Below are 528709 nucleotides of genomic sequence, written 5' to 3'. Positions count from 1 at the left end.
TTTGAATCATTCAATGTCCATTTCTAGGCTGCTTCTCCAGAGCCTCCGTAATAGCTCCCACCACCGGGGGCAGGGAATGTGCACCTGCCTGTGCCCCGCAGCCACTGACCCAGCGAGGGACAGCCCCTCCCACATCCCTTCCCTGGTCATGACAGTTCCACCCCCTCCACAGGCACACAGGGCCGCTGTTATTTTTCCTGCTTCCGATAGCTTTAAATAGCCTGGGGACTGACTACAAGGTGGCTTTTTAAAAAATCTAATTTGTTTTGTAATACCCTTTTCCGTCTATATTTTCTCCCCCGCTTCTTTATTAAAGTGGAGTAGATATTCAAGTCAATACAATTTTTTAAGTCAAATCAAGAAGAAGTCTTTTTTCCAGAGCAGAAGTCCATCCGCAGTCATTTTATGAGGAACATGGAATTCTGGAATTCCATGCTCCTTTTGGAATTCTGTGCTTTTCCCCAAAGTCTCAAATGGTGGGTCTTAACAGGAATGGTCGTGAGCAGCTGGGGAAGAGAGAGGGGAGTCAAGTTCCAGAGAAGCAGGGCAGGTGCTGCACCCCACCCCGACCCTGGCCTCAGGAGTCCCGGGAACCCGGGAACCCAGGAACCCTGTGGAGGAGGCTGTGCAGAGCTGCAAAGAGGAGGGAGTGAAGGCCGTGGAGCAGCCTCAGCTGCCAGACACTGTTGTCTGTTTCTCATTCCACCTTCATGATGAGCTGTGAGGTGGATACAACCACCTCTGTTTCACGCAGGAGGACACTGAGGCAGGGGGAAGCTATGTAACTTGTTAAGAAAACATCAAGTATGTGATCACATAATAATAATGAAGCTAGAATTTGAATCCAGATCTAACTTTGAAATACATCTTTCCTCTCTATTTCTGACCCAGAGTAACCTCTTGCTCCTCAACAAACTGCTCCAAACGTTAGTGGCTGAAAACAACAATCATATCATTATATCTCAGGAACTTGGGCAGGGCAGGGCCATGCGATTCTTCTGTTCCACGTGGCCTGCATGGAGGCCACGTGGTGTTCCGCTGGAGACAGGCTGTTCTAGGGAGCCGGAGACAGTGTGTTCCTCACTGGCACCTTGACAGCGGTGGCTGGAAGGCTGGGCTCAGCTGTGAGTGTTGACCCCCAGAATGCCTCCACGTCACTTATGACCTCTTCCACATGCAGGCAGAGTAGTGGGACATTTTACACAGCAGCTCAGGAGTCCAGAGAGAGTGTTCGCAGAGACCCAGGCAGACGTCGTCGGTTTCCTAAGACCTAGTCTTGGAAGTTCTAGAATATCATTTCTGCCACATTCTGTGGGTCAAGTCCTAGACGCCACCACTCAATAGAAGAAGCAGCAAAGAATCTGTACCCATGTTTAACCTGCTGCAAATATACTGCCCAGTAACCTGCCAAGGGTTCCATAAATTCCAGTACAAAAATTGGCGGAAGGAAATTGCAGCACAAACACTGAGCTGCTTATCTTGGAAGACAGGACTGGATAGACTGGTCAGATCCATGCCTGATTCTGTCTTCCCATCTTTTAGACTGAGGAAATCCAGGTGTCTGATGCTAACTGGAGGGAGGGAAAGATGTCCTCCTCTCTTCTTCAGCCAGGCACACGTGCACACACAGTTTAAGAATACTCAGTTCTTTCTCGGCTTTGCGCTCAAGAGAGTGCAGAGTCCCAGGCTCAATGGGACTGTCCCCTGAAGCACCCTAGGGGCAGTTCCACACTGCATCTCACCTGACCCACACCTGACATGCTCTTAGCAGGTGGGAGACCCAGACCCCCTCCACTCCTGCCCATCCTCATTCACATTCCCTTCCCCACCCCAAGTCCCTATAGAAACCTATCTTCTCTGCCTCATCCTCTGAAACTAAGGTCCTCCTGCTGAGATGTGACCTTCAGCACAGGTAATTGTTGGCACCCCCTGTCCTACAGTTGTGTTGCCAGATGGGGGGAAACAGGAAACTTTACATCCATGGACTGGGGGGTGGGATGTAGTCTGCACTGTGGACTGGCCCCTAGATTAGAATGTAAGGAAAAAACTCAGGCATCTCTTTTGCACTGTGATGGTTGTTCTTCTGCTAATGTAACTCCTAAACCTTTTTACACAAAAGGAGTATCTGCTCCTTCTCAGCTTTAAGGTCCAAGTTGTCCTCCTCTTCCTTTAGCTCTGGGAGGTGCCAGGATATAGTCATGAAGTGTGAGGATCCAAGAGTTACTCAGGCATACTCCTCAGGTCAGGCTCCAAGAGTTACTGACTGGAGACTTCTGGTCTAGGAAATTAATGGTTTTTAATCTTTAAATTTAATTTTACATTGTACTTGATCTTATATATGATTATAAAACCCAGAAGTCCCATTTTCCCCAAAACACAAGTTGCCCGGCCATGAATACTACCATCACTCTGTTCCTTGCTCAGCAACCTCAATGAGCTTTACCTGAAAATTCCTCCAGGTTCTTCCACCTCCTTGTACTATTCCCCACATTGTTTAGCAAAGAAAACACATTGGCCCATAGCAAATGCCCTGAGTCTCAGAAGAGATTTACTCCTAATAAAGCCAAAGAAAAAGGTAAGGGAAAAACACAGACGGGCTGTTACAATGTTCTGTCCCCATCCTCACAGCAACTGGAAAAACGGGCCAGGACAATGGCTCCTGAATCTGAGTTTGTCTTCATGTTGAGAAAACAGGAGGACCCGCAACAGCTGTGGGGCCGCTGTGGGGCCCGGGCCCAGGAACCAGCCAGCTGAATCAGGTGACCCCCCCCCCCGGCCTGTGCGGAGGCAGCTCTGGCTCCGCAGGCGCTCAGGCCCCAGAGCGAATCTGAGCCAGGCCAAGTAATTTCCAAATTAGACAGGGACCTGGAACCAAGCAGAGTAGGGCATGGCTGCCGTGGGAAGGAGAGGGCCTAGCTTCACAAAGCCCCACAGGCATTTCCAATCTAAGTGATGTGATTGGCTTAGTTTCAGTTCCCCAGAAGCTGCCCAAGAGACAAAGAGTTGAGTGCGAGTAGTTTGTCTGGATCTTACGAAGCATAGGCAGGGGAGTGAGGAAGCAAGACAGCGAAGGAAGCAGGTGCAGGGTGGCCAGCCCCTGGAGCACCTGGAGCTCAGTCCCAGGGGCGAGCTCGCGCAGCCCATGGAGAGGGCACACCTCACAGCGATCCGGTGCCAGGGACGAGGGAGCCGGGGTGTTTGTTCACAACTCCCGGCAGTCGCCGGTTGAGGGGTGCTCTAAGATGAGCATTAACTCTGCACTTCCGGCCTTCCACGAAGCCCGGTGTGGGGGCAGACAGACAGACAGCCGCAGGTGCAGGCGGTTAGCAACCTTGACTGCCGATGACAAAGGTAAGGCCTGTGGGCCTTGGAGCAGGGCCCCAGTGGTGCTCGCTGTGGTCATCAGAGATGCTTTCTGGACCTCCCACCCTTCTGCTCAGCAATGTCCTGAGCATTTACAGTGTCCCAAGCACTCCGCCGAGAATCTGGGATATAAAAAGGAGGCCGATGTGGCCTGCCTTCAGGAAGCTTGCAACGTGTGCTACAGAAGAGATAAGACCCCCGTCGCCAGGGCATCCCCCAAGGGCCAGGCATTTCCCTGGCGCTGACTGGCTTCCTCCTCCCCGACGCGGGATTCTTCTCCTGTTTTACAGGAGGTGGGATTCTTCTCCCATTTTACAGACATTTCGGGTAAAGGTCTGATTACTTCTTCAGAATAGCGTAACCGTGAGCAGAGGATATCTAAAAGTAGAATTGCAGAATTATGATTCCAGCTGCTGAACAGTTCTGTCTCTAAAAGAAATGCAGATGCTAGCAGAGTTAAATGGGTGATGACGGTAAGCAGGGTGTCGAAAGAACTGAGTGCAGAAGCAGGCGGGGGCCGGCGTGCTTCAGCCTGGGAGCCTGGAGGGAGGGGGAGTGTGGGAAATGGTTAGTTTCTGCTGTCCCCCTCCCGCCCCTCTCTGGCTCCTCTGTGGTTCATGGGAGTGGGGGTGGGAAGAGATGTGGTTTAAGGAATTAGGAAAGATTTTACTAAACCAGCACAGAAGTGGTCCCACAAATGTACCCACTGAGCACAGAATCTCACCATGTCGACTCCCAGCCCCTTTGTGGCTTTTTGGGGATTCCCTTGCTGGGAACCTTCTGTCTTTGGGGTCTTGCAAAAGCACAGCCTGAGACAAGATTTGGGTACAGGTGGTTCATTTGTGATGTGATCCCAGGACTCAGGAGTGAAAGCGTGGGAAATCTGAAAAGCCATAAAGAGGTACATTATCCCTGTAGGCAACGAGGGTTCTCTTCTACCAAGATCAGAAAACTACGACGCCTCGCAGAACTGTCCACCTGACAGATGGGGGCCTGGACACTTACCCACTGGCTCCTTTCTCCATCATTTGAGGATTGCCTCCAGGGTTCGTTGACTACACTCTCACCCCATCAGGCTGTTTCTCAGAGGCAGAAAAAGGCCCCCTGTGCCTTCCCTTGATGTTGGTCACAGTAAGGGGAGTCTGAGCCTGCAGAGAAGGAAGCCACAGCTGCCCCTGAAATCAGGGGTGAGCAGTAAAGGCATCTGTTTCATAAGTGAGGCCCCCTGAGCCCCAAGGCCCTGGCCCTTCACCAGTGCATCCACCAGACCCCCTGTGATCAGCTAAATGATGGCCCCCAAAGATATCTACGTGGAAGCTGTGACTGTTGCCTTATATGTCAAAAAAGGACTTTGCAGAAGGGATTAAATTAAGGATCTTGAGATGGGGAGATTATCCTGGATGATCAGGTCAGCCTCAAATGCAATCACAAGTGTCCTTATAAGAGGGAGACAGGGGAGATTTGACAGAGACGGAAAAGGACTGGAGGCAACGTGACCACGGGGGCAAGACTGGGCGATTCTCCCCTAGAGCCTCTGGAGGGAGTGCGGTATGGCCAACACCTTGACCTCAGACCTCTGAGCTCCAGAGCTGTGAGGGAACACATACTTGTTGCTTTAAGCCACCAACTTTGTGGTGCTTTTTTTATAGCAGTCCTAGGAGACTCCTACCCTCTCTCTGGCAGCTCTACCCTGGCTCCTTCCCCGCGTCCTTTATCTGGTCCCTGAGAAACACATTCTTGTCCCTGCAAGAATGGAGATGGAAGTGCAGCCACCTGGGAGGGCAGCCCCGCTTCTCCTGCTCTCTTGGTTCCATCCTCTCTCCCCATACCAGGTGTGTGTCACACCCAGGCCACTGTGTCCCCCAAATTCTAGGGGTCACAGATCAAGTTCTCCAAGTGGCTTCCTTAGAATCCCTCTCCTTTGGCTGAAGTTGAGGGAAGGGTTCTCTCTTTCCCTTCTCACTGGAAAATGCAACAATTAGAAAACTCCCTGCAAGAAAATTTTGCCTCCACTGCCCAACGTTAAGCCTTAAATACCCAAGCCTGCACCCTCCACCCCTTTGCAAGTCCGACTTATCCCCTCTGGTCTCTGGGTTTAGAAAATTGGCTGCTTTCGTTAATTGTCAGACTTTGGGCCTTGGCACAGGTTGAGGCACAGAGAGTCCTGTTTAATCCCTGACAAGCTCGTGACTGAGGTGCGTGCTCTAGGCTGGGAAGCAGTGAGCAGCTCTAGCCCTGGATATGCTGGGAACTGATGCTGTGGCCTCAGTCAAGTCACATCACCTCTCCGGCTTTACCAGTTTCCCTCTCAAGAAAATGAGACGATTGGATGGGTCTACAACCCCAAAGCCACAAAACTCAGTGGTGTTCAAGGATGCAACTTTGGAGCTAAGATGGGACCCCCTGCCTGTGGTAGGTTGTTAGAGAGCAAAGGTTCCTGCAGCCAAGAAGCGAAGTTTGTGCTCTGTCTAAAGGTCTGTGGTGTATGTCTGCAATTGGTTCATAAGAAGTGTTTGCCAACTTTATACCACAGCCACAGAAAACAAAAACAAACAAACAAAAAACCCTGAGAATTTAATCAGAAAGGGAATTAAATTTTTTTTTTGTAATTTAGAACCATTACCAAAAAAAAAAAAAAAAAAGGAAAGTGGGAGAAGGGTAGAGAGACATGAGCCTTGGATTTCACATCAAATCTTGTCCCACGTGGGGCTACGTGTTTTCCCAGCACTTCTATCTTCCCTTCATTCCTTACTCTGCCAGAATGAATTCTCTCTCCTGTGGAGTAGTTTGCTTGTATATGATTAATACAGAAAAACTATTCACCTCCTCTAAGACAGATCCTTTTTAATAAGAAAATGTACCAACCCACAGCAACAATAAATGTGCCTTTCTAACAATAGCTTGTTATTAACAAGAAGAAAAAATCATAAAACTAAAAATAGTGATTCCACTAGAGCTAACTTAATGGAAAATTGTTGTGTGCTGATTCTTTTCCAGAGGCACAATATACCTGAAGCTTTAAATCCCCCCAAACTCCTCAGCCCCCAAAACTTCTCTCCTCAGAGTCTGCTTCTGGGAACCCCAACTCAAACAACTTGAAGAAGGGATTGTCAGGTTTTCCAGGTAAGGACATCCTGGGTCAGAGGGCAGATCAGCAACTTGCCCCAGGTCACGCCGCCCATTAGTGGAAAGATTCAGGATTCACACCTGGAGCCAACCCAAAGCCAGCGCTCCTTCTTCCATTCTCTCCTCCCCCTCATGTTATCTTATTAACTTATTGTCAAATATAGCTTTTGACGTGATATTTATTATTTTTCATTTTTCCCATTAAAATATTAAAATAGACAAAAGTTAAAATTTATATAAGAAAAAAATCCTTTATTTCTGTCATCCTATGAAAGCATTGTAGAAAAAAATCTTGCCAACATACAAAATCCAAAAGGATTTTGGACTAATCCAATCCATTAATCTTGCCATTATCAAGTAACAACTGATTCACTAACAACTCAAAGTGGAACGTGAAATCTGGATTGTGATTCATCCATACTGTTGTGATTCTTCTCTGAGCTACACAGACTTTTCACACTGCGTGATTTTTCTCTTCCATTATCTCCCCCTCTGTCTATGTAAATACACTTTGCAAAGATTTCTCCCTTTTCCAGATGGACAGTGTCTGTAGTAGACAGCATCACTGCCCCACCCATGACCCTCAGCCCAGTTCTGAGGTCACCTGCCTCTTCCATGGACAGTCCCCCGTCATCTCTGGCTTCCTTCCTCAAGTACCTGCATTCCTGTGCCTGAGGACACTCTCTGCCTGCAGGACCATTCTTGGCTGCGCACACAGGGCAGGTCATAAGTAGTGCCAGGGAGTTAAAGCTCCCAGGAGCAACCCTCAACCAATGAGAAAGAGGAACTGTCCAGTTTCCTTGCCTCCCAGTGGGCTGACTCAGAGTATTTTCTGTAAAGTCTCTCAGAAAGTGTCCAGCAGAATTGAGCACCCACCCCTCTGTTGTCTGCCATGGTAACCTGCTCGTTTACACATTCCTTACTGGCATTCCTCACTTTCACTGTTCTACTCCCTCTCCCTCCTTCTCCCTCTCCCTCACCGAATAAACCACCCACATTCAAATGCTTATCTCAGGGTGCACTTTTGGGGAAACCCAAACCAAGAAAGAGTCTAAGGAAAAATCATGCTAAATACACCAGAAGACATAGAGACAGTAAACAGCTGGGAATTAAATAGTATCTATTTATAGATCATACACTCTGTGGGACAGGGGTCATTTTTTAATTTGTTCGCCACTGTATCTTCAGCACCTGGCATAGCACCTGCACATAATTGATCTCAAATGCTTTTTAATTAGTAAATTAGTCAATTAATTAATTAATTAATACATGAGGGCTCCTTGTTCTCTCCTAAGGTTCTTCAAAATTTAAGATGACAAGCTGTCTTAATGTCAAAGAAAGGGCTAGGATTACACAAGAGGAATTTGAAATGATGTAATAATTTAAACAATAATCTATATGAACAAATATATTGTATTTGAATATGACTATGCCAAAATATAGAGATGTTAAATCCCCAAATTAATCTTTAACTATAATACATTCTTAAAACAAATACCAACAGAATGCTTTTTAAACTAGGCAAGTTACTTCCAAAGTTCATACGGAAAAATAAACATAGATGAGTTGCAAGGACAATTCTGGAAAAGGAAAGAGAACGAAGAAGAGCTATGATAATTAAGGAGGAGGCTAAATTATTGAACAACACTATAAACCAACTAGACCTAAAGATATCCATAGAACTCTCTACCCAACCACAGCAGAATACACTGTGTAGAAAAAAATCTGGCAGTTTCTCAAAAAGTTGAACCTAGAATGACTATATGATGTCATGATTCCAGTCCTTAGTATAGACCGAAGAGAACTAAATCCATATGTTTACACAAAAACTTGTACATTAATGTTCATAGCAGCATTATCCTTAACAGCCAAAAAAGTGATAACAACTCAACTGTCCATCAACTATGAATTGATTTAAAAATATTGTATCTCAAAAGAGGAAAAAATATAAATAAAAATTTAAAAATTTAAAAAAGAAAACAAAAACAAAAAATGGTATATCCATATAATGGAATATTATTTAGCAACAAAAAGGAATGAAATAAGTAAAGATACTTGCAATAATGTGAATGAGCCTGAAAGGCAGTATGTTAAGTGAAAGAAGCCAGTCACAAGTGGCCACGTATTATACGATTCCATTTATGCAAAATATCCAGAATAGGCAAATTCATAGAGACAGAAAGTAGATGAGCTGTTGCCAAGGCCTGGGGAGAGGGAGACACCAAAGAGTGACTGCTAATGGGTACAGTGTTTCTTTTGGAGGCAATGAAAATGTTCTAATGTTATATACTGGTAATGGTTGCACAACTCTGTGGAAATACTAAAGACCACTTTAACTGTTCACTTTAAAAGGGCAAATTTTACAGTATATGAATTATATCTCAGTAAAGCTGTTATTAAAAATAACTAAAAGGATGCAAACATGATGAAATTTTAATAGTTGTTAAGGTGGGTCTTGGGGATATAAATGTTATTTTATTCTTTAAATTTTACTGTAACAGAAATATCCCTAAATTAAAAGACAAGGGATGCTGGTGGCAGGGCGGGGTTGGGGGGTTAGATCTCAGTGATAGAGTACATGCTTAGCATGCACGAGGTCCTGGGTTCAATCCCCAGTACCTCCATTGCAAATAAATAAACGAACTTAATTACTTCCCCCAACCAGAAAAAAAAAAAAAAAAGACAAGGGATGCTGGAACAATTGGCTAGAAAAAACTTAGTTTATTTACTCAGTCCCTCTAGCAGAATTAGTTGGTGCCCATCAATAAATGTTCCACAAGCTCTCCTAAATTTCCCAGCTTCCTTGGTGGCGTGTTGGGCCCCTGGGACTAGCTCTGGCCAATGAACTGTGAGTAGAAGCAATACTTGTCACTTCTAGGCTGAGGCCTTCAGAAGCTGGTGTGCTTCCTCCATCCTTCTTTTTCTTGCCAAGACCTCAGCAACCACAGGACGAGACGGACGAGGCAGCCGCAGCAGGAGATGGAGCGAGCATGGATCCCTGAGTCACTAGACAGGGGCCCTCCCTACAGCCGAACAGACCTGGCCTGAGTGACAAATACGCTTGTTATGCAGGCCACTGGCATCTGAGGGTTTGTTACTGCTACCTGGACTAGTCTACCTAAAATAAGTAACAGACACATCAAACTATTTATAGAACTATTTAAAAGTAGCCTAGAAAAAATTAATCTTAAAAAATGTTTAAGATCTCAGCATGAGGAAATAATTAAGTACTAAAGCAATGAAAATTATCACAAAGGAAAAGCTGTGCAGATTTGAGTAGAAATAACATGTAGGTGCATTAAGAAAGCCACCACACACAGAATGACAGAAATGTGGGGAAATGTCTGCAGTAAACGCTCAGACTGAGAGTGAAGTACCTTAATGTTTAAAATAAATTACAAAATAGAAAAAAATGGGCAAAGGATGTGAAAGTACAAATAATCAATTTAAAACATAAGCAACATTTATTTGTGCTCTGTGCAGGCACATTACGTCAGTCACTCTCACAGTCATTCTATAAAGGAGGCACTATTGTCATGCCCATTTGAAAACGAAGTAACTGAGGTTTAGTGAAGCATTTTGCAAGACTCAAGCTCACACAGCTATGAAGTGTGTGTGAACTTGGATCTTATCAAATGCCGAAGCTAGCCACTGCCCTTCCAAAGGAAAACACGTGAACTGGTACTTAGTAATCAAAGCAATATTAAGGGAAACAACAGTGAAATCTTACTGACAAAGATCAAATTGGCAAAGATCTAATAAATAATTATAATCAACATACTGAGGGTGTGGTTCATTCACTCACTTTTCATTCATTTGTAATTTCTGAGCACTCAGAAATTATTGAATACCCACTAGGAGCCAATACTTTCTAGGTGCAGAGAATATAACAATGATCAAAACAGACTAACATCCCTGCCCTCCTGAGGCTGTCACACCAAGCTAGTAGAAGGTGTATATTTGTACAACTTTGCGAGGGTGAAATTTGGTAATGATTACCAATCATTTGATCTATACACTTAATCTAATCATTTTAATTCCACTCCTAGTAATGTATTCTTTCATCATATAGGCATCGATAGTGGGAAAAAAAGTTGGAAAAAACAGCTCTACAAAATAGAAATCTTTTAATAATTTATGGCACACTCATGATGAAATATCATGTTGCCATTAAAAATTATGCTTTCTTAAAGAATGACAGGAAAATGCCCACAGTATAATATGTGAAAAAGGCCAGGGTACCAAATGCTATGCGATATGACTTGATTCTTATTTTCTATCTTGATCTAGGTAGCCAAGCAGTTAGTAAAACCCTGGAGAGAAATACTCTGAAATTTAATGGTGATTGATAGGAGTATAGGATTTAAAGAATTATCAATTCTCCACATTTTCACAATGAACATGTATAATCTTTATAATGATGGTGGGGCAGGGGGTAACTAGGAAAAACGTTTTCTAAAATGTCTTCGCCATCTTTCAAAGGCCAGCTCGAGTGAGAAGGAAGATCCCTCCCTGGGCTCTCTTTCCTTCTCACTCTACACATTCTCCCTGGGCAATTTCACCCGCACTCCCCAGCCTCCAAGCCAGTCAGTTAGGAAGCCCTATTGATCACCACCTCTTGGTCTCTCTCATCCTTCCATTTTAGTGTATGCCCACTGCCCTCACCCGAGTCCAGGCTGCCTCCACCTCTCACCTGGACTCTCGTTACCCTAAATATTCTATCTCTACTATTGTATTCTTCACACTGTATCCAGAGAGATCTTTTTAAAAAAGAAATTACGTATCATTCCCTTGATTAAAAGTCTTCAGTGACTCTACACTGTCTTCAAGGTAAAGGTTAAACACCCTGTTATTTGTTTGGGTTCCCCCTGAAGTAGACACTGAGACAAGAACTTAGATGCAGGTCATAGATTTGGGAGGTGAGCCTAGGAAGCACAAGTGAGGGAGGAAAAGGAGAAAGACAATAGTGTAAATTGCCCACTGTTGTAGGCAAATAGGATCAATTCCAGTGAATGTTCTTTGAGGAATCATGTAGAGTATGTCTCAGAAACATTCCACCATGAATGGCGGGCTGTGGAATTTATCCACTGCTCCTGTCTCCCACTGGTTGAGGGTGGCCCCAGTGGTAATAGTGTCCCCACATCCCAGGTGCAGCCCGAGCTTGGCTGAGTGAACTCCTGTAGGGCTGGGTAAAGCCCCCAGACAGAGCAGCATAGAGATGGGGGGAAGCTGTCAGCATGCCAGGAACTATTTGCAGCTGCAGAAGAGCTCAGGTGGGTGAGGGGATCTGGCATGGGGCTTCCCCAGGATCTGCTCTATTCCCTATCATGACTTCAAAGTCCCTAATGACCAGCTCTCGTCACTCCACACTCCCCTGGCTCCTGCCAGCCCACTGAGTACCTTTGTGTGAATTAGATAAAGACACCCCCTCCCCCAACCCCAACCCCTGGTGGATGCAGCCTTGCAGCTGCACAACTGGGCCAGGGGAGGGCAGCTTGGTACTAATTAGATGACTCCTTAAAATGGACAGAGCCCTGAGCTAAGGGGTACGGGTTGGAGAAGCTGGATTTTGGTTCTCACCCTTAGCAAAGCATCCTTGAGCAGTCAACAACCTGCCCAACTAGAAGTTGCAGACTTGCACACTCCCCATTCCACATTTTAGGCTCCAGAATGACTGGCCATTCCCCCAAAGTCCTCTGCCCTGACTTACCACCTGGGCTTTTGCGTAGGCTGTGCCCTTGGCCAAGTACACTTTTCCCATGGCGCTCTCCTACCCCCGTCCTGTCTAATAGCCTGTATAGTACAACTCGATTTCCAGTCCTCAGCTTCCAAGCCCAGGAAGGACTCTCTATCTCCCAGGCCCGAGTTAGATGCCTCTCGCATGAGTCCTGCCTGAAATTCCCAGATAGGAGTCTCCATAGGATGAGATAGGGTTATGAGAAATGTGGGCCACTCATCGTTCCCTTTGCTGCCCCACCTGGGAGTCTCCTCAGCACCACCGCCAATGACTCCATCCTGTGCTGAAGAGTGAGGGTTAGGAGGGAATTCACATATGGGAAGGGAAGCAGCGTTTGGAATCTGTATTTTAAATATGATGCAGTAAAAAAGCACCCAACTGAAATCCTTCCCAAGGATAAGCAGGGTCCCCTTGGGGACACAGCCTGCTTTCCAGACGTTTCCGGGTCCTTAGGTCTACCTTCCTCCAAGGAAGAGCCTCTTCATTAAGCTGCCACAGGTCGCAGCACAACGATCTGTTTTGAGGCTGCTGCTCCTTCCTGCAGAGACAGACCTTCCTCAGGATCCATCAGCCACAGAACGTTCCCCCAGTTCCAGCCCAACCACAAGCTGTCTGGAGTAGAGAGCAGTTTGAGCAGGTCTTTTGTCCTCAGACCCCAGTCCCTATTGAAGTTTTTCCACCAGGGTCTGTGGCAAACACGCCTCTTTATTTTCAGCGACTAAGCCTAAATTAGTAATTCTCAAAATTTAATGTGTGTAAGAATCACCCAGAGATCTGTTTTCAAGAAAAGAATTCCTCGGTACCTGACAAGAATTCCCATTGTCTAGATCTGCAGACCCTAATGCCGAACTCTGTATGCAATGAATGGAACCGATTTTCCTAAGGTACCCACGATTTGCAACTCTAACCCCCTTCAAAATGAAATTAGCATTCTGGGTAGTAATTTTTAAAGATCAGAGATTTTTGTTTCTTTGTATCTCCCCCCTCCCACTCCCCCACCACCACGTTTAAAATCCTGCTTCTTTGGACCTTTTAGAAATAAGAAATGGGATCATTACTGAGCCCCTATCTCTTAGCGGCTGTTCCCTTGGTAACACTGAAGCTTTGAAATCACCATCTGTAAAGATCTTAGACAAGAAACTCTCTTCCACAGATGGCCTAAGGGTGGGGGCAGAGGATTTAGCTTTCTAGTGTTCATTCATTCATTTCTTCACTTATTTACCATGTGTTTCCCAAAAGCCTACTCAGTGCAAGCCACTTGTTACTGCATAAAACTGCCTTTTATTAAGTAAAAATCACCACGTGCAAGTACTTAGGGCAGTGCCCGGTCCACTGTAAGCACTCCAGTTTATCTATTGGCACATAATTTCATTAATTCTAAAACATGGCTTTTTCCAAATTTCAACATCTCCAAAATCAGGCCACAACTCACAATGAATGGCACCCAGCATGGAAGAAAGCCTGTATTATTTGTTGTTATTCTGCTCCACGTGACTGGAGCCCCCTCAGTGGCTCCCCGGCTCCCAGCACAGTGCCTGGGACCTAGTGGGTGCTTGGTGAATTGATGGGATAAAGGAAAGCGTGAATGGAGCCTTCCTGGACGGCCCCGCCCCTACTTTAGACTGCACATCATCGCTGTCCTCTGAACTCCCCAGGGGCTCTGGTCAGCCCTCCTCCCTGGCGTCTCTCATGTACCCTGAGCAGTATTGGTTGAGCACCTGTCACTCTACACACTGAAATGAAGGCAGGGCCTCTACCGTATTTATCTGAGTTCACCAGGCACTGTTTTGCACAGTGCCTTCCCATAAGTGTCTTAATCAGCGTACTTTTGGTTGCAAGAAAATACCCCGTGTCAACTTCCCTCTGGTCTCCAGGCGGCCCAGCTGTGAGCCCTGTGAGGGTGGCGGGTAGGTCTTTCCATCTCTAGGTATGCAGGGCCTCGTCTACAGCAGGTGCTCCCTAAATCCTGGCCGACCATCTCGCCTACCCCCACTTTCCTCTCCCCCAACCTGGTCCGACACACCCTACTCTCCAACGCAAGCCTGTCCCGAAGTGCACAGCAACTCACATTTTTATGATCAGCACAGCAGCTGGTCCGTCAAAGCTCCCAACTACAACAGAAAGGAGCTTAAAATGGGGTGTTTCTGTGATTCACAGAGTTCTCTGTTTTCAGGAAGGCTGTTCTCTGGAGGAGGGTCTACAGCTTTTGAAACTCCTGATGGCAAATCAAACCAGACTCTCAGGGGGTGGGATCCAGGCAGCAGAGCCCAGGTCAAGGTCCACCGTAACCTGCAGCACAGAAATGTGCTCTAAACAGATTCAACGTAAGGGGCCACTCTGGGTTTTGCCAGACTCCGTGCTGAAGGCCTCTGGATGGAGAGCTGAGCTAGGGACGCTCCCCAGCCCCTCTTTCACAGCTAAGCCTCCTGCGGGAGCAGGGCAGGGGGCGTGCAGAGGCTGGGCCTTAGTTCTGCTCAGGTTGCATGACTGACATCAGGCCTGCCGCAGGCTGCGGGACAAGACTCTGGAACATCTACGTTCCAGGCCTGTCTCTCCAGGACCAGCTAGTGACCTTAGGCAAAATCAGTCCCCGAGTGGGATTCAGTTTCCTCAACTGCCAAACAAGATAGATTTCTCTGACATCTTACAGCTCAGAGGTTCTATAATTCCAATCCAGCCTCTCAGGTGTAACATTAGGATTTATAACAGAAAAATGTCTTAAAATATTTCCATGTGTGGCAAGAAAAGAATTATTTTTCAGGCTGTGAGATTATTTTAATTCTTAGCTTTGTTCTTTTTTTTCCTGCCACCTAATTAATTTCAGCTAGCATTTGTGCCTGTGTTTTGATACGAAAACACTTTTTTGAGGTGTGTGATTTTGTGAGTTATCCTAATTTGTGTTTTATTAGTCAGAAAATAATTTCTAGGTAAAGATAAAGTGCCTCTGAAAAAAAAAAAGAAATGTTTAATCTTCACCTAATAGAACATTAGAAGAAATATCTAATGAGATGTGGATTTTGCCATAAAGGCAAAGCATCTGTCTGAGGTTCATTCGTTCTTAAAAAGGGATAGTGACTTTAAGTGGTATCTGTTTACTAATCAACCTTCTTGTGTGAACAAGAGGAAGTTACATGCAGGACAGAAGGTAAGCTAGCATCACAATAGCAGTCAATAATTTATTCCTGAAAGCTTCCCTAGAATTCATTCTGTCTGGAATAATAACAGCTAACATGTCACGCTTATAACGTCCCAGGCGCTGTTGTAACCGAATGTATTATTAACTCATTAGATCTTTACAGCTACCTTCCCAGGAGGATTCTGTATCATCTTCCCTCTTTTCCAGAAGAGGAAGCTGGGATCAAGTAACTTGTGCAAGGCCCACAGCCAGGATGACCAGGTCCAGACTCCATGCTCTTAACCACTGCACTGGACTGCCTTGAGGAAGTTCATAAACAACTCTTACAAATAAGTGCATTCTGATGGCTGATTGCTAAGTTTTCCTGCAACTATTCAAATTATTAAACAAGCCTTTACAGCACTAGGCATTGCGCTAGGCTAACATTTCCCAAAACATGTTCAAAGTCTTGCAAGGTGCTCCTCGATATAAGGGTTATTGAGTCATTAAGTCTGGAAGATGCTATAAAATATGGACTCCTCTGGGAGATTCACAAGAACATGAGCACATTAAAGATTCTGGGAAGTCTTACAGGAAAGCTATCCACTTAATTTTGTTTGACCCAGCTTTTCCCACCATACTTACTTCTGGAATCTCTTCCTCTCCCCCTGCTCCAGTCCTCAACTTCTTTTGTAGAAACTATTAACACTGTAATTTAAGAGATACTGGAACAGACATGTAAGTCATCTAATGAGCTTGGCTTTCCAAGCCTAAGAAATAACAACTGTGGTGCTAATTCTCTGCAGGGCATTGTACTAATGCACCTAAGAATGGCTCATGTCACTGCAGCTGAGTGACTTACACAAGATAAGCCAGTTCAGGGTGGAAAGGGGAGTTGTGATTTCAGAACTCACGCTGATCACTCCACCAGGCCACCCAGGTATCAATGACAGCTGGACGTCTTGCCTGGACTGGAGACCTATCTTTCCGCAATAGAACACCCAGTCATCTCTGACGCGGCCCTGATGTGACCTCATATCATGGATGGTCCTAATACTATTCTTTAGGACCAAGCCTTTCCTTGCTTCCTGGTCCAACTGCCCCCTGCTCTCCACATTCTTCTTTGTTTGATACTCAGATTCCACTGGGCTAAGAGTCTAGCCTTGAATCCCAGCCAAGTAGCTGATCCCTGGAATTCGAAGATGAACGTTCCTGGTGCCCACTGCAGGTCTTTCCAGTCTCCTCTGCTTGCTGTGCTCACGGGGATCCCCCCTTGTCTGCCCAGCAGCGACGTCTCTGCCTGTCTCCATCAAGGTCTTCTCTGCAGCTGATGGGACCCTAGTTATAGCAGTGCCAGTGCTCAAGGGGCTGAACACTTAGCTGAAAGGCAGAACTTGTGGACAGAAGTCATCGCATAAAGTGCTAATGGAGATGGAACTCACAAAAGGTCAAGATGGCCTGGGACAAGAAAGCAAGATGAATTTGAACTAAATGACTGACTGAGCTTAGAGTGAAAGGGACCAGGAAGAGTGTGGAAGGCAGGCAATCCACAAGGACAGATTCCAGCACAGGGCTGACATGTTGGAGAGGATGGACTCACCTGCCTGATGTGTACATCACCTGCCTGATGCCTCCTATGGAGGAAGGGGGACATGGAGAGAAAAAGTGGCACCTCACGGGAGGCTATGACCTCCAAAAGATGGCAGCATAATAAAATTGTTAATTGCTTGATCACATACAAGGCTGAAGTCACATATTGGCTCTCAACAACCTCTCCAAGCCTGTTTCCTCATCTGAAAGACGGATACGAATAGTACTATATCTTCCTGATAGGGAGCATTAGGATGCAGTGAGAATTAAGAATGCATCTCAAAGGCTTAGCACACGGCCTGGCAGGAGAGTAATACACACTGAGCTTTAAAAGGAGGGCATGGCCAACCCACGGCACCTTGGTACAGGTTAAATGAAGCTGCTTTTGTTTAGCTTAGCTGGCTTCAGATGATATCCAAGGTAACTTTGAAGACAGAAAGTCTCCAAACATCAACATGGAGGCTGAGAAATTGCCAAGATGGGAAGGCAATCCGGTCTACTTCTGTCTCGGGGATCAGGTCCTAGGGCTGAGCTGAACGCTTCTGAAATCATCCTACTCCGTGGCTCACAGCCATTGTCCCACCATAGCCTGATGGCGGGACGTGCCACACTCCCCTTGTGGACAGGGGCTCCCTACAGCCATGAGTCTCAACCATTGGGAGGAAGGCGGAAAACCATTTTGTTTGAAAAAGTCCCTCAGGAACTTGGAAGGCAGGCCTGTGGCATCCTTTGAGATCTGGTCCTATACCAGTAATTTTACAGATGAAAATCCCAAGGTCACAGAGATGGTGTTGGCCCAAGTGTTAGGAACCAGCAGGGCCAGGACTAAACCCACACCAGCCGACTCCCATCCCGCCCTGCTCCCTGCTTGCAGCTGTTTTGGAAAAGGCTGCAGGTCCCCCTTTGGAATTCCCCTCCCCAGCCTCCCCTTCCCAGTCTCAGCACAGGCTCCTGACCCCGTGACCTGGAACTGCTCCTGGGTATTCTTCTGCAGGGCTGGCTCTGACACTCGCGTCCGAGCACACGCACTAGCCTTGTATGAGGGGTGGGCTCTGGAGGCTGGCCAGGCTGTGTCTGCCACTGCCAAGTGCAGGCAGTTTACCTTGGCCTGGCTTGGCGATACTCAGCAAGACCAAGACAGGATCATCTCTGCTTTCGAAAGCCCTTTACGGTCTCCGCAGCACCGTGCTCACCGGAGAGCCTGTAACCAGCACGCAGCATCAACAGTCCGTCGTGACAACGAGCTGTCAGCAGCTGCACGGCTGAGGGAGGAGGTCTGAGCAAAGCATGCCCCGCTGCCGCCTCACCGGTTCTCGGTGTCAGAGCCTTCTCATGCCCTCTGGCTTCATTATGGACTCGCCTCTTCAGCTTTCCAGAAAATTATCCTGATATCCCTAGGAAATGGAATTTGAGGCCTACTAAATGTACCTTGGGACGTGCTTCTACTTTGAGATACCTTAAACCTCAAGGTAAGAGCATCTCGGGCCGCTTTCCCTGAGAACAAAGGTAATATGGTATTTTATGCCGACTTGACGCAATTTCAAATAAGCAGACTACGTTCTATACTTAAAGTAATAACTTGACACACCCTGGACCCTTAACTTTTCCCAAAGAGAGCATGTTAGTTATCTTCTGCTGTGTTAACAAATGACTCCAAACATAGTGGCTTAAACAACAGACACTGATTATCAGTTCCTGGGGATCAGAAATTTGGGAGTGGCGTAGCTGCGCAGTCCTGGCTCAGGGTCTGTCAAGAGGTTGCCTCAAGGTGTTGGCCAGGATCACGGTCACCTGAAAGTCAGGCGGGTTGGAGGATCTCTCCCCAGATGGCTCACCCACTGCCAAGTCCTCACTGTCCTCTCCCCAGTGCTGCTTCGGTGCCCTCCCCAGGGAGTGATCCCAGACACAGCGAGGAGGAAGCAAGGTCTCTTACTTGCTCAGAAGGGACACACCATCACTTCCACATTCTGTTTGTTGGAAGCAAATCACTGAATCCAGCCCATACTCACAGGGAGGGAATGGAGCCCCACCTCTTGGAGGAAAGTGTATCAGAAAATCTGCGGATAGACTAAAAGACCGCCACAGACATCCTTATTTGTTAACGACAGTACCTTCCACCATTCTCCAATTAATTTTTTTAAACCAGCAAGATAAATACGTGTCAAGTACCTAGGCAGAGAATTTAAGTACTCCAATTTCTGCAAGGTCAGGTCCACTTACGATTAGTTTCCTGGAGGTAACTTCACATTATTAATAACAATAACAAACCTCCCCAGAATCTGCCTTCACCCCACCAAAAAAGTTAAACCCTCAAAACATTTCTTCTTAGTCAAGAGAGGCTAAAACAGTAACTTAGGAAGGAATAAAATGATAACCACTATGAAAAGTACCCTTCTTTTCCCCAAATATCTTTTAATGTTCATTTCTTTCTTACACATAAGCCAATCTATGGTTAAATACTTTAATCTCATCCATGCTTAAGGGGTATATACTGAGTTATAAAAACTGTAATGTCTTCAATATAGGCCACACCGTAATTGTTTCCACCTCGTGGATGAAAATGGCACTAAAAGGGTTTCAAAAACAAAACTTGCTTCATAGCTACTTCATGAGGCACACCCTTCTGTAAGTGCAATTTTTTACAGGCCTGTCACAAACTTGGTGCCTGCTGGTCGCTTTCATCGCAACAAATCCTGCAGAAATTCTTTGTTTTGTAAATATACATTTTCATATGTACTGTCACCTCTGGAATTCTCTAAGCCAACAACCTGGAATACTGCTAAGAACCAGGAAACACTCCAAAAGTCACCCGGCAGCCAGATGTCCCAGGTCCTCACACTGAAGCCCTGTCAGACTGAAAACTAAGAGAGCAGAGAACTGGGAGGCTAGCACATGGGCCTCAGCGAGGATTCGCTGACCAAACCAAACCAGCCCGTGCATTTCGCTCCAAAGGAGAGCCCTTCTGGCCGAAATGCCTTCCTCCTTCCTACCTCATACACAGTCCTGGAAACCTTCCACTCTGGATTCTGATTTACACCTTAGAAGGGACAAGAGCAGACTCAAGAAAGGTCATTTTTGTCAAGCCCTTGAGATTGACAGCAAGTAAGTAAAGTGCTGGTAAAGAGACAAACCACATCATTCTTGGGGCCAGTCAGCAGTGCAGTGCAAGTTATGATAATAACTGTTAAGTTATAAAGAAAAAAAGATGTGATAATTGTTGAGGTACAAAGAAAAGATTATGTACTATACACTGTTTTAAGGATTAACACATGTTGGAAAAATTTTTGATAAGACATTTTTCTAAGTTTTGTTGCTTAAAAGGATGGGTCCTTAATCATTTGGAAAACACGGCTATTCAGAAAAACAAATTTCCTGAGGGTGCCAAACAATTAAGCTTGATAGATACTTCAAGCAGATATTAACTAAAAATATACTTTTACTACCGTCACTCATGTTAAACAAGTGACCTCAATTAGTTATGTGAATTCCTCTTTATTTTTTTAAACCAATGGAGCTTGTTTTTGAGATAGCTTAAGGCAGATTCCTCCCCAGCCAGCCCCACCCCACCATCCACATATTCACTGTTGGCATGAAATAAATGAAAGTAGTATCTTTAGTAACAAACTTCAAAACTTAAGTAAAGATTAAAAAATGAAAGTACAAGCCTCACTCCTTCTCTCTGCCTACCTTCTGCACCCCTGCAGGCGTTCAAACACCAGGCCAGGCGCAGACACACCTAGCTCCTGAGTCCCTTTCCTCAGCAAGTACCACTTAACAATTCGGTAGGCGTTCTTCAAAAACAAGTCTGATGCATATAAACGCTGTCATTTAGGGAACACAGACGCCATGGGGGGTACCTGTTCCTCAGTCATCAGTTTACACTTTAATATGTAGGCTTTTTTGTCTTTGTTCTCTTCTCCCTTCAATTTCTGAAAATTAAGCTAAAAGAAACTTTCCCAAATTCTACTTTTGAGGTATTATTTTCCTTTGTATTAAAAACAAAAACAAAACAAAAAAGCTACCAAGAGTATCGCAATTTCTGGGGGGGGGGGGTTCAGCTCAGTGGTAGAGTGTGTGGGTCCTGAGTTCAATCCCCAGTACGTCCACCTAAATAAATAAATAAATAAATAAATAAACCTAATTACCTCCCCCTAACACTTCCAAAAAAGAGTATCCTAATTTCTGATATCAAATGAATATTCTAATTGAGAAGACAGAAATTTTTCTCCTACAAAACTTTGTTTTTTTTTTTAAATTGAAGGATAGTTGATGCACAATATTGTGTTAGTTTCTGGTGCATAGCGTAGTGCTTCAGTTATGCATTATACGTTCTTTATCACACTCTTTTCCATTATGGCTTATTACAGGATATTAAGTATAGTTCCCTGTGCTATATAGTAGGACCTAGCTGTTTATTTATTTTATATATAGTAGCGTGTGTCTGCTAATCCTAAACTCCTAATTAATCCTTCCATCTCCTTTGTTGACCATTTTGTTTTCTATACCTGTGGAAAGAAGTTCATTTGTGTCGTATTTTAAGATTCCACATGTAAGTGATATCGTATGATATTTGTCTTTCTCCTTCTGACTTACTTCACTTAGTATGATTATCTCTAGGTTCATCCATGTTGCTGCAAATGGCATTATTTCATTCTTTTTTATGTATGGCTAAGTAATATTCCATTATACAAATATACCACAACTTCTTTATCCAGTCATCTGTCAATGGACATTTAAGTGGCTTCCATGGCTTGGCTGTTGTATATAGTGCTGCTATGAGCACTGGGGTGCAGGTGTCTTTTCAAATTACAGTTTTCTCTAGATAGATGCCCAGGAGGGGGATTGATGGATCATATAATAACTCTATTTTTAGTTGTTTTTTTTTTTTAATCTCCATACTGTTTTCCATAGTGGCTGCACCAAAATACATTCCCACCAATAGTGCAGGTTCCCCTTTCTCCACACCCTTTCCAGCATTTATTATTTGTAGCCTTTTGAATGATGGCCATTCTGACTGGAGTGAGGTGATACCTCACTATAGTTATAAAACTTTGGTTTTTAACTGTAACTTAGACTCTGAAAGGGTATGTTTGCCACATAATTTTATTCAATTCAAAATATAGCTGAGTATCTACTCTGTGCAAAGCACTGTACTATGCTCTGAGTAAGAAACAGCCCCAACTCCAGGAGAGCTTGGTGCTCATGTGGGAGAGGGAGGGAGGACAGGTGGGAGAGACAGAGAGAGAAGCAGATCTTACAATAACTGACCTCATGCCCCGTTAGGGGAAAGGACAGCAGATGGCTGGGCACTGACTGGTGAAAACACACTCACGCTCACTTTTATCTGCTTCCTGGCTTCCTCCCTGCCTCCCCATCAACACTTCTTCCACCAGCTCTGAGGTGACTGCTTCCAAATCACTCTGATCATGACAATGGGACAGGAGAGGTGGAGTAAGTGCCTGACATGACAAAGGAAAGTCAAACAAACACAAACAGCACTTTTCATCACTTTGCAAGTACTTTACAGGTGATTTTTGCCTCTGTAATTCTTTACAACGTTCCCCTCTTACCTAAGGTAGGGTGTAAAATAATGGGGATCTCTCCCAGATCACGAAGGTAAAAAGAAATAAGATTAGAATTCTGATGGCTTAGAAAATAAGATGAGGCAGGATTCAGTAAAGGTAAACACTCTTCCAAAGTACAAAACGACATAATGGCTCTAAAGAGGTGCACAGACCTCTGTTCCTCTTTATGGCAAAGACAGTGTCACTGATAATTCTGCCTTAAGTACCTTAGAGTAGCTATTATAAAAGTCTACGTTTTTACTCTAAATGAGCCAAACACTAAAGAATCTACTGGCTTGTTCCTCCTCTCTTCGCCGTGGCTAAGGCCCTCTCACAGAAATAACAAAAGATTAGAAGGAGAAAGTGTCACAAAATGTCAGCATGAGCAATGTTTTCCGATCAAGTCAGGTGTTTATATGTGAATACATCTGTGGCTTTTTCAGAGAAATATCTTTCTGCTTTTGGGCTGACTTTGCAAATAAGGCACTCAAATTACTAGACAGCAGCCTCCACATGAAAACAGAAACCATGTGAAACTGTAGTGATTACTAAATACAGATGTAGTATTAGGTTATTCTCATTATTAGAAAAATCTGATAGTAAATAGCTTATATATTATTACTTCTTGCTTCAAAATGCAGTAATTTTAGATGTAAAAGTTACCCGTCATTGATGAAAAGTCTGGACTACATTAACATTAAATAAAGCATTTATTGTGATTTTTTCCCCTGTGACATAAGGTCATTTATTTTTCCCAGCTCTCCAAATGATACGGTTGCCGAACCTCTTTCAGCTGGTCTTGCCTGAAAATAATGATAAAGATTAAAGATATTAGAAACAGATAAATATACAGGCCTAATTAAACCCCTGAATTCATCATATTAAAAAAAAAACCCTCACTCTAAGTAAATAAACAACAGAAAGCAAATGGAAACACGACCTCACTAAGGAAAGTGGCCTGTCTTAATCATATTACCTGTGAATCATGGTATTTCCATCCTATCATGTAGTAGATCTGATATGTGGCAGGCACGGAACCATCCTCATTTCTGTACATTTCTATAAATACAAAGAGGGGTTAAAGTCTGAAAAAATGCAAGTAGGAAAAAAATCTGCTCCATAAATGTCATGTCCTCCAAAGAGAAATGAATACTGGAATACTTATGGGATTCTGAGAAAGCCTCATGTGCAAAACCCCCAACACCGAGAAGCTGACAGTAAAGAAACAGTAAGGGCCGTTGGGAATATGTAGCCACAGGATCTGTGTTGTGAAAGGAAAGACAAGAAATCCGATGGGGCATTAACAGGAAAGGGAAATGCAGTTTTAGGGGACAGAGATGACAGGGCACAAGTTCACCAGTGGGGCCTGGGTGGCAACGATGCTCAGCTCCCTCACCTCCATACACGGCCGCCGCCGCCAGCATCGTGTCCCGGTGCAGGAGGGCTTTTCTGTTCCAGGCACAGTTACTCTCACCCATACCTAGAAATTACACTAGAGGCAGTTTGAGATAATACAGCCAACACCCTGAGCAGCTCAATACCACAGATTTAATCTTATTTCATCCAATAGTATACTCGCCCCCATTCTCCAAGAGTCATGTAAAATAACCCAGATAATCTTGTTTTGCTCTCAGATCATAGCTCTTGACTCTAAGGCAAAAACTGCTTGAAGCTTCTGGATATTAGACAAGTGAAAAAGTCAGATTTCAGGAGGCAAGGCCCAGAAGCACACTTTACTTGCCAGCAGGAGTCTACAAGCCAGGTGGGCAAAGCAAGGTGACTGCCCTTCAGGCGAGCCATCAGCAGTTGGCAAGTGCCTTTCTAACGATGCCACATATTAAGCCACTTTTAGCTGCTCTTGAGAGGAGGACAGGACATTGGTACAATGCCTCCCTCCTTCTAAGCTATAAATTTAAGTGTGAGCGTGTAACTCGGAAGAGGGTTCTGAGACTCACTAGATAGTACCAAAACTCCAATGTGTTTTCAGATTTTACATTTTACTGATCCAGATTAGCAAACAATTGTGTGCATTCTCTTCAGGGGCACTTTTCTTAATGTTTTAAAATTTATTTTTAATTTAGTTACTTCAAGTGATAGCTAAAAGCTAGGATTAAGCTACTCTGTTGTTCACTAAAAATTAGTGTTGTATATTTGATGTTTTTAAATGCATAGTCAAATGAAATTACTTTGAAAGGCCACATTTTAGGCTAGTTTGGAAAATTCAAACAAGTCCGAAAGTAAAAATCCTTTACAGTTATTCTCTATATATGACATGATCAAAAATCAGTTCCTTAGTTTTGTTTTTCTACTTTCACAAAACACACCAACAGACTTCCCAATGTCAGTGTTCTTTAGTGGTTTAAAAATAATAATCTCCCAAGTTTTTAATCAAGTTTAAAACAATCAACAAATTAGCTGTGATAAGTAAGTCTTCTTCTTCTCTCCCATCCCAGAAGGTTCCTATCATTCCCTAAAATAATGAGTCTCTGGTACTGGCAGCAATGGCCCACATGCTATGAGTGAAACAGCCCGATTCATGAAGAACAAAAGACACACAAACTAGTAGGTGAATCATCATGAAGGAATCATTATGAAGGTAGGGGTGCCATGCAGCAGCTAGATGACCTGGGATCAATCGCCCTGGGTCCTCAAGGTGGCCAGACCAGATGATGTCTAAAGGCTCCCAATGCAAACACTTTAGACCCATCACATGATCTAACTTAAACTCATTCTCCCACACAGTGCGTATCAGCTGCATCAGGAGGCAGAGACGAACAGGGACTCGTAGGAAGGGCTTACTGCTGGAGGGGGCGTTTTCACTCTGCTCAACTTCCCGTCGCTGTGACTGGCTTACACAACACACTTACACAGGTGACACCATGGAAACAGGCTTAATTTTTTTAATGTAAATACTTAATACACTAGAAATTCTAAAATGTCTTCTAAATAATGAGAATTGGGGTATATTAATTAAGATTAGGCAAAATGCTCTTTCTGATAGAGAAATTCAAGAGCACAACCGTACAGCAGCTGGTAACTCGGCTGCTCGGGAAGCCCGCCCTTCCCTCGCAAGGGAAGCGCGTGGCCACGTGGGACTTCTTGGGGAAACAGCGTGGGGCGGCGCAGAGGCTGGACTTTGGGGTCATTATTCCAGTTCTGGCGCTCACATAACCTGGGGCCAAGTCATTTAAGCTCTTTTAAACTCAGTTTTATCATCTTCAAAATGGAAAGATGAAACTTCACAATGCATCCTGCTGGACCCTCACCGGAGACCACCTGGGAAACACACTGGGACTTCTGACCAGCTCTGGGCTCTGAGACAACAGAAAAACCTGGGAAACAGGTCACTGTTTAAGACTCTCACAGTGTTTTTAAGGTTAAGTTCAACTGCTTATTAAAAAAAAAACCTACTTTATTATGGTTTACTAAGAACAATACTGAGTATTGTCTAAAAAAATTATAACTGAACTTACCTTAAAACCACTGTGAAAGCCTCCAAAACTTTTCATGCATTCATCAGCTGATATGCATCTTGTTTTGTAAAATTAGGCCAACATTCTGGACTTTTTTCTGTGAATTAATAATAATGGCAGCTTAAATGAGAAACACCAAAACAATCAAGAAAAAAGTGCAACACAGTGCAAAATATTAAAGGCCAGTTTGAAGGCAACACCTTCTTCCAGTCTGCCAGGAGCACACCTGCAGTCTGCCATGCTCCTCCCCTCCTGCATTCATCCCTCGATCACTCTTCTTCCCAAGTCAGCTGCCTCTGACCTTTTCAGGATAGAGGGTCTGAGATCTCAGGGGCTGAGTCAGGCAGCTGCACCGGGCTTCAATCCTGGCTCCATCACTTATAAATACATCACTTGGGCAAGTTACTTCTCTCTGTGCCTCAATTTCCGAGTGCATAACAGGAGAGGTTAACCACACTAGCTAGTCTTACCTTCCTCACAGACATGCCTCATAAACAATGTTGGAGGGTGAGCTTTCTCACACATCAAACTGATTGTCCATCCTCTGCACAAATTTCTCCCACCAGACTGCAGACCTCACCTGACTAGAGTCTCAAAAAGCTTCTGATGGACCATCCTGCGTTGTTTCCCACCATCTTCCCCTTCTACACATTGAAGCACTGAATTACTGTCCACTTTCTTATTAGGTAAATGAAGGTAATGTGTATCCTCTTGAGTCTCCATGATTTTACACAGGCCTTTCCCTTGGCTGGGAATGCAATGCCCCAATCCCCCAAAAGGTGCGCCCACAAACTCATTTTAGCTTAGGTGCCGCCTCTTCTGCAAAAGCATCCTTGATTCCCTAAAGCAGATTTAGGGATTTTTCCTTGTGTTTCTCCCTGCACTTTAAAAAGTGATTATCTCACTTTACAGTAAAAGCATATGTCTGTCTATGTCTGTGTGTCTCTTTCTCTACTAGAGCTCAAGCTCCCTAAGATCAGGAACAGAGAATTCCCAACACTGGCTCAGTGGCTGGCACATGGAGATGCTCAGTAAATGGTAAGTGAATGAATATAAAATCAACCAGTTAATGTTTTTATTAACTTTGTTAAATACCACTTTTACAAGTTATCTTTAGACAATTCCTCTTAATTCTCTTAAGGATAAGAGACATTAAAGACTAAAACACATGATTTGTGTAAAAGGCTTTACAGTAAAAATAAGAGAAAGCCTCTTGAAGGTAAATATCAGGCCAGTTCCTCAAAATGTATGATTTATTAAAACCCTTGGGGGAGGGGGGTGTTGTCAACTGGGAAGGGGCATGAGGCAACCTGCTAGGAGCTGGAAGTGTTCTGGTCAGTGGTTTAGGCAGTGGTTAGAAATACAAGCAGCTGTACAGTTAAGATTAGTGCATTTTACTGAGCATCTCTGCCAACTTCAGTGGGAAAAAAGGGCACAACAACCAAGTATGTAGTAGGACTCTGGATTCAAAATATGACTCAAATGGAGTCTAAAAATTCCTTAATGTGTCTTACCTTGTAAATCTTCCATCAGTTCAAACATTCCAGGATAGTTAACTTGAATTTCATCAGTGTCCTATTTAAAAACAAAAAAGAATATTCACTTGGCATTCACACAAAAAAATTCCTGACTGGAATGAGGCTGTAGAGATTCCCAGACCAATATCTCATGATAAACAGGAATCTTCTTTGTTATTTTTCACAGATGTCATCTGGCTTATGCTTGATGTGTGAAGATTTCAAATTACAGAATAAATGTTTGCCATTCTAAGAGTAGTCTTCTTAAAATTCCAACAACTGGTTCCTATTCCTTGAGAATAACACAGAATAAGTCTATTCTGTTCTCTGCAGACGAATACTCTTTTCTTCAAGTCTTTGAAAACTATTCCAGGACACTACAGTTTTTTTGGGGAGGGATTAGGCTTCTAGACAAAATTTATAGATCCTTACACATTGTGACTCCATTTTTCTGTACACAGCCAATATCAATCTCCTCTCAAAATGTGGCACCTAGAACTGAGCCAAATAGGGCCATCTCCCAAGATGCTTTCACTCTACTCCCAGCGATGCAGTGCTGGCTCGTTTAGGAGACAGCACACGGCTGGCCCACACACAGTTTATTTCTCAAATGAACTGCTGAGCAATGATGCCCCACCCTTTCTGAAGTTTGACACAGGAGTTCACTGTTGGGACAGTGGCAGGGACCACTGATGCTCCCCAAATATCCAGGTACTCCGTGGCACTTGGCAACCCCAGACATTTCTTCTGGCAAAGAAAAGTGAGGTGGAGGCAAAGTAATAAAGAGCTGGTGAGCCTCTTCCAGGCCGACTCTGGTGCAGGGAGCTTAGAGGATACAAGGGCCAGATGGAGCTGAGCTGCCCAACCAGCGTGGCTGTGATGTGATAAAAATCTTGTGTTAACCACTAAGATGCAGGAGTTTGTCTATATAGGAAACTAGCCCTGAATACAGGACACTTACTTTTTTTTTCAAGTTCGCTATTAAAATGCTGCATGTATCTCAAACTTTACTTTATTGGCACTAACCACTTTCGAAGTATCTAGATCTTTTTGTGTTCTGTAGCTTTATCTAATATGTTAACTATACATCCCAATTTTGGACTTATAATATTGCACAGAATCAAGTACAAAATCCTAAATAACACTTATCAAAACATCCATTCTAATTCCTAAAGAAACACAAAACAAAATAACCAATTACCTTTTTTTAACCTTAGAGATACAAAATCTAAGCATAAGCAGGAGCTCACATACACAGTTTTTTGTTTTAATTTTATTTTATTGAGTTATAGTCAGTTTACAATGTTGTGTCAATTTCCAGTGTTAGAGCACAATTTTTCAGTTATACGTGAACATACATATATTCATTGTCACATTCTTTTTCACCGTGAGCTACCACAAGATCTTGTATATATTTCCCTGTACTATACAATATAATTTTCTTTATATATTCTATATGTGCCTGTCAGTATCTACAAATTTTGAACTCCCAGTCTGTCCCTTTCCACCCTCCCAACCCCCTGGCAACTGCAAGTTTGTATTCTGTGTCTATGAGTCTGTTTCTGTTTTGTATTTATGTTCATTTGTCTTTTTCTTTTCTTTCCTTTTTTTTTTTTAAGATTCCACATATGAGCAGTCTCATTTGGTATCTGTCCACATACACTGTTGATGGAGCATATGAATTAATGCTGCCTTACAGAGAGAAACTTGACTCTATCTGTCAAAATCTGAAATGCGTAGATTCTTTGACTCAGAAATTCCATTGCTAGAAATTGACCTGACAGATGTGCCAAGATTATGTGAAAGAAAATTCATTGCAACACTGTTTGAAAAAGTATTAAAAAAAAAATCAAATGTTTTGAGAAACCTCCATATTGTTTTCCATGGTGGCTGCACCAATTTGCATTCCCACCAACAGTGTACAAGGGTTCCCTCTTCTCCACATTCTTGCCAACATTTGCTATTTGTGTTCTTTTTGATGATGGCCATTCTGACAGGTGTGAGACGGTGTCTCACTGTGATTTTGATTTGCATTTCCTTGATATTGGTGATGTTGAGCAACTTTTCATGTCCATGTGGGCCATCTGCATTTCCTCTTTTGGAAAAATGTCTGTTCAGTTCTTCTGCCCATATTGTAAATGTGTTGTTTGTTTGTTTGCTTTTTAATTGAAGTACAGTTGACTTAAAATGTTGTATTAATTTCTGGTGTACAGCATGGCTGGACTTGGAGGGCATTATGCTAAGTGAAATAAGTCAGACAAAGACAAATACTATGGTAAGATACCACTTACATGTGGAATCTAAAAAAATACAACAAACTAGTAACAAGACACAGATGTAGAGAAGGAACTAATGGTTACCAGTGGAGGGGGAGAGGGGCAAGATGGAGGTGGAGGATTAAGAGGTACAAACTATCAGGTATAAAATAAGCTACAAGGATGGATTGTACAACATGGGCAATATAGCCACTGTTTTATAGTAACTATAAATGGAGTATAACCTTTGAAAACTGTGAATCACTACATTGTATACCTGTAAACATATAATACTGTACATCAATTATACTTCAATTTAAAAATATATTGTAAAATAAATAAATAAAGTTTAAAAAATTTTAAAGAAAGAGATGATGCAGGGTTTTTGGGAGGGTAATGAAAGTGTTCTAAAATGTACCGTGGTGAAGATTGCACAGCTCTTTGGTGAATATACCAAAAACCACTGAACTGTACACGTGTATGGTATGTGAATGTATCTCAATAAAGTTATTTAAAAAAAAAAACCCAAACAACAAACCAGAACAATCTAAATGCCCATTAACAGAGAACTGGTTAAAGAAATTAAACTATATCTATTTAATGAAATACTACACAGCTGTCAAAAAAGACTGTAGTAGACATACATTTGTAGGGGAAGATCTCCAAGATATGTTATTGACAGGGTGGGGAGGGAAACATGTAGAAAAAAGCAGGAGTATACATATTGTTGCAGGTGTACGTTTCAGTCATATAAATGCATTCTAGTCTACGAGGAAAAACTGTTCTGAAGGAAAACACGAGACAGTTAGCAAAGGTCATCCTCGTGGAGAGGGGTGGGGTGTCCGAAGTCAGGGGAAGGAGACTTCTTTTCACTTTAGACCTGCTCTATTATACTCTCTACATATGGGTTTTTTTTTTCATTTTTTTTTAAAACATATGCAAGGATCATGCACTTTTTAATATGACCATCTCTAGATAGTCCATTCTTTCTGTTACTTTTATATATTAGGAAACTATTTTTAAAAAGAGATCCTAAGATTGAAAATGAAATTCCTTCCAAGCTGACACCTATCTATTAAACAATATCCTCTGAAAACAATTCAATGAAACCAACTAAAAGCATCATCTCCTTCTCAGTCAAAAAGAGTACCACAGCAGCCTTGTCTTATTCAAATTAAAATGGACCATATCTGCAGTTTTCTATTCTATTCTATTCTAAAAGGAAATGAGCTTCATTCAGAATGCCAACTAGCTCTAAAAATAATTCACTAAGAGGGTCATATAAATGTAAATATAATTATATGACATTAATTTAACTTGATTTCACTTTAAAAATAAAAACCCATTGCAGTACAAAAGTAATGTATCTAATGTATGCAACATAAACCTGTATAATTGATCATATAAAAGCTGTTTTGCACATGCAATTTTTAAAAAATGAATTAGGATACAATGTTAATATAGCCCTTTAAAGACAATGTATGTCTCACAGTACAAATTTGTACAGATTTATTATTACATTAGCAACTCTCTGTAAACTATAAAGATTATATGCCAATATTTTTGTATTATATTAATGTTTGAGTCATTCTGCTCAATTAAGGAGAATATGGAAGGTATTCTGAATTAATAGATTTCCCAATTAACAGAAATGTAGGTTTTGAAATGTAGTAATGTCAGATTAAACATTTTTAGAAGAAATCTTTCTAAAACGCACAACCTAATTTTACAACCATAGAAAACCTCATGTGGTTAACATAATTTAATTTCTTTTGATGACCGAGGATCGAAGTCTCATCGTTTTCTTAATGGGCAGCAACTTTTGAGTCCCCTAATACCACTCTCTAACCTGGCACTAGTTCAACATCACTCCCCGAACATTTGCACTCCACCTCTCCATGCCACTCCCTCCCCTACTCCCCTCCATTTTTTAGTGGCTTCATGTTCCCAGAGATTCTCTTTTGTTTCATTTCAGTTTGTAACACAGCAATATGACATCCTTTGGATTAACCTGGCTGCTGAAGGGAGTTGGAAGGGGGAAATCGCTGTCTCGCCAGATGACTTCCTGTTGGAAGCCTTGCCTAGAAAGTGTCAGGAGTAGAGGGAGGAGAGAGTAAGGCAGGAACTAGTACTTACTGAGCATTTATTGTGAAGGTCCAGGCACTTCACATCCTTTTCATTATTTAATCCTAACAGCCACTTGAGGTGAAACATTTGCATGTTTTTTTAAAATAAAGAATGCTCAGAGAGGTGAAGTAAATCCCCAAACCCCTCTGGCTAGTAAAGGGGGGCAAGGCAAGGATCCAACTGTACGTGTCAGACACCAATGACCTGCACCATCGCTGTACCGTGCTGACTCCTTGTTTTTGCATCCCTGACGCCCTAAGGTCCTCTCTCCAGCTCTAACAGTCCTCTCTCCAGCTCTGAAGGAGGACAGCCCCCGACATGCCTTCTCCAGCCCTGATCTAATCCTAGGCCTCATGGATGCACATCCTCTCACTTCTGCCTCAGGCAGCACCGCCACAGTCGAGAGCTGGTGCTGGAGGTAGAGCTGCAGATGCTCCCGTCTCTCCCCTTTCCTTTTCATCTGGAGCACTCCCGCCTTACACCTAGCTCTGCAATGAAAAATTCGGATGGAGTAGCACGTCTTAGAAAACAGCCTCCTTATTAGCTGAGGTATGTTTTTTTGAGTTACTTTTTCAGGTAACAAATACTAAAAACTGTACATTCCTACCTTGTGTCAATCATGATAAAAAGAGAGAGAGATTATTTCTGAACTGTGTAATTAATAGGTTACTTGATTCTCTTGATAATTACCACGGTCAGTGTTGTAAAGCCAGCTCTCCCGAGCAGATGTCCTAGGTCACTGACAGCAGTGAAAGGAGAGATGTGTGGAGAAAATCCTCCTTCCCTTTCTGTTTCTGCTAACTGTAAGGAACACCGGAGTTCATAGAGCGTGTCACCTCCAAACATTGCACCAATAAATACTCCATCCGGTTTTAAAACATAATGAATCTGCAATAAATATAAGACAATAAAACTATTCAAAATTGTATACATAAAAATGTTAAAAGAATAAGCATATGGTGTCTAAATCACGATTTTGTGATAACCATTCTTATGTTGTCAAATTAATAACCTGATAATTTAATAAATAACACTTAGGCAACCAACTGTCAGAAAGGCATTGCAGGATAACATTGTACAGACAGAACACTCATTGATAGTGCTAATATCTATAAAATATATTGTATGTCTTCAAATTTTCTAATAGTAGACAGAACTTACTTTTATAATTAGAAAAATATTGAAAGAAAAAAATTTTAAAGTGTGGTCAATTGCAAGTATCACAACCCTGCCTGTATCTGTGCTCTTTGAAATGTCACTTTGTAACAACCCCCATTAAGAGATGGAGCCTAACTCCCACTCCTTGAATCCAGGCTAGCCTTGTGACTTGCTCTGGCCAAAAGAATGCAGAGCAAGTGACAGTGTGTCAGTGTCAGGTCCAGGTCACCATGGTCCTGCTGCTTCCACCTGTTCTCTGGGAGCCCTGTCTGGCTACCACCTATGAACAAGCCTGAGCTGGTCTGGTGAAGGATGAGAGGTTAGGGGAGTAGAGATTAGCCAGGTGTCCCAGCTGAAGCCATCCTTGACAGCTCCAAGACCATCCACCAGCAGATTAGACACATGGGTGAACCAAGTCAGACCCAGAAGAACTTCCTAACTGAGATTAGCCCAAATTTCCAATTCACAAAGTTGTGAGCTAAGTAAATTGCTGTTTTAAACCATGAAGTTGAGGTGACTTGTTATGCAGAACAAGTCTGCACGGTTGTGGAGAAACCATTATGATTCACAACATTAATCTAGTAATACTTTAGTTAAATATTAATATTAACATTAATTAATCTAGTAACACAAAGAATTAAGGAGAAATAAACAACTTATTTTTCAGCTTTAACACAAAAATGTTTCATTGATAACTTAAGCAAAACAGTAGCCAGAATGAATTTCAGAATCATGTTTCCACAATGTCTCTTAGAACTACAATCTGTAACTAGTTTTGACTCTATTCTCAACAGTGAGGAGTTACAAGACAGGGTGAATTCTGAAGTAAATCAGAACCCAAATCACAGTAGGCTCTTCTAACTGAAGTATTCATCTTGAATTTATATTTAATATATTATGAAACAATTACAAAACAGTATATAAGCAAACTGTCCATTTCTTTTTCCTTCTGCTCTTTTAGTGGTACTTCCTTCTCTTGCCACCAAATTCTAATAACAAGTAGCTTAAATTCAGCCCTCAGCTCTCTGTAGCTTCTCTCTACCTCAGAGGGCTTCTCAGTTCCCACGGATTTCACAAGGTTGATTTTCCAACCTTGAGCCTGGACAGAATCTGTGAATGCTAAACTCATCTACTTCCTGTGCCATGGATGTTTGTCTCTTGGCAAACTCATTCCCCACCTTCCCCTGGCATATTCAACACACACACAACAATTATTCTCAAACCAACTCCCCTTCCCAATTGCCATATTTCTGTTAATGACCATTTTCTATTCCCTGTATCTGATCATTACCTTTCTTTCCTCTACTTTAACTAATTACTCTCCAGAGTCAAACCTTTTAGGCAAGCTTTGACTCCTGCCTGTCTTCACTCTCTAGCTCTAACCAGCTACCAAACTGTTCGTTCTTATTTGGCAGTGTCCTAAGTATCTCTCTCTTCCTTTTAACTCCTACCATTGCTACTGAGGGTTAGTTTACCTCGCACCTGGACCACTGAGACACTATCTCTTCAATTTAACCAATTTCTGGCATTAGTTTTCTAACCAGCAAAATGAAGCTATCTTGCAGAGTTATTTAACACACATATGAAACAGAGCACAGTGACTGGCAAATAGTATATGTTTAAGATACGGTAGTTATGATCCTGCCTACCAGCTTTTTAATCATGTCACTTTCCTCTTCAAAATTCTCCAGTGGCTCTGAATTGCATAAAGAATAAACTCCAAATTCCTTAATTTGTCACCCAAATCCTCCTAATTCTGGTACCTATATACCTCATTTATGCCCAGCACTACACTAATCCTCCAACAGGCTTCCTCTTTGTCCTTTATGCTTCCGAGTCTCTTATGCCATCTCTCCCGTGACCCTTCCTGGAATGCATTCCCACTGCAAATCTGACCTACTCTTTGAGGCCCTGTTCAAAAAATTCCTTCCTCTTGAAGCTTTCCTAGACACTCCAAGCCACAATGATCTCCTTCCCTTCTCTGAACACAATGCTTCTTATCCATCCCTCACCTGTCTGCTGATAAATATCAATCAACAACCAGAAACTGACACAACATTGTAACTTACTGTACTTCAATAAAAATACATTTAAAAAGTAAAATAAAATAAACCATTTCAGGGAATCACATTCAATATCTTGTAGTAATCTATGGTGAAGAATATGAGAACGAATGTATGTATGTTCCCATGTAACGGCAGTATTGTGCTGTACACCAGAAATAGACACAGCATTGTAAACTGACTGTACTTCAATAAAAATACATTAAAAAATTAAATTAAATACCAATCAACACACATTTACTGGCAACTGTCTAAGTATACAGCGTGGGGAAGATACAAATAGGAACAAATAGGTTCCTACCCACAAAAAATTTATAGGCACTTAAGGAAGAAAAGAAAGTCACACAGAAAATGTCTTGTTATAGCAATACTATTTTACACAAGTTTTAAATATTTATGAAAACTTCTGTACCATAATTAGATTTCCTGACTTCCCCAGGGGGCAAGAAGTCATCCATGTATCTTAGCACACCAAAGGGCACCAAGTATATCCAGCCCACAAAAGATAATTAAATCCTTGATTTGCTTCTATTTCCAATAGTCAAAAATGTAAAACAGAAAACATCTATAAGTCTTGTATAAAAAAAGAAACATCTATAAGTTGCTAATAATAAATAAAATAACACCGGCTATTAGAATCAACACTAAGGTTCTTACCTGTTCAAGTGCCCTAGGAAGGTCATTCACCCAGTGCAAACTAAAAGAAGAAAATATATACTTGTTTTAGCTTAATTCATATAATCCAATAGTATAAGCTGCACTAATATAATGATAAGCCACAAAAAAAGGTATAAATCTTCAAGTCTGAAGATGCATATCAAGTCACTGACTATTTTCATACAAGTTTTAAAACAAAAAAATATTCTTAGGGGGAACCTTCCACCTGTCACAGGAGAAAATATGACAGTGTATCACTGTGCTGATATGATTATCTGTCCAATTATTCTTCACTGAATAAAGTAAAAGTTAATTTTCACAAAGAAGACATACAAATGGCCAACAGGTACATGAAAAGATGCTCAACATCACTAATCATTAGGAAAACCACAATGAGATATCACCTTATACCTAGTAGGATGTCTATTACCAAAAAGACAGGAGATGACAAAAAAAGGCTGATGAGGAGAAAAGGGAGTCCTTGTACACTTCTGGTGGGAATGTACACTAGTACAGTTGCCATAGAACACACTATGAAGGGTCTGCAAAAAAATTAAAAACTGAACTACCATGTGATCCAGCAATCCCATACCTGGGTATTTGTCTGCAGAAAATGAAGTAATTATCTCAAAGAAGTATCTATACGCCCAGGTTCATAGCAGCATTATTCACAGTAGCCAAGGTATGGAAACAATCCAAGGACAAACACACACACACACACACACACACAGAGGAATATTATTCAGCCATAAAAAGAAGGAAATTCTGCCTTTTGGATCAGTATGGATGGACCTGGAGGGCATTATGCTGAGTGAAATAAGTCAGACAAAGAAAGAAAAACACTGTATATTCTCACTTTACGCAGAATCTAAAAAAGCCAAACACACAGAAACAGAGTAGAATGGTGGCTGCCAGGGGCAGAGGGAGATGGGGAGATGTTGGTCAAAGGATACAAACTCCCAGCTACAGGATAAACAAGGTCTGGGGATCTAATGCACAGCACAGTTTCTATAATTAACAATACTGTATCATATAATTGAAGGTTTTTATGAGAGTGGATCTTAAATGTTATTACCATACACATACGCAAAAAAAAAATCACAATTATGTGAAGGGATGAAAATTGTTAACTAAACTTACTGTAGTAATCATTTTGCAATATATAGATGTACGTGACCATCATGTGGTACACCTTAAACTTGCATGTTATATATTATCTCGACAAAGCTGGGGAAAAAATAAGGTAGAAATCATTCCTATCTGGCATCTCATTTAAACAGTGCTGTTCTGAAAACTTATTTGAAGTAATAAAAATAAACACCTGATAACATATTCAAGGAAGTTCACCAACTAAATCAAACAATTAAGCTAGAGATATATAGGATTCTAAGTCTTACTTTTGTAGGAAAAAACAAAAACAAACCAAAACTTCATCAGCAGACATAATTTTCCCAAGGCGAACAGTATTATTCACCAAAAATAACTCAATGAGTTTTCTAATAAATAACATCCCATATTTTTTAAGATCATAAAAAAATGCAGAAATCCAGAGTTCCATATACTTACAACTTAATTAAATAAACGTCCTGCCTTTTCTCTTGATCCAATTTACCCTCTCCCAGCGCGTGGTGTTATGGGCTAATTCCAACAAGAATTAGTCTCTGCAGAGTCTGGTCACACTCTCCTGGTAAAGTCAGCCTCTTCTGCTGGCTTCCAGGACAGCAATGAAGACCCATTTCAAACCCTGCTATGTTAAGCTCACATTTATCTTTCACAACACTTTCTAACAATTAGTTGATACTTTAAAAATTAAGGTCACATTGTAAACTCTATCATACGTATGGGGACACTGAAAGTGACAGAACTACAGCAGTTACCTGCAAACAGCAAGCAGATACGCTGAAGTTAAAACTTGGGTTCTGACTCCCTGCCCAGGGCTCCTTCCCTTAGACCAAGGCTCTGTAATGTTTTTCACTTCACAATATAATCTGAAAACTTTTTAAAATTTGTTCAGCACACCTCAAAAAGGGAAAAAATTACAAACTCACTAAAGAAAACAGCAAGGGTGACCAACTCTCCCAGTTTGCTAGGGACTGAGGAGTTTCCTGGGACACGGGCCCTTCAGGGCTAACCCTGGTAAAGCCTGGGCAAACCATGATGACAAGTCACCCTAAAAACAGCCACCAAAGGGTTGTACTGAGCATGTTGAATCTTTGAAAGAAAATACAACTATGATAGTAAGACAGGAGAAATAAGCCACCACAGAGAATAATTCATTTTCTCTATTAAACACTGAGTTCTTTGAGGACAGGATCCCTCATTTCTGTATTCCCCAAAGCCATCAAGCTCAGTGCCGTGTACATTATAATCTAGTCTATGAATACTTGTAATACACGTTAGTGTAATAAATGTGGAGGGACATGGTAGGAAGCACAAAGGTTACTTTTTAAAGTAACCTCAAGGACTATAGCCAAATTAAAGTTGAAGGAAATACTGGCTTTTCCTTATTTGCCAGAATGAGTTTATAAGGGCACTCTAACAGATACATTTTGGAGTCAGTATGCCTTTCCAAATTCCCATCCCCATAAACATGTAAGCAAGTTACATCGGGGAGGAAAACCCTTCTATCACAAATGAACTTTAGCAAATTGAGGAAAGTTGGGGAAAAAAAAGTTGAGGTACTATACCATATTATCTCCACTAGGGAGCATATGTTCTGCAATTCTTTACCAGAGAAAAGTTTATAGCTTACAAACCAAGAAAACTGGTTAGTGACTTTAAAAAAAAGTTATTAAGAATTTACACACACACCAAAAAAAGAAATTTACACCATCACCTATTTTCTTTAACTCATAAGATTAAAACTTTATAGCATAAGCTATCTATTTTTAATATTTTTTAAAAGTATGAATGGATTACCAACCTTAAACTGCTAACCACCAGGTCAAATGTATTTTCTCTGAAGGGAAGAAATTCTTCATCAGCTAAAACACTGACAGTAGGAATTTCCGTTTCTAAAATATTTTTCTAAAGGTTAAAAAATGAAAGTTCAAAAACACTCATATAACATCTTAATTATTAACATAACCATTGTTAGTTAAATTTAAGTCAATGTTACATTTTTCTGGCAGTTTCTAGTCCTTCCAAATAATAAAAATTAAAAATTTAAAGAGAAAGCACTAAAAAAAATTTCTTAAATGACACTTAAGACCACCCAGAAAAAATGGTTAGCTGGTTGGAAAAGCACAAACAGGATACCACCTCACACTAAAACAAATCTCAGAAAGCTAGGCGTTCCAGTGGAATAACTGAAGCCATAAAAGTCCTAGGTGAAAATATGGGTGAACACTTTTATACTCTTAGACAAAAATGCCTAAGTAAACATGACTCAAAAACCAGAAACTATAAAGGGAAAGACTGTTATACTTGGTAAAATAACCAAAACTTCTAAAAAGCAATAAACAATGTAAACAACACATTTGGGGAAATATTTACAAAACAGATGTAGAAAAATTAAAATCCCTAACAAAACAAGTTCTTACAAACCACCTAGAATAAGAATACAACAATGTTAACGTAGATAAAGGGCCAGGGTACAGAAACATCACAAAATTACTTACAAAATTCACAAATTTAAAAATACCAATAACCAAATATCAATAGCCAAAAGATAGCAACAGCTATTTGGTTGCTCTAGTAGTCAAAGAAATACACTCATGTATAACTGAAAAACTGTGCTCTACACTGGAATTTGACACATTATAAAATGACTATAACTCAGTAAAAACTGTTAAAAACAAAAAAGAAATACAAATAAAAACAATGAAATTCTACTTTCTGCCCATTAGGTTGATAAAGACAAAATAACTGGCCCAGTGTTGCCAAAAAGAATAAAAGAGTGCTTTCATTTAATATTGCTGCTCAGTCTTTCTAAGGGCAGTCTGGAGATGTATGTTAAGAATTCAAAGATGAAAATCAATGAATCCATATATTCTACTATTAGGAATTTATTCCCAGGGAGAAAATAAATCAAACACACAAAATTGCTTTATATAAGGATGTTCATCACAGTATCAGTTATTGAGAAGCTAGAAATCTAACTGTGTTTTAAGAGAAATGTAGCTAAGTAAATGATGAAATATTCACACACTGGAATACTATATAGCCATATATATATAAGTATATGTGTGAATACACCATTCACTGATATAAAAGAATGGTATTCTGTGACAAATACGACATGTTAGCATACATTGTTTGTATAAAACCGTGTTGGGGAGATAGTTATATGTCTACAAAGGTGGAGAACAAAATGTCACCAGTGGTTGCCTCTGAGCACTGGGACTAGGGGTGATTTTTCCTTTCCTTTTATATTTCCTGTATTGTTTAATTCTTCATTGTGTATGTTATATATATAAAATTAGCTTAATCATGAAAACAAGCTAATTTCATTTTGAAGGAAATAAAAATAAAGAAGTAAAGAACTAAAATCCAAACCAAGAGATCAGAAACCAATAGCAATAAAAAGCTACCTACCAAAGCATTTTCTGCAATGTCTGTTTGGAAAAACTTTCCAACAGTTTCCTACAATGGAATAAAGATCATCAGATGATATAAAACAAACACACAAAAAGCCAAGTAATACATAAAACAACTGTTGCTAAAGGAAAAAGTGTTAATTACAGATTAATATTCAGCTTTGTAACGGTATTTTTCTGCATACAGTCAGTATGGTACACAAATATCTTTAATAACACATGTTAAATTACATAGAATTAAATATATACAGCTGACCATACATGTAATGTATTTAATAAAACAGAAAACACAGGTGTAAATAATCAACATCCTGAATGGGTTAAATCTACTGGGTTAAAGCTTATGTGTTAACTTTTCCATGGCGTAATATGCCAAGAGCTGGTCCCCGCTCTTGTACCACAGAAGATCTGGTTTTCCTACCGTTTAAATGCTCATTCAAAGAGCTTACAAAGAGTAAAGACTTAACAAACACAGATGCCTGGGAGGGCCTAAGTGGTTTCATTTTCCCTCTCTCTTCCTTCCAAAAGGAAAGGGTACCATGGTACCCCTTTCCCAGATTACCACTTTCCACTGTCCTCTCTTTTCTCCAGGATCCTGCCTCCTCCATCACCATCTCTACCAATCTCCATCTTCTGGGTCTCTTTCCCTCACCTTACAATTGGCATCAGCTTTCCAATATTGAAAATCTCCTCTTTATATTTCCTGTATTATTTAATTCTTTCTTCTGTGTGATATATATATATATAATCAGGAAAACAAGCTAATTTCACTTCGTGTTATTTGTAATCCACAACTCTACTTCTCACCATCTTTCCCCTCAATTCCCAGTGATCCACCTCCACTTTCTAACACTATAAAGAATACTTGTAACCTAATCACTACTTACAATAGTCTGTCTGCTCTGAGTCCTACTTCACTTGGCCTCTTTGAAGCTCAGCACTATTGATGGTCTCCTAGAAATTTCGTCAATACTTTCTACTCTGGTTTCCCATCTTCATTAGAGACGCCAATCCTCTCCACTTCACCTACACCCCCTTCATAAAGAATGTCCCTGTCCGCAACTTGGAAAGATTACCCTACCACAAAACCCTAGCATTATTTGGCCACTGCTGATGACCTGAGGGCAACTGGTATACAGGTAAATGTTTAACTATAGACAGAAAGGAAGGAACAAAGGAAGAAAGGAAGGAAGGAAGGAAGGAAGGAAGGGAGGGAGGGAGGGAGGGAGGAAGGAAGGAAGGAAGGAAGGGAGGGAGGGAGGGAGGAAGGGAGGGAGGGAGGAAGGAAGGAAGCAAGGAAGTAAGGGAGGAAGGAAGATGCCCTGAGCCATAGTGTTTGCCTCTTCCCACAGTGAACTACAACCATGGTGGATTCCACACTATCAACATGCTGCTGTTTACAGCAGAATTGGGAAGAGATGTGCACAGCAGACTCTCATGAGCCGGCTCCAGCACACCAGGGCGAGGGGTGAAGTTAGGTGAGTCATACTATCTATCCCTGTCTCTCACTTGAAAATTTCAACTAAAAGACTTGGAGAAAGGACAGCAGTTCCCAGAGCTGGAGAAGCATGTAGACTTCGGGCTGCAGGCAGAGGTGTGCCGGCAAGTGTTTAATAACTGGTTTTTGGTGGGGGACTGCTCTGTAGCATCTGCCAACTTCCATAGTGTAAAACTCCCACCGTGGCTGATTTTAAGCTATTGATAAATGACGTCACTGAACACAGAATTGGGAAGGGATGCTAACAACCAGCACTTGTGAGCAGTGAGCTGGTAGGAGCCAGCTTCAGTGCACAATGGGTGTTGGGTTCTCACACTGGGCGCTCACACTGATGAACACCAGGGACAGTCTGCAGGGGAAAAAACAAAGAAAGAAGGCAGTGTGCAGATCTACGTAATCCCAAAGAGCACGTGAACAGGAGGGCCTTCGTTCTGATGCTTCAAAGTTCCCATCCCTGTAAGGCCTGGATGTACTTCCAGATCCTTGTGTGACAGAAGAGTCTCTAATAAATGTCCTAGTATTTAAACTAACTTCAGTGTACTTCTGCTTCTTATAATCAGATACCTTATTAAGACACTTTCCATCTTACTCTTCCTGGCATCTTTGTTGGCTCCTCTTTCTCCCACCCCAAACACAATTATGAAATGTTCCTTTCTATATTCTTGCCCCAGACAGCTTCCCTATTCCATCAGTTCTGTGAGTTCTCCTGGTCTCCGCATCCACCCCTTCCTTTATATTCTGCTGCCTCCACAGGGAGAGATGCCTGCACCTGCCGTTAACCCAGCTTTCTAAGTGGTCTGTTTCTCTATCCTCTACCTTCTTCAATCTTTCCTGCGTACCATCCCCAAAATAATCTTCCTTAAACATCATTGTATCATACCCTACAGCTTTCTACCTCGGCTTACCTCCTGCCATGAAATTCAGATTCTTTCACTCCCAGGGCAGATTTTGTGCTCTTTCAGAAGCCTCTGATCAAATGAACTCTGCTGATTTTCCTTTCCCTTGACTCCTGTGCAGTTTAATGACTGCACCATTTCCACAGCATTTACTATGATCAATAACAGTGTTTTGGGAGGCTCACATATGCCCCTCCTACTGCCCTGGCTCAAGTGCATGTTTTTCTAAGTAGACTTTATTTAGAAATCCCACTTTAATTGTGTCCAGCACAGTGTCCTATATAGAGAGGCTAAAACAATAAATAATTTTTTTGGTCTGAATGACAAAATGAAAAATAAAATGGCATAAGCATTAATAAAGACTATTTATATTAAATTACACAGAAAGGTTTCTAATCAACTGATGATATGAGTATTTTTAATAGCTAAAAAATTAGCTTAATCATATTTTCTAAATGAATGTCACTGTGATTTTTATTGTGAATTACCAAAAATGTTTGAATGAAGTGGGAATAAAGGGCAATGTATCTTACATAGACTTAAAGAAACTATCAGTAGGAACACTATATAAAATGGATTCAAAGGAAAGAAAAAATCATTTAAGAAAAAAATACTTAAGAGCAGACACAAAACAACCATTGGTTCTTTCACTTAAAAAAAACAAATTAGCAATTCTGATAAAATTGAAATATGATACAAATTGAACTGATTAGAAAAGCCTTTCCTTAAAATCAGCCAATTTTATTTCTTAAAGTAAATTAAGTCATCAAGTAAATTTACCTTATTCAAATGTTGTGCTATGTAACCTCTTCCACAACCAACATCCAAAGCAAGGGGGAAATCTCTGAAAAATAGACATATAAGTAATGCTTTGTCCATACAATACAGTCCATAGAACAATTATTAAAAACTAACTTTTCTTAAGTAAAAACATTTTAGGAATCACAACTTTCAAAAAATTTATATCATCTGCCTTTGTGGCCTCACCTTATAAGGTACATTTATCAGAGGACACATTGGACAGAGCAAGCCTATCTGGCCTAACCATTCACAAGACCTCATAAAGTTGCTTCATGATGTGGATTTGAAGAACAGATTCAGTGGGGTTATTTTAATTTGACAACATACTTAGATAAAGTATGAAAAGAAGTTAATGTAAATTAACATGAAACTATTTGGCATACTCATCAGAAACTTACTACTCATCCCTGTTTCTCAAATTTGTTGAGGCAGCAGATGACTTAGAAATCATCATATGAAATACCATGAAATATAACATGATAAACTAAAAACCAAAGAAAACATCAATAATAACAATCTTTTACTGAAATCTTACCAGCTTCAAAGCAGTGTGCTAAGCATTCAGAGTTAAGTAAGTCAATCAACTAGTAAGCAGCAGTCAGAACCTGAATTCAGTCAGCTTGAATCCTGAACCAGAACTATTATCCCCTATGCTATGCTGTCGCCTCTAAATATATCATGTCATACTAAATCATACACACATCTAACTGCAGGTTTAAGAAAAAATCTGTAGCAAAAAAATTTTAATTGTATCCATTAAGAACATTTTTCCTATTTGAACTAAGAGTCCCTTTTCAATGCCTGTTAAATATCTGTTGGAGAACCACTGGTAAGAGAACCACTAATGTACCTAATGCCCTCTATTTTGATTGTGAACACAGGTATTGTGGCAGGGTGAAGCACCCGGCTCTGCAATCACAAAGACATGAGATAGAATTCTGGGCCTGAAACTTATTAGCTCTGTGACCATAGACAAGTGCTTGAATCTTGCTTGATCTGTTTCCCTATCTGTAAAATGGGAAAGTTACTATCTTCCTTAGGGCTGGTATAATAATTTTACGATATGCATTTAAAGTATTTAGCATAGAACAAATGCTCAGCAATAGTTAGGAGTTACTATTATCACTGATTCTAACAGTATTAAGTGAGCCTCAGATACCACAAATAAGACATTTAATAATCTGTTGGGTTAGTTTTTAAAAATCAACATTAGATCAGTGTCAACAATATAAATTACTCTTTCTAATGATAGAACACTAGTGTAAGGACACTTTAGACTGGTATTTTTAATAATTTAATTCCAAAGAGTTACTGTTATTTTAAGGCATGCTTTTAGTCAAATTCACAGGTCTCTCCAAAGACCTGTGTTTTGCTCAGTACTATGATATAAAAAGGTTGTAAAATCCAAACTGACTTAAAAAATTTGGTATTTCATTTATTAAATCACAAATGGCCTAAAATCTAAGCAAATGAATGACTACAGTGTAGATAATTAGCTATTTTACATATTTTTAAAATAACAAAACCAATGAAACAGATGAAATGAGGGTGATTATTTGCAACAATGAAGCATTTTTTTAACTTTATGAAATTAATTCACCCCAAAACTCTTTTAAGTAGCCAGCACATACCTAAAATATAATTAAAGAATTTTTAATTATACAAAATTCTTTTTTTAAGACAAATGTAATAAATTCATCCCATACTGGTCCAATTTCATGGATGTCTTTCACACAAAAGAGCACAAAAAGCGATTTGCTAACATTACAGAGCAATTATATGGCAAAGCCATTATTTAACTGGTTCCTGCCACCTGACTGTAGCTCGAACCTGTCAAGCTTTTGTTATGCCTAATATACAGCAAGGAATTCATCCAGGATTTAATAATACTTGATGAAAGTATTCTTTTCTCAAATCTACCTCTATACAATTGTCACAGAACCCTTATTGCTATTAATGATACATTAGATAAAATAGCCAGTCATATAACCTGATTGTGGGACAAATATAGGCAGACTCTCTCTTTCACTTAGATGGTTAACAAATTCTGTTATTAATTTTAAACTTTTAAAGCTAGGCTTAGTAAATCTTAAAATTCACAGCTCAATTCTTTATACCTATTTTTGGAGAAATCTATCCACTATTTGCTTTTGGCCAAATCAAGTGGAACAGTCATTCAGGCTTGGAGAGAAGCTGAGTTGTGCTTCCATTCATTCTTTTTTTAGGCAACAATGAAGAGAAGATCTGCTCTCCCAGACATAAAAAAGGAGAAACCTAAGAGTGATTAAAAACACTAATCTTAGTAATAAACTCTTCTAGATTCTGCCATTCCAGATATCAAGCCCTCAGCACTTAATTTCCAGTCGCCAGCCAAAAATTAATTGTGTTTTATTACGACTATCATCACTTACCTGGCTACATCATATACACGGTCGGCGATCCGACTTCCAACCTGACAGATTATAAGAGGCAGTGATGTACAAAAGTTAAAGATGAGTTGGTTCAACAGAGAAAACACTTTTTCCAGTATTCAGCAATCCATTGGTTACTTATGTTTCAACAGATTAAGTACTTCCCTTTATCCTTTTTTTTAATTTGGCCCCACCAACTTTCTTTTCAAATTCTGAATAGGAACATCATAAATTAAAATATCCAAGGAAACATACTGAGAACAATTAGTTCGTAAGTCAATTTAAGAAAAGTAGGACTAAATACTATATACATGACTTTTTATTTCACGCGCTATAAGGTCGTACGGACTGAAAGCAACAGGAACATAACAAGCATATTTTTGTTCAGATATTAGCTTGAGGTATATGAAAGTGAAAAATTAGTAGGGGATTATTACAGATCAATGTATAAATGAACACTTAATAAAAATTCTTTTATTTGATAACTACTAACACATTTCGTGGAATTCCTAAATGAGTAAACAACTTTTCTGAGCAACATCTGCAAATGAGAAGTCAGTCAAATCCGAAGAAACCTCTTCCTGAAACCCACCCCAACTGAAAAGAGGTCATAAGGCAGGTGCCTCCCTTTGCTGGGCTACCTTCTTCTGATAGGAATAAAGATGTGGGAGCCTAATACCCCAACGTTTCACTCATTCCCTTACAAATATCCCAGTTTCTATTAGGACTTGCAAGTTCAGAACATAGGTGTATTTTCTTTTGCAGAGGAAGAAGGGCAAGGGAGGAGGTACAGCAGAAATCTTTTCCCAGGGGAGTCCACTTTGTACATCATTCCTAACATGAGTACTTTAGGTTATTTTTAAAAACTCTCATAGACTTTATCTCATTTACTCTAGTCCTGCACATTAGTGAGGCCTCAGTCAAGATTTAATCCAGGTGCTTTTGTTGGAGAAGAGTGGCTAGGAATTCATATTTTCTAAGTACATGCCATCGTGAACCCTGAGAACAGAGAGTCAATCATCCGATCAGGCCAGGACTTGCACAGAGCTCTGCCTAAAGGAGGAGCTCAATAAATGCTGCATTGGCTTGAAAGAGCTCATTATAGTTGACCAGTTTTGGTCCATCCCTAAAGAAACATTTACTTAGGCCTGAGCTCGGTGCTTCCTGTCCAGAGCATAGAAACCCCCTCAAGTCCCTAGTCTACCTGGGCAGAGAAGAGGTCTCTCACACCGGCACAGTCAAACTAGAGATCTTAATTTACCTTAATGAATCTTCCTAAAACATGAGCCAGATCCTACCACTGCAATGCTTGAAACAATCCAATAGCCTCATGTTCCTCTAGTCATGTTGGCCAATAGAAAAACAATGAGAGCCACACATGCAATTTAAAAATTCTTCTAGCAGCCATTTAAAAAAGAGTAAAGAAATTAATTTCAACATATTTTAACCCAATGTATCAAAAATATAATTTCAACATGTAATCAATATAAAAAGATATTAATGAAATACTTTACATCCTTTTTTCATATGAAGTCACTGACATTCAGTGTCTTTTACAATCACTGCACATCTCAAAGGGGCATTTCAAGTGCTCAATAGCTATATGTGGTCAGAAATTACCATATGGAATGGATAGCTCAGAGAAATAAGAAAATCCAAAGCCCTTATCCATTAAGGCCCTAATAACCTTGGCCCTCCCTGGCTTTCTCTCCCACTCTCTTCTTCACTGGAGGCCTCAACAAGGTCCCTTTGGCCTCTGGGCTTATTTTTTCCTTTGCTCAAGGCTTTTCCCCCCAGATGTCAGCTTGGCTAATTCCTCATCATGCCGTCTGTCTGATTGGCCTTCCCTCCACCGCAGTCACTTTACCACTTTACTTTAACCCCTCGCCTTACTTCTTTAGCCGAAATCACGTTTTTTGTTCACAGTCTGTCTCGTCTCCCACAATAATTAAATCTCACGAGGGCAGCGGTCTAACTTTGCCCTGATAATACCTGTAACTCAAGCAAAATCTGCCGAGGGAGGGAATCAATGAACAGCCCAAAGAAATACCGGCGCCCGGCCCCTGCGTGACTCCAGCGAGGCCCACCCAGGCAGGGAGGCTGCACAAGGTCACACGGCGACGTGAGGGCGGTCTGGGCCTGGCCGCAGCTCCCGCTGCCCTCCCCGCCGAACGGCGGCCTCACCTCCTCCTTCAGGTAGTCAAACTTCATCGGCTCGGGCTGCCGGGCCGCCCAGTTCTTCTGTTTCCTCTTCAAATCCCGATCGAAGATGTTTAGGGCTCTGGGCGAGGCGCTGCCCGGGGAAGAGACGCCGGAAGCCACCTTCCTGAGGCCCAGGTTCTTTACAGGGAACGCCACCGCAGGAGGTGGCCACCACCACGGCAGGAGCCGGGTCAGCCGCAGCATCTCTAGCAGCAACGCCACTAGCCAGCCAGTTTATAGTGCGCATGCGCCGCGGCTTCGGCGCAGACTCAGGAGAGCTTCCCAGAAGGCAAGCGGAAGTAGTTTGACCCAGTTCGCGTGCCGTAACCGCAGTGCGTCGCGCGGAGGATTGTGGGTGTGGGGCCCATGTGAGGCTCGGAGAGGACTCGGAGGAGGTAAGTGGGGCTGTGTTCTGGAAGAAGGGCTGTGGAGGGGGCAGAACCAGTCTCTGAGGAAATCTCCTTCGGACTCGTGAGGGCCATGCCCTTCCTCCTTGCCTTTCCAACCCCATTCTTCAAGCTTCCTTGCTCCTTTTCCGGGTCCTGTCGGAGGACCTCAGCCCCAAGGCGGCTCTCTGAGGTTTAGGAGTTGCGAAGGAGATCCCAGTTCCAGAGTCACCCTGGTGTTGCCCGCGTTAGAGGGTGGGTAGAAGGGGATGGTGGGCTACGGAGGTGAGGGCGGGCGTCAGAGATGAAGTCAGGTCGCCTTCTGCTCTCCGAATATCTGACGTTTATCGAGTGCTTTCGTTCTAAATATTCATATGCATTATCTCTAATAGTTGAACGAAATGGTACCTACTCCATAAGGCTGTTCCCGAGGGTTAAATGTGTATGAATGCATCGTTGTCAACCCTTGCTTTTGCACCACTAACTTATATTTATTAACTAGAGTGAGACTTTACCTGACTCATGAAGGTGGTCATATACAAAGAGGGAGCTTTGTGACCTAGACTGAATTGATTTTGGTCTGTTTATTTAGGAGACTAGCCTTGTAGGAGTAAAGTCTGTTCCAAGTAGAATGAGGGAAGGATTAACGGAGAGAATGGGACCAGAATTTGAAGAAACAAATGAGACCAACTGAGGCTTGGGAATATTTTGATTGCATTACCTTTTTACTTGTAACACGCTCAGGTATACAAGTAGAAAGATAGAACGTCTAAGTAAGTGCAGTTGGCTAGTAATCATTTGCCCACCTCCGTGAAGTCCTGGAATTCTGCTTGGTTTTGCCTTAAATTTGTTTCTCCAGATGCTCTGAACTTGAAAGAAAATATGCTGATTGTTTTTGCTTTTCTGCATGTGGCTCAAAATAAGTTTGGGAAATGAAATTAGACCTATTTTGTTTTATTTAACATTTAACTTAGTATTGTGAATTGATATTTTTCCCAAAGCATCTTATTTAACTATATTACTGACCTTTCATTATTATTAATATTATTTTTTTTTTTAGTGTTTGGTTTCCTCAAGCATTTGTCCAGTCAGACATTTTAAAATGGCATCCAAACAAGAAATAATGAGTGACCAGCGGTTTAGGCGTGTTGCCAAGGACCCGAGATTTTGGGAAATGCCAGAAAAGGATCGAAAAGTCAAAATTGACAAGAGATTTCGAGCAATGTTTCATGACAAAAAGTTCAAATTGAACTACGCGGTGGATAAAAGAGGACGTCCCATCAACCACAGCACAACAGAGGACTTGAAACGTTTTTACGACCTTTCAGATTCTGATTCAGATGTCTCTGATGAAGATAACAAAGTATTGAGCCAAAAGAAAATGAAGAAGAAAAAAGCCCAGACTAGAAATGAAGTAGAATCAAAAAATCTTGTTGAGGAGAAAAATGAAGAAACTAAGAAAGTTAATCAAAAAGATTCTGGGAATAAAAACAATTTAGATAACTCTGAGAGAGTTCAAAAAGTGAAAAGCTCATGCAAATCTAAGAAGACAGATTCCATGAGTCCCAAGACTGATAGCAAAGAATTTACACAAAAAAGCCCAGAAGGGAAAAAAAACATTGTTCAAGATAGTACAGACTTGTTTCCCAAAGGAAAAGTAAGGATGACAGACTTGGGCACCTCTGAAATTGTGCATTCTCCCAAGGTCAAGTATTCTGAGACAAGAAGAGGAATGCAATCAGGTTGGTTGGAATGAGCTAAGGATTCTTTAGTGTTACCTTATTTGCTTTTATAGTGACTTTTAAAAAAAGGAAATGTAATAAGTGCTTTCATAGTGTCATGGGAATAATCAAATACTTACTTGGAAGTACAAAGCTATAAAATAAAAAATACTATATGATTAATTTTTTATTTGGTGCTATAATAGAAGAGAGGGAAAATATTTGAGTCTTGAGGCTAAGCAGTGGTTTTTGACTTGTAGTGGGCACTGGTGGCAGCTACATTCTCTAACCAGTGAAAGAGTTACATGTTCTCATCACAGGATGAGAGGTATGTCTGAGTAAGGTAAGTAGAGTTGGAGACTCATCCATTCCTTCATTTGTTCAACTACTTTTAGTAACTAATATGTGACAGATGGGACATTGAGTAAGACGTAATCTCCCATCTCAGGGCTCCTGCTAATTTATATGATGCCCATGCAAATTAGAAACAGATATGCTCTTCTGGACACACAGAGCTCCCAGTTTGTTGAGGACAGCACCTTTGAAGCAACAGGTTCTTTTCCCTTGAGCAGGCACAGCTCCTCTGAAGGGTGCATGGTCGGGCGATTGGAGTTTGACCTTGATTTAAGCCCTCTCGCTTCTTTGTAGATCCCCTTTCATAGATAACAGCCTGCTAGACTCTGTGCCATGGCACTGGTCACTGTCTGATAGCAGTATATAATTTTGAATTTTCTAGTGGACATATTAAAAAGTAAAAACAAAAAAGAAGTGAAATTCATTTTTTAGTATATTTTATTTAATCCAAAATATCAAAAAGTTAATTCAGTATGTAATCAATATAAAAACTTACTGAGATATTTTACATACTATTTTCATGCTAACCTCAAGTTGGACGAGCCATATTTCAAGTGCTCAATTGTCGCATGTGACCGCTGGGTACCATACTGGACAGCGCAGATCTAAAGTGGAAGAAATTATTCAGAACCATAATATGAAATAGAACAATTTTCAGTGCCGTGAAAGATGTTCAGGATAGAGCTCTGAATTCAGAGGAGGTCACTCAAAATATGGTAATCTGAGAAAAATTCATAGGTGAAATGCTATTTTGGTGAGGATTTGGAAAAATTGAGTTTGAGGACCAGAGTATTCTACATGGGAAGACCTTTTTGAGTGAAGATATCCTTGGGCATATTCAGAAGAGATCAGTATTCTCATTTGATTAGATAATAAGGTCTCTGAAGGAGTGAGTGGATAATACAGCTAGAAATGGTTGTTTGAAACTTAGTAAGAAACATCTGACTCTAGTTCATGTTTACATGTTTTCTGAGCTTATTAAAATTTTGGGTCACCTCTGGCAGCAGGAAATTTTGAGTGTTGGTGTTGCTGATTGTTGTTGTTGTCACTGAAAATTCATGATGTTCAGATGAGCCAGGAAAAGCTGGCTGTGATTACAGGACCCAAGGAGGGTAGGAATCAGGAAAAGGCAGAAAGACATCTTGACCAGCCAGTGTCACGTTTCGGAGGTAGAAAGTATCAGGCAATGGGCAGAATTCTAAATTTCAGGAACTAGGTAAATTGTAATATATCCAAATATGTCTGTGACATATGAAGTTTTAGAAATAGGTTACAAAATAGAATAAATGGTATGACTAGCTACTTAGAAATAAATTAATGGGTGTATCATAGAAAACAAATTTAGGAGGTTATGTACCAGAATAACCACCTAGTTATCTCTGAATGAAAAACTAGCCATCTTTAGTTTCTTCATTAAATCATATTTTCTTAATTTTTTTGCAATGAGCTTTAGTTACTTTTATAATCGGAGAAAATGATAAAGCATTTTCTTAAAGTAGGTATATAAGTAGTGTTTACAATCACTAGTAGAGTGGTACCATCTAGGAATAGATGCAGTTGCTTATTTTTGTATTCCCACATTATTTAGAATAAGGCTTTGTACAAAGTGGGCTCTGAGCAGATATTTAGTATCTGAATGTACTTGATATTGTCAAAAATATTAAAATACTAGGCCTCTTTAAGTCTCCCAAGTATCAATTTATTATACAACCCAAAATGTGATATGTGTACCATTGTCATACATGAGGAGATGTTGTATGTTAACCAACTTTTTAATAGTAATAATCAAAGTTTAATAATCAAACTTTTTAATAGTAATAGTTATGTATTTCAGGATCTTAGGAAAAAATGTAACCACCACATCACATCTATGACTTCAAGGATATTGTTTGAAACAAAGCTAATATTTTTAATTTAAAAAAATCAACTTAGTGAAAAATATCAGTAATATGCAAAAATCATGGAAATTGTATGGTAATATCTGATACTTGACAAATACTACAATACTAGAGAGATCTAGGTCCCCAAAGTGTTATTTTAAGCTTACTGCTTAAAAGTGAATTCTGATGCTTACCTCATAGTAACTTTCTTTCACTATTGTGGTGGTGTTTTTCTGATCCCATATATAGAACTTCTGATAATGCCTTTTTTTTTTTTTTTTGACTTTTTCACATCTACTGGTTAGTTATCTTTTATTACTTCCCACTCTCTTTTGACGCGAAAATAAAAGCCCATTTCCTGCTGTTCCTCCTAACTCCTTTTCATTTGGTCTCAGGTCAAATGGCATACTTGTGAAGCCTTCCTTATTACAAATATCTCTCTGCAAGCAAATTTAGATATTTCACTCTGTGGTGCTTTAGAACATAGTTCCATAAATCAGTAAATTATTTCTTTTTGTGTATGAGCCCATGAAGAGCATGGGATCATGTTACAAATCATCTCCATTTTCGCTTCCTGCAGCTCAATGCTTAGTACGTAGTACTCAATATTTGGTTAGTGAATGAGCATTGTAAGATTATAGGACCAAGAGAAAAACTAAGTTTCAGTTTTATTTCATTTCTTAAACTTTTAGATTTGTTTTTAATTCTCCAAGCTTAGAGCCTGGGAATCAGCAGAAATATAAGCTCCAACTTAAAGATGAGTATAATGTATAAGATACATCTGCACACACAGAGATACACATACAGTAGATGGAAGCATATGATTGCTTTAGAAATAGGAAATGAGCCCTTGCAGAGTGCTGAGGGCCAAAAAATCCCGAACTTAAGTGAAAACAGTCTTTGTGTATTGCTAACCATAAGTCAGTTGCAAAGTGCATGATTTAGCAGAAAAGTTATTTTGCTCTCTTCGTAGGTGATCTCATCCACATCACAACTTCTGTTATTACTATACATGAATGATCCAAAATTTTATCTCCAACTCAGACTTCTCCGAGCTGTAGACTCACAGTCTTTTCTGTGTCCTTTTAAGTGACTCAAAGGCACTTCAAATTGAGCTTATCCAAAACTACATTCATGATCTACCTCCACCAGACAGACTTGTTCTCTTCCATCATTGCCTGTTTTTCTCTGTCCGTCTAGCCAGCTAGCTTGCTCTGCAAGCTGAGAAGCTAAGACTTTATCTTTGATGCTTTCACAATTCCTATGCTCCATATCAAGTCCCTGTCACTGATTGCTGTTGGTTTTATCTCCTGACTCTGAAAGTCAAAACTGACTCACTACTCTGCATCTCTATTGCCACCAGCTTAGTGTTGCCTTCATTTCTTGCCCAGAGTGCTATACCACCTTTTTAATTCTCTGTTCGCAATCCACTCATGACTCCTAGTCAAGTTTTCTAAGGTGTAGTCAATATGATCTCAATTTGCAAATCTCATGATGTCCCTACTTCTGTAAAGACAGTGGCTTCTCATGCTTTTACAACTAAGTCCAAACCTTCTACATGGTTTTGGGATAGTGTGACATCTACCTAACTCTTTCAGTCTCATTGTACTGGACTCCTGGCTATCTGTAATCCAGACATGGTTGCCAGCTTTTTCCTACTAGTGGGTCTTCACATACACTTTTCTTACTGCTGGGGCATTCCCCTCATCTGTTAGTCTAACCCTGGTGACTTAATTCCTCCAGTGTTAAATCCCTCAAATAGCAGCTCGTTTATCACTCAGAGACCTCTGTTTTATGCTCTCATGGCATCTTACAACATTCCTTCTTGGCACTTATCCTAGTTGTAATTTCATTTTTTAATGTTTATGAATTTGGTTGATTTTACTTGATCAATATCTGTTCGTCTATCCTCTTCCTTGATTGGAAGCTCATTGAGGGCATTGATTGCTTCTCTTTTGCCAGTGGTAGTATACTGAGTACCTAGATGTAGCAGACACTCCATAAATATTGAATGAGTGTGTGAATCTTTGTGATCTGGGTATATATTAAGACTTTTATTATATAATGTGGTTTGGCATGAATTTTGCTGAATTTATATTTTCCTTTAGTCTCATAGAAATTATTATTTTTACTGGATTTGAGGTAAAAATAATTTGGATGTAGTTTAATTCAGTGTTTATATTTTGTTAATTTCTCCCTCCTTTGACCTTTTTTGCAGTGGTTCCGTTCGTGATGGCAAGAGACAGTGATAGTCATGAAAACTTGAAAGATTCTCTGGAGGAAGATTCAGAAAGTGCTAGTGAAACTGGAGGTGATGAAGATTCCGAAGATGAAATTACAAGCATTGGTAGAGCTGCCACTGATGACGTTGACAGTGACGAGGATGGTGGAGATGAAAATGATGAGGAGGAGGAGGATAGTGAGGATGATGATGAAAGTGACAGTGGCCCTGATCTTGCAAGGGGCAAAGGAAATATAGAAACTAGTTCTGAAGATGAAGAAGATATGGCAGATTTACTTCCAGAGGAATCTGGTTTTGAGCATGCATGGAGAGAATTAGATAAAGATGCTCCTCGGGCTGATGAGGTGACCTTTTGAATAAATAAGATTATTTGTCAAGAGTACCGTACAAATAGCTTTTATGGATGATAGAATTGATGTCATTAAATTAATAAGGAAAAGATTTTTTGGTAAATAATACTCTTGGTGGTGATTCTAATTAAAACTTCTTGATGCAGAATATACCTATTTAAATTAGATGTCTGTCCAAGCAGATAGGGATGAACTTCTGTATAAGTCACGTGAAATTTTGAGAAAATTGTTGTTTTAGCTAGAAGTTTACATTTCAATTCCTGCTGCACCTATTAAAAAGTGCTATAGAGTATTATATTATACTCAACTTTACTCACACGAGTGATAAAATAGCTTAATAAACTTGGTAGTTAAAAAATCAGCTCGTCATCATATTCTGATTCAAGAACTAAGAACCAAAGTGCTTTTCTGTTGACACGTCTACCATTGTATTATCCATCTTAAGTGCTATTTTATTTTATTTTATTTTATTTTATTTTATTTTATTTTATTTTATTTTTTTGTCCTTAAACGTGTCTACCATTTTATTTGGATACATTATTATAATGTATTATTAATATTTGGCCATAAATCCTGTTAAACATCTTCCTTTTGTGTAAACCTTCTCTTAAACAAAATATGTTTTCTTGGAATTTCATTCATTGAATATTTATTGAGCATCTCTTATGGCCTGATTACATAATCTGATGTTGGAAATTTTTCCATTTCTTTTTATTTTATGTAGGTACAGTCTCAGCTTAGAGTGTTGGGAACATGGAGGTTCACAATCAGATAGAGATGGCTCAGAAATGAATAAATGAAGTTAGTTAATAACATAAGCTAATTGATTAGTGGGTTTTTTAATAACATTTTTTTAATTGAGTTATAGTCATTGTACAATGCGTCAAATTCCAGTGTAGAGTATAGTTTTTCAGTTATACATGAACATACATATATTCATTGTCACATTTTTTTTTCGCTGTGAGCTACCACAAGATCTTACATATATATATTTCCCTGTGCTATACAGTATACTCTTGTTTCTCTATTCTGCGTATGCCTGTCAGTGTCTACAAATTTTGAAATCCCAGTCTGTCCCTTCCCACCCCCACACCCCCTTAAGTGCTCCTTTATATGTTGAAACCTCTTAGATTAATGATTTCAGGTTTTGGGGGAAAGAGGGCATTATATTTTAAGTATCTTAATTTTGTAAGCATTGGGAATGATATAGATTATGTAATACTTAATTTTTCTCATTTCTTAGATTACACATCGATTAGCAGTTTGCAACATGGACTGGGATAGATTGAAGGCAAAAGATTTGCTGGCTTTGTTCAATTCGTTTAAACCTAAAGGAGGTGTTATATTTTCTGTAAAGGTGAGACTTGATTTCACTTTGACGTAGATATTTCTAAGCATTTTTTTCTCTTTTTAAAGAAATTCTCTTCTTCTAAGAATTTCTTTAAAAGAAAGTCTTAGATAAATGATATGACTTAGGGATAAGTTGATTATTACAAAATTATTTTTCTTCATTGCTTATGTTTTATGTGTTTCTTTAATCATTTTCATATATTTTATTTAAAGTATTGAATCCAGTCATTTTCATGTGTGTTTACATTGCATTCCTTGAGCTTAGAATCTTGTTTCACTTTTCTTAATTTTTCCTTTGGAACCCTTAGAACATATAGAGGAGATACTCTGTTTTTGTTCCCAAACCCCATATCAGTTACTCTCCAGCCAAAATGACTATTTTTAAAACTATTCCTCAGGATGCTTTAGCTTCCTATAGTGAGTTTGGAAGTGAGTCATTACTGGTGTTTTCATTGAGTCAAGTTGTAACTCTTATTAGAGTTCCTGACCTTGACAGTTCTGGATATTATAAGAAAAGGGAAGTACTAATTAATTACATTGCTCTTATTTTGTGTGTGTGTTTAGATATATCCTTCGGAGTTTGGAAAGGAGAGGATGAAGGAAGAGCAAGTTCAAGGACCAGTAGAGTTACTAAGTATTCCTGAAGACGCCCCTGAAAAGGACTGGTATTAAATCATTCTAGAAAATAAGACTAAACCTCATATAAGTTCGCGTCACTAATTCAGAATTCTGGTCACTTTAATAGTTGGGACTAAAGTTTGCACTTGAGCCTTTGTAGTTAAAACTGTTTGCAAAGCAAGTTAAAGTCTGTCAGAAGTGGCACACAATTTCAACATTTTCTATGTGTATTTATATTTCTGTATTCGTGAAAATAATTACTGCATTTTTGAGAAACATTTCATGATTAAATTGATTTAGAGTTCTCAGCCTCATTGCCCTGAATTAGTAAGTTTTGCTTTTTTCTGAGATGTTGCTTTCTACCTAAGTGGCATTGAAACTATTTGCCTTTGAATTACATAATTTTTCTTATTTAAGGATTAAGTAGAAAAATTTAAAAATGATAGGAAAAATTCTTTGCCATAATGTAGTATATAAAAAAATTTAAGGTAGTTTTTAATCCACTAGATGGAGCTATATGTGCAGTTAATAAAAATGGTGGTTAAATAGATGGGTGGCAAGAGAGCAGATGAAGACCTTCAAAGAATGTGTTGTAGTTAAGTAAATTGAACTTATAACCATTTAGACTTGAAAAAACATGAATCTGGAATAAAGTTTTGCAAGAGCAGGAGTTCCTTTATAATAAAAACTGATGCTTTCCTAGCATATTTAATAATACAATGATCCTCTCCAGTGGTTTTACTTGAGAAGGCTATATGTGATAGCAAAACAAATAACTATTCTAAGAATTAGAATCACAGGTAAGCACATGTAATTCTTTCTTTCCTTTTCTGAATACCAAATTACAGTAAAAATCGCTAGTCTGTACCTTGTTGAAAAAAACAAAATGAGCTTAAGTATTTAATGTACATGAAGGCAAAGTCATAAAGGAAAGGTGGATTGGAATGAAGACCAGGTTGTAATATATTTTTCTTGAAACAATTACATTTCTTTTTTAAAGGGAGGTAAATATTTTTGTTTCTGTTTAAGTAAGTCTAATGAATTTTCCCCTTTTAGGACCTCTAGAGAAAAACTGAGAGATTATCAATTCAAACGACTGAAGTACTATTATGCAGTAGTAGACTGTGATTCTCCTGAAACAGCCGCTAAAATTTACGAAGATTGTGATGGCCTGGAATTCGAAAGCAGTTGTTCATTTGTAGATCTAAGGTAATCTAGTGTGTGTCTTACCAATTTAGTGTTGTAGCACAACATGATTATAAGAACTGAAATATTGGAACTGGTAGTGCACTCTGCCGTTTCACATTCTAAAAGAACATAGAACACTTTTAAGAAAGAAAACTGGAATGAGAAAATGCTAGAGTATTAGGTATGAGTCACCTCACGTTTATGTCCTTTCAAATATGTCAGTTATGTTTTTAGAATGATAGGTTTTATGTAGTGGTACTTCTTTGCACTTTTAGAGCTAGCAACCAGGTGAAGTAACTTTTAAAAAAGCATTAAGGTAGGGCAAAGGAATTTGCTAATAAACTAGTATCTCTAGATCTGTGCCATCTTAATACAGCAGCCAGTAGTCATAACTGGATTGCTTACATTTATTTAACTAGAAATTAAAAAATTTTAAACCTCATTTGCTTACTCACACCAGATACGTTTCAAGTACTTAATGGCCACATGTTGTGCAGAACAGGTATGGAATATTTCCGTTGTCACAGAAAGTCCTGTTGGGCAGTGCTGCCTGGTGAATGGATAGTGTTGCTGGCATTGTCTTCAGACTTGTGTGTTATTTCCACCACGTGCTCAGGCTTCACTGACCTGACGTGAAAAACTGTAGGGGGTTGTGGATGTCTGTTCTAAGGAAACCAGGAATCCAAACTACTGCACCGTTTTATCATTATCCTAGTTCTCTGAACCCAGTAAACCATTCTACTTTGACACTTCCAGTAGAAATCACTTCTTTGTATCCAGGTTTGTTAGAGGCTTTGTTCTCAGAATGAAATATTTCAGGGAAAAAAATGTATCAATTCATAGTCACTATATATAGCTTTCACACTTCAAAAGCATTCTGACTGGTGGAAAAATACGAATAAAATTTTTGAATTGATAATTGGGGATAAGATTTTAGCATGCTTAAGTATATAGCAACAAAGGCATACATAGCTCATCAGACAAGCTGTTTCCTCCTCTTTTCTGTTAGCAGTTTCAGTGGGAGGTGATTGTTTTGAATGTTTAAATAGTAGTTACCAAACATTCCTTTATACCTGAGTCATATTAACTGACTCCTAATGCAGGGTTTCTACCTGCTCAGAGTTTACTCAGACTTAGTGGAATTACAGATTTATAGCTTATGAATTTCAGAAATTTTGTGCCAAGGTTATTTCTAACATTGTTTGCTTTATCCACATGTGTGTTCTGTAGAATCTCATATGGTATTTGTGGATAAACTACACATAATTAGAAGAGAATCTATACTCTGGTTGTTTATCACTGCAACATATGTTTAAATAAATTTATTTTTTCTTTGTTTCTTAGGTTTATACCAGATGATATTACTTTCGATGATGAGCCAAAGGATGTAGCCTCAGAAGTGGATTTAACAGCATATAAACCAAAATACTTCACATCTGCTGCAATGGGAACATCAACGGTACCTCTTTAGAAGATGTATAGCTGCAGTGCTTTAAGAAAAGACTTTGTTATTGACTAATAGCATCTTTAGAAATGAAAAGTATTCAAAATTTTAATGCATAAGTGCAAATAGAACTGAGGCACAAGTGTATTTGCATTTTTATCTGCCACATCTGTTTGAACCTATTTTCAGATTTTTGTTATGCCTTTACGCCTAGTCAGTTACCTGCAAATGTTTCTTTTTTCTCTTCTCTTTCCCATACACTTGCTTAATTAGATTCTTCAGTAAGTAATATGTCAGTTATTAATATCCTGGGGAGTAGGGGGGAAAGAGAGAACAGATTGCTTCAAATCACAGTTAAAACAAAACTAGTGAAAATTTAAAATAGGAACACATTTTTCTGCAGATATGATACAAAAAATTAGAAAAACAATTGAAGTAGAATAGCTCAGGACTACTAGATGTCACATTAACCCTTATTAATGAACAGCCAGAAGATTTCTGTTGAGTTAGTTTGTTACTTAACTGCCTGGCTTCTCTCTGCTCTTCCACCCCGTCTACCTTCTGTCCATGGCTGGACTCTGCAGCGGCCATACAGTCTTCTCACTGCCTTTCTGGTGACAAACCACTGTGTTCTTCTGAGGACAGGCTGGTGGCGGAGGGAGAGCTGCTGTATCTGCCATGTCATGTCACCTGCAGCCTGTGGGAACTGTGTGGCTGTTAGTGTAGTGAAACCCCACCCTTATGCAATAAAGAAGGCTAAAAGAGTCAGTCACATAAAATGTAGGATCATGTTGTTTTCAAGACTGAAAAATAGGCAAGCCTATCCAGCCAGCCAGTATGGAGTTCCTTCGGTCTGACTGTATCATCCTCACCTGTGGTTTGAGCAGTGGTTTTGTGGTCATCAGCTCAGTCTTAATTATCAGAACAGGAGTAATTCTGAATCATGTGACTAGCTGGAATTTCTGCAACAATAGCAGCTATTTTAAGGATCACATCTGTTGGTTAACTCGTGCCCATTTTGTTGTTCTGATCTGGGGAGATTAACCTGAGGAAAAAAACACAGATACGGGACCCGCCCTATGATGAAGGTAAAACCTCTAACCTGACTGAGAATGGAGACTGCAGAGAGGGCAGGAGCCAGTCACTAAACTGACCATTTGACAGACCAGTTCTGGTGTCACAGGGGTTCACTGTACTTCCAACCAATAGATGCCTTTCTCATCAGTGGCTCTTAATCTGTTTTGGAAAATGGACTGAATTGACATTGTGTTGAAAGGTTTGTCGATGAATTTCACATAGTTTCTAGACTTCCTGAAATGCCTAGAACTCCAGGTGAAAAACATGTTTTGACTCATTCATAATAATGTTAACTTTTTAACTAGTGCATTTTCTTATTTGTTTTCACCATAATTAGTCCACACACTGGTGAATTTTTATTCCCAATAATGAAGCACCTTGCATAAAGCAGAGAGTTAGGAGGAGAAAGGCACAGATTAATTGAAATGGTTCCCTTTCCATGAATAGAACACTTCTCATTAAGCATGTTATTTATCATTTGTTTTAGCACATGGTAACATTTTTAGTTTACTGTTAAACATCCAAGTTAATGATAAATATTCTTTAACAAAATTGGGTTACTGACATTTCCAGTTTTTTTTCTTTTGTTGTGAAAGGTGGAGATCACTTGGGATGAAACTGATCATGACAGAATTACAACACTCAATAGGAAATTTAAAAAGGAAGAGCTTTTGGATATGGATTTTCAAGCCTACTTAGCTTCCTCTAGTGAAGATGAAGAGGAGATAGAAGAGGAGCTACAAGGTACTTGTTCATCTTTCAGTGTTCTTCATTTGTAAGCATTTAGATGATTCATCTAGACTTGTTAACAGAAATATGTCTTTGGCAGTAGCTTAAAAGGGAGTACCAAACCAATCCTTAATCCTTCTGCAAAGCATGCTCACATATACAGTATTATATACACGTGTAGATAGTAACTGAAATTTTTATTTAGAGATTTTTTTTTTAGCCTGAATTTCTTTAACCATAAACACTTTCTAAAACCCTGACCTCACAAAAAAAGCCAGGCCTTATAGACTTGTCATGACTCATGTGTTATGCAATCACATAAACTAGTAAAGTGCTTTATTATCCCCCTTTTTTAAACTAAGAACTTTTTTTGGATTATTTTTCATATTCCATTTTTCTACTCAACTAGTTTAGGAAGTAGACTCTTTCTGTTCATTTAGTAATTGTCTTAGAAATTATGACTTGCAGCCTTAACTTACCAAAGTTTAATGCTAATTAATATTTTTACCCTCCTAGAGAATGCAAGGCATTTTGAAACACCTTTCATGCTATCCTGTATATTGTAATTCTTAATTCCCGCAGGACATTAATGTTATTGTTTTGTTTAAATTTACTCACTTTTTTCCTCTACTTTTGTTCCTTATTCTTTTCTAAATCTCATACGTCTGTCTGGGATCATTTTCCTTCTGTCTTAAGTATATTCTTGATAATTTCTGGTAGTATCTACTGGTGTCAGACTCTCTTGAGTCTTAGTTTAGTCTAAAAATGTCCTTATTTTGCCTTCATTTGTGAAGATGTTTTCACTGGTAAAAAATATTCTAGGTGGACAGTCCTCCCCATCCTCACATTTATAAGAATATTCTGCTGGCTTCTGGCTTTATTGTTGTTTTGAGAAGTCAGCTCAGTCTACTTTTTTCAGTCTTTTGAAGATTGTCTGGGTTTTATTCTTTGACTGCTTTTTTTTTTTTAATTGAAGTGCAATCAGTTACAATGTGTCAATTTCTGGTGTACAGCACAATGTCCCAGTCATGCATATACATACATATATTCATTTTCATATTCTTTTTCATTAAAGGTTATTATAAGATATTGAATATAGTTCCCTATGCTACGCAGAAGAAACTTTTTTTTTAATCTATTTTTATATATAGTGGCTAACATCTGCAAACCTCAAACTCCCAGATTTATCCCTTCCCACCCCCTTTCCCCGGTAACCTTTAAGATTGTTTACTGTGTCTGTGAGTCTGTTTCTGTTTTGTAGATGAGTTCATAGTGTCCTCTTTTTTTTTTTTTTTTTTTTTTAGATTCCACGTATGAGTGATATCATATGGTATTTTTCTGTCTCTTTCTGGCTTACTTCACTTAGAATGATGATCTCTGGGTCCATCCATATTGCTGCAAATGGCATTTTTTTTTATGGCTGAGTAGTATTCCATTGTATAGATATACCATAACTTCTTGATCCAGTCATCTGTCGATGGACATTTAGGTTTTTTTCATGTCTTGGTTATATAGTGCTGCTATGAACATTGGGGTGCAGGTATCTTATCAAATTAGAGTTTCCTCCAGATATATAACCAGAAGTGGGATTGCTGGATCATATGGTAAGTCTATTTTTAGTTTTTTGAAGAATCTCCATACTGCTTTCCATAATGGCTGCACCAGACTACATTCCCACCAGCAGTGTAGCTGTGTTCCCCTTTCTCCACACCCTCTCCAGTATTTATCGTTTGTGGACTTTTGAATGATGACCATTCTGACTGGTGTGAGGTGATACCTCATTGTAGTTTTGATTTGCATTTCTCTGATAATTAGTGATATTGAGCATTTTTTCATGTGCCTGTTGGCCATTTGTATATCTTCATTGAAGAGTTGCTTGTTTAGATCTTCTGCCCATTTTGGATTGGGTTGTTTGTTTTTTTGTTATTAAATTGTATCAGCTATTTATATATTCTGGAAATTAAGCCTTTGTCAGCTTTGATTACTTTTAAAGTTTTCTTTTTGTCTTTCTGCTGTTTCAATATGAACTGAGAATAGATTTTTAAATTTATTGTGCTTGGAGTTTGGTGGGTTACTTGAATTTATGGCATGGTATCTTTCTTCAGTTTTGGGTATTCTCAACCATCATCTATTCAGATATTTCTTTTCCCGTCTCCTTCTAGGACTCCAATTAAATACATCTTAGATCTTTACCCTGTAACTTCCATGTTACTACTCTCTTGTTTTTGGTTTTGGGTTTTTTTTTAATAGTGGTACTGCGGATTGAACCCAGGACCTTATACTTTACCTCTGAGCTATTTCCCTGTCCCTTCTCTTCTGATTTTTGATCTGCTGTCTTTCTGTGCTGCATCCTGAGTGTCTTCTTTTACCAGTCTTGCAGTGCACTAATTCTCTTTTCAGCAGTGTTGAATCTGCTGATAGACTATTCATTGAGTTCTTAATTTTGGTAATTGTATTTTTTTACTTACGAAAGTCTGGTTTTAGTATTTTTCAAATCAGTAATATCACTTTTTATAGTTTAGTCATTGCAGGTGTTTTCAACACTTTCTTTTATTTCTATTAACAGAATAAACATGTTTTTGTAGTGTATGTCTGATAATTTCAGTATTTATTTGAAATCTTTTGGAGTTGATTTTTGTTACTTCACAAGAGATTTCTCTTGTTTACTTGTATGCCTGGTTAACTTTTTGTGCTGGTTTGGTATTTGAGGTGAGAGTATCTCATCAGAGAGAACTTTGATTTACTCTGATCATTCTGGAACCACATTATTCCAAGTTTTAACTTGAGATTCCCTGGCCCTACTGGGTGATGCAAGTCTGCATGAGAGCTGGTTTACTTGTGGTTGACCCTTGCTCTGGGGTATGTCCCTTGGGTCCCTGCTAAATGTGGGGGTACTACTTGGTTCTTCAACTTTCGTCCTCTTGGCCTGCCAGGCTGCCAAAACTGTAGTTTAGTCTCACAGCTGTTTCTTTGATGGCTCAATAAATGCCCTCAGGGCAAAATAGGTCTTGAACACTGGGGTCATCTCTCTGAAAACCTTCTCTTTGATTTTGACTTGGTAATTCTTCATTAATTTGTCAGTTCTTTGAAATCTTCATTCTCTTTTTTTTTTAAACCTCTTTGAAGCTCTTAAAAAGATTGTTCAAATATTTCATTCACCTTGATGTCCTCAGTAAAAGGGTTGGTGTGATACCTAGCTTCCCATTGATGGAAGCGGAAGTTCTCAAATAGTCTATATCTTTATTTTAAAAAAAATTTTGAGGATTAAACTGATCAGTGATACATTTTAAATTTACATATGCTTTTGCTTAAAATGGCTCATTTTTTAAAAAATGGGGCCAAAAACCTCTTCTCCGCTATATTGGATCTAACTCTGGAAATTTGGTAGCTTGATTGCAATTTCTTAATCAGTTTTGGGTTGATACTCTCTCCCTGATATCTTCACATCTTCATTCCTATCTATTGTAAGAATTCCCAACTGTGCACAGTTACGAATAAGACAAAATTATGTGCTGACAGCAAATGAAGAACCATAAATGTGAGACATAGATATAAATGTTTTAAACTATCAGGAGTGAATATTCTTACTTTGATTTTTAGCCTGACATTTTTCATAGCTGTCCTTTTGGTTTTCCTTTTTCATATGTATTATTTTATAAATGTGAAATTAAATAAATCCTAAAATTCTTTTTTAGTATTATCATAGGGACCATGAGATCTTAACTTTCTTAAGATCCTGTGATTGGCCCGTCACTGTTCTTTTTAGACTACTGAAGGTTTTCCTTCATTTTTCTAAGTTTTTCATAAAGTACTACTCTTGAACTGTGTCACACATGGAATGGAAAATCATACTTAATCATTCTAGTTTCTTTGTTCAGAAATCTCATTGATAAAACTACATAATTTCTTAGGTATCTAATAGCCTTTTAAAAAGTATATGATTTGTGGCTGTAGTTATATTGGGCACAAAAGTCTTCACATTAAAGTCTTGATGGCTGTTGCTTATTACTTTCTTTGGCATCCAAACATCTGAGTGACTATGTTATTTCTAGTGACTTCAGAACAGCCAAGTCTTCTTCAAATAGCCTTTATGTTTTTTTCCCCCATAGCTATGCTGATTTTCTTTTTGTTTATATACCTATATGGTCATTTAGCACTTTCCTGAAAATTCTGGATAGTTTTTCTTTACTAGCAACTCTAAGATAAAGGAAAGAAGAGCATTTCACATATTCTTGTGAAGATTGGGTACAGGTTTTTCAAATAGACTTTTGGACTGGTTTGGGAGAACTGAACTAGATTTTAAAATGACATTATTGACATAAGAGTGACAAATATTGTGGGAAAATAACCATTAATCTGTTAGTATATTTTTGTTAAGATCTTAGGCTCTGCTGGTTTCAAATCCTGACTTCACATAGTGAAATTACATTGGTTAAGTTTGCTTAGCCCCTGTGCCTTTCTTTCCATAGCTGTAAAAAGAGGATCATGATAGTTCTGTTCATGGTTGGAAAAATTGAGATAACGTGTATAAAGGCTTAGGAAGTGTTAACATACTACCTCATATCGTATATTTTTACTTTAAAACCTTAAGGATTAATAGCTTTTTGTTTGAAATACACTAATTAAGTTCTTAAAAGCATGCCTTTTTCTTCAGTATTTTGATTGATTGCAAGCTTACTTTAATTTATAATTTCGTACCTCTGGTAGATACATTAGTATATTTGAATGCCTTAGAGTTACTGGATGTTCCTTTTGTAGCTTATAAGAGATCATACATAACAGGGCTTCTTCCTGTTATAGTTTTTTTTGTTTTGTTTTTTGTTTTGGTTTTTTTTCTTGTTTTTTTTTTTTTAACTTAATATTAGGCTTTCATGAAATACTGTCCTTGAATTGGGAAAAAACAGACTTACACGAGTTAACCCACATTTTAGAGCTTCAGAAAGTAAAATTTTAGTACTGGAAAAAATCAATTTAAAGTAGGCCATCAGAGACTTACCACTAAAATTTCAACCTGGAAGGAGCTTGCTTCTAATTATGTTTTCAGAAGTAAGCTTTTAATAGAAAGAAGTACATTGCCATTTTGTTAATGTGTTCCTGATGTTTTATCCGTTGAATTACGGGATACATGACAGAATTCCATCCAACATTATTATTGTGGCACAAAGCACAAACAGGAAAAAAATGAATTTCAGCTGTTTGAGTGAAAATGTAAAAGTGTGATAGGATGGAAAGAATGTCGTGTACTATTTTTTATTCATTTAGAGAAAAAGCTATAAAAACATTTACTTAATCAATTTTTTTCATGTCACCTTTTTGAAGATATAAGGACCACCTTAGCATTGATGTTTCATGACTAAATGCTTAATAATGTCAGACATTTTAGAGGGTCTTCTGTATGCTGCTTCTAAATTTTCCTTTAGTGGGGACATTTAGTCAATTCAGTAAGTCTGCATGTTTTGCATTAAACCTAGGTTCTTATTTATGTTTTTGACTTGGAGAATTGCAGTGGAAATACAGAGCAAACAAACTTTTCACATAACTAGTTTTCTTTAGTATTTATTGCCCATGAATTTTATGCTACTCCTTTGTATTATAATTATTTTTATAAAATTAATAAATGGAAATGTGAATATTTTCCGTATAGGGAAATTAATAGCACTAACTTCTAATTTATTCATTTTTATTCTGAAGTGTTAGTGAGATCCTGATAGTAAGCATGCTTGCTTACTGTCCAATGGGAAGGATTCATCATTTTTTGTTTTGAATTACAGGCAACTTCCTTTATCTTTGTCATCAGCGGGAACAGCTAAATCCATGTATCAGATGCATTCCAACACTATTCAGGCTCATTTTACTGACCATACATTTTAAAGCTACAGTATTGGATGGTAGGGGACATAAGAGGAATAAAATGCCATCCCTGCTGTCTTGCTTGTAGGGAGAAGTCCAGGGATGTTACATGACAACAGGATTATTTTAAAATATGAATTTTAATAAAAACAGATTCCCAAGTATACTACTGTGAGAGTGCCAACTTTGCAACTGATTTTTATTTTAAACAAGATCTAAGTCTTTCACTTAATTCATTTAATATTAAGGAATTTAAGTCTGATTTTGACATTTTGTTGTTACAGTATATCTGACGTCTTTTAGAAGGTTGCTGCAGTGACTGAGATTAAACACTGAAATTAGATGTGAATTATTTCCCTGTGTTAAATGAAATTGATTTTTTTGTTAGGTGATGATGAAATCAGTGTAGAGGAAGATGGGAAAACAAAAAGAAGTCAGAAGGATGATGAAGAACAAATTGCTAAATATAGGCAGCTCTTGCAAGTTATTCAAGAAAAAGAAAAGAAAGGCAAAGAAAATGATATGGAAATGGAAATTAAGTGGGTTCCAGGTAAGAATTAAATTCTAATTAAATGTTTACTTGTTTTCCTTCATTTTGAGATGTTGCATGCATTTTAGCTGTAAAAGAAAACAAGATCAACTCTTTGGAAATATAAACTTAAAATTAAACTGCATTTTCCAGGAATGTTTTGGTGAGGAAGTTAACATGATGTTTGCATACATCATTTAATTCACTTTGGGACTAATGTTTTAGACTCTTGCCAGCTTATTCTTGGTCTCTTTAATTTACTAACTGCAAATTATCCATTTATGAAAGTAGGCCTTTCCTAGGTTTGATTCGATTATTCTCAAGGTACAGAAATTTGAATCCAGGTACTATGTATTCTAAAGTCATTAAACTTTTTTTCAAAATATGTAATTCATAAGTGGACTCTTCTCCAGTAACCCCTAACTAGACTTTAAATTAGTGAAGTTTCACTAATACAAAATATGTAATACATAGTTTTCCATCTCAACTTGGCAATTTTTGAGTATTTTTGAATAGTCAAAGAAGTTTAGCATCATAAGTGATTTTTAAAACTGCCTTGAAGGTTTCAGGCACTTTTTTTTAGAGTAGTGCAATATTAGTACAATACTAATTAAAACCATGTCAAAGCTAAACAAAGATAAAAAATGAGATAAATGAGGATTGTTTCCTCACATATGCATTTTTTTTGTTAACAATCCTGGGCAAATCAACATGTGTCTTTGCAAATAATACTGCTTTTGCAGATTTCTGCTTTTCACCTATATGTATATCTTTTAAAGCTAGATATTGTGAGGGGAGGGAAAACATTTATTTATTTGTTTGTTTTTTTAATGATGGTACTGGGGATAGAGCCCAGGACTTCATGCATGCTAGGCATGTGCTCTACCACTGAGCCCTCCCCTCCCCCCAGGTATAATTTTTGACAAGGATTTAATTCTTTTCGTCTCAGTTCCTCTGGAGATGAAAAGATACTACTTATAACACCATTGCTTAAAAATTAAGTGTTCTATGTTCAGTTACTCCGTTTCTTACAACTAGTATGTTTTTGCCCTGAGAGTAAAACATCTGTTTTCATAGGTTGTGTTCACTTGGGGAAAAAAAAAAAACTAGCATATTTTGATATTTGAGGATTGATTGTTTTCGTAAATTTATTAGGATTGACACGTCTCCTGCATATTTCTGTAGGAATGTAGATGCTATGTTATAGCTCATTTATTTTAAATGTTTGGCTTTTTCAGAAAGTGATGGTAAGAAAAACTGAAGTTCAGTAGTGTTATCATGTGAACAGTGGTTGGGAGAACTCAATGTAGCCTGGAGAGGAAAAGTCTAAAAAGTGACTTAACATTTATTTTCAAATACTTGTGGGATAAATATGTAAATGAAGACTTAATCTCACTTATTACCTCAGAAGTCCAGTGCTTTTGCCAGTGGATAAAAGTTGAAGGAAAGTTGTAGGGGGAGGGTGTAGCTTAGTGGTAGAGAGCCATACATGCTTAGCATGCTCGAGTTCCTGAACTCAGTCCCCAGTACCTCCATTCAATCAGTCAATCAGTAATACCCTCCCCCCCAAATAATCAAAAACAAAATAAAATAGTTGGACCAAAAAATTTTTTTTAAGTTGAAGGAAAGTAGGTTTCAATGTAATATGAAGAGGAATTCTCTATATCTTTAGAATTGTTCAGCAAAAGAATCCAGAGGCTGCTTTAAGGGGTTGAGTGTCCTTTGTCAGTAAGTCACAGTCAGGCAGTACAACCATACTGCTCAGAAATGTGTGTAAAGTTTTTCGCTTGAGGTCCTTGAATTTATGATCCCAGGAAATGTTGAATTACATCTTTTAAGTCCAACATGGTGTAATTGTAGCTTAATTATAATCTTAGAATGAGCTTATTGAATGAAGATATTTTGAATGAACGTGTTTTAAATTGAGGTATTCAGTTAACTATTTGGGAAAGAAGATTTAAAATAAACTTGATTGAAAAGTTCTATAGCAGATATTTTAGAGTTATATTGTGGGCCAGATTTAACCTTTGTCTTTATTAATATAGTTATGTAGTACAGCTACCAAAAAGGGGTACATAGGAAGCTTTAAGCAGTACAGTTTTCCTAGAATAAGCCTCACTTAGACATGGAACATTATCCTTTTTTTATATATATTCCTAAATTCTATTTAGTAATGTTTTGTTTAGGATTTTGCACCTGTGTTAATGAGGAATATTTGTCTTACGTTTTTGTTTCTTGTAGTGTCCTTAGCTTTTGGTATCAGGGTAACGCTGACCTCATTGTAATGAATTAGGAACTGTTCCCTCTTAAATTTAGCAGTACATTTTTATCTTGCCTCTGCTATTTGTGGATGTGATATTAATGTCATATAAAATATTTTTAAAAAGAAAAATGAAAAATGATCATCTGTAATTCCATTACCCCTATTCAGCCACTGAGTGATTAGGTAGATTGTGGTTTAATTTATCATTTCTCTTTTGTTGAATATTTAATCATATTTCTAATTTTTCACTATGGTAGACCTGTGGCATTGGAAAGAAATTTGATCTAAGGCTGTTACCAAACCCAAACCCACAAATACCAGTACTTTCTTAGATCTCTTCACTTTCATCACCAGCCAAGTAATAGGCTTGCTATTTTAGGGCCTTCTACTTATAAAAACAATTTTTTAACAAAGATTCCCCGTCCCACTCCCCTGCCATTTAAAAAATATCTCTGTGCATGTGAGACCTTGTAGAGACCACAAGGAGAAGCCAGCGCTGGCAGTCAGTCTCACTCCCCCGTTAATATGACTTCCTCACTCACACAGCAGCTTTACTTATGCTGTGGATCAACCTGTGGTTCTCTCACAAGCTGTTAAAACTACCAATGTCCAAGCCTCAAATTTTAAATCTCAGATGCCAAACATCTAGGATGTTATAAATAATGTATAGCTTTTTCCATATTTTGAACTATTTTCATAGGATAGCTTCCCAGAAATGGAATTACTAGGGAAGGACACGAACACTTTTTGTGTCTTGAGATTATTGCCAAATTGCTTTCCAAAAGGATTGTACCGGTTTTTAATGCCTTCAGCAATGATGAAAGTGCCAATTTCATGGAATTATCATCAACATTGGATGTATAATTTTCACTTTAGGTTAAATGAAGGAAAATTGATATTATGCATTTTTTAAAAGTCTTTAACCATAGTATTTTTTAAGGCCCCCAGCGGGGTATTGTTAACCTATGAGTCTTTGGTATAGACATGCACTTAAGTGCTTGTGTACCTTTTCTATGCGTGTGTGTGTGTGTGTGTGTGTGTATTAATGCAAAGGCTCTTTGACGTACTAGATGTGTTAAATGAGATAATAAACTTACCTTTCAGGACTTCAGTTTACTTATTTGAAAAATGGGACTAATAAAACCTTTCTTGCTTAATTTAACATATTATAAAAGTACTTTGTAAGTTGCAGAACACTGTTCACGTCATACATGTATTTTGTTAGATACAAGTTTTAAGAAATGTATGTTCCCAGTAACAGCTACCCGGAACCAAAGGACTTTTGTGATGTTATACTTCAGTAAACCACAGAGGGTCAGTATGAGATTGTACTATATCACCCATCAGCTTTTCTGTGGCTTGAATTTCCGAAATATTAAACTCTTCAGAAAAATAAATACTCTTAATAATCACTAACACTTGCTGGACTATGGCTTGGTTTGGTTTTTAAAAGGAATTTTAGTTTAGACTATTTAACTTCCTATCTTTTTACATTGGATTATACAGTATTGTAACATTAGAAGTTTAATTCCTTAAGGGTGAATATTAAGGGAGGCGGATAGCAGGTACATGGGTATAACAACTAGAATGAACACTCTTTCTATTGCTATTTTAGTTCTTCATGGACATGTGATAATACAACCTTATTAATTAAAATTATAGATAAGTAAAAATGCTGAATTACAAGATTTTTAAGGAAAGTTGTAATTCATTGTTTTGACGTGTATGGAGTAATATTTCCCATCTCAGTGTGTCGCTAAAGAAGTATCCTGCCTGGCTCACTTTGATGAGTAGAGAAGGTGATTCATAATTAGCATATTGAGCGTTCATCAAGGAATGTGCCTCATTGGAGAACTTGTAGTATACATTTAAATGAGGCATACTGAGTTTTATCTCATAATATATAAGGTATAAATAACCTTCCCTGTATTAATAGTTCCATTAATCTATGTGATAGTAATTTTTGTTGTAGATATTGCAAGCTGTGTATTTTAATCTTTGAAATTTCATCCAGAATATGAGCAGATAATGGCATGTTTTTGTCTGTAATCTTAAAAAAGATTAGATATGTTCTTTTTTTTTTTTTTTTTTTTAGTTACTGCCTGATTAATAGACACAGGTGAAAAGGATATCTGGTCTTTTTTCTACTCAACATCCTTCAGTACCTCAACTTTCCTTTACTTATTTACTGAGCATACGCCAGGAACTGTTCTACACACTATGTGTACAAAACATACAAATTTTCGACCTCATAAATCTTATATTCTGGTTAAAGGGAAACAGATAAGTCATTAGTAAGAAAAATATTCTAGCAGAGACTAAAGGAAGTAGAGGTCACGGGTGAGCCATGCAGACAAGAGTGCCAGCAGGAGAAATAGCGCATGCTGGCCTTGAACCTGTGGCTTATCTAGTGTGTTTGGGGAACAGCGTGGACAGCAGTGTGACCACAGTGAGTGAGTGGAGGAGAGACTAATGGATGAGGTGAGAGGAGTAGCGGGGCCAGACCATGAGGTCCTGCAGGCCATTTTAAGGGCTTAACTGGCTTCTCTGAGTGAGATGAGAAGCCATTGGAATGTTTGAGCTGAGGAGCATTAATATCTGACTCAATTTCTTTTCAGTTTTTTTGAGATACAATTGACATGTTACGGGATAAGTTTAAGGTATACGGCATAATAGTCTGACTTGCATATACTGTAAAATGATTACTGCAATAAGTTTGGTTAGCATCCGTCATCTCATAGATGCAATAATAAAAAGAAGATCTGACTTATTTTTAACAGGATCACTATGGCTGTTCTGCTTGAGGGCAGATTAACATGGGAGGAAAGAACAGAATTTGAAAGATCAGTCAAGAGGCTATCATAATAATCCTGAGATAATAAAGATTATGGGTGGAAGAGGTCTGCAAGGGAACTTCAGAAATTTTCTTCATCACATGTTAAATTTAAGATGCCTGCTGTATGTTGAAATAGACATGCCAAGGAGATAGTCGGATACATAGTTTAAGGTTTAGGGAAGAGATCAAGGCTGGAGATATAAACTTGGGAATCTTAGTTGTAGATCTCTATAAGTGAAGAACACCAAGGGAGTGATTATAGGTAGAGAAGAAAAGAAGTTCAAAACCTGTTCTCTGGAGCGCTGCAGTAATTGGAGGTTGTGGAGGGTGAGCAGGGATCATCCAAAGGCAGCTGGTAAGAAGGTGTCAGAAATACAGGAGGAAATTCAGAGTTGTAGGGTATCCAGGCAGCCAGGTGAAGAATGCATTTCAGTTAGAAGATGGCTCAGTAAAATACAGGCTAAGAAAGACCTAGGGATCTAGCTGTGCAGAGATCATTGAAGAGTTCTGGTGGCCAGGGTGGATGAAATTAGTGGGCTTCAAATCAGAGACCTTAAGGACAGACGACTCCTTTTTTCTGAATATTTGACTGTTAGGAAGTTGCAGACATCATCATGTTTCATCCTTAAAAATACTTCAACATGTAACTTCCAAAAACAAAGGCGCTCTTTACATGAGCAAGATACTGTTACCACACTCAGGAAATTTAACATCGTTAAAATAATAGTCAAATTTCTCACTCATTCCAGTAATACTCTTTACAGTTTTTTTTTTTTTTCCCCTGGTCCAGGATCAGTCAGTTTTAAAATATCTGCAATAACTGGCTTATAGAATACCCACAATCTGGGTTTATCTGATTGTTTCCTCACAATTAGTTCAGGTAGAAAAATTTTGGCAAGATTTTTCCATAAATGATGTTCTTCTGTACTTCCCATTGCCTTACATCTGGAGGCACATAATATCAGTTTGGCCCTTTTTTGTGTGTGTGCTGTTAACTTTGCTCGCTCAGTTCAGGTGGTATCTAATGGATTTTTCCATTGTAAAGGCCCATTTTTTTTCCTTTGTGAAGGGTATGTACTTTGTAGGATGTGTGACTATCCTGTTTTCCAATATTTTACTTGGTGACATTAACATTCATTTATCCTTGCTTGAATCAGTTATATCATTGGTTGCAAAGTATTGATTTTCTATTTCTATCATTTTTTCTGCATTTATTAGTTACCATTCTAATAGAGCTCCCCCTCCCCCTTTTAACTTATAGTGTACTCATGGGTTAACAAGCCCTGAGGATTTTCTTTTAGTGGATCACAGAGGAATGGGAAGGAAACTGGAGGAGGAAGTGAGATCAAGAGAGCATTCATCTTTAATATGGAGGAAAAACAGCATACTATATACTCCCAGGAAAAAATGATACAGAGACTACATTCTAAAGTACAAAGGGAGTTGGAATATGTTTGCACGAGTAGAGGAATTGGCCTTTGGTAGATGTGCCTGGACGTATCATCCATTGTAGGAGAGAAGAAGGCAAAGAATATGGTCCCAGAGGGCAATGGGTAGAAATGGTGGTGGCAGCTTGTGGAGCCCTTCCAGTTGCTTGTATTTTCTTAATGAAATGGGAAGTAAGTCTCCAGCTGAGAGGAGGGAGGAGGAAGGAGGCAGAGGTTTAAAGAAAGAGGTGTGAAGTAGTTGTCTAAGAGTGGAGAAGAGGGGAGTTCAGTAGTATTGCTGCAGTATTAGGGGTGCACATGAAGTTGATGGTCAAGTAAGATGAGTCAACATGGTGATGTTTTTCTTTACTCACATTTAATGTTGTAGCACAAGCATAGAGTAAGGAGAGTTGGATTAAATCAGACTAGAAGTTTTCAGTCAGCTGTGTCCAAGCAAGAGAGGAATGAGGGGAGTGATTGTAACGGTGGACCATTGTCTCTGTGTTGGGTTAGGAGGAAAGTAAGGGTATGTTGAGGGTGAGGGATGGGGAAAAGATGAGAGGATTGGTGGACTGTAGGTCCCTCTGAGACAAAAGAATTGTTACCCTTGGGGAACTAGAAAGAATGAGATGGAAAGAGTGGCACTAGTGTTCAAAGAGTAGGATACTTGAAATTAAGATTATGCTGGCATTGCGATTTTGATAATGACAACTCTAGTTATGATTGTGGGAGGAATTTCTGAGGAGTTTCCGGTGGAATGTAGAATAATAGAAGAGGTCAGTGAACTGTGAAGCCCGGGGTGTTGGAAGGATCATCTATGTGGCCATTGGAATCTCCAAGAATTATGACAGGGCTAATATTTGGCAGTGATCCAAAGCTTAGCTCGTTAAGAAATAAGGGAGTGTGACTGTAGTCATTAGGTATCTGCAGTGGGAGAGGGGGTTGTAGGTGGTGTAGTCTGATACATGATATTCAAAGTTAGGGGCTTTGGGAGGAGGGCCATCCAGTGGACTGGAGTTGGCTGTGAGTAGCAAGATCAACAGGCTGTGGGAGAGAAAAATTCACCACATGAAAAGGAGACAAGGGAAGCAGTGTCATCAGAGAAGAACCAGGTTTCAGTGAGACTCAAATTAGCAAGTGAATGGATAAAGAGGATTTTGTGAATAACTATTAATGACTGATTGATTATGACTGACTATTGTGTAGAAAGGCTTCATTACTGTGGAAGGATGGGAAATGGTAATGTTTTCGGCATGTTTTTAGGACAAGGGGTGGTTTGGACTTTGTAGACTTCTTGTGATGACAGAATTAAATAGATACAGGACATGGTGAGGTTAAAACTATTGTCTTAAAGCTGTCCTAGTGGTGGGACTGGGAATGCCTGGGAAGATCTTGTGAGGAACACCCAGAGCTGCAGGATTCTTACTCTTTGGAGGAGACTTGGCAGCCGTAGGAGAAGGAAGCACTCTTGCCGCCTCGCCCCGCGAGAGGAGTCTTTCTTGACTCCCAGACTTTGACGCAGGAGGTGGGGGTGCAGCTCTTCCTTCCTCGACTTGCTGTTTCTCGACTATTTACAATTTTGATTCTATTTGATTCCAGTGTCTGTTCTTCATCCTTTGTACTTCCTCTTCCCCCACCTTTATTCAGTCTCCATTTCTCTATTCAGTGACCCAATGGGAAGCTTAAACACAGAGACACTGATGACATGTATCTGTGGCCATTGTCTTATTCATTCTTTATTTAGAAATAAAATGTTTCTGATCAGTTGGGTTTTCATTTTGAGAGGCAGCCCAGTTGCAAACATTTTAATTTTCAAACATTTCAGAACCTGTGCACTATTTACTTTTGGCTATATCTCTATTGCCATTTATTGCCAGTGTATCCATTATTTGAAATATAGTTTACAAAAATTTTTTTGGTCAGAACTTTTAAAATAACCAGATGTTTAAAATTTTGAGTTCAGTGTAGAGGAGAACATGAAATGGAACTGATCTTAAAATAAGCTAAAAAGAATTGCAGTTTGCTTCGTATTTTGGTGGTAGGGAGAAAACCAGTTTGCAGTGCATTGTCATAAGTTGTACACAGCTAGTAAGTGGCTCGGATTTTAAAACTTAGGTGTACACTCATTCCTTAAATCATCCAGTTAACAGGTTGACTATAAGAGCCTTGTAAGGTAATAACTGAAACTTTTTACTGTGCAAAAAAAAAATTTTTTTTGACTCATTTGTGGAATGTGTAATAAAAATGAGAAGCAGCTAGGGTTATCTAAAAATGTTGCCAATAAAATTCTTCACAATGTTGCCAGTACATTTCTCAGAATTTACTGGATTATTTTAGAGGTAATTTTCTCTCTTAATAATGTTAAGATTTAATTTTTAAAAACGTTTTCTAAGAAGCCTTAAAAAAAGATCTAAAGCAAAAACTGAAGATATTTTCTTAATAGTAGTAGTTTCAGAAAGTGCTAAAATTCCCATACTTTTTGAAGTTTTAGGTTAATTGCTCTGCTGTTTTAGGATCCCATTTAAATATGTTACATCAATAAGGGCCTCTGGTTGCAAGCATCTAGGGTGATTCCGTTGACATGGTCCTTCCCGCTCTGCATGTGCATCACGTCAGTTGCACTGTTTGCATCTGTAGCCACTATTTCCAGACAGTAGTACTTTTTTCGACTTTGCCTTAGATTTATAGTCTGCCTGAAGTTGATTCAAGAACAGAGAGCGTGTTTCATGGATTGTTTTCCCACAGCCCACAGCTATGCTGATTTGTTTGAAGTTGTGAATTCTTTAGTCTTTAAAGCAGAGCTCTTGCCTATTCTGTTTGAGGTCGTCCCACGTCATCTTTCTGTATACTTACTGTCTGGCTAACAAACTCATTTTTCTCACACATGTTCCATATGTTATTTTGACAGAAGTTACTCAGACTACTTTCAGCAGTTTCATTATTGCTGTTCTTTTTTTCTAAAATTGGAAAGTCATATAACCTTACATTATTTTAACACATTATGGATTTTTTAAACCAATTTTTAAAGTTATTTTAGACTATGCATAAACTTTACCATCTTAACCATCTTTAAGTGTACAGTTCAGTGATATTAAGACATTCGTACTGCTGTACAAACGTCACCACCATCCATCTCCAGATGCTTTTTTATCTTTGCAAAACTAAATCTCTGTATCCACTAAACAACTCTTCATTCCCATTTCCCAGCCCCTGGCAACCACTATTCTACTTTCTCTCTGATTTTGACTAAATACCTTGTATGAATGGAATCATACAGTATTTGCCTTTTTGTCACTGACTTATTTTAGTTAGCAAAATGTCCTCAGGGTTCATCCCAGTTGTAGCATAAGTCACAGTTTCCTTCCTTCTTAAGGCTGAATTACACACACACAAACACACACACACACACACACACCACATTTTGCTTATCTAGTTCATCTATTGATGGACACTTGGGTTGCTTCCATGTTTTAGCTATTGCACATTTATTTTGATACATTATCTTCAGCAGGTGCACATAGTTGATTATATTAGACCCCCATTTTGCATTATCCTTTTTTTTTCATTTCTCATACTTATATGTTTCTAAATAATCTTTATAATCATAATGTCTGCATCATGTTCCATTGTGTATCTGATTTATTAGTTATGAGTCACTTCCCTGTTGTGTTTTAGGCTCTTTCTAATGTTTTGCTATTGTTGGTAACATAAGAACCTTCTATTGGATTTTCCTAGAGATAAATTTCTAAGAGTAGAATATTTTCATGTCTCTTGTCATATTTCTTGAAACAGTTCTATTAATTCATGGTCCTAGCTAGGGAACTTCTTATTTTTTATTTTATGAGGTGCCTCAGAAATGCTGGTAAAATACACAAAATCAAATCTAGTTTCTACAATAGGTTTGTTTTGAAGACACATAAAGGGGAGGGGGCATAAGTACTTTCTGTAGATCTTTGGTTTGATATGAAACTTAATCCCATTGTGGGGATCATATGCCATTTTCCTGTGCTCTGAAAGATTTGCCAGCCTTTCTCAGTGCCCTTTTGGTTAGACCATTGTAGACAATTGCTCACTGACTATAATGCAATGATAATTTTCAGCTTTAAAGTCCAGGGTAAAGCTGGTAAAAATATTTGTGGTTTGAACTGGTGGCTAAGCAGGCTGAATCTGCAGGTTTTATGTGGAAGGGACTCTGCACTGTTTTCAATACACATTGGCACTGTTTGCCTAAAGTAATCTGCCAGGGGAGGAGAGTGTATGTATGGATGCTTTCCTCACTCGTGATAATCTTCATCGAGGGTGAGTGGGATAGTTGTCATCAAGTGAGCTGTCAGGAGATAAGCCGTAGTTCAGTCTACTCATCCAGTGACATGGGAATCTTATCTGTAAAGTTATTTGGCATAAACTTGAAAATGTGATCCTATGTGTGTCAAAAGATAAGTGCCAATCATTTGACCTGGGCAGGTTCGTGGTGTTTGGAATGATGTGGTAAATTGAAGCTTGTACTTTGAAGGCATATGCTTCTCTAAGAATTAGTTTGCGTGAGTTAGGGAAATCTGTCTGCCTTGGACTTAAACAAGCTTTTCCTAAGCATTATCAGCTTAGATTGTCACAAAATACATTTCATTTTAGATTTCCATTGCTCCTTTTTTCTCTGGAAGCATAGAGAGATTTAAAAATATTTTTGAAGTAATTTATTTGGATGCATAATTTGGAGCCAGAAGCATAGACTTCTCAGGATGTGGGAACATGATGGTCTATAGCCAGGGTCACGTGTATGACAGTGTCTAAGAAGCCTGTCTTCTGATTAATAAGCTGTTTGCAAGGCTTAAAAAAAACAAAACAAAACAAAAAGCAAAGGAAGGCTTTTGTGTATTTGCTGTTGAACACTGCAGGCTTCTAGGTGTGCATGTTATTAGTTGGTATTCCAAGTTTCTGATATATTTTGGACCCAAAGAATGCTTAACCTGTCATAGATTTCTTTAGTAGATTCTATCACCAGAGAATCCCTAAGAATAGAAACAGTGCTTGCCTGCAGGACAAGCCAGGGATATATTGAAGTCCTGAATTTTGATGTTACTTTCATTCTGTTTTACTCTTATCCTATGTATATTTTTTACTGTTGCAGTGGAGGATATTGCCAATGAAATGAACTCTGAGTTAATTGCAAATACTAAAAAAGTTGAAAGACCTCAAGTGATACTGTACTTCAGAGATTCCCACCCAGTGTACCACCCGTGGATTACGAGTTTACCGGAATATTGATCCTGTTAGCCTTTAGGTCAGCCAGAGCCTGCAGCTTCATTTCCTTCTCTGGTTGCCTCCTCCATTTACTCCAGTGTGCTGTGCAAACATTATTTTTTGTATCTATCATAATAGAGAAAAGGTTGGGAAGGCACTGTTTTCCTAATAGTTATTGGGAAGTCTTTTTAGAAGTAGTCTGAGTTACAGTTTACTTATGTAAACTCACCCCAGTAAATGTGGAAGAAAATACTAGATTACAGCAAGAAAAATCTAGCTTGAAAGGCTGTTAAATACTGAAATGCTTCGGAGTTGGAAGTGCTTTTCATTTCTTTCTATTTTTATTAAAGAAAGGGTTTTTTTGTTTAATTGATTTAGAAATGCCATTTTGGTTGTACTACAGCCCCCAAATGCCTTCATGTTAACGGCGTGTGTAGCCAGAACCTCTCCTGGGGAGGAAAACAATGAGACACCCCTGAGTTTCAAGCCACCAATTTACAGGTGGATTTTCTACATACAGTGTATAGCTTGGGACTTTCTTATCATGGCGTTTTGGGAAAGCACTAATAGTTTACTGTGCTCATGGAAAGAGCATGGAGGACTTCATCAGAAAATCTGGGTTTAAGTACTGTCATTTTGGTAGAGATTGAATGACAGAAGGCAGTGAAAGCCAGTTTAGCACACAGTTGTCAAAGAAAGAGCATTCACTACTTTTTTTTATACTTTATTATGGGGAAGAAGAACATAGATACAGAAGGTAAACGCAATGTTTATACACAGATTAAAGAAAAAGAATAAAATAAGCACCTGTGTACCCAGCTTAAGAAAGAGCATTACCAATGTGTGCAGGCACCTGTGAGACTCCTGTTACAACCTCTTCCTTCCTCTCTCAGAAGGAACTGTGAAACTACATGTTAATCATTCTTGTTTTCTGTATAATAGTTTTACCACATAGGCATGTATTCCTAAACAGTCGATATTTGGTTTTGTCAATTTTGAAGTTTATAAAAGCATCCTCTGTGTATTCTTCTGTCAGTTGGTTTTGCTCTTAACATTCTATTTGAGACTTACCCATAATCCATGTGGGAAGACATGGTCTGTTAATTTTCACTGCTACGTAGAATTCCATTACAGGTATGTCACAATATATCTGTTCTATTGCCAGTTACTGTAGTTTTTTTGCTATAATAAACAATGTCTTTGTGAATATTCAAAAAATAGATACAAAAATATTTGGGCTCGTCACATAAGTATGTATAGAATTTCTTGTATATGTGTAGGATTTTTTGGTTGTACAGCGTGCTTACAGTTACCTTAACTGGATCATGCCAAATTGTTTCCCCAGGTGCTTGTACCATTTTACCTTCCCATAGCTGTGAGTTCCCATAGCTCTTTATCCTCATCATTGATATTGTCAGGTGTTTTTTTGCCAGTTGAGTATGTAAGTAATGATATCGTACTATGGTTTTAATTTGTGTGTTATTCTCAAATATTTACTGAGTCCCTGCTGTGCATGCCTGACTCTTCTTTTCTCTGGATAGCACTGAACAGAACACAAAGATCCAGGCCTTTGTGAGGTCCTACATTTAGTATGTGTGCCTTGGGGAGAGGTGATGAAGGGATTAGTAAACAAATAAATAGGTAAAAGAATCAGGTGGTGATTAAGGGCTGTGGAAACAAAAGGATAAAAGCTGGATGGAGAAAATAGGAAGTTCAGGGGTGGGAGTGGATAGTAGTTTAAATAGGACAGTCAGGGAAGGCTTCATTGAGAAAATGACATTTGTACAAAGACCTAATGGGCAGAACATTGCACCCTTTGTGTTATCCTGGGAAAGAGAATCTCAGGCAGAGGAAACAGTAAATGCAGAAGCCCTAAGGGGAAGCGTTTCTGATTTGTCCAGGAATAATGAGGCAGAATGAGCCAGAGAGTGGACAGTAACAGAAGATGAGAGCAGAGAGGTGGCCAGATCACAAAGGGTTTTGTAGACCTCTGGATGGACTACAGCTCTTCCTTGAGATGAAATGGGAAACGGAAGGGATGTGACCTGATGTGTTTTTAAAGGATTGCTCAGGCATTTGCCTAATTACTAATGAAAAGAACATTTTTGTGTGTGTTTTCTTTTCTATGAAATGCCTGTTCATGTCTTTTGATCATTGTTATGTAGCGTTCTTTGTCTATGTTTTAGTGATTTGTAGGAATTCTTCGTATATTTTGGGCTGGTCTTTTATCAATCATATATTTTGCACATATTTTTTCCTAGTTTGTGATTTTTCTTTTTACTCTTTTGAAGAAAAATGGTTTAGTCAAATTTGTTAAACTTGTCTATTTATTCTTATGTACCTCTGGTTCACATAATTATATTGATTACAGTCTTTGGATTAAGACAGTCATCATTGGTCAAGGATGACCCTCTTTTATGTATTTATTTTTAGTAAATAATAAGTGAACCCACTACATAGCTAGAATTGTGCAACAACTTAAATCTGTCCATTTGATCTCCTCTGCTTCCCCATACCTAAGCATAGCCACATCCAGATTTCAGTATTCACTCCATCGCTCTCCAAAGCTTGAAAGTGCTGCCTTGTACAATATCTTCAGGAGACACCAGGTTTCAGTTAGAGAAAGAAGATGAAGAAAATGTTCAGAGATACAACAGTTGAGTTTTTACTGTGAATTCCAGAGAGTTTAGTGGTAGAGAATTGAAAGGGAAGGAGACAGTGACAGAAGTGTAGATGTATAGTTAACTTCTGAGGATTAGAACTTGGGAGATTAGGGGGAGCCTGCTGACCAGGGGCTCTTTATGGCAACCAAAATGAATAAGGGATGAAAGACACAGAGAGAGACTCTTCCTGGTGAGTTCAAGGCAGATTTTGGTGGTGAGGTTGTGGGTGTTGAGGATTAGGGAGGGAAGAGTGTCTCCTGCTGTCCTGGATGAGCCAAATTAGTCCTCTCTTAATCCTTTCTGGGGAGGGACAGATTTACTGTGAGCTCACAGGCCTTCCCCTTGACCCCTTTTGACAGAGTTACAGGTGAGGAAGCTGCTATAACCAAAGAATACACCATTAATCCCAGGGCCCGGGGGGGGGGCACTTCTGAACCCTGTCAGGAAAGGGTCGGTCTTGTTCTCCGATGCTGTCTTTTGTCCCTGGCTTTTAAAATACTTTAGTGCTCTAGAGTTTCACTACAGTGTATCTAGGTCATTTTTTACTTCTTAGCATTAATTTTGCTCAAAATTAATTGATACCCAGAATCCTGAAGATTAGTATCATTCCATTCACTTAAAAATTGTGAAAACTCAGCCATTTGCTCTTAAAATGCTACCTTTTCCTCTTCTCTATTTTCTCCTTCCGGAAATCCTGTTTGATATTTGCAGTGCCTTCTCCTTCTGTATCTAATTCAGTTTCCATTCCTCTGAATCTGTGTAGCATGCTGGGCAATTTCTTCAGCTCTGTCTTTCAGTTCATTGATTTTTTTCTTTACTTCTACATAATCTGCTGTTTAACTTGGTTGACTTTATAATGTTATGTTTTTTTTATTTCTGAAAGGTCATTTTTCCCCAGATCTGTCTCATACTTTTGGTAATTTTTTGATTTCTTCTTTTGTTTTTTTAAATGTGCTGATTTTATATTATGTTTCTGATAATTTCAAAATCTGTAGTCTTTATAGGTCTGACATGTTATTCTGTTTCTGCTTTCTCTGATTCATACTGAATTTTGATTATGATCTCATTGTTCTTGGATCTTTCTTTACCTATGGGAATTCTCAGAGGCCGGGGTCAAAAGTGTTTTTTAGAGAGTATTTGCCAGGTACCTAAGGGCATTTGAATCCAAGACCAATTGATACCAAATTTTTGGATTAGGGTGTTTGGGGCCACACAGATAGTGTGAATTCAAGCCACAAGCCCATGGATTTGTGGGCTTGTGGTTATAAATTCTCTGGGGGGAAAATGTGTCTTTACTTCCTTTGTTCTGCCCATGGCCAAAGCCCAGACAGGCTTGTGTTCCTTCTTAAGTCGTTGGAAGAGGAGCAGCATCTACTGAAGGCAACCTGAAGGATCTCTGGTGGGACCTGCTACCATGATTAGGCTCCAGACTTTTTGTCTCCTGCCTCCTTGTCCAGCAGCCCATTACAACCCAAGATCCATACTAGACCAAAGCAGATCAGTGTATGTCCTCAAGGAAATCTCCCTACTTCTGAGCTAGTTTAACATTTCTGTTTGAGCTTTCTTACTGCGGCTAGATTCTAAAAAGTTGCCTTTGTTTCCTTATGTCTTAGTCATTCATTTCAGTTTTCATTTACTTTCTACCCTGTCTATAAACATTATGTGTGAAAAATAACAATAGAACAAGTAGTTCTTCAGCCTTCCTTGCCACAAATTAAAGAGCAGAATGGCTTTATCAGACTTGGCCAGAATTTTAGTCTGTTAGTATTAAGGACAGCTTGCTGTTATGTGCATTGTGATCACAAACTACTTGAAAGGCAAAGAAAACATACAAATAAAGTTGAGACAAATACAGGAAACAATAGCTCCCTAATGAAGCCCAAATGTCTTGTATTTGAAGTCAGCTTTTTAAGAACATTTGATTCTAAGAAGCAGGGACAGTTTGGTTTACAGTAAAATGAATATACTTGCAAATGGAAGGCATCATTCTAAGGGAGAGTAAAGGAGATGCAGAAGAGGTTAGGGAATGATAAGCTCAAATTCAAGGCAAACATAAAGCAGTTGCTACCCACTGCCGTAGCTGTATACAGCAACAGCACAGAGCATTAACATTTACTCATTTAGTACATACTTTGATAGTATCTTCTTTGAATACCTCATTGACCATTTTGGGAGAAACAGAATTAAATGTTATATAAGAAGCCATTCCCAGTCTGCGTAACTTGATTATACTACCCTCTGATATTTATTATCTTTATGATAGCTGTCTGTGTTGTTTCCGTGTCATACATATCAGAATACTAAGTGCCTACAAAGAGTATTTGTTGGCTCTTTCTGACTGATTGGTACATTTTGCTATTTGCTGTTGTTCCCAAGGCTAGTTGTTATTTTACTTTTTAATTTCATGAATTGTTGGTCCCTGTCTTTAAGGTTAGGAACAAATTTGACTTATTTGTCCTTTCATTTGCACTTCCATTCATTCAGCAGGCATTTATTAAGTATGTGGCCCTCTACTAGTCACTGGGGTTGCCTTTGTGAGGGGAAAAAAACAAGCTGTGGAATCTGCCCTCATGAAGCTTGTAGCCTAGTATGGGAAATAGCCATTAATAACAGAAAAAAAATCGCATAAATAAGTACGAAATTGCAACTGTGATAAATAGTACAGGATAAAAGAATGTGATACTATAAGAGTTTAGGAGAGAGGGATTTACAGAAGTTCAAATTATGAGCCAAATTTTGAATACTGTTCTAAGCAAGTTCTTGTTCTGAACAAATCTTGAACTGAGTTCAAAACACTTTAAATCTTTATCTTTCTTGTTACGAAGATTGATAGTTTTGCTTACCGAGTATGCTTTAAGGATACTCTTAAGTACATAATCACTTGATTACCATGGAGGAAAAAAATGCCACTGGGAAAGATCCCCATTACTCATACGGATCAACTGTTCTGTGACCTCTATTATGTAAGTACTATGTCTTTCCCCTCCCCACGCCACTGGGGATAACTGGCCAATTTGAAGGGGTGTCTTTGATGCCAGTGTTCCTCGGGGCATGGTTGGTGGTTTTCCTAAAAAAAAAAAAAAAACCCTAGACCCTGAGTGAATTCCAAATTGGGAATTCAGGTGGTGACGGTAGTTATGTTTTAAAAGCTACTTTTGGAATTGAGTGTTAACATGGTCTTATTTAAACATACAACCATAAATAAAGATTGATCCATAAGTGTTCATAAATATTCTCAATGGATCCTAAGTTCTCAGTTATGAAAAAAAGTGCCGGTTTCAGCCTGTGTCCGAAATTTTGAAACTGTATTTTGTTTTTATAAAAAAAACCAATTATACTACCTAGTTGAGTTATTTTAAATTATTCGTGTCCTGCCCTTTGAAGACTTTTCAAAATTTCAGACGAACAAGGTCAGAAGAAATGTATATTCTTATTTTGGTGGATTTTGAAAGGATATTTAAAAGTATTTTTGTGTGTATGCAAACTACCAAAATAATTCTGAATGAATTGCACTTCATCTGTGTTCCTGGTTGGCTTTAAGAGAGTTTTCACCCCGTTTGTAGGATTATTGATGTTATTTTTAACTAATTCCACAGTCCTTGGATATATGCTTACATTTATTAAAAACAAATTTGCACAAAACTAAAAACATTTATAACGAAGTTGTTTTTCAGTCACTTAGTGGTTGCTCTAAAATGAGTCTGAAACTGTCTGAAGAATGTTCTTGTGCATTTGCCAAGAAGCTTCTGGGATGGGCATATTTTTAAGAATTTAGAACAGAAACAACTGTGACCTGTGGCAAGAGATTTAAATGACCTCATGATGACAGCAAGAACAAAGCATTTTTAAGTTATCGTGGTGGTGTGTTAATTCATTGCAATGTGTTTGTCATTCTGCTATTTTGGTGTATTAAGTGAGAGCCAGGCAAAAAATTACAGACTGTATTTAACTGAAGATACTATTTCTTTATTGTTGTAAACAAACTAAATACTGGCAAAATATTTCCTGAGAATGGTATTTCATGAATTATTCTAGAGCTAAGGTCCTTTAAACAAACAAACAAACAAACTGCATGAGCCACTTTGGGATAAAGGCATTTATAAAGTTCTGATTCATTTTCTGTTGGAGAGACTGTGTTCCAGACATAAAAGATCAAACAGTTGGCTTGAAATAATAATTCCTCCTTCAAGACTAATTAAGTGCTTATTAAGTACTTGCTGTGGGTCTGGCACTACACTCAATAGTATGGAATACAAAAGGAGGTGACTTTAGGCGCCTTTGTTCCAGTTGGAAGAAAAGGCATACTCAGTTGAAACTTCTAAAATAGAAAAGACATTATTATAATCAAGTACTAAATAAAATAATAACCTCATTTATGTGACATAAATAATGAAATAGCCCTTCTTTTCTGAAGTGACTTCTAATCATTGTCTAAAACAGTGGTTCTGAACTAGGGGTGATTTTGCTACCCAAGAGGACATTTGGCAATGTCTGGGTAGGCTTGGTTTTCATGACTGGGGCTGCTGGCAGCTAGTGTGGATAGGCCTTCGATATTGCTAAAAATCGTGCAATGCACAGGATAGTCCTTCACAACAAAGAATCATCTGGCCCAAAATGACAGCAGTACTGAAATGAGAAACCTTGATGTTGATGTAGTCAGTGACCAGTTTTGAAGCTGTAGGAGATGACTCCCGTATTGCTCCTGCAGTGCTGTTTGCCTGAGGCCCTTGAGTCCTTACATAAAAATGAGCATTGAGTATCTATAAACTTTTGAACATTGTACACAAGTTTTTCCAATACAGTGTTTCAGAGAGAGATTCCATAGTTTTTATAAAATCCTCAGGGTATCTGTGTTCCCCCCAAATGTCATGACCCAGTCACGTGTGTAGTAGTTCACAGAGATTGAGACACAGTAAACCAGTGTTCTAGTCACCTAAAAGAGAGTAACATAGAACTTTCTTAGGATCATGCTGAGCTAGAAGTAGAGTTTTATTTTCAAGGATCAGAATTAACCAGAGAATACTTTTTGGTGGGGGGAAAAAGCGCTCTAAGTACATTACTTAATTTAGCATCGTGGAGTAATAAAATCTTCCTTAATGTATGAGGAAATTATAGTAGAATACCTTAAAGATTAATATTTAAACATATTTAATAATGTGCATTTAGAATTTGAGACTGGACTGTGTGTTGACCCATAGGCATAATATATAAATTGTTTTATTTTGCTATTTGAAATCAACTTGACAATCAGGATTTGCTGCTTTCTCCCAAATGGGGATCCAGTTCACATTTCCTAAGGTGCTGTGGTATCCACTAATTCAGTCAGAGATCTGGGCATGTTTTATATGATTCACATTTCTCCTAAAAACTATTCAGTGAAGTGAATTGTGTTTTTCTCATACGAAACATTTTTGAATTGAGAGCTGTGTTTGTGATTCAGCATCCAGTAAATCAGAGAACCTACCAGCAGTGTGTCATAAAAACAAATCTTTATAACCTTGAGTGTGTGTATACCTTCTCCAATAGTTTTCTGAGTTATAGAAATTTTGAGATTAAGTCTTGGCTTAAAAGCCACTTGAGAGACCTTAAAGATCATGTATTCCAGCTGTTTCATGCTGTTCTTTGGGGCTCAGGACCGAAAAAGCACTACGTTTAGTTATTTTGTATATTTAGACTTCTATCAAACATTTTCTCTGAGGGGAAAAAAAGGTGTATGTGGGAAGAGGGAACTGAATCCTTCTGATCAAGGCCAACCTGAGCTTGCAGACAAGGAACCTGAGGCCCAAAGCTTTAGCTTTTATTTATGGACTATACATTTCTTTATGCTAGATCAAGCCAGCATTTCAGATGAATCTGATAATAGTACAGAGGACGATTAAGAGTTAAACTTCCAGCTGTGTAGCTTTCTAGACGTGTGTGCTTAGGCATGCTTCTGCACGTTCTGGCTCAGTGCACTCATCAGGGAAAAATGGGAATTATATCCTTACGATTGTTTTCACTTTCTTAGAATTTAGAATGTGTCTGGGAAGATGATCTGGACTGACCTTCTCTCGAATCATTCCTTTAATTTTTTTAAGGGATTTTGTGTCCTCTAAATATATGTCCCCTCTCCCCAAAACCTCCAAAAAGTACTACAAAATAAAACTAACATCTTTATTATCAAAGAGGATAGCACAATGGTCACATTTCCTGAAGGAATTGCAGAATACAAGGAACAAGAACCTTTAGTCCTGAACTGCAAGAGCAGTTAACATCATTGAAAGAACTAAACCATCCAAAGTGCAGTCTGAACCTGCTGGTCCCTTTGATTGTAAAGATGAGGCCTCCCAGAGTGAGTGCTTGAGAAATTACAGGAATTCTTTCCTTCTGGGGTGTTTCAACAGAGATTGCCTTACTAATCAGTTTTTGTTAGTCACTTATAGTTTCCAGAAAATACAAATTTTTACTTGAACAACAGAAGCAAGTAGAAATAATTATGACCACTTAGCTTTTGTTACCAAACATTAATTAGTAGTTATATCCTGAGAAGATTTTCTTCCAGAATTTTTCTTAGAGTCTCAAGCAGTTAAATTAAGTACAGAGAAAAGATTTTTCTTTAGTGGCTTGACCATATAATCTAGTTACTGGGCTGATTCGTCTGTTTTGGTTTGGTTAGGTTTATTGTTGTTTGTTATCGGGCAATAGCTTTGATATAAGTTGATCCTGCATTACTCTGTGACCTGGGAGTGTTGCATTTTATCTTGTTACTCTAGTAAATATATGTAAGTTACCTTTTTAAGGGAATGAAGATAATATTTTAAACTAAACTATTTGTGTTTTCCTGTAGGCCTTAAAGAAAGTGCAGAAGAGATGGTCAAAAACAAGTTAGAAGGAAAAGATAAACTGACCCCATGGGAACAATTTTTAGAGAAGAAGAAAGAGAAAAAAAGACTGAAAAAGAAACAGAAGGTATTAATGATAATTATGACTGAACAATTATTGAACAACCACTAAGTATCAGAAGGTACCAGGTGCTTGGCATCCATTATCTCATAATGTGACCACTTACTGGGGCAGACCTTGTTATCATTGCAATTTTAAGAAGGAGGAAAGAGAAACCCAACAGGTTAAGTGTTTTCTGCAAGGCTACATAATGATAATCAAAGCCCGTAAAAGCCCAGAGCCACTTTAAGTGCTGTGCTCTAATGTTTTGTGTTTACATGCTACCTAAATAAAATACATAGTTAAGTTGATATCTGGATGTAAGACAGTTTGATTCTATCCTGTGTTTTTGAGGAAGAGGTACATACAGACATTTTTACTTGAGGATATGTACATATAGATGTTTTTAACGTGAGTGAAATTTTTTCTATATATTTTTCTATTTCTCAACCTACATTTTTCATTCACTTTTCAGTATTATTTTGTGGATCCTTTAACATCATTTTGTCATTAGGTCCCTGTGTTAAGGATATTTCCTCTGTGCTAATATGTTGTCTATGAAAAATCTGATTTGACTCCCGTCATTCAGGGGTAACATCTTTTCCAGAGTTAGAGTCCTTAGTAATAGCAGGGACCACCTGGGGGTTTTGCCTCTAAAGATACTCTTATCTTGTCACTGAAATGCAGCATCCAAGCAGTACATTCATTGTCTTAAGGTGGTATCACTAATCACAGAATTTTACATCTTGAGGAATCTTAAATGATTAGTTCTCGTCTGGTGTTTTGTAGTTGTAGAAAATTAAGTCATTCATCTAAGGATATACAGCTTGTTAAAGGCCAAGCTGAGACCAGAATTTAGATCTCTTGCTCCAGTGTTCTTTCTTTTGTATTGTATTTCTCTGTACTATGTAAGCTTGTGGTTTTGGTACAAGAGCTGCAAAATTATATGATGCAGTGGAGTCATTTTTGTACTCCTATTATACTCAGTGTTTCTGGAAATAGTAAAACAAGGAAGTGGGGTAAGGACCCTACCCCTGTTGATTTGCTGGCTCTCTTAGGCAGTAAAATATCTTTTTTAAATGGAATAATTCCGCAAGTTATTAAGCCATCAGTTTTTGGAAGATTTACAAGTGGGTCTTTATGGGGTCAACAAAGTAGTCACTCTTTTCTGAGATCTTTAACAGCTGTTCTCTTTGATTATCATTTGATAGATGCTTTGAGATTATCTTATGCTTTTACTCTTTACCTTCATTGGGCTTAGACTGGACTCATTTTATCAATCATATTAAAAATACATTTGTTGATGCCCAATTCTAGACTTAGTGCTCTGCACTGAACTTAGTGATTCCAGCACATTTCTTCCATCTCCCCAGGTTTTCCACCTGTAGAAGAGTTTCAAGAATTTTATTCAAGTTAAACATATGTTTTCCCTTTTCAGCTTCATCACTTCAAATTGATATGAGAGATTATTACTGAAGAAATGAATACATGTTTATACACCATAGTTGATATAGCTGTAATTTAGATCTGAAAAACAGTTTTAAAAAATCATGACTAGAAATGTAGTTAGATATGTAAATATTTCATAATCTTTGTTAGAAACATCATATTACTGCTGAATCGGTTATAATAGTTTGGTGAAAAAGTTCTTCGAAGCCCTTGTTCTTAACAGGATATTAATATCAAAATGCGTACTCTTTAGGGCTCTGCGGGTCTTCATCAGCGTGCAGGGTGGTGTTGGGCGATGTGCATTCTAAGTGTTTTTCTTAAATGACTCATGTTTTAGATTCCTGGGGATTAGCTCAGTCTGGTTAGTCTGATCTTATGTTCAGACTAACGTATGTTCTATTTCTTTTATAGACTTGATTTTTAAAATTGAAATATACTAATTTAGTAAACTTCAGATTTGATTAGGGAAATTGTAACCAACAGATATGCTTAAAAATAGCACAAGAGTTTTCACAAGTGGATTATAGATAAAACAAGATAATTGTTGAAATTGGGTGATAAGAACAAGAGGTTCATTATGCCTTTGTTGACTGCTTTTATATATGTTTGAAGTTTCATAATTTTAAAAAAGTCATTTTCTTTAATCAGCAAATAAATTGTTTTATTAAATAATAATTTGAAAGATAACCCATAATGCTCTACTTCAGACTGTTGATAATTACTGCCATTTCTCAGTTCTGCGAGACATAAGGCTACTTCTCTTCCCTGATCGCCCATCTAAAAGTATTCTTCTCCTTGAATGTCTGTTTTATTTCTGTCTCTTCTAGCACTCCCTATCTTGAATTATTATTACTGTGTACATGTCTGTTTATGTGTCTAAATTCCTTTAATAGATTGTAAAGTTTTTGAAGACAGAAGCCATGCATCTGATAACTTTCATTTCTCCCATCAGCCCTACATAGTTCTTGCATTTATTGAGTATTCCATAAATGCTTGTTGAACAAACAAAAGAACTACTCAGAAGTTATTTTATAAACTGATATGTTTAAAAAAAAACTAGTTTAATTTTAGATTGAACTACTTGATTTAAAAGAAATACGGTTTTTCTTCACATTTATATATTCTGGTCCTTGTAATAAACTATTTGTATTTTTATATTCAACTTTAAGGCTCTTGCTGAAGAGGCCAGTGAAGATGAAGTTCCCTCTGATGTTGATTTGAATGACCCATACTTTGCCGAAGAAGCTAAAAAAATTGGTAAGCTAGCTCGTATTTGTAGTTTTCAGTTGAAATCTAAAGAAAAAAAGTGTCTTGTCAGCATAAACTACTCATTCCCTTAAAATTCCCAGAATTTATACAACTCTCTAGTGGCTTATAAGCAGGTCTGTCCCGTGGGCTATAACTATTGATCAGATTAGGACGGGTCCGTTTGGCCCTGTACATACAAGGAGTCATTTCATTCTAGGCAGCTTTTGGTAACTCTGATTTAACAGTTTACTAGGATTCCTTTCTAGGAAATATCCTTATAGCCAGACTGACTATAAAACGATGAGAAAAAAAGGAAGTCATAGTTTTGTGTGCTTTCACTGCTTTTTTTATAACACATCCACTCGGTCTGGTCTCTCTTTGCAAAGTCTATGAGGAATTGAAAGCATGGAATAAGTTTGTGTTTATGTGGATACGTGTATAATTTCTTAAAATTTTTTCATGGTTTACATATGTGAAACGTGGTTTTATACATAGTAAGAAAGCTCTTTGGCTCAAATAGACAAAAGCATCTATGTTTCATTTTATCCTTTTTTCATTTATTCTGCTTCATGATTAGCTTCATTGTAGCTGAAAGCCAACTTCCTCTCCTTTTCCTTGAATCCCTGAATCGTCTGATACCTGATACCCTGTATCCAAGGAGCCTTGTTTCCATTGCGCATGCACCAGCCACTTGTTTCTGAATGCTTTCATTCTTACCTTTTTGGTGTGTATTAAATGTGTGTGGTAAGGTTCAGGCCATACTTGGACAAGTCAGTGCAGGACCACTGTAAGCATTTTCCGTTTGTTCTCATGCATTTTGCCTTCCCCGGCTCTGAATACCACACACGTGAACCCCAAAGGCTTGCTCCTGGAGCAGCTCCAAGTTGGCATTGTAAAGAGAAGGATTTTATGAAGTTTCCCTGCTTCTTGTCCCTCGTGACTAGTGGGCCAGAATAGTTCTCAACAGGAAAGTCAAAATTGCTCAAAATTATTTCCTGGTTGTTACAGCCTTTTAGCACTGACATTTTATTGATGAAAAAAGGAGATCAAGATGAATAAAGTCTATTATAGGATGTGAGATTCTTAGGAATTGGAAAGGGAAATGGAAACTTAGCATATTCTGCTTTTTATCATACCTGAGCAGTCATTTCTAGAAGATGATGGATTGTAGCCCTATCCTCTGATTTCAGGAAACCAAGTTTATAATGGAGAAATGCGAAGCATTATACTTTCCTTGTTCTCATTCCAAAGTGCTTCACTTGGCATGTGAAATCTGGTCAAACTGTAGAACTCAGGGCAGGATTCAAAGAAGAAGTTAAATAGTTTGGTGGCTTAGGGTAGCTTACTTCTTGGAATCAGCACATATAAATTGTGAGCGGTTTTCTCTAAAGTTAGTATCAGAAGTTCCAAGGGAAAGTATAGATAAAGTTTGCTTGTTTTCAGTATACTTTTGATTTCAGAATACTTCCTAGTAGTAATTATTTATATATTGGCTTAAGTTGTTTTCTTTTAAGGAAAAAGAAAAACGAGTGAAAAAAATTTTTACATAAAATTTAGAACCACAAAATGGTATCATGACATGTTTGTTTATTCATTCTATCAATAAATATTACTGAGTACCTGCCAGGTGCTGGGCACTCTGCTGCGCTAGAGATACAACAGTAATAATACAGGCAAAGTTACATCCCTTGAGGAGTTTATAGTTTCAAGGAAGACATGCTAAACAGGTATTAAAAAAAAAAGATAAGAATATTATGAGAATATGGTCAGTATTTTAAAGAAACTAATAAATAGGGTAATACAGAGCATATAGGAGGAGGAAGGAGAGTGGCTTGCTCTGTTTAGGGTAGCCAGGAAAGCTTCTATGAGGTGGTGACATTTGAGCTGAGACCTGCAGAATGAGTAGGTTTCAGGCATAAAGAGCTGGAGGAAGCACTGCCGATGAGGGGAAAGTAGGTAGAGCAGCCGTGAGGTGAGAAAGTAGTTGTCATGTGGGGAAATTGAAAGACACCAGTGCGGCTGGAGCAAGGTCAGAGGGGCGAGGCTGGGACACAGGATTGACCCTGCTGGGCCTTGTGTCACGGCAGCAAGTTTGGCTTTTACTCTACTGACAGTGAAAAGCCACTAAAGGGTCTTAAAGCAAGGATGTGACACAATCTGTTACATATTTTAACGTACTGCTCTGGGTCCTGTGAAGAGAACAGATTGAAGAAAGGCACTGAAGAGGGCTGAGAGACCAGGCTTCTGCAGACTTCTGGACGAGAGATGATGGTTGGTGTAGACGGCATGTCAGTAATGGAATTGGAAGGAGAAAAGGGACTGGGATTCTCGATATATTTTGGAGGTAGACTTGCTGATTTTTTATTTGGATAAGAAGGAAATTCAGCACACCTCCTGGATTTTTGTTTGCTTTTGCATATAAAGACTTAAGAATCAGTAGCCTATAAGTAGTATTTCAAACCATGGACTGAGAGGTAGAAAGCAGTGGTGAGGGAGGAAGATGCAGGGTTGGGCTCTGAGGTCAGGAGCTCTGTAAGGTGCTCTCGTACTGGAGATGGTACTACTTGGAGGGTAGGGGGAAGGTTTAAGAAGGTAAAATGAACAGCAGAGAACCAAAAGGAACAGAAATAGGAGGGAAAGCGTTAGTGTTTGAAAGGATGTGTAGTTCAAGTCCCGCAGTTGAGCAGGACAGAGACATTTTAAGCCAGATGGACTTGGGTACATTTATAACACCTTCGCCGTAGGCAGTCCCAGAGCTAAACTTACACATTCTTCAAAATACGGAGAAATTGAGTTCATTGACTGATGCCAGACCTGGTATTTGGCTCAGGTTTGGAGCCAATGAGAGTACTAGAAATCTTTTCTAATTTTTCCTTCTATTTTTCCCCCTACATTATAAATGTACTATAATTTTTCTTTTTACTGCAAATTGGATATCTGATGAGAGTTTTGAAAATGTACTTCTAGATTTAATAAGATTTTCTTTTTGAAGAAATAGGAGTGAAATAAAGACCATCATGTGTAGATATACCCCATTAAAATGTGTCCTTTGTCTTGACAACTGTAGATATTTGATAAATCACCATCAAAATCTATTAATACGGTTCACATATTTGATTCATTCAGCCAGTATGCTGAGTGCTTACAGTATACTGCTCATATGTTGTTTTATAGTTTACAAATGCTTTTACATGCATTCTGTCCTCTAATTCTAACTTCAGCCCACTTTATAGATGAAACTCAGAAAAGATGGTTGAGTTGCACAAGGGCCAGTGGTAGATGGTAGAACCAGAATCCTAATGGCTCCCTTTACTTTTTGTAACTCGACAAGTATGTCCTAAAGACCAAAGCCAGAGCCAGGGTCCATATGTATAAGAGCTGGACACGAAGAATTGCTGGTTCTCCAAGCAAAGCCAGAATGCCTAAGTCCAGAGGAAAATCAACAGACTGTATCTATTATGGACCAGTGACCTTGGATGCAAGAACTTGCTGCAAAAGAGTGAATCGCTAGGGGGCTGAGCACTCCCCGTGTGGTCAGTACTGAGACCAGTCTGCCCTCCAGTGAATTTTCTCAACAGCTCTCATAAGAAGTGCTCAACTGAACACTCTGGAAGGACTTTTTTTATGGGAACAATTCTCTGACATTACAAGTCCTGGAAAATGGAATTTCCTTGACAGATCCTCCTTTTACAGATTGTTTGCAACACATCTTTTTCCGTAGATGTGTTCTCTGACATTTTTTGCTTAAAGGGATAGTAGCCTCAGTAAGGCTTGTTTAGATTTTAACCCTAACATTCAATTTTTGAGTCTCTGATTAGAATCATCAGTATGTACTTTTTACAGCAGTCCCAGGAAGATGTGGATTCTTACTTGCCAGAAGTTCACTGAAATATAAAGATAACACTTCAGAACAGGGACTTTCATTTCCCTAGTACTCGTCATCTAAATTAGGTCTGAAAACTTTCCAGAGGGAAAATGATTTTTTTAAAAAAATAAAGATGTGCCCTCTTAATATAATTTTGTTAACAGTGTGGAAAGGGTCTCTACACTTTATCTTCTGGCTAAACAGTTCAGTCTAGCACACAGTAAATTCTTCCCAAGCAAAGAAATTTTCATCACACTAAAACTGGAGATCATTTTTAGCCCCGAACATCTTGGAAATTTTTTTTCCTCACTTGCTGCAGTCTTCCTTTCAAGTTTATTTTTATGACTTTTCACCAGGTTGTTAAAAAATCCGGAACAGTTCATTGTGGGCTCTTTGAAATTGTTTCCCACAGCTGTATGTGAAGATCTTTATCTCCTTTATGTATTAATCACATACAGCCTGATTTTCCCGCCACAGAGGGATCTTCCACACGTGTCACTTGTCCATTCACTTCAAAAGGGGCTCTTGCCTCGAGAGCATTGGAGCAGAGGGAAACTTAGGGTGTCGGGGTCAGACCCAAAGAAATGGAACCTTGATGACATCTATGTATGTAAATACGTACACATACTTTAAAACAGAGGAAAAGTTATCATCTTAAAATGGAAGCCTCATTCCCCAGAGAACATTTGAGATAGGAGCGCTGTCTCACTCAGGGGAGGGCCGCAGACAGTGACGCTTCTTCTTGGCCGCGCAGACGGTGCCTTGGTAGCAGTGGGGGTGAACCTGGCAGTGCTGTGCGGGCCTCTTCTCTCAGCTTTGGGCTTTGCTTTTCCCGTTGCCCCCACTAGCTGTGGCTTTTCAGCCGTCCCTGCATGTTCTGTGAATTTCATTTCATTATTTCCCGACAAGTGCATTTTAAATGGAAAGGACTATTCCAGGGAGGATGGCATCTGATAGCGAAGGAGTGGAGTGTGGGTGGTTAACAGTAGAGGGCCTGCACCAGAGGGCTCGGGTCTGACTCCTGGCTCTTCCACCTACTGAGCCTGAGACAGACGACTTCACCTCTCTGTGCCTCAGCTTCCTCCTCCACAGACTGAAGATAATAATGAATAATAGAGTCTACCTCCTAGCGTTGTTGTGTGTAGGGAAGGGGCTAGAGCAGAACTGCTTCCTGACACACAGCAGGTGCCGCAGGAGCACTGACTGCTCATGCCGTCAAGCCACTGGTTCCTCTGCACTGGGAAGACGGAACGCAGCTTCTCCAAGTAAGGCAGCTTCCAGCACTTCAGAGAAGGCTGGCCTTGTGTATTAACGTTCTAGAGTAACAGAACCTGGCTGTGCACACTCTCGACCTTCTTACTCTTCAGACTAGTTCTTCACACTTTGACACCAATTCTCTTTGAAGCCCTCCCAACAGACACAAAAAGAGAAAAAACACAGCATCCGCATGATCACCAAGGAACCCAGGACATCTTATATATTGTAGTCAGACTTTCATAACAGTAACACCACATGCCAGACATTAACTAAGCGCCTCACGTTTATTCATTTATTTAGTCCTCACATAATCCTGGGAGGGGCAGTTACTACAATCCCCACTTTACAGATAAGGACGCAGGCACAAACTGCTGTACAAGGGTGTAGTAGAGCCAGAACTGAAACCCAGGCCAGCTGCTCCACATCAAGTGCCCTTGACTGCTGTGCACTGCAACCTCTGATTCAGGACGAGAGCATCTCTTCACCTGACACCTGTGTCTCCAGGAGTCCCTGAGCCCCTGGAAACACAGGCCCTTCTAACCAGGAGCCACTTGTACCATAAGAAGTTTTGTCTAATAATAATACAACTAGAAAGTTAACCAAAGATCAGGTTTATCTTTAGAGAAAGAGAAAGGGTTTTGTTAAACTTTTACTTACAGGTAGTTATTATCAAATTGTTGTTAGAAAGATGAATTTTTCATTCTGCTGATGAATTTTAAAAGTATATATATTAAAATTACATGAGTTTTCTTTTTTCTTTGTGATTTCTTCTATTGTTCTCATAGTAAGAAAATATTTCTTCTATTTAAGATCAGGTAGCTATTCCCCTGTATTTTCTCATAGGGTTTTTTCCCCTTACTATTTAACTCTTTAATACATCTGCATTTTATTTTCCTATACATTATGCAGGATGGCTATAACTCGATTTTTTCCCCTGGAATAAAACAAATTGCCTAGCACCAGTTACTGAGTAATCTCTTCCTTATCCATTGATGTTTGGTGCTACATTTTATTATATATTAAACCATACTGTTCTGTTTTTCTCACTGTACAGTATAGTATTGGGGTTTTTTTTTCACTTTGCGATAGTTTAGCATGCTGTATCACTAGTGTATCAAATCTATCTTGTTAATCTTTGTAAAGATTTCCTTGAATAGAACTTTATTTAGAATTTTATTAAATATATTTATTTACATTTTTGTCATGAGTGGATATTGAATTTTATCAAGTGCTTATTCAATATCTATTGAAATGCTCTTATGTTTTTTCTTTTTAGTTGATGTATAATTATATATTAGAAGAAATACCTTTTTTTAATATACACTTACTGCATCCAGCTTATCATTCTATTCATACTCATCTCAGTAATTTTTTTTACTTTCTTTAGTTTCTATATATTTGTTGATAAGATTATTCCTAGTCATCTTGCATTTTTGTTGTAAACAAAATTTTAAAAATAAATAAAATGCTATAAACAGATTGTTTACCCTTATAGTCTTATAATTTTTAACCATCCTGTGTTGGTTTGTTGTGCCAGGTATAAAAGAAAAGAAAAAAACAATGAAATCTGCGAAAGATGGCACATCTCCAGAGGACGAAGCTGAAATCAAAAGACAGAAGGTAAAACGTGATCATGGATAGTGGGTAATTGATATGGACACTTCAAGCAAAGTTGTCCATATGAGTTTTCAGTATCCCTAATAAAAAAATCTAATTGATTTTAGCAATAAAGTTTGTAAATAAACATTTTAGCAACATAGTTTTTAAATATCACGTTTTTACCAAACATTTCTTCAGCTAGTATAAAGTTAAAATTTACCTCAAAACCAAGGCATGTCCCTTTGTGATTAAGAGGAAAATATCTTATTAAAAACCCTTACTACGACAGAGATTAAAAAACGTACTACTGTTAAAACTTCAAAATAATATTGCCATAAGTTCTAATTCAACTGGAATCTGTCCTGTCACATAGGGGTTTGCTTTACAGCTTGTTAAATGCTTGTTTCTCTCTTTATTATTGAAGATAACATAAATTGAATGTACAAAGTTAAAGTCCTTCTTGGAAGTGTAGTGAACTTTGTGCTCCAGTGACTCCAGAGACCCGTGGTACAGAGTAATGTGTATTTTTTCTGAGACAGGAATTGAAGTTGATAGCGTTTCTATGACTGATGGCATATCACGTCTGGGAGTGACCCGGACTGGTCACCTGAACTCTGCATCTTAATGCATCTTCTACTGCACATTCAGTAATGTTCATAGAGTTAAGGAGCACAGAAAAAAATCTGTTTTGTAGACAATGGCTCTAAAGAGAAAGCCAACTGCAGATACCAGTGAGGGAAGGGAGAGGGAATTAAAGCAGTCTGAAGTGGTAACATAGGGAGACTCACCAGAGTCTCATAGCACGCGCTTTATTTTCTCCACTATGCGTGGTTGTTTACATGATTCTTGAGGGTTCACATTTAATCCCGTGGTGGGTAGAAAATAACCTATTTAGTAAAAACAAGCATTTTATTAGATTTCTAAAGCAAATATTAAGCTCCTGCTTTCATAGAAATATAGCAGTACTGGAAAAGTAAAGGCAAAGCAAAGAAAAAAGAAATTCCTTATTCCTGCACGTGTTTGGAAAGTTTAATTTGTATCACAAAATACTACATGTTTGCTAGATTTAGTGTCTACTTAAAAAAACAAAGTAAAAATCAGAGATTTTACTTGGGGGACTCATTTCTACAGCCTGCTGACCCGTATGTGAAATATGGTCTGGCTTTTAAATAAGACTTTCGCCTGTCTCCTGCTCTTAGTGATGTCGCTTCTAAAAATGACACCTCTTGCTGCAAGGAGATACCTGGGTCTCTGAATTTTGGTGATCCACTGTCAATTTAGGGTGACAGGTGTTACCCCAGGGCATTGGTCACTGGGTTCTCCTTTCCTAGGGGGATAGCTGTGCCCCATGCTCCTGTTTGGGGGAAGAACAGCACTGTTGTGTATTGGAACCCTTTTCTTCTTTCCGCAGGCTGAAATGGCCTTGCTCGTGATGGATGAGGAGGAAGAGAGCAAGAAACACTTCAATTATAACAAGATCGTGGAGCACCAGAATCTGAGCAAAAAGAAGAAAAAACAGCTTATGAAGAAGAAGGAATTATTGGAGGATGACTTTGAGGTAGCCAGCGACAAAAATTATCTTCTTAAAGCTGATGTTGAATCTGAAGTCAGCTCTGGAGATAAAAATTGAGCATGTCCAGAGTTAGCCTTGAAATGTCTCAGGAAAGGCCCACAGTGGGGACAGAGCTACCATCCTTTAGTCCAGCACAGCCACTTCATCCCCAGGGTGTTTCTTTGAGCACCAGGTGAAGTAGTTGACTTGTATTTTGGTAGCTGTGTTGCACTATAATATGTAGCTCTTAGTGTTAGAACCACATGCAGGTGATACGCTGGGAAGGCTCTGCATGAGGAAGCCTGGCTGAGAGTGGGCTCACATCACAGCCTGTCATACTCTGTGTGCAGCCACCAGCACGGTAGGCCGTGCTTTTTTAATGGCTGTGTTTCTTGTTTCCATCGCTCCGTCTTCTCACTCTTCTCGTTAAGTACGTATTCCTAATGGCCACACAGTCCCCATGCGTGAGTTTGAGCCCTGTACAAAAAACCTACAGACAGCTGTCAGGAGCTGTTTGATGACTTCCATCCATTAGCATGGAAGAACAGACCCAAAAGAACATGGGGGAAATTTTGAATTTGTTTAAAAAACTGAGAAGAGCATACAGAGAACTTCTAAGTGGCATGCAGAGGGACTCTGAGCCTGCTCCGTTGCTCCAGTTTCTGTTGCTGTTCCACTGAACTTTTTGGTGAATTGATTTTCTCATGAAAAGTTAAAAGCAAAGAATGATTTGTAATCAAATCTCCTAACCTGAGAACTGTCTCCACACACTAGTCATCATGCATAGAAACATTTTCCATGGGTGCGGTGGTGGCGGTGTCACGTCTGTTGTCCCTACTATAACTGAGTAACTCTACAGTCCATCATGGTGGACTCATTTTTCCCGTGGCAGTGAGTCATTCTCCCTTTCTGGCTGGTCACCCCTGTGCCTGGCAACACTTGAATGCCTGGCTGGAGTTAAGGGTACACTCCTAAAATGTGGAACCACAATGTTTTTGTAGAAGGATAGAGGATAAATTTGGGGTTTATGTAGGACCAGATCTTGTCTCAGGGGTACTGTCTTTCCCATAATGGTCTTTAAATCTTTTGATCTATGATCTACCCTCAGTAGCTGCTCATTTTGGCACCAGGGTTGAAAAACATTGTAATATGCTTAGAATGTGGTGACTTTGCAGAAAACTCCAACAGGAGATACCATCACTGGCTTACTTATCCCAGCCAGAAAGAGATTTCAGACTGTAAGCATAGGGAAACCTGCCTACCCTGTGGTGCCTCCTCCACTCCTTCAGTTAATCGGTCTGCGTGGCCAGTGTGGTTACAGGCCGCTGTGTACATACACACTGTAGGCCCTTTCGAGGAGATTGTCATTCTGTGTAAGAACAGTGTGCTCTGCACGTTGTGGTTCAAGAATAAGCCTTAAAACTCCATTGAAAGTCTGTGGGGAAACAGTTTTCTAATGGATCAATGCAAAATGCTCACATTTGTGTTTTATATACTCAACCACTCACTGACTTGGCCTTTTGGTTTACTAATTTTATTTATTTGTGTTTTCCTTTTGGATTTGCAGGTAAATGTTAAGGATGCACGGTTTCAGGCAATGTATACTTCCCACTTGTTCAATTTGGATCCTTCAGATCCTAATTTCAAGAAAACAAAAGCTATGGAAAAAATCCTCGAGGAGAAAGCCCGTCAGAGAGAACAAAAGGAACAAGAACTTACTCAGGCAATGAAGCAAAAAGAGAATGAAATTCAGAAGGAATCACGAAAGAGGTCCATTGATCCTGCCTTGTCAATGTTGATTAAATCTGTAAAAAACAAAACAGAGCAGTTTCAAGCAAGAAAAAAGCAAAAAGTCAAATAGGTCTATGTTGTTTCTTTTTGGATTGAGAATGTATAAAGTATGCAGAAGCAGCAGAAAGGATATTTATTGGGAACAGTGCTACCTTTCAAGAATATGAGTGAAATCTGGCCATTATAAAATTTCTCTCCATGTATAACAGTTAGACCTAATTGTGGATGATTGACAGATTTGTACTGTGTGTTTCCACAGTTTAATCATAATTAAATTAATCCTGATTATAGGATTTATAAAATTTTTAGATTTATAACTCTGTTAGCTTTTTTTAAAAGACTGCTTACAATTCTATGTAAAAATAGAGCAGTGCCCAAGTCTTAAGTCTGAATTAGAGTTAGGAACAGTTTGAAAATATGTACATGTAATACATTAATTTCTCTGGAAGTAGGAGGCAGATTTATGTATTTGTTTAAATAACTTATTTTTCTAGCCATAACAAATAAAAGCCAGTAACTTTTTTGTTTGGTCATGTTTATTATAGTTTATGAAATTAATTTGTAAATAAAATATTATTATTTTATATAACACTGGTTTATTTCACTTCATTCACCTCAAACTACTCTCTGGAAAAATATCTGAAAAACTGACTAACTCTTAAGAGGGCAACTCCACGGAAAGGCAGTTCCAGGTTTGCTTTGCTCGTAATTGTATTTGAAATGTTCGTGACTTCTGCAGTGATTTTTTTCTAATTGTAGCCACAGAAAATTCTTCTGTCTGCCCTTCACATTTTTGGAATGCTTGGGATGGTGGATATGCTGCTATAGAGTTTAAGGAATCTTAATTCTTTTTAAAATTAAGTTAAAGCACACACCTTCAAGGCCTTATTAAAGCTCTTGGATCTCATCGGGTCTGGGTTTTATAAACTATTAACTGACCACTTAGGAGAATTAGGTGTGCTGAATAAATAAAATAAAAACCAAAATCATCACTTGGAACAAATAATAAATATGGTAGCTTCTGAAAGGCAGTAGGAGTTTGGCTGGGCTTATGGTTAATAGTAAACCTGACACTCTTGGTACAAAAATTCAGGCCTGCCAAAGTAGTGTGTGTTTTCAAGATTAAGAGGATATAAGATTCACACTGATACCGAGATAAAAGCATATAAACCGTCTCTGAAAGGGGAAGGGAAAAAGAGGGCATCTGAAACTGCTCATAGTAACAGAAGCATGCAGAGTTTTGTGCAGGGAACTGTATTCTTATCATAAAGTACTGACAGTGTTAGGTAATTCAGCCAAATAAAGCAGTATTTATGTACTCATCACTGAAAGATCCTGAATCTCGATGTATTTTTGCACGTAGTCTAAACAGTTATATAATTATTCACGTTTCATTTTTACAAGGAAAAAGATTTGTTTCCTTTAAACTGTTCAGTCATAGTATGAGAATTACTCAGTTTGATTTTAAGATTCCTAGGAAACTTAGCCAATTAGTTTTTCTGATCAGTTTGGTTTGGTTTCAATTTTTGTTTTTGAGCCCTTTGTTGCTGAGTCACTGTATTTAACTGTAAATCTCGTTTTACTAGTCAGGCATATAATTTATTATAACAAATAGAGTATGTAAGCTTTGTGCAGCCCTGGCTCCTTTTCTCACGTAGTTGATATTTTTTAAATAGAAAAAAAATGAGAATAGCATTATCAGGTACTTCACTAAATAAACATTTACACCAAAAGTTAGGTTCTCAATAAATAATTGCTGGTAGTAAAACTCAGGATTAAAAAATGGCCAGTGTCACAATTCAGCAAACAATGTGAGGGTAGGTTCGGTGACTTAGAGTCACATTTATTTGGATTGTTTGTTGTTGCTGTTGGTATCCTTGATACCAAAACCAGACAGTACAAATAAACAAAGCCTGCAGGCTGGTATTTGTGGTTAATTTATAGAAATGAGATTGCTTGTGGAGAATCAATCTACCCCACAAACTTAGGGATAAAAATCCTCAACAAAATATTAGCAAATTGAATCAGACAATACATGAAAAGAACTATAGGATTTCTGGTCAAGATGGTGGGGTAGTAGGACCATGGGCTCACCTCTCCTCACGACTACAACAAAACCACAGCTGACTGCTAAACAACCATTGAAAACGGAGACTGGAGCCTAGCAAAAAAGGTCTTGAACTGGAAACAAAGAGGGAACCACAGTGGGATGGTAGGTGGGGTGCACTCGCCATAAAATCAGGCCCCATAACCCCCCGGATGGGTGACCCACAAGCTGAAGAAAAAGTCGCAGAGGCCCTCCCCCAGGAGTGAGTTCTGAGCCCCATGTCAGGCTCCCCAGCCCAGGGTTCTGGCATAGGGAGGAGGAGGAGACCCCAGGACATCTGGTTTTAAAGGCTAGAGTTACTTAACTCCAGGAGCCCCATGGGACTGAGGGAAACACTTCATTCTCCTGGGAAGCATGCATAGAATCTCCCATGCGTAAGGTCCAAGGGCAGAGGCAGTGATTTCATAGGAGCCTGGACCAGGCCTGCCTGCTGGTCTTGCAAGGTCTCCTGGGGATGTAGGGGACAGCTGCTGCTCACCAAGGGGACATAAAAGCTGGTGGCAGACATTCTGGGAGTGTTCATCTATATAACCTTTCCTGGAGGCTGACGTCTTGACTGGATCATTAGCACCAAGTCTTAAGGACTGGGAAGCCTCAGGCCAAACAACATACTGGGTGGGAATACAGCGCTACCCACCAGCAGACCTCCTGAACCACAAATGCCCCTACCCACCAGAGGTCCAGGACCAAGCTTCACCCAGCAGTGGGCAGGCACTGGATTCTCCTGCCAGGAAACCTGCATTAGCCTCTAGTCCACCCTCATCTACCAGGGGCAGATACTAGAAATAAGAAAACAACAACCCCTAAGCCTGTGGAAGGAATCCACAAACACAGGCCAGACTCTACACTGAGACCAGCTGGACCCTGGCCCTTGGGTGACAAGAGGGGAGTGCACTGCTGGGACACGTAGGACGTCTCCCACAGAGGACCACCTATTCTAAGTCAAGAAAGTAACTAACCTACCTAAAAATACAAACAGAAAGACAGACAATATGAGGCGGCAGAGGAATATCTCCCAGGCCAAGGCACAAGAAAAAATGCCACAAGAAGAAATAAGTGATGAGGAGATAGGCAATTTATCTGAGAAAGAGTTTAATTATGGTGAAGATGTTCAGAGAACTCAAGAGTATAGATGCACAGAGCAAAGTTCTTAGCAAAGAGTTGGAAAATACAAATACCCAGAGTTGAAGAATGAAATCACTGAAATGAACAACACACTAGAAGGAACCAAGAATAGACTAAATGAGGCAGAAGAACGGATCAGTGAGCTAGAAGACAGATTAGTGGAAATCACTACTGCAGAATAGAAAAAAGAAAAAAAGAATGAAAAGAAATGAGGATAGTTGAAGAGAACCCTGGGACAACATGAAGCGCTCTAATATTCGCATTATAGAGGTGCCAGAAAGAGAAGAGAGAGAGAAAGCACCTGAGAAATTTTGTGAAGAGATAATAACCAAAAACCTCCTTAACTTGGGAAAGGAAACAGTCACCCAAGTCCAGGAAGTGCAGAGAGTTCCACACAGGATCAACCCAAAGAGGAACACAACAAGGCGCATAGTCATCAAATTGACAAAAGTTAGGGATAAGGAGAAAACATTAAAATTAGCAAGAGAAAAGCAACAAATAACATACAAGGGAACTTCCATAAGGTTACCAGCTGATTTTTCAGCAGAAACTCTACAGGCTTCTAGAAGGGAGTGGCGTGACGTATTTAAAGTGATTAAAGGGGAAAACTTATAACCAAGAATATTCTATCCATCAAGGCTCTTGTTCAGATTTGATGGAGAAATCAAAAGCTTCATAGATAAACAAAAGCTAAAAGAATTCAGCACCACCAAGCCAGCTTTACAACAAATGTTAAAGGAACTTCTCTAGTCATCAAACCACAAGAAAAGAGAACAAAAAGAAGAAAGAGAAGGAAAAGATCTATAAAATATTGCTTTGGCAATTCAGGGTCTTTTATGGTTCCAGATAAATTTTGGAATTGTTTGTTCTACTTCTGTGAAGAATGTCATGAGCATTTTGATGGTAGTTGCATTGGATCTGTGGGTTGCTTTGTGTAGTATGGCCATTTTGATAACGTTGATTTTTCCAATCCAAGAACACAAGTTATCTTTCCATTTCTTTGTATAGTTTTCAATTTCCTTCATCAGTGTTTTACAGTGTTCACAGTAAGGAAACCTCCTTGGTTAGGTTTATTTCTAGGTATTTTGTTATTTTTGATGCAATGGAAATGTTTATTATAAAATTCTGGTTTTTGAAGTGCAAAAAAAAGCAAATGAACAGGTGCAAATGCAAAATATGCTTCTTTTTTGTGGGTGAGTTGTATTCCATTGCACATATGTGCTACATCTTCTTTATCCATTCATCTGTTGATGTGCACTTTGGATGCTTCTACGTCTTGGCGACTGTAAATTGTGCTGCTGTTAATAGCAGAGTGTTTCTTTTTGAATTAATATTTTTGTTTTTCTTGGGTATATGCCCAGGAGTGGAACTGCCAGGCCATATGGTGGTTCTGTTTTTAGATTTTTTGAAAAACCTCCCTATTGTTTTCCATGGTGGCTGCATCAATTTACATTCTCACCAACAGTGTACAGGGGTTACCCTTTATCCACATTCTTGCCAACATTTGTTATGTGTGTTCTTTTTGATGATGGCCATTCTGACAGGTGTGAGATGGTGTCTCAATGTGATTTTGATTTGCATTTCCCTGATATTGGTGATGTTGAGCAACTTTTCATGTCTTTGTGGGCCATCTGCATTTCCTCTTTCGGAAAAACGTTCAGTCCTTCTGCCCGTATTTTAAATGGGTTGTTTGCTTTTTAATTGAAGTACAGTTGATTTAAAATGTTGTACTAGTTTCTGGTGCACAGCATGGCTGGACTTGGAGGGCGTTATGCTCAGGGAAATAAGTCATAAAAAGACAAATACTGTAAGGTATCACTTACATGTGGAATCTAAAACAATAACAACAAACTAGTAAACATAGCAGAAAAGAAACAAGACTCACAGAGAAGGAACTAGCAGTTCCCAGTTGGGTCGGTGGGGGGAGATGGAGGTGGAGGATTAAGAGGTACAAACTATCAGGTATGAAATAAGCCACAAGGACGTGCTGCACAGCATGGGGAATATGGCCAGTATTTTATAGTAACTGTAAATGGAGTATAACTTTTAAGAATTGTGAATCACTGTATTGTATACTTGTAACATATAATATTGTACATCAACTATACCTCAATTGAAAAAAAATGATATTGTAAAATAAATACATAAATAAGTAAAGCTAAAAAAAGAGAGAATTATACACCGGGGCTAAGGGAGTTTAATTCCAGGTATGCAAAACTGGTTCACTCAGAATCCACTTTATCAACAGGTTAAAAAAGAGAAACTGTATGATCATCAATTGATGGGAAAAAGAATTTGACAAAATCTGACATCCATTCATGGCAAGAACAAGTTTGGAAAGAAGAGAACTCCCTAACTTGATAAAGAGCATCAACCAAGAACCTACAGTCAACATACTTACACAGAATGCTTTGCTCAGATTGACGACAAGAGCAGACTGTCTGTTTCAGCAGTTTTTCGTTTTCTGCATTTCAGTGCTTTGACCACTGGGGCCTTGCTGATGTGGGAGGGACAGCCCCTCCCAGTGCCGGCCCATTCCTAGAGATAGTAAATAACTTGCACACAAGCATGGCTTTCAACTGCAAACAGCAAATTCAGAGCTGGCACCTCCAGCCGCCTCCTTTATGGGCTCTCACACACTGGGCCACTATCCCCCTGCCCTAATCACCCTCGGGCCAGGCACCAGATGACGAGGGGCCGCTCCTATACCCTAGAGCCTACTGAAATGCAAGCTAAACCTGCTTCCCCTGCCTTGCCCATCCCTTCCCAAAAAAGCCACAATAAGGCTTTCCCACATTTTCCCCAGCGTTCTGTCCCCTCACCAGCGTTTCCCTGTGTAGCCCCCTTCCACGGCATGCTGTGTCTCCTCTTCCCAGGGAATGTGAGTATAAAAAACTTCATCATGACAGTCATTTCTGTGACTGATTAATACAAATGCCAGTTACCCTAAAAGCAACGTCCACTCTCACTACCCTGGACGTTCTAGCCGCTGCAGTAAAGTAACAAAAGTAAGAAGCACACTGATTGAAAAAGTAAAAATAAAACTGACCCTATTTGCAGATAACATGATTGTCTACACAGAAAATCCCAAGGAATCTACAAAAACAAAAACAAAAAAAACCCCTCAGACTAATAAGGGCATTCAGCAAGGAAGCAATGTCAGCAAATAAAAATCAATCACATTTCTATGTACTAACAATGAACATGTGGAAGAATTAAAAACACTGTTGTTCCAAATAAAATCATATACTTAGGCAAAAACTTACCAAAACATGTGCAGGGCTTCTATGCTGAAAATTACAAAAAGCTGATAAAAGGTACTTAAAAAAAAAGTGTTTTAAGAGTCCCCTTTTTCATTCCTAACATGATGATTTGTGGTTTTACTATTTATTTTTGGCTAATCTGGATAGAGGTTTATCAATTTCATTGATCTTTCTGAACAAGCTTTTGATCTCATTCATTTTTCTCTATCACTTTTCCATTTCCGATGCCTGTGGCAGTCTCCCCCAGCAATCCAGAAGCCAGACTCCCAGCCTGTCCCGTTAGTGTGGCAAACATCCCCACCACCCACTGGGCCATGGCTTCTCCCTCTCTCACCAGGTGTAGACCTCAGTCCAGAGGGAGGGAGAGGCTCTTCCAGATGTGCAACTTTTTTGAGTGCTCTGCTGCAGCCGTAAGAATGGTAGCCTCATTTGTGATTCCTGTATTATTTAGAGTTCTCTTTTTCCCTTCATTACCCTGTTATTTGTCAATCCTGTTACTCTAATACCCTGTTATAATGATTAATTTTTTAAACTTTCCTTGTTCACATCCTTGTCTCTGTCTCCTGATTGGATCCTGACTGACACACAAAGGCACAAAGATAATCTACCCACCTGAACCATTCTGGGTCCTCGATGATCCTCCCATTCCTAAGTCTATTACCCATTCTCTTGAGGCCCCGATGTACCCCTCTTCCAGATCTTGAAGGGTTTCCTTGATTGTCTAATGCTTTGTAACAAACCACCTCCAAACTTTGCAGCTTAAAACAATCATAAAATCACTTCTCTTCTCAAAAATAGTCAGTTTGCATACGGCTCAGCGGGGAAGGCTCGTAATTCTCCACGTGGCATTAGCTGAGAACTACAGGATTTGCTTCCAAAATGTCTCTGACTTGCAAGTTAGTGCCAGCTGTTGGCTGGGAGCATAGTAGCTGGGTTCCAAAGGTGAGTGACATGGACATTATCACTTTTTATGATCTAGACTCAGATGTCATGTAGTGTCACTCCTGTCACCCATACTTAATTAATTGAGGCCATTGTAAAGACCTTCCCAGGAGAGGTGATATAAACACCCCTTAATGGAGGAGAGTGGCAAAGTCCTGGAAATTATGTGTGTCCAGAAATATTGTTGTAGCCATTTTGGGAAAATGAGACTTCCTGCAGAGGCCACTTAATGAAAATCTGTCCCTTACCTTTAAAAATGTATATATTACAATTACAGTAAGTGCTCTATTATCTGATATCACCTGAATGAGTCCTTATTCTTTGCAATCATAACACTATAGGCCACAACCCAAATCAGCAGAGAAAACCCCACCAGCAGCTGGACAACGTTAGACAGCTCATAAAGAAGGTCAGACCAGGAGAAAGGTTATGCATGCTCCTCAAGGTGCTTTAAGTGACTATGGATGAGGCCAGTGTTTATTTCTCATTATCTGTTCTTTCCATCTTACATAGTACTAGAATCTTTTAACTGAAGGTAGGGTTTTCCAGAATAAGACAATTTTACCCATCCTCCATTGCAGTCTGCTTTGGAAGAAAATGACAGCTTCTGGGGCTCTTCCTTTGAAGTCATCAGACTAGTAAATTTTCCCTCTTACCTTCTTCCCTCTGCCACCTGGAAATACGGATGTAATGGCTTCAGTTCCTGCAGCCATCTTGGACACTGAGGCCAAAGCCCATTATGTAGAAATAATGTATGGCAAACTGGAAGGAGCCAGGGTCCCTGAGGACTTTAAATAGCTGAGCGACCATATCATCCATGGGCTGTCTTTTTTGGAACATCTGTGTGACAGAAAAATAAAGTACTACCTTGTTTAACCCACTATTTTCTTAAGTCTCTGTTACTTGCTGCTCCACCTGTATCCCAACCAACACAAAGATAAATACAGTGGTGTTGGGCTGTAGACATTTTGGATGATTTTGCCCTACTTTGCAGGTCATTTCTCCATATTCTTAAAGAAACTCTTGATACTACACTGTGGTCAGAGTGCTTGCCACTTGAAAGTGCCAGAATAGGATGCTCGGTCCTGCAAGTTTCCCAGGTCTTTGGATATGGACACGAGTCAAGAGACGTGAGACTAACCCCTTAGGAGGCAACTGGGACTCTTTGTTCCATGAGCCCCACTGACATTAGAGTTAAAAACTCTCTACTCAGCATCTCTGGGTTCACATTATCACTTCCTTGGAAAGTTTATGAAAAAGGAATTGCCAAGGGCGAGCCAGAACCAGGCCCACGGGAAATGAATAAGCATGAATGAGAGTCTGTGCTCAGCCTGAAGCACGGATTCTGCACTTCCCAAATTTTGCCAAAATGTGGAGATGAAAACCGCATGCTCTATGCCAGTGCCAAAGCAAACAGACTAACAAATTACACTGTGTTGAGGAAAGTTGTGACAAATGCCAGCTTTGGCTTTATGAGCTATTTTCATGCATTTTTTAAAAATTAAAATTGAGTCATTATCCTTCATACTACATATGCTTTTGTCTTGAGTTTTTAACACTTTTTACTAAAATCTGAAAATAATGAGAAGTGTCTTTTCTCCTAGATCTTAGACTAGTAAGAAATGATATGCTCTATCATATTTCCAAAAGTTCACCTGATAAATAAGGCTAGAAATAGCCAATGAAGTACATTAAAAAATTTTAAATCCTTCTGGAAAAATCATTAATCTAAACTGAGAATTAGTTTGGAAAGACCTGTAAGTTAGAAGTGGAACAACATTAAAAGGTAGGAAAAGTTTAATCTGACAACAGGTCTTGATTGGACTAAAGAAGACCTCTGAGAATGATGATTCAGTTTACATTTGTTCTCCCACTTGGATCCAGTGTAGAGACTGGTTCTAGGACAATTACAGGGTCCTTCTGGAGAGCCCAAGCCGTAGGAAATGTGGTGTCCCTTCAGATCCCTTTGGATTCAAGTGAACCTCAATTCCCCCAACCACCGCCTTGGGAATGCTGCAAGTGACATAAAACAAACTAATTTAAGCAAATTTGTAAAGATGTGAGAGTAGATTTTTATTGTAAGGGCCCTATGGGGTCTCACAGCACTGAATCCGAAGGCAGAAAGCAATTAGTCCTGAGGAAGAAATTGGGAACAGGAACGAGAATGTCCTCCCTTTCACTCCTCTGTTCTCTTCTATTCACCTTGTTTTACTCACGTTAACCCCAGCAGGCCTCTCTCCTTAGCCAGTTGGGCACCTGAAATAAGACGACCCCGTCAAAGTTCCCACATGTTAAGTTACAAGTGCGTTTTTCTATGTTGTTAAGAAGGAAGAGGTTTTTGCCTTATGTTCAAGAATCAGGAATAAATTTGGAATTTTTCATTGTGATACCACTAAAGTAAAGATAAAGTGTGTCTACACGATAAAGTATACTGCAATATGAAGGACTGCTTAGTAAATTTACTTATGAATATTACATTCCAATCCAAAAATTAAGAAAAACCATTTTTACACTATTATGACCTATATGATAATCTAAAAGACGTTCCAAGCATTTGAAACAACTAAACGACAAAGGATCCTTAATGTCTAGAGAGAGAGAGAAGGAAAATACTAAATCTGTTAGCAATAGAAAAACTTTTAGACTTTCCACAGCACTTCCTACTGCTTGGGCTCTCCAGAAGGACCCTGAACAATGACTTTTGTGTTAAAAATGTGGGAAAATGTATTTACGTGGAAACTTCTCTTCTTTAACCTTTGTCTTGATGGAAAGCAATAAAATTTTAAACAGAGATTCAACATCCTTAAAGGAGGAACATCTACGTCTGATCTTCTTTTTCCAGGAGCTGAGAGGAACTTAGCAGACTAAATGGAATTCTGCATGAGACGTTGGTAACAGGCATTGTCACTGAGACTCACCTTTCCTTAGAAACCTCAGTATATGGCTTTGTTCTACATTATTTCACTCTAGAAAGTCTTTAAATAGTTCAATCTCTAACAACAAGAAACGTCACAAGTGATTCAGAACCGGAACCTTTTACTGTCAAGGACATTATTGGGACAACGGCAGAACTCGAATGGCCTGAGGATGTACTGGCCACTGTTGTCAGTGTTGACTTCCTGATTCAGATGGCTGGATTTCAGTTATATGAGACAATGTCTTTGTTTGGGTGTTGGGACATCCTGTTGGGAGCTTGCTGTCACATGACTCAAGGACCAACAAGTGTCTTTACCGTCTTGCAAATTTTCTGTAAGTTTGAGATTGTTGGAGACACTTGTTCTGGGAGGTTGAGATGCTGACAGCTCACAGCTGAGCCCCTCTCGGGGCCCCACCCTCTGCTGCCACGTCCAAGATCACAGCCTGCCCTCCTCACCCAGGGCATGTCGAGGTATAAAGGCCAGGCCCCTTTGCCTCAGGTTGGGACAATACTAACGGGCCAGCCCTGACGTGAGCTCCCGGTGGGGTTAGCGGAGGTGCCTGTTGTGACTGTGTCCACTTCAGCTTCTCGCTCTGCTTCGCCTGCAGCTGTCCTCAGAGAGGGCCTCCCCAGTAAACTCCCTGCACGCAGATCCCCATTTCAGAGTTGGTTTCCTCTAACAAAGGGTCAGCAAACTACAGCCTATGGGCCAAACCCAGCCACTGCCTGCTTTTCTACGTTTTATTGGAACACGGCTATACCCGTTCATTTGTGAATCATCTACAGGCTGCCTCATACTCCTCTCAGTAAGAGTTGCAACAGAAACTGGACCACAATGCCTAAACAAAAAAGTTTACAACATCTTCTCGAACAACAAATATACTTTCATGCCTTATAACCTTTGGGGCAGTTGTCCCTACCCTAAAACAATAAATATACTTTTATAGCCACAAAATTGAAAAACACATGTAAACCTATGGTTTTTACATAATTGAAAGTCAGCAAACTATTAAAGACAGCTAAATTTAATTATTATTACATATGATTGGTCTTGCGTTATGGCCAACAAGGTTTGAATGAGTAATAAAATAAAGACATCACTGATTTATAAATGTATTCCTTATGTATATATTCTATAAATTCCATAAAAATTCCATTATTTGTGTCATAATTTCAGCAAAATCACTATGTTTTATCATCCAGATTTTGTGTGATTTATATTTTGGTGATAGTAAAGATTGAAGTATTAAAACTAAAATATAATTGTATTTACACAGTATTTCAATAAATTTTCATAAAACTTGCAAAGTAAATGTAAAAAAATAAAATTTTTAGATTATTTTTCATATTTTGCATCACAAATTTTTTTCTAGAATATTCAAAACTAGACAAGTGATTAATGACTTTCAAAATTAAAGAAAAGCTGTATAAAGGTCAAATTTGTATTTAATTTTCTTGTATGTATTTAATTTTTAACAATTTAATAAAACCTTTATAAGTATTTTTGTAACACAAATCTATGCACAGTTTTAGCACTGTTTTTGAAAATTCCTTTAAAAAAATACATTTTATTTAATTTATTTTTTAGTGGAGGTGCCTGGGATAGAACCCAGGACCTTGTGCATGCTAAGCATACGGCTCACCACAGAGCTATACCCCATGCCCCCAGTTTTAGCATTTGATGTGCATCCAGTTGCCACGTGTAGTGAATCAGTATTGTGCTTCACTCAGGTGACATCTAGGAGGCAGACACACAACACGAAATATTCCTCACCCACCAGGTGAAAGTGTAACCATCATACTAAACATACAGAGCATGAATGACAGCATCCAGAGAAGCAAGAAAATGGACACCGAGCGCTCCTAGAAAACAATACTCCGTTACTCAAGAACTTACTGCATTTCTGAGGGGGAGAATTTAGCAAGTTAATGAATGTGTCTTTTTTCCTTATCTAAGGGCTCTGCCATCAGATCCTCTTGCACCCCGAGCATCGTCTGCACTGACGGTAGAGCTCTCTCCCAAGAAACAGAGGTGCCCGTGTGTCTTTTAATGGTTTTTTTTTTTGGGGTTTTTTTTTTTTTGAAAGTGTCTATGACCTATGTTGCTCTATGACGTATCAGGCCTGGGGGCTGACCCCTATTGCCCAGGTCTAAGGGCAGTCCTACCAGGGCTCCTATTGGCAAAATCCAACCAGCAGCAGCCACAAAAAGCTGGGATCAGCAAGAGTCAGACTGCCAGGCACCAAGGAGGGCAAGGAATGGTGGCACACGGAGGGGGTGGGGGGTGGGGGGGACATGGACAAACACAGACCACCTTACAGCTATTCACCCTACAGAGCGAGTCTGTGGGCCAGTGGAAGTTGTCACATATGTCACCTCTCGAATGTGTGCTAAAGGTCACTGACCTGCTCCTATTTCACGCTTCCATAGTAACCTACCTCTCGTCACAAGAGAGCTGAGCATTTGGGTTATGTGCCACTTCAACTCATTCCTAAGTCCCAAGACTTTTATTTACAGCAGGGTTAACACAAAGGGCATCCAAAGCCCTCGCCCAGGTGGAGGGTTGAATGGTTTTTATTATTCTTTCTTTTACTACATAATAAAATCATAAATTGCAACTTTGGGGATATGAAAATAAACACCTTTTCATGGGTGCAGAGTATGTTGATTTAAGAAACAATAGTAACCTGGTTCAATCTTACAGATTTGCCAAATCGGTCTGAGAACTTCTCAGGTCTTTCCAGAAGTGTGGCTTACCCAACTGGAAGTACGTTCTCTACGTTACATATGTGGCGGTCAGGGAAAAGAGTACTGCTTCAGGAACTCACTATCAAATAAGTATTCTTTTCTACGCAAATGGTGTTCATTCTCTGAAGGGGAAAAGAAAATTAATATTTATTAAGTGTCTACTAAGTGATTCATGGGAATTTACTTTCACTGAGTGTCTACCAAGTAAGTGAATATTTACTGAGTGTCTGAAAAAGCGTCTCTGGGGAGAGAGAAACAGTCAATCAGCCAGGCTGGAGGGTCACCTACACTCAGGTAAAAGCCCTAACGAGCAGTTGGAGAGAGTTGGGCATCAAAGAGAAATGAGATGCAACAGACAGGTAGAAAGACACAGGGATGAGCCACCACGAGACTCTGGAGGCAGAAAGTGGCTGCCACATTGTATCTGCTGCGGTTGCCACACTCAAGTTTCCCTGGGGTCCTTACATAAATCCATCTTTCCTTGAGTTAGCTTGAGTTAGATTTCTGTTCCTTCCCACACATTGTTTTCTGAGACAGCCAAAGGGTGTCCGTTCTTAACAACTTTGCTAGTAATTTTACCCACGACATGAATGTAGGCTTATTGAAAACACTCCATTTTAACACATACACGCAAATTGTGTAAGTCACTCTGGGAAAAGATAAATCTTTCCCTTTAACAGAATTCTCAGTCACTCTCCTTGGGTTCAGTACAACGAATCTAAATTCTTGTATTTTTCAGATGCTTAAATAATAGTAAATAAAGCTGAAGAGTTAATTTAAATACCTACCTACCTGTTTCCACTTCAGAGCTATTATAAAAGGTACTGCTGTAAACATTCTTGATGCGTCTATGGTGGATACACACAATTCTTCCTGCTCAGTATGTACCGAGAGCTATGCTGGGTCCCTGGAGATACAAAATTTGAGCTACATCCCTCAGAACAATAGAAAGTGACAACAGCCCCAGCAACGGGCAGAGGACAGGTTGTTAGCTTCACAGGCTTGTGGGACTCTTGAGAGAAGCTATCCTCAGACAGGATTTAGGCTGATGCGGAAAAGGTATGGCTTTTAAACTTTTAAATTGTGAAACAACTTCACCTGGAGAAAAGGTCCAGTCATCCCAGAATCAAGCTCTGTCTGGAAACAGCCTAAGGCTCATTCCACTTCGCTGCACATCACCACGTCTAAATTCACCATAAGTAGGTCCTATTGTATTTAATTTTTCTGCTTGGAAAATTTAGGCCTGGGTGTTTGGCTCTCCAGCTCTGTTTCATTGTTTGATTTAGCATTAGGCTTTGCTCTAGGAAGGAGAGACTATTCTTCATAATTTATACCTTTTCTAAACTTTTTGGGTTAAAGATCATAAGTTGGGAGTTGGCAATACAGCACTAGAAATACTGTCTCGATGAGGGTTGCTGTGGGGTTCTGGGGAATCTGTGCTTACCGTTGGGCTGTATTTTTCTACAGGGTTCAATTTCACCATCCAAGGGTGCATTAGGCAGGATAAACTGTTCACTGAGTATCTCTGGAGGCACCGACATTTTTTTTTTCCATCTGAATATTTTTCCTTCTGTATAGCATTCATTCTGTCCTAAAAGACGTAAAGCAGCTGCCCAAGAGATCACAGGCAACTGATTTTTAATAACTGAAAAACAAGTAGAATAAGCATTTTTCTTCCCATTTCACCACGGGGGAAACCTGAGACCCAGAGAACTTACGTAACTTTTCCCAGATCACACAAATAGTTCATAGCAGAAATGGTATTAGAAGTTAGGACACCTCTTCCTGTGTACTAAACCACCATGAAATGCCCCAAAACAGCATTCAAGCATGCTGGGTCCAGATTATCTCACCAAACTACGTCACCGGCCATGACCATTTTGCCTAAATCAACTGTATCATTTCATTTATAGTCATTAAGTTCTAACCATGTGCCAAGTACTGAGACACATTTTAATAATTGGTCAACATGAGCCAAACCATCACACTGTCATGTGCACAGACACAGTGATATTCTATTCCTCCCACGGGTCAGCTTCATTAGATTCTCATGGGTGATAGTTATCAGCCTAAGCATAATGGGATCCTTTTTAATAAATGCATGAAACTTCTCTCAAAATTGTCTTTAAAATGTTCCTTGAAAGACCTTTAGGAAAGTTACCTTTGGAAGTCTTCCAGAAACACGCCACACTGGAGACTGACACACCCAATAAGTGCTGCTCATCGGTTCTCCCTCCAAACATTCTGTCCCTTTTGTTGAGTGTGGGTGAAGGCACTCGCTGGTGTAGCGCCATCTTGAATGAAACGTATACTAGAATCATATGTTTGGTGAAATGTTCATACCATGGGAGGAAGGACAGAACCAAGACGGGCCGAGGGAATAGTTGCTCACATCTGCCATCTCCAGTGAGGAGTGGAGGGGTGGGCAGAGCCACCCAAGCCATTTAAACTGTTACTGTCCTCTTGTATAAGCTAAGTGTCCAGGTGATGCAACTCCTCTGTGTTCAATCTCTCCCTGAAACTCAGGCTACTATTTTTCTCTTTTAACTATTTCATTCGAATGTCTTAGTTAACATTCTTGCACTATAAGTATCAGAAGCCGATGCAGATGAGAAAAGAGGAATTATAAAGATTTGGGGGTGTCTGGCCAAACCAGAAGATGAACACGGTGAACATTAATTGGTTCTCTTCCCAGTGTACGCTTCCCTCCTGCCCCTTTGCCTAGAGTCTCAGGTTTCTACTTAGGGATCTGTGTGGACCCCACGGTGCTGACCCAGCTCTAGCCCTAGAGGTGGGACACATGGTCTAGACTCATCTAATCACCATAGTCTATCCTACTCCCCACCCCACATGTGTAGTGATTTATGCAGAGATGGGCATGTCGGTCCAATGAACATGACTCATGGGATTTTAGTGAAAATTCTGGATTTCTTTGCTTTTGGATGAAAGAAAGAAAGCATATATCTCTGAGGGCTTGTGGCAATCATCTTGACGTTGTCATATAGAAGACGTACAAAAGAGCCAGGTTCTTGGGGATATGGTTGATCTATTTGATCAAGTCTTACCTGAAAACGGATTCCTCTGTCTTTTCAGTCATATAAACCAAGAAAATCTCTCTCTCCTGCACTCTCTCTTTCTTTATCTTTCTCTCTTTAACTCCCTCTCCCTCATCTCCTCTTGCCCTGCTCCTCCCCTCTCCTTTGTCCTCTCCTCCCCTTTTACTCTTCAGACCATGTCCACTGACCGTATAGCCAAACATGACTCCCCCAAATGATGGCTGATTTCTAAATTCACCTCAGCTCAAGTAGACAACCCAGACTGAACTAGAACGTCTTCTACCAAGATCACATTTCTCGGAATCGGGTATTTGATTGGCTCAATCCATAGTAGTCTTGATGAAGAACAAGAAAGCAGGGAGATTCAAGAGGCAGAGGGAGGAACAAACTCCACAGCAGGTCCACCACATCAGTGAAATGGAGGGGAACTGGACAGAACTCATACCACATTTGTATCCTAACAAACCTGGGGAGTCAAGATCCCCAAGATTAAAATGAACTGAAGGTGATGAGGTACCTTTTAAAGTGGAAGACAGGTGGTCAGGAGGTAAATTCTCCAATTACTTGGTTTTCCTTCAACAGAAATCAGATGAAACAATGTTCTTTTGAAGAAGCATACACAGTGAAGATTTCATCAAAGGCAGTTCCTAGAAGCCTTTTGAAAAACACATCTTAAACTCCTGTGACCACAAGAGCTGCAAGATGGATGGCAGGAAGCAGATGCTGAAAGAAGAAATAAAGAGCAGCGTTTGGGTTTGGGAACTTCTATTCAGATGAGTTGCTCAAAATGATTGCTCATTGATTTAGGAAAGATCTGGTTTTTAAAGTTATAATTCTTTCACAAACACAGTGCTATGATTTCTTTAAAGCTGGCACATGTGAAAAGCTTCTGGTTCAAGACTGTGTTCTGATTATCCTGCTGTGGTGGCAGACAGTTCAGGAATGTTCTGTGCTTAGCTGAGCTCATTCTTCTAGGTCAGAAATCTTTCAGATTGTTATTTATTTCAAGTTTCTTGGGGACAGGAGGGCTTTGAGCTTCAGAAGACGCTACTCAGCTTTGTTTCAAAAAAGTATTTTTAACAAAGAGATTTTTTTTCCCCATAGATCCAAGAAATGACATTTTGAAAGATATTTTAAAGTTTTGTAGCAGTCAGGATTCTTTTAAGTTGACAAAAACCCAATGCAATCCAACTCAAGCACAAAAGAGAATTTACTAGTGTATTTGAGAAGTCTAAGCTTGGGTATGCTTCTGGCAAGAATTTATCTTTTAATGTCTATCAATAAGCATTAACAAACATCAAGATTTCAAGTGTTCTAATACAGATACACCCATGTTCATAACATAATTCACAATTGCCAAAATGTCTATCAACAGATTACAAATTGTCATATCTTCATACCATAGAATATTATTTAACCATAAAAATGAGTGAAGTACTGATATACACCACGACACAGATGAACCTCAAAACTGTTATGCTAAATGAAGTAAGCCCGACATAAAAGGACACATACTGAATGATTTCATTTACGTGAAATACCCACAACAGACAAATTTATAGAGGCAGAACACAAATTTCCAAAGGCTAGCTGAAAGATGAGACAGAGAATGACTGCTCAATTGGTACAGGGTTTGCTTCTAGGGTGATGAAACGTTTTGAACTAGATAGAGCTGATGATCGTACAACACTTCCAAAGTACTAAATGTGACTGATAGTTACTCACTTTAAAATGGTTCTTTTTAACGTCACATGAATTTCTGTTCCAAAAAAAAGAAAGGGAAAAGAAATATCTTTTAAACAGATTTGGGATGTTTTTCCCTTAAAAATAGGTTTTTAGTAATTAAAAAAAATACTGCCTACTAGGATCATGATTATAGTCATGCTCTTATTGTTGGTTTAAATCTTTTTTTAATTTTTAGTTTTGAAATAATTTCAGAGTAAGGGTGTGAGAATAGTATAAAGAGCTTCCGTATAACCTTCACCTGTGCCCCCACTGTCCAAATTTCACTGCATTTGTGAAGCTTCCGTATAACCTTCACCTGTGTCCCCACTGTCCAAATTTCACTGCATTTGTGAACTCAAAGAAACAAAAGAGCAGGGTGAGAATTACCAGGGGCTGGGGAAATGGGGAGATAGTGGTCAAACTTTCAGTTGTAAGATGAGTAAGTTCTGGAGATCTAATGCACAGCCCAGTGATTACAGTTAGTAGTTTTATCATATATACTTGAAAGTTGCTCAGAGAGTAGAGCTTAAATGTTCTCACCATCACACACATACAAAAAAGTAATTATGTGATGTGATGGAGGTGTTAGCTAAAGCTGTGGTGGTAAACATTTTGCAGCATATAAGTGTATTGTCAACCCATTGTACACCTTAATTTACACAATGTTATATGTCAATCATATCTCAATAGTGCTGGAAAAAAATAAAATAAAAAACGTAAATTTTTTTTTACACATTTGCTTATTTTCTACCTACCTATCTATGTATGGATCTATCATCATCAGCATGTATCTACCTACCTGGTATGTGTGTGTATGTACGTGTGTGTGTACATACACACACACATATATATTCACAGTGTTACTTCATTTTTAAGGAGGCCTGCAACTCTGATATTCCATGACTCTGTGAATAATGGTGGAAACTGGGGTAGAGGAGCAAGTGAGTCTGAGGACATCCATAAAGTGAACCCTAGATGCTGTGGTTTGGGGTAAGAGTAGTGGAATGGGGGAGGGCTGAAAAGGCTGTGGGGAGAGAGGAAGTCCCTGGCCATCTGAAACAACTTTGCAAGTGATGGGTCACTGCCAAGATGAGTGCTGGGGGCCACCAGCACAGGAAACAGAGGACGTGGTGGCACGAGTCCAGCTCCCTGAGAAGAGAAACCTGCTAATCAAGCCACCAGCCCCATCTGCCCACATTTCTGATCCTTCTTTGGATTGTGTTTGCTGTCCTCTGCCTTTGAAGATGACTCTGCCAGTAATGCTCCCCAGCTGGGGGAGCAGGTGTCACTGATAAGACCAGCCGGGCCCAGCAATCTTCCCACACTGGGAACATATGGTGATTCCTCTTTGTTCGGGGGCTGTGGTTGCCACTCCTAGTCTTGCACTAGGTGTCATTAGGTTTTAGACTTGTGGACTGGCTCGATAAGAGGCGTCTCATTTCTCCTCCTCCTGTGTGTAAGAGCCCCTTTAAGCCATAGTAAATACTTTCCATCCAACACAGTTCTGTGGGCCTCTCAGTTGTCACGTGGGAATCTATTCCAGCTTCAGTCACATTAATGCAGTTTGTGTAATTGATTCTATAAATGCACACATACTTGCAGCTGTTTTTAAAGCAAGATGGCATGTTTAGAGGTGCTTTGTCTGCAGAATCCATAGAAGAGGACATTTTCTGAGAGTAGAATACACACTACTGTGTGTAGAATAAAATGAAGAGGTTCACAACATTGCTTCCAGGTGAGAGTGCTTATCCCAGCTTTCATGCTTGTAGATGTGAGTGGGCAACTTGAATTTAAACCAATTCAGCCAATCAAAATTCAGCAATATCCTGATCACAGGCAAGTCTCACCCTTGCCAGCACCGCAGAAGTGTAACTTGCTCCATTTCGACTCTCCTGGAAGCAGACTCTGAAGCAGGAATCCAAGTGCCAGGAATCTATCTGGGATGAGACTCAAGGAAACACTGATGGGGTGTAGGGAAGAGGAACAGGGAAGGAAAGGAAGCCAACAAAGGACGAGTCGGTGGACAGGCAGGTTACCTCTGTGCACAAGTAAAGCTTAACCCTACTGGGGAGCTTTGGGGACAGAACAGGAAACTGCCTTACAGTGACCCCCCCCCCCCCAAGGGCTGAGGGACCTGGGGCACTTACATACTTGAGGGCTGCTCAAGGGCAGGTAGAGTGGGGCAGAGCCTGGCCTAGCTAAGAAGACTTCCAGCAGAGAGACTGAAATGCTGGTAGTCGGAATTTAGGTGGGTCTGTATTATGACAGAAATGCTCGAGGGAATATGTTAGTATCTGCTACCTAGGAGGTAGACAGGGTTTATAGTTTGACTATTTTGCTACTCGGGAAGCAAGTTTAGAGACATTTAGTGATTTTTCCCAACATCATGTGGTGTACCAGAGCTCTTCTAACTACAAGTACTTTTGTTGAAAACCTAACTCAAACTGGCAGAAGCAAAAGAGAGAAGATATTGATGCATGTAACTAAAAAGCTCACGAGTAGGTGGGTCTTCAGGTTCAGCTGGATCCAGAAACTCAAACCACGACATTCACACCATAGTCTGACCATTCTCTTCTGTGGATATTTTATTAATTAAATATTTATTTCCAGAAATGAAACCAAAGAAGTAGTTGACAGGTCATCTTATAACAACATAATTCAAATAAGAAAGTAATTACCTGTAATTTTAGGTAAATTTAAATTAGTTTAAAATAATTAAATATTAGTAAGTACATAAATAATATTAAATATAATGTGCATGTGTACATATCTACAAGTAGAGTAACAGTGGTAAGCGTAGATGTTCGAATGAATGTATGCAAAAAGCAGGCAATTCTGAAAAAAAAAGGTAGCTGACTTCCTATCCAAGTTCCATTGGAGACCTCACAATTCAAGTGCCCTCTCTGGTATTTTGGAAATGGCTTAGCAGTTCAAAGTCTCATCACAGGGTTTCCAGTGGTGCCTGTGCACATGGGTGATGAGTCCCATCTTCTATCTTGGATCGTGGTTATCCTACTTCAGTGGGCTATTTCAGGAGGCCACCACCATACATTCTCCATTCATCCATCCCAGACAGGGCTTGTAGTCCTTACCCTGTCCCAAGGCACTAGCATCAAGGCCCTCAGAATAGAGCCAAGAGTAAAAGGATTCAGCAGGTAACTGGAGGGTGTTTCCTGGTAATGAGTCCAACAGAGAACAGCTGGAGTGGCAGGTTCTGGAAAACCCTGAACAGAAGAACACATTATCAAGTTAGTTCTTGGGAAAGTGGGAGGAGGTGCTATCACACCATACACAAAAATAAATTCAAAATGGTTTAAAGACTTAAACATATAAGACAAGACACTATAAACCTCTTAGAAGAAAACATAGGCAAAACATTATCTGACATAAATCTCAGCAATGTTCTCCTAGGGCAGTTAACCAGGCAATAGAAATAAAAACAAAAATAACCAAATGGGACCTAATTAAACTTATGAGCTTTTGCACAGCAAAGGAAATCATAAGCAAAACAAAAAGACCACCAATGGAATGGGAGAAAATATTTGCAAAAGATGATACTGACAAGGGCTTACTTTCCAGAATATATAAATATCGTACAATTTAATAAGAAGAAAACAAACAACCCAATCCAAAAACGGGCAGAAGACCTAAACAAGCAATTCTCCAAGGAAGACATACAAATGATCAATAGGCACATGAAAAAATGCTCAATATCACTAATTATCAGAGAAATGCAAATCAAAACTACAATGAGGTATCACCTCACACCAGTCAGAATGGCCATCATTCAAAAGTCCACAAACAATAAATTCTGGAGAGGGTGTGGAGAAAAGGGAACCCTGCTACACTGTTGGTGGGAATGTAGTTTGGTGCAGCCGTTATGGAAAACAGTATGGAGATTCCTCAAAAGACTAAAAATAGACTTACCATTTGATCCAGCAATCCCATTTCTGAGCATATATCCAGAGGGAACCTTAATTCAAAAAGATACGTGCATCCCAATGTTCATAGATGCACTATTTACAATAGCCAAGACATGAAAGCAGCCTAAATGTCCATCAACAGATGACTAGGTAAAGAAGCTGTGGTATATTTTTACAATGGAATACCAGTCAGCCATAAAAAAGAATAAAATAATGCCATTTGCAGCAACATGGGTGGACCTGGAGATTGTCATTCTAAGTGAGGTAAGCCATAAAGAGAAAAAGAAATACCATATGATATCACTCATATGTGGAATCTAAAACAACAACAACACAAAACAAAAAAACAAATGAGCTTATTTACAGAACAGAAATGGACTTACAGACATAGGAAACAAATTTATGGTTACCAGGGGGGATGGGGTGGGAAGGGATAAATTGGTAGTTTGAAATTTGCAGATACCAACTAATACATATAAAATAGATAAACAAGTTCATACTGTATAGCACAGAGAACTATATTCAATATCTTGTAGTAACCTATGGTGAAAAAAATATGAAAATGAATATAAGTATGTTCCTATATGACTGAAGTATTGTGCTGTACACCAGAAACTGACACAATATTGTAAACTGACTATACTTCAATAAGAAAAAAATATATATACATATACAAAAAGAAAAAAAAAAGGAATAGGGAACCCAGCAGCACAGCTAAAACCAGAATGGGATGAGGGCGTGTTCTGCAGGCTGGTTTCTCTTGGAAGTGGACTGGGATGGAGCTGGGTGGGCAGGATGTTTACTGGGGAGTACCCTTGGGATCAAAACCTGAGGAGAGGAAGGGAAAGAAGCAGGAGTGGACAGAGGGAGAAGCCGAGCTGCAGTGTGGGGCTAATGCCAGACTCAGCCAGTCCCTGGGAAGCTCAGACGTCAGATTGGGTCTTCAGAGTTGTCCTGAGTCAAGCTGAGATGGTCAGGCCTCTGTGCTCCAGCATCAATTAGTCATTGGATGGGAGCTGCCCCAGGAAGGGACTGGCCCTCAAGGAGCCAGCCCCCTGCAGCTGAGAAAATCCCTGAGACATGAATGACCCCAAAATATAACTCTGAGCTTCAGATCTCTGTGTGCTACTACCAACTCAACCTCCCATTCCCTTCTCATAATGTGTTGGGATTGGGAGCCAGAAGTGGGAACACAGAGAGCAAGATGATGATTGTGGCTGTGGAAAAGCCAGAGGTCAGGGTACCAAAGCTTGTTTCACCCTTTTTATGAAGTTATCAAGGTCTGGTCATGATCCTAGAAATGGCTCCATAAAGAATGGACCCCAGATCTTCAAGCGTTCCTGTGACCTCCCTCTTCCACCCAGCACCCCCATTAATGCTCTCCTCACATTTCACACAGTCGTGTGGTATTTTCTCCTTTTGCTTTGAAAGTTGATCTTCTTCTTCTTCTTTTATTACATAGTTCAGTGTTTACGAAAAAGACATTTAGGAATCAATACAAGGCGAATGTAATTGAAAGAGCTCAGAGCCAAAAGATTTTGGAACAAAGAGTCTCAGGCCTTTGAAGCAGAGACGGCAGCCAGCAGCTTCAGCTATTGAGACTTTCTTGGGCAGAAAACTCTGAAATACTGGAATGAGACTTTCCTCCTTTCTCTCTCTCCCTCTTCTGTCTGAAAATTCTTCCATACGTCAAATTTTGAAAGGGAGAAGACTTCAAGTTTGATCCCCAAAACTATGCTTTACCTCCAAAAATTTAGAGAAAGGAAAAACAAAGAGAAAAACTTCAGAAGAATAAAATTATACATTTGTGGTGTTGGAAAGAGAATGGGATTGGAAGCCAAGAGACTTAGGTTTCTGATGCTGATTCTGCCACTGAAAGTAGCTTGTGACCTTGAACAAAACACTGATGTTTTCTTGGCCTTTTCTATAAAAGGAAGGGGTCTGGGCACGGTTATCTGCAAGTGCACCCCCCACTTGCTTCTTTTTATTTTCTTATTTTAACTGGTAAAGCAGTTTTATTCTCGGTTCTCCTTCATCTCATTCAGTTTACTCAGTGGAGCTGGTTACTCCTGCCCCTGGATGAAAAATTTGGGGCAACCAAAATGACTCTTCTGATAGCTTGTAAGTAATACAGTTTCCCAGTCTAACTTGCCTTTTAATGCTAAGATTCTATTATTTACATAATAGTGAGTAATAATAGCACACATTGCAGGGTTATGTTGAAGTCAGTCATGAGCTTCCATATATAGTAATTCATTTGAGCCTCACAAATGTTAACAGGTACATAAGGTAGGCTGAACAGATAGTAATAGTTTTCCTATTTTGATACATGGGGGAAAAGTTTAGAGACATTTAGTTACATAGTGTATCAGGATTATTTCAATTGCAAGTTCTTCCTGAAAGCCCAATTCAAACTGGCTCAGTCAGAAATGAGACCTCACTGGCTCATGCAATTGCAAAGCCCAAGGGTATGTCTTCAGGTTCAGCTGGATCCAGGAGCTCAAATTATGACATTAGTGCCTGTCTCTTCTCCATCATCTAATCATTCTCTTCTGTGCATATTTTTCATTAAATTAACAAATATTTATTGAACACCTGCTATGTGTTAATCACTACTGGAGGCACAGAGGGTGCAGTGAATGAAACATTGTATTTAGAGCAGTGAATAATAAATATTCACAGAACTTACATTCTTACATTCATGGAAATATTCATAGGACTTAAACTCTACTGGAAGGAGAAGGCACAAACAAACAAATAAAAGATGTGTGTTGTGTCAGATGGTGAAAAGGACTATGAAGATGACTAAATCAGAAGGTCAGAATGAGGAGGTGTGCATCTGCAGATTATATAGTGTGGTCAGAAGACATCCATTATAAGGTAATTTAAAAACACATTTTAATATGGAAAGTTTCAAACACACAAAAGGAGAGAAAATGGTATGAACCTGTTACTTGGTTAACAACATTTTTCTAATCATGTTTCACCTATCCCTCTTCCACACACACATGCACACAGAGGCACCCACACACACAATCACAGTCACACATAGCGAGCCAATCTAAGACCTATCAGTCCATGCATAGGTAGGTAGTCACAACAGATGAAAGCATTTTGAGAGCATAATCCACAATACCATTATTGCACCTAGCAGAATTAACAATAAGGTCTTTAGTATCAGTGAATATCCAGTGATAAAGTGATACATGAAGAAGGTGAGAGAGCAAATCTTCAGCTTCCTACGGGAAGAGCGTTGCAGGCAGAGAGCTGGAGGTCCAGAAGCTCTGCAGTGGGGCCTATCTGGCATGCTTAAGGAAAAGCATGGCAGCCGGTGTGGTTGGAGCGAAGGGAGCAAGGGAGTTAGTGGGAGGAGAGAGGTAAGAGGTGATCCAAGCAATAATCCAAGCGAGAGATAACAATAGATTGGAACAGACTAGTAGAAGCAATGAAAAGTGACTGGTTTTTGGATATTCTTTGAGGGTAGAGCAGGAAGCTTTTCCTGATAGATCAGATGTATCCTGTGAGAGGAAAAGGGGTGACTCCATGGTTGGGCCAGTGGCAGAACCATTTACAGGATAGAGAAGACAATGGGAGAGCACGTTTGGCATGTGTGGACACCACGAGTTGCTTCTGGACACACGGAGCTGTGATGCCTATTCAACATGCAAGTGGAGGTGTCTAGCAATCCACTGGGCACACACGTACGGCCTTCAAGAGAGAGGTCCAGGCTGGAGTCCACGGTGTGGGATGTGTTGGTTCAGTATATACTTCAGGTTTGTTGCTTAGATCTTCACAGACCTAATTCCAGTGGAAGAGAAAATTCTTGCTTTCTGGTTATGGATGCAGAAGTCGGTTACTTGTCTTGGTGACCCTGTCATCAGTTGCTGTGGTCAGGGGGAGGGGAAGCTCTGATTGGCCAGGGCTGTGTCCTGAGCCAATGGTGAGCCCAGCAGATGGACTGAGAGTAGGAAAAGTTGATTCCTCACAGAACTATGAGCAGAAGGGTGGCGAGACACTGGGATTCAGAAGCCATCAAGAATAGGTGGTTTATCTGGGACTCAAAGCAGGAGACCTACACTTTTGTCATAAAATTTTAACAGGAGAAAAACCACCACCAATCAGGTTAACTGGTAACAATATGGGAAGTGAGAAATCATTCAAGAAAGACTGAAATGCTGAAATGTTTCTGTTTGTGCCTAATTCCCTATTTTAGGGCTCCATACTGTGAGCTCAAAATAAAACAGTTCCCAGCTGTATTGCAGAGTTACAAACCACCCGAAATCTTAGTGGCTTAAAACAACAAATGCTTTATTATCTTCACTGTTCAATGGATTGATTGGCCTCAGCTGGGAAGTTCTACTTTTGGTTTCATTTCTGTTACAATCAGAGGGTGGCTGAGACTGGAGTCACCTGGAGATTCACCTGGGATACTGGGGCTGGGTCTCATTCTCTTTCTGTGTGGTCACATGGTCTCCCCAGCAAGGTAGCAAGACTTCTTAAATGGCAGCTCAGGCTCTCAAAGGTAAGTGTTCCAAGAGGGAGACAATAGAACTTGCCAGTCCTCTTGAAGGGCAGGACTGCAGTGTTATTTCTGCTCACTCAGTTGGCTGACACAAGTCCCAAATCAGCCCAGAATCCATGTGGGAATGGGGAGTGGACCAACACAAGGGCACGGATACCAGGAGTAGTTGGTTGGGAGCCATCCTTGAAGACCAGCTACCAAAATCGCATCACATGAAACCCAGGATTTTTGGTCTAGACCATCCTTGCTCGAACTGTGTCTATAGACCACCAGCGTCTCCTCACAAAATATTCATGAAAGAAAGAAGTATTGCAGTGTCAATTAACTTAGAGAATGTTATATGCTATAAACAATTTTAGAATATCATGCTGCCCATTAAAAATTAAGGACTCAGAGTTCTTCACTGGAAAAACTGACTTGAATTTGTTTCATCTAAAGTCTTGCCATAGATTATTCGAAAAGCAGAGCCTGAGACAAGGGTTTCTCTGCAAACAGTTTTTTTTTTTTTTAAGTGATCGTGAGAAACAGGAAGAGTAGAAGTGGGAAAGAAAAAAAAGCCAATCCAAGGCTGTGATATTGAGTTGGTGATATTGAGTAGTCAGGGATCTACTTGGATAGGACTCCACTGATGAGCCGTGTAGAATGCACCTTAGAATTTTCTACCTGAGCAATGGAAGGAGGCAATTTTTATTCATTGGCTCCATCTCACATTTGTCAAAGGTTTCCCGAAGGTGTTACCTTCTTCTCATGTCTAGGGCTGCACATGAAATAGACGCTCTCAACTGGTTTCTGCAGGCATCTCAGCCTTCAAGACAAGGAAGCTCTGGGACTGAAGGCAAGGAAAACATGGTGTGGTACCTACTGACAGTGGGGTTGTCACAGCGATGGCTGGAGTAAAACAGTGGGCTAAGAAGATGTGAAATGAGGCATGAGGTATGTTTGATACAGATAACATTTCTTAAACCTGTCTGCCTGAGGATCCCATTTTTCAAATGGTGACCACCATTATTCCATCTTGCCGATGTGCAGAACACACACTTTGGAGTGGCTGTTTATTAATGCATGGATTAGGATTTCCACTGTCATGATATTTCATGACTACAGAGAGGGTACGGGTATACAAGACTGCCCTGAAAATCAGTGCATTTGCAAGACTTGGAATTCACAGTTCTACACTGGAAGATGCCAAGCTGAAGGCAAATCTGTTTGTTTTATGATGCCTCATTAAGGGTCTCTGACCTGCTCTTGGAAGAATGCAAAAAATGTTTTGGTTTCAGAGTAAGACAGATGTCAATCCAGAAAATTTTAAAGGCAGGAAATTGTTCAAATAAGACTTCAAGTCTCAGCTTGAAGAGAAAAAGGATCTGACAAAGAAATGCGGAGAAGGCTCATCTCAGTGGGTTGTTCTGGCACCCGTGGGTGAGTTATAAGCCAACATTTAGAATGAGTGAGCATGGAAAAAAGATTTGATGGAAAGAGGATGATTCACTCACCAATAATAATAGTGATAAATATTGCTGACAAGGAACTTTTAATTAGCAAATGGAAAATCAGCCCAAGACACATATGCTGAATCCCTTACAAGTGAGGTCAGAACAAATTCTTTTCAAAAATGGGAACATTTGTAGTAGCTCCTGGCCCTGGAATCTATTGACCTTGTTTTTGGTTTTTTTTGTTGTTGTTGTTATTAAAATTTTTTTCAATGTGGAAGATCATGTTCTCCTCTCTTTTGGAGGAAATCTAATTACTTTCCCACTGAGTTAACATGAAGATTACTCTGAAATGCATTTAAAAAAATCACTGCACATAGTACTGATTTCTTCCTCCAAGTAAAAAATATCTTAAGTTTTATTTTTCAGAATCATTAACTATGATTCTGATTCACATTCTGCAATTTGGAAAAGGAGGCCAGGACCAAATTCTGGGAAGTGAGCTCAATCAAAAGCCTTAATTCAGAAACTTGCTTGGAGGATGTTGTATCCTCTAATGGGGCGGTGACTGGAGTGGAGGGAATGACACTCTTAGGGCATTTACGGGAGAGAGATTAAAGCTCTGTGTGGATTCCTCTTCTCGAATTTCTACCTCAGCATTGGGTCATCCTATATATTCTATGTTAGATTGGATCATCTCTGTTTTTCTACCTTCTGACAGAAAATTCCCCTCAATCTCCTCTTCTCTTCCCTGTATTCTGCCGCCTCTTCCTTTCTCTTGTTTTCTTGTCTCTTTACTTCTCAGGTCCATGACCACAGTCTTCTTTGCCATCATCAGTAGGCTTTCATTTTGCATGACTCTAGGGAATAAGATACTGGGAATAGAATAAAAGGTGACAGCCAATAAGCCTTAAAAGTTTTCCCACTGAGGCTTCCTGGACCTTTCAACTCCAAGGCCCACCTAGAGTTTGGTATAACCATCTAAAAACATTATCAGCTGAATCATTTCCTTGAGGGCCAAAGCTGATTTGCAACCTGGTCCCATCCCTTGCTTAAGTCAAAGCCCCACCTGTCAACCTTCTGGATCCTTTTATCCTGAAGGGCTTGGGGTTGATGATGTTACTGTTCCTAATCCTTCACTGCTTACAGTGAAATTTATATATTGATGCTTTTAATGTTTTTCTGAGGAGGTTCCTCAAAAAATTACAAATAGAACTACCATGTGATCCAACAATTCCACTTCTGGGTATATTTCTGAAGGAAACAAAATCACGACGTTGAAGACTTATCCACACCCCCATGTTCACTGCAGCCTTATTTATGATAGCCAAGACGTGGAAACAGCCTAAGTACCCACATAAGAATGAATGGATAAAGAAAATGTTATTATTCAGTCATTAAATATTTCAGCCACTAAAAAAGAAGGAAATCCTGCCGTTTTCAAAAACATGGATGGATCTTGAGGGCATTATGCTAAGCGAAATAAGTCAGACAGAGAAAGACAAATTTTCACATGTGGAATCTAAAACACACACACACAAAGACACACACACACACAAAGACACACACACATACAAAATCTAAAACACAAACTCATAGAAAAAGAGATCAGATTTGTAATTACCAGAGGCAGGAATAATGAGGGGGAAATCAGTACCAATGTCTAGTTATAAGATAAAAAATTACTGGGGATGTAATGTACAACATGAAAAACAAAACAAAAACTAGAATTTAAAGACATAGAGTCACTCTCTGTGAGCCTCAGTTTCCTCATGTATAAAATGGCATAATAGATTGGATATAGAAAGGCTTTTAAACTTGAAATAGCTAAATAGAAGGAAGTTGCTATACCCATCTCCTCAATGGGAAAAGAATTAAAAAAAAAAAAGTTATGGAAAGATTGATTGCTAGTGGCCGTTTCTGGCAAGTGATGAACATTGCAGTAAGAACAAAAGGAAAAAAAAAAAAAACCAAGACACGGGCTTCTTGAGGTTTTGGGCTGGGCCCCCAGCCAATCATGATTCCAAATACTGGCCCGCAAAACAACACAATCACACTGAGTTAAGCTCTTCTGCGATGTTATGGAACATGCATTGGAAAGAGTAGGCTGAGGGTGTGGTACACCTGGGACTCCCAAGAATGTTGCCGAAGCTCAGCCAGGAGAGGCCGCTGAGGCGTTCCAATCGTAGAAGTGGAGTGATTATGTGAACCAACTGTTCCTACTTGGCTGAACATCAGAAAAATGGCCCAGCTATTATGGCGGTGAAGGTAGAATGCCTGCAAATGTAGACATGCCAAGTGGCTTCTCCTCGGAAGCACTGCCGGGCTCCTGGTACATCGTGCAGCCTAAGACAGAGGTCAGCCATGTTAGCTGTTTTTGCCTTCTTGACTGCGTCTTTCAAAAATAAACCCTCCTGTGTAACTACTTTAATGAATGAACCTGTTACTCCAAACTAATGGATAGGCTCCTATTTAGAATCAACAACCCCTTCCTGATATAACAGTAGTTCCCAAAGCGTGGTCCCCAAACCCACAGCATCAGCATTAATTACCTGGGAATTTACAAATGCAAATTCTCAGGTTTCATCTCAGATCCATGGAATCAGAAACTGTGGGGGTGGGGCCCAGCTGTCTGTGTTTTCACGAGGGTTCTGACTCACACCAAAACTTGGGAAACACTGCCCTATACCATCTCCTTTGGCCTATTCAGGAACAGAGGCCCAACGGTTCTGCCCTGGGCTCCAACATCATCAATTTCTCCCTCTCCCTTGGATATTTCCTGTCAGCACACTTCCTCACGCTGTTATTTTTCCCATGGTAAAAGAAACAGTCTCTTGACCTCACTTTTCTTACTATAGCTTTGTTCTTTGCTTCACTTTGATTTGGGTAAACAAAACTCTTCAAAGGAACTCTCTGTACTTTCCTCCCAGTCTCCTTTAAACCAGCTCAAATCAGACTTTGCCACGAGCACACCAAGAAATTGCTTTGAGAGGGGGTCAGGGGGTGGTGTAGCTCAGTGCTAGAGTGTGTGCTTAGCATGCGTGAGGTCCTGGGTTCAATCCCCAGTACCTCCATTAAAAAAATTAATAAAAATAAAAAGACTAAGCAACTGTTCCAGCCAAGGTTACCCAATGACCTCCAATGCTATTATGGCTACTGGATAATTCCCAGTCCGTATCTTTTTTGATCACTTCCTCTTCCTGGGAACAGTTCCTCACTTGGCTTTCTGCTCACCATACCCTGGTAGTTTTCCTCCTCCCCCATTACCTCCTTCTCAGTCTTCTCCGTGGATTCTTCCTCCTCTCCGTGGCCTCTCAATGCTGAATGCCATAGAGCTCCGTTTTATACCACTTCCCTCCTTTATCTTCACCCACTCCCTTACATGCTCTTCTTTTTATTCTCAACTTTAAGTCTGAACTGTGTTTATGACTCTCAACTATGTATTTCCAACCCAGAAATGTCCCCTGAACTCTAGGCTCTTTTGATAAAAAATTAATCTATCGATCAAAGAAAGAAATGGAAAATTTTATTTGAGCCACATTTGAGAAATATAACCCAGGAAGAGCATCTCAGAAAGCTCTGAGGACTGTTCTGGCCATTAGAAGTCATATAACTTTTTTTGAGACTCAGGACTGACGTATTATTGACAGTTTACACAATCCAGATCTAAGCTTCATTGTGTCCCCTTACAAGATCAACAAGGAATATTATCTGTTAAGGAGTCGTCTTGCGGACGCTAGGGGAATGGTTGAGCAGGTGTTTCTTCCGAGGGAGAAGGTTTGGGCAATGCATGATGTAGCTACACGTGCACAGTAGCAGGGAGAGAGGAAGCCAAAGGGCAGAGAAAAAACTGTATGTTTAAACTTTTCTTGTCTTGACACAAAATATAAATTTTATTTCATCACTCTTGTGTCCTACTGCCAGCCTGATCATTCCTCTTGGGTATCTCTGAGATATGGCAAAGCTAACATGTCCCAACTTGACCTTCTGGTCTTTCCCTACCCCAGAGTCTTCCATCCACAGTCTGCCACATTTCAGTGACTGAAAATGCCATCCTTCTGAAGGAGATTAATAAAATGGCCACACTTAGGCTAATAGATTGCTTATTCTTATGCTTACCCTTAAAATGGTCAACTGACCTGGCTGACCAGTCACTACTCACAGCTCCAGGCCCACTGTTAAAACTAAAGCCATTGATCTTACTGTGTCTACTTTATTCCAGTAACCAAAAGCTATAATCGTGCTTGGTCTCTGAGTTGACCTCCAGGGAGAAGGTCACAGAACTGTAACCTTACAAAGTAGGCTAAAATACCAAGAAGACCACACCTTGAGTGCTTATGAGATTGAGAAAGTGACAATTACTGGCCTCTAATCGAATTGGTCACCTGGAGGCACTGTGACGCCATTCTAAGTCTTCTGATGAGAAAATGATTCTGTTGATTGTTATCGATGCTCTATTATTTGAGCTATGGCTGTATAGCCACCCCACCCCATCCCCAAGGTGGGTTCACAGTTTTGAAGGCACTAGCCTGCTGTCAGTCCCCTTTGCCTGGCAAAGCAGTAAAGCTGCCTCTTTTCTTCGAAGCTCCAAGACCCGGTCTCTGAGTTATTTGGCTCAGCAGGGACAGGGACTGATCTTTCGGCAACAATTCCAATAGCTAAGGCAGAGAAAGAAGCTTAAGTCACCCTTTACCCTGCTCCTTCTCACATGGCACACATGCAGTCTAACATGAAGCCACATTGACTCTACCTTTGAAGTATAACCAGAGTCTGATCACTTCTTACCATATCCACTGCCACCACCCTGGCACAGAGACAGGATGGAAGGGGGCAGGGTATAGCCACTCAAGGAATGACAGCAATTTAAACCAAAATGGTGGAAGATTCACCTCCTAGTTGGCCTTGAGGATTAAGAGATTTGACTTCTAGTAGACCCTGAACTTCATTATATGCGCATTGTAATATAACATGCCCGCAGGTGCCATGACAGTTCCAAGGCTAACCGCAAAGTGCCAAAGTATGGGCAGTGGCCCAACTCCTAGGAATCCCAGCCGCTTCCCCAGGGCAGTTGGATTGATCCCACCTGTAAGCCTGTGAAGCTACTGAGCCAATAAAAACTGACACCACCACGCCTAGCAGCCTTTTTCACTGCCCTCCTCTTTGGAGATGGCCCGCACTCTGTCTATGGAGTGTGTACCTACTTTTACTTTAACTTGAGCACCCAATTCCCACACCTCTTTCCTTGCCTTTCTCTTGCCTTACACTCTATGCAGCATGTATCTCTCTAAATAAATCTACCTTTACTCAGAGGTGGCTCGCACTTGAATTCTTCCCTGCGCGAAGCCAAGGACCCACACTTGGCAGGGCACGTCCCGGGCTCAACCGAGATACTCCACATCCGTTTTCCTGCATCAGCACCCTGTTGTCTCTCACCTAGATTTTTTTTAATTGCTTCGTGAATGTTGTCCTTGCTCTTCCATTGCTACTCTATAGTCAATTCTCAGCAACTAAAACATTTAAAATATAGTAGGATCATGTCACTCTTGAACTTAAAGCCACGTAGTGACACCTATGATTTTGTGACTTTTAATAAGAAATGTGTATTTGGTCTCCGTCCTTTTCCCAGGGCAGAGCTCCTAAAACCTTCGGAATGTCCTAAATGATGAGAGCAGTCCCTAAAGTTGGCTTTCATTATGTTAATGAGGTGACTTTTGGAAAGTACCTGAGGGTGGGGGCTGGTTTCCAGGGGAACCAACCACGTGATTAGAGGATTGGAACTTTCAGTCCCATTCCCCAGCCTCCGGGGAGGGGTGAGGGGGCTGAAGATTGAGTTCAATCACCAATGGCCGATGATTTAATCAGTTGTGGCCCTGTAATGCAGTCTTCATAAAACCTAAAGGAGAGGGTTCTGAGAGCTTTTGAGTTGGTGAGCATGTAGAGACTGGGGAGAGTGGTCTAGCCCAGAGAGGGCATGGAAACTTTGCATCCTTACCCACGTATCTTGCTCTATGCACCTCTTATATCTGACTGTTCCTGAGTTACATTCTTTTATATAAGCTGGTAATCCAGGAAGCAAAATGTTTCTCTGTTTTGTGAGTGGCTGTAGGAAATTAACGAAACCCAGGGAGGGGATTATTAGAACCTCTAATCTATAAGCAATGGGTCAGAAGTGCAGGTGGCAACCAAGACTTACAGCTGGTGTCTGAAGCAGGCGGATGGCAGTCTTGTGGGACTGAGCCCTTAACCTGCGGGATCTGACACTATCTCTGGGTCAGAATTGGGTTGAATTGTAGGACATCCAGCTGTTGTCAGAGAATTCCTTGGTGTGGAGAAAAAAACAAAAACACTCAGTGTTAGAGAGCAGAATCACCATTCCCTGTGTCATTCAGAATCAGAATCTCCCCTTCAGTTACCTCTGTGCCTCATCTCCTAACTCTCTCCCCCAACCCCCACTGGCTCCTGTTCCAGCTGCACTGAACATGCTCCTCCTTGGCCCCTCAGGCTTGTTCTTGCCTCTTGGCCATTGGACTGGTTGCTTCCTTGGTCTGAAATGGCTGGGGCCCTCAACTTCTTCAAGTCTTGTTTCAAATGTCACTTTTTAGAGTGATGCTTACTTTGTCCACTCAGTTTAAATTGTGGCACCTTGACTTCATCTGAAATACCCTGCTTTTTTTTTCTCATTGCATATGTCATCTTCAACAAATTATAGTATTTATTTACCTCGTTCATCCCCTGCCTCTCTTGCACCAGAATATAAATTTCACAAGGGCTGATTTCTTCGTCACGGATGAATCCCCAGCTCCTAGAGTGGTTCCTGGCACACGGTCGGCACTCAATAAATATTTGTTAATGTACAACTAAATGAATAAATGAGTATGTGAGTCAATGAATGTGGAGTTATTTGGGCCTCAGTGATCCTGATGTCATCACTCTGTGTCTTTGATCTTAATGTATCTTGTCCAGAGGAGTTTGAAATTTTCCTCCAGTTGTCATAAACCCATCTGGATTTCATTTTTTATTGCTATCATCATGGAACACCATATCTCCAAAGTCTCAAATGAAACAGAATATAAAAGTGGAAGGAGGAACAGAAAAGGAAGCTGCACATCCCAACTGTAAATTGCAAGGGAACTAAACTTCTAAGCTTGAAAATATTCACTGTGGTTGGTGTTAGTTTTGTACTGGGGCCAGAGGAAAGTGATGGCACTTGAAATATGACTGCAGTTGGGCTGAGTAAACAGAGGGTCAGGGAAACTGCAGAAGACCCTGGTGATAGCCAGAAAGAATGGCAGGAGAGTCAAAACTGAGTGAAAAGGAAAAGAATTATGGCTGTGACCCATGAGAAGGTTTTGTAGTTTCTTCAGAAGCAGTATTGAACCTGGAATGTGGACAATGTATCAGTTTTCTATTGTTGCTGTAACAAATTACCACAAGCTTAGTAGCTCTAAACAACACAAATTTGTAATCTTACAATTCTGTAGTAGGAGATGGGTCTCACTGGGCTAAAATCAAGGTGTCAGCAGGGCTGTTCCATTCTGGAATCTCTAGGGGACAATCTGTTTTCTTGCCTTTTCTAGCTTCTGGAGGCTGCTCACACTCTTGCCTCATGGCCCCCTCCTCCATCTTCAATGCCAGCAAGTCAAGTCTTTCTCACATAGCATTACTCTGACATCGATACTTCTGATTCTTTCTTCCACATTTAAGGATCCTTCTGATTACACTGGGCAACCATCTGGGCAACCGAGGATAATCTTATTTTAAAATCAGCTAATTAGCAATGTTAGTTCTATCTGCAATCTTATTTCCCCTTTGCCTTGCGTGAGACTGTGATTTTTAGTAAGAAATATACATTTGGTCTTTGACACTGTTCCTAGCATGGAACTCCAAAACTCTCAGAATTTTCTAAGTGAAGAGGGCTCTAAAGGTGTCTTCTGCTATGTCAGTACGTTTACTTTTGGCAAGCACCTAATGATAAGGGCTGGAAGCCAGAGGAGCCAACTATGTGATTAGACAATTGAAACTTTCAGTCTCACCCCCTGGCCTCTGGGGCAGGGGAGAGGGCTGGAGTTTCAATCAATAGCCAATGGCTAATGATTTAATTAATCACGTCTATGTAATGAAGCCACCATAACAACTCTAAAGGACAGTGTTTTGAGAGCTTCCTGGCTGGTGAACATGTGGAAATTTAGGGAAAATGGTGTGCCTGAGGAGGGCATGGAAGCTCTATGTACTTTCCCCATATCTTTTTTTTTTTAATTTATTTTTAATTTCTTTCCTTTTTTTTTTTTCTTTTTTCTTTTGGGAGGTTGGGCGGGGAGTTGGTTTATTTATTTATTTCTTAATGGATGTACCAGGGATTGAACCCAGGACCTTGTGCATGCTAAGCATAGTGCTCTACCACTGAGCTGTACCCTTCCCCTCTCCCCATATCTTTCTCTATGTATCTCTTCCATCTGGGTGTTCCTGGGTTATATCCTTTTATAATAAGCTGGTGATCCAATAAGTAAAATGTTTCCTGTGTTCTCTGAGCAGCTCTAGCAAATTAATCAAACTTGAGGAGGGGTTGTGGGAAACTCCAATCTATAGCAGTTTGGACAGGAGCACAGGTAACAACCTGGGCTTGAGACTGGCCTCTGAAGTGGGCAGTCTTGTGGGACTGAGCCCTTAACCTGTGGAATCTGATGCTGTCTCCAGGTAGAGACTGTCAGAATTGGCAGCTTCCCACAGGAGTGTTTAGGATCTCTTAGGCTAAATAAGACCACCCCGTACCATTTCCCTTCTGTCATTATGTTGCATATTTGCAAACCTTAAAGATAAGTAATAGCAACTAGAAGAAAATTTTATCAATAATCAAATAGCAATGTTCAGAGCCTCTCAGTCAATGCTGTTGGACTCAGGTAAATCTACAGATATTTTCCTACTGGCCTACTTTCCATGGGTATAGATGATTTCTATAATTTTCTGATCCATCTTTCCCAGCTTCTCTGAGTGTTGGTTAACAACACAGGAATGAGCACCGAAATGCAGGAGGGAATTAATGCATTTGCCATTGGTAACACCCTCACAGTGGCCCTGACAGGAGAGAACATGGGCTCTGGGTCACTTACACTTACCCAGAGGTCCATTTCTCCATGCGTACACTGCGCCTGCACATAGTAGGCCTTCAACAAATATTTGTGGATTGATGGATTGGGTTAACCATCTGTGAAATGAGTGGGTTGGAGCAGATGAACTTCCTCTCAGGTACGTGGGGTTCTTCAGAAGCAGTCCCTAAGATGAGGATTTATTTGTAAGGAATATGTCAAGGGAGGACTTCCAAAAGAAACAGGTAACGGACCTTGAAAGACAGGATGGGGAAGAGGAAGAAGCCAAGCAAAGGAGAGATTTCAGCTTCTGCTTGATCCCATAGCGGGTCTCTAAAGTCAAAATTATACCTCCAAGTTTGTACTTTCTTAAAGGAAGGGAGCTGGACTTTGATACTCCCAGTACCAGTCCCTTGTTGGCCAAAGGCCACACTAGGGGGACGTGGACCCCCAGGCACTTCGAGCTTTCAGCCAAGTGGCTCCAGCTGCCCCAAGAATGGGCTCTGAAGAGAGTCAAGGGTGCTGGCTGGTAAAAGCAAAAACACTGATGCCAAGGGAGGGGCCCAGAAATGGTTAGAGAGATCCAAGTTTGTCCAGGGAGCCCCAACAACATTCAGCACAGCGTCTTCCAGCTCCACGACTGTAGAAACGGTGCAGTCAAGTGTTGGCATGTCCGTGTTTGTATGTGCAAAAAGTCACATTTTGAGAATTCTGAGAGGCATCCCTGTAGTTGAGACACATTTGTCTTTAATAAATATGGCTTGGCTCCCAGGAAATAAATTTTTCCAGCGGCAAATTTGGCTTTAAATGACCATGGTGTATGTAATTTCTTCATTTAAAAAATTCCATGTAGTTGTTTCTAGGGATATTTGGGCTTTTCTAGTCCAGTTCTACTATGTTATACTTGTAGAACTGGACTAGAAAAATGCCGTTGACCACATACGAGATCTAAATGTCGTCCCGATCAGTTATGGTATTAATTTGGTTAATATTGATGTTTTGGACATTATTCGTGGCATGGTTAAAAAGCCATAAAAATAAAACTTGAAGCATATGTTCTTGGGCTCATTTCTGAACAAACATCTCAACAATTAAAGGAAAAAAATTACAGAAAATAAAGGAAACTAAAGAGGCCCGTCTCTTCATGATCCTGGAACCACGGAGGGCAGAACAGTCCCTCAGAAGATTAAGACATTTCACTTATAAAGCTTTAAGTTAATCTGGTTTCCACTGAGAGCAGGTCAAAAAGGCACTTGAAAGCAATGCAAAGTGTTGGTTTTGGACCATTTTAATGCTAAAACACATATTTAAGCCATTTACACAAGATAAACTAACAATTTTTTTGGCCAAGGGCCTGCCAATTACAATGTTAAAAGAGCAAGCATAAGAAACCATGAGTTGTTTGGGATGTAATTTGAGCCCGTTCTCTGGACCAGCAAAATTGTGAAAGACCAGCATGTTCCTTTTTAGGACCAGCTTGTTTCCATAGGCTTACAGGGCTTCTGTGTGTCAAAACTACTCTTGGAGCTGTTTATCTTTGTCTAGAAAGTGACTGGCAGGGTTACTGAGACACCATTTGGCTAACAGAGTTACAACAGGATGTAATAATTCAGCTGACCTAGAAATGGCAATGACTGATTGTTAAATATACCACATATACCTCCAGTCGTAATGAAGATGTTGATGGTGATAATGAAGAGGAGGAGGAGGAGATTGAGGATACTTTGCTAACGCTCCTGTCTGTGGCTAGAGTACCCTGGGGACTTCGTACTGGCTCTTCCTCCTGCCTGCATCTTGTTCTTCCAAATCTTGTCATAGTTGGTTCCTTTCTTCATTGAAATATAATCCAAAAGTCACCTCCTCTATGAGGCTTTCCTAGGATTGATCTAATATTGTTTTCCCTGCCACACAGACATGCACTAAGAAATTACTCTGCTTTTTCTTCATAACATTCACCACTAATGATATTATATTGTCCACTTATGCTTTTACTTATTTATTGTGGGTCTCCTCTAGGCTCACCACTCTCATTTATCGAGGTTTCTGACTCACGAAACTACTGCCTTCCTTTCCCATCCCTGGCTCCATCCTGTGCCATGGGAGGGCCCTTGTGCATGCATGTGGACAAGCCAGTTTGCCCATCCAAGCCCCATCCAACACACCATCATGCCTATAAAGGCTGAGGTACGGCATAACAAAAAGAGAACTGGTTAAAATTTACTTTGAAATTTATTTTTAAAAAAATAGATAGGTTTATGTCCAGGTAGAGAAATGGTTAGATATGTGATCAAGCAAGTATAGTTAAATGTAAATCATAGAATCTGTGTGGTAGGTATATATACAGCTGCTTGCTGTTGTTTTTTTTAATGATCCATTTTAAAAAATTATTTTTATTATTACTATTATTATTATTATTATATTATTAATAATAATTTTTTTAGTGGAGATACTATGGATTGAATCCAGGGCCTCGTGAATGCTAAACATATGCTCTACCACTGAGCTGTTACCCTCCCTCTGCTTGCCGTTTTTATTTTTTAAGTTTTCTGTATGTTTGGACATTTTCATTATACAAAGTTGGAAGAAACACACAGAATAAAAGAACTGGTTGGGAAGTCAGGAGAAGTCAAGAGTCAGAATCTGATTGGGTCCCAGCTCTGCTACTCACTTCCCATGTAGCCTTGGACAAATCTCAAACATTGTGAGAATTATATTAAAAAAATAGTTTGACTGTGTATTAGTCAGGACTCTTTTGGTTAGAAGTGACAGCAAGCCATCTCAAACTAGCTGAGAGAGACAGAGAGACAGATTGATCGGCACATATAACTAAGAGGGAGGTCATTTGAAATTTCTCCCCATCTCTTGACTCAGTTTTTCTTCATGTGTTGCCCTTAGATTTTTCCAACTTCAGACGGACTTTCTCCATGCAGCAGGGAAAGGGAATGGCCACAGAGTTTTAATTCTTTCAGTTTAGTAACCCCACACGTAAAAGAGGATCCTCTCTTCAAAAATTCATAAGATAAGATTCCAGGGAAGAATCTGGATTGGCCTGAAATGAGTCAAGAGCTTAGATTTACAGCCCCAGGGATGGTATGTAACTAGCCAGGCTTGGATCACGTGATCATGCCCAGGCCAGGCTGCCAGGGCACTGAATAGAAGACCCAGCAAAGCCACATAAAACAGGGGTGGGGATCAGTCTCCACAGTCCAAGTGACGCTGTTACCAGGGGGAAAAAAAAAGGAAAGGATGCCGGAGGGAAAAAAGAAAATAAATGCCTACTACAGCCTGGGTTCTTTAACCCAAGTGCTAATATACTGTAAGTGCTGATTGGACTGCTATGTACCTAATACGCAGAAAATGTTTGTTGAGTGAAAGAATATGTTAAAAAAAAAGTCATGAAAATGACAAATTATTTAACATGTTAGTGATGGGAAAATTCTTTGGATATCAGTTTGCCTAACTGCTTCATTTCAGAGATAAAGGAAAATGAGGCCCCAAAAGGGTAAATGATAGTCCCAAGGACGTGTGGTTACGCCTAGAACTCAAGCATTCTGATCTCCCACACTGCCTCTCCATCTCTCTTTAAAACATTCTTATTTCAAACAGATTTCTCTTGCCCTCAACTCTCAATAGATTAACCATCAGCTAATACCACCCAAGCATCTGATAGCAAAGAAAACAGAGGCTAAAAATTACAAAGAAAAGGAAAAGAAAAAAAATCCATCTTTGTTTAATTGTTATACTGATGAGTTAAGCCTTAGATTCAACACAGGCAGGCTCTCCTAATAGAAAAGAAGACAGATTCACTGGCTGCCCCCACAGTCAGCTTGTGGATAAAAGTGTGTTTATACAGCTGGGTCGGTCCAGAAGGAGCCAGGGCTGAAAACAGTTGGTAAGCAGGCTGATGGCAGGTGACAGCTGGGAGCATGTGTTTCCCATTAGAGACCCTAGGCTACAATAGTGCTGTCCTCTGACCTCTGCGCCCAGCTTCCCTGGAGGCCTGAGTGTGTTCCCAGGTTTCAAGGTGCTGACAGCCAATTCACTTACTAACACATCCTAAGGGCATTCGTGGGTTAGAAGGCTCTAGTCTGGGATTTGGAAGTAACGCTCAAAATTCAGATTTGATGGGTCAAGTTATTTATGTTCAGCTACTAAAGCACACTTTCATTCTGTAGTAAAAATTATCAGAAAGAACAGGTCATCTATTTTTCCTTCCTCCTTTCCTTCCTTCCTTCCTTCCTTCCTTCCCCTCATTCTACTTTCTTTTTTTTTTAGCAAAACAGGAATATTGGAAGGGACTGCTACCCTTAATATTTTGTAGGAAAATAGAGGTAGGCTGCTCCTAATTTTTCTACAGCCGTTAGCCACATCAGCCAGCATCTTGAAAAATATCTTGAGTTATGTCTGCAGAAATGAGCTTCATAGAAATGAATATGAGACTTTGATGGTAACCAAAAGATATGACTGGATGAAGAATGCCAGTCTTAATGTGGGTTCCGTTGAATACAGACCTGTGACAGGATCAGGTGCAGGAGGTTTTTGAGGAGGTGGTTTAAGGAGGTGGAAGCGAAGGACTGTGAGGAGGAAGGCAGGGAGGAAGGAAAAGCCAATGAAAGACTGTGTCATCAATTGCTGTTGCGGGCAACTCTCAGAACTCTGAGAAGTTTTCAGAATGCCTTTCAGATTGACCTGAAGGACAAAGGCTGGAGCATTTAAACCCCTTGTTGTTTGGGGGTTGACCTCAGGGATGTTACTGCCCATTAAGGCGGAGCAAGCTACTACTGCACTGGAAATGACCTTGGGCCGAAAGCAGAAAGACAGGGAAGCTGACATTGCAAGCTGAAGCTGCCTGCCAGAGATGGAGTCAGAGGCAGCTAAGAAGATGTGGTACAGACACCAGAGGTATCTGCTAACAAAGTGTGAGCAGCCAGAATGAACCCAGGTAAACTACGGATTAATTAATGATTGAAATATGGAATGCTGTTATATTATCCTCCCTACTTTTTTATTTATGTCCTTGAAAATCTCCATAATAAGAAGGAAAAAGTTATAGCTTACTATACAAATTACTTTCCTTCGATGTCATCCTCACACTTAAGAGAAACGTTAGAATAGAAACTAAATGACTTCATTTTCCCAAATACTATCAGGTGCATTCTTCCTCTAAAGATTGTAAAGGATGGAGACATGTCATTGGTTCTAAACTGCATAGAATAATAAGGATTAATAATTCCAAACAAATTATGTGCTTTAAGTTTGCTGAAACAGCACTGAATTCACAGAAATAGACAATATATGCAGACAGATAGAAAGAAAAGAAAATTGTTGGGAGAGGGTAGACTCTGACTGGCCCTCTTATTTTATTTTAGACAAAGTTCTAGTCAAAGCACCCTGGACAATGACCATTTGTTGTTTTGCTGCCTAGCATTCATGTCTCCTGCTCTTGGAAATGTTCCTCAATTTCCTTCCCCTATTTTATGGGGTTTTAGTGGGATTATGAGTTTATGGGTCTTGCTTTCTCTTGTACAAGGTGTGATCTGATTTAAGCTGTAATTTGTTTTTATACTGAAATTCAAATCTTGAACAAAGAGACACAGGTACCAGAAATAGATGAAGCTGATTCAGCCCATGGTTGTATCTGGAAAGGCTTGTTCATCAACACTAGCTAGGGAGCTAGAACTTCTTTGGTTCCTATCTTTTCTGAGATCTACTCCATCCATTTAATACATTCATTTTCTTGGCTTTATTTAGCCAAAGGGGATCTTGGTCACATGCAACCGTTGAATGCTTACTTATTGTGACAGTTTGTCTCCAAGAATGCCACTCTCAATTCCATCCCTCTCTACGAGCTTGTGCCATTGCCCCCATCAAGAGGTGGAGGGAGTCACATATTCCTGTAAATCTGATCTGGCCTTCCATATGGTATCAGTGGCACTCTGCTAATTCTGGGCCTCATTTAAGAGGATTGACAGTGTCCAATTCCTTTTTCTTAGAACGCTCACACAGGGGGAAGTCAGCTGCTAAGTATGAAGTCCAACAGCACTGTGACCTCCATGCTGTGAGGAAGCCCAAGTCACACAGAGAGGCTGCATGTGGAGTGATGCCCAACCAGTGCCCAGCTGTTCCAGATACACCTGTCCAGCCATCATCCATGGGAGTATAGAAGCCTTCAAGTGACTTTAGTCTCAGCTGCCATATAACTTCAACTGCATGAGACACCCCCAAGTGAAAATTTCTCAGCTGAGCCCAGTCAACCTCTGGAATTATGCATGTAAAGAATGTGGGCTTGAGGATGACAAAAAGACATGTACTAGAATGGTCATAGCGGTGCTGTTTATATTAGTTTCCTAGTACTACCACAACAAAGTACTACAAACTAGGTGGTTTAAAACAAGAGAAGCCCATTTTCTCATAGTTCTGGAGGCTAGAAGTTCAAAATCAAGGTGTTATCAGGGCTCCTTTTTAAGGCTGAGTAGAAGCCTTTCTTGCATTTTCTAGCTCTGGTGGCAGCCTTGGATCCCTGGCATTCCTTGGCTGGCAGCTGCCTCACTCTAATCTCTGCTTCTGTTCTTACATGATGTTCCCTCTTTTCCGTCTTTGTGTTTGTGAAATGCCCACTTTATTAGGCTAATATATTCTGTGATCAAGAATTACGGTTTGGGTTTGTTCCGCACCTTCCAGTAAATTACTTCCCTCGCTTTCTTTGAGCCCTCACTGCAGCCTCCTCGAAGCCTTTTAGACTCCTGCTAACATTCTCCTTTAGGATCCTCTCCCACTCTTGCTGCATCACCAAGTCCCAAAGCGAAAGCCATATGGTTTACTTTTTGTGATGTTATTATGTTATGTTTTGTTATGATAGTCATTCCACTTCCAAGTAGCAAAACCTGTTCCAGTTACTATTGCCATGTAATAAATAAACTGTTACTATTACTACAGAATAAACTTTCCCTCCCACCTCTTGAAGTCATTGGTCAAAAAATAACAAAGAAAAAAGCTGTACAAGAGCTGGTGAATGGTGGCACTGTTGCTGGAGCCTGTCATCAAATACCGGTAGCAGTAGAAACATAGAGATGTAAAACAAAAACCATTTTACTATGCTCACCTGTTCTGTGGATCAGGATTTGGAAAGGATGTGTGGAGATGGCTTGTCTCTGTTTATGACGTCTGCAGCCTAAGTTGGGAAACACACAAACCAACTTCAGAAAGAACAGAATGCTGGAAGTTAATCCATGATTAGGGACCGTAATCTTTAAAAAAATATAGTATAGTCAGTTTACAATGTTGCATCAATTCCTGGTGTACAGCACAATACTTCAGTCATATAGGAACATATATATATATTCGTTTTAATATCCTTTTTCACCATGAATTACTACAAGATATTGAATGTAGTTCCCTGCGCTATACATTATAAACTTGTCGTTTATCTATTTTGTATATATTAGTTAGTATCTGTAAATCTCGAACTCCCAATTTATCCCTTCCCACCCCCTCCCCCACCGGTAACCATAGATTTGTTTTTGTCTTTTTATTTTTATTTTCTTAGATTCCACATATAAGTGGTATCACATGGTATTTTTCTTTCTCTTTCTGGCTTACTTCACTTAGAATGACAATCTCCAGATCCATCCATGTTGCTGCAAATGGCATTATTTTATTCTTTTTTATGGCTGACTAGTGTTCCACCCCCCCCAACATCTTTATCCAGTCATCTGTTGATGGACATTTATGCTGCTTTCATGTCTTGGTTATTGTAAATAGTGCTGCTATGAACATTGGGGTGCATGTATCTTTTTGAATTAAGGTTCCCTCTGGATATATGCCCAGGAGTGGGATTGCTGGATCATATGGTAAGCCTATTTTTAGTCTTTTGAGGAATCTTCATACTGTTTTCCATAAAGGCTGCCCCAAACTACATTCCCACCAATGGTGTAGCAGGGTTCCCTTTTCTCCACACCCTCTCCAGCATTTATTGCTTGTGGACTTTTGAATGATGGCCAATCTGACTGGTGTGAGGTGATACCTCATTGTAGTTTTGATTTGCATTTCTCTGATAATTAGTGATATTGAGCATTTTTTTCATGTGCCTGATGGCTGTTTGTATGTCTTCCTTGGAGAATTGCTTGTTTAGGTCTTCTGCCCATTTTTGGATTGCGTTTTTTTTTTTTAAATTATTAAATTGTATGAGCTGTTTATATATTCTGGAAATTAAGCCCTTGCAAATATTTTCTCCCATTCCAAAGGTGATCTTTTTGTTTTGCTTATGGTTTCCTTTATTGTGCAAAAGCTTATAAGTTTAATCAGGTCCCATTTGTTTACTTTTGTTTTTATTTCTATTGCCTGGGTAGACTGCCCTAGGAGAACATTGCTGAGATTTATGTCAGATACTGTTTTGCCTATGTTTTCTTCTAAGAGGTTTATAGTGTCTTGTCTTATGTTTAAGTCTTTGATCCATTTTGAGTTTATTTTTGTGTATGGTGTAAGGGAGTGTTCTAGCTTGATTGCTTTGCATGCTGCTGTCCAGTTTTCCCAACACCATTTGCTGAAGAGACTGTCTTTATTCCATTGTATGTTCTTGCCTCCTTTGTCAAAGATTAATTGACCTAAAGTTTATGGATTTATTTCTGGGCTCTGTATTCTGTTCCACTGATCCATATGTCTGTTTTTGTACCAATACCATGATGTTTTGATTACTGTAGCTTTGTAATATTGTCTGAAGTCTGGGAGGTTTATTCCTCCATCTTCACTCTTTTTCTTCAATAATGCTTTGGCAATTCTGGGTCTTTTGTGATTACATATAAATTTTAAGGTTATTTGTTCTAATTCTTGGAAAAATGTCCTAGGTAATTTGATAAGGATCATATTAAATCTGTAGATTGTTTTGGGTAGTATGGCCATTTTAACAATATTAATTCTTCCAATCCAAGAACATTGGATATCTTTCCATTTCTTTAAGTCATCTTTGATTTCCTTAGTCAATGTTTTGCAGTTCTCTACATGTAAGTCTTTCACTTCCTTGGTCAGATTTATTCCTAAGTATTTTATGTTTTTGGAAACAATTTTAAAAGAGATTCTTTCTTTACTTTCCTTTTCTGATATTTCATTTTTAGTGTAAAGAAATGCCACTGATTTTGTATGTTAATCTTGTATCCTTTTACTTTGCTGGACTCTTTTATCAGCTGTAGTAGTTTTTGTGTGGAGCTTTTAGTGTTTTCTATATATAGTATCAGGTCATCTGCATATAATGACAATTTTACCTCTTCTTTTCCAATTTGGATCCCTTTTATTTCTTTTTCTTGTCTAATTGCTATGGCTAGGACTTCCAATACTATATTGAATAGAAGTGATGAGAGTGGGCATCCTTGTCTTTTTCTAGATTTTAGTGGAAAGGCTTTCAGCTTTTCACCATTGAGTATTATGCTGGCTATAGGTTTGTCATCAATTGCTTTTATCATGTTGAGATATGGTCCTTCTATACCCACTTTGGTAAGAGTTTTTATCATAAATGGGTGTTGAATTTTATCAAATGCTTTTTCTGCATCTATTGAGATGATCATGTGATTTTTGTCCTTTCTTTTGTTGATGTGGTGTATCACATTGATTGATTTGCCTATGTAGAACCATCCTTATGGGACTGGAATCTTTTGAAAGTCCATTCACTTATAGGTCTGGTAGTTGGTGCTGGCTGCCAGGAGGGGCCTTATTTGGGGCTGTAGGTCACTACATCTCTACATGTTCTCCTCATATGGCTGCTTGGGCTTCCTCAGAGCATGGTGGCTGGGATTAAAAAGTAAGCCTTTCAAACCACAAAGAACCACAAAGATAGTGCATTTTTGGGGTGACTTTTTCTTAGAAGTCACCCAGAATCACAAGCCAGCTCAGATCCAAAAGGAGGGAACACAGACACACTTTTAAATTGGAGAAGTATCAGTATACAAATATGATCATTGTCACTACTCTGTTCAGAATATTCTAGTAGTTGCCCATAGACTACAAGCTAAAACCCAAACTCCACAGCATGGCATAAGGCCACCATAATTTATTCCTCACACAGCACTTCCTTCCATTCTATGACCCCTTAGCAGTGAACTATTTAGAGTTCCCAGAATTCAGTCTTTTGCAAGTCTTTGTTGTGTTGTATATGATGTTCTCTCAGCTTGAAGTGCTTGTCTCTACTCTCCAGACTCTCCTTCCCTCTTCTTGTGCTTTCTCAAATGCTTTTTTACATGTTACATCTTTTATAGTCATAGTACTAACTGCTTACTCATTGCACTTGTTACAATGCCAATATGCTAAATATTTTATGTACATTGCATCAGTTACTCTGGAAAAATCCCATTAAGTAAGTATTGTTACTTCCATTTTCCAGATAAGTTCCAGATAAGATAAAAGTTAGGAAAGGTTATGTAACCTGTTCAATATCAGGCATCTAGTAAGTGGCACATCCAGGAGGTAGACTCAGGTTCATTTGATTTCAAAGTCCTTCCAAATAGCTACTACCCTGTACAGACTAAATATATGATAATTGTATCAGCTGTTATCCAGCTTTTGGTCCCAAGACATTGTTGTCCTCTTAAAAATAATTGCGAATGCTCCAGATATTTTGTTTATGTGGATTATGTTTACTAATATTTACTATATTAAAAATTAAAACCAAAATGTAAAACAGTATTTCTCATTTAAAAATAACAATAATAAATCTATTGCTTGTGAATATAAATAATGCATTTTGATAAATAACTATATTCTTTGAAAAACAAACAAACAAACAATAAGGTAGAGGGAAAAGTGTTATCTTTTGTGCATTACTGCCAGTCTCTTTATGTTTGGCTTAAAGAAGCCAGCTAGATTCTCCTTTCGGCTCCTGCATTCAATTTGTTGTGATATGTTGCGTTGGTTGAAGTAGCTAAAGGAAATTCAGCCTCCCACGGGTTGCATCTGGAAAAGGAAAGAATATTGTAATGGCCTTATCAGGTGATTGTGTATATTCTTTTTTGATAGTACACCAAAATTGAACAAGTGGAGGGTTTTTTTTTAAAGTTAGTTGCAATATGAAATTTGAAATCCTATCTATGAACTTTTTGTACATTTACACTCGTAGGAGAATGAGAATAAAAAGGTAAATAAATATCTTAGTATTATTATAAAATAAGTTTGATATCAATGACCCCCTGACATGGTCCAGGGACCCTACATGTATGAATAACACTTTGAGAACTGCTGCAATATATATAAAGTCTAAACTGTACATTATCTGAGGACAAGTTGGTCTTTCTTGTCCTCATACATGTATACCTGTGGCTGGTACAGCTGCCTCTTGGAGGTGTCACTTGGGGGGCTGGGTGTGCTTGGCTCTGAGATTGACTGGTTGCTAACTCCTCTAGACCTCCAATACTCTTTTCAAGCCTTCACATCCTCAGCACTTCTTATGTAAAATGTGTAAGCTCTAATTATTTGTTTAATACATGAATGGCTGTATTATACAGTTTACCCTTCCATTACACAGTACTAATTTATTTTCCAAATTTTAATAACAGTTACTCCATAAGCAAACTGGACATTTTTGGTTTATTTAATGCTGTATGTCATTTACTTGAGAAAGAAGTTTGATTCTTTGAGTATTTTATAGTATATGGGGGTTTAATTTCTTTTTAAAGTAATATTTATTGATTACTTACTGTGAGCCCCATACTTTTCTAAGTACTTCACATATTTTAACTTATTTATTCCATACAACAGCTCTACGAGAGATACTATTATTATCCTCATTTTACAAGCAGGGAAACTGAGTCACAGAAATATTAAGTAAATTGTTCAAGGTGTTCCAATTGGTAGGTGGCTGGGCTGAGCTAGCAACACAGATTCTTCTGATTCTCTTGCACTTAACCACTGCACTAACTCTGTCTCTTCTGAATTAAACACTGTTTTTTCTTATTTAAACCACTTATTTTAATATAGGGCTCTACATTCCCCTTTAAGTCTAAAATTCTGTTTTTATAGGTGACTTTCACAATAGAACTTTTTTATACCCTTTTATTTTTGTTCGCGGAGAACAATATTAGCAGAAAAATATGTTGGATAATACAAAAGTTAAGAAAAATGCTTTGGGATTATTAGCAGTTATGAAGTACTTCCTGTACAATTAACAGATACTTTTATCTAGGAACCCCAGAATGGGGATCAGCTCTGGGGTCTCATGCCCATACTAGCCCCTGACTCTCATTCTTAATTGCTGGAGGCACAGATCTCAGTTACTCCCCTTTTCAGAGGCACTCCTTGTGTCACCCTCCCAACTCCACCTCTGAAACTCGGCTAAAGAGAAAGTCCCTGTAGATCAGCAGTTCTCAAATTTTAGGAGCATCTGCATCACTTGGAGGACTTGTTAAAACAGATTGTTGGGTCCCAAACCCAAAGTTTCTGATTTAGCAAGTGTGGGCTAAGGCCTAAGAATCTGAATTTCTGGTAAGAGTCCAGGTGATGCCGAAGCTGCTCATCTGGGGACCACACTTTGAGAATTTTCATAACTGCTCCTTTCAATCTCTGCTTCTCAAGACAGGTTTAATAGTGGTTATATGGTAAAGGATTCATGTTAATAGTTACAGGGAAACATTAAAGGAATTACATAATGTTACTCTGTCTTGGTCTTAGACACTGGATGGTAAAAGAAAGGCCACCCACACTTTCATTCTCCCCAGATCAAGGCTAGCTTCTATCTCCCAAATGTAATCCAGGCAGAATTCCAGATTTCCCTTCTGTATTGGGGGTGCTGCAAGGATTGAATGAAATTAAGCTTTTAAGTGACACCTCAATAAATGATGACTAGCTTAATATCAATTCGTATCACACCGCCGGTCTGCCAACCACTCAGATCAGAAGATCACATCCTTCTGGCTCATTAAGGGGCGGGGTGACGAGAGAGAGGCCACGGCGCCTGCGCAGCTCACAGGGAGGCTCCAGGTGGTGTCTTCGCGGCACCTCCACTGCCAGGTGAGCCGCTCCGGAGGAGAGGGCGGAGACAGAGCGGCGTGGGGGCGCCTGCTTCCGGCCACGGGGCTCTGCTCACGGCCAATGGGAAAGCGTAACGTCACCCCCGCTTCCTCACCCTGGCAACGGGAGGGTGACTACTTCCGGTGCTGTGGAGCTCGGGACTGACGCGGGTGAGTGTCCCTCTTTCTCACGCTGTCCGCGCCGCTGCCTCCGCCGCGCGCTGCCTCTGTCCGGGCGCCGTGCTCTCCCTGGGACGTGCTCTCCGGGGCCGGGAGCGGGCGGCGCGCAGGACGCCCCTTGCTGGGGGCTGTGCTGAAGGAAGAGACCCGGGAGGTCCCTCGTCCCCTAGTCTCGGTCGCGCGTGGGGCCCGCGCCTGTGCCCTTCCCAGCGGCGGCTGCTTGGCGGCCTCATCCCCTCTCCGTGGAAGGGACTGTCTGTGTGTGTGTGGAGGGGTGGGAGAGTCCTTGCAGTCCTTCAGCCGCTTTGCAGTGCCAGGCGGCGAGTTCCTCCGAGTTTGAGGCTCGCAGAGACCCCGAGGGTGCGCGCTCTGGTCCTGCGTGACCGGTGGGGGCCAAAGCAGCCCCGTAGTGTGATAGAGGCCTGCTTAGAGTCCCGCGGGACGTTAGCATTTACAGCTCGGGTGGAGGAGAAGGAAGAGGAAAGGACCGAGAAGATGGAGCAGGAGCAACTGGAGAGGAGGGTGGAAAACAGGAACTGGAGGTGCCCTGGAAACAGAGCGCATCGTGTTTCCGGAAGGAGGGAGTTCAACTTGATTCGCTTCTGTAAGGGGAGGGGAATGAAAGGTACTTTGGGGACCATGTGACTGAGATCGTTGTATACTAAGCTAAGGAATTTTCATACACCTGGGAGTTTAGTAATTTGCTTTTTTGTTTAAATAAAGCTTTCCCCCTCACTATTAAAAGGCAGTGCATGCTTATTAAAGAATATCTGGAAAATGCAGAAATATTTAAATAGAGATCATCTGTGGTTCCACCAACCAAGCATTTTGATCTCTTTCTACATTTTTTTAATAGTGTGTGTATGTATGTATGTATGTATGTATGTATGTATATATATATAATATATATACACATATATATAATATAATATATATATGTGTATATATATGTTTAATTTTCTTTCTTTTTTTAAATGGAGGTACTGGGGATTGAACCCAGGACCTCGTGCATGCTAAACATGTACTCTACCACTGAGCTATTACCCTCCCCTTATAGCATATACTTAACCTACTTAGAATCATAATGTATGTGTATAAAATATGATTTTAATTAAAAAGCATACGTTTTGTACATTGCATCTTGGAAGGAGTGATTTTTTTTGAGATGTAATTCATAAAATCCACCATTTTAAGTTGTAAATTTCAGTGGTTTTTAGTATATTCACAGAGTTGTGCACCCATCACCACTAATTCCATAACATTTTCATCACCTCGGAAAGAAACTCTACCCATTATAGTCGCTCCCCATTGGATTTCCCCTCCCCTTGTTCCCCCAGCCCTTGGCAACCACTAATCTACTTTGTGTCTATGGATTTTCCTGTTCTGTACATTTCATGTAAATGGAATCATATAATATGTGACTTTTTGTTGTTCACCTTCTTTCACTTAGCGTTCTCAGGTTTCATCCATGTTGTATTATGTGTCTACTTCACTCCTTTTTATGGCTGAATAATACTCTGTTATGTAAATAGGCCACATTTTGTTTATCCATCATCAGTTGGTGGACATTTGGGATGTTTCTGCATTTTGACTATTATGAATAATTCTGCTGTAAACATCCATGTGCAAGTTTTTGTGTGGACATATGTTTTCTGTTTTCTTAGGTGTATACCTAGGAGTGGAATTGCTGGGCCATGTGGTAACTGTTTAACTTTTTGAGGAGCTGTTTCCCAAAGTGGCCTGAACAAGCAGGATATGGGGATTCTGATTTCTCCATATCCTTTCTAACACTAACTGTCTGTCTTTTTGACCATAGCCATTCTGTTGGTTGTGAAATGATATCCTGTGGTTTTGATTTGCATTTGCCTGATGTCTGATAATGTTGAGCATCTTTCTCCTGTGCTTATTGGCCCCTTGTGTGTCTTTGGAGAAATATCCATTTAATTCCTTTGCCCATTTTTATTTTTATTTAAAAATTTTTAACACTTTTTTTGCTTTTTGTTTGTTTGTTTTATGAGGGGGAGGTAATTAGGTTTATTTATTTATTTGTATTTGGAGGAGGTACCTCATGCATGCTAAGCATGCGCACTACCCCTTGAGCTATACCCTCCCCCCGCCCATTTTAAAATTGAATTAAAAATTAAAGTTGTAAGAGTTCTTTATACTGGACACAAGTCCCTTATCAGATATATGATTTGCAATATTTCTTCCATTTTTCTCCCATTTTGTAGGGGTGTCTTTTGAAGCGCAAAGTTTAAAAGTTTGGTGAAATCTAATTTATCTGTTTTTGGTGTTTGCGCTTTTGGTGTCATATGTAAAACCATTGCCAAATTCCGGATCATGAATATTTACCCCTATGTTTTCTTCTAAGAGTTTTATATAGTTTTAGCTCTTACATTTAGGTCTTGATCTATGTAGAGTTAATTTTTGTATATGGTGTGAGATAGGAGTCCTACTTTATTCCTTGACATGTAGCTCTTCAGTTTTTCCAGCAACATTTGTTGAAAAGGCTGTCCTTTCCCCATTGAATGGCCTTGGCACCCTTTTTCAAAAACCAGTTGACCATAAATAAATAATCATTTCCTAACTATTTCTCTATGTTGGATATTTAAGTTGCCCCCAGATTTTTGTTCTTCTAAATTATCCTATGTTAAACACAGCATGAAAGGCATGAAACCTTTTCTGTATTTAAAGTTATTTTGGTAGAAAGTGTTCTCAGAAGTGGAATTACTGGGTCAAAGAGGAATGTATGTTTGGAGCTCATTTAATGAGGCATTAAGCCTTCAATCTCATGATGTTAAGAGCAACAAAATGCTTCTTTATTCATCAGTTGCTATAGCTTAAGGGCTGGATTTCTCTAAAAGCCTTTTGCTGTAAGATGAATGGATTCCATGACTTCCTTCCTTCTTCAGTTGCTTCTAAAAAGACTAAGTAAATCTAGAGTGAAAAACTTCAATACCAGAGGCAAACAGGACATGTGGTAGTGTTCTAAATGGCTTAAAGAAAAAACAAAAAGTGTCATCAAATGCAGTAGGAAAATGAAGGAATCTTTGAGAGAAATGGAGTCAAGATTTAGACCTTAAATCAGAGGTCTCTGAAGCAAAAACTGGTTTTATTCTGAGTTTCTCTTCTGGCCTTGATAATCGAGTTAATTTATATTCATCTTGATCTCAGAGACAGCCAAATTAAATCTTCTCTTTTTAGTAAATAATACCTAGCTTTAAAAAAATTGAAATACAAAAGGTTATTAGGAGAAAATCAAGTTTCCCTTTCATCCTTGCCCCTCCCTCTTCCCCAGTCTCCCAGTTCTCTCTAGAGGAGTCCGTGGTACAGTTATTTGTGTCTGCATAGATTGGTTCCTATATGGAGTATCTCTGGAGAGATGGTGTATACAAAATGATACATTTTAAGGCTCTTGATACTTTCTGACAAATTCCTTTTCAAAATAGTTACATCTATTTATGTTGGCAGTACACTGCTTGTCAGAAAGATTTCTCTCTTTTTTTTGTATTTCTTTGAATACTCTTTCCTTAATATTGGATATCCTGTTTGTATTTCTTCTTTTATGTATTGCCTGCTCATGTCTTTTGGCATGCTATCTGTCTTGATTGGCATTGTCCTTTATGAGATTTATTTTGGCCACCTTTTGTAGATGATTGTTTTACAATAGCCTGGATTTGGGAAGAAAAGTTAAAATGCTTTTTGTAACACTTATGCTAAGAGGTATGTGAGCTGAGCAAGAGTCAAAGCAGTAGGGCAAAGGAAGTTAAATGCTTAAGAAGAGATCTATAGGATTTGGAAACTGGGTGCAGTCCAAGATGACTACAAGGTGAGTTAGAAAAGGATGGTGCTATTATGTGGAAAGATCTAGATTTCTGGGGAAAGGTGAATTTATTTTGGGTAGGCCTTAGCGAGGAGGATCCAGGCTGAACTATCCAGTGGACTTGTGGCCACAGCTCAAGAGACAAAACACTAAGAGTTAGGAATCATCTGACTTACAGAGGGGATAGTTTGAAAGGTTGCCAGTGGATGAAGCTGCTGAAAGAGACATTGGAGAATAAGTCCATGGACAGACAGGCTGTCTGGGAGTCATGCAAGAGGACAAAGCTGGAAGGGGTGAGAGGGTCCGTGAAGAGACAGATTAGTAGACTGGCATGATTGCCGAAGAGAACAGGGGGTCTGCAGAATCAAAGGTTGTAACCAGAAGACTAAGAGAAGGACATTAGGTTTGGTGATTTGGAAAAGATACATCTTATGGGTGAAGATACAATTTATGGGAAGCAAGAAATACCCCACCCCCCAGAAAAAAATTTAAGGTATAATTCATTTATTATATGATTACACATGGAAAGTGTACAATTCAATAGTATTTAGTATATTCAGAATTGTGCAACCATGACCACAATCAATTTTAGACCATTTTTATTCCTCCCCCCACAAAGAAACCCTGTCCCCCATTAGCAATCACTTGTCAATTCCCCTCTATCCTTCTAGCCCTAGGCAACAACTGACCTACTTACTGTCTCTTTAGATTTGCCTACTCTGGACATTTCATGTAAATGGAAACATACAATATGTGGCTTTTCATGTTGGATTTCACTGTTTTCAGGGTTCATTCATGCTGTAGTATGTGTCAGCGCTTCATTCCTTTTTATGCCTAATAATGTTCCATTGGTTCCATTGTCCAAATATGCCGCATTTTGTTTAACCACCATCAGTTCATGGACATTTGAGTTGTTTCCACTTTTTGACTATTGTGAATAATTCTACTATTAAATATCCATGTACAAGTTTTTGTGTGGCCATGTTTTCAGTTCTCATCAGTATATACCTAGGAGTAGAATTGCTGGGCCATATGCTAACTTTATGTTTGACTTTTCAAGCAACTATAGCAGAGGAAGGACACATTGCCAGTGTTTTTTAGAAATAATAAAATGAATTTTAATATCATCACTGGTAGGAAATTGCAAAGTGTCCATATTCAAACATATTATTCAGAAATATAGGCATTATAAAAGTGATCTATAAGATTGTTTTCTGTTGTGTAAAACTAACATGCTTATACATCTTTTATTGGAAACCTTTTGTGTTGAGTGTTACCTCAAAGGCCTAGCTGAAGCATTAAACATTTTTTTTTCCTATGGATCAATATATTGATGTAAGTATGCTTCATCAATTTCAAATAACGATTTTAATAACTACAAATGTGATAAAAAATCACAGGAATATTTGATATTAATCTACAGTCACGATTTATTTTTTTACTCCTTAGTCTAAACTATAGAGATCAAATACTAATTTTATTTTTTTAAAATTAGGATTATCTGTGGTTTGTATGGCCCTAGAAGTTCAAGATCCAGAAAAATGAAAACAAAAAAGACCCCTTGGGCCAGTATTGTTGATTGGTCATGTTTTTGTCTATTTGTTCCCTAGTTGGGATGGGTTTTGAGAATATGGCATTTCCTCTTCCTGAAGCTTTGAAGTGGGATCGCATAGGCTTGCCCTATTTTAGAACTTGGACTTGGCTAGTTACCTTGTATTATCATAAATAAATAAATGAATAAAAAAGGTTTTTTTTGGTAAGTGATACAATCAGGTGGTTCAAAATCAAAAAGTATAAAATGGTGAACAGTGAAATTTCCATCCCACCAGTCACCCAAATCTTCTGGTAATCACTAGTGTAATATTTTTTGGTATATTCTTCCAGATTGTACTTTGCATGTATATTTAGCTGAATTATTTCTTTTCCCCTCCCTTGAAATATGGTACTGCATTTATTTCTGTACCATGCTCTTTTTACTTACCAAAATGTCTTCAAGACTGGTCATTTCGTATTTGTATATCAAGAATGTCCTCATTTTTTTAAGGGCTGCTTTTATTTTTACCACCTCCCATCAGGACATGGTGTTGGTCCATCTTCCCTGTTGCAGACAGTCCTTCAGTGTGTGTTTGTAGTTTTGGTTGATTTAGCTGTATTGAGTTGAGTTACCCTTGTTGAGTAGTACTAATTTATGCCACTACTAGCAATGTATGGGAGCTCCTGTTTCTCTATAGCCTCAAAACATGATGTCATCTTACCTTTTTTCTCTGTTTGTTTGCCAATCCAAGTTAAAAAATGATATTTGAGTATAGTTTTATTTTGCATTTTTCTTTTGAGTGAGGTTTAGCATCTTTTGATCTGTTTAAACTATTATATAATTTTTCTGTAAAGTGGGATTTGCCCACTTGTCCCTTTTATTTAATTTATTTTTTTGTCTTTTTTTTATACATTTGTTGGAACTCTGTTAGGAAGGTCAGACCTTTAATGAATTCTGAGTTAAACAAAAACTGATGTTGGAGTAGAAATTGCTTCATTTCTAATTGAATTAAAAATATTTCAGTAACCTTTGGGAGTTGGAGGCCAGAGTTGTACACTGGATAGCCTGTCTACTTGAATTCCTTTCCCAATCCAGCAAAACTTTGGGGCCAGCATTTTTGGAGGAGTTTATTGAGATGACATGGTTTGCTACATAAATACATTTCGGATAGTCTTGGAAGAATGGTAGATTGTGCAAGAAATAGCATATTAATTCATCTACCACATTTTATTTTTTTCAGACAAGCTTGAGAAGCAATATTTTAAAATCTCTCACATATGTTAAAATGCCCATTACATCAAACCTTATTCATTATAAAATGTAGACATTCTGATTTGTTATTCATGAAAAAAAATGCATCTGATGACAGTGAGTCTGAGTAAGTTTTATAACTCATACTGCTTGGATGTGTTTTCATTTGAAGTGGAGCTTTAATTTTCCAGTCTGAGTTTTCACACAACTATGTTTGTGGGGCTGGTCGTCCCAAGCTCCTTTCATGGCAGGGTCAGACATCATGGCCTGTGTAGACTGGCAGATGAACTGTTGATCATTTAAACTGACTGTGTCAGCAGACACAGGAATAAATAGTAACCTATCTCAGAGAAATACCTGAAGTCAGGTAAAAGTAATTAAGACAGAAACTCGTGAACTCATTGGAAGGAAATCCATCCTCAGAAGCTACCACCACAAAAGAAAACAAAAACAGACATTAAATTCACTGTTACTTAATTAACCTCAGCACTCTTGTAATCAAAAATTTTTTTCCTGCATTTATGGATATATGTAAACACACACACACACACCCACCACACACACCAGTATATATATATTTATATATATTATTTAAAATTATTATGTCCTTCAAATAAAATGATATATAATAAAATTAAATAGACTGTTAAACCAGGATTTAAAGGAAGGTAAAATACCATATTGCAGTGCTTCACAGACCATCTCTGTTGTGAAGGACCAACTTAAAAATTGTTTTTCAATCCATTGTTGACCATTTCTTCTGTAAAATATCAAAATAAAACAAAACAAAACAAAAAAACAACCCACCACAAAAACCTCAAAACAAAACAGAAATATGGAACTGTGAATGAAAGATAAAAGTATTTATGTTTTATATTTGAAAAGACTTGTGCTTCTCCCCATTTCTCAATTTAAAATAAGGTACAGATTTTTACCTAACAGTGTGAATCTAGGTGCTTAAGTAGTTTCAACCACTTGACTCTTTCTTGGCTTTTCTTTAAATCTCTGTGTGTTGATTTTTAAGTGCTCCATTTTCCCCCAGTCTGAAATGTGTTCTGCCATCATTATAGTTATAAAGCCAAGATTGCTAGAAGCTTGTGAGCTTGAGAAAAATTAGAGACTTTTGGCGTAAGTTGCCTGTAATTCTTTTTTATTAAACTTTATATTTTATTATTTATCTTTTGAGAACCTCAGAAATAATGCTTTCATGAAAATTAACAAGCATTTGGACAAGTGCTATTTTAATTTCTTGGTTTAGTCATAGTTTTGTTAGCATTTGTGTTGTACAGTTGACCTGTGAAGCTTTAAACTTTTTCTGAAGAGGTTCTTCACAGGCAGGTGTAAATCTGTCCCTTGCTTCGTTTCTTTAAGCAGGCAATTTAAGATCTATAGATCTATAGATCTTAAATGTTCTCACCACACACAAAAACTTGTAATTATATGGGGTGATGGATGTGTTAACTAACCTTGTTGTGGTAATCATTTTATACATATGTATACATGTATCAGATCATCATATTATACCCATTGAACTTATACAGTGGTGTATGTCAATTGTATCTCAGTAAAGCTGGAGAAAAAAACGAGCAGCAATCTAGGCTTTATATCAAGGCTCAGTGATGTTGCCAGCAGTGCCTGTGGTTCTAGAATGTCCTTGAGATAATTAGCATTTGTTTTGGAGGGAGTAGAAAGTGATATTTAAGTTATGTTGAGGTTTTCTTCAACATAGATAAAACTAAAGATAAAATATCTTTGGGCTCAATATGAAGACTTTTTATAACAGTTCTTTTGTTTATATGACTTCCAGCAATTACTGTCAGTGGACAGAGAGATTTAAATTCTAACCTTTCTATATTCTTTGTATCAGCTAGTTAAATAACTTTAAGATTAGGTTTTTTGAAAGTTATCTTTGCATGAATTTCTATAAGTTATGTGTGTGTTAGTGGAAAGAAATGCATACCATCTTTGCCTGTTTTCCTTTAGGGTAATTCCTCTCCTGCAATTACTTTTGGGTGGAAGTATGCTCTTTTTCCAATAGAAGATGGTGATCTTGGAGAATGACCATGGAGAAGGGGATGAGTTCTGGAGAAGGGCTGCCTTCCAGATCATCTCAGGTTTCGGCTGTTAAAATATCAGCCAAAGAGCTGGAAACAAAGCAGTCCCATAAAGAGAAGCGAGGGGGCTTTGTGCTGGTGCATGCAGGTAAGCTCTAAGTGGGTGAGCTGTAAGATGAAAATGATTTTTTTCCCCCTTGCCTTGGAAGTACACTGAGAATTGAATTTCAAATTTGGAGGAGGCAAACTGCCAGAGGAGTTGGAACCAAAGAGACTGACTTCAGTATAGTGAGGTCCTCCCCTAACTCCACATTTGGAAAATGTTATAATGATGGCTCTTCCTTTGTCTTCTTCACTCAGCTGCTCTATTATTTACTTCCCCCCATATAATAGATATATTTAGGTATTGTTAAAACCAGGCAATGTAATTATTTAAACTCTGGTTTGTATTTTTGAAAATAATGCTGCTGAAAAAATTTTATTGACTCTTTTTTTGGCTTTGGCCATCTTAGAGTATAATTTACAGTCTTAGAGCTAGTTTGCCTTCTTAATGTTATAAATGAGGAACCTTAAAACTAGAGTGATGAAATGGCTTCAGCCACACAGCTAGTTTGTACAAGAGCCAGGCTGACAGACCCTTAAGTGGGCCCTTAAGACTCAGGCTCGTGCTCTTGGCACTGCATCAGCCTGTAATCTCCACTGCAGAGGACCTTGAAGATAGACACAGTGAAGCCCAACGCCTGGGTCCCCGTCACTGAAGTGTCTTGGGTTTCCAAGCAGTGCAGCCCTTCCTTCCTCTTCTTCAGTCATTTCTATTTGCCTACATTTAGAGTCTGAAGTTCAAGGCCTCTGTGAAGGAAGAAGGAATGGCTGGATCTCCTTTAAACTTTCCTCAGACAGTCAAGCAGGATACGAGTGAGATTAACTTTGATCTGGGGTGAGGAGAGGAATTGGTTTCTTCTTATCAAACTGGAGTTCTGCCTGGTCATTAACCTGTGGCTGTATCTAGACTGGACGACTTGGGAAGCCTTACAGAATCTGGTACAGGAGAATATGGCCAAAAAAAAAAAAAAAAAACCCAGGTTCAGTTTTATTTTCTTTCAAATGATTTTTCAAAGAACTGAGGTAAATTTATAGAAAGAACTCAGTTAGATGTAGACTGGGGCTGGAACTCCTGCCTTCAGATTCCTAGCCCACTATTCTTTCTAGTATACCATGTTGACGGCGCATCTTTATAGGACCCAGTGAGGTATTTTATTCAGAACGAGTCTTTGAAAAATGTACGAGAAAGGCCTGAAATGTGTAGCAAGCAACAGCATGGAGCTTTTGATTAGTTGGAAAAGATTGCCTTCTGGGACAGTCATGGTGATAGCCCTCCTCTTTCATAAACACACCTGATAGTAGTGGCTCTTAGACAAAGTTTGGTGCTGGGGACCAGCTGTTATTGGAGGAGGTCTGGATTATGGCAGGGAATTGTGTGGATTAAGGCTGACCTTCCCCTTCTAAATTATTAGAAGGCCAAATAGAGTGATTGATTATGCAGAAGTATATATCTTATACGTTTCAGGAACAAAATTTCAATTCCAGTGTAGATTTTAAAACTTTTGTTTATTATTGTTTTTAAGAACTCAAATTTTAGTCATTTGAGTAGACTGTTGCTTATTCCCAGATCTGTAAACTACCTATGCTTTTACCTAATATTAAAGAACTAAACACTTCTTACCCTTAAAATTTTAAAGGTGAAACTTATCTTTAAGTGGAATGTCAGTATCACTTGCAGGAAGAGAAAATAACTTAACACAATGTAGAGAACCATTGTGATTAAATTTTAGCTAGATCCTGTTCCTGTCAGTGGTTTCGATCCTAAGCTTACCTTTTCCTTTGTTAAATAGAAGAATTAGCGAGATTTAATCAGGTATTAAAGGTATACTGGAAACATGCTGAGACGGTTTCCCTATTTTAAGCAGAGGATTTACATGTTGATGTTATTAATGCTGTTAGCCATACACTAAAGTTGTCTGTTTGGCTGTGGTATCCCATGTTTTGGGAAACACTGCTAAAAGATTGGGACCCAAGTTCTAAGACAAGAGACCTGAGATCATTTATTAGAGAATCATGAAGAAAGTTCTGTTAAATATTGACACAGATTCTATGAAGTTTCAGAGTTCTTTTGAGAAATAGGATTGGAATTTGCATGTTTTATGGATTCCTGTTTGGGCATCTTTTCTGTTCTCATGGGTCCCTTAACCATAGCTTCTTGGACCAGTTCTTTCTCTGCCTTGAGGAAAGGTGGGTTAAGGTTGTGTCACAGTCTGCAGTCTCACAGGAGGAGCCCTGAAGCTTAGAAATATAGTTCTTTAACCTTCCCTAAGTTGGACACCTGTGGGGCCCAGCAGTAGCTGAGGATGGGGGCTGAGGGGGTGCTTCAAAACTCTGTTTAAGAATTTTAATGAGAGGGGGGAGGGTATAGCTCAAGTGGTAGAGCGCATGCTTAGCATGCGTGCAGTCCTGGGTTCAATCCCCAGGACCTCCTCTAAAATAAATAAATAAACCTAATTATACCTCCCCCCACCAAAAAAAAAAAAAGATTAAAAAGAATTTTGATGAGAAGCCTAATTGTCACAAGAGTTGAAGTTCTCTTGTATTGGTTTCTTTTTTTATTTACATTATTCTCAAATCCCTAACTAAACAAGTATTAATCCTTTTAGGGAAACAAATTTCAGAGCCATCCTCTTAGGAAGTTGCTGGTGTTTGATTAAGAGCCAGAGAGCAACAGGATTTCTAATTGGAAGTTGTGAATATACCATCACTGAGGTTTCAGAGACACCCAGAGTTACATTCTAGGGGGTGAGAGAATGGAAAAGTTTGGGTAGGAGTGGTAGTGGTGGTGGTGGTTGTGGACCGATGGGATTGACACCCCTCAACTTCAAATGTTGTTTAGAAACTACCTAGTTTTTTGAAGTTACTCTTAAAATTTTTGGCAGGTACTTTTCAGAGGTCAACAGAGAGGAACTTGAAGGGACTCTGTCCTTGACACTGCCTGGGCTATCAACTCCAGCCAAAAGAACTGGAGGAGAAGTGAGCTTGGCAAAGCCTCTCTAGGGACATGAGCTATTTAGAAATAGAAATAGTGCCTCTGGCAGGAAGATAGCTTTTGAAAAAGGAGGTAAGGTAAATTAAAAAGGCTTACGGTGGAGAAAGAAACTATTACATTTTTAAGACTCTGTACACTTGGGGCAATAGTTTTATTGTCACTAGGAGAGCATCCATTTATATGAACTATTTATATAATATAAGCAGGGTCCCAGGTATCTTAATGATAGCTAACGATTGCTTTTTTCACTACAGGTGCAGGTTATCATTCTGAATCCAAAGCCAAGGAATATAAACATGTATGCAAACGAGCTTGTCAAAAGGTATGAAGAGAATGTATTCTGCCTGCTCAAAACATTTTAGTTTTGACCATAAAGCAGCTTTACCTTGAAGTTCAAAATTTTAAGGTTCGATTTATAAGATGGTCTTTGATTTGGACCACAAAATAATTTTGCTCGTATTTGTGGGGTCTTGTTTTGTTCTGTTTTGTGTTTTTTATTCTCCAAATCGTGTTTAGATCTTTTCCTTCTTTTTCCAGATTAAAGTCTGTATTTTTGGAATTGTGGGCACATAATCATATATCTTTTAATCTTTGCAAAGGCGTTGAGCTCAGTAGAAGGGGTAGGGAGAACAGCTCAGAGGCAGCCAATGTGTCTTTCTATGAAGGGATGAAAAAAATAATAAAAAATTAAAATGGGTGCTTTTCTTAGGGGGATTATCCTGTACTTTATCCTTCTGTTTTTCATCACGTAGTTTGTATCGTGGCTAATTCATTGTCGTTCCTGAGTTTAACTTTGCCCTTGTACTCAGTTGTGCTTTTTTTTTCCTCTTTGGTTTTTGAGGTTTTGCTAAATTGTTGAATACTTAATGTGGATGCAGGAATGGGCTCAGAAGAAATATTGTTTATTTTTATTTTGATCCTGACTCTGTACTCTTGTAGGCAAACCTTCCATTACTTTTTATGCAAGTAGAATGCTAATTGGATATTGTATATCAAGTAAATATGGGTCTCTCTCAGCTCTTCTCATTTATATTTACATACTATTTAAAGAAGATTATACTTTATTCGAAATCCAAGCTTTTTCTTATGAAAATGCCATAAATGAATATTTTGTTATAGGGATTTTATTTTTTTTTTTTTTTAATTTATAATGCTAAATGTTTTCTAAGCTATTTTATTTTTTTATCTTATTTTTCAAAGTGTGAAATCTTTTCATTATGTGAAAAGAAGTGGTTTACTTTTATAGGATTGTAGTCCTAGAAACCTAATACGTTTAGGGTGTGTAACCAGCCTCTTCAGTTTATGCAGTAAATGAAATAAACTTCTTAAAAGTTTAATGAGGAATAGAATTCTTAGTTTTTGATCTTTCTGTTTGTTGATTAAATTGGAACTTCAGTAATTCATTTAAAATCAGCCTTCCTTCTCTTTCTTTCCTGTCCTCATGCATTCCTAAGAAGCAAGGTGATTTTAGTGACCTTTACTCGCTGTAGTTTCTGTTAGAAAAGAATGTGATATGTTTCTCTCAGTGCAAAATGCATTATAGTGTCAGAAATGCTTTTGTCAAATGTATGCTTCCATTTCAGGATTCAGAAGTGCCTCTGTGACTGAGTCACTGTATTTTATAGTTGGGGGTATGGAGAGGAGTAACAGTGGGAGAAGAAATTGTTAGCCTAGTCTGAGATTCAGTTATCTATATAAAATACAAATTCCTATTTCAAAACTGAATTCACATAATTTCTATGGCTATTTGAATTGCCCTGCGATGAATGAAGCCCCTTCACTTACTAAATTCCTTGCACTTTGCCTTTAGTAGCTAGATTTTATTCCTTGTCTTAATATGAATAATTTTAAGTGAGCTATAGCATGAATCATCCTGAGTCACTGCCTATTTTAAACCTAACTCATTCATGTCTTGAAGGACAGATTGGAATTCCAGTGATCAATTTTTATTAACTCTAAATGTCTCCTGTACTTCTTTACTCTCTTGGAACGCTTCTGGGTATGTTGGGGAGGTTGTGGTTTTACAGTGAATGGTCTCTCCCCTTGGTTTCCAGGCAATTGAGAAGTTGCAGGCCGGCGCTCTTGCGACAGATGCGGTGACTGCAGCTCTGGTGGAACTTGAGGTATTTCTTTTCTCTGTTTCATTTAAAATACTTGTGAGTTTATGTTCATTTATTCTTAAATGACATGTAACCGTTGTTTAATCAACCATCAATTATGTGACCAGTGTTTCCCAACAACATTAACGAGTTGTGAAGAAGCCTGTGATTTTGTTAGGTTGTTTTCATTGGAGACTTCTTTGAGTAATATAAAAAGTTAGTTAAATTCATTTTTTCCCTCAGTTATGGGAGATTCATGAAGACAAGTTACTGGTGACTGGATACTTAAAATTTCCTTAATATTTTCAGAAGAAAAATTTCTGAAGTTAACTGCCCGCCAAAGTAATACATGTTCTGTTGTTTAGAAAACAAAAAAAATTCCAGCTGTCTAGGTGTGTCCAAAGTGCAGGGGGACATTTCCTGACAAACTGAGCAGCTGGATATCGTTTTAAAGTATACATAAGCTGTGTTCCGGGAGGTGTGTCTTGGCCAGTGTGATTGTTAGGCTGGTCTCCAGTCAGCTGCAGACACTGAGGGCCTCAGTGAGGAGGCTCTCAAGTTCTCTGTGATTCTTTGTACTCCAGTGTGAGGCTCTCTGAGTTCTCTTAATCTGGAACCCTGAGGATGAGTTTGTCCAGGGGACGTTGAGGGATTCAGAAGACCGACTTCTGCTGCTCAAACTTAGAGAATGAAGATTTGTGCAAGTCAGTTTAGAGGACTGCAGTGAGCAAATACTTTTTTTTTTTTGCTTGAGAAAATTATTAGGGGAATCAAATAAGACATGAAGATAAAACAGTGATGAATTTGAGGGAGGAGGTGATAGAGTAGACTGTTCCAAGATGACTGGATGGTGGCCCTCACCCTGACGTGCCAGGCTTTGCTTCTCCTTGTGAAGATTGCCCAGGAATTTACCAAAAGTCCTAGCCATGTTTTCTGTGTATTCTCCTGCTTAATTGTGGAGCTGCACTTTTGATCATGCTTTGTAGATTTTACTCTCTCTCGTTAACATGTTAAGCGTGGTCCTAGTGTATGTAACGGGGGAGGGTAGACGAATATGGTGGGCACCAGTTCCATTGTGATTTGGTCTCTGAGGCATCTGACCTGGGGTTATGTGGTCTTCTCCTGTTGAGACGAATGTATCTTATGCCAGCTTTACTAGTCATCAGCTATGAGTCCCTGGGCACCTCACAGCTCTCCTTGACTTAATTTACCCACTTATAATATGGGGATAATAATTCCTACTTTATAGTGTTGTGAAGATGAACTGAGTTAAAATATGATAATCACTTAGAATAGTGTGTTGCATGTAGTAAGCACCCCATAACTGTTAGCAATTATTCCTATGTGAGGTGCTTTGGAAATGATATATATGAGGTGAATATTTATGGTAACTATTAATGACAAGTTTTACAATGTCAAAGAAAGGTTAATTATATGTTATGGGTAAAAGGAGAAAAGTGATGGAAGGAAGACTGATGTGCTTATCACCAAATCTTACCTTTACTCAAAACACACACTAGGAAGCTTCATCTAACTTAATTCAATTGTTAATTACAAATTATTCATCTTTGTGCAGAAGATGATGTTCTGAGGTTACAGGTGCATGGAGTCATTGTGGGTCTGGGGGAGGAAGGTTAATGAATAACTGGGGTATATACCATAATAGCAACTGTGAATACATAATTGAGTAAAATTAAGTTTTCCTTTTTCTTTTCATCTTAGAAGAACTTTAATTTTCTCAAGTCCTACTTATATCATGCTGAATTTTTCACTACATTTTTTCCTATGATGAGTCAATCCTACTTTTAAAGAACTTACTTATGTATACCTTAAAATGATTTAAAAATACATTCTGGAATGAGTTACACATGAATACATGAGCTTTATAGATTTGAATGATGACCTGTGTTTTTTAAGAGTGTGGGTATGAAGGTTTTCTTTTTTACTTTTTTTTTCATTTTTCAGTTTTATTAGGTAGAATTGTTACAATTGGACTGAACATATACAACATATTGTATGTAAATACATATATACAATATACTGCACATATTTTTAAATTTACATATATATACTGTTCATTGTTTCTAGGAATGTTTAGAGCTTTAGCTTTTTAAACTTACATAGTTATCAAAGGAATAAAGCCAACCACAAAATAAGAATTAATTAAAAAAGATACATACACTCTGCTATTAACAACAACATTATTTATAACTGCCCAGATATGGAAGCATCATAACTGCACATCAATAGATGCATGGATAAAGAAGATGCAGCATATATATGCAGTGCAATACAATTCACCCATAAAAAAGAAGGATATTTTGCCATTGGCAGCCCTTCATTCACTTTTTTTTTCACTTCAAAAACCAGAATTTTTTAACTGACATAAACATTTCCATTGCATCAAAAAGAACAAAATACCTAGAAATAAGCTTAACCAAGGAGGTTACCTATACTCTGAAACTGTAAAACATTGATAAAGGAAATTGAAGACGATACAGAGAAGTGGAAAGATGTCTTGTGTTCTTGGATTGGAAGAATTAACATTATCAAAATGGCCATGCTACCCAAAGCAATCTACAGATCCAATGATGCAAACCCCCTCAAAATACTCATGACATTCTTCACAGAACTAGAACAAACAATTCCAAAATTTATATGGAACCATGAAAGACCCCGAATTGCCAAAGCAATCTTTTGTAGGTTTTTTTTTTTTTTTTCCCATCTTTCTTCTTTTTGTTCTCTTTTCTTGTGATTTGATGACTAGAGAAGTTCCTTTAACATTTGTTGTAAAGCTGGCTTGGTGGTGCTGAATTCTTTTAGCTTTTGTTTATGAAGCTTTTGATTTCTCCATCAAATCTGAAGAAGAGCCTTGCTGGATAGTATTCTTGGTTGTAAGTTTTTCCCTCTCATCACTTTAAATATATCATGCCACTCTCTTCTGGCCTGGAGAATTTCTGCTGAAAAATCAGCTGATAACCTTGTGGGAGTTCCCTTGTATGTTATTTGTTGCTTTTCTCTTGCTAATTTTAATATTTTCTCCTTATCCTTAACATTTGTCAGTGTTATGACTGTGCCTTCATGTGTTCCTCTTTGGGTTGATCCTGAGTGGAACTTTCTGCACTTCCTGGACTTGGGTAACTGTTAGGGAAGTTTTCAGTTATTACCTCTCCAAAAATTTTCTCAGGTTCTCTCTCTTTTCTCTTTCCGGAATGCCTATAATGTGAATATTAGTGCACTTTATGTTGTCCCAGAGTTCTTAAACTATCCTTACTTCTTTTCATTTTTTCTTTTTTCTGTTTTGCGATAGTGATTTCCACTATTCTGCCTTCTAGCTCACTGAGCTGTTCTTTTGCCTCATTTAGTCTATTCTTGTTTCCTTCTAGTGTTTTATTCATTTCAGTGATTTTATTCTTTAACTCTGTATATTCTTTGTATTTTCCAACTCTTTGCTAAAAACTTTGCTCTGTGCATCTATACTCCTCTTGAATTCTCTGAACATCTTGGCCATCATAACTTTAAACTCTTTCTCAGATAAATTACCTATCTCCTCATCACATTTCTTCTTTTGGGATTTTATCTTGTGGCTTGGCCTGGAAGATATTCGTCTGCCACCTCATATTGTCTGTCTTTCTATTTGTATTTTTACGTATGTTAGTTACATTTCTCAACCTTGAAGAGGTGGCCCTCTGGGAGTTGTCCCATGCATCCCAGCAGTACACTCCTCTTTTGTCACCCAAGGGCCAGGGTCCAGCCAGTCCCAGTGTAGAGTCTGGCCTGTGTTTGTGGATTCCTTCCACAGGCTTTGGGATTGTTGTTTTCTTATTTCTGGTATCTGCCCTCTGGTGGATGAGGCTAAACTCGAGGCTTATGTAGGTTTCCTGGCAGGAGGAGCCAGTGCCTGCCCACTGCTGCGTGAGGCTTGGTCCTGGACCTCTGGTGGGTAGGGCTGTGTCTAGAGGCATTTTGGCTCAGGAGGTCTGCTGATGGGTGGGGCTGTGTTCCCACCCAGTATGTTGTTTGATCTGAGGCTTCCCTGCAGGCTGTTGGGTGGAGCTAGGTCTTCGTGCTAATGATCCAATCAAGATGGCAGCCTCCAGGAAAGCTCATGTAGATGAACACTCCCAGAATGTCTGCCGCCAGCTTTTATGTCCCCTGGATGAGCTGCAGCTGTCCCCTATGTCCCCAGGTGACCTTCCGAAACCAGCAGGCAGGTTTGGCCCAGGTTCCTGTGAAATCACTGCCTCTGCCCTTGGACCTGGTGCATGTGAGATTCTGTGTACGCTTCCCAAGGGAATGAAGTCTTTTTTTCCCTCAGTCCCATGGGGCACCTGGAGTTAAGCCCCACTGGCCTGCAAAGCAGATGTCCTGGGGCCTCTTCCTCCTCCCAGTGCCGGAACCCCGGGCTGGGGAGCCTGACATGGGGCTTAGAGCTGTCACTCCTGTGGGAGGGCCTCTGCGACTTAACTGTTCTTCAGCTTGTTGGTCACTCACCCGGGTGGTATGGGGCCTGATTATATTGTGAACCCACCCCCCTACCTTCCTTCTGTGGTTCCCTCTTCATGTTTCCAGTTGAAGAAGATCTTTTTTCTAGGTTCCAGTCTTTTTAATTTTTGATGATTGTTTCACAGTCAGTTGTGGTTTTGTTGTAGTCGTGAGGAGAGAGTACATCTTTTTTTTTTTTAAACAAAAAAAATGTTTTTTGAGTGGACTGTGTTATGTGGCCTGAATGAGTTTAGTGTACTTTCCCCTCTTTCACTATTACATTTTGGGAAAAATTTCAGTGAGTTGTCTTTAAAAATTCATTTCTATATAGAATCTTTGAGATATATGTTAGTAGTTTAACGGTTAAGGCTACACTAAGGAAGCATTTTCCTGAATCTTAAGAATTATGTTGGAAGTCATGCTTATACTGCCCCCGTCAGTCACCTTGCATAAGTTGTCACCTTGTATACTTGTGATTCATCACCTTTAAACAGGGTGACGTTTTCAAATAAAGAGTTTAATTGAAGAGATATTATAATAGTTTGGGCCAATGGAAAGATACATAAAAGTTGGATTCTTATGTCTTCTGTTCTTAGAGAAGTATAAGTAACAATATGAAGTCCTTTCAGCCAACTGGAAAGTCCCAGAGAGTTCAGTTTATACTGTGTTATGTTTAATTTGACTAACCACTTACCTTCAGTTTTGATCAATCTATTTAGTAGAAATAAGTTCTATCCTAATTATTAAGAGATATGGACAGTCATCATACTTTAGTTTTTTGGCTTCGTGATATACTTTTTGACTTTAAAAACTGTACATTTTAGACATGCTTGTTACATTACTACTTAGGCAGATAACTAAAATTGGTGTGAATTTCTCGAGCACGTTACCAACTGTGGATTGAAACGACTGAAATAGTTTAATGGTGCTTATTGGCTATAAGGTATATCTAGCCTTGTATTTTGAAAAATGTGAAAATTTGCACTTACCCAAATAGTGAAAAAATACTCTGACCTCAAGTTGATGCCACAGAAGAGGAAGAGACAAGGTGAAAGAAAATAAAATTTATAATTAAAAAAAATATGTGTTTTGGTGGCCTCTATAAATTATGCAGGGCACCTAGACAAATCATTTTTGGGCTTTTCTTGGAAACCCGTTACCTTGTGTGGTTCCATTTTTCTCATCTACCAGGACAGAGAAGTTGTGTTATCCTAAGACTATGACTTCTGAACACCAGAGGGGATGTTTCCCTTCATTTAAATAAGGGGTGGCTGGTGGAAGGGGAGGTGCGCTAGTGCATACGTTCCTGCCTATTAGCAGGAACTGACTAGCTTCTCCCTTCAGGGTTTTGGGAGGGAAGGTGGCCACTACTGTATGAGAGGTTCTGCAGTGTGGAAATGGGTGAGATGATGCCAAAGTGCATTTTGTTTATCTTCAAAATGTGGGGAAGGAAATGGAAAGGTCAGTTCATCGATCATATTTTGATGATGTAGGTGATTTATCTTCTCAGAGTAGAGAAGACAAATCTGTGACACCATCTGGTCTTCATATCCAGGGCTATCCATTTGAAAGACGGTTGCTTTCATGGCTGCCTTTGAAATAGTTTTGGTTCAGGCAGCGATGGTGGATTTTAAATTCTAGACCATAATGTACATTTCACATGAGTGGCTTTTAATATGAATTTCTTCTGTGAGGGGATTGGACTCTGGGTGAGTCACGATGCCCCCGCTAAAGATGTATAAATTCTGATAGAAGATGAACTCATAAAATACTGAAGCTCCCTTCACACAGCAGTATTTTTTTTTTTAATAAGTCCCAAGACCTGGTTTAAAAAGTTCTAATAAGGAATACTAGGTGAAATATGAATGACAAACTTGAGAGATTATTTGTAGTCTTGTATGAGGAAACTGATGAATCTGGCTGGGATTTTGCAGATCTCAGTGTGTCCTTGAGAGGTTTTGTTTAATTCATTTTGAAAACTGATTATTTTGGTAGGTAGAATACTGTGCATTAAAAATAGTGATTAGATATAGCTTTTAAAATTTCATATAGTAAGAGGCAAATTGCACAGGCTCCTTTGTTAAAAATGTTTCATTGAACTTATGTTATTCTAAGTGGACCCTGCAGTTCTTCTCTTGACTTGAGTCATTCTTTAAGTCTTCCTGTGGTCAGGAGAGGTGGTAATTCATGGTTGAAACTAATTTGTTGTCCAAATGCCTTAGCATCTAAAGAGCAGATTATACTGGGCACAAGTTTTTATATTTGTCTGCTAAAAACGGTTCATTGTTTTGGATCTCTATCGAATCCAATATAGTGCTTGCTTATCAACTCTAGGAAAATCCTTTAAGAAGTAACTTCTTATCCAGATGGCTAATAGTTTGGATTGTGAGAGACAAAAAGTAGGTATTTGCAATATTGTATAGTTTTATTATTAATATAATATTATTATGCATTTATCTGACCTCTACACCTTAAAGTGTAGAGCCAGCTCTGTGTGCATTTCTGTGACCCAAGGATCTCCAGATGTCATCACTGTTGGGTAGTCAGTTGTTGGTGGACCCCAGCTGAGGCCTCTGTGCAGCTACGGGATTAGGCCACACCCCATTCCCTTGACTGTGTACTTCTGGCTGGAATTGCTTGTGTGCCTCAGCGGGTGGGAGAGCATCTAAGGCCTGCCAGTCCTTGAGATGCTCATGAGTGGTCATGAAGATGGTGTGGCTTGCTGCTGGGTTAGGGGTGTATCTAGGATGAAAGGGAACACTGGTAAGATCTGATACGACCCTCTTTCTCTCATCAAGCCTGTAGCAAGTCGCTTGTGGGGTTTCTTTGTAAGTAGCTGCCGAACCACACCTGCTCCCTACCTCACTTCTGTGTTGGGTTTTTGTTGCAAAAAAGTTGGAGGCATCTGCTTTATAGTCGTTTATGTTTATTTGAGAGGTTAAGAATTATTTAAGTAGGTGAGCATCTCCCTCCTGCACATTTTTTGCTTTGCAGAAATAATCTTTTCCTAAGCAGAGGGTGGCTGAGTATTTCAGTGGGTTAGTGAGTTATTTCAGTGGGTTCTTCCTCCTCTTCCCTCCCCGATAGGGCTGAACACATTGGAAAGACCACCAGTTGCATTTAGCTCACAGATACACAAGGGCCCGTTAACCATGAGCCTGAGGAGTCCAGTTTTAGATCTACTACCCTTGAAAGTCTCATTTTCTCTTCCATTGGTAATATCTTTTATTCTCTGTAATGGCAGGGGAGGTCCTGTTTTTGTGTATGTGATGGAAGGAGTTTTACCTTCTTTCCTCTGCAGTACTTAAAATGTTTTCATAGCATGAAATTTGGATTTTGACTTCTGATGCTCCCCCCCCCCCCTTTTTTTAATCCAACTTGGTGTCATTGATTATTTCAGTCAAAGACCCTATTTTGCTGTCTGTTTAGCAGTGTTTCCAGTGGTGCTTCAGTATTTCTGTGTGTTCCAGCTGTTTATAGAGTCTTTATGTTTCTCTGCATTTTTTGTTTTATTTTTTGAGGTGTACACACACAGTTACACTTCATGGAGTTGCATCCAGCCAAGTGTCCATGTTCTTCTTGTGAAGAGGCAGAGAAAAACACCTCTCCCAAGAGTTTCCACCTTCTGACCAAGGGAAATGTGTCCTGAAGATCTGTACGCAGATGGGAGGCCACTTGTTTGCTTGCTCTGCTGCTAGAGCATTGATTTAATTAGAAGACAGGCTGTGGGTGGCCAAGTGCAGACAAAGAAGCACCAGACAGAGCCCAGTTAGCCTGGGACAGTAAAAGTAAGTTACACTCTTTCTAAACCACTGTTTTTTGAGTACTGACGCTGGTTCTTGCCTTTAGTGCTAAGGGGCAGCTTGCAACTTACTGTCTGTGTTCACACGTTAGGTGCATCTGTTCTTTTTCTAAGACTCTAGAGATGAAACGTGCCCTCCAGCACAGAAGTACCTGCTTAATGGAAAAGCAGTGTTTTTTTTTTTTTTTTTTTCCTTTTAATTTTTTTTTTTAGAATAAAAAGAAAATGGAATCAATGATCACATTCTAGATTTTTACGCTGCATCAAAGCTGTATATTAGCTTTTGAATACAGGACCTCATGCATGCTAAGCGTTAGCTCAACCATTGAGCTGTACCCTCCTGCCTCTGTATGTTAGCTTTTGACCTGGCTTTAAACACTCAAATACAGTGCTTGTTATGTTTTAACAGCACAGAGCTTCGTACTGATGGGGACCTGGAAACATTTTTACCCTTTTCCAGCCATTTCTTGATGAGTTGTGTGGACCTTACTAGATGAATTCATCTTGGCTGAATCTGGTAGAAGATACAGTCCAAGAGCAGACTTAGCAGTTCCTAAGGAGCTTGTAGCTTTATATATGAGCCCCTATTCCACTGTGGGAGTTACTACTCTCCAAGAATATTCTACAGTTTAGGATTCAGTTTTGTGCTGCTTAAAGCTACGTTTGCTAGTGTGGTGGAGTTGGTGGTAATTCTGTGTTTTGGTTATGTGGCAGCAATTTAGACTTTTGGATTGAGCCTAAAATGTCTTTTTGTTCAAAATTAATAGAGATATTAGATTCATTGGCCCTTGGGATTTATAGTGTTGTAATTATTGAATCATTGTGTGTATGTGTGTGTGTGTGTGTGTGTTTGAATCTGTATCATTTGAAGCATCAATTTTATAATCTAAAATCTGTTTTTGTTTTCTTGCTTTTGGTAATGAAGGGCTAGGCTAAGAAGATTTTTCTGTGTTCAGCAAAATCACAGGCTGATACCATGAAGGTCAACTGAAAGACAGCCTTTGATTTGAAGTTTTTGTCTATCTCTCAAATGTGGGCATTTATGCCAAATTTGGAAAAGAATGAGGAAGAAACTTAAGTTACATGATTTTTAGGAATCTCATTGAGATCATATCCTAAATCTTGCTCCAAAGCAAAATAAAACATTAATTTTTTTCATTCATTCTCTTTGTCTTCCTGTCATCTAATTTTTATGTGTATATCAGACTACCTAAGAGTTAGAATAATGAAGGATTGCATCTCACTGTAGCAGAACAAACAGCTTAAAATTGAATCCTAGGCATCCCAGTTGACAAAGTTCTTTGGCCATTCCCACTACCAGGGAGCTTTTCCTGGCAGTCATTCTCACTTGGGGTCCAGCCTCTTACTGGTATATGCATTTTCTGATAGCTCTTGACGTGCATTTAACATAGGGCATCGACGCTATAACACTTCAGAGGCTTCTCAGAAAATTCAGAGTGGGGAACTTATTTATATTTTCCTCTTTTGGAGTGTGTGCAGATGTTAACATTTTCTAGTGGGTTGGAAGTCTGAAATAAAAAGCATTGTTATAAGTTACTTCTTCTAAGTTAGTAATACCCTTCTCTCCCCTCCATTTCTGACCACGTCCTCACTCACATTTGATAGAAGGATGATTTATGTCATTATAATTCCGTGGTCTGTTAGGTTCTTTTTGAGTGATATTTCTATATTATTGTCAACATGGTTAAAAGGTGTAATTATTTAGGTTGAAGGGAAGTATAAGTGGATGCCAAATTTGGCTTTACTAGAGAAACAGCTACATTTTTCTTTTCTATTGTAGCTCATGTGGAAAGGACAATTTCAGGTACCATGTGTGCTAATGTCTTCCTGGACATCGTAGAGAATCCAACTAAAACACAGTTTAAAACTATTTCAGATGTGCAAGTCTGTGGACGCCAATATTTTATTGTAGAGATTGTGTTACGTTTGACAAGAAACTCTTTGCAATTCTGTGGCTTTCAATTTTATAAAAAAAAACCATGAAAATAAACTGCTGTGATGTCATTTTTATGCTTAATGATATTATGTGTTTATTTGAAAATTAGGCAGATTAGTAATAGAAAGGAGGTGAATACAGGTAGGCAGTGCTCTTTTTTTATTAAAATACTTTTAATAATAAAAACGTGTTCCTGTTTTTTTTTGATAGAATATTGTATGCCAGGTCAGCAAATGCTCTAAAACAAACAGCAATATTAGTTGCATTTATTCTGACATTTCCAAAAAGTTTGGACACTTCAAGAAGATCATTAAAAAATCTTAGTTCCTAATACAGATGCTGTTGTGTGTTAGGTTTTTTTTTTTTTAACATAAAGTATTTTTTTTTTGTGTGTGTGTGTAATTGAACAGTTAAAAGAATGAACTGTCACAAATACTAAAATTGGGTATTCAACATACTATATTTGACTCAAGTATTCACAGAGTGTGATGCAAACAAATGTTCTCTCAACTTATATCCAGGATGGCTAAAATATTACTTTAACACATGTTAAAAGTGGAACACTGTAACTATTTGGCTAGATACAATTCCGGGCTGTCTGAGTTGAGTAATTTCCTCAGGCATTTCTACTTTGATCAACCACGGCACGAACTTTTAGCATGTCTGTAAAGCAGCCAGTGCATCTGTAAATATGTCCTGAGGTAGACAGAAAAGAGAGAATGCCAGAAAAGAAAGAATACTTTCTGTCATTAAGGAGCAGTTACAGAATGAAAATGGAAAGTTTTTAGTTTCCCTAGGAGCTCTTTTTAGATAATTGAGCCTCTGATGTCTAAGTATGCCCTGTGGTTCTGTATTAATGAATGAAAGATACTTCATTTGGGCCTAGTGAAAATGTTTTCTGACTAACTCTGCTGGAATCTATTGGTTAGAGTCCATTAATTCTTAAACTTTCCAGTCTTCATTAGTGTGATATTATTCAGCTAAAAACCTAAATGTAAACAATAGTATGTATCTCAGTAAATCATATTTTAATTGTTCATAACTAATATTTGGGTGACAGTGTTACTATATGACCCTGTTTTAGAGACTAACTCTTAAGAACGGGCAGCACCACTGCAGAAGTAATCCCTTTGTTTTCAGCACATGGATGAAAATAGGCTTTCTGGGCTTCTTCTTCAGTGACCTGAAAATGGACTTGCAAATAGCTAATGGTTTCTATACACAAACTAAGATTATTTATAATGGTGAATCCCCCTCTTGGACGGAACATGTTCCTATCACGTGGCTACAACTTCCCTGGAGATCTTTTAAGCTGTGGTAATCAACTACTTGCAAACTGGATGTTAAGTTGGATGATCTGTCTAGCTTCTTTCTGACCTTGTTTTCTGTTGTCCAGTGATAACAGATACCATGACTTCCAATTAGCTCCAATTGTGAAAATTCAGCTTTTTAAGTTAACATTGTACTAAACATTAGGAGGAACCCATGCTCTTCTTGTGATTTCTACATTGCAGGTCTCTGTTACTGTCCACATTCTGCAATTAGTCAGCCATGGAAAACAAGGCTAACACAGTTAAGTAGAATTTACTAATAGTAAAAAAAGTTTTAGTGTAGTTTCATCCTCTTCATTTCAGAACTAGACAAGGGCATTATAACTGGTAGATTTACACTCTTCAAGTACATTCCCTGTAACCTAAGAGAGGTGCAGAGAAATGGCGAAGCGGCAGAGCTGGGGAGGAAGGTGGAAAGGCAAGGCCTGGGTGAGCTCATGTGACCTTCACGGACAGATACTTGAGCAGACTGCTAGGTTGGTTACCTCGTTGCTGTTTCTCTGTTTACCTAGGAAATTTTTTTCTTGTAAATATTGTCCACCTGAATGCCATAATTTCTTCAAAATTTACTACTTGTTTAATTTCAAATGCCTATTGCCTTGAATTTAAAATCACTTTAGCTATCACCAAGAACCTAAGAGCCAACTTTTACAAAAAATCTGGTGTCTAATTTATAGATAGAAGATTCTCACTATCCTTTATTTTACCTGATTATCCTTTGTCATTTTTTTGCATGTTACCTCAACATTGATATTCCCCCCTCTCATGTAACTGTATACATTTTATGTGTTTGGGTTTTCTTGGTTTGTTTGTTTTGCTCCAAGTTACTAACTCCAAAGAGAATGCTCTGTTTTTTCTTATCATTTTGATAATGGCAGTTCACCATTGGATGAAATTGCAGGTGAAGTTGTCTATACGAATGGTGATCATGGTAGTCTTGAGAAAAAGATCATATTTCATCATTCTTCTTGTGGATTCTGGGTAGAAAACTTATCTGACTTGTTTTGGAGAAGCAAAAAAGTATTACAAATTCTAATTGTCATAGTCAGAAGATACGTGGCTTTTCTGACCACTAACCTGGCTGTTAGTAAAGTGTGTTGACACACGGTAGTTAGTCTACAGCACAGATTAAATGGCTTGCTTTATTTATCGTTCTTGTTTAATTGGCAGGAAGTAAGAATATTCAATATTTTAAATATTTAACTAAGCATGAGAATGAAATCATGATTTGATATTAGGACTGACATTTGTGTCAGAGAGCTGCTTTGCCTGAAATCTGTATTGTGTGGAAAACTGAAGACTTAAGCAAAGCTCAGAGTTTGCATCTGGAGAAATAGGAGACCTTATTAACCTTTACAAAGCGATGTAGGCCAGAGGTTGCAGAAGAGACAGTTTACAGATGTGTGTTGATTGGCCCATAGACTAGTTCTTAAAAATTGGAATTTGTTGCCAACATTTGAAAACCAAGAGACTCATAAAAATCTGGATTTCTAATTTCTGAAAAAAAGAGAGAACTGGCCATATGGAGCATGCATTCTCTCAGGGTTGCAGTATGCCAGGGCTGAGTGACAGCTGTCCCTTTTGAGTATAGGAAGCTGTGTAAACAAGACTATATTTCAGCTTAAGGTACAGCTGAAAATAAGGCTTGGACACTTATGCCAACTTTTTTCTTGTTGGAAGGGCTGAAAAAATGAACTGATGATTTGATTGGCATCAGTTTATTGCTCTAGAGGTTGCAAATTGTTGCAACAGAGATTCCTACCAAAAGTAAGAGTAAGACTGGAATGAACTTTGATTTGCTTTTTTAAAATTGGAATTGGAGTAAAGTATTAACTTATTATTTTGCAAATGAACTTCAAATCAAACTAAAGACTTTTCAAAAAATTTCCCATTAAAGCAGTTTGAACCAGGACCAAAGTATATCACTCCAAAGAGTTTGAACTGGAGCTAAAGCAAATCAAAATACTCTGTGACCTGACTAAGCTTGAACTAAATTGTTCCTTTATTTACTTCCAGTCCCAGAAGTAAAATATTATTTTCAGTGCTTGTGGTGAAGAATGTACCAGAAATGACCATAAGTACAAGCATATTACCGATTTCCAAACTTTGTCTTGCTAACCTCCTAAAGGATATTTAGCTTCCAACATCAGTTGTATTATCTTGATTCCACTACTTCTTAACAGAAAACACACAAAGAAAAATCAATGATTTGTGCGTAATATTTGTGGTAGTATCTGTGATGATAATCTGGAAACCTTTGTATGTCCTTTTTGCCAGGGACTCTCTCACGTTTTATTATTTTTTTCCAGTTCATCTAATTTTTTTTTTCTAGCAAAAGTTGAATCCCAGCTCCTGGAGTGGTTATCTTTTGTAGCCTCTCATGGCTCATTGTGCTTTCTTACTCTCTACCTCTTCTGTGCTGCTGCTGATAGATGCCTTTACAAGCCTCCTCAAGGTGGGGTTCAAGGAGAGAGTGAAGTTAAGCAGCTTGTGAGGTTCATTTAGGTTAGAATTTCTCAAGGTGAGGGCCAGGGTCCAGCGGATCAGAATCCCTTGAGGTAGCTTGTGCAAGTGCAATGTAGAGTCCCTGTCTTCACCTCACATGACCTAACTCAGAGTCTTTGGGAGGAAGAACCTGGAAATTTTCATCTTTTTGATTTTGTTTTGAAGTTTTAATTTTGAGATAATTGTAGATTCACATGCAGTTGTAAGAAATGATACAGAGAGATCTTTTAGGTCCTGTAACCCAACAATGGTAACTTTTTTATAAATTTGCAGTTAATATTTTATTTTAAAAAATTTACATTATAGTTTCAAAACTTTTTATTGAAGTGTGGTATACATAGAGAAAAGCATACAGATTCATGGTAAGGGGACAGCTCCTTGAATTTTTCACAGTGAAGCAGCACCCAGATCAGGAAACAGAACATTTGCAACCCTCTAGAAGGCCCCTTCTGCCCCTTCCAGTCACTCCAGGGTAAAGCCTGTTCTGAAATGGAATCATGCAGTATGTATTCTTTTGTGTCTGCCTTTTTTTGTTTAAATTACATTTAAAATTAATTATTTTAAATAATTGAAATAATTTTGTTTAATTGAGGTGAAATTCATAGAACACACAATTAGTCATTTTAAAGTAAACATTTAAGTGGAATTTAAATATTCATAATATGGTGCTATCACCACCTCTGTCTTGTTTCAAAATATTTTTCTCTCCCTGAAGGGAACCCTGTACCTATTAAGCAGTTGCTCTGTATTCCGTCCTCCCCCAATCCCTGGCAACCATCAATCTGCTTTCTGTTTCCCTGGATTTACCTATTGGTATTTCATGTAAATGGAACCATACAACATGTGACTTTTTTGTGTCCCACTTCTTTCACTTAGCATTATGTCTTCAAGGTTCATCCACACTGTAGCATGTATCAGTTCTTCATTTCTTTTTGTGGCATGTTATTCAACATTATTCGTGTATATGTTTCAATTTGTTTATTCATCTACTGATGGGCATTTGGGTGTTTTCCACTCTTTTGCTATGAATAGTGTTTGCTATGAATATGAACACGTTGCTGTGAGCATTCCTGTACAAGTGTTTGTTTCAGCATCAAATTGATTGGTTATGTGCTAATTCTATGTTTAACTTGTTGCGAAATCACCAAACTATTTCTACAACATCTGAACCATCTTACATTACCAACAGCAATGTACAAGTGTTACAGTTTCTCTAGGTTCTTGCTAGCACTTATTTTTTGTTTTTGTGATTATAACCATCCTCATGGGTATGAAGTGGTACCTCATTGTGATTATGAATTATTTCTCTATGAATAATGATGTTAAATATTTTTTCATGTGCTTGCTGACCATCTGTATATATCGTCTTCAGAGAAATGTCTATTGACATCTATTCAAGTCCTTTGCTCATTTTTAAATTGAGTTTTTTTTGGTTATTGTCATTGAAAGTTATAGGAGTTCTTCATATATTGTGAATACTATACTACTTTTGCATTTCTTTGTAAGTCTGAAATTACATCAAAAGAAAGAAAAAGGAAAAGTAAATTGTAACTACCCCTGTGGTTTTCTTGTCTCCCCCTTAAAGAAGCCCTCTTACTGTGCCCAGTACTTCCCATCTCCTGTTTCACTTTTCTCCATCATATTTACTGCTATCTAATATGCCATCTAACTTATTTAATTTCTTATTGTCTGTCTTCTTTACCTAGAATTGAGGCTCCATGTGGGCAAGGATATTTTTCTGTTTTGTTCACTGCTGTATCTACAGGGGTTAGGTCAAGGATTAGTAAACCATGGCCTGAAAGCCAAATCTGGACTGTTGCCTGTTTTTGAATGACCTGCAAACTAAGAATGATTTTTCCTTTTCAAAATGGTTGGAAAAAAGTCAAAAGAAGAATAATATTTCATAACACTGGAAAACTATATGAAATTCAAATTTCAGTGTTTGTAAATAAAGTTTTATTGGAACACAGCCATGCTTATTCTTTTGGGTGTTTTCTCTGGCTCTTTTCATGCTACAAAGGCAGAGTTGAGTAGCTGTAGAATTGTCTGTGTGGCCTGCAAAGCCAGAACTGTATAACATATGTGGCTCTTTACAGAAAAGATTTGCCTGGCATATAGATGTCCAATAAATATTTGTTGAATGAATGAATCTTAACCTACACCACCACAGAGGAATCTAAATTGGCAATCTTTCAACAGCCCAGTTCTTAAAAATTTGAGCTTCATCGACTGCTTAATAAAAAAAATCCCCAAATGAGTTTCTGGTAATACATTTTCACTGGCTTCCATTCATCCTATAAATAGTGAGAATTGTTGATGAAATACCAGGGAATTTGTAATTCTTAGGATAACGTCAGGTAGGATAGGTTTATTGTACAAGTCTTTACCGGTGTTAGTTTGAAGACTATAACAATATGGGGTATACATCGTGTTTTTATTACTCTATTTAAAAAAGATTCAAGAAATAGTTTGTTTCAAAAGATATTTGGTTTTTCCCTCTTTCTCATCAGTTTCAGATTAATACAGCTACCTGCTTATTAATCAAGGCAGTAATTAAAATAATTTTCATATCTTAGCATACTTAATTTTGAATAGGAAAGTGTATTGTTACATAATTTCATTCCTCTGTTGAATTTGCCCTTGAATAGCAGTGTATGAGTACTAACATATTAGCAATTTCCTGCAAATGTCTAACTTCTCCTTAAAGGAAGATTGGAAATTGGACAAACATAAATCATTTTATATAAAAATGATTTTATAATGTGACAGTCTAGTTTTTGTACAACATTTGAAAATTAAATTGTGTGCATCTGTAAGAGCTGTTAATAGAGGTCTCATAATAGATCCCCAGAGGTACAGTATACCCCATAGCCTTGCAAACAGTTCTTATTTTATTTTATGCTTTCAGCAGAGGACATTAAATGGGTAATACAGGTTGTGGTTTATAGTGAAAGAGTAATGCTTTGCAGATCTTTACCTTGGCTTGGTGTTTCCAAATTTCATTAATAAGAAAGGGTTTCCATATCATGGTGGGGGTGTAGCTCCTGACTCGCCTCTTGGCCTTCCTACCCTGTCTTTGCTGGGTTAAGCAGTCAAAAGGATCTTTCTTTTTAAAGCATTGTCTCCTTTGAAAGTTATAAATAAGCTTAAAAATATTTTGCTTTTAAAATGTTATCTTTTAGAAACTGAAAATTCTGTTGCCTGAATTTATTTAATTTCTTTTGTCTCAATTATGAAAAGACTGGATTCTTAATGCTCTATTACATTTTCCTGGCATTTCTCTGTAGAAATAACCTGCAAAAATCAATAAGCATTCACTTGCTTCAGGGATCATCCTTCACATTGAGCAGTTATTCTGTTTATATCTATTTGTGATTAACTCCCGTTCATTCTTCAAATATTTATTGAGTACCTACTGTGTGCTAAGCATTACTTTAGACACTGGGATACAACACCTCAAAATACAAATTATTGTACTTAAGGAGCTTACATTCTGTGGGGAGAATTAGACAATCATATATAATGTCAAGTAACAAAAAGTACCATAAAGAAGAATAAGATAGTAAGAGAAAAAAAAGGTTGGGGAAGTGCTGTCAGTGAGGGGAGGACCGACTCGCCCATTAGATGGCTCTTGAGCAGAGACTTGAAGGAAATGGGGGAGAAATCCAGGCAAGGATGTTGGAGAAGGGAGTTTTGGATTTGAAAGAAAAGTACCCCATTGTCCCTTCTTACTCTGTTTTCTTCTTTCTAATACTTATGACCATGGGGCATCAGCTATTTATACATACATACAAGCATGTGTGTGTTTCTATATACACACATGCAGTCTTTTATTTGTTGACCCTTTCCCTTACTATAATCACTCACTAAGCTTAGCATTTCAAAATATAAAAGCCCTAAGGTGGGTGTGTTCCTCTTGTGCTCAGGAGTTGCAAGGAGATTGTGTGGCTGGTTCATAGTAAGGGAGAGGGAGAGGGGCCAGGTCATGTAGGGCCTGTAAACTCTGCAAATTAGGAGTTCAGATTTTATTCTAAGTATGATGGGAAACCATTGCAACTTTTTAAATAGGGGAACAACAGGATTTAAACAGATTGCTAACTTCTGATTGGACATAATGATTGCTAGTTTTACAAAATGATTCAAGTCAGAAAATCAATAACAAATGACCATTTAAACAGCTTATGTTGGGGGAGGGTAGATCTCAGTGGTAGAGTGTGTGCTTAGCATGCACAAGGTCCTGGGTTCAATCCCCAGTACCTCCATTAAAAAAAAATTAAAAGAATAAAAAGCTTATGTATATTATAAGGGGAAAGTTAATATATGGGGAGGTCAGTTTATACCAGGTGATAGGTATACTTTATTGCCGGTTTTATTGAAATATAATTTATATACAATAAAATTCACCAATTTTAAGTGTACAATTTGATGAGTTTTGACAAATGTATACAATAATGTAGAATCAATACAATCTTGAAATATAACATTTCTGTCACCTCCAGAATAAGCTCATAATGCCTGTCTGCAGTGGATCCCCTCCTCTCAGTGGCCCCTGGCAACTACTATCTGCTTTTTATCATAATTTTTTATTGTATACATATATATTTTATCGAAGTATAGTCAGTTTACAATGTTGTGTTAATTTCTAGTGTACAGCACAATGCTTTAGTCATACATGAACATACATATAATCGTTTTCATATTCTTTTTCACCATAAGTTACTACAAGATATTGATTGTAGTTTCCTGTGCTATACAGTATGAACTTGTTGTTTATCTAATGAACCTATATTGACACATTATTATTAACAAAAGTTCATACTTTATTCAGATTTCCCTAGTTTTACCTGATATTAAAACTGTTTTTTGTTCCAAAGTGTTTTCTACCTTAGATTATTATATTTTTCATCTCAAGAAGTTTGATTTTTTTTTGTAACTTCCTTTTCTTTCCTCCTTAACTTCATGTTCTTCTGCACATACTTGAACATATAGAGTGTGTTTATGAAAGCTAGTTTAACATTGTTAATTGATATTAGAATTGTTTGCTAATCCTGTCTGTGTCATTTCTGGGTCTGTTTTGTTTGGTAATTTCTTCAGGTTATGAGCCATAAGTTTTTGCTCATTTGCATGTCTGGTCATCTTTGATACTGTACTCAACATTGTGAATTTTACTTTTTGAGAGTTAGATATTGTGGTATTTTTTCAAATATTATAGGACTTTGTTCTGGGACACTGTTGTTAAAGTCATTTTGATCCTTTTGAGGCTGCTTTAAACCGCTGTTAGTGCTGGTCTGGAGTAGCCGCCTTTTTTGGGCTGACTTGACTCAATTCTGGACTTCAGCTCCTGACTTTGCCTGATATCCTCCCTCTGGCCGATGGGAACGTCTGTGTGAGCTCCAGAAATTGTTTAGCTTACTCTTTTCCAGAGGTTCTTGGGCTGTGGTAGCTTCCTCACAGTACCCTGTACTGCATATTCTAGCCTTCCCCACCTCCTTGAACACAACGTTTTCTCCTTCCCTGTGGAGGAATGTTGGCTCTTTTTTTGGGTTCCTCTTCCCTTGCTCTGGCCTAAAAAAGAATCTCTAGGGATTAAGTTGAGGCACCTGATTTGTGTCTCTTTCTCTCAGGATCACAGTCCTGTGCTGGCTATTGAATGAAGTTTGTCTGCTTCATGTATTTTTGTCTGATTTTCTAGGACAAACACGGTCCCTATTATGCTTTGATAGCCAGAAACAAAGTTTAGTAGACACACTTTTGAAGTTACAAGTGTATTTTGAAGTAGCAGAAATACTTTTAAAAATTGCTTCTAAGATATCTTTTGTTTATATCTTATATCCTTTTAAATGTATTTTTAAAATGTCAAATTAAACCATTAGGCAAGAGTTCATTTTTAGAATAACTTTATTCAGTTTTTACTTTCTAATTTTATATTATATTGAAATTAATTTTGCAGTGCTTACTAGCTGATATATCCCACTTTAAAGGTTATTGAGATGGTGTATATACTGTCTGATCTTTTATGTGTAGTTTGGGAATTATTAAATATGGATGCTTTAAATTTTTCTCACATTTCAGTTCCTTTCTCACATACTTTGAAAGATACACGTGATTAGACAAAGGAGGTTATGCAGAGCTGAAAAAGAAAACTGAGATCCCTTGAGTGTGCTGGTAATTTGTTTGTGCTTACTTGTACCATCTCTGTTTTGCGTCACGGAGACTTCTGACCTGAGTTTTTATGCTTTTTAATGTATGAAATAATCCAGGGCAAGAATTCAGTCTTCATCTGTTCCAGACCATTGTCCCTCTTTAGTTGTGATCTCTTTCCCAGGATTTAGTTGTGAACTAATTTAGCTAGAATACTCACTTGGAAGGCCTTGTTCACACTCACCACACCTAATTACGCAGTCTCTTCCCTTCATCTTACAAAATGCCTTTTCTTATTAATGGTTTTATGTATCTCCCAGTTTGGAAGTTTCAGTCCTATTCTCTCTCTTTCTTCTTCCTTTTTCCTGCTGCTGTCACTTCATATGAAGTGGTGAATGTTTCAAGCCTACATTGTAAAAAAGCCTCCAGTTTGGTCTCTCTGGTTTCAGTTCCCTCCCCTTCCTTTTCATACAGTGTATGAATGCCAGTTTATGTTTCCTTGACCAATTTACTCGTCTTGACTTTTTCTTCTACAGAAAGCTTGAATGGCTTCTCATGTTCCCAGAGAAGTACGGATTCTGATGAATGGCACGGGGGCAGTCTCCTTTTGGCTCCAGCTAACCATTTTTCCTAAACGTGTCTTCTGTGACTCCAACACTTCACGGCTGCCTACACGTGGCTCACATCATATCCACTAAGTGGAATTTTCTAGCCTCCTGACAGTCTCTGCAGGAATTTTATTTTACATCCTTCAGGAAGCCTGCTTATTGACTTTCTCATCTCATAGTGGGCCGTTCTGTTCTGCGAGCTCTAAGTACTTGTCTGTATCCCTCAGTTTCTATTTAATTGTACAACTCTTTTGTCATTTTCTACCCTGCAATCTTTTAAAATTCTGTGGACAATTAAATTTTCTAACTGTATTAGGACAAAAAGCCCTGGTCTCGAATCCTTGACCCCTTTGCTCCAGTTCATATTAGGAAAGTCTTAATGTTGTGGTCAGTTTTCCTTGGATCTGGCAGATCTGGTAGATGATTTCGAGTGTTTGATAATCTTTAGATTGATCCAAAATTATCCTGGTTTCCTACGGTAGTATTGGTCTTAGCTTAGAACAGAGTCAATTTTCTGGATTGACTGAGATTTCTTCTCAGATATCCCCTTGCAATGGATATCTAGTTGTCCCAGCACCATTTATGGAAAAGACTATCCTTTCTTTTTTGAATTGTTTTGACATCCCTGATGAATTGACTGTAAGTGTAAGGCTTATTTCTGGACAATTCTGTTGCATTGATTTACGTATTTATCCTTAGCTCTATGTCCGTATCACATGATCAATTTGTAGTTAAGTAATAAAATCTAAAAGTGTGAGCCCACCAAGTTTGTTTTTCTTTTAAAAATTGTTTTGACTATTCTTATTTCGTTGCATTTCCATATGAATTATAAGATTGGTTTGTCAATTTCTACAAAAAAAAAAGGCAGCTAGAATTTGATAAGGAATTATGTTGAATCAGATCAGTTTGGGGTGTATTACCACCTAAAAGATACTGTTTTCTGATCTATGTACATAGATGTCATCCTTTCATTTATTTATGTCTTTAATTTTTTTAAAACATGTTTTGTACTTTTTGCTGTACAAATCTTATACTTTTTTTGTTAAATTTATTCCTAAGTATTTTATTCTTTTTGATGTTGTTGTCAGTTGAATTGTTTTCTTAATTTCATTTTTAGATTTTTCATTGCTTATGTATAGAATTGCAATTGATTTTTGCATATTGATCTTGCATCTTGGAAACCCATTGAACTTGTTTATCAGTTCTAATAGTGAAATTTTTAGGATTTTTTTTTGTATACAAAATCATGTCATCTTCATATAGAGATAATTTTACTTCTTCCTTTCTAATCTCGATGCTGTTTGCTTTTCTTGCCTAATTGTCGTGTCCAGAGTATCCACGATGATGTTGAATGGAAGCGGTGAGAGTGGACATTGCTGTGTGGTTCCTGATTCTAGGGGAGAGGGTCTTTCACCATTCCCATCAATGTTGTTTCTGGACTTTTGTGGATGCCTGTTATCATGTTAAGGAAGTTTCCTTCTATTTCTAACGTGTTGAATATTTTTTATCATGAAACATTATTGGATTTTGTCAAGTTCTTTTTCTTTGTTAATATGATTGCGGTGTTTTTGTTGTTTCGTTCTTTATTTTATTAACATGGTGTATTGCAATGAGTTTCAGATATTAAGGCAAACTTGCTTTTCTGGAATCCCTCTTGTTCATGGTGTATAACCCTTTTATATTTTGCTGCATTTGGCTTCCTTGAAAATTTTGGCATCAGTAGTCATGAGGTATATTGGTCTGTAGTCTTCCTTCCTTATGATGTCCTTGTCTTGCTTTGGAAGCTGGGTTGTATTGGTATCATACAATGAGTTGGGCAGTGTTCTCTACACTTCCTTTCCCTTTCTAGTTTTTGAAGAGTTTATGAAGCACTGGTATTAATTCTTCTTTAAGACTAATGGTATTTTAATTTTTGTTTTTTATCTTTTAGGATTCTCCTTTTACAAATGCAGGAATGGGATCTAACCTAAATCTCCTGGGTGAAATTGAGTGTGATGCCAGCATAATGGATGGAAAGTCCTTGAATTTTGGAGCTGTTGGAGCACTAAGTGGTATGTGGACATCATAGCACATTAGCTCTGTTCTTTAAAAAAAAAAAACAAAAAAAACTGGATGTTACCATTTCATCCTTCCTGAAGACTTAGCCCAGTTGTTTTCACCATTCTTGCTTGGAATAGTGTGCAAAACAAACATTTTTTTCTTTTACTGAATTTAAAATGAAATCTTAGCTACAGTTTTAAAGAAAACAGTGAAACAGCTTATGTTCAAGTCTTTGGTTAGAGTTTAATCATTTTCCTCTATACTCTCAAGAAATTGCATTTAAAATGGGAATTAGCATATTCTATTAATTTTGCCATTATTTGAAATACACGAGTATGTTTTTATTGTTAAAAAGCTCAAATGATATAAATAAAATTTATCTTTGATTTTCCAAATCTTTCCCTCCAAAATTCTCCTTGGGAGGTTTAACCAGTAAAACAAAGTGCATTTATCCATATTTATATGTAGTAGAAACATAGTTTTGCACATATCATTAAAAAAAATGTCCATATTATTATGAAACTTTCTCTTTTTCTTTAAACAGGATGCTTTGGAATCTTTTTCCACATCAGTACATATAAGATATATCTAATATTTTGCAGTTCACTTGTTAAAGCAAAATATATATGAAGGGCACAAATTTCAAGTATAAAGCTTCATGAATTTCTAGATGTATATAACCATGTAAAGCACCATCTAAATCAAGACATAAAATATTTCCATGTCAAAATATAGAATATTTCCAAACTCCCAGGGTTTTTTTTTAAGCCTCTTCCTAGTTCATATCTCTTGTTCTCTGCTCCTGCCCTTCCCCGCCTCATTTTCCTCTAATTCTGACTTCAGGTACCATAGACTAATTCGCCTGTTCCTCAGATTCGAATGAATGGAACCGTATGCTTCTGTGTCTGGTTTCTTTTTCTTAATGCTGGGCCTGTGAGATTGATTTATAACTTGTGCCGCAGTAGTTTTTTCTTTCGTGTTAGTAGCATTTTACTGCATGGATATATAATAGGAAATATAATAACTTCTCTGTTCTCCTTTTAGTGGATATTTGAATAATTTCTAGTTTTTGATTGTTGTGAATAAAACTCCAGTGAACATTTTCATATGTGTCTTTTGGTAGACATATGCACTTACTTCCCTTGGGTATAAACTAGGATTTGGAATGGTAAGTTGAAGTACATATGTGTTTCACTTTAGTGGTTACTGTCAGACGGTTTTCAAAAGTAGTGCTACAATCTGTACTCCCACCAGCAATGTCTGAGGCATTTCAGGTCTTCTACATCCTTGCCAGTGTTTGGGATTTTTATTCTTTTTAAAATTTAGCCCTTTTTGATATGTGTGTAGTGGTATTATTGTTTTAATTTGAGTTTCCCTGGTGACTAATGATATTGAGAATCTTTTCATATGCTTATTGTCTATTTAGGTTTCCTTGTACAGTGTGTGTTCAAGTCTTTTGCATACTTTTTATTGGATTATATTTTTTATTGATTGCTGGAATACTTTATATGTTTTTGATTTAGCTCCTTTGGTCAGATACATGTATTATGAATATCTCCTCCCAGTCTGTTGTCACTCTCTTAATCCTGTCTTTTGATGAACAGAAGTTTTGAATTCTAATGAAGTTTAAGTTATCAACCTTTTATGTTATGGTTAATTTTTTTTTTTTTTGTATTTTGTTTGAGAAATCTTTGCTTATCTAAAGCTTTTAAAATAGCCCATACTATTCTTTTTTAGTAGTTCTGTTGTTTTTCACTCTGCACATTTAGCTTTCTTACCAAGTTCAGATTAATTTTAGTGTATGTGAGCTAGCAACTGAAATTAACTTTTTCCCTCTTACGGATATCCAAATGGCTCATTGTCATTGTTAATAAAAAGGGCAGTCCTTTCCTCACAGAATTGTGTGGGCAGATTAGGTGACTATATGTGTAATGGTTTATTTCTATACCTTTTATTCCATTGATCTGTCTATTGCCAGTGCCACATTGTTTTGATTACTATAGTTTTATATTGTATCTGGATAATCTGGTAGTATAAAAGTTCTAACTTTTTTTTCCCCTTATGATTTCCCTTTATGATTTATTGGCTATTCTGTTTATAATATTTTCATAAAATTTTTAGAATCGATTTGTCAGTGTCCATAGTAAAACCCTGCTGAGATTTTGATTGGTATTATATTAAATGAATAGAACCACATATGGACAACGGACATTGTGACAATATTAATTCTTCCTGTTCATGAACATGGAACATGTACTTTTATATAAATATTACTATTTTTTTCTCAGCATTGTTTATGGTTTGTAGTATATCTTTTATTAGATTTATTCTAGATACTTAGTTTTTGATGCCATTGTAAATATATATTTTAAAATATTCAATATCTGATTATTTTTTATACATAGAAATACAGTTGAGTTTTATATATTGCCCTTGTATTTAGTGGTGTGATAATGTCACTTATTAATGCAAGCATTTAGAAAAATAGATTCTCCTGTAATTTCTGTGTCCACAGTCAGATTATTTTTGAGTCATGGAAGTTTTGCTTTTTTCCTTTCTAATATTTAAAATTTCCTATGTTTCTTTAAAAGTTGTTGTTCCTGATCTTAGCGGGAGAGCATTAGATGTTTCACTGTACTGTGTGCTACTCGGTGTAGGAATTTCATAAATGCTCTTTACCAGATTGAGGATGTTTCCTTCTAGTTTTAGTTTGCTGGTAGTTTTTATTATGAATAGGTGTTGAATATCATTAAGTGCTTTTCTGCATCTTTGAGTTATGACTTTCTCCTTTATTTCATTAGATAATGATGAAATTTATGGTTGACTTTTGAATGTTAAGCCAACTTTTTATTTCTGGCATAAAGTTTTTTTGATTATATATTTTTTTGTCTTTTTATATTCCACTGGATTTGATTTGCTGATGTTTAAGATTTTGACATCTATGTTCAGATAACAGATAGGCTTTAATTTTACTTTTTTACAATATTCTTTTTAGGTCTTGCAATCATTTTATGGCTGGCCTCATAAAATGAGTTGGTATTTTTTTTTTCTTCCTCTATTCTTTGGAAGAGTTTGTGTACGGTTGGAATGATGTCTTTTTAATTGTTTAGAAGAATTCATTAGTTATTTTGAATTAGTGGAGTTTTCTTTGTGGGAAGTCTTAAATAAATAGGATTCAATTTCCTTAACCAGTTTTAAGAATATCTGTATTTTTTCTTATGTGTGTTTTCCATAGAATTTGTCTTTTTCATATGAGTTGTCAAATTTATTTGCACAGAGACTTTATTGACTTCCAGTTTAATGTCATTGATTAGAGAACATACTCTGAATAATTCCAACCCCTTGAAACTTTTTGAGGCTTGCTTTATGGCTCAGCTTATGGTATATTTTGATGAATGTTCCATGTGAACTTCAAAAGAGAAAGTGTTCTGCAATTGTTGGATGTATATTCCATATATGTCAGTTAGGTTAGTTTACTTATTATTTGTTACAATCTTCTCTGTCTTTTCTGATTTTTGTGATAGGTAAGAAAGGACATTTCAATTAGTTTTTATTTCTTTTATTATGAGATTTTATTGGTATTTAATGAAATTTCATATTTTTAAAGGTTATTAGCATTTCTCCATGAACTGACTATTTATACCTCTTGTGTGGCTTGCATTTTAACTCTGTGTAAAATGTTCTCTATCATATTAGAATTTAAAATTTTGTTTGTCAACCATAATACTTTCCCTCTTGTGGCTTTTGTATTTTGTATTTCTTAAGGTTTCTCTTGCTCATAATTGTAAGCATAGTCACGTATTTTTTTTTCAAATACATGTATAATTTATTTTCATTGGCCTCTTGAATGCATTGTTTATATTTTTCTGAAATGACCAACAGATTATCCCTATATAATCCATTGAATAATAGTAATCATAAGTGCCATTTATTGGGTGACTATTACATACCATGCATTGTTCTTCAGTAGTTCAGGTATATTAAATCATTTAGCTCTCACAATAACCTTATGAGGTCTGTACTTTCATCCCTGTTTTACAGGTGAGGAAACTGAGAGACAGGAGAGATTTAGTAGTTTGTCCATGGTTACTGCATCAGTCTGGGTTCAACCAGGAGAAGGAAACCACACAGCAATTTAAACAGGAGCAGCTTAATATGAAGGGCACAGGGAGAATACCCAAGTAAGGATGAACTTGGAAGGGGGTTCAGACCTCACTGAAGAGGGTGTGGTTGCAGCCTATTGTTCGGCAGAGAAGCTGCAGGGTTACTCAGGCCACAGTCACTACAAGAGCAGAAACAACCCTGTGGGGCTCAGGCTGGTAGATGGGCACACAAGGACAGGGAGCCATGGAAATTAAACCTCTGTTGTGCAGGATGGAGATGGGCCTTTGGGCTCACTAGGCAGCCAGCCCCATAGGACACTTTGCTGAATGTGGTGCTAAGGAGAGAGTGTGGGGATCAGTGAGGATCTGGGTACCATCCTGTTCCTTCTGGGCTGTCCACTCTGCTGCTGTGGCATGAGTCAGGAATTGGGGAAAGCATGTGATGTCCAAATGCTGCAGAAAGCTGCACCCTGCAGGCACTTAGGGCTGGAGAGTACCCTGTGGGCCAGAGGGTAAGAGAAACTGGTGCTCTCCAGGGGCCTGGCTAGCAAGCCACCCTTCCTCCTACAGTGCGTCTCCAGTGCCCTCTGCTGACAAAGCTGGCCAGTTTGCCAGTTGGCTGAGGAAACATACTCAAAGGGCCCGTATCCATTTTCATCCACCAGACAACCAAGGGTGAATTGCAGCTGAGAAGCAATCAACTGATAGCTGGTACAGTTATAAAACAGTCTGACTCCCATCACTCTGTGCTCTTTCTGCCTCTCATAAACAGTCCATCCTTTTCCTACTCATTGGAAATATTGTCTGTATCATGTTTAAATCTCCACATTCATGTGTCTGTGTCTCAACTTTAGCTTTATTCTATTCCGTTGATACATTTGTCTATTTTGTATCCAAACCACACTCACAATACCTTCTAATAAAAAATGATATCTTGTAAGGTGAGTATCTCTTCCTCCCTTTTTTCAAAGTTTAACAAAGCTTTCCTGATGAGTTTAAGAGTTAGCTTTGATGGAGAATTTATAGCTTCGAATTTAAAAGTTAATTTGGTAATTACCAATGTCTTTACAATATTGAATCATAATATACAGAAATACATTTTATTTTAAGAGCTAGTGCAGATATCTATGCTTTTCCTTCTTTTGATATTTCATTCTTTTTTTGGTGACCGAAGTTTTTGGTGTTTAGCTAAATGTCTAGTTTTTTTTTTTTTAAATCAACCCTGGTGACCTTCATTTGAATTTTTATTCTCTTTATGTCCCACTACTGGGTTTTGTTTTGTTTTGTTTTGTTTTTTGTATTAATAGTGTCCTGAGAGGAATCCATAGGTTAGTGGTTAAGGGCATGGTCTTATTAGCTTAGCTGCCTCTGTTAAAATTCTCAGCATGTGATCCTAGGCAGGCAACTTCACCCTCTGTGTAAATGTTTTCTCAGTAATTAGATAGCATTCATAGGTGTACTTATGTGAGAGAGTTGAAAGATCCATTGAACAATTTGATGCATGGAAGGTATGGCACTGGGCCTGGCACTTGGAGGGTCCTAAGTTACTATAACCGTCTTCTGTCATCATCACTGTCGTATCTGTCATTGTCATCCTGACAGTTTTTTCATGCTAACACATACTGTTCGTCCTGTTGTACCTCCCAGATAAGCACTGTCTTCTCACCACAGTTCATGTTCTGTTTTTCCTCCTGGAAACTATCTGAACTTCACTTTTGGCTCAGTCTTGTACACAGTTGGCCTCTTCTCCCCACCTTTTCTCCATTTGTAGGACTTTCTCTTTATTCTGTCTCTCCTGCAGGTGAGAATTAAAATTTTTGGCCATTAATTTTTCTCCCCAAGGTACGTTTGAAGCTGTTTGTAATCATGTTTATTCTTTAGAGGAAATACATGGTTTTGATAATAGATGCCAAATTTTCAGTTTATTTTTAAAATTCTCTTCTGAAATCTATTAAAAGGGAACCTAATGTAAATTTGTATCATTTCAAATTCAGTCTTTGCTGCTGCAGCGCATGACAAAACAAGAATATATGTTTTATATTTGTTCTTTTCTTGCACCTGTAGGTATTCATATTTTTGTCCATTTGATCCTGATTGTTTATGATCATTAAGGGTTTTCATTAGTATATTTAAAGAAGAGCTTTCCAAGATATTTAAAAGTTGTTTTATTGAAACAGCCACAAAACTGAGTAGGAAACTTGAAGACTTCCTGACTTCATTCTGCACCAATTTTATTTTTTAGGAATCAAGAACCCAGTCTCAGTTGCGAACAGACTCTTGTGCGAAGGGCAGAAGGGCAAGCTCTCGGCCGGCCGGATTCCTCCCTGGTAACTTCTTTGTTCTTTGACTTTCCCAGGTCTTTGGTCTCTGGTGCATGCAGTGTTTGAAGGCTATTTTTATACACAGAAGGCTTATGCTGTTGGTTACACACCAGTAGTAGCTTGCCTTTGAGAGGAAGACATGCTTTGTTCTGTGATCTTGGAACATTTTGTATACTTGATAGAGCTCCGATTGGAACAGAATAGAACAGATTAAAGCAGAAGAGAGATCAGAGTTAATTTTCTGTTTTGTAGTTGATTATAGAGATGCTTTTGCTGTTAATTAGTGCTCAACTGGGGTTCTTTTTTATTATGAAACTTTAAAGTATCTTACACGTTTGGGTCCAGAATCTAAACTAATGTTTAATTTTGAGAAGTTCTTAGAATAAAAGTGCTTAATTTTTCTCTTCTGGAGATATACATTGTGACCCTGAGATTAGTATGATTACATCTTTCTCCAGCATTAACATACAATTTTCATTAAAAAAAAAACTTTGAACTTTCCAAATATTTGTAAAAGTAGAGAGAACATTGTAAAGAACCCTCGTAAACTTCTCATCTAATAATTCACCATAGTTTTGCCCTTTCTCTGTCTCACACGTCTCTTTTTTTCCTGTACTGTTTTCAAGCAAATCCTCACCATCACAGTTCACCCCTCAACAATTTTGTAAATTTCTCTGTGTTTGTGAAATATAATCACCATCCTGTTATCAAGCCTAACAATACTAACAAATATGCCTCCATACTCCTTTATACTCAGTATGTGTCTAGCATGCCTGGCTGTGAGGGTTACAGTAACATCCTGTGTTGAAAGTTGTGATGGGGTACCATAGGAATCACTTTGTTTGACTACTGTAGTTTCAAGTCAGAGATAATAAATGAATATAGTTTTGAAAAATCTTGAAACCTTTTACTCAAATATATTCAAGATATCCTTTTCATTATATACTTTTCAGGTGTCTAATTGTGATACTAGAAGGGTCAGTTATGAAAAAATTCCAAAGAAATATTAATTTCCAATATTATGTGTTTTCAAGAAAGCAAAGATAAGGAAAAGCAAATCTGATTTCTTGAAATCACTTCTAATATGTGTTTGCTTGGTATTTATATGTTTACTTATAACTCTGAAAGTAGAGAAAGTGATTAAAAAATTCGAATGTATACTTTTCTCATAATTTATGTTAAAACCATGCTGTTTTGTTTAATTGGTGTAAAGTCACCAATCCAAAATTTACTAAGTGTTTGTTTAGTACATGCACAGAGTCCTACTATCCAGACCTTTTTAGGGGAGTAATAGGTACAAAGATACTGTCTCAGGATTTGTATTCCCCTCAATGTTAATTTAAATGTGATTGTTTTCTTCCACCCATATTTGCTACTATACATAAAGCATGATTAAATCTAAGCAAACCAATTTTGAAGACACCTGCCCAGTAGGGAGGAAACAATGCAGTTGTTTTAGTTGACAAGAAAAATAGCATAGGGGGGAAGTTATACTCAGTGGTAGAGCGTGTACTTAGCATGCATGAGGTCCTGAGTTCAATCCCTAGTATCTCCATTAAAAAAATAAAAAGAATAATGAATAAATAAACCTAGTTATCTCTCTCCCCCTGAAAAAAGTAGCCTATTTTTTTTAAAGAGAAAAATAGCATAGACCCTATGAAAGTTATTTTAAAGTTTATCTACAAACCCACCAGAACCCCATTCCCTGCACTCCTCATATCATTTACCAAGCAGATTCTCAAATTTATCTGGAGGAATAAGTGTGTAACAATAGCCAAGACAATTTGGAACAGATCAAAGGTAATAGCCATTATGATTACTGTAATGCTATAGTAACTAAAACAGGTTGATTTAGGTATAAGGGTATGTAAAAGATCAGTAAGACAGACTTGGAAGTCCAGAAGCAGCCTTCTTGTATAAGTGAAGTTAGTCTGTGATAATGCTGTCATCTCAAAGCATTCTGGGTATGTCTGATGGATGCTGTAGGTTCATCATAGATGCTCTTTATCATCTTGAGAAAGTTCCCCTCTTTTCCTAGCATGCTGAGAGTTTTTAATAGGAATAGATACTGTACTTTCCAAGTGCTTTTCTGCATGTATTGACATGACTTTATAATTTTTCTTATTTAGTCAGTTAATATAGTGGTTGGTTGATTTTTGACTGTTAAAGCAACAATTGCATTCCTGGGATAAACTCCACTTGGTTATAATATATTATCCTTTTCATATGTTGTTGGATCTAATTTGCTAACATTTTGCAAAGAATTTTTGCATTTATTCTTATGAGAGATATTGGTCTAGCTTTCTTTTCTTGTAATGTCTTTGGTTTGGGTTCATTTTGCTTCTTGGAAATGTAGGGAATATATATTTCATCAGATTTGGAAAAATTTTGGCTATTATTTCTTCAGATAATTTTTCTGATCCCTCCTTCTCTTCTGTCCTCCAGGACTCCAATTACACGTGTATTTGATCTCTTGTAATGGTTCTACAGACCACTGATAATTTGTTTACTTTTTGTATTCATTTTTCTCTTTGTTTCATTTTGAATAGTTTCCATTGCTGTTTTCAAGTTTACTAATTATTTTTCAGCAATATCTAATCACCTGTTAATCCTGTCTAGTTTATTTTTTATTTCTGACAGTGTAGCTTTTATCTCTTGAAGTTTGATTTGTATCTTTAAAAAATGTCTTTCATGTATCTACTTAACATGTTCAGTCTTTCTTGTAGCTTCTTGAGCATGTACATAGAGTTAGAGTAACTTTAAAACATCTTTGTTTACTATTTCTATCATCATTGTCATTTCTGGGTGGTCTTCAATTAAATGATTTTTCTCCTCATTATAGGTTACATTTTCCTGCTTCTTTGCATGTTTGGTAATTTTTTATTGGATTCCAGGCATTGTGAGTTTTGCCTTATTTGGTGTTGGATATTTTTGTATTTTAATTCTAGGATGTAGTTAATTTATTTAGAGACAGTTTCATCCTTTCAGGTCTTGCTTTATATTTTGTTACATGCAACCAGAGAAGCATTTAGCCTTGAGCTAATTTTGCTTTGCTGTTGGGCAGAACCCTTCTGAATACTATAACAGATGCAATTAGAATGAGGTTTTTAATTTTGACGGGTGGGACAAGAGTTCTTCCTCACCCTTAGTGAACTTGGGGACTGTTTCCTCTAAAACTTTAATATTATTCTTTCCCAGGCTTTGGGTAATTTCCTCCTACACATACACTGCTCTCTACTCAGCTGAAGACTAGAGGGGGACTCTGCAGATTTCCAGAGTCCTTCCTCTGTGCTGCTCTCTCCTCTCTGGTTCTCTGCCCTGGCTTTTCTGGATGCCCAGCTCTATGTCTTCAGCTCAGAGAAACTGCAGGACTCTTCCTGCGCTGTGGCCTGGAAACTCCAGGCAGTAGGCTGGGGGCAGTCATAAGTTTACCTCGTTTGTTCCCTTTCTCTCAAGGATCACTGTCGTATTTTGCCTCCTGTCTAGTGTCTGAGAAACTGTTATTTTCTATATATTGTCTGGTTTTCTTTTCATTGGCTAAGGCAAGAGTGTAAATGTATTCCCTGTTACTCCACCTTGACCAGAAGAAGAAATCTCTCATGTACCTGGAAGTTTACTTTATACTTGCAGTACTTAAAAAAAAAAAAAAATTCCTGGAGTATCCAAAATCAACAAAGCCAAATTTATCATGTTTTTACTTTGCACTTATTTACATACAACCCGAATAAATCCAATTATCTAATTCTGTAATGATAATAGCTAACATTTATTGCATTTGTACATTATGAAAGGCACTGTTTTGTGTGGTTTGCATGCATTATCTCATAAAATCATCAGATGATTTATGAGGATAACACACATTTTGTAGATAAAGAAACTGAGTAGCATACTTCATCACTGTTATGCTATTAGAAATTTATGGAGTCCCTCCATAACACATTGGAGGCAGCAGATTAGAATTTATAAGTGGGGGAGTAGAATCCTTTTATAATAGTAAGAAGTAATTCTTCATACCCATTTCATTATTCATTCACTTACCCATTCCTTCATTTAGCAAATTTATGATTTACTTCCTGTATGCCAGGCATAGGGGTAGAAAAGCTATCAAAAGCAGATTGAACACTTAAAAACCATAGTCGTCTGGTGGCATCTGTTGAAGAGACAGGCCACTCTGTGTGGGCAGCAAGGCATTGCATATAATGCATATTTTCTAAGAAGTCTTTAAAGTAACAAGTTCATTTGTCTGTATACCTTGCTGAGGAAGGCAGGGAGTGTATCTGCTTCAGCTCTATCTAAACTTGTTAGGCTTTTATCAACTCTTATTGCTTTGTTAGAAAAATCCTGAGCAAAACTTTAGGCAGAATGGTATTTCTATTAGCTGAGAACTTTTTGTTTTTTAATTTTCTGGTTATTGCCACCATGATAGGCATTGGTTAAGTACTGGCGTTTGATCGGACTAGTAGAGTATTTGACATCTTCATAAATTTGATGGGACTACTATCATAAACTGTGTCACATTTCCTCCAGCTTTAAAATTTTATTTATAAAAGTATATTTTCAGAACTTTTTTCCTCCCATCATGATAGGGTGCAACTCTAATAGGCCTTATTTACCATCTAGAACAGGGGTCGTCAAACAATGGCCTGTGGGCCAGATCTGGCCTACTGCCTGTTTTTGTAAATAAAGCTTTATTGGAACAGAGCCATCCCTATTTGGGCACATACTGTCTGTGGCTGTTTGTCTACTGCCAAGGCCAAGTTGAGTTGTTGCAACAGAGATGTCATCTGGCCACAAAGCCTAAACTGTTTACTATCTGGCCCTCTCAGAAAAAAATTTACTGACTCCTAACAGAATAAGTCACAATTTTTGGAAATTATGTTTCTTTTGATAAAAAAGGGAAAGCTAGAAAAGCATTGTTACTTTATGTTTAATATGATTGAAAGCCAAAGTGTTCCTTAGACACTTGGATTTTTTGAGAGGTACATTTAATTTTTGGTACATTGCTTACTTTTGAATACTATTAATCTATTGTATTTCATACATTTATTCAGATTTTAGTACTTTTATTGTATGAATGTGCAAAGAAAACTTAAAAACCTAAAGATTAAAAGAAACATAAGAGACCTATCAGCTAATCAGAAGATATGTGTGGATTTGTTGGATTCCCATTCAAACGAAACAGTTTAAGAAACAAAGTAACAATAGTGGCAAAAAATTTTATGAGACAATTAGGGAAATAAGACATTGATTGAATAAACTATTTTGATACTAAGGGATTTATTGTTAATTTTTTTAGGTGTCAATTGGTTATATTGTGCTTTTGTTTTTTAAAAAAGTCATTTTTTAAGTTACATGCTAAAATATTTATATTTGAAGTTATATGATATTTGATATTTCCTTCCAAATAATCTGGCTAGGGATGTAAATGCATTAATTATTGATGAAATGGGGTGATGATCCATGGGGTTCATTACACTCCTCTCTGTAATGTATATGTTTGAAAATTTTTGTAATGCAATTTTTAAGAAGAGTTTAATCCTTGTTATTTAATTTGATTGTTATATCTTATTTCCACATAGAGCAGACTCCTTTATATACACTTATGTGTTTGTATGCTTAAAGTAATCAGAAGCCACCAATTTGTCTTTCTTCAAATTTGTGTATTTATGATAATTAAAGAAGTAATAAGAAAAGTAGATTGAACTGTTTTTAAGTGCAAAGAAGCTGCTCTCATTTTCTCCTGTATCTTTCTTATCCAGAATAATGTATTTTAAGCAGTTTTGAGAGCTTTCTGAATCACCAAATTACACATTTTTAGACTGATTATAGTGTTGCAGTTCTTTGAGTATGGGTGGTTCCCATCCTTAAGATTGTCAGTGACATCACTGCGTTTGCCCGGATGGCTCTTCCCGGGTGCTGGGCTGTGCTGACACTTGCCACAGCACTTACAGGCCGGCTTGTTGAAGGGTTTCATCACCCCACCTCAGTGCTGGTCTCAGCAGAGTGCTGCTTTTGTTTGATATACTACTTCAGATTTGCTTTAAGGTAAGGGGAGCACAGCACAAGGAAAATGCTGTCCTCTAGAGAATTCTGACAGCCTCATTTATTATTTTGTTTAATCTCTTGCCAGTGTTTATTTAATGCTTAGTGTGCTTCAGGCACTGTTCTGAGTGCTTGGGATATATCAACATCAATGAAAAACAAAGATCTCTGCTCTTATGAAGCTTACAGTTTATTTGAGGGAGACAAATCTAAACAATAGGGATAATATGTAAATTATAAAGAATATAGTATGTAAGAAGGTGGAAAAAAGAAAAAATGTAAAAAGGACAGAATAAGAGGGTTTGGGAATCCTGAGTAGAGGAGGGCTGTGTGTGGGGGTACAGTTTTCAATAGACCTCATCAAAGAGGTATATTTAAACAGATGGGGGAATTTGCCGTTTGGGAAATAAGGAAGAGGCGGGAGCCCCCTTGGCATGTTTGGGTTTTTACAAGCGGCTGGAGTCGAGTAAGCAAGGGGGCAAGAAGAAGAAGAGAAGAGGTGAGGAGGGAGCAGAGAGGATCAGATCACTCGAGAGCCTGTAGATTCTTGTGAAAGCTCCAGATTTTATGCTGGAGTCCTCACAAGAACTTTTGCAGGATTTTGAGAAGGGGAATGTCATTATCTGACTTGGGTTTTACAAGGATGTCGGTGGCTGATGTGTTGAGAGTAGGCTGAGGCAGGGGACAGAGCAAGGCAAGCATGGAAGTGATGAAGCCATTGCAACACCAGGTAACAGATGATGGTGGCTCAGACCAAGGTGGTGGCAGTGGAAGTAGTGAGAAATGGTCAGATTCTGGATGTGTTAAAAATGGGGTTTTCCAATGCATTGACGTGAAACTTCTCTAAAAGCTTTCTCCTTCGAGAGACAGAATATTTGAGATAAATTTGAATTGGTACTGAATTTCATGTTCTGGAAAGTGATTTTTTGTTTTTGATAGTATAGTTTTTAGTAAAAGCTCATGTAGCTTTATGGCATTTTAAAATGATTTCAGAAGCAGTTTTATGCCATTCTGTATGATAACGAACTACTAGACAAGTAATTTTTGTTACATGGAAAGGTCAGATATTCAGTATTCTTATCCATAAGATAGCATCCAAATATTCACCTTCCTATGAATATCGTAAAACACCCAAAGTATTTAAAAACTTGTATAGCAGATGACACCAACTGATTTTACTTAGAATTAAACCTATGAATGATTAAGAAATGAAAAATAAAACTAAGAATATTTTATAAAATACTTCGGATTCCAGATATTGGGATTGAACCCCAAATGACCAGTGGGCGTGCTGAGAATACTACATTCAGCTCCAGACTTATGTCCCAATCATTTAACTTACTAGTTCAATATCTCTTTTACATCTTCACATTGAAGAGAGGTTATTTCTTGTATCAAAGTCTTTTTCTAGAAGAAGGAAGTGCTACAGATGCCAGCAGGACAGCTCAACTCACAGCCAAGTTCCTGCTTCAGTTTTTCCTCCATTTGACCTTTGTGTGACAGCTTTTCTTTGCAGGGGTCTTCATTTGATACAGGGATAGGAGAAACTTTTCTATTTTTGGAGTCCTTTAGAATTTTTTTAAAAATGGAAGTTTGAAGAGGTAAAGTTGTTTATTCTTGTTGGCTTGCTCTCTCCTCTTTTTTTACTTTAATGCTCCCTCCTTCCCCGCCTTTATATATATTGGAAAACAGTTGTTGGACTTAGCCTTTTGGTTTCTCATTGGAACCATTTGGATATATTTCTGAGTATCTACTTAGATTTTGTTTTTCTAATCTGTCATTGGTCATCTTATTAGCAATCAAATCCCAAGACCACAATATGTGTTACTTTGAGTTTTTAGTGTTGGAATGATTAGAAGAACAGAAAGAAAAAGTAGGGAGCAGGAATCTAATGAGTAGGCACAAGTTCAAGGAGTCCATTACTAGCTGGCTGAGATCTTTAAGAAGTTGGCTGTGGAAGGAGATGAAATGATTGATTCTTATGGTAACTGATCGCTGTTACTGCATTGGGGAACGGGGTGGTTAATTATCCTGCATGCCATTTGAAATCTTTGAAAGAAAGTCTTTTACAGTTAGCTAACCATAGCCTTTTATTCACTTTGTTATGTTAAAACTTGCAGTCTGTGGGTTAAAAAATTACTTTTGGGACACACCACACTACTTTACTTTTACCACAGTAAAAAATGATTCGGCGAGTCAGATATATATTTTTGTCGCATCAGTGCTTAGAAATGTAAGCACATCTCATTGTGTTTGGGCATCACTGGCTGAAACCCTCTCGTTTTGGGTAGATCCAGGTGTTATACTAGGCAAGAATACCGAATCTGAAGACATTCACTTAACCTTTGACTCTTAATCTGATTAAATAGATCTTGTGATGTAAACAGAACCCTGCTGATCCAAGATAAATCTTAATGTTTGCCACTGGGAAATCAACCATTCTTACTTCTTATGTCGAATTTTGCCAATTTTCACTTGTTAGTTATTGCAGATGAAATTGTACCGTTTCCAATTGTAAAATTTCTAACTTGGGGAAAAATTAAAAGAAAAATTTTTTGGCATATAGCCATATTATTATTTTGAGGTAAGGCTAGAATTGTATCTATATGCAAATTTTTTCAATTGATATACTATATTACTTATATTACTTTATTGAATATGTAGAAGATGACACTGAATTTTTAAAAGAATTATTTTTCTGTTATTAGCTTTTTAGTTGGAGAAGGAGCCTACAGATGGGCAGTAGATCATGGGATACCCTCTTGCCCTCCTAACATCATGACCACAAGTGAGTAAAAACTTCTGAAAATTAAGCTATATTAGCATATATACCTGAAAGTGTTACATTGCTTTTGATCCATATAGTACTTCTTTTTAAGGAAGAAAGTTTATATGTTGAAATGTTTCAGTTAAAAGAAACATAGAAAGTTATTTGATTTTAAAGCCATCTTTATATTCCTGAGGTTTTCCCCTCCTTGCTTTCTTATGCTTTTAAAGAAGTATTGCTAAAGGATCTCTTTTAGGTTACTTAAAATAATTACTACTAATAAAACTGTAATACCACCCACTCAGAGAGAGAGGAAAACATAGGTCAACACTTACCCATCCATGAACTGGGGAAGGGCTATGTAGGTACCAAGTGCAGGGGAAGGAAAACAAAAGTGTGACTACAGAAGAGTTAAGCTGAAAAAACACTTATCATGAATATGACAATAGGATATGTTCCCTTAATCTATGAAGAGTTTTACCAAATTAAAAACCACGCAAATACATGTAATACTCCAATAGAAAAAAAAAAAAGGTCAAAAGGCATGAATAGATAATATAACGTAACTAATAAGGAAATTCAAATTAAGACAAGTACATGTTAAATTTGCTTCCTCTTGCTTGGTGAAAGAGTTAAAAAATATTATATTACTGCTGGTAAGTGTGTGGTAAAATGAACATAATACATTGTAGGTATAAGTGTAAACTAGCAGAAATTTTGGAGAACAGTTAAGTAACACGGATCAAAAGCTTTAAACTTATTCTGCTTCTTGGAACTTGTCATTAGAGACATAGACAAAGATTTATGTAGAAGGGTGCTCAATGAGCATTATTAAGAATATAAAAAAATTCTGTTATGTATAAAATAAGTTATAAGGATATATTATACAACGCAGGGAATATAGTCAGTATTTTAACTAGAAACGGAGTGTAACCTTTAAAAATTGTGAATTGCTATATCATACACCTGTGACATATAATATTGTATGTCAAGTATACTTCAGTAAAGGAAGGGAGAAAAAGGAAAAACGTAAGAAAAAGATTATATATGGTATAGCACAGGGAACTGTATTCATATCTTATAGTAACCTGTAATGATAAAGAATATGAAAACAAATATATATACGTGTATATGTATGGGTGAAAAATTATGCTGTATACCAGAAAATGACACAACATTGTAAACTGACTATACTTCAATTAAAAAAAGAGAAAACAACAACAACAAAAAAAGATTATAGAAATTGGAAAAAAAACCCACCTCATGTTCAATGCAGAAGAATGTGAGTAAATAAACTATCACGTATTCTTACAATGAAATGATATGACATAACCAGAAATTGTTATAAAAACTGATGTCTGATAATGATTAAATCTAATAATGACTTACACTAAAAAAGTGAGGTTATAAATATGTATATATGTATGAGTGTTTTATATATCTATTTAAAAAAATCATGGCCACATATGTATGCATAAAACAAAGAAATAGTAAAACCATATACTACTTGTTTTTAAAGTTTTTAATTTTATTTTAATTTTTTATTATTTTTTAAATAGAGGTACTGAGGATTAAACCCAGGACCTTGCACAAGCTAAGCACATGCTCTACCACTGAGCTATACCCCATCCTCCTAAATTTTTAATTTTCATCAAGTAATCTGTGAATTTAATCAAATGAAAAAAAATGAGGAATCATTAGTTCCAAGGAAACCAAGTTGTATGAAAAAGAGATGATTATATATCATAGCAAGTGTATAATAAAGATTGACTGTTAGTAATATCATGTTCAAAATGAATATTCATAGAGCTGGCAGCTGTAGTGTCTGGAGGCTGGAAGAAGAGAAATGTGAATGTGCGAGGCAGCAGGGATTGTGAGAGTCCTCAATTTTCACCCTCCCCAGCATGATTCTACCTTAAAAACTCCCCAGTGGAACTTGCTGTAGAGTTCTTATCTCAGGCAGACAGAGCAGCCCATCTCTCAGTTCTGTTTTGTTTCCCCTCAGAGACACGCCCCCTGGGAACTTGGGGTGCTGTGTGGGGGCTGCCGTGCTGCTGTCATCTCTCCTCACCGTCACTCTGGAATTCCCTTTTCCTCTCTCCAAAATCAGATTGTCTGTTTCCTGAATTCCATGTGTTTTTCTTTCTTACTTTAATCCTTCATTTGGTATATGCAAGATGGGAAAAGACTTTCACTTACATTTCTGAAGAGGTTGCTCTGTCTTCTAACTTCCAGTCTTGCTAGTATGCAGTCCGCTGGCATTTTGATTCCCAGTTCTTTGTGGTGTATTTTTCCTCTTTGGAAGGAAGTCCTTAATTCCATGTTCTTAGTACCACAGTGATATCTTGGAATGGGTCTTTTTAAAAATTCATTGTACTGGGTACTCTTTTGGACTTCCCATCTGGAAATTTATGTGCTTCTGATTTGGGGAAATTTTTAAAAAACTGTGTAATAATCTCTTCCCCTATCTCTTCTCTCTTATGTTTTTCTAATTTCTGTGAATTAAATGTTGGATCTTGTGCTCTAATCCCATGTGTCCTTTTCAAGTTATTTTTTCTCCTTTTAAAAATCTCTATCTTTTGTCCTACTGTCTGGGAAGTTTCTTCAATTTTATCTCTCAAACTGCTTCCAATGAATTTATAGTTTTGGTTTTCATAGTTTTAAGTTCTAGAGATACATCTGCAATTAATATTTTTGAAACATGATATACTGTTCTTGTTTCATAAACTCAATATTTTTGCTCTCTCTCTTAGGGTATTATGGTTTAAAACTTCTTATCTGCTGTTTCTGCTTCCTCTGTCTTATTTTGTATTTGTTTGTTTGTTTCAGACCCTAATACATGTTAGCTAGTTTCCTTAAGTATCTAATAGTGACCCTCTGCTATTTTCATATTGGTGAGTGAGGTGCCTGAAAGCCAGTTGGCAGCTTTGTGAGGGCAGATCTGTTTGACCTCAAGTGGGAGGCGTAACCATTTCTCTATACATTTTTTCTTTTGGATTAGGGAGAAGTCTTCCCAGCTCCAGCAGGGCAATAGCCAGTATTCTGGTACAGAGTAAAGGAAGGCACTGGAGGTGTCTCCTTGCCTTTATCAGACTTTTACGGAAAACTCTCTTGTAGGCGGAGCCCCATACCTGCACCCAGCTGTGTTCCAAGTCTACTAGCTGGGGGCCCATCTGGTTCAGCCTCTCCAAAGACTTCACCCCATGTTTTCTGCTGGCACAAGGAGGGGATTTGGGTATCTAATATTCCTTTTTGACATTTTTCTGCCAGTTCTCCTGTTTTTAGCCCCAGCCTGGCTTTCAGAGATACCAGGTGCTTTCTATCCTGAGTTCTCCTGATGCTTCTGTGGCAGGCACAAGTTTACTTTGGCAGGCATTCATTTGCTTTGTGATGTCTTGGCTACTGGACATTGGGGTTCATCTTCCTTTGCCCAGTTAGTTACTGTTTGTCCACTTGCTTTCTATTTTCTAAAATTGCGTTGATATTGCTCATCTCATTATAATCATCCCTTGGTATATCAATCTTTTTCCCCCCTTAAATTTCTTTTTTGGTAAGGTTTTAGTAGGGCATGGAAATGAATTCATGTGTTCAGTCTGCCAATTTCACTTCACAATATTTATATACAAATGAGTTATAAAATAGTACTAGGTTTTTCGCAGGATGGCAAAATTATCTTTGGCTATACATTAGTATTTTATATTTTTAATAAGAAAAACATAACATGTCATAGATTTTTTATAACATATAATCAACCAACAAGAAATGTTCTCTAAATAAATAAGATATTTAAAAATTAAGCGATATATTCATTTTTTGCAGAAAAGGATAGTTTTGACCTATGGGGAATTTAAAAGGAGAAATTATAACCATTATTTAGATTAAAATAAAAAATGCCATCCTATATTCAGCCATTTGTCTAACATTCAATAGAAATAAAATTCTGTGTTGATGCTGGTTAATGATAATGTTTTATATTCAGTTACCATTTTGAGGGGCATAACTTGTAGGTTATTATCCCTCTTCAGTGTTCAAAAGCTTTTAGAATGTCATTCTAAGGTTTATCTTAAATTTCTTACACATTTTGACATGTAATTTCATATTTCATTCTTGTATATAGATTTGAATTTCTTCCTGGCATCAATTCCTTCAGCATGGAATGCTAATAAAGCTTTTCTGGTGATGTTGTAGATGTAGTGAAATTTTTTCTCAGCTTTAATTATCTGAAAAAAATATTTATTTTGCTTTTACTTTGAAAATACTTTTTTTGTTATTGTTTGATATGAACTTCTGGTTGACAGAGTTTTTTCTTTTCACACTTCTTTTCTTTTATTGTGGTAAAATATTCGTAACATAAAATTTACCATGTTAATAATTTTTAAGTGTATAACTCAGTGGTACTAAGTACACTCAGTGCTATTTAACCATCACCACTGTCCATTTCCACTTTTTCCTCAACCCACACAGGAACTCTGTCCTATTAAACAAATGACTGCCCATTCCCCCTCTTGCCTGCCCTTGGTAACCTCTATTCTACTTTCTTTGTCTATAAGTTTGCCTATTCTAGGTCTCTTTTCTAAGTGGAATCACACAATATTTGTCTTTTTGTGTCTGGATTATTTCACTTAGCATGTTTTCAGGGTTCACCCATGTTGTAGCATGTATCAGAATTTTCTTCTTACGACTGAATAATATCCCATTGCATCCTTTTAGCACTTTTTAAGATGTTACTTCATTACCGTCTGGATTCCACTGTTTCTTAGAACGTCAGTCATTATTACTGCTTCCCTGTGTGTAATATGTCTTCTTTTTTCTCTGACTGCTTTTAAGAATTGTTCTTTATTTTTGTTTTTGCCTGGATGTGGTTTTCCTCATACTAGTTTTGTCGTGCCTACTGAATCTGTGGGTACAGCTTTTAATCAAATTAGGAAAACTCTTGGACTTTCTGCTTCATGCTCTCCCTTATTGGTTTCTAGGATTTCAGTATCACTTAGAGTAAAACATTTGATACTGTCATGTGTTAATGAGGCTCTTTTTTGTTTTAACCTTTATTCTCTGTTCTTGCTGTATTATTCAAGATTCTCCATAGAAACAGAACCAAAGGAGAGCGAGCGAGCGAGCTATCTCTCTATCTGTCTATCTATCTTTCTTTCTATCTTTCTATCTAAAGAGATTTATTATAAAGAATTGGCTCATGCAGTTATGGAGGGTGACAAGTCCCAAGATTTTCAGGGCTAGTCAGCAGGCTGGAGACCCAGAAGAGTCCTTTTTTTTTTTTTTGCTATAGCTTAAAAACTAAAATTTATTTCAGGTTTAAGAAGAATAAATAAAATTGAGATGCATTTGAGGCCTGGCTTTGCACACAAAAGTGGATAATAGGCTCATACTGGCTCTTGCAGCCCAGGTTAAGTTGGAGGTTCCTTCTGCAGGTAGACACCGTAATGCTTTGTTTGCCTTTGATTCACATTCCTCATCACTGCACTATAATGTTTGTATGTTGAATATCAATATCCAGAGAAGAAGCAGTTCAAGGATGAAAGTCATCCAGTCTTCAGCTGACAAAGCCATTCTAACAGAGAGCAGCAAATATTCTAACATAAAGTGAATAGTGAATTCATGAATCAAGAAAGTCCTTCCACACTGCATCCTTTGGAACAAAGTGTTTAAAATAGGAGCATGTCAATCCCAGGCGTGGAGGATTTTTGCTGGTATAAAATGTGGTTTTCAAGCAAAGATCAAGAAACTGTTTCATGAACAAGTAGCCTATTATAAAAAGTATCTCTTAGGCCAAAAATTAGAAGACAATCCAAATCCAAAGACCTTGAAACCACGATAGTCGATTGTGTCGTTCCGTCTGAAGGCTGGCAGACTTGAGACCCAAAGGCAGATAGGCAAGAGGAATTCTCTCTTACTTAGGGAGGAGTCTGCCCTTTTCTTCTATTAATGCCTTCACCTGATTAGATGTAGTCCACTTACATAGGGAGGGCAATCTATTTTACTTAGTCTGTCAATTTAAATATTACTTTCATCCTCATCAAACATACTGTCACAGACACATCCAGAATAATGTTTGACCAACTACCTGGGCACACCCTGGCCCAGTTAATCTGACAAATAAAATTAACCATCATACTTTTATTTGTAAGATTTCCGTTGAATTGTCTTTGAGTTTACTGATCTTTTCTCCTGCAGTGTCTAATACGATAGTAATCTTATGCTATGATTTTAAAAAAATTTAAAATATTGTTCTCAAGTTTAAAGTTTCCATTAAAAAAAAGCAGCTAACATCTCTCTCTTGAAATTTCCCATGTCTTCACCCATTATATCCATTGTTGACATATTTATCATTCTTATTTAAAAACCGTTGATAATTCTAAAATCTAGGTAATGTGTAGGTCAGCTTCTATTGAGAGATTTTTTTCTTGACCTTGGTCACAGTTTCCTGTCAAATTGCATGCCTAATAATTAAAAAAAAATTACAACTTGGGCGTTTGTGAATGATACATTTTGGAGACTGTGATTTGTTATTTTCCTTTGAATGATGTTTTCTTCTAGAAAAGTAATTAAATTATTTGCAGATCACCTTGATATCATCACAGCCTGGTTTTAGACTTTGTTAAAGTGAGTCTATTTCATTTTTGTCCTTGATCCCAGAGTTGTTTCTTAGTACTAGCTTGTGGTCTTTATTCCTTAGACATGGGCTTAAACTTTGTCTCTTCTACAGTGAGTATTTACTAAAATGTCTACTTTTCAGCCATTGTTTTCCTCAGTGGACTTTATGGAATCTTGCATCCTGTATGAACAGTTAAGGGTTCATTCAGGGATTTGAGGGGAATTTTATATAGATTCTGGACTTTCTTTTTTGTGGATTCCTCTTTTCCAGAATTCCTCCCTCAATTTCCGGTGGCTTCAGTAGCCCCAAACTGCTTCATCTCAGGCCAGTAAGACTACAGATTGCTACCTAAGCTTTATTTTCTGTGCATCGCACAGAGTGGGGAGTGCCTCATGGGGAAAGCTGTTTGAATTTAGATCTTACCTTGTGTATTTCTTTTCTTTCAGTGGTTGAATTCTCTCTTAATTTTGTCAACTTTAGGTCACTTGCCTTCAAATACCTTTTCTTTTTTATAAATTTAAAAATTCTGTCCAGAATTTGTAATTATTATTGGTCTATGGGTTAGCCTGATATAAGCTATTCTTTCATTACCATGAGTTAGAACTGATGTTTTGTAAGTGTCTGCTATTAACAAATATAATAATATAAATAATAAAAATAACATAAATTAATAAATTTATATAAACATATACTTTTACTTTTTAATGTGTGGTACAGGAATATGTTATCTTCTTAAATATTGGAGCATTCTACATAAACCTAATCTTCCTTTTTACTTCCGTTCCCAATCCCAGTCTCCTGCCCAGTCTGATAACCACAGTTACTTGTTTAATTTGCTTCTCTCTGTTTCAGCAGAAATGATGGAATATAGTAGATAAATGGTATCATACTCTAGTATCTTTAGTAAGTTTTTAGATAAGTGGTGTTATAATATGGTTCTTTTAGTATTTTTTGTCAGCAAAATGTATTTTGAAATCTATCCATGTTGATACATATAGATCAATTAATTTTTAAATTGCTGAATAGCATTTACCATGTTTATTTAGCTATTCCTTTATTGCTAGGCATTCAGGTTGTTTCTAGATTTTGCCATTAACATGATGATTCCATAAATATTCTTGTACACATCACTTAATATGCACATGTTTTATTGGGGTAGATAGTTGGCAGTAGACTTGCTGACTCATAGAAGATGTGCATTTACTGTTTTACCGGCTATTGCCAGATTCCTAAAAGGTTTGCTGTCTACTTTTGAGAAGTCTGGCTTTGTAAAGTTGCTGCCATTGATGATCATATAGTAGCTCAGAGCATAGACTTTAGAGTGACTATGGACAAGTTACCTCCAAGAAACTTTTCTCATGGAGATGTTGTGATTCCTTGAGGTAATGTATAAAGAATTCTTTCTTCAATTTATGGCACAAAGAAACACTCAGATGTTGGTTATTGATATCATTCTCACTGTTATTCATATGTTGAATGTGAAAATGATCTTGGGGATATGATTTCATCAGAATTTAATAGGCTTAGGTCTTTAACACTGACTGTTGAGATGATTTTAGTGATTGATTGCATTTGGGATTAGGTGTGACCATTAGAGCAGTGCTTTTCAACTTTGGCTGCACATCAGAGTCACTGGGGAACTTTGAAAAATCCTGAAGCCCTGGCTGCACCCAAAATCAATTAGAATAGCAACTCTGCAATGAGGTATCACTGCACACCAGTGAGAATGGCCACCATTCAAAAGTCCACAAATAATAAATGCTGGAGAGGGTGTGGAGAAAAGGGAATCCTCCTCAACTGCTGGTGGGAATGTAGTTTGGTGCAACCATTGTGGAAAACAGTATGGAGAATTCCTCAAAAAACTAAAAATAGGCTTACCGTATGATCTAGCAATCTCACTTCTGGGTATAAATCTGGAGGGAACTCTTATACAAAAAGATACATGCACCCCAATGTTTGTATCAGCACTATATACAATAGCCAAGACATGGAAGCAACCTAAATGTCCATCAACAGAACACTGGATAAAGAAGATGTGATATAATTATACAATGGAATACTACTCAGCCATAAAAAAGAATAAAATAATGCCATTTGCAGCAACACAGATGGACCTAGAGATCATCATTCTAGGTGAAGTAAGCCAGAAAGAGAAAGAAAAATACCATATCATATCACTCATATTTGAAATCTAAAAAAACCCAGAAAGAACACTGTGGACTTACCTACAAAACAGGTGGGAGGGGATAAGTTTGGGAGTTTGATATTTACACACATTAGCCACTATACATAAAAATAGATTTTAAAAAAAGTTTCTTTTGTATAGCACAGGGAACTATGCTCAATATCTTTTAATAACCTTTAATGGAAAAAATATGAAAATATATATATGTATATGCAAAACTGAGACACTGTGCTGTACACTGGAAGTTGATACATTGTAATTGACTGTACTTCAATTAAAAAAATAAAAAAAGAACAGCAGCTCTGGCTAGATGGGGCCCAGGCATCTGCAGTGTTTGAAGTTATGTAGGTAATTTAAACGTGCATTCAGTTTTAAGAATGTCTGGAATAGGATGTTGTACATTCTTTTGAATTTGTCCAGAAAATTCATTAAAATTGAAGGAAAAGTAATTTTGTTGTTCTTTGGTAAAGGACAACCTTAAATAGTTTGTGCTACAAAGTTTCTACCAATATTCCTTAGTTTTTAACTATTTTATGCTTTGGATGGACCTGAGGTAACGAGTAGAATAGGGACATTGTAACAATTTATGGGCATGATTCTGCCACAAGGAACCCTGTTTTCTTTTCTATTGGCTAGATTGTATTCTTACAGTTTTCTGCCTTTAAGTAGGATATTTTGAAAGACAGCATGATAATACTGAACATATTCTATAATTATAGAGTTTTATCATAATTGGTATACAGTATATCAGCACTTAATTTCATATGGCTGGTTAACATGGCCAGTTATGTTGTTTCAGATTTTTTTATGTTGAAGTATTTATAAATTCATATGCCATCACATGATATAATACAGAGAGATCCCATGTACCCTTTGCCCATTTCCTCCAGTGGGAGCACCTTGGCAAGCCTTTGTACAGTATCATATTCAGGTTATTGACATTGATACAGTCGAGATACACAGCCCTTCCATCTCCACAGGGATCTCACACATTGCCCTTTTATAGTCTCTCCCACTCACCTCCTACCTTTACCCCTTCCTTAAAACCTGACAGTTACTAATCTAGTCTCCATTTGTGTGATTTTGTCATTACAAGAATGTTATATAAATGGCATCATACAGGATGTAAGTCTTTGGGAATTGCCTTTTATCTTAATCACTCAGTCCGATTCTCTGGAGATTCATCCAGATGGCTGTGCTCATCAGTAGCAAGTACTATCTCATTGCTGACTATTCCATGGTATGGATGGATGTACCACTGTTTGTTTAATTATTTATCCTTGAAGGGCATCTGTGTTGTTTCCAGTTTTAAGCTATTATAAATAAAACTACTATAAATAGATATTCATATCGGGTTTTTTTGGTAATTCTTTTAAAAAACTTTGGTAAAATACACAATGTAAAATTTACCATCTTAAACACTTTTAATGGTACATTTCAGTGGCTTTAGGTATATTTACGTTGTACAACTGTCACTACCATCTAGCTGGAAAATCCTTTTCATCTTGAAAAACTGAAACTCTGTATTCATTGAACTCTAACTCCTCTTCTCCTCCCATCTGGCCCTTGGCAACCATCATTCAGAGTTCTGTCCCTATGAATTTGACTGCTCTAGGTACCTCATGTAAGTGAAATCACACATCTGTTGTTCTTTTGTGATACGCTTATTTCACTTTGCATGATGTCCTCAAGGTTCATCCATGTTGTAGCATGTGTCAGAATTTCTTTTTAAGGCTGAATAATATTCTATTATGTATACATAATGCTGCTGTGAACATAAGTATACAGAGGTCTGTTTTTAATTCTTTTGGGTACTCAAATGAAATCGCTGGGTTATATGGTAATTTTGTTTTTAATTTTTGGAATAACCACCGTACTCTTTTCTGTAGCAAGTGTACCATTTTTAAATTCCCAATAATAGTGCACGAGGGTTCCAATTTCTCCACACATGTTATTTTCTGGGTTTTTTTTTCTGTTTATTTTACAGTAGCCATCCTAATGGGTATGAGATGATATCTCGTGGCTTTGATTTGCATTTCCCTAATGATTATGCTGTTGACTATCTTTTCATGTGCTTATTGGCCATTTGTATATCTCCTTAAATATCTGTCTCTGAAAAGAGGGGAAAAGAAAAAGGGCGGGGCCACGGGAAAGCACTAACTTTTTAGATTCCCTGTTCTAAGTCTTTTCAGCTGGAGCAGGAGACATTGCTACAGTGGCTGTCTACCTCTGAGTGTCTGCATCTCTGTGACCAGAACCAGCAATTAGAGCGCTGATTCGGGTAGTTGGAGGATAGGGTCTTTATTGCCCACCCTGGCTCTTACAGGCTGTGTGCAGGCTGCCCTAGGAACGTAGGCATGGCTGCCTGCCGTGGGGTTGGGGATGGGAAATGGGTAGCGGCTACTGCACTAAAAGCTGAAATGGACCCAAATTAACCACAGTCTACGTCCAGGCCTTCCCCTGGGAACCCTCCTCTTTTAATAGACTCCAGAGTTTCATAATACTTACATTAGACAGATTCCAGCAGGCCAGGTGTTGCCAGGTAGGGAGATGGATTTCTGGTGCTTCCTACCCTGCCGTCTTCCCTCTGGCTCCAACTTGTTCCTTTTATATTAGACCATTCTGATTCAAGGATATCAGTCCTATCCATAGCTATTTTCATATACTTTAAAATTTAAGGATAGGTCATTTGTCGTTTACCTTTTGTATGATGTCTTCTGCCTTACAGACGTTTTACATTTTATGTGGTTTTGTCAGTGAGCCATGCTTTTAATGGAGTCTGGCTTTGGTAACATTCAGTGTAAAACATTCTACTTTAAAATGAAAACAAAACCAATAAAAAATAAAGTCTCTCTCAAAAAAGACTGATAGGCCTACTGTGTAATAGTTGAATCTTTTTGGACTCTTTTTTTCTTTTTCTTTTTTTTAGAATGTATATGTTTAAATCATTAATACCTATAAGGTTTCATTTTTGTGTCTAGTGTGAAGTAGGAATCTAATTTGTGTTTTTTTCTCCAAATAGGGAATGTATTGTGCCAAGAAATTTTATTAATAAAATATACATTTCCTACTGGTATGAAATATCAGTGTCATTCTCAAACTCCATTAGAATATATGTGAGTTTATGTCTAAACTTGTTGGTTAGTTCCATTCATTTGTTTGTATGTGTCCATTACTACAATATTGTTCTTAGACTTTGTTTTGAGGGCAGCTCTGTTTCCCTTTCCATCTAATTTTCCTAACAAATTTGTTTTTCCTTATTTAAAATGTTATTGATTAATCTTAAAAGTAATATGTCAGGTATATTTGTCCTTTTTTCATTGTTACTTTGATTAATTTACATCAACTCGGGGGAAAATTAATAGCTTAACAATATTGAATAATAATATTGTCCATCCAGGACAGATTTAATCAAGAGTACTTTTTTATTCTTCAGTAAAGTTTTATAAAATTGTATTTTTGTTTTCCACATCTCATGATTAGTTTATTAGCAGATATTTTGAAATTAGGTTAGTATTGTAAATAATATCTTTTTTTTTCACTTTGCTTTTTTGAACCTCTTTATTGTAAACTGTAGTACGCATACATCTTGTCAGTGGACAGTAGTGTTGGTTTCAGGTTGGAGTTATAACAGAGCTGCTACAAATTTTCTTACATATGTCTTTTGTATCAGTGGGCATTCCCTAGATACACACATTGTAGTGGAATTTGTGGATTGTAACGGCTGCCTGTCTTCACCTGTACGAGACGATGCCAAAGTGTTGTGTTTTTTTTTCCTTCTCTCTCTCTTTTTTAATTGAGGTATAATTAACATACAACATTATTAATTTTAGGTATACAGTGTAATGATTTGATATTTGTGTAGCAAAATGATCATCATAGTAAGTCTAGTTAACATTTGTCACCATATATAGTTACAGAATTTGGCTTTTTCTTTTGATGACTACAGTGTTTCTCAGAATAGTTTTTTTTTTTTACCAATGAATATAACTGTGTATACACACACACACACACACACACACACATTTGTTTCCACCTACCTTGCTAAACTCTTGTATTTTTCTTATAATTTATCTGTGGATTCTTGTTGATTCCCTAAATTCATAATCCTGTCAGTTGTGAATAATTAAAGTTTTGTTTCTTTCCTTCTAATTTTTATACTTTTTTCTTCCCTTTCATACTGGCAAAGGATCATTAGGATGGAGTTTAATAGAAATGATGATAGCATTTATTTTAAGTGTGATGCTTTTGATTGAAAATTTGTAGCTATGCTTCATTCTATTTGGGGAGGTTTTTTGGGTAAGATAAAAAATTATAAATGTCTTTAATTTTATCAGATTCTTTTTATCTATTAAGAGGATATTAAATAGGATTTGTTAGCACAATAAATTATGTTGATTTTTTAAAATGTAAAACAACCTTATATTCCTTGTATTTATCACATACTATATCCCGTAAGGACCCAATGAAACTTCTCTTCAATTTTGCTCCAATTGTTATGTATTCTACTTGCATGTATATATTAATAGCCCCACAAGAGACTTTGGTAAAGTAACCTTTCTATTTTAAAGAAATGGCATTCTGTATCTAACAATACTTACTGCCTTAAAGTCGGCTTGGTCGATACCAAAATAGCTACAGTAGCTTCCTTCTGATTAATGTTTGAATCTGTATCTTTTCCCATCCCTTTGTTTTCAATCTTTCTATGTATTCTTTTATTTAAGATGTCTCTTAAAAGCAACATATATATTAAAAATTTGAGGGGGCAATCTTTGTATTTTAATTGATGCAGTAAGCCCACTTACATTTCATGTCTTTACTTATATATTAGAATTTGAATCTACTCTTACTTTTTGCTATTTGCCCCACATGATCTATGCCTCCTTTAATCTAATTTCTTGCCTTTTTAAGGATTATTTTCTATTTTTACGTTTTCTCTTCTGTTACTATGTTGTTTTTGCCTTTTTTTTTTTACCATTCTCTACTAATTAACCTGAAGATTTCAACATACATGCTTGACTTATGAAATTCTGCTAGAAAATGTTACTTTTTACCACTTTTCAGGTAATGCAAGGACTATACAATACTTGAATGAACATTTAATAGCTTCTTAACTTTTTCGTACCTTAAGTGCTACTTAAAAAAATCGTAGAACTTTGATTATTGTTTTATTCATCAGTTTTCATTTAGATGTGCCTGAACACACCCTTTCCTTTGCACTTAGTTCTCCACTGCTCCCTGCTACCTTTCTTTGTTATTTGAGCTTTCACTTTGTATTATTTTTCCTGTTACTGAAGCACACCCTTTAGTGTTTCATCAGTACAGGTCTTGCTGATGGTGAATTTATTCATTCTTGCTTACCTGAAGCTATTTTTATTTCACCTTCATTTTTGGAGGATTATTTTACTGGATATAGTGCTCTAGGTGGGCAGATACTTCCTTTCTGCACATTGAAGATAATCAGTCCACTGTCTTGGGCTTCCACTGTTGCTGTTAAAAAGTCTGCTATTCTAACTGCCACTTTTTTGAAGGTAACGTTACCCTTACTGTTTTTAGATTTTTCTATGTCATTGTTCTTATTCTCTTTTATTTGATGTATCTTGTGATGGGCTTTCATGATTTCAGTTCAATTTGTGGGTATTCTTCGGAATTATTAAATCTGTGGATTAGTGGCTTTTGCCATTTGGAAAAATTCTTGTCCAATTTGAAAAAAATGAAACTTATTTCATTCTTTAACTTTTCACCTTTAGAAATAATGATTTAAGCATATATTAGAAAAAAAATTAGTAAAAAAAATACCCAAACATACAAAAATATATATTAGACCTCAAATTATCTTCTCTGTTTCCTAACCTTTCCTGTGTGTCTTTATTTTATCTCTTTCAGCTGCATTCTGGATAACTTCTTTCTGACCAGTCTTCCAACTTACTAATTCTTTTTTTTCTGTAGACTAGAGTATAGGGGCTGCAAGTCCAGGTTGTCACCTGGGCATGTAGTTGTGTTCAGCTACCTGAAATCTCTCCAAATCCTGTGCTTTTGGAAGCTTTATGGAGATTTCGTCAAAAAGGTGTGGCCAGTCAATCATTAACTCAATCACTGGTCTCTCTCTCCTTCCCAGAGGATGGTGATGGACTGAAAGTCCCAAGCTTCTAATCATGACTTGGTGACCAGCGCCCATCCTGAAGCCATCAGGGAGCCCACCCACCCCTTATTAGAGAAAAGACAGTCTGACACCCAGGACATTACAAGGGATTTAGGAGCCCTGTGTCAGGAACAAAGGTCAGAGACCAAATATTAAAACAAAAGATGCTCCTAGTGCTCTTACCACTTACCAGTGACAAGGAGTTTAAGAGCTCTGTGTCAGGAACCGAGGCAGAGACCAAATACCATATATTTTCTATTATTTCATACACGTTAATCAGAATCTTCCTTAAGCCTAGTTCAAAGCTTAATGTTCCATGACCCACTCAGGCCACATGTTTGCAAATCTATGCAAGAACCCCAGTCAATCCAAAAACTTTCAGGGACAGTTTTTATCTTTTTTTCTTTCTGATTCACCCCATTACCCTTCCTCTTCTCCTTCCTTCTTGTTCTTGTGCTTGTTCTTTTTTTCCCTCCTGTTCTGCAGTGATCTAAGACAACCTTGCCTGAACACGCTTGGTATTGGATAGAGGGTAGGGGTGGACTTGCTTGGTTCTGGCTCAGCCTTTCTGTGAGGGTATTGGCTCTTTCAATCCCCAGCTTTCTGTGCGAAGTGTCTTCTATAAAGCTCCCCGCTTAGTGGGCCCTGGGTTTGACTTACGCCCCTCCTCGATGCCGTGTAATCCAAGTCAAGTGTGCTGGTGTTGCAGGTGCTTATGGCGCAATAATAATGGCTTAGTCCTCAGTTTATCCTCAAAATTCAGCTTGGTGTTTTTCTGTAAGGTTTTTAATGCTTTTAAGGTGGTGTTTTTCATGTTTTATCCAATATTTTTGATAATATTTGGTGGGAGAATTACTCTGAATAATTTAGTCTGCTGTTATCAGAAAACTTCGGTAATCTTTTCAGTGTTATATTCCAGTTTGTAATGTCCCTTGTCAGCTGAATCTAATTGTTTAAAACTATATATCAAGTTTTAAAATTTCAATTGTCATATTTTTTATTTTTAGAAGTTCTGTTTGGTTCTTCTTCAGCTCTGCCTGGGCATTTTATCATCTTTTGTTCCTTAGTCATATTTTCAATATCTTCTTCTTATGTCTTTGAGTGTAAACCTGTTTTATATTCTGTATCTGATTATGCCAGTATCTGAGGTCTTTGCAGGTTGGATTATACTTTCTCATGTTTGACTGACTTTAATTTTTTCATTCATGATTTACTTCTCATGTATTTTATGAATTTTTTTAAACTATGGGCTCATGTTCATTGGAACATGGGAATTCTTTGAGGTCTGGGTGAGTTAAGGTGGGTTTTTCCAGGGAGTATTTACATTTGTGTTTAATGGGTTTTTTACGCATTACCTCACAAACATCATTTTTGTTTTCTTCAAGCCACACAGATCATATGAATTCTCCTAATCCTATCTGAATATTTAAATATTTTTTACATTTTTATATTTTAATATTATATATAGATTTGCTTAAAATTCCAATTGTTCTTCTTTAAAAATAAACAACCCTCCCCACATGTGCACCCCACCCCCAACAGGAATCCCCATCCCAAGCCAGTTCCGTGTAACAGGACCTTTCTTCTCTTACATTTGTAGCCAAGGCTGTATCTTGCAAGTTTCCTGCTGCTTTGCATATTGGGTTTTTTTCTAATTTTCCTTTTCACTGGGCATATCACCCTCTGGGGTTTCTGCCTTTTTAGGTGGATGATCTCCAGTATGTTTTCTTCTGCTGCATTGGACCAGCCAAATCTCATCTCTTGTCTCTCATACAGAGACCTTCCAGACCAGGGCTGACCATACATTATCTGCATTAGCAGATACTCCCAGATAGCATCTACCTTCAGAACTCAGTTGTCTCTCTGGATTTGACCTTCTTCTTGATTTTTTAACCTTAGATTATTTTTCTTATCCTTACCACCTCAGTGTACACTGAAAAGACTTGTAAAACTCTTTATCCAACATTCTCAGGGATTCTGTCCTGAGAAGGCTCTTCAGGATTTCTTGTCTGCCCCTATTGCCCTAATATTTTTCAAATGTTATTTTTAATGTTTCTTTTATAGGATTCAGTTTAGCTGCATTTAAAAGAAACAAGAGGAAACTAGAGCTGGCAGAAAGGGTGGAAACAGATTTCATTCAACTAAAGAAAAGAAGACAATCAAGTGAAAAGGTCAGGAGGTGTTTGAAATATTAATAATTAATGTATCATAATGATATATTTAGTCTGCATTTAGATGTATAAGCTTCAGAATAGTACCTAGTATCTAGTAAAAATGTAATGCATGCCACATACGTACTTCTAAGTTTTCCAGTAGCTACATTTAAAAAAGTAAAAAGAAACAGGTGAAATTAATTTTAATAATTACTTTATTTCAACCAGTGAATCCAAAATGTCACTTCAAAGATGTAACCAATGAAAAAATTCTTAGTGAGCTATTTTACTTTCTTTCCTTTTTTGTATTAAGTCTTCAAAAGCAGTGTGTACTTTATACTTTTACAGCATGTCTCAATTATGACACTAAATTTTCATTGGCAGTATTTGGTCTGTACTTATATATCCTAAAATTAACAGTTGAAAAAGTAGGTTTATGTAACAAGTTATATTAAAGCATACTTAAAACTTTCCACTAATTGAATTGAATATCTGTTTTAGAATTAAAATAATTAAAATGTAGTAAAATAAAAAATTTAGCTTCTCATTTGTCCTCGCTGCATTTTCAGTGCTCAGTGGCTGCATGTGGCTCACAGCCGCTGTTTCTGGTCGTCGCAGCTCTGGATTAACATGGCTGTTCAGGGGATAGAGTGTTACAAGGAAATGTATATATTGGATTCATGTAGGTTTTTTTGCACATTCTAATTACACGTCTCTGCTGCTGCTTCTTACGCATTGTTTGTTTGCATTTCATGCATTAGTGTTGCCATCATGAGTCCACGTGCGGCATTTCTTAGGTGTTTGGGGGATAGGAAAAAGTTAAAATCAGTAATATTCTTCCTCAACCTGTGGCTTAGAGGTCCACTAGCACACAGTTCATGATGAACTTCTCATGTCACACAGTCATTTGATATGTCTTGGCATCTCCTTAATATTCTTCACTGATTAGCCCTTCTGTAATTGCTTGTGTACTGGTTTATGTGTCCTATCATAGCTATGTGTGGTTTACTCATCTCTGAATGCATACTGAATCACCTCTCATCGTGATAGCTATTTCCCCAGTATGTTGCCACATGGGCCAGTTAATCAAACATTTTGGTCCAACCCTTTTTGTTTTCTGCCAGAGAAGGGTAGGAATTTAGGAGGCAAATGAACAGATGAGTAGGGAGAGCTTGGTGAAAGTAGACAGTAGTATGGTTCTATTTCTTGGGTTTTGTATCCCATGTGATGTCTGAGTGAGCAAATCTAGGACTTTTGTCCTTTTAAAAAAATTGTGATAAAATTTGCATACCGTGAGCAGCTTAATCATTGTTATAAATGTGTATACCCGTGTAACCCATATACCTGTTGAAATGTGGAACATTTCTGTTCTTTTGTGCTTCTTCCCAGCCATTCTCCACCTCTGTAGGCAGCCACTACTCTAATTTTTATTGCCCTGGATGTTTTGTGTTGCTCTTGAACTTTATATAATTGGATTCATACAGAATGTGCTCTTTTCTGTTTGGTTTCTTTAACAAATGTTTTTGAGACATTGTATCTCAGGTTTATTTTTTATTAATTACTGACTAGTATTTCCTAGTATGAATTTACTGTGATTTATTTATCCATTCTCCTGTTGACAGACATTTGGTTTGTTCTCAGGTTTTTACTATTATGAATAAAGCTGCCATGACCATTCCTATACAGGCCTGTTTTTCTTGTTCATGAACATCAGTTTAGGGTTCTTGTGCATGGAAATATCAGTTGATCTTGTGGAGAATATCTTCAGCTGGTCTTATTCAAAAGATTCATTTTTTTAATTCAGAAAATACTCATTAAGCAGCTACTCTTGGTACTGAGCTGGGTAGTAAGGAAACAGTGATGAACAAGCTGGAGGGAATTCGTGCTCTAATGAAACTTTTCATTTTAGTGGATAGCGGCAGAAACATATAAACACATAACTAAGTATGATGATTGCCGTGTTTGGTAACCCTTGTAAAGGAAAAACAAAAGCACAAGATGATGTGATGTAAAGTAACTCGGATGTGAGAGATGGAAAGGAGACTCAGAGGAAGACTCCTTTAGTTAGGATGATTAACAGACACCTCTCTGAGGATGGAACATTTAAGGCGACATCAGAAAAATATGAAGTGAGTTTTATGAAAAGTCAGTGGGAAAGTGTTCCGGGGAAAATGACCTGCATGTGCAGTGGCCCAGGTAGGGTCTTGGCATATTAGAGGAATGGGGAAGGAGGGTCAGTGTGCCCAAAGCAGAGTGGGCAAGAGGAGAAGGGTATGATCTGAAGCTGGAGAGTTAGGAAGGTGCTGGCTCTTTGAGGAGCTTCCCCTTGTACTTCAGGAATAATAAGCAGCTGTTGAAGAGTTACAAGCAGAGAAGCAGTGCGGCCATGTTCGCATCTTACAGAGTTCTGCTGGGCTGCTATGTAGAGAACAGGTGGAGGCAAGAATAGAGGTGAAGTGAGGAGACCAGGCATGAAGTTATTACAGTCGGGAGATGATGGCACCTTGGACCATGGGTGATTGGGATGGAGATGGAGAGAAGTGAGTATATCCAGGATATATTTTAAAGTTCTTCTCTAGAAAGACAGGAATTATTGAGACCTTAAATACTGGTAAGCTAGAGAGAGGATTGAAAGATTTTAGCTTTAGGCTTTGGGTATTTGCCATTTCCTAAGGTGAGGAGGGCTGGAGAAAGTTGGCTTCATGGTAATGGAGGTGGGAAGTGAAAGTCAAGAACTTTCTTCCTCCATATTTCCTTAGTAGACTCGGATTAACTGATGCTTCCTATTTTCACCGTAAAACATATTATTTGATGCCAAAGCACCCTAAACACCCAAAGCTAATAGACCACTCTCAATGTTCTGTGTTCCTTTTACTCCTTTGAGTTGAATTTTATGCCATCAAAAGCTTCATTATACTAATTGTTTTTTTATCATTGTAACAGCACAATTCATCAAGAGCTTGTAAACTGATGAATATTGAGGCTAAAAAGAGACTTGTCTGCTTGAAAACTAAGAGTTTGTTTGAAAACTAACTATAAAAAGCAGAATGGGTCTATAAAAAATTACTATAGAATTAAGTATGGGCAAGCTGGCTGTAAAAGATTGCAAAAAATCATAAAATCTAGAAACATTCTGCGTTCAGAGTACACTGTTAATGTCTTTGTATTCTTGTTCTATTTTAGATAAAAACTTGAAATCATGGGACAATCCAGGGTGTTAATAGAAAGATGATATGGAACATTTTTATGTGGGCTCACATTCAGAGAAAAGGCTTTGGTCTTACATGACAAGGTTGGCTGGTGAGAATGAATAGATTTTTGTGTTTTAAATAAAAATGAAATATTTACTATATGTATCCTTTTTTATGATTCTCTGCTTCACCAAGAGAATATTCAATTTTTGGAAAACTGAATATTCTTGCCTCCTCCTGTTCTCCAATTTTTTGGAAAAATTGAATAACCACTCATGAACCTGGTTAAGGAGATTTCTAATAAAAAGCTTGAAGTGGCAGCAGGAAAGGAGTTGATAATATGAGTCTAAAGCTTGAGGGGGGTGGTTAGGAGGGAGAGTCCCATTTGGAAATTGTTGACATCAAAAGGAATATAAATACATGTGGCCAGATGAGCTCACTTAGGAGTGAGTGGAGATGGAGGTCTGAGAACTGAACCTTGAGCCAGGCCATCGTGTACCAGTTGAGAGGAGGAGAAACCAGCAAAGGAGAAAGAAGGAGAGGCCAGTGAGGCACAGGTGCCATCAGGAGAGCGTCTAGGACGCAGAGCAAGAGCATCCAGAGTTAGTCAATGCCTGGGTCAAGTGCTGCTGAGAAGACAGGCAGGAGGACAGAGGACTGGCCATTGGATTTGGCACCTGGAGACGGTGGCCTTGGATAAGGACCGTTCTGTGACATGGATTGTAGACCAGTGTGGACCAGGTCCATCAGGGAGAGCAAGGAAACAAACGTGGAGAAAACTCTTCTGGGAAGTCTTGCCACAGAGTGGTGAGAGAGAGGGAGGCGGGGTCAGGAGAGTGTACTGTTGTCAGTTACATTCTGTGAATTCAGTGAATAATTTCACCTATGAAGGCTCAGTTTCCTTAACTGAAAATAGTGATATTCTGCTCTTGTGGCAGGACTGTTAACGAGAAACAGAATTGTTCATAATGGATGTTCAAGTGCTTGGCAGCTTTCACTGACGTAGACACCATCCTCTTTGCCTTTGCCATTGTGGACATCATCTTTAAGGTCACTCAGCTGAAAAAGAAGGAAAAGTGCCACCAAAGGAATTGCCTTGAATGGAGTCTTGTAATGGAGAGACGGAGAGTAGGGAGGCAGGTCATTGTGGTGGGTGGAGAGGTGGAATTCAGGCATGGCCATCGTGTACCAGTTGAGAGGAGGAGAAACTAGCAAAGGAGAAAGAAGGAGAGGCCAGTGAGGCCTCTAAAATAGAGTATTTTAGGCCCCAGAAATGACAAGAAGATATTTTTAATGTTCAGAATACATGAACTTCAGTGTGTTCAAAGCACTGTTTGACATTGGTCTCTAAAAATGACTAGGACCCAGCTCCTGCCTTCAGGGAAGGATGCTGGCCACAGGCTTTGTTTTACAGATGTTTGTTGCATAAACTTTGTAAAGGTAATAATGCTCCCAGAAAGAAAAGACCACCAGATAGTGAGCCAGTGGAGCATAAAATTATCATTTTTAAGAGGAAGTATAGCAGTTTTTAGAGATAAGACAGGAAAGGACGAATGGCTATTTTCTACATCAACCTGTATTTAGTGTGTTTCTCCCTGCCCTGTGTGTGTAGTCTCAGCATAGTCTTGGTTAGCCAGCGTTGACTAAGGCTCCGTACTGCTGGGGGATGAGCTACACAAAAGAGGCTGTGAGTTGGGTACATAAATATAGGAAGAATAGAGTTTTTGATAACTTCCCTAATGTTCATGTTTTTTATTATGCAGTGTTGAAGGAGATAAATACTGTTTTGAAAGGAGTGTATAGTAGGATAAGTATTTTAAAGCCTGAAAATAAAGTATATAAATTTAGAAATTTTTCTTACATTGATACTTTTTTTCCGAAAAAAGGAATTGATTGAACAGACATGATCACAGTACTAATAGAAATCAAAGTTAAAGCAAGAAAAATATTTAGCTTGTTACTTCAATTAATTAGAGTATTTCTGTTTTCTTGTCTTTGACCATTTACATTTACATCTGACTTAGTTTTAAGTAAGAATGGTTAATCCAGGGAATGCCTTTTGCTGCAAACAACAGAAGACCTGACTGTGACTTAGGAAATGCATATTTGTCCTTCTGCTCCCTGGCCTTTTGCCTCATAATAAAAAATTTGGGTGTTTGCGAGAATTCATTAGCTTAGGTTCCCAGTGATGCTAGAGCCAGTGTATCTGGGATTCTCTTGGGTCTTTCTCTCATGCCGTTTGCTTTGTGGATGTAATGTGGCTCCTGCAATTTTAGATGTCACATCTGCATCCAAGATGAGAAGAAGGTGGGTGGGAGTGGGGAGACTAGTGCCAGGTGTGTCTGTCACTTTTTAATCAAAAGTTTCCCAGAATCTCTCTCAATAGACTTCTCCTTAGTTACTTCTTGGAGGGGCAGTAGACAAGGGGGACCATTTGGTTACATTCTGTGAATTCAGTGAATAATTTCACCTGTGAAGGCTCAGTTTCCTTAACTGAAAATAGTGATATTCTGCTCTTGTAGCAGGACTGTTAACGAGAAACAGAACTATTCATAATGGATGTTCAAGTGCTTGGCAGCTGTCACTGACTTAGACACCATCCTCTTTGCCTTTGCTGTTTCCATGTTGTATAAAATAATCTCTCAGATATTTCATGTCAAGAATTTTTTGCCAATGACACTTCCTCTGGGACATCTTCATCCTTTTGTCACAACTGCATTCCTTATTTATGTTGGTAAGTTTGTCTTCACCAAGTTCTCTGACTAGATACAGTCTCTTGAATGGTGGCAGTGTCAAAAATTCCCATGGTCAACTATTTCCTCCATAACTTCATTTATCTTTTATTAGAATTTTACTTCCAGCATTGTCACTTTTTGTTTCTTTGCTTCACTTTCATCTTTCTTGGCTAGTGCCCTTTTTTGATTGATCTGTTTTTGTAAAATGTCATGTGGATTCATCACTGGGAGACAAGGAAGCAACACAGCTATACACTTTGCTGTCTGTGCAATGGTCCATCAGTGAAGACTTTGAATGAAATGGCATGGTTGGTCACTGATCATGATGGGCGTCTAATATTTACATAGCGATCTCTGAGCTGAAGAGCTGGTAGTGAAGTTTGTATTTTATGCAGTTACTCACAGTTCATACACCATGGTAAGTGAAATCTGAACCATGTTGTTGAGTGGTCTTATTTAACCAAGATGTGGTAACTGAAATTTGTCTGTATCAGAACTAGACAAAGCGAGGACTGTGTTTGTGAAAGGAGCCTGAACTGTCTGTCCTGTGGAGCTTCCTTCGGCCTGAGTTTTGCTGATCACATATCCACGGTGCAGCTCAGCATGTTCCTCCATCCTTTTTTCCTTCCTGCAAATTGGCATCTGCATTCTCCCCAGACAGTATTGCCATGGACTCTCATTGCTGTGAGGATATTTAGTTTATGTGATGAAGTGTTGACATGTTTTAAATTTACCTTTTGATACAAAAAGTAAAAGGTAGTTGTGTTGGTGTTAATCTTTATCACTTTTTGAAAAAGGAAAACCATCTTTTGGAATGAAGTGGTTGACTCATTGCCCAGTCGCTGTTCTTAGCTTCTGCTCCAGGACTGACCTAGTTGTCACATAATTGGAAGGGTTGCTGCACAGAGGAGGTACGCATGTTGGGATAACAGACCGTGCACATCATGATCGAGATTTCATAAATATCAGTTTCAAACAACTAGCCCTGGATATTACTGGAAGAGACTTTTATTTTTGGAGTGTTAAAAGAGGTTGGGGGTATTGTTTGATCTCAACATTTTTGATGTTTCAAGCCTTTTTTTTCCCCCTCTTCACTTTTCACAAGCATATTGTTGAAATAGTTTCCATGTCTTTTTTTCTTTAATAACAGATTCTATAGTTCGATGTACATGGAATTCTTTGCCTCCTCCCACCACTTTTACAAAGTAATTTAAGTTTCCAATTAATTTCATTGGTTTTTAGGTATAGCAGTACTTGTATAGGGCAGTGATATGAAAGATAATCAGACCTTTTCCATCATATAAGTATCTTTCATTCTTCAATTTCTGATGAATAAGTTTAGAAAATTTTGCAATGCTTTGTACAGTGTTGTGTGTCCAAAACCACTCTAAAGAGATGCTACAACTTTTGATTTTGTGTTCTTTGGCCACCACATAGGGACATCAAATTGGCCACATGTTTCAGGAAGGAAATGTTGGGCATTGCTTTGTGCGCTTCATATAAATATATTCTATTCTTTTGAAGTATATTGTGGGTAACATTTTTCCCTTTTATCCACCATCTTGAAATTATTATGTAAACGCTTAACTGTATCATACTAAATCACTGTATTTTTTGGGTGAGAGGTAGGTTAAGATCAAAGAAAATAAATGCACAAAAAAACAACATATTCTACTCAGATTGTTCTATTTGTACTTGTGTACATGTCTGTGTATTATGTATGCAGAAAAAGGAGTAATTAGCCTTTTATAGACGTTTACTTATCTGGAGTCTTGCTGTGTTTCTCAAGTAGTTAATGCATAGGTATCTGAGTAAACAGAAGTAAGAAACTGCTTTGCCTCCTCTTTTACATAAAGAAATATACTTTATATATTTAAGATTTTTCATAAAACTGAAAATTCATCCTGTGGAGTGATTATCTTCTGTTGGAAATTATTTCTTTGAATTGTAAGTAATATATTAAAAATAATATTTTCATGCCCTAAGACTAGCTTGATTAAGCCTATAGAACTTACATGTAAATCAGTAAGTAGGCCAGTAGCTTGTTTAAGTATATTGCTAGATAACCACCACCAAATGCATTTATGCAGCTTCCAGAGCCTAGTGATCACTTTTCCTTTGCAGTAGGGGTTTCGTTAAATGTCTGTGATTTGCAGCACTTTATGTCAGTTCATCAGTTATCCAAATCCAGAACTTTCAACCCTTAATAGCTGGACAATTGCAATATTTTTTTTCTCCAGTTTTCGAAAAAGCTTCTAAGTTCTCTTATAAAGATTCAATAGCTAGTAGGTTGGATTTCTTCCCAAGTCTTCCCTAAACCCTCACAAAGCTATGCCTTAAATTTATACTGAGTCTTAAAGTTGTGAGATATGATTGAGGTAAGAAGTGAGTGTTAACAGATCTTAACTGCTGTTTTTATTTTGTAAGGAAAGTAACTTGTGGTTTTCCAGGAGACTTGTTTTAGGTTGACATCAGATATTGTCAGACTTGTAAATCCCCCCTCCAATTTTAGTATCATCAGCTCTGTAGAGCCTCCTTTAAATTTTAGTGTTTAACAGAACCAAGGGGGGGGGGAAACAGAGCTTTCCTTCATTGTCATAGGGATAGTCTCAGCTGATCCTGTATATAATGTGCAAATCACCATTTATAGCTTTCCTAAAAAGGAAGTGCCTCCAGGGAATGGAATTTCACTGGGTCTACAGATAGACCTTCCTATCTGAGAACTGGCTCAGACCATGATGTTGAAAGCATCAGATACTAAGTCAGAACTTTTAAATATGTCCTCACACGATATCACCATGTGCTAACGACCTGAGTTGACCATCACAGGCATAGTAGTGCTACCTCATGCATGGCTGATAAGACCAGTAGAATAGACCAACACATGAAAAGACAAATGTGTACACACACACACACACACACACACACACACACACAGACCAATAACAAGGGTGTTTCCAGATCACAAGATAAGATCCATGCTTAATTAAGTTGAAGGAAAACTATCTAGAATTTTTAAAGGCCTGATTGGCCTGTGTCTTCTGTAATCAGCCTAGAACCTTTTAAATAAAAGATCAGATGCCAGAAACTATTTAGAATTTAAGACCTGAGGCTAGGATTACTTGAGGAGCAGAGAAAGCAGGGAAGCCTGAGAGGTGGGGTCCAGTGGACCGGGAGTTCTAGTCCCAGTCTGCCATTAACAGCCCGGAGACCTTGGGCAAACAGGGAGCCTCTCTAGACTTTAGTTCCCTGAGCAGTAAAGGCAGCATGCCGAGCCAGATGATCGCCGTCATTCTTTCCAGCGTGATAGTTCTCTGATGTGTTTTTACTGGCAACATGGCGTTTGTCCAAGCCTCTTGATCCTCTCACTAAGAGATTCTTTATCCTAGCGTTTGCTAAACCTGGCTGACCATTGTATTCATCTGGGGAGTTTTAAAACTGCAGCATCTTAGGCTCTGCTCTCAACAGACTAAATACAAATCTTCAGGGCCAGTGTTTAAGACTCATTGCTTTTTCTGCCTGATGTGTCACAGTGGACCTAGAAGAGCACCTGCTTAGTGATCGTTGTTTATATGAATGCAGAACATTCTAGAAGAGTTGGTAATTGCATGGTTGCATTAGTTAATAGTTTCATATCACTCTTACTCATGTAGCTCTCTTGCAGGTGGACTAGAGCCCTTTTCTCCTTACTCCAGAATTTTTCTACAGGTAATTGTCATTTTCCACAGGCACCTGACACAGTGTCCATTTAATGAAACTTTGTTGGAATGGATGAATCTAAAATTTTATTTCCTTGCCCTAAACTCTTCCAGTTGCTTTTTACACATTTCACTTCTTTGCCCTGTCACACCCTCGCTGAGAATGTCTAGAATCAAGCGTCATCACTGTCTTCTGGGTGACTACAGAAGCATTCCGACTCATCTGCTGGTGTCCCTTCCAGTCAGTCTGTACACAGCATTTGCAGAATCATTTAAAAGCGTACCCTGATTTGGTCATGGCCCTGTCTGCATTCTTCAGTCACTTCTAACTGCTTTTTAAAAATTGAAGTATAGTCAGTTTACAATGTGTGTCAATTTCTGATGTACAGTATAATGGTTCAGTCATACATATACATATGTATATTCATTTTCATGTTCTTAGCTGCTCTCAAGAATAAAGTATAGGCCCCTTAACAGGGCTCACAGGACTTGATAGGAGCGGGAGCCTGTCTTTCTTTCTAGTCTTTTGCTCTTTTACTCTGAGTCTGGGTCACATTGTTAAGATTCTACCTGAGTCAGGGCCTTTGTCCCTATGATTCCAGACCCCAGGAATATTGCCTCTCCCACCAAGTCCCATTTCAGCTGTCATGCTGCTCCCATTGCCTCTCTATTAGTGTGCTCACTTGACGTCTTTCTCTTCCACTAGAGTGTAAGTTCCAGGAGGACAGGGATTATATATGTTTTGGTTATACCATGGCTTCTCAGCTTGGCATATTTGTTTAGTGAATACAAGCACTGTTTTTTGGGTTTTTTTGGTTTTGTGGGTTTTTGTTGTTGTTGTTTTATTTTATTTTGTTTATTTATTTATTTTTTTTGCTTGCTCCTTTTTGGTATGTTTACCACCATCAAGTCCGTACCTTTTTGCCCTTAATGGTTGGACAGTTAAAGTATCTTCATAACTGGCTTCCCTGCTTCTAGCCTTTTTCCATTCCTTTTAATTCTGTGTATTATCCCAAGATACATTTCCTTAAAAGTATCTGCATTGGTTTTGTTCTTATCCTGGGAGAAGCTTTGATAGAATCTTTACTATCTGTAGATTAAAACCCAAAGTTTTCAGCCTGACTTTATGAACCTCTTGAAACTTGGACCCAACCTACTCTTCCATTATATCTCTTCTGGAATAATCTTTTTTTTCTCCTTCCAAATACATTTCTCTATTTGATTTTTCTTGAATTTGCTGGAAGTTCTCATTTCTAAGTTTTGCTCGTGTGTCTTTACCTTTGTGGAATAAATGATAATTAATAATGGAATACCAACCATTTCTCTTCCTAATGAAATTTTAATCCATGTCCTTCTTTAAGGACCAGCTTAAATGCCATCCAGATCAAAATAAATTCCTTTCTTCTACTTAGTACATGTAATGGGTACTCAGTAAATGCTCGTTGAATTGAATTATCTACTTTACATCATTGCCATTTTGAGATTGGTGTGTGTGGTTATTTTATCATATTTTTGTAGGCATATAGAGGCATGAACATTTTGTTTTTTATTCCTATCACAATGCCTTTCCTTAGTTGACATTACTAACTTAAATATCTACAATCAGTGATTCCAATATTAATTCTGAGAAAGCAAAGCATATGTTATTTTCTTTAAATGTAAATCTTACGGTCTTTCAAGATAAATTTGAATCTTTTATTTAAATACTTCAATCATATGTGTCTAAAACTATGCCTCACTTTTAGCAATAATCTTGTATTTGGGGATATAGTGAAAGTAGAGTTAAATTATCTGAAATATTACTACTAATATTGAGTGAAGGAAATGATTGCAGGGGAAATAAGGTCTTAGAAACAGCTCATAGTTGCAACTGAACATTCCAGAGGTGAGTCAGGAAGTGTCCACAAGGGGGCGTGCCCATCTAGCCATCTAGAGAAACTTGACCAAGTCTCTCTCCTATTATGCAGGTAGAAATGCCTGTTTTACAAATGAACTCCTAGGTCATGTCTTTTTTTCTAGGAAAAAGAATGGAGCTTCACCACAACAGAAATTCCTACCCATTTTCTAATACCTGTTTATTTTGGTTGTGTGATTTTCCAGGGAGGGGCAGGGGACAGGATGGAAATGGGGATTGCCTTGTAAGCTAAGGCAAGTCTATGAAGCTTGTGATTGTGCGCCCCCCCCCCCCCCATTTTGAAAATATTTTCACTGTGCAAGCATTGTCATTGCTTCTGTGGTCATTTAATGTCATTTGCTCAAGGGATTGGCAGTGTTGCATTTTCATTGCTCCATTGATTTGCATAGCCTGAGGTTATGAGGAACTCACTAGCGAGGGACCTTAGGAGTGACAGGTTTGAGTGATGTTTCCATCAGAGGTCATGGCCTCTTGGGATCTTCAGTTTTTCTTTCCAGTACTTGTTTTACCTTGTCTTCAACATTATCACCAGCAGACATTTATTGACTACTACTTACGTGCAGGTTTTAGGGAGCAAGTAGAGCATGTGGCCCCTGACCATTGTATGTGGTCCAGGGGAATGAAACGGTAAAGGGAGGTCATACTGTTTGGTATGTGCTAGAAGAATGAAACCATCAGTGAGAACTACAGGGACTAGCAGGATGGAGAAATTGCCCTAAGTGCACTGTTTCTCATGGTAGGCTTTATGGAAGAGGTGGAATTTAAGCTGGGTCTTGGATAAAGATTAAAGCTTACATACCTGTGTGCAGAGAAAAAGAAAGTCCTAGGTTTAGAAGCCTGTGAGTGGATAAGCTGGTTGAACCAGAGTTTCTGTAGGATAGTGGTTTCAAACCCAAATGCTTATAGGGGGCCATAGCCTGAATGTGGGAGGCAGTCTGGGGAGGGAGGGGCGTGGATTGCAATACATATTCCACTTTAAGGTATTCAACAAACAAAATTCACGACACTAAAATCATATACCATGCTGGTCAAACCAAACTCTGGTTTTCACAGCCTGTAATCCCCAGTGGGGCCATGACAGTTGATAAGATACAGCTGTTCACAGAATTTAGCAAAGTGAAATAGGCCATAGAGGAAGTAAGTCCACAGCCAGAGTGGACTTAACGTCCACTTGAGTGCAGATGGACTCAATGTCCATCTACTTTTGTTTGCAGGAGAATATTTTGAAATATATATGAATGGTGCCCGTCCCTGAGGCTGTTTGCATCAAACACAGCCTTCTGAGTGTTGGGAATCTCTGAAAACATCATTGAGGTTAATTTGAATGGTGCTAGAATTTCTCAGATATACTACTATCTTAATTAGTTTATATCCTAGAATATACTTAGCTTCTTTCCTGCTCTTTGTAATTCTTTGATCTGTGTCTAATTTCTAATAAAATTTTAATCTATTGAGGAACAAAAAGAAAATAAGCATATGGACACTTGTTCTTTTTTGCTTGTTAACATGTTTATCTTTAGTTATATATTTATGATTTTGAATAATAATTTTTTGTGAGTATACTCACATGGTCAAATAAATACTACTTTATCTAAAAAAACTCATATCAAATAAAGTCACTTGTTACTGTGTTATTAAACTCAGTGTCAAATATTGTTCTTCAGTCTGAAGAGGGTGGAATTTAAATCCAGGTTAAATGACCCATCCCATTTGTTATGGTGTTTCATTGGCAGGAATAGACTCCAGATTGTCCAAGTTACTTTCCAGTCCTTTATCTGTTATTCCCCACTGCTTTAAGACTCAGTTCAAAGGCCAGAGGGGCTCTGGTATTTAAAAGAAAAAGTGTAATTTTATCCAGAGAAGGTAAATGTAAGCTCTGAAATGAAAGAAAGACCAGAGGTCCAGACCACGGCCAGGTGTTCCTGGAAAGAGCCAAATTGGACAACTAAATTGAAAAAGGTTGCCTGCTCTTATTTAACAGACTTTGTTACTGTCTATTTAATTAGCCGGGTCTTAGCTCATTTATGTGTGTGTTTTTTAATCTGCCAAGGTAGCAACATTCATGGCCTGTTAGTGTGTGTGCTGGTAGTGTGTTGTGCTATCTCTGTCGCTGAAGTAGGTGATCCATGTGCCTCTGTGAAGTGGAGCTGCCGAATAAGGGGCATCCCCTCCTTCTCCCTCGAACATGGTTCCCAGACGGCAGGGAGTGAGTTTAGGATCTTGAAGGATGACTAGCTCTCCGGTGGGAAAAGTGAAGTTCAAGCTAAAGTATTGTATGGGTATTAATTACTTAGAGCTTTTAGGGAAAGCAGTTTGGAATTAAAGAACCTGAACTGGTTAATCAAAAACGAGGAGAGTGTGATCTGGTGCCAGATGCACTAAGAGGATGGGAGGGAAGGAAAGAAGTGTCACCAGAGAAAACGCTGAGTGGTGGAGTGTGCGACCGAGATAAAGATACATACTTTCTTCATTGATAGAGTGAGAGGCTTAGTGTTTCATGGTAGGAGCCGTAGAAGTTTATTTTGAACAGGTGACCAAAGGGCACACAAAATCTCCTGAAATAAAGATCATTTCCATATTGTGAGAAATGAATCTAGACTTTGGTTGTTATGGGACGAGTGAAAGATTTCTCAGCAGTTGTTTAAAGATGTGCTTTGGGGGCAGAACCCATTTAGGAGGGATGTGCAAAAGCATTACATTTAGGGAAGATCTAAATGTGAAATAATCAGAGAAACCTGTGAGGTTGTAGGAACACTGCTTTAAATAGGCTGAGTCTGGATTGTGAATACAAACTGAGTAAGGTGCAGTTTCTGAGGACAGGGAGTTTGAGTTGTATTGATGAGGTTCAATTAAAAAATATTCATTTCTTGACATTTTGTTAGTTGCTGCTTACAGGTGGATGAGGGGCAGGACAAGCTTTGAAGAGTCCGGGAACAAGCCAGTGTATAAAGAGTCTTCCAGACTGGGGAGAATGGCTGGTTTTAGGTTGTGCCTTTAGGGCCAGGGCCTCCCGAGACCTTTTCTGGGGTTACTTGAGGCTCTGGGACTTGAAGAAGGGCAGAGTTTTGATGTGGCTCAGGGCTGGGGAGTAGAGAAGAGCCGCATTTGGGCTGAACGAAGTGCCAGGGAAGCAGGAGTGGCCGTGTCTGCTGTCCCTCCAGTGGGCCAGGGCTGTGCTGGAGACGGGGGAGCGCGGCCTTTGCTGAGGCTGAGGTGATTCGCAGAGAAAATGATCGCCTGTTAGATTAATTCATTGAGTTAACAAGCTGTCTCATCACAGAACCAATTTTGCCCTTTTTTTCTTTTTATTTGTTTATTTTTTATTAAAAAAAATTATTATTTTTAATGGAGGTCCTGAATGGAGGTACTGGGGATTGAACCCAGGACCTCACGCAGACTAAGCATGAGGTTTTACCATTGAACTATATCTCCACCCCCTTATTTGTTGATTTCCTTCTATTGCCTTTTTGGATCTTAATGTTTAATCATTAAGATTTTGATTTTTTGATTTTTCATCTTATCTCTCTTTTTTCTCTTCAAGTTTATCTTGTTCTCTTTCTATCTTGTTTAGCTGGACACTTAGCTTATTAATTTTTTTTTCTTGCTATCAACGTTTTGGGTATGAATTTCCCTGTGAGTACCATTTTTCCTATATCTCTCATAAGTTTTGCAATGTAGTATGTTTATTATCATTCATCATTAAGTATTTTTTGTTTCTATTTGGATTTCTAATTTGATGCATAATTTATTTAGAAGTGCTTTTTTCTTTTCTAATTTTCAAATTTTATTCATCTTTATGGACTCCTAGATTAATTGTATTATAGTCAGAGATTGTATTCTGTTTGATGTTGTTTCTTGAAATGTGTTGTGATTTAGTTTACGGGTTAATGTATGATCAATTTTTGTAAATATTTATTTGTATTTGAGAAGAATGCTTCCCCTCTAATAGGTACAGAATTCTGTGAATGCCTGTCTATTTAAGCTCTTTAATGTGCTATTCAGATCTTTTATTTCTTACTGATTTTCTTTTCTTTTTCCTTTTTTGGTCTTTTGACCTATTCATAGCTAAGAGAAATGTGTTAAAATAGCTCATTGTGAGGCTTGGTTTGTTGATTTCTCCTTGTTGCTGTGTTTTTGCTTTATATATATTTGAGGCTTTTTTTTTTTAGGTACATACAAATTTAGAATTATTATATCTCCTTGGTGAATCTAAACTTTCAGTATTTGTCATGTAGATATCCTTTGGTTCCGTTAACACTTTGTGTCTTAAAACTTATTTTTCTTGCTGTTAATATAGCTACATTGTTTGGGTTGGTACCTGCCTGGATCTCTCTCTCTCTCCTTTTTCCCTGTCCTTTTACTCTCAGCTTTTCCATGTTCTTATTCTTCAAGTGTATCTCCTATGAATAACATACAGCCAGATATTAAAACCCGATTAATTAATTTTGTTTTTCATGAAGGCTTGTTGTTTTATTTGCTTACCCATTCCTTGTTTCATGCCCGATTGTTCTTCTCCTTCTTGGATTACTGTCTTATTCCTTTCAGGCTGCTGTAACGAAATACCATAGACTGGGTGGCTTACAGACAACAGGAATTTATCACAGTTCTGGAGGCTGGGAAGTCCAGCATCAAGGCCTAGCAAGATTTGGTGTCAGGTTGGGGACCCACTTCCTAGATGGCCATCCTTCTGCTGTAACCTTTCATGCAGAAGGGGCAAAGGGCTTCGTGGGCTTCTTTGAGAATCAGGCATAATCCCATTCATGAGAGCTCTGTCTTCATGGCCTAACCGTCTTCCCATGTCCCACCTCCTGACACCATCAGCTTGAGGGTGAGGATTTCAACATGTGGATTTTTGAAGGAAGGACACATTCAGATCACAGCAGTTATTTTTCTTCTCTTTAAAGTATACATTTATTTATTCATTCATCTGTTTAACAAATATTTATTGAGTGCTTAAGATGTATCAAGTACTTTTCTGTGTGCTTAGCATATGTTAGTGAATAAAACATACACAGGTTACTGCCTTGGTGGAGCTTCCAGTCTTGTGGGGGAGGTTGGCAGTTTAAATAATACGAAAATAAACTGTATATTTTAGGAGATGATGACGTGTTATGGAAAAGAAAGTAGAGTCAAGAAAGGAAGAGTAGGAATGCTCCCAGGTGGGAGGGTGGGAGGGTCAGAGGGAGGTATTAGCATGATCCTCTGGGGCTTCATTTAGTGCAGGTCTCCTGGTGGTAAATGCATTTCATTTATTTATTTATAAATGTATTTTATTTTATTTTTGTTCCTAAGAGGTAATTTTGTTAGATACCCACTTGTAGGTTTGTAGTTACTTTTCTCTGAGTACCTTGAATATATATGACCGCCTCCTGGCTCCCATTGCACTTGTGGGAATTCCACCGTCATTCTGTCATAGGTGAGCTTTCCTTTCTGTTTGGCCCCTTTCCTTTCTCTCTGCTTCCTTGAGATCTGGATTCTTATTTTTCATTAGTTCTGAGGAAATTTGAGCTATTTTCTCTTTAAATATTTTCACTTCTCTATTCTGTCTGTTCTTTCCAGTTGGGCATACATTAGACTTTCAGTATTTGTCATGTAGATATCCTTTGGTTAAAAAAAAAAAAATTTTACCATCTCTTTCATATTTTCCATCATCCACCCCCCCACCGCTGACAATTGCAATCAAATATGTATTAAATGTTATATAAATATAAATGTGTTATGCTATTAGGAAAAAGTTGAAAAATTTGTTTATGACCTGACGTTTTGAATTCTTGGTTGTGTACTTTAAGATAGATAGACCTGTTGATTTTTTTTAAGGCAAAACTTACAATCGGTGAAACACACACAACCTTAAGTGTTTAATTTGGTGAATTTTGACATGTGTACACAACCGTGTAACCTGCACCCCCATCAAGATAGGATGCTGCTCTTACTGTAGAAAGTTTCCTTGTACCCCTTCATAGTCAATGCCCTCCTCCCAAGACAATCATGTTTCTGATTCTTTTTCACTGTAGAGTAGTTTTACCTGTTCTAAAACTTCAGGTAAATGGGATAATATATCATGTACTCTTTAGGATCTGACTTCTTTTACTCAGCTTGCATCTAAAACAGTATCCATGTTGTTGTACACATCACTGGCTCTTTACTGAATAGTCCTCCACTGTTGCCAGTTTCACAGTTTGTGTATCCATTCTCCTTTTGATAGACATTTGAGTTGTTTCCACGTTTTGACTATTGCAATTAAAGGTGCTATAGACATTCTTGACAAGTCTCTCTCTCTTTTTTTTAATTGAAGTATAGTTGATTTACAATGTTCTGTTAGTTTCTGGTGTACAGCATAGTGATTCAGTCATACATTATATATACATAATTTTTTCATTGTAGGCTATTATAAGATATTGAATATAGTTCCCTGTGCTGTATCTTAGGTCCTTGTTGTTTATCTTTATATAGTAGTTTGTATATGCTAATCCCAAACTTCTAATTTATCTCTTCAACCTCTTTCCCCTTTGGTAACTGTAAGTTTATTTTCCATGTCTATGAGTCTGTTTCTGTTCTGTAAATAAGTTCATTTGTCTCATTTTTTTAGATTCCGCATATAAGTGATATCATGTGATATTTGTTTGACAAGTCTTTTGCCATATATTTTGATTTCTCTTGGGTAAATACTTAGAAGTTTAATTGCTGGGTCATAGCTAGGTGTGTTTATTCAATTTAGAATTTAAAATTTCTGATTTAGAATTTTAAAATTGTGATTAACATTTATTCCAAAAAAGGTAAGAGGCCAAATTTGATCAACATCGTATTTTTTAACTGACTTTATGTCATTGGGATGTATTCTATAAGTGTTTTTACCAACTGAATGGAATTTAATGATCTAGTCAATATTTTCTTAAGGAAAGTGTCATAATTATCATTATTCTTAGATTCCTCAATTTTAACTTCAACTCCGGTATATCTTAGGTTTGCTATCCTTAACCAGTGGTTCATTATGAGTACAAATTAAATAATATTAATTAAACAACATATTAACAAGAATAAACAAGATTTAGAGCTGTATACAGCTATGATGGTGGTGGTTTTTATGGCTCAGCTGTGGAATAATCTACGTCATGAGCATATTCACCTGGTTTCCACCATCACTTACATGTGCTCACTCAGCATGAACACTGAGGCACTCAAAGGTTCCATTTGGAAGAGAAAAGAAAACCCATAATTCAGTATTTGTAAGATTATTTTAAAAACCAATATTAAAATCACTGCCTTTTCCATCTTTAATGTTGCAGGCCCCAGAACACTATAGGAATTCTGCCAGTTGGAAAATTTGTCCTTTGCTACCTTTGAGGGTTTGGAATTTTTAGGTAATCCTCTGGAGCTGTGTTATAATATGAATTTATACTTAAAGCTGTAATCTAGGTATATTAAAGCCCCTTAAAAGCCTGGTTAACACACTTTATTTTTATTTTGAGCTGAAATTTTTTCTGTTAACTTTTGTTAAGTGACTTAGGGGATTAATAAGAAAGATTTTTATATAATATATTTCTTTTCTCTGTTGTAGATGTGTTTGGCACTGATTTGTGTAGTGCTGCAAAGATTTTAATACATATTCATTAAACCAAGAAAATAAAGGATCATTTAAAAATAGACATCTTGACTGTGGTTGACAGAAGCATTGTTTTTAGTATTGGGCATCAGAAGGGTGGTTTTTCTGGAGAAGCGAAAGGTTGTCAGGTATTCTTATATCCAAATTTTCCTTGGTTTTAGCCAAGCCAGACATGTGAAAGTAGATAATTCTAGCTAAATCGTACTTTGTTTACACACGCAGTGGATATACTCTGAGCCCATAGCGGCCCCACTGTAGGAGACGATGTGGAGCCAGACCGAGGTCTCCGGTAGCCAGAGCTATCATTCCATCATCAGGATGCTCCCATACGTCGGCAGTGTTTCTCAGGTGGAGGCTCATGCCAGTTACAACGCTGCTCACCAACCTAACAAAGGTGTATTAGGAAGGTTTATTATCTTTTGAAAAGATGTATTTCTGTCTTTATTATTGTATCAGGGTAATCCCACCATACACTAGTTTCAGGATGCACTTACACATTTGAGATATCATTCTTGTGTTTTAGCTCTTTGATATTTGAGTAATTCTGTACAGAAGAAAGACCAAGTTAATGAGATAAGTAACTGATGGATGGTGTCTCTTGGCAAGTTGCAGAGTTAGAGTGTAGGTTAGAGGCTTAATTTTCATGTGGAAAGTACCTGCACTTTGTTCTAAGAGATTTATTCCTTTTAAAGTAGTTTACATGTGTTACTTAATTTAATTCTTACAATAACTGTGTAATAGCCACCTCCAATTTGGAGCAGAGAAAAATAAAAACTTTTGACATTAAGCCCAACAGAGATTACTGCATTATTGGTTACTTCAAGAAAGTTTTACTTCACTCTTTTCCATAACGCATGCAAACTCTATGCCAACTTCATATACAGTTGTTTGTTCCGATGGGAACTATAGTTCATACCGTTGCCTTTAGTCACATTTCTATCCAAAAAAAATAATGCACATAGCAAGTTTTGGTCAAGGACAGTAGGTATATGTGATCTGTGTGGCTCATGTACTTTTAAGTATTTATGGAGTGCAAGAGTATAATAGTAGCTCTGTAGAAAAACAGTCATTGTGTGTTTTTTAGCCTTTCTAAGATTTCATTTCTGTATAAACAAGCTCTGTGAAATTATTATGGCCAAAATACCAATGTTTGTCTTTCACTCAATTTATCTACACTTCATAAAAATGCTTAAATATTACTTCATCATCCTTAAATTTGCTTTTCAGTATGTGAAATCTAGGAACTAATTCTCAAATATTTATGAAGCAATTCTGGTTTCTGCAGGTGTTGCAAGCCATTAGGAATATTCAGCTTAATTTGGAACAGGATTCTCTATTTTTTGCTTGATTTTTCAATTTTGGAAAACAAGTTACAGTAAATCCAGCTGCACATGATCCTTTTTGTCTTTCTAGAGTATTAGGGTTAAGAGTTACAGTTCACAATAGCGTGATTGAAATGCTAAGAGAATTGTTTCGCAGGTAATGTACATCACTGTGTCTATGTTACGTGTCCCCTCAGTAAAGTTCTATTTGTAGAATGTCTGTGTAGGATCAGCAGTCACAGTTAATGAAAAAGGACTAAGCAGGAATACCCTTTCTTGACTTCGCTGTTGCTGTTGTTGAGGAAAGCTGTTTTACAGTATCTATTTGTGTGACCGTTATCTATTTCTAAAGAACCAGTAGATTCAATAAGATCATACTTTAAAATAGTGAAGCAGAGTGGATCAGACCTTTCCTCGGTGTTTACAGTCGGGTTGGGAAACTGTCCTTGAAAGTCAGACAACCTGCTGTCGGCAGAACCGTGATATTCTGGGATCTGGCTGTGTCAAGCCTTTGGCTGGACTTCTCCCAGCTGTGCTTAACAGGAAGCGTGGGACTGTAGCACTGATTTCACTCAGTTACACCTTTTATGTCGAAGTCAGCACTGTCATAGAATAGCAGTGTGTTTAAGAGGAGTTAGAATTTAGAGCTAGAGTCTCCTAGTAGATGTAATATTTGTTATGGTGTACTCTACCTCTAAATTTTTTAGTTTGCTTTAAGGCAAAATCTGTTGTTTGCATTCTGCTTCCAATATTTCAAAACTCCCTTTTATGTTGCTCAGCTTCTAAGGTGGCCCTGGGGGCTCATTGGCTTTTCTGGGGATTGCCTTAGTGTGGCATTTCAAAACCCACCCAGCTGGAGACCGCCTGCACAAATAACATCTTGCTCAGTAGTTGGAGCATAAACCACACAGGAGGGGGAGCTGGTCTTGTTGAACGTGGGGTTGTGCCTCACTCTTTCCTACAGACTTAGGTGTGGGCATGAGGATGGGAGTCTCAGGTTCTGGGGCACCCGTGCCCTAGCGTAAGAGAACCACCACGACTGCTCTGAACCTCAGGACCTCGAGTAGCATGCCCTTTTAATACATTTAAAAGAGATGATGTTTCATGGAACTTACCCTCCCCTTCCCTTCCTTCTGATTTTCATCCAGCAGCGTAAGATTTGTCTGTTTTGCACAGGTGACCCAAAAATCTTTGAGTAGGAGACAGCTGCTTGTAGTCACAACATGTGAAATGCCTTAAGCATGTGGAGCCTGAAACATGACACAGAAAGACAAAGATGCGTCCCAGGAATGTACAGTTTTCTGCCATATGACTGACAAGCGTATTATTAATATGCAGAGAAGAGAGCTTGCCATAAAGTTTCTCCCAAGGAAGGAAATATAAAAGAAAATTGCAGTATGGTCTTCGTCAAGACCATAAATGTCATTCCCTTCACTTATTGTGCCGAATATATTACTTTTAGAAATTTGTATATAACATTTTATAAAACACTAATAAGGCCACTTATTAGTTCACTTATGCCATAGATCTTTTCCTCTATGAATTCTCAATCATGAACTTAATTCTTGAGATTAAGGAGACACTGGGATATACTGTAATTTATATTAAATTGTTTTTTTCCCCTCTCCCTTAGAAAGGCATGTTAGGCTTATTGTTAGAGTAAAGCAATGAGACACACTTTGTTCAGGATTTTTTCAAAGGGAAATAAATTTTGACTTGAACCGGATTTAAGTGGCAACTTGATAATAGATAATTTCAGGAGATTACTGAATGTCACCGTTAAGGATTAGCTCAGATTTCGTTGTGTCATGATATCATTGTCACACACCGTGCTCAGCCGATGCTCGGGCCACTTTTGCTCTGCAGGAGAACGACTCGGGCACTTTGGACACAGTGGGCGCGGTAGTTGTGGACCACGAAGGGAATGTTGCTGCTGCTGTCTCCAGTGGAGGTCTGGCCTTGAAACATCCAGGGAGAGTTGGGCAGGTAAGTAATTATAGGGTTTTTAAACTAGTTTTTCAAGTCAAAGCATGGAGTTTTCTAGCTCACAAGTTTTTAAACCAGTAGAGACATTTTTTTTTTTCCTTTAGAAAAAAAAATACTGTTCTTAACACTTACGTAGTTTAAATCATCAGTCAAATACCTGTACAGGATTCTGCCTAAAATTAAAACCTGCCTCATAGTAATAGGGTTCTTTTTGATCTTCACAATTGTTAATGTTACCAAGTCCCAACTTGTTCTGGTTGCTGCACATCAGTCCAATAAATCAGGAGATGAGGTGCTGGGGCAAGGAATAACTTTATTCGGAAAGCTGGTAGACTGAGAAGATGGCAGATGAATGTGCTGGAGAACCATCTTCCCCAAATCAGAAGTCAGGCTCCTTTTATACTAAAAAGGGGATGAGGTATGGTTGGTTGTTCGGCTGGTTGTTGCAAACTTCTTGGTGTCAGAATCCTTTGTTCTTGCAGCTGTCCACATAGGTCAGGTCATGGTGTTCCTGTAAACCTCCAACAAGACAAATATTATTCTCTCTCCTGCAACTTTTTACCTCTATATAAGGGAAAAGTATACCCTTAAAGGTCAGAGCCTTGAGAATGGGCTCTCCTGTATATTTCAGGCTCTAGGCAGCATTCTTTTACAAAAGGTGCAGAACCAGCATGACTAAGCACAGGAGACAGAGCAGAGGGTTAGAGTTAAAGGAACAGATCTCATATGGAGTCAGATTTGTTCTTCCCTATTACAGTAATCCTGTGTTTTGCTGCCTTCCACAGGCTGGGTACTGGCCTGGGCATTTAGTAGACATTTAATAAATGTGCATTGATTCCCATTTTCTTTCTTTGTAAACGTCATTCTCTTTAGGAGCAAGCACCTATGTTGCTGCTTATTTTTCAGGTGGGAAATTATTTTAGAGTTACATTTTGTATTTCCTCCATTCAAGGGCCAGTAACATTTTGACCCTTAATCCCTCTGATTAAGCATATCAGCTATTATTTTTATAGACTGACTAGTATTCAAGTCACCAACACATGATACCACTCAGGAAACTGAGATATAATAAGGAGGGTCTAATTTACATGCAGCTGGCTTACTCCCCGTTCACTTGTCCATCTTCACCCTGACCCCCCCATCTCCAGCCTTTAGTACTGTACTGAGGATGAAAGTTAACAATCCATTGGATCTAATAACCTTTGTGAGTATAGACCAATTTGGCACATTACTTATGGGCTTAACAAATATTTGTTGAGTGAACAAATGAATTGGACACCCTCATGAAGTCTGTTGAAGTAGTTGCACAGGGTGTGTTTAAGCTCAGTAATTGGATCTCATGTTACACCTGGAGCACCACATGGCATGGTTTGTGTGCTTTGTCTCTCATGTTTGGAGGAGAGTCGGGGTCACAGTTGCTTTGGACACGAGGGTTAGCGAGTGCTTGGAACAGAGTGGTCTGATTCATGGAACACATCTTTGCAAAGCCCCAAGCGATGTTCCCTGATCTGCCCTTTCTTGTGGACAAGCCACATACAGTCCTATGGTGGGAAGGGGAAGGGAAGAATAATTAATTTTGTGCTACTCTTTGCCTCCCATACAAGGGGATTTATGGGGGATGATTCCTCAACATGTGTACAATGCTTTGAACTCATTATAAAAAGCCTTTGTCTGGTCATGGTATTTATTTTTTCACATTACAAAGCCCTGTGTATTTGTCATATTTGGAGTAAGAAGACCAAGCTTGCCTATCAGATTTGGATGCCTTGGTGGAGAAAGAGAGAGAGGAGCCAGCAGAGCTGCCTTCACTGCATTGCTGTTCCCATGACTTTCTCACTGGGTTTTGTTTGTTTGGGCTAGCAAAACAGCAACAGCAGCACCAAGGACAGCCCTGGACTATGTTAGCAGGATTATACTGGACAATCTTGAAGCCCTTCTGCCACTGATTGTCATGGAAAAAGAAATATTGTGAAACCTACACGTACACATTTGAAAGTTGCTGACAGAGTAAATCTTAAAAGTTCTCATCACAAGAAAAAAATTCTGTTAACTATGTATGATGATGGATGTTAACTACACTAATTATGGTGATCATTTTGCAATATATGCAAATATTGAATCATTATTTTGTACACCTAAAACTAACATGGTGTGTGTCAGTTATACCTCAATTAAAGAAAGCTTACATACTGATTTTCCCCACTTGGCTAGTTTATGGAGACACAGTTTGAGGGCTGAGAGATCAGGAGAGGGTGTGGAGGGGAGGTGTAGAGGTGCTTACAGAAAAACGCAGTTGCTTAATCAGGTGTGTTGCTAAGACAGGGGAGAGGCAGTAAGCCTGGAAAAATGTAAGCATCAGATGAGAGGGAAAGAGCCAGTCTTCTTGACAATCATGACAGAATGAAATATAATTCCCCAGCAAATTGTTTAAAAAAGCAAAGACCAATTTTTTTTAAATGTAGTGAAATGAGATTTTTGATACATTTTAAGTGCACAAATAACTATTTACTAATTTTAGCATATTACTCATGTTAGTTCAAATGGTGAAGTGGCAATTTGAATTAGAACTTCTTTGTTTCCTTAACTTACTGTAATAATTAGAATTTATAAGTGGGACATGAGAAAGGAATTACTATATTCCAGTCCTCCCCACCCCCTCCCCTTCCCACACTCAAACAGGCAGTTGAGTTTAGGGGTTAAGAGATTTTGGAATTAGGTAAACCTTTATTCTAATCCCACCTCCCCGTTTACCAGTCTCCTTACTGTGGCCAAGTTACTCCACGCATTTAAGTTCTGCTTCCCACAACTGTAAAATGGGGATAAATAGCTACCTTACAAAGTTCTAGAAGATTAAATGACATAATGCATTTAAATTGCTTATCATGGCCCCTCACAATAACAGCTGTAGCTCGTGTTTATTAATCTCTTACTGTGTGTGGCAAGTGTGTTGATTCCTGTGATCCTGTAACATTGTGAGGTGGGTGTCTTTATTATCCTCATTTTATAAAAGAGGAAGCTAAGACCCTGAGAAGATTAAATGTTAATAGTAATATCATCATATATATGACCTACTTTTACTGCATGATAATAGCTTTAATAAAATTTTGCTACTGAAAACAAGGAAGCTTTTGTTGTTGTTTTTGAAAGTCTGTTTAAGGCTTGTTATGTTTTATCCAAAGGAGTGAATAAATGAGGGACAATCTCCCATTCTTTCTTTTTATCTGACCAATCATTGTCTCAGCTCAACCAATTTCAGAAGCTTAAGAAGGAGGACAACTTTAGGTCATGAAATTGTGAAGGGGTGCATAAAGGAACTTTGCTTAGAGAGGAGAAGCAAGAGTAAGACTAAATGGTCTTTTTTCCCATGACTTCCTAAATGGGTTTCTAAGGGGTATCTTATTTACTATTTTTGGGGTGCAGGCTTCTGGTCAAGATAACTGTGAGGAATGGAAAGGGCAACGGGCTCATATCCAGGGTTTTCGGTGAAGGAAGAATGGGTCCTTCCATTGAGGTCGTGTGTTCTCTGAGGCTGTGGCTGACCCAGCACCTGACCTGGATAGTCCCAGTTAAGTGGCTTATCCCACAAGTCTGCCAGTTTTATTCTGAAATCCATGGCTGGATCACTCATGTAGGGCTTTTAGTTGCCACACTCATTCAGCCGTCTTGTGTATTTTAGAAGTACGGTGTTTTCAAAGACAGTAATAGATTTTCTGCTGTCTGCCGTATTAGGGGTGTTGTGTTCAGTTCTTGGCTTTACTTTTATGAGGGGAATTGCCAGTGATAATGGGGGATGACAGCTGTGGATCACATGAGCATGGTCAGACTTCATCTACAATTATCCTGGACTTTGGATTATTTCTCAAAGAGGGTCATTTGGGAGATGGGGTGTGTACGTGCGTCTCAAAGTCATGGGGAACAGTTCACACATTCTTCGAGAGAGAAAAGAGGAATGAGGGCATTAGAAGAGCTGTTTTCAAGAATTTGGAGGACTTAGGGGGAGATTAAAGTATTTCTAGAGAGTAGAACCAGGATTTGTAGGTGGAAGTTATGAGAAAGTAGATATTCCTTAGAGCAATCTAAGGAAGAACTTTCTACCAATGGCAAGTGTCCAAAAGGGGGATATGTTCCCACATGAGGTTGTGAGCTTCTCAGTATCAGACGTGCATAGGATATTTCATGGAAATTCCTGCTTTGGGTAGAATATTGTAGCAAATTAGTTCTGAAGTCCTTGTAAAAAGGAATAAAACATCATAGAAAGCTGAAATCTGTCTGGTCACCATCCTCAGTCTTAGTTCCTTCTCCCAGTCCTCACAAGTGAGTTTCTAGAAAACAATAGTACTATTTATGGGAGTATATATATGTATTTTTAAACAGCATCTCTCTCTTTTTTTTTTTTTTTGATTGAAGTATGGTTGATTTACAATGTTGTGTTAGTTTCTGGTGTACAGCATAGTGATTCAGTTATACATATATTCTTTTTCATTATGGGTTACTATAAGCTATTGTAGTTCCTTGTGCTATACAGCAGGACTTTGTTGTTTATCTATTTTATATATAGTAGTTTGTGTCTGCTAATTATGGGAGTATCTTTTACCTTCAATCACAGAGAATACTGAATGTATTGTAGTTTTATTTTTTAAATTTAATATGTTCTCAGGTTTTTCTGTAATAATTCTTAAAAATCTTTTTTAAAAAAACTTAATTCTTTTTTTCTAATGTTTGTAATGAACTCCATATGTTGCTATGCCATTGTTTATTTAGCCATTTATTTACTGATTGACATTTATGCTGTTTTCAGTACTTGGTTCTTATCAAACAGGTGAAAATGAAGACTCTTGACCATGCCTCCTTGTACTTCTCGGCAATAGCCATCTAAGGGTTTTTTTCTTATTCTACCTCTAAGTAAGGAATGGAAAAGTTATCAATTGTGATTCACTTCCAAAGGCAGAGAAATCACTGTCGATGTTGAAGCCATGAATCCAGAGATTCTGGGTGGCACTATTAGAAACAAAATAGGAATGATTGTCAGATACTTCTATAAAACCATAGTAGCTTATTGCGTTCCTGGTGGTTTCAGACATACAAGTTTATTCCACCAGCTCACAAAGTGATCAGCTTGAACAGGCCTTTTTGTGTCCATTCTTGTATCTGGCAGAATCTAGCACGGTGGTGAGCACACACTAGGCTCTTTGGTACATAACTGCAGTTCCTATTGTGCTGCCCTGAAGGAGGCATGGGAAAGGCACTTTTAAGGCAGAGCATAGCAGGTGGGCAACCTGGGTTCCAGTCCCCCAGGGCCCTGGTTAATAATACTGAATCCTGGGCCAACCTCCAGACCATTGCATCGGGATATCTGGGAACCCATTCCGATCAGCATGCCCCCAACTAATTTGACACACATCTGGTTTGAGAAGCACCACTTTAAGGCAACCACAACGATTTCAAGGGGCCAGAAGAGCAAGACCTGACAACATACAGTAAGAGGAAGAGGTTTCAGGGAAGGAAACGCTTACTATTGATGAGACCAAGAAACTTTCTTTTGCTGTTTTCTGAAAATTTTTAGATTAGAAGATAGCTGAAAATATAGTTTTGATGGTGTTAGAATCGCTGTTTGAGTGGGTCTTATATAACCTCTGCCTGTCACCCGTTTTTCACATCGTTATTAAATGAGGCTTTATTCGATGGGTATGATTTTGTCTTCTGTTGAAAGCCAGTAATTACGTATAATACTCTTAAAATCTTGTATTCATCTGTTTTTCCCCCAGGCTGCTCTTTACGGATGTGGCTGCTGGGCTGAAAACACTGGAGCTCACAATCCCTACTCCACAGCTGTGAGTACCTCAGGTATTTGCTGCTTTCATGACCATTTTTCATAACTTCAACCTGTAGGTCATTTAATGATTGAAAACAGTATTTTTATTGTAAACATAAAGCATGTGCTAGGACACTGCGTGGACAAGAACACCGATGCCCAAAAGATCTTTGACCTTTGAGAGCCTTTGAGAGTTGTTCCACAAAGTAAGTATCACAGGGTAAACGCTTTGTTGTCCTTTTCAGTACAACTCTGGAGTTAACTGGAATTTAATTACATCTTTAATAGCTTTTTTTCCCTCTAATGACTCATGAGAATGCCTGATTCAGATCAAAATGATGTAAGAGTAGCAAGGCATTTCAAAAACTAAGGTCATTTCTTAAGTAAAATGTTGACATAAAACTTACAAAGTGCATTTCAAAATGTATTGTTTATGATATCTACGTTTTTAATAAAATGTATGTCCTCTTTTTGTATTTGCATTAGAAAAGTCATTATCATTTAGGTAGGGGTGCGTGTGTGTGCACGCGTGAGTGTGTGTGTGTTTGGGGGAGTGGGTTTCAGTGGGCGGCATGGTTGTGGTCTAGAGCCAGGCTTTCGTACGCTCGTGCCAGGTGTACCTGAGGCCTGAATGCGGTTGACATGCGTGGTTGACAAGTCGTAGTATTGGTTGTCTCTCAAGTAGTAGTCCTAGGCCTTTCTCCCCGGCCTCTTCAGGCTTTATCAGGAGGGCAGGTAGGCAGGATGTATTTCCTCTCTTTTTCTCTTCGGTTTCCACCACGTTGGTTTCTGTCCCACCATTCTGATCACCCACCCAATCCAGCAGCCCCCTTCTTCTGCGTACTCCTGACTCCCTGTGATCTCTGGCACCGGCGACACTCTTCTTTCTGTCTGGAGCATAGACCCAGGAACTCTCCTGGTTTGTCCTGCTCGCCTCACCTGCTCCGCCTTGGCCTTCATCACCGACTCTTCCCGTTGCTGACAGCCCCAGGTGTGGCCTCTGTCAGCTTTTCTTCACCTCACTCTGTGCTTCCTCTCGGAGACGTGGTCTTCTTGCTGTCGTTCTCATGATCTCAGTGGTTATCTCCCAGACTGCTGGCTTCTGCGTCTGTCTCTACTCTGACTCTTCTCCTGAAGTCCACCTGAGTCCTTTCTGCCTTCCTGTCGGACACGTCCCTGTGGGTGTCGTGTGTGCACACAGGTTCAACAGAACACCTTGTTCCACACCCCCACCCCGGGCCACCTTTCTCCTGTATTCTTGTTCTCTTTTACTGCCCTATTTGGTCAGACTTGGAATCTTGGTATTTGTAGCTTCTTCTCCATTTCTGCTACCTGACCCTGGGATTTCAGACCCCATAACCACCTGCCTGCCTATTGTAGCAGCCTCCTCACCTAGATCCATTACCAGGTGGAAAAATTTGATTTTGAGCCACTGGCCCATCAGGTGAAGTCCAAACAGAAATTAATGTTAAATCTAAACCACATTAATACAATAGACAAAAAATTTGCTTTTCAGTCTTTCATTTTTGAAGAGGTGAGCATAATGTAATAATATGAGTTGATTTTTAGTTTAATACTGGTGGCAAATGAAGTTTACACATAACATTTAGGAATTAGCTTGTGCATAATTAAGTATGCCCATGCATATGGAAAATTGCAGTATTTGAATAAACCAAAGTCTAACATAGATAATCCATTATTTCATTTTTATTTTCCTGGAGAAGTATCAGTTTGTATCATGTGTTGCACTGATTTTCTTTCTGGGTTGGTATGTGGTTCAGTGAGTTGGTTTGTTGCTGTTTAAATGTTACCCTCACGTCTAGATGTTTGGAGACCTTAATTCTACTTTAACCTGGAATCCTGAGAGCCTGCCTGACTGTCACTTTGGAAAAGAAATTCAGTCTCCTTAGGATTGTCCACCTCCTTTTTTTTTTTTTTAATTGGTGATGTGGAAGTTGGAATAAGAGCACAGTTTATGTGGTGGTGAAAAAGAATATAAAAACAAATATATGTATGTTCATGTATGACTGAAGCATTGTGCTGTACACTGGTGATTGGCACAGCATTGTAAACTGACTATATATATGGAAAAAGTGTAAAAAGAAAGAGGACAGTCTATGGATTTGATTCTATTAAATGGAATACAGTGGGTGAAGTTAAAATGGCAAAGTTAAGGTCCTTCTCTCTTCCCCTTGAGAATTTCCTTCTTTGCCCATCTTTGCATCAGTTGAGGGTAGTTTTGTATGACTAACGGTACCTTCAGGTTTTCAGGTTATGATATCCAGTGTAGCTTTTTAGCCTGAATGCCCAGCTCATCGTGTTGTATCCTTCTTAAGTTTCAGGACAAATCACCATCAGCCCACAGAACCTGAGGGTAACAGACCAGTCTCTAGTCCCTTCCATCTGTGGGACTTTGTGCAGTTGCCTCATCCTTTTCTCCTGGGGCTGTTGCTGTGAGTTTGACAAAGGAAACACATGGCAGAGTTGGGTGACCAAGTCAGAAGAAAGGTGGAGCACAGAATTTTGCAATTTATTAGTCAGAATAAAAGAGACATGTGCCTTGGGCTGTTTCAGAAGATCCAGAGACCTGGCCTGCATTGTAGGTTTATAGTTCTTGGAAGGTGATAATTGAGAGACAGAGGGAAGAGGGTTAGTTAAGGTCAGGGTAGGGGTAGGGCTCTCCTAAGGCCAGACAGGCGACTTGGTCATTAGCCTGAGGGATAAACTCCGGCATCTTGTTCTCATCATGGTGGGGAGGAATGGGTGGGGACTGGGGAAGACGGGAGGGTGGCAGGAGCTGACCTTGCAAATCCTGACTAGTGTTCAGCTTCTTGGAGATTTGCCTGGCTAGGGAAGGGGCAGAGTAGACACTTGGGTTCTTGTTCAGACCCTTCCACTCACTGGCTGAGACATACATCCTGGCAAGGAGTTAATTGTACAACAGGAATAGGATCTATCTTAATATCTGTGAGGATTTAATGAGTTGATGTATAGGTCCCTAGAAATTATTCCTCTTGTATAACTGAAACCATGTGAATTTTGAATAGCAACTCTCCATTTCCCCTTCCTTAACCCCTGGCAGTCACTGTTTTACTCTCTGCTTCTATGAGTCTGACTGTTTTAGGTACCTCCCATGAGTGGATTCATGCGGTATCTGTCCTGTGACTGGCTTATTGCATTGAGCATAATGTGTTCTAGGTTCATCCATGTTATATGTGGCAGGATTTCCTCCTTTTCAAAGGCTGAATAATACTCCGTTATATGTATATACTACATTTTCTTGCTCATCTGTCAAAGGACACTTAGGTTGTTTCCACATCTTGGCTGTTGTGAATATTGATGCAATGAATGTGGGAGTACAAATACCTCTTCGAGATCCTGATTTCAGTTCTTTTGGATAAATACCCAAAAGTAGAATGGCTGGCTGGAGCATGTGACCGTCCTATTTTTAGTGTTTTGAGGAACCTCTGTACTGTTTTCCACAGTAGCTGAACCACCTTATACTCCCATAAGCCAAGTGTGAGGGTTTGGATATCTCCATATCCTCACCGACATTTATCTCTTTTTTTTTTCCTTTTTTTAAAACATTTTTTATTGAGTTATAGTCGTTTTACAATGTTGTGTCAAATTCTAGTGTAGAGCACAATTTTTCAGCTATACATGAACATACATATATTCATTGTCACATTTTTTTTCGCTGAGAGCTACCACAAGATCTTGTATATATTTTCCTGTGCTATACGGCGTAATCTTGTTTATCTATTCTGCATATGCCTGTCCATGTCTACAAATTTTGAACTCCCGGTCTATCCCTTCCCACCCCCCACCCACCGATATTTATCTCTTGTCTTTTTGAGAATAGCTGTTTTAACAGGTGTGACGCAATACCTCGTGTTTTGATTTGCACTTCCCTGATGATAAGTGATGTTGAGTATCTTTTGATGTACCTGTTAGCCATTTGTGTTTTCTTTGAAGAAACATCTGTTGGGGTCCTTTGCCTATGTCTTAATATTTTTGTTTGTTTGTTTGTTTTTTTGCTATTGAGATGTAGTTCCTTCCTTCTCTATTTTGGATATTAACCCCTTATCAGACATATGGCTTGTAAATATTTTCTCCCATTCCATAAGTGTCCTTTTCATTTTGTTGCTTTTTCCCTTTGCTGTCTTGAAGCTTTTTAGCCTGATATGGTCCCATTTGTCTATTTTTGCTTTTGTTGCCTATATGTTTACTGTAACATCCAAGAATAAAATATACCAATATAAGATACATAAATTAGGGGGGAAAAAGGCAGACAGTTATGACACACTGCTTTCTCATCACTTAACACATGGCTGCTGCTTGACAAGAAAGTACAGAATTGGGGCTATTCTTCCAACAGGAAAGATTTACTTCCCTGATAATAATGCCATGCCCCTTTGCTATTTCCATGTCTTCCGATGGATACAGTCTCTTTTGTTTGAATTCTGTATCTGGCTGTAATCCTTTTGAAGACACTCAACACATGTAGTTTCAACATAGCTCACAGTCAACTGAAGACTCAACAAAAGAGAGCAGTGAGGCAGTGGTGGCTGGTCCCAGCTGCAGCCTAGAGGGCAGACAGAGGAGTGTGCCATCAATTACAGCCCATCTCCCGATTTCAGAAGATTTAAAATGTGAAAAAAAAGTATGCTTTTCTGATTCTCAGGTTTTTAATGAAAATAGTTTCAAGTTTTCTTTAAGCTGGGACATAAGTCTTGAGAAAAGGGGGCCTGTGGGTATGTTTGTGTTTCCTGAGTGCCTGGAACAGGGCTTTGCACTTCATAAATGCTTATCAGACATGTTCAAATTAAAAAATGTGTTAGTATGGACAACAGCGTTGTATTATAATCACCAAACTTGCCAAGAGTCTGGAACTTAACTATTCCAACCATTAAAAAGAAAGGATAACTAAGTAATGCGGTAGAGGTGCTGATCATTGCACAGCAGCAGTCGTGTGCCAGTAGATAAACGTGTCAGATCCATGTGTTGTACACCTTAAACCACACAGGGCTATATGTCAAGTATAAACAAATATATTTCAAAGATAAAAATTTGTATGTGGTTCCTTCCTCTTTTAGGATTCTTGTCTTCTCAAAAATATTATCCATCATGGAATTTCTTTAAATAACATTTAAAAATTTGATTTAAATTGCCAAAATTGGATTCACAGATAATTTTTCAGTAACACATCAGATGCGTGACATGAGATCCATCTGTGGCCTTTCCCTGGCTGTGGGGAGGGAGAGCAGGTTGAGGGTTGGAAGATCAGGAGGAGGAAGAAGCAAGAGGTGAGGGTTCTGCTCTGGCCGACCTCCGCACTGGCCTCATGTGACTTGTCTGTAGAGTCTGGTTTCTTCCTCTTAAAGAGAAGCAGCGAGTCCAGGGGTCTTGTGGCAGGTGACTGGGGAGCAAGACGCTTCAGCCTCGCTCTTTTAGAGTTCTGGCGTGAAGAAGAATCTGCTACCTGGTGTGAGCCTCAGTGATTTCTGATTTTCTAGCTTCATTGATTTTCCGGGTCTTGGCTGTCCTAGAAACCAGAGGGCGGTGAGGGTGTGGCCGTGGCTTGCTGAGAGCAGGTTCGAAGGTGGGTGGGATGAAAAGTGCAGAGAACGAGCCAGGCTGTGGCCTTGTATTTCTGAGCCGGTGGTTGCAGTGTCCTCCTCGGGGGCTGGGAAGGGTGTCTCGCTGCTTGACTCTCCCACCCAGCAGGCTGCCGCCATCGTCCTCTGCCTGTCTGCGGGAGGTCGTCTGCTGAGTCCGCTGCAGACCTCCGCCCCAGGCACCTTGTCAGGAGGGCACGAGAGTGAAGTCACCTGGCGCAGGAGCCCCTGGGAAATCCTTGCTGAGGCATATACACGTGCTGTGTGGTCACTGCTCCCTGGGGCCCGAGGGGTCGGGGAGGCAGGAATCCGTGCTTCCCCTTCCCTTCTGAGAGGAGCTGTATTTCTCTGTGGGACTGTCTGTCTGTCACAAGCTCTCTTGGTGGCCCACTCTCTTGACTATCATGAATAAAAGCCCTGTTCTACTCAGGACTGGATGCAGGTCACCCTGGGGTTCAGCCTCCCTTCCAGCTCTCTTCCCTGTTTCTTTAGCAGCCTCTCAAGGTGTGTCTTCAGGGAGTTGTCTCCTTGAGGCCCACTCCTTTTCTTCACTCCTTCTACTCATTGACTCGTAAGTCCACTTTCGTCCGGCCTCCTCCTCCACCACTCTGCCAGTCTGCTCCAGTCAAGATGAACAGTCGCCTCCAAAGCCCAGTGGTCACCCCTCAGTCCCTTGCACAGCCCTGGACACAGTTGCCTGAATGACTTGCTCCTCCCAGAAGGACTGTTTGTGGTAGACTTGCAGAGCACCAAACTCACCTGGCCTCTTCCTGCCTCGCTGGCTGCTGCTTCTCAGTCTGCTTTGTTAGTGTTTCTCATCTTCTTGACCTCTCAGTGTTGGAGTGCCTGATGCCTAGTCCTTGACCTTCTCTTTGTCTTGGAATACTTACTCCCTTGGTGTTCTCATCCAGCCCAGTGGCTCAGTACCACAGATATGCCAACTCCCATGTTTTTATCTCCAACCTGGGCCTCTCCCCGGAACTCAGTTACTTAACTGCTTGTTCAAAGCCTCACTTGTGTGTGTAACAGGCAACTCAAACTTAGCCTGTCCACGTGGGAGCTCTTGCTGTTACCGCCCCCCTTCTTCTCTTGTGGTCTCCACACAGCGGAGGGCGACTCCAGCCTCCCACTGGCTCAGGCCAAAATCCTGGAGTCATACCTGAACCTCTTTTCTTTACTATCACCTGCCTCCACTCCAGCAACAGACTCTGTCCACTCTCCTCTCTAGATATATTTTAAATCCAGCCACTTCTTACTTAGCACCTTCACTGCCATCAACAGATTCCAAGTGCTGTCACCTCTAATCTGGATTATTGCAGCCGTCCCTTAGCTGGTCCCTCATTTTTGCTCCTTTCCTCCTTTGTTCAATTCTCAGCAACTCTCCGTGGACTTGGTGTTGCAACCTAACTCCGCTCACGTGTTGTACCTCCTCTCCGAACTGCCCAGCGCTTCCCATCTCACTCAAGGGAAGCGCCAAGGCTCTTACTCAGGACCCGTGAGGCCTCATATGAGGTGCCCTCCGCCCCTCCAGACTGCAGCCCTTGCTTGACCCCCTGCGCATTCAGCTCCCGCTCAGCTGGCCACTGCTGTGCTTCACACCCGCCAGGCACACGCCCACCTCAGGGCCTCCGCCTGAGTCGCTGCCTCTCCCGTTAGCTCTCTGCCCTTAGTGTCTTAAGCCCCTGCCCCGACCTCACCAGCTCGTATTCGGGTGACTCGTCTTCTCACCGAGAGCTTCCTTGACCATCCCATTTTAAACATGTAAATCCTCCCTCAGCCAGTGTTCCCAGTCTCCCTTCCATGTTTTATTTTTTCCCATGGAATGTATCATGTCTAACATTTTATATCTTCTACATATTTATTTTGTCTTTATTTTCTACCAGACTCAACTATGAGACTGTGTGAGGGTTGGGGTTTTCCTCAGCTTTCTGCACTGATGTGTGAAGGGTGCTTATCAGATAGGGCCTCTGATGTTTGTTGAGTGAATTGATGTGAACAAATAAATACATTGACGTGGTGTCTTAGTCAACTCAGGCTGCTATAACGAAATACCATAGACAGTGGCTTAAACGGCAGACATTTAATCCTCGAAGTTCTGGAGGCTGGAAGTCCAAGATCATGGCGCCAGCAGGTTCAGTTCCTGGTGAGAGCTCTCCTCCTGGCTTGCAGGCTGCCACCTTGTTGCTGGTCTCCATGTGGCGGGAAGAGAGAGCGGGAGAGAGAGAGCACACTCTGGTCTCGCTTCCTCTTTTTAGGGGTTTGGTCTGATGAGAGCAGAGGGGTGAGTGAGCGCAAGGTGTGTGGCCTTAATCTGAGGTCTTACTAGGTGATCCCTAGATGGCCCTGACTAAGTGTTTACATTTTCTTTTGCATAAAGTGGAGCCCTTTTGAGGAGGGAGATGCTCATTCTTCTAGAGGACGGATGAAGGCAGATAGAGCTCTGGTCTTTGAGGTTGCTCTGGAATGAAAGGCGAGAGTGGTCTCGGAGTTGAGTAAACTGCTGTAGGTTCTCCTGGGCAGCATCCAGGCTCTTCCTCCCACACTGCGTCCTTTACCTGCCTCACTAGGCCGTGCTGCTTCTCCTTTCCGTGGCCGACACCGGGGCTTCTCAGAAGCGTCTCATATTTACGAAAGGAAAAACTTCATAATCTTGTCACACTCAACGAGACTCTTAGAGAGCAGCCACTTAGTCTGAAGTAATTTGGGATTTTAATATGTAGGGTTGGGGAAAACGCCATGGGAAATCTTTTCGTGTGAGTTATGACTTCTAGATGTGAATATAGATAAAACCCTACTATTTGTAAGCATCATCATCATCTTAGAATCACTTGAGTCCTTGGACAGTTTGGCTAGCGGGAGTTGGGGAGAAATATTGTTCACTTACAGACAACAGAGTATATAAACTACCAGCACTTTTCCCAAAACTAAGGGAATTACGTGAGATGGGAATTCTATTCAGAGCCGGTTGCTTACTCTAATTAGGTCACTTCATACCTGATGAACTATTAGTACATGATTTCCTGCTTTTTAGATGATTAAAGTTGGTGATGGTTCAAAACAAACCAGAACTCTGAATCATGCTAAGTTACTTCCTAGAAAGCCAGTTCAAGGTGACAGCTTTGGTTATCACGTATCTTGGGTGTTTTAAATGAGTCTTTTTTTTCTTTTTCCTGACTGTGAAACAACACATGGTCATTGAAAAGAGTCTAGAAAATGAAACGGATAATTCTGCTATGCTGTGATAGTGTCTTAATATTTTTGGTAGACTTTTGATTGACCAAACAAAAATGACAATATTGTTTAACTTCTGTTGTTCTTTGTCTATCTAATATTATATAATGAACATTTTTATATTTCATTACAGTTTTCTTCAAAACATAGTTTTAAAGGATGTGAAAGCTGTCTTTCCCGCATCCATGAGTTCAGGCATTTTGGTCTTATGTCAAATGACTTTGTAACTGCACTCGTGCTACGAAACAGCATCTCTCTTAGAGGCTCTTATCCTGTGCTCCAGTGTCTGGGAATGCTAAAAGAGAAGACCATCCCTGTCTTCAAAGGGCATGAAATTCAAGGCCTTACTTGATAAGACAGGGAAGTTCCTTGCCAATATAGAAATACATTGGAATAATGGCTGTGATGAAGGCTTGCCAGCCCTGAATGAGGGAACGTGCACCACAGTCTCCCAGAGGGACCTGGGCGCGCCCAGCAGCCTGACTGTTGCTGCTGCCATCGGTGCATCTCCCTTCTTGCCACACACCCTCTCCCCAAAGTCTCACCAAGACCAGCTGCCTTTAAGCTGAGCATCACCCAGCTCACTCATGTTCTCACTGAAATGTCTGTAGCACCCCAGGAGAGCCCAGGACATTGTGAAGGAAAGTCGATTTCTCTCTGAAAGAGACTGTAGACTTGGGTAGAGTGGATCAAGTGAGCTCCAAGATGTTCTTTTGATGTTGTTACTTTCTCAGATTTTTTTTTTTTTTTTTGCCAGATACTTATTTCGCAATGCTTTGTTGTTGTTTGGGGTGGGAGGGGGGAGTAGAATAGACTTCTAAAATGCAGGGTAAAGAAATGGAAGAAACAGAAGCAGAAGATCAAGTGATGGGTTAAAACGCCAGTGCTGTGATCCTTAGTGTGATTCCCCCTTTGACTATTCTCACTTGAAAGAATGCCTTTCCCTCCTATTGCCGGGCCCTACCTGCTGTCGGTAGGAGAGGGAGTGAGCCGAGCAACTTGTCAAAGCCTTTCCGAGCTCCCTTCATATGGTTCGCAGAAACAGAGCTGGGTTTTCATTTCTTCTTTCATTCAACAGGAGTCCCTTTCATGTCTGAAAATTGAAAACGCGTGTTTTTCCGTGTGGAGCGAGGATGTGTGCCCTCTGGCACACCTGGTTCTCATTTCCTGACTTGAAAGCATAGCCCATCCAAAGGAGCAGAAAAACAATTTCTTTCTGACACGCTGCTCCGTGTTCCTCACTGGGCTGAAGGCCTTCGCGGCTTTGCCATCTCGGTCCCCTCGGTAGAAGGTTCTCGTTAGAGGCAGAGTTCACGCAGTACAAGAGTGCCTTTTACGGCACAGGCCCGTTTGGCGTATTATTTTGTTGCTGTGGTGGTGGTGGTAGTGCTTTTCTCAGCTCAGGAAATTTACTTGAAATAAGATTTATTTTTAAAAACACAGGGAAAGGTCTTAAAAATTTTTTTAATATTAAATTTAGCTGGGCAGTATACGTTGGAAGTGTCTGTGTAAGCTGATCAGTGAACCGATTGGCCAGGAGAAGGGTTTGGTCGAGCATACGAATGTTTAAATTCCAGAGCGCTGTTTAACATAAATCAAATATTTCCAACGCATTACTTCAGATTTGTGTGTACTTTAAAGTCTTGCCAGCTTAAATGACTGTGAGGCACAATATGTTGACTTTGAGTTTTGTAAATTGATAATTTGTTGCTATGAAAGTTGTACATGGTATAACTCATCACTTTCTGAAGGTACATAGTGTGTCTGATGTTGCAAGCTGTTATGGGAAAAAAAAAATGATGCCCAGGGAATTCAAGTCTTTAGCGCTCAGATGCTTGAAGTTGGATCTTCAGTTCCTCATGAGTTCCCTGGACGTTGCTCTTTAGACACAAACTTTTGGTTTAGGCTTTCTATTTCTGAGACTTATTTCTAATAATAATCTTAGTGATACTTCTTCAGAAACAGTTTCTCGGCTTTTTTTTTTTAACACTCACTTTTTTCACACTTTAGCATGTATGAATTATCTGTTAAAATACAGATTATGATCCAGGGGGTCTGGGAGAGGCCTGGGATTCTGCATTTTTCATAAGCTCCCAGGTAATACCAGTGCTGCTGGTCCACAGATCATGCTTTAAGTAGCAAGTCAACATTTTGGTGGACAAAGTGGTGCTGTTCTCAACTGTGCGTTGCTTATAGTGCTCACACCATGCAATTTACTAGCCTCTTTCATCATATTTTGCTGGATCTAAAGCTAAGGAGATCTGGTGTATATCCTTGACCCTAAGCATCCCTGAGAACTTTAACAGATAGTTAACTAGTGACTATATGGGCCAGCTTGGATAGGGACCCCTGAGAGAGGATTATTGTACTGACAGAAATGATATTTATGTTTCTGGATACACCTAACCCTGATACAAATTAGCCAAGATTCATGTTGCAAACAGAAGTGGGTAAAACAAACTACTGACTGTAAAAGGTGCTGATAGAGGAGTTAGAAAGACATACTTTCTATGAATCAAATGTGTTTTAACCGGCTCTGTCCATGGTGGCTGGTTAATGTGGGCCAAAAGATTTATTGGTGAATCATGGAGAAAAAATGGAGACACTTAAATATAAAATGTAGACACATTTGCATTCTTACTACCTTGTTGTTGAATACACGTCCTGGTTCTCATTAGCAGATCACAGCATAATTGAGCCCATAGTGTAACACATCATGACCAAAGGATAACTGACATTTTTATGTTCAGAATGTTTTGTTCATATCATGAAAAAGTACATTTATTTGTATGTCGTATTTGTCTTTTGGCTTTGATGAAAAAAAATTTTTTTGAACCACTGTTGGCTAGTAGAAAACATGGATGGCCATTTAAAAAAAAATCTGAGTTTGGTGTCAAAGAACTAGACATTTCTTTAAAATTCCACAGTGGTATTTCAGGTCTACAGGTACTCACATTGAATGGAAGAGCAGGTGCACTCTGGAGGCAGTCTGGGGTATGGGATATCATGGACTTGGAAATCAGACTTGGGTTGGAATCATAATGGAGGGAGCAGGTTGGAAGGGTGGGTTCACCTGTGGCCAACCAGGACTGGAGCATCTTTCTTTATGGAGGAGAGACATACAGATATGCTAATTACCATTGATGTTATCACTCTGTACCATCACATCTCCTGTTAGTTGGGATTCAGTGTTGTATGTTTTTTAATGCTGAGGAGTTCTGCTTTCTCCAACAATTTCTCTACATTCTGGCCCTAAATGAGAATGTTTCCCTGATTCTTCATAATTTCCTAATAAATTGTATGTGTTATAATCTAACAGAATAATGATTGTTTACTAATAGTGATGATAGAATAATAAGCTCCTGGTTGGATTCTCCTAGGATGATGTGGTGGTGTGTTCTGGGAAGTACAGAAGAATACTTACCCCATGCAACTAAGATAGCTAGTAAAGTTCATGTCAGAGGGCAATAAGGATTTAAGATTTACTGAGATTTGTTTCATATGAGTTCTTCTTGTTCCTTAAAATTTAGATTTGCCTTTGCTTTACCTGTTAGGCTTTCTTTTTAATGTTAACGTACATTTAGTGGAATATAGAGAGGTAATAATCTCAGTGGAACTATTTTTTATGTATGTGTCTTACATGTCTTCATTCCTCTGATTTTTCCCGTCCTGATTTCACTTCACATGTTAGTAGAAGTTTATTCTTTGTAGCCTTTCACATTAGAGTTGTAGCCTTTCTGCATCTGGAGTAAATGTAAGCACAACAAACTTGAGTTTGTGTACAGCCCTCCAGTTTCTGCTCTTCAGAACAACTTTTGTAGGTTAAACCCTGCCCCTGTCATCAAGTTCATGTATATTTTTCAGCAACTCACTATGTACATTGCACAGGTTTTATTTTGATCTTCAAGTTGGGGCAATTTTCATTAGCAAGTCCTAGCTAGCATCGTTTACTTCATTTCTTTATATCTGTCATTGTAACCTAAACAATTTAGCACAATTTCTCAAGGAAGGAGTACATATTTCTCTTTCCGCTCCTGCCTAGAATCCCTTCCCTCCTTATCACACCTGGTGAAGCCTAGCTCATCTAAGATTGAGCTCAAATGTCTTCTTTTCTGCAGCCTCCCTCCTCCTCTGCCTTCCGCCCTTGCCCAGCCCCACAGATGTTCTCCTTTCGTAGTCAGTGCTGCCATGACATAACACTTACACCACTCGCATGGTTGTTTCCTTCACCAAGCCTGGGAACCTTGAGGAAGAAACTGGTGCCTTAAAGATGCTGTTTGATTAAATTTAGTAACCCTTTGCATATATTGAGGCAGTGTCAAACATTCTGATGGGCATCATGACTTATTTGTTCCACGTTGGTAAACCAGAGCTAGTCCTCCTGCTTGTTTAAGAGCTTCAGATTTTATTGATAAAGGCTCTGTTCTGAAGAGAAGGGTGGTTTAATTTTAATTTAGTTTTGATAAAATCCATTGCAGTTTTCACACCCTTCGATGACCATAGTAATTGGAGTACTTTGAGCTGTTAAGTAACAGAAATCACAACTCAAACTGGCTTCGGCAACAAGGAGTGGTATGATTTCACAAAGGAGGAGGTTCCAGAATAGGTGGATTTCAGGATTGGTTGGTTCAAGGGCTCCATTGATGACAACAAGGATCCAGTTCTCCACGTCCCTTGCTTGCTCTGCTGTCCTTGTTGCTGGGCTCTTCTTCAGGCTGATGGCAGAATGGCTGCTGCATTGCTAGAAAAGCTCACCACATAAAAATCTCGAGAGTCTGTTTCTGTTTTGTAAATAAGTTCATTTGCCTTTTTTTTTCCTTAAAGTTCTGTGTATAAGTGATATCATATGGTATTTTTCTTTCTCTTTCTGGTGTGCTTCACTTAGAATGACAGTCTCTAGGTCCATCCATGTTGCTGCAGATGGCATTATTTTATTCTCTTTATGCCTGAGTAGTATTCCATTGCAAATATACGACAGCTTCTTTATCCAGTCATCTGTCATTGGACATTTAGGTTGTTTCCATGTCTTGACTGCTGTAAATAGTGCTGCATTATGTTGTACACCAGAAACTGACACAACATTATAAACTGACTATACATCAATAATATATATATATATATATACAAAAAAAAATCTCTAGAGGAAGAAAAAGCAATTTCTTTGTGTAGCTCTTTTCTAGGAGTGACGCTTCTCAGAAGCTCCCCAGTGGACTTTTCACATTTTGTTGACTGACTAATTTTGGGCCGCATGCCTGTTCCTGAGCTGATCACTGATGGAAGGGATTGCCCTTGAACCAGTCATGGGCACTCGACATGCCCGTAGATCACGTACATGACTGTGGATGGGGGTGGTGATAGAAAGCAGAACAAAATCAGGATTCTTTTAGGACAGGAGAAGGAAATGAATGTTGTGCAAGTGACCACCAAGATCCTGCCAACCTGACACTTGCCGTTATTTGTGGTCAGTAATAAGGATGATAACAGCAGCTGTCATTTGTTGAGCACTTGCTGTGGTCAGGCACTGTGCTGAGTACTTTTTACATAATGATTCTCATTTTCAAATGAGAAAACTGAGGTTCAGAAAAATCAAACAGTGCCTGAGTGCCTGAAGAATCTAAACAGTCTTCACTCAATGACAGAGAAATGTGAAAAAGTTGAGGGGCCGAACTGAAATTTAATTGGCTGTTGTTCTACTAGAAATGTTGCAAGTTAGGTATTTAGAGAGTTAAAAATGTGAAGTTATCATTTAAAATCTGTCCTTACCAAAGCCATGCCTCTTGCTTTTTTTTTTTTTTTTTTTTTTTTTGGCTAACAGAAAGCTGGCTGTGGAAAATGGATGTTTTTGTTTTGAAAAATCAAATGCAGTAGATTAAAAAAAAAAAAACCCGCCCCACCACAAAGTTTGTTTATATCTTCATTTCACTCAAATTGAATAGATGAAATGGGATCTGGCCATTTTCATATTGTTTATGTTCTGCTTTGCTTCTTGGTTCTAGGGCAGGATTCCTGGTTCTGCCTGAATTTGTTTTCCTCTCAAGTATCATTTGCAAGATTACTGTAGAAATTAATAAAGAGAAAGTACTTTTATTCAGTAAGCATTGTAATTGCCTTAATATGACATAATACGATGCTATTTTATTAGCATCATAAAATACCTTTCAAATGCGTGTTCCCTAAACCTCGGTCTACTTTGTTGTTCTTTTTCAGTCCAGAGGGAAGGAAAGTGATCTACATCAGTAACCAATGTAATATTTTATATGAAGGGTCATTTGAGGGTCTCATTTCTTTTCATCTCTTTTAATATAAGGACAAAGTTAGATGCTTGGTCTATGTTTCATTTATATGTAATAAAAGGGCCTATGTAAATAAAATACATGAAATCAAAGTGACAAAAGTTGTTTTTACTCAATGAAACTATTATATAAATGGCATCTGTGTGTGTGTGTGTGCGCGCGCGCGCACACGTGCGCGTGGACAGGGATTGCACAGAGGACTGGGGAGTGATGTTATATCCTCTGATGGATAGCTTCTGACTTTTGTTTCACCCATTATATTGCAAAATATTAGGTCCTTAATTAGGTAAGGTTACTCAGTCTGAACTAGCAAGTCCGTTGCTGTTTAGTTACCCATTACCATTTAACAACTCACCCCCAAACTTTGTGGCTTAGAAAAATAACCCTTTTCTTATTTCTTATGATTGTATGTGTTAACTAGGTCTCAAGTGGATGGTTCTTTGTGGGTTATGCTTGGGGATTCTCACATGGCTGCAGTCTGACAGTGGTTTAACTAGGTGTCCATGATGGCTTCATCACGTGGCTGGTGCCTTGATGGGCACAGCCAGAAGATTGGGCTCAGCTGGTATGCTGGGGTGCTTTGGCCTTGCTGTCTTCCTATGTGGTATCGAGGAATCCCTCTCTCATGTGGCCTCTCCAGCAAGGGAGGGATCCTTACACAGTAGTCAGGACACTCAACATACAAAAGCAAACGTTACCAAGCCTCCTTAGGGCTTAGGCCTGGGACTGGCATTGTGTTAGTTAAGGTGAATCAGAGGGCCAGTCCAGATTCACTGTAGAAGGGGAACAAACATGGGTGTGAATACTGGGCAGCTTTGTTCATTGGGAGCCATCTTTGAAGACTAGCTACCTTAGGAACTTTTTTTTTTTTGAGTAAGCATTCTCTCTTTGAGAACCTAAAAACTATGGATCCTCTCCCTGGAAACATGCATGTGAACAGAGTTACCTGCATAAATGGACACATGTGTCTAGTAAAACTTCATGGGATTCCTCGCTGGACAATCCATGATTGTCCAGGTAGGTATCTTTGGTTTAACTGGTAAAGTTTAGAAATTTACTAACTCCTAAGTTAATGATTTAAATAGTAACTTATTTTAAAATAACTACATAAAATTCTTTCCTATGGCTGTTTTAGTAATAACCAATGAGTTATTTCCTGGTGTTTGTTTTTTTTGCTCTTCTAAAAACAATGATTTTCTTGTAGACAGCTATTGTATACTTGTCTATTTCTTTACCATAAATTCCTGGAAATATATGATGTGAGTCAAAGGAATGGACATTTTAAAGGATTTTGGTAGATATTGACTATGTCTTTTTTTCTTATTAAGAACTAAGTTTTAAAAATTGCATTATTGGATACATATAAAATAATGTACTATATGTAAATTATGAAACAAAAATAAAATCAAATCCCTTGAACTTATCATTTGCTTAAACATGAATAGTAATCATATTGAATCTACTTCTACTCTTTCTCAAACTCTTCTCCAGAGATAACTACTATCCTTAATTTTGTGTATCATTCCCTTGCTTAAAAAAAGTTTAATCACATATGTATGTGTTTTTAAACAGTACATTGTTTAGTTTTATGGGTTTTATTGAGCCATAGGAACATGGTATTATATGGTATATGGTCCTCTGTGACTTGCTTCTTTCACAAAATGTTATGTTTTCAGAGTATTTGTCTATGTAGTTTCTCTGTAAAATTTTTAAAAATTCTTTTAACTTTTAAAATATTTCATCATGTAACTATATCCCAGAATTCTGTGATTTCTCCTGTATCTATTAGTTGTTATTTCTCTAAAAAGAAAATCTCTTCCTCGTTATCAATTTGACTACCCAGACATACAGTTTAGAAGCTCTAACATTTAGAAGTATTCTAAATACTACTCTGTATTTAGAAGTTATTAGGTACATACACATTTAGAATTGTTATATCTTCTTGACAAATTGATACTTTTATAATTATAAAATATTCTTTATCTCTAGATTATTTTCTTTGTTTTGATGTTTACTTTGTTTAACATTAATATAGTCACACCAGCTTTCTTATGCTTAGTGCTTGTCTGGTATATTATTTTTCACCCATTTTACTTTTAGCCTATTTTGTCTTTATAGTAAAGTATATTTCTTATAAATAAATAGGTCCCTTCTTTTTTTAAATTAATCCAGACTGATAATCTGAGGCTTTTACTTAGAGTGTTTAGTCCGTTTATATCTAATGTAATTATTGATATGATCAGACTATATCTACCATCTTTTTTGTTTTGTTATTTGTTCTTTGTTTTCTTTGTTCCTCTGTTCTTCTTTTCCTGTTTTCCTTTGATTGAATAATTTTTAGTATTTTATTTTTTTCTCCTCTATTAACATTTTGTTATGCTTTTATGTATTACATTTTTTGTGGTTGCTCTAGAGATTACATATGCATCATTAATTTAGTATAATCTGCTTTAGAGTAATAATATATTACTTCACAAACAATGTTAGATTCTTAGTATAAATCCATTATTCCTTTCCCATCCTTTGAGCTCTTGCTATCTATTTTAATGTCTATATTATGTTATAAAAATGACATTATCATTATTTATTTTTGCTTTAAATAGTTGTCTTTTAAAGAGATTTATGCATACATGCATACAAACACACATCTAATAGCTTTAAAACTTAAAAAAAAAGTGTTTACCACACTAGTTCCTCTCTCTGGGACTCTATTCCTAATATCAGGCTTTTGCTGGTAGTATTTCCCTTTAGCCTAAAGAATGCCCTTTAGTATATTTATAGTTAGGATCTGCTGGTGATGAGTCTTTATTTCTTCTTTATTTCTGAAGGATATTTTCTCTGCATAAAGATTTCTATGTGGACTTTTTTTCCTTCAATAATTAAAAAATGTCTTTTGTCTTTTTATTGTCTTTTTTCACTTCCTATTTGTCAATTGTCTTTTTTACTTCCATTGTTTCTGGTGAGAATTTTTATGGTTGTTCCTTTGTATGTAACATGTCTCTTTTTTTCCTGCCTGTTTTTAATATTTTATCTTTTGTTTTCAGTAGTTTGACTCTGATGATCCTAAATGTGATATTGTCTGTGTTTATCCTTCTCAGGCTTTGCTGAACTTCTTGGATTATTGGGTTGATGTCACTTGCCAAGTTTGGAAAATTCTCAGCTATCGTACCTTCAGATATTTCTTCTGTTCTGTTCTCTCTTCTGGGACTGCCATTATATGCATTTGGTATTATCCTAAAGATATGGGGAGTTTTGTTTTATTTTTGGTCATTCTTTTCCTCTCTGTGTTTCAGTTTGGATAAGTTAGTATGACTATTATTAAGTTCACAGATCCTTTCTTTTGCTTATCTTCTATTTACTCTTAAACCCACTGAATGCATTTTCATTTTTGATACTATATTTTTTATTTAAATTATTTCCATTTAGTTCATATTTGAAGCTTTTCTCTGCTGAGATTTCCCATATTATTATGAAAACTTCCCCCTTTTCCATTAGATGCTTACATAAAACAATTAATTATTAGTTAATTAAGGTTCTTATCTGATAATTCCAACATCCAGATCATTAGTAGTCCACTACTGTTTACCATTCCTTCTCTTGTTTATAAGGCATGTTTGTTACTCTTTCATGTCTTATAATTATTGATTGTATGCTATGTTACGTATAGAACACAGACAAGACTAAAGAAAAGATTTGCCACTAAACAGGGACATATTCCTTCTTACATGTGTCTACAGTGTCATTTGTAATTATGTTGGGGCTGGGTATTCTTGTAGCAGTAGATAAAGTTCACTCCTGGCTTCAGGTATTTTGGTGGTGGTATTCAGATTTACCATTCAGCAGAGCTTGGGGTCTGAATACCAGCACAATTCTAGATATCTGTTTATATTATTTATTGTTCAACTGTCAGCTTTTGGAATCATGGGGAAACCTCTCTCTCTCTCTCTGAATGGAAATCAGACTTGCTTAGTGAGCGGGGCTTCCCTGGATTCTAATTCATCATGTCAGCCCATGTGGTCACTTAAAGTTTGTTAAAGTTCAACCTGTTTCCCCTTAGCCTAGCCTATAGCATTTCTCCTTTTCCCACTGCTTCCTGGGGGATAAAAAGGCCACCGGCCTTTTCTGTCATAGGAAAGGCTTGTCCCTTTTGCGAATTTAGTTCCTTGAGGTATCTTTGCATCATCATCTCTCTGAATTTTTAAAAAAACACTAGTGTTGTAGCTTATCTGGCTTATTGGTTCTTGTTAGGGTGGCTCTGTTGGCTTTTGTTGTTAAGGTCGGAGTGATAGACTCTTGCCGTTTTCTTCATCTTAACTAGAAGTGGAAATCCAAGTCATTTGTTTTGGAGGCTTGCAGGACATTAAAGAGTTAGGGACCTTTTTATTCCTTTTGCTGGTAAAATTGTTCCATCTCTTGCCATTGAAAGCCCCTTTAAGTTGGCTTGTGTGGTCTTTGCCATGACTACCTTTGATAGTTTTCTTGCTTTTAGATAGAACAAGATGTTTCAGACTCCTCTTGGGCACTTCTTTAGCCAGATCCAGAACTGGTCATTTCCCCAGGGATCAGTATGTCTTTTTTTTACAGGAAATGGTATGATTCTAATATGATAATCTGATTTCATTGTTTTCACTGCAATTTCCACATTAGACTGAGTCTTTGTCACACGGAGTTCATGGTCCCAGCAGTAAATATTTTTATTGGAAATCAAAATGAAAGTTCAGCTTACTGACTTAAAACCACATGCTTGTAGATTTTGAAATAAAATGATAACTGTGTGGGTTCTTAATTTGGGGTTTGTGGACCCTATGGAGTCCATACATGGGTTTTCCTGGCGAATTCTGTGAATTTCCTGAGACTGTTTAATTTTAGGCAAAGATATATCTTTTTTTCTCATGACCTTGGTAAAATTAGGAAGCACAATTTTAGGTAACATTAAAATTGTAAATACATTTCTTGGCTAAAATGAAAAGTTAAAAAGTAATACACAGGTGAGTGTATTTCCTCTTTTACTAGCATTATTTCTTAATAATAGTGCCAGATGAAAACCATGAGAAATGCTAAATTTTATATTGTCTATTTGCCTTTTGCTACATGTGTCATTTGATGTCTACCTTAAATTTTCTTTTTCCTTTTTTTTACCTGCTATATGATGGTTCTGCCTAGTGGGCAGTAAGATAGCTTTGGTACTATTTATTCTTATTCCTTAATTTCTACTCTGATCTAGACAAATGAATATGATTACCATTTTCCTTTCCACCTTCAGAACTTTTGTGTCTTTCTCCAGTCTCAGAACCACCCTCAACACTGTGTTGAGTAGAGAAAGTAATAAGCAATGACTGGTGAACAGATTTAAAACTTTTTTCCCATCGTCCTTCATGAGGCCTCCAAATACCGAATGTTGTTTTTTAAACTCTGTGAGTACAGCTTTAAAACTGATGAAATGATTTATATTGCCTCTCCTTTGTACAGAGGAATTTATTGAGAAGTAACATCAACTCAAACTTCCCTTTTCACTTTTTAAAGAGGCTTTGGCCATTCAAATCACCCTCATAAATCACTTCTAAATTTTGTCATTAAGAAAATTATTAATTAAATGTTTAATATATTGGCTGGCTTAGTAGTTACAGGTTAAATTTATAGTGTAGTATAACTGTCTTGCATGTGTTCTTTCTGTTTGTGGGCTTTATATTACATATATAATCAATATGTATGCTGAAATATTTATTTTACATTACATCACATCTACATTATTGTGGATGTTTATAGCCATGCCTTGGCTTTTTTTTCACTCATAAAATACACACTGTGGTCTTGATGCAAAATGAAATCTCCAGTTTTAGTATTTTCCCTTTGGGACTGCTTCGTGATTATGTCTAGGGTGTTGTGGTTAAAATTGGGGGCTACCTATAGACCTACGTGTTGGTATCAGAATTTGTTGTGCTACTTACCTGCAGGTAATTATTACTTTGATCTTGATCATGAATTCAAGTTTTTGAGGCTTTTGAATTTTCTTTGTTTATATGTCCTTCATTTATATGATATATTAGCCTTATTTTTACAGTGGTGGACTCTCATGAAACAAGCGTATTATTTTCAGTTACAAGACTTGGATTTTAGAATCTAAGTTCTTCCATTTCTCTTTTCTTATTTGTCAAATTGAGATGACAGTCCCTTCCTTAAAAGTTAATTGTAAGGCCTTACAGTGATGATATTTGTGAAGGCCCCAGATACGAGGTAGTTGATCAATTAATGGTGAATCAGTAAGTCAGTGATTTTTTCTTTTCTTCCTTAAAAAAAGTAAATAGATTAAAAAATAGTCTAGATACACTATTTCATGAATTAACAGCTTTTTAAAAGGGTTTTCTCTTAAGTGGTCTGCTCATTGCAGGCCTTTTAACTAAATTTTAACCAGAAAGTTACTGAAATTCCAAAAGTACTTCCATCTATAAAATTTTGTCCTGAGGAATTTAGAACCATTTAAGTTAAGCCATTTATTTTTTCCAGTGAGGAAACTGAGATACGGAGATCTGAAGTGCCTCACTTTGGGCTCCACAGATGGAGGTGGTCCCTCCCATCAGTATCCCTCTCTCTAATGGAGCAGAAATCCAGACAGAAGATGTACAAGAGCGTCAGCTGAACGTTACAAACGGTGCCTGCTTCTGTTGTGGCTGCTGCTCTAGTCAAGTTCCCGAGTGTGGATAAGTCTCACGCTCATGCGTGTAGCACGTTTTCCAGACAAATGCAGTGGTAGTGATAGGGTTTTAGGGGCTCCAACGTAGCTAAGGAACAGCATTTCTGCAGGGGGTGGTTTTCTCTAATTCTTTCTGCTGCATGGGACCATTTGTTCCTGGGGCCTTGATTGGAGGTTGTATTTAGATAACTAAATGGAAAAAACTTGGAGCAGAAAGCAAAATCCTATTCTATCATCTGTATTCATGCCCTCAATGAGTATTGGATAAGTTGCCGCACTGAGATGTGACTCTGACAAAGAGAGGGGCCAAGGGAAAGAAAGGATGGAGATACCTCTGTGTTGTGAACCTCAGAGCTGACACTCTGTCGTGACAGGTAGGATAAGGGATTTCCACACTCTTTTTTTTTTTTTTTGAAGCTTTCTTGTTTGTTTTTATTCTTAGTTTCTTTTGGGGGGGGTAGTAATTAGGTTTATTTATTTATTTGTAATGGAGGTACTGGGGATTGAACCTAGGACCGTGTGCATGCTAATAAGCACGCACTCTCCCCTCCGCCTGTACGTCTTAGTTTTTTTGAAATAGGTTTCAATCTAGGAAAATATTTGCCTTCACTAACTAGAATTCTTCCCATTTATGCAGCTACTTCTTATAAGGACAAGTTAGATCTTTTGTGCTTTGGTTATACCTTCTCAATAAAATTAATGATAATATGATAACCAATAAATACCCAGCATTTAATATATGTGCCATATGCCTAGCACTGTGCTATAGATGAGAGATTTTCCTGTTTGAGTGTAACTATTCTAGTATATTTTTCTGCATTTTAAATAATTGTGAAATGCTAAAGCATATATGAATCACATTCTAGTTTGTAAGAGACGAAGTCTCTAGGAGATAATTGTAAAATTGGTTTTTCTTTTGGTTATTTATTATTTATTAAAAAATAGGAAAGCCTGAGTTGTTTTTGATATATTATTGTAAATATCCAAAGTGTGCTAATGGGTTATGGGTTCGAGAGAACTGAATATAGAGAAAACACTAAGCGTGTGTTGGTGACTGTACCCTTTGGACGTGACTGGATTAGACATCTCCACTGCTTATTCCATCTCTTTATAAAGCTCCTTATATTTTCTTGTATATAATAGGTTCCAGGTTTGATAACCATGGGGACACTGTGAAGACTGAAATCATGTGTGTTCTGTCACTTTTAAGGCAGCCCTCTCTTTAATTTCACAAGACAGGCTTGAAAACCAGAAGTAACCCAACTCCAAAGTTGGCAGTAAATCCTCCGACAGGGAAAAGGTGACGTACTGTGTAATAAATTCCTTTGTTGAAAAAGAGATGTTGCAATACTGGAAACTGAAGTACCAAATGTTTCCTTTTAAATTTGGAAAGGCCTTTCTTCATTACTTATCTGTCCCTGTGGACTTCTAACAGGGATGTGTTGAAAGATTTTTCAGATGCCCACTAGCCACAGTGAGAGCAAATGGCAGCATTTATAAGATGACATAAATACTTCGAAATCATCAGTAGTCCTTGGAGATGTGTGGTGAGCCTGCGGAACTGAATGTGAGCTTTTGTCATCACGGAGCCTGCTGTTGGATGCAGGCTGCCTGGGAATGTGGGTTATGTCTCTCCTGTGAAAGAAACTTCCCTTTCCTCCTCTGGGGGCCCTTTGTATCAGAACTGAGGTTAGAGTTGTTTAGAAGAAATGTCTAGAGGAGGAGAGAAAGATTAGGAATTATACTTAAAAATCCTAATCTCATTTTGAGATCCTCTAGAGGAATTGAGTCATAATCGTCTACCATTTAAACACTGCACGACAACCCTACATTAAAAACTTGACACAGGAGGGCCTTTTGATTTTCATTTTGTAATAATTTGGTTCCTTTCCACCACTGCTGCCTCCACTAAGTGAGACAAAGATAAAACAATTAAAAATTATCTTGAGATGCAATGAAGGTGTATCTTAAATATCAGCCAAGAGCTGGTAACTTTTCATGTTTCTCTGTCCTTAATGCAGGTCTTTTCAGTTTGTTACTGGCTTTGTGGACCTAAAATGTGCTTTGACAGTGTGATGTTACTGGGCTGACACATTGCATGTTTTCAGTTGTTGTGACTTGGCGGATGCATCCAGCGCTCATGCTGAAGTGAAAATACCAAGTGTGATGGAGGTCGGATGAAATAAAACAGCTGTAGTGTTAGGTCACAAGCTCAGATACAGGGACGTGAGGTGCACGGGACCAAATCCCATTATGGGAGGCCCGGTCCTGCCCTTTACTGTCTTATCTGGAGAGAAAGTATTGTGAATGCAGGACTATAACTTCGATCTTGGGCAATAAACCTGTTGTAAAGAAAGATAGTTTTTTTTTTTTTTTTACAGAAATTGGGAAAAATAACAGAAGGAATATGTAATGAATAAAAATCATGCATAATCCATAATTCTTGGCTAACTACAGTTAAAATGTTTCCTACCACACTAAGTGGACTTCTATCACATGATTTGTTCTGTTCTGCTAATGAAAGGCTTACCCGTGTGATCATTTTGACCCTTTGAGAAGGCTCAGCTTTCTAGAAGCAGCGGATTTCAGAGCTGCACATCAAAGGCTAAACTTTTTAACTCTACTTTGGGCCCTCAGTGGTGATTGTCAGGCCAGCTGGGAATCACCTTATTCGCAAGGTGAACAAGAGAGACAAGAAGATGATAGACGATGGTTTTTCTCAAGGCCGTCATTCTGCTCACGGCAGTACAGAGTGCTTGCTGAGTGTCCAGCCCCAGGCTGCGTGCTCTGTGCACCGTCTCATTTTGTGCTCAGTGGGTATTACTACTCCCACTGCCCATCTTTATAGGTGAGGAAACTGAGGCTTAAATAAAGTCCCCAGTCTTACTCAGTTGGATTCAAACATCTGTCTGATTGCAGAATAGAAAATACTAACCCCTACTCTGCAGGATCTTTTGGCCTTAAGGTAGAGGGGTGTGTGTGTGTGTGTGTGTGTGTGTGTGACCGAGGGAGAGAATGAGAGAACTGAATACACAGAATGCAGAAGCTGTTCTCTAAACAAGACCTTGCTGCTTAACCCCGGAACTCTCAGCTTTTTCCTTTAGTAAAGATACAGCAGCTCTTTTGTAATGTAGGTGAGCATTTCACTAGAGAAATGATAGCAATGTTGGAAACATTAAGATGAAGAACAAGTAAAGATACTCTATCAACCCGTCTAGTTTCCTTGAAACTCGAAACTTTTTCTGGATTCTAAACGAACCCACAAACAAGCATTCTATAGATGGCCTCCCTGAAGTGGTTTCATATGGCTCAGGGAAGTGGTCGTCCTTTACCTGGATAAAAGGTGCTCTTAAATATTTGGGACTCCATTTTCAGGCATCAGAAAGGATTTATTTTAATCAAATTACTCTCATTTATTCAAGCAAATTAAAAAGAAATTTGGTTGTTGGTAGAAATTAAATATATGATGAACTTCCCATAATAACTCAGTTAAAATAAATGTTATCTTGCCAAAGGTGGGGTGGGTGTTGGGAAGAGATAGACTGGGATTTCAAAATTATAGAATGGATAAACAAGATTATACTGTATAGCACAGGGAAATATATACAAGATCTTATAGTAGCTCACAGAGAAAGGAATGTGACAATGAATATATATATGTTCATGTATAATTGAAAAATTGTGCTCTGCACTGGAATTTGACACAACATTGTAAAATGATTATAAACCAATAAACATAATTGTTTTCTGTAAAAAAAAATCTTATCAGACCAAATGACCTTTTTCATGTATTGCTGCTAATAATGTCTGATAAATACATCTACATGAACTTATCAGAAATTGTTTTTGACTCAAAGCAAAGTCATCTGTTTGAGCTGGAAGAAGTCTTCTTTCAATGTAAAGTTTTCTGAGCCATTTTCCTTCACCTGCAAATGGCTCTGTTTATAGATTATAAGAATGTATTTGGCCCCAGATATCCATTGGTGGATGAATGGACAAAATGTGGTATATACATATGGTGGAATATTATTCAGCCTTAAGAAGGAAGGAAATTCTGAAACATGCTACAGTATGGATGAGCCTTGAGGCTGTTGTATTCAGCAAATTAAGTTAGTCACAACAGGACAAAAGTGTATGATTCCACTTATATGAGGTACCACATAGAAATGGAAAGTAGAATGGTGGTTGCCAGGGTTAGAGGGCAGGAGGGATGGGGAGTTGAATGGGTACAGAGTTTCAGTTTGGAAAGATGAAAAAGTTCTGGAGATGGATGGTGGTGGTGGTTGTACCACAATGCAAATAAAAATGCCAGTGAATTGTATACTTAAAATGATTAAATGATAAGTTTCATGTTATGTAAGTATTTTACCAAAAAAAGAAAAAAAGAATGCATTTGGGCTTAAAAAAGAGAACTCAGTTACAGTCCCTATACAGATAGTTTTTGTTTTCTTTTGTTTTTTATCTCATGTAACGAGAGGCCTCAGAAGAGACGGGCTGGTTGGGCTACCCAGCGGTGCTGTCTGGTCCTGGGTCTGCCCTCCATCTCCTCCCTTCCTCTGTGGTCAGGCCTTCCTCCTCGTGCATGTCACCCTGTGGTTGCAGGATACCTGCTGTGCCTTGATTAGCTGTGCAGGTGCAGGCAAGGGAAGTTGCATTTAGTCAGATGTTGCTGAGGCATTTAACGTAGCCCTCTCTGAACATCCACTGCTCCTCCATATTTCACAGCCCTGTTGCAGTTGCCTGAGCCCATATGGCTGTTTCTGGCCAGTGGACTAGAGTGGACATGGTATGTGTGACTTCCAGGCTAAAGCTATAAAATGGCCCTGGGTAGCCCATTGGCTCTCCCAGTGGGGAAACGATCCAGGAGGTGCATTTATAGATGGTGGCGCTTCCATCACCCTAGGCTTGTTCCTGAGTGGCTTTGGAGCACAATTCCTGGTGATCCAGATACAGCTTATAACATTAAAGAGAATTTATATTTTTGTTGTATTAAGCCACTGAGATTTGGGGGTTGTTTGTTTTTGCAGCTTTGTGTACTTGTTCTGACTGATACTCCAGTGTGGGATTTTGACAGATAAGTTTGAAGAAGTGAGCAAAACACGGAGGCTTTCAGGATGGGTGTACGTTGATGAAGCATGGAATTCAGTTGGATAAGGAGGAAAGTGAGCGCCTAAGTGGAGTGAGGGATAGTTAAAAAGCAGCAAAATTAATGGGTGGCACTTTTTGATGAGGTGGAGAGAATGTTGGAATAGGAGTGCTCAAAAGATGAGCTGGAAAGATAGGAGGGGTGGAATGATGGCAGTGAGTCTATGGAGGAGTTGATGTTACTGATTATGACATAGTCATGGGAATGAATTTACAAGTAATGTGGGTAATTTGAAGAGAGGATATCAGAAAATCTAGAAGCCAAGCTGTTGGGATCATTATCTAGGTAAATATTAAAATCAGCAAGAATTATGACAAGGTGTAGTGTTGGGCAGAGCAGAAGAAAGCTGGGAGCTTAAGTCTTAAAGGAATGAGTGTGTAAGTTTGAAACTTTTTATATTCACCTCATTCTAAAATGGTAGTTTAACTGACTCAAGGTTGACAAGTTTTTTTTTTCTGTTTGTTTATTGCCTTAGCATTTTTAAGATACTAATCTTCTGATGTCTTCTATTGCTTGAGAATATATAACTTGCCAGTTAAATTTATAAATTAAAAAAATTTTGTAGATGATCTTCTTTTTCTTTATAATTAGTTTTTAATATTTTCCCTTTGTCTTTAGTCTAGAGTTTCACATGGTACACCTAAGGATGGGTTTGTTTTTTATTCATCTTCTTTGGAACTCTGTATCCATCTTCTCTTTAAAGATTTCCGTGTAACTTAAATTCTGGAAACTCTTATTTATTATTTCTTCCCCTGTTCTTTCTCTTCTCTTTCAAAATGCCTGTTAATATGTTGGATGTTCTCATTTTACATTTCAGATTTCTTAACTCCTCATTTTCCTTCTCTTGATCATTCTAGTTTGTTTTTAAGTGTTTTTCCATGGATATATATTCTAATTGTCTCTCTTGCATTGAGTTTTAAATAATTTTTTTTTAATTTGAAAAGTTTTATTTGATTCCTTGAAAAAACCTGCACACCTCTCCCAACCTCTGGCTCCCAGATTGCCCTGTTTTTAAAAATTATGATCTCCCTTTTTATCTTGGTTCTATTACAAGGCTAGTCAAACTATGATCTGTGGGCAAATCTGGCCTGTGGTTGATATTTGCATGCCCCATGAGAAAAGAATGATTTTTAGTTTTTTAAAGGGTTGTTACAAAAATAAAAGAGTGTTTGACAGAGATCAGGTGTAGCCTGCAAAGCCTAAAATGTTTATCTTTCTTTTTCTTTTTACAGAAAATGTTTGTCAGCCTCTGTTCTGTTATCACCACTTCTTGGTTTGGTAACCCCTCTGTGTTTTGCATCTACTCATTCTGCGTTATAAGCATGTGTGTGTGTGCGTGTGCGTGTGCATGTGTGTGGTTTGGAATGTTCAGTGTGGGTTGTGAAAGGTTGAGGGTTGCTTCCAAGAGAGGAACTATGTTATAATTGTGATGTCTTAGGTGTGGGGCATATTGGAGTCTCACCAATAGGAAGCACACTAGGAAAGTGAGCTGGGGCTGGGCCAGGGGTTGGGATTAATGGGAGAAGACCTGGCCATGGAGATTGGCTGGCTCTCAGCAGGCTGTGGAATGTCTAGGGTTTCTGCTGAGTACAGGGCTCCAAACCAAATCCCCAAGGTTGGTCTATAGAGCACACAGTCAAGGCACTGGCATCTGGACTGGCCAGAATGACAGTTAACTGAATATTCAGTGGCCAACCAGAGGTCCAGCACCTCTGGGGAGATCTGACAACATGCAGCAGCTCCTCTCCCAACTACTGTGTACTCTGGGTCTAGCACCAAGTAGGTGCTCAGTGACAGTCTGGTGAATGAATGGATGAGGGGAAAAATGAAAATCAAGTTCATATTTTAGGGACTGATAAACACCAGCAGGTATCTGCTGAAAACCTTTGTCCTAGACTCCTAACTAGTAGGAAGAATCTGGAGAGATACTTCTAGTGGTGGTTTTGTAGATGCCCTGGAGATTTTCTATGTAAACAATTGTATCATCTGCAAATAGGAGCAGTTTTGCTTTTTCCTTCCTGGCCTTTGTGCCTTTTATTTCTTTTTCTTGAATTAGTGCAATGGATCAAACCTCCAGAATATTGTTGAATAAAAATGATAAAAACAGACATCATTGCCTTGTTCCTGAACATATGAAGAAACAATTCAGTAGAAGTTCTTTATTTCCAGAAATTAGTGATTGAACTTAGAGGCTTTATCAAATTGAGGTGTAATTTTTTTGGTATTGGGCAAGACTACCAAGGTATAATTTTATTGAGACATCATGTCTGGTTGTGTGTTTTTGTAATATTAGCAGCCATTGATGAGTGTTACCTATATCAGTTATTACATTATAGGTTACAAATGGTTATATTCTAATTTTGTTAACTTCTTCTTCATTCATTAGCTTCTTTGGAGAACATTTTCCTTCATGAACTTTTTGGTGACCCTGCTATGTGGTTCCTATAGGAAGGACAGAGAAATGCTTGATTGTTTTCTTTCATTTATCCTTTTCAGAATAGTGAATTAGTTCCATAGCATTTTCCAAAGGTGACAAATGCTTTTTAAAACATAAGTTGTGAATTCACTATGTGTTTCCATCCACTTAATTGTCATTGATGCTAAATAAGTGTGTACTTTTCTAAGTTCTTTTTAAAAATTTTCATTTTTATTAAGTAGAATTGTTACAGTTTGACTGCACATTTACAATATATTGCATGTAAACACATATGTACAATATACTGCACCTATTTTAAAAAATTTACATATGTGTACTGTTCATTGTTTCTAAGAATGTTTACAGCTTTAACTTTTTAAACTTACATAGTTATCAAAGAAATAAAGCCAACCACAAAATAAGAATTAATTTAAAAAGATACACATACCCTACTATTAACAGCAACATTATTTATAATTGCCAAGATATGGAAGCATCCTAACTGCACATCAAGAGATGAATGGATAAAGAAGATGCAGCATATATATGCAATGGAATACAACTCACCCACAAGAAAGAAGAATATTTTGCCATTTGCAGCCCTTCATTCACTGTTTTTTTCATTTCAAAAACCAGAATTTTGTAACTGGCATAAACATTTCCATTGCATCAAAAAGAACAAAATACCTAGAAATAAACTTAACCAAGGAGGTTACCTATACTCTGAAAACTGTAAAACACTGATGAAGGAAATTGAAGATGATACAAAGAATTAGAAAGATATCTTGTACTCTTGGATTGGAAGAATCAACATTATCACAATAGCCCTACTACCCAAAGAAACCCACAGATCAAATGTGACTCCTGTCAAAATACTCACGACATTCTTCATAGAACTAGAACAATTTCAAAATTTATATGGAACCATAAAAAGCCCCAGACTGCCAAAGCAATCTTTTCTAGATCTTTATTTTTTTATTTTCTTTCTTCTTTTTGTTCTCTTTTCCTATGGTTCAGTGACTAGAGAAATTCCTTTAACATTTGTTGTAAAACTGGTTTGGTGGTTCTGAATTCTTTTAGCTTTAGTTTATCTGTGAAGCTTTTGATTTCTCCATCAAATTGGAATGAGAGCCTTGCTGGATAGAGTATTCTTGGTTGTAAGTTTTTCCCTTTCATCACTTTTAATATATCTTGCCCACTCCCTTCTGGCCTGTAGAATTTCTGCTGAAAAATCAGCTAATAACCTTATGCGAGTTCCCTTGTATATTATTTGTTGCTTTTCTCTTGCTAATTTTAATATTTTCTCCTTATCCTAAATTTTTGTCAATTTGATGACTGTGTGCCTTGGTATATTCCTCTTTGGGTTGATCCTGTGTGGTACTCCCTGTGCTTCCTGGACTTGGTTGACCGTTTTCCTTTCTTAAGTTAGGCAAGTTTTCAGTTATTATCTCTCCAAAAATTTTCTCAGGTTGTTTCTCTCTCTCCCTTCTCTTTCTGGGACCCCTATAATGTGAATATTAGTGCACTTCATGTTGTCCCAGAGTTCTCTTAAACTATCCTCATTTCTTTTCATTCTTTTTTTCTTTTTTGTGTTCTGCAGTAGTGATTTCCAGTAATCAATCTTCTAGCTCATTGATCTGTTCTTCTGCCTCATTTAATCTGTTCTTGTTTCCTTCTAGTATATTGTTCATTTCAGTGATTTTATTCTTCAACTCTGTTTGGGTATTCTTTATATTTTCCAACTCTTTGTTAAAAACTTCACTCAGTGCATCTCTACTCCTCTTGAGTTCTCTGAACATCTTCACCATCATTACTTTAAACTCTCGGATAAAATGCCTATTTCTTCATCACTTATTTATTCTTCTGGGATTTTATCTTGTGCCTTGGTCTGGGAGATATTCCTCTACCGCCTCATATTGTCAATCTTTGTATTTGTATTTTTAGGTACGTTAATTACATTTCTTGACCTTGGAGAGGTGGCCCTCTGTGGGAGGGGTCCTTTACATCCCAGCAGTACACTCCTGTCTTGTCACCCAAGGGCCAGGGTCCAGGCAGTCCCATTGTAGACTCTGGCCTGTGCTTGTGGATTCCTTCCACAGACTTTGGGATTGTTGTTTTTTTATTTCTGGTTTCTGCTCCCTGGTGGATGAAGTTGGACTAGAGGCTTATGCAGGTTTCCTGGCAGTAGGAGTTGGTGCCTGCCCACTGCTGGGTGAAGCTTGATCCTGGACATCTGGTGGGTAGGGTCATGTCTAGAGGCATTTTTGGCTCAGGAGGTCTGCTGATGGGTGGGGCTGTGTTCCACCCAGTATGTTGTTTGATCTGAGGCTTCCCTACAGGCTGTTGGGTGGAGCTAGGTCTTCGTGCTAATGATCCAATCAAGATGGCAGCCTCCAGGAAAGCTCATGTAGATGAACACTCCCAGAATGTCTACCACCAGCTTTTACATCCTCTGGGTGAGCCTCAGCTGTCCCTTATGTCCCCAGGAGACCTTCCAAAACCAGCAGGCAGGCCTGTTCCAAGCTCCTATGAAATCACTGCCTCTGCCCTTGGACCTGACACACGAGAGATTCTGTGTATGCTTCCCAAGAGAAAGAAGTCTCTGTTTCCCTCAGTCCCGTGGGGCTCCTGGAGTTGAGCCCCACTGGCCTTCAAAACCAGATGTCCTGGAGTCTCCTCCTCCTCCCAATGCCAGAACCCCGGGCTGGGGAGCCTGACATGGTGCTTAGAGCTCACACTCCTGTGGGAGGGCCTCTGTGACTTAATTATTCTTCAGCTTGTGGGTCACTCACCCGGGGGGTATGGGGCGTGATTATATCATGAGCACTCCCCTCCTACTGTCCTACTGTGGTTCCCTTTTTATGTTTCCAGTTGAAGGAGAATTTTTTTGCTACATTCCAGTCTTTTTTTTGTTCGTTGTTTAGCAGTCAGTTGTGGTTTCCTTTTAGTCACAAGGAGAGGCGAACTCGTGGTCCTTACACTCTGCCATCTTGAGCAGAAATCTAAGTGCTTTTAGAGATTGGTATTTATCACTTTCCTCTAGGTTTGTTGTTAGGTCTTCATTCTTTGTACAATCCACATTTCTGCTAAAATCTCAGAATGTACACACACTCTTGCTTGTAGGATTAAGGACAAAAGGAGGATGTATTGGAAGAATTATTTCTAGTATCTACGAATAAAGAATGGAACTGTTTGCCTCTGAATTACACTTCAGATGTATGGCAGCATATTCTAAGAAACCTTGGAATTTTGTGGACAAAACCACAGAAGTCAAAATTTTCTTTGATTGGAACCTGTAGAAGAACAAACCTTTGGTGTCAAGAATCTTATGTTGAAGGTGATATACGTCAAATAGAAGTCGTAATTTTAAGTTTCTTGTTTAAAAAAATCAATCATTGGAAAACCCTACATATTCCTGTGTAACAACAGAGGGAAAAAATCTCTCTGACACATACTATGTGTTTTTGATGTAATGTTAGCTTCATGTGGTTTAGCTGTTTGACTTGAGGCATGTGTACATAACCTTGTGAACACCCATTTAACTTGTAATATACCAATTTCCTAACAATTATTATTGTTCTAAAGTATAACATTTCACTGTTCAACATCAAATATGTACACAAAGGGAATTAAAATTTATGGAGTTCCATGAGCTTAGCACAGTGTCTCTACATAGCAAATGTCAAAAGTGGTTTCTTTTCTATTAGCTTCATTTTAATTTTTCCCTGATTATAAAAATAATATTGTAAAAAATTAAAAAAATTAGACATCATCATAGTCCTGCCCACAAAGTTATACATTAAATTGCACATCTAGATCTTTGTCTAAGGATAGATACTCACAAAGAGATACTTAGATCTTGAAAGATATTTACATTTACTTTACAAAAAATACAGGAAAGTTATTTCTGGCAAAAAATAAATGATTAGAAAAAAACCTTTGACAGGTATTGAATGTTTTGTATTTTTGGCAATGAGTGTATAATGTATGTGCATACATAATATACATGTGTATGTGTGTGTGCATATGTGCGTGGTTATCTGGAGGGCAGAGAAAGTGAGGGAGAGAGGGGAGAGGGGAGCTGTACATATGAAGAGAAAATTTCTCAAATGAACGGCACCAACATTATTGAACAATTACAGATAATATGTTTAAGGGAGATTTGCTGTTAGTGCCTAATGACTGTCACAGTATATACTAGCCAAACAGAGACTGTATGTTGTATCAGTTTGTGTTGGTTTTGGCTTCCTGTATTTAAGATTTTTTTAGACATTATTTAAAAGAAGTTGTTTATTTCATAATCTTAGTCCACATTTCTTTTTGATTGCTGAGATCCTCCCCTCTCCATTTTCCATTTACCAGTGTAGTGTGCCTGTGTGTGCGTGCGTGTGTGCATGTGTGTGTGTGCATGTGTGTGTGTGCATGTGTGTGCATGTTTATACCTGCATGCAGATTCATGACGTGAAAAAAACGTTATATTGTCCTTGGTCCCCTTGGAGAATCTGAGTGGACCCTGGAGATGCTCCTTCTTTCTCTGTGATTTTCTGATCTGTAGAGTTGAGCCTTACTTCTCCTTTAGTCTCAACAGATGCTTAGATCATTTGATACCTTTCACCTATTACATGAATTAGCAGAGGGCTCGATTTTCTAATAAAGTAGTAGAACGTCTTTTGTAGGAATCTTCTTTTTTTTTAAGAGATGGGAAGCGGAAGTTCAGTTGGGGGAGGAATCATTTTTAATGGAAAAAAGTTTTATATAAAAGATACCAAAGTCTTTACGTATCTACTGTTCTTGTTTGGGTACAAGGACACTGACCTTTTTGTTAATTAAATTGATTTTATATTTAAAAAGTGTTTCAACTGGCATTTAGTATTTTTTAAAATGGGCATACTTCTCCAATGTTTATCAAAGTAGCTTTTTTTAATATATTTTATATTTCTAGGAAAAAGTCAAGCTCTTTCTTCAGAAATCTTTTATGTGAACTTATCAGCCTACAAATTAAATTTCCCTTGTCTCTACTGTTGTGGCAGTTTCTTCTCTAAGCAGGTAGAACTGCAGTGGAATTCTAGGCAGTGCCTCCCCCCGCTGCCATGCCTGCCCTCCCTCCCTGTGGCTGAAAGGTCCCAGTTCACCTCAGAGGGTTAAAATGCGCTCTTTCTTTAGAACTACAGAGAGTATATGTAAATTAAGAAGGTGAGAAATGTGCCATTTTATTAAGTCCACTTTGCATTTGCTGGTGTATGGTGGGCACTGAGGTGGAGAGTAGGTGGGGGAGATTCAGGTTGCCCCTGGCTGCCTAGATTTCTCCCACGCTCCCTCATGTGTGGGGTGCCAGAGAGAAAATGGGAGACTCGGGCCAATTGAATGTAAACAAATAAAGACATTCTAAACAGTTTTTGGTAGTTAGCCATCAGTGAAAATGAGACAGAACCCTAGGTGATTCCTAGGTAGGGAATCTAAACTCCTGTATTATGTGAATTATTCCTATGAAAGGGGGGTTCCCTTTTATTTTTCTTTGTGTCCTTCGTGTTTCTTTAGTTTCTGCCAAATCTTGTTACTAAAATTAGTAGATTGTCCTTAGAAATCATTTCATCCATCACTGAATTATTCTCTGGCATAACTACCTCTTAAGTGGCGCGTAACGGTGTTTTAATGCTAGTAATTCAAGAAGGATGTTTAGTACTGCTTTTCCTCAACTGCTGTTGGTTTCCTTGTATTTCCAGGATGTGGGGAGCATCTTGTGCGCACCATACTGGCTAGAGAATGTTCACATGCTTTACAAGCTGAAGATGCTCACCAAGCTCTGCTGGAGACTATGCAAAACAAGTTTATCAGTAAGTATAATGTTTAGAAAATTACTTCCTTCGAAATCGAGATTGTTTCACTGAGCTGTAAGTTTCATGAGTCAGGTACCACATTGATATTGCTAGACCTAGGTCCAGGGCCTGGCATAGACTTAGACCCTCAATTAATATTGGCTGTGAAAAGAAGTAAATATAGCTACTATAAATAGCTACTCAAGATAGCTACTACAGCATGCAGTTTACCATTATAATTAACCAACTGCCCAAGTTGTGAGACATGGTCCGGGATTAGAGTGATACACAAGTATAAAATTCTAAAAAAATCAAGGGAAACCCTCCTCTAAAAGTTTTTTTGTAACACAGTTTCACTCTTTTTTTAAAAGTCAGTGTTGTCTTCACGAATCTAGTGCTGCCATGTACGTTGTATAGGGTTGAGTTGGGATCTTGCTGCGTTCTGTTTGCCACGTAACCTGCTGTGAGGCTGCATCTGCTTGGAGGAAGGGGTGCCTTTTCTAATCTCTAGAAAGATTTTGTGTAGCCCAGCAGTGGCTCTGTACAAAATCGTTACTTGGGGTTAAAACAATTTGACTTAGTCTGATTTTTCCCATCGTTTAACATTGAGCTTACCACTGTGGAAAGACTTGTGAAGTTGTATAGGAAATACAAAGCACAGTGAAAAAGGGTAATAAGCCATGAGCACATTAACTAGGGAAGGAGTATCCCAGGGTTAATCTAGGGGGTAGCTCCACTTAGAGAATTAAGACAGACTATGATAAGGTGCTAATTATGTGGTGAGGACGACGCAGACAAAAGTGTAGGAGAAAGTCCACCCGAAAAGGACTCGTGGATGATGGGCCCCTGGAACTGGCCCCAGAAGACAGGGAGAGGAGGGGAGGAAAGGATCACAGACCTAACAGTGGGGTTAGGCACGGTGAGGGCTAGACCGCTGTGTGTCTTATCTGGAGGGAAGTGGGCAGGGCTGGCTTGGCCAGGTGGGGCCAGGGCACAGAGGGCCTTAAAATCTCACTGTAGGAGTTCACATTCAGTCTGATAGGAAGGAAAGAACCTTTATGTGTTCTTAAGTTGATAAATAAAATGATGCTTTAGGGGAGGGTTTATAGAGTAGATCTAAGGTTGTCCAAGCCCATCTCTATGGGAGGGAGCTTGGGGGCTGGGAATGATCCAGGTGATGGAGAGGAAATGGTGATTTTGAGGGAGGCTTCAGTGGAGAAAGCAGAAATATTGATAGATTTTGCTACTGGAGGATGTGGCCCTCTGGGTCCAGCCAGGAGGTAGAAGTTGTACATAAGGTTAACCAGGGGAAATTTAATATAAGGAATCGCTAACTAACAAGAGAGTGACTGTAAGCTATGAGAAAACTCTCTGTGGTGCTCTGGAACTGAGAGAGAGTGTCCAGGGAAGGACATACTTGGGAGGGGCTCAGACCTTTTTGGGGAAGGTGTGGTATGGCCACCAGGTTGCAGAAAAATTCACTGGTTTGGCCAGGCTGGGACTGGCCTGGAGTTGCTGACACAGCAGGCCACCCTCTGGAGTGCAGTGTACCTGTCTTTTGAGTGGTAGTATGTTTGATAACTCTGACCTTCCACAGCAATAAGGGATTTTTTAAAAAGTAATTTTACACTATGACTAAATACTTGTTTTTCTATATTTTTTTCTAAAGCAGTCTTATTAAAGTGAAGATTTTTTCTTGCTTTTTTTTTTTGCCATTTGAAGCAAACTCTAAAATGATCTTAAATGTAGGGTTCTTTAAAAACTCTATTTTTGATAAATGAGACTTTAATGTGATAGAATGGAGTAAAATTGAAAGACATTTTGAAGATTAAAATGTTGTTTCCACTTGTATTACCATCATGCCAAGATCCAGAGCTTTGGTTTGATTTAATATAGGAAGCATAAAGCAGAATAACCAATTCGTGCATTTTTTTTAAAAAAAAACCACTGTTCGTGTAACGTACAAAACCCATAAAAATGGGTACTGTAAAAATAGTGCCTTAATAATACTTCATGCTAACCAGCTGATTATAGACTGAATGCTTAGTTAAGTAGGGAAGAGAAATAAATAGATTTCCTTTTCAGTTGTGCTTTTTAAATCACACACACACACACACACGATTCAAATGTGACTTTTCCTATTCATGGTTATTTTTGAACGAACTTGGTTTCATGAATTATTCTCTTTTCATGCAAACTGTGGCTGCACATGTGGTATGTGGACTTCAGGGTGTCATTATAGCTTCCTTCTCAGTTCTCAGCAAGTAATATCGCAGTACATTTTTTAGTTGGTTTGACTCTCTACTAAATATAATGGCTGATGAAATGTTATCTGTAAAAGTCAAATTTCCCTTGTCTTCTCTCTGCATTTCTAAGCTAAGTTGTTGGTGTCATCAGCCTGCAGTCTATGTGACTATTATTGAAAAACTCTACATGGTGTATAGTATCATGATTTTTAAAAAGTGGTTTTTGCTCTGTGTTTATTTTATTCCTTTGGGGAATGTTCTTACGCTCTTATTGACATCATAGGTTTACTGTCGAGGGCTGAATGCCATCAACAATAGAGACGGAAGGGTCTCTAAGTCCACTCATGATTTTCTGCCAACTTGAGAAGTTATGTTTGATAAATATTTTCTTTTAATGACCAGGTTCTTAGCTAAAGCCCTGATAATTCATGAGCATTACCTTCACAGGAGGAACAAAAGTACATCGTCATTACACACTTTAACCTCTTATCTGAGGTCGTCGATTATGTTTCATGAGTTTCTTTATAATTTAGAAAACTTAAAAACATATTGTTCTCTTCACCAGTGCATTTTTGGATTTTTACAAGACTTTTCTCCATATTCTTCATGTTTCTTTTTTTTTTTTTTAACACTAAAGTCATTCCTAAGAGAACCAATTTTTTATCTAGTCAAAAATCAAACATGTTTCTCCTTCATTATTATAAGCATTGTGATATATGGCCTATTGTACACATATGTCCAAATTGCAAAATAAAGAAAATAATAAATTAGGCATTCCCCAAAGCATTATTCATTACTAATTCTGGGGCCCAAGGCTTTTTTTTTTTTTTTTCCCAATTCTAGAATTCTATTCTTTTCCTTTTCTCCAAGGTTTTTATACCTTGAGAATTTTTAACATCTTTTTATTTAAATATTAGTTAAAAGTCACGTATGTACTTTGCTGGCTACTATTAAAGAGTTGCAAGTAAACACAGCAGAGCAGCCTTATTATCAAGGAACTTGCCTTTTAGGAGAAGGAAAAAGGCAGATGTGCCATCAGTGAAATCTAAGATGCAGTATGTTTCATACTAAAGTTCAGGAAGTACAGGGACTTCCCTTCCTGGCAATTTCATGAAATGGAGATCCTGGAGCCTTTGCAAATAATCTAACAATTCTGGACAAAATACTCATGGCAAGATCACACTTTCAAATGAATGAGGGAGAATTTTTGCTTAAGAGAGCCTTAGATACATGAAGCTGCCAGGGGCTTGACAGAAGAAAAAGAAGATCCTTCCTGAAGCAAGATTCTTTCAACTCCAGATCTTGAAGAAGAGCTCAAATATTAATTCAAAATAAAAGCTTAAATTAAAATAAAACACACATAAAGGAGGGCAACCATGAGAGAAAATATATCAACAGAAACTTTAACCAGACCACCAAAATCTTTAGATACTAGAATCACTAGGTAGAAAATATGCAATAAGTATGTTTTAGACATTGATGTTTTTAAGTAGGTATAATCATTTTGGAAAATGTTTACCATTATCATGACGAGTAGAACATGTGTGTGCCCCACGAGCCAGGAATTCTAGTCCTAGCTATGTGTACGTGCCCTAGATTTCACGCACAAGAATACCTACAGCATTGTTTTTTCTTAACAGCAAAAAATAGAAACCACTGTTAATGTCCATCCGTGGGAGAGTACTATGTGGCAGTGAAAGCGGATGGACTGCAGTGACACACGTCAATATGGATGAACCTTCAAATCATAATGCTAAGTTAAAAATACAGTTTGTAAAGGACTACAGTCAGTGTTCCCACCATTAATACAACTTTGCAAAACCATACACTAATTATACATGTGCATATGGCAAGACATAATTAAAAAGTAATTCAGGGTAGTGGTTTCCTCTGGGAGGGAAGACCTGACAGGTCTCAACAGTACTGGGGGCTAGTGTTGGGTTTTTCTAGTTGTTTGGTGGATTAATGGACACATGCTCCATTAATATGCTTAATAAATTATATGTTACGTACATTATTTCTATGTTTTATGAAAAAATTCCTAATTAAACGGAGTTTAAAAGAAGCAGAGGAAGAGGTGTCTGGTTGATCAAGGAGAGTGTCTTGAATGAGGTACCATCAGGAGGGAAAATCTTGGACTGGTTTTTTGAACAGCTAGTGATGTGGTTTAACAAGTGAACAGAGTGCATTAGGGAGAGTGGTGTAATTATAAGTGGAAAAAAAACCCAAACCCCAAACTGGACTTACTGTAAGGCTTTGGCTAGTGTTACACTAGGATGTGGGATAGATTGGAGGAGGGAGATCCTGTAGGTGAAGCTACTAATTTGAAGCCATGACAATTGGAGAAGCGCAACTAGAGTGGATGGAAAGGAGAGTCAGGTGCCAGAGACTCTCAAAGGCAGAATCTTTGAGATTCTTGACAGATGATTAAAGGGGCAGATGCAGTGAAAGAGGCATCAAAGTAACTAGAGTTTTGATTCTCCTGGACTTGGAATTGCAATGCCAATAAGAGATAAGAATGTCATGTATGAAACACTAGACATGTAGAGAGAATGAGCTTGATTTTGACCATGTTGGCATAGAGGTGTTTGCAGGCATGACAGTTAGTTGGCTGTATGGGCCTGGAGTTTGAGAGGGAAGTTGAGACCTTGAGCTTGTTCTCAGAATTTATGGTGTCTTTCACAGAATTGGTGGTCCAGCTGAAGAGACCACATTTGCTTGCATGTCATCTCCTCAAAGAGGTCTTTCCTAACCACCCTACCTAAAATTTTAACTTCTCTTTCTCTCCTCCTACTCTGGTTTGTGTTTCTTCTTAAGCACTTGATTTATTCTGTACCTTTTTGTTTACTATTGTCTCTTTCCCTTCAGCATGGCATAAACTATGAGAGCAGAGATTTTGATTCTTATTTTCCCCCATTGCTGTTTTCCCCAGCGACTAGAAGAGTGCCTAGCAAATAAAATATATATGGAATGAATGACTGAATGAATGAATGAGAAAGTGTAAACCTTAGAAGATGTCTGCCTTCAGGGTGGGTGGAAAGATTACCTTGTGAAGAGACAGAAAAGAGAGAGAGAAAAGATGGAACTGAGGAAACCATAGATGAAGGAATCTTTCGAGATAAGCAAGGAGATTCCATACATTTAGGGATGTGAATGAATATCAAAAAACAGGTTTTAGATTTAGGCATTAGGAGGGTTTGAATCAACTTTCAAGTGTGTGGAATGGCAGGGTTAAGAAAAGAACTTCACTCAGCAGCTCGGGGGGAAAGAGGACCAGAAATTATGACAGCCTTTCAGCCAAGGTCCTTGGTGACCAGCTAGACAGTTTAGAGTTCCATGATGACTGGTGTCCACAGCTTTGCTTGCAAACTGTATACCAATAGTGCACCAACTTATCGAAGAATAATACTTAGTCTTTCACCTTTTTTCTTCTTTACCTGGAATATATCTCATGGAGGGTCACAAAGTTGCAAAGTCAGTCATATTTTTCTTCCCATGTGACATAAGATACATATATAGAATCCCAGAATATTTTTAAGTGTATTAAAGTTTTACAAATCAGAATAAATTTAAGTGAGTGGGTAGAATGGAAATAAAAGGAAAAAAAAAAGGAAAGATAACAAATGACTACAAGGATGATAATCATTTTAGAAATGAATGTGATTTTCCAAGGGCCTTCAGAAATGTTCTTTAGGAAGCTAACGGCAGAACTGAATGCTTTTTGCTTGTCTCTCTCTGGGGAGTTGTGGTGAGCTCTGAAATACCTCTTAGAGTGGCATCTTTTTTTTTTTTTAATAGAGACTTAAGAAATAATCTTGTATCTTTTTTAAAGCAAGACGCAGAAAGCTTGTGCAGGAAGGCTGGGCGGTTGTAGAGTAGGGAGACTGATTAGTTAGAGTGTACTCAGTGGAACTGTTGAAAGTAGTAAGAATTTGAGACATTATTTCTTTCGTTCAGCTAGAATAAATGGTTAAAACTCCCATTTATTGACCTGGGTAATCATCATTTGAAAATAAATAGTTCATCTGCTTGTTAATGGAGTAGCACCTAAATTTGGTTCTTCAGTGCATGTTGAGTTTCCGAAACAGAACCATTGCAATTCCCAAGAAACCCAGAAGTGGCCTTCTGTGACGTGGCTGATGCACTGTCCAGAAGGAGAGTCCTCGGGTGAGGCTGAGCCCTCCTGTCCTGGGCCGCTCAGTCGTGTTTCTCTTCTTCCTCTTACAAATAAGAAAAAAAGAACAACTTGTGATTATATTAAATCACTAACAGAATTGATCAGTAGCAGATCAGCAAAATGGGCTTATCAGAAAAAGTGGAAGTGGGTAGCCGGTGGTGGAAGTGTGGCTTTGTAGGGCTTTGTGCATTCACAGCCTAAGTTGGTTTTCTCCCTGTGGCCTGGGTTTCCTGTTTACACAATAGCTCTAGCCTTCTCTTAGAGCCTGGAAATCCTGTTTATTTTTGACTCTTGGAGCTATTTAAATAGCAGAGGATGATTGTGTCAACAGCAAATGTGTTCTTACTCAATCAAGCCTTTTGGGAAACAAAGAAAAAGACCATTTAAATTAGCTACCAAATTTTGATAACTAGAAATAATTTGGTAATATTATTTGGTTGGAAAGCAAATAATAAGCATAATACTAAAAAATGAAGAAACAAAACAAAACAACTCTGTAAACAGTTGTCACATTACTTTAAAAAGAACCATAGTTTTGTTGCTGGTCTGTTTGATTTCAAAAGTGGCCAGATTTAGGGACCATGGACTTGATTATAAAGGTTGGTGCCATCGCAGAAGTAGGAGCTGCCAAGCTATTGACAATAGGTACTTTATTTTAAATTTTGTTAAAAGATGTTTATGAAGTATTCAAGTATAATTAAAACCACTCACAGAATTTGTTTTCATCCCATGCAGAAAAAAAAGAAAAAAAAAATAAAGACCTTTGTTTCCATATTAGAATCTTTTTTTCCTCATAAGGGTACTGATGAGGTGATCAAAAAGGTTTTTGTCTGTTTCTGTAGTTGTGAGCATGTGGAGAAAACCACTAATATTAGTTACAGTAAACTCAGAGCACTTAATTATAATGTTGCAAGAAGGAAAGGAAAATTAAATCATATGAAGCTGAAGGCCGAGTTGTACGTATATTGACTGATTAGCTTGAATAGGGCTTAAGTTGCATTTGGTGGATGTGGGTAAATAAATAAATCCATAATTATTATAACGTTCATAATAGATTTTAGAATTGTTTTTATGGTTGTGAATTTGTTTTCCCTCGTTGTAACCTAATTTTTCTAAAGCCACCAGCTATTTGATAGTAACTATGATTTTTGAGCCTGTGAAAACCACATATTCATGAGGGAAGAATAGAGTGCATGTAAACAACACTATTCTTAACCTTTCGTGAATGTGGTGAAACCCAGTCTGTTCGTTAGCATTAATCGTGGGCAGCTCAGGCTGAGGGCGTCTCACCTGGTCCATCCGAGGCTCAGTGACACTGAGGATTTTCCATTTACCTCGCTTCTGGGTTGATTTTTGGTTTCAGATGGGGTAAGCTTAGAGTATCTTCTCTTTTTGTTTTAAGTAGAAGATTTATATTTATTTAAAAGATTTAAATCAAGTAGCAGGCTTCATTATTTGAATTTGTGATTACGAATTTTGTAATTGTATTTTTTGGGTAAATTTGGAATGTGTTGCTGTTAGTCTGTGTGTGCATGTGTATGTGTTTTAGAGGTTTTTTTTTTTAAGGTCAGAAACAATCCTGCTTGTCTTCTTTCCCTTCTTTCCTTTTTTCCACTGTAAAATATAATATTCCGAAGAGCTTCTTGTTGTATTATGTAACTATTTAGGTACAAAGATGCAAAAGAAGTGGCTATTTTATAAATACAGACACCTGTATTTAAAGAATCCAAACCAAATACCAAATGACTGACAACCAATACAAATGATATACGTTGAAATTAACTCCCTTTGGTTGAATGATTTTGAAGCAACATTTTAAGCAAAAACATTTGGGAGTGATAAGACTTTGATTAAAAAAAAATGCTTTTTAAGACAATTGGAGAACTTTTAATAGATTAAATGATAATATTTATTATTTATGAATGTTATTTATAAATATTAAAATTTTATAAACATTTGTCTTATTAATTAGAATTATTATTAATGCTCTTAGACATGATAATATTATTGTGGTTAGGGAAGAAAATGTCCTTGTTCTTAGGAAGTGTCTTCTGCAATATTTAGGATAAAGGGTTGTAATGTTTGCACATATTCAAATGGCTCAGAAAAAAGTATTTGTGAAGGCAGTGCCTTTGCACTCTAGGCTAGTGGTGACTCCATAAGGTGACTGGCTTTCTTTGTAGGAAAGCTTATGATAGAAATAGCAAATCTTTGAGACTTAAGTTATAACTAACCTGTTTACTGTTTAACAAAGCTGAGGGAACAGAACTGGTTGGTGGATCCTGATAAATTAATTAAAATTATAACATAGTTCATTAAACAAATGAAAAGGTATCTTAGGAGAAATGTACAGAAAATAAATGTGTGTAACTTTTGGATGTGCATTTATTTGACAGGAGGACTACATTTTAATAGGGAAGCACAAAAATGTAAATATATGACTAGTAGGTTAATGTTTTATTTTTGAATTTATGTAAAGCCCTCAGTATTTCCACTTCTCAGCTTATGCATCCAGTCTAAAACTTATTATATTGTCACATTTAAAAATATTCTCAAAGCAGGCAATAGAGAATATAAGCTGTCAGGGTCACACTTTATCACGGCTACATGCCAGCTGTTGCTCCCTAGCAGAGTAATACACAGAGTGGCACACACCGTGGGCTGGCTTGTCCTGCAGTCATTCTCAGCTTCCTTTGCCCTTCTGTGCCTCTCCTACATAAACTGTAAAAATTATTTACATTTTTATTAACACTCCTTTACAGTTAGGAATAGCCATATAACATGGGTCAAGCCAATAAGACACAAGCCAGAGTCTGCTTGAGGGTTTCTGGGAGAGCCTTTTATCTTCTTGATAAAAAGGGCTGACATCACCCCTTTTCCCTTTTTCCTGTCCTGAATGTGAGTGTGATGTCTGAGTAAGAGCAACTATCTTGTAGCCATGAGGGAATGGACAAGAGAATCATAGAAATCATGGCCTTTACACTGTAAACCTGCTGCTGCAAATGCAAAGGCCACTTTCCTCCAAACTACTTGTTCAGTGGGAAAAATAAACCCCAAGTTGTTTAAGTCGCAGCAGGTCTGGGTTCCTGTTAGTTGTTGCTGAATACACTCTATGTCTGTGACACGGAGAGTTGTGTTGAAAATCTGGCCGCTCATTTATTTTCAAATTATATTTTATGCGTGCGTGTGTGTGTGTGTGTGTGTGTGTGTGTGTGTGTGTGTGTGTGTGAACAACCACATCCATCCATCCTTACATACTTAAATGACGGTGGTGCCCTTGTTTGAATGACTTGGAACCTAAGGTCATGTGTCAACCTCCTGACCTGCTTCTAGTTAGAAAGCTATGCCTTCAAGCCACATCTCCTGATCTCCTGGGGGTACTCACCAAAAAAGTGCTGTGTGTGTACACGTGCATGTACACACTTCAACACTCCTCTCCCCATGTCTTCTGGTATCAGAACCCCTTTTCCCTGGGAGGAATCGTTCAGACCCCAGCTGAGTGGGGCTGGCTCATCTATCATGCCACAGGGGTGAGTGTATCCCAGTCTAAGTTGATCAACGTAGTCATCCTTCTGGCTGTGGTGGTTGGTTCCAGGATGAGCGCGGTATCCAAGTCAGGCCAATGAGAGTCCTCCCTTGGGCTTTTCTGCCAAAGCTCTCGGAGAACCATCTCTTTGCAGCTTAGGCTGCAAGTGATAGGATCAGCAGTGTGGCTCCATGTCTGACTCTAGGTAAAATCCCCAGAATTCCTAGTTATTTGAGCCTGAGATATGATCTTTTTTGGGTGGGAGCAAGGCTTGCTTAATTCACATGCTGTCTACTCTATATGCAGTAGCATATTGTGGCTTTTATTCTGTCTTTGAGAGGGGACTGGCAGGGAGAAGGACTACCGAAGGCCCAGGATCAGGTCAAGTCTCTGTTCTGCCTCTTCTGGCTTTTACGATCTTGGATGATTCATTTGCTTTCTTTAAAAGCTACTTATAGCAGCTTAACCAAAGATTTGTTTTCTCTCTTTAAAAGTCTCTCTTTAAAAGCCACTTATCATGGCTTAACCAGGGATTAATTTTTCCTCTCATTAAAAGACATTCAGAGGACCTGGGCACCAGCTTCTGCGTTCCTGCCTCCCCTCCTCCTACTCGGCCATCCTTAGAGGGTGGTGCTCACCGCTCCCTGGGGTTGCATTTGCGTTTCAAACTGGAGGAGGGGGAAGGGTGAAGAGCAAGAAGAGTGTTCACTCGACTTCTCTTCGTGACTTCCTGTCCAGAACCATGTCCCACGGTCACTTCTAGCTACAGAGAGACTGACAGATAGTTTCTGAGCTGTGCATCACTGTCCCCTCAGTAAAATCCGGCTTCTTTTAGTTATAAAGGAGGGGAGGATGGATACTGGATATGCATCCCCTGTCTGCCGTGGGGGTTGGGTTAGATGATCCTGGGTCTCCATGGCCCTTTCTAGCTCTAGAAGTTATGAGCTGTTACAGCTTCTGGGAGAACTGGTGATTCAGGCCTTAATGCTCAGTGCAGCAGATCCAGTAACCTAGCTCAGGGTGTGGCAGACTGTTGTCCACAGGTCAAATCCTGCTAGCCATTGGATTTAAAAATTTTATTAAAACACAACAGCTCCACTGATTGGGTTACATACTGTCTATGACTGCTTTTACTTTACAGCAACCAAGTTGAATACTTGTGACATGGATTGGATGGCCTGCAAAGTTGAGAATACTTACTGTCTGGCTTTTTGCAGAAATAGTTTGCCAGTCCCTGGCCAAGACGATGCAGAAGAGCCCTTCCATCTTGGTAGTTACAAAAGCATGCATCTATTTATTCATTCAATATGTATTAGCATACACTACATTTCAGGCACTAGACCAGGCACTCGGGGTATAGAAATGAACAAAACAAAGCCCGTATCCTCGTGGAACTTACATTTTATCAAGTCAGGCAGACAGTAAATAAATAGGTAAAACTTACCTTCTGTCATACAGTAATAAGAGCTACAGAGAAAAATGAAGTAGGAAAGGTGGATAGTAAGTACAGAAGAGGAACTTGCAGTTTTTAAAGAGATATTTGAACAAAAATCCAAAGGAAGAGGAACAGAGCCATGTGGCCAATGGAGGGAAGAACATTTCCAGAACAGCATATGCAGAGGAGGTTGTACTGTGTCTGGAGAGACTGAGAAACAGCAGGGAGGCCTGAGCAGAGTGAGCAAGGAAAAGAATGGTGGGGGTTGAGCTCAAAGAGGTGGCTCTGGCCACCATGTTGGGACTCATAAGTCACTGTAAGCTGGGAGCCATGGAGAGTTTTGAGAAGAGGCATAGCATGACCTGACTTACGTTTTAACCTGGTCATTCTGGCTCCAGTGCTGACAACAGACTGTGGGGGGCAGTAGTGGAATCTGGGAGACCAGTCGGCTAAATCAAGCTGGAGATATTAGTGGCTTAGACTAGAGTGGTGGTGGTGGGAGGGAAAGAAGTGGTTGGATTCTGGTAGTTCTCAAAGGTACAGCTAACGTGATTTGCTAGTTGGTTGATACTGGGTGAGGGATAAAGAGAGTCAGAGATGGCTTGATTTTGGGCCTGGGAAACTGAAGGAATGGTATTTCTGTTTCTTGACGTGGGGGAACCTCCAGGAAGATTAAGTCTTGAGGGAAAAGACCAGGAGTTTCAGGTGATGCTTACTGAATGTGCAGGAGCAGAGTTAATTAGGCAGCTGCATATTTACGTCTCTAATTCAGCAGGAAGGCCTAGGCTAAAGTGAATTAGAGAATTAAGAGGGTGCGGATGACATTTTAAAGTCATGAACTGTATGAGATCATCAGAGGAATGAATGTAGATAAGAGAAGGTGATGAATGGCTCTGTAATATTCCAAAATTAAGGTCAGGGAGTTGCAGAGGGACCAGCAGTGAGACTGAGGAGGAGCAGCTGATGCTCTTCCTGGAGAAAGTCTGGGAGTTTGTGAAATCCGGGAAGGCAAGTAAAGTAAGTGCTTTCTCAGCAAAGAGTGGTCAGTAGGTTAAATGCTGTTGACAAGTTGTCAGTAAGATGAGGCCCAGGGGGTGGACCTCTGACATTAGCACCCTGTGGAGGTTGCGGATGACCTTGGAAGGAGGGTTTGGATGCAGTGACAGGGATAGAAATCCCAATTTAAGCGGGTAAGGAAAGAGAATGGGAGGAAAGTAATAGGAGACAGTGAGCATAGACAGATCTTTCAAGGAGCCTTTCTTTTCTTAAAAGGAAGAAGAGGATGGGGAAACAGCTGGAGACGAAAGTGGATTTTATTTTGTCTGAATAGGAGACAAAGGATATGTTTGCTTTTCTATGTGGGAGAAATTAAGAGTAAGTGACTTAGGTGAGTGATCCAGGAGAGAGACAAATGAGTGCTGTGTGTGTTTGCTGAGGGGTGAAGGTGGGAAATGAATCGCCGTTGTGAGGTCCTTGAGTGAGCGAGAAGGAATGGGCCTGTGAACGGGCAGAGACGATGACCTGGAAGGAGCAATGAGCAGTTTCTTCTGCAGTAACCGGAAGGACGTCCACGTGCCCAAATCAAGACGGTGTCGTGGGAGCTTGATGAGGGTCCTCTCTGATCGCTCCTGTTTTTTCTCAGGGAATTGGGAAGCAGGTCAGCTGCAGATTTAGGATGGAAAAGGAGATCCTGGAAATTGGAGGAGAAATGAGAAAGTAGAAGTCAGTACTTGGAAATATGTGATGATTGCTGGGCAGCATTAAGGGCCCAAATTGAGGTTAGCGATCATGAATTTAAAGACAGTGCTTAGCGGGCAGTGCGACTCCTCAGCCAAGCTCAGGTTATGGGGGCCGGCACAGAGGAGAATTTAGTTGTGGTTGGAGTTTTGCTGAGGGAGTATGATGAACAAGAATAGGCGAGAAGACCTCACAGATTCTGCAGGGAATTAATTATAATGATGGACTGTGGATGTTAACCCACTGAAGGACCAAAGTGAAGATTGGAAGAGGATGAGGGGCAAGTTGAAGGAGCGTTGGAGTCTGGGTGCTGGAGGGTGAGCACTGCAAAGTTAGGGGGAGATGCTTGGTAAGGACCAGGGAATGGTAAGGGGAGTGGGTGGCTGACATGAAAGAAAAGGTCAAGGAATTGAGAGGTCAGGGAGTTGGAAGCATAACCTCTACACCGTGAAATCACTAGGAGTTCTGGCAGGATGGAAGTCAGAGAAAAGATGAGCCAGGAACATAAATCTTTGAGGAGTGACGGGGAGTGACCTCTGGGGGCCAGTAGATGAACTGCCACCCAGGCGAGTCTGATGACAGGAAATCCAGATTGGGTTAAGAGTCTGTGGGCAGCTCCAGGGAAGAAGGAAGACACTAAACTACCCTGCTCCAGGCACAACATGGTATTTTATTGTTTCCCCCAAACTCATTTACATGAACATCAATTTCAAAACCTTGTCCACCAATTAAGATAGGAAGGAAAATGCACAGTTCTCTGAACCCACAAGCACTAACGCGGTGTGTTGGCACGTCGACCTGCACATCCTCAAATCTGCTGGATTTTTTTGCTGAGGTGTGGCATTAACTGACACAGACACGAAACAGCCACAGGGCTCAGGAGTCCCGGGACGGAGCCCAGCCGGATGGGCATAGCAAGTGAGTGATTCTTCTTTTCTTTAGCCCAGAAATTGAGGCATAAACAAGTACAAAAATGAAAAAATTTGAATCACTGGCACTGCCCCCTTTCCTTCAGGGTGTTGAGGCTTCAAAACAACATTGTTCACTGGACTGTCTGCATAGATCGTGCTCTGTTAAAAATATGTGTGCTGTTTTGAAACGTTTTGACTGAAGTGGTCAACACTGTTTCCAAGGTTGCATGCTAGATTAAGGTTTTGTGCGGCACCACTGGCCGAGCTATCTTCAGTTGTGTCTCTCGGAGGAGATGCCTAATTGAAAAGACATCCGTCTGTCTTCTCTTCAAATTTAGAATTTTTTATGAGTCTCACAGCAGAGTTTCACTTGATTTCCATGTCGTTGGACAGTTTTGTGGGTGGAGGATCTTTGTGCTATTTCGCAAATGGACCTTTCTTATGTGGAATTCCGCAGATTCTTAGAGTGACATTTCAGTGTTTTCCTCAGCTTATTAACGTAACTCTTTTTATGAAATTGTGAATGTGCTTCTGTGTTTCTGGATAAAATTGCCAATCTGTAGATGGAGTTCTGAATATTCTTAAGAGTAACGTTTCAGCTTTATCCCAGATTATCAATGATTTTTTATGAGGTTGCTATAGTTTTATATATTCATCCATATGTATTTATACAGAAAATTATATAAAACAGTTTTCTTCATTTAATTTTATATTAATTAAACCCTTCAAGTAAATCTGGAATATGGTTTTCTGGATTTTTTTTCTTACAAAAATTCTACAAAAAAGTTGATTTTGATACACAAAGATTATTGATTGATTGATAATTTCCTAAAACCATCCTATTATTTATATACTATCCTGTTTTTGAAATTTTATTTACCTAAATGATGGGGTAATGTATTTCTTATAATGTATATAATCTCAAAGAGCCTCATTGTCATTTTTGGTTCCTCTTCTCATATGTTACGGACAAAAGATAAGTTTTTCTTATGGGTTATATTGCTCATTTTTTCCTACCAAGTATCTACTCTTGTTTTTTGTCCTTTTTTCAATATAAGCTTTTAAATTTTATTTTATTATTTTATTTTACTTTTATTTTATTTTGTCCTTAGAGTTGCTTGGGCTTGATGGTCTCCTGCCATCCTCCTATAAATTAAAGCAAAGGTGACTGACAAATTAATTTGGTCTTTCAATGCCATTGATGTCATATGAATTCTAGTAGAGGTACTTCTACAAACACAAATTAAGAAAAGGAGTTAAATTTTTTCATTACCTTTGCTTTGTTTCTAGTTCTGTAATGATAAGATCTTACCTTCCAAAAAATGTTTTAAAAAATTTAAAAATTTATGGCTTTCATTTTTGCCTATCGACTGGTGTTTAAGGCATTTATGGTTTACTCCTGCAGTTCCTTTTTTCGTTTTATTTATTAGACATAGTAAAAGTTTGCCCACAGCCCAAGGCTTCTAGGCATGTGTAGACTGTAAAAATCTATAATTAAGTCCAACAAGGCAGCTAAAATTCCACAATGAAGGGGAAAAAAAGTTCTTTTTTTTTATTTAGTAAAGAATGACAAGCTGAAAAATAGATCCTGCCCCGCAGTCTGAGGCTAACAGACTAGAGCACTGCTGAATGGGGCAGAAGGGCGTTCTGGAGATGTTTGAGGCCATGATGGATGGACAGAGGGAGGGAGTCAGAACCTTGGACCAGTGAAGGAATTTCACAGGAAGTGACTCCCGCGCCATGCCCAGGATTCTCAGTCCCAGCTGTCCTTGGGGCACTGCAGTCGATCTTACATGATGACGAGGGGACGTGTAAATAACCTGATTGAAATGACAGGTTGAAGTCAGGGACCCCTTGCACATGTTCCTGTGTGGTACCCAGGCCTCCTGATAGGAGAGCACCTGCCTTCAGGCCCCAGTGCAGTTTCTTCTTGTCCCACTTCTAGTCTGAGCAGCCTGACAGGGGGCGTACTGCCTGTTCAGCTGCCTCACTGGGCCCCGGGGAAGGGGGGCCATCGAGAGGGCAGCTCCACCCTCACTGAGGAGCCCTCACCTGGATGACCACAGAAGTACCCTCGGCAGTCTTCCTCCTATTCTCTTGACACCACCCCCAAGCCTGTCTGTTCTCCACATAGCTGTCCATTCCAGTTTCTTCTCTACCCCTTTGATGGTCCTCCACTGTAAAGAGGATATAATGCAGATGTGACCTCCTGGCCTCAGCGATGTGATTCCTGCCTGTCCCCTCAACTCCGTGCCTGGTCACTCTCCTCCCCTCCTTGCTCTTCTTTTATGTTTTTCTAAATCCCCAGGCTTTTCATATCCCAGGACCTTGGCATATGCTCTTTCCTCAGTCTCAAAGGTTTCTCTTTCCATTCTTTCTTCCTTACCATCTTTTAGTCTAAATTAAAATGCCACCTGCTCAGAAAGGCCTGTCAACCACGGGTTCTGCCCCCGTTAGTCTCCATCTCAGCCCCTCTGTTTTCTCTGCGAAACTGTCACAACTGGAAATAACGTGTATTTACTTACTTGGGCATCAGAAAGTAACCTCCCCGTGAGCTCCGGCCACGTGTGTCTTGTTTACCGATGTCATCCCAGCACCCAGCAGAGGCTCAAGTGCATAGTTCACAGGTCCTCAATAAATACTTGCAGACAAATGAAAGAAGAGTGACAGTGATAGCCACCACTCTTCTAGATGATGGGCCACCTTTCTGTTGCCCCCCCCTTTTCAGTGTAGCCTTTTTTATTTTCCTTAACCCAGGTCCCAGAGGTGTCACTCCCAGCAGGAAGGGGTTGCTTATACTCTCACTGTGGGAACTCTGGGTCGAGCAGTGCTTGCTTGACTTTTTGAAACAACTGCAAATATTGTTGGAGCTCTGTTAGAAAGTTGATGTGACCAACCACTGTCCTCAGCTTGCTAAGCAGGAGATCTTAGTGATGATACTGCCTTCTTGACTTTCTCCATCACTGATTGCTGCCGTTTATAACTGTCATCTCATTCTCTTCTTTTGCTCCACAAGCCCGCAGATCTTTTTCTTCCTCTGCTCTTTCTCTTTTCAGCAAGTTGGCCTGCTCTGGACACTGGTTCCTTGGTAACTCACTATATGTGGATACATGACAGCTTCCTTTAGAGTTCACAGTGTGAACACTGCAGTGTTTCTAGACTGACAATGGTAAGCTCCAGCACTGAGAGAGAACGTTGATAATAGGCATTTATAATTATCTAACTGTATACCCCTCAAAACAGTAACAAATGGAAAAATACTGAAACATGCAGAACTTGATAGAAACTGCAGTATAAGCAGTCACCATTTGCTAAGGGAAAACACAGTCCCGTGTGTCTTCTCGGCTCTCAGTGCTTCACTTCTGACACTTCTGGTCACCAAATGTGTTTGGTGAGGGGAGGATTCCCACACAAAGCAATTCTCTGAGTCTCTGGACACCAGATGGGTGTCCTACTGTTGAACTCAATTTTGACACTCTTTACCTGGAGAGAGCATCAGATCCCACAGGTCCCATAAGACTGAATCCCTTCCCACCCATTCCAGATGCCAGTCACGAGTCCAGGCTGTCACCTGCATTTCTGACCCACAGCTGAAAATTCTGAGGCTCTCACCACTGCCTCCTGGGTATCTTTAATTTGCTAGAGTGGCTCCTAGAACTCAGGAGAAGTTTACTTACTACATTACTAGATAAATCTTTTGATATAAAAAGACACAATTCCTGGACAGCCAGGTGGAAGAGATGCATAGAGTAGGAATGTGGGAAAGGGCAGGGAGCTCCCACGCCTCCTCTGGGCTCACTGCTATCCCAGTACCTTCACGTGTTCACAGACCTGGAAGCTCTGCAGACACCATCCTCTGGGATTTTCATGGAGGCTTCATTCCACAGACAGGATTGATTAAATCATTGCCAATCAGCGATTAGTTCAGCCCCTAACTGTTCTTCCTGCTCTGAAGTGGAAGGTGTGGGGCTGAAAGTTTCAACCCTTTAATCACTCAGTTGATTCCCCTGGCAACCAGCCCCTATCCTTCGATTACCGAGAGCCTTTGCAAGAGTCACCACATTAACATAAACACTGGTGTGGTTGAAAGAGACGCACAGTGAATAACCAAAGACATTGATTTCACTTTTATTGCTCTGGAATTGTTTCAGGAACTGAACAAAACTAAATATTACACAAAAGATGCCCTTATAGCTTTTATATAGGAATATACACACACACACACACACACACACACACACACACACACACACACGTGCATATACATATGTACACACACACAGACATACTCTTTTTCATTACAGGTTACTACGAGCCATTGAATATAGTTACCTATGCTGTACAGTAGGACCTTGTTGTTTATCTATTCTGTACATAGTTGTTTGCGTCTGCCAATCCCAAATGCCAGTTTATCCCTCTCTCCCCTCTTCCTCCCCCTTCCCCCCTGTAATCATAAGTTTTCTATGTCTGTGAGTCTCTTTCCGTTTTATAAATAAGCTCGTTTGTGTCATTTTTTAAAAGATTCCACATATGAGTGCTATCATATGATATTTGTCTTTCTCTGACTGACTGACTTCACTTAGTATGATCATCTCTAGGCCCGTCCATGTTGCTGCCAATGACATTATTTCGTTCCTTTTTATGACAGCCAGTATTTTATAATAACTATAAATGGAGTATAACCTTTAAAAATTGTGAATCACTGTGTGGTACATGTGAAGTTTATATAATATTGAAATCAACTATACCCCAATTAAAAAAAAAATAGAGGTTAAAAAAATACCAGCATAGGAGAGGCGGCCAAGATGGCAGAGTATTAGGACGCACATAGCTCACCCCCCCCCCACAGATACACCAAGACTTACATCTATGGACCCACTCAGCCAACCAGAGCACCTGCGGAACTCTGACAGAACATTGCCCTCTTCAAAAGACAAAGACGCCAAAAATCAGTTTTATTCCTACATAGGCATTAGATAGATAACTAAATAAACTCCTTTAAGGACCACAATAGAAAACTGATGCTCCATAAGCCCCAGTACCAGAGACATATAAGCAAGATGAAGAAGCAGAGAACCATTCCCAATTAAAAGAACAAGAGAAATCCCCTGAAAGAACGATCAATGAAGTAGACATCGATAGCCTACTAGATCAAGATTTCAAAAAAGGAGTGATCAAAGTGCTGAAGGAACTAAAAGAGATAGTGTTTAGAGATATAAACTATGTCAAAAATGAAATTGAAGCTATAAAGAAGAGCCAAGTAGAATGGGTAAACTCATTGACTGAGATGAGGAATGATCTAAAAGCTGTGCAAAGCCGACTAGATAATGCAGAGGAAAGAATTAGTGACCTAGAAGATAGGACAACAGAAAGCACCCAATCAGAAGAGCTACAAGATAAACAAATAAAAACAAATGAAAATAGCATAAGGGACCTATGGGATAATATAAAGCATGCCAATCTTTGCATAATAGGGGTCCCAGAAGGGGAAGAAAGATCAAAGGGGATTGAAAAGGTTTTTGAAGAGATCATGACTGAAAACTTCCCAAACATAAAGAAGGAATCAGATATCCAAGTACGGGAAGCCGGGAAGCTTAGAGGGTCCCAAACAGGAAGAACCCAAATAGACCCACACCAAGACATATCATAATCAAGATAGCCAGAATCAAGGATAAAGAAAGGATTCTAAAGGCAGCAAGAGAAAAGCAAAGAGTAAGTTACAAGGGAACCCCCATAAGGCTCTCAGCTGATTTCTCTACACAAACACTACAGGCCAGAAGGGAGTGGCAAGATATATTCAAAGTCCTGAATGAAAAAAAGATACAGCCTAGGATACTTTATCCAGCAAGGCTATCCTTTAGGATAGAAGGAGAGAGAAAGAATTTCACAGACAAGAAAAAGCTGCAGGAGTTCAGCAACACTAAACCCATGCTAAAAAAATATTGAAAGGGCTACTCTAAATAGAAAAGCAGCAGGATGCTACAGAAATGAGAAACTCACAACTGGAAAGGTGATAACTCATGAATTACAAATAAAATAAACACAAAATTGTAAAAGAAGACATAGAAATCATTGAGAGTGGGAGAGGGAGGCAGGGAAATATAGAATATTATTTTTTCTTTCTTTTTTAAATTTTTTGTTCTTGGTAGGATGGGTTTGAGATCATGTTACTGTCAGTTTAATAAAAACAGTTATAGTAAGGGGCTAATAGATTTACGAAAAAGGGTAACCACAAGCCAAAAACTTACAAGGGAGTCACAAAAATTAAATAAAATCCATGATAACACAAAGGAAAATTACCAGACCACAAAAGGAAGAGGAAAGGAACAAAGAGGAAATACCAATTCAACTGCAAAGATAAGTTCAAAATGGCAATAAACACACATCTATCATTAATTACTGTAAATGTTAATGGACTAAATGCCCCAGTCAAAAGACATAGAGTGGCAGACTGGATAATAAAGGAAGAACCTTCAATATGCTGCATACAAGAGACCCACTTTAGGGAGAAGGACACATATAGATTGAGAGTGAAGGGATGGAAAAGGATATTCCATGCAAATGGAAAGCCAAGAAAGCAGGTGTAGCAGTACTGATTTCAGACAAAATAGACTTTAAAACAAAGGCCATAAAGAAAGATAAAGAAGGACATTTTATAATGATTAAAGCAGTGATACAAGATGAGGATATTACACTTGTTAATATATATGCACCCAATATAGGAGCACCTAAGTACATAGAACAATTACTAACAGAGATAAAGGGGGATATTGATGGGAATACAATCATAGTTGGAGATTTTAACACTACATTAACATCACTAGACAGTCTTCCAGACAGAAAATAAATAAGGCACAAGAGAAATTAAATAATACAATAGAAAAATTAGATTTGGTGAATATTTTCAGAGCATTACACCCCCCCCCCCAAATAGGATAGACATTCTTTTCAAGTGCACATGGAACATTTTCCAGGATTGATCATGTACTTGGGCACAAAAGAAACCTCAACAATTTTAAGAAGATAGAAATTATCTCAAGCATCTTAACTGACCACAATGCCATGAAACTAGAAATCAACAACAGAGAAACAAAGGAGAAAAAAAGTAAAGCATGGAGATTAAACAATATGTTATTAAAAAAACAATGGGTTAATGAGGAAATCAAAGCTGAATTTAAAAAATGCCTTGAGACAAATGACAATGAAAGCACCACCACTCAAAATCTATGGGACACAGCAAAGGCAGTGTTAAGAGGGAAGTTTATAGTGACACAGGCCTTCCTCAAAAAAGAAGAACAATCTCAAATAAACAATTTAACCCACCAGCTGAATGAATTAGAAAAAGAACAAAAAGCCCCAAAAGGCAGCAAAAGGAAGGAAATTATAAAGATTTGGGAGGAAATAAATACAATAGAGATTAACAAGACCATAGAAAAAATCAACCAAACCAAAAGCTGGTTTTTTGAAAAAGTAAATAAAAACGACAAACCTCTGGCAAAACTCAAAGAAAAAAAAAAAAGAGAGAGAGAGCACAAATTAGCAAAATAAGAAAGGATAATGGAGAAATTACAACAAATAAAATAGAAATACAGAATATCATATGAGAATATTATGAAAAACTATATGGAACCAAACTGGATAGCCTAGAGGAGATGCACAAGTTTCTGGAAACATACTGTCCACCAAGACTGAATCAAGAAGAAACTGACCACTTGAACAATCCGATCACTAGAAATGAAATAGAAATAGCAATAAAAACCTGCCTACAAATAAAAGTCCAGGACCGGATGGCTTCACCGGGGAATTCTACCAAACATACAAAGAAGAACTCATACCAGTCCTTCTCAAACTCTCCCAGAAGATTGAAAAGGAGGGCATACTCCCAAACTCATTCTATGAAGCCACCATCACCCTGATACCAAAACCAGGCAAAGACACTACCAAAAAAGAGAATTATAGGCCAATATCACTGATGAACATAGACGCCAAAATCCTCACCAAAATTTTAGCAAATAGAATCCAACAACACATAAAAAAGATTATACATCATGACCAAGTGGGGTTCATCCCAGGGACACAAGGATGGTTCAACATACACAAATCAATGTAATACATCACATCAACAAGAGAAAGGACAAAAACCACATGATCATCTCAATTGATGCAGAAAAAGCATTTGATAAAATTCAACACCCATTTATGATAAAAACTCTCCCCAAAGTGAGTATAGAGGGAACATATTTCAACATAATATAAGCTATATATGACAAACCTACAGCCAGCATAGTACTCAATAGTGAAAAACTCAAAAGCTTCCCACTAAAATCTGGGACAAGACAAGGATGCCCACTATCACCACTCCTATTCAACATAGTCCTGGAAGTCCTAGCCACAGCAATCAGACAAGAGAGAGAAATAAAAGGGATCCAAATTGGAAAAGAAGAGGTAAAAGTCTCACTTATGCAGATGACATGATACTATATACAGAAAACCCTTAAAGGTCCAGGCAAAAACTACTAGAGCTGATCGAAGAATTCAGCAAGGTAGCAGGTTACAAGATTAATGTTCAAAAATCAGTTGCATTTCTTTACACTAACGATGAATCAACAGAAAAAGAAAGTAAAGAAACAATCCCCTTTAAAATAGCACCCAAAGTAATAAAATATCTGGGAATAAATCTAACCAAGGAGGTGATTTCGATACAGGATAAAGGAGGCAAGAATATACATTGGAATAAAGACAGTCTCTTCAGCAAATGGTGTTGGGAAAACTGGACAGCAGCATGTAAAATAATGAAGCTAGAACACTCCCTTACACCATATACAAAAATCAACTCAAAATGGATTAAAGACTTAAACATAAGACAAGATACAATAAACCTCCTAGAGGAAAACATAGGCAAAACATTATCTGACATACATCTCAAAAATTTTCTCCTAGAAGAAAAAAAAGCAAGAATAAACAAATGGGACCTAATGAAACTTACAAGCTTCTGCACAGCAAAGGAAACCATAAGGAAAACAAAAAGACAGCCTACGGAATGGGAGAAAATCTTTGCAAATGAAACCGATAAAGGCTTGATCTCCACGGTATATAAGCAGCTCATATGACTTAATAAGCAACAACCAAACAACCCAATCCAAAGGTGGGCAAAAGACCTCAACAAGCAATTCTCCAAGGAAGACATACAAATGATCAATAAGCACATGAAAAAATGCTCAATATCACTAATTATCAGAGAAATGCAAATCAAAACTACAATGAGGTAGCACCTCACACCAGTCAGAATGGCCGTCATTCAAAAATCCACAAATGACAAATGCTGGAGATTCTGTGGAGAAAGGGAAACCCTCACACTGCTGGTGGAAATGCAGTTTGGTGCAGCCACTGTGGAAAACAGTATGGAGATTCCTCAAAAGACTAGGAATAGACTTACCGTATGACCCAGGAATCCCGCTCCTGGGGTTATATCCAGAAGGAACCCTACTTCAGGATGACACTTGCACCCCAATGTTCATAGCAGCACTATTTACAATAGCCAAAACATGGAAACAGCCTAAATGTCCATCAACAGATGACTGGATAAAGAAGAAGTGATATATTTATACAGTGGAATACTATTCAGCCATAAAAAACCGACAACATAATGCCATTTGCAGCAACATGGATGCTCCTGGAGAATGTCATTGTAAGTGAAGTAAGCCAGAAAGAGAAAGAAAAATACCATATGAGATCGCTCATATGTGGAATCTAAGAAACAAAAACAAAAAAACAAAGCATAAATACAAAACAGAAATAGACTCTTATACATAGAATACAAACTTGTGCTTGCCAAGAGGGTGGAGGGTGGGAAGGGATAGACGGGATTTTAAAATTGTAGAATAGATAAACAAGATTATACTCTATAGCACAGGGAAATATATACAGGATCTTATGGTAGCTCACAGAGAAAAAAATGTGACAATGAATATATATATGTTCATGTATAACTGAAAAATTGTGCTCTACACTGGAATTTGACACAACATTGTAAATTATTATAAATCAGTAAAAAATGTTAAGAAAATAAAATAAATTTTAAAAATACCAGCATAGCCCTCCTGAAGCAAAAGGCATTCATTGCTCATGAACATTAGTGCCTTGTAATGCTATACGTTATTTAGCACAAATGGAACCTAGAATTCCATAAGCATTAATTCTGTCTATCCAGAAATTTTTTTCATGTTTTAAACACTTTTGTATACTTACTTTTGATTAGTGAACCTAAAGTTTTACCAGTCCAGAGTGTTTTCACTTCATTTACAGATAACTTGGCACCAGATCTCATAGAATTGAGGGGTTTTGTTTTGTTTTGATTTTGTCTTGAATTTGTGAGCAGGCTGATGGTTGCTGAGAATGATTTTCTTTATTTGGGAATATTATAAATGGTGACTGTAGCCTGTAGTAAATCTGGTAAGATGGATCAGAAAAATAAGAGCTGACCATGGAGAAAAAATAATTTGTTGATTTTTCATATTAAGTTTACATCTTAGAAGACATTCTATAGTATTTACTTGATCCTTTAAACTGTGTAGAGGTGTGCTTACAAATTTTGTTTTAGAGGTACCATGTCACATTTCCTTTTCAAACATCCACATGGCCCCAGCATTTAGAGGTGTCAGAACATAACCAACTTCATCATTAGGCTTTCCTTGGGAAAAACTATCAGGACACTCTGACTAAGCAAAATCACAATTAATTTTATTAAACTGTGTTCATATGAAAATTCTAGTGAGAGCAGGAAGCAGGAGTACTAAAAAGCAAGCCTGTTTTTAAGATCATATTAAAAAAATCACATGAAAGTAACATAATATTGTAAAAATAATGGATAGTGTGAAGACAGTGAATAAGCAGAGGCTCAGTCAGGTAGAATGTACTTACAAAGCTATAATAAAGCCATTCAGTTTCATCAATGGAGCAGGGTAATCCAGATATAGATGCAGATACATATGAAAATGTAATATGTGATAAAAATGCATTTTAAGTCAATGGGTAAGAGATTAATTTTACAACAAATTTATATTGGTCAATAAAGCAGGATCTCTACTGCAGTCCTTATACTAAAATGAATTCCAGATAGACTGAAGTTTTAAATGTAAGAACTGAAATTATAAAAGCACTAACGAAAAACACAGAGAACGTATTTTCATAATTTTGGATTACATAAGACCTTTCTGTAAAACTCCCAACACAGAAGCCATAAAGGAAAAATACTGATGAATTTGACCACGTCAATATTAAAACCTTATTACCCAAAAAACTCATAGATAAAATCAAAAGGTACAGACAAACTGGGGAAAAACCTTTACAACACATATGACTGATGAGTTTAGCAAATTAGAAGAAAGAAATCCAAGAACCCAGTAGAGAAATGGATAAAGGAAATTTTCAGTTTGGGATTATGTTTTTTCTTTTGACAGAAACTCAGCTCTAGGTGCTCAACAAAATGAGGGCTTTCCTTTCCTCACCTAAGTCTGAGAGCCCAGAGTTGGCACAGTGGCCCCAGAGTGCACCAGGGATCTAGACTCTCTTCAGATTTGGCTGTCTTTATTGGGTGGCTTCATCCTTCATGGCCACAAGCTGGCTGGTCCACTTCTAGGCACCACATTCAAGGCAAATGGCAGCAGATGATAAGATGCATGCTGATCAGTTCTGCCCATTAACAAGGTCTGCTAGAAACTCTGCCACATGACCTGCCAGCTGCAAAGGAGTTTGGGAAGCTGGGCACATTTCTACCCCAAACAAAATGAGAGGTTTGTCTATAAGGAAGAGAGGGAGAATGGCTAATGGGTAGGCAACCAGTTGTGTATGCCACAGATATGAAGGTAGCTCACAAACTAATACAAATGACTTGTAAACATATAGACATTTAACTTCATTCATAAAGAAATGCAAAGTAAGCAACAGTATGATACCATTTTTCATGTATCAGATTAGTAATAATCAAAGAGCTTGCTAATATGCAGTTTTGGTAGGTTATGGGAAAATGGGCACTCTCAAACAGTGTTCACTATGGGTATAAGACTTTTTAGAAGGCAGTTTGGGAATCTGTAGCAAATACTTTAAATGAATGTGCTGACTGATTCATCAGCTTCACACGGAGAAATGTATCCTATAGATACATGCACACATGTATAAAAGGTAAATGTCCAGAATTCCACTGCAGCATTATTTGTAATGGCAACAAACAAAATGAGAAACAACCTAAATGCCCATCACTAGGGGACTGGTTAAAGAAGTGATGGCACACATGTCCAAGAGTATAGCCATTGTTAAAAAGAATGAGCTAGATTTGTGTGTGCAGATATGGATTAAATTACTGAATTTAAAAAGCCAGAAACAGAATAGTTTATGTAACATGGTCCAGTTAAGTGAAAAATTGAAAAAGATGTTTGTATAAGTATTGATAATCTCAGAAAGGATACACAAGGAACTCTTGGTGGTACTCACTTCTATGGAATGGGACTGCAGTAAGATATACTTTCATTGATGGTCATCACTCAGTATCTGCAGGGGGCTGGTTCCAGGACCCCCTTCGGATACTGTCCTCAGATGCTCAAGTCCCTTGTATAAAGTGGTGTACTGTTTGCATATAAACTTATGCATATCCTCCTGTATACTTTAAATCATCTCTAGATTACTTATAACATCTGATATAGTATAAAGGCTATGTAAATAAGTGCTGGAGCACAGCAAATTCAAGTTTTGCTTTTTGGATTTTTTTTTTTTATTAAAAAATTTTTTTTGAAGTACAGTCAGTTACAATGTGTCAATTTTGGTGTACAGTGCAATGTTCCAGTCATGCATATACGTACTTATATTCATTTTCATATTCTTTTTCATTAAAGGTTATTACAAGATAGCTTATTGGATTTTTGAAATTTTTTTTCAAATATTTTCAATCCACAGTTGGTTGAATCTGTGAATGTGGAACTTGTAGATACAAGAGAGCTGACTATATATTATTTTTTGAAGTATTTGGAATGCATGTATGGTTTTTATAGTACATTTGAAAAAATACAATAATGAATTGAAAATATGCCTTTTGTCAGGGGATGGTCAAGAGTGTTATTAATATTACCAGTCGGGACACCAGCCATTAACAGTCAGCCAAATACCAGCCCTTCCATCTCTTGGCTTGAAATGAGGAACACCCTGGTGGTTAGGCATGATTGTGTATGGGGATATATTTCTCTCTTACGCTGGAAACATTGTTGCCCCAAGGCCCCGATACCTGTATTCCTCTTCTCTTACTTGCTTGGGTTTTTTTCTTCAAGTGTCTCTCTTATCATTTATTTATCATTATCCCAGGAGAGAGAAGCTGGCTCTGACCATCCTGATTAAAATAGTCTCTGTGCATCACTGTATCTCCCTTTTGCTGCTTCATTGTCCTCTCTACCACTGATGGTATTTGTTTATTGTCTGTCATGTCATAGATGACTTGGTGTCTCAGTCTATTTGGGCTGCTCCAACAAAATAGCACATCCTGGGTGATTTATTAAAAATATAAAGAAATGTATTTCTCCCAGTTCTAGAGGCTGGGAGTTCAAGATCAGGTTGCCAGCATGGTTGGGGGAGGGCCCTCTTCCAGCCTGCAGACTCCTCATTGTATCCTCACATGGCCGAAAGGGCAAGGGAACTTTTTTGGGCCTATTTTATAAGGTCACTAATCACATTCATGAGGACCCTGCCCTCATGACCTACTCACCTTCCAAATATCCCACTTCCTACCACAAAGGTCCCACTTCCTAACACTATCACATTAGGCATTAGATTTTCAACATACGATTTTGAGGGGACACAGACATTCAGATCACATTGGAGACAGATTTTGCTTTAATCATTGCATACTGAAGGCCCCCAAACAGTACTTGACACAAGGTGGATATAAATATTTTAAGGCAAATATTTACAAAATATGAAACATTCGTTGAATGATTGCTATACTTCTCAAATTCATGACTGCTAGTCTAGCATTAATAAGCAGGTATGAATCTACACCACCCACCCTATCCCCATGGAGGCCAGTTTACCTGGTATGGGCCCCTGTCTTCAGCCACTATCACCATTTTTGCCTTGGGAGGCTCCTGGAGATAGAAGTTCTGACCCCTGGAACTGGGGAGAAGGGTGTCCTCTGCAACCCCCAGCAGTCTGGAGGGACCTGGCAGAGTCTGAGAGTTAAGAGGTTAGCGGGCAAAGTTCCAGGGCCAGGGCTTGGAAGCTGGCCCTTTGGCTTCCCCTGCAGTGAGTCTTCAGTTCTCTATAGGACAGTCTCACCTGCTTCTCTGTCAGGGATTCATTCTCATCCTATCCTTTTGCTTAAGTGGATCCCTCCACGTGCAGATAGAATGCTGGGCCAGAATATTCAGGAAAAGAAGACACCTCCTGGTCCGTCTTGAATTGATTTCATGATTTTTGAAATGTATTGTCTTCTCCTCAGCTGAATTGTTCCCTTCAGGACAGAAACCCTGTGTCAAACTTAAAAAAAAAAATCTATCATTTCTAGAACAGTAGAAGGGGCATGGTTTGGTTTCACCAAGAAGCAGAGGCTTTAATGGAATCCTTAATTTGGTTTCATGTTCCTAATCTTTGTAGCAGAATCAGAAAGTTTTTCGAAAGATTGAATGTCTCTGATATGTTTATGTTCTGATTATAGTTTAGAATTTTCTGTTCTGAAACAAGTTGACTTTTCCTACCTTTCAAACATTGGTAGATAAGGAGGGCCATTGGCTACATTTAACCCAACCCAACTCAACTCAACTCTTCCTCTTTAAGGAGTTAAATTGGAGTCTTTAAAACTATGCTTGTGATCAGAAAACCGCACAGAACGATGACCCTTGAGCTATAGTGGAGGTGCATTTTCGAGGAGCAGGTATGCTGTCAGGCTTTGTGGTGAGAGGATCTGGATCCGTGGTTTGGTGCCTCTCTCCCCACTTCCTCTTAGTGTTTCTGCAGGCCTGTCATTCACCTTCCTGGGCCTCCCTTCTTCCTTTCATTACTTTGGTTTCTCATCTGTCAAATGAATGGAGTAATAATCATTCCATTGGGATTTTTGTGGGAACAGGAAATGAGAGGATGCAGTTAAGTTAATGTACGTCTTACAGGGTGATGGCGCGCTCTTGTAGACGTCTCAGAGGTGGAATATAGTGGCACTTCCTTAATGAAGCTGTCACCTGAACTTACTGATGGACTCCCTCAGTGTGTTATGTGGTCTTCATGTAATTCTGTTAAACTTCACATCCATGAAAGTTATGTTAACTAACTTAAGTGCATCTTCAGAGAAAAGGTCTTTGGTCTTTCAGGAAGTTTAAACAGTTATCCAGCTTTTGTGTCTAAAGAATATTTATAATCTCTCTTTTTCTTTTGGAGTTAGAGGTATGTGTTTTTAGTAGGGAACATTCATTATCCCCCTGTCCTTCATTTTCTCACTCACTTGACCTCCAAACCATCTCTCTCTTTGTCAGTCTATTTCTTTTTCTAAATATATGTGTAATTTCTCAAAGGGAAAATAGTGCTCAAGTGATTTGTCATTTAGACATTAAAAAGAAGAAAACAATGCACAGAGTTGTATTTAAAAGATAGAAATTCTTTGTTAAATGTAACAGGAAGATGGTACATTAACAACTACCTTCTGGCTGTAGAGTTATTCTCTTGGTAAGTCCTCACATATTGAAGAGGAATTTCTGTATCAGGTTTTACAAACGGAGCTCTAATGCTTTGGCTTGCTGGCGTCAGGTAATGGCTGGTTGCTGCTTGTGGGTAGACACGAGTCTTTAAAACTTAAAATACTCCTGCCTGTTAGGACTTGTAGAGACATCAGAGATTACTAGTCTAGTCTTCTAGTTTTTCAGATGAAGGGAGGAAGCAAGTTTCAGAGAAAGTGTCTTGTCTAAGTTCAGGTAGACAGCACCAATTTCCTGGTAGTGTCTCCTATCCATTTGTGTTTTGTAAACATCTTTGGATTTTTCTGTCTATGACCCCACTCCACTGGACTCTTGGACAAAGTGGATTGCTCTAGGCTCAGCCCCTAACCTAAAGCCAGGCTAGTCAGATTTCCCTCTCTTCCTAAGTCTGATTGATGGGCTCTAAGAATGCTAACACTGGTAGAGGAAGTCTCTCTGGTGGTGAAAGTTGTGTTAGGTATACTGCTCTGGAGCTGTCTGTAGATGACCATCGCCATCCAGAGAGGAAGCTGTTTCCAGCTGTTCCTGAAACCCATCACATCCTACCCTTCCAGAAGTTTGATTTTTTTTTCTCTTGGATTTTATGAGCCAGTGAACCCTCCTTTTTGTTTAAAATCATTTTAATTGGGATTCTGGCATTAGCAATCAAAACAATATGGATTAATATTCCCATTAATTTCTCTCCTTCAATACTTACAGGGATTCGCTTTTAAAATTTCTTCAGATTTTTCATTCTTAAAGATTATGGCACAAATACAATAACTAGGTATCTCCTTTGTTTACAGTCTGGATTAACAATCTAAATGAAATCCAGAATACACACATTTGATCACAGTGAATATGTTTCTTACCATCTGTAGTTATAATTTCATTCCATAGCAGCTACAAATCTGAGTATTTATAGAACCTATTTGAGACATTTTAGTAGGGTGAAATAAGCTTAATTTTTATTATTTCTTTGTTTCTTTATGTTCTTTCTTTTTTTATGCAACTACTTGCACATGGAACTGTGGATTGTTTTAGTTAACTTTTGCCCCCCGCCCATTTGCTATTTGATTATAGAAAGCACTTGTCACAGTCCCCAACATAACACTCTATGTCAGTTTTTCTTACTGGGAAGAATAAGAAAGTGTTTCCTTCTATATAGACACTGTTTAACATTTTAACTTGGGAAATAGATTTTCTAGCACCACCACCATCTGTCTAATCACAGAATGTCAGCTGAGCACTTCATCCAGCAGTTGTGGAAGGTTAATCAAGTAGGTACAGTAATAGATCTCGTTCAGCGTGATAATCTTTGAGAACGAGCACAATGCTGAAGTGTGTTCCCACCATTAATATTACTACCACCAAATGTTTAAATAGCACCTCAGAGGTTACAAAGTTCATATATATATATAAACTCAACCCTTACAACAACCCAGAAAGATATCTTTTAATATCTGTAATTTGTAATTGAAGAAACTGAAGCATAGAATTTCTGTTTTTAGTGTGTCTTACTTAATACCACAGAGATACTACCTTGAGACTCAAAACAGGGTCTTGTGTTTGAGTCAGTGTTTGTCTTCGCACCTGCCCAACTAGATGTGAGCAGGCGCTTCATTCATTCATTGCCGTGTCCCCAGGGCAGGTACTTCATTTGTTCATTGCCATGTCCCTAGTGCCTCGATGAGTCCTGGCACATAGTACATGTGTATTGAATTAAGTACTCCAGAGAGGTGAGTGACTAGGGCAGGGAGGCTAGACTGGGGCCTGTTGCAGTGTTTCCAGGACAGGGAGAGAACACCGAGGGTCACGTTTGTGGGAGTGATGGGGTGGAGGCAGGTACAGGAGCAATGCAGAGAACTGACAGGAGTTGATGTGGTTTGAAGTACTGAGTCATTGGAGAGGGCAGAGATAGAAGGCTCTGAGCTTGGGGGAGCTACAGGGATCCCAGGAGCTGTGCTGGGAGGTTGATGAATCTTTTCGGTCTGAACACTCATCCTTCAGTTCTTGTAATTATTTTGCAATTATTATTTTTTTTTTTGACATTTCCTCCCCTTCATTTCTTTTATTTTCTCTCTTTGAAACTCCTCTTGTTCAGATGTTGGATCTTCTGGCCTGTTCTTCTGATTAAAAAAATTTTTTTCTCTTATTTTTCATCTCTGTCTTTTTGACTTTTTTTTTTTTTTTAATTTTTCTTCTGCTCAGTGCATTTGCCTGTTTTTCTTCTGTTACCTTTCTGCTTGTTTTGGTTTTCATGCTTCCTAGCAGCCTAACCTGGCAATCCTAGGTTGTCTATACTCTTTAACAGTTAAGTAACAGTTTAAGCACCTAGAAGCTGGACTGCAGTCCTTCTGTGTATGAATCACACTTGTCATCTGGAAGCCTTCACCATAAGGCCAGGACAAGCTATTTTTTTAGGGTCTCTCAGGTAGGTCTTTGCTCTTGAGCTGTCTGGGGCACTGGAAAGGAATTATCCAGTCTCTGGCTTGGAGGATTATCAGGTTAACTCTTTGCATCCTGGGAGCCTGTGGGTGAAGGGAGCTGGTTTTTTCACTGTTTAACTTAAAAAGTCCACTTCAGCCCCTGTTTTCAGTGTGGAGCCTCCCTCCTGCCCTGGGCTCAACCTGATGTCCCCAAGTCTCAGGTCCCTCTGGCTCAGCCTCTCTCTCTAGAGAGTAAATATTCTGGTTTCTCCAGGGTTTGGGAGGAGTAACTTTCTCGCTAGGCAGGACTCTGGGGCTCGAGGTCAAGGGTAGGCTGACTTTGTAAAGGACCAGAGAGGGAAGATTCTAGATTTCCTGGGCTACACTGTGGTCTCTATCACATACTCTTCTTCTCCTCCTCTTCCTCCTCTCTTTCTTTCTCCTTTTAAAAATAACTAAAAAAAATGTAAAATAAGCATTCTTAGCTCACCAACAATACAAAACCAGGATACAAACCAGGCAGGTCAGAGTTTTCGGACCCCTGCAGGATGCGTTGGACACTCTCAACCAACTGTCTTTATTTCAAGCTCACCCTTCACCCCTGCCTTCAGAAGAACTTGAAGCCTCCAATTGCTGATCCTTTGGGATTTTATGACAAAACTGGGTGGTTCCTTATAGGTATCCCCGCAACTCCAATCAGCCTCACCCCTACTCCCGCCACGGAAGCTTGGGTTTCAGCTTTCCCAGGTCTGCTAGATGAGCAGCTGTCTGTCTTCTTTCTGTTTTCTAAAAGGTCAGTTTTTTTCCTTGTCTTTCTGTCCTCATTGGGCCGTGCCTTTTCTTCTTCCTTTCACCTCAGTTTGCTGGGATTTGAGAAAGGAGTGAAGATAAATGCATGTGTTTAATCTGCTAAGTTTAACCAGAAGCTTCCCCCACCCCCAAATCCAATTGGGCTGATTTTTATTTTTATTACTTTCTTTGATAGTGCCTGGGTTAATTTTGCATTTGTTCTCCACGTGCTCACTTGCTATGCCAGATGTTCGAGGAAGATGTCCTTGGGGAGGAAAAATGAGGGATTTTAAAATGCAATGTTCCTGAAACGCTCACAGGGGTTCAGTGTGTGAGATCTCTGTGAGGCACGGCTATTTCTAACCACCAGACTCTCATAATAGAAATGCAGTTTCACCCTCATTTGTGTGAACCATCAGGAGCATTTTTAAATGTTTGTAATAAAGTTTGTGGCTTATTGTTTAAAATTGAATTTAAGGTAGTAAATCAAAGCTTTTGGTGGCATGCCCCTGACAGCAGGGAGAGCCTGGTAAGTGATCCTTAAGAGCTGATCAAAGGGAGTTGCTGAGCATTTTTTCCTGTATTTGTGTTTTGGTCCTTTAATCTGGTAGTGTTTCCAGTTCTGTTCTAAATACAGTCATGCACACTCCGCCCCGAAGCAGGTCTTCTTGGCGGCATCTGGCACTGTCTTTGCCAAACAGCCCATGGTCGGGCGCAAGCCTGCCTTTACCATCCAGCCTCTGTGAGGTATGAACAATGGCCAGTGTCAGAAAATGGGCATCTTTCAAGATCGTGTTCCTATGCCCTATTTGTTCTAGTAATCCAAAATGAAAACGAAAAAATAAAGTTAACTGAAAATGACCACTAATCATTTCTGTGTAGGTTCACCTTTCCTGGCCAGTGAAGATGGTGTGCTTGGAGGAGTGATAGTTCTCCGGGCCTGCAGATGTTCTGCGGAGCCTAACTCCTCCCAGAATAAGCAGACACTTCTAGGTAAGTCAGACATACACGTTGTGTGTCTTTTCTCTCTCATTTTCTCAAGAGATGGAAAGGTGTATATCCTTAAGTCGACATTTTAACCTTTGGCTGGGCCAGGATGCTCTACTGATAGGTAAACATCTCTATTCTACTGATCTTTTTGCCTAGGTAAAATCTGAAAGATGGATCTTCATTTCTGAGTATCCACTTATAGCATATTTTTCAAATGGGCTTAGGACCTAGCACCTTTACTGAAGCCCGACATTAAGAACATCAGACATACGCGTATCCCCTGCCTTAATCCACAGAGCATTTGAGATGACCCCTAACAATATACACAGTAACATAGAAAGAAGATTCCTCCTGTTCCCCTCCCAAACAGGAATCAGAATCATGTGAAGAGCTACTGGCCTAGAAGTCCGCCCTGGATCCATCACTCATTTGCTGTGACCCCCTCATGCATCAGTCTCACTGTTCTGTGCCACTTCCTCAGCTGTACAGTCAGGATGTCTGCCCTGCCCTTCTCATAAAGCGGTGGTGAGGAAGGGTCACACGAGTGTTCTGCAGATTTGCAGATGTCCATCCAGATGTGTGGCTTTGTGTCTAGTCAAGATGGAACCCAGCCCACCCTCCACTTGCCAGCTTATTTGGCTGCCTCTGCCCATGGGTGTGCCTTTTTCTAATTCATTCATCCAGAGGGGGCATTTAAAAAAATCTGTGTAAAGGTGCCACATAAGCTAGCAGGGGACCCTATATTTTATTTTTTAATTTTTTTTTAATCAAAGTGTATGTTCATTCAGAAAAGTGCACAAAATATTTTTTTCTTAATTTTTTTATTAAAGTGTAGTTGATTTACAGTGTTAGTTCCAGGTGTACAGCAGAGTCATTCAGGCGTACATATACATACCATAAATTATTAACTGCAGCTGCTTTGCAAATATTACATACTGAACCCACCTATGTGACCAGCATCTAGATAAAAAATAGAACTTTACAGCAACCTCAAAAGCTCCCACATAACCTCTCCCAGTCTCTACCCCCTCCAAAGTTAACTATTATGCTGACTTCTAACACCATGATTAGTTCTATTTGATTTAATATTTTGTATAAATGGAATAATAGAATATGTATTCTTTGTGTCTACTGTCTTCAGTCAACACTAAGCCTGTTAGAGTCCCCCATGTTACTTGTGGCAGTAGTTTGTTTTCATTGTTGTATGGTATTCAACTGTATGATTAAACCACTCTGTTCATTCATTCTTCTCTTAAGTATCTCTTTTTTATATAAGCACTGTAAGTCATCAGGAGCTGTGGTCGTTCAACCCTCTGTATAAATTTACTTTTATCAAGTGTGGATGGTACCTGATCTATGTTGTATGATTGTTGAGAATTGCTGTAGGTTCTATGAGTATATAATTGTTGTGAATTCCTGAGGTTCCGTGAGTCTATGAAATAGAAGACTGAGCATTTCTTATGAGTATAAAAAGGATTTTTTCTATAAAAGCCCCCAAATTTTTCATAAAATCTCTCCTCTTGCTCATCAAAAAAATGCACTTTTACATAAAGGTCCTCTTTCTCTACTTGGAGTCTGATCACTAGCCTCACTGTTTTTCTTGCTCTTCTTTCTTTCTCCTTCCGTCCACTACACTTGTACCCGGTTGCTGCTGGAAAATGTTCTTTTTTTTTTAATGGCCGCCTTTTGTTAAACAAATAGCCACTTGCTTCTTTGGTATCTGAATTACTGTTGAATCCTTCGAATATCTTCCACAGCTAAGTAGTAGGGAATTTGTTTTTAAAATATGCAGAGGGTGTACCTGGGCCCTCCAAAAAACTCAAGAAGAATCTTTAGTACTTGGGGGCAGGGCAGAGACAGTTATTAAAACTCCTTTGTGGACTGTTGCTAGGGTGGAGTTTCAGTTCTTCACTGATCCTGGACTCTTGCCTATTCAAGTTAATCCTGAAAATCGTAAGGGTTTTTGGTTGTCCTTTCATTTCTGGTGGTGTTAGATAGAAATGCATATTTAAGGATAAATCATAGAGTTTTAGCTCATGTGAAAGAGTTTATATCACCAAGGTAGTAATTTGTAAACTGATGCCTAGTCTCTATCTCAAGAAGAATGAAATACAAAGTGTCAATTTATGAAATAAATGAAATCTTGCCATTTGTTAACTAGAGGAATTGATGTTTGTGGAGTTTATCAACTAAAACCTGGTGAACATAGGCTACGATCAACTTACAGACGATGTGGGTGTTTACCTTTTTTGTTTTAAGAAGGTACGTATGTTCAGCATGTGGTGAAAAAGTAAATGCCGCATGGAAGGACAGAAGATGTGAAAGGCACCTTCGCCGCCCTGTTCCCAGAGCCACTGGCCTCTGAGTCTGGTTGTTCTCGCGGGAGTCTCCTTCACTCTACAGAATGTGCTCGTGCTTCTGTGTCTTGATTAGTCAGTAACTTGTGACTTCTTCTCGGTAAAAAATGAAAAATGTTGTTCATACCACTCCCCAGTCCCTTTTCCTCCTGACTCTTGTTAGAACTCTAACTTGAAATCGTATATTTTAATTTTATTGCAACTTTAACATGCTACTTCTTGATTCATCAACTTTTTATCATCTCTGCCTACCATCCTTCACCCCTTGTACTATGTGTACACACACACACACACACACACACACACACACACACACACACACACACTTGCATTCACTCCTAGCTCTGCTGGTCATTTCCCTAGAAGATAAATGGGAAAAGCCCAAATAACTTGATGCAAAAGCCCTCCCCTGATCTGACCCCAGAACACGCTTTCAGTGTCATTTCCAACTAGTCCTTCCTTTCTTCCACTCGTTCCCGATGCGCCAGATTCTGGCAGCATCACATTGGTTGGTCTTCTTCCAGAGGGTCATGGTTTTCCCCCAGTAACTTTCACATGTGCTTGGAAAGCCCGGAGCTAATTACATTCCTTCTTTAAGACCCAGGATAGAGAGGACTCTCCTTGGAGTCCTTTGGAAGCCCTTTTCCCAGGTGATTTGTTCCATCTTTGTGTGCTTTTTGCACCATGCGATTTCCATCCTTCCTAGCAGTCACCATGACATCCTAGATATCCATTAAAATGTCTGCCCCTCCCTCTAGGCTAGCACTTCTTAACCGTTTTTTCTGAACTCAGTTATTTGAAAGGAATAGATCACAGGTCTTTGAGCCCCAGCGACTCACATGGAGGTGTTTGAAATCTCTTTCTAATTGTTAAAAGATTCCACTGCCTCTGAAAATCACACCACTAGATTGTGAATCATTTGAGGGCAAGGACTGTATTCTTATCCAGCTTTGTACCCATCCCTGTAGCAGGCACCCAGTAATTACTGGATGAGTACAGTAAGTGCCAAATGGAATTTCTTTACTGATTATTTAGCAGAAGTTTTTAATGAAATTGACCACTTTTCCAGAAAAATGAAATGTCACATAAAATAGCTTCACATGCTCTTAAAAAACAAACAATATGGTTCGGAAATGTTCGATAATGACAAGTGTCCGGGAACAAGAAGAGCTGGAGACAGTTTAAACGGATCCCAGAAGACAGCCTTTGCAAACGGCCTTGAAAAAGGACAATTTGGACATGAATGTGTTTGCAACACCCATCCTACCACCTCCCACCCCCAGATCATGAGATGCTGGCAAAGCCCAGCCTACAAATCACAGCTTTAACACAAAGCAAATGCTTGCCCCTAGAATGAGACAGCTGAAAAGAATTAATTTTCTCTGCTTTTAGAGAAAAAAAAAATATATTTTTACCTAAAATGCAATTACATGTGCTTCCCAGGCCCCTGCAGAAGTGCTTTATTGAGGCTGCTGCATATAGTATGCTTAATAGTTGTGTGAACAAAGGCACATCAAGCCTTCCAGTGGGAAAAATTAGTTCTTTCCCATTTTAAGCATACAATTCAATACAAGTAATTAGAATATATGCAAAAACATGGCATGAACAGTCAATTTCACTATACGGGTGCATTTTTCTCTTGGAGCCTGACAGACCCTGTGAAGTTCAGGGTCTCCTGCCTCAGAGTGCTTAATAGGAAGCAATATGAGGATCAATGTGAAACAGACTCCATATATTTAAGGAAAATCTTGAGTAATTCAAGATAGGAGGTGTAGGGGCTCCCAGGGGTAAAAAGGCTATGTACTTGGCCAGTGGCCTTTGCGCCAAGCCTGTCTGTGTTGGTTGGAGTCCATCTTCCTAAATAGATTTAAGGCACACAGCTCAGCTCACTCTTGATCATCTGATGAGCACACGTGGTAACTGTTACTTTCCTATCAGGTCACCATCACCTCACTCAGAGGCTGATGTCAGGTGCTTTGCTATCCAGGAATACGTTCACATGCTGATGATTACATTTTGTACATGATATTGCTTCTACTTGTCCAGCTACTCCTTTTTCCCGTTTTTTCATCTTTACTAGGAAATGTTTCATATATTTTTAAAAGAAGAATGTAATAAATTTGTAAGTTATAAAGGATAATCATAAAATGAACACCTGTGGACCCACCACCCAGCTTAAGAAATTGCCCATTACCTGTATCTTTGAAGGTCCCCACGTGGGCCTGTCTGAACTTTCTATAAATGGTATGCCAGGTGATTTCTTCTGTGAGAATTTTTGCAGTTTCTTACATAATTACCTGAAAGGGGAACGAATCCCTTTATGTTTTAGACTTAGCTCTGTCAGGTCCACTGGTCTTCAGTTACCAGTTAAAACTTAAAGGTAGCCTCTCCCCTCTCTCTTCAGAACAGGAGCAGTTCACGATCGAGTTCTCTTCTTGTCACTGTTATGAAAACTTGCTATGGTTTAAAAATAAAAAATGTTAGATTGAATTGATGCTTCCTGGAACAGTAAAAAGATAAAAGGTCATTTTACTGTAACTTAAAATTCCAAACCGCCTTTTGGTTTTACTGGCATTAAAAAAAGTTGGTGCACACATATAAACATATATGTGCACACATATAAACACATGCACCTCAAAGGGGCTTCGTTCTCAGGGCCCAGCAATGTCACTTATTTCCACTCCACGGCACATGTCACTGTGAGCACTTGTGACTCGGCGTTCTGGGCTCGCACGATCGTAAAAATCACCCTCAAGAGAAGGCAAATTAGTTATTAGGCTGGTAGTGGGAAAAGAGGTACTTATAATTGATTATCTGACATTAATACCTTGTCTTTAAAATACAACTAAAACTTTGTTTTAGAAGAGGGTCCAGTGTCATGGTAGGAAGCTTTTTTCCTTAGTGCCTCAGCAATGCTTTGGGATTGTTACATCTTCACTATAGTCTTAAAAAATAGGCGGGCTTTTTGGTTCTTATTTAAGTATCAGATGGAAAGAAGCAAGTTAAGTAATTTATTCTTAGATGTGAAGTGAATAAGGCAGACATAATATTTAAACTTTTCAACAATTGAGTTGCATTAATCTGTTGAGGTAGTGCTATGAGATTTATATTTTTCAGAGTTGGTTTTCATTTTTAAAATACCAAGATGTTGATTATAAGTAGGTATAACTTGTTTTGCTTTATAAGAGAACTTTTCTTCCATTAAATATTACTAATACACTTAAAAAAATTGCAAGTAGCTTTTCATCTGTAATTTTCTTCTCCATCAAGTATACTTCTAGCTATAATCTAACCATACAGTATTTTATTTTTTTTTGGCCAGAGTTTCCATCTGAAATAAAGAATACAAAGACTTATGAATAGAATTCTAGTGATTATATAATTCTTATTACTGTAGTTCTCCTGAAACTCCCAGAAAAACATTTTGACAAATTTTATAGTCAATTTTCATCTACTCACAGGGTAATGGAGTTCACCTTAGCATGAAATAAATCCTAAAAAAATATTTGTTGAATGAATGAAATCTTGTTTCAGTATAGTTTCACTGAGTGCTTTTCTTTTTAGCAGAGAACTGCTGAGTCCCAGCCATTGGCCCCTTCTTTCCAGCAGTTTCGAATACAATAAAATGATAAAACAGAAAGAGAATTGAAATGTCCTTCGGGGCTTGTTTTACTATTTGACCCACATCCCTCTCTTCCTTTTTCAGTCAACATCTTTCTTTAGTCTTGAACAAGTCAGAGTAAGTCTTGGAAAGAGAGAATAATTATTTCCTTGGCTCAGTGTAACTGAGGTTCTAAAGAACTCTATCCCTATAGCTCCCAAGACAATTCAGTGGTGAAAGTTTTTCAGGGAAGCAAGCCAACTCAAAGCTACTTCATGGCCATAGTGGGACATGCGCTATATGAATCTTAAGGATTCCGTGTCAGGACAGTAAAGCATCCTTGAATGAGCCCTCTACTGGGTTATAAAGAACCTACCAACGAGGGGGGAAGAATCTACAGAGATAAGAAGAGATTGTTCTATTTACATTCTTCCCATTTTAACAATGAATTTGTGTTTATTCAATAAGGAGTAACTTAGACACTGTGCAAAATGTCCAAGGGTAAACTGTTTGACCTGAGGTTAAGGAGCAGCAGCTGACTTGGCAACTGCCCAGCCCAAGACGGTTCTGATTTGAGAGTTCTGTTTTCCTTGCAAGAAAATCTGGGATATGAAGCCAGGCAGAGAAGTTTTAAATGGGTACAGGAGCCAGTGTAGCTGAGGGTTGTTAACAACAATTGGAGAGCAACCTTTAAAAAAGAAAAATAAAAGAGGTGGCTGCTTTGTTTGAATAGAAAAAAACTAGCTTGCAACCCTGGTAAGGAAACTTTGTTTGACTTAAACAGCATGACTCGCAAATCATTTTGAAAGATTAAGGGGTGTCCTAGGGGAAGCATGATGCAAGGGGTAGCTTGTAGCCCTGAGATTAACCAGTAAAGGTGGTGATTTAAACGTCACGAGGAGGCAGACCTTGCACAGGGGCTAAAGGCTGTCTCGTGCAGGGGGGGGTGGCACTGGGCTGAAGTGAGATTGCTCTTGGACATTACACCCATCAGTGAATTCATTTGTTCCAAAGCATTAAATTCAACTTTCCAATCCAGAAAGGCTAGCCTCTAGGATTAGCTACAAATCCATTCTGAATGTCCCCGTAAGGCCATTAACTTGTCATTCTCAAGGGGCACAAGTACAGCACATCCTCACCTAATCTGTTCTCCGGCACTGGAACAGGATCCGTAGCATTGACCTTTTTCACACTGTGCTGGTGTCATGTGACCTGCTGTGAAGTCACCTGGTGGAGAAGAGTCCTGCCCGACCCCATGTGCATCTTTCACATGTTAAACCCACTCAGTAACTTAGCATGGCTTTGGGTGTACTTGTTGTTTTCTGATGGAGGTCTTTCCAGGATCTGGGCATTTCCAGTAGCCTCACAGTCCCTGGGCTTTGGCTTTCTGAAAAAAAAAAAAAAAAAAAAAAAAAAAGCCTTTTTCAAATCAGTAGTTGAGGTGTAAATAGTCACCAGCCACTACCAAAGGAGCGTGGTCATTAAAGAGAGTCCAGGGGCATCATCTCTAAATGCATATCAGCCTGAACTTGACCACACCAAACGTTATTTTAGACAGCACATTCACATTTTAGACAGCTCAGACGCGCCGCTCCAGGCCACTCATTAACCCTGCTTGGAGCTTGGCCCCCTGCATGTAATTACACATGGAAAATCCTGATACTATGCTGTAGCATCTGCCCACCCACTGTATTGTTCTTAGAACCATTTTTTAACACTCTTATCATAAACTTCAATTTTTAGTATATGAGAGAATTTTAGATTTAGCCCCTAACATCAAGAAACAAATGATAGACTTCTACATATCACTTCTAGATGGTAAGAAATGCTACTTTTATTGAGTATGATTTACATTTTAGTTTTCTTCTGTGTAACTGTACTTGAGCAAACTTTGTGCTACTCTTGACCGAGTTTTAATTGTAAATCAAGACTTAAAACAATTTTGAGAGATTTTTGTGAAATAAGCTTTACCCTTGAGATGAATAAATGTTTTCTCACTTTTAAAAACTTACCATGGTTTTGACATTTTTTAATTTGAATGGAGATAATTATTTGCTTTGTTTGGTTTGTTTTGATTGCTCTTTGGACATAGCAGGTTTTGTTCTACATATATGTGCCCAATGTAAATTCAAGTAGGGACTTATTTATGCCTCTTCATAAGATATGTCTGTGTTTTAGGTAGTCATGAGACATGAAACAATTTGAAAGAATTAGAAGAGTTTCACATCATAATAAAGCATCCTCATGAAGAGCAATTAATAGTACATGGTAACATCTCATTCCATCAAATTTCAGTAGTTCAGAATGTCACAGTCTAAACAGGGAAGAAATTAATTCTTCACAGATAAATTAGATTAGCAGGGTAATTGAGATTCCTAGGGGCAATTTTTAAAAATAAGACATAAATGAAAACAGGATGAAATTCACAAATTTCAGAGGGGGTTTATGGTAAAAAATAGGTTGCCCCCTACTCGACTCCCTTAATCACCCAATTCACTCTACAGAGGTAACCGCTGTGGCCAGTTCTCAGGTATCCTGCCAGAGAGACCCCAGGTGTTTACAAACATAGTCATCAAGGTGCCCTTTTATTTTCTTTCACAAAAATGGCAGTGCCATCTTTACACATCTTTCTCCACCCTGCCATTTCTTTTAGGTAAACTATATATTTTATAGATTTGTGGGGTTTTTTTCCAAACTGTAAATGTCACATTAATGAGGTCTAATTTAGTGAGTCACAAGCAGAATCTTTTCACTGTAGTGGATAGACTATAAAGAACCCAATAGGATAGACCAGTTCATTGTGAAGAAGGGCTATTACTTTCATAAATTTCACTTACAAAGAAATGAGCGTACTACTTGACGGAGTGTGGGACTGTTTTGGTTTGGTTTTACTGTGGTTTGTGATCAAAAAGTTCGAAAAACACTTAGTGTGGATGGTTCCCTATCTTCCCTGTGGTGCTTTCCCTTTGTTTTTAATTGTTGCACAGTGTTCCGTTGTATAGGGTACCATAGTTGTTCATACGTGGTCCCACCGAAAGGCAGCAATGCTATTTCCAGTTTCTTCCTAATGAAAACTGCATCACTGAATATCTGTGTAAAGATGTTATTTCATATCTTGTAGTAACTTATGGTGAAAAAGACTATGAAAACAAATATGTATATGTTCTTGTATGACTATAGCATTATGCTGTACACCAGGAATGGACACAACATTGTAAACTGACTATACTTCAATTAAAATCAATAAATATATAGATACAAAGATGTTATTTCATGCATATAAAGGCATGGCTGTAGAATAAATGCCTAAAAGTAGTCAAAGGGTATATCATTTTGATAGTCAATCCTCATTATGTATAGCTTCTGTATTTGTTAATTTTCTTACTTGCTAAAATTCACCTGTTATCAAAAGACCAGTACTCCTGGCGTTTTCCCAGTGATTGGTGGGCTTGGGCAGAGTGGTGAAAAGTGTGAGTGACCCAACATACACATTCCCAGCTGAGGTGAATGAGGCACGGCTCTGCTTTCCTGTCTCCGTTCTCATACTGTCAACAAGTGTCCTTGCTGGTGATGGTTCCGCTGTTTTAAATGCTTCCCCCCTCAGCAGAGTGCTGAAGTGCCGTCTAGCGATCCTAAGTGCAGCAGCTGTGGTGTCTTGGGGGGAAAATGTGCATGTTGGGAAAACTTCATTCAAGCAGGAGTTATAGTGCTGTTGGCCATGAGGTCAAAGTTAATGAACCAACGATACCATTACTATACATCCAGAAAAAGGAAGAGGACATTCATCGATCTGTGTGGGAGGGGAGCTGCTCCAGCAACTGCTAAAGTAACATGGATGGTGCACAATGAAGCCATGAAAAAGCTGGAAAAGTAGCTAACCATGGGGATTCAGGAGTTGACAACCAGGACAAAGAGCATGAAGGGCAGCGCTACTGGAAGGTGAAAGCCAGGGAAATTGATGGGCAGGTTACCCAGAGTCAGGAAACTGAAGCCCTTCATGGCTACTGTATTAGTATAAATAAACACTGCATGTGATTAATTATTTATAAGAAATATATGTTAAATAAGATGGCTTTAAACAGAAACATACATAAAATAAGGTTACTTATTGATTGAAAATGTGACCAGAGCTTGTAGGGACCTAACCCTGTATTTTCCTTGGGAGCAATGGCTCAGAATTTGCTAATTCAGTGTCCATGGCAAATTTACAGGCAGTAACTACCGCAAGGTACGGGAACGTGTTTCCGAACGGCCACGTCCCGCTGTTGTATGAACGTGCTCTTTCTTCACCCCCAGCTGACATAATGTTGTTTCAACTGCTTGGAATCTGATAACCTGAAAGTTGAATAATGATCTCTTGTGGTTTTAATTAGCATTCTTTTGGTAGGAGATATGTAGAACATATTTTCACATTTTAGAGTGATTCATATTCCCTTTTGTTCGTATCCTTTTTGCTTTCTCTTTGGATACTTGTGTTTTCCTTATTAATTTGTAGCAGATCCTTATCTACTAAGAAAACGAGTCCTTTTCCTGTGCTATGAATTGCAAATATTTCCCCATTTGTCACTCATCTCTTGACTTGTTTCACGTGGCAAAAGAAAATACTATGCGCACTTTTAATATAGCCAAATGTATTGATCTTGTTATAGTTTTAAAAGCTTTCTTTAAGAGATATATAAGAGTTGTGTTTGTGTTCAATGTTCTGTGGTCCTTTGGTGTTTGTGAAGAATTTTATCCTCTTTATATGTACCATCAACTATAAAACCTTTTCAAGCTAAGTAAATCTCAGAGTAAGAGAACAATGGATGATCACAGGTTTTGGAATCCAGAAGTCCAGTTTGAATCCCTGCTTCTGTACTCACTCAGATGACCTCAGCAGTGATGCTTAACCTGCTCTGAGCCTCAGGTTCCCCATCTAGGCTTTGCTGAGTGAAAGATAGTGCCGGGCGTGTGATAGATTCTGCGTTAGTTCCTCCCTCTCTCTTTGAAGTCCTCCACCAAGAAATAGTTTGTTAAATTATTTATTAATTAATAGCTTATTAAATTATTGAGTTAAGACATGCAGTAAAATAAATAAAATAGGGTTTGTTTCTTTTCAAAAGCACTTTATAATTTAAATTTTTAGAGTTCCTGCTGGATTTCTCAAGCTACCCTGAACTAGTAAGTGATTTGAAATGTTGGTATTAAAAATACTGCCTTTTGTTTGTTTGTGAAAAGAGTGAAGACTGAACTTCTTGACGCTGAGTTACTTTCTTTAAGAAATCCTACACTCTGTATCTAGAAGCTTTGTTGAAAACCTTTCAGTATAAAAGTATTTAATGTAGTCTATCAGTATACCAATTTATCCTGTTTTGTAAGTCTAAATTTTTAATATTACATTTCCTTAAAGCAGTCTGTATTTTCACAGAGAATAATGCAGATTAAAATCATTCAAATTGTCTTAAAAAATAATGTGGCAATGTTTTTATCCTTCACTTTCATGGACTTTATTTCCATGTATTTTTCTTGGCTAATTCACAAGCAGTTACCGCCTTAACATTTGAAGAATAAGGAGTCACAATTTGAGAAATGCCTTAACTTTGCGTTTAAATACAATTGCATTGTCACTATGCTAGAGAAATTCAGTAAGACTCCAGTGCCTTTGCTCTATTAGGCAATTTAGTATATCCCAGATCTTGCTCTGGACTTCAAGATTTTTGAAGTTCAAAGCAGATGTGTGAGAAAGAAAAAACATCTGGTGAAGAGAACTTGCTTCATTGCGTGATGCTGTTTTCCTGCACTCTTCAGGGAGCAGGTTGGCAGGTTTGAGAATGAATTAATGATGAGGGAATGAGCCACGTATCTGAGGAACTCAGTTTTGCCCTTTACTGCTTCTTCCCTCCCCTCATGTCGGGCAAAGCCTTCAGAGTCTAGGACCCTTGATCCCACAGTTGTGTCTCACCTCCCCAGGCTTACTTAGCTCAGAGATGTAAATGGATGGGTGGCCTGGGATCCAGGGGATTTGGTGTTGAGCAAGGCAGTTTGATTACTGGTGACCTTTGAAATTTTTGTGAAGTGCATCAACACTTCAAAAATGCCTTAAAAAAAAACCTTGGAGTTTTGAAAGTATGTACTTGAAGATGACAAAGCTTTGTGTATGTCTTAGTATTTTTCTTTTTGTAACATTTTTTTCCTTTTTTTTTACATTTTTTTATTGAGTGATAGTCATTTTACAATGTTGTGTCAAATTCTAGTGTAGAGCACAATTTTTCAGTTATACACGAACACGAACATATATATATTCATTGTCACATTTTTTTTCCGCTATGAGCTACCACAAGATCTTGTATATTTCCCTGGGCTATACAGTATAATCTTGTTTATCTATTCTGCATTTTAAAATCCCAGTCTGTCCCTTCCCACCCCACCGCCCCCTTGGCAACCACAAGATTGTATTCTATGTCTGTGAGTCTGTTTCTGTTTTGTATTTATGTTTTGTTTTGTTTTGTTTTAGATTCCTCATATGGGCGATCTCATATGGTATTTTTCTTTCTCTTTCTGGCTTACTTCACTTAGAATGACATTCTCCAGGAACATCCATGTTGCTGCAAATGGTGTTATGTTGTCAGTTTTTGTGACTGAATAGTATTCTATCACACAAATACACCACTTCTTCTCTATTCAGTCATCTGTCGACGGACATCCAGGCCGCCTCCATGTCTTGGCTATTGTAAATAGTGCTGCTATGAACACTGGGGTGCAGATGTCATTTTGAAGTAGGGTTCCTTCTGGATATATGCCCAGGAGCGGGATTCCTGGGTCATATGGTAAGTCTATTCCTAGTCTTTTGCGGAATCTCCATACTGTTTTCCACAGTGGCTTTCCTTGCTTCCCTCTCCCACTCCTAATAATTTAGATGTCTTCTTTTACAATGTTGTGTTTATTCTTTTTGTAATTCATGGCAGTTATCTCCTTTCAAGTTACAAGTTTCTCATTTTTGTAGCATCCTGCTTCTTTTCTATTTAGAGTAGACCTGTCAACATTTCTTTTAGCATGGGTTTAGTGTTACTAAACTCTTTTAGTTTTTGCTTGTCTGTGAAGTTCTTTATCTCTCCTTCTATTCTAAAGGATAGCCTTGTTGGATAGAGTATCCTAGGCTGCATCTTTTTTTCATTCAGGACTTTGAATATATCTTGCCACTCCCTTCTGGCCTGTAGTGTCTGTGTAGAGAAATCAGCTGAGAGCCTTGTAGGGGTTCCCTTGTAACTCATTCTTTGTTTTTCTCTTGCTGCCTTTAGGATCCTTTCTTTACCCTTGACTCTGGCCATCTTGATTATGATATGTCTTGGTGTGGGTCTGATTGGGTCCTTCCTGTTTGGGACCCTCTGAGCCTCCTGTACTTGGATATCTGATTCCTTCTTTAGGTTTGGGATGTTTTCAGTCATGATTTCTTTAAATACCTTTTCAATCCCCTTTGTTCTTTCTTCCCCTTCTGGAACCCCAATTATGAGTAGATTGGCATGCTTCATATTATCCCATAGGTCCCTTATATTGTTTTCATTGTTTTTTATTTGTTTTTCTTTCAGCTGTTCTGATTGGGTGCTTTCTGTTGTCCTTTCTAGTTCACTTATTCATTCCTCTGCATTATCTGGCCTGCTTTGTACAGCCTTTAGGTCAGCTCTCATCTCAGCAAATGAGTTTACTAATTCTACTTGTTTCTTCTTTATAGCTTCTATTTCATTTTTGACATATTTTATATCTCTAAACACTATCTCTTTTAGTCCCTTCAGTACTTTGATCACTCCTTTTTTGAAATCTTGATCTAGTAGGCCATCAGTGCCTATTTCCTTGATCGTGCTTTCAGGGGATTTCTCTTGATCTTTTAATTGGGAGTGGTTCCTCTGCTTCTTCATATTGCTCATATCTCTCTGGCACTGTGGCTTAAGGAGTGTCAGTTATCTAGTTCTCCTGGAGACCGTGTGCTCTTAATGATTTTATCGAGAGGTCTTTGTGTCTTCGCCCTGTTTCGCGTACTCAGCTTGCTGTTTCCAGAGGCCCTCTGTTGGCACCCTTATCTGTGCTGCTCCCAGTGGCTGTCAGCTAGTAGATCACACCCCCTCCTAACACTGGGTCAGGAGCTGAGCTCTTACCCGGTGAGTGGGCGGGTCACACCCCCTTTCGATGCCGCAGTCAGATGCTGCATTCTGGGGGGAGGCAGGTGGGCAGATCGTGCCCCCTCCCAGCACCATGGTCAGGTGCTGCATTCCTGCCAGGAGATGGGGTGGCCACCCACCCTCTCCCAGCATCGGTAGCTCCTCTGCTCTGTGCAGCTGCCCACTCCGCCTCCGGTCGGTGCTCCGAAGGTGGTCTCGGGGAAGACCGCAGAACGACCCTGCCCCTGCTCTGTGCCAAATCTCAGCTCCTCGTTTGTCTTGGTGGTGCAAATTCGCTGAGGTGCCAAGGCAGAAAGATCCTGTCTGCCTCAGGCTGTAAACAAGTCTCAGTCCTGCCCAGGAGGTTTCGGAGCCCCTGGTGCGGATTCAGGTCTCAGCCCTGTCCCCGCCCAGGTGCTGCGCACAGGAGGAGATGGCAACTGTGGCCGCGCCCCACCTCTCTTCTTGCAAGAAGTGCCAGTAATGGTGGCGCAGGTCTGAGGAGACAAAGGCTAAGGTGCCCTTCCGCCCAGGGCACACCAGCCATGTTGCTTTGCTTGTTTTGCAATTTATGGGGGACTGAGGTTGTTTGCGCTGTATCCCCTCCCAGCCACAGTGCACAGCACCCTGCAGTCCCCCAGGGCTGCCTCAGTGCAGCTGCCCCAGTCCTCTGCCCAGTTCGGGCCGCCTGCCCCGGCCCCAGCTGCCAGCTCGCGTCTCAGGCTGGGTGTCGCGTGGACCCTTTGTGCCCGTTTAACTCAGTTCTGTCGGTCAAGGGGTGCTCAGGGCATATCTGAGCCTCAGAGGCCCCCCATCCGTCCCGCTGGCCTCTCCGTTGGAGAGGGGAGACCCAGCGAATGAGCGCCAGTCCTCCTTTGCTGCTCCCCCACTGTGGGATCAGTCCCGCACTGTTTTGCTTTTTCTTCTTTCTTTTTTCCTTTTCTCCTACCAGATTTTTGGCGTCTTTGTCTTTTGAAGAGGGCAGTGTTCTGCTGGAGTTCGGCAGGTACCGTGGTTGGCTGAGTAGGTCCGTAGATATGAGTTTTGGTGTTTGTGGGAGAGGGTGAGCTATAAGCGTCCTTCTACTCTGGCATCTTGCTTCCCACCGTAACTTTTAATTTAGATAAAATTTCAAACTTACAGAGAAATTGCAAAAGTATTACAGGGGATAACCATGATTTCTTTATCCAGATTCACTCATTGTTTTCATTTTCCCCCATTGGTTTTTCCATCTTCACTTCCTCCTTCCCTCTTCCCTTTACACACACACACACACACACAGAGAAATGTGTACCTTTTTTCTGAACTACTTGAGAGGGAGGTGGAGATATCAGGTATCTTTATTCCTTATCCTTCAGTGTATTTTTCTTGAAAACAAGATCATTCTCCTAAATAATCATAGTATAGTTATAAAAATCATAAAATGTAATATTGATACAACACTATTATCTAATCCATAGTCTGATTTCAAACTCCATCTGTTGTCTCACTAATGTCCTTTATAACCTGCGCCCCCACCCCTACCAGTCCAGGCTCCGTTCCAGGAGGACACATTGTGTTTAGTTGTCATGAGTCCTTTGCCTTCTTGAAATGGGAACAATTTCTCAACTTTCTTTGTATTTTGTTACTTTGACATGTTTTAAAGAGTTCAAACCAGTGATTTAGTAGTGTTCCTGTATCAGATTTGTATGGTGCTTCCTCATCCAATTCTGACTCTGCATTTTTGGCAAGCACACCACAGAAGTGGTGGTGCATGTCAGGGTGTCTATCAGGAGGCACACTGTGCTGATTTGCATCACTTGGCTAAAGTAGAGTCCATTGGTCTCTCCACAGTGAACTTACACTTTGCCCCTTTGTATTTCATAAGAATTTTGTGGTGAGGTGACGTTGAGACTATGTAAATAGCCTGTCTTCTCCCAGTTTTCACCTACTAGTTTTAGGAAGCAGGGTGGTGTTCTAACTGTTACTTCTCTATTTGTAGAGAATGCTAGCTAGCATTTTGCTGCAGAAAGTGCTTTCTCTTCTCCTCTGTTATATTTATTCCTTTACTTGTTTGTGTTAGCATGGGCTAACTAGTTTTAATTTTGTTCTGTGGTAATAATTCTTTGCTATTATTATTTACTTTGATACTGAGATTGACACAGATATGGCCAGTGGGAGTCCCTTCAGGCTGACCCATGGGTCCTTTTGATAAGTTGTCATCATTCTTTGAGCACTTCCTTACTTTCTGGCACAAAAAGATGTTCCAGATTCACTTAAAATTTTCCAACCCTGGAATCAGCATTTCTCTGGGAACTCCTGGTTCCTTTTCATGGCAAATGGTATTTAAAAACCTCAACCTGGGGTGTGTGTGTGTGTTTTAAAGGAAACTACCTAACTACGTTATGGAATATTACATTTACTAAATCACCATGTACTGTATGTATGAGTGTGCATGCCTGCATGTGTGTGTGTTTAATGTTACGAGTTTCAAACAGAAGAGCATTTATTCTACATGTAATAATCATACATTTTGACAAGAAAGAAATACATTTTTCATTTCACAGTAAATGGCATTACCCAGTTTGGAGTACTAAATCATCTTGACATTTATGAAGGAGCGAATGGAAAGCAGGGAGCTGAGCATGTTAAGTATAAAGCTATCCTTAACGGTTCTATTAAAAAGCAGAGATTTATTTTCCATCTGTGATCTGAATGTGCCTCTGTGTGTTTTCTTCCATGGTAGTGGAATTTCTGTGGAGCCACACGACGGAGAGCATGTGTGTCGGATACATGTCCGCCCAGGATGGGAAGGCCAAGGTAAGCGGGAAAATGGGGGCATAACCTGAAAACCTTGCAGCCACTGCATGAACCTCTAACTGGACAAGTGGGTCTGACAGAATTTTTTTCAGCCTATCTTCGGCAGTAGCTCCAGGGTCTTTATAAGAATCTAATAAAAAAGAGTTAACAATCCCAAAGAAAGATAGCTGGTCTTTTTTCGCTTTTAATGATGGAGCTGGGGAGGTTAGGAAAACCCTTTTTTTCCCCCATCTTGTTCTTCTTCATCCACTGTGAGTAACTGGAAAAGAAGAAACTGGGGATTGGGAAGAGAATGTAGGTGTGATGCTGTTGGGCTGCGGGGTTGGGTGACTTTGCAAGGAGCATCCAGACAGCTAAAGGGAGCCGAGGCCAAGTTAGCCCAGTGGCTGGACCACATCCTGCCTGTGTGAGGGCAGAGGTGCCCATGTGCTTGCAGACACAACATGGCTCGTGCTCCCGAGTGTTTTGCACAAATGTGAGAGGTCTGTGTCCTGTGTGCCACACATCCCTCGGCGAGTCACCACGATCACACACACATCCGCACAGCACCTCTTGAGTTGCTTGGCTTCCCTGCACTTATGATGGGTAAGCCTGGGAGGAAGAGACATAATCTGTGGATTTATTTTATGCTGGCCTCGTGTTCTTCTTGTTCATAAAATGTTTTAGAAACAGCTGTGGCATGTGATGTTTACTTGGCCTTAAAGTACCTCAATTACAAAGCTGTGAAGTGGGGCAGCCTCTTGTAAAGGGCATGATTGATTTTACACACTTGGAAATACAAGTCAGGGAACTTCTGAGGTACACTGTCTGATACAGACTGAATCGTTAACAAGTTAAGGCTCCATGGAAGAAGGAATCGTTTCTTGCCTATTTGTTGTGTAACACCCACCCAGACCAGCCTCCAGACACTGTCCAGCAAGTCAGTCGTGTCTCAGGGCTTTGTGAGTACAGCGTACAGGAGCTCACATTCGTGAAAATATTACTGAGGTCTCCCACCTTTGTCTCATCCTCCCCTAATACAGCATTTGTATTGTATCGGTAGACTTATTTCATAGGAGGATGCATAAACATTGCTTTGATATATAGTATTTAGAGAAGAGAATGATAATCGCTCATTTTAAAAGGTGATTTATGGGTTTAGAGCAACACTAAGAGAATTTTCTGTGTTCTGTGGCTCGTACGCCTGAGGAACAGAATTTTAAATTTTACTTAGTTTACACTTAAATGGCCACCTGTGGCTAGTGGCTTCCATACTGGACAGCACAGGTTTAAAGAATAAGTGGAAACGTGCTTATTTAAATAAACATGTTCAAAACATTCTTTTCTTCCCAATGGCAAAATGGTTCCCAAATATAAAATGAGCCTGGTAAGAATCCTCACACAAGAATGGCTTGCGGCCACTTGGGTTTCTCTCACCCTCTCCATGCTGGATCTGAGCTAAAATTGCTTTTTAACAGAAGAACGTGGATGAGGCAGACTTCAGTGCTGAAGCCAGCCTGAAGCCTGTCTGGTGGGTACGGTCATGCTGTTAAGTCCTTTGTGTGGAGATGTTGCTCTTTTCCCTGCTGGTGGCCTATGGAAGACACCCTGCTATTTAACATGAAACATGGGAAGTAAAGAGAGTGGACAGTCTTGCACTGAGTCCACAGATCCTTGGCTTCTAGTTGCATCACTTGACATCTGGTGGATGTGGTTTTCTTACTGCTGGTAAATTCTCCAGCTGGTAGTACTGACCGGACCAACAGATACAGCTGCTCCTCTTGCCTCACTTGTAAATTATGTTTTTGACCTTCCTTGCAGAGAGTTAATCCCTCTCTCTTTCTTCCTCCTTTGAGTCTGTGGCTACAAATGCTTCCCCACCCCCAAAACCAAACAAACCGAAATAAAACCCCAAACCCAAACCACTACAGCTTTGGCTGCTGAATTCTGTTGATTAAAAAAAAAAAAAAGTGCCATCTCTTCTGTCATAAAGCCTGGAATTTTCTTGTATGGCAAATACGACAAAGTTATAAACGAGAAACTGATCTCAGAAGACGAGGGAGCTACAGCAAAGTTTATATTATTCTTAAGAGCAGGAGCCTTTGGCCCACTCTCCTGGTCCCCTGATTTCTATGAAAGAATTATTGAATTAGTAGCCCACCCATTCTGCGTGATGACTGGCTTGTGAAACATGCCCTCACGTGCTGTTGCAAACCACAGTAGCAGAATGAGAGAACGGAGGATCTTTAAAAACTAAAAACAACATTTTTTTTTTTAATTTAAAAACTATTTCCTAAATTTTTAAAAAAGTTTGCCCTGCTTTCCCAAAATTTCCTGCTTTCTCCTTGTTACCAAACTCAGAAACTAAAGCTACCTGACCATTTGAACATTTTATGTCAACTATGTTTAATCCAAGTTAGGACCTTGAATTAAAGTTCATCTCAAATCATACTTATTAGACTGGATAATAACTAATATCGTTATAACCAGAATCTGTATATAATTTGAATAAATGGAGATGAGTTCTTTTATAAGTTTCTTTCTTTCTTTCTTTTTTAATAGAATGTTCTTGCGGTTATATAACCCAATTTAATTTCTAAACCACTTCTGTAGCATAAGTTAAAGAAATGTATTTTTATTAAGCCAAAATGAGGGCATTGATACCAGTTGGATGTAAAAATCAGACTGCATATATCCTACCCAAGATAGCAGACAGTTAATGAATGGTTTTTAATAAACACCCAGTGTGCAAGGACTACGGTAATAAAAACAGATGTTAAAATTGGCATGGTACTCACTCAAGTATCATAAGTGAAACCTAGGTCTCTTTTACTATGTAGAGGTCATTTTTTATAACATAGTGAAAATTCTGTTATAAAAATTCATCCTTGAGGAGGACCAGGCTACTTTATGATCTTAAGGTGTTGCCCTACAGATTTCTTATTAGTTGCAGGGAAGAATAATAAGTATAGAATGGAGAAACCAGGCAACAACGGAACTGTGTGATCAAAATTAATATCACCAGTAAGGGACAGATGGACATCATGTGCCTCCAGATATGATAACCTGAGAAAGACACAACATCACTTTTGCAGTATCTCATCTGGAAAGTGCATAACCTGAATCTAATCACAAGGAAACAGACAAATCTAAAATGAAGAACATTCTAGGAAAAAAGAAAAAAGGAACTGTAGTGTTCAAAAATGTCAATGTCATAAAAAACAGAGGCTGAGGAAATGTTCCAGATTAAATAATATTAAAGAGGCATGACAACTGGTTTATGCAATAACTGATACTAGGCTGGATCTGAGTGGAAGCAGGGGAAATGGATTATTAGGTCAATGTGCAAAATTGAAATATAGATAGTAGAAAATGTTATATCATTTAAAAATGTGTTTGTTTTAACTATACTGTAGTACGTAGGGAAATAGTCTTACTCTTAGGAAATACAAACAGAAGTACTTAAGGGTTAAGGGTCATAATATATCCAATATCTTCCCAGTGATTCAGAAAATAACATTATGTGGATGGAGGGGCGGACAGATGGATAGACAGACAGCGAATTACAAGCAGATGGAGCAGAATGTTAGCAATGGGTGAATCTGGGTAAACGATGTGTGGTGTTCCCCAAACGGTTCTTTTGTAATTTTTTGAAATTATTTTCAAATAAAAAGCTTTTAAAACTATCACCCTTGGATATTATGGCACATTTGATTAAATTCTTTTGTGTCTTGCAGTTGAAATGAACAAGTATCGGAATGGGCATAGTGCCAGGAAGTAGAAGCCTGGGTTCCCCCGCTGCTCCTTGTGTACTGTGAGGCTTGGTGTGATCACTCTGCCTCTCTGGATCTCACAGGCTTCATGTGTAAAATGAGAGTAAGAAAACCATACTCCACCTGAAGTCCTTCCTGGGGTTGGATATGATAGGCACAAGGAAGCAAAATCTCATCTGTTGGAATACAGATGAGTGGACCCCGGTTAAGCTGTTCATATATGATGGATATTGTGTATATTATGGCCCTTCATCTCCAGATACTTGCTTGCAATCTGTAAAATTCTAAATTCTACATTCCAGGTGAATAAGCATATATGTTGCTATTTAGTTTTCAGTAGGACTTTTGCAACCCCAAATGTGATCTCTACCATGTTTTATTTTTATGAAGATAGTTTCTGGGGCTTTTAAAAATTTCAACAAATGTCTGTGTAGAAGTGATAACAGAGGTGAGATTTCTGAGAGCTCTTTGCTAGGCTTAAGTTGCCTCTCAAGGAAAGCCTTAGGAGAAAGACTTAAATATAAAATATGAGCTACACAAGAGGGAGTTATCAAAAGGAGTAAGAAAAAGACTTCCACTTCCAATTAGGATGAAGAAAGTCACAAGGACCTGTTGTTCTTACTCCCAATAATGAGAATAAGCTGGATAAACTATAGAGTCATAGATTTAAAAAATTATTTGAAAAGGTGACTATGCTAGAAAACTTAAATGAACTAAATTTCGGGAAGAAATAAGCCTTTCCTAAGAGAAAAAAGCTCTGACTGCTTCATTCCTGGCAGAGCAGCAGGAGGAAGAGTAGAATTGACCCAGAGGAGTATAAAGAGAAACCAGCCGAACTTTTGATACTACTAATTATGGCCACATGTGAGCTGGCATGACAGATTAAAATCCTGAGAGTCCCCAGTCACAGGTGAGCCTTGCACCCGCCACTAGTTTTCCCTATGAAGCCTTCACTAAGTGAGCATACCAGAGGCTTGGAGCAGGACAAAGAACCGAGAGTGACCGGCCCATCAAGATACGTAGAATTTTCACCAAGTGCATGGCAATGGCCAAAGAAAGACTGGAGGCAGAGCAAGATTCCTGAAAAGACATACACCATGGTATGGAAAGCCAGGGGAGGTTATCAAGAGCAAAGAGAACACATAAACAACCAAGAAAATTAGTACTTAGGCTATAAACAGAGAGGAATCTCCTATGGTTAGAATGCTGGCAACTGGATAATAAGACATGCAGAAATCTCCAGAGTCTTACCAGGGCTCAGATCCCAGACTTTGCTTAAGGGGAACTACTATTTCAGACCTCAAAATTCTAGCCAGTAATGAACTAAATCTAAAACTACCACAAAGCCCAGAGAGCTCAACTAGAGATAGAGTGACTAACAGCCCAAACCTAGAGGAAGGGGTATGCCATTTTTAGGGTAAGTATTATATATTTTAAATATTATTTACTGTTCTTTTTCATGCATTTTCTGTCATACAATAAAAATTATGAGTCCTGTGAAGAATCAGGAAAATGTGATTTGTAAGAGAATTTTAAGAGAAAAATTAGTCAATAGAAGTTTGCCTATAGGTGACCCAGATTTTGGAATTAGCATAATGAAATAATTATGATAACTATAAAAAGAAGCAACAAATGGGAATGGTATAACGGAAAAATACAATATCAGAAGTAAAGAATTCATCTGATGAGCTTAGCAGGAAATGGAGTGGAAGATGATTAATGAATTTGCCAGCGAGTCAATAGAAATTATCCAAACTTAAACACAAAGAGGAAAATGAAATTAAAATACTAAAGAGAGTGGCTGTGACCTGTGGAACATGACAGCATTCGGAAGTAATGCATACGCATTTGGAAATATATAGCTGTAAGGGTCTTACATTGTTCATGAGATAGTATGTTAATATTTGAATGTACTTTGTGTTAAGTTAAGGATGGCTCTTTCATCTATAGAGTAACAAATTTAAATATAACAAAAAAAAAATCAGTACAAGACATAAAAGGAAGTACTACAAAACACTCAACCCCAAAAAAAGGCAGGAAAAGAGGGACAGAAAAGCAAAGATATAAGAGACAAATAGAAAACAAATACCAAAAGACTTAAACTCAACCATATTGATAATTACATTAAATGTGAATAAACTAAACTCTCCACTTAAAGGGAAGAGATTTTCAGGCTGGAAGAAACCCCTTGAAGACCCAGCTTTATGGTGTTTATAAGTGGTTCACATTGAATATGAAAAAAGGACTCAAACAAAATTGATAATAAAAGTGTGGGAAAATATTTATTATGCAGACATTAAACATAAGAAAGCTAATGTGGCTATATTAATGTCAGACATAAGAAACATTATGAGGTAAAGCAGGACATTCCATAATGATAATATGGTCAATTCATCAAGAAGTCATAAAAATGCCAAATGTACATGTACCTAGTAACATAAGAGAAGGAAAATTGAGAGAACTCTTGGGAGTAACAGATAAATCTACAATCATGTTGGAAATCTTAAATCCCTCTCTCAGTGATAAGAAAGTAAAAATTAGTAAGTATACAAACAACACTATTATCACTTGACCAAGTGATATTTCTAGATCACTATACTCAGCACGTTATTTTTTTCAAGATCACAAGGAGTACTCACCAAGAAAAATTGGAAATTATTTCAGATTGAATGATAATGAAAACAATTTGTCAGAATTTACAGGATGCAATGAAAGCATTAAAAGGAAAAGTATATCCTTAAATGTTTCTAGTAGAAAAGAAGGCTTAAAATAAATTAGTTAAATTTCCATTTTAAGAAGCTTTAATATAATAAATTCAAAATAATCAAGATAAAAGGAAAAACAATGACTTAAAAAGCAAAAAATAGAGAAAAATCAACAAAATCAGAAGTTAGTTCTTTGAAAAATTAATAAAATGGATATAACCTTAGAAAGAATGATCAGAAAAGAAATAAAAAATACAAATAACCAATATCAAGATGAAAAGGGAGCATCAATGCAGAATCACAGATCCTACAGACACTAAATGGACAATAAAGTAATACTATGAACAACTTTCTTACAAAAAAAAATTCTGCAACATGGGTGAAATTCCATAAATTCCTTTTAAAAAAATCCACCTGAGAAAATCTAAGGCAGAAAGTTAGAATACCCATATATGTATTGAAGAATTTGAATTTATAATAAAAAAAAACTTCTGACAAACAATGTTTCATGCCCAGATGGCTTCACTGATATGTTATATCAGGCATTTAAGGAAGAAATAATACAGTATTAAACCAGTTGGTTTTTTTTTTTTCCAGAAAAACAAGGTAGAGAGAATGCTTTCCAACTCATTTTGTGAGGCAAGGGTAACTTTAATAACAAAATTTGACAAAGATGTTACAAGGGAAACTGTAGGCCAATATCCCTCATAAACACAGGTGTAGAAACTCTTAATAAGCTAATTATTAATTTAGGAGTAAAAATCTAGCAATATTACAAACACACATAATGATACATACAGACACCACACATACACATCAAGTAAAGTACAGTTCCATTGACATTTAAAAATCAATGTTAACAAATGATTCTAAGACATGTGGATATACATATGCAAAAGAATGAAGTTGGACCATTACCTCACACTATGTATAAGTTAACTCAGGGGGGATGGGTAATAGCTCAGTGGTAAAGTGTGTGCTTAGCGTGCACAAGTCCTGGCTTCAATCCCTAGCATTTCCATTAAAAAAAAAAAAAAAAAAAAAAAGAAGCCGAAAAGCAAAACTCAGAATGGATTAGAGATCAAAATGTAAGAGCTGAAACTATAGACTTCTTAGAGGAAATCTTAGGATAAATCTTCACAGTGTTAGATTAAGCAATGCTTTCTTAGCACAAGTAATAAAAGAAAAAAATAGTAGATACATAGATCATCAAAATTAATAAATTTTGTGCTTCCAAGGACATCATCAAGAAAGTGAAAAGAAAACTCACAAATAAGAAAAAAATTTTGCAAATAATTTATTTGGTAAGGGATTTATATCAAAATATATAAAGAACTTTTACAAAATGATGATGAAAAGACAAAAATATGGGCAAGGGATTTGAACAGGCATTTCTGCAAAGAAGATACACAAATAGCAATTAGTACATGAGAAGATGTTCAACATCAGTAGTCATTAGGGAAATGCAAATCAAAACCACAATTAGATACCACTTTACATCTACCATAATGACTATAATCAAAAAGATGAGCAATACTAAGTGTTGGCAGTATATGTGACCTCATATAATGTTGGTGGGGGTGTAAAATGGTGCAGTCACTTTGGAAAACAGTTTGGGAGTTCCGTAAAAAATTAAACCTAGGGTTGTATGACTCAGCAATTCCATTCCTAGGTATATACCCAAGAGAATTGAAGAGCTATATCCACACAAAAACTTGTGCACAGACGTTTATAGCAGCATTATTCAGTAGTAGCTAAAAAGTGGAAACAACCCAAATACCCATCAACTGATGATAAACAAAATATGGTATATTCATACAATGAAATATAATTGAACCATAAAAAACAAGAGCTGATACATACTACAGGCTGGATGAACCTTGTCAACATGATGCTAAGTGAAAGAAGCCGGACACAAAGGCCACATATTGTATAATTTCCTTTACGTGAAATGTCCAAAATAGGCATATTTATAGAGACAGAATGTAGACTAGTGACTGTCAGGGGCTGGCAGGAGGGGAGTGTGGGGTCTAAGTGCTCATGGGCAAAGAGTTTTTTTTTGAGGTGATGAAAATGTTATGAAATTGGAGTTACACAACTTTGTAAATATATTAAAAGTACTAAGTTGAACAGTTATTTAAAGAGTGAATTTTGTGTATGTGAATTATATCTCAATAAATCTGTTAAAAATATCAACCAATGTAATTTACTTTAATACCAAAATAAAGGAGAAAAATCATATGATACCTTGATATCATATGCTTATCTCAACTTCCACTCCTGATAAAAAAAAAACTTGAAATACCAGAATCTGATAAATACCTCAATCTGAAAAAGTGCATCTACCAAAAACTAGTTAAAACCATACTGATTGGTGAAACACTGAACTAACACTGAGAACAGACAAAGAAGAGGTTCACTCTCATCAGTTCTATTCACTGTTTTACTGTAATTCCCAAACAGGACAATAAAGCAAGTAAAAGAAATAAAAGACAAAAATTGGAAAAGAAGAAGTAAAAACTGTAGTTATCTTTAGATGACATGGAATGGATCTTAACAAATAACATGCAAGACTTATCCTCTGAAAACTACAAAACGTTGCTGAAAGAAACAAAAGAAAAGCCAAATAAATGAAGAACTCAGTGTTCGTGAGTTAGAAGACGCAATAATGTTAATATAGCCAAATCTACCCTTAGATTCAAAGCAATTCCAATCAAACTTCCAGCAGGTATTCTTTATTAAAAAATGATAAGCTGATTTCAAATCTTAACCTGGAAATGCAAAGGACCTAGAATTACAAAAATCAACTTTAAAAAAGAAGATTATAGTTAGAAGACTTACCTGATTTTGAGACTCACCAAATTAGCTTCTATTCAAGGCAGCATTCCCTGGCATAAGAGACAACCCTAAATCCTTTTTCAGAAGCTTTGAGATCAGCAAGAGTCCCATCTCCCTTTTCTGCAATTCCACAGCATTCTATAGGAGGTAAATCACCAGATTTGCTAATGTAGCAGGGTCCACCAGATGCTATAGAATTTATAAAAACATCACCTCAGAAATACAGATGGAAACTTGTGTCTCAAGGAGAAATTGAATGTATCCAACATAGAGATCCAGATTTATTGGCAGGGACGCTGCTGTTTGTCATTAGATTAAAAAAGAATTGTCTTTACAATAAGGATTTCCAAAATGACAAATGTTAAAGTGTACATTCAAAAACTTTATTATTATTATTAATTATTATTATTATTATTATTATTATTATTATTATTATTATTATTTTATTGAAGTATAGTTGAATTAGGCACTCAGCAACTTTAATAAAGTAGTCTAAAAAAATGAAAGACGATTTAAACAGACACATTATCTTCTAATTTGTGTCTGTTGGTCTGCTTCTTCACAAGCTTATCTAATTGTTATGTACTTTATACTTACTAAACGTATACACTTTTAAATATTAACCTATCAATTTACTCTTTTTAAATTAAATTTTATTTTTTATTGAAGTACAGTCAATTATACGTCAATCTCTAGTGTACAGCACAATATCCCCATCTTGCATATACATACATATATTTGTTTTCATATTTTTTTCCATTAAAGGTTATTACAAGATATTGAGCATAGCTTCCTGTGCTATACAAAAGAAACTTTTTTAAAATGTATTTTTATATATAACGGCTAACGTGTGTAAATCTCAAACTCCCAAATTTATCCCCTCCCACCCCATTTCCCTAGTAACCATAAGATTGTTTACTAAGCCCGAGAGTCTGTTTCTGTTTTGTAGATAAGTTCATAGTGTCTTTTTTTTTTTTTTAAGATTCTACATATGAGTGATATCATATGGTATTTTTCTTTCTCTTTCTGGCTTTCACTTAGAATGATGATCTCTAGGTCCATCTGTACTGCTGCAAATGGCATTATTTTATTCTTGTTTATGGCTGAGTAGTATTAGATTGTATATATACCACAGCTTTCTTATCCAGTCATCTATTGATGGACATTTAGGTTGCTTCCATGTCTTGGCTATTGTATATAGTGCTGCTATGAACACTGAAGTGCATGTATCTTGTCACATTAGAATTCCCTCTGGATATATACCCAAAAGTGGGATTGCTGTATCATATGGTAAGTCTATTTTTAGTTTTTTGAGGAATCTCCATAATGTTTTCCATAATGGTTGCACCAAACTATATTCCCACCAGTGTAGGAGGATTCTCTTTTCTCCACACCTTCTCCAGCATTTATTGTTTGTGGACTTTTGAGTGATGGCCATTCTGACTGGTGTGAGGTGATACCTCATTGTAGTTTTGATTTGCATTTCTCTGATAATTAGTGATATTGAGCATTTTTTCATATGTCTGTTGGCCATTTGTATGTTTTCATTGGAGAAATGCTTGTTTAGATCTTCTGCCCATTTTTGGATTGGATTGTTTGTTTTTTGTTATTAAGTTGTATGAGCTGTTTGTATATTCTGGAAATTAAACCTTTGTCAGTTGCATCATTTGCAAGTATTTTCTCCCATTCCGTGGTTTGTCATTTTGTTTTGCTTATTGTTTCCTTTGCTCTGGAAAAGCTTTTCAGTTTACTTAGGTCCCATTTGTTTATTTTTGTTCTTATTTCCATTGCCTGGGTAGACTATTCTAGGAGAATGTTGCTAAGACTTCTATCAGAAAATGTTTTGCCTATGTTTTCTTCTAGGAGATTTATTGTGTCATGTCTTATATTTAAGTCTTTAAGCCATTTTTAGTTTATTTTTTGTGTATGGAGTGAGGAGTAAGTTCATTGATTTACATACTGCTATCCAGTTTTCCCAATATCACTTGCTGAAGAGACTGTGCTTATTCCATTGTATATTCTTGCCTCCTTTGTTGAACATTAATTGACCATAGGTCTGTTGATTTATTTTTGGGCTCTGTATTCTGTTCCATTGATCCATATGTCTGTTTTTATGCCAATACCATGCTGTTTTGATTACTGTAGCTCTGTAATATTGTCTTAAGCTTGGGAGGGTTATTCCTCCAGCTTTGTTCTTTCTCTTCAATAATTCTTTGGAAATTCTGGGTCTTCCATGATTCATAAATCTTAGGATCATTTGTTCCAATTCTATAAAAAATGTCCTGGGTAATTTGATAGTGATCTCATTAAATCTGTACATTGTTTTGGGTAGTATGGCCATTTTAATGATATTGATTCTTCCAATCCAAGCACATGGGATATCTTTCCATTTCTTTAAGTTATCTTTAATTCCCTTAATCAATGTTTTGTTGTTCTCCATGAATAGGTGTTTCACCTCCTTGGTCACATTTATTCCTAAGTATTTTATTGTTTGGGGTGCAATTTTAAATGGGATTGTTTCTTTACTTTCTTTTCCTGTTGATTCATTATTAGTGTAAAGAAATGCAACTGATTTTTGTATGTTAATCTTGTATCCTGCAACCTTTCCAAATTCTTTTATCAGCTCTAGTAGTTTTTGTGTGGAGTTTTTAGAGTTTTCTGTATATAGTATCATGTCGTCTGCATATAGTGACAATTTTACCTCTTCTTTTCCAGTTTGGATCCCTTTTATTTCTTTTTCTTGCCTGATTGCTGTGGCTAGGACTTCCAAGACTGTGTTGAATAGAAGTGGTGAGAGTGGTCAATCTTGTCCCAGATTTTAATGGAAAGGTTTTCAGCTTTTCACAATTGAGTACTATGCTGGCTGTAGGTTTGTCATATTATTATGCTGAGATATGTTCCATCTATACCCACTTTGGTGGAGTTTTTTTTTTTTTTTTACCATAAATGGGTGTTGAATTTTATAAAATGCTTTATCTGCATCTATTAAGATAATCATGTAGTTTTTGTCCTTTCATTTGTGGATGTGGTGTATCACATTAATTGATTTGCATATGTTAAACCATCATTGTGTTCCTGGGATGAACCCAACTTGACCATGGTGTATGATCTTTTTTTATGTGCTGTTGGATTCTGTTTGCTAATATTTTGTTGAGGAGTTTTGCATCTATGTTCATCAGTGATATTGCCCTGTAGTTTTGTTTTTTGGTAGTGTCTTTGTCTGGCTTTGGTATCAGAATGATGGTGGCTTCATGGAATGAGTTTGGGAGTACTTCCTCCTTTTCAGTCTTTTGGAATAGTTTGAGAAGGACTGGTATGAGTTCTTCTTTGTACATTTGGTAGAATTCCCCAGTGAAGCCGTCTGGTTCTGGACTTTTGTTTGCAGGGAGGTTCAATTTACTCTTTATTGTCAAGTACTACCAGTGTTGAACTGTTAAAAGCACACAATGTCCAATAACTATCATAGATTTCCCCTAATTTCACTTTTCTTTCAGTCTGTTTAGAGATAATGGAAAGAATTTATTAGACAGAATTGCTGCTTTAGGGAAGTGATTTTTCTGAAATTGCAATAGGATCAGTGCACTAATTACCCCATTATTTGTTCTTAATTCTCTAACAGTTTTGCATTCACAAGGTTTTTGGAGTAGAACTAAGTGAATCCTCTCTAAAGAATAACAATATAACCAAGTTTAAAAATAAGTAATATTGTGGCATTGAGACTGGGAGATAACACAAAAGATTGTTTGTAACCTATGCTCAGAGAAAATATCAGAGAGTATAAAATAGAAAGTCAGTTCAGAGTTCCAAGTAGAGCATAGGAATAAATGTTTGACTAGAAATTGCGTTTTATTATGTTTTGGGGGGTATTAAAAATTCTTGTTCTTCACTTTATTTTACCATTTTGGTTGTGGTCATGTATGCACATTTTGGTGACCGTTATCTTTTTTAAACTTAATGTCTGAATGCCTTAAAATATCGACCTAGATATTTACCCAATTAAAACAATTTTTAAAACTTTAATAAGGTCTTCCTATGCCAAGGGTTTGTATCATTGTGACAATAAAGCTTCAAGAAGCTGAGTAAATTCACTTTTATATCTTAAAAAAAAACTTAAAAACATGCTGAGTGGACAAAGGCAGACACAAAAGAATACTTAATGAATTGTTCCATTTACATGACGTTGGAGAACTGGCCAAAGTGAGATATGGTGAAAGGAATCTGAAAGTGGTTGCTTCAAGAAAGGAGTCCGAGGGAATTTAGGGAGGAGAATAGAAATTTTCTAAATGGAAAATTGTCAAGGTTTCGGTTTCATGGGTGTACAAATGGCCAAAAGTCGTCAAACCCTTTACTTAACATCTATGCATTTTATTGTATCTAAATCATACCTCTGTTTTTTTAAAAAGTCTAAATAAAGGTGTTAGCAAGACCATCTATAAAGAAGCAGTGTGAAATAGTAAGAGAATAGACTTTAGAGTTAGCCAGACTTGGATTTTGAGCCTGGAGCCCCTGGGATAGGTCACAACTCTGACCCTTGGTTTCCTTATCTCTAAAGTGGGAATATTACTGATGCTTTTATAGTATCTTGAGTATTAATTGAATAATACAAATGAAGTGCATACAATAGAGGTGCATAAGTCATGCTGGGCGGTGGTGGGAGGAGGAATGGATGGTAGAAGTTGTAGAGAATCTCTCAGGGCCATCACCTCACAGCTTCAGCCTCATTTACCCTGCAATTGTGCTCCTAAGGATGCCAAGTATGCCACAGGAGTGTTATCTCCTGGATTTTCACCCTCTTCCCCTGGTGGAGATGGTAAGGGGTTATTACATTTCTAACTTGTAAATATAAACCAACTGACAAGTGAATTCAGAGGGCCCAGAAAAAGAAAAAAAAAATTGTTTGAAGCTACAACGGACACACACACACACACACACACACACACACACACACACACACCCACACCCAAGCCTGCGATTCAGGCCAATATGGTGGTAACAGAGCCCCTTCAAAAAGCTTTCTGACTAGAGGTCTACCAACTTGACAGCATCACAAACTTAGGTTTTTAAATGACATCTAAGTTGCCTGCAGCATTTCTATTAAGCTCACCTAACTGAATAATTTTTCTCTTAAAAGTAAGAGGGCAGAATATTGTTTACTAGCTACTATTGAGTAGCTCGTCTGCAAACACTGGCAGTCTTCTCAGATTCCACCGAGCTCTAGGCAGTAGAGCACCTATGGTTGTGCTGACCATGAGTTCCTTAAAAGAGACTTCAGTTCAATGGTAGTGGCCAGTGACATTCAGTCACTGGGTGGATTTAACAGACCATATTTTAGATTTATGAAGAACCACTTAGACACAAGTTGGCTTCGGTCTAAACCAAATTTGAACTGCTTTTGGTAATCTAGTCCCCATATTACCCAACAACTGAAGGAGTCTGATCCCTGGCAGGAATCCAACTGCCCTGGGATGTTGTTAGGTGCCGCCAACAAGCTATGTACTAGGAAAACATCCCAGACAGCTCAATTTGGCAAGTGAACTGATGGAACAGAAGGAAAAGTGGCTAATCAGTGATTTTACTTGTACTTTTTAAGCTTGACCGGAATTTCAAATATAGAAAATTGCATTTCTTTTCCATGCTCTTAGGATTATTAGAAGGATCCCATTGGGTCTATTTAGAAAGTCCTTTAGACAAACAGGAGAAGATTGTAGAAGGTTGAGTATATGAGCAACAAACTTTGAGACAGACGTTTCCTCAGCCTCAAGTTTATTTCTAAGAGTAGCTGGTAATTTTATTTTTGCCTAATTAGTCTTATGCCATCAGTTTCTTGCAAATGATTCATTCGACATAGCGCCAGAGCAGTAAATAGAATAAACACAAAGAGGGAATTCACTCTGTTGGCAAGAGCATAAATCTTCTCAGAGGTATAAACCATATTTATCCAAATAAATCTCATTTTAATCATGGTGTAGGGTTAGATCTTTGCAAAGATAAATATGTCTATTACTTGCACTTGTAGACACTCCATGTTAGTTTGGAGGAAGTGAATAAGCCTTTTGTTGTTGTTGTTATAGCAACATGAACACATTAATTTCTCTCCTTCTACATATTTATATAGCCAACAGTCTACATAGCTCACATCAGGTGTGACTTAACATTAGAACAGCACCTTGTTATCTCCTAGTACTTAACATTTTAGGTAAATATGTACCTTCCCAAAGCAGACATGAGCTCTGTTTGCTCACAGACTAACACGTAACCATGAGATGTAACTGAGACAAGTATTCATGAGAATGATTAGCGTTATTACCCATGGTGGGTAATGGTTACAGAATGGTCTTTTCTTTTTCTTGGTTGGAAAGCAGTGGACAACTGACAGAAGGACTCTTTTCTTGGTTTTTTGGGGTTTTTTTTTTTTTTGAATCTTAAAACAAAAAAGGCCATAATCTTGGCCCATTCTTATTTCATATTAACTTCCTAACTCAAAACAAGGTATTGATTTGTTTGATTGTAAATATTCAAGATCACTTATTGGTTTTATGTTGCAAGAACTTTTACTACATTATTTTATTAAATAGGTGAGTAGTGATAGGACCTGAATCTACAGACATGCAGTGTATGTGGAGGTGCCAGTGGCCACGCAGGGCCTTGCACATGGAGGTAGGCGTTCATCCCATGGATACGTGTCTAATGAGTGATTCCACACTGAGGGTTAAGATAGAATGTTGGGTTCAGATGGTTGTTTGCATACAACATTTTATCCCTTCTGTGCCTGCTCCCCAGTAACCTCTAGATTTGAGAGCAAAAGCTGGATTCATTGCAGATCAGCTTTTTTAAAAAAGTTGAAAATATTTAAAGTTTTTAAACTTACACAAAATATAAATTTTGTATAAAATTTTTATACAAGATTTAAACATTCTTAAAAAAAAGATTTAAATGTTCTAAGTTTTACATAAAAATGCATTTTTTTCCCTCCTAATTTGTTAGAGTAGAAGATTTGGCAACACTGGCTCCTACTTCCTATGTGGCTGTGATTAGTCGGAACCAAGTGGCACTCTGTTTGGTGGGGCCTGGGCATTCCGCTCTGACAGTCCTACACACCTTGCCTGCTCCACTTACAAGCATTTGAGACTGACCCACGTTGTAGATTTTGAACCCTAAGCAAAGTTTATCTGCTCAAATACATTTTCATTCCACTACCACTCATTCAAATAATGTCATTTCTGTCTTCTTTAAAGCCTTCATCTTGGCGTGTCCATTCTGTCTAATCCTAAGATTTAAAATTCTTTTATGGTAGTTAATATATGAGTTTTATGTCTTCCAAGTAAAGCAGTGCTGTAAATTGGTGAAATTTTAACATTTTATAATAACTAATTGAGACATTTGGATATAGTTGAGCTACCCTCTCTGTTTACATTCCTTTCAAATACTTCTGGATGCAATAAGTGGTACATATGACAGTTTACTTTTATGTTCTTGAGCTGTCATCACTGTACTGTGCATGTTTGGACTACATTGCTGCAGTGTTGAAGGGATAAAAAAACTTAATTTAGAGTGAGGGTTATATTAACACTTTGCTATTAGGAGATGCTCAGAGTACTTGGAAACAGCTTTTTCTTCACTTGAAATAGAAAATTAATCTCATTTTAAATGTGCTTTCTATAATAGATGAAAAACCCAATAATCCCCTGATTTCTTCCATTGATAGGTCTTTTGGATATTATAGTAAATTTTTGAACTGTTAGAGCATGCCAACGACACTTAGAACCTGCTCCATTAAAAAATGCTTATGATATGTATTTCTAGGGTAAAAATGGAAGATCTTGGCAAAACAAGCTCTTAATAAGCAGTTAGTAATAAGCCCCAGTAGCCCCTGCATATAACATGCTTCCCATGAACTTCCAAAGCCCCGTGGTCTCACAGGAAGGATTGTCTTTAAGGTGATAACCTCCTCGGTACAACAAGTTCCTGAATCTAGCAATTTGTATTTTTGTTCAGTAGGCAAAAATTTGGGGCAAAAAAGAAATAAATACAATTTATAAGGTTTTCCCCATTAAAGATGATAAAAGTTCACTTCTTCTTACCTTCAGTTAATAAGCATTAGAGGTAATCAGGGGTTTATTATAGTGATTAATAATGATTACTCACTATAATATTAATAATATTAATATTAATAATTATTAACTGGGAAGGAAGCCTTGATTCTTTACCTTTGAGATTTCAGCTATTAAAAAAACTCAGTATACTTAGGAGCAGAGTTTTGATAAAACATAGCAGCTCATTTTAAAAAATGAAATTTTTATTGAATAAATGCTATTGAGTGACTATTATGTTCAGGTACTTTCCTGGAGACATAATAGTGAACAAAAAAGCCAAGAATCTTTGTACTCATAGGCTTACCTACTAGTCAGGGAGATAATAAACAAGATAAGTAAGGCATATACTGTGTTTTTTGACAGATGCTTAAAAGAAACATGAAGCTGGGAAGGATTTTAGGAACTACGAGGTTTCCAATGTTAGGTAGGTCTCATGGAGAAAGTGACATTTGAGTAAAGTCTTGGAAGATTTATGGGAACAAGGCAAGAGCATTCCCAGCATGGGAAACAGCAGTGTTAGAGGACTTCAGGTAGGAGTGAATGTTCCTGTTGTGTTGGAGGGACGGTGAGAAGGCCAGTCTTAGTGGGTCAGAGTAAGCAATGGGACCAGATCATGTGGGTTGTTATCATTGTCAGGATTTGGGCTTTTCCTCTGAGATGGGAGCTATTGGATGGTAGTGAGCAGAAGAGTGGCATGGTCTGACTTAACATTTTAAGAGGTGTCTCCAGCTGTTGAAAGGAGGCAGAGTGGAAGGCTGTCACCCCTCATGTGAGTGATGATAGTGAGTTGGACTAGACTGTTAGCTGTGCTGGTGGTGAAAGGCACTTGGCTTCTGTGTACATTTTAAGATACAGCCAACAGGATTTGCTGATGCATTGGATAGAGGTATGAGGGAATAGAGAAGGCAATGATCACTCTTATGATTTTGGCCTGAACAGTGAGAAGAATGGAGTTGCTATTTACTGAGAGAAGGAAAAAGATGAGTGGGGAGGGAAAAGGCTTGAGGGAAAGCAGAAAGAGCTCAATTTTGGATGTGTTAATTTTGAGATGCCTGTTAGGCATTGAACAGAGATATCCAATAGGTGGCTGGATATATATGTCAGGAGAGAGGACTAGCTATAGAGATATATATTTGGGAATCTCAGCATATAAATGCTTTTTTAAAACTACAAGACCAGATGAGATCACCCAAGAGTGACCACAGCCAGGAGAAAAGAGTTCTGAGGAATTTCTGTGTTTGTAAATTAAAGGGATGGAGGAACCAGCACAGGAATCTGAGAAATGGCCATAGAGGTTGGTGGAGAGCCAGATGAGTGTGGTGTCTGAGAATCCAAGGAGAGCAAGTATTTCAAGCAGAAGAGAATTGACTTATCAGATCCCACAGTCTGAGCCCATGATGTGAGGTCTGAGGATATACCGTTGATTTTGCATTTAGAAGTCACTGCTTACCTTGAAAAGAGCTGTTTCAGTGGAGTGGTCAGGGTAGAAACCTGAGTGTAAAGGGTTTACAGAGAATGAAAGGAAAGAAGTGGAGGGTACAAGCATAGATAAGTCTTTTAAAGAACTTTGCTGTAAATGGAACAAAAAAATTGAAGTGGTAGCTGGAGGAGGTAGGTCTGGAGAGTTACTGTTCTTTCCTCTTTCTCCAGTGCAAGCAGATGCTTTACTTTCTGTCTGAAACACTCCACAGTTATTTTTCTACAAAATGAGTTGAGGAAAAGTGGTCCCACTATTGAGTCCTGGGGTACCCCAACATTTAGTGGTTGGGGAGATGAGGAAGAACTAGCAAAGGAAACTGACATCTCAGTGTTAGAGTAAAGGGACATTTCAGCATATTTATTTTTTGTTTCATTTTTAAAAATTTTATTTATTTTTATTGATGTATAGTCAGTTTATAATGTATCAATTTCTGGTGTACAGCATAATGTTTAAGTCATACATATACATACATATATTCTTATTATAAGTTACTACAAGATATTGAATATGGTTTCTTGTGCTATACAGTAGAAATTTGTTATTTATCTATTTTATATGTAGTATGTAGTCTGCTAATCTCAAACTCTCAATTTATCCCTTCCCACCCCCCTTTTCCCTCTGGTAACCATTAAGTTTGTTTTCTATGTCTGTGAGTCTGTTTCTGTTTTGTAAATAAGTTCGTCTTTTTTTTTTAGATTCCATATATAAGCAATATCATATGGTATTTTTCTTTCTCCATCTGGCTTACTTCACTTAGAATGACGATTTCCAGGTTCATCCATGTTGCAAATGGCATTGTTTTATTATTTTTTATGACTGAGTAGTATTCCATTGTATAAATATTCCACAACTTCTTTATCCGGTCATCTGTTGATGGACATTGAGGTTGTTTCCGTGTCTTGGCTATTGTAAATAGTCAGCATACTGTAGTAGTTAAGATGCAGCTAGAAGGCATTTGTTGACATTTGGGATGAGCTGGCTTAAAGAGTCATGCAGGTTTCTTTACTGAAGGGTGTCTGCACCGTTACATGCTCACGTGCCTGTCTAGCTGTAGGAAGAGTGGGCGAGGGCTGACATTTGACCACGCTCCCTTTATTCAGAGAGCCTCTCCCAGGACCAGCAGAAGTCAGCCTGGGAAATGCTGCTCCCTCTGTCTCAACACTTTAGCAGTTCTTTGGTGTCACATGGGTCAGATCCATAAGAAGTCAGGAAGCAGATGGTTTTGACAAGGAGAAGTTTGTTCAAAGAGTGTGTTGGTGATTTTTATTTTTACCCCTCCCAAATTCCTTACTGACAGATCAGCTGAAATTCTCAGGAAATAGTCCATGACACAAATGGTAGTTTCACTCTTTATTATAGTTTCAACATTAGCCTTTCATTTCTTTTCAAATACAAGATGCTCTTTTCAAGCCATAGTAAAATCTATGTTATCTGGCAGCTTACCAACCAGAAGATTGTAACTGACATCTTGGGTTTTCACTCAGTACAAATCATCCGGATGTTGAGATTTCCTGACCAGGTTCTCCAAGAAGAGGCCACCTGGTTGTCTTTACTGACGAAATGGTAGCCCGGAGCTTCCCCTTACAAATGCGAAGGTAAACCCTGCAGCCTCTGTGCAGGGACTGGGGGCAGCTGCACCTCGGCCTGCAGGGTTTGGCTAGATCTCCTCCTCTTATCTTAGGTCAGCACCTCCCCCGGTGTTAGCCCCTCCGAGAACAAATATCTGAGATATTAGGTTGCTTATGTAAGGTCATGCAGCTGCCAAGAGTGGAGCTAAGATTCAGGCCAGACGATCTGGACTCTAGAACCCCAGCTTCTAACCATTCAGTTGTCAAGAGAGGCGTAAGCTAGAGATATGTATTTCGGAGTCTCAGCATATAAATGCTTTTATAAAACTACAAGACTGGATGAGATCAAGGGAGTGACCACAGATGGAAGAAAAGAGACCCGAGTCCTGGGGAACTCTCATGCATTTAGGTTGGGAACACAAGGAGAAACCCGCAAAGGAGGGTGAGAAGTTGTGGCCATAGAGGTTAAGGAGAAACAGGTGAGGGCGGGTCTTGGAAACCAAGGAAAGGAGTTGTTTCAGGGAGGAGAGGGTGACCCTCTTGATCAGAGGCTGCTGCTAGGTCCTGTGCAGACATTGCAGTTGTTTTGTTCATCCTTTTTTGGCAGTGCTGGGGAGTGGAGTGGGGGCACACTCACGCCTTCCAGAATGGGTCTCAAACAGTAAGAAAGGACATAGATTAATTTCTCAATAGATTATGTTGCTGCATTAAACACTCACTAAATCACTCTGCCACATAATTAAGAAAACACAGAAAAATGACGGGAAGAAAAAAAAATTAATCCTGGCCCTGAATGCATCCTTCTGGAATGCAGTGGGTTGCCCCACATTAACCACTGTTAACATTTTGATATATTTCCTTCTGTTTTTGCAATTATGATATTTTTTTACACAATTGTGATTGTACAGAATACAGAAAATGGCATATACCGATTTTTTGCTTTTTTTAAATCAAGTTTTAATAGAAAAACAGTCATGTTCCTCTTTGAACATTTTGAACAAGAGGGTAAAGAAAATTTTAAAAATCAGAGTAAAAACTGTAAAAGGTCTCCTCGGTCTCAGGATGCACCATTAACACGACGGTATCAGATGTTCGTTTCCATGTAGTCTGCATGACATGTCTACTGACCTTTCTCCCTGCCTGTTGACCTGCTTATCCAAGAGGAGCCTAGGGACAAGCTTTGTTCCTGCAGAGATGGGGGTGTAAATCCGAGGTAAGAGGGTGGGGTGGAAACCCTGGCCCCCACCCTCAGATGCACTGGGTCTCAGGAAATGGTCCCAATACCATCCTGTAAGAGCAGCACTCTTAAGTTCGACTGGGTCTACAGAGAAGGTGATGCAAGTCCTAGGACCAGCTGGGATTTTAGTTAGTTCTTAGAAGGGCTATTGAAAAAAATCTATAACCTGAATTCTAGGAAAATTTAGACATGTGGGTTTTTTTGAAAAAAAAAAAATTAAACAGCATTTAGAGTGTGATTCTATTGCAAAACTACAGAGACTGTTAGAATGAGAAAGAACCCCCAACACAACTGCGTCGAATTTTTCATTTTTACCTGCAAAGGTGCTGAAGACCAGAGGGCTAGTCACCCTCCAGTTGAGACTCTCTAATCCATCTGTAGCGGAGTTAAGGCTCAAGCCCAGTTCTCTGAATCTCAGGATCATCCTGAGATTTGTTGGTAGAATTTGTGGCAGTAGCTTTTCCGAGCAAGCCCTATTTCACCCTGAAAAACTACGTAGTCGTAAACCTCCTGTAGTGGAAATTGTGTCTCTTAACAGAGCTCGATTTAGAAGCCTTCATGGAGGCTTTGTGGGAGTAAAGAGAGCCCTAAATTTGGAGTCCAAAGGCTTTCATTCAGGTCTCAGTTTTTCCACTTCCTCTGGGACCGTAAGCCAACCACATGACCATTCTGAGCCTTGCTTTTTTTCCAGCCGAAAAATAGGTATAGTATACATGTTTCTACCTGAGAGGGGGTTTTGAGGAGATCCCGCTGATGCAAAGTACTGTGGAAACTAAAGTGTTATGCAAATATAGGGACTTAGTGTTTTTATTAAGATTTTATAGGGAACTAGTTTCACGAGGAATTAGCTTCCACATCCTACAAAGACCTAATTGCCTTCAGAGCAATATTCATGAGTGTTTCATTCTTCTGTTTTCTGTTCCCTCCTAATAAGTGCAGAATAAATATTCGCTAAATAGTGGAGAGCTTTTATCACCTTTAGCAAAATGGGATACCTATGATAATTCTCTGTGTGAGTGGTGATACTGTAGGTACTGTGGGGCTTGCCCTGTTAATGCGGATGCCTGCATGGGGCTTTTAAGTTAAAAATAAAGGGGCGATGTTGTCTGATGTTGCCTCTGAAGTGTGGTGTCGTCGGCATGGTCAAAGAAGTAACAAAAGTTGCCGAGAGACTGGAACCACATGCTGTTCTCATCAGACAGCGTTTTAATCTTATTTTAAGTCTCCCAGACAGGATATTTCTACGTGAGAACAATAGAACTTTTCCCTCTGTGTAGCCTTGTTTCAGGACTAACAATGAAATTCACCATAATGCTGTCTTTGTGCTTCGTCCACATTTGCCAGGGGTCTTTTATGGCCTCTTTGTTTTAAACGTGGAAAATGGGGCCGGGGCGACATGGACTAAAATGACTAACACGTGGAATCAGTTCCTCAGTCTATTGAGATTACTGATTTGTTGCGTTGAACTTAGAAATTACATCTTCAAATTGCTCTGGCCTATTTATTACTTTTTAGTTTAAGACAACGATAGAATAGAAGCAAAATGCTTATTTTTAGAGCCATCAACAAAGGATGCAAAAACTCAGTGAAGTCAGTGTGAGAATGTTCAAACTTTGAGAGGCTGTGCTGGATACCGTCTAACCCAGAGTCCTCGGTTCACAGTCTGAGATTTTCACTGATGTGCCCGATAGCACGCAGGCTGAGAAGTGAGCGCCCCGACCTTCTGGCCTGTCGTTAAATGGGGTTTTATTCTACAGAATATACACATTACTCTGGATTATATTAAGCAGGTTCATGTGAAACTGTCAACTAGTTGAGTCCATCTGCTTTCAGGATGAAGTCTGAGGCCCATACTCTATTTTTAGAGCAGTAACTACATTCCACGGTTTAATTCAGCACACAAGGAATGCTCAGAATATATTTATTCACAAGTTGTGTCTCCTTGAAAGACAGCTCTTGAAAGCGACGGGCAGGGAACTTACGGGAAAAGGATAAGGGGTGGGGGTGGTGTCTACTGACTCAAGTCATTAAGAGGAAAAAAAAAAAAAAAGGCCCATAATAGAAACAAAGCAATAAAAACCAACCAGACATACTTCCTCAGCCCTTCTCTCTGGAATCGGTCACTTAAGGTCTGTCACGCCTGTGCCAGTAAAAGGAAGCAGACAGTGACTGTTACCACATCAGGTAAGAATTCACTATATACGGGCATAAGGTGTGCTCAGCCAGCGGGCCGCTCACAGCATCAGCTCCCCATGCCCCGAGGAGCACAGTGACTAATGCAGAAAACAAGCTTAGCCTGGGGCTACGTGATCTGTAGTCTACAGTACATACACGTCATTCTGGGTTATATTAAGGAATTTCATGTGACACTGTTAGTAGATTGAAAAATATGTTACCTAGGACTCAACAACTTGCAAAATGTGGCAGAATTAACAAGAGAAGGGGAAGTGGTAGGGAAAAGGAATTTCTGTCTCTTCAAAAAATCATAATTATATAAAATTGACAGACACTCTCATCCTGCTCTCCAGGAGGGAAAATGCCTTGCAAACAAGGTACCCTTCCTTCTTTTCGTATTCCTTTTAGTGCGGAATTCGACAGAATTTCCTTCATGCAGCATAACACCGTAGACACAGCAGGCCCACAGCCCCACGTGACCACTGTCCAGGCTGTTGCTCTCTCCAACGGTTCTCTCTGGAAGAGGGTAATGCATGTGCAGTTGTTCTGTAAGATGAATGGACAGAGAATGTCAGATCATATTATTTCTATATTTTGTGTCAGTCTTGGGAAATATGTAGGCTCTTATTTTCAGAGTTTTAAGGTCCACAACCTCAATATCATTTTAATCATTTAATCTCATCAAAAATTTGTAACAAATTTATAAGCTATAATCAAAAACTACAAAACATAAAAGGAAGAAATAGAAAATGTCTAATTTGTAGTTTACTCTCTTTCATTTCCTAAATCCTCATTTAAAAAAAAAAAAAGGTCCTCTATTCACTTAGCAAGGGTACAGAGCCCCTACCATGTGCCAGGCTGTCTTTTAGGCACTGAAGGAAAAGCTGTGAACAAATAAAACTCCCTGCCCTCATGGAGCTTTTGTCCCAATGGGGGAGACAGGCAAAGAATAAGATACAGTTGTAAAATAGATGGATGGTTAAGCAGTGGTAAGGATATATGAAATGCTGGTGGTGGTGGTGAAATTCAGGTGAGTGGCCAGTGGAAACCTTCCTGAAAAGGTGGCTTTTGAGTAAAGATCTGGCAGAAGTGGGCAAGTGAGCCACTTGGACATTGGATGGAAGCGCTTGCTGGGCAGTGAGAACAGCACGCACAGTGGCCTCGAGGCAGAAGTTGAGGAGCAGCATGGAGGCTGGTGGAGAGGGAGAGGGGCCAGCAAAGGGAAGGGCAGGAGTTCAGCCTGGAGAACTAACACAGCCCACTGCATGTGGAGCATTGTTGGATTTTACTCTGTTATCTGTTATGGACTGAATCCTGTCCCCGACAAGTTCTCACCTTAGAGCCCTAACCCCCAGTGTGATTATACTTGGAGACAGGGTCTTTAAAGAGGTGATTAAGGTTACATGAGGTCATAAAGATGGGGCCCTCATCCAATGGGATGTCTTTATAAGAAGAATTACCAGGGATTTGCACCCACAGAGAAAAGGCCATGTGACGACCCTGGGAGAAAACAGTCATCTGTGAACCAAGGAGAGAGGCCCCAGAAGAAACCAGCCCTGCTGATCCCTTGTTCTGGCCTTGCAGCCTCCAGAACTGTGGGAAGATACATTTATGTTGTTTAAGCCACTCAGCCTGAGACACTTTGTTATGGAAGCCCTGGCAGACTAATATATGATCCTAACACCCAGTTATCTTTGACAAGAGAGCTTTCTGCTCAATAGAAAAGTTGATCTTGAGCAGACTTCACTATGTTAACTGACAGCAATACTCAATCCAAAAGGAGCTCCTTTTGGAACTGATTTTGCAGGTACTATTTTTGACTTTAAACAGGTGAGCCTACAAATGAGTCCTCTGAAACAGAGCTCGCGAGTCAGTCCAACCAGTTTTTTTGTTTTGTTTTGTTTTTTATTGGCAGTTCAAAAGCAGCTCTCATGATTCCTTTACTTTTGTCTTTTTTAATACAGAAGGATTGGCCTTTGGCTGGTGTGAATGAAGGAGATGCTGTCCCTTCTCTTTCCATCCCTTTTCTCCCAAACCCTGCTCCCTGTTAATCTCTTACCATCTTCCTCCTAGCAAACTGCCTTCTTAACCTCACAAAAAAAATAATGAGGAGAAAATATTTGGCTGCTTTTTGAGGTTTTTTTATTCTGAACCCTGAGAAGGAAGTGAAAGAATCAAGTGTTTTTCCTTCTGAATCCTTTCTTCCGTGCACTTTTATCATGGAATACCATGCAGTGATGAAAATTCTTCATAAAATTCCAGCTATTGATGTATTGATAATGACAGAATTAGGAAGCCACTCTCTGGTAACTCTTGAATTAATGGTGTCTAGGCAGTGAATATCAGAGGCTGCTAAAACTGTTACCAAGCAAAGGGCTCACTGCTGATGCACACAGAAGCCGGCATTATGGCACCAGCTTTTGAGAAGAGAAAAGCTTAAGGTGAGGTTGGGTGGCAAGGAGACAGAAGGCATGGCTCAAACCTGTCTCCCCACCTGGGATCTTGGGTTGGGTCAAGTTTTATGAGTTTGGGGAGGGGGGTTGGTGTGCGGAAGTGCTGGCGGGACAAGTTTTGATTGGAGGGATTTGGAGCTCGGTCATTTACGGTAAGGTGTGGCAGAGGGGCTTCAGCACTGGCTTTTTCTGGACAGCAGACCCTTTGCTTTTGAAAGGGCTCTGGAGTTCAGGTTTGGGTCATGTCCTGGTCCTTTGGAGGGGGGCAAGGAGAACACCTGGGGTTCCAGGTATTGTTTGAGGTCAAACTCTCTCCTCTGTATGCTTCTGCTGCATGACTTGCAGTTTTGATCTGTTGTCTCTGCAAAACAACTAAGTATCTTGTGAGAAACAGGATAGGGTCAGTTTGAGCCTGGTTCTGTGGTTACAGAACCATTCGGCACAGTTGATAGGGGAGCTTTCTAATGGAAGGATCGGGCTGCCACCATCTGAACCCAATGGACCAATAATAGTAACCCCAGTGAAAGATGAACACCAGATGTTAGGGCCATCTGAGCACACACTATAGGAAGAGCACAGTCCCACCCGTGGAAAATTATTGCCCAAAATGCTCTTCTAAAGACGGTAGCTGTGACTACTCTGGTGAGGGAATGCAGGGGTTGCCAGATTTTTCTAGAATAGGTAGAAATCAAGATACTTATATGCAACTTCCCCATTTTAAAATATTTTCTATTAATTTTTTAAAAGTTGGGAACACTATGCGGGCCAAACCAAATGAACTTGTCAGCTCTGCTTTACATGGGCCCAACACGTCATGTTCGTATTCCACGCGCTCCAGTGCTCCTTGACTTCCAGTGTCATGACCTCTGGAAAGTCTTCCCTGCCTCCTTGATGCTCATCTCTCCTCTCCTCCTCTTGACTTCCTATGGCATCTGTGGTTGGGTATCTATGATATTGTGAGTTATCATAATAAATACTTACTTGTTCTTCCTCGGTGGTTCCTGACTCACAGCTCCTGAAACCCTTGGAACTTCCTAAGTGATAAGAGCTATCAGAGCATCTTCTGTCATAACATTTCATCTCTAGTCCTCAGTTCCCCAAATCACTGCAGAGCCAAAAAGGTCAACTGGGTATCTTGTTATTCACAGCAAGCCCCTTTCAACCATACCTGTTTATTTTAGTGAGATGATTTTTGGAAAACCCCAACGTAACTTAAGGTTGGGGTGTAGTTACCAGGAGAACCAACCGTGTGATTAGAGGGTTGAAAATTTCAGCCCCACCCTCTAACCTATGGGGAGGTAGAGAGAGGCTGGAGATTGAGTTCAGTCACCAATGACCAATGATTTAGTCAGTCGTACCTGGGTAATGAAACCTCCATAAAAATCCCTGAACTACAGGGTTCGGAGGGCTTCTGGGATGGTGAACACATGGAGATCTGGGGAGAGTAATGCCCCTTCCCACTTCCCCTGCCTGTGCATTGCTTCTCTCTGACTGTTCCTGAATTGTATCATTTTACAATAAATTAGTAATCTAGTAATTAAACAATTTTCCTGAATTTCGTGAGCTGCTCCAGCAAACTAATCAAACCTGAGGAGGGGGTCATGGGAGCCTTTAATTTATAGCTGATTCATAGCCATAGACCAGAAGTGCAGGTGACAGCCTGGGCTTGTGACTGGCATCTGGAGCGCCAGTCTCGCAGGACTGAGCTCTTCATGTGTGGGATCTGACTGTCTCCTGGTAGATCGAGTCAGAACTGAGTTAAATTATAGGACACCCAGTCAGTAGTCACAGAGTTAATTGCCGGGCGGTGTTGGAAAACACACACATACTCTCTTAGTCTGTGTGATGTGCCTTCGTTAAATGGTTTTCTAATTTCATATGGCTGTATTCGTCTTCCCAACAACACGACGTGTTCTTAGAAGGTACTTTGCCAGTATTCTACCACTTTGGTTTTCTCTGTAGCACCCAAGGATGTTGAGCTGATTTTGGATCTTTAGAAGATGAGCGATACAGCAAGCTGGTATATGCAAAACCTGTGGTAGTTAGTAATTACTCAACAATTGTTAATTATTGTATCAGTGACAGCCAAACAGCAGCATTAAAAATATTGGCCTAAAAATGTCCATTTTCTTCAACCTTACGTTTTAGCATGCAGCTAATTTTTCATTAAAATATCTTGCTCTATTTTTGCAGACTGTCAAACATTTCAAATAAAATCGCCCAATTGTAAGATGTCAAATAATCTATAATAGAGATTGTGCTGCCCAATGTTTTGTGCTATAGCTATGTATTTGTTTGAATAATGAGAGTCTAACATGTATTGAGGTATGCCTTCAATGTGTGCAGTCTCATGCAGTCCTTGTCAACCTGATGACAGATGCTATTGCACCTAAGTCATAGGGGGCCCAAGAAGCTAGTAAGTGCAGAGGCCTGCACAGAATCATTGTTAGTTAGGATAATTCCAGCTGCTGCAACAAGCACACCCCAGAATACATGTGTATAGTTGTTCAAACACAATACGAAGCATGTTTTTCATTCACATAAAACACAAATTGCGGTTTCTAATTGGCAGAGGGCTGTCCTCCAAATTATGATTCAAGATCCCAGCATTACAGAGGCTTTAGGTCATCAGAGAAAGATCATGGGAATGGGTTATAAAAAGATTTTCTGCTAGGTCTGGTAGTAGCACATAGCACTTTAGTCCATCAGCCTGATTTCAGTCATGTAGCCACACCTAACTGCAAAGAAGGCTGGAAAACGTGCTTCAGCAGCATGTCCAGGAAGAAGAGATGGCCCAGGACCCAAGGTGCTTGATTCTGTAACCCATGCACATGGCCATTATGATGAACTGCCTTTGTAGATTAACCTTGGAATTGGACACAATATATTGTATGCTACACGCACTTTCTTAGCCATTGATTGATGAAAAAACTTGCGTTTTTAAAAACAGAAAATCAAACTCTTAGAATTATGAAACCAATGAATATTTCCAAGAGCCTTTTTTTTTTTTCAGCTATGTCTGTCTAGATTTTATTTTCCTGACACCAGAGAAGGATAATAACTTGTTTAAGAGAATCTTCCTTGACTGTCGTGGCAGATCTCAAGCAGTTCTCCTACGAGTAGAAAGATGGATTAAAATATAACCACTAAATAAAGGCTTTGAGACTTTTAAAATTAAATTGTGCTGGTAGTTTTCCTGGAAACCACAAAAAAGCAGTCGCTAAGGTGATCTTAAAAGATTTAAAGACATGAGTATGAATGATAGGAGGTCTCAGCTACTACTTAGATCGTGATTAGGACTTCAAGCAATGATATAATTTCTATATTATTTTTTTTCTTACTTTAACTTTCTCATTTTGAAGTCTTCAGGTTAAATGTGTTACTATACAATGCATTTGGCTTTACAAAAAGATATAGCCCTAAGATTACTGGCTCTAAATAGATAGTTAAATTTACAAATTGATAGTTCTTCTAGGAGTGTTAATCTCGAGGATCTGTCCGGCCTCACATGGAATCAGCAAGAAAGCAGAGAACTATAACTACAAGGCCATTGGGTTCCGTTAATGTGGAGCCATTAGCATCTGAGAAATCTAAAGCTCCATCTCCATTCTAACAATACAGTCTCTTGGAAAGTGGGAAATCGGAGTCAGTCTATACTTTAAAAAAATCTATTTAAAAAAATCTTTACTATGACAAACTAGTATGATTGACTTTTTAACCAAACCGACTGGTCACACTAGTTGAAACACTTGAGATTCTTTGTCCATAAGCATAGCCCTGAAGGGTATATTTTAGTCACTCCCCCGCTCAGTAAGCATTTCCAGAGTGTGCCCTCTGTGTCAAGCACTTTGACAGGTGCAGGGAATACAAAAGTTGGTCTCAGACAAGCTCTTGCCTACAGCTGACTTTCCAGAGACTCAAAAATTCAAAACAAACCAAAGGCTGGACACTTGCATCACAGGACGTGTGCTGTTCAGATGGGTGCTATCAGAGCTAGTCGGAGAGCTCTAGCTGGAGCACAGGATCCAGTCAAGGACGTCTTTCCTGAAGAAAGAGCCAACAAAAGGGTATTAGAATGGAGGGAGAATACCCCGGATGCCGCAGTCTGCGGCTCTGTCATCAGTCCTGTTCACGTGTTATTTGTCATTAGTTCTAAATTCCAGTAAAAGTACATTGCTATTTAAGTGGGTTTAAAGACACCTTGTTAAGTCCTTATGCTTGTAGGACACCCTAGAATCTGCTCAGGACTTAGACACTCAATATAAAATACTCCGTTGCACTTTTAAATGTTGCATGCAAGTTCATTGTAGAAAGTGGTCTATTTTTAGGCTCGAATTCAAACCCACTTCTCTATAACTTATAGAGATAAACACTCATATAAAATATTCTCTTAAACAACTCCCACTGTTTATAATATGATTTGATGCTCCATTGAAATCTCCACAGAAAGTTTCAAATACATCTTGACTCAAACTTTTTCAGTCCAAGGTCACTTACTTTCTGATGAGTCAGAAGATCACACTGATGGATGAAACTGGGGAAGTGTTGACATATATTTGGATGGTTAACCATTTTATTCCCCTCAACACCAAGACCACACGAGTGTGTTTGGTAACTGCAAAATCCCCCTTGACTAGATGATGATTTGGGGAAGAGGTAATCCTGAGAAATTAACCAATTTGTTTGTCTAGTTGAGCATTTCTGTCTTATGTAAACAGCTCAATTTATACAAATCTCAATATATGTTTTAAGTACTTTGCCCATGTGCCATTAATAAGTATCTCAAGACCGTTCTCATTTTTTTTTCCCAATTCTTTTTTCTTTTAATTCCTAACTCTCCTTGACACCTTGTGGTTTAGTTAAGTATATTTAGATGTTTTTCTGTTGTAAACTTGATAGGGGTGGGAGTGCTAAAGATAAGTTTGGATTGGCCATCTGTGTTTTTATAAATCTCACCAAAGGATTGCTTGCTACCAAGTCCCCTGGCCTATGGGACAGGAATTTCTCCCTCTAGTTCTGGGTCTTTTTCATGGTCAGCACAAAATCAGTTGCTTTTTAAGTCTGACATCCCCCTGGTCAAATTGCAGGCTGTCAGCTTGGACACATAGTCATTCTTTGATCTTCTAACAATGAATTTATTCTCTGTTGCCTCTGGTGCTTGGAACACCAGTCCTGCCAGGAAATCTCATTGGATTCTCCCTGAATCTCTGGGAAGCATGAGGATGGATTTTTCTGTTAGCTTCTCTTTTTGGGACAGATATTTTAAGTAACCTGATTGGAAATTTTCAACCTATTTGTGAACAGAACCTGACAGTATTAATGTTTCTCCTTTGGAGTCTGCATCATGGATTCATTCCTAGCTGTAACCCCTTCTCTCAGTGCCATCTTATAGAAAATTCTGGACCAAGAAGGAAATTGTCATTTCTGCTTTCTTCTTTTTTTTTTTTTTAAACTGTGCTAAAATATGCATAACATAAAACTTACCATTTTAACCATTTTTTAATATTTTTTATCGATTTATAATCATTTTACAATGTTGTGTCAAATTCCAGTGTTCAGCACAATTTTTCAGTTATTCATGGACATATACATACTCATTGTCACATTTTTTTCTATGTGAGTTATCATAACATTTTGTGTATATTTCCCTGTGCTATACAGTGTAGTCTATTCTACAATTTTGAAATCCCAGTCTATCCCTTCCCACCCTCCACCCGCCTGGTAACCACAAGTCTGTATTCTCTGTCTGTGAGTCTACTTCTGACCTTTATTTACGCTTTGTTTTTGTTTGTTTGTTTGTTTTTGTTTTTGTTTTTTAGATTCCACATATGAGCGATCTCATATGGTATTTTTCTTTCTCTTTCTGGCTTACTTCACTTACAATGACATTCTCCAGGAGCATCCATGTTGCTGCAAATGGCATTATGTTGTCGGTTTTTATGGCTGAGTAGTATTCCATTGTATAAATATACCACCTCTTCTTTATCCAGTCACCTGTTGATGGACATTTAGGCTGTTTCCATGTTTTGGCTATTGTAAATAGTGCTGCTATGAACATTGGGGTGCAGGTGTCATTCTGAAGTAGATTTCCTTCTGGATACAAGCCCAGGAGTGGGATTCCTGGGTCATATGGTAAGTCTATTCCTAGTCTTTTGAGGAATCTCCACACTGTTTTCCATAGTGGCTGCACCAAACTGCATTCCCACCAGCAGTGTAGGAGGGTTCCCCTTTCTCCACAGCCTCTCCAGCATTTGTCATTTGTGGATTTTTGAATGATGGCCATTGTGACTGGTGTGAGATGATACCTCATTGTAGTTTTGATTTGCATTTCTCTGATAATTAGTGATATTGAGCATTTTTTCATGTGCTTTTTGATCATTTGTATGTCTTCCTTGGAGAATTGCTTGTTTAGGTCTTCTGCCCATTTTTGGATTGGGTTGTTTATTTTTTTCTTATTGAGTCGTATGAGCTGCTTATATATTCTGGAGATCAAGCCTTTGTCGGTTTCACTTGCAAAAATTTTCTCCCATTCCGTAGGTTTTCTTCTTGTTTTATTTCTGGTTTCCTTTGCTGTGCAGAAGCTTTTAAGTTTCATTAGGTCCCATTTGTTTATTCTTGCTTTTATTTCTTCTAGGAGAAAATTTTTTAAATGTATGTCAGATAATGTTTTGCCTATGTTTTCCTCTAGGAGTTTATTGTATCTTGTCTTATGTTTAAGTCTTTAATCCATTTTGAGTTGATTTTTGTATATGGTGTAAGGGAGTGTTCTAGCTTCATTGTTTTACATGCTGCTGTCCAGTTTTCCCAACACCATTTGCTGAAGAGACTGTCTTTATTCCAATGTATATTCTTACCTCCTTTGTTGAAGATGAGTTGACCAAAAGTTTGTGGGTTCATTTCTGGGCTCTCTATTCTGTTCCATTGGTCTATATGTCTGTTTTGGTACCAATAGCATGCTGTCTTGATGACTGTAGCTCTATAGTGTTGTCTGAAGTCTGGGAGAGTTATTCCTCCAGCCTCTTTCTTTCTCTTCAGTAATGCTTTGGCAATTCTAGGTCTTTGATGGTTCCATGTGAATTTTATTATGATTTTTTCTAGTTCTGTGAAATATGTCCTGGGTAATTGGATAGGGATTGCATTAAATCTGTAGATTGCCTTGGGCAGTGTGACCATTTTAACAATATTGATTCTTCCAATCCAAGAGCATGGAATATCTTTCCATTTTTTAAAGTCTTCTTTAATTTCCTTCATCAATGGTTTATAATTTTCTGTGTATAATTCTTTCACCTCCTTGGTTAGATTTATTCCCAGATATTTTATTACTTTGGGTGCTATTTTAAAGGGGATTGTTTCTTTACTTTCTTCTTCTGTTGATTTATCGTTGGTGTAAAGAAATGCAACTGATTTTTGAACGTTAATTTTGTAACCTGCTACCTTGCTGAATTCTTCAATCAGCTCTAGTAGCTTTTGTGTGGACCTTTTAGGGTTTTCTATATATAGTAACATGTCATCAGCATATAATGACACTTTTACCTCTTCTTTTCCAATTTGGATCCCTTTTATTTCTTTCTCTTGCCTGACTGCTGTGGCTAGGACTCCCAGGACTATGTTGAATAGGAGTGGTGATAGTGGGCATCCTTGTCTTGTCCCAGATTTTAGTGGGAAGCTTTTGAGTTTTTCACCGTTGAGTACTATGCTGGCTGTAGGTTTGTCATATATAGCTTTTATTATGTTGAGATATGTTCCCTCTATACCCACTTTGGCGAGAGTTTTTATTATAAATGGGTGTTGAATTTTATCAAATGCTTTTTCTGCATCGATTGAGATGATCATGTGGTTTTTGTCCTTTCTCTTGTTGATGTGATGTATTACACTGATTGATTTGTGTATGTTGAACCAGCCTTGTGTCCCTGATGTATAATCTTTTTTATGTGTTGTTGGATTGTATTTGTTAAAATTTTGGTGAGGATTTTGGCATCTATGTTCATCAGTGATATTGGCCTATAATTCTCTTTTCTGGTAGTGTCTTTGCCTGGTTTTGGTATCAGGGTGATGGTGGCTTCATAGAATGAGTTTGGGAGTATTCCCTCCTTTTCAATCATCTGGAAGAGTTTGAGAAGGACTGGTATGAGTTCTTCTTTGTATGTTTGGTAGAATTCCCCGGTGAAGCCGTCCGGTCCTGGACTTTTATTTGTAGGGAGGTTTTTAATTGCTATTTCTATTTCCTTTCTAGTGATTGGATTGTTCAAGTGTTCAGATTCTTCTTGATTCAGTTTTGGTGGACAGTATGTTTCCAGAAACTTGTCCATCTCCTCTAGGTTATCCAGTTTGGTTCCATATAGTTTTTCATAATATTCTCGTATGATATTCTGTATTTCTATTTTGTTTGTTGTAATTTCTCCATTTTCCTTTCTTATTTTGCTAATTTTTGCTCTCTCTTTTTTCTTCCTTGTGAGTTTGGCCAAAGGTTTGTCGATTTTATTTACTTTTTCAAAAAACCAGTTTTTGGTTTGGTTGATTTTTTTCTATGGTCTTGTTAATCTCTATTGTATTTAATTCCTCTCTGATCTTTATTATTTCCTTCCTTCTGCTGCTTTTTGGGGCTTTTTGTTCTTCTTTTTCTAATTCATTCAGGTGGTGGGTTAAATTGTTTATTTGACATTGTTCTTCTTTTTTGAGGAAGGCCTGTATCGCTATAAACTTCCCTCTTAGCACTGCCTTTGCTGTGTCCCATAGGTTTTGAGTGGTTGTGCTTTCATTATCATTTGTCTCAAGGTATTTTTTAATTTCAGCTTTGATTTCCTCATTGACCCATTTTTTTTTTCAATAACATATTGTTTAATCTCCACGCTTTCCTTTTTTTCTCCTTTGTTTCTCTGTTGTTGATTTCTAGTTTCATGGCATTGTGGTCAGTAAAGATGCTTGAGATAATTTCTATCTTCTTAAAATTGTTGAGGTTTCTTTTGTGCCCAAGTACATGATCGATCCTGGAAAATGTTCCATGTGCACTTGAAAAGAATGTATATCCTATTTTTGGGGGGTGTAATGCTCTGAAAATATCCACCAAATCTAGTTTTTCTATTGTAGTATTTAATTTCTCTGTTGCCTTGTTTATTTTCTGTCTTGAAGATCTGTCTAGTGATGTTAATGCAGTGTTAAAATCTCCAACTATGATTGTATTCCCATCGATATCCCCCTTTATCTCTGTTAGTAATTGTTCTATGTACTTAGGTGCTCCTATATTGGGTGCATATATATTAACGAGTGTAATATCCTCATCTTGTATCACTGCTTTAATCATTATAAAATGTCCTTCTTTATCTTTCTTTATGGCCTTTGTTTTAAAGTCTATTTTGTCTGAAATCAGTACTGCAACACCTGCTTTTTTGGTTTTTCCATTTGCATGGAATATCCTTTTCCATCCTTTCACTCTCAATCTATATGTGTCCTTCTCCCTAAAGTGGGTCTCTTGTATGCAGCATATTGAAGGTTCTTGGTTTATTATCCAGTCTGCCACTCTGTGTCTTTTGACTGGAGCATTTAGTCCATTATCACTTACAGTAATTAATGATAGATGTGTGTTTATTGCCATTTTGAACTTATCTTTGCAGTTGAATTGGTATGTCCTCTTTGTTCCTTTCTTCTTCCTTTTGTGGTTTGGTAATTTTCCTTTGTATTATCATGGATTTTATTTAATTTTTGTGACTCCCTTGTAAATTTTTGGCTTGTGGTTACCCTTTTTTGTAAATCTATCAACCCATTACTATAACTGTTTTTATTAAACTGATAGTAACATGATCTCAAACCCATCCTACTGTTAAAAAAATTTTAAAAAGAAAGAAAAAAATATTCTATATTTCCCTGCCTCCGTCTCCCACTCTCAGTGATTTGTATGTCTTCTTTTATAATTTCATGTTTACTTTATTTGTAATTCATGAGTTATCACCTTTCCAGTTGTGTGTTTCTCATTTCTGTAGCATCCTGCTGCTTTTCTATTTAGAGTAGCCCTTTCAATATTTCTTTTAGCATGGGTTTAGTGTTGCTAAACTCCTGCAGGTTTTTTTTTTTTGTCTGTGAAACTCTTTATTTCTCCTTCTATCCTCAAGGATAGCCTTGCTGGATAAAGGATCCTAGTCTGCATCTTTTTTTCATTCAGGGCTTTGAATATATCTTGCCACTCCCTTCTGGCCTGTAGTGTTTGTGTAGAGAAATCAGCTGAGAGCCTTATGGGGGTTCCCTTGTAACTTACTCTTTGCTTTTCTCTTGCTGCCTTTAGAATCATTTCTTTATCCTTGACTCTGGCCATCTTGATTATGATATGTCTTGGTGTGGGTCTATTTGGGTTCTTCCTGTTTGGGACCCTCTGAGCTTCCTATACTTGGATATCTGATTCCATCTTTAAGTTTGTGAAGTTTTCAGTCATGATTTCTTCAAAAACTTTTTCAATCCCCTTTGATCTTTCTTCTCCTTCTGGGACCCCTATTATGCGAAGATTGGGACGCTTTATATTATCCCATAGGTCCCTTATGCTATTTTCATTATTTTTTATTTGCTTCTCTTGTAGTTCTTCTGAATGGGTGCTTTCTATTGCCCTGTCTTCTAGATCACTAATTCGTCCCTCTGCATTATCTAGTCGGCTTTGCACAGCTATTAGATCATTCCTCATCTCTGTCAATGAGTTTACCCATTCTACTTTGTTCTTCTTTATAGCTTCAATTTCATTTTTGACATATTTTATATCTCTAAACACTATCTCTTTTAATTCATTCAGCAATTCGATCACTCCTTTTTTGAAATCTTGATCTAGTAGGCTATCGATGTCTATTTCGTTGATCTTTCTTTCAGGGGATTTCTCTTGTTCTTTTAATTGGGAAAGGTTTTTCTGCTTCTTCATCTTGCTCATACCTCTTTGGCACTGTGGTTTACGGAGTATCAGTTGTTTATTTTGGTCCTTAAGAATTTTATCTATCTGATGCCTATTTAGGAATAGAACTTAGGAAAAACAGAAAAAAAAAATAGAGAGAGAGAAAGAATTTTAAAAGAAGGGAGAAAGAGGGTTTGAAAACAGTGTATAATGAATAATAGAAGAGTGAGTTGAAGCAGAGTATTAATCGGGTTGAGACGTCGTTTTGAAACCTTTACAAAAAAAGGGGGGGGGGGAGATGAATAGATGTATTTGAAACCTGTGTCTAATCAATAGCAGGCATCAAAACCCAAGAGAAATAGAAATGAATTAAGAAGTAAAGATTCAGAGAGTAATAGAAAATAGAACAGGTAAAAACAGATTTAAAAAAAAAAGGTGGGGGGGTTGTCGGTGTTCTCCTGGAATCTGTGTGCTTTTAATGTGAAGTCTTTCTGTCTTCATCCTGTTTTGGAAGCTCAGCTTGCTGTTTTCAGAGGCCCTCCGTTGGCGCCCTCTTCTGTGCTGCTCCCAGCACCTGTCGGCAAGCAGATCGCACCTCCTCCTAACACTGGGTCAGGTGCAGCTCTCTGCTGTGGGCGGGCGGGTCGCTGCCCCTCCGGATGCCGCAGTCAGATGTTGCAGACTGGCCAGGTAGGAGGGCGGGTCGTGCCCCCTCCCAGCACCTCGGTCAGGGGCTGTGTTCCTGCCCAAAAGGCGGGGGGCCGCTCTCGCTCTACCTGCGCCGCCGCCGGTAGCTCCGCTGCTCTGTGCGGCTGCGCGCTCCGGCCTGGTCGGCGCTCCGCGGGTGGGCTCGGGGAAGACCGAGGGACAGCCCTGTCCCTGCTCCGAGCCAAAACCCAGCTCCTTGTTTGTCTTTGTGGAGCAAGTTCTCTGAGGGACCAGGATGGAAGGATCCTATCTGCCCCGGGCTGCAGGCCAGTCCCAGTCTGGCCTTTGAGGCTGCTAAGCCCTTCCGTGCGGATGCAGGTTTCGCCCCTGCCCCCGCCTGAGTGCTCAGCGCGGAGGATATGGTGGCTGTGCCTGAGCCCCGCCTCTCTTCCCCCGAAAACTTTCCGCGGGTTTTCAGAGATGGGGGTGTGCACCCTTCCCCCGAGAGCACATCAACCTTGCTGTTTTACGGAGGGCCCAGGTTGTTCTGCCCTGTGCACCCACAGCCACGGCGCGCAGCCCCTTGCGTTCCCCCGGGGCTGCCTCCGTGCAGCCACTTCTGTCCTCCGCCCGGCTTGTGCAGCCTGGCCCTGCCCGCGGCTGCCGGCCTGCGTCTCAGGCTGGGTGTCGGGGGGACGCTCTGTGCCCGTTTAACTTAGTTCTGTTAGTCAAGGGCTTCTCTGTACAGATCCGAGCCTCGGAGGCTCCCCCTCCGTCCCGCTGGCCTCTCAGTTGGAGAGGGGAGACCCAGAGAGCGAGCGCCAGTCCTCCCCTGCCGCTCCCTCCCCGCGGGACCCGTCCCGCGCTGCTTTGCCTTTTGTTCTTTCTTTTTTCCTTTTCTCCTACCAGATTTTTGGCGTCTTTATCTTTTGAAGAGGGCGATGTTCTGTCGGAGTTCCACAGGTGCTCTGGTTGGCTGAGTGGGTCTATAGATGTGGGTCTTGGTGTATTTGTGGGAGAGGGTGACCTGCGAGCGTCCTTCTACTCCGCCATCTTCTCCGTCTTCTCCTCACCATTTTAACCATTTTGAGTGTACTGTTCAATGGCATTTAGTACATTCACAGTATTTTGCAACCATCACCACCAATTTCCAGAACTTCTCACCTCTCAGACTGAGACTCTGTGCCTGTTAAACAATGACTCCCTATTTCTGCCTCCCCCCAGCCCCTGGAAACCACCATTCTGCTTCCTGCCTCCAGGAATTTGACTTCTAGGTACCTCGTACAAGTGGAATCATACAATATTTGTCCTTTTGTGTCAGGCTTATTTCATTTAGCATAGTGTCTTCAGAGTTGATCCACGTTGTACCATATGTCAGAATGTCACTCCTTTTTTAAGGCCGAATAAATATTCCATTGTATGTATAGACCACATTTTATTTATTCATCTATTGATGGACATTTGGGTTGCTTCCCACTTTTTGGCTGTTGTGACTAATGCTGTTGTGAGCATTGTGTACAGATACCTTTTTGAGTCCCTGCTTTTACTTGTTTTAGGTTCTATACCCTGAAGTGGAACCACTGGATCATATGATAATTCTGTGTTTAATTTTGGGAGGAACCGCCATGTTGTTTTCCACATCCTTGTTCCCTGTCGTAGCTGTGTGACAGTGTTCATGGCTGAAGAGGGTGAGATTAGGGATGAAATAGACTAAGGGACTTCTGCTCTCTCAGGGATCTTTGTTTTGAAGAACTTTTTTTTTTTTATTGATGAATGATGCCTGAGAAAAAAAGTCTTTGACCTCGTCTTAATGAGTTCCTGAAAGAGTAAAAGGGCCCCATTCCCACTGAGCCCTGGGGACTGTGGATTTGAGCTTTTTGTGCCTGATGTGACAAGGGCACTGGGGAGCAGAACCAAACAGCATGTCCTCTTCAAACATGTCCCACTAGGTCAATGAGACATTACAAGAAACAAAAGATCCACAAGTTTGTCTTACTGTGGACTTCTTGAGTATAATATATCCCTGTGGTGAGCCCCAAGGATGACTCTCAGATGCAGTCACGAGGCCAGATTCTGAGACACGGTTCCCAGAAGCATGAGCCTGGTGAGCGAACTCAGTGTCACTCACCTCCGAGGAGATACCTCAGAAACTACCTCTCCCAGCTGTCCATCCCAAAGACGACAGACCTCCCCCCGTAGGTTACAGGTTGCTTCCTTCCTTGCACACAGAAAAACTAAGTACCCAGAGAGCATTTCCTTTTCTCCAGACCTTTCCAAATCATTGACCTATGTCATCTACTTTAATAGGACTTGTGCAGTGAGACTCAAGAACAGTGTCCACCCTCAAGCTAAAACCAGTCAGCTTCCCCATTGGTCCATCTAAAACATATGCTTGCTTCATTTTTGGTTGCATGAGAGGCTGTCAGACCCAACCTGGGCTTGGCCACCTCACCAGCTGCTTCCAACGACTTCACTCTGGGACTTGAACTCCCCACAGTTCAGTCCTTAGGAAAAGCTTTGGTGGAGAAGCAGAATCAGAGAGGATTACCTGAAGGATATGTAGTCCCTCTGTTCTTAGAAACCCTGACATTTATCTATCCCTGGATTAAGCCAGACCATCAAAAAGGAATTCCTGGCTGACGTCATCCTGACCCCTTGTGGAAGGCCTTTTACTGTCTTCCCCCTGGGCCGGCCTCCTCCGAGTAATGTTGTAACGCTTAGCCCTACCAAACTCCTGTTTGTGCAACTGGTGTCTTCACTTGTCCACTGTATGCAGTGTCTACTGCGTATGAAGCCCTACGAGAGGACGGCTCCTTGGACTCAGTGCCAGGAACACTTCTCTCCTTGGAGCAGTCGGTCTGTTGTGATCGCATTACACCACGTGACCCACTGTCTGGTCGTGGCCACCAGCCAGCTCAGACAGGGCAGTAGTTGACCTCTAGCATGGGTTCAGAACTCAGGCTAGATTTTGTGTTAACCTCACACCTGTCTTTAACATAATTATAAGTTCTTTTTCTTATTTTTTTTCATTGCCTCACCCACTTGAGGTTGTTGAATGATCTGATCTTTGTAAGCTATTTAAATCCTTTAAGGAGTAAATTGAGGGAATAAACATGAATCAGGTATTCTCAGTTGCTTTGAACGTTTAGAGGAAAAAATGTATATGAATTGTTAGTTTTCAGGTAGCTAATGTGCTTAATAGAGTTGGCCTTAAAACCACTGTTTTTTGGAGCATGACTGCACTGGGGCCGTGGCTGTCCCGGACGGACTCTGTGTCTCCAGCTGCTGGTGCTGTGCTGGGCAGGTAGCAGAAGCTCGGCTTTTGCTCCCAGATTTGGACACACAGGATCTGTCTGCACCTGAGTTACCACCAGCACAGCCTGTAGATGCCCGGAAGCAAAGAGAAGCCGTGAAGCGCTGGTGTTTCCTCTGCCTTCGTTGCCCGTTGGGGGACACAGGCGGCACCTCTAACGTTCTCCCGTCTCCCCCTCTGCAGACTCACATTTCCAGACTGCCTCCCGGGGCGGTGGCCGGACAGTCCGTGGCAATCGAAGGTGGGGTCTGCCGCCTGGAGAGCCCAGGGAGCTGAACCTTCAGGCTGAGCGCCGAGCATCCGAGAGGCATTTCAGAACCTGAGCTTCGTGGGGGTTTTAACTGAAGTCAGATGTTTTTACCTTCCTCGTTTTCTGAGTCCTGTGGCAGCCTCGGGCACTGCTAGCGACACTAGCGCTGCTGTAGTTAGTGCTTGGCGACACACGGGCCTTTGGCGGATGAGCAGGACTGAGTGTGCGTGTGAGTGTGAGTGTGTGTGTGCGCACACGTGCAGTGCGTGCGCTTGCTTCTCCTTCGATGAAATAGAAACTCCTCCTTGTTGTGTAACCCAAGACCAGGAATGATTTAATCCTCTTCACAAAATGTGTTTACGAGTAAAACCTACTGTTACAAGAAACAGTTTTGATCTCACAGAGAGGTACCGACCGTCGCTGATGCCACGTGTCTGAGCTGCAGAGTCGTCTCCTTGTTGAAATGATCTGCCCGTGTAGTGCTCCCCTTGACAACAGTAATAGTAACGAAGTGTTTTTATTTGTTAGCCAGTTTAAGTGGATCCTGTGGTAACTTAAACTGTCCTTCTCCTCCCTCTTGTGGGGCATTTTTCTTTAACAAAGAATGGTTTCAGTGAAACAATCTCACGGAGAATTAAGGTCAGAGCCTTTTTAAATAATAGTCTTATTGATGAAGTTTGTACTTCTTTCCTCAAGCTTTTCGAAGCTTAAATACGGCACAGCCTCGTGCTGTGGGTGCTGTATTACGAGAGACTATGTAAAGAGAACAGACGGTGATGAACAGTCCTTAATTTGTGTATAATGGAATGTTATTTACAATGTAACACTGTAAATAAGAAAGCAAAATTTATGGGAAAATTCAATATTATCTTTGTTTCTTGTTTAAATATATTTTTAAGATAAAAGGCACAAAAATAAAAGAAGCATATTACTGGGTATAGTGTGTGACTCCTCTTCTCAGACTAATAAATTATCTTTGAAGCCTAGATTGGCGAGCTGTTTTTTATTTTCTTCATAAAAAGTTACTTCTTCCAGAAGTTATACCTTGATCCCTCTTGCTGTGGTTCTGATTGTTCAGAATCCAGTCTTAGCTCTGTGTCGTTAGGCTGGACATCCAGCAAGACAAAGGATGAACTTAGTACATATGTGATTAAATGATCAATATAGAGGTCCCAAAATATCCTTTGTAATTTGAGTTAAAAAAAAAAAAAGGAAAGGAATAAGAGTATTTTGCTTTGAGAAGTGGTAGTGGCAGCTGAAAACTCAATGATTTCAGTGATAAATTGCTTCTAAATGTTATATTTAGTGATTCTGGAGCCACATAAGAAAACCAAGGCTTCCTTTTGATTTTATATGTACGAAGTAGCTATCAAGAAGGCACTAAAGATAGACTCACTGGGGTGGGGGGTGGGCTCCCTGCACCATATAATCATGGCTCTGGGCGGTGACTGATAAAGCCTCAGATGAAATTATACACTTGACATCGATGTATGGCCAAATTATAAAGGAAAGACAACCAAAATGGAGCGGGCATAAATATGAATGATTTGGGAGTTGCCGACTTATGTTCCCCATACAGGCAATTACATTTGTCTCGCTGTGTTCTCGTAGACAGGTTGGTGCCGTGGTATCTGTTTCTCATTCTTAATGAGGCTGAGAACTTAGTAAGAGATGGGCTGGCTGGTTGGGGAGCCTTTGGCTTCAAAAGCTTTCAAAGACCTGTTACCTGTTGGCAGCGTTTTTTCAGGAACTGGATTGGATCACATAAAACTATCAGGACACTTTGGAGTCTGAAAATCATCTGAACTATTTTACCAGGAATGCCATTTCTTTCATCTCCTTTTGACTTCTTTTTCATTCATATCTAAAAGTTTGAGCTTGTTAAACACCCCTTTTATGAAGAGTTTAAAAACTGGTCAGTGTAAAAGGGCACAGCCTCTCCAAGGACAGTTTGTTAAGGCTTTATTCTTCAATTTCTAATTTTTTTAAATTTAAGAATTATAAAACCAGGAGGAAAAAAAGTGATACTCAAAATTATGGAGACAAAAAAGTAATGTGTAGTATCAGTCCCTTAATTATAAGATTAGATGTTAAAGAAGAGATAGGGGAACCAGGAGAAATTGGCAGAGAGAAAATCAACTTAATTTCGCACAAAAGTAGACAAGGTAGAATCAGGTAAGGATGTAACATCATTCCTTAGTCTGACTTGCACCTCCCAGACTCTGACGCAGTATGTGCAGGAGCCCACTTTTAATGTGGGTGCTCCTAACTGCAGGCCTGTGTTCCATGACTTCTAAAGGCCTGAGCAGTGAATGTTTGGTTCTCGTGAGTATAGTTAAGCCAGGCCTGGATACCTCAGAGCCATCACTGTGCTCTTGCTCTGAGTTTGGAAATGGGGGTGTCTTCCACACGGTAAGGTGGTGGAGGATGTGGGCTCTGCCCTAAGGGGCCCGGAATACCTGTGCTGGTCGATGGGCGTGGCAGCCTTGTCTGGGCTCCGTCCTCGCTTGTCACCTCTGCCCTTCTCCCTGCCTCCGGTGTGTCTGCCTGTGGCAGGCCCTCTCTTATCTTCCAAATGAGAACTGAACTCAGATACCAATGTCTGTTAGAACCGTGTGCAAAGTACATATACACAAGCCCTTAATACTCATCTGAGGTGCTTGTCTGGGAGTTTGCGGATGTGGAGACATCTCTTAGAGCTGCTCAAAAGCCTTTTGTGCCGAATCCCTCATCTCCCCCATTTGAGAGTGATGGTGTTGCACACTAGTTGCCTGCAGGGAAGCAAGATTACTCTGCTAAGTGTTGGATGGAGGGTGTGAGGGAGGAAAGGTGGGGGAAGAAAGGAAGATTTAGAAAAGTTCTAGAACTAGTCTCAAAGCTTGAGATTGTATTTAATTATTGTGGAATTTTAAAAATTTGTTCATTGTTATAAAAGCAATCCATGCTTATAATTAGAAACTAGAAAATGGATAAAGAAAAGCAAGAAAAGATTTAACTCATAACCCCACTTCCCTAGAGACAAGAGTTAATAACACGTTAGCTTGCATCCTTATAGACTCTTAAGCATAAATTTTCTAACACAAAAATGGGATTATATTGAACCCCCTAAATGGGGTTCTGTAACCTGCAGTTTTCACTTAATAATATGAAAACTGTCCAGACCTGTCGGCTTACACAGTACCTCATTTACAGCTTCCCCATACAATACTGGTTTAGCTAATGCTGTTGAATTCGTATATTTTGTCCCCATACTTTTGTATAAATCCATCACAGTGCTGAGAACACGGTCGGCATTCATTTCCTTAGGCCACAGGTCCTCACCACGAGCGCTGTGGTGAAGTCTTAGCGAAGGAACGTCAGCTCGGCAGGGGTCCTAGAACTACCTCTGTCATTGCCCGCGGATCTTCTGTTTCAGAAAGTCCCAGACAGCGTTCACAGGCTAACATCTGCACCTCTGTGCCTGAGGACTTGTTCTGGAACCTTGGAAAGCTGCTCCGACCCTGCACAAAGCAGACCAGAAGTGCCAGGGTGTCCACACTCCCAGAAGCAGTTCAGCAGGTGATGGACAGTGGCTGGTGCAGAAACACACAAGGGGCGCCCCGGCTTCTCGGCAGGATGGTTCTGATGCATGTATTGCACTCTGTTCTTGAGAGATTTAAGCTCCAGTTGCCCCCTGTGGTCACTGACTATTAATACACCTTCTATTAGCTTTCTTCCCTTCCCTGTACTTTTCTCCACCCTGCCTGCCCCCAAACCTGTGTTTCCTGGAATCATCTCCCAAATGAACTACCTGCACTTGACTCCTTATTTGGGGGTTACTTCTGGGGAACTTGAAACTAAGATACATTCTGTTTCATATACTCTTGGCCACGAGGCTTTGGTGGGCCTTTGTCCCTCTCCTCTGGAGGGTGGACTCACCAGTCTGCTTGTGCACCCCACTAGGGCCTCTCTTCCTGCTTTGTTGAACCATTTTCATCCATAACATCATCTGATGAACATTCTCCAGGTGATACGGCTGGAGGTACCACAAAGGTGGGAGTTTACAACTAAGTCAGTGCTGACAGGCACCGGACTGCTGGGGACAGGCAAACACTTTCAAGGAGGTGGTGAAAAACAGAAGCTGAAGGATGCCAGTCCATCAAGGATTGATGGACACCTTAGAGAAAATGGCCTGGAATTGTGTTAATGGTAGTGGGAAGAAATCATGGCCAAAAATGTGTTAGGGACCTGAAGAGACTTGAAGAGACCAAAAGAGTGTTGCCGGTGTCCCTGTGTCATGAGCACATCTCCATGATAACCGAGCTATAACAACCACGTATGGTGCCTGTTTCCAGAATGCCATCTCTCAAGCCCGGATGTAACATACGTTTACGGTTAAATTTGTAAACAGTGCCTCCCAACATTTTTCTTAAAACAACCTATTTATTAAGTCAAGCCTATCAACTTTATTCCGACAGAAACCCTATCCTTGCTCGATGCTGTGAATCCACTGGTGCTGTGAAGCCCAGTCTTCTTGCCCTACGAAGGTTGCAGTGGTGGGTCAGGGGGTGGAGGGTCTTAAAGGGATGATGATGGGAGCCAGAAGATGAGCCCTTGTGTGTATGATGAATTTGTTTTCCTTTGACTATATTCTAAGCTTTCCCTCAAATCTGTTAAGTGTGGGAAGGAGGTGCTGGGAGTGAACACGGTGGGCTACTGGTGGGAATGAGTAAGTGGGAGGTTGGCAACATAAAAGTAATTCTTTTACATTAATATTTGTTCTGGGATGTTCAGAATTCTTAAGCAATGCCCTGCCTTTCCCCGGCACTTAATTTGGGGAAAGTTCATAAGATGTCTGTTACCAGAGACCCACAGGCTGACTGGACTGACCAGGCAGATTTCCTCTCCCCACATGCTGCTGTCTCTGAAGTGTACGGCTACAGGAAGGATTAAATCTAAACCTGGCAAGGGCCTCCCTCCGAGGCTGTGCCCTCAGCTTTCTGAGACCCATCAGCCCCGCCCAGGGCAGCTCTTCATGACGAGCTATGGAAAGCAGGAGGGAAAGCAAGCTCCATGGTTTCTCCTCTACGTGCTGGAGTCGTCGAAGCCCTGAAACCACAGTGGTAAAGCCGGAAAAGCTGGGTGAGGGTTTCTCTGCCTCAAACCTCCATGGGGGTTTCACTGATTGTCAACAGAGCTTCACAAGCTGGAAAGAAAAAAAAAATCTAAACAATTCCTTTACCCTCCGCTGAGGCTATTATGTTGAAGAGCCAAAGAGTTGCTCCTAAAATGGCCTTTCCTGGCCTTGGAAAATCCAACAATGCTTCAGAGATAGAGGATCCTGTTCTACTATATGAAGAAAAACGGGTTGGGGGAGAGGGGAGAGTACGCATGTGCGAGGTCCTGGATTCAATCCCCAGTATCTCCAGTAAAAAATAAAAAGGAGAGAGAGAGAGAGAAAAGAAAAACATGTTCATTTCCATGCAGAAGTAGTAAGATTTTTATCTTTCCACCCAAGATTTCCCCCAAGCCTGTTAACTAGCTGCCTTCTCCATCTGGCTAGTGGTCGCTCCATTCTTCTGGGTGCTCAGACCAAAATTCCCTGGAGTCTGTTTTTCCGTGCATCACAGCATGACAAACTGCTCCAAACGTTAGTAGCTTCAACTGCAGTAGCCGTTTTATTTGCTCACAATTCTGTCAGCAAGGCTTGGCTTCACTCAGCGGTCTTTCTGCTGCTCTCACTGGTGGTCAGTGGTGTGCTGAACTTGCTTAGAGGGTGAGCTGGGGACTGGCCGACTGAGTGTCCTTCCTCCGGGAGACTCAGAGTCTCTCCCTCTGCACCAGGCCTCTCTCTGGGGCCATCTGCGAGACAGGTTCCTCAAGGTTCCCAGGAACACAAGCAGAAGCTGCTGTACCTTTCTAAGGTTTTGGTCCAGAGCTGGCCCAGCATCACACTTGCCACCTTTATTGCTTAAATCAAGTCACCTGGCCTAGCAGATTCAAGAGGAAGGGACTGCCTAAGAGCATGACTCCAGAGGCAAGGCTCAGTGGGGGCCAGCAACCCAATATCCTTGAATCTGCCTTCTCTCCTATTTTACAACTAATCCATCAACAAAAGCTATTGGCCCTCCTTTAAAGTGTATCTGGCTACCAACCGCTTCTCGCTGTCACCACTTCGACCAGCAAGATCGTCTCTCAATGAGTCATTACATTCATGGTCCTCACTGGTCTCCCTGTGTCTGCTCTTGCCCACAGGCACTTGTCTACCTGGCAGCCAGAAGGAGTCCAGTCATGGTGCTCTTCTGCTCAAGCCTTCCAGGACTTCTTGTCCCAGAGTCCATATAAGACCCTGGGATCTGCTCCCTGTCATTCTCTAACACACTGCCTGCCATTGCTCACTCTGCTCCAACCGTCCCAACTTGGGAAAGGAAACACTCACCCAAGTCCAGGAAGCACAGAGAGTTCCACACAGGATTAACCCAAAGAGGAACACACCAAGGCACATAGTCATCAAATTGACAAAAATGTGGGATAAGGAGAATATATTAAAATTAGCAAGAGAAAAGCAACAAATAACGTACAAGGGAGCTCCCATAAGGTTATCAGCTGATTTTTCAGCAGAAACTGTACAGGCCAGAAGGGAGTGGGCAAGATATAGTTAAAGTGATGAAAGGGAAGAGACTACAACCAAGAATACTCTGTCCAGCAAGGCTCTCGTTCCAATTTGATAGAGAAATCAAAAGCTTCACAGATTAAAAAAAAACAAAAGCTAAAAGAACTCAGCACCACCAAACCAGCTTTACAACAAATGTTAAAGGAACTTGTCTAGTCATCAAAGCATAAGAAAAGAGAACAAAAAGAAGTAAGAGAAAAAAAAAAAAAAAAGACCTACAAAAGATTGCTTTGGAAGTTCAGGGTCTTTTATGGTTCCATATAAACTTTGGAATTGTTTGTTTTAGTTCTGTGAAACATGTCGTGAGTACTTTGACGGGGTTTGCATTGGATCTGTGGATTGCTTTGTGTAGTGCAGCCATTTTGATAATGTTGATTCTTCCAGTCCAGGTGCATGGGATATCTTTCTATTTCTTTGTATCATCTTCAATTTCCTTCATCAGTAATCTATGGTTTTCAGAGTATAGGTAACATCCTTGGTTAGGTTTATTCCTGGGTATTTTGTTCTTTTTGATGCAATGGAAATGTTTATGCCAGTTATAAAATTCTGGTTTTTGAAGTGGAAAAAAAGAGTGAATAAAGGGCTGCAAATGGAAAAAATATCCTTCTCTCTTATGGATGAGTTGTATTGCATTACATATATGTGCTGTATCTTCTTTATCCATTCATCTGTTGATGTGCACTTACAATGATTCCATATTTGGACAGTTATAAATAATGTTGCTGTTAATAGCTAGGTGTATGTTTTTCCATGTTTTATTTTAGTTTCATTCAATTCATATTTATAATTAAGGAGCTAGTTGCAGATAGTTGACTCCAAAAGGTGAAATTCTTATTATTTCTAAATAGGGCAATGCTGGCTGCGCTATAGATAATCTCCCAAATCTCAAAATCTTTATATGATAAAAATTTTCCCATGCAGATGAAGTCCAAGTGGCAACTGTCCTTCAAGCAGTGATGCAGGAACTCAGGCTCCTTCCATATTTTGACTCCACCATATTTCAAACATGGCTTTCAAGACCTCTGCAGAGACGGAGAGTGAGAGGCTCACATGTAGAGGAGCAGACATGAGAGGAGATGGCTAGGGCTGCACATCAAGCAGCATGGGATGTGAATGTGACTGCCTGAGCAAGTGTCTTCACTGGAGCTCAAGTCTGACCTGCCTTTCAACTCTTCTACTTTTTTAAGACCATTTTGTTTAGGATATTTGTTTCTGGATTTGGAGTCTTAAAACTTCATGGCTTGACAAGGCAACAGAGATCACTTAGTAATTACCAACATTTAATATTTTAAAAATCTTCAGAAAGAGAATGTGATATGCCCCCCATATTGGGGGAATTAGACTTCACCAAAATAGCCTGGCGATGTCATGAATCAAATAAGCAATCAAACAACAACAAAAATAAACCCCAGACTGAGGAGGGAAGTCAGTAAGCAGAGTTGCTATATTACCTAAAATATCCAGTATTCAAGAAAAAGTTACAAAATAGCAAAAAGAATAGGAACATGTGACCTATCCATGGAGGGAAACAAGCAACAGTAACTATCTCAGACAGAGGACCTGATGTCAGATTTAACAAAGACTTGAAAGCAGCCATCACAAATAATCTTGTGGACTAAATGTTTATGTCCCTGCACCAAATTCAGAATTTGAAATCTTAGCCTCTAATTCTGATCTTGGACTTCTCAGCATTCAGAATAGTTAGAAATAAATGTCTGTTGTTTAAGCCATCCAAGATAGAAATGCTCAAAGAACTATAGGAAACTACAATTAAAGAAGTAAAGTGAGGCATGAAGACCTTTATTTCTCATGAAACAGAGAATATCAGTAAAGAGACAAAAATTATTAGAAAAATTAAAAAAAGAACCAAATGGAAATTCTGGAGTTGAAAAGTACAAAACTGAAATAAAAAGTTTATTAGAGGAACTCAACAATAAATTTGAACTAGCAGCAACAACAACAACAAAAAGAATTAGCAAACTTGATAGGTTGATAGAGATTACACAAGGTGGAGAACAGAGAGACAATAAAATGAAGAATAAAGAGCCTCAGAGAGATGTGGGACACCTTTAAGCTCAGGGAAATCAGTCTTTTTTGTTCTATTTAAGGCTTCAACTGATTGGTTGAGGTCCACTCACATCATGGTGGGTAATCTGCTTTACTCAGTGTTCACTGATATGTAAATGTTAATATTATCCAAAAACACCTTTCAAATTGACACATAAAATTAACCATCACAGATGTGAATGGATTAAACAATCTAATCAAAAGGCTAAGATTGTCAGACTGGACTGAAAAACAAGATCCAATTATCTCCTCTCTACAGGAGACTTACTTTATTTGTTTGTTTGTTTGTTTGTTTGTTTGAGATTAAACCATTTTATTGAGAGGCTTCAGGGCAAGGTCGAAGGGCTGGAAAGACAATGAAATCTGGTGTCCTTGTGCTGACTAGGATCTCCCTGCCTTCACAGTCACTAAAAGCAGGAGCCACACTTTAGATCAATATATACAAATAGGTTAAAAGTAAAAGGATGGAATAAGATATGCAAAAAGCAACCACTGAAAAAGCTAGATTGACTCTACTAAGACAAAACTTTAAACCAAAAGGTATTACTAGAGATAAAGAGGATAATTTTATAATAAGGGGCTCAATCCATCAGGAATTTATAAAAATTATAAACATACAGGCACATAACAGCAGACCCTCCAAATACATGCAGCAAAGCAGAAACAATTGAGGGGAGATAATACCACAGTTATGGTCAGAGACTTCAATACCCCATTTTAAAACTGCATAGAATAAGTAGGCAGAAGATCAACAAAGGAAATAAAATACTTGAGTAACACTATACGCAATGTTTATTTACCTAATAGACATTTGTAGAACACCCTGCTCAACAATAGCAGATACACATTCTTCTCAAGTGCACATGAAACATTCTTCAGGGCAGACCTTATGCTTGGCCATAAAACAAGCCTCAATAAATTTTAAAGGATTAAGTTTAGAAAATATTTGCAAATGATGCAACTGACAAAGGTTTAATTTCCAGAATATATAAACAGCTCGTACAGATTAATAATAAAAAAAAAACTCAATCCAAAAATGGGCAGAAGACCTAAACAAGCAATTCTCCAATAAAGATATACAAACGGCCATTAGGCACATGAAAAAATTCTCAATATCACTAATTATCAGAAAAATGCAAATCAAAACTACAATGAGGTATCACCTCACACAAGTCAGAATGGCCATCACTCAAAAGTCCACAAACAATAAATGCTAGAGAGGGTATGGAGAAAAAGGAACCCTCCTACACTGCTGGTGGGAATGTAGCTTGGTGCAGCCTTTATGGAAAACAGTATGGAAATTCCTCAAAAATCTAAAAATAGACTTTCCATATGACACAGCAATCCCACTCCTGAGCATATATCTGGAGGGAACTCTAATTTGAAAAGATACCTGCACCCCAATGTTCAAAGCAGCACCATATACAATAGTCAAGACATGGAAGCAACTTAAAGGCCCATCAATAGATGACTAGATAAAGTTGTGGTATAATGGAATACTACTCAGCCGTAAACAAGAATAAAATAATGCCATTTGCAGCAACATGGATGGCCCTGGAGAATGTCATTCTATGTGAAGTAAGCCAGAAAGAGAAGGAAAAAAAAAAACATATGATATCACTTATATGTGGAATCTAGAAAAAAAAAAGACAAACTTATTTACAAAACAGAAACAGACTCACAGACATAGAAGATGAACTTATGGTTACCAGGTGGGGAAGGGGGTGGGAAATGATAAATCAGGAGTTCAAGATTTGCAGATACTTACTAATATATATATATAATAGATAAACAAGTTAATACTGTATATTCAAAATCTTGTGGTAACTTATGGTGAGAAAGTATATGAAAATGAATATATGTATGTTCATGTATGACTGAAACATTATGCTGTACACCAGAAATTGATACAACATTGTAAACTGGCTATACTTCAATAAAATTATATATACAAAACAAAAGAAGTTGTGGTATATTTATACAATGGATTACTACTCAGCCATAAAAAAGAATAGAATAATGCCATTTGCAGCAACATGGATGGACCTAGAGATTGTCATTCTAAGTGAAGTAAGCCAGAAAGAGAAAGATACCATATGATATTACTCAAATGTAGAATCTAAAAAAAAAGGGAAAAAAAACAGGACACTAATGAACTCATCTACAAAACAGAAACAGACTCGCAGACATAGTAAACAATATTATGGTTACTGGGGGAAGGAGGTGGAAAGGGATAAATTTGGGAGCTTGTCTTCTTTATAGCATGAGGAACTATATTCAGTATCTTGTAATAAACTTTAAGGAAAAAGAATATGAAAACAAATATATGTGTGTATATGCATGACTGGGGTATTGTGCTGTACACCAGAAATTGACACATTATAACTGACTATACTTTAATTAAAAAATAAAAATAAAAAATTTTAAAAAGGATTAAAATCATGCAAAATATGTTCTCTGATTACAACAAAGTTAAAAATTCATAAGAGAAAGAAATTGAATAAATTTATCAATATGTGGTCAATTTTTTTAACATAGCCACAATAACCTAGCCATATTGTTACATCTAAATCATTTAACAATAATTCTTTCCTATCATTAAAAGGCTATTAAAAGTTCAAATTTCCAGTTGTTTTGTGTATTAGTTTGCTAGGGCTGCCATAATAAAGTACCACAGACTGAATGACAAACAACAGAAATTTATTCTCTCACAGTTCTAGAAGCTAGAAGTCTGAGATCAACGTGTTAGCAGGGTTGATATCTTCTGAGTGCTCTCAAGTTGACTTAAAGGTGCCTGTCTTCTCTGTCTTCCTCTCTGAGTATCTGTGTCCTAAACTCCTCTTCTTATAAGGATACCAGTCATACTGGATTGGAGCCCTCGCACATGACCTTGTTTTACCTTAATCAACTCTTTAAAAGCTACCTGTGATATTTGGCTGGAGTAGATCAGAGATTGTCTAAAAGTTTCTTGTTTTGCTAGGCTGTCCCTTTTCAAGTCCATTGGAACTGAGAGAACAGACTTTTCCTGGGGCTCATTTTGTGTGTTCATTGGTGTTCCTAGGTTGCTGGCATCTCCAATACCCAGTGTGGACACATCAGGCAAAATGAAAACTCAAACTCATTGCTATGTTGTTCCTCAGGATACAAGGTCCCTAACTGGTTTGACTTCTTTTTTTCACCTTTCCAGATTTCCCTTCCTCCCTTCCTTCCTCCTTCCTTCCTTCCTCCTTCCTTCCTTCCTTCCTTTCTCTGTCTCTCTCTCTCTCTTTCTCTCTGTCTTTCTCTCTCTCTTTATTTTTTTAAATAGATAATGCCCCATTTTTTTTTTTAGCTGTACTCAGTGGAAGGAATAGAGGAAAGTATCTTTCCAGAATCAGCAGTGCTGATTTTTATTATAGAAGCATTTATTTGGAAAATGAACATTTCACTAGTTAACTTGATTCTCTGGGCTTTGAACTTGACAATAGCCATCATCTGAGTCACTGATATGATTGGCATTACACTTCCTTTTGGATAATAAGCTTGTTTTTAACTACCTACCTATTATTTTTCTAGCTGATTCACTTAAAAGATACTGTGGGAAATTATGACACAGCTATCTCATGAAAAAATTTCTAGGTGAGAGTTGACTACTACATTTACTGCTGGCCAAGTCTGATGCGCCCATAAACTGATCTATGCACCATCTCTGCTCAACCCTAAACAATAAAGATAATATCACTCAGGCTATTTTTTACATGCAACATACCCTTGAAAATCATGCCTCAGTTCTCCCACTTTCTCTTTTCCAGCTACCTGAAATCTTTTTTGAGCATCAACATTGCTACAACCTCAAATACAAATGCAATTGAACTTACGCTTCATGAATTAGTTACAGGGACCCTGAACATGTTTATATTAATTACAGTTTGTCATCAAAATGAAAAACATATAACTGCAAAATTCCTTGAATGCACAAGTTCTGGAGGCTACATCTCCTGTGAGCCCACAAACTCCAATTTGAGAAACTTAGGGCTTGACTATTTCCAGATCTAACTGGTTAACGAGAAGAGTTGCTAATGTACTGCTAGCTAGCCTGCAGGCTGTTAAACACTGGAGCACGTGGGTTGGGGGAGGGCACAGGCAGGCACCATCCAGCTGGGGTAAGAATGGTGATGACAATAAGTTCATTCTCTGCATGTCTGTATCATTCATTGACAGTCCTCCTCCATACCCCTGGACACTATCATTTTCAATGTGATCTGGCTGATTTCCAGCTACCAGTGTCTGCATCTCTGTGCTCCACAGTTTTCTCCAAAACTACATGTTGCTCGCCAGAAATGCTAGGGAATTAACACTTCCTGGAACAGCCCTCAACTCATGACTCTCAGGAGTTGGGTTATTTGTCCTCACTCTGCAGTGGGATATCATTGAGGACTGTGTTTGCACCATTTCCCAGAATGTCCATTTGGTATTTCCACGTCTGTTATTGGATGCCTCCCCTTCCTGGTTTCATATCCCCACTATCAGTGTTTCCTGTACCTCCCTAATAAAGTCCTTGCCCTCAGATTCTTATCTCAGGGTTTACTTTATAAAGTGCTTTTCCTTACGATACCTCATTTGACCCATACAATTTCAGTAGGTAGGAAGTTATATTAATCAAGACCCATGATAGGTGGTGAGCCCCATATCCTATTCTGTTCTTTCATGTGGCCCAAGAATAGTACCTGGCACATTGCAGATGCTCAATAAATATTTGATGAATAAGGTAAGAAACTGATGCTCCTTTAAGTAATTTGATCGAATTGCCAGTGAGAGCCGGGACTCAAATGCTGACCTTTTGACTCCAAGCACAGCGTTCTCTCCACTCTCCACACAGATTCCTGTTCCTAACCCTCCTAACCCTCAGATCATGGTTTATAGAAGAACTTAAAGATTATTTAAATATGCCAGTATCATCAGCCAGCTCTAAACCATAGCGATATCAGTGTTTTCAGGGTTGGTAGAATTGATATGTTGGTGAAAATATTTAAGATATTTATGGCTTGAATTGCCAAGTTGGCTTGTTGATATCACACAGACATGGGGGCCACGGTGGTCAGCTGGAGTAGCAGAGCCCCATAAAACAGAGGCAACTAGTCTTTCTCAGCTGCAAGATAGTTAAACATATCCTAGCCCGGCCTTGTTTTTACATTCTCCTCAGCAGCAGTGTGAACATCTTAAAGTCACTTTGCTGGGAGGAACCTCATTCTTTAACATTCTAATTTGGGCTTTAAAAAATTATTTTATACCTCCTTTAAGCATTCTAATGAGTTCTGTAATAAATGGAATTTTGTAGGTAAAACCATATTCAGAGGTATGAACAAAGAAAAAAGCTCCATTGCAGTTAGCTGTTAAGATTAGATACTGACTCATTAATCAATTTTTACTTGAATCATGCATCTTCCCCCAAATGAATGGTTATTCTGTGAAACCATTTGGATTCCCAAGAACTGCTTTCCCTAAACTCCTTAAAGTCATCAGGCACATTAAAGGATATCCAATTTCATTGGTCTAAGCTGAGTGATCGCAATTCATCAAGGCATGAAAAGTCTGTCTAGCCTTGTGGAATATCATTAAATGGTTCAAGGACGTTTCTAATCTTAATGATGGCCAAGGGGGAACAACTATTATGATGATGAATGGGAATGAAAATCTGGAGAAAGTTCAAGGCATATTATACTTACAAAGACTAATACATGTTGTTTATCTAAATCATCCAACTGATTAAAGAAACACACAAAGCCCAAGACAGTTAAAAGCAGAGAACCAAATAGGGTTTGACCTACCCTGGTATATTTATTGCTGACCATGTCATGCATGTAAAATGGATTGCTCCACCAAGATGCTGTGTATATAAATCGGGAGGGTCTTTTGAGGCTGATGTTGAGTAATACAGGCCGTCCAGTTTATTGCCTGGCTAAATATTTATATAAAATGAGTTCATTGATGGTGGGGAAGCCTCCATAAAAGGAGCCTTTCAATGTTTCTAACTGATCAGCTACAATGCCCACAGCTCAGCAAGAGCTTGGTGGTGGTAACTTTGGTACTTCCACTCTTGAAACCAATTTCTGAGCTGCTCAATGTTTTTAATCCCTGACCTGAGTTAGACTTTGTGTGTGTGCAAAGCCAAGTAAGGCGATACCATCTTGGTTCTAGGAGCAGTTCAGAGTCTGCAAGGAAAGGGGAAATACTTTTTGGTAAACACTTAGAAGAAGATGGTTCTTTGGGGCCATCTCTTGTTGGGAGAACACGTCTATTAAGTACACAGTTATTAGCACGGCTCAGTCAACGCTGGGTTAAATGAGGGAAGACTCATTTCACGTCATAAAGACCAGAGAATAAATCTCTTATGCAGGGGGACTTTGTTTTGGCTGACCTTTCCCTGGGCAGGAGGAGGGAAAATCAACCGCCTAGGTGGCTGGGAGGATGTTGGGCTGTGGTCCAAAGACTTAATCATAGTAAATATCTTTTCAGTAGTTCTGGGAGAGGTAAGTTGTTGGGCTGAAAGTTATTAGTGCAGCCATTGCTTAAAGGATTGTTTAAAGATAAGCTGGAGTAGCAGAAGACTTAGAATTAAAGACTCCCTTCACTTGAAATCTGATACATCCCATACTTCTGGTTTTCCTCATCCCTCCCTAGTTCCTCTTTCTCTGTATACTTTCATGGTTTCTCTTCACTTCCTGCTTTCTGAACATTGATGGTCTCAGGGCTTGGTTCTCCAGCTTTCTTGTCTCCATAGATGATCTTATTGAGTCTGATGGCTTTAAATATCACACCTCCCGAATCTCCAGCATGAACTGCACCTGAACTCAAGACTACCAACTGGACATCTCCACTACATCAAATAAAGTAGTTTCATAGTATGTCAAAACAGAACCCTTAGTTTCTATCTCTTCATCCCCTGAGCCCAGCCTGCTCTTCCCCCAGAATTTACCATTTCAGTTGATGTTCTCATTTACTTAGTTGCTCCTGTTAAAAATACAGAGGCTGTCTGTGAGTCCTATTTTTAACTCATCTCCACAAAATATATTCTGAACCCTACCCAGCATGAGGCGTAGGCTGACTTAGAAAGTTGCATTCTAATTTGGTCTTGGGAGATGTAGTAGGTAGGGCATCTGATGAACAACAGACCACTCCAGGTCACGTCACATTCTTTTTGCTTTTGCACATTTCAGTGGAGATACCAAATTGGCCCATCTCAGGGGTCAGCTATGTAGACTTCAAATCCTGGTTCTTTGTTTTCAAAACTAGGAGTTTCAGTCCAGATCTCTTAGGCCCACAGGCAGGAACACAGGGTAAACTCTTGTACGTCAAGTGGACTTTTGTTATCTGTCCATCTTTGGTCACTGCAGGCACAAAAGATGTGAGAAGAATTGACCAAATCAGCATTTGCCCTCCCCCAGTAGTCATGGCACTATTCATTTCCATCCGCTGGTATCTCTTCCTCCCTAAGGAATTGTCTCCCTTCTTAACCTCACTTCACTTTTCTGCTCACTGTTGTTGAGAAGCCATGGCCTGTCCTCCACAGACCCCCAGACTTTTGCATAGTTCTTACTTCATTTTTTTGTAATCAAATATTTTATAATAAAGAAATGGAATTCTTTCTTTAAATGATGATGAAAAATGTTTTCTTATTATTATATCACTTATATGTGGAATCTATATCACTCATATGTGGAATCTAAAAAGAGAAAAAAAGAAAAAAGAAGACACTATGAACTCACCTACAAAACAGAAACAGACTTGCAGACATAGTAAACAATCTTATGGTTACTGGGGGAACGGGGATGGGAAGGGATAAATTTGGGAGTTTGAGATTTGCAGATATTCATTACTATAATAAAATAGATTAAAAAACAAATTTCTTCTATATAGCACAGGGAACTGTATTCAATATCTTGTAAAAACTTTTAATGAAAAAGAATATGAAAATGAATATATGTATATATATGTATAAGACTGGGATATTATGCTGTACACCAGAAATTGATACACTGTAACTGACTATACTTCAATTTTTTAAAAAAATCAATAATTTAAAAATAAATTTTCAGTTTTTAAATACATTTTTTTTTAAAGAAGAGAACATTCACAATAGAAATAAACAGTGTGAAACATCTAGGAGTAAATCTAATAAAACTGTGTAGAACAATAACAAAGAAGGAGCAATTCTACTAAAGATGTTCATCTCTAGTCTTTGTGTTTTCATCTCTTTTGGGTAAGCACACATAGTTATGTATTTAAAAAGCCATATTCATGTAGGCTTAGTTCTGATAGTTAAGGCAGCTCCTCAGTCCCAAAACCCAGAGTCCTAAGACTGAGCGAAGGAAGGCAGATGGTTTCTCTGACCTTTGTGTGCTAAGTGAAGAGAGGATGTTTGTAACTGCTCGCACCATTGACTGTTAAATCTGGAAAACTGTGGGCATGCCTGGGGGACTAACTGCTGCTTTCCCACCTCTTGACTTGAAGCCATAAAGCCTTATTATTGAAAACAGTGACATCTCAGCAGCAAGTCCTGAAATTAAGATATGGATTTGTGATGCTTCTCCCTTTTTGTCCTTCCCCTGACTTTATTTTTTGGTTTATGGTTGCTTTATAAGACAAAACACTAGCTTCCTTGTCAAAAATCCAGTGGGAATGAGGAGTGGAAGGAAGCACCAACAGCGTGTTAGTGCAACAGCTATTTTGCTGCCACGTGAGGAATGGTGAGATCTCAGTAGGACTCGTTGGGAATGGAGAAACTTGTTGATAAATAGGACTGGGAAGTTAGATAAATAGGACTGGGAAGTTAGGAGGAAGAAGAACAGAAAGTTACACAGAGGCAGTTAAGCGCAGTTAAGTTACATTGTCATTTCCCTACCAATCAGATCCCTAGTTAAATCATGAACCATTCAGCTGGTTGAAATGGAAGACAGAGCCAGTCCATAAAGCATTCCAAAGGCACCATCACCATCACGTCACACATAATTTGTGGCCAAGGCTTGAACACCCGTGTAGGAGGAAGCAAGCTGGGGTTTGAGCAATTCCTCAGCCACGTGTATGGCAGGCAAAGGGTGTGGGAAACTTTCTGGCCATGGAAAGTAAACATCTCACCTCCAAAAGGGTACAGTCTTGCAAACATCGTGAAACAAAGACTTAGTATTGTGAGCTGAGCCAAGAATTTCCCAAAAGGGAAGGTGGAGCTTGGGCACAGCTTTCCTTCTCTTCCCCTGTGTAATATCGTCACATCATCTGGGGGTAACGTGTGCAGAAGGGAGCCTTTAGAAAGCCGGCTGGGCTACAATTTATGGTTCCCCTCAGCAACTAAATCTTTGTTCTCTGATCTAGAGCCCAGCAACTGTAATTGCTCTCTCCCCTTCTAAAAGTTATGTTTTTCCACAAAATATATGGATGTAATTTTAAAATTAAATAATATGCTCCCAAATAGCAGAGGCCTTCGCCCTTCCTACCCCGAAGTCCTGCTGCCCAAGACCCACTTTTGTCTCTTTTAGCTGTTTCTCCAGGTGCTTATCTGTTTGCATATAATCTTTCTAGATTTATTTGTTTTAAACTCTGCGTGCTGACTCCTGCTGTGTTAAAGACACAATACCTTTATATACTCCCTCCCCCTTTTCTGTCTCCCTATTCTCATAATTACACCACAATTTTTAGCTAAGTCAGTTGTCATTTTATATTAGTATGATTGGCAAATATGGTTTACCCCCTAAGTATGGTTCAGTTTTTTTCCATCAGATTTACTGATGTTCATTGATATTTTTTCCAAAAGCTCAAACATATCTGATAATATCTCTATTCTTCTTTTTTTTCTCTGAAGACTTCCTGCCAGACCCCTCTCTTCTTCAGTTTTGATACAGTCTTTGGGGCTGCTGCACAGTTGTCATTCTGGAGTTCTTCTCCACTGTCACCCTTTCCAGATCCCTTGTTTCTAGATGCCCACGTCTTCCACTTTCTTGGTCCACTCTCGTCTTCTGTAGGATAATCTTCTCTAGTTTTCTAAGAACGGGCACAGGGAGGCATTTATTTTCTAGTTCAGGGATGTGTCTGAAATGTCTTTCTTCTCCCTCATACAATTATTTATTATTTGGCTGTATACAGATTCCTGGTTGAAACTCAACTCCTTCATTTCTTTGAGCACACATATTGCTGTGACTAGTCCAATGCGAAGTTCGTTTCCAATCCTTTGTGAGTGCGAACCCCCTCCTCGCTCTGGGATAGTTTTTAGGATTTCTGTTTATTTTGATGAGCTCCAGAGGACTGGTCACCCAGTGACATTTTTGAATTTCAAGGTACATTCTTCAATTATGGAATTTTTATTTTATTACTTATTTGATAATTTCCTTCCCTCTCTTTTCTCTAAGTCTCTGGAATATCTATTATTGGGACCTTTGATCTCCTACATTGATTCCCCAGGATGCTTATCACTCTTTAAGAAAAATCTTTTTTGATCTGTTCTACTTCCTAAAAAGTGTCATCTACTTTGTTTTCCAAATATTCCACTAATTAAAACAAATGTTAACCATCTTCATTTAAATGTATAAGAGTTCTTTCCTGTAATGCATTCTCGATGAGTACATGTGTAGTACATTTTGGATTTCTCATTATTCTACATAGTCCTGTTTTCTGCATCCACACAAGCTCTGGAACACAACACAGCAATTCCAGTGTTCTGTAACTGCACTGCTCAACATGGTAGCTGCTAGCCATATTTGACTGTTTAAAGTTAAAATCATTAAAAAACAGCTCAGTGTCACGCACTAGTCACATTTCAAATACTTTCTAGTCACATGTGACTAGTGGTTATAGTACTGGATATCACAGACATAAACATTTTCATTACCAAACATTCTCTTAGATACCACTGTTCTATGGTTACACATATAAGGGGTACGTAACTTTATATTAGTTTCAGGTACACAACATAAGAATTTTTGTATTGTACAAAGCCTACTTTTAAATTAAAAAATCATTTAAAAAGATTTTTTTTAAATTAACATACTGTAAAACTGACATTCTTGTGTGTGTACAGTTCTGAACTTTAGCACAAGCACAGGTAAAGCTAACCATTACCACAATCATGATGCAGAACAGTTCTATACCCTCCCCCAAATTCCCTCATGCTACTCCTTTGGAGGCAAACGCTCTCACCCTCCCCACCCCACCCCCACCCCAGCCAAATAACCACTAATCTATTGTCTGTTCCTGTTGTTTTACCTTTTCAAGAACAGAGCATAGATGGCATCATATAATATGTAATCTTTCAAGACTGGCTTCTTTCACACAGCTTACTGTCTTTAAGATGCATCCAATTTGTTGCATGTACCATCTTCAGTGCTGAATAGTGTTTCAGTATATGGTTTTACCAGTTTGCTTTGTTGTTCACAGATGTCCACTGAAGGACATCTTGGTTATTTCCAGGTTTTGGAGTTTATGAACAACTCTGCTAAAATACCTGTGATCAAGTTTCTGTGTGAATACGTTTTTACTTCTCTAAGGTGAATATATATCCAGGAGTAGGTTTGCTGTGGCATATATTAAGTCTATGTTTAATTTTATAAAAAACTTCCAAACAGCGTCTCAGAGTGGCTATGCTATTTTATATTCCCAGAGGCACTGTGTCCAGTAGCTCTGCATCTTTGTCAGCACTTGATATTGGCTTTTTTTTTTGCCATTCTAATACATATATTTATTTTGGATTTAATTTGCAATTCATATATATATATATATATATATATATATATATATATATATAAAATATTGAAGTATAGTCAGTTTACAATGTTGTGTCAGTTTCTGGTATACAGCACAATACTTCAGTCATACAGGAACATACATATATTTGTTTTCATATTCTCTTCCACTGTAAGTTCCTACAAGATATTGAATATAGTTCCTTGTGCTATACAGTGTAAACTTGTTGCTTATCTATTTTTTGTATATTAGTATCTACAAATCTTGAACTCCCAATTTCTCCTTCCCATCTCCTTCCCCTCTGGTAACCACAAGTTTCTTTTCTATGTCTGCGAGTCTGTTTCTGTTTTGTGAGTAAGTTCGTTTGTCTTATTTTCCCCCTAAATTCCACAATAAGTGAGCTATCATATGGTATTTTTCTTTATTTTTCTGGCTTACTTCACTTAGAATGATGATCTCCAGTTTCATCCATGTTGCAGCAGATGGCATTATTTTAGTTCTTTTTTATGGCTGAGTAGTATTCCATTGTGTAAATACACTACAATTCTTTATCCAGTCATCTTTCAATGGACATTTAGGTTGTTTCCATGTCTTGGCTATTGTATATAGTGCTGGTATGAACACTAGGGTGCAAGTGTCTTTTTGAATTAAGTTTCCCTCTGGATATATGCCCAGGAGTCAGATTGCTAGATCATAAGATTTTTAGTTTTTTAAGGAATCTCCATACTGTTTTCCATAATGGCTGGCCATACTACATTCCCACCAACAGTGTAGGAGAGTTCCCTTTTCTCCACACCCTCTCCAGCATTTATCATTCATGGACTTTTTAATGATGGCCATTCTAACTGGTGGGAGGTGATACCTCATTGTAGTTTGATTTGCATTTCTCTGATAATTAGTGGCATTGAACATTTTCTCATGTGCCGATTGGCCATTTGTATGTCTTCACTGGAGAATTGCTTGTTTAAGTCTTCTGCCCATTTTTGTATTAGATTGTTTTATTTTTATTTTTAAGTTGTATGAACTATTTATATATTCTGGAAATTAAGCCCCTGTCAGTCTCATTTTTACATATATTTCTCCCATTCCATAGGCTGCCTTTTTGTTTAGCTTATGGTTTATTTTGCTGTGCAAAAGCTTATAAGTTTAATTAGGTCCAATTTGTTTATTTTTGCTGTTATTTCTATTGCCTGGGTAGAGTGCCATAGGAGAACATTGCTGAGATTTATGTCGGATAATGTTTTGCCTATGTTTTCTTCTAAGAGGTTTACAGTGCCTTGTCATATGTTTAAGTCTTTAAGTCATTTTGAGTTTATTTTCGTGTATGATGTGAGGGAGTATTCTAACTTCATTGATTTACATACAGCTGTCCAGTTGTCCCAATACCATTTGCTGAAGAGACAATCAAATCTCCTTTGTCAAAGATTAATTGACCAAAAGTTTGTGGGTTTATTTCTGGGCTCTGTAGTCTGTTCCATTGATCCATATGTCTGTTTTTGTACTAATACCATGCTATTTTGATTACTGTAGCTCTGTAGCATTTTCTGTAGTCTGGGAGTGTTATTCCTCCAGTTTCATTATTTTTCTCCGATATTGTTTTGGTAATTCTGGGTCTTTTGTGATTCCATATAAACTTTAGGATTATTTGTTCTAATTCTGTGAAGAATGTCCTGGGTAATTTGATAGAGATCACATTAAATCTGTAGATTGCTTTGGATAGTTTGGCCATTTTAACAATATTAATTCTTCCAATCCAAGAACATGGGATATCTTTCCATTTCTTTAAGTCATCTTTAATTTCCTTAGTCAATGTTTTGTAGTTCTCCACATACAGGTCTTTCAATTCCTTGGTCAGATTTATTCCAAAGTACTTTATTTTTGTTTTTGATGCAATTTTAAAAGGGATTGTTTCTTCACTTTCCTTTTCTGACATTTCATTGTTAGTATAAAGAAATGCCACTGATTTCTGTCTGTCAATCTGGTATCCTGCTACCTTGCTGAATTCTTTTATTAGCTATAGTATTCTTTTATTTTTGTGTGGAGCCTTTAGGATTTTCTATATATAGTATCATGTCATCTGCATATAATCAAATTTTTACTTTTTCTCTTCCAATTTGGATCCCTTTTATTTCTTTTTCTTGTCTAACTGCTGTGGCTAGGACTTCTAATACTATATTGACTGAAAATGGTGACAGTGGGCATCCTTGTCTTGTTTCAGATTTTAGGGGAAGGCTTTCAACTTTTCAACATTGAGTATTATGGCTGTAGTTTTGTCATAAATAGCTTTCATTATGTTGGGATATATTCCCTCTATACCCACTTTGGTAAGAGTTTTTTTTTTTTATCATAAACGAGTGTTGAATTTTAGCAAATGCTTTTTCTGCATCTATTGAGATGATCGTGTGGTTTTTGTCCTTTCTCGTGTTGATGTGGTGTATCATGTTGATTGATTTGTGTATGTTGAGTCATCCTTGTGTCCCTGGAATGAATCCAGCCTGTTAATGGTGTGTTATCTTTTTTATGTGGTGTTGGTTTCTGTTTGGTAATATTTTGTTGAGGATTTTTGCATCTATGTTCATCAACAATATTGGCTTGTAGCTTTCTTTTTCGGTAGTGTCTCTGTCTGGTTTTGGTATCAGGGTGATGGTGTTTTCATAGAATGAGTTTGGGAGTATTCCCTCCTCTTCAGTCTTTTAGAAGAGTTTAAGAAGGATTGATATGAGCTCTTCTTTGTATGGTTGATAGAATTCCCCAGTGAAGCCTTCTGGTCCTGGACTTTTGTTTGCAGGGAAGTTTTTTATTGCTGAGTCTATTTTACTTGTAGTGATCGGCCTGTTCAAATGATCTGTTTCATCTTGATTCAGTTTTGGTGGACTGTTTGTTTCTAGAAACTTGTCCATTTCTTCTAAATTGTCCAATTTATTGCCATATAGTTGTTCATAGTATTCTGTTATGATTTTTTATGTTTCTGTGGTGTAGGTTGTAATTTCTCCCTTTTCATTTCTTATTTTGTTTATTTGTGTGCTCTCTCTTTTCTTCTTGGAGAGCCTGGCTGGAGGGTTGTTAATTTTGTTTGGTCTTTCAGAAGACCAGCTCCTGGTTTGATTGATTTTTTCTATTTGTTTAAATCTCTTCTTTATTTATTTCCTCCCTGATCTTTCTAATTTCTTTCCTTCTGCTGACTTTAGATTTTGTTTGTTCTTCTTTTTCTAATTCTTTTAGGTGATAGGTTAGGTGTTTATTTGAGATTGTTCTTATTTTTTAGAAAGGCCTGTATTGCTATGAGCTTCCCTCTTAGGACTACTTCTGCTGCATCTCATAGATTTTGTGTGGTTGTGTTTTCATTGTCATTTGTCTCAAGGTACTTTTTAATTTCATCTTTGATTCCATCATTGAACCATTGATTTTTAATAGCATGTTGTTTAGTCTCCATACTGTTGTTTTTTTCTCATTTATTTCTCTGTAGTTGATTTCTAGTTTCATGCCATTGTGGTCAGAGAAGATGCTTGAAATAATATATATCCTCTTAAATTTGTTGAGGCTTCTTTGGTACTAGAGCATGTGATCTATCCTAGACAGTGCTCCATGAGCACTTGAAAAGGATGTATATTCTGTTTTGAGGGGATGTAAAGTCCTGAAAATATCAACCACATCCCACTGTACTATTGTGTCATTTAGTATTTCCACTGCCTTACTGATTTTCTGACTGGAAGATCTGTCCAATGATATTAGTGGGATGTTAAAGCATCCTATTAATATTGTATTCCCATCAATTTCTCCCTTTGTGTCTGTTAGTATTTGCTGTATATATTTAGATGCTCCTATATTAGGTGCATATATGTTAATGAGTGTAATAGCCTCATCTTGTATTGCTCCTTTGATAATTATATAGTGTCCTTTTTTTTTTTTTATCTTTCTTTATGGCCTTTGTTTTAAAGTCTATTTTGTCTGATAGGAGTATTGCTACTCCCACTTTTTTGTCATTTCTATTTGCATGAAATACCTTTTCCCATGTTGTCACTTTCAATCTATGTGTGTTCTTCACTCTAAAGTGGGTCTCTTATAGGCAGCATATTGTAGGCCTTTGTTTTATTATCCAATCTGCCACTCTGTGTGTTTTGAGTGGAGCATTTAGTCCACTGACATTTATAGTAATTATTAATAGATATGTGTTTATTGCCATTTTGAACTTTGTTTTCCAGTTGACTTGATATTTCATTTTTGTTCCTTTCTTTTCCTTTTTGTGGTTTGATAATTTTCTTTTGTATTATCTTGGTTTGTTTTTGTTTTTTGTGACTCTGTTGTATGCTTTTGACTTGTGTTTACCCTATTTTTCAAGTATGTTAACCCCTTACTATATCCATTTGCTTTAGACTGATAGTCATGTAGGCTCAAACACATCCTATAAAGAATGAAGGAAAAAGAAAAAAATAAGAGAAAAAAAATCTATATTTTCTTGCTCCCCTCTTCCACCTATTATTATTTTGATATTCTTTATTTATATTTTTTTACATCTTCATTTTTATTCTCTTGCAATTCACTGTAGTTATCACATTTACAATTACGATTTTCTCATTTCTATAGCTTCCTGTTTCTTTTCTATTTAGAGTATTTCAGTATTTCTTTTAGGATAGGCTTAATATTGCTGAATTCTTTTAGTTTTTGCTTGTCTGTGAAATTTTTTATCTCTCCTACTCTGAAGAATAGTCTTGCTGTATAAAGTACCCTGGGTTGCAGCTTTTTCTCATTTAGGACTTTGAATATATCTTGCCATTCCCTTCTGGCCAGCATTGCTGTGTAGAGAAATCAGTTGAAAGCCTTATGAGGGTTCCCTTGTAACCAATCCTTTGTTTTTCTCTTCCTGCCTGTAGAATCCTTTCTTTATCTTGTAACTTTGGCCATCTTAATTATGATATGTCTTGGAGTAGGTCTGTTTGGGTTCTTCTTGTTTGGGACCCACTGTGCCTCCTGTACTTGGATAACTATTTCCTTCTTTAGGTTTGGAAATTTTTCAGTCATGATTTCTTCAAATACCTTTTCAATTCCCTCTTCTCTTTCCTTTCCTCCTGGGACCCTTATTATGTGTAGGTTGGCATGCTTTATACATAGGTCCCTTATGTTGCTTTCATTGGTTTTTATTTGCTTTTCTGTCTGCTGTTCTGATTGAGTGACCTCCATTATCCTGTCTTCTAAGTCACTAATTCATTCCTCTGCATCATCTAGTCTGCTCTTGATTGTCTTTAGCTTGGCTCTTATCTCAACAATTGAGTTTTCTGTTTTTAATTGGCTCTTCTTTATAGTTTCGATTTCCTTTTTAAAGTATTCTCTGTCTCTATTCACAGTCTCTTTTAGTTCTTTTAGTGCATTGATCATTCCCTTTTTGAAGTTATGACCTAGTAGACTATTGAGGTCTATGTAATTGATCATTCTTTCAGGAGATTTTTCTTGTTCTTTTAATTGGGAGTGGTTCCTCTGTTTCTTCATTTTAGTTATATTTCTCTGATTCTATGGATTTAGGAGTATCATTTATCTACTGTGGTCTTGAAAAGCTGTTTTTTTTGGGGGGGGGTTTGTGTTTATTTAAAGTGGGAGTATTTCTGTGTAGACTGTGTGCATCTAATAAGTTTGTTGTTATTGATGATCTTAGTATAGATGGTTGCCACGTCTGTCTTCCATGAGTGTTGGCTCTTATCCCTTTGATTGGCGGTGTTGTGGTGATCAGAGTCTGCCCTGGTTGTTGTTGTTGAGCTGGGATTCCTTTTTCATTCTGTGGTTGTCACAGCCTTGACAGGCACCAAGTCTGCTCCTCTGTTCTTTTGCTGGAATAGAGGCTTCTAGTCCCATTTCTGAGCTGCAGCATGTGGTAGGCAGGGCTGGATTGCTTCAGCTGGGAAAGAGAGTAGGCAGGAGGTGTCCAGAGAGAAGTGCCCTGTGTGGTGTTGCCTGTCTCTTGTTATGGAGGCTTACAAAGTATTCTTTGTTGATGCTGCCTTTGTCCTCACCTTAGCTGTGGGAATGTCAGCCACCTATTCTGGTGTCCCCCAGGTTCTGAGCCCCAGGAACCACCAGTGCAGATCCATCATTGTCAGGTGCTAGGAACCACCGTAGCATGTGTGCTGTTACACAGCTGAATCTGTGGTGCACCAAAGTGTCGGGGCAGACCCCAGCCCCACCTCCACATATGGTCCAGTATGCCAGCCTGTTGTAAATACCCATACTCGCCCCCACTGTGAGTTAGAACTCTGCTCACTGCCTGTTCCAGAGAGAGCAAATCCACTCTCTATGCCTGCGGCTGTAAACAAATCTCAGTCCAGCCTGCGAAGTCGCCAGGCAGCTGGGTATGGATTCAGCTTTAGCCCCGCCTCTTCACAGCAGTGATGGCTATGACCAAGCCCCACTTCTTTTCTCGTGAGAACACACCAACAATGGAGCCAAGTGGAGAAAGTGGCTATGGTGTGCCTGAGTTGTGACACTCCCCCACTACACACACCAACAGTGGTGCTTTTTCATGGGAGTCCCAGGCTATTCTGTTCTACACACACCCCCAGCCAGAACTCCACCACTCTCCAGTCCCCTGAGGCTGTCTCTGTGGAGGGGACCACAGCCCCCTGCCTGGGCTCCTCACCTATCTCCAGCAGCCAGTCCCAACTCATCCCTGCCAGCTTGTCTAAGGCTGTGGATCACAGGGACCCTCTGTGGCAGTTTCCCTTAGTTCTGTCTGCCAAGCAGTTGCCACTTTCTCCTCGGAGTCTTGGAAGCTCCTCTTCTGTCCCCACTGACCTTCTGGCTTGAGAGGGGGCATCCCAGCTTGAGGGTGCCTTTCTTTCTGTGCCACTCCCTCCTTGCAGGACCAGTCCTGCACTGATTTTTTTTTCTTTCTTTTTCTTACCAGCTTTTGTGAGAATCCTCCGTATTTCAAAATGAGAGACACTCTGCCAGATTTCAATAGGTGTTCAGTGTGATTCAGTGGGTTTGCAGATGTAATTCTTGGTGTATTTGTGGGATAGGGTGAGCTGTGAGTCTCTCTACTCCACCATCTTGGCTCCTCCCTCAATTTGCAATTCCTTAAAGGCTAATTATATTTTGCTTCTTTTCTTGTGCTTATTTACCATCTTTATATCTTTTTTGGAGACGTTCATTTTTTTTTTGCCCATTTTAAAATCAGGTTGTTTATTTTCTTACTGTTGAGTTTTGAGATTTGTTTATATATTCTAGTTATAAGTTCTTTGTCAGATATGTGATTTGCAAATACATCTCCCAGTCTGTGGCTTGCTTTTCATTCTCTGAATAGTATCTGTTACAGTGCAGAATTTCCAATTTTGATGGTTCTGATTACTGTTGCTTTATAATAAATCTTCAAATTGGATAGTGTGATTTCTCCAATTTTATTATTATTTTTTGAAATTACTTTGACCATTCTAATTGCTTTTCCATATATATTTTAGAGCCAGTGTACTATATCTACAAAAGAAAATCCTAATGGGGTTGAGATTGGAATTTAGTAAAATGCTTAGATCATTTTGGGGGGTGAAATTAACATCTTAACTATGCTGAGTCTTTCAGTCCATAAATGTGGTATATCTCTCCATTTACTTAGCTCTTCCTTGAGTTCTTTCATTAATGTTTTATAATTTCTATCATACAGATTGTGCACATTTTCAAGATTTCTACATCATTATGTTATTTTTTGAAGCTATTGTAAATTATATCTTTTAAAATTTTGATTTCTAATTGTTTACTACTAATACACAGAAATACAATTTATTTTTAAATGTTGATTATGCATTTTATGTCCCATTTTATGTACCTGTGATCATTCACAGGTATCCTGTGACCTTGATAAACTCATTTATTAGTTCTAGGAGCTTTTTGGGCAGATTCCTTGCAAATTTCTATGTAGATTATCATCTTATATGTGAATGGAAAGAGCCTTCTTTCTAATATCAGGGTTTTGGTGACAATATACTCAGAGATCAGATAAAAATTTCAAGTGTCATAAAACAAAGCTGGAGTTTTTGGTCCCCTTCTTTTTCACTTCTGTCTTCCTGATTTAAACTCCTTCTGGATTATCTGCATGCTTTCCCCCCCCACTCCCCTAATCATAAAGATTTTCATATAAATACTCTCCCAATGAAATGGTGTTATGGCAAGAGTGGTTTTAGTGACATGGTCTTTGTAAAACATTAACTATTCTAAAAGCAAAATCAACTTTCCTAGGTGGTCTCAGGACCTTTAACTTCATACCCAGAAGCCCCCTCAAATAAGTTATTCCACTGAGTTACTTGGTGGTAAATGTTGCATCTTTAACACCAGTGATGATAAAATTGAACTGGAGCCAGGCATCCCTGTTGTCCAGATGCCTCCTCAGGGGCTTCTGATAAAGGGATGGAGAAGCATCAGTCCCAGGACTGAGACAGCCTGGGGAGCCACAGAGGAAGGGGGCCGACGGTTCTGGCTCCTCCAAAGGCTCCTGGAACCAAACCACAGCTGGTGTCTTCCAGACAAAGTGGTTCCATCATTTGTTTATAGAAAAATGGTACTCCCACCACCAGCTGACCCTTTAAGGATGTTTCCAACAGCTTAGCCCACACAAATGACAGGCTGAAGTTAACTGTACCACTCTAATTGAGGACTGTCAAAAATACCAACACGCAGGAGGTGGCACTTGGGTCCCAAATTGTCCTAGAGAATAAGAAGGAAGATGAGAAAAATATTCCCCGTGGGCTGCCTTAGCTTACATGCATTATGTCATTAATTTGGCGACAAAACAGGAAACAACACCATGCTCAGAGCCAAAAATAAAGCCCAGGCACCACGTCCAGAAGTCCTAAAGACAAGATGAAGAGAGTTTTTAATTAGGACCGACCAGCCATAATAAACCTATGGAGACAGAACTGCATGCTCCCTGGCACACACTACACCACCCATCCAGCAGGGTCAGTAGCTAAAAATGCACTTTGAGTGGAAAGAATAAAAAAGCCAATGTGAAATCCATTAGGCCCTAGCAATGGGTTGACTTGCCAAGTTTTTTCACTAGTAATGCACAGCTGTGAGAAGACTATCACACCCAACGTCTCCACCTCTCAGGCGCTATTTATGTTCCAGAGGGGCTTCCAAGGAGCACACAGAGCTGTTCGCAAAAGCCAGGTTTTATTTTCTTCAATAAATACTCACCAAGATGTGGCCACGCCCGAACTTTGTGCTACAGCCACTTTATCTTTTTTCTATCTTTCCCAGCTTTATTGAGATATAATTGACATGTAACATTGTGTACAATATGATGATTTGAAATGTATATATATTGCAAAATAATTATCATAAGACATTCAAGTGTTCTTGGTGATGCTCAGGCAGATCTAACCCATCCACCCATCCACCCATCCACCCATCCACCCATCCACCCATCCACCATTACCAGGCATCTACCACATTCCAGATACTGGTCTGGGTGCTTAGAACACAAAGTGGTACAAAATGTAGACATCCCTGCCCTAAGAAGTTCATAGTCTTGGCTACCTTTTTTCAGAAGCCATATTGTTCTTTCCATCATTCATTTATTCAACAAATCCTAATTGTGATATTATCTTAAATTTTATTTTTTTAATTATCTTAAAATTTATTTTTTTAACACTTCTTTTTTCTTCTTTTTTCGTGGAGGGGTAAGTAATTAGGTTTATTTATTTATTTTCAGAGAAGGTACTGGGGATTGAACCCAGGACCTTGTGCATGTTAAGTATGTGCTCTACCACCTGAGCTATAGCCTCCCCCAGTCTTAAATTTTAAAGAAACTTTTTTCCCCTTATGATTAAAGCAACATAGAGACACTGTAGAAAAACAAGAGGATACAGGAAATAGTAGACAAGTTGTTGTTAGCACTTCTATACGTGTCCTTAAGACCAAGGTTTTCCAACATTGGCACTATCCACCTGTGGGGAGGACAATTTTTCGGGGTGGGAGGCATCCTGTGCACTGTGGGGTGTTTAGCAACATCCCCGGCCCCTGCCCCCTACCTCCTAGATGCCAGTAGCAACTCCCTTTCTACTCATCACTCCTGTTGGAACACCTCAGAATGACTCCAGACATGGCCTGTCTCCCAGGCTCTCACTGACTTAGGCCATTCCAGGTTTGGTGTGGGGTTTGTTGACTGAATTCTGCCATTCATCCTTTTCCCTTCTGGGAGTCTAGATGACACTTATAAACACAGGGAATTGAGCCAAATGGAATAGAAGTTAACTACTTTATTCATTACCCAAATTGGGGTAACTGGACCTCATGTAAGCTGTACTGGTTTCACTCATCCAAAGCAATCTAAGAAGCTGGGACTGGAAAGAAGAGGCCTGGCTGGGCCTGGCTGGGGCAGGACATGAGCCTCTGGGAGGGAGCAGGTCTGAGAGGCCAGGAAAAGGGGAGGTTCTGTCATAGAGTTTTGAGGCAGAATGACCTGCATCTACTTGTATGCCCATTTGGCCAACTGAGATGAGCCTCTCTCTCTAGGTTGGAGGGTCAGTGCCAAGGCTGGGCACTGCCTCTTCAGCTCTGCTGAGAAAGCCATGGAATTGGAGGGACCTCCTGTTTTATGAGTCAAGGCAGGAATGCGGGGGGTGGGGGCTGGGGAAGCAGGCAAAGAAGGGCTCAGATACATAGTTTCCTTTCTGTAAATATAGAAATACACAGACACAGTTTAAGCAAAAACAGTGTCATACTCTACAGAGTGTTTTACAGCCTTCCTGGTGTCACACTGTACCTACTCTTTTGTAACCCTTTTCAGTTAACGTATCAGCACTTCTCCCTTTAAATTATTTAAGACGTAATTTTAAATGGCTGCCTACTGCTTGCTTGTACATAATGTGTTTAACCAATTCATTTTCAACTTTGATGCTTGTTGTTTTCAAATTTCTTCTAATATGAAAACACTTGGGCATCTAAGACAGCACATTTATCCTTGATCATTGCCTATGGGCAGATTATTAGATATAGAAGCATCGATTCACATGGTGTGCATTGCAATGTCCTCCTGGAAGGGGACCCCAAATTATATGTAGCTAAGATAACTGGGCCATAAATAAAGAAAAGGCAACTTAACAGATGCACTGCATATCTTTCTGGCTTCTCTGAAGTCCAGATGATTGCTTAAGTCTGGGGCCCCCAGTTTCAAAGGCTTGAGCCCTGGATGTGGGTTTTGCTGCCCCCCCCCCCACTTCCCCTAGCAGCCAACAGCTCTGATGTCCCCGGAAAGACTCTGGTCTTCCCTCCTTGGGCACCAGACTCCTTGTGCACCACGTGTGCTTTGTTACTGTCGCCGTGCTGTGCACAGAACCCTGTTGTCTTCTGGATTTAACACCCCTGATGAGGTTAGATGCATTTTCATTGGCTGTGATCTCAACTGGAGAAGGCTGTTGTTTATTGTAAATGTTTGTAATTTTCTGTATATCATGATATTTTGCCATCTTAGGAAAATTGTTCTGATTTCCTTCCCTGGGATAGCCAGTTCTTAGAGGTGGCAAAAGACTGAGCCGGGAACATGCCCTTGATATGCAAACTCACCATTCCAGGTTACACCTACTCCACCTGGCCCTGGCACCCCAGAAAGCATTCCTCTGCTGTAATCATCCCAGGGCAGTGCCAGGTGCCAGGCAACTAGGGACCACCCTTAAAGCCCAAAGCCTGCCGAAAAAACCTCAAACTAGCCAATCCTAAAGAGTTCTGCCCTGCCCTGTCTTGCCTTTTCAGAGGACTCCCCAGTAAAGGCCATGACCTGAATGTCCCCCTCACTCCTGTCTTCTGCCTCCTGACCCCTCTAGTGTCTTTCCCACGTGGCCCTGCATGGATGCCGTGCCTCCTGTCTCCAGGATCCCTGCGTATAATAAACTTTGGCTTTTTCCGAGCCTCTCTTCTGCCTCCTGTTGTGGCTAACCCTGCTGCCCATCTCACAGAATATACAATGGCATGGTTCAGGCTTTATGAAGCAGATTCCCAAGGCTTCCTGGGGATGAGTTATCAATCTTCCAAGAATCCAGGCAGTGACATTTTTCTGTTGTGTTTCCAGCCTGAGGATCCCATAAGGAAGAGCTGCTGGGATTCACCCACACACTTCCTTAAAGTGACCTTTAACCAGGGTGGTTGTTAAACACTAGAACCAGTGAAATACTGTCTGGAAATCAAAAGCTCACTTTGTTCTAGGAGACTTTTTGTATCTTTTTTCTTCATCTTTCTCTTCCCCAACTTCAACATGACCCCAAAAAGTGCCGTCTGAGTTGCGAATCAGGAGACAGCCCGACTGCCAAGCTCAATATTTGTGTTTGGGAGCGTGGCCCCCGTCAAACAGTAGTTGCCCTTGAGCTGCCTCCAAGGTCTCTCTTAGCCAGTGTGTTGGCCAAACATTCATGCTCTTCATTTTTTTGTCTTTGTTTGTTTGTTTGTTTGTTTAGGTTTGGGAGGGAGCTAAGTGTCTTCAGGGGAAGAGATGGACTAGGCAATGAGGAGGCTATGGCCGTGGTGGGGCTCAGTCCCCAGAGTCCGGCTGTACATCCCCAGCTGCCCCTTCTAACCTCTGGTGGAGTCAGAAAAAGCCTCTGGGTTTGTGGAAACAGTGGAACCAATGGGGTTGGCACAGCCAACAAAAGCCCAGTGTTCCACCCACTCTGAATCCAGCGCCCAGGTCCATCTTCCAGAGACACTGACAGCTCTGTTCTGCGAAGCACCGGCCTTGCGTCACCGACCAGGAGAGAAGGCGCGTGCGAGACCTCCCTCTTGCAAAACGCAGAGCCGCCAGAGAGCAGGGCCAGAGCCCTGACGTTGGATCTAGCAGGGTGTTTGGTCAGGGAGGCCGTTCATCTTTCTCCCGGCACCCCATGGAGGTCAAGGACGCTTCAGGTTCTGTCCGGGAAGGATGAGGAGGGCAGGGTCAGCCCTTGGACGATGCCTCTGGAGCGCTCCTGGCACCCCTGCCACCGTTGGTAACTCCAGGGCCCAGAGGCCTCACCAGTCTCAAAGTGCAGCTGAAGTGGAGAAAAAGCCAGCCAACAGAATTCCCTACATTCTGATTATGGCTCTTAAATGAAGAAACAAACAAAAGACCCCTACATGCATGCAAATAAACAGAAATACAAATAAAAATGTGAGCTGCGGCTTCTTTATTTTCTGTCATGTGGTCATACTGTCTTTCTAATTAGAAAAGATAGAAAGGAAACAATTCAAAAATTTTCACCAGGTTTTCAAAGGTAGAATCAGGGCAGAGTGCAGGCATCCAGCCCGGTGAATGTGTGGAAACATGCTCGAGCCTGGGGAGGTGCTACATGGGGGGAGGTGGGGGGCACCACTTTGACCCGACTTGCTTACCTGTCAGATAAGGCCTGATCTCCTTACATGGATTCGAGGAGCAGTGGAATCTTGGAAGACTCAGGCCTCCACTGTGCCTCAAGCCAAAGAAATCCTGGAGGTGGCTGGGGCTGTTTTCTGGGCCTGCTGTGGCCCATTAATCATGTCAGCTGCTGAGAGAGCCTGGAGGGGGTGAAGGCAGGGCAAGCATAGATGGGGAGGGGCTTGTGGTGCATGAAGACAAGGCCCTGGGGAGACAGGAGGAGAATAAAAGTTGCCAGAGAAATTTGTCTCAAGGGACAACTTCTCTCACACTTGATATTGACCCCATGGGATCACATTTTCTTCTCAGGAGGTTGGAAGTTCCCAAGGGTAGCCAGGAGATTGTTGAAAGAATAAAGCTTTCATTCCAGAAACCTGCCCCTGGACACAGAGATCTCTACTGGCAGATCTTTCTGTGAAATCCTATGGATCTCTGCGTTTAAGTGAAGAATCTCCCCATCTCTTCTCTCCCAGCTTCCCTTCCCATCACGTAGACACTAACCCTTCCCTTTGCCTCCATTAACTTGGATTAAGTTTTCAAAGGTTAAAAAGATTAACCCTTTTATCAGGATCTGAAAAGTCTAAGTCTAAATATTGTGTTGAAGGAAACTTTGGGTTTGGGGATCCTGTCTGGGCAGGTATGTGTGTGTATTCCAGACACTGTAGACCTGAGGGCATCCCCAATAGCCCCGCCCCTTGGGCCTGGAGTTTAAGACCACGGGTACTTCCTGGCCTTCTTAGGTCCTGCTTCTCTCTCCCAGGACGGAATTCCTGCTCGTGTCACACAACTAAAAAGTCCATTGGGTACCTGAAAAGAGGATTCTCTTTTTTAATTTTCGTAATTCTTACTTTTTCTTGAAGTGTAGTCAATTTACAATGTTAGTTTCAGGTGTACAGCAAACAGTTCAATTATACATATATATATATTCAGATTCTTTTCCATTACAGCTTATTACATGAAATTGAATATAGTTCCCTGTGCTGTGCAGTAGGTCCTTGCTGTTTATCTTTTTACATAGAGGATACTCTTTAAAAAACAAAGAAAGATGGCATCAGCCTGGGGTTGAGCAGTTGAGAAAAGGGAGGAGGAAGACATCCCCAAGCAGAAGGGCTGTTGCTAAGCGGGTGATACTACAGAAGTGTGCAAAGCTCATGGACGAGGCTCGCCCAGCTCTCGTGGCAGCTCCGAGACAGGGCTGCCCAGTTAAGGTCTGGGAATCCTCCTGGCTTCTGGACCCTATTTGTTGGGGTCCCTAGTGTCTTTCTTCCTCCAGGCTGGCTGCAGCCATCTGCCAGGAGACCTGGGCAGGTGCTCAGCAAACGGGAGTCACAGGTGAAAGGAAAGAGTGTAAGTGGGAGGAGGGGGAATTGCAATTCACTGAGACCTGGGAGAGCAAGAAAGCCTGATGGGGGCCCCGCATCACAGGACAGGAGTGGGCCATCCTCAGATCAGGAGGACTTCCCCACTCTGGAGGGCAGGAAATGAGTTGCTTGGCCCAGATCTGCGGCCCCACTCGATGCAGGGGGAAATGCATAGGAATAAAGTGGATGCTTTCTTTAGTTTGTGCCCTGGTCCAGGCATGGTTTGGGGCGCCTCCTTGGTTTTGGGATTTGGAAACTTTCCTGCGAGTGAGAACTGAACTTAGCATTGTCTCCAGAGCCAGAAAATGTGGGCAGTAAAGCCCAGCAGGGCCATTTCCCGGAGCAACCCGGTGCCTCTGCGGGTGCTGAGGAGCCTCTGATCTCCGGAGAGTGGTGGCCAAGGTGGCGGTGGTTTGTTTTGGTGGAGGTCCTGGCTTCCTCACCTGGCCTCCGAGCAGATCTGACACTGGCCTCCTGCTGGGCTCATTTAATACGTGTGGATGGGGACAGTGGCAGTGGAATTTCTCATTTTGCCCACTCATGCAGGAATGGCACCACGCAGGACTCTGCCCGAGGTAAAGAGGCCAGGGAAAGAACATTTGCCCCCACCGTCCGGGACCCTTCCCTGACTCTGCAGCAGCTCAGCTGTGTTGCTGCGGAGAAGGCCCTGTTCTTTGAGGCTCCACCAGCAAAGTGCATGTGAGCAATTTTCCCCTCTTCTTGAGACATTCCTTCCTGCGTCTTTGCAGCCACAACCTCTAGCTTCTCCTTTTCCAGGGCCCAGATGGTGAGAAGTGATCGGAGCTGGGTGTACACCCACCCCCAACATGCCCACACCCAGTGTGCCATCAGGAGGACCCCGTCAGGAGCATGTGACTCCCCTCATCCTCCTGCAAAGGGCCCCGTGGGTGATTTCATCAAAGGGACATTCCAAGGTCTTCTGCAACCTTTTGATCACTTGTGAAATTGTCACTTGTGCAATCTCCAAGCTTGAAAGCAGAGGAGGCAAGAGCCGGGTACTGTCATCTGAGGGCCGTGAGTGCCACAGAGATTCATCGGGCTGGGCATGCCTTAGACCAGCTGGCAAGGTGAACATCTCCCTGTAACCTGAGGAAGGGCTGGGGATAACAGTCAAGATTTTGACTTGCAAACCCCTGGCTGTGAGGCAACTCCAAGCACCTCAAAAGGACACCATCATCTTTTTCCTTTGAAAGGGCGGCCTCCAGTGCCCCAGGAACCTGTCTCAGTCCCTGCTGACTCTGGCCTCACCAGGTTCCAGGACCTCTGACCACAGAGCAATGCTGCGTCACGGCTCATCTTAATGAACAGGGCAGACAGAACTGACCCTTTCTCCCTCTTGAAAGAGAAACATCCTGGAAATAGCTAAAAGTCAAAACAAACACAGAAACAAACAACTTGTCCAGACCTGCAATCTGTGTCCCACTGGAAAAACAGTCTGGGTTTTGGAGGCAGAGAACACTTCAGCAGGACAGCCCACATTTGCGGCTCCAGAAAACTTGCCAAGTCTGGTCACCGATGGTTAAAATGGCCACATATGCTTCCTGACTTTGCATGTGACTTTGCAGTTCCTCTCCTCCTGGGGTGGGGTCTGTTTCCGCACCCACTGAATCTGGGCTGGCCTGTGACTTGCTTCGACGAATAGAATGTGGTAGATGTGAGCATGTGCCAGCTGTGAGCGCGGGCCTCGGGGGGGCTGCACACTTTCTCTTGGTCTCTTGTGACCACCCTGTGATCAGGGCCCAGCCAGCCTGCTGGAGGATGAGTGACACAGGGCTCGCCACCCGCAGCTATCGCCCCCGACATGACTGCAGCCCTTCTAGAACAGCCGGCCCCCAGCGGACCCCTCACCCCACGCTGGATCACAGACAAGTGGGAGGGCCTAGTCAAGCCAGCCTAGATAAGAACCATCCAACTCACTGAAGGATTTTGAAAAATAATAAAATAATATTCAATGGTGGTTGTTTTAAACCTCTTAAGTTTTGGGATGGTTTGTTATGAAGCAAAAGCAATTGATACACCAGCTAAGTCCGTCATCGGGGGAGGGTGGGGAGAAGAGGGGTGAGAGAAAGGGACTTCAGAAGAAGGGGCTGTTGTGGATGTTTTCTCAGCCTTTTCATATATGTATCATTTCCTTTGTTTTATCGTCAACCTTACTTTACTGGCAAAGTTAAAACAGAACAAGTAAGTTGCTTTTCTGACCTGTCCAGTGACCTTTCTAGTAATGGTGCTATAGCTGGACAGTTTTCTTAGTGGATTAGCTCCCTGGTCTTAGATGCACCTGGCTTCAAATCCTGGCTCCACCCTTCCCCAGAGCCCTGATCTCAGGCACGTGGTTTAATTTCTCTGAACTTCTGTTTCTTTATCTGCAAAATGGGATAATGGCACTGTCTAACAGACTTGTGGTAAGGAATACTATTTGTAAAGTATTTCTCATGATGTTTGGCACAAGGAGTGATATTATTATTTCACTCTTTAGGCTACTGCCTCTATCTTTTCTCAGAACTACATTTTCTGGTAAGTATGGGTACCAATAGTCAGAGGATGGCATCTTCGATAATTCCATCTTCCCTTCGTTTCTCATCACCTTCTCCTGTTGACTTGGCCCTGGTTAGACTGCGATACTGGTGACACCCAGTGAACAACACCTCCTGGTGCAAACAGACACACCTCAGAGATATTGCAGGTTTAGAACCAGACACCGCAAAGTGTCACAGTAAAGTCAGTCACACAAAATTTTTGGTTTCCCAGTGCATATCAGAGTTATGTTTCCACTATGCTGTAGTCTCTTAAGCGTGTAGTAGTGTTGTATCTTAAAAAAAAAATAGTGTACATACCTTAATTTAAAAGTACTGTTAAAAAGAGCACTTTTTATAGGAACCATCATAGGAACTTCCTTCAATGTTGATGCCTGCTAAAGGTTGGGGTGGCTGTGGTGATTTCCAAAAATAAGACAACAATGAGGTTTGCTGCATCAACTGACCCTTGCTTCCATGAATGATTTCTCTGCAGCAGGCAGTGCTGTTTGACAGCATTTTACCCACAGAAGAACTTCTTTCAAAATTGAAGTCGATCCTCTCAAACCCTGCCACTGCTTTATCAAATAAGTTTATGTAACATTCTAAATCCTTTGCTGTCATTTTATTTTTTTATTTTTTATTTTGTTCTACATACCTTTTTATTAAAAATTATTTTTAGCTTCAATTATTTTTTTAACATTTTTATTGAGTTATAGTCATTTTACAATGTCATGTCAAATTCCAGTGTAGAGCACAATTTTTCAGTTATACATGAACATACGTATATATATTCATTGTCACGTTCTTTTTCACTGTGAGCTACCACAAGATCTTGTATATATTTCCCTGTGCTATACAGCATAATCTTATTTACCTATTCTTCATATGCCTGTCAATATCTACAGATTTTGAACTCCCAGTCTGTCCCTTCCCACCCCCTCCCCCTTGGCAACCACAAGTTTGTACTCTATGTCTATGATCTGTCTCTGTTTTGCATTTATGTTCTTTTTTTTTTTTTGATTCCACATATGAGCAATCTCATATGGTATTTTTCTTTCTCTTTCTGGCTTACTTGACTTAGAATGACATTCTCCAGGGACATCCCTTTGCTGTCATTTTAATAGTCTTCACAGCATCTTCACCACGAGTGGATTCCATCTTGAGGAACCACTGTCCTTGCTCATCCACAAGAGGCAACTCATCTGTTAAAGTTTTTTCATAAGACTGCCACATCTTCAGGCTTCTTTCCTAGTTCTCTTGCTGTTTCCACCACATGTACGGTGACTTCCTCCACTGAAGTTTGAACCCTTCAAAGTCATCCATAAGGGTTGGAATGAACTTCTTCCAAACTCTTGTGAAGGCTGAATCACTTCTCATAAATCACACATGTTCTGAATGGCATCTAAAATAGTGAATCCTTTTCAGAAGGTTTTCATCAGAGGAATCATTGTCTATACCAGCTATAGCCTTACAAATTGTATTTCCTAAATAATAAAACTTGAAATTTGAAATTACTTCTTGATCCATGGGCTGCAGAGCAGCTATAGTGTTAGCAAGCATGGAAACAACACTAATCTCCTTGTGTATTTTTATCAGAGCTCTTGGGTGACCCAGGTGAATTGTCAATAAGCAGTGGTATTTTGAAAGGAATCTTTCTGAGCAGCAGGTCTCCACAGTGGGCTTAATATATTCAGTAAACCATGTTGTCAACAGACGTGCTGTCATGCAGCTTTGTTTTTCCATTTCTAGAGCACAGGCAGAGTAGATTCAGCGTAATTCTTAAGGACCATAGGATTTTCAGAATGGTCAGTGAGCACTGGCTTCAACTTAAAGTTACCACCTGCATTAGCTCCTAACAAGAGACTCAGCCTGTCCTTTGAAGCTTTGAAGCCAGGTATTGACTTCTCCTCTCTAGCTATGAAAGTCCTAGATGGCATCTCCTTCCAATAGAAGGCTGTTTCATCTACACTGAAAATCTGTTGCTTAGGATAGCCATCTTCATTAATTGTCTTACCTAGATCTTCTGGATAATTCCCCGCAGCTTCTACACCAGCACTTGCTGCTTCACCTTGCACTTTGATGTTACAGGGATGGCTTCTTTCCTTAAAACTTGTAAACCAATCTCTGCAATTTCCACATTTTACTTCTATAGCTTTCTTATCTCTCTTAGTCTTCATGGAATTGAAAGTAGTTGGGGTTTTGCTCTGGATTAGGCTTTGGCTTAAGAGAATTTTGTGATTCATTTGATTTTCTATCCAGACCACTAAAATGTTCCCTACATCAGCAATAATGCTGTTTTTTTTTTTTTTTTTTAATCATTCATGCGTTGACTGGAGCAGCAGTTCCAATTTTCTTCAACAACTTTTCCTTTGCATTCACAACTTGGCTGTTTGGTAAAAGAGGCCTAGCTTTAGGCCTGCCATGGCTTTGACATACCCTCCTCACTGAGCTTAATATTTTCTAGCTTTTGATTTAAAGTGTGAGATGTAAGACTTTTCCTTTCATTTGTACACTTAGAGCCATTGTGGGGTTATTAATTGGCTTAATTTCAATATTATTTTGTCTCTGGGAATAGGGAGGCCAGGAGAGAAGGGGAGAGATGGGGAAACAGCCCAAAAGTGGAGCTGTCAGAACACAAACATTTATTGATGAAGTTTGCTGTATTCCATGGGTGTGGTTCATGATACCCCAAAGCAAATACAATAGTAATGTCAAAGATTGCTGATCACAGATCACCATACCATATAATCATAATGAAAAGTTGGAAATACTGTGAGAATTACCAACACGTGACATGAAGTGAACAAATGCTGTTGGAAAAATGGTGCTCAATGCAGGGTTGCTACAAACCCTCAATTTGTAAGAAAATGCAGTATCTGTGAAGCACAGTAAAGGAAAGTGCAATAAAATGAGGCATGCTTGTATACCCTGTGTTGTCCATTTCCTCATGACCGTGTGACTTCCTTTGGCCAAAATACTGGTGTTTATCCTCATGCTAACTGTCTCTGGGTCCCAGAATAGATGCTGCAGCTCCAGTCAAGGGAGGAAAATGGGAGAATCTGGATTTTTCCCAGAAATTCCCTTAGGAGTGTTTTTTTTGTTTTGTTTTGTTTTTTTCTATTTAGGTCCCATTGGCTAGAAATGTGACATATGACCACCTAACTTGTCACAGAGCCTGGATAATATTTATCTTCTTCAGACTCTGTAGTGGAGACATCTATGTGAGAAAGTATTGGTTTAATTAACCAAAAGTGATCCCACAGGAGAAACTGGAGTATTTCCTTTTACTTTTTTAAACTTTTTGCTTGCTTGTACTTCCTGATATTTAGGTAACAGACGCATTTCGTGTTTTATAATAAAGAAACTGATGAAGGGCCATTATTTTAAAAGTAATCAAATGAAAGACTTCAACCTACTGTTTTCCCGTCGGACATGATGCGGGAAGGACTTGATTCCACACGTGTTGCCTGGCTGTGGGCTCTCCTTTTCTTAACTTTCAAACCAAGCAGAAGATTCATGTTTAACACTTGTAAAAAGTGGACCAACTGCCACTTGTGACTCTGGGGAAACAAGGACCAATAATAATTGAGTTTTATTCTCTATTACACACTCTGCAGAGCACTTTTTGGGCTCTCATTCTGTACCAAAAGCTCACACATAAAGAAAGAACAAAGTTCAAAGACACATGGAAACAAGTTCAAAAGCGGGAATGGCCAAATGTCAAACTCTGGTAGGGATGAGGTATGCAGGAAAAGTTTATAATCAAAATCCTCTTCTCTGAATAACTGTTATTGACAAAGTGGCTGGTAAGCAAAAAAAAGAAGGTGACAAATGATGGCACCAGGAGATGTAGCAATCAGCAAACATGTTACGGATTAGCTGGTGTTGTCCTCGCCAGTGAGACCTGTTTTAGGGAGAGGGGGGAAATGTGGCTTGATTTAGAGCTGATGATATCATGTGTCTAGTCTGTAGATCAAAAGAAAGCCTGTCTGTAAAACATTGCTAACGAAGTTGGAGCAAAGGGTAGGCTCTTCTCTTGGGTGTGTCAAAGAGAAGTTTTGCTCTGCACCAGGCCAGTGGGATGTGAGTCATTGTATGTTCTCTGGGATGTGGTCATGGCTACATGACCTCATGTTCACCCCCCACCAACCCTGAATTCTACAGTTATCAATTGTGTGTAATTACCCTTTTAATACCTGATGATTTGGGAACCAAATGGTTCTTTTCTTTTCATCTGATATGTGACTAGAGGCTGCAGGTACTTTGTTTTGTATTATCTCAGAAAGCAACATGTGTGTATGTGTGTGTCTTGTTGTTGATATTGGTGAAGGGGAGTGTGGAGAAGCAGCTGACTTTAAAATTTTTTTTAAATTTTTTTTTGAATTGAAGTATAGTTGGTTTACAATGTTGTGTTAATTTCTGGTGTACAGCAAAATGATTCAGTTAAAAAATATATATATTTTCATATTTTTTTCCATTATGGTTTACTATAGGATATTGAATTCAGTTCCTTGTGCTATACACTAGGACCTTGTATCCTACTGTATGAAACAGGGAGTGTCATACACCCTTTTTATCTGTCTATTTTATACATAGTAAAATATCTGTTTTACTGTATATCTATTTTATATCTGTTTATCTATTTTGTATATAGTAGTTTGTATTTGCTAATCCCAAACCCTTAATGTATCCCTCCCCCCACCACTTTGGTAACCATAACCATAAGTTTATTTCTTGTGCTTGTGAGTCTGTTTCTGTTTTGTAAATATGTTCATTTGTATCATTTTAGATTCCACATATAAGTAATATATGGCATTTGTCTTTCTCTGTCTTACTTCACTTAGTCTGATGATCTCTAGGTCCATCCATGTTGCTGCAAATGGCATTATTTCATTCTTTTTTATGGCCGAGTAGTGTTCCATTGTATGTTTGTACCACATTTTCTTTATCCAGTCATCTGTCGATGGACATTTAGGTTGGGGAAGCAACTGATTTTCATGTTCTCACTCTGTAAGACCAGATTTTGAACAACCCACCTGTGATGACTTAGTATATTTTTCCTGAAACTAGAAACTAATACGCAGAGGGTAGATTGGCCTACACCTTCTTTGGTAACTCTGAGGAACACTGAGGGTGCTATAAATTCAGTCAAGTCCAAGAAGTAAACATCACATTCTCTGCAGTGTGAAGATATCTTTAGCATGAAACCAAAATGGGAAAACAAAAACAAAAACAAAAACAAATTCTACTGTATCCTGCAGCTCAGAAGAACTTGACCAAGGTAGAACTTCTTATCCTGTACAAGGACAAATTCTATCAATACAGTGGGAACCAGTGGGAAAGAGTGGCCTGGCTCAGCCACCTTCTGTTAAGTCCCATGTGCCTGAATTTCCACAGAATTCCTGTTTATAACACCACAGAGGCACTGAAGAGCTGTCAGAGCCACACTCAAAGCTTCACTGCAGCACTCACGTTTCCTTCCCTTCTGGCCTCTGGTTACTGAAAACATTTGCTGAAAATTGCTGTCCCACTCAAGAACTGTCAAAGGTAATTGTGTTGCACAGAAGTTACTGAGAAGCATGAAATAATATGGTTACCACCTGGCAACCATGTTAATAGAACCTGTCTGATGAGCTACAAGCCTGCCACATGTGGGTATGCCAGTTTCTGTCTGAAAACCACGACAGCCTAAATTTGTGAGGAAGATGTGTATCAGAGGTCTCTTAGTGGCAATTTATGATACAAATCCCTATGTAAAGGGCAGTTGTCAGGACACCAAATCCAGTGATGTCTGAAGTTCCAGGGGTAGCGGCGGGGGTGCAGGGGTAGAATTCAGTGCTTTAGGAATGTGGATCTGTGTGAAGCAAATAGCAATACTTACTTCAAAAAGCAAGGTCTAGACTTGGCTCTTCTCACAGCTGGCAATGACCTTGGTGTCTAAGAAAATGAAAATCGGAGGCTCAGGAGGTGGGGGAGCCCAGAGAGTCTGTCTGAGTCTCCCACCTCCTCCCGCCCTTTGCCTCTGGAGCCAACTATGCCCGTCCAGATGAGCAGAAATCTCTTTTCCTCTTAAACACCCCCAGAGAAGTAAGTCCTCCTCATCCTTTGTAGCCATTTTCAGAGTCTCATTCTCCTTGTGATGCTTTTTCCCTTCACTTGAATTTAGAAGACCTCAAAAAAATTCTCCAGATATAAATGCCTCTATTCGTATGGCAAAAACTCCACTAACCCCCACAAATTCACTCATGGATTCCCTTGGGAGAATCTAGTTCTGTCTGAAACTCTTTTTTTTTTTGGTCAGAAAGTGTGGCCGTCTGGCTGTGAATCCAATGTCCAGTGTCAGCCCTCTAATTCTGTACTTAGGGTGTGGCTCAGAAAAGACACATTGGAACTAGGAATTTTCAAACCTAAGATGGGGTCCACATTGGAGCCATCCCAAAATTCTTATAAAATCAGCCAATGTTAGGAGTACCTGCTCTTTTCATCTTTGGTGATATTCACAGTTGAGCTTTTGAGGTACAAAAAAAAAAAATTCTTACTTCTCAAGCAGTCTCTAAATTGAAACCAGGGCTGGCTACATAATTCATAGGGCCCCAGTGCAAAATGAAAATGTGAGGCCTTTTTTTTCCCCAAAAAGCAGGAAAAAGGCCTTTTCCTTTCTTTCATGACCTTTCTCTTTCAACCTCTCACAGTGTTTTTTATTTGCTGTTTTAATGTCACACTCCCTCAGGCCTGGGGATATGTGAGGGGTGAGTGTGGTCGTCTCTTGGTGGGGCTCAAGAAGCAGGCAGCCCAGGACCCACACCAAGGGGCACAGGTGACAGGAGGCAGCACCGCATATGCACCACAGTCCAACAGCATTCATCACAAAATGCAAACTCAAATATACAATTATTAAGATTAAAAAAATGGTGACCACAGTATTAAATCAAGTGCGGGGCCCCCTTCCAAGCCCGTGTGACACCCCTGAGGCTGGACCACGTTGAAACGCATTCTGTCTCAGGATTGCAAAAGCATGACATAACTCAGTGTCCTGGAATCTTCTCACTAGTGACTCTCTGATTCCCCTTCTTTTCTGTAAAATCTGTTTTTAATTCCTGGAAACTTTTAGGACCTTCTTTTTTCACCCTAAAATTCAGAATTTCTCACTTGTGCACTTTGATGTAAAATTTTCATCCTTTATTGTCTAGAATCCTCAGAGAACCCTTTCAGTGGAAGCCTGTGTCTTTCTGTTCTGGGAAATTACCTTGTATTGTTTCTTCGATAATTTTCTCTCTTCTCTTTTTTTCTTGTTCTCTCTTTTTGCAGCTCCTATTGGTAGATATTGGATTAATCCTCTAATTTCCTTTTCTTTCTTATCTTAGTTTCTGTTTCCTTGATCTTTGCCTCTTCTCTCCGGGAATTTTCCTAACTTTTTGTTAAACTAAAAATATTTTGCAACCCTATTTTTTATTTCAAGAGCTCCTTTTTTTTTTTTTTTTTTTGGCTATAACTGTTTATTTTTCATAGCAACCTGCTCTTTTGGATGAAATCTTTCTTTTCATTTGAGAATATTAATCATATTTTCAATTTTTATTCATTCCTACACTAATTCTATTCCATTGCTTTTTCTCTTTGAAATGAGATATCTTAGATAGCTTCAGAATGCTAGCTGTTCCCCAGGAAGTTACAGCCTTGAGAGGGTTGGGACTCTTAGCTCTACTCCCTGACCTCGGGGGAAAAGAGAGGGGCTGGAAATTGAATTCAATCACCAATGGCCAATGATTAATCAATCATGTCTATTATAATGAAATGTCCATAAAAACTCCTAAACCACAGGGTTCAGAGAGCTTCTCAGTAGGTGAGCACATGAAAGTGCTGGGAGGGTGGTGTGTCCAGGAGGCATGGAAGCTCTGGGACCTTCTCCCCATACTTTGCACTGTGCACTCTTCCATCCGGTTGTGCTGAGTCCCCTCCTCTATAGTAACAAGTAATAGTAAGTAAAATGCTTTCTTGAGTTTTGTGAGTTGTTCCAGTAAAGTGTCCGACCCAAGGAGTGAGTTTATGAGAACAGTTAGTTTATAGCTGATGGGTCAGAAGTATGGGTGGCTTGAGAGGGAGGTGTGATTGGTCTCTAAAGTGGGGAAGTCTTGTGTGAGTGAGCCCTTTAATTTGTGGAATTTGAGATGAATTCCAGATAGATAGTGCCAGAACTGAACTGAATTGTTGGACACCCACTTGGTGTCAGAGTGTTGGAGAAATGGTGTTGGGAAAAGACACCATGTATTTGGTGTCAGGAGGAAGAAAACCTTTCCATCTGTATTCAGGGGTGAGGCATCATGACTGGGGGCATTAAGATCACGGATGGGGAAACTTCACCACAGGGTAATCAGGAAGTGAATCACAGATTCACTGGAGAATCCCCAGATGTTATTATCCATAGGTCTTTTCTCTGGATTGCTTAGAGGGTAAACTAGGTCTCCTGCCACAGGGTGTCTGTGTGTGTGTGTGTGTGTGTGTGCTCATGCATGGGTAAAAGGATTCTGGAAGCTGGGTGGGGATGAGGGATTGGAGAGTCCACAGTAAGACACACAGACTTTTACTTTACCCTTACTTCACTCTGCATTTCCTGGAGGCTGGTGCCAAGTTCATTTCTCAAGAGTAAATCTCCAGCTTTCTCCCCTGAAGCAAAGAAAGGTAATTGCGTGGGTGCATTCATGAGGAGAAGATACTTGGGCTCAGTTGTGCTACAGGTAGACTTCCAACAGGTGCCCTTTTCCACAATAGGCTTAAGCTCACCTTCCTTTTGGAATTTTCATTGCTATAAACCCTGAACCACTCAGTTTCTTCAGGCTGAAGCTGCACTGTTCCCACTTGTCTGCAAACAACTGGCTTTCTCTTTTCTTCTTTCTGACAAGGTAATTGCCACTCCTCCATCCATTTCTCATCTTCCAAAAATTTGCTTAAAGTGTTTATAGAAAATTGTCTCTCCATCTCTTTGACCTTGTTGATTAATTTGTTTTTTAAAATTCCTTGGCTGTCATTTTAATGAGAGTTGGGTAGGAAGAAAAGATATTCATAGTCAATTCCACTATTTTTAATCAAAAGTTTCCTTTAGAAATCTTAATTTTTGTTGGAGTCAAAACCCATTCGTTTAAAGGTGGATCCTTTCTGTTCACTAAGTGAAATAATAAACTATCTAGAGAAATATTACATTTCAGTTAATTTATCATAGTCTGTATATGCTTATTTAAATACAATTCTAATAATCTTGGTGATTTAGTTTCCTAGCATTTAGTAGACTAGAAATAGAATTTTAATATAAAGTTAGATTTGATTGTGGCTAGAGTCAGACATCCTAACTGGCAGACCAAAAAGTGATAGAAAACTTAAAATAACAAGTTAAAGTAACACAAAATACTACAGCAATTTCTGGAAGTACAAACAGTCCTATACATTTCAAAAGGCATAGCTGCATTAAAGTGTAACACTGAAGCCATCTTTCTGTTACAGAACCTTCTATGTCTCCCCATGCTGTAGATGTGTTTAATATTCTCTCACTGTTCCATCTATTGCCAAATATATGATCTGAGTTTTCAGCAAAGCACCCTGCTTTATTTTGCACCCCTGAATTTCTGTTTCTGATGTGTGAATATATATATATTTTTAATTGAAGTATAGTCAGTTTACATTGTTGTGTCAATTTTTGGTGTACAGCATGATTCTTCAGTCATACATGAACATGCATGTATCTATTTTCATATTCTTTTTCACCATAAGTTACTACAAGATATTGAATATAGTTCCCTGTGCTGTACAGCATGAACTTGCTGCTTATCTTTTTATGTATATTAGTTAGTATCTTCAAATTTCTAACCCCCAATTTATCCCTTCCCACCCATTTCCCCCCTACTGTAAGTTTGGTTTCTATGTCAGTGTGTCTGTTTCTGTTTTATAAATAAGTTCATGTGTTTTTTGTTTTTTGTTTTTTATTAGATTCCACATACAAGTGCTATCATACGATATTTTTCTTTCTCTTTCTGGTTTACTTCACTTAGAATGACATCCATGTTGACATCCAGGACCATCCATGTTGCTGCAAATAACGTTGTTTTATTCTTTTTTATGGCTGAGTAGTATTCCATTGTGTAAATATACCACAACTCCTTTATCTAGTCATCTGTTGATGGGCATTTAGGTTGTTTCCACATCTTGGCTATTGTATATAGTGCTGCTATGAACATTGGGGTGCATGTATCTTTCTGAATAAAGGTTCCCTCTGGATATATGCCCAGGAGTGGGATTGCTGTATCATATGGTAAGTCTATTTTTAGTATTTTGATGAATCTCCATGCTGTTTTCCATAACAGCTACACCAAACTACCTTCCCACCAACAGCATAGGAGGGTTCCCTTTTCTCCAAACCCTCTCCAGCACTTGTTTGTGAACTTTTGAATGATGGCCATTCTGACTGGTGTGAGGTGACACCTCATTGTAGTTTTGATTTGCATTTCTCTGATAATTAGTGACACTGAACATTTTTTCATGTGCCTATTGTCCATTTGTATGTCTTCATTGGAGAACTGCTTGTTTAGGTCTTCTGCCCATTTTTGGATTGGGTTGTTTGTCTTTCCCTTATTTAGTTGTGTGAGCTGTTTATATATTCTGGAAATTAAGCCCCTGTCAGTCTCATTTTTGCAAATATTTCTCCCATTTCATAAGTTGTCTTTTTGTTTTGCTTATGGTTTCCTATGCTGCACAAAAGCTTATAAGATTAATTAGGTACAATTTGTTTGTTTTTGATCTTATTTCTATTGCCTGGGTAGACTGCCATAGGAGAACATTGCTAAGATTTCTCTGATAATGTTTTGCCTGTTTTCTTCTAAGAGATTTATAGTGTCTTGTCTTATGTTTAAGTGTTTAAGCCATTTTGAGTTTATTTTTGTGTATGGTGTGAGAGAGTATTCTAACTTCATTGATTTACATACAGTTGCCCAGTTGTCCCAATACCATTTGCTGAAGAGACTGTCTTTACTCCATTGTATGTTCTTGCCTCCTTTGTCAAAGATTAACTGACCAAAAGTTTGTGGGTTTATTTCTGGGCTCTCTATTCTGTTCCATTGATCCATATGTCTGTTTTTGTACTAATACCATGCTATTTTGATTACTGTAGCTCTGTAGCATTTTCTATAGTCTAGGAGGGTTATTCCTCCAGTTTCATTCTTTTTCTTCAGTATTGCTTTGGCAATTCCGGGTCTTTTGTGATTCCTTATAAATTTTAGGATTATTTGCTCTAGTTCTGTAAAAATGTCCTCTGTATTTTGATAGAAATCACATGAAATCTGTAGATTGCTTTGGGTAGTATGGCCATTTTAACAATATTAATTCTTCCAATTCAAGAACATGAGACATCTTTCCATTCTTAAGTCATCTTTAATTTTCTTAGTCAATGTTTTGTAGTTCTCCACATATAAGTCTTTCACTTCTTTGGTCAGATTTCTTCCTAAGTATTTTGGGATTTTTTGGATGGAATTTTAAAAAGGATTGTTCATTTACTTTATTTAATGATATTTTATTGTTATTGTAAAGAAATGCCACTGATTTCTGTCTGTTAATCTTGTATCCTGCTACCTTGTTGAATTCTTTTATTAGCTCTAGTAGTTTTTGTGTGGCACCTTTAGGGTTTTCTATATATAGTATCATGTCATCTGCATATAGTGACAATTTTACCTCTTCTCTTCCAATTTGGATCCCTTTAATGTATTTTTCTTGTCTAATTGCTATGGCTAGGAATTCTAATACTATATTGAATAGAAATGTGAGAGTGGGCATCCTTGCCTTGTTCCAGATTTTAGGAGGAAGGCTTTTAACTTTTTATCACTAAGTATTATGTTGGCTGTAGGTTTGTCATAAATAGCTTTCATTATGTTGAGATATATTCCCTCTATACTCAGTTTAGTTGAAGTGTTTATCATAAATGGGTGTTGAATTTTATCAAATGCTTTTTCTGCATCTATTGAGATGATCATATGATTTTTGTCCTTTCTCTTGTTGATGTGGTGTATCACGTTGATTGATTTGTGTATGTTGAACCATTCTTGTGTCCCTGGAATGAACCCAATTTGATCATGGTGTATAATCTTTTTATGTGCTGCTGGATTCTGTTTTCTAACACTTTGTTGAGGATTTTTGCATCTATGTTCATCAACAATATTGGCTTGTAGCTTTCTTTTTTTGTATTGTCTTTGTCTGACTTCGTTATCAGGGTGATGGTGGTTTCATAGAATGAGTTTGAGAGTACTCTCCCCTCTTCGATCTTTTGGAAGAGCTTGAGAAGGATTGATGTGAGCTCTTCTTTGTATGGTTGATAGAATTCCCCAGTGAAGCCTTCTCATCCTGGACTTTTGTTTGCAGGGAAGTTTTTTTATTGCTGAGTCTATTTCACTTGTAGTGATTGGTCTGTTCAAATGATCTATTTCTCCTTGATTCAGTTTTGGTGGACTGTATGTTTCTAGAGAGTTATCCATTTCTTCTAAGTTGTCCAATTTATTGCCATATAGTTGTTCATAGTATTCTGTTATGGTTTTTTATATTTTTGTGGTGTAGGTTGTAATTTCTCCCTTTTCATTTCTTATTTTGTTTATTTGTGTGCTCTCTCTTTTCTTCTTGGTGAGCCTGGCCAGAGGTTTGTCAATTTTGCTTATTCTTTCAGAAGACCAGCTCCTGGTTTGATTGATTTTTTTCTATTTTTTTTTAATCTCTTTTTATTTATTTCCTCCCTGATCTTTCTTATTTCTTTCCTTCTGCTGACTTTAGGTTTTGTTTGTTCTTCTTTTTCTAATTATTTTAGGTGATAGGTTAGGTGTTTATTTGAGATTGTTCTTCTTTTTTGAGGCAGGCCTGTATCGCTATGAACTTCCCTCTTAGGACTACTTTTGCTGCATTCCATAGATTTTGTGTGGCTGTGTTTTCATTGTCATTTGTCTCAAGGTATTTTTTAATTTCATCTTTGATTTCATCTTTGACCCATTGTTTTTTTTTTTAATAGCATGTTGTTTAGTCCCATGCTGTTATTTTTTAAAATTTGTTCTTCTGTGGTTGATTTCTAGTTTCATGCCATTGTGGTCAGAGAAGATACTTGAAATACTTTCTATCCTCTTAAATTTGTTGAGGCTTCTTTTGTGCCTGAGTATGTGGTCTATCCTAGAGAATGTTCCATGAGCACTTGAACAGATGTATATTCTGCTTTTTGTGGATATAAAGTCCTAAGAATATCAACCAATCACACTGTTCTATTGTGTCATTTAGTATTTCCATTACCTTACTGATTTTCTGTCTGGAAGACCTATTCAATGATGTTAGCAGAGTGTTAGAGTCTTCTAATATTATTGTATTCCCATCAATTTCTCCCTTTCTGTCTGTTAGTATTTGCTGTATATATTTAGGTGCTCCTATATTGGGTGCATATTTGTTAATAAGTGTAATAGCCTCATCTTGTATTGCTCCTTTGATCATTATGTAATATCCTTTTTTATCTTTCTTTATGGTTTTTGTTTTAAAGTCTATTTTGTCTGATATGAGTATTGCTACACTCGCTTTCTTGTCATTTCCATTTGCATGAAACATCTTTTTCCATCCTCTCACTTTCAATCTATGTGTGTCCTTCACTCTAAAGTGGGTTTCTTATAGGCAGCATATTGTAGACTTTTGTTTTATTATCCAATCTGCCACTTTATGTCTTTTGAGTGTAGCATTTATTCCATTGACATTTATAATAATTATTGATAGATATGTATTTATACTCATTTTGATCCTTGTTTTCCAGTTGATTTGGTATTTCTTCTTTGTTCCTTTGTTTTCCTTTTTGTTTTTCTTTTTGTGGTTTGATAATTTTCTTTTGTATTAGTTTGATTTTCTTTTGGTTTTTGTGACTCTACTGTGTGCTTTTTATTTGTGTTTATCCTGTTTTTTGAAGTATATTAACCCATTACTATATCTGTTTGCTTTAGAATGATAGTCATTTAGGCTCAAATACATCATAAAATGAACAAAGGGAAAGAAAGAAGAGAGAGAGAGAGAAAAATCTATTAATTCTTGCTCCTTTCTGCCACCTTTTGTTATTTTCATTTTTTATATAATATCTTCATGTTTTTTCTCTTGCAACTAATTGTAGTTATCACATTTCCAATTATGGTTTTCTTGTTTCTATATCTTCCTGCTTCTTTTCAATATTTCTTTTAGGATAGGTTTAGTATTGCTGAGTTATTTTAGTTTTTGCTTGTCTGTGAAATTCTGTGTCTCTCCTTCTACTCTAAAGTATAGTCTTGCTGGATAAAGTACCCTAGGTTGCAGCTTTTTCTCTTTCAGGACTTTGAATATATCTTTCCACTCCCTTCTGGCCAGCATTGTTGTGTAGAGAAATCAGCTGAAAGCCTTATGGGAGTTCCCTTGTAACTAAGTCTTTGTTTTTCTCTTGCTGCCTTTAGAATCCTTCTTTATCTTTAATTTTGGCCATCTTAATTATGATATGTCTTGGCGTAGGTCTGTTTGAGTTCTTCTTGTTTGGGCCCCACTGTGCCTCCTGTACTTGGATATCTGTTTCCTTCTTTAGGTTTGGAAAGTTTTCAGTCATCATTTCTTCAAATACCTTTTCAATCCCCTTTTCTCTTTCCTTTCCTTCTGGGACCCCTATTGTGCATAGGTTGGCATACTTTATATTATCCCATAGGTCCCTTATATTGCTTTCATTGGTTTTTATTTGCTTTTCTGTCTGCTGTTCTGATTGAGTGACCTCTGTTATCCTGTCTTCTAAGTCAGTTATTTGTTACTCTGCATTATCTAGTCTGCTTTTGACTGCCTATAGCTTGACTGTTATCTCAGCAAATGAATTTTCTATTTTTAATTGCCTCCTCTTTATAATTTCTATTACCTTTTTATAGTATTCTCTGTCTCTATTCATAGTCTCTCTTATTTCCTTCAGTGCTTTTATCATCCTCTTTTTGAAGTCATGATCTAGAAGATTGTTGAGGTCTATCTCATTGTTTGTTCTTTCAAGGGACTTCTCTTTGTCTTTTAATCGGGAGTGATTCCTCTGTTTCTTCATTTTATTTATATTTCTCTAGTTTTATGGATTTAAGAGCATCATTTATATACTGTTGTCTTGAAGGATTTTGTTGTTGTTATTGTTGATTGTTTGTATTTAAAGTGGGAGCATTTCTGTTAGACTATGTTCATCTAATAGTTTTGTTTCAAAGGCTGTTCTTATTATGGATGGTTGCCCTGTCTTTCTTCTATGTGTATTGGCTGTTATCACTTTGATTGGCTGTGTAGTTGTTGTGATCAGAGCCTGCCCTGTTTGTTGTTGCTGAGTGGGTCCTCCTTTATTATTCTGTGGTTGTCACAGCCATGACAGACCCATGGCTGGGTCTGCTCCTCTGTTGCTGGAATAGAGGTTTCTAGACCCATTTCTGAGTTGTGGTGCATGGTAGGCAGGGTTGGAGTCCTTCAGCTGAGAAGAAGAGTCACTGAGTATAACTCTGCAAGAGTTGTCCACTGGGAAGTGCCCTCTTTGGTGTTGTCTGTCACTTGTTATGTGGGGTTACATAGTACTATTTGCTGATGCTGCCTTTGTCCCTACCTTAGCTGTGGGGAGGTCAGCTACCCACTCTGTGTCCCCAATATTCTGGGCCCCTGGAACCACAAGTGTAGATCTGCCAATGTCAGATGCTAGGACCCACAATAGTGAGCATGCAGTCACACACCTGAATCTGTGGTGCACCACAGGGTCAGCACAGATCCCAACCCCATGCCCCCCTACTATATGGTATGCTGGCCAGTTGTGAAAAAACCTACTTGCCCCTGCCATGTGCCAGAACTCAGCTCTCTGACTGTTCATCCCAGAAATACAGGTTCACAAAGGTACTAGTGGAGCAAATCCACCCACTCTTCTGGGGCTGTAAGCAAATCTCAGTCCTGCCTGTAAAACTGCAGGGAAGCTGAGTATGGATTCAGCTTTCAGCCATGCCTCCACTCAGCAACGATGGCTATGACCAAGCCCCACCTGTCTTCACATGAGAACACACCAACAATGAAGCCAAGTGTGGACAGCAGCTATGGTGCAGCTATGTTGTGCACCCAACCCATGCACACTAACAGTGGTGCTTTTTTATGGGGGTCCCAGGCTGTTCCAGATACACCACCAGCCAGAGCTCACAGCACCTTCCAGTCCCTGGAGGCTGCCTCTGTGCTGTGGGCTCCAGCCGTCTCCCAGGTCTCATAACTGATCTCTAGCAGCCAGTCCCAGGTTGTCCCTGATGGCTCATGTCTAGGGCTGGGGATGGCAGGGACCCTCCATGCCAGTTTCTCTTAGTTCCTTCTGCCAAGCAGCTGCTACTTTCTCCTCTGAGCCTCGGAAGCTCTGCTTCTGTCCCTGCTGGCTGCCTGGCTGGAGAGGGGCATCCCAGCATGAGGGTGCCTTTCTTACTTTGCTGCTCCCTCCCTGTAGGACAGATCCTGCATCAGTTTTTTTTTTCTTTTTTTCTCTTATCAGATTTTTTTTAGAATCCTCCTGTATTTCAAAGCAAGAGACACACTGCCAGAGATCTGTAGATGTTCTCTGTGAATCAGTGGGTTTGTAGATGTAATTCTTGGTGTATTTGTGGGAGAGGGCAAGCTGTGAGTCTCTACTCCACCATCTTGGCACCTTCCCCATTTCTGACCTGTGAAATTCTTGCATGGCTCACTTTCTTGCCATCAGAACTCATCCTTCAAGACCCATTTGAGTTCTCATTATGTTCTGTCCTTCACCTTCTGTGTCCCCATGGTACCCTTTAGATTTATATAGCAGCACTTATTGTGTTTTGAGAGGAATTTTCAACTTACACATCTGCCTTACCTCTCTATTTGGATTATAAAAACCAAATAGCAGGGCCACTGCAGTGGACTGAATGTATCCCCCAGATTCCACATGTTGAAACCCTAATGCCACTGTGGTGATGTTTAGAGGTGGAGCCTTTGGGAGGTAATTAGGTCATGAGGGTGAAGTCTTCATCAATGGTATTAGTGTCTTTGTAAGAAGGGGCCAGAGAGCTAGCGAGACCTTTTCTCACCTTGTGAAGAAACAAGGAGAAGTTGGCTGTCTGCAAACCAGAAATTGGGATTTCACCAAAAACTCGACCATGCTGGCACCCTTGGACTTCTCCAGCCTCCAGAACCATGAGAAATAAATTTATGTTGTTTATAAGCCACCCAGTCCATGGTATATTTGTTACAGCATCCCAAACCGACTAAGACAGCATTAGCCTTGGCACAATGCCTTGCCTCTAAATGCTCCTGAATATATGTTTGTTGAATTCAATTGAAAGTGTAATAACTGATATTTGATGTGGTAGTTATTAGGCCCCAAGGAAAGGTTAAATAGAAATCTAAAGGAAGATCACCAAACCACAAAAGGAAGAAGAAAAGAACAAAGAGGAAATACCAAATCAACTGCAAAGATAAGTTCAAAATGGCAATAAACACACATCATTAATTACTGTAAATGTTAATGGACTTAATGCTCCAGTCAAAAGACATAGAGTGGCAGACTGGATAATAAAGCAAGAACCTTCAAAATGCTGCATACAATAGACCCACTTTAGGGAGAAGGAAACATATAGATTGAGAGTGAAAGGATGGAAAAGGATATTCCATGCAAATGGAAAAGCCAAAAAAGGAGGTGTTGCAGTACTGATTTCAGACAAAATAGACTTTAAAACAAAGGCCATAAAGAAAGACAAAGAAGGATATTTTATAATGATTAAAGGAGTGATACAAGATGAGGATATTACACTCATTAATATATGTGCATCCAATATAGGAGCACCTAAGTACATAAAACAATTACTAACAGAGAAAAAGGGGGATACTGATGGGAATACAATCATAGTTGGAGATTTCAACACCGGATTAACATCACTAGACAGATCTTCCAGACAGAAAATAAATAAGGCAACAGAGAAATTAAATAATACAATAGAAAAATTAGATTTGGTGGATATTTCCAGAGCATTACACCCCCTAAAAATAGGATATACATTCTTTTCAAGTACACATGGAACATTTTCCAGGATTGATCATGTACTTGGGCACAAAAGAAACCTCAACAATTTTAAGAAGATAGAAATTATCTCAAGCATCTTAACTGACCACAATGCCATGAAACTAGAAATCAACAACAGAGAAACAAAGGAGAAAAAAAGTAAAGCATGGAGATTAAACAATATGTTATTAAAAAAACAATGGGTTAATGAGGAAATCAAAGCTGAAATTAAAAAATACCTTGAGACAAATGAAAATGAAAGCACAACCACAAAAAATTTATTGGACACAGCAAAGGCAGTGCTAAGAGGGAAGTTTATAGTGATACAGGCCTTCCTCAAAAAAGAAGAACAATCTCAAATAAACAATTTAACCCACCAGCTGAATGAACTAGAATAAAAAGAACAAAAAGCCCCAAAAGGCAGCAGAAGGAAGGAAATTATAAAGATTAGGGAGGAAGTAAATAAAATACAGATTAAAAAGACCATAGAAAAAATCAGTCAAATCAAAAGCTGATTTTTTGAAAAAGTAAATAAAATCGACAAACCTCTGGCAAAAGTCACAAAGAAGAAAAAAGAGAGAGCACAAGTTAGCAAAATAAGAAAGGATAATGGAGAAATTACAACAAATAAAATAGAAATACAGAATATCATACCAGAATATTATGAAAAACTATATGGAACCAAACTGGATAACCTAGAGGAGATGGACAACTTTCTGGAAACATACTGTCCACCAAGACTGAATCAAGAAGAAACTGACCACTTGAACAATCCGATCACTAGAAATGAAATAGAAATAGCAATAAAAACCTGCCTACAAATAAAAGTCCAGGACCGGATGGCTTCACTGGGGAATTCTACCAAATACACAAAGAAGAACTCACACCAGTCCTTCTCAAACTCTCCCAGAAGATTGAAAAGGAGGGCATACTCCCAAACTCATTCTATGAAGCCACCATCACCCTGATACCAAAACCAGGCAAAGACACTACCAAAAAAGAGAATTATAGGCCAATATCACTAATGAACATAGATGCCAAAATCCTCACCAAAATATTAGCAAATAGAATCCAACAACACATAAAAAAGATTATACATCATGACCAAGTGGGGTTCATCCCAGGGACACAAGGGTGGTTCAATATATGTAAATCAATCAAGGTAATACATCACATCAACAAGAGAAAGGACAAAAACCACATGATCATCTCAATCGATGCAGGAAAAGCATTTGATAAAATTCAACACCCATTTATGATAAAAACTCTCACCAAAGTGGGTACATGGGGACATATCTCAACATAATAAAAGCTATATATGACAAACCTACAGCCAGCATAGTACTCAACGGTGAAAAACTCAAAAGCTTCCCACTAAAATCTGGGACAAGACAAGGATGTCCACTGTCACCACTCCTATTCAACATAGTCCTGGAAGTCCTAGCCACAGCAATCAGACAAGAGAGAGAAATAAAAGGCATCCAAATTGGAAAAGAAGAAGTGAAAGTGTCACTATATGCTGACGACATGATACTATATATAGAAAACCCTAAAAGGTCCAGACAAAAACTACTAGAGCTGATCAAAGAATTCAGCAAGGTAGCAGGTTACAAGATTAACGTTCAAAAATCAGTGGCATTTCTTTACACCAACGATAAATCAACAGAAGAAGGAAGTAAAGAAACAATCCCCTTTAAGTTAGCACCAAAAGTAATAAATTACCTAGGAATAAACCTAACCAAGGTGGTGAAAACTATAAACCATTGATGAAGGAAATTAAAGAAGACTTTAAAAAATGGAAAGATATTCCATGCTCTTGGATTGGAAGAATCAATATTGTTAAAATGGTCACACTGCCCAAGGCAATCTACACATTTAATGCAATCCCTATCAATTTACCCAGGACATATTGCACAGAACTAGAACAAATCATAATAAAATTTATATGGAACCATCAAAGACCTAGAATTGCCAAAGCATTACTGAAGAGAAAGAAAGAGGCTGGAGGAATAACTCTCCCAGACTTCAGACAATACTATAGAGCTACAGTCATCAAGACAGCATGGTATTGGTACAAAAACAGACATATAGACCAATGGAACAGAACAGAGTGCCCAGAAATGAACCCAGAAACTGTTGGTCAACTCATCTTCAACAAAGGAGGCAAGAATATACAATGAAATAAAGACAGTTTCTTCAGCAAATGGTGTTGGGAGAACTGGACAGCAGCATGTAAAACAATGAAGCTAGAACGCTCCCTTATACCATACACAAAAATAAACTCCAAATGGATCAAAGACTTAAACATAAGACAAGATACTATAAACCTCCTAGAGGAAAATATAGGCAAAACATTATCTGAAATACATCTCAAAAATTTTCTCCTAGAATAAATAAAAGCAAGAATAAACAAATGGGACCTAATGAAACTTACAAGCTTCTGCACAGCAAAGGAAATCATAAGGAAAACAAAAAGACAAACTATGGAATGGGGAAAAATCTTTGCACATGAAACCAACAAAGGCTTGATCTCCAGAATATATAAGCAGCTCATATGACTTAATAAGCAACAACCAAACAACCCAATCCAAAAATGGGCAGAAGACCTAAACAAGCAATTCTCCAAGGAAGACATACAAATGATCAATAAGCACATGAAAAAAATGCTCAATATCACTGATTATAAGAGAAATGCAAATCAAAACTACAATGAGATATCACCTCACACCAGTCAGAATGGCCATCATTCAAAAATCCACAAATGACAAATGCTGAGGAGACTGTGGAGAAAGGGGAACCCTACTACACTGCTGGTGAGAATGCAGTTTGGTGCAGCCACTGTGGAAAACAGTATGGAGATTCCTCAAAAGACTAGGAATAGACTTACTGTATGACCCAGGAATCCCGCTCCTGGGCATATATCCAAAAGGAACCCTACTTCAAAAAGACAATGTTCATAGCAGCACTATTTACAATAGCCAAGACGTGGAATTAGCCTAAATGTCCATCAACGGATGACTGGATAAAGAAGAAGTGGTATATTTATACAATGGAATTCTACTCAGTCATAAAAACTGACAACATAATGCCGTTTGCAGCAACATGGATGTCCCTGGAGAATGTCATTGTAAGTGAAGTAAGCCAGAAAGAGAAAGAAAAATACCATATGAGATCGCTCATATGTGGAATCTAAAAAACAAAAACAAAGAAAACAAAGCATAAAGACAAAACAGAAATAGACTCATAGACATAGAATACAAACTTGTGGTTGCCAAGGGGGCGGGGGGTGGGAAGGGACAGATTGGGATTTCAAAATTGTAAAATAGATAAACAAGATTATACTGTATAGCCCAGGGAAATATACAGAAGATCTTATGGTAGCTCACAGAGAAAAAAAAGTGACAATGAATATATATATGTTCATGTATAACTGAAAAATTGTGCTCTACACTGGAATTTGTCACAACACTGTAAAATGATTATAAGTCAATAAAAAATGTTAAAAACAAAACAAACAAACAACTACAAAAAAAAAGAAATCTGTACACGCTTTTTAAGAAGTTAAATGTGTGATGTCTTTTTACATGATTTCAAAACTAAAAATGAAACAAGAAATATATCTTTATAATATATAAAAGGTATGTTACTTTTACTTTATCATAAGATTTATTCCTTGTTGGTAGAACAATGAGGTACTTGTTTTTCACATGGGCTACAACTGAGTTGCATCACTGAGCTGTTTATGTTTGAACATTGTAGCTTATATATGGAACTATGTCTTTGTAAAAGGAGGCAGGGTGAAGGGGGTGTGGCAGATGGAAAAAATGTGAATATTCTCATTTCAGTATGTTTTGGAGGGTGGCTCTGTGTGCCTTGACATAATCGACCTGTTCCCAAAATGTTTGGGAAGAAGCCCTGTCTTGCTATTGACTCGTGTTTTCATTTCCAAGGTGCTTTTATGTTTGTTTTGGATTGATCTTTGATTAGGTGTGACTCCTGACACATTTGCTTTAAATTTCTCTGTCCTCCCCTGTCAAGTGGTTAATGATCTCAAAATGTCACACTGGATTCTGAAGATTTCCCAGGAGGTCAAGTGTGGACAGAACAATAAAACAAATAAAGAAAATACAGAATCACCTTATTGGTTATTTCTACCCACACACACACACACACACACATGCCAGGCCAGCTTCACGGGTGTATAACTTGGGCAGCTGCAGGGGCCCGGGCTCAGAAGGGCCCTGTGCTTGGCTGAATGCTCTGCCGTTGCTACCTTGACATTTTTAATCATTTTATCTTTTAACTGGTGTTTAAATGAAGACTAGCTGGGCAACAGAGCATGTATGTTTGCAGGAGAGGTCTGGACAACACGTGGGTCTGCTGGTCATCCCCACTGGGGTGTTTGCGATGGCCTGTGAGCGCGGAGCTCGGGTGGGCCCGGGGTGCGTGGGAGTTCTGCAGGACTTCGCAGTGTGCGGGTCTACAGGCTACAAAGTGAGTGAGGGCGCTGACAGCCCTGGGAGGCCACACTCTCCCTTCAAACAAGAAGCGGCTTTGAATGCATGAAAAAGCAAATGGCTTGTAAGAAACATGAATGATCTAGAAAGCTTATCCTACCCTGCAGTAGTCAACTGCATGTGCTGAATGGCAGGAGGGGGAAGAGAGAGCTTGGACAACGTTGATCTCCTCTTCCTTTTGTCCTTGCGAACTCATCAGTAAGCCCCAAATAGAGACTGTTGGTAGAATGTGAGTTTATGGAGAAGTGAAATTAGAACACATGCTTTTGTTTTTGCAGCATTTCTACTCTTCTGATAAGAATGAAATACATACACATGTAGGAATTATAAAATGCAAATTGTGTAATTTTTGTGATTCCTCAAACCAGTTAAGTGCTCTTATATTTGTGTTTAAAACTAGTGGTGCACTATACGGAGATGAATGGTAAAATTCATGCTAATGACAAAATTTCAATGTAATAATTTTACTTTGAATAACATTAAACAGCAAATAAAAAACACCATGACAAGTCAAGAAGACTTGTGGAAGAGAGGGAAAGCTTTATATCTAAGTACATTTAATGGCACTTTTTTCTTGTTTTTTGAACAAGGTCCCAACATTTTCATTTTGCACTGAGCTCCCCAAATTACATAGTTAACCCTGCATGAAAGACATAAGCAAACACAAGCTAATGCAACTTTGAAGTAAGTAAACTCTATCTCAAAACTACAAAGAACACTGTCAGAAGTCATCCAGGATGGGATAATGTTTTTTGTGATCTCTAGGGACACAGTGAGTGAGTGCCCAGTAATGGCCACAGCCAAGAAAGGAAGTAATGTGGGGAATTACCTGTGGATCAGCCCACTCACATTCAGGAAAATGTTCTTTACATTCAGGGAATCAACCAGTCACTTGCACCCTGACCCATCTGTACCCAACTAACCCCAAGTGAAAACCAGTGGCCCTGGTCTTCATTCCACAAATGTAGACTGCTCATAAAACATTGTATGATAAATGAGACAGTCTCAGTCTTGGAATTCACAGACTAGTGCCATGGAAAGTAACAAATAAAGAAGGGAAAGTAAAGTTAAAAAAAAACAAACCTAAAAGTACAGTGGAGTTTCCTATTTATAGGAATTTGTAGTTGTCATCAGTACCCTTTCTTTGCAAGTGAACCCAAAAAAACTTATCTACTGACTTAAGCAAAAATTAAAAAGTGTATATAGTGTATAAATTCATATAATTTAAATCACAGAAGCTGTGAGTGAAGCAGAGGTTTTTCTTCAACAGAAATCTAGGCAATTGTATCAAAAGAGGGGGACTGGATACTCCACTACAGACTCTTTAAATAAATCTTTTGACAGTGTAAGTAATCACTCCTATTTCTATTGGAATGTGTGCTCTCAAATGTGGGCCTGATGGCTTTTCTGAAAGCAGGAAACTCCTGAATGTTCTTATTTTGGGCTGTGCCTTGAATCAGGAGGACAGCACCACTGGCTTGCTGGGAATGTCAATATAAGATGTGGGTACAATGTCTTGTAGCACTACAAATGTTCACTCAGCAGAAGGCAGGAAAGGAGAAACAGAGGACTGAGGGAACAGAGGAGACAAACATAGAAAATTAGAAGATATTTAGAACTTAACAAAAGTGAAAATACAGCATATGGAAATTGTGGAATGAAAATAATACAGTTCTTAGAGGTAAGTATAAATCATTAAGTGCTTAACATAGGAAATAAAAAGAAGGTCTGAAATCAACCCAAGCTTCAAGGTTATGAAACTAGCAATGAGAGTGAGCAAAACAAACTCAAAGCAAGCAGAAGTAAGGAGATGATCGGGTAGATACAAGCAGAAATCAATAAAACTGAAAACAGGAAAACAATAGAGGAAATTCATTAAACCAAAAGTTGTTTCTTGGAAAAGATCAATGAAAGAAATCAACTCTAGCAAGACTGATAAAGGTAAAAAGTAGAGAAGACAAAAATGACCAATATCAGGATTGAAAGAGGGGACGTTAAAACAGAGCCCACAAACATGAAAAAGATAGTAAGAGAATACTATAGGTAAGTCAGTGTGCTTAAATTCTACAGCCTAGATGGAATGATGAAATTTCTCAAAACCCACAAACTACCAAACTCACCCAAGATAAATGAGATACCTGAGTAGTTCTACTACTAGTAAATAAATTGAATCCATAGTTTAAAAGTTTCCACTAAAGAAAATTCCAGGCTTGCAATTTTTACACTGGCACATTCTACTAGTTATTTTAAGAAGACATAATACTAATTCTATAAAGTGTCCTCCAGAAAATAAAGGAAGAGGCAAACATTTTTAAGCTCATTTTATGAGGCCATTATTACCAAATCAAAGACATTACAAGAAATGAAAACTACAGACCAATATCCTTCATGAATACAGATGCAAAAATCTACAAAAATGTTCAAGAATCAAATTTAACAATGGTTAAAACCAGTTGGGGCTTATCTAGTAAATGCAAGACTTATTCAAAGTTGAAAAATTAATCAAAGAAATCTAATGTATTAACAGTTGAAAGAAGAAAAACCACTTGGTCATATCAATAGATACAGAAAGAGCATTTGACAAAATTTAACATCCATTCATGATAAACATTCTTAACAAACAAGGACTAAAACAAACACCTCCAACTTGAAAATGATATTTTACAGAAATCCTACACCTAACATATTTAATGTTTAAAGACTGAATATTTTCCCTACAAGATTGGGAACAAGGCAAGGATGTCTATTTATATTATTTCTAGTCTACAGTATACTGGAACTCCTAGCCTTTGCAGCAGCAAGGGTGAGAAATAAGAGGCATTCAGACTGGAAAGGAAGAAATAAAACTGTCCCTATTTGAGATGACATGGTTGTCTAGGTAGAAAATCTGAAGGAATCTCTAAAAAAAAAGCTTATAGGAATAATAAATGAGTTTAACAAGGTTATGAGAAACAAGGTAAATACAAATCAACCGTTTTTCTATACACTAGCAATGAACAACTGAAACTGATCTTAAAAAAAATGAGTATTGTATAAAGTTTACCAGGGCTGCCATAGCAAAGTACACAGACTGGGTGGCTTAAACAACAGAGATTTATTTTCTCACAATTTTGGAGGCTGAGGTCAAGGTTTTGAGGGTGCTGGTTTCTCCTGAGGCCTTTCACTTTGGCGTGTAGATGGCTGTCTGCTCCCTGTGTTTCCACATGGTCTTCTCTGTGTGTGTCTGTGCCCTAAGCTCCTGTAAAGGTATCAGTCATACTGGATTAGGGCCCACCCTAATGACCTCATTTTAACTTAATTACCCCTTTAAAGACTCTGTCTCTAAATACAGTCACATTTTGAGGTACTATGAGTTAGGACTTGAACATATGAATGCTGGAGGGACAAAATTCAGCCCATAACGATTATTAACAATAGCTGCAAAAAATGAAATAATTTACAAATCTAAAAAAAATGTGCAGCATCTGTATGCTTAAGACTTCAAAATGTTATGAAGGAAATGAAACATGCTCTAAATAAATGGGGAGACATATCATGTTCATGGATTGCAAGATTACACTTAGTAAATTGTCATTTGTACCCAACTGACTTACAGATTTAATGTAATTTTAATCACAGTGTCAGTGGGATTTTTTTTTTTTTTGAGATAAGGACAAGCTGATTCTACAATTTATATGGAAAACTAAAGGAATTAGAATAGCCAAAACAATTTTGGAGAAGAATAAAGTTAGTGAACTCAACCTGATTTAACGACTTACCTTAAAGCTATGGTGATCAAGACAGTATTGGGGGCAGGATAGGCTTATAGATCAATAAAGCAGAATAGAGCATTCCAGAAAAAGACCCACACAAGTAGCATCAACTGATTTTTGGCAAAGGTACAAAGATAATTAAAGGAGAAAGCATAGTTTTTTCAACAAATGGTGTTGGAATAATTACCATCCTATGCAGAAAAGTAAGCCTTGACCTAAACCTCATACTTTACACAAAAATTAACTCAAAATGAATCATAGATGTAAATGTTAAATACAAAACTATGAAAACAATTTTAAAGAAAACACAAGAGAAAAGCTTCCACAAGTGGAATGCTCACATATTGCTGGTGGGGATGCAAAATGGTCCGGTCACTCTGGAAAATCTTCTGCTAGTGTCTTAAAAAGTCAAACATATATTTACCATATGACCTGGCTATCCCACTCCCAGATATTTAGACATTTTCTTGAGAAATGAAATCTGTACATTATTGTTTATAGCAGCTCTTTTCATAATTTCCCAAAACTAAAACAACTTTAATGCTGTTTAATGGGTGATGGATAAACTGCAGTATATTCATACACTGGAATACTACTCAGCAATAGAAAAGAGTGAACCTTTCACACACACACACACACACACACAACACAACTTGGATGAATCTCAAAGGCATTATGCCCAGTGAAAGAAGCCAGTTGCAAAAGATTAACACACTGTATAGAGCTATTTACAAGACATTATAAAAAGACAAAACCATAGTGATCAGTGGTTGCCATGGGTTGGTGGGGCTGGGGTGGAGGGAATGGCTGCAACTGGTAGGTAGAATTTTTGTGGAGTTGATGAAACTGTTTTTTAATCCATAAAGAAGCCTCCATTAAAAACTGCTGGGGTTGAAGAACAAGGTTTTCTTTCAAGTGTTCAGAGGAGTGTTAAATACTCCTTTTTAAAAAAAAAAAAAAAGTTTCTTTTAAGAAGCAGCTCTACAAGTAGCTCATGGCATGTAGAAGAAAAATAAGAAAAACCAGGCCCAAATACCCAGTTCACCAAATGGGGATTATGAATAAATACATATGAACAACAGTCAGGGTTTGGACGCAGGTGGGATTCATTGAAGAGCAGCTCATTTCAGATCTGGCTTCTGCTGGAGGGAGTTTGTTCTCTGATGGCAGCAGCGGGGGTTTGTCCACGGTCATGTCTCTGGGGACAACAGGCAACTGCCCAGGGAGAGGTGAGTTACATTATAACCCCCCTTATTGCCTTTCCTGTCGCAGACATGTGAGCCCTCTCATGGCATCTTCTGCCTTGTTTGGGAATCAAAGCAACAGGTTTCTCCCTGTTTTATTTATGGAGACAGACATCAGAAGAGCCAGCCAGCAAGCAAGAGCTGTAAACAACGGTGTCTCAAGCACGAGGTTTACACATGTTGCAGATTTGTGTTCCCAGTACAGATGTGCAACCTCGCTTTTCAGAAAGAACCTGAGAACTCTAACCCCTTGCTAAGAACAAAAGATAACAGTCTGAGTTGTGGCATCACACGTGTTTCCCAGGAGAAGGGAGAGTCCCCAGGGGCACCTCCCAGTTGCCGGGCTGTCCTGTGGGCACGCCCTGGAAGTCACTCCAGTGGAGCATCTCTCTGTTCCTTGCCTCCAGAAGCTCTCTGGCTGGAACCCTCCTATAAAACAAAGAGAACATTCCGATGTGTTTCTTGGGAGTAGAAGGAAATAGCTGATCACCAAGAGAAGAAGCAGCAAAAAAAGAAACAGAGTCGCTTCTGACCAAATGGTGTTATATGTGGTCATCTGAGTCCTTGTGTTTCCTTTCCTCCACCAGCAGGACTCCTCCCGCTCCCCGCTACCCGCAATCCCTGCTTTAGTTTTCTCATCTAGAAAACAGGAAACTTAAACTAGGTGATTTATAAGGGTGCTTCCGGCTTAGACTTACCTATTATCTAATACACGAATTTATATGTTTAGTAGGTGTCTCCTGCAGAGGTATTGGAGGCCATTTCTGCCACTTGGCTTGGCACCAGCCCTGAGAAGAGATCAGTACCTGGAAAATTGAAGAAAATGTAAAGACACTGTGTAGACATCTCTTTGACCTACGTCATCCAGCCCTTTCCATGTGTGGTAGCGCGAGCTTCCTAAACATTTGAAGTAGATGATTGTGATTAGGGCATAATTAAAGCCAACTGAAACTTAGCTTACTTTCTTCCTAAAGGGTCTCATCCAGTTGCATTAAAACCCACCAGTCTTCAGAGAGACCAAAGGATGTGAGTCTAAATCCTCCGCTCCTGCTAAAAATATAGACAAGACCCTCTTTCTGCACCTTTGGGTTTTGCCCATCACTTAAAGCTTCATAAGTCCTGAAGTTAAAAGTTGTATTTTAAAAATACACCTCACATTTAATTATGTCTTACAGATAATGAGGCAACTGACCCCTACAGTGTCCCGGGTATTTTTAACCCCGTCACTTCATTGCTCTCACCATTTGTCTCCTTACCTGTGGGTCAGGGCTGTGAAATCAGAGACAGCCCAGGGGGACATGATTTGTGAAGGGCTAGGCAAGCATTAGTGAGCGCTGTTAATGCTGCTTTCACAGCCAGAGCCCAGAGATGGTGCCTGCAAGTTGCAGTGTTTTCCCACAGAACATCAAGCAGTTCCTTCACGTGTTTCTTGGCTTAAAATTCTAATTCCTCTCTAGTGCAAGTTGTCCTGATTAGAAGGAAGAAATAGAAAACATTTCTTAGAGAAAAAAAACACATCCTTAAAGTGACGAGCTGACTACATAGAAACCCAGAAAGGCTCACAAGGAATAATGCATTTCTCCTCAATTTGGCTATTAAAAAATAAATTCTGTCCAGAGGAGAGGACAAAAAAAGGTTCCCCCACTCTTCTGTGAGGAAGCCTCCATTTCACGCTGTTGGGTTTGAAGAACACAGTTTTCTTTCAGGGTGAATTTTAACTACTTTCTTTAAAAATTTATTTGAACAATGAACTTTAGAAGCAGTCCATGGCACGTATAAGAAAAATTAGGTCCAAATTGATGGACCCAGTTCCTCAAATGGAAGTGTAGTCATAGGGTAGTTATAAAGATTAAATAAGATAATTTATTAAAATTATTAAAATTATATTTATTAAAACATATTTAAAGTGCCTAACAGAGTAAATGACCAGGAAGTCGTGGCTTCCTTATGACCAGTTCTGTCCGTAGGGTTTGTTTTGGGAAGAGATGGGTACAAGGGCATGAGCTGCACTGGGAGCCGGCGCAGAGCTTTCTCCATGGTCATGCATTGGAGGGGGTCCCTGGCTCTTTGGACCTTTGTAGTGTGATTCCAAATTTCCTGTCCTGTTCCCCTAGATTCACTAAATTTCTAAGAAGTGACCGCTCTCCCATTGGACCAGTCTCCAGCCTCCTCAGCACCTATCTTTTCGATCTTTGCGTATGCCCTGATTTACGTGACCCCATGGCACCCTGGCCTTACCCATCCCTTCATCCTCTGGGTCAAGGAAGATTTGGGGACTGTAGCTGTGATTCCCACGTCACAGTCCAATTGCTCCCCCTTAGTACCTGCTTTTCCTCAGAGCTGTCCTGACACACCTGGCAGGCTTGTGACAAGTGGCCGTGTACTTTTCAGGACACCTTTGATGGAAGGGGATGGTGGGTGGTGGGGAATCTACCCAGAGAAATGAAATGGTGCCATCTCCCCTGGAGCACACACCTCGTCATGCTGGGGAGCCAGGAAGAACGGTGGCTTTGCCCAGCGTTTTCTGCCTGGCTTTGTCCAATGTCTTCTCTTCCTGCAGTAATTCCGGGGACTCCTTCCATCCCAGGGTTTTATTCCAAGTGGAATGTTAAGAGGGTTCAGATGCTGAGAGACAGGTCAGGGCGGTGGGGGCGGGGAGAGGTGTGAGCTTGTCCAGATCTGTGACTTTGCCAGAACTGTTTTTAAGTTGACACAGGGCTAAATAAAAAGCCCCCTTGCTTTGATCTCAGGGACTTCCTGGGTAGACTGCCTGATTAGATAAAGATCACGTACCCACCCCCAACCCCCATCATCTTTCAGGCCGTAATCTAAGCTCTGCAGCCATTCCTTGTCCTGTGCTCCTGTCTCTTTCTCAAAATCTGTTTCTATCTGTCTCAACGGGCCTCTCCCTGTGTCTTGAGTTTTTCTTTCTGTTTGAGCAGGAAAAGGAGCCTGAGAAAATAGAGCCCTTCTTCTCCTGTAATTCTTCTTAAGTTGTTTAGAAACAAAGCTTTGTTTGAGAGCCTCATCTGGACCTCGTCTGGTCCTGGGCATCAAAGGGAATTGGTCTGTGTCTGCAACAGTCAGCTGCTGGGATGCTCCAAAGTGAGCCAGTTGGCAGGTGGAGGATTTGGAGAGAAATACAGTGTCTGCCGTGGGTTTGTGGGCCAGGACAGCAGGGCGGTGAGGGGTACGGGGGGAGTCTCTTCTCTGTGACTCTTTAACTTAGATCTGGACACCCAGGAGATGCGCCACAAACCATCTTTGATAGTGATGAGGTGATGTGTTCTTGGGCGTGGGGCAAATTTAAGAAATGATTGAACCTAAAGAGTTGCCAAATGGAAAATCATCTAGGCTCGGTAGACGACAGCTTTCCAGCTTTGTTCAGAGGAGAATCTCTTTATGACATTAAAAACATGAGACTTTCCAAAAGGGGATTTGCACTTTTAACATTTTATTTTATTTAACCTTTTGTGCTGATCCCTGTTCTAAATGACACACACACACAGAGTTTACATAATATCAGTGTTAACTCATTAAACTTTCATGGCAACCTTTGAGCAACAAACAGTACCATTTGCTAATCGTATTTTATAAACAAGGAACCTAAGGCACAGAGAGGTTAAGTATCTTACTCAAAGTCACACAGCTAGTGTGCAGCAGATCAAGGACTCAAACCCAGGCAGTCAGGTCCAAGACTCTGACTCTGCTGCCTGCCCACCAGCCCAACACATACACACTTAGAAATTCACTAAGAAAACACACATGGGGAAAAAAAGTTATGAATTTATGAATTCAAGAGTATTTAAAAATATTTACATGCACACAAAAAATAGTCCCATATTTATGTGGGAGGCAGTTGAATATAGCAATTTATTCATCAGCTTCACAAACATTTCTTTGAGTGAGCCAACCAGGTCCTGGGCTAGGTGCTGGGGATTGGATCGGGGCCTAAACACAGCAGGTCCCTGTGTGTAACTTAGGTTTTGAGGCAGTAAGTCTGGGCCAAGGGACAAGCATCACATTTACATGGCAACATTACTGAGGGTTTTAGATGCTGTGGGGCCAGGGTTCTGGAACTTCCTGGAACAGAGCATTTCTTGCCTTGCACCAAGCAGTCATCACTTACCCGGAGAGGAAGAGCCCTGCTTGATGTGGCATGCTGTGGAGGGGCCCTTGGTCTGAGCACACAACACAGGTATTTTGACTACAGTTGTCATGGTCAGGGTTCATAGGGTTTACAGCCCTGTGGAAGAAACTGCTAATTTTCTCTCCAGCATCTTCTTTATTTGTCACAGAATCCTTATTTGTTATCTGGGGCTCGTGGCTGCCCCACATAAAGATGATATTCCTTGTTGTCTCTTACAACTAGGTGTGGCTATATGACTAAGTTCTGGTCATGGGATGCAAAGAGAAAAGGTGTCTGCAACCTCTGGGAGGTCTTGTTTTACTCCTTCCTCTATTTTTGTGACAGGAATATGAACGTGATGGCTGGAGCTTGGGCAGTCATCTTACGTCATGAGGTAGAAACTGCATGAAGAGAAACGTCAAACAATGAGATTGAGGGGCCTTGGACCCCATACCTACCTGGGACTATTTACTTCCAGGCTTATTTCTCACAAGAGAGCAAATAAACTTTTATCTTATTTAAGCCATGGTTACCTTGTTTCTCTCTAACCTAGTGTGGTAAGCCTGATTCTAATTGTTAGAGCATCCCTCTAAAATAATACGTGATGTGGTTTTATTCATTGAATCTTTCTAACACTACCTACTATCTGCCCAGTATGCGTTCTTTCTCTTTAAATTAACCAGAGTTAAGTTCTCTTGTTTTAACCTTGAGCCCTGACTGGTACCATCTATCTCTAGGTTCTGCCCTTGGGTTTGCAAACACAGGATGATGTTAATACTTTTAGGGTTAAAATATCTCCTCAAACACAAAACTAGTGTACCTTACAGAACTCTGCTAATAAAGTCTGAACTCTCTTGGGAATTTGGGAAGTTATTTTTGCTCTAGCATCCTTTCCAGGGATTCGCCTTAATTCTAAGAAAAAAAGGTAACTTCTTGTGTTCTTCTAGGGCCCCCATCTCCTCAGCAGTGCTGGGGTGGGGTGGGGGCTCTCACTGCAGGGCGTGGTTTGTGGGGCCAGGGGCCTGAGTATTAGCCACTTCCCACAGGATGGGGAGCCCGGGGCCCCTTTCTCTGCAGCGCCGCCTTCTGACCACCTGCCCCCCAGCCTCTGACTTTGAGGACGTGGGTCACCTCTTCAAAGCAGGCTGGGCAGATTCTCTAGCCCCTAATTCTTAGGTGAGGTTTTCAAAAACCTCAAGTGCTTTCACAGGAGGAGCCCTGAGCCATTTCTTTGTGACCCGTGCTGGTCTGAGAGCCCTCTTCCTTTAAGCCGACTCCAGCCATGCTGGTCACAGGTCACAGGCCTGGGGATGACAGGACGAGATACCCTCATGGGCCTCTCCCACGCCTGGGGAGGGGGGTGTGGTGGGGAGGGGATTAAGTTACAGTAGTCATTTTCCCCTTCATATCTTCAGGTCTCAGAGCAACCCTAGAACTCTGAAATCCAATCTTTTTTTGAACGAATAGGTGAGACAGAATGTAAGATTTTTTTTCCCTAAGCCATGTTTCACCTTTCTTTTTTCCCTTTAGCTCTCTCCTCTCTCCTCTGTGCCTTGTCCAGCTCTCTTCTCCCTCTCTCCAGGTGACTGTCCCCTGTTAGGATTAAGTGAGGCTCCTGCCTCCACCCTTGGCCTTTGGGAGGCACAGACGTGATGTGGGTGGGCAGCCCCTGGTGTTCCTGTAACTTCTACTTTCTGACTAGAGGCAGAAACACCTGCCAGCCGGGCTTACATCTGGTTCACCCAGAGGAAGCTGGAAGTTGCTCATAGTCTAGTTGTTCTTACCCTGTTTGGTTTTTTGCAATTTGATTTTCAGCGGAGCAGCCTGTGACAGAAGTCTGTGGGCAGGCATAGCAGTGCTGAGGCCTCCATTATCTGTGGGACGGGCTGCAGGAGGGACTGTGGGGTCAGAGGCCTCTCTTGAACTTGGAAGGCACTTGGATGAGAATCAAATCTCATTGACTCTCACTCCAGCCAGAGGCTGGTTTGGGGCAGGCAAGGTGGGGCACAGATACCCGCTCCGTGTGGGAAGCTCAAAAGGTGAGAGAAGAAAGATGGATTGGGAGGTTTAAAAATGGATCTACGCGTGTGATGGAGGGTGCGCCTCTCCGCTCCCTGAGCCTCGGGGTCCTCACCCGGGACATTTTAAAAGGTGACTGAGGTGATTTCCCCCTCCAGTGTCCATCACAAAAGAGATGCTCAGTAAGGGGGCTTTTCAGCATTCACCTGCTCCCACCACCACTTTCCTTCCTCTGCCGACTGCTCCCTTCCTCTCTTGCACACACTGTCTGGGATAAACAGAGCTCTGGACTGGGAAGCTGGTCCCAAAGCCAGCATGACTGGCCAGAGGCCCCATGCTGGTCCTGCCTTGCTGGGTCAGGGTCCCCACTGCCCCCTGTGATCCTGCCTGAGGAGCTGAGCTCCCAGAGGAGCCAGGAGATGGTAAACAAACAAACAAACAAACAACCCTGCCAACTCTGGGGTCATGAGATCCCACCCAAGGCTGAAAAGCCCTCTTACTGAGCACCTGCCCCACCCTGCCTGCCGCAAACCAGCCTCTGGCAACATCCCTTTAGTGATTAACAACCAATAGAATACAAAGTTTAAAGTAAAAGAAATAGATCTAATATACAGTCAGATTTATTCTTCCCTATTACAGTTTTATGACACGACTTTGATGAGCCTGGCTCCAGCTCATTTAACAGATGGAAGGTGTTCTATCTTATGAATACAACATGGTTTACTTGCTCATTCCTCTGTTGGTGGACAATATTACTTATTCCCAATGTTTGATAATACAAAAAAGACCCTCAGGAGGGCAATTGGTGAATCCTGCTACATGATACCTTCAGCTCTACTAGGTATAGTCAAATTGTTCTCCAGCTTACATCACCACGAGCAGTAGTGCTAAAGAGTTTCTGTTTTCTCACCATCTTGCCAACACTTGGTATTGTCAGATTTGTTTTCCTAAATAAAATGTGGCAAATCTGGCTTATTAATTATGATTGCCGGGATTAACCATGTCCTCGTCTGGTCCCAGAGCCCCATCACATCATATTATAGTCATCTGTGTTAGTCAGCTGCTCTGAACCATTTGTTTAGGACAGGGTTCCCGTCCGTTCCTTTTTGTGACTCTGGTTCCTAGCATGGTGAATGGTGACTGGCGCACAGTTGGTGCTCAGTTGCTCAGCACATACGTGTTGACTTAAATGGAAGAACAAAGAGATCAAAGAACAGAACAGACAGTGAATAGGATAGAACCAAGATTGGGCAAAGAATCGGAGCCTTCAAACACTCCTGGATAGAGTGGCATCCAGTGTCACCACCTTGGGAAACCCCTGGGCAGTATGCACTAGCGCTGCTCTCCCAGCAGAAGTGCTGTGTGCATGAGGACCAAAGACACACCCTGGACTGTTCACAGCAGCACTGTTTGCAAAAGCTCCAAACCAGCCACATGTCTATCCCTGGTAGAATGATTAAATAGACGTGAGCCACCCCGGGCAGTGATGGACTTGCAGGACCTAGAGCTGCAAGGACCAGCGTGGAAGAACCTCATAACATGACGTGGAGCGAAAGACGCCAGATCTCAAGGAGCCTATGCTGCGTGATTCCATTTACTTGAAGTTCAAAATCAGGCAAAACTGATCTAAGTGCAGCGGTCATGATACTGATGACTTTTGGTGCAAAGTGTGTGCTGACGGGGAGGGGACATGGCGTGCTGGGGATGTTTTCTTTCTTTAGTTTATATTGGGGTAAAATTTACACATGATGAAACTCAGATTTCTGAAGTGCACAATTCGGAGAGTTTTGACAAATGCTTACAGTTTTGTTGCCACTACCATGATCAAGACCTAGAACATTTCTATCCCTGCAGAGAGCCCCTTGACAGCCTTCTGTTCCATTTCTTGATCTTTGTGATGAGCGTTGGTTACATACGGGTGTTCACTTTATGAAAATTCACGTAGTCGTGCACCTACGATAGGTGTGCATTTTTCTGCATGCATGCTATACTTGAATAAAGTGTTCGAAGAGAATCTTTAAAAAAGGATTGGCTCCGGGGGAGGAGGGATAAATTAGGAGTTTGGGATTAACAGATACAGACTGCTATATATAAAATAGGTAAACAATAATGACCTACTGTAGAGCACTGGGAACTAATTTCAATTATCTTATAATAAGCTATGATGGAGAAGAACATGAAAAAGAATGTGTATATATGTGTATATGTGTAACTGAATCACTTTGCTGTACACCTGAAACTAACATATTGTAAATTAACTATAGTTTAACAATAGTTTAAAAGAAAGTTTGGCTCCAAAAATGGCAATTGGCTACAAGATGGCCAACTGGGTGGAGAGGGGATGGGAGAGGAGTGGGAGGAAGGTGCTTGGAGAGGTGCAGGTGGAGAAAAAGCAGAGAAGGGGAGGCCGAGGGAGGCTGCACTTTTAGTTCAAACTTTGGTTTCTTACACTTGCTGCTGGTGAGTGGTGAGCCAGCCTTTGTCTTCCCAGCACCTGATCCCCACCTTCCTCTTTTTCTTTATTTATAACATCCTGTGATAGCAGGAGGGAGCGCTCACCAGAGGCTGAGAGGCAGGCTTTCTCCTGAGACGTGGAGCAGGTAGCCTTGGCCTCCACTCAGCAGAGCCCTCAGGAAAGGACCCTGAACATTCTTTTTATAAAAAATTTTATTATTTTTTATTGAAGTATAGTTGGTTTACAATGTTGTGTTAGTTTCAGGTGTACAGCAAAGTGATTCACTTATATATGTATAAGGGAATTTTTTTTCAGATTTTTGTCCATTATAGGTTATTACAGGATACTGACTATAGTTCCTTGTGCTATAAAGTAGCCCTTGTTGTTTATCTGTTTTATATATAGTAGTGCGTATATGTTAATCCCAAACGCCTAATTTCTCCCTCCCCACCCCCATTCCCTTTTGGTAACCATAAATTTCTGTCTATGAATCTCTTTCTGTTTTGTAAACAAACAAAACAATAGATACAAAGTTCATTTGTATCTATTTTTAGATTCTACATGTGAACCCTGAACATTCTTGTCAGAAAGTTCTACCCTCCACAGCCAATCAGCACAGGACACCTTGCTCCCTTTTGACAGGAGGAGTCCTGGTCACGTGGCTCTCAGGCCGCAGGCCTTTGGAAATCTCTTACTGGTCTTGGCTGGGCAGGACCCAGCCACCCTTGAAGGGGGATTTGAAGGCTCCTTGGGGACAGGTACATCAATGGTGCAGGTCTTTCCAGGTCCCCCTTTGTAAACATCTCACTTTATTCACGTTAACAATAGGGACAGTCAGTACTTTAGAGGTTCCAAAGAGAATTTCATCCTGGCAGATCCTGGATTTTTTTTTTCTCTCTCCTTCTCCATTTTTTCAGCAATCCAAAGGTTAAAAACAAACAAACAAAACCCCCAAAACACAACCAAGTGGGGACTAGAGCGGAGGTTACAGTTAAAGTGAAACTACACGTCTAGTGATATAAAAATTTTAAATGGTGCCTCTTAAGATCTGCTACCTTTCCCTCTCCATAAGGAATTAGAAGTGTACTTCATTTAAACTGTTTCCTTCCATGGCAAATAAACCTAACATTTAGCCATGACCTTTGTGAAAATAAACTTAGGAACTTGCCTAGAAAAAAGAATTCCCTTTTCTTTTTTAAAAGTCAGGCTTGAAATTTTTTAAATCCTTTGAGTCATATTCTCGAAGCAATTGGCTGATTAGTTCAAGGAATGTTACTTTCCCAGTTCAAACATGACATTTTGAAAATCATCCATGAATTACACACCTTGATAATGAAAGGCTTTTCTGTGACATTTAAAAGCTTTTTTTTTTTTTTCATCTTAAGGACAATCATTGAATATCTATAAGGGCACATTTATCACCCCCAGAACAGATAGAAAATTAACAATGTCATAAAACTCTTACCCAGCTTTGCTTTTGCAGCTGTGTCTCAACCCAGTCCCCCTGCCAATTCCCCTGCTGCTAAAATGGTTAACAATGTTTCTATATTTGCCATTACAGGCAAGGCAATGGTCTTTGTATGTTGACTTTTCAAATCTCTACATGGAGATCTGGGAAAAAAAAGAAAAGGAAAGAAAAAGGTCTGTATCTAAGCTTTGTTCTTCTGGTTCAACAAAGAGTTGCTAGTCCAATAAATTTGTTCCTGAAAAGTCTTACCTTCCGATTCTGGAAAACAGCCCCTCTTCTCTTAATCCCATAGAGTAAACCAGAGCTAAGCCTCAGAAAAGCAACCAACTGTAAGCTTTCTGCCTTAATTTACACTACTGTATTCAGGGTCTGTGGACATAGAAGTATGTTTCTGTATATACCCACCCAGTAATTACTGAGGCAAGCCTTTAATTTGTCTGAAATCGTGCAGGCATAATGGTGACAACCCACACATTTTTCCATCGGAAATTGTAAATGGATGACAAAGAAAGAACCCTGTGGCCCCTCCCCTCCCCACACACACTTCCTGGGAAGCCTTTTCATGACTCTTTGTCCATCAGGCTAGAATCAATGCTCATGGGGTGTCGATCTCAGTCACTCAGGCGGTTAGAGAGAGCAGCGCTACTCAAAGTGTGGTCCTTGGAGCAGGACTGGTCTCAGTCAGTAAGGAGATGAAGTCAAAAATTAAGAACAGGTGTTCACAAATATTTAGAGGAATTTGGCAAAATCATTTTCTGCCTATTGAATCTAATCATAAAAACTGGGGCTTTATTTTTAATTTGGAAAAAATAAATGGTATTGAAATCTCAGAGAGCTTCTATCTCTGGCCAGAATGAGACTGAATTTTCTTTTCTGGAAGAGCTGTAACCAACACAAAACCTCATCTCACATGAGCGTGATGGCAATTAAATTATTACAAACTTGTATTTGAATAATGAGGTAAATATTAGAACATGAAATGATGTCTTGATTGGGGACCCCCCCGGAAGCAGATCTAGACAGAAGGAACCAAGCAAGTAGCTTATTTGGGAGATGATTCCAGTAGGGAAGTGGGGGAGATAGACAGCAAGGGAAGGAGGCCAATAAGTAGTGTGCTAGCAAGCAGGCTACCACCGTGGTGACTGGAGCTCAGGCCCACTGGGAGCTCCAGGTGTGGTATAAAATATGCTCAGAATTGCCCCACTCGAGGGATGCGGGAGATGGGTTATTCATCCATGAAGTTCCTGTTGTGTCTCCTGGGGACTCTTCACTCCCTGGCACTTCAGCCTGCACTGTGCGAGCTGAGGGCCCCAGCAGCTAAAGTAACGCCATCAGGTGACTGATGTAGGAGTGGCCAACTGAAATTTGGGCTGCTCTGCACAGATACAAAAGTTGCCAAGGGATCCAAAGTGTGAGACATCCAAAGCACCTATCTGCCACTGAGTAGACAGGACAGGTGGTCTCATCCCTACTTACAGACAATAAACTGAGGACTGGTTGGGCACCATTGTGCAATGTGGAAGGAGGTGAATGGGGTGGAAGGCTCTTCCCCTTGGGTCACTAACTTTAGGCCCATCTAGAACCCCTTCCACCAGCTTTCTTTCCTGCCTACGTGTAATGAGTTAGCTGGTGGTCTGCCAGTGTGGCAGAGACAGACTGGGTACTCACACAGCCCACCTCTGCTGCCCGGGCCCCCAGCTGGGCTCCATTTCCCAGTTTCCCCTGTAGACGGGTGTGGCAGGAAACAGCTGTGCTCCCCCGCGCCCACTACCCAGGTCTTGCCACAGACTCTCCCTGCTCTTTACTCCTTCGGCAGCCTGGCCCAGAGGTGCCCCCCAAGGCGTCCTAGAGAGTCATGCCTTGAAGACAGAAGGAGCCTGGGTCCTTGGGTCACCGCTGAGAAGAGACCACTTGACCAGAAACACACCCTTTAGATGTTGTTGTGTTAAGCCATTGTGATTTTGAAGACTATCTATTACAGAAACTAGCACTACTCTAAATAATGCAACATACACGTGTGAGCAAATAATTTATTTTTCCTTACACAATTTACTATTATTTCAGATTATGCATTTATTTATCAGCTGTCTCCCATCCACCGGAAAAAGTTGGATTTGGACACTGCTGTATCTCTGGCATCTAGAACAATGCCTGGTAACTAGTACGTGCTCAATAAATATGACTCCAGTGACTCAACACCAGTGCCCAATCTTTACTGCACGTGGTCCTACTGGGCGGGCCCTGTGCTGGGAACTTCATATCTTTTAACTTATTTCGTTCTCAAAACAACTGCATGAAGAAACTGGAATCAGAGGCTGATTAACTAATCCAATGGTACTCACCAGGCAAGGGAAGGAGCCAGGCTTGGAATCCAGGCAGTCTGACTCAGTCTTCAAACTCTTCAGCCCTCTGTCTGTTGCCTGATGACATCTGCCAGGTACAGGATTAGGTGCTGGGATGTAGGAAAGCACAAGACATGGCATCTGCCCCCGAGGTCTACCCAACAGGCAACAGTTGGCACGGGGCTTGGGTGTAGTGGGGGAAGCAGACCAGTCTCTGTTCTTATCTGTGGGGCGGTCTGTCTTCTAGAAATGTCAGGCTCTGCTAGTCACCCAACCTGAGCAAGGGTTCGGATACAGGATTAAAATCCTCTTATGGGATATGAGAGAACTGAGCACAGTTAGGAAAAGAGTAGGAAGAGTAGGGGATGAGGTCAAGAACATGGGCTTGGTGATCAGACAGAAAGGGCTTAGTCACTTACCGAGCCTTCTGGCCTCGGGCAAGTTAGAGGGCCTTGCTGGGCTTCTTTTTCTCTGTCTGTACAATGGATATGATCAGCCTGCCTCGCAGGGTAAAGTGATCAGCACAGGGTGCAAGGTGTGTGCTCAGAAAAGGGTGGCTGGTATTGTACCTATTCCTTGACCCTTGATCCCTGGTCTTAGGTTGGGGAACTCTACCCTCTGGCCACTAAGCTACAAAGATGGAAAGGCTCAGAGGCTAATCATGGCGGATGCTTGAATGGGGTGAAGAGGAAGCCCAGGTCTTCGGGCCCTCGTCCTTGACCTTCCACGTGCGGCCGCTAGAGGGCCTTGGCTTCTCTGCCGCTATTGCCTTGCTCAGACTTGGCACCTGAGAGCCCCAGGGGATTCCTAGAGAAAGGGTTTTCTTTCCAAGGAGAGGCAAAAGAGCGAAGCATTCGATGAGAGGCGTTTGTAGAGCAGCTGCTGAGGGGACATATTTGCAGGTGCTACAGATGAGGGGCAGACAGACTCCCCCGCTGTGGGCAAAGATGGTCCTTGAGCAACTGATACCTTTCCATGAAGGAATTACCCAGGGTTACCCTGGCGCTGGCTTGGGGCCCTGCAGTGAATGAGATCCATCTGGATAGAGGCAGATCATAGCTCAGAAAATTTCCAGAGGGGTGGCACTTCTGGATGACAGATGGGACACTAGCAGTGTTCTCAGTAGGCCAAGAGCCCAGGAGCCCCCCCTGGCTCCCAGTTCACCCCGCCTTCCAACTCTCTGTTCATGATGTCAGTAAGGTCTGAAATGAAGAGGCAAAAACAGCCCACTGGAAACATGGCTCATATCAGTCACTCTCACTGTAGTAGGAAAGAGCTTTAATTTGCCATGCTAAATCCTTAACAGAAACACCTTAGATGTGGCTCCATAACTCGTCATTCTTCTCTATCTGGTTCATCAGGCTAAACATCACAGTTTTCATAAAACACCAAGCCCTCGCCCAGTTTCTTGCCTTTGTCAGTACTGTTTTCTTACTTCAAATGCATCTACTTCCCCTCCCTCTTCTCTGCTTTGTGAAATACCACTCCTCTGTTAGAGCCAATGGGTACTTCCCTGATTCCTGCCTCTCTCTTCCCAGAGTACTTTCCACTTGCCCTTCATAGAACGCTTATCAGAGGGGGTTCCTGCTGCACGTGTTCGTCTCTCCTCGTCTCTAAAATGAGCTTCTCATGTGATTTCACCTCCAGCTCGGCTCGAATACATGTCCTGACAGGGTCCTCACCCTCCCAAAGGCAATGCATTCCACTGCAACCAACCTTCTGCAAAAATGGGTCTTCCTGTTTTAGGAACCAAATCTGCTTCCCTGATATATGGAACTATCGGTTTTCTCCTTTGCCTAAAATTCCTTCAGATGTGAGTAAGTAATTCTATAATTAGAAATAGATCTTAAATATAAATATCCTGAGAGTGGGCAATACGTGGAGAACCCATTCTAACGTGTAAATGACTGATAAGAGCTTGTCTATAAAAACAAGATTTTATTAAGAGAACCTAAGGGTAGGATCAGGAATATGAAAGGCACCAGGAATGTAAGGACGTCACCCACTTGATATTGTCAAAGGAGCACTGGGCTAGGAAGTGAAGGATGGGCCCAATGTGATTTATTTTTTCTGAGCTTTGGTTTTCTCATCTGGAAAAGGAATAATTTGCCTGATGAGGAGTTCTACTTACTACTGTAATTGCAAAGTTTTGTCTGGAAATGGTCCCACTCACCTGGGCTGTCTTAAGCCTTTGCTTTGGGTGGGCAAAAAGTCACATGGTGTCAATGAGCATCAGCCTCCTGGGGGCTGGGTTGATGTTTTTGCTGCCAAAGATGCTATGAGTTGCACCACCCACCATCATGTCAGTCAATGAGCCTTTTATTCCTACGTGGTTTCAACCTTCTTCTCCTCTGCCTTAAAGTCCTGCTTTACCAGGGCTATTTACAGAATTTGTATCATAAATATTTGCAGGTAACACATTAACTGCAGGTAACACATTTTATTATGATTTTATTATATAATCTCTTTTCCTGGAGTTTTGCAAGTAAGGACTGCATAAGAACCAACTCTTTATTTATCCTAAGTTCCACCCTACAGAACCAGGTCATATTATAACTGCTTGATGCACAAGACTCAGCGACTCAATAAATACTTTACAAAAATAATGTAGTTTTTTTTCCTTTCTTAAAACATAAAAAATTAGAAATTTCTAGACTTGAGGTCTCCTTTTCTTTTTATATTTATTTATTGGGCATATATTGGTCGAGAAAAATATTAAGATGGTATTAAAATAAAATAGGTGAAATGAGGTTTATGTTCTTTTCCTATCTGTTCTGCTTTTTTTCTTTGGAAAAGTGCTAACTCCTTATTTTTACATCTGGCCTTCCTGCAGCCTTCTGAACCGATTAAGGCATGAGCAGAAATTGTGCCATTCTGGGTCCTTTTAGTAGAATCATAGCATTGTGCTAATATCAGCTTTTATTTTAAAGCCTATTTAAAACCAGGCCTCAGATTTGCTTCCAAAATGCCCATTTGCCCCCCAGTTTCTACCCAGTCTGAGGCAAGGGCATTTTGGAAGCTGAGACTCCAGCAAGGTACCTCATGACTAAATAACCTTTGGTTTAAGGTGGGCGTTTTCTTGTTTTGATATATTTCCATTGATTTATTTATTTTTTAAAGGAGTCATCACTAGAAAATTCTCTTTCTCTTCCACCTCCCTAAGCCTCCTTCTGAATTCTCTTGGAAGTGATTAAATAATTTCACGACTGACAACTCCAGAGAAAAGGTTAGGCATAAGTCACATTCACATTAAATAAGTTATATATAAAAACTGCTTATCACGTTTACAACTTCAGTTTCTTTCGCCTTTTGCGTCCCTTGGAAACACTGGATCCGGGGTGTGACTTGAATCCTGCCCGCTATGGCTTCCAGGGTCCTCTTCCCGCTTCCTTGTCCCCATCCTCCTTGTGGACATCACCCCTAGGAAGAGCTCCAGGGAGGTCTGTAGGCACTGAAGACCGCAATGGTGGCTTCAGATGGCAGTCACGGGGCCTGGAGCACACCCCTAGTGTAATTTACACAGATATTCACGTGGCATATACACACATACACGTATGCAGGTGAGATGGCCTCTGGGCCAGGAGGCAGATCAGTGCAGTGCATTCTGGTAGCATCTTCTTAATACTCCCTGGCCTCTTGGAACTGCTTGATGTAGTCTTCATCCGAGGGGCTCTCCGTGCACTTCTGTCCGTTGTTGGGAGGCCGGGCCTCGTTGTACCTGCTCCAGTCGCCCTTGCAGATAATCCAGGGCAGGATGTCCACTTTGTAGTGGAGCTCCGCCGAGAACTCGGTGCTGATGAGGTTGGGCGTGCCCGCCCCTTTGCCCCTGGTGATGAGCTGCATGTTGTCACCATAGCAGCAGTGCTGGGCGGCCAGCGTGGTGCTCTCCAGGGACAGCATAGAGCGAATGCAGTAGCGGGCGGTAGGCTTGTAGATCTCCAGCTTCTCCTTGGGCCCGCTGGCATCCCTCCAGCGGAAGTCCTTGCGCTTGATGCGGTCGAAGATGTCGGCCGTGCTGTAGGCCACCTCGGTGGGGTAGGAGCAGGGGCAGCTGGGCAGGTCATTGATCACCTTGTGCATGTACTTCTTTAAGAACTCACTCTTGCAGCTCATCCACCGCTCACAGCTGTCCGTGTCTGAAACAGGCCACAGAGAATCCTCATCACATGCCAGACTGGCCGCGGGATGGCTCTGCAGTAAACCGCCCCCTTTCCAGAGTTAAGCCCTGCAGCCCCTGGAGCCCCCAGGCCATAGCTGAACACCCTCACATTCCTTGAACTTGGGAACTTCTTTGTTCACAAGGTTCTCTGATCCACCAACTCCTTAATTTACAGTATGAAAAATGTTCAGATACATAGAAAAGTAGAGAGAATATACTTACACAATGCTTACCAAGATACCATCACCTAGACTTAACCAATCATGTTTCCTTCATTAAAAAACTTTTGGGAACATATATGATATTATTACCCCTAAATTTTAGTAGGCATCTGCATAAAAAGGAGGATAATCAAACCATATTTTCTATGGTTTCCTAGATAACCATAACCTTATTATCACTCGTAACAAAATTAACAATTCAGAGGGCTATTCTGAATCTTCTCTCTACATCAGTGATAAGCGGTAGAAAATGCCTCAAAGGAATATTTGTAGGACTAGGTTTTATTTCTGCCACTCACTGACTAGTTAAACTAGGCTAGTGGCCTAACCTCTTAACCTTAGGCAGGAAACAGTAACAATCATTACATGCAAATTCCTGTGATAAAATGCCTTAAAGAGGTAAAGCTCGTGGCCCCAGCTTTTAGTGAATTTAACACTGACCTGTAGGCTTCAAGCCAGAACCAGCCCCCAGAAGTGTCTGTGTTCAGCCTTTACAGTATTAAAAAAGATTGGATTAATTGCCAACATTTAAGAATCAGGTGATTCTAGTTATGAATGTAGATTCCTAGTTTCATTTGGAAAACCAAAAGAGATGTTTATGCTGGTCCTGCAATGCTCCATGGGAACAAGTGGCCCTGCGAGCAGGCGACCAGTGACCACTTCTTTGTCGAGGCAGGAGTTCCCCAGTTCACGACCATCCCTGCCTGACCCCTTCACTCACGGGTGTTCGCTCTTGGTCCCTTAGTCATCTGAGTCCACACCTCTGGGCTAGTGCATGTCTCAGCTTGTGCTTTCCCAGACCCTGAGACAAAGATGCCATGAAAATGGTTCTCTGGGAGGTGATTCCGGGAAACACCAGCAGGGAGCAGGGAGCAGGGAGGAGGGACAGGGAAGGGAGGGCAGCAATATAGGGTGTGGCTCAAAAAAGTAACCACTGCACAAAACTGGAGCTTCTTCCTACTAGAGAACATTTCAGTTACCCCGTCAGTGACAGGCTGGAACTTTACCCCGTGATCCTGGGATACAAATAAGGTCAAGGATTCCCCGCACCCTGCGCATCCTGGAAAAGCACTTACTGTTCTTCCTGTGACTCTCTGAGTCACAGAGGCCCCTTGTTTACTGTGACAAAGCCAGACACAGACCCTCCAAATTCCCTTTCTTTGCCTCATAAATGATTAGCTAAACTGCTTGTCCCCACTAATCAGTCAGAACAAAATGCATCTCAACCAAACTTTAGTTAATGCTCTCCTCTTCTTTCAAGTCCCGGAACTTTGGCCTCCCAGCCTGAGCTAGCATACAGACTCTCCTTAAGGGTCCCTCCTAGAAAACAGGCTGGCCTCAGGGGAAAACTTTCTCTGCTGTATTATCTGCCCTCGCCTCCCGTTCATCCTACATCCCCACACCTGGTTCTTTCTAGCCTGAGTCACCCCTCAATAAAGGAAAGCACTTTTGCCTAACCCTTGAGATGTTTGTGGGCCTAGAGTCCCTCTCTTGCAAATAGCCCCCTCCCCTCTTGCAACAATCCTTTGAATACTCTTTGCAGAAAGATTTGTTTTTGATTTGGCAGGGATCTGGGCATTCTCCCCCAGCTCCCACGCATCACGGATAGGGGGCTGCTCCTGGACTTCCAGCCGACCATGCATTCGTGGGCTGGTGTGCTCTGGGGGCCAGAAGAAGTTCTCTGGCAAAGAACCACAGGGGCCGCTGGGGTGTGGGCACCTGTGCGGGCAGCGCAGTGAGCTCAGTCAACTGCCGTGGCTGAGATGAGGGATATACAGGGAAGCCACCCATGGTGGAATGTGGGGTGCATTAAGGGTGCGTCAAAGCAGAGTCCCAAGAGGGTTACAAAGTGTCATTTCTATCAGTGCAAGTCAGGGAGTGCTTCAAGGAGCGTGTGACCCCGGGCTGGTTCTGAGGCTTGGCTGGGCTGCATGGTTGCCCCCAGGTGTCCGACTCTGAGCTCCTGCAAGGAACCCTGCGGCACTTTGCTGACTGGCAGCCTCTGTGTCTGCGTCAGTGTTCACATCAAAGTCATGGCTGCTCTTGGTTGCTGACTGAGTGTGGTGGGGGTGCTTGCCCAGCTAGGGACTAGCAGCCTTTGCTGAGGGTGCCCCGTTGGCATGGCCAAGACTTTCTCAAGCTGCCCTGATGTCCTTGCCTCCCAGTCGTCTTTCCTTCCCTCCTCCCTTTGCAGGGGTCAAGTTTGCCCCTTGGTCTGAAAGCCCTCCCTGCCTGCTCCTCTGCCTTCCCCCTGTACCCTCCTGAGTGCCTCCCCAGGGAGTCTCCTGAATGTCCAATCCCATCTCAGAGGGCTGGAGCTGACAGACTACAGGAGCAGAGATGGGGGCAAGGGGGGCCACCCAGATTAGTGTTAATTGTGCAAACCAGGGTTTGTGGGGTTGTCTAGGAGTAGGGGACATGTTCACTTTCCCTGGAGCAGAGGATATGGGGAAGGGAGGCGGTTGGTGTCAGATCATTGGGGTCTTCAGTACAGTGTAGGCTTGTTCAGAGGGCACTAGGGAACCACGGAAGGTCTTTGAGTGATAGTGTTCAGTAGGAAGATATACTCAGTGCTGATGTCAATTGAAAGAGTCCAGTTGAGGTGCTCTGGGAGGGAACAGCAGGTGAGATCAGAAGCAGTCAGATAGTTAGGGCTGCCAGGCCTCGGTGGGCTTAGAGGTGAAGGGGAGAAGGTATCAGAAGGTCTCTCCAGCTCTGACCCAGGGGCCTGGGAGGCGGGTGGTGTCATGAGTAAAAATCAAGTGGTCAGAACCGGGGGAGCAGCATGGAGTGGGGCTCCGGTTTTCCTTGAGTGAAATGAGGAAGAGAGAGATGGGAGCACTTCTCAGGAGTTGAGAAGGGCCTGGCCTAAGATAAAATGTATGGGATCTTGTGCAAGATGGCCTGGGATCGAATCAACTCATGTGTCTAGCAGCCCTGTGACCTTGAGCAAGGAATTCGACCTTGCTATGCTTCAGTTTTCTCATCTGTAAATTGGGGATTAAAATAGTGCCTTTTTCAAAAAATGTGATGAGGATTAAACCAGAGGGAAGGCAGCGAGTGCACAGAACAGGGTGCCCCCAGCGGGGATCTGCTGAGGCTCTGAGTTCTAGGATTCCACCCCTAGAGCCCCTGACTGAGCAGCTGCTAAGAGAACGGAGGTTCCACCCTGGGACGTGTGTGTCTGTGAAGCCAGTGGGGGTCCCCGTCAGAGGGCAGGGTGTTCAGAAAGAAAATTCAGTGAGACCCCAGAAAATAGCTTTGTATTTTTCCTCCAGGGTAGAAGGCCATCATACTTCATGTACCTACGAGACGTATATCTTTTGACTTATTTTTCTCAGACTACATGGAGTGTACAGTGTGACTATTCTAAATGCTTTACAAGTATGAACTCATTTAACTCTACAACAGATCTAGGAGGTAGGCACCGTTACCATGTCCCATTTTATAAATCAGAAAACTGAGGCCATAGTAGGTTAAGAAACTTGACTTTGTGCTAGTTAAGCTTTTCTCATCTCTGCTAGGCATCTTCTATCTGTCTTTCTAGATCCCCATTCCATATTCTTCCTTGCCCTGGAAGGTTGCCCAGTGTGGACTGGATCAGTGGGCTCTCTGCACCCTGACTTCTAATTGGGGTGAGTCCATGGGAGAAACTGGTCAGAGACCAGAGGGAGGAAGGCAGGCGCAAGGTCAGGGTATAGTCCCCTAGGCTCCTCCCTCACTGTTACAGGTTGGCTGCATCCTTCTGACAGCCAAAGTGCTGTCAGGTAGCCCTCCCCTGTGGTTCTGGTAACCACTCCTTCTCCTGGGCCCTCCAGGCCAGGAGGTGATAAGGGCTCTCCACTGTTGCCAGCCCCAGGGGTCTGTTTGATCCCTTCTTGGTCTCCATCCACCTGCTCATACCTTTGCAAACGGACCCTCATCAAATGCTCCTCTGCTACCTGATTTGAGTGTGTGCCACATTTGTTCCTGCCCAGAACCAGATTGATCCACCATCCTGTCTCCTCCCTGTGTGTCCTTAGCTGCCACTGGACCCCTGGCCACAGGAAAGGACAAGCAGCTGCCTGAGATACAGGGAGGCCTAAGAAGCTCTTTTCCCCAAAAGACTGTCTTGCTACTTCACCATTGTATGGAAAATTCCCACTTTTAATCTTTAATTTTTTTTTTTTTTGATCAAATGCATTGTGTTTGGAGAAGGCTCCTGCTGAAACAGTTTGGTTCTGTGTGAGGCCTGAGGTGGGAGCCCCTGGGCAATTGAATTTCCAAACCCACTCCAATTTGGCTGAGGAGGGCAGAAGTGAAGAAGCTAAGGATGAATTTTGGGGGTGGCAAAAAGAAATGGGGCAGAGGACATCTCACCTTTCTGCAAAGCAGAATTACACCCAGAAGTACGCTATTTTGAAAAAGCGAGCCTTCCCCTGGCGCCTGAGGGGGCACTTGCTCCATGTTTGTTGCACTCGCTCTAGCATTTTCTAGCAGATGAGTAGCAGGGTGCACCGATGATTTACAAAAAAATTCAGTGGTCGGGGGCAAGCATCATGTTGAAAAAAATCCCCTTTCTCCTCTTCCCTCCCCCCCGCCCCGCCCCTCTGATGGAAAACTGACATCACCATTCCTTGATTTCACTGGGGACCCTTGGGGAGGGCTATGGGAAGAGAGGCCATGAGGCTTGAGGCCCTTACTCTGGATGGGTCCCATGCTAGGGGGAGGGCAGTCCCTGCCAGATTACTGTGGACACTGTGTCCCTGGCAGGGTGGACACAATACAGCTGTTGGGTTCTGTCTGGCACAGGAGGCCTGGGACGGCTCTCTCATGCTTGGGGTATATTTGGTGAGGAAGAAATATGCTGAGAGAATTGGACCCCATAAGAGGAAAATGGAACATTTAGATGGATCCAAGGATGGCATTGCAAAGGTGAAAGGCATCTCTAAAACACTAAGTCAATATCTGGATGAAAAAGAAAGAAATTCTTCTTACCAACTTCGAAGAGCTTGGTGGCATTAAACTCTTCACTTCCCGCAAGCAGACTCACTTCAGTGGCAGCTGTCCTGAAGGTGTCTTCAATTCCTAAACAGACAGGACTCATTTTTCCCTGGTTCTATGGAAACAGTCACCGCCCCCCACCCTCAAGACTGGCAAATAAAGAAAAAACAAATACACCTGAACAAAGCCTTTTTTGTATTCATCGCTACTCATGGGCAGAAACTGGCCAACAGAGGAAACAGTAAAAAGCAGGTAGTAGAGCAGAAAATATATTAACCCCCCAGATACCATTTGCAGCATGAAATCAGATCCAAACGTGCCTGAATGAGTTCCTAAGGAATATATTCCCTGGGCTCAGGAATGGGGTTCTGGGCACTGGGGGACACACGTCAGGATGGCTGGCTGTCTGCTGGTGTCAGGGTAGAAACCAAATCAGAGGCTGTGGACCACAGTGATAACTTGCCATGTGGCCAATACCAGTCTTGAGGACTGATTCACTGGGTTCAAATCATTACTAGCAGGGTGACCTTGGGCAAGCCACAGGACCCTGGTGTGATTCAGTTTTCACATCCATGCATGGGGAGAACCAAATGGTCCACCATACAGTGTTGAATGAATTGGATGGGTCATGTGTAAAGAAAGCCCTGTGAGTAGGAAGTGGTAAGTGAGAGTGACAGTTTCCCCTTGAATATTTCTGTAGCTCATTTTGAGGAGGCAGCAGTCCTTAGCTGAAACCTGATCGCTCATATTCTAGGACTTTTGGCACTGCTGATGATGCTCCAGAGGAAAGAAGCTGGGGTGGTCATTACTCACTCGGAGACAGTAAACCTAGCTTGCCTCCAACTTCCTGGCTCCCTCCCCTCCCCAGACTATCTACCCCACTCCATCCCATCCAGGCTTCCTTTGCAAACAGGGATCCTATGTAAGTAGAGGCAGCCAGGAGAGGAAGCAGCAGTAGAACATAGACTCTTTGTTGGAGAACCTTGGCTGTCCTGCTAGGCATGACTTGATTTCCTTTAACAGGCTCTCTCTGATTTTACATGAGGCCCCTAGAACTTATGTGTATGGTCGGCCTAGGGGACCGTGTGATCCCCTTTTACAGTGTGATCACTGCCAGGCCAGGGAGATGGCCTGCCTCCTGAATCTTTCCAGCGAGGCTGAGAATCAATCAACCAGAAGAAGAAAGAGATCCTGTAAGAGGAGATCCTTCTTGCTCAAGGGAGCCCTGAAAAGCTGGCAGAGTCAGAACAGAGAGGCAGAAAGGATGGACGAAAGGCAAGGTCAGATGAGAAGAAAATGGATGAACAGGACTGCTGGCCACACTGCGGGGAGAAAACCAGAAGGAAACATTCAAAATGGCTGCAGAGAAGATATCCCCTGACAAGACCTCTTGGTCCACTGCTTTTGGGTCTAGGCACCAGCTAAGCTGCCGAGCCCCGACACTGAGTGCTATCTGGGTCCAGCTTCACTAGGATGAGCCCAGGAAAGATCAGGAAAAGCATCCTGATCGTCCCACTTTTGGAAATCCATCTGCATGGCCGACCGGGGCCACAACAGCCTCTTCTCGCCTGTCAGCCCCATTTTCTACACACACCCCTTTGCTGTCACACACATGCCCAACTCCATCCTCTCTCAGCTCAGAAATCCCTTTGCTTTTGGACTTCATTTTCTGTTCTAAGTCTCAGTCTTACGGTTTGAGAACAGAGTTTCTAGGAGTCAAAACAGGATGTCTAGGGTGCGGGGAGCAAATGTTCCATCTCTGAAATTTCTTTCAGAGGAAGCCATTTGAAATGTGGGATTTCTTGGAAGAGCCCAAGATGGCATTTCAGGCTGGTACTCCACCTGGCCATGGGGAACATGTGGTAAGTGGAAAACTACAGACCAGGAGATGGTCAACTTTTTTGGTCAAGGGACAGAAAGTAAATATTTTAGGCTCTGGGGGTCACATGGGGTCTTGCTTGCATATTCTTTCTCCTCCTTTTCCTCTTTTCCCCCCTCCTTTGCTTCCTCCTCTTTCTTCTCCACAACCCTTTAGAAAGTGTGGGCCAGATAGAAACAGGCCGTGGTTTGATAACGCAGCAGTCACAACTACTTTTTAACCCAATATGGCCTCTCACCAAGTTTGCAATTAGTTACTTTTTAAAAACATTGATGATGCAGTGTAAAGTGATAATCAATGGCCAAGTTGCCCCAATTTGCTCCCCTGGGAGCCTTCAGCAACTCTCAGGCATTACCAATAGGACGAACACATGGTTTTTCTCTAGATGGCTGTTAATCCTCTGCTCCTGGCTTCCTTGCAAGACCATGAATATCTGTCTTTATGTGTCTTTTTAAGGTACAACCAATCCCACATCAAAGGCCCAAATTAGCCAGAGTCCCTCCTTTAAATTAAGTACATGGTGGCATTGTCTTCTAGGTCATGGTTACTGTAATTGTGCATAGGACTCAGAAAATCCATCTTTTCAGCCACTAAGCTGATTACTTGTGTCTTATTGTCCCTGTTGGTCAGAATTCTTATTAGAAAAATGGTTGTCCTGTAAAAAGTCAATTTGTAAAAGTTTTTAAATATAAATTAAAAGCTTCCACAGGCTCACAGATATGGAGAACAAACTAGTTGTTTACCAGTGGGGAGAGTGGGGAGGGGCAGTGTAGGGTCGGGAAGAGAAAGATATAAACTACTGGGTGTAAGACAGAGATGTACTGTACAACATGGGGACTCTAGCCAGTATTTTGTAATAACTGTAAATAATCTTTAAAAATTGTATAAAAAATAAAATAAAATAAAGCTTCCCCTTGAACATGGAGCCACATCCTGGGGTAAACCCACCTGGGCAGTTTGGATGGTCACAGGTCCTAGATTCTGTTGCAGTACATGCATAGCCACAGGACCTGGTTCGTTTCTGGTTGCCGTTCCCACAGGTGACACTGCAAACAGACCAGAGACTCCAGTCGCCCTCACCATCTGTGGAATCTGGAAGGGAGCCAGGGAGATGGTCACCAGCCTCGCCCAGAGTCCCCATGTCCTCCCTTCAAGCTGCCTGCCAACCATCCGCATCCATTGCTCCACTGTTGGAGAGGCCAGAGACCAGCTGGAGTCAAAGGGTTTATGACTCCAGGGTTCATTTTCAGGATTAGCTTCATGGAGAAAGGGACTCTGTCTGAGGTTTTGGGCATGTGGCCATGCCCTGACCCCTAGAAGCTGCCCAGTAAGTGCTTGTTGAGAAGGCATACATTTGCAGAGTATGGGCCATGGAATAATATGGTAGGGATTTTCCAAAATGACCATCATCACTTCCTTTACATGCAGAGAGAGGAGCTGTCTGGAGGGTCACCCATACACCATACATGGGAGTGAAGCCTTCCTGGATCTTCCAGCCACTTCCCAGTGGACAGCTGAGCGCAGCTGATGCCATTGGCAGTAGAGGAACTGTCCACTGGGGCCCTGTCTGAACTCCTGAGCCACAGAATCATGAGAAAGAATACACTGCTGTTGTTTTGGTCATCGAGTTTGGGGGTGGTTATGCAGCAGTAGATAACTGACACACGGTGGAAGCTAGACATGGTCCTTGGAGGTCATCACTCAGCATCTATCCAACAAATACCTACTGGGCCCCTATTATGTGTCAGGCACAATTCTGGGTATGTGAGATGTATCATTAAATAAAACTTTCAAAGATTTCTGCCCTATAGAATTCATATTTTAGTGAAAAGGGTCAGACAATAATCAATAAACACAAAAAATGAGTAAATTTTGCAGTATCTCAGAAGTCAATAAGTGGAATGGGAAAAAGAGAAGGAGACCAAGTTAGGGGGGCCTGGGTGCGTGAGAGATGCTGGTATATTACTGAGACGGAATTTGCCTTTTTAAAGGTAAGGAAACCAAGTCCTGAAGTGGTTGGGTGATCCACTCAAGGCCGTCAGGGTGAGAGCAAGAACATTTGGGCTCACGTGCCAAGTTCCTGATCTCTAAAGCATGACTCTTCCTGAGCACCTTCACTCTGAAATACCTTTTCCTGCTTTCTCCAAATCTTCCTCCAGCCTTGGATCCTCTGCCAGTGCCAAGCACGGAGCCCCAGACATGTTCCAGCAGGGAAGGGGTCCACTCCATCCATAACAGTTCACAGAGATTGTTACTACGAAGGCCTGGCAAGAATGTAGTCCACACGTGTTTCTGCCTGAACCGCGGGCCCTGTGCCAACCTCCCAGGTTGCTGTTTGCCTGATGCTCGCTCTGCACGCTGCTTAGGCAAACATCGGGCCATTGGTTCTCCTCGGCCCACTATACACAGTCTGTGGTGGGGGTTCCTGGTTGAGTCCTCTTCCCTAACCCAAAGTGAAGAGTTTGCTCACACCTCACCTGCCCCCTGGACCTCATTCATTTCTCTTCCCTCCCCAAAAGGAATTTTTCCAAACTTTATTTCCTTCCAAGAAATGGTTTTCCAACCTCACGGCCAAGATGTTTGAAACTATTGCCTCATGTGAGGGGATAGGTCTGCTTCCCCCCATCAGCTGCCTTCATCTCTGCCACCTCCCACCTGGGCATCAGTGCAGTGAAACTGGAGGGACCACTGAGGAGGTGGGCCTTGGCTGCTCCAAGACCGCTCGGTAAACTCCCCAGAACACAAGGTATGTACCTGGAACAATCACAAGGTGGCGCTCTTATCAGCAGGCGTATCCAGATGTAGCGGGTTATACGCACATATGAACACCCCCCCGGGGCCAGAGTTTCTTAAAAAGAACAGCCACCACAGCAAAACATCACCAGTAAAGATCATACTGTCCTTAGACTCATAGAAAGGGGGTGGTGGGTCAGTTATAAAAAGCTTATTAAATCATATAAGCCCATGTCACCTGTATGGTGAAGACATGATCCAATGATGCCAAGAGGTCTCCCGCTGGCCTCAACCATCTAGAAATCTCTGGCAATCTTTTCCCCAGTTATAGTAAAATGGATAGCTAGTTTTGGGAAATATCCCCCAAATTCAAGATTTTAGCATTAAACACACCACGGGACCTATACTGGAATCTCTGCCTGAGGTAATTTCTCATTTTGGGTTCTTGGATCTAAATTACTGAACGTTAGTCCTGTGTCAGATTGTGTGAAAACTGACTTCCATAGCTCTTCCTCCAAACCCTCCCCTGGGTCGGTACCCTTTCACACCGACCCCAGTCCGGGCCACATGTCTTGCTTTGGACAATGGGGAAAGAGCAAACATGATGCAACCACGGGCTGAAAGCGTGCTTGTGCATTAGGGCGGCCTTCTTGTGGTAGTGAACTCCTCTACTACCAAGCGAAGAGTCCAGGCTAGCATCCTGGAGGGTGAGGGATGGGGGAGAGAGGGCCAGCCATCTCAGCAGCCCCTGCTGTCCATCTGGGACCCCATCACTGTGAACGAAGCCATGCTAAACCACGCACCTCAGCCCAGCCAGCCCGGAGCAGCATGGTCCAGACAACCTGCAGACTCTTCTCTCACAAACACATTTGAACTTTTAAGCCACTCAGTTTCGGGGGTGGTTTCTTACGCAGAAAAAGCTATTACAAATACACCATAAAAATCCTCCCTATAACAGGCTCCCTCGACGGCTGGTGGACTTGGAGCTTTCATCAGTGGCTTTCTCTCTGTCTTGGAGAAAAGTGGGCATGTCTGCCCACTGCTCTGAAGCATCTACAGTATACAGCCCCAGAGGAATGCCACAGCCAAACCTCCTCGTGGGGGCTTCTATTTGTTTCATGTGTTCAAAGGACAGAAAGGGAATTTCTGACTGGAGGACAAAGATTTCAGGGTGGGCTTCTTCCTGCGGTAATGAAACTGGGGCACATTGCTCAGAGCAGAAGATGAGTGTGAGCAGCAATAATTACAAAGATGACAACAAAGACAGTAGAACACTGTCCCTGCAAACATTTGTATGGTGCTTTGACAGTCCCTGTGAGGGCAGAGAACACTCCCCAGTGCAGTGGGCTGAGAGCTGGGTTTCAAGGACGTCACTTGAAATTTTAAAGTGGTCATTATATACTTTCAGGGCACTTGAGTTCTGTGGGCCGGGTATAGTGTTTGGGTAACTGACGTGACTTGGGTCTTGGCTTGGCCACTGGTTAGTCTCCACCACCAATTCTAAATGATAGTGGCTTCTATTTATTGAGGGCACACTGGAACCAACCGCTCTGTCCAAACACACGGCTTTAACTCCTATAATAATCCTGCAAAGTTGGTAGAAACTTTCTCCTTTTGTGGATGAGGAAACCAAGGCTCAGAGAGCTTAAGACACTTGCCTAAGGTCACACAGCTCAAACTTGGCAGAGTAGAGATCGACCTGAGACCTGCCTGCTTGTGCCATATCTTATTCTATATCCTGGTGTTCTAGCAGCTTTGATTCTGGTCCAAGCAGCCCTTCCTTAAGATACTCACTTATATGGCCAACAATACAAAGAAAAACCCTTGCAAAAAATCATGGTGGAATCTTCTATTAAAATAGGACCCTGATCAGTCAGAGAACTGCAAAGAACTGAGTCCCCACCCCGAATACACTAAGCAGTGCCCATCTGATTTCATTATACAGGGTATTCAGAACAACTTGGGGGATGGTGTACTACTATTTGACAGAAAAATATTTATGCGGACTCTTTCTTTTCTCTGGGTGGTACCATCAGTATCTCAGACACATACAGTTCAGAGCTGAGCTGACTCACGGTCACATAATGCGCTTCTACGATCGCAAGTTAGGTCTAACTAGCTCCTATTTTGTGTTTCATAATTTATTCTAAAGATGCTGTTCTAGTCTATGTCACCTAGGATTTTTGGCAATTCTCTTTGGTCTCAGACATTTAAATTTATTAAAAATCTTACCTTTGAAAATCTGAGCTCAGTATCTCCCACAAAGACCAGTTCCTGTGGCAAGTTTAGCTGGTCTCAGACAGGTGGGCAAGTCCTTGTACTTGAGCTCCTTTGCCTCTGCATGGACCTCACCTTCCTGGGCTGTATTTTCTCTCCTTGTATCCTCCACAGTGTACTATTTTTTATTTTACTCGACATAGAGATAAATGCTTAGAAATTTCTCTGTATGTTCTTGTGGTTTTAAATGAAAGAGGACTCAACTCATCTGATGCTGTAAGGAACTCAGAGATCTCAAGTCCCTTGTCAGCCTGATGGAGAAGCAGTAATCAATCACTCATCCATTTTGCAAATGCTACTGAGCTCAAAGTGTGGTCCGAGGGCCAACAGCGTCAGCTTCACCAAGGCTGCACACTTTCCTACATCTACTGTATCAGAAGCTGCTTTCACCAACATCCTCCAAGTGATCTGTGTGCACATGAAATTCTGAAAAGCACTGCTTTAGAGGTATCATAAGGGCCAAGATTTTTTATATAAAGTAGTAATCCTGATATCCAGCCTAACAATGGAGATGTTACTAAGGGAGACTCCAATACCATAAAAGATGGGCGTTTCTCCAACAGCCTAGTGATGCTGGAAAGTTCAGGTGCAGGGTCCCCTCCAGGAACTTCAGGTCTAGAAAGGTGAGGTGAATGAAGGTGGCAGAGGCAGCCACTGTAACTGGTCCAGGAGAAGCAAATTCTACCCTCAAGGTGGAAATGGAGGGGATATTTTTAATATTCATAAATTTGGCGGAATATTTTCTTCAAAAGCTTTAGATGAAAAAGTTGTTTCTAAGTGGTGGTCTTCAAACTGCAGTGAGCATTCGAATCCCCAGATGACCATGGTTGAAAAAAGGAAGAAACGAGGAAGAAACATTCCTGGATATTCTGATTCAGTAGAAGGACAACAGTGGCTCTGAACCTGTGCCACACACTGGAGTCACCGATGGAGCCTTAAAAACACTGATGCCTGGGTCCCACCCCCAGGGATCCCAAGTTAATTGATCTTGAGAGAAGTCCAGGCATTGGGATTTTTAAAAAAATTGTGCAGGTGAGTATGAGCAACCTTACTGAGAAACACTGGTGCACTGGGCATCACTATTTCAGATCAGAGGCCCCTGGAGTGCTTGCTCAAAGGTAGATTTGGAGGACCCTTCTCAGAGTGGCTGAGAGTGGGGCCTGAAAATTTGCATTTTTATCATAGTCTCAGGTGATGCTGATCAGCTGGCGTGGGGACCGCACCTTGAGAACTGCTCGTATATAGGGAAGGGGCTGGGGCCCAGGATGGGTGTTAAATTTTAACATGCACCCAGAGATTCTGATGTCGAGGGTCTGAGCTCCACTCAGAGAAACGCTGTTCCGTGTGGGCTGGGCAGCCCAGTTAAGCTGCAGTCCTGTGCAGCGTCGGGCTGGTCTCCAGCTCTTGTCCAACAGTTCAGTTCAGCACTGGACTTTTCCTTCCAATCCTATTTTCCAATCTAACTGTCACTTTTTAGATCCACTCTACTGCCCAAACAGATACGCTTTCCCCGCCCCACCCCCCAACAGAGGCAGAATAACATAGTGGTGAAGAGGTTAAGAGGTCAGGCTCTTGACCCAGACCGTCTGAGATGAATCCTAGATCTTGGCCCTTGAGACCAAAGTTGCTGACCTTCTCCAGGCTTTAGTTTCCCCATCTGTGAAATAGGGTACCTGCCTCAGGGAGCTGATTAAATGGGCCAATATATGAGAGGTGCTGTGAAGACGGACTATGCATGGCAAGTTCTATATAAAGGTTGGCTACTGTTCCCAATCCTTCCTCTTGGAAAATAAATCGGACTTCTTCCGGGAAAGGGGAAGGTTTCACGACCCTCCTGGTTGGATGGGGTATGGGAACTCTCTTTCTACCCACATAGCATTTGATGCGTACCTCTGCCATGGCACTTTTTTGCTCTCTCAGTTAACTTTTCTCTTTTGTCCATAGGTAGGTGAGATGCCTTTTAGGGAAGAATCGTGTCTTACTCATTTTTGGCTTTCCAGCACCTAACGTAGTGATGGATATAAGATGTGGTCAGTGTCAGTTGAACAAATGAATGATGTGGCTGGAGAAAAAAAAAATTGTCTTACTCTTCTGGAAGTGGCCTAAGTTCATCTATTAGCAGGCAGAAATGACTGTCCAATATACAACTCATCTTTCTGTTGAAAAATGGGGGTAATGGTGAGCTTGCACATGGTGCCAGGCAAGTCATCTCCATCATATAGTGTGTGCTCCTACATCTGCAGGTGCTGACCCACAAGAACATCATGATGATGGCTGCATTTGTAAGAGGTCAAGGACTCTTACAACACAAGGCACACTGCCTGATTCCTCACCAAGCCTGGCCAGGTGCTTTCCAAACCTGCTTCCTCTTCATCTAGGACACACAGAGAACATTTCCCAGCCTCCCTCACATCTATGTGGGGCCAGGTGATGAGGTCTTGCCAATAGAATTTGAGCAGATGTGAGGTGGGTCACCTCCAGGCTGAGGGGCTTAAGAGCATGTGTGCCTTTTCTGGACTCTGTCTCTCTACTCGTCTGCCAGCCAGACAAATAATTTGAGCAGAGCATCCAGTGGGTACTTTTCAGGCCCTCACATTTGGTGGAGCTTCAAGATGGAAGGAGCCTGGCTGGGTCCCTGAATGACTGAGTGGAGCTGAGTCCCCCCGATCCTGTCTCTCAACTCAGCTTAAGAGAGAAATAAACTTTCATTATTTTAAGTCATCGAATAAAATTGTTATCTCATCTATCCTACTCTAAAAGCATGGGAAACTCTAAGTCCCCATTTGGAGGTCTTGAAATTTATGGGTGGGGAGACCTCACTGTGACGATGCATGATAACACATGTCCATAGGGTCCCCAAGGGCCGCTCTGCTGCCAGCGTCCAACATAACACATTTGCCTGGTCAGAGGAGGCAGCTGGGCACATCTCCTTCACTAAACTGATTTTCAGTATGAGTTTTTACAGGCAAGTATGCAAGGGGGTTAATTTGGTGATTTCTTCATTTTTGGAAAAAAAGGAAAGTTTGGGGAAAAATAGGGCAGAACCTTAGAGAGCCCCTGACTAAAAAGAAAATTCTTTCCAAGGATAATTGGTATTATTTTAAAATTATAGTCTTTCCAGAAAATGTGGCTGCTGGTGCCTCTTGGGGCTTCTGTGGACAGAGCCTGTAGGAGGTTCGCCTCACGGAAGACCAAAAGCCACACACTGTAAACTGGGTTTTGCTTGGCTCAGTGTCTGTTAGGCCTCATCCGTCCTCACTTATTCTCCCCACCAATTTCACATTACTGGGTGGTAAACTCACCATATTCTGGCTGATCTTTGGTTTCAAAAGTCCGGTGGCCTGGGGCCGGACGGTCCCACCCCCCAGGGGGGTTGAGGAAGTTGCTGTCGTCTGAGGTACTGTCGTACTTGTAGTCCTGGTCCCCGTTGTTGGCCCTCGCCAAGGACAAGGACCTCTGCCACCAGGCCCGCCAGTCGGGGGGTGGGACAGACCAGCTGGGCTTATTCTCCGGATGCTGGTCTTTATCTGCTTCCGAGTCAGGACCGTCCACCACCTCTATGGTGACCTGAAGAATTCAGAACAGGCTAGGGTCAATGAGGAGTCAACAGCCTCCAAGCCGGGTGACCCCTGGAAGAAAGTCTGAGATGGCAGAAGGAAAGGCACCCCTCATGAAGGGAAGTTGAGGCTGTGTGGCGACATGGAACGGGGGACACCCAGGGGCGCCCAGACAGACCTCACGACTAGATGGCACTGATACCCATGGGCCCAGGGCTGGGAGGAGGCAACGCATCACTAGGGCCCCTGGTTTACTGACAACTACGTTGCTGGGTAAATATGTACTGTGTATGCTCTTGAAATGACACAAGAATAAGTAAAATAAAACCAAACACTGGTGGAGTACTAACTGTATTGGGCACTGTTCCGAAGGCCCTACATATATGAATTTACTTAATCCTCATAACAACCGTATAAGGTCAGTACTATTGAATGGCCTTTGTGGTTGGTGATCCGTGAAGATGGCCCTGGCATTCCCTCCCATTCCTGTGCATGCATGCCTCTCCTCCCATCGAGAGGTGGAGTTCATTTCCTCTCCCTTTCAACCTGAGCTGCAATTGTGACTCACTTTACCCAGCAGAATGTGGTAAGGGTGACACTGTGACAGAAGCCTTACGAGGTCTGGTAGTTCCCTTTTCCTTCTCTTGGACTGTTCCTACCATGATGTGAGGAGTCCAGCAGCCTGGGCTGCTGTGCACGCAGCGGCCACGTGAAGAGGGAGACCACAGGGAGAACAAGGTCTCCTCCGTCACTGGCCCCAGGCATTGTGTGCGGCCGTCTTGGATCCTTCAGCCCTGTGGGGTCACCCCAGCTGATACCATGTGGAGCAGAGATGAGCTCTCCCCTCTGAGCCCTGCTCCAGTTCCTGCCCAGGACTGTGAGCAATCCAGTGGTTGTTGCTTCAAGCTATTAAGTTTTGGGGTGGTTGCTAGACAGCAATAGATAGCTTTTTATAGACAGGGAAGAGGGGCACACAGAGAAGTTCACAGCTTGCCTAAGGTCACACAGTAGTCACTGGCAGACGTGGCTAGTCCAGCTCCAGAGCTCTTACCACTGTGCTCTTGCTGACTTTGCCATACCGCTCTCAAAACGTGAGTCACAGAGGGGCCGTCCTCTCCTGTGACCAAGTGAGCACAGAGGCCACTGATGCTGGTGGGGGCTGGATGCCACAGGATGTGTAGAGATGTGAGTACAAGGTCCCTGTGGTCTAGGCGTTTCCAGCTGTGATTTTCACTTATCCCACTGTCCAGATCCAGTGCACCCTCCTCAATCAACCCTCAGGGTCAGAGCCGATCATCCTGGAGCCAAGGTCAGGACTTGCTTGTGGATTTATGGAGCCTGGTTTGGAAGTCACGGGGCTAAAAGAATGCAGCTTCTTGGCTCCGAGAGACAATCAACACAGAGAAACTTGTTTAAAAAATATAATAAAAGACTCCTTGGGTTTCTTTGACCATCACACAACTCTTGCAACACCCCCTGGATAAGTTATGTGCAAATGAATCAGAAACATGCCTCCAAGTAATCTGCGCAAGACGTACTGGGCAGATGCTTCTCCAGTTTTGCCCTAACCTGACATCTGAAAGATTTGCTGGGACACTCTGCCAAATTGCACCAGGGCGTGCCAACCCCAGGGACAAACAGCCCCTTCCTTTTGTCTTAGGAATGGGGAAGTTTGAGTTCTATTTGCTTTGACATTCAAAGGAAGTTGCTCAGCTGATGGTGGGCCTGGGCTGTGGCCTTATGTGGTCCAAATACAAGGTCGAGGGTGTGGCCTTCAGTCTCTGAGTATACCCAGGTAGCGGCAGACGGAGTGCATCTCTTCCTCTGGTGTTGGGTGCCTAGAAGGGGACCACCGGCTTTATCCCATGCCACCACTACCCCATCTCATAAGCATGCCTTGCATATTTATAAATAATTGTGGAATTTTTAGTAATCCCCCCAAAAGAAAAAAAGAATTACATCATACACCTCGTATCATGGCTGTCTGCTGGAAGGATGGTTGCTGGAGACAGACGGTGACTGGGGACCCACATGCTACCCTGGAAGGACAGGAGTGGAAGGACTGCACAGCTGGGTGGCGGAAAACCGAGCTGGGCGGTGACGCGGTAATGTCAAGCCTTTGAAGATGTAACCTTTCTCCTCTGCAGCCCCATCCCCCTGCAGACAGAACAACTGAGCAGCAACAATCATCTGCAAGGCTATTAAGGGTCTTGGAGGGGAGAAGCTGCCAAGAGCCAGGCAAGCCTGCAATTATGGTAATGAAATCAGTCTCTGGGTAGGAGATAAGGGGGAACAGGCCGGACAGTTTTGATATTCCAGTTGTATTCAGACTGGAGTCAAAAGGATTGCCCAAACAAAACGTGCCCTGCAATTTCTCCCAGCTGGGAATAAAAACAATTTCATGTTTTAAGCTATTACCGTCAACACGACCACCCCCTCAACACGTCAAAAAAAAAAAAACAAAAAACAAAAAACCCCCAAAAAACAACTGCTGCTCAGATCCAAACAAAATAGATTTGTTGGTTGGCTGGCCAGGCAATGAGTAGCAAGAGACGAATTTACTCCAAAAACTTTATCAATGAGTAAATCTCATCAGCTTAGAGGTTTCTTCTTCCCCCTTAATTTCTAGCCATGGCTCCAACTGAATTAAAAACAAAACCAAAACAAAACAAAAACCACACAAACCTTAGGATACACCCTTCCCTGCAGTTAATAATATGGAAACCTCGTATTGATATCAAGAGAAGAAATCTAATCTTGAACCTGAAATTTCTAGGCATCCAATTAAAAAGACTTAATGAGCATGATCAATGACTTCTTGGATGGTGGGGATTAGTTTTATATTTCCTGTTGCTCTTATTCTATTTACATGTTCTTTAGCATCAAAGAATCCATTCACAAGAATGTCTTGAACAGTAATCAGTAGGATGAGCTGAAGGTGTGGGAGTGAGCACAGCAGATTTCCAAGCTGATAGTTCTAGATCTCGCCACCCTTTTGCATCCTTATACACATAGTTGAAGCGTCTTAGTATATTTGTTTATTCTGGACTTTTTCATACCTTGAATCAAGACAGTAAAAGAAAGGTAACTTTTCCAAAAGACCCAAGTCCAACTTTTGGCACAATCTTGTCAGCTCCAAGAAAAAGAATCCAGAATAGGTGCCAATTTGGGGAATTCCATCCAAAATTGGGAAAGGAACATAAGATCCTTTGCAATACTACCAGCTTCTTTCTTCCTCTTGACAATTTAAACATTTATCAGAAACAAACTCTTTACTCTTGCTCTGAAAACCATTTTCCATTGGAAACTAACATAATTCTTAGTCTAATTGAATAATAAATAAATGACACTGGGAATACAGAAGCCTTGCTCTTCTGAGTTCAGGAGAATCTTCCAGAACCTTCTAGTTTGCTAGAGGGCTATAGTGACTAGGCAGAATTGGGTTCGTATTTATTTCACAGAGAGAAAAATGAGACCTGGGAGGTAAAGTGCCTCCTCCAAAGCACAGAGCATCCAAGGACAGGGCAGCAGTCTCCAGTGAAGGGTTAGGGCCCTGATTACGTACCCCTCCTTCCTTGAGGATTGCCGAGGAAAGGACACAGAGGACTAGGAGGACATATAATCCCTCCTTCTCAGACCCACTGATGCTCGTGACGCAGCTCTGGAAGCCCAGGTAACTGTGGTTAATGCTTTGAGACTTGCAGCATGCTTGTTCAAACATCACTGCTTGTTCTCCACAAGTGAAACCCAAATTTCAGGCACAGAAACTGACCTGCAGAATTCACATTCCCGAGGTGAATAGCAAGGAAGGTGGAAAGCTGGTCTCAACACTAGGTCTTCTGATTCTTAATTATTTTATGCCTGTTTCCTCTGTTGTTTTCATTCCCACTGTCACTGCCAACCAGCATCCAGCAGTTTGGGGAAGCTTCCCAGATACCTGTCCCTGGGCTAAGTGCCTCCCACGGATGATCTCATTGAATCCTCCCCACAACCCTACTGGTGCAGTCTTGTACTGCAGAGGTGCTCATAGGTAGAGTGTTATCGCTCCCATTTCTTAGACAAGAAAACTGAGGCACAGAGAGATCAAGTTACCTGCAGGAAGCCAGAGAGGCCAAGTCTGGCCAATGAAATGGTGGCACCAGATCCCAAGTGCAGATCAGTGGACTCCAGCTCATGATGGAGACAGCAGTGTCCCCATGAAAATCTGAATACCAGCTCGTCCCCAGGAGTGTGTGGGTCTGTGTCTTGGCCACAGAAATTTCTTGGTTCTTCCTTGGCCAGACTTGCCATTCCAAAAGTATTTTATGGTAAGAGGGGGAGAGGAAATCAGAAGTACAGTCACGTACAACACCGACAGCCCTGGCCAGCGCATCTGATTGTTATCAAGAGCTTGGCGGCCATGTAAATAAGTCTGTGCATGGGGGAGAAAAGGCCTTTAGATGACTATTTTTAAGTCTCTTTCAGTAGAAGAACAGAAATAAAGATATCGGATGAAATGAATCTGAATCTCAGATTGATCTAGAAAAAGAGAAATATTTGGTGGCGAATAGCTACTGTGGTAATAACGCGTTGATGCAATAAGCCTAATAATGAGTTTATTTTAGAGATTTTTGTCTTTGCTATCTGGCCATCAGCTGCAGACCAAAAACCCAGCCAAAGATGCGAACATTCAAGTTTAACTTGTCCTGGGGGACTGACTTTCTTTCCTGAATGATTTATTTAGTTATTTATCCATTCATTTATTTTTCTGCCAAAAACCCAACTTCTAGTTTTGTTTTAAATTTAATATGGAGATCGGGTTTAGGAGTCTGAGGCTATTTCTTTTTGTTCTGTGCATTTTTTTCCCCCGCTCACTTCCACAGCCTGAAGTCTTAAAATGGAGAGCCTCATCCACATGGGTCACAGGCCGCCTGGCTTAAGGGGCTTAGGGGGGTAAAAAAAAAAAAACAAGAAAAGCTCTCAAAAGCAGGGCTTTTTAAAGGATTTCCCTTCCTAAAAGTCAAGAGGCCCGAGAGCTCAGCATTGTCACTTTGGAAAGGTGTGGGCTAGTTGGCAGGGCGAACGGCAGACCCCAGCCCTGGGGCGTGGGAATGCCTCCAGACACAGGAAGGGCTGGGGAGGTAGATTCAGAGAGTGGGGTATCAGATTCCTGTCAGCTTCCTAGTTCCTACTGGGGCAAGGGGCGGGATGCCAGGGGGCGTGGGGCAGACGAGGTCGGGGGCTCTGGCAGCGGAAGCCAACCAGCCGAGGCACCTACACCTGTCTTCACTCTGCTCCCTGGGGGAGCAAACGCTTTGACGGCCCCGTGGCAACCAGTGGGCTGTCTGCTTGGCTGAGTGGGGCCCGTGTCAAACCAGTGGATTTCAACAAAAGAGCAGTGCTCTAAGGAAGGGGCTAGTGCTGCCAACATGAAAACCATCACCTCCTTGTAGAAAGCACCTCATCTCTTAAAGGACCACCGGGGAACCGGTTTACTCAAGTGCAGTGGTGCATGGGGTTACAGCGGCCAGCACTCGGGGTGTGTGTGTGTGTGTGTGTGTGTGCAGGCACTCACACACGCAGACCTAGGGCTGGGGCTCTCAGGGGTAGCAGCTATGTCAGTCTTTCTTTGAACATCTTTCTGAGTGACCAATATTAACCTTTTACAGTCTTCCAGAAAGAGAAGGCCAGAAACGCAATTCAGTTTTCCTTTCTTCTGTGCCAAGAGGTCATCAGATCAATAAAACACAGGCCGCCCTACCCCTCACACTGCCTGCAGTAGGTTAACAGACACAGGACTTGTACAAAGCAAAACAGGATGACCCCACCAGCCCGCGGGAGACAAGACAGCACTGGTCTGGTCTTCTCGGGTCTTCGGCTGTGATGGTATCGAGGTTGCAGCCTCACTAGCTTCTAGTCCATTTTGCCAGTAACCCTGGTATTTGGAGCTACGGGGACATCCATGGGGACACCGTGGAGTTATAGTGATAGCTTCTGTTCAAGGTGTAACTCAAGAAAAGTATAGGGACCTCATAGGAGTGGCCCGGTCCCCTTTCCACTCTGTGCTCCAAGGCATCCCTTTTGGGAGCAGCACCTGGAGGCGAGCTTCTTGTTGGTTCTTGGGCAGAGCCGAGACAGAGCGAAGACAAAGCTGGTGATTGCTTTGCACCTGTTAGAAGTCTATACAAACAGGTGGCTGGGGTCTCAGAGGGGATAGGGGCAAACGATTTCCATTCGTACTATTTTCGCAGCCGTCCTTTGTGACGGCACTTGGGGAAGTTGCATTTATAAAACTCCAAGAGGCCTTGTTCGAGAGCTCTAGGGTGGTCTTCTCATAACCCATCCTCCACTTATTCTCTGTTCCCTTGCCTCATTTTATAGTTGCCTCCACACTCATGAACTCCAACAGCCCCCTCACCTCTCAGGAAGCCCAGCAACACCGTTCCAAAGCATTCTTCACTTTGCGACCGGCTAAACAACACAGCTTATTCTGATGAACAATGGATGGCAAGCTTGAGGGCATTCATGCACAAATCCATTGCATGGGCTGGAGGGGGCTTAGCGCCTCGTGGTTGCCTTTTTCCTTTTATGGAAAAGTAATCTGGGTCTCCCAGATCTGAGGATCCCAGACACGTTGGCACCACAGTTCTTCTGTGACATTCAAGTTAATGTTTACAAAAGGTCCCAGTGGGGTCTGGGGACATCCTGACTGATGGATTTATCTGGGAGGGAGAATGGGGATCCTGAGAAATTCTGCTAGGAAGTTGCTTCTTAGGTGGAGCAGGCACTTAGTACGTTTCCAACGAGGGGACACTCCCCCTGCAGCCTTCCGGTCCCCCGCGTCCAGGCATTTTCTTGTACGTCTCCATTAGTCCTTAAATCTATTACGTTAATAGCTCAGTCCTCAGCATTAAGCCCCACAATGACATGTCCCGCCTCTGGGAAAAAAACGCAAACCACAGCAAACCTAAAATTGTCTAGGGAATTGCCTAAGCACCGCTGGGGTAAGCGTGGTCTAGTCCTAGAACCATAAACTCTGCCAACAAGGAAAAATCACTTCCTGTCGATGAGGACATGATGGGGAGCAATGCTGGGCAACAGAAGGAAATATCTGTACTTTTTCTTTCCCCCCACAGTCTGCACCTCCCCTAAGTGGATCCTTTGTTCTTTATCAGAGAGCCACTCCACCAGTTCCTGCTGAGAGGGCAGTGGCATGAAACGGCCGTTTTCCCAATTAATCAATTAGAACAATGCAAAGATCTTTCAGAAATATTAATAGATCCATGCAGTGATTTCCGCACGTGGGTTGTCAAATAGTGACTTCCGGAACATTTTTCACTTCTGTACCCTCAACGCTGCTCTGCCCTAATCCTCCCAAATATTCCATCTATCCAGGTCCGCCCTCCATAGAACACGAGGCCTTTCCTGTCCCTGTCTCGTGACCACTTTGGCACCATCTTAGGTGGCAGCTGGGATCTTCACACCTGTGTTACTTCCTGGAGGGAGAAGCGCCTACATTTCTTATCTTCGCATAAGCTAGTGCGGCATTTTATACACTGCTGGGGGCTGGCCGATGGATCCCACTTGAGGCATATTCCCAGGGACAGTCAGTAGCCACCACAACACTGTGTTATAAGCAAAACAACCCTGGCCAAGGAAATCTGATCTAAAAGGGTGTCATGCAGAGAGCGTTAGTCTGGAGAGACGGCCAACTTAATTAAGGATCAATTGCTTTAAGGTCAGGTTCAGGAAATTTCTGCCATGGAAGCTAATTGGAATTGGATGCAGCGAGGAAGAAAAAGGACAAGCTGCCTTTCCCCAAGTGAGAAGAGTCGAGAACCAAGCTTGGAAGGATGGAAGCAGGTACAGGAGGACAGGGGCTTAGTGGCGGCCAGGCTGATCAGGGCGGCGTGGCGAAAGGAGAGCTACCTTCAGCCACTGTGGGGACCATCTCTGGGAAGAAACAGAGAAGCATAACAAAATTCAAAATGAGGAGTTTGTCTCTGAAACATGAACGGCTAGGGTGAATATTCCTAGGAGCCCGAGAGCGTGGATTTGAGCCCCAACTACCATTTACTAGTCATGTGGCCTTGGGCAAAGCAAATGGAACTTCCTGAGACTCTGCTGCATTATTAACAATACTAGAAGAATGGAACGTGCTTCATCTCCTTCAGGAGGGTGTTGGGAGAGTCAAATCAGATCAACCTTTGCTTTGTATACTGTGCTATTTCCTTGTAGATGAGAGTTACCATTTTCAATCCTTTCCCTAAACTTTCATTTCCTCCAGCTTCGTCCTAGCCCATCATAGTGATAAGTATTGCTCTTTCCTCTAGGAACTTCTGTTCTCACCTCCCTTTCCCTTATCAAAAATTTTTATCAGTCATTTATACTTTAGAGCAACCCACGTATTGCCATCTCCTAAAGGAGTTTCTGGTGTCCACGGCCAGCTAGGAGGCATTTGAGAGACAGTGCCTTCCTGAGCATCTTTGAAATCATACTATGATTTGCTTCATCTACTCACATGTTAGATTGGCGCTTTCCTGTGGCATGTATTTCCTCAGTTTCAGGACATATTTTTTGTTTGTTTTTTGCTTTTAGATTTCAACATCTCTGAAATCAAGACATATCATCACTTGTGTGTCATTCTTTAATTAGCAGTGTTTTCTTTTCTCAGTGGTTGATAAAATAATTTCATCTCACAGTAATGCATCTCACAATCAGTGGTGTCACACAGATGAAATACAATATAGCAGGATTCATCAAAGGGTTAGGGAAAAAAGTGAGGTAAGGCAGAAGTTGCTCTGGAATCAGATCATGAAACAAAGACATGGCCTATTTTTTCTTTCACCTTTCAGTTGCTAAGCATTACCTGGATATTTGGATTCTGCCCATTGATATCAGCTTTGGAAAGATCTGGAAAGTTTGGTAGATCAAGGAGAAAGGATCGGGGGCCGTCTCTTTGCAATGAAGGGTGCCCAGCCTCTTGCTGGAACCGCTGTCTGGGGAGGGGCTGGTGTGCAGTCTCGTGGTCTGAATGCTCCCCTGGTGCTTCTTTGGAGAGAGGAAAGCTGGTTCCTGATGTAGAATCACTTTCCACGTTGAGGTTATTCTGAAACAAACAAGCAAGCAAACAAATAAATCGATAGGAGAAGTATAATTTAAAAATACCACCCTCAAAAAATTTAGGACAAGGACAATTCCAGTGGCTGAAATAAAGCCGGGATGATATTCCCAACACATTTTCATCCCCCATGGCTTAGTCTTTCCATCTTCAAAAAGTTAAGTCATCAGGGAACTCTTCCTAGCCTGCTACTTGGGAATTTCCTGAGGACTAATGTGCTGTGGGATATTCATCAAACAATAAAGCACATCAACACAAAAGTGCCATTTTGAAGGAGAACTCATGTAGAGCTGGAATCAAATTATGGTTTCCTTCTCACAGCTTTGACTGATGAGCTACTTTGGCCTAGTGTCCAGAGTTTGTTTCTTTGGTGTGGGTCATGGAGCAAAAGATCTGATCAAACTGGATCGAACATTTCAGCCAAATCATTGATTACATCCATTGCTCCATCCATTCATCCATTTTTCCATCCACCCACCCACCAACATAGTCAACCTTCCTCCCTCCTTCCTACTTTCAGTTCTTTCATTCATCCACTCATCCATCCTTTCATCCATTTATCCATCCGTCTCTCCATCCCTCAATCCATCAAGAAGTGTCAACCACATGCTAAGCACAGGAGAACCACGAACAAGACAGACAAGGGCCCTGCTCTCCTGGGGTATATGTCTAGTTGCAGGGAATAACCTAAATAATAAAATAACTCAGACCAGAGAATGGTGATTGCTAAGAAGAAAAGGAAGAAGGACAAAGAGCAGCCAAGGACAACATTAGCTGGTGGATGTTCAGGCCATCAGAGACGGCTGTTCCCTTCTCTGTGTACATCCTCTGCTCCACCAGTCCCTGCTTCACCTACACCCTACACACAAGACTGACCTTCCCTCCTAATCTTAGAGCCTAATCAGTAAATGACTATGTACTTGCCCCTGGCCCCAGCTAGTGATTGTTCTAATCATTTAGATAAGGACTATCTCCACGATGATAGTTTATCAAAGGGCTGGTGAGGGGTGTGCCCCTCGGCTGGTTTCCCTGGTAACCAATGAGCCAATGTGACATCAATTCCCCTATAACTGGTAATCTCCCTCTTCCCAGGGCAGTGAAGACGGCCACCACGTCCTGCTCCCTGTCTGCCACACATGGTGGAGTGTCTCTCCAAGACCTTCCTTCAGACATGTGAGATCCCCCATCTATAAACCACTGATGTCTCTGTCGATGACTCTGGGCTCTTCCCTCGGCCTTGAGACTGGGCAAAGACAGGGCTTGCAGGGCTATGGAGAGCAGCCCAGCCAATAGGTAAGGAAGACCTCTGTGAGAAGGTGACATTTGAGGTAAAACCTGAACACCAGTAACTATCTGGGGGAAGAACATTCTAGAAGAGGGAACAGCAAGCAAGACAGTCCTGAGGTAGGGATGGACTTGGCTCATTTGAGGAACAGAGAGAAGGCCAGTGAGGCTGGTAGGGACTGAAGGAGGGAGAGTGACCCGAGAGGAGGATGAAGCGATGGTGATGGCCAAAGGGGAAGGGACCAAAAGGCATTCTGAAATTCAATGTCTCTCTCCTGAAAAGGAAAGTGCCAAGTCCATTGTTTTTCCAAGTGTGTGAAAAATGTCTAGTTGTCAACAGGGGGGATTCTTCCCAGTGATTGAGGAGCGTCGAAGTTGCTGGACTTCTTTCCCAAGCCAGCCGTCCTGCTCTCATTCTCCTCAGACCTCTTGTTGGAAGCTTCTTCCATCCCTTCAGGGACAGCATTTTCATGTTTACTGGTGGAGGGAGATGCGGAGATAGAATTTCACCAGCGTTTGGGTCGGTGGTTAATGTTCTTGTTGTTCTTGGGCATATTTGGGGGTTTGGGAGGGAATATTCCAGCACATTGTCTCCACATGCACTCCCTGCCCCCAACTGCAGCGTCTGTGACCCAGACAAAGGGTTACATCTGGTATCAAAACACTCCTGACCCTGAGTGCCCAAGGTCAAGGACGGCCTGAGGATGAAACACATACAGATGATGATCTTATTAGAGAGCTAACCTGAGGGAATGGAGTTTTCTATCTCTTTAAACAAAAATGGGACTGAGGAACAAGCTCACTGGTGCTCTTCATGTTTTTGCCTGTCCTTCTTCTTTGCTCAGGAGATGTGGCTGGGGGCAGTGTCTTTGTTCACCTTTCCAAACACCTCTCCACCATGGTTTCTGTCTCCTGGCACATCCTCGTAGAGGGAGTTGCCCTGGCATTCCCAGGCATTGCTCAGTGCAAGAGAGGCCAAATGCATTAGACTGGAATTGTATTATCCAGGACATGGAGAGAGAGAGAGTGGAGGGGTCATGCTAAGTCCTTCCTCAACACAAGACCTCTCGATCATAGCCCAAGGGGAGATAATGGCTCCCTTGTTTTTCTCCCTGGATCCTCCACAGTGTTAGTGAGAACAGCTGACTTCTCATGGAGAATTTCTTGTGTAGGTTTTGGGAATCTAAGTTTCAGAAGGGGCCGTGGCTTTGCTTGCCAATGGCTTGAGGGATCTCCTGCAAATCCAGCCCTCACTTCATTGTAGCAACCGAGACATACTGCTTAACTGGGTTAAAAATGGAGCTCTCCTTCCTTCTCCCTGTGATGAAGTACTCTTTCTACTATGAAAACTTACATTTTAAAAGAAGAGATAGGAAACATGTTTTTGCTGCTTATTTGCATTTGCTTAGGTGGCTGAAAAAAACAAGGACTGAATCTGCTTGGCTTCTCGATCTGACTCTGAAATTTTTTTCCTGGTAGGTGATACAGCACCACAGAATGAGCCTGGTTTAGACATGGACCAAGAAATCCCCTTACACTCTTTGTGGCCCGATGACCTGCCATGTAAAACAAGTAGACAGTAAGGAGAATCCCATGCTGTCCCAGCAGGAAGATCAAGAGAGCTCAGCGTAGGTTGTCTACACTTGAAAAGAGAAATACAGAGTTAGGGCAATTGGGCTGAATAATTCAGGCCACAAGCATCTCTGTCGGGAACAGACCAGGGTTAAATTATGTTTTGGCTTGAAATATGCACACAATTGTGACATATCTCCATCTTTCCCCACAAAAGCTCAGTGTTCGTAAAGCATTTGGAAGATAGGAATGGGAAGTAATAAAAAAAATGCTAGTCATGGCCTCTGAATATCTGAATTATTCTTGTATTTCTACCAAAACATATTTATCTGGAAATCTTGGCTCCCTCCAAACCTTGGCAAGCTCATAAACTGTTCAGAAACTGGAAGTCCTAGGAATGGGGAAGGGTGCCTTACAATGGCTCCTAGAAAATGAAACTCCAGTTGATTTAATCAATAATAAGATTCAGGAGTAACCACCATTTTGGTAGTCAAGATTTTAAACCTGGGGCAGGAGACAGTAGACAGGATCTGCTAACAATGCAGAAAAATGCCTTTCTTCATCCTTTGTCAAAGACAGACTGTACAGTGTCCTTGTAGAGGCCCCGTTGGAAGCCTTGGTTGATGGACCAAGCTCCACTCTTATCATCACCAAGCTCACTCACTGAGTGTTCCACTTAATTAGTTTGGGATTGGCTGATATAAACTACTATGTACAGAATAGATAAACAACAAGGTCCTACTGTATAGCACAGGGAACTATATTCAATGCTTATAGTAACCTGTAATGAAAAAGAACATAAGAATATGTATGTGTATATATATATATACACACACACACACACATATATATATATATACACACACAGGTACATATATATATATAAAACTGAATGACTAAGCTGTACACCAGAAACTAATACAACACTGTAAATCATAAATAAATAAATAATTCTAGTAGAGTGAAGAGTCTCAGGAAGGGTGAGTCTCAAAATAAAGATTTAAACAGTGTGTTTCATTCAGAAAAGCACTTGCCCTTCTCTGAAGACCTGAGCTTTGGAAAGTCCAGGAACTGAAGACAAGAAATGTCACCACCATTCTTTCCAAGGTGCTGCAGGATTCATTTTGCCTAATTTCAAGTGACAAGAAGGCGCCTACTCAGTTTGGGAAAAGATTTCTCTATCCACAAGCTGTCTTTGAGTTGACTTTCCCTCTGTTACAATACTCAGCTCAAGCAGCAATGTTCTCCCTGCAACTCTAATTTGACTACTAATAAAGAAAGACAGAATAACTAAAGCTAGTGTGTGATTTATACAATGTTCTGTTCAATTGCTGAGGAAGGTGACCCATGGTGGCCAAATTATCCAGCTGCTACTTGATGCTCCCCACCTTTGCACACAGCTGTCCCTCCATTATTGTTCTCTAAAATAGGAATAAAGTAATAATAAAATGTTAACAACAATAATAAAATAACAAAATAGGTTTGATGCTTATGCATGGAGTGTTTTGCCTCAGATGGCTGTATCACTGCAGCAGATACTGCAATTTCCTCCCCAATATCCATTCCCCACTTTTTTTTCTTTAACTGTTTTATAAGTGGTAACATGTTTACCTAAAACTACATTTCCCAGCATCCACTGCAGCTAGGGATGACCATGTGATACAGTTCTACCCAATGACGTATAAGTAGAAGGTGCTGGGTGGGACTCTTGGACTGGAGGTGGAGTCAGTTTGCCTTTTGCTTTTTTCTGTCTTCCATTTTCTCCTGCTTGAAGTGTGGATATAAGTGTTTGAAGTGAAATGAGGCCGGTGGCAGGGAAGAGGCTGACGACTATACTCTAAAGGTGGTTGAATGGAAAGAGAGGAGCTGGGGTCCCTGACAGCAGGGTGGAACCATCATACTAGCCTGGAATGGTGATCTCTGAACTGCTTTTACTGATGCTACAAACATTAACATCGACACTACAACACTAGCAGTAGTGTTACCTGTGTGTCTCTAACTTGACAGCTGTGACTCCCAATAAAATGGGAAAAGCACTTTTTTAATTCAGCTGAGTGACCCGAGGTTGGGTTCTCTGGTCTGTGCAATGGAACACAATCCCCAGCTCATGGAGGTACCAACAGGACACTGAGTGAATCATCCCCGTGAAATTCACAAGGCAGCCAGGTTCAGGCACCCTGCTCTGCAGCTAATGTTCACAGTATCCTATTCCAAACCTACCCTTCCCCACTCCATACACTTGTGGAATCTTCCCGTGTCAGCATCTATACCTTACATTTCTCAAATCTATTACTCCTTGTGTAAAGTAATATTTCCTTTAATTTGTCCTAAAATATTATGATGAAATTTCAAGGAGTTTGCCCCCACTCAAAGAATCCAGAGTTCCCTGGACAAATGGCTGATTCCAGAGCTTGGGCAGGGAAGTAAAGGTGAATTTGGGATACTTTGCTGTGTCAGAAAGCAAGGAAGCTTTCAGTGACTAATAGTGTCCTCTCGGAAAAACACAGGAGCCAGCTTGAAGGGCCCTGCTGCACGAGGACCAGACAATTTGAGCATCAAAACAAAGAGGATGTAGTTGACTGCCATACTTTGAATCTGTGAAATTTCAAGAAGCGATGATGATATTCACAAAAGAGAGAAAGCCAGAAAAACGATTGCCCGCACTCAGGGTAGGGATTATAAAACTCTTCAAATATTCTTATTAAAGAGAAAGCTTTTCCTGAGGCAATAATGTTTGAACTGAGATTGAAAAGGCAAGTAAAATTAAGCACATGACGCAACTGAGGAGAACAGAGCAGAGGGGGAGGTGGGCCAGCGAACACTGCATCCCGATGAAGGATGCGGCAGTGCAGACTCTCTCCTCAAGGCCTCACTGGGCCTGGCACCAAGGCCAGCAGCTGTCAGAGTTGGAGTGGGCATTAGGCTCAGGGCCACTCAGCTGTCTTAGTAAGAGATCCCTGAGCAAATAATACAAATGCCAGGCTCAGCGCCCAGACACCTGGACACACAGCCTTCGGGGTCTGAAGGATTTCTATCACAGGGCATTGTGACTTTTCCCTTAGGCCACCGCCTCCCTGGTGGCCTTCCTGGGTCATCTAGAGGCTTGCTGGGATAGCCTCCCACCTCCCTGGCTCTCATCAGCTGGTCCAGAATGCCCCCAGGAAAGCTTGCCAAGAGGAGCTGATCAGAGAAAAGCTCTCATCTGCAGACTGGGTGCAATGTCTAAAAAGCCCAGACACTTTGTCATTTGTGTCCCTTCTCCCCAGGACATCACTGGCCCAAGACCAGGGTGCCCTCCGCCACCACAGGGTAGACCTGCTGTCCTTGTGAACAAGGTGGATCTCCACAGCCACATCAAGGTCAAAGTAGTCACAATGGTGGTCAGAGTTGCCAGCTGGCCATTTGGCACAGGAGCGAGAAGGGGAGGGGTTCTTTGGAGAACCAGCCACAGGGTCAATTACAGTGATCAGCTCGAGGCAGACAATCAAGGTGTGACAGGTCCACCTTTGGAAAAAGTGCGCTAAGCATCATTGTCCCAGTCTGCCAGCAGCCACCTGCCCTGTTCTGCAAACACTGACCAAACACTGACTGGTGTGTGAAAAACAGGGCTGATCTGACCACTTCCAGAACTTCTAGAAGAGGCACAAACTAGTAACAAATTGTGGCTGGCCTGGACAGTTTTAGTGTCTTTTGTCGTTTTGTTTTTTTAAAGGCTGTGCTAACTATTCCCAGATTAACACAACTAGGCAGACTTCTTGGAGGCAGATGGGATGGCAAATTTCTGGAGGGCAAAGAACAGGCTGTATCTGCGATCTCAAACCCCACACCCTCCTATTCCATGAGTTCAGGGCAGGGAGGGGCACCCAGTAAGTACTGGTTGATGATAATGATGGCCACGGGCCTAGTTAGATTTTGTTTTAATTAGGCTCAGGCTACAAGGCTCATTACCCCTCATGTGGCTTTTATGTGGGATTCTAAAGAAAAAAAAAATCCAAGAATCTTCTGTTGAAGATATTAAAGAAGATATTATTAGCAATGCTTTCGGTCTCACAGACTTTGAACAACAAACAACAAAGATTATAATTAACGTCACTGCAGCCTCTCTCCTTAAAACATATTAACAATATAGCTAATTAGCAATATGTCCTCATTTGGGGCTGGACATCTGCATATTATTATCGACAATGCTTGTTTCCTTTTTCCAGATTAAAGGCAGCCACACTGCATCCCGGCGTATGGCCACACTCCTTCCACATGAAAACACTCCGTTTTCTTCTCCCCACGATAAACACACTCGGGGCTTTATCTGTGCTGGGCATTGATTTGTGTCTGGAACATTTCCACACATCTAAAAATAAGTTCAAGAATGTCATTGGTGGTATTTCAAAGGGAAGAGCAAGCATTTCCCTGTTTGTGGAGAAAAAAAACAAAAGGAATAAAAGGGCACACTGCTTATCTTGACACACGATTGGGGAGCAAGCACTCCTCGGAAACGACAACCAGGAGAATGAATTTCAGGTGGGGAATCTGCCATCTTGGGGAGGCGGGGGGCGCACTTGTTCTCAGGGCTCAGGAGGATGGCAGAGAGACTGTGATCACAGGAGCGGCAGCAGCAGCTGGTGGAGACTTGCTCTTTGATATGCTGGAGAGAGGAACCAGGACCCATTGGGAGGGTGATCCTGCGCCACTGATCACACGGGTGGGGAGCTCGGCTCCCTTCTGCTCTCTCCGCCAGTGTGTGATGCTAATCATTCCCCTCCAGGCACCAGGAACGGAACAGATAGCAAGCGCTCTATTTTATAGCACAAACGTGCAATGCCCCTTTGCCCTAAATTCCTGGCAGAGGGAAATGAACAGAACTGTGCTTCAGTCTTTGCTGTTGGATCCTGGAGACAATCCTGGGAGCTAGTGACACGGGCAAGTCATGTTTCAAGATGCAGGAGTGTTTCATCTTGGTTGGGAAGGGAGCCTCCTGTTGAAAGTCTGACTAACAGCTGAGGAACCTTCCCTTATAGTGGCAGAGAGTACATAAAGCTGTTTACTCTAGGGCTTGGGAGCCCCCTCGCTTGTGATGTCCGGCACCACTTTGGAAGGACTGAAGCATGGCCAACTCCTTGCTCTTGGGCAGGGAGCTGGCTCCATAGGGGAAGGCGCCACTGGTGTGGCCTCCCACCCCTGTGCTTCGTTCCTAATCAGAGGTTCCTGGGGCCAGCTGACAAAATGGAAGTCCACACCCCACTAGCTCGTCTCGGATACCTCTGTAAACAGCTTTGATCTTGAGAATGTGTGGATTATTGGTGACTTTTCAAGTTGTATTTTCTCCATGGCTGGCAAAGAAAACAAGAGTGAGAACTCTCCAGGCCCCACTGCCTTTATGTCCTGTTAGGCTAAAGAATGAACAGAAATGAAACGCGAATTATTCCTTCAAGTGTAAGAAAACACATAAAAGTCAAGTTCAAGGCTGGTAAGCCAATTTGGCTAAAGAAACCTTCACCCATCATCTAAAACTTCTCTGCAAATAGAAAGGGATGAAGAAATTATATTTTCCAGAATCCTTCGCAGGGGGTAATGGTGGACTTGCCCAGAGGGGACACTTGGATAAAATCTCTTGGATTGTGAGACAAACCTGCCTCACCAGTAAGCTAAGGGAGGGATGTGTCTGCTGAGAGGGGTATTTGAATTTGAGGGCAGAGCTAACCTGCTCAGAGTTATAAAGAACAGGCCAAGCGTGGCCACCAGGGGGCTTCAGCGTTGAAGAGCTGAGTTTCCCATCCAAGTGAACCTCGGAGCAAATATTTAATGAGTACGGATTACTGTGGATTGTTTGTGTTGTGCCCTCTCCACATGTGGGAAGGAAAACTGAGTGGTAACCATCCAGGACCCTTTTCCTCGAAGAGGCACCAAATCATTAGTGTGCCTAATGGCCCAACCAGAGGGAGGGACCCCTTGACCAGAGGGAGGATGTCGTACAGGACAAGGAAACTGGAGGTGAACATCCCCGCAGGGATTTTGTGTCTCCCCACATGGAATGGAGGGGCACCCAAGGCCAAGTCAAGGCTGGCTTCTGCCATCACGAGGCAGGAACTAGAAGGCAAGCCAAAGGGCATGGGTTGGCAGAGTTCAGGCTGGGGTGGGGGTATCCCTGGGGACCCTTGCCCAGCTTATAGTTTTAATTGAGAAGATGGATTTCTCTTAATACCCAAAGACCTGTCACTGAAACCTATCACAAACCTCTCTGCCCTGAGTATCTCTAGACTAGATTTTAAAGGGAACTGGACCTTAACTTTGGAATCCTAGAGAAGGGATCATGGTGTTGTGGGAGGGGCCTGGGCCAGGAGGGATAAGGCCTGGCTCTATGTTCCAGCATTGTCCATACCAATTTTTCATAAGCTTAGGCAAGTTACTGTACCTTTGCAGCTAGATTGGTTTGCAAAAATGTCTATGGATTCTCTTTCTCTAAATATCTACATTTTGGGTATTTGCCCTCACACTATCTTTGCATTTGGCTGTGTGAGTTACTTTGGCTGATGGACAACAATAAGTAGAGGAGAATGCTTATATATTGGAACTTGACGTTTTTATTGCTCTTTGGAACCATGAGATCACTGTGTGAAGAGGCCTTGACCAGCCTGTTGGATGAGGGCAGACAGGAGGAACAGAGATGATCTATCCTGGACCAAAGAGCCAGACAATGACCAGTCACTTAGATGAAGACCATCCTAGACCACCTGGCTTCAGCTGAGCCAATGCAGGCTAGAAAAGCCACCCAGTTGACCCACAGAATTGTGAAAAATAATAAACATTTGTAGTCTTAAGCTAATGAATTCAGAGTGGCTTGTTACACAGCAAAAGCTAACTGATACAAAACCTGTTATTTCTTCTATAAAATGGGTGTGGTAGAACTACAGAAAATTTCTCCATCCACCTGGTTCTGACCTTCTAGGAATAGAATCATCGAGAGATACTTGTCCTTCAGAAAATATTGTCCAACAACAAAAACTGGTACCAAATACTGAAAACATCAACTTGAGGGTGGGCAGATTAAACAAAAATCTGATGGTTCTAAATGCATGATATGCAGATGCGATTGATCTTCAATGTCTAGCCTACCTTCTTCTCTCTCACATCTCTTCACCTGCTGACACAAGGTTGGTAAAATCTGTTGGAAAACACACCCTATCTACTGCTTCTGTCATTTACATGTGCTGCTTTAACAGCTCCACTGCCAGGGTTTCAAATATTCAGAGCTGAGACTTAACTGTTCTCCTTTACACTTTCATGATGCACCTGTAGAGCTCTGTTGGCTGCCAGAAACTAGTCATGCTCATTTATTAGGGAACCCCTACTGACACTATAAAGCAATTACAGAGCTATCATAGACCCACTTATGGCCTGAGGAGAAGAGAAGGCTGTACACCACCAGGACCAGTTCTTTCTCCCACCTGCCTGTACAGATTGTTCTTATTTGGGCTGCTACTCTGTTCTCCTCCAGGGAAACCGTTTGATCCCTGCTTGGAAAGCCAGTTGCTGATGTGATTGTGGGCCCTTGACTTAGCTTGGCTAACCTTTCTCTAAAAATGGAGTTTTGTTCTATTCATAGAGTCATTCAACAAACACTTCCTGGGCGTCTAATTTGTGGCAAGTGCTGTGCTGGGGTAAGACAGTTCAACAGCACATATCTTGTTAAAAGAAATTATCCGAAACTTGGAAATAAAGCAAAAGAATGATTGTAAGGTGATCAGTTCATACCAGGGCTTAGTCTGACAGGCTTGTCCAAGGTTATTCACTTTTCTAGGAGAATAGACCTTTGTTTCATTTATTACTTACTACTGATTAAGGCTCAGGCCAAAAGTTACATGCTAACTTGTAGATTTTCACCCTGTGGAAGTATAATTTTCTTTTTTTCTGGTAGAAACAGTAACTCATTACAAGTTCTCATCACAAGGAAAAAAAAATGTAAGTTTGTGAGGTGACGGATGTTAACCAAACTTACAGTGGAAATCATTCACAATATATACAAGTTTACATATATTAACTCATTATGCTGTTCACCTTGAACTTATACAATGTTATATGTCAATTATATTTCAACAAAACTGGGAAAAAAAAACACAGCAAAGGAAACCATAAACAAAATGAAAAGACAACCTACGGAGTGGGAGAAAATATTTGCAAATGATGTGACTGACAGGGGGCTAATTTCCAAAATTTACAAGCCACTCACACAGCTAAATATCAAAAAAACCCCAACCCAATCAAAAAATGAGCAGAAGATCTAAATAAACATTTCTCCAAAAAAGACATACAGATAGCCAACAGGCACATGAAAAGATGCTCAACATTACTAATTATTTGAGAAATGCACATTAAAACTACAATGAGGTACTACCATTACTATGTACAGAATAGATAAACAACAAGATCCTACTGTGTAGCCCAGGGAACTATATTCAATGGCTTGTAGTAACTTGTAATGAAAAGGAGTATAAAAAAAAAGGTGTATGTATAACTGAATCATTATGCTGTACACCAGAAACTAACACAACGATAACTCAATGCTTACTGGTTTATTGCACTATAGGACATTAACCAGTTTTGTTTCTAGCATTACTTTGTCATGATTATCCCAACTAATTTTATAAATATCTGTTCCTCACATGCTCTGAACTGGCATTAGTTCCCTTGTTAATTAGTTAAATAAACCTTTGACATATATTAATTTTATATGCTACCCATGTTTTTAATATTATGAAAATCATATTTGGACAGGCTTTAGGGACTTCGGACTCCACTGAGGAAATTAAGAAATGCTTACACATAAAATACAAGGTAGAAAGTGGGAAATTCTTCAGGAGTGAAAGAGTTGCATGTACAGAAGTAAAATTATCCATACTTCTAATTATGATGCCACAACTCACCACCTACTGAATCTTTAACAATCACCATACAATGATCTTTCATTTTCTCTAGAAGACCCCTATCTGGATACTGGTCCAATGCACTAAAAAGCTGAAACAAGTGTGGAGAAGCTTGCTTTGTGAGCAGGACTTTTCTTGGGTTTCTAGGGGCAAGTCAGGGTTGAAATTGGGGCTGGAGGAAGGGACCTTGTCCACCCAGAGGGAATGTCTTGCTGTAACTCCTACAGAGACTAATAGGTGCTAATAGATGCCCTCGGGTCAAATATCTTTCTGTCTCTTCTACCTGTAAAGCCTTTCTTTCTCTTATCAACACAAAACTCCTATGCATCCTTAAAAACCCTATTTAGACACTGCCTTCTCTGTGAAGCCTTCCCTGATCTTCAGCAGAGTTAGGCTTTCCTTGCTTTGCATTACTTCTGTGCTTTACACATACTTCTTTTACTGTATTTTTATACATTCTTAGAATTGTATTCATTTCTGTCCAGTTAATGACTGATAGAGGCACACAAAAAGTGGCTGAACTGCAAACTCAACTGTACAAGGGGTAAATTAGATTAGCCTTGTTAGCTTCTTCAGGTCCATTCATTCCTGCTAACAAGAAATAGAGTATTTTGTCTATTTCTGAAATTTCTCTGCTGTCATTCCTAGTCCAAGTTCCTGTCATCACTCTTCCTCTGTCGTTCAAAACTCAGCTTGAATATCACCTCCAGAGTGGGAGGACTTCTCTGATTATTTAAGCAGTATCCCTCCCCCCAAATAGTTCCCTTCCATCTCTCTGCTTCTTTCCCTTATAGTATTTGTCATGAGCCAAAATGATTCCATTCATAGGCTTTCTTCTTTGTTCTCAGCCCCCATCAGAGAGCCAGCTCCTTTAAGCAGGGGTTACATCTGTTCTGTCACCTCTGTATCCTCGGCACCTATCCCAGAGCCCAGCACACAGTAGGACCTCACTGGTGTCCTCTGAGTGAGTGGATGGATGGATGGATGGATGGACAGACAGGATTTCAAAGTCCAATAAGCAGGGGCACAGTTTGCTCCCCCTACATCTGTGGAACCACATCTGGGTTCCCAGGTGTGGGGGTGAGGAGAAGGCCCGGCAGAGGTGAGGAAGGGCTCCCTGGCTTGGCTCCTGGCTTGGTCTCCATTTGTGTGATGACCACAAGTCCTGGTACAATTGCCTGCCCCAGAGTGATGTCATGTGCTGTGCCTGGCTCCTCCCTTTGCACAGAGAGAATGTGACACTGGGCTGGAGGTATCGATGGTGACAGCGACCTGTGCATGACCAAGTCACCATTCAACACCCAGTGTGGGCACTGAGGTGTAGCCCTGGTGGAGCAAAAGGGGGCAGTGGGGTCGGGAAGCAGTAGCAGAAAGGAGACTCAGAAAGAGATGAAGCACAGGGGCCCAGGAATTTTGCTGTTTTGAATTCAATTCTGATTCTGAACACTTTCTGAATCTATTTGCTTCTTTTCAATGTCCAATAAGAATTCAAAGACTTTATATAGGTGTATATCAATATACATATTTGTATATGCACATCCTTCTGTGTGCACGTGTATAGAAATAGGCATTTGTGCATATCAACAGATTTGTAAGTATCCTTATATCTATAAATAGACACACATATTCATCTATATATGTATGGATGTGTGTGTTTTAATTTTAATTTCTGTTTTAATTTTTAATTTAATTTAAAGGTATCCTAAGTTGCCCATTCTTTTCTGCTCAAGCTCAGAGAAAAGCTGATGATAACGCTGAGTGGTCACAGTAGTCTGATCATTCTCAGAGTATGGTCCTCAGACGTGCAGCAGCAGCAAAAATTGTTAAGAATGCTGGTTCTCAGGCCCTGCCCCCACCCAGCAGAATCAGCGTCTCTGTGGTGGAGCCCAGCAACCTGTGTATTAACAAGCTCCCCCGACCCAGGGATTCTGATGCAGGCTAATATCTGAGAACCTTGGCTTTAAGCAAGAGAAGATGAAGGACAGGTGGTTAAGCAGTGGTTAGGAGCCATTATTCTGAGGGTCACTTTAGCAAAGGGAAAGTGTTCTGAAAGATGAAGGGCTCTCAAATGGGTGGTGGATTTTTATTAGGGAAAATGCAATCAGGTTAAAAGCAAATGAGCCCCATGCATCCCATCCAGCCTGAGGAGACCCTTGGAGCAGTTGGTCACCCACTCCTCAGGGTCCCCCCCAACAGTGAAGATGCTGTGAGGGGAAGGACAGAGCTCCTTGCCCTCCTGGGTCCCTGAGTCAAGTGACAACACCGACACATGAGGTGAAGAGACAAATCTCCGAAGGTGGAGGGCAAACTGTAAGACTTGACTCCCTTCCCACTTTCCTTGGCATCCAGGCATCCCTGCCTTGTCAAGCTCTCTTATGTAGCAAGTGCCCCAGATGGGGCAGCAGAGGAATTTTGGCTGATTTCTCCCTCCCTGTGTCTGTCTCTGAACAAGCCACACAGACTCATGAGGCAGGAGAGGCTGGGGTCCTAATGGATGACTGGATACACTCTCCTAGCTCAGAGGACCAGCAGAGGATAAAATGAGGCTGGACGGGGGGCCCTCAGCCCAGCCTAAGAGAGAGAAATTATCCATCAGTCTAGGAGAGAAGTGGGATGAGAAATGGTTGGGAGACCAAGGAGAGAGCTAGACAGAGAGTTTCTCCGGGTGCCCCAGATGCCAAATGACTGTCCCCATGGTTTGCAGATGGCTTCTCTGTAATCTGACAGCTCCCTGGTGCCCCAAAGCCCCTCCACAGCCAATCAATCTGAGACTGCCCAGCACCTAACCTTCAGTCTTCCAGGAGATTGAAGCAATAACTCACATATGAAGTTGAAGAAGCAAAATCGGTCTGTTCCCAATACATGCCCAGCAGTTACTAAGGCAAAGGCTCCTTCTCTAAGGAAAAACCCAGGGCAGTGTTCATTTACCAACTCCCCTGCACACGTGCTCCTGAGTCTTCAGAGAGATCTTCTGAAACAGAAGCCAGAGGAATGCATTCACCCTGTGTGTCGGGAGGTGCCGTAGGCACCTTGGCTGCTGCCAGGAATCCACCTAAGAAAATGCTCTCTGCACAAGCCACACAGGCCCTGACTTAGGAAGGCTCAGGTAGCGACCAGAGAATCGCTTGCCTCCAGCAACTTTGTATCTCGTTCTGTGAAAACGCTGTTTGTCTGCTTTAGCCCTGACACTCTCCTCTCTACTCCCCAGGTCTGCAGATGGAAGGACTGCTGTTTAGATAGAGCTCAACCCATTTTTAACCAAAGCCCTGGGCTCCAAACATTTACCCTCCCAGGACCTACAGAAAAGGCACACAGTTCATGAAAAGTTCTCCAACTTTGTGGTCTGTTACAGTAACTTATGAATGGCTTCTTTCAAAATCCAGATTTGGAAAGCAAGCTCAAGAAGGCCAGAAGACAGTTTGTTACAAGTGGATCTGCTCCCTCTCTGACCAGAGGAAACAGTTTCCAGCTTCTCGAAAGAGAAAGAAAGCATTGGGAGCTCGCCCTCCTGCTCCCTGCTGGCTCCCTCCCTCCCTCACACCTCACTTTCTCTCAGGCCAGATCATGATCTCAGGCCTCGAGCCAAGCCCGACGAATAGAGGATCCAATTCCCCGGAGTGCCCGCCCCCGCCCCAAGCGGAATTTCTCCCTTTCCAGGCTTTGAACAAAGATTCCCTGACGCACGTTTGATCCCTTCACGCTCCATTCTCATTAGTCCTTCGCACTCTCCATCACTTGGAAAAATACAAACAGCATGGTTCAGTTTGAAGGTTAAGAACTGACAGTCTCCATAAACATTTTTACAATAAAAGCTGACTTATCCACTGCCAGGATTCAGTGTCTGTAGGAGGGGGATGTGGAAACCCCAAGCGTCAGAACCAGAGAACAAGTGTTTTGCATCTAACTCCTGGGTGAAAGATGCCCTCACGGTGTTGCTGGCAAAGACCTGGCTTGACCCATTTCTGAGTAATTAAAGTATTACAGGGAGGGATGTGGAAACCCAAGGAGCAGGGTGGCTGAGGTATAAATTCCTGACCTATGGAAGATAATACACAGCTATCAATAGTCCTAAATTATGAGATCATAAAAATTAAAGGTGGTCCATGAAGAGGTTATACAATCATTCTCAGGATGCTATAAGTAAGGAGAAGCAGATGATAAAAATAGATGGGAGTGACGAAGACCTAGAACTTAAGCCACACTCCACCCTCAGCTACCCCAAATATTTACATGCTGAGACCATCTAATTAGCTGGCATTCATTTTGATGGTGTGTGGGCAGATGAGCGTCAGAACCCGTTTTCATCTACTCATTTACTCATTCAGCTTATAATTACTGAGAGCCAATTAGTCCGTTCCAAGTGCTGGGAATGCAGCTTTGAGGAGACAGGGACAGTCCTTGCCCTCATGGGGTTTAGTCTCCAGTGGGGTCTCCCAAACTCTGCTCATCTCCGGATGACATCACCACCAGGTCCTATCCCATCAGGGGTGTGGGGAAGGATCCAGGTATTAGTACTTTCAAAAGATCCCTACAGGGTTCCAATGTGCAGCAAAGTTTGGGAACCACACAGGATTTGTAACTGTGTCGCCACCATTGGCCTGATGGATAAACCTGGAAGCCTGGTCCCTGGTTCACCTTAGCAGCTCCTGCCCAGTTTCCTGAAACTCCGTGTGCCCACAAGGACTGCAGCTTTACTCTTCAGTGCAAATGCAAAATCTCTGTATGTTTAAGTCTCTCTGAGCCCTTCTGAGGGAGTTTCCTAATTAAAAGTACTAGCCACATCCTCACACACTGGTAGGGGGACTTCCTTAACCCAAACCCTAAATCAGAGCACATTACCAAGCATCAATCTGATAACGATATGAAATATTCGAAACCCAGGCCATCCCAGAAAACCTAAGCCCCTTGGCTGCCATATCTACAAGGTCATTTCATGGCATGAATCCTGGGAGCAGACTCACAGCAGGCTTAAGTCACTCGATTTCTTTGTTAAGGTTGAAAAAGAGAACTTGCTCCTTAAGTCCTTCCCTTCTGTTCTCTCTGAGCTTTGATATCCAATTCCCCTTTAAGCGATCAATGGAAATCCAATTACAGTGTCTTGGACTTACTCCTGAATTTTCATCAATTTAGAAAGGAAACATTACATTAAGTCTTCTTTATTTATTTTTTTCCTGAAAGGGCTCAGGAATTTTAAAAAATGAGAATAAAGGAAAAGGGAAAGAAAAAGAAGTCTGCCTCGAAGTTGCAATAAACATGCCAGAAAACAAAACAAAACACAACAAAACTAAACTAAAAATAACGGGTCTTGAGAAAACTGTTTCAGGAGAAGTACTTCCCCCTGTGTCCCATTGTGCATTCTTAAGGGTGAAGTGGTTCCCACTCAAACCACCAGAGCCTTCCAGTTGGCCAACCCAGCAGCATTCCACTACAGAGATTAAAACCACCTTTATGATTGTGGTGCAAATAATAAAGAGCCTGGCAGGGTTTCCTTCCAAAATGAAAGCTCATTTATTTTCCGAGGTGTATAATTTGGTTGTAAATGTTTCCTTTGGGCCAAAACATCCCAGATTGGGTTTTTGCCTGGAACACATCATGGCTTTGCTGGGGGAGAATGGACTCCGTGTGGTCCTGCCACGTCCATCCAGTTCATCCACTCAGGGCATGGAGGGGTCCAAGCTGGCCTGCTCTTGCTTCACATCTGGTCCGACTGCAGCAGTCTGCTGGGCAGACCCAGGGATGAGGATGCAGGAGGCCCTGGGCTGGACTGGCTGCACTCCCTGAGTCCTGGTGCATCTGTGAAATGGGCTGGCTCACCACTGGCCCCCACTCAGGCCTATTCTGGTCCCTCTCAGTGGTGGGAAGAGAGGAAGAGCCTTGAGAAACCCATTCCCTGACTAAGAGTTGGCTTTTCTTCCAGGTCTTTCTGTCCGTATTTTATTTATCTTTTCAAAAAAGCATCCCAAAAAATCCACCCAGCAATGACTAATATTTGGATAAAGGCAAAGCCAGATTCTTTCCAGGGCTCATGGGCTGACCAGATGTATCTGGGGTCAGATTTGGACCATGTGTTAAGCCAATGTCACCCAAATACAAACAGCCCTTTCTTCTATACAAGCGCCTTAAGAAATAACAAGGCTTTCCACCATTTTCATGTTTACCAACTCTCTTCTCTACATCATATTCTTTTCCAGTTTTCCATTTGCATCTTCACATGAAATTCAAAGCCAGGGCTACACTTTGTAAACAAAAATATATATATTCCATCTTGTTTTTTTCTTTTCCTCCCAAACAGCTGGTAATGCAGAACAGGGAAACATCTTGTGGGATCAGAGCGTTGGCAGCAGAAGTCGTCATGTGACATTCCTTCAGGATATCAGAAGTTATTCCCAAGACTGGGATCGGGTGAAGAAGGGGGAAAGAAGTGGGCTGAAAGGGGAAACAAAATCAGTGCAGTTCACCCGGGGAAGATGAGAAGAGCACTGCTAGAAATTATTGTGTTACAGGACCCGGCTTAAGAGGGGAAGTTCAATGGTCTTGTGAATTATGAAGTCACCTGCCAGGAGAGGATGGAGAGTGCTTTCATTAAACCCGAGAGCCTCCCGAGATGGACCATAAAGCAGAATCTCAGGTAAAAGGTAACATAAAATAGCCTCCTATGGATTATAGACATCTCACTGCTAAGATGAATGATCCACCAACTTGTCAGAATTAGATCACAGTTTCCAGTTGGTCATGGCTGCTCCGAGTCAGTTCACACGCCAGCTACACAGTTCACGCTCAGCTTTTTGGATAATCACCTGCTGCCAGGCATCAGGCCCTTAATTCAAGTGGAACAATAAGAAATGTTCTCAAAGGAGAACTGAATGAAGAAATGCTGGAGAATAAAGGTTTCTGACAATTCACACATGAAAAAAAAGATCCTAATATGAACTGGGCAACCACAGCCTCAGTCTCCAAGTAACCCAGCGGCTCCAGCTAATTCCTTCAGCACTTCTGGCTGCGGCCATAAGCAGCACATCGCCCACCTGCAACTTGGAAAAATCAGGTTCACACAGTGTTTGGAAACCACAATACTGACACAGGATGAAAAAGTCACAGGGGAAATTCCGACTTGCCTCAGTATCAAATCCACAAAAGCAAGTGATTCAAACCATGTCCGTTGCGTGAATGTCACTTTTGCACTGTGGTTAGAGGATTTTATTCTAGGACACACACATCATACTGAGATAAAAGAGAAACCAAGATCCGACTGCTTTTTGAAAACTGTAATTCTTTCTGACTTCACTACCTTATGTCAATACATCTGAGCCTCTGGGGCTGTTAGTCACTTCCTGTCGTGGTCAGGTTTCATCTCTGTCAGAAGCTTTCAATACTTTTCACAGTTCCCAGGTGCAAACGTGACTTGGCTGAAAGTCATTCTGAATTCAGAATATTGCCTAGAGAGGTCTGGACAGTGGGTTGAAGAAATAAACCTCATGCCTAAGTCTCCCTTTTAAGTTGCTCCTCTTCCTGCACACACACACACACACACACACATACACATATCAACATACACATACACACACGGACACATGCATACACACACACACTCCAACAGATATATACACACACATACACACATCAACAGACATGTACATATTCTTACACACACACACACACATACACACACCCCCCACTTTCCTGAAGAAAAGCCTGTGGTTCCAGTCAAGGCATCTGGCAAAGGGATCCTGGGTCACTAAAACCCTCTTGACCCGTGCAGGCTACAAGCTGCTGATAACTTACTTCATCTCATGGTCAGAGGTGAATCAGGGGACAGCAAGAGACATACAAGGTAACATTGAAAAACACTATGTTTTCTGGTGCCGCTTTTTTTGCTATGTTGAAAGGTTAATTCATAGAGGAACAAGACATTGCAGATCCAGGCCCTCCTGCCCCGATGGACTTTTATTTATTTATTAAAGTCTCTGTTCCACTCCATCCTTTGCCCTGGAGTGGCTAAAAAAAAAAAAAAGTCAAAGAGTGGGACATTTATTACAATGCAGGGGTTGGTGAGTGACTGTGGATTGCTCCACGAAAAAATCAGGTCAAGTTAGGTGGTTTCATATTAGAAGGAAAAAAAAATAGGTATGAGTGGAGAAGCCCGAGCTAGTCACCTTCCTCTTACAGGTCAGGACGCTGGGAGACTGGGCGGCATCTTGGCACTTGGGATTTCAGTCAGGGCTCTGCCTCTACTTGCTGTCAGCAAGTGGGTAAACCTTCTGGGTCTCAGTTTCCTCATCTATAAAAAAAAGAACAACATCCACTCCCCATATGTGGTGAAGGCATTTTGGAAAGCACAGCACTGGCTGACACACCAGATTTTATCAGACAGGTGCTGTACGTGAGGGAACGTAGTTCACACCGCGGGGTAGGAAAGAGAACTAAGACACCATCCTGTTTTCTGGACCCTTCCTCTGTTTTGGCAGGAGGGAATGGGGTGCAGGGATATTTTGTACTTTACATTTTATATATATGTGTGTATGTGATTGCATTACATACATGTAGATAAAATAGATAATCATATGTAAGGAAGAATGTAATCCTCTCTTAATGGATGTGCAAGGCTATCTGACTTCAGAAATGAGCCCATTTCCACCTTGACAGCTCCCAGGACAGTTTCTGTGGCTTGTCCAGAATTTTTGCAGCTGGAAAGAGGGAAGAAGGCTGTCTTAGCCAAGGGGATGTCTTGAGCAGAGAGGCAAGAGAGCACAGGGAGGGCACAAGGACTAGTCAGAGTCTAGTTTGGCTGCAAATACAGCCTATAAAGCAAAGTGCAAGAAAAGCTGATTAATTCCAGATATGCAGTTCCTCAGTACCTGTTTTGAGGCAAGTAATGGGGGAGAACCATTGGACATTCTTAAGCAGGGAGGGCAACAACTGTTAAGAAGATGAATCCGAGCATTATATTTTTGAAGAACATGAGAAGAGAGAAACTAGAATTGGAACGTAGATCTGGGAAAGTCAGGACGCAGGCTGCCACACCAGAGAGTGAAGGGGAATTGTCACTGTTGGGACAACAGAAATGGGCGGGGACCTATGTTCATATGGAGGGGAGTATAATTTTTTTTTTTTACTTTACCAAAATCTGTCTTCATTAAAGTAAACAAATGATTACAGCACTATCCAAAACTTAATGAATGACGGCTATAATTTGCTCAACTTACCTATCGTCAACTAGGCAAATGCCAGCAAAGAGTACCACTCACCATCCTTGTGACTACATGTCAGCAAGAATCCCATCCCTACTTATAAACGTTATTTTAGCAGAAGACAGCCTTTGCAGATTTCATGGCTTTTAGTGAAATGGTATTTTCAGTAAACTTTTTCTGAGTGGCAAGGAACCAGGACTTTTTTTCCCCAGAAATCTTAAAACTGGATAGAAATGCTGGCAGTAGACACAATCAATAAATACCGTACAGTTTCTCAAATGAAAAAGATTTCCCCAATATGAATTCCTTTCCTAAAGTCATTCAAACACCCTGACCTGAGATTGAGTCTCAGTCTTATAATCACAGAGATTAAAGATGGCCAACAAGAGAGGTGTCAGGTCATGTGCAAAAGGGGACTCCTCCTGGGATCATGCCTTCGTGCAGTCCTCTCCCTTTGCATGTGGGATGGAGTGAGTAACTTGCTTCTAACAGAGAGAATAAGATAAACATGATAGGAGGTCACTGAGACTAGGTAGCAGAAATTCATAGATTTCATCTTGCTAGCACTCTGGCTCAGATGAGACCAAGTGCCATATTTGAGTTGCCCCAGGGACAGGTCCACGTAGCCAGGAGCTGAGGGCACCCTCTGGCTGTTAGTCCTTAAGAAAATGAAATCCTGACAATGACCGTGCCAGTGAGCCCAGAAACCAGTCTTCCTCCGGAGACACCTGTAGCCCTGTCTGACACACCATATCAGCCTGAGAAACACCCTGGACCAGGTGTGCCCAGAGAGCATGTCCAAATTCCTGACCCACAAAAATTCCAAGATAATAAATGTCTGATTTTTTTTAAGCTGCTAAATATTAGAACAACAGATAACTCATCCAAGGAAGATGATACTTAACTGACCTGGGGACAGTGGGGGACGGATGCTCTTTGAGATAAAAATCCCAGACTCGTTGGCCAAAGTTGTACAGACTCTTTCTTTGAGGCTTTGTTGATTTTAGAAACTTTTCATAAAAAGAAACCTCTCCATCACCCCTTTCTTTCACTGTTTCCTAGGGCTGATTAAAGAAACGTGAGTTGATTTTCAATTTCAGGCGACTCAGGGGGGCATTCCAGGAGAAAAGCGGCAGGAAATTAATGCCATACACACCAGGCAAGGCAGATGCTTCTGAAGCTGACACATAGGTGAAGCGCACCTTTCCTATGTATGCATCTTACCTTCTTTTGATTTTGCAGTGGTATTTGCTTTTAGGAATCTGGGAAAGGGGGACATATACTCTCAGTAGAAAATATCATCCCAGAATTGCATGATTGACCCCAAAATACTTAAATGATAGTTTAAAAATGTCACCAAAGGACTTTTAAGAAATCTCATTATCTCTTCATGTATATTTAATTTTGGCGTTATCTAGAGAAGTTATTACACCTGTGAACTGTAGGATAAACCTCCACGCTAAACCTTTTAAATATGCTTTTATGTGAGATAGAATTACTTGTGGTTAAGTTCTTTTCACCAGTCCTCTTGCTGTGAGAAAAAAAAATTACAGGACAATCTTGCCACATAATTCGTAGAACTTAAAGATATTCAATGTCCAAATCAGTAACCACTTCTTTGCATTAGCTGCTTCTGGTCCTTTCACGCGAACCTTCCACGGGAGTGGAAGGCAGAGCTTCTGTACTCGAGCTTGACACCTTGCTGAGACTTAAGGTCAGGGACTGTCACCTGAAACCCAGTCAGACATGAGCTGTCCTGAATCAAGTCTCCTGCTCTCGGAGACTTTTCAACCTTTGAAAGTGCAAGCAGATCTTTGCATTTCATCCAAGACTGAGGCAAAGGTTTTCTCTGCTTGAGTTGACCTGGCCTGTCTGTGAGTGAAGGACAATGCTGTTTGCATTTGTTTCTCAGTGTTACCTTTTTAAGCTGGCTACTGGAGCCTCTCTCTCTCTCTCGGCGGTAGATCAGCACCATCTCCGCTGCAGCTGTGGTAATAGATGAGCATTCCCTTCTGCAAACACCATGAGCACCATGAAGCTTATGTCCATTCCATTAAAGCAAACCTATTATGTCGATAATTGAGGCAATAGGTCCATCTCTCCTTCAAGCATCTGACTATTTCAGGGAAACGGTAACTGCTATTCTAACTAGGTAAACACTGTGGACTTCTAAGTCTTGTATTCCCTATGGAATGGGTTATAACAACTCCTACCAAAAGTGGATTTTGCTGATTAGTATCTGGATAAATATTCACAATGTAAACAGATGCCTAAAGGTGATGACTATGGCTTCCAACTCCGGGCATGTTTAATTTCTTCCCTGGGTTTTGGCACTGGGGAAGGACTAAGTTTTTTCTCAACTCACATCTTGTCTTCTGAGATGTGATGGGCTGCATAGTCAGTTATTGGTCCTGTGATGAGAAAACCTAGAGGTGAGGCAGGAAGAAGGTCAAGAGATGTGAGCCCAGGCCCGGGTGTGGTCCACAGAAGTGCACACAGAGAGTCCCAGAAGCATAAGCTCCTATGAGCCTTATGGCAGAGAACACTAGCTCCAACAAAAATATGTGCCCCTGCTCCAAAGTAGAGGCAGCCCCCCAGCAAGTGGATGCCTTTCCAAGTGACCTTGCATCGAGGTATGATTGATGTGGCAGAACTGATATGTGTCCCTTCTGAGTTGAGACTGTAGAAGACATCAGAGCCTCTACTGGCTCATTCCCCTGGTTTTCCACTACCACCGTCCTTCCTCTTTCTCTCACTTGGATGTTATCAGCACATGTTCTGATTCCTTTACAAGTCCCGTCAACTCTCCTTGCCCTCTTCTCTCCCTCTGATCTAGTTCACTGGCAAAACTTCAGATCTGGTTGAACCCAATGATCTGACTTCTCTAGGTGAGCAGTCAAACAGGTGGGCGATGGGAAAAATAAAATAGCCAGACTGGAAAACCTTGCTCCATTTTGGATACATGTTCTCAGACCTCAAAGGAGTACTCAGGACTGTTCCAAGTTGACTGCCCTTTCCTCATAACCTCGCCTTCTCCAGTATTCAAGATGACAGTTTCGTATCTTCTCTCTCCAAATTTCCTACTCTTCCTCATTGTCCTCACTGCATCCTTCACTGAAGGAAGAGGAGTCGACCATCAGATGGCGATGCTCTGTCCCCACCACTACATCACACTCCCCTCTGCATAGCTCATCTTCTCCCTCATCCTGTTACATGAAATGATCATCCCTGCTTCTATCAAAGGCCAATTCCCATACTTATGCTCTTGTCTTCTTGAGAAATTTACTGCTCAGTCCTCCCCTCTCAATCTGCTGTCATTAATTTCTCCTTTTCAACTGGCTCAGTTTCATCAGCATCAAAGATGCCCTGGTATCTCTGATCTTGAAACAAATGAACCCCAAAACCTTCCTTCAGCCTCATATCCACGTTTTCCCTTTCATAGCAAAACTTCCCGAAGATTTACTTTTAGATTTTATTTTTCTTTCCCTCATATTCTTCTTCATATATATATATATATATATATATATATATATATATATATACACACACATACATATATATATGTATAATTTTTTTTAATTGAAGTATTGATTTGCAATGTTGTGTTAGTTTCTGGTGTACACCATAGTAATTCAGTTATACATATAAATATTCTTTTTTCACATTCTTTTTCATTGTAGGTCATTACAAGATACTGAATATAGTTTCCTGTGCTATACAGTAGGACTCTGTTGTTTGTCTATTTTATACGTAGTAGTTTGTATCTGCTAATCCCAAACTCCTAATTTATCCCTCCTCTGCTTTCCCCTTTGGTAACCGTAAGTTTGTTTTCTATGTCTGTGATTCTGTTTCTGTTTTGTAAATAAGTTCATTTGTATCATTTTTTTAAGACTCCATATATTAGTGATATCATATGATACTTGTCTTTCTCTGTCTGATTTGCTTCATTGGTATGATAATCTCCAGGTTCTTCCATGTTGTTGCAAATGGCATTATTTCATTCTTTTTTTTATGTCTGAGTAGCATTCCACTGTACATATATATACACCACATTAAACTCTATGTCTACTTCCTCACTTTCAATGTGTTCCTTTACCATTAGAGACTGACATCTGCTCCCATAATGCCTCTGAAACTGCTCTCATCAAGGCCGCCAGAAATGGCCATGCTTTCCAGTTGAATGGGCACATCTCTGTCCTCATCTGTGCTCTGACAGGGGCATTCCATGGGAGGACTCTCCTTGAGGCATGGCCCTCCATCAGTTTCTGTGGCACAACTCTTGACTCTCCCCCGACCACTTTGGTCATGACATCTCAGTCTCACCTCCTGGTCCACTTGTCCACTTTCCTGCTCATCATCTGCACTTAGACATCCCACAAGCATCCCAAATCCCATACTCACAATATAGATCTACTGACATCTACGCTGCCCCCCACCCATAAAGCTGGAAGTTATCTTGGACTCTGAAATCTGATCCATCAGCATATCCGGTTGGCTCTGTGTTTTTTGCGTCCGTTATCCATCTACTCCTCCCCACCTCAGTCCACGTCCCTTCCTCTCTTGCCTGGATTATTTTATTATGAAGCCTCCTGACACGTCTGCATCCTTCCCTCCCATTCTCCGCAAACCAGAGTCATTATTCAAAGTCTCTTTAGTGAATCCTTTTTTGCTGATCTTAAAAGAGTAGCCAGGTTCTTTATCATGACCTACAAGGCCCTGCCCCCTTTGAACACGTTCATAAACCACTTTCTCCCTTACACACTGTTTTTCAGTCTCTTTTCTGTCCCTTAGTCAAACCAAAGTCCTTCCCACCTTAAGGTTTTAGTATTTGTGATTCCACCTGCCTGACTGGCTCTCCCCTTGGTTCCTTCCTGAGTTGGCTTTTTCTTATTCCCCAGCTCAGGACTTAGATGTCACTTTTCCACCAAGTCCTCCCTTGGCCACCTTCTTTGAGTAGGTACTCCCCAGGGGTCACTATCTTTGCTCCTTGTTTATGTCCCACTAAGCACCTATCACGAGCTACAATAATTATTTTATTTATGAATTATTTTCGATCTGCCCTTCTGGAGCATAAGCTTGTTCTCTATTGAATTCCAGTGCCTGGCACCACACCTGCATACAGTAGGCACTCAATATGTGAGTCCTGAGTGAATGTACGGAGTCATGGAGTGCTTACTACATGGCTGGGTCGTGTTCTGCCCTTACCTGTACATTATTTCATTTACCCGAGTGCAACCTGGTTGCCTCTGAAAGAAAAGAGACACAATTCATGGTCATGTATTTCCTTCCCATTCCCTTAACAATCTAACAGCAACTGTAATGCCACAGAGTCTGGGCATTTCAGACGGACATTTGCTCCAATTCTCTTTGGCAAAGAGAGACCATGAAAACTCTTAAAGGTGTTCAGAGATGGGGTCGTTCAGTTTCATGAAAGAGGACTGGCTTGGAAGTCAGTCACCCTGCTGTAAGTAGTGTGGTCTCGGGCAAGTCTTTTCATTTCTCTGGATTTTTGATTCCTCAAGTACAAAAAGAGAAGTTGGGACTCAGTTTTCCAGGTTTCTTGCCAACAACAAAATTCTAGGATTTGGTGAGTGTCTACAACCTGCCTTCTAAGCAGAGCGCCTCATTGTGGTGGTGGGGGTGGCATAGAGCTTGAAGGATTACCAGTTCAGCCCAGTGAGCATGGCAGTGACCACGTGTGCAGCCACGTGCAGTGACCCTTGCATACGCAAGCACCTGTCATGTGCCCGTGTATCCTGTTGCCACCAAAGGCATTCCACTTATATTGTAGGACCAAGATGAAACTTTCCAGGGGCATGGCCACAGCGATTCCCTGTCAGCATCCAGCTTTCCTTGGATCTCAAGGGGGAGCCTGCAGATGGTGCCCTGAGGTCATTCGAGACTGAACACTTGGGGTTTTGTGGGTGCTGAATTTTTCTTTTAAAAGGAGTCCGTGTAGCCTACAGACAGCTCATGGCATTGAGGCAGCCTCCATCTCACTGGCAGGTTTCCACAGATCTTCTATTTATACCACATTCTAAGTAGCATGAAGAACCCCAACCCAAAGGAACAATAGACCCATTCGGGAGGCCTCAAAGTAGAGAACTGAGTTAATGGTTTGAGCAATCTAGGAGCAACCATTCAGAGGCCAGAGAAAAGATGCGGCCTCCTTATTTAGAGGGTAGCTTTCTGAAGCTGTGATTCTGTCTCTGTTTTCACCTGTGTTCTCATCCCTATCCTTGTTCACATCAGGAAAGTCAGGAAAGTGAGAATAGCACCCGTCCTGGCCCCAGGGCACACAAAGCTCCCCTTATTTGGGGCCACATCATGCTGTAATTTAGTTCACCGCGTCTGGTCTGGGCCGCTTCCCTTCTCTGACTTCCCATTTAGGAGCAAATTTAAGGCCAAAGATACTGATGATCATTTAGGGGGTTATTCCAGAGCCTTGCATTGGGTGGAGAACACACAGTGACAGAAGCACCACACTGGACGGCATTTCAGGGCAGCGAGGTCAGTGGGGAGGACTTGGAACAGAAAAGCCGTCTGCCGCAGGTGCCTTCTAGAGAGCCTGGCTCTCATTATCCCCACCTGTGGCTCAACAGTACAGTCACTCTCCTTGGGATTCCACAGCCTCTCCAAATATTGCCAGTTTCTTCCAATAGATGTCGATTCTCATTTATAGGTGAGGTTGAGCTCATTTCCTAGGTGCCCTTCGTATTGAGTATTTTGCCTCCATCAAAATCTCAGCAGGAAAATCACAGCTGTTTCACAAGTTTGGCATGTCTTCCCTAAAGTGCCGGCCAGGGACGCAGAAAGGAAAGGTTCTGCTTGGTCGTTAGCCTTTTTCCAGTAAAGTGTGGCATGCTGAACCTTTCAAGAGTGATGGATTAAACAGAAGTGGAAGCTCCAAGCCAGGATGACTTGGCTACTCTTTAAGATGTTATATCCCACCACAGGTTGATTCGCTGCTATAATAAGGGATCACATATTGAAAGGTCCATTCTGGATGGTTCAGTTTGGAGCAGGCTGGTAATTCTGACTGTTGATGCTTTTCTCCACCACCCGGAGAAAGACTTCACCCAAGGCAAGCGGAAGACATCCTTTAGGTTATAAGTAATTTTATTTGTATGCTTTAGAACTACCTTCCCTCTTAGAAAAAGAATAAGATGCTTTGTTTTCTCATAATCAAACAACTCCGTTCCTTCCTCACCCAGTTCTAGTATCTGTAAATGCTAAAAACTCCCTGAGATTCCCATACCAGAGCCACATAAAGATATGCCATCCATGTGGATATTGGGGGACTGCGCAGAACTGATCCAGGAGCTCAGTTTGGCCTCGGTCCTTAAAAAAAATGTTTACTCTACAAAAGATAACTCCAAATAAATTAACGAGTAATGGGATATGAACTTTGCCATTTGCCTGACTTTGGTGAGGTGGCCCTCTGGTATGAATTTGATCACCTCTCACTAATGACTTTCCCAAGACGTTACAGAGACTAGAGCATAAAAATATAGCTCAATTAGTCAAAAAAGAGTCACCATGTTGAATAGAAAGCTCTCAGAACAGTGGCTAGACTTTCAGGAGTGTTTGGGCACATGTAACCACAGTGATGGAATGACTGTCTCACAGCGCTTTCAAAGGTATTCTTTAAAAAAAAAAACAAACCCTTAAGTTATTGCTTCTCTTTATTGTACATGGTGTCCTATAAAGAAGATATATGTCCACAATTGAGCTTTGAAAATGGACCATGTGGCCAGTTCCATTTAAAGGGGATGAAGTCAAGCAGTAAATTTGCTGGTCTCTCTTTTCATATGGACTGTATCTGAGCCAGCAGTTGGTCTTTGATGTCATAACAATGGCTCTCGGCCACAGAGGCAGAAGAGGATCCCTGTAACACAGAAACTAGTCCACACTGATTATAATCTGGAGACCAGCCTGCAGGGAGTGCACATCAGGGAGCGCGGGGAGTGGCTCCCAGGGCTGCCAGTTGGTTGCCTTTCCCAGTGAAAGACGGCCAACCCTTCTGCATTATCTACCCCGCCTCCTGCATTCTTGACAGCATTTTTAACTGAAGTGTGATATACACATAGAAAAATGCACACCTATAACTGTACAGCTCAGTGAGATTTCACAAACTGAACACACCGATGTGACCAACACTCAGATCAAGAAAGAGAACCTTGCCAGCACCCTAGATGGCCCCCCTTGCACTTCCTTCTAGTTTCTTCCTTGATGAGGGTAACCAGTGTCCTCTCTTCCAAAAGCATGATTAGTTTTTCCTGATTATTTTCACATAAACAGAATCATCCAGCATGTACTCTTTTTGTGACTGGCCTCTTCCACACAACACTGTATCTGTGAAGTTGTACATGTCGTGTGGAGCTGTGATTGGCTCGTTCCCAATAAGTACACTTACTGCCTAATTTTCCATTCTACTGTTTATAGGCATTTTGGCTGTTTCCAGTTTGGAACTATTTTAAATAGCACTGCTGTGAGCATTCTTTTTCAGATTTTTGAGTCCATAGATGAATACATTTCTGGTGGGTGTGTACCCAGGAGAGATTGCTGGGTCAGAGGGTATGTATGTATTCTGTTTTACTAGTTTCTTGGGAAAAACAATTTTCCAAAGTGTCCGTATCAGTTTGCATTCCCTCTAGGTGCTCCACTCTCTTGATAACACTTGCTAACTTTTTGGTTTTTCTTTTCATTTTGCCATTCTGGTGGAATAACGTAGTGATTTCACATTTCTAGTGATGTTTTAAAGTTGTTTCTTTTAAAGTTATTTCTTTCTGTTTTAGCGATCTACCTAGTCAGTGCTCATTTCTGCAACAATCACAAAATTAATAAGCTTTTAAGATCATTGAAATGAGACTGGTCCCAACTCAACACTTGGGGAGCCAAAGGGAGAAGAGAGAGGGTGCTCTAGAACATATTTAAAGTATGAGACACAGCGAATCAGAACTAAAGCAAAACAAAGGATAAACTCACTGGGGGTCCAGGGTGGTCAGAGACTTGGGAAGAATGACAGAAAAAGATCTGAAAACAGAGTGGACCAAAAGCTGATTAGATATTAGCTCTGTAATGCTGTAACCAGAAAAGGAAATATGATACTACTCTCAGCTGTGGGGAACATTTAAGAAACTCTGATACTTGTTCCTCAGAAGACCTTGAGGAAATGGACTTTGTGACATACGGAGGAAAGGGACAATCTGATTAATCACAAGGAAGAGATTCTTCTGGTCAGCAACTGTAATTAGACTATCATTTTTTTTTTTTTTTGGTGGGGGGAAGTAATTACGTTTATTTATTTATTTTTAGAGGAGGTACTGGGGATTGAACCCAGGACCTTGTGTATGCTGTGCATGTGCTCTCCATGAGCTATACCCTCCCCCTCAGGAACTGTAGTTAGGGAGCAGAACGTACAGCTCAGAAAGCTTGTGAAAGTCCTGTCCCCAGGCAGGGAAAGTGGTTGCAGGCTTAAATTGTTAAAGCTCTATGAGTGATAAGTAACATATTTGCAGGCGCAGGTCCATCCCTGCCATGGAACACACGATTTTTAAGCACAAGGGCAACCATTCAGAAGGAAGATGGAAAGAGATGGACATGTGTATCTCGATTCAGAAACAACATTTGGTGGACTGCAGTGCTGACAGAGCAACCCATGGGAGGCAGGGTCCTTTGGGTCCCGTCCTTCCCCTCGGCCCAACTCCAGCCCTGAGCCAGGCCGAGCAGCTCCACAGCACGGCCTTAGGTAATGGTCAGGTCCCACTGGAGATGTGCAGCACATCTGTCCGGCATCTACTCCCCAGGACGTGGCCGCATGGTGGGCGAGATGGGGAGAGGGCCTCTGTTTAATCAGGAGGCCAGTTCTTTCCCAATCTCTTCTCTCGAGCTGCCCCTATTTTTTCCCTTTCCTTATCCCACATGAGAGAAGAAGCCAGGAATAACATTTTTAGAAGCCTCACTGATTGGCAAGAGGCAGAATGTGTGTCAGCCAGCTTGGACACCCTCAGTTCTGTGATGTGTTTCCCTCCACGTGAGCTGCTCAGAACAATCAGATGTTAAACCTTGATTTCCTAACATTGCTGCACCTCAGTTTCTTCAGCTGCAAAATGCAGAGAATGCTCATTGGGCTATTATGAGAATTAAAGGTGTAAATACACATAAAGTCCTTATAGCCATGCCTGGCGCAGAATAAATGCTCAAGGTTAGCTTTTGTATCACCATCACCATCATCATCAAGGTTTGAAGATAAAGTTCAAAAATTAGTAGAATTATCCCAGGAGGATGTCTAGTTTTAGACAAGGAAAATGAAGCGCAAGGAGCTCACGTGACTTGCCCAAGGTCGCAGTGCTCTGTAATACCAGCATCCATGAGTTACACCGTTCCTATGCACCTGTAACCTCCTATGGATGTAACTTTCATTATCCCATTTTACTGAACAGGACGCAGAAGCACAGAGATGTGTGAGACTTTTGCCTAAGGGCACCCATGTAAGAAGTAGATGTGGAATTGAAACAAATCCAAAGCCGATGCTTTTGGTCACTTGGTAGGGCCTTGTGATTACTTTTGGCTGATAGGATGCTAACAGGTATGACCCAAGAAAGGCTGGAGTGTGCTTGTCCATCCGGCTTGACTGCCTTTCTGTAATTTTTTATCACCATGAGAGAAACACGTGGAAGGTAGCCCTGCTGGTGGCAGAAGTACAAGAGATGCATGGAAGAAACCCAGCCCAGCCTGCCTAGATCTACTGAATCCCAGCAACTGACAGACCCATGAGCGTGAGAACACATGCTTATGTTGCAGGACACTGAGTTTCGAGGTAGTCTGTCATGAAGCATAACTGGGCCATAACTAAAGAATACCTGACTTGAACTGAGTGCTTCCTGACACTTGCGAGAAAAGCATGCACTTGGATGAGTACTTCTTCTTAAACTGTATCACGCGTATTATTCACCTGGACCCCTTATTAAAATGCAGATCCTGATTCAGTAGTTCTGAGTGGGGCCTGAGATTCTTATTTTCTAGTGAGCTCCCAGCAGAGGCTGCTGCTTCTGCTCCACGGACTGCACTGTGGATACAAGTGCGGAGACGGCATCCGGAGCTTCTCGCTTGTAGGTCCCAACTGTGCCTGGTGAACTTGGGGCAGCGGATGGACCACCTTAAGTGTAAGGGAAGGAGAGTCCGTGCCCTCTAGTGAGAATCCTCAGTGGGTTTCTAATATTCTTCACTCCCCTTATGTCCAGCATGGCCGGGGGGTTAGTTCATGTTAACGTTTCCACAGCCTGTTTCCTGGGCTAAGGATTAGAAACACCTAGTGAGGGCTCCCCTTTTTAATTTTTGCCCTTTCTACTTCCTGGAATTTGAAGGTTCCCAGCAATAAACCTGGGAAACTTCAATTCATTTTGAACTCAAAACCAGTACCAGATTTCCATGTCACAATGTAATTGAGTCCCCAGGCAGGAGATACAGAATCTATTTCCGGTTCTCTTAATTTCCAGCCAGGCAGTGCACGGGACAAGAAGATGAAGGGAACATCAGACAGCAGCTTGTGGAGGAAGCCAAATCTTCTGCTGGGACACTCTTCCACCTGGTTCTGTCTAGCAACTAAGTTGCCTTCCACAACCACCATCACCACCATCACCACCACCAGCACCACCATCACCTGGAGAACTGAGCTCCAAGAGACTTGTACTTTGGGAAACCTGAAAAGACCTATCTTTCCAAGGAAACAATATCTTCTCCCCTTCCCTTAGTTTTTCATAATATACTATAGATTATATACCTATGTATTAGCTCAAGGACAATATCATCCTAGGTCTCAACTTCCAAATTTTCTGAAGTTTTTTTAATTGTGTCCTGGGTTGTTGTAGATCCTAAACACATTATGCAGGTGCCTTTAAAAGATTGCCACAATTTTTTAATAAGCAAAACATACACCAACCATGTGACCCAGCCATTCTGCTCCTAACTATTCACACAGGAGAAATGAAAGTACATACTTATGCAAGGACTTATACCTAAATATTCCTAGCACCTTTATTTTGATAAGCTCAAGTTGGAAACAACCTAAATGTGTTTCAATGGGTGGGTGGAAAAGCATATTCTATACGCATACAATGGAATACTAATTGGCAATAAAAGGATCAAACTCTTACGCACCAAACAATATGGGTGAATCCCAAAGCCATTATGGTGGCCAAAGAAGCTCACTATACCGTGCATTCTGCATGACTCTACTTATGGGAAAGTCTAGGAAATTCAAAAACTGATCTATAGCATCAGAAGGCAGATCAGTGGTGGAGATTCCTGGAGAATGAGGGAGGAATCCCCAAAGAGCACAAGGAAACTTTTGGAGATGGTAGATTTATTCATCATCTTGATGGTGGTGGCAGTTCACAGGTGTCAGCTCTTCAGACTGTTCACTTTAAACATCCACAATTCATTGTATGTCAATTACACCTCAATAAAGCTGTATTTTAAAAAATAATAACACAGCTGCCACCTTCCCTTTCACTGTCTCTCCATCACTATCAGTCAGAGGCAGCTGGGAGCCAAGGCATGTTTTTTATTTGTTTCATTGGCTTTGGCATGAATATTCTGTCTGGATGCTGGTGGGAGTAAAGTAACCTCTGGGAGGCCAATGACACCACTTCCCACTTTCCTGTGTCTTTCACACAGATTCAAGCCCCATCTTGTTATTTCAGAAAATAGTGATGAGATATCCAGCAGAAAGCAGCCTCTTGAATTCAGTCTACCTTCCTTTTCCCAGGTTATTTCTGTCGCACATCTGGGGATTGACGTGCCCCAGACTGTGAGTCTGGCAGCCCAGAGTCCCAAATTTGAAGCTGGAATTCTCCTATTCCATTGGCTCCACAGCACTGTTCCTTCTAGGGGGCCCTGGGGTGTTCCTATCTGATGAAGGTATATTAGCCACAGAGAATGCTCTACATGTGATGACTCAGTTTACTAAGTGTTCATGGGTCAGGTCAACAGGAAGAAGGGGTAGTTAATCTACTGTTTTTACTTCTACTCAGTTTACAGAAACAACTTTCCAGTCACACATGCCGGTTGTGCCTGGGGAGTTGATGCAAAGCTACATTTATCAAGGTCCCCTGGCTTCTGTCTTTTTTAGGCATTAGAAGACAGTCCCAAACATCATTGAGAACTTCCCATTGCTGCTCATCCTGGCACCTAAAATAGCAAACAGGCATGGGATGAGGCTTTCAGGAAAAAAACAACAGTCATCTCTCTAAACATTAGCAATTTGTAGGCTTTGCCTAGACTTGACCTTTCCCATTCCTACGATTTTGGAATTCCTCTCCTCCCAGCTGCTCTGGGAGGGCAGAGCATAGCTGGATTCTGTTGCTGCCACAGCACCCCCCTTTCTGACGGTAACAGACTTCAGCTTTGTTAGTGACAACAAGAAGCAGCAGGTGCCTCATGGAAACTCTGCCCTGCACTTTTCTATGCCAGCATTACCTAGAGAAATGGTCACTGTTCCCATGGCTAACGTTTAAGTAGCCTTGGCTTCCTTTAGTTTGGGCTCTTCTGGAAGCAAACTCTGAGACAAAGAGCAAGTAGTAGACTTGGGAGATGACTCTCTTGTAGGAGAAGGGGAAAGAAGGCAGAGAAGGGAAACAGCCATAAGGTTATGTTATCAAGCCAGTGACCATGGTGGGCAGTGAGTGCTCAGTCCCAAGGGGAACACTGGGCACTAGTATGCTGACATTATTTTATTAGCATCGCACTCCATCTAATCGTTGGACTGATATGCCAGAGCAAGAAATGAACTAAACTTTATATGTTTTATGTTCTTTTGGAAGTTCTTATGGAAGAGGAGTTCAGACAAGGTTTAAATAAAATGCAAAATGAGATTTTTTTTCAGTAGCAAACTCCCTTGTTGGTTCTGTAAACTCAGTGCATACAATCCTGGGAATTAAACTGAAACTCCTTCCCCATCCCCTAAATAATCTTCTGTCTTTTGGTGGATGAGTGCTGATGGAGGAATTGCCTTGGCTGTCACTGAAGAAAGGGGCTTCACCACCATCCTTTTCTTTATAAATCATAAAGGCTTGGGCCAAAGGCTGCAGAAGAAAGATGGTCTCAGACAATGAGAGAGAAATAAGAGGATCACAAAAGACATTAAAACATTGTAAAATAAGATCAATGAAGACAAGTTAAAAAACTGAGATAATCAAATCTAGAGAAGGCAGAGGAACTATTAAATACTAATCTTCAAGTCCTGCATGAGTTGTTTCTTGAAAAGTGAATGAATAGTGGAAAAAGCAAACATGAAATTAAGATATAGCATAAAAGATTTAAAGGAGACATTAGAGAAAAAAGTGTTCTGACACTGAAGTTTGTTAAAAGATACTTCTATGACATATAGAAGTTGGCTGTGGGATTCTTTCTTTTGGAGGCTTTCAAACCACAATAGATTCTTCTTTACTGAATGGATAGTTCTCATGACTTCTTAGGGTGCCCCAAAGCCTCAAAAATCAATGTCTTTTAAAACATGGCTAGAAAATAATGAGTGAAAGGGCTTCTGGTTTGTGTACAGGAAAATAAAATTAAGAAATAAAATTATAGTGTTTCAGTTCAAGGTGGCAGACTGAGCATTTTTTATTTTTTTCTTCTTCAAATTCTACTGAAAAAGGAGATGAAATATAAAAATAAATCCCCAACAGAAGTGGAAGCTGAGAGGGAGTCATCTACAAAAGAAGGAATGGTTTCTGGTAGATATGAAACAAATGATAACCAATTGAAAATGAAACATTGCAGAGCTAATAAAGTGAAAGAAAGATCACCAAGGAAAAAAAATGAGTTTCTTTAGAGGAATTTCCATAATAATATCAAGAACAGAGGCTGTGTCAAGTTTCACTAACAGGTATTTACTCACAATGTGATCTTTTTTATAATATCCAAAGCACTGGAAAGAACCCAAATGTCCATCAATGGGGGAATGGATTAATAAATTGTGGCATAGTCATACAATGGAATACCACTCAGCAATAAAGAAGAGAAATCTACTGATGTACACAGCAACATAAATGAATGCCAAACACATTATGTTAAGCAAAAGAAGCCCGGACACACAAACAGAAATGCATACAGTACGATTCCATCTACATGAAGCTCTAAAACAAGTAAACTAATCTATGGTGGCAGGAGTCAGACATCGGTTGCCTGTGGGAGAAGTGACTTGCCTACAAAGGTGCATTAAGAGACATTTCGGGATGATGGAGATGTTCTAAAATGTATTCAAGACAAGTCAATAAAAAGATATATAAGGAATTTCACCTTGATAAAAATATAATCGCAAAAAAAAAAAAAAAAAAAAAAAGCCCGAAGAGAGACATTTTATGTCCTAACACCATGGATTCTAAACAAATAAATGGGATCATAAGGAGAAATAGACAAATACACAACAGTAGAGTAAGAATGCAGTTAAGTTATTTGAGGACTCAGTAGATAAGTAAACAATAAATAAATCAAGACATGAAGTGTTTTCCTAGTATAATTAACCATCTTGCTCTGACATGTCTTATATATGCAGTCATTAAATATTTGCAAAATATGCTTACATTACATACAAATTTTATACTGATAAAGTCAAAATCTGATAAAATGTATGATTTGCTGAGAAAACATAAATTATCAAAAATGACTACAGAAAAGTTATAGTATCTGAATAGGCTATTCACTATGGACTAAAATGGAACATTAATCAGAGGTCTCAACCAAAGAGGTACCAAGCTCAAAAGGGCTGTATGAGTGAATTCTAACAATCTCATAAGGAACAGATAATTCTTATTATTTAAAGTGCTAAAGTGAAAGAAATAAAAGTATGTTCAATTCATGCCATGAAGCTATAATATCACTATTGAAATCGATACTGCTAACTTTCATGAACACACCAAGAAAACTGTAAGCATGTAATAGAAAATAAAACAAAATTCACAATAGCAGTCAAACCTAGAAAATAGCTTGTCAAAAGAAATGTGAAAAGAAAGAAGAAGAAAATTATAAAACTTTACTTGAGAAATAGAGATACATAAACCAGGTCCTGAATGAGATAATTCAAATGATAAAATTCTCAATTCTTCTCAACTTACCCCCCACCAAATATATATAGCAATTCCCATTAAAAGCTCAACGAGTTTTTAAACAAAATAATTTTAAAGTCTGTTTGAAAGAAAACATTTTAGAAGAATTTCTAAGAAAAAAAACTTTAATAAAAGGACATTTGCCCTATAAAAACATACTATGAAGCTACATGAAATAAAACTGTGTGGCATTTGTACATGAATAGAAAAATGAAGGTCAAGAAACAGACTAATGTATATGTGAAATATTAGTATGTGATAAAAGTGGTCTTTTGTATCACCAAATTCAGAATGGAGTATTTAACAAATAGGATAGGACAAGGGGTTAGTCACTTGGACAAAACCAAAGTTGTATCTTTATCTTAAATCTTAAGCCCACAAATAACTTCAAAGTAGATTGTAGTTCTAAACAACAACAACAACAACAACAAAAATGCTATGAAACTGTTAGAACAAAATACATTTAAAGATTTGACAATCTTTATTTGAGCAATCTTTTCTCAAGAAAGACAAGAAAACCAGAAGTCATCAGGGAAATGATTCAGAGTTGATTACACTTAAAACAGTTAAGTCTCTGCATGGCCAAAAGCAGGATAAACAATGTTAAAAGATGAATGCAAAATTGTTTCAACATTTGCAAAGTCTGTGAGATAAAGGGTCAGTATGGTAGGTATTTTGCAAAGACAGCTACAATGACTCCCTTCCATCCCTGTACACATGCTCCTTTGCAATGTTACTTTGCTGGACCTCCCATCAAGAGGAGTATATTTCTGGAATCTGAGCTGACCCAGTGATTTGTTTGGCCAACAGAATGTGGCTAAAGTTGTACAAGTCCATCAAGAGGAATTGCAATTTCTATTTTTACTCCCTTGTTGCTCTGAGTCCAATATATACAGATATGTGGGCTAACTTCCTTGAGGATGAAGAAAGAGCAGAGGTGACCTCCAGCACCAACTATCAAACATATGCGTAAGGTCCTCTTAGACCATCTAGCCCACAACAAGCCAACAGAAGGTTATAGCTACATGAATAATCCTAGGCAAGATCAGCAGAAGAACCATGCAGGTGAGCCCCACACAAATTGCTGGCACACAAACTCACGAGCAAATAAAATGATAGTTGTTTTAAGCCACTGTGTTTTGGGGTGGTTTGTTATGTAGCAATAGCTAAGTGGAATCCATAACTTATGAAGAATTCCAAAGATAAGAGCAAACAACCAGCCTGGAAAATGAGCAAGGCAAGTCATGAAGCAAGAAACATGTGGCTGTTGACTTGAATCAGAGCTAGAGGAGTTTTGTGGATGAACTGGACCAAGAACTTGAGCTCCACAGTCAGCCTGCCTGGGTCTGAATCCTGGTCCTGCCCACCATGGCCTTAGGCAAGTTACTCAAATCTCTCCAGGCCTCAATTTCCTCATCTGTAAAATGGGTGTATAAATACTATCTATCCCTTAGGGTCATTGTAAGGAAACTTACTAGCATTAAACACACATAAATAGTGTTTTTGCTTCTACTGCTATGAATAGCTCAGATGAGCTCTTGAATCAGAAGCAGTGGGTACAAGGAGCTAATAAGCAGTATTGAAGGAGGAAAGTACTGCTAAAGATGGCAGACGTTAGAGAGCAAACACATTTAGTTACATTTCAGAGTCTAGTTTGCCTTCATGTTACTGTAAAAATGATCAATTTGACAATTTATAATACTTGCTTAAATCTCACCGTTTTAATGAGTTTTAGCTTTACTATATAAAATCTGTTGAAATTCATGACTGAATCTGACTGAGATTTAGCAGAGAGGCACTCATTTGAATTTCAAGTGAAAAATATTATTATTATTATTATTATTATTATTATTATTATTATTATTATTATTATTATTATTACTACTACTACTACTACTACTATTATTATTTCCTATGGATTCTCTTTTTGGAGATACTCTGTCTTTCAGACTGCCTGTATTATATATAATTGTTTTCTTACTATGATCAATTAAAGACATATGAAAAAACTAATCTGAGTATCTGCTCAATGTGAGACAAGTTTATCTCAATGAGGAGATAAGATTTCATTCAAACGTGAAAACAGTTTCTGTCCATTTTTCTGTCCACTTCTCTGCAGCTGCTGTAAAATTTCTCATTGGTTTTTTTTAAATACTGAAAACAGTGCAAACACTAACATCATTATTTTTATGAGCCCCATACCCTATATTAATGGTATATTCAAAGCATTTGACTACCACCTCATAACAGCACACCAAACAGTACAGGGACAGTCACTTATGTAGTCAAAAAATACATCTCCTAGTATGCTGAAACAACCAAAAAATCATGTTAGATTATGTTTATATACATGTATGTATATCTAATGTAGAGATATATATAGATATGTATGCTGATATTTGATACAGTAAAATGTGTTTGAAAATGTAAATTGTTACAAGGCTTTCTCTCTTTTGTAATCCACATGATATCTTTATCAAGAACTTGGAATACAAATATTCTTCAAAGATTTTTACACTTATAAAATACCAACAACAAATCAAGCAGCTTCTGGTTGTGCAAATTGGGGCAAGTTATCCAACCTCAGTTGTTTCATTTGAAACAAGGATAACGGTAATGCCTAATTTATGAGATTTTTGTGAGGATTTAAAAGTTACTATATGAAAAGTACTAAGCACAGGGCCTGACACATAAAGGACCCTTGACAAATCTTAGCTGCTATTGTTATTCTTACTACTACTTTTATTGGGTATCCTTGATACGCCAGATCTTAAATAAAGGTGCACCTCTTTTTTAAAAGGATCCCAATATACTACAATTTGGTTTAATAAAGCTACCATTGTGTATTTCTGACTCCAATATCATATTTCTGAATGTTATTAAGCAGAGATAACAACACGAATAACATAGCATAAGAACTGATTACCTTTCTGGTGGCAAAGAATGATTTTAGCAGCTTAAGATATCACAAAGCCCACAAATTATAAAGTTTAAATGGAGTTTAAGACTGGTTAAAAATGATGAGTAAACAGAGAGAACAGAGTGCCCGCAGTTTTGTTTTCAAATACACCTGCTACTAACAAATTCACTTCCAGGGGCCTGAAAAAGACAGACTAATAAATGCCTTTTGCAGACGTGTTCACTTGGTGGAACTTATTCTCTCTGCTGGAATTGTAATACATTTGGAGAGTCAGAGTGGCAAAGAAATAACTTTAGTCAGGAAGAATATAAAACTTTTATGATAACAAATTACAAAAGAGAGTGAAATTATGAACTAAACTGTTAAACTCATCAGTCTGCCTGAATAAGCTCATTGAGTGGGCAGAATAAGTGAACACTAGTACAAAACAAGCTGAAAGTTGGTGAATTAGCAGCTACTTGGGACCCAAGATACTCCTAGGAGCATGACTCTTTCTAAATTCCCCATTTCTTCTGCCCTCTTGGGACAGTTCTTCAGCCAAAGGCTCTTTTGAGAATTTAATCTACTTCCCCTTTGCAGTTGCCACTTCCAACCAGCTGCTTCTCTCATTACCTGAACATTCAAGCAGAAAAGGCCAAGCCTAGGTTATTCTAATGATAGCAAACACCTCATAAAGAAATCTGCCAAATTTACTTTTTCATAGAACATCATTTTTACAGCTTTTCATGAGTCCATGAGGAAAGAAAGCATCATGTATAAAATATGACTTCCAGAAATCTTGAAGATACTAAGAATTGTCCCTACAGTGTGAGAGTGGTGGGTGTAACACCGTCTATAGAATGGGGTTGTCTTCATTTTCCCCATAGGAATCCCATCAGGCTGTCACTGCACCTGTTGCCCACAGAAGATGAGAGGGCCTTACAAAATTAGGACATTTTCAGAAATGTCCCCAACTTAAAAGAACTTTCAGCTCTGGGGTGCATACTTTTTCATTCCTGGTTTTTCATTTGTGTGTAAGGATCACCTTGCTTTACTCTATGACATCCTGGCAAAGAAAAAACGTGGTGTAATCAACCAAAAGCTTGGAATGTGTAACCTTTGTAACTTTCTTAATCTCTCTGTACATCAGTTTTTGCCTCTGTTGGGGGATATTAACAGTATAGTACCTCATTAAATCAATTAAATTCTGTGAAGCACTTAAAACTAGCACATGGTCAGTACTATGGAAGCATTTAAGTGAATTCTATCTTCAACAGTGGGTTTTTAAGCAACAAATTACATAAAGGTGTGAAAAGTGAATTGACAGGGGCAATCTTAAAGACCCTTGGGAAGAATGAATAATGCTTACTTTGACATTGCAGAGTAAAGAGTTTTAGAGGGGGTGGTTTGAGGAGGAGATTTTAGAAGCCAGAAAATTCCCGCTGCTTCCTGGGAAAATCCCTACTGACTTCTACCCATGCTCCAAGTTGACAGTTGTCACACCCCTACAGAGATCCAAGGAAAAGCTCTTTCCAAGACAGCGACCGGAAATCTCTACCTAGGCAATCCTCTATTTGGAAACCAGAATTTATCTTGTGTCTGATGCCCACTACTTTCTCCCCAGTTGCGACGCCCTCCCCTGACTTGGGGCTGAACAGATCATCAGAAGTCCATTCCTAAAGTGACCTTCAACGGAGGCAGAACGCTGGGAAGAAGTCTTTGTTGTTAGTTTAAAAGCCCTGGGTAACCCTGGTCCAAGGCACACCAGGTGGCCTGACTCCACGCCTCCCGAACGGCTGGGGAGGTAGAAGGTAGACGAGGGAACCACGTGCCCGCACAGGGGATATCTGGCCATTCTCTTCGTGGGAAATTATTCTGACCTTCGGCATTGCTTTCTGAGGGGGCAACTCACCAGGGTTCTTCCTCCCAAATGCAGTTTGGGGATTCATCCTAGGTAACGATTCCTTCAGCTTCCCCCTCCTCCCAGTGTAATGTTACTCAGCAGCCGAAGACTGGCAGCACCCCAAAGCAAACACACATACTCCACACTTTCTCCGCCCATCTCCAGCTTCGCACTCCCAGGTACCTGGTGACAGACCTGGAGGAGCGCGTCTGCCAGACCTCGAAGCCGATCCAGCCTCTAGGCACTTACCGCGAACCCCCCCTCACCTGCCCCTGCTCGGTCTCAGCAGGAGACGGGCGGTCTCAGCAGGAGACGGGCGTTCCCGGCAAAACTGCTGCCAAAACAGTTGCTCTTTGGTCGGGCAGGGACCGCCTCCTCGCATCCATCAGGTGCTAGCTCAGCACCCCGCCACCCGGGTCCCCGCTGCCACGCGCGCCCCTCTCCGGCGGCTCACTCACCTGCAGCTGGGTCCGGCTGGCGTTGGCCGCGGCCGCGTCCGGCCCGTCGGCGGCTCCGGAACCGCGCAGCACGGTGATGTGCAGCGTGAGCAGCAGCAGCCCCAGCAGCAGCAGCAGCTCGGCCGCCAGGCGCACCATTCTCCTGAGGCGCGCGGCTTTAGGACCCGGCGGGGCGGGCGGCGGCGGCGGAGGTGCCGGTGGAGGAGGAGTCGGAGCCCGGGAGCCCGGCAGCGCGGCTCCCGCCTCGGCCCCCGCCGGGGCCCCGCTCCCCGAGCCCGCAGGACTGGGGCTGGCGCTGGACGCGGCGGGGAGCGCCGGGCCGGGGGAGCAGGAGCCGCCGCCGCCACCGCTGCCGCCGCACCACGGCGGAGCCACGGCGGGGCCGGGGGCGTCCAAGCCGGCTGCGGAGCAAACCCCGGCGCTCCCCGGCGGCGGTGGCGGCGGGGATGGAGGGCTTCCCAGGGCCTGGGCCGGGCCAGGGACCACCCTGCGGGCAGGGGGCAGCGGGGGCGGCGGCGGGGCGGGCGCAGCCAAACCCCCGAGCGCACATGGGCGCCCCAGATGTGGCCGCGGCGCCGCAGCTGGAGCGGGAGCGGCCGCCAGAGGAGCGCGGGGAGCAGGAGGAGGAGGAGAAGGAGGAGGAGGAGAAGGAGGAGGAGGGCTTCAGTGGCGGCCCAGAGTTACCTCCACGCTTGGCTCCCCCGCCCTTGCTGCCCGGAGCCACTCACCCGACGAGCCACCTCCCCTCCTCCCTGCGCTCCTTCGGGCCGCGGGCCGCGCTGCCCCGCCGCCGAGTCCTAGGGTGAGCCGGCTTCAGATGAGGGCCCCGTGTACACCGCCGCTGTTAGTGTTTGGAGGTGACCTGCGCGCCCCTCCGGAGTCGGCGTCCGTCTGCCGGGCTGTGCCAAGTGCGCGCCACCGCAGCCGAAGTCCCTGTGCGCACTGAGGCTCGGGGCTGTGGGTGGGTAGGGGTGCCTGGGCGAGTTTAGAAGCCTTTATTGAAAAAGTGCAGTTGGGAGTTGTGGTGATGGAGAACGGAGAGGGCGCAGGACCGGCCAGGTGTCTGCCTGTGGCTGTGTGCCCCTCCCTGAAGTTGCCCTGTGTATGTATTGGAGGAGGGGGGAGATAAAGTGCCGTTCCAGAACAGTCTTGACACTTGCCCCGGGACGATGGGAAGCCAGCTCTCTAAGCACCGCTGCTCACGCGCCCGCGGCGCCTGGTAGAGCCTAGAAAGGGAGGCGAGTCGGATTCGCTGGGCGTCCGTCTGGACTAGCGCACAGGTGTCGCGGCGGGAAGCTGCCGGGGCGCAGTGCCCGCGGCTCAGGCGTGCAGAACGTAGGTGGGGCACTGGAGGTTAAATCTCAGCTCAGGCAGTCGCCGGTCGGGGGGTGCTTATCCCGGAGGCGCCAAGCCCGGAGGGGACCTGGGGGCTGCCGTCGCACAGCCGCCGCTCCTGGGCCTGCGCTTCATGACCGCGCTGAAGCCTCCGGCTCCCACGCGCCACTCATGCCTTGCAGGGAATAGCCGGCTGGTGGAAGGGCTCGAGGGTCGAGCTGAGGGCACGGAGTCCTCGCCTCTGATGCAAGCGTGAACCCGGTAGAGTGCTGGGCTCAGATCACAGACAGCGGCACTGTGCGTTTCCCTCCCTCTGGGTCTGGGTCTGTCTCTGACTCCCGCCTTCTCCAAGTGGCTCGGAGTGGCGGGCGCTGAGTCTGGCTGGGACTTTTATACTGCTCTTCCTCCACTTCCCACTCGGTTTCCTCCTTCCCTCCTCCCCTGTGCCCGCCCAGTCCTTTCCTCCCCGCGAGCATGAGCGGAGCCTTCAGCCTAGGCGTTCATAAATACTGCAAATTTCCAAGCCCATCTCGCATCCTGGATTCCAGTGTCCCCGAAATGCATCCTCTCGATTCTCCCTTGGGAAGTGAAATTAAATAAATAAATAAACGTTTCTCTGAGGCACGACCCCCTACCCACCATACCCAGCGGTACAAACGAAGTAAGATTCTTAACTACCTTCCGAGTTCATGTCTTTACGTAAGGCAACTCAACCAAGTGTCATCCAAATAACACTTTCATCATCAAGTTCATCGGGTCACCGTGGTATTTTTGGAGTATTTAAATAATGGTGGTTAAGGTATGGTGTGCTGGTTGGGTTTATTTGTGTCAGGGGCAGGAAGGACTAGTGGTTGCCTTTAGAGATGCTTTGTGAGCATCTTTAAAGTCCTAACCAGCCCTTAGCATCTTATTAATAAATCGACAGCTTTATAAAGCACTCGATTTCATTTCCTTTTCAGTAATCTTTTTACGGGGAGCGTTAAGAAGGGGGAGATGTTTGAAGGGAGTGCTTGCTTTAAATTTTTAGGCAGCCGGTATTGTCAGGCATCTTATTGCAATCCTCAGGCTCTAAATGCCAATAATTGTCAACTGGAGCGCTAGGGGAGAATTTGAAACAATAGATGATCCCTGGTTCAGATGGGAGATCAAAGAAGGGATCCCAGCGGCTTTAAGACCCCACAAGGATCCTCCTGTGTGTTTTCTAATTACAACCACTTAGAAAGGGGTGGGGGAGTGCAGGAGAATCAGCGCACCTATGGAATATATAAAGTAAGATGGCAAACTAGAATTCTGTATCCAGAGAGAGTTTAAGGCTGGCTCTGATCCCCAGCTGTGCCAGATTGTGATGTGGGCACTCAGGGACAAATGACTTCCCTATTGCCTCGGGTGAGCTGGTCTAAACGAGAATACAGGTGCTGCCCTTTGAATCCTCATTTCCATCACACAGAGTTGCCACAAGTGAACCTCCACTGCCTCTTCTCTCATCTAAAATTAACAGTTTTGGGATCTAAGGAAAAATACCATTGTTAAAATGTTGGAAAAGAAATCCTTGCAGTGAGGGTAAATTCTTATAAATTTGTAAAAAGAGAGTTGGAGATCAAAGTCTTTGCAAAATGTTGTAAAAATTGTAAATTGAATTTTGAGGACAGAGGTCTTTATAAAATGTTGGCCAAATGTATGAATGAATCCTATTAAAATTCTTTCATGCTGTGAGATCCAAATTCCAGGTGAGTTTGTTTGAGAAAGCACACATGACTGGTATTGATAAACCTCCATGCTCTGTGACTGAAGTTGCCAAACAAGGCTATCA

At 40.0% G+C, this 528709-nt stretch overlaps 4 protein-coding genes across 14 annotated transcripts; 2 read left to right on the top strand and 2 right to left on the bottom strand.

Moving 5' to 3' along the window:
- Positions 1–23186: 23186 nt before the first annotated feature.
- On the bottom strand, positions 23187–48342 carry NDUFAF5 (NADH:ubiquinone oxidoreductase complex assembly factor 5). Of its 3 annotated transcripts, none has more exons than XM_010979125.3 (11): positions 48074–48342; positions 45890–45930; positions 43458–43521; positions 40282–40329; positions 38669–38772; positions 35746–35785; positions 32558–32755; positions 27483–27543; positions 23892–23975; positions 23472–23554; positions 23187–23298 (listed from the first exon to the last, which is right to left on the bottom strand). In XM_010979125.3, the coding sequence occupies exons 1-11, from the start codon at positions 48293–48295 to the stop codon at positions 23206–23208; spliced, it is 1038 nt and encodes a 345-aa protein (XP_010977427.1). In that variant the 5' UTR covers positions 48296–48342; the 3' UTR covers positions 23187–23205. The 3 variants fall into 3 exon arrangements, 2 of the variants coding, with proteins under 2 accessions (XP_010977427.1, XP_031290120.1); XR_010376680.1 differs by lacking the exon at positions 23187–23298 and adding an exon at positions 25969–26065 and having other exon boundaries at positions 23507–23554; XM_031434260.2 differs by lacking the exon at positions 32558–32755.
- Positions 48343–48437: 95 nt separating this feature from the next.
- Positions 48438–102510, top strand: ESF1 (ESF1 nucleolar pre-rRNA processing protein homolog). The gene is made up of 14 exons (XM_010979126.3): positions 48438–48486; positions 49538–50219; positions 54651–55018; positions 56268–56381; positions 56939–57039; positions 58049–58201; positions 59525–59639; positions 61298–61445; positions 67669–67830; positions 89066–89187; positions 91779–91866; positions 98517–98599; positions 99990–100136; positions 101698–102510. The coding sequence occupies exons 2-14, from the start codon at positions 49580–49582 to the stop codon at positions 101989–101991; spliced, it is 2535 nt and encodes an 844-aa protein (XP_010977428.2). The 5' UTR covers positions 48438–48486; positions 49538–49579; the 3' UTR covers positions 101992–102510.
- A 49339-nt stretch (positions 102511–151849) lies between these two features.
- On the top strand, positions 151850–410167 carry TASP1 (taspase 1). Of its 9 annotated transcripts, none has more exons than XM_064475890.1 (14): positions 151851–151919; positions 160520–160738; positions 163939–164006; positions 165739–165807; positions 188543–188663; positions 194998–195082; positions 203827–203906; positions 220887–220993; positions 243306–243425; positions 249191–249269; positions 284356–284466; positions 318282–318392; positions 335205–335278; positions 409511–409660. In XM_064475890.1, exons 2-14 carry the CDS (start codon positions 160594–160596, stop codon positions 409559–409561), a joined length of 1221 nt encoding a protein of 406 aa, XP_064331960.1. In that variant the 5' UTR covers positions 151851–151919; positions 160520–160593; the 3' UTR covers positions 409562–409660. The 9 variants fall into 9 exon arrangements, 7 of the variants coding, with proteins under 7 accessions (XP_064331958.1, XP_064331960.1, XP_010977429.1 ...); XM_010979127.3 differs by lacking the exon at positions 409511–409660 and adding an exon at positions 376588–377640; XM_064475888.1 differs by lacking the exon at positions 318282–318392 and having other exon boundaries at positions 151850–151919; positions 249191–249256; positions 409511–410167.
- Positions 410168–456749: 46582 nt separating this feature from the next.
- Positions 456750–525779, bottom strand: ISM1 (isthmin 1). The gene is made up of 6 exons (XM_064475887.1): positions 525565–525779; positions 482982–483221; positions 473879–474143; positions 466515–466658; positions 463682–463771; positions 456750–458460 (listed from the first exon to the last, which is right to left on the bottom strand). The coding sequence occupies exons 1-6, from the start codon at positions 525700–525702 to the stop codon at positions 457943–457945; spliced, it is 1395 nt and encodes a 464-aa protein (XP_064331957.1). The 5' UTR covers positions 525703–525779; the 3' UTR covers positions 456750–457942.
- Positions 525780–528709: the final 2930 nt, after the last annotated feature.

The sequence above is a fragment of the Camelus dromedarius genome, chromosome 18, assembly GCF_036321535.1.
Source record: "Camelus dromedarius isolate mCamDro1 chromosome 18, mCamDro1.pat, whole genome shotgun sequence".
Lineage (NCBI taxonomy): Eukaryota > Metazoa > Chordata > Mammalia > Artiodactyla > Camelidae > Camelus > Camelus dromedarius.
The sequence above is the reverse complement of the archived record's forward strand: the minus strand, read 5'-3'. Positions and strand labels throughout refer to the sequence as shown.

What these genes read in the sequence shown, in the direction of transcription:
- TASP1 (XM_064475888.1), top strand. Translation starts at nt 160,594, where the DNA reads ATGACCATGGAGAAGGGGATGAGTTCTGGAGAAGGGCTGCCTTCCAGA. An exon ending in AGCTGTTGGAGCACTAAGTG is followed by an intron (nt 188,664 to 194,997) that starts GTATGTGGACAT and finishes TTTATTTTTTAG; the next exon opens with GAATCAAGAACCCAGTCTCA. An exon ending in TATGCAAAACAAGTTTATCA is followed by an intron (nt 284,467 to 335,204) that starts GTAAGTATAATG and finishes CTTCCATGGTAG; the next exon opens with TGGAATTTCTGTGGAGCCAC.
- NDUFAF5 (XM_010979125.3), bottom strand. Translation starts at nt 48,295, where the DNA reads ATGCTGCGGCTGACCCGGCTCCTGCCGTGGTGGTGGCCACCTCCTGCG. An exon ending in TTGACTACCTGAAGGAGGAG is followed by an intron (nt 45,931 to 48,073) that starts GTGAGGCCGCCG and finishes ATAATCTGTCAG; the next exon opens with GTTGGAAGTCGGATCGCCGA. An exon ending in CTGGTGGTTAGCAGTTTAAG is followed by an intron (nt 35,786 to 38,668) that starts GTTGGTAATCCA and finishes TTCTTCTTTTAG; the next exon opens with TTTGCACTGGGTGAATGACC.
- ESF1 (XM_010979126.3), top strand. Translation starts at nt 49,580, where the DNA reads ATGGCATCCAAACAAGAAATAATGAGTGACCAGCGGTTTAGGCGTGTT. An exon ending in GGAAATTAAGTGGGTTCCAG is followed by an intron (nt 67,831 to 89,065) that starts GTAAGAATTAAA and finishes GTTTTCCTGTAG; the next exon opens with GCCTTAAAGAAAGTGCAGAA. An exon ending in CGAAGAAGCTAAAAAAATTG is followed by an intron (nt 91,867 to 98,516) that starts GTAAGCTAGCTC and finishes TTGTTGTGCCAG; the next exon opens with GTATAAAAGAAAAGAAAAAA.
- ISM1 (XM_064475887.1), bottom strand. Translation starts at nt 525,702, where the DNA reads ATGGTGCGCCTGGCGGCCGAGCTGCTGCTGCTGCTGGGGCTGCTGCTG. An exon ending in CAAAGATCAGCCAGAATATG is followed by an intron (nt 466,659 to 473,878) that starts GTGAGTTTACCA and finishes GCTCCCTTCCAG; the next exon opens with ATTCCACAGATGGTGAGGGC. An exon ending in CACCAAGCTCTTCGAAGTTG is followed by an intron (nt 458,461 to 463,681) that starts GTAAGAAGAATT and finishes GGCCTGTTTCAG; the next exon opens with ACACGGACAGCTGTGAGCGG.